Raw genomic sequence first — 499,522 nt, forward strand, 5'->3', positions numbered from 1 at the left:
TGCTTAGCTCCTTCAAGCCAATGACTCCACTCCTCGAATGCCCACTTCATGGCCAGCAACTCTCGGTTGCCCACATCATAATTACGCTCAGCAGCAGAAAACTTCCTGGAAAAGAAAGCACATGGTTTCAACACTGAGCAACCAGAACCTCTCTGTGACAAAACCGCCCCTGCTCCAATCTCAGAAGCATCAACCTCGACCTGGAACGGAAGAGAAACATCTGGTTGACACAACACAGGGGCAGAACAAAAACGACGCTTCAACTCCTGAAAAGCTTCCACGGCAGCAGAAGACCAATTAACCAAATCAGCACCCTTCTTGGTCAAATCGGTCAATGGTTTGGCAATGCTAGAAAAATTACAGATGAAGCGACGATAAAAATTAGCAAAGCCCAGGAACTTTTGCAGACTTTTCAGAGATGTCGGCTGAGTCCAATCCTGGATGGCTTGGACCTTAACCGGATCCATCTCGATAGTAGAAGGGGAAAAGATGAACCCCAAAAATGAAACTTTCTGCACACCGAAGAGTCACTTTGATCCCTTCACGAACAAAGAATTAGCACGCAGGACCTGGAAAACCATTCTGACCTGCTTCACATGAGACTCCCAATCATCTGAGAAGATCAAAATGTCATCCAAGTAAACAATCAGGAATTTATCCAGATACTCACGGAAGATGTCATGCATAAAAGACTGAAAAACAGATGGAGCATTGGCAAGTCCGAACGGCATCACTAGATACTCAAAATGACCCTCGGGCGTATTAAATGCCGTTTTCCATTCATCTCCTTGCCTGATTCTCACCAGATTATACGCACCACGAAGATCTATCTTAGTGAACCAACTAGCCCCCTTAATCCGAGCAAACAAGTCAGATAACAATGGCAAGGGATACTGAAACTTAACAGTGATCTTATTAAGAAGGCGGTAATCAATACACGGTCTCAGCGAACCATCCTTCTTGGCTACAAAAAAGAACCCTGCTCCCAGTGGTGATGACGATGGGCGAATATGTCCCTTCTCCAGGGATTCCTTCACATAACTGCGCATAGCGGTGTGTTCAGGCACGGATAAATTAAATAAACGACCTTTAGGGAATTTACTACCAGGAATCAAATTGATAGCACAATCACAATCCCTATGCGGAGGTAGGGCATCGGACTTGGGCTCTTCAAATACATCCTGATAATCAGACAAGAACTCTGGGACCTCAGAAGGAGTGGATGACGAAATAGACAAAAATGGAACATCACCATGTACCCCCTGACAACCCCAGCTGGATACCGACATAGAGTTCCAATCCAATACTGGATTATGGGTTTGTAGCCATGGCAACCCCAACACGACCACATCATGCAGATTATGTAGCACCAGAAAGCGAATAACTTCCTGATGTGCAGGAGCCATGCACATGGTCAGCTGGGCCCAGTACTGAGGTTTATTCTTGGCCAAAGGTGTAGCATCAATTCCTCTCAACGGAATAGGACACCGCAAAGGCTCCAAGAAAAACCCACAACGTTTAGCATAATCCAAATCCATCAGATTCAGGGCAGCGCCTGAATCCACAAACGCCATGACAGAATACGATGACAAAGAGCATATCAAGGTAATGGACAGAAGGAATTTGGACTGTACAGTACCAATGACGGCAGACCTATCGAACCGCTTAGTGCGCTTAGGACAATCAGAAATAGCATGAGTGGAATCACCACAGTAGAAACACAGCCCATTCAGACGTCTGTGTTCTTGCCGTTCAACTCTGGTCATAGTCCTATCGCACTGCATAGGCTCAGGTTTAATCTCAGACAATACCGCCAGATGGTGCACAGATTTACGCTCGCGCAAGCGACGACCGATCTGAATGGCCAAAGACATAGACTCATTCAAACCAGCAGTCATAGGAAAACCCACCATGACATCTTTAAGAGCCTCAGAGAGACCCTTTCTGAACAAAGCTGCCAGCGCAGATTCATTCCACAGAGTGAGTACTGACCACTTCCTAAATTTCTGACAATATACTTCTATATCATCCTGACCCTGGCACAAAGCCAGCAAATTTTTCTCAGCCTGATCCACTGAATTAGGCTCATCGTACAGCAATCCGAGCGCCAGGAAAAACGCATCGACACCACTCAATGCAGGGTCTCCTGGCGCAAGAGAAAATGCCCAGTCCTGAGGGTCGCCGCGCAAAAAAGAAATAATAATCAAAACCTGTTGAACTGAATTACCAGAAGAATGAGGTTTCAAGGCCAGAAATAGCTTACAATTATTTTTGAAGCTCAGAAACTTAGTTCTATCACCAAAAAACAAATCAGGAATAGGAATTCTTGGTTCTAGCATATATTTCTGATCAATTGTATCTTGAATCTTTTGTACATTTATAACGAGATTATCCATTGAAGAGCACAGAGCCTGAATATCCATGTCCACAGCTGTGTCCTGAAGCACCCTAATGTCTAGGGGAAAAAAAAAGACTGAACATAGAGCTGAGAAAAAAAATGATGTCAGAACTTCTTTTTTCCCTCTATTGAGAATCATTAGTTTGGCTCCTTGTACTGTTATGAAGGCAATCCAGTAACACAGTGTGCAGTAATCAGAGCACATACAGTGATCTGACAATAACCCAAAAACAATAGAACGAGCTCTGAGACGTGGAATCTCTGTAGACCGCAATACCTGAACCTATCCTAAACACAACTAAAGGCAGCTGTGGATTGCGCCTGACACTACCTATGCAACTCGGCACAGCCTGAGGAACTGACTAGCCTGAAGATAGAAATACAAGCCTGACTTGCCTCAGAGAAATACCCCAAAGGAAAAGGCAGCCCCCCACATATAATGACTGTTAGCAAGATGAAAAGACAAAACGTAGGGATGAAATAGATTCAGCAAAGTGAGGCCCGATATTCTAGATAGAGCGAGGATAGCAAAGAGAACTTTGCAGTCTACAAAAAACCCTAAAGCAAAAAACCACGCAAAGGGGGCAAAAAGACCCACCGTGCCGAACTAATGGCACGGCGGTACACCCTTTGCGTCTCAGAGCTTCCAGCAAAAACGAATAGACAAGCTGGACAGAAAAAAACAGCAACAAAAGCAAAGAAGCACTAATCTAAGCAGAGCAGCAGGCCACAGGAAAGATCCAGAAGCTCAGATCCAACACTGGAACATTGACAAGGAGCAAGGAAGACAGAATCAGGTGGAGTTAAATAACAAGGCAGCCAACGAGCTCACCAGAACACCTGAGGGAGGAAGCCCAGAAGCTGCAGTACCACTTGTGACCACAGGAGTGAATTCAGCCACAGAATTCACAACAGGAGGCGCTCCCTCTGCGTCCCAGAGCTTCCAGCAAGCAAAACAAAAATCAAAATAGCAAGCTGGACAGAAAAATGGCAAACCAGATAAAAACAAGCAGTAACTTAGCTTCAGCTGGGAAGACAGGTCACAAGAACGATCCAGGAGAGAGCTAGACCAATACTGGAACATTGACAGGTGGCATGGAGCAATGATCTAAGTGGAGATAAATAGAGCAGCCAGCTAACGAATTAACCTCGTCACCTGTAGAAGGAAACTCAGAAGCCGCAGCTCCACTCACAACAAGGGAGCTTGACAACAGAATTCACAACAGTAACCCCCCCTTGAGGAGGGGTCACCGAACCCTCACCAGAGCCCCCAGGCCGACCAGGACGAGCCAAATGAAAGGCACGAACCAGATCGGCAGCATGAACATCGGAGGCAAAGACCCAGGAATTATCTTCCTGACCATAACCCTTCCACTTGACCAGGTACTGGAGTTTCCATCTCTAAATACGAGAATCCAAAATCTTCTCCACCACATACTCCAACTCCCCCTCAACCAACACCGGGGCAGGAGGATCAACGGATGGAACCACAGGCGCCACATATCTCCGCAACAATTACCTATGGAATACATTTTTGGATGGCAAAAGAAGCTGGAAGGGTCAAACGAAACGATACAGGATTGAGAACCTCAGAAATCTTATACGGACCAATGAAACGAGGCTTAAACTTAGGAGAGGAAACCTTCATAGGAACATGACGAGACGACAACCAAACCAAATCCCCAACACGAAGTCGGGGACCCACACAGCGCCGGCGGTTAGCGAAACGTTGAGCCTTCTCCTGGGACAATGTCAAATTGTCCACCACATGAGTCCAAATCTGCTGCAACCTATCCACCACAGTATCTACACCAGGACAGTCCGAAGACTCAACCTGCCCTGAAGAGAAACGAGGATGCAAACCAGAATTGCAGAAAAACGGCTAAACCAAAGTAGCCGAGCTGGCCCGATTATTAAGGGCGAACTCAGCCAAAGGCAAAAAGGACACCCAATCATCCTGATCAGCAGAAACAAAGCATCTCAGATATGTTTCCAAAGTCTGATTAGTTCGTTCGGTTTGGCCATTTGTCTGAGGATGGAAAGCCGAGGAAAAAGACAAATCAATGCCCATCCTAGCACAAAAGGCTCGCCAAAACCTCGAAACAAACTGGGAACCTCTGTCCGAAACGATGTTCTCCGGAATGCCATGTAAACGAACCACATGCTGGAAAAACAATGGCACCAAATCAGAGAAGGAAGGCAATTTAGACAAGGGTACCAAATGGACCATCTTAGAGAAGCGATCACAAACCACCCAAATGACCGACATCTTTTGAGAGACAGGGAGATCCGAAATAAAATCCATAGAGATATGCGTCCAGGGCCTCTTCGGGACCGGCAAGGGCAAAAGCAACCCACTGGCACGAGAACAGCAGGGCTTAGCCCGAGCACAAGTCCCACAGGACTGCACAAAAGAACGCACATCCCGCGACAAAGACGGCCACCAAAAGGATCTAGCCACCAAATCTCTGGTACCAAAGATTCCAGGATGACCAGCCAACACCGAACAATGAACCTCAGAGATAACTCTACTAGTCCATTTATCAGAGACAAACAGTTTCTCCGCTGGGCAACGGTCAGGTCTATCAGCCTGAAATTTTTGCAGCACCCGCCGCAAATCAGGGGAGATGGCAGACAAAATTACCCCCTCTTTGAGAATACCCGCCGGCTCAGGAACACCCGGAGAGTCGGGCACAAAACTCCTTGACAGGGCATCAGCCTTCACATTCTTAGAGCCTGGAAGGTACGAAACCACAAAATCAAAACGGGAGAAAAATAACGACCATCGAGCCTGTCTCGGATTCAACCGTTTGGCAGACTCGAGATAAGTCAAATTCTTGTGATCCGTCAATGACGCCACTCCTCGAATGCCCACTTCATGGCCAACAACTCACGATTACCAACATCATAATTACGCTCAGCAGGCGAAAACTTTCTAGAAAAGAAAGCACATGGCTTCATCACTGAGCCATCAGAACTTCTTTGCGACAAAACAGTTCCTGCTCCTATCTCAGAAGCATAAACCTCAACCTGAAACGGGAGCGAAACATCTGGCTGGCACAACACAGGGGCAGAAGAAAAACGACGCTTCAACTCCTGAAAAGCCTCTATAGCTGCAGAAGACCAATTGACCACATCAGCACCCTTCTTGGTCAAATCAGTCAACGGTTTAGCAACAGTAGAAAAATTAGCGATGAAGCGCCGATAAAAATTAGCAAAGCCCAGGAACTTTTGCAGGCTCTTCACATATGTCGGCTGAGTCCAATCGTAAATGGCCTGGACTTTAACAGGGTCCATCTCGATAGTAGAAGGGGAAAAAATGAACCCCAAAAATGAAACCTTCTGAACTCCAAAGAGACACTTTGACCCCTTCACAAACAAGGAATTTGCACGAAGGACCTGGAACACCATTCTGACCTGCTTCACATGAGACTCCCAATCATCCGAAAAGACCAAAATATCATCCAAATACACAATCAGGAATTTATCCAGGTACTCTCGGAAGATGTCATGCATAAAGGACTGAAATACTGATGGAGCATTGGAAAGCCCGAATGGCATAACCAGGTACTCAAAATGGCCCTCGGGCGTATTAAATTATGTTTTCCATTCATCGCCTTGTTTAATACGCACAAGATTATACGCCCCTCGAAGATCTATCTTGGTGAACCAACTAGCCCCTTTAATACGAGCAAACAAATCAGACAGCAATGGTAAAGGATACTGAAATTTGACTGTAATTTTATTAAGAAGGCGGTAATCAATACAAGGTCTCAAAGAACCATCCTTCTTGGCCACAAAAAAGAACCCTGCTCCTAACGGTGATGATGACGGGCGAATATGGCCTTTCTCCAAGGATTCCTTTATATAACTCTGCATAGCGGCGTGTTCTGGCACAGATAAATTGAACAATCGGCCCTTAGGAAACTTACTACCAGGAATCAAATTAATTGCACAATCGCAATCCCTATGAGGAGGTAGGGCACTGGCTTTGGGCTCATCAAATACATCCCGATAATACGACAAAAACTCTGGAACTTCAGAAGGAGTGGAAGACGAAATAGACAAAAATGGAACATCACCATGTACCCCCTGGCAACCCCAGCTGGACACAGACATAGATTTCCAGTCCAATACTGGATTATGAACCTGCAGCCATGGCAACCCCAAAACGACCACATCATGCAGATTATGCAACACCAGAAAGCGGATATCCTCCTGATGTGCAGGAGCCATGCACATGGTCAATTGGGTCCAGTACTGAGGCTTATTCTTGGCCAAAGGCGTAGCATCAATTCCTCTCAATGGAATAGGATACTGCAAGGGCTCCAAGAAAAAACCACAGCGCCTAGCATACTTCAAGTCCATCAAATTCAGGGCAGCGCCTGAATCCACAAATGCCATAACAGAATAGGATGATAAAGAGCAAATCAGAGTAACAGACAACAGAAATTTAGACTGTACCGTACCAATGGTGGCAGACCTAGCGAGCCGCTTAGTGCGCCTAGGACAATCGGAGATAGCATGAGTGGAATCACCACAGTAAAAACATAGCCCATTCCGACGTCTGTGTTCTTGCCGTTCAGCTCTGGTCAAAGTCCTATCACATTGCATAGGCTCAGGCCCATGCTCATATAGTACCGCCAAATGGTGCACAGCTTTACGCTCACGCAAGCGTCGATCGATCTGAATGGCCAAGGACATAGACTCATTCAGACCAGCAGGCATGGGAAATCCCACCATGACATCCTTAAGGGCTTCAGAGAGACCCTTTCTGAAGATTGCTGCCAGGGCACATTCATTCCACTGAGTGAGCACAGACCACTTTCTAAACTTCTGACAATATATCTCAGCTTCATCCTGACCCTGACACAGAGCCAGCAAGATTTTCTCTGCCTGATCCACTGAATTAGGTTCGTCATAAAGCAATCCAAGCGCCAGAAAAAACGCATCAACATCATGCAATGCCAGATCTCCTGGCGCAAGGGAAAATGCCCAGTCTTGAGGGTCACCACGTAACAAAGAAATAATGATCTTTACTTGTTGAACAGGGTCACCTGAGGAGCGAGGTTTCAAGGCAAGAAACAATTTACAATTATTTTTGAAATTCAAGAACTTAGATCTATCACCAAAAAACAAATCAGGAATTGGAATCCTAGGCTCTAACATCGGATTCTGAACCACAAAATCTTGAATGTTTTTTACCCTTGTAGTGAGATTATCCATCCAAGAGGACAGACCTTGAATGTCCATGTTCACACCAGTGTCCTGAACCACCCAGAGGTAAAGGGGAAAAGAGAGACAAAACACACTGCAAAGAAAAAAAAATGGTCTCAGAACTTCTCTTATCCCTCTATTGAGATGCATTAGTACTTTGGGCCACCTGTACTGTTATGACCTGGTGGTCAGGACAATAATGGACCTGGTGGTTAAGAGCACACGGAAAGACCTGATAGTTACTGATAATAAAGGACGAGCTCTGGGACGTGGGAACTCTGCTGACCGCAATCCCTAATCCTATCAAACACACTAGAAATAGCCGTGGATTGCGCCTAACGCTCCCTATGCAACTTGGCACAGCCTAAGGAACTAGCTAGCCCTGAAGATAGAAAAATAAAGCCTACCTTGCCTCAGAGAAATTCCCCAAAGGAAAAGGCAGCCCCCCACATGTAATGACTGTGAGTAAAGATGAAAATACAAACACAGAGATGAAATAGATTTAGCAAAGTGAGGCCCGACTTACTGAACAGACCGAGGTTAGGAAAGGTTACTTTGCGGTCAGCACAAAAACTTACAAAAAGACCACGCAGAGGGCGCAAAAAGACCCTCCGCACCGACTCACGGTGCGGAGGCGCTCCCTCTGTGTCCCAGAGCTTCCAGCAAGCAAGACAACAATAAAAATAGCAAGCTGGAGAGAAAAACAGCAAACCAAAGAAACACAAGCTGGAACTTAGCTTCTGCTGGGAAGACAGGTTACAAGAACGATCCAGGAGTGAACTAGACCAATACTGGAACATTGGCAGGTGGCATGGAGCAAAGATCTAAGTGGAGTTAAATAGAGCAGCCAGCTAACGAATTAACCTCGTCACCTGTGGAAGGAAACTCAGAAACACCCACCAGAGGAAGTCCATGGACAGAACCAGCCGAAGTACCATTCATGACCACAGGAGGGAGCCCGACAACAGAATTCACAACACTTACCCCCGCTGTACTACAGAATGCCACTGACTGTCTGCAGTCTCCAACATCATGTCTGCTCTCTATCTGAAACTCAACCTCTCCAAAACTGAACTTCTTCTGCTCCCGCCATCTACTAACCTCCCTAAATCCAACATTTCCCTCTCCGTGGGTGACACCATAATAACACCCCGGCAGCAGGCGCGCTGTCTGGGTGTTATGTTTGACTCCGATCTCTCCTTCACCTCCCATATACAATCTCTTGCCCGCTCCTGCCGCTTACACCTAAAGAACATCTCTAGAATCCGCCCTTTTCTCACCATGGAAACAACAAAAACCCTCACTGTCGCCCTGATCCACTCCCGCCTGGACTACTGTAATGCTCTACTGATTGGCCTCCCCCTTACTCGACTTTCCCCTCTCCAGTCTATCCTTAATGCGGCAGCCAGGGTCGTCCATCTGGCTAGTCATTACTCAGATGCATCCGCTCTTTGCCAGTCGTTACACTGGCTGCCCATTCATTACAGGATACAATTCAAAGTACTTGTTCTCACCCACAAAGCTCTCCACAGTGCAGCACCCCCATACATCTCCTCCCTCATTTCGGTCTATCGGCCTAGCCGACCGCTGCGCTCTGCAAATGACTTTCGACTAACCTCTCCACTAATCCGTACCTCCCACTCCCAACTCCAAGACTTCTCCCGCGCTGCGCCAATCCTCTGAAATGCTCTACCCCAAGATATTAGGACCATCCACAATTTGCATAGTTTTAGGCACTCGCTCAAAACACATTTGTTCAGAGCGGCCTATCACATTCAGTAATCAAAGTCATGTTATGTTTGTGTGGGTGTAGCCCATTCACTATCTCCATCTACCCCCCCACCCCCTGAAGATGGCTGGACCATCATTGTAAATACATAATTGTAAATACACACCTGTACTTTGTATCTCCCTCACCTCATTGTAGATTGTAAGCTCTCACGAGCAGGGTCATCTTATTTTGCTTTATTGTATTGTTAACGTTGTTACCTATGACTGCTGTGTTTGAAACTGTTAAACTGTAAAGCGCTGCGGAATATGTTGGCGCTATATAAATAAAGATTATTATTATTAGTCCTCTTCTCAGTTCTATTCCTTTCCTCAGTCCTCTCCTCATTCCCCTGCTCGGTTTCCTCCTCAGTCCTTTTCTCAGTTCTCTGCTTATTCATTTCCTCAGTTTTTTCCTTAGTCCTCTTCTCAATTCTATTCCTTTCCTCAGTTTTCTCCTTAGTCCTCTCCTCATTCCCCTGCTCGGTTTCCTCCTCAGTCCTTTTCTCAGTCCCTTTCTCAGTTCTCTGCTTATTCATTTCCTCAGTTTTCTCCTTAGTCCTCTTCTCAATTCTATTCCTTTCCTCAGTTTTCTCCTCAGTCCTCTTCTCAGTCCCCTGCTCGGTTTCCTCCTCAGTCCTTTCCTCAGTCCCTTTCTCAGTTCTCTGCTTATTCATTTCCTCAGTTTTCTTCTTAGTCCTCTTCTCAGTTCTATTCATTTCCTCAGTTTTCTCATCAGTCATCTTCTCAGTTCTATTCCTTTCCTCAGTTTTCTCCTCAGTCCTCTTCTCAGTCCCTTGCTCGGTTTCCTCCTCAGTCCTTTTCTCAGTCCCTTTCTCAGTTCTCTGCTTATTCATTTCCTCAGTTTTCTCCTTAGTCCTCTTCTCAGTTCTATTCCTTTCCTCAGTTTTCTCCTCAGTCCCTTTCTCAGTTCTCTGCTTATTCATTTCCTCAGTTTTCTCCTCAGTCCTCTTCTCAGTTCTCTGCTTATTCCTATCCTCAGTTTTCTCCTTAGTCCTCTTCTCAATTCTATTCCTTTCCTCAGTCCTCTCCTCATTCCCCTGCTCGGTTTCCTCCTCAGTCCTTTTCTCAGTCCCTTTCTCAGTTCTCTGCTTATTCATTTCCTCAGTTTTCTCCTTAGTCCTCTTCTCAGTTCTATTCCTTTCCTCAGTTTTCTCCTCAGTCCCCTGCTCGGTTTCCTCCTCAGTCCTCTTCTCAGTCCCTTTCTCAGTTCTCTGCTTATTCATTTCCTCAGTTTTCTCCTTAGTCCTCTTCTCAGTTCTATTCCTTTCCTCAGTTTTCTCCTCAGTCCTCTGCTCGGTTTCCTCCTCAGTCCTTTTCTCAGTCCCTTTCTCAGTTCTCTGCTTATTCCTTTCCTCAGTTTTCTCCTCAGTCCTCTGCTCGGTTTCCTCCTCAGTCCTTTTCTCAGTCCCTTTCTCAGTTCTCTGCTTATTCATTTCCTCAGTTTTCTCCTCAGTTCTCTGCTTATTCATTTCCTCAGTTTTCTCCTTAGTCCTCTTCTCAGTTCTATTCCTTTCCTCGGTTTCCTCCTCAGTCCTCTTCTCATTCCCTTTCTCAGTTCTCTGCTTATTCCTTTCCTCAGTTTTCTCCTCTTCTCAGTTCTATTCCTTTCCTCAGTTTTCTCCTCAGTCCTCTTCTCATTCCCTTTCTCAGTTCTCTGCTTATTCCTTTTCTCAGTTTTCTCCTCTTCTCAGATCTATTCCTTACCTCAGTTTTCTCCTCAGTCCTCTTCTCAGTTCTATTCCTTTCCTCAGTTTCCTCCTCAGTCCTTTTCTCAGTCCCTTTCTCAGTTCTCTGCTTATTCCTTTCCTCAGTTTTCTCCTCAGTCCCCTTCTCAGTTCTCTGGTTATTCCTTTCCTCAGTTTTCTCCTCAGTCCCCTTCTCAGTTCTCTGCTTATTCATTTCCTCAGTTTTCTCCTCAGTCCCTTTCTCAGTTCTCTGCTTATTCCTTTCCTCAGTTTTCTCCTCAGTCCCTTTCTCAGTTCTCTGCTTATTCCTTTTCTCAGTTTTCTCCTCTTCTCAGATCTATTCCTTACCTCAGTTTTCTCCTCAGTCCTCTTCTCAGTTCTATTCCTTTCCTCAGTTTCCTCCTCAGTCCTTTTCTCAGTCCCTTTCTCAGTTCTCTGCTTATTCCTTTCCTCAGTTTTCTCCTCAGTCCCCTTCTCAGTTCTCTGCTTATTCATTTCCTCAGTTTTCTCCTCAGTCCCTTTCTCAGTTCTCTGCTTATTCCTTTCCTCAGTTTTCTCCTCAGTCCCCTTCTCAGTTCTCTGCTTATTCGTTTCCTCAGTTTTCTCCTCAGTCCCTTTCTCAGTTCTCTGCTTATTCCTTTCCTCAGTTTTCTCCTCAGTCCCTTTCTCAGTTCTCTGCTTATTCCTTTCCTCAGTTTTCTCCTCTTCTCAGTTCTATTCCTTTCCTCAGTTTTCTACTCAGTCCCCTTCTCAGTTCTCTGCTTATTCATTTCCTCAGTTTTCTCCTCAGTCCCTTTCTCAGTTCTCTGCTTATTCCTTTCCTCAGTTTTCTCCTCAGTCCCTTTCTCAGTTCTCTGCTTATTCCTTTTCTCAGTTTTCTCCTCTTCTCAGATCTATTCCTTACCTCAGTCCTCTTCTCAGTTCTATTCCTTTCCTCAGTTTCCTCCTCAGTCCTTTTCTCAGTCCCTTTCTCAGTTCTCTGCTTATTCCTTTCCTCAGTTTTCTCCTCAGTCCCCTTCTCAGTTCTCTGCTTATTAATTTCCTCAGTTTTCTCCTCAGTCCCTTTCTCAGTTCTCTGCTTATTCCTTTCCTCAGTTTTCTCCTCAGTCCCCTTCTCAGTTCTCTGCTTATTCATTTCCTCAGTTTTCTCCTCAGTCCCTTTCTCAGTTCTCTGCTTATTCCTTTCCTCAGTTTTCTCCTTAGTCCTCTTCTCAGTTCTATTCCTTTCCTCAGTTTTCTCCTCAGTCCTCTGCTCGGTTTCCTCCTCAGTCCTTTTCTCAGTCCCTTTCTCAGTTCTCTGCTTATTCCTTTCCTCAGTCCTCTGCTCGGTTTCCTCCTCAGTCCTTTTCTCAGTCCCTTTCTCAGTTCTCTGCTTATTCATTTCCTCAGTTTTCTCCTCAGTTCTCTGCTTATTCATTTCCTCAGTTTTCTCCTTAGTCCTCTTCTCAGTTCTATTCCTTTCCTCGGTTTCCTCCTCAGTCCTCTTCTCATTCCCTTTCTCAGTTCTCTGCTTATTCCTTTCCTCAGTTTTCTCCTCTTCTCAGTTCTATTCCTTTCCTCAGTTTTCTCCTCAGTCCTCTTCTCAGTTCTATTCCTTTCCTCAGTTTCCTCCTCAGTCCTTTTCTCAGTCCCTTTCTCAGTTCTCTGCTTATTCCTTTCCTCAGTTTTCTCCTCAGTCCCCTTCTCAGTTCTCTGCTTATTCCTTTCCTCAGTTTTCTCCTCAGTCCCCTTCTCAGTTCTCTGCTTATTCATTTCCTCAGTTTTCTCCTCAGTCCCTTTCTCAGTTCTCTGCTTATTCCTTTCCTCAGTTTTCTCCTCAGTCCCTTTCTCAGTTCTCTGCTTATTCCTTTTCTCAGTTTTCTCCTCTTCTCAGATCTATTCCTTACCTCAGTTTTCTCCTCAGTCCTCTTCTCAGTTCTATTCCTTTCCTCAGTTTCCTCCTCAGTCCTTTTCTCAGTCCCTTTCTCAGTTCTCTGCTTATTCCTTTCCTCAGTTTTCTCCTCAGTCCCCTTCTCAGTTCTCTGCTTATTCATTTCCTCAGTTTTCTCCTCAGTCCCTTTCTCAGTTCTCTGCTTATTCCTTTCCTCAGTTTTCTCCTCAGTCCCCTTCTCAGTTCTCTGCTTATTCGTTTCCTCAGTTTTCTCCTCAGTCCCTTTCTCAGTTCTCTGCTTATTTCTTTCCTCAGTTTTCTCCTCAGTCCCTTTCTCAGTTCTCTGCTTATTTCTTTCCTCAGTTTTCTCCTCTTCTCAGTTCTATTCCTTTCCTCAGTTTTCTACTCAGTCCCCTTCTCAGTTCTCTGCTTATTCATTTCCTCAGTTTTCTCCTCAGTCCCTTTCTCAGTTCTCTGCTTATTCCTTTCCTCAGTTTTCTCCTCAGTCCCTTTCTCAGTTCTCTGCTTATTCCTTTTCTCAGTTTTCTCCTCTTCTCAGATCTATTCCTTACCTCAGTTTTCTCCTCAGTCCTCTTCTCAGTTCTATTCCTTTCCTCAGTTTCCTCCTCAGTCCTTTTCTCAGTCCCTTTCTCAGTTCTCTGCTTATTCCTTTCCTCAGTTTTCTCCTCAGTCCCCTTCTCAGTTCTCTGCTTATTAATTTCCTCAGTTTTCTCCTCAGTCCCTTTCTCAGTTCTCTGCTTATTCCTTTCCTCAGTTTTCTCCTCAGTCCCCTTCTCAGTTCTCTGCTTATTCATTTCCTCAGTTTTCTCCTCAGTCCCTTTCTCAGTTCTCTGCTTATTCCTTTCCTCAGTTTTCTCCTCAGTCCCCTTATCAGTTCTCTGCTTATTCCTTTCTTCAGTGTTCTCCTCAGTCCCTTTCTCAGTTCTCTGCTTATTCCTTTTCTCAGTTTTCTCCTCAGTCCCTTTCTCAGTTCTCTGCTTATTCCTTTCCTCAGTTTTCTCCTCTTCTCAGTTCTATTCCTTTCCTCAGTTTTCTCCTCAGTCCCCTTCTCAGTTCTCTGCTTATTCATTTCCTCAGTTTTCTCCTCAGTCCCTTTCTCAGTTCTCTGCTTATTCCTTTCCTCAGTTTTCTCCTCAGTCCCTTTCTCAGTTCTCTGCTTATTCCTTTTCTCAGTTTTCTCCTCTTCTCAGATCTATTCCTTACCTCAGTTTTCTCCTCAGTCCTCTTCTCAGTTCTATTCCTTTCCTCAGTATCCTCCTCAGTCCTTTTCTCAGTCCCTTTCTCAGTTCTCTGCTTATTCCTTTCCTCAGTTTTCTCCTCAGTCCCCTTCTCAGTTCTCTGCTTATTAATTTCCTCAGTTTTCTCCTCAGTCCCTTTCTCAGTTCTCTGCTTATTCCTTTCCTCAGTTTTCTCCTCAGTCCCCTTCTCAGTTCTCTGCTTATTCATTTCCTCAGTTTTCTCCTCAGTCCCTTTCTCAGTTCTCTGCTTATTCCTTTCCTCAGTTTTCTCCTCAGTCCCCTTCTCAGTTCTCTGCTTATTAATTTCCTCAGTTTTCTCCTCAGTCCCTTTCTCAGTTCTCTGCTTATTCCTTTCCTCAGTTTTCTCCTCAGTCCCCTTCTCAGTTCTCTGCTTATTCATTTCCTCAGTTTTCTCCTCAGTCCCTTTCTCAGTTCTCTGCTTATTCCTTTCCTCAGTTTTCTCCTCAGTCCCCTTCTCAGTTCTCTGCTTATTCCTTTCTTCAGTTTTCTCCTCAGTCCCTTTCTCAGTTGTCTGCTTATTCCTTTTCTCAGTTTTCTCCTCAGTCCCTTTCTCAGTTCTCTGCTTATTCCTTTCCTCAGTTTTCTCCTCAGTCCCCTTCTCAGTTCTCTGCTTATTCATTTCCTCAGTTTTCTCCTCAGTCCCTTTCTCAGTTCTCTGCTTATTCCTTTCCTCAGTTTTCTCCTCAGTCCCTTTCTCAGTTCTCTGCTTATTCCTTTTCTCAGTTTTCTCCTCTTCTCAGATCTATTCCTTACCTCAGTTTTCTCCTCAGTCCTCTTCTCAGTTCTATTCCTTTCCTCAGTATCCTCCTCAGTCCTTTTCTCAGTCCCTTTCTCAGTTCTCTGCTTATTCCTTTCCTCAGTTTTCTCCTCAGTCCCCTTCTCAGTTCTCTGCTTATTAATTTCCTCAGTTTTCTCCTCAGTCCCTTTCTCAGTTCTCTGCTTATTCCTTTCCTCAGTTTTCTCCTCAGTCCCCTTCTCAGTTCTCTGCTTATTCCTTTCCTCAGTTTTCTCCTCAGTCCCCTTCTCAGTTCTCTGCTTATTCATTTCCTCAGTTTTCTCCTCAGTCCCTTTCTCAGTTCTCTGCTTATTCCTTTCCTCAGTTTTCTCCTCAGTCCCCTTCTCAGTTCTCTGCTTATTCCTTTCCTCAGTTTTCTCCTCAGTCCCTTTCTCAGTTCTCTGTCTATTCCTTTCCTCAGTTTTCTCCTCAGTCCTCTTCTCAGTCCCCTGCTCGGTTTCCTCCTCAGATCTCTCTTTTCTTGAGGCGCGTCATTCTACAAGGTTTCCATGGTGCTAGTAGGGGGCGGAGCTACTGATCGTATTGACTGTTTTACCTTTGTTGTGGGGCGAGGTCAGCGGTACAATCCAATTAGCGGCAACGGTGAATGTTGGGGGCGGAGACGGAATGTACCATGTCTGTCTCCAGGGGTGAGTTCGGCCTGCACCACGTCTTCTTGTGAATGGCAGATATGCGATAGCCGCTGACGCCGCCACACCCGCTGGATCCTGGCAGCTGGAATTCCCGGTCATGGAGCTCTTCCAAGCGAAGGACCATTACATCCTGCAGAGCGGGGAGCGGGCCCTGTGGTGCAGCCGCCACGACGGGACTCTCAGCAGCCGTCCAGGTCAGTGTATAGGTGGACGCGTGGTGGAGGAGAAGGGGCAGGTGGAGGAGAGGAGAAGGGGCAGGTGGAGGAGAGGAGAAGGGGCAGGTGGTGGAGGAGAAGGGGCAGGTGGTGGAGGAGAAGGGGCAGGTGGTGGAGGAGAAGGGGCAGGTGGTGGAGGAGAAGGGGCAGGTGGTGGAGAGGAGAAGGGGCAGGTGGAGGAGAGGAGAAGGGGCAGGTGGAGGAGAGGAGAAGGGGCAGGAGGTGGAGGAGAGGAGAAGGGGCAGGAGGTGGAGGAGAGGAGAAGGGGCAGGAGGTGGAGGAGAGGAGAAGGGGCAGGTGGTGGAGGAGAAGGGGCAGGAGGTGGAGGAGAGGAGAAGGGGCAGGAGGTGGAGGAGAGGAGAAGGGGCAGGTGGTGGAGGAGAAGGGGCAGGTGGTGGAGGAGAAGGGGCAGGTGGAGGAGAAGAGAAGGGGCAGGTGGAGGAGAGGAGAAGGGGCAGGTGGTGGAGGAGAAGGGGCAGGTGGTGGAGGAGAGGAGAAGGGGCAGGTGGTGGAGGAGAGGAGAAGGGGCAGGTGGTGGAGGAGAGGAGAAGGGGCAGGTGGTGGAGGAGAGGAGAAGGGGCAGGTGGAGGAGAGGAGAAGGGGCAGGTGGAGGAGAGGAGAAGGGGCAGGAGGTGGAGGAGAGGAGAAGGGGCAGGAGGTGGAGGAGAGGAGAAGGGGCAGGTGGAGGAGAGGAGAAGGTGGAGGAGAGGAGAAGGGGCAGGTGGTGGAGGAGAGGAGAAGGGGCAGGTGGTGGAGGAGAGGAGAAGGGGCAGGTGGTGGAGGAGAGGAGAAGGGGCAGGTGGTGGAGGAGAGGAGAAGGGGCAGGTGGAGGAGAGGAGAAGGGGCAGGAGGAGGAGAAGGGGCAGGAGGTGGAGGAGGAGAAGGGGCAGGAAGTGGAGGAGAGGAGAAGGGGCAGGTGGTGGAGGAGGAGAATGGGCAGGAGGTGGAGGAGAGGAGAATGGGCAGGAGGTGGAGGAGAGGAGAAGGGGCAGGAGGTGGAGGAGAGGAGAAGGGGCAGGAGGTGGAGGAGAGGATAAGGGGCAGGAGGTGGAGGAGAGGAGAAGGGGCAGGAGGTGGAGGAGAAGAGAAGGGGCAGGAGGTGGAGGAGAGGAGAAGGGGCAGGTGGTGGAGGAGAGGAGAAGGGGCAGGTGGTGGAGGAGAGGAGAAGGGGCAGGTGGTGGAGGAGAGGAGAAGGGGCAGGTGGTGGAGGAGGAGGAGGGGCAGGTGGTGGAGGGGCAGGTGGTGGAGGAGGAGAAGGGGCAGGTGGAGAAGTGATGGTCTCTGTGGGGTTAGTCGTCACGTGTCCTAACACTTCTCATATTGGAATGGAAATGACAGGATCAGTGTAGGAGCAAGCACAGCCATAAAGCAGGAAGACGAGTGCGCCATACAACCTCTGCCGCTGCTCCGCCATACAACCTCTGCCGCTGCTCCGTCATACAACCTCTGCCGCTGCTCCGCCATACAACCTCTGCCGCTGCTCCGTCATACAACCTCTGCCGCTGCTCCGCCATACAACCTCTGCCGCTGCTCCGCCATACAACCTCTGCCGCTGCTCCGCCATACAACCTCTGCCGCTGCTCCGCCATACAACCTCTGCCGCTGCTCCGTCATACAACCTCTGCCGCTGCTCCGCCATACAACCTCTGCCGCTGCTCCGTCATACAACCTCTGCCGCTGCTCCGCCATACAACCTCTGCCGCTGCTCCGTCATACAACCTCTGCCGCTGCTCCGCCATACAACCTCTGCCGCTGCTCCGCCATACAACCTCTGCCGCTGCTCCGCCATACAACCTCTGCCGCTGCTCCGCCATACAACCTCTGCCGCTGCTCCGCCATACAACCTCTGCCGCTGCTCCGCCATACAACCTCTGCCGCTGCTCCGCCATACAACCTCTGCCGCTGCTCCGCCATACAACCTCTGCCGCTGCTCCGCCATACAACCTCTGCCGCTGCTCCGCCATACAACCTCTGCCGCTGCTCCGCCATACAACCTCTGCCGCTGCTCCGCCATACAACCTCTGCCGCTGCTCCGCCATACAACCTCTGCCGCTGCTCCGCCATACAACCTCTGCCGCTGCTCCGCCATACAACCTCTGCCGCTGCTCCGCCATACAACCTCTGCCGCTGCTCCGCCATACAACCTCTGCCGCTGCTCCGCCCCACACGAAAAAGGGGCAACTGCAGAAATAAATTTGTTCTGTGCCTGAAATTTACCCCACGTGCTGCAACTGGGGATACGTGGAGCTGCTGCACACAATTCGGCCTTCACAGTGCACACCATCACCAGAGTATAGACGGAGAGGACTTCACTGGTGGAGCAGAGACGGAGGCTCGGCCTTCCCGGGGATGGAGCGTGGACGGAGGCTCGGCCTCCCCGGGGATAGAGCGTGGACGGAGGCTCGGCCTTCCCGGGGATGGAGCGTGGACGGAGGCTCGGCCTTCCCGGGGATGGAGCGTGGACGGAGGCTCGGCCTTCCCGGGGATGGAGCGTGGACGGAGGCTCGGCCTCCCCGGGGATGGAGCGTGGACGGAGGCTCGGCCTCCCCGGGGATGGAGCGTGGACGGAGGCTCGGCCTCCCCGGGGATGGAGCGTGGACGGAGGCTCGGCCTCCCCGGGGATGGAGCGTGGACGGAGGCTCGGCCTCCCCGGGGATGGAGCGTGGACGGAGGCTCGGCCTTCCCGGGGATGGAGCGTGGACGGAGGCTCGGCCTCCCCGGGGATGGAGCGTGGACGGAGGCTCGGCCTCCCCGGGGATGGAGCGTGGACGGAGGCTCGGCCTCCCCGGGGATGGAGCGTGGACGGAGGCTCGGCCTTCCCGGGGATGGAGCGTGGACGGAGGCTCGGCCTTCCCGGGGATGGAGCGTGGACGGAGGCTCGGCCTCCCCGGGGATGGAGCGTGGACGGAGGCTCGGCCTCCCCGGGGATGGAGCGTGGACGGAGGCTCGGCCTCCCCGGGGATGGAGCGTGGACGGAGGCTCGGCCTCCCCGGGGATGGAGCGTGGACGGAGGCTCGGCCTCCCCGGGGATGGAGCGTGGACGGAGGCTCGGCCTCCCCGGGGATGGAGCGTGGACGGAGGCTCGGCCTCCCCGGGGATGGAGCGTGGACGGAGGCTCGGCCTCCCCGGGGATGGAGCGTGGACGGAGGCTCGGCCTCCCCGGGGATGGAGCGTGGACGGAGGCTCTGCCTCCCCGGGGATGGAGCGTGGACGGAGGCTCTGCCTCCCCGGGGATGGAGCGTGGACGGAGGCTCGGCCTCCCCGGGGATGGAGCGTGGACGGAGGCTCGGCCTTCCCGGGGATGGAGCGTGGACGGAGGCTCGGCCTTCCCGGGGATGGAGCGTGGACGGAGGCTCGGCCTTCCCGGGGATGGAGCGTGGTCGGAGGCTCGGCCTTCCCGGGGATGGAGCGTGGTCGGAGGCTCGGCCTTCCCGGGGATGGAGCGTGGACGGAGGCTCGGCCTCCCCGGGGATGGAGCGTGGTCGGAGGCTCGGCCTCCCCGGGGATGGAGCGTGGACGTTCACACTTTTCTCACTGATCGCTGCTCTGGGGGTCATTAATAATTCAGCGTGACTTCCACCTGCAGAGCTGTGTGACACTCGCACAGAGGAACATAATACTGGATGCAGAGCTCCTCATAGTCATCAATGGCCTCATCTTTTCCTATTCGTAACATAATGGCGGACACCCGGGTGTAGGCCTGATACTGGCAATAGATTTCCCGTGATCAGCCGCATGCAAGCAGAGGGTTAAGCAATAAGCTGGTTCTCCATGATGGTTGTGATAAGACCATAGAGTGAGGTCACAATGCGCTGAGCTCAGTGGTTGGTAGAGAGCCGCCACTGGACTCCGGAAATGAGTCACCAATTATTATTATTATATTATTATTATTGGATCCTCTGCTCCACTATGAATGATAACCTGCTGAAGCTGGAAAGCCCCTTTAATTCTGTGCAGTGCAAGGTAGTTGTCACTGATCTCGTGGCTCCAGTAATTGGTGAATGTATAGGATGACAGTGTCCAGGCCTAGCGATGACGGTGGGGCACGGGCTGAGCTGGCGCCTGTGTAAGCTCAGACGTGAGGCTCCAATGTCCAAATACCTGGAAACATCTTCAAATATTATTGTAATGGGGACCCCTGACATTTGGAGGTGAACACGGGAACACACCACGTGGGGGCACACGGGAACACACACCACATGGGGGCACACAAGAACACACACCACATGGGAACACACACCACATGGGGGCACACAAGAACACACACCACATGGGAACACACACCACGTGGGAACGCACACAAGAACACACCACATGGGGCACACAGGAACACACACCACATGGGAACACACACCACATGGGGCACACAAGAACACACACCACATGGGAACACACACCACATGGGGGCACACAAGAACACACACCACATGGGAACACACACCACATGGGGGCACACAAGAACACACCACATGGGGCACACAGGAACACACACCACACGGGAACACACACCACATGGGGGCACACGGGAACACACACCACATGGGAACACACACCACGTGGGAACGCACACAAGAACACACCACATGGGAACACACACCACATGGGAACACACACCACATGGGGGCACACACCACATGGGGGCACACAAGAACACACACCACATGGGAACACACACCACGTGGAAACGCACACAAGAACACACCACATGGGGCACACAGGAACACACACCACATGGGAACACACACCACATGGGGGCACACAAGAACACACCACATGGGGCACACAGGAACACACACCACATGGGGGCACACGGGAACACACACCACATGGGGGCACACGGGAACACACACCACATGGGGGAACACGGGAACACACACCACATGGGGGCACACGGGAACACACACCACATGGGGGCACATGGGAACACACACCACATGGGAACACACACCACATGGGGGCACACAAGAACACACCACATGGGGGCACACAAGAACACACCACATGAGGGGAAAACAGGAACACACACCACATGGGGGCACACGGGAACACACACCACATGGGAGCACACGGGAACACACACCACTGCACATGGGGGCACACAAGAACACACCACATGGGGGCACACAAGAACACACCACATGAGGGGAAAACAGGAACACACACCACATGGGGGCACACGGGAACACACACCACATGAGGGGAAAACAGGAACACACACCACATGGGGGCACACGGGAACACACACCACATGGGGGCACACGGGAACACACACCACATGGGGGCACACAAGAACACACACCACATGGGAGCACACGGGAACACACACCACTGCGCATGGGGGCACACGGGAACACACCACGTGGGGGCACACGGGAACACACACCACGTGGGAACACACACCACATGGGGCATACAGGAACACACACCACATGGGAACACACACCACATGGGGGCACATGGGAACACACACCACATGGGGGCACATGGGAACACACACCACATGGGGGCACACGGGAACACACGCCACATGGGGGCACACGGGAACACACGCCACATGGGGGCACACAAGAACACACCACATGAGGGGAAAACAGGAACACACACCACATGGGGGCACACGGGAACACACACCACATGGGGGCACACGGGAACACACACCACATGGGGGCACACGGGAACACACACCACATGGGGGCACACGGGAACACACACCACATGGGGGCACACAAGAACACACACCACATGGGAGCACACGGGAACACACCCCACATGGGGGCACACGGGAACACACCCCACATGGGGGCACACGGGAACGAACACATACCACACAGTAATACACACAGTAAAGCACACACCACAGCACACAGGAACATACACATCACATGAGAACTCACAGTACAGCACACAGAAACACACACCACAGCACACAGTTATGCACACACCACAAGGGAATACACACACGTCTCATGGGTATGTGCACACACACATCACACCACATGGGAACGCACCACAAGGGAACATACAAGCAACACATGGGAACACACACTGGAACGTGCATCACGGCACATGAATGTGCACACACCACATGGGAACACGCACAGTAAAGCACACACACCATGGCACAAGGAAATGCACACATGAGTGTACAAACCATTGAAACACACACACCACAGCACACAGTTACGCACACACTACACGGGAACACACACCATGGCACACAGGAATGCACACATGCACACACCACATGGGAACACACACAAACACCACAAGGAAACACGCACACTGCATGGGAACACAACCGCATGCACCACACCACATGAGATTGTGCACACACACTACACCACATGAGAACGCACGCACACGTCACACCACACGGGAACACACACCAAATGGGAACACACCCAGCCATACCATACCACATGAGAATACACACACCACATGGGAACACAAACACACAGGAACACACCAAATGGGTCCCTAAATGCCACAATGCATGGGACCACCCACACCACAGCACAAAGAAATCCCCGCACACACGGTAGATGGCACACGAGCGCACTTTGTGGCATTTGTAAGTCGTATGTCTGGAAGATGAGCCGGGCATCCGGAGCCAGGAACTCCTCATCAGTGAAGCTCCGCGCCTGAGGATTGACCAGGGATTTGCAGGGTGACCTTTGGGAAGATTCTTTTCTTGTCGGTGAATGGGTGAGAACGACCTTCTGACTCGGGGACTTGTAACCCCTGCAGCCAAACGCTTGCAGTATCTGGTCATTGCTGAGGTCAGAGATTGAGTTTTCTTTTTGATGAGATATTAACCCTTCGTTTAACAGTGAAATCGCATTAGTTTATTTTGTTCTTTGGCCTCAGTGATGTCGGTGGCTTCCATGACTCTGTGAGGACCTCTATATGTGCTGTCTGCTCCTTTATGGATGACTTCTTTTTGTTGTTTTTTTTTTGTTGCAGCCACCGACCTTCTTCTAGCCTGGAATCCAATCTGCTTAGGACTGGTGGAAGGAATAATCGGGAAGGTTCAGCTGCACACAGGTAAGAGTACATCCTCAGTGGGCGAAGATGTCTGCAAAGAGCTGCGGCAGGAGTCACAACCCTAACCCCCCGTCATCTCCTTATTACAGCTCTCCCCCGTCATCTCCTTATTACAGCTCTCCCCCCGTCATCTCCTTATTACAGCTCTCCCCCGTCATCTCCTTATTACAGCTCTCCCCCCGTCATCTCCTTATTACAGCTCTCCCCCGTCATCTCCTTATTACAGCTTCCCCCCCCCCCCCGTCATCTCCTTATTACAGCTCTCCCCCCGTCATCTCCTTATTACAGCTCTCCCCCGTCATCTCCTTATTATAGCTCTCCCCCGTCATCTCCTTATTACAGCTCTCCCCCCGTCATCTCCTTATTATAGCTCTCCCCACCGTCATCTCCTTATTACAGCTTCCCCCCCCCCCCCCGTCATCTCCTTATTACAGCTCTCCCCCCGTCATCTCCTTATTACAGCTCTCCCCCGTCATCTCCTTATTATAGCTCTCCCCCGTCATCTCCTTATTACAGCTCTCCCCCCGTCATCTCCTTATTATAGCTCTCCCCCCGTCATCTCCTTATTACAGCTCTCCCCCCGTCATCTCCTTATTATAGCTCTCCCCACCGTCATCTCCTTATTACAGCTTCCCCCCCCCCCCGTCATCTCCTTATTACAGCTCTCCCCCCGTCATCTCCTTATTACAGCTCTCCCCCGTCATCTCCTTATTATAGCTCTCCCCCGTCATCTCCTTATTACAGCTCTCCCCCCGTCATCTCCTTATTATAGCTCTCCCCCCGTCATCTCCTTATTACAGCTCTCCCCCGTCATCTCCTTATTATAGCTCTCCCCCCGTTATCTCCTTATTACAGCTCTCCCCCCGTTATCTCCTTATTACAGCTCTCCCCCCGTCATCTTATTACAGCTCTCCCCCCGTCATCTTATTACAGCTCTCCCCCCGTTATCTCCTTATTACAGCTCTCCCCCGTCATCTCCTTATTACAGCTCTACCCCCGTCATCTCCTTATTACAGCTCTCCCCCGTCATCTCCTTATTACAGCTTCCCCCCCCCCCCCGTCATCTCCTTATTACAGCTCTCCCCCCGTCATCTCCTTATTACAGCTCTCCCCCGTCATCTCCTTATTATAGCTCTCCCCCGTCATCTCCTTATTACAGCTCTCCCCCCGTCATCTCCTTATTATAGCTCTCCCCACCGTCATCTCCTTATTACAGCTCTCCCCCGTCATCTCCTTATTACAGCTCTCCCCCGTCATCTCCTTATTACAGCTCTCCCCCGTCATCTCCTTATTACAGCTCTCCCCCCGTCATCTCCTTATTACAGCTCTCCCCCGTCATCTCCTTATTACAGCTCTCCCCCGTCATCTCCTTATTATAGCTCTCCCCCGTCATCTCCTTATTACAGCTCTCCCCCGTCATCTCCTTATTACAGCTCTCCCCCGTCATCTCCTTATTACAGCTCTCCCCCCCGTCATCTCCTTATTACAGCTCTACCCCCGTCATCTCCTTATTACAGCTTCCCCCCCCCCGTCATCTCCTTATTACAGCTCTCCCCCCGTCATCTCCTTATTACAGCTTCCCCCCCCCCCCGTCATCTCCTTATTACAGCTCTCCCCCCGTCATCTCCTTATTACAGCTCTCCCCCGTCATCTCCTTATTACAGCTCTCCCCCGTCATCTCCTTATTACAGCTCTCCCCCGTCATCTCCTTATTACAGCTCTCCCCCCGTCATCTCCTTATTACAGCTCTCCCCCCGTCATCTCCTTATTACAGCTCTCCCCCCGTCATCTCCTTATTACAGCTCTCCCCCCGTCATCTCCTTATTACAGCTCTACCCCCGTCATCTCCTTATTACAGCTTCCCCCCCCCCCCGTCATCTCCTTATTACAGCTCTCCCCCCGTCATCTCCTTATTACAGCTCTCCCCCCGTCATCTCCTTATTACAGCTTCCCCCCCCCCGTCATCTCCTTATTACAGCTCTCTCCCCCCCCCCCCCCCCCGTCATCTCCTTATTAGCAGTCTCAATGAATGTTCTGTTGAATCCGGCTGTATGGGAGTACCAGGCGAGGTTACAGCCGCCGCTCACTATGTACTGATGCACTGCTGGGCTGGCTGTCAGTCAGTGGCGGGCGAGGTTACAGCTACCGCTCACTATGTACTGATGCACTGCTGGGCCGGCTGTCAGTCAGTGGCAGGCGGCGAGGTTACAGCCGCCGCTCACTATGTTCTGATGTACTGCTGGGCCAGCTGTCAGCCAGTGCCGGGCGAGGTTACAGCTACCGCTCACTATGTCCTGACATTCTCATGTGAGGTTTTTTTTTTTTTTTACATCAGCTGATGGTTTGTTGCAGTGTATGAGTGCAGGTAAGTAATTAGCCTGGACTAATGTCACAGCTCTGCTCATTCCGGATTGTGCAAGTTCCAGCAGGTGTCAAGCGGTGAGAGCAGGACTAGATCAGGACCAGTTTGCTAATTATTGGGTGATGAGTTACTGATCTAGTTTTCACACCCTCCTTGGACTACTGAAATGAAGGAGCACAAGTGCCGCGGTGGTCTGTGCCGCGGTGGTCTGTGCCGCGGTGGTCTGTGCCGCGGTGGTCTGTGCCGCGGTGGTCTGTGCCGCGGTGGTCTGTGCCGCGGTGGTCTGTGCCGCGGTGGTCTGTGCCGCGGTGGTCTGTGCCGCGGTGGTCTGTGCCGCGGTGGTCTGTGCCGCGGTGGTCTGTGCCGCGGTGGTCTGTGCCGCGGTGGTCTGTGCCGCGGTGCTAGAGTTGGTTGGTGTTGCCCTATCTCGGACATGTCTCCATAACATATATTTACCTAGGACTTGTCCTTATTTCTCTTCTATGGTGGTCTGACATGCGTGCCCTGGCTGCAGTGCTGGAGCAGAGGTGGCACTGCCTCATTGAGAGCAGGCAGTGATGTCTGAGGACTTCTGCCGCAGCACAGACCCTTCATGGCCGACCCTGTCCCCGACCTGTCGGCTGCCTCTGCGCACAGGATGCAGATAACATGCCCTCGCTATTAGACCTGTCATTTATGGTTTCCTCCGGATGGCAATGACTGGCAGCCTCATCCTGGTCAGTGTCTGCTCTACAATGGTCATTTGCTGCTTGGGATCATACTCGGAAGATTGGGCCCTAATCCTCAGCTGATAGGATCATGGGAGTTCACATAAGGTTTTGAGGGCAGGTTGCCCCTCATGTCAGGGGAAGGGATTTTGGATTTGCTTTGGCCCCTGACCCTCTAGAAGCTTTCTCATCTAGTGAGCTCTGAGAGGATCAGCGGGATGGTGGTTTGCAGGTGTTCCACTTTAGCAGGGCCGTATGGGTGATGATTGGTAACTTATTACCCCCAACATCCAGATCTTCAGGTTTAAGGGTTTCTTCCACTTACAGACACACTGCTTCTCTACAGATCTTCCCTGGTGGCTGCTTCTTATTCGTCAGAAATCCTTGATTGGCGTCCTTCCTGAAAGTCATGAAATCTACAAAATCTCAAAGATTGCTGTCATTCCACTATCTGCAGCAGAACCGCAAGACCTTGAGCTAGAGGTAGGTGGGATTTTTAGATTATAAGTGTAGTTCTCACTGCAGCTAGGTAGTGGCGCTTATTGCGCGGCTAGGACTGGCATATGGCATGGCCACCCTGACCTGCCATATGTGCTGACACTTCTTTCTTTGTTTGCTGCATGTACGGCCGCCCTCCTCCCTCCGTCTGCTGTGTGCTGGGCTGCCCTCCTCCCTCCGTCTGCTGCATGTACGGCCGCCCTCCTCCCTCCGTCTGCTGCATGTACGGCCGCCCTCCTCCCTCCGTCTGCTGCATGTACGGCCGCCCTCCTCCCTCCGTCTGCTGCATGTACGGCCGCCCTCCTCCCTCCGTCTGCTGCATGTACGGCCGCCCTCCTCCCTCCGTCTGCTGCATGTACGGCCGCCCTCCTCCCTCCGTCTGCTGCATGTACGGCCGCCCTCCTCCCTCCGTCTGCTGTGTGCTGGGCTGCCCTCCTCCCTCTGCTGCATGTACGACCGCCCTCCTCCCTCCGTCTGCTGTGTGCTGGGCTGCCCTCCTCCCTCCATCTGCTGCATGTACGGCCGCCCTCCTCCCTCCAACTGCTGTGTGCTGGGCTGCCCTCCTCCCTCCATCTGCTGCATGTACGGCCGCCCTCCTCCCTCCAACTGCTGTGTGCTGGGCTGCCCTCCTCCCTCCATCTGCTGCATGTACGACCGCCCTCCTCCCTCCGTCTGCTGTGTGCTGGGCTGCCCTCCTCCCTCCATCTGCTGCATGTACGGCCGCCCTCCTCCCTCCAACTGCTGTGTGCTGGGCTGCCCTCCCCCCGCCGTCTGCTGCATGTACGGCTGCCTTCCTCCCTCCGTCTGCTGTGTGCTGGGTGGGTTGCCCTCCTCCCTCCGTCTGCTGTGTGCTGGGCTGCCCTCCTCCCTCCGTCTGCTGCATGTACGGCCGCCCTCCTCTTCCGTCCCTCTGCTGTGTGTGCGGGGCTGCCTTCCTCCCTCCCTCTGCTGTGTGTGCGGGGCTGCCCTCCTCCCTCCGTCTGCTGCATGTACGGCCGCCCTCCTCCCGCCGTCTGCTGCATGTACGGCTGCCCTCCTCCCTCCGTCTGCTGCATGTACGGCCGCCCTCCTCCCGCCGTCTGCTGCATGTACGGCTGCCCTCCTCCCTCCGTCTGCTGTGTGCTGGGCTGCCCTCCTCCCTCCCTCTGCTGTGTGTGCGGGGCTGCCCTCCTCCCTCCGTCTGCTGCATGTACGGCCGCCCTCCTCTTCCCTCCCTCTGCTGTGTGTGCGGGGCTGCTCTCCTCCCTCCCTCTGCTGTGTGTGCGGGGCTGCCCTCCTCCCTCCCTCTGCTGTGTGTGCGGGGCTGCCTTCCTCCCTCCCTCTGCTGTGTGTGCGGGGCTGCCCTCCTCCCTCCCTCTGCTGTGTGTGCGGGGCTGCCCTCCTCCCTCCGTCTGCTGCATGTACGGCCGCCCTCCTCTTCCCTCCCTCTGCTGTGTGTGCGGGGCTGCCCTCCTCCCTCCCTCTGCTGTGTGTGCGGGGCTGCCCTCCTCCCTCCCTCTGCTGTGTGTGCGGGGCTGCCCTCCTCCCTCCCTCTGCTGTGTGTGCGGGGCTGCCTTCCTCCCTCCCTCTGCTGTGTGTGCGGGGCTGCCCTCCTCCCTCCCTCTGCTGTGTGTGCGGGGCTGCCCTCCACCCTCCCTCTGCTGTGTGTGCGGGGCTGCCCTCCTCCCTCCGTCTGCTGCATGTACGGCCGCCCTCCTCTTCCCTCCCTCTGCTGTGTGTGCGGGGCTGCCCTCCTCCCTCCGTCTGCTGTGTGCTGGGCCGCACTCCTTTCCCCTCTCCTATATGTGCGGCTGCCCTCCTCTCCTCTCTGCCATATGTCCGGCTGCCCTCTGCTCCCCTTCTGCTGTACCTTCCTCTCCCCTCTGCTGTATGTGTGGCCTCCTTCCCCTCCCCCTCTACTGTGTCCTCCACTCCCCCTCTGCTGTATGCGCGGCAGCCCTCACCCCCTCTGCTGTGCCCTCCTCTCCCCTCTGCTGTATGCGCGGCTGCCCTCTGTTCCCCCTCTGCTGTGCCCTCCTCTCCCGTCTGCTATATGTGCGGCTACCCTCCTTTCACCCTCTGCTGTGCCCTCCCTTCACCCTCTGCTGTGCCCTCGCTTCACGCTCTGCTGTGCCCTCCCTTCATGCTCTGCTGTGCCCTCCCTTCACCCTCTGCTGTGCCCTCCCTTCACCCTCTGCTCCCCCTCTGCTGTGCCCTCCTTTCACCCTCTGCTCCTCCTTTCACCCTCTGCTGTGCCCTCCTTTCACCCTCTGCTGTGCCCTCGCTTCACGCTCTGCTGTGCCCTCCCTTCATGCTCTGCTGTGCCCTCCCTTCACCCTCTGCTGTGCCCTCCCTTCACCCTCTGCTCCCCCTCTGCTGTGCCCTCCTTTCACCCTCTGCTCCTCCTTTCACCCTCTGCTGTGCCCTCCTTTCACCCTCTGCTGTGCCCTCCTTTCACCCTCTGCTGTGCCCTCCTTTCACCCTCTGCTGTGCCCTCCTTTCACCCTTTTGCTCCCCCTTTCACCCTCTGCTCCCCCTCTGCTGTGCCCACCCTTCACCCTCTGCTCCCCCTCTGCTGTGCCCTCCTTTCACCCTTTTGCTTCCCCCTCCTTTCACCCTCTGCTCCCCCTCTGCTGTGCCCTCCCTTCACCCTCTGCTGTGCCCTCCCTTCACCCTCTGCTCCCCCTCTGCTGTGCCCTCCTTTCACCCTCTGCTCCTCCTTTCACCCTCTGCTGTGCCCTCCTTTCACCCTCTGCTGTGCCCTCCCTTCACCCTCTGCTCACCCTCTGCTGTGCCCTCTGCTCACCCTCTGCTGTGCCCTCCCTTCACCCTCTGCTCACCCTCTGCTGTGCCCCTTTCACCCTCTGCTGTGCCCTCCTTTCACCCTCTGCTGTGCCCTCCCTTCACCCTTTGCTCCCCCTCTGCTGTGCCCTCCCTTCACCCTCTGCTGTGCCCTCCCTTCACCCTCTGCAGCTGCTTCCTCCTGATCTTTTGCTGGATTTTCCTTGGGTTTCACCTTCTGCTGTCATCGCTAATACACTGAGGATTAGTGGAGCCGGGTGATCCCTGCGCTGGATTGCACAAGAATTTCACAATGTCTGAAAGTATTAATCCACATTTATTTTTACTTGTTCTTAATTCAAAGCCAAAAACATTTTTTTCTTTTTTACAATTTCCAAATTTTTACTCGCCACTTAAACCAGAAATCATATTTGCTGCTACGTTTTACCATATAGTGAATATGGTAAATGACAAATGCAAAAAACCTTTGGAAACTTGCACTTATTATCAGGGTGGATTTGATTTAAATCTAACTGATTTAAATCACGATTTAAATCACTAGTCAGTAAGGCTTGATTTAAATCAGTGATTTAAATCAAAGTTTCTACCTAACTGAATTTGACTCCGCAGAGGTCCCAGCCTCTTCTTCACGGCAAAAATGTTACAACATGAACAGAGTTGAGAAAAAGACCTTAATCCTATTGTTCTACAAACCTATGAATACAGAATCAACCCCTTCAGTGCCAAGTCCAAGAAGTTAGACAATATGTTTCTGATTGTTTGGAGTGGAATGCACAACACAAGAAGAATGTGAATCTAAGTGTGAGGAGGAGGAAGGGCAAGCAGACAAGAAAATGAAAGTGAAACTTTGAGCACAATACTGCAGCATAGCCACAGACAGACAAGTCTGGATCTGTTTGTGTGTACGATCTGAGGTTTATTACATTCTTTCCTTATAATGGCAGCAGGCCGTAAAAGAGACCCAGTTTGGGAATATTTTAATGAAGCTCCTTCGCCTATCTGTAAGGCAGGCATGCGTGCAAAATGCAAACGATGCAACAAAGAGATGCAAGGCCTGGTGGCGCGAATGAGGCAACATCATGAGAAGTGCGGTGATGAAGATGACTCATTAAGGTCTTTTTCTCAACTCTGTTCATGTTGTAACATTTTTGCCGTGAAGAAGAGGCTGGGACCTCTGCGGAGTCAAATTCAGTTTTGAGAACTGCGTAAGTAAAGCGAGCGTCTGTGATAATATAGGAGATAAACTGCCCACTAATCCTACAGAAACCTCTGGAAGAGCATGGCATTGTGAATGTTACACATATACAGCCTTTATTCTACTGAGTTAAACAACTCAGCTTTATCTCATGATGGAAGAACCTTTGGATGGTAAAATATTTTCCTCAAAAAGCAGTTTATTGAAAAAAATCCTTTTTTTTTAAATTTTTTCAGGGTGGATAAAAATCAATGTTTTTTTTTTTTTAAAAAAAATCAAAAAAATCGGATTTTTTTCCTCACACTTAGATTCACATTCTTCTTGTGTTGTGCAGATCTATTCCACTCCAAACAATCAGAAACCTATTGTCTAACTTCTTGGACTTGGCACTGAAGGGGTTGATTCTGTATTCATAGGTTTGTAGAACAATAGGATTAATGTCTTTTTCTCAACTCTGTTCATGTTGTAACATTTTTGCCGTGAAGAAGAGGCTGGGACCTCTGCGGAGTCAAATTCAGTTAGGTAGAAACTTTGATTTAACCCCTTAATGACCACCAATACGTCTTTTAACTGACCTGAGATATAAGAGAATAGCCTCCCCATACAGATGACAATCCAGCATCTGTCGGTTGTACACTATAGCTGACAACTTGCTGTACCAGCCACGATCAGTATTTGCACCATCTAAATCTGTTTAACCCCTTAGATGCTGCTGTCAATAGTGACTACATCATTATAAATGGTTAACAGTGTGTGGGGGCTTCTTCTTTGTCACAATTGGTGCCCTCAGATCATGATTTTGTTGTCCTGATGTTTGCCATGGCAATTCATGACCAAATAGCGGCCTTAGAGTCTGACGGCTATAGTAATCTGTTTAGAAGTTAGCAACATTTAGGTGGTAAAAATACACATTTTCATTTCTGTCATACCACTTTGCATTAATTCCTGTAAAGCACCTGAAGGGTTAATAAACTACCTGACTGCAGTTTTCGATATGTCAGGGGGTGCTGTTTTTAAAATGGTATCACGTTTGTGGGTTTCCCAATATATGGGACCCCTAAAGTCACTTCAAACATGGATAAGTCCCTAAAAAAATAAATTTTGTAAATTTCTTTGAAAAAATGAAAAATTGTTGCTACATTTTTAAACCTCCTAAAATGCTAACAAAATAAAATAACATTTTACAAATGGTGCTGATGTAAACCAGACATGTGGGAAATGTTATTTATTAATGGTTTGCTGTTGTAGGACTATCTGGATTAAAGGGATAATCATTCAAATTTAGAAAATTGCTAATTTTTTAACATTTTTCTAAAATTTTTGATATTTTTTATAAATAAACACAAAAAATGTTGAACAAAATTTACCATTATCATAAAGTATAATGTGTTACGTAAAAACAATCTCAAAATCACTGAGATTTGTTGAAGCGTTGCAGAGTTATTACCACATAAAGTGACACTGGTCAGATTTCAAAAATTTGGCTCGGTCACTAAGGGGTTAAATCACTGATTTAAATCAAGCCTTACTGACTAGCGATTTAACTCAAATCCACCCTGGATTTTTAAAAAAAAACATTGATTTTTATCCACCCTGCCTAGCACCCGATTTACATCCGAATGCAGTGTGATTGCTATCAGATGGCAATGCGATTTTAGCATGAGATTTTACATAGAGAAATGTTCTAAATCATTTACACATCATTTTAAAACAAAATATTCAAAAAATATATATATAATAGATTAAAACCCGGCAAATGATCTTCCGCGTACAGTATAGAATAGGATAGAATAGAATAGATATACACATAGAATAGGTGTGTATGTATGTATCTATGTGTGTGTGTATATATATATATATATATATATATATATATATATATATATATATATATATATATATATATAATTTATTTATTTTGCATGGTGCGAGTGCTGTGCGATTTTTACGCACCAGTGTCCTTTGAAAAGCCAGCATTTCATATGCGGCTAATGTAAAAAACACACTGACAGGTTATAATATAAGATAGATTACTTATATACACATAAAATAGATATATGGTGCGAGTGCTGTGCCATTTTTTTTATTTTTTTTTTTATTTTCTTTTTTCCCCCCCTTTTTCCAGCCTGATCATGATTCGATCCGAGCTGGAAAAAAAAACTGCAGATGAGCACACAATCCTAGATTAACACTGATGCGAAGTCAATCCGATTTTTTTTTTTTTTTTTTTTTTTTTTTTTTTTTTTTTTAATTGGATTGAATTCGTCTGATTTCAAGTGGGCATGAGCACTAAGACAAATTGTGACCTGTGTTCATGTAGAGAGATACATACATACATACATACATACATACATACATACTTGTGCTCAAAAGTTTACATACCCAGGCAGAATTTTTGCTCTCGGCCTTTTTTCAGAGAATACAGTGGGTAAGGAAAGTATTCAGAACCCTTTTAATTTTTCACTCTTTGTTTCATTGCGGCCATTTGGTAAATTCAAAAAAGTTCTTTTTTTTTCTCATTAATGTACACGCTGCACCCCATCATCTTTGCAAATCTATTAAAAAAGAAAAACCTTTTAAGCTAGTACAGCCATGAGTCTTCTTGGGAATGATGCAAACAGTTTTTCACCCCTGGATTTGGGGATCCTCGGCCATTCTTCCTTGCAGATCCTCTCCAGTTCCGTCAGGTTGGATGGTGAACGTTGGTGGACGCCATTTTCCGGTCTCTCCAGAGATGCTCAATTGGGTTTAGGTCAGGGCTCTGGCTGGGACAGTCAAGAATGGTCACAGAGTTGTTCTGAAGCCGCTCCTTTATTTTAGCTGTGTGCTTAGGGTCATTGTCTTGTTGGGAGGTGAACCAAGTCTGAGGTCCAGAGCCTCTGGAAGAGGTTTTCATCCAGGATCTCTCTGTACTTGGCCGCATTCATGTTTCCCTCAATGACAACCAGTCGTCCTGTCCCTGCAGCTGAAAAACACCCCCATAGCATGATGCTGCCACCACCATGTTTCACTGTTGGGATTGTTTTTGGCAGGAGATGAGCAGTGCCTGGTTTTCTCCACACATACCGCTTGGAATTATCACCAAAAATGGTCTATCTTCATCTCATCAGAACAGTCCTTCATATCTTTTTTTTTTTTTTTTTTTTTTTTTAAGCAAGCTCTATGTGGGCTTTCATAGGTCTTGCACTGAGGAGAAGCTTCCTTTGGGCCACTCTGCCATAAAGGCCTGACTGGTGGAGGGCTGCAGTGATAGTTGACTTTGTGGAACTTTCTCCCATCTACCTACTGCATCTCTGGAGCTCAGCCACAGTGATCTTTGGGTTCTTCTTTATATCTTTCACCAAGGTTCTTCTCCCATGATTGCTCAGTTTAGCTGGACGGGAAGGTCTAGGAAGTCTTCTGGTGGTCCCAAACTTCTTCCATTTAATGATTATGGAGACCACGAGTAGTGCAGAAATTCTGCTGTAACCTTGGCCAGATCTGTGCCTTGCCACAATTCTGTCTCTGAGCTCCTTGGCCAGTTCCTTTGACCTCATGATTCTCATTTGGTCTGACATGCACTGTGAGCTGTGAGGTCTTATATAGACAGGTGTGCGCCGCTCCAAATCAAGTCCTATCAGTTTAAACACAGCTGGACTCCAATGAAGGAGGAGAACCATCTAAAGGAGGATCACAAGGAAATGGACAGCATGTGACCTAAATATGAGTGTCTGAGCAAAGGGTCTTAATACTTATGACCATGTGATGTTTTTTCTTTTTTATTAAATTTGCAAAAATGTCTACTTTTGTTTTTATCAGTCAAGATGGAGTGCTGAGTGGACATTAATGTGAAGAAAATGAACTTTTTTTGAATTTACCAAATGGCTGCAATGAAACAAAGAGTAAAAAATTTAAAGGAGTCTGAATACTTTCTGTACCCACTGTAAGAATTGATAATGCCAAACGTTTTTCTCCACTCATGGTTAGTGGTTGGGTGAAGCCATTTATTGTCAGACTACTGTGTTTTCTCTTTTTAAATCCTAATGCCAACCCAAAACATCTAAATGACCCTGATCTAAAGTTCACATACCCTGGTGATTTTGGCCTGATAACATGCACAGAAGTTGACACATGGGTTTGAATGGCTACCGAAGGTAACATCCTCACCTGTGACCTGTTTGCTTGTAATCAGTGTGTGCATAAAAGCTGAGTGAGTTTCTGGGATCCAGACAGACTCTTGCATCTTTCATCCAGCCACTGACGTTTCTGGATTGTGAGTCATGGGGAAAGCAAAAGAATTGTCAACAGATCTACTGGAAAAGGTAGTTGAACTGTATAAAATTGGAAAGGGATACAAAAAGCTATCCAAGGAATTGATAATGCCAGTCAGCAGCATTCAAACTGTGATTAATAAATGGAAAATCAGGGGCTCTGTAAAAACAAAACCACGGTGAGGTAGACCAACAAAAGTGTTGTCCACAACTGCCAGGAAAATTGTTTGTTATGCAAAGAAAAACCCACAAATAACATCAGCTGAAATACTGGACTCTCTGAAAACTAGCGGTATGACTGTTTCAAGATGCACAGTAAGGAGGCACTTGAAGAAAAATGGGCTGCATGGTCGAGTCTCCACAAGAAAGCCATTACTGTGCAAATGCCACAAAGTATCTCCCCTACAATACGCAAAAAAGCTCAGAGACAAGGCTGAAAACTTCTGGAACAAGGTAATTTGGAGTGATGAGACCAAAATTTAACTTTTTGGCCATAACCATAAATGTTACATGTGGAGAGAGGTCGACAAGGCCTATGATGAAAGGAACACCATTCCTACTGTAAAGCATAGAGGTGGATCGCTGATATTTTGGAGATGTGTGAGCAACAAAAGCACAGGAAACTTGGTCAAAGTTGAAGGAAGGTTGAATGCAGCACGTTATCAGCAAATACTGGAGGCAAATTTGCAATCATCAGCCAGGAAGCTGCGCATCGGATGTACTTGGACGTTCCAACATGACAATGATCCAAAGCACAAGGCCAAGTCGATCTGTCATTGGCTACAGCAGAACAAAGTGAAGGTTCTGGAGTGGCCATCTCAGTCTCCTGACCTCAATATCATTGAGCCACTCTGGGGAGATCTCAAGAGCGCAGTTCATGCTAGACAGCCCAGTAATTTACAGGAACTGGCTTTTTGCCAAGAAGAGTGGGCAGCTCCATCATTTGAGAAAATAAAGACCCTCATCCACAACTACCACAGAAGACTTCAAGCTGTCATTGATGTTAGAGGCGGCAATACACGCTATTAAGAAATGGGGTATGTGAACTTTTGATCAGCGTCATTTGTATGTTTTGGGTTGTCATTATGATTTAAAAAGAGAAAACACAGTAGTTTGACAATAAATGGCTTCACCCAACCACTAACCATGAGTGGAGAAAAAGTTTTGGTGTTATCATTCATACTCTCTGAAAAAAGGCCAAGAAAGCAAAAATTCTGCCAGGGGTAGGTAAAATTTTGAGCACAACTCTATCAATATATGCATGATTCCCGTTCGCTGGACGTTTTTCAGTCGATGTGCTCTCCTTCACCATGCTGAATCATATCTGTGATTAGCATAGTAAGTTTTTTTTATTTTCTGTTTTATTTTATGGGCAGCCATTATCACTACTGTTCCTTCTATTGATGTGTGGCTGTGGTAGGAGCAGAGTGCAGTAGATCAGGTGTGAGGCTGCTGTAAGGCCGTATGTTCACCTTTTCTCCATTCTCACCATTTCCTCTTTTTTATAGCTGTGTAAGAAGCACCATTTTGGCATAAACAAACCAGAGAAGATCACGCAATCACCAGATGACTCCAAGTTCCTCCTCAAGACCCTGACACAGATCAAATCTAATGTGTCTGTCCCCAATAAAAAGAAGGTAAGATGGCGATTTCCCTACCTGAAAAGCACCACCACCTGATATATGGAGGATGTGACGAGCGGTATTCTATAGCCGATGCACAATCACACCATGTCAGACAAGTGTAATGACGGCACATATGATCGCTCAATTATATAGAGTGTAAGCTCCTGTGGTCAGGACTCCTCCCTCCTCCCTCCTCCCTCCTCCCTCCTCCCTCCTCCCTCCTCCCTCCTCCCTCCTCCTTCCTCTTCTTTTCGTCACAGTGTAGCAGTGGAGGGATAACTAAGATAATCCCCCTGCACATGTGATAGCCGTCTGTTGGCCTAAAGTCACCCTGATCCGTGACAGTCACGGTGTGAATCGTGACATATTGGTGGCAGAGCGTTGGGATCATAGCGCATTAGTGATCTGTTTTGAGCAGTCATTCCTCTCACTAAAGACTTGCAAAGTTCTTGCGAGGACTTTGCGCAAATAAGTTTGGAGAACGAACTCAAGTGTTAGTCCTGAGACAATTGTGTGTACTGGTAATTATTCCCTCCCTTTCTCTTCGTTTTTCTATCCTATGTTTTATTTGGCAACCATGGCTGCGAAAGGAGAAGCCTGGTACACCCCGTAGAACATGGACACTCTTGCTGGGATATGCACGTACCATGGCCTGAACTCACGTGGCAAATCCAAGGCTGAAATGGTCGCTGAACTAGTGCAATTCGAAGCAGACCGCTGTCAGAGCCCAGTGGCCGCAGAAGCCAGTACAAGCGAACATGGTGCTGCCACAGAGGTCCAACCACTGAATACGGGCCCTACTAACAAACAGGGAAGCGCGGACCTCCGCCTGCAGCTGGCTCTCCAACAATGCTCTGCAGATGACACAGAGAGACGACTGCAGCTGGTCCTGCAATTCCAAGAGGAGGAAAGAGCCGAGCGAGAGGCCCAGGCCCAGCGAGCCGAGCGGGAGGCTGAGAGAGCAGAGCACCAAGCCCAGCGAGAATATGAACTGGAGATGCTCTGGCAGGGGGTGATGCCCTCCACCGCCCGGAGCCATGAGCCCAGCAGCACTCAGATACCGAAGACCCCGGCCCGATCACTTTCCTGTGATGGAAAAGGACGGGGACTTGGACACTTTTCTGCGGGTCTTTGAGAGAGCCTGCTGACAGTACCCGCTGCCTACAGAAGAATGGGCATGATAACTGACCCCAGGGCTGAGAGGCAAAGCTCTAGAGGCGTTTGCTGCCCTCCTTCAATAACGAGATGGTGACTATGAGGCCATCAAGCAGGCCCTGATAGCCAAGTACCAGCTTACACCTGAGGTGTACCGTAGAAAGTTACGGAACCTCCAACGTGGCCCACACAACAGCTACGACGATGTGATGCATGGACTCCGGACCCACTGTTGTGGGACGATCTAAATTGATCCTTCATGGTTGACTCAGTGATTTCCAAATTAATCTACAGGGTGTTGCTGGCAACTGAAAATGACCAGACGGAGACGTACGTCTCTGTATGGGGGATCGAGCAGATCTATGGCCCCCTTTTATTGTGCATCACCTTCTATAATCATAGAAATTATACTTCAACCAATCAGCATAAGAACACGCTCACGGTTCTTAACCTATAAGAATGCAGGAAAAACTTAACCCATGAGGATACAGAAAAATCAGGAACTACAGATATGGTTGTGTCTTCTTGGCATAAAAAAGCATACTAACAGGTGCCTCAGAGTTTTGTATAGCGATACACCCCTGAGTCTCTTATTTGGCTCGAGTTAGAACACTCAATGTCTTTTTACCAATTATAAACCATAGCCTAATTAAGTAACAAAATGTTATCTTAAAACAGCAAAATGGAGTCGAAAATCACAAAATCGAGAATCTTTCTTAATTTGTTCCTTCACATTTCCCCCTAGATTAATTTTGTTAATTAATGTCCAGCATCAGAGGTACTATCCCAAGCTATAAGCTCGAGGGGTACTGGTCTTCACATGACTGGTGCCATGTTACCAGCCATGGCTGTTGCGGCGTACCCGTCCCACCTGTATACTAGAATTTACGAATAACAATAATTGATAACAGTGGTGGGGATCTTTTGAAATAGCCATGCGCTTGGCTTCAACATCTTCATCAGGTAACTTTGTGAAATCGGTGTAGAGAAGAGCAGGGGTGGCAACGCTTTTGGTATTATCATTAGTTGTCTTAGTGCAGAATTTCCTAATACATATAGAACAAGTTTTAGTATTACATACATAACAAGGATAAAGGCAGCGATGTGTAACAAACTTTTCAAGATTCCAGCTATCCAGTCCCCAAGTCCCTTATTGTCTTTTATCATATTGATCTGATCTTTGAATATCCTCTAACTTTAACTTCATAGTCTGGGCAGCACGGTGGCTTAGGCTACGTTCACATTTGCGTCTTTGGGCGCAGCGTCGTCGACGCAACGCATAACGCATGTCAAACGCATACACAACGCAGCGTTTTTTGACGCATGCGTTCTCTAAATTTAATGAAGATTCAAAAAAGTGTCGACACTATATCACTTGCATTTAACTCAAAAAACGCATGCGTCGACCAACGCAGGTCAACGCAGGCACCTGCGCCCTATGCGTTCTACATTGACACTAATGTGATTTTTAGACGCATGTACGACGCAAGTGCATTGCATGCGTTGATAATCGAAAATGTGACGCAGGAAAAATGCAACATGTAGCGTCGTACGCGCCCTGTCTGGTGCGCCAAATTGAGGCATGCGTCGTACAACGCATCAAAACGCATACCGGCGCATGTCCATGCGCCCCCATGTTAAAGATAGGGACGCATGATGCATGCGTCGGTATGTGTCGACAACGCTGCGCCGAAAGACACAAATGTGAACGCAGCCTTAGTGGTTAGCACTGCAGCCTTGCAGCGCTGGAGTCCTGGGTTCAAATCCCACCAAGGACAACATCTGTCAAGAGTTTGTATGTTCTCTCTGTGTTTGTGTGGGTTTCCTCCGGGCACTCCGGTTTCCTCCCACATTCCAAAGACATACTGATGGGGAATTTAGATTGTGAGCCCCATCGGGGACAGTGATGATAATGTCTGTAAGCGCTGCGGAATATGTTAGCGCTATATAAAAATAAAGATTGATAGTGCTATTGGGATCTATATAATAACAGCATGCGGGTCCAATAACCTGACACATACCACCCTGTGCTGCTGTACTACAGTATATTGATAAGTGACTATGATAAGTTTTGGACAACAACAGTAGTATTAAGTATATCCAATATATCCCGACTGTGGAGACCTGGGTGTCGTAACCAGTGCCTTCTCCCCTCCCATCAATCCCGTAATGAAACACACACCGTCCTAGGTGGGTTGAACAGGTCGGTCACAGTTTATTAATTAATAAGCAGAGAAAGGGCAATTACATATCGTAACGAGCGGCTCGCGCCGAGCTCCTGTCCGTGATCGACAGGGGAATTGGCCCAACGAGCGGTTACGACCTTTGCCCTCCCCCGCTTCTTCCGCTGTGACTTAATAAAGGTTACCAGGGTTAGTTATATCACATACGTATGCAAAAACACACATTTTTTTTTTTTTTTTTTTTAAATATTACAACATAATTTACACATTTACATTCTCCTGCGGGTTAGTATCATAATTAGCCTTTAAAAGGGAGGGTGGGTGGGACAAAAGCTTCCAGGTGTCTGCCGAGAGTGAAAGAGAAAGTTCTCGGCCGGACACCTGGATTTAACCCCTGTAGGAGTGGCCGTAGGACCCCTCCCCTCTAGTGCCCACTGGCCGGCTGGGGGTCTTCTAATTAGTGCATCACTAAGGGGGGAGTGATGCTAGGGGGGAACTGGCACAGACCACCTTTACGTGCAGCTCTCTATGTGCTCCCCAGTCAGAGACGCGTACCTTAATCAGTACCGCGTCTGCCAGACTGTGGAGACCTGGGTGTCGTAACCAGTGCCTTTACCCCTCCCATCAATCTTGTAATGAAACACACTCAGTCCTAGGTGGGTTGAACAGGTCGGTCACAGTTTATTAATTAATAAGCAGAGAAAGGGCAATTACATATCGTAACGAGCGGCTCGCGCCGAGCTCCTGTCCGTGATCGACAGGGGAATTGGCCCAACGAGCGGTTACGACCTTTGCCCTCCCCCGCTTCTTCCGCCACGGAGGATCCCGTGTATTAACTACGCGGGACTCCGACCCCACCCCTCGATGTTGGGGCCTGTTCAACCCCGTCCTGTAAACCAGACAGAAAAATATCGAGGCCAATGTCCGTTAGGTGAACTCCGTCCGGTCTTAGTTGTGGCGTGTTATCCCCTTGTAGCTGGCGATGACGAATCACGATACCTCCTCTTCCTCTCACATATTTTCCAATCCGCGCGTTGAATTTACCCCTTGTCCGCTCTATGGCTTTTTTATCTCTTGCTCCTCGCCAAACGGCCCGTGGTGTTATATCCGACCACACCAGGATCATGTTCCTGAATAGACAGCTGAACCTTTCCATATCAGTTGTCACCCATTTGTACAATTCGGCCACCTTTTGTTTGCCCAGGTCATTGCCACCCGCGTGTACCACCATTATTACCGGGTGTTCCGCTATCTTTGCAATGCCAACCATCTCTTTGAACACCTGTTTTCCACTGGAGGCCTCTGATACCCCTCCAGTTCACTTTTATGCCCGGGAGGTAAAGATTTGTTCCTCCTGGCCGCAGTTTGGCCCTCTTTTCAGCCCAGTAAACGTAGGAATCTCCTACCACCCAAACTTCAACCCCTGTAAGAGACAACTCATGTCAATTAAGCAAGTCAGGTCTTATGTATCTGGCGAAACATGCGGACTTCCAACGACCCATTCTCTGCACCTCGGCCTCTGACACTCCTGCCCTAGCTGCTTCTGTGGCTGCCCCTATGCGGAACGAATGTGTTCCGTACTCCTTTGGATTAGCGCCGTTTTTTTCCAAGCATAGCTTGAACATCGCCTGGAATTGGTACTTGGTCAGAGGGGACCCGTCTGTATGAGTGAAGAAAAATCTACCAGCGTGTCTTATCACGGCGTATCTTCTAACCATTTTTAGCGGGCAAGCTGGGCCCTCTGTGGAGTTAACCAGGACCCATGTACCCCTACCGGTGGGATCGCATTTGGATTTTCTAACCCTGATGCGCAGGGCGTCGCTGCATATTACCATGTCCTCATTAATTAGGCCTCCTTCCGACGCGTTTTTTGACCGCGGTAGCAATTCACTGATGCGCAGTGCTCCGAAAAAGACGGTCGCAAAAGCTGCCGATAAGAGGGCTGCCTCGTATTGCGATGAGCAGACCGACGGGGATATCGCAATCAGGTCCTGCAATAGTCTCATAGAAATGGGGCGGCGACATTCTTGGCTTGGCTGAAGCCTTTTCCAACCTTTTATGGCTTGTTTTATGCAGAAGGACTTAGTTACGTCTACCCATCCCAATAATTGAAAGAAAAATGCTAGCCCCGATAATTTCCGTTGTGCTGAGGTGCCCGACGCCCCATCTTCTCTCATCCGCACTAGAAAATCAGTCGTCACCGCGCTTCGTGCTTGATCGCATTTATCGACTGGCCTACCCCGAATTAGTGAGCACCACTCCTCCCAAGCCTTACCATACACCTGCCAGGTAGCTGGCGAAACAGAGGCCCGGATTAAGGGCATCAATGCTTGGCCACTGTATCCCACAGGGACAGTGGACACAGGATACCCAGGGGTTGCGCGTTGGGCTGCTGGATTCTGAAAGCCTGCCAATTGGAAAATAACAATGGGTTAATGATATTCTCGTCAACCTCCGCCACCACGGTGGCTCTACACCAAATATTGTTTTCTAGGCATAACAGCGCAAGCCGTCGCAAAAGAGCAAGTATGGGCAAGGATGAAGAAGACGTGATTTAAACTTTTCGCTGTTTTCGTATTTTTAGTTTGGAAACGAATGTTCATGTTCCTCAACTGATCGGCCCATATCTCCAACGCTGCTACTACCGCAAACAATTCCCATAGGGCCGGGTCTTGCCCCCACTTTGTTGACGTCCATTTCTCTGGCCAACCAGATTTGCACCATTGGTTTTTATAGATTGCTGCAAAACCCTCTTTTTTGTTCCACCCTAATGTCAGCCCTAATTCCTTGCTTGTGGTCTCTCTAGCCATGACGCACCTGTGACCGTTGTACGATTGTAGGAACGTCTGCCATACCAGCAGATCAGCTTTTAGCGAACGAGTGAGCCTAATTCTATGGCCGGGCTGAGAAGCGCCTTTTGTTGCCAGAGATAGTCTGCGCGAGAATGCTCTGCCGACCGGCATTACACGGCAAGCGAAAGTCAGTAGACCCAATAACGCCTGCATTTGCTGTAGGGTTACCTTTTTAACTTCGCGGAAGCCTTTCAACATTTGCAGGGTTTTTTGTATTTTATCCTCTGGTAAGCGGAACACCATCATGTTGGTATCTATTTCAATGCCCAGAAAGGGCAATACATTACATGGACCCTCCGTTTTCTCCGGTGACAAGGGCACGCCGAATTTGAGTGAGATAGATTTGAATTTTTCTAGTAGATCGAAGCAGAGTTTAGAATTTCTGGGGCCGACGAACAGGAAATCGTCGAGGTAGGGAATTAGGGATTTACTGCCCGTTTCGTACCGAACTACCCAATCTAAGAAGGTGCTGAACAGCTCGAAATAGTGACATGAGATGGAACATCCCATCGGGAGGCACATGTCGAAGTAATAGTATTGGTCCACTTTGCAGCCCAGAAGGTGGAAACATTCGGGGTGCACGGGTAGTAAACGGAATGCCGATTCACTGTCGGATTTGGCTAGCAGGGCGCCGATCCCGGCTGCCCGCACTAATTCAACCGCCTTATCAAAAGACGCGTATGACACAGAAGCTTCTTCTGGGGTAATTGCGTCGTTAACCGAATCGCCCTTTGGGTGGGATAAATGATGGATTAGGCGGTATTTACCGGGTTCCTTTTTTGGTATAATGCCTAACGGTGATACTTTAATGTTTTTGAAGGGGAGCGACGTAAAGGGGCCTGCTACCCTACCCAATTCTACCTCCTTTCCAATTTTTTGCCTAAGAATTTTGGGGAATTCGCGAGCTGATTTAAGGTTATCGGATAGGGTTGGCGTTCTTGTTAGCCTAAAGGGTATAAAGAACCCGTCGGTGAATCCCGCCTGCAGCTGCTGAGCCGCTTTCTTATTGGGGTAGAGCTTTAGCCAGGGGGCCATCGCGGTTACGCTCACTGGGGTTCTGCCTTGTAGGCCCTTTGTATGCCTGACGAGTGCACCTTGATGCTTGGTGTCCCCCCCGCAAGCGGAGCATTCGTGTCTGAATTTGCATAGCGCGTGGAAACGGCAGTTTCCCTCGTGTTATAGCCAGCAGGCCCCGGGTTTTCGCACGACCACTGAGTTCTGACCTGCGGCTCCGGAGTAATGAGTGGTCGTGGCTGAAAAGGGGGGCTGCTTTTGAGACAACATCATACGCAACCACACGTCTGTCGCTTTTACCCCCCAGCCTAGATCGGGCTGTAGGGCCAGACGCCTGCGGAACTCCTCGTCGTACCGTCGCCAGGCTGAACCGCCGTGCGACTTGTACGAACTATATATCATGTCCTGATATATAAACAATTCGGAGCAGCGTTCCGGATGTTTCTGGCCCATAATACAGCCCAATACTGCGAAGGCCTGGATCCAATTATTCATGGTTAGAGCAATTTTCGATCTCCCCCTATCAAAACCCCTATCGTTCGCTTTATCCACCGTTTGTTGGTCTGCTGATAACAGCGACCATATATCTATGTAATCGTTGCTCCATATCTTCAGTCTAGATTCCTGATCTATATGAGCGCCTAGCGGACTGATCCCGCAGAAGAAGGCGTCTTTGTGTAGATTAGCGGATTGTGGTGTTGTGTTGTTCACCACTTTTCCCCTTGCATGAGATAATTGTAGGATTATCTCCTTTAACGCTGAAGTTAGCTCCATTTCCTTTAACCCCGTAGCGTAACGTTTCCTCGCTATCCTTGGTACACTCACCTGGAGGAACCCCCGCAGATGTTGACGGGGGGATGTCGCAGGACGGGGAAACTCTGGCTCCCGCTACAGCGAGGGACTGGCCGATGTCATGAGTATCGTGCGTTGGAGCCCGACTACTACCACATAGTGGCGGATTGATGGCTCCGTCTTCAGCGACTGCCTGGTGGTTGTTGTGGCTGGAAGCCGCGGGGGATTGTTCTCCCCGGCTGAAAGCCCTAGAGGGTGCCTGCGATTTAGAGGATTTACCACGTGCATGATGACTCTTATCCGGACTTAGCGACACCTCGGACCCCTCGGATGTTGCTGATGACAGCCATCCTGTGGCCCGGGATCTGCGGCGGCTCCTATGGGAGCAGCGTCTGCGACGGTGACGGGAGGGGCGTTTAGAGGAGTGGCGGGAACAGCGACGGGAGTTATCGGAGGAAGATTGGGAGGACGTGCGGCGTCTACGCCGCACGTCCGCCGTTGTTATGCGGTGTAATGGGGGGGATTCTATCAGTAGACAGAGGGGGATAATTGGCCGTAGATGGTCCTGTAGCGCTAATCGGAAGGGGGGGGGGGTGTCAGGAGGTAACCGTATTCCTCCCTATTGCTGGGATTTGACGGGGCGGTGGTAAACGGAAAATTTTTATTAAGATTTTGGGCTGTGGGGGGAGGTGATAATGTATCTGTGCTTGGTGCGTTTACTGAGATGTCGCCGTGATTCCCGCTGTGCGGCTGTTGAGAGCCTTGCTCGGTCCCATGGGACTGAACAACGCGCTCTTCAGCCGCCCTGTGACCTCTCCGGCCTGACCCCTGATACCCCCGTACAGGCATCAGTGCTGCGCCTGCCGGGGGTAAGCTGGAGGTCACGCCAGGAGATAAATCAGCACGCTGTTCGGACGAGTTCGACCGAACAGCGCACTCTGTGGAACGTGAGGGGTTAAAACCAGCCCCCAGGTTACCCCCTGCGGGCGGCGTATATGTGCCCGCAGGGAAGGCAACCGAGGACTGGCCAGCGCTGTGTTCAGCGCTGATATGCGGTGACCGGAAGTGGATGGGCGGGGACCGGAAGTGGCTGGGCGGAGCCTCCCCAGAGCTCCGAGCGGTGTCCGAGGCCTCCGGAAGACTCCTGCAGCTGCGAGGCCCTCCCCTCCCCGACCTGGAGCCGCTCCAGGGCGCGGGGTAAGCGGGCGGATCGCCTGCCACCCGGCGCCACCACCGGCCTCTCCGGAGCGGCCGGGGAAGGGGGCGACACCGTACGCCGCCGGGCGCCGCCGGATGTAGCCGTCCGCCCATCGCCGCCTTCCGCCCCCACCGGAGTCCGGACAAGAGCCGGCGAGGAGACGCCGGCCACCCTCCGACGGGTGCGACGCCCGGCTCTGCCCCGCCGCCTTCGAGAGGCCCCCAGACCCTCTACCGCCGAGGGCCCCGATACCGGCAGCGGCACAGAGAGGGGCCTCTGTCCAACGATCGGGGCCGGGCCAGACGACGGACCACAGGGTGCTGGTGCTCCCGAAGGCAGCGGATGTGAGCTAGGCCCGAGGGGGCCCAATGGCGGAGGGGTAAGGGAGAACAGCCCTGGAGAAGGGATACTGGGGGACGGACCTAGGGGACCAGAGGGCGACGGGGTAATGGAGGACGGACCTACGGGACCAGGGGACGAAGGGGTAATGAAGGACGGACCTATGGGACCAGGGGACGAAGGGGTGAGGAAAGACAGAGCAGGGTCGGGAGAAGGCCCAGGGAGGTGAGCCCTGACGCCGGTAAGGATGGCCTGAAGCCAGTGCTCACCTCTCTGTTCCAATCCTTTCCGCAGGGCCTCGACCAGGGAGTCCGACATTACTACAGGGATGCAGGGACAAAAGCTTCCAGGTGTCCGCCGAGAGTGAAAGAGAAAGTTCTCGGCCGGACACCTGGATTTAACCCCTGTAGGAGTGGCCGTAGGACCCCTCCCCTCTAGTGTCCACTGGCCGGCTGGGGGTCTTCTAATTAGTGCTTCACTAAGGGGGGAGTGATGCTAGGGGGGAACTGGCACAGACAACCTTTACGTGCAGCTCTCTCTGTGTGCTCCCCAGTCAGAGACGCGCACCTTATTCAGTACCGCGTCTGCCAAAATTTGATAATCTAGATAGTCTGTGGCCCTAAACAATTTATCCCACATTTGTGTAATCATAGGGTAAATGAAAGTAGAACTGACTATTTTATTGGCTATACCCATCTGTACTACTAATCTTTCATGATATTGTACAAACTTATTATTCAAGGATATTGAGGAATTTAGACTGTCCCATGCGGTTATCAATATTATTATATGGAAATACGAAAAACCAAAACATTATGTCCCCTTATTTGCTACTAGTCTGTTTGACCAGCTTGCAGTGCGATACGTGTATCCACGTCGGCCTTCCTTCCAGGCTTTACTGACATAGGAGTAATGAGGACTTGGTAGGGACCGTTGTACAAGGGTTCTAGTCCGTGTTTTCTGACATGCCTTTTCACGACTACAAAATCACCAGACTTCAAGTTGTGACAAGTGTCGGTTTCTGCTGAATCTGGAAGGGAAGAAGAAACTAAAACATGGGTGTTAGCAAAATTTTTACTAAGCTGAATAACATATTGAACAGTACGGTCATTTTCTTCTGATAATTACTAAGACTGGAAATTTGCAACTGAGAAACTAGCACCAAACAATATCTCATATAGGGACAGGCCATGTTTTGCAATAGGGGTAGTACGGATGTGGTACAGTACAATGGGTAGGAGCTCTGGTCATGGAGCCGTAGTCTCCTGCATCATTTTGGTCTATTGTCCCTTCAATGTGCCGTTCATCCTCTCCACTTTCCCACTAGATTGTGGATGGTACGGAGTGTGGAGGGCTTCAGTGGATCCAAGCATTGTGAGAACCTCCTGATACACATGAGAAAGAAAAGGCCGGGCCTTGGTCACTTTCAACGACTTCTGGAGTACTATATCTGCATATGACTTCCATCACCAGCTTCTTTGCTGTGGTCTTTGCAGTCATGTTGGTAACGGGGAATGCTTCTGGGCAACTGGAGAACATGTCGACAACCACCAGACAATATTCATACCTTCCAAACTTAGGCAACGTGATATGGTCCACCTGGAGCCTTTGTAAAGGATAGTCGGGCTTAGCAAGATGCTTTGGGGGTACACGTTGAAGTTGACTGGGATTGCAGGTCTGACAGATATTACATGTATGGTTGAGTGCTGTCAGGACTGTAGAAATACCTGGAGCCCAGTAGAATTTTTGTACCAGGGCTAGGGCCTGTTTTTTCCTTGATGTGTGGGCCCATGTGCCCACGTGGCAATAGCAGGGTACATCCACTTAGGGAGACACACAAGTTGGTCCTTTTTCCAGAGACCATTGTCCATACATGCTCCATCAGCCTTCCACTGTTTCACCTCTTCCTTTGGGGACTTTCTCTGAATCGTCATTAAGCGGTCTTGCGGGGTCCGGCAGAAGATCTCAGTCTGTCGTGGATCACCAGGTTCCTATAGAGTTAGTGTTTCTTGTAACTGTTTATGCTGAGAGCGTGTGGTCACCATAGCTGGTATGGTCGGTTCAACGGGTAGGAGAGCAGCAGCTTTTGCTTGCATATCCGCAAAGGCGTTACCAACAGTCTGCGGACTGTTCCTAGGACTGTGTGCCTTAACCTTGACAATGGCCACCTGGGTAGGTAATTTGATTGAGTCCATGAGGGTTTTAACAGCTTCAGCATTCTCCACTGGAGTCCCGGTAGTAGTAACAAATCCTCGATTGGCCCATAGGGCTCTGAAATCATGAGCAATACCAAATGCATACTGTGAGTCCGTGTATATATTAGCCCGCCTATCTTTGGCCAGAACACATGCAGTAGACAGAGCCTGAAGTTCTACTTCTTGTGCTGACAGTGAGGGAGGGAGGGAGTGCAGCTGCGTGCACTACAGTGTCTTCCATAGTAACAGCGTATCCGGTGTGGAATCTGCCAAAATCATCAGCATATCTTGAACCGTCTTTCAGGGCATTGTAGAGAGGTTGTATTATGCGGGATGCGTCTGGTATCCACTGACGACAATAAGTACATAGTCCAAGAAAACGCTAGAGTTCAGTCTCATCTTTCGAAAAAGGAAGGGAGCTGACGGCTATTTTTCTTTCTTTTGTGAGGTGTCTGACTCCCTGAAGGAGACAGTGACCCAAAAATATCACTTGACCAAGACAGAACCAAAGATTCGAGGCCAAAACCCGACAGTTCAGATTTGCCAGATACTTGAGGAGGCTAACAGTGGCAGCAATGGCTTCCTGCTCTGTTCGTGCACACAACAAAAGATCATCCACATACTGAAGCAGCGTGACATAGGGGTGTTCTAACTGCCAGGGTAAAAGACACTCGCCCATATTTTTTTTTTTTTTTTTATGCAAACTGATTGGGACTGTTTTGGCCCCTTGTAGCATAACTGTCCACATCAATTGTCGTCCCTGATAAGTGAATGCAAACAGAAACTGGCAATCTGGGTGTAATGGAATGCTGAAGAAGGCATTGGCAAGGTCGATGACTGAACCAAGCAGCATCCTGAGGTATCTGGGACAAAAGAGTATGTTTATTGGGTCTGCCATCTACACTGATTAAAACAAGATCTTGACATGGCAGGGCTTGGAAGGGAGGTTCCCAGACATAGGATTAAAAGGGATATTGGAGTATGGGACTGGATTTGTGTACGGTTGGGAGGGCAGGAGCTGAAGTCTGTTGCGTGGACCACTGATAAGGAAGGAGCTGTGTCCTTGTAGCTCTGGTGGGTGCTGATTTTGGAGCAGGAATCGCTGCGGCTACTGGTTTAACCTTTGATTTCCCTGCTGATGCAGAATGGGCTAAGTTCTGAAAACCTTTTTTACTACTTTTAATGCATCATCCGGAGTGGAAGTCTCAATATCGGGTTTGACTGACATTATTGCCTCTTTCAATTCAGATTTAAGGCCGGACATAAAAGCTGCCACAAAAATGTTTTACAATGAGAATCCCAGATCTTTAAATACTACCATAAGATGCTGTCACGATTCACACCGTGACCGTCACCCCCACGTCACGGATCGGGGTGACTTTAGGCCAACAGACGGCTATCACATGTGCAGGGGGCTTATCTTAGTTATCCCTCCACTGCTAACAATGTGATGAAAAACCACACACAAGGCTATTGACCTCTTAGTTTAGAGCAGGGGCTTATCTTAATTAGCCCACTGCTCTTCAATATACCACGAACTGCAGGGATTTATGTATATCCCGCTTTACAGTTCTGCTTGAACTTGCAGCTCTCTGGCGCCCACTTACCCTCAGGTCAGATTAGGTACTGCACCTAGGTTAATTAGTTGCCTGAAAGGCTGCCTGCTATGTACTGGCTATTGGGCACGCTGCAGCGAGGCGATATAACTACTCCCACTCAGGCAGGAACAATAATTATCAACGCCGCAGTCACTACAACGACTCCCAAAGGCCCAGCACAAAGGTACGCTGCCACCAGCTTTGATTAAACGGGTCCAAAGCTAACCCAAAACAGTAGCGTAATTCCCTTCAGAAGGCTTAGGGTACGTTTTAGAACAGGAGAACGAAAACTAGTAATTTATATATTTTACTCCGAAGGAAGGCAGTGTTTATAAAAAAGGCATGTAAAGATGTTACAAAAGAGACAATTGAAAATATGTACACGGTAATTATAAAAATAACAGGGATTAAACAAGAAAACACCACTTACATGTGTTCAGATCATGGCAGGCAAAACCAGGCTAGTGGGCGGAGCTCCCAATTGTCCCAATGCATCAGGACTGGTAGTACGAGCTCTTCAAGTCAGACTCAGACAGACTCTGCAGACTCTGAAGGCTGGGCAAAGTGGAGTCACTTATATAACCACAGCCTTGTGACATCACTAACAGGGCTGGTCTCCTCAGACCCTCCTACCTCTTCAGTCTTAGTAAATTTCACACAAGTTTGTCTAATGCCTGTATCTCCGCTACAGAACATGTCAGAATCATAACACACCCAGCATTCATCTTGTATTAAGATTTGCTCTCTATAGATACTAAATTTGGGCTAGTAGGGACACTCCGTTCCAGAGAAATCTGTACTTTGTACCTGATGGAGTTAGAGGCTCATGATTACAGCGGTTGACGGATCCGCCGATGGACGTTAACAATATGTACTTTTTATTTTCCTAGCCCAAATCGTTGGCCCAGAATCTTAGAAGATTAAGACAAAGGACCTCATGTTTTAAAGAACTTCTATACCAGTCCTAGCTAGTACAGATGGGAGGGGCGAGTAAGTTGCTCAGAGCTTGGAATTTATGGCCAGGGCAATAAAAACCTCTTCTACACATACATTCAGAAACACACAAAGGAGGGGGGTATTTAGCCCGCAGCATGGGTCTGAAGGGCAAAGCATCAAAATTATATTATATTTCATACAATATCGTCACAGATGCCCATAGAACTTCTCGGCAATCCAGGATATATTGGTGCCTTGGGGTTAAGGGACATAGGGCTTACAGTCGGGAGAAGAGGCTTAATTTCCAGGGGATGGACCATATTATCAAGCAGGGAGACCCCCTGCCCCAAATTTTTAATTGTTTGCTTTCCCAACACATTAATCTCAGTCACTTTCTCAGTTCCTTCCTGCACCACAAAACATCCAGTTTTTTTTTGTCATAGTAATAGACAACTTTACTTTTTCAATGTAACAAAAACAGAATTAATTTCCTCTGTTGATCCTCAATTTGCTATATATCAACCACTCAACTTGAACCAGGTGAATCTTTTACCAATCTTTCAATCACACTGATAACCATTCACTTACAATTTTCCTTCTAAAACTAGGCACCATATTTCACTTTCAACTTCAACTTACAATATTTCTTTCTACTGCAAAACAATATTGTTGCTTTAAACAAAACACAGATCTCCCAGCACATACTACACCAAAGACAGAAAATACAGAGAAACTTAGAACGCAGCTACGTGCCCCCTCCATACCAGAGACTCAACAGAGATAAGAACAGCAAATCCCGCAGCGGTTTGATTTCCCCCCCTCCCATGAGGTATTTTAGAAATTTCACACAGAAACAATACAGCAGTTCTCAGACTTAATTAATTTCTACAAAACCTTCATCACACAATTCATGTGCCAGACCACCTTAGAAAAACCCATGATTGAGAATATTTTTCCTGCATTCCTGACAGATTTCTTTCCCCGTCTTTGGGCTAACAATATCAGATTCATCACACAAATTCAAAGTCTTCTTTTTCTACCACGGAAACTGATTCTCCTTTAGAGCTAAATATCCTTACTTTAGTCGTGCACAATACCGAGCGGCCATATGGTTTGTTCCATTGGGTCTCTCTGTCCCCCGCTGGGACAACCCAAAAACGCGGTACTCAGTGAAAGGAGGAGGGCGTCTCAGACTTACCCTCCGGATATCCCTGGACATATACATATATATCTATATATTCCTGAGTTACGCATCCTACCCATCTTCGATCACCTCACCGCGCCTGATTCTAACAGTGATCAGGAATTCAGGATATTTTGACTATAAAGAGAATTACATCACTGGTCAATCCGGGGTGTCCGTCCCTTATGAGGTACAGTTCGAGCACTGGGCTCCCAATGGAACTACACCTCTATATGATTCCACCCAAGAATCACCCCACGATCGGGGACAAACCTCAGATCCTCTTTGCAGCACACACACAGGAAAACCACACCAAACGGTCAGTCTGGACAGTATAACTGCCAACTTACTGTGGTTGTTGTGGGGGATGATCATTCCCAATTTTCCAGTGCCTGTGTCCGGTCCGAGGGTCCTTTGTCTTGTTGTCCTCCGGGGGCAGAGGCGTTCCTTTTTGGGGCTCCACGTTTCAGGCGCCAACTGTTGAGGGAGGATCTAAATTGATCCTTCATGGTTGACTCAGTGATTTCCAAATTAATCTACAGGGCGTTGCCGGCAACTGAAAATGACCAGACGGAGACGTATGTCTCTGTATGGGGGATCGAACAGATCTCTGGCCCCCGTTTATTGTGCATCACCTTCTATAATCATAGAAATTACACTTCAACCAATCAGCAAAAGAACACGCTCACGGTTCTTAACCTATAAGAATGCAGGAAAAACTTAACCCATGAGGATACAGAAAAACCGGGAACGTCAGACATGGTCGTGTCATCTTGGCATAAAAAAGGCATACTAACAGGTGCCTCAGTTTTGTATAGCGATACACCCCCGAGTCTCTTATCTGGCTTGAGTTAGAACACTCAAGGTCTTTATACCAATTATAAACCATAGCCTAATTAAGTAACAAAATTTTATCTTAAAACAGCAAAATGGAGTCGAAAAGCACAAAATGGAGAATCTTTTTTAATTTGTTCCTTCACACCACTTTAACCAGTGGATCCAAGGACTGTCAGTGACCACCTTTGAGCAGCTGGGAGACTTGATGATCAAAGACCAGTTCTTCCATCTTTGCCCAGCTGAGGTGCGACAGTTCGTGTTGGACAGAGAACCCAAAGACGTGACGAAAGCAGCGCAGATTGCCAATGAGGCCAACCATAGATCGGAAGTGCGGAAGCCAGTCACCACCAGCTGGAGAGGGGGTAAGCCTGCAACCAACGCCAGTACCCCTGCCAGCCAACACACCAGACGTCCTTTCCCCGTGGCCAACAGCACCAGACCTACCACCGACCCTCGCTAGTGTTTCTTCTGCAAGCGGACTGGGCATATCAGTCCCCTCTGTCCAGACAAGCAGAAGAACGCCCCAGCCAAGGCCACAGGGCCTAATGCAGCAGTTCTTTTGGTGGGTGAGGTGGCTGGGAGGGTGTGTGACAACATACAGCACGACACCGGGGCTGAACGGACCCTTATCCGACCTGAACTGGCGGCCCCTGAAGAGATCATTCCGGGGAATCCCTAACTGTCACTGGGATTGGGGGCATCAGCTGTCCCTTGCCAATGGCCCGGGTTTCTATTGATTGGGGTGCCGGGAGCGGGGTGAAGGAAGTGGGGCCGTCTGATAATTTGCCCACTGATGTTTTGTTGGGGACTGATTTGGGGAGGATGGTTGCATACTACGTTCCTGACACCCCTCCCCAATCTACTAATGAGGGTGGTGATGACGACGACGACCATTTTTTCCCTAGGATTGATGGTGAAAATGTTGTACCTGTGCCAACTGAACCTGACAACCATTTTTCTGCGAAGGTTAATGTGTCCATAGGTACAGGCGTGCTCAGCCACGTCGCTCTGCGGAGTGAGATGGCTGAGGAACCCCAGAAGGGGCAAGTGTCGGTGCTACAGGAAATGGGGAGATGCATGGGAACCCTGAGGAAGGTGATGCCATGAAATTGACTAGTGCCACGAGGAAGGTAATTGGCCCATAAGTAGCACTGCTCCTGAGGTAATAGGGGTGGATGGGGAAGTAGTACCCATAGCAGCGTCGGCTGATGGGTCTGTAGAAACCCCCGGGGAGACAGCCTACATAGCTGCTGTCACCCGCAGTCAGAGTGCCCGGAACGCAGATAACTGTCTGCCTTTCGGACCCTCCTCAGTCATCATTGTGACTGAACCAGAGGTGGACCCAGAGCAGGTCCCAGAGGGTTCCTGTGGGGAAGGGACCCTGACGTCGCTTCTGGCTTCCACTAGCCAGGAGTTTCAGGCTGCTCTGCACACAGATGCGAGCCTAGAGAGAGTTTGAGACAAAATTGAAAACACCAGCGCACTACCAATAACAACCATTAAGTATCAAGGGGTGCAGAAGAGTGGTGACATACTAGATCAAGAGCAAAAAAAGAAAATAGAACTACTCTTAACCCCTTTACCCCCAAGGGTGGTTTGCACGTTATGGACCGGGCCAATTTTTACAATTCTGACCACTGTCCCTTTATGAGGTTATAACTCTGGAACGCTTCAACGGATCCCGGTGATTCTGACATTGTTTTTTTGTGACATATTGTACTTCATGATATTGGTAAAATTTCTTTGATATTACCTGCGTTTATTTGTGAAAAAAACGGAAATATGGCGAAAATTTTGAAAATTTCGCAATTTTCCAACTTTGAATTTTTATGCAATTAAATCAGAGATATGTCACACAAAATACTTAATAAGTAACATTTCCCACATGTCTACTTTACATCAGCACAATTTTGGAACCAAAATTTTTATGTTAGGGAGTTATAAGGGTTAAAAGTTGACCAGCAATTTCTCATTTTTACAACACCATTTTATTTTAGGGACCACATCTCATTTGAAGTCATTTTGAGGGGTCTATATGATAGAAAATACCCAAGTGTGACACCATTCTAAAAACTGCACCCCTCAAGGTTCTCAAAACCACATTCAAGAAGTTTATTAACCCTTCAGGTGTTTCACAGGAATTTTAAGAATGTTTAAATAAAAATTAACATTTAACTTTTTTTCACAAAAAATTTACTTCAGCTCCAATTTGTTTTATTTTACCAAGGGTTACAGGAGAAAATGGACCCCAAACCTTGTTGTACAATTTGTCCTGAGTACGCCGATACCCCATAAGTGGAGGTAAACCACTGTTTGGGCGCATGACAGAGCTTGGAAGCGAAGGAGTGCCATTTGACTTCTCAATGCAAAATTGACTGGAATTGAGATGGGATGCCATGTTGCGTTTGGAGAGCCACTGATGTGCCTAAACATTGAATCCCCCCACAAGTGACACCATTTTGGAAAGTAGACCCCCTAAGGAACTTATCTAGAGGTGTGGTGAGCACTTTGACCCACCAAGTGCTTCACAGAAGTTTATAATGCAGAACCGTAAAAAAAAAAAAAAAAAAAAATTTTTGTGAAAAAAAAAAGATCTTTTCGCCCCCGATTTTTTATTTTCCCAATGGTAAGAGAAGAAATTGGAAGCAAAAAGTTGTTGCACAATTTGTCCTGAGTACTGATACCCCATATGTGGAGGTAAACCACTGTTTGGGCGCATGGGAGAGCTCGGAAGGGAAGGAGCGCCGTTTGACCTTTCAATGCAAAATTGACAGGAATTGAGATGGGACGCCATGTTGCGTTTGAAGAGCCACTGATGTGCCTAAACATTGAAACCCCCCACAAGTGACACCATTTTGGAAAGTAGACCCCCTAAGGAACTTATCTAGAGGTGTGGTGAGCACTTTGACCCACCTAGTGCTTCACAGAAGTTTATAATGCAGAGCCGTAAAAATAAAACAAAAATTTTTCCCACAAAAATTATTTTTTAGTCCCCAGTTTTGTATTTTCCCGAGGGTAACAGGAGAAATTGGACCCCAAAAATTGTTGTCCAATTTGTCCTGAGTGCGCTGATGCCCCATATGTGGGGGGGAACCACTGTTTGGGCACATGGGAGGGCTCTGAAGGGAAGGAGCGCCATTTGGAATGCAGACTTAGATGGAATGGTCTGCAGGCGTCACATTGCGTTTGCAGAGCCCCTAATGTACCTAAACAGTAGAAACCCCCCACAAGTGACCCCATACTGGAAACTAGACCCCCCCACGAACTTATCTGGATGTGTTGTGAGAACTTTGAGCCCCCAAGTGTTTCACTACAGTTTATAACGCAGAGCCGTGAAAATAAAAAATCTTCTTTTCCCACAAAAATTATTTTTTAGCCCCCAGTTTTGTATTTTCCCAAGGGTAACAGGAGAAATTGGACCCCAAAAGTTGTCCAATTTGTCCTGAGTACGCTGATACCCCATATGTTGGGGTAAACTCCTGTTTGGACACACGGGAGAGCTCGGAAGGGAAGGAGCACTGTTTTACTTTTTCAACGCAGAATTGGCTGGAATTGAGATCGGACGCCATGTCGCGTTTGGAGAGCCCCTGATGTGTCTAAACAGTGGAAACCCCCCAATTATAACTGAAACCCTAATCCAAACACACCCTTAACCCTAATTCCAACGGTAACCCTAACCACACCTCTAACCCAGACACACCCCTAACCCTAACCCTAATCCCAACCCTATTCCCAACCGCAAATGTAATCCAAACCCTACCCCTAACTTTAGCCCCAACCATACCTGTAGCCTTAACCCTAACTGTAGCCCTAACCCTAACCCTAATGGGAAAATGGAAATAAATAAATTTTTTTTATTTTTCTCTAACTAAAGGGGTGATGAAGGGGGGTTTGATTTACTTTTCTAGCGGGTTTTTTAGCGGATTTTTATGATTGGCAGCCGTCACACACTGAAAGTCCACAGAGTCATGTGAGGTCTTGTTTTTTGCGGGACGAGTTGATGTTTTTATTGGTAACATTTTCGGGCACGTGACATTTTTTGATCGCTTTTTATTCCGATTTTTGTGAGGCAGAATTACCAAAAACCAGGTATTCATGAATTTCTTTTGGGGAAGGCGTTTATACCGTTACGCGTTTGGTAAAATTGATAAAGCAGTTTTATTCTTCGGGTCAGTATGATTACAGCGATACCTCATTTATATCATTTTTTTTATGTTTTGGCGCTTTTATACGATAAAAACTATTTTATAGAAAAAATAATTATTTTTGCATCGCTTTATTCTCAGGACTAACTTTTTTATTTTTTCGCTGATGATGCTGTATGGCGGCTCGTTTTTTGCAGGACAAGATGACGCTTTCAGCGGTACCATGGATATTTATATCCGTCTTTTTGATCGCGTGTTATTCCACTTTTTGTTCGGCGGTATGATAATAAAGCATTGTCTTTTATCTCGTTTTTTTTTTTTTCTTACGGTGTTTACTGAAGGGGTTAACTAGTGGGACAGTTTTATAGGTCGGGTCGTTACGGACGCGGCGATACTAAATATATGTACTTTTATTGTTTTGTTTTTTTTATTTAGATAAAGAAATGTATTTATGGGAATAATATTTTTTTTTTTTTTTTTTTTTTCATTATTTAGGATTTTTTTTTTTTTTTTACACATTTGTAAAACATTTTTTTTACTTTTTTACTTTGTCTCAGGGGGGGACAATACAGATCGGTGATCTGCCAGTTTGCACAGCACTCTGACAGATCACCGATCTGTCTGAGAGCAGTGCAGCGTTACCAAGTGCCTGCTCTGAGCAGGCACTTGGTAAGGCACCTCCCTCCCTGCAGGACCCGGATCCGCGGCCATTTTGGATCCGGGACTTGCTGCAGGAAGGAGGTAGGAGACCCCCGGAGCAACGCGATCACATCGTGTTGCTGCGGGGGTCTCAGGGAAGCCCGCAGGGAGCCCCCTCCCTGCGCGATGCTTCCCTGCACCGCCGGCACATCGCGATCATGTTTGATCGTGGTGTGCCGGGGGCGGTCCGTGACTGCTCCTGGCACATAGTGCCGGATGTCGGCTGCGATAAGCAGCTGACACCCGGCCGCGATCGGCCGTGCTCCCCCCGTGAGCGCGGCCGATTGCCTATGACGTACTATTCCGTCCTTGGGAAGTAAAGCCCACCCCACATGGACGGAATAGTACGTCTAATGGCAGAAAGGGGTTAAAGACTGCACACCACAATATATACTTGAACATATAAGCAGGTAAACTTTTATTGACAAACCAATAAAAACATCTAAAACCAATGAAGTACAAAAATCCCCAAAATAATCCCTATAAATAGGAATAGCTGAAAAAAAGAGCACGTATATGAAATATCACATTTAACACTGAATCATAATAATAAATCAGTATAATAATTAAGATACCAGATATGGTGCAAATATGCCCTATATATAAAGCCTCTTGAATACTCACAAACCTCCAATATAAGGAGTGTGAACGATGCCCGTAAGAGCCCAAATGAACAAAACGCTATGCTAATTAGCCGAAAAAAACAAAAGTACAACCGGTACCTGTATGCCAGCAAATCTGATGGACCACTTATATATGAAGCAGCGGTGAACAGCCCAGAATCCATACAAATGTATGCAGATGCGCTTAATGTCCCGTATGTGGGACTATAATAGCCGCATATCAATAAGGTATGCAAAGGTCCCAGGTCCAGCCAAAAAGATAGTACAAGGCAGATGACGAAATGCCACCAGACGGGCAAGGTGTAAAGAGGCAGGGATAAATATGGGGAAAGACCCCACGCGTATCGCCGTTACAAGGTCGGCTTCGTCAGGGGAAGAGTATGGATTCTGGGCTGTTCACCGCTGCTTCATATATAAGTGGTCCATCAGATTTGCTGGCATACAGGTACCGGTTGTACTTTTGTTTTTTTGGGCTAATTAGCCTTTGTGGACATAGCGTTTTGTTGATTTGGGCTCTTACGGGCATCGTTCATACTCCTTATATTGGAGGTTTGAGTATTCAAGAGGCTTTATATATATATATAGGGCATATTTGCACCATATCTGGTATCTTAATTATTATACTGATTTATTATTATGATTCAGTGTTAAATGTGATATATTTACCTCCATATTGTTTATATACGTGCTCTTTTTTTCAGCTATTGCTATTAATAGGGATTATTATGGGGATTTTTGTACTTCATTGGTTTTAGATGTTTTTATTGGTTTGTCAATAAAAGTTTACCTGCTTATATGTTCAAGTATATATTGTGGTGTGCAGTCTTTAAGAGTGGTTCTTTTTTCTTATTTTGCTCTTGATCTAGAGAGTTTGAGACAACTCGCCGGGACGCGCTTCTCCGAGACTGATAAGGAGAAGGTGTTCTGGGAACGAGGAAGGTTGTACCGGGAGACAGTACCCGGAGAATCACCAAAGGAGTGGTTGAGGGAAAGACAGCTGGTTGTCCCACAGCAATTCCGGGGTGAGTTGCTACGGATTGCCCATGAGATCCCGCTAGCTGGACACTTGGGGATCAGCAAAACTAAGGCCCGGCTGTCTCAACACTTCTATTGGTCTAAGATGGGGTTCAGATGTATCAAACTACTGCCGCTCCTGTGTCACCTGTCAAAGAGTGGGGAAGGCGGGGCCTGCTATTAAGGCTCCCCTGATCCCTTTGCCAGTGATAGAGGAGCCTTTCCAGAGGATCACGGTGGACATTGTGGGCCCGCTGGCCATCCACATCAGCTCTGGAAAGCAATACATCCTCACTGTGGTAGACTATGCTACCCGGTACCCAGAGGCAGTAGCTCTGTCGTCAACTAGGGCAGATAAGGTGGCGGATGCCCTGTTCGCTATCTTTTCTTGTGTAGGATTTCCCAGGGAGATGCTTACTGATCAAGGGACCCAATTCATGTCTCGCCTAATGGAGGCTCTCTGTAAGAGAATGCAGGTGAAGCACCTGGTATCGAGTGCGTATCACCCACAGACCAATAGCTTGTGTGAACGCTTCAATGGTACCCTCAAACAGATGCTACGCATGCTGGTTGAGACCCAAGGGTACGACTGGGAGCGGTACCTCCCACACCTGCTATTCGCTTACCGAGAGGTTTTGCAGTCCTCGACGGGGTTCTCCCCCTTCGAGCTCCTGTACGGCAGGCGAGTCCGGGGACCCCTTGAGTTGGTAAGGGAATCCTGGGAAGAGGAGCCGAACCCTTCTGAAGTGTCCATAGTGGAGTATGTCATGCTTTTCCGTGACAAGATGCAGACCTTGACGCAGTTGGTGCATGACAACATGACGCAGGCTCAGGCTGACCAGAAGCACTGGTACGACCAGAACGCCCGGGGCGGACCTACCAGATGGGTCAAAAGGTGTGGGTGCTGGTCCCCGTACCAAAGGATAAGCTTTAGGCAGCCTGGGAGGTCCACCAACAGCTCAACCCGGTCACCTACGTGGTCACGCTTGACCACGCTCGAGGTAGGCGAAAGGCCTTTCACGTCAACATGATGAAGGCTCATCACGATCGTGAACCTTTAGTCCTATCGGCCTGCAGCCTGCCCGAAGACTTGGAGGAAGACACCCTCCTGGACATGCTGGCCCAAGCCAAGTCCGGTGGGTCCATCAAGGACGTGGAGGTAAGCGCCTCACTAACCGAAACCCAGCGGTCGCAGTTGCGGATCAAGAAGGAGCCCTTCCGGGCCGTGTTCTCCAACCGACCTGGGAGGACTGAGTTAGCAGTCCACGAGGTGGACACCGGGAATCATGCCCCACTACGGCGAACACCCTATCGAATCTCCGACCAGGTGCAGCAGGTTATGCGCCAGGAGATCGATGAGATGTTACAGCTGGGAGTGATTTGACGGTCAAAGAGTGCGTGGGCCTCACCTGTAGTTCTCGTACCAAAGAAGGATCGGACCACCAGGTTCTGCGTGGACTACAGGGGGCTCAACGCTATCACAGCCTCTGACGTGCACCCAATGCCGCGCATCGAGGAGCTGCTTGAGAGGTTAGCTGGCGCAAACTACCTGACTATAATGGATCTGAGTCGAGGATACTGGCAGATTCCCCTGAGCCCCGAGGCGCAGGAGAAGTCCGCCTTTATCACACCCTTAGGACTGTACGAGTCCACAGTCATGCCCTTCGGCATGAAGATTTCCCCTGCCAGTTTCCAGCGGATGGTCAACCTCCTGCTTCGGGGACTGGAACAGTACGCGGTAGCGTACTTGGATGACATTGCCATCTTCAGTTCCTCCTGGGATGAACACCTGCAGCATCTCGAGGAGGTGCTCAGGCGAATTCACCGAGCCGGACTGACTATCAAGCCCGGAAAGTGCCAGATGGGCAAGAGTGAGGTCCACTACCTGGGGCACCGGGTAGGTGGGGGCACCCTAAAGCCAGAGCCTGAGAAAGTGGGAGCAATCGTGAACTGGCCCACCCCCAGCACCAAGAAACAGGTGATGTCCTTCCTGGGCACTGCAGGGTACTATTGGTGCTTTGTACAGCACTATAGTAGCCTGGCAAAATCTTTGACGGACCTCACCAGGAAGAAGCTACCCTACATCGTCAACTGGACCGATGGCTGTGAGGGGGCCTTCCAGGCGTTGAAAACAGCAGTGTGCAACGCCCTTGTGTTGAAAGCAATCGACAGCAGTCGACCGTTCTTGGTACAGACTGACGCCAGCGAGTCTGGCCTTGGTGCTGTGCTCAGCCAGGTTGACTTGGGGGACCAAGAGCACCCCGTGTTGTACCTGAGCCGGATACTTCTGCCGAGAGAAGATGCCTACTCCACTGTCAAGAAGGAGTGCCTGGCCATAGTCTGGGCCCTGCAGCGCTTGCAGCCCTACTTGTATGGTTGTGCCTTCACTGTGTTGACCGACCACCACCCTCTGCGCTGGCCAAATGCCATGTGCGGAACCAATGGAAGGTTACTACGCTGGAGCCTTATCCTTCAGCAGTTTGACTTCACCATTGAACACAAAACGGACCAGGAGCATGGCAATGCAGATGGACTGTCCTGCCATGGCGAACCTACTGAGGTGCGCATGGAGGCATACTTAGGGGTTCTGCTTCCATAGCGCAGTCCAAAAAGGGGAGGTGTCACGATAATGCAAAAACCATAGCTGAGGGATTTTTGCACATCTGACCATGGTCCTGAAAGCACATGGTAGCTGTGACCCCCCTCTCTCCCCCCTGAATACAACAAACCAGCCCTATAGCAGACACTGGGTAATTTGAAGCTAGTGTGTGAGCAGGGTGTGGCTTTAAACTGCAGGTGAGTGACCAATCCTGCAAAGCCACCTGTTGTCTCTCCCTTCTCAGTCAGAAATTCCTTTTGTCTCCAGAGTCTAGGAATGTAAATATTTCTGACCTCAGTGCATATCATTAACCCCTTCCCGACCTTTGACGCATACGCTGCGTCATGAAAGTCGGTGCCATTCCGACCCATGACGCAGCATATGCGTCATGGAAAGATCGCGTCCCTGCAGGCCGGGTGAAAGGGTTAACTCCCATTTCACCCGATCTGCATGGACAGGGGGAGTGGTAGTTTAGCCCAGGGGGGGTGGCTTCACCCCCTCGTGGCTACGATCGCTCTGATTGGCTGTTGAAAGTGAAACTGCCAATCAGAGCGATTTGTAATATTTCACCTAAAAAACTGGTGAAATATTACAATCCAGCCATGGCCGATGCTGCAATATCATCGGCCATGGCTGGAAACACTTATGTGCACCCACCCCACCCCTCCGATCGCCCCCCCAGCCCCCCGATCTGTGGTCCGCTCCCCTCCGTCCTGTGCTCCGCTCCCCCGTCCTCCTGTCCGCTTCCCCGTGCACCAATCACACCCCCCGCGCTCCAATCAAACCCCCCACACTCCGATCCCCCCCCCCGCACACAGCGACCCCCCCCGTGCTCCGATCCACCCCTCCCCGCACAGCGATCCCTCACCCCGTGCTCCAATCCTTCCCCGTGCTCCAATCCTCCCTCCCGTGTTCCGATCCACCCACCCCCATGATCCGATCCACCCCCCCGTGCTCCGACGCCCCCCCCCGTGCCCTGATCTCCCCCCCCCCTTATACTTACCTGGCCGCCCGAGGTCCGTCCGTCTTCTTTCCTGGGCGCCGCCATCTTCCAAAATGGCGGGCGCATGTGCAGTGCGCCCGCCGAATCTGCCGGCCGGCAGATTCGTTCCAGAGTGAATTTTGATCACTGAGATAGGTTATATCTCAGTGATCAAAATAAAAAAAATAGTAAATGACCCCCCCCCTTTGTCACCCCCATAGATAGGGACAATAAAAAAAATAAAGAATTTTTTTTTTTTCACTAAGGTTGGGGTAAGAACTAGGGTTAGGGTTAGGGGTAGGGTTAGGGGTAGGGTTAGGGCTAGGGTTAGGGTTTCGGTATGTGCACACGTATTCTGGTCCTATGCGGATTTTTCCGCAGCGGATTTGAAAAATCCACAGTGCTAAACCGCTGCCGATTTATCGTGGATTTACCGCGGTTTTTCTGCGCATTTCACTGCGGTTTTACAACTGCGATTTTCTATTGGAGCAGTTGTAAAACCGCTGCGGAGTCCGCAGAAAGAAGTGACATGCTGCGGAATGTAAACCGCTGCGTTTCCGTGCAGTTTTTCCGCAGCATGTGTACAGCGATTTTTGGTTCCCATAGGTTCACATTGAACTGTAAACTCATGGGAAACTGCTGCGGATCCGCAGCGTTTTCCGCAGCGTGTGCACATACCTTTAGAATTAGGCTATGTGCACACGGTGCGGATTGGCCGCTGCGGATCCGCAGCAGTGTTCCATCAGGTTTACAGTACCATGTAAACATATGGAAAACCAAATCCGCTGTGCCCATGGTGCAGAAAATACCGCGCGGGAACGCTGCGTTGTATTTTCCGCAGCATGCCAATTCTTTGTGCGGATTCCGCAGCGTTTTACACCTGTTCCTCAATAGGAATCCACAGGTGAAATCCGCACAAAAAACACTGGAAATCCACGGTAAATCCACAGGTAAAACGCAGTGCCTTTTACCCGCGGATTTTTCAAAAATGATGCTGAAAAATCTCATACGAATCCGCAACGTTAGCACATAGCCTTAGAGTTGGGTTGGAATTAGGGTTGTGGTTAGGGTTAGGGGTGTGTTGGGGTTAGGGTTGTGGTTAGGGGTGTGTTGGGGTTAGGGTTGTGATTAGGGTTACGGCTACAGTTGGGATAAGGGTTAGGGGTGTGTTGGAGGTAGAATTGAGGGGTTTCCACTGTTTAGGCACTTCAGGGGGTCTCCAAACGCAACATGGCGCCACCATTGATTCCAGCCAATCTTGTATTCAAAAATTCAAATGGTGCTCCCTCACTTCCGAACCCCGACGTGTGCCCAAACAGTGGTTTACCCCCACATATGGGGTACCAGCATACTCAGGATAAACTGCGCAACAATTACTGGGGTCCAATTTCTCCTGTTACCCTTGAGAAAATAAAAAATTGCTTGCTAAAACATCATTTTTGAGGAAAGAAAAATGATTTTTTATTTTCACGGCTCTGCGTTGTAAACGTCTGTGAAGCACTTGGGGGTTCAAAGTGCTCACCACATATCTAGATAAGTTCCTTGGGGGGTCTAGTTTCCAAAATGGGGTCACTTGTGGGGGGTTTCTACTGTTTAGGCACACCAGGGGCTCTGCAAACGCAACGTGACGCCCGCAGACCATTCCATCAAAGTCTGCATTTCAAAAGTCACTACTTCCCTTCTGAGCCCCCACGTGTGCCCAAACAGTGGTTTACCCCCACACATGGGGCATCAGCGTACTCAGGAGAAACTGGACAACAACTTTTGTGGTCCAATTTCTCCTGTAACCCTTGGGAAAATAAAAAATTCTGGGCTAAAAAATTATTTTTGAGGAAAGAAAACGTATTTATTATTTTCACGGCTCTGCGTTATAAACTTCTGTAAAGCACTTGGGGGTTCAAAGTGCTCACCTCACATCTAGATAAGTTCCTTTCGGGGTCTAGTTTCCAAAATGGGGTCACTTGTGGGGGGTTTCTACTGTTTAGCCACATCAGGGGCTCTGCAAACGCAACGTGACGCCCACAGAGCATTCCATCAAAGTCTGCATTTCAAAACGTCACTACTTCACTTCCGAGCCCCAGCATGTGCCTAAACAGTGGTTTACCCCCACATATGGGGTATCCGCGTACTCAGGAGAAACTGGACAACAACTTTTGGGGTCAAATTTCTCCTGTTACCCTTGGGAAAATAAAAAAATTGCGGGCTAAAATTCATTTTTGAGAAAATAATTTTTTTTTTTTTATTTTCATGGCTCTGCGTTATAAACTTCTGTGAAGCACTTGAGGGTTCAAAGTGCTCACTACACATCTAGATTAGTTCCTTTGGGGGTCTAGTTTCCAAAATGGGGTAATTTGTGGGGGATCTCCAATGTTTAGGCACACAGGGGCTCTCCAAACGCGACATGGTGTCCGCTAATGATTGGAGATAATTTTCCATTTAAAAAGCCAAATGGCGTGCCTTCCCTTCTGAGCCCTGCCGTGCGCCCAAACAGTGGTTTACCCCCACATATGGGGTATCTGCATACTCAGGACAAACTGGACAACAACATTTGTGGTCCAATTTCTCCTATTACCATTGGCAAAATAGGAAATTCCAGGCTAAAAAATCATTTTTGAGAAAAGAAAAATTATTTTTTATTTTCATGGCTCTGCATTATAAACTTCTGTGAAGCACCTGGGGGTTTAAAGTGCTCAGTATGCATCTAGATAAGTTCCTTGGGGGGTCTAGTTTCCAAAATGGGGTCACTTGTGGGGGAGCTCCATTGCATAGGCACACAGGGGCTCTCCAAATGCGACATGGTGTCCGCTAACAATTGGAGCTAATTTTCCATTCAAAAAGTTAAAAAGCGCGCCTTCCCTTCCGAGCCCTGCCGTGTGCCCAAACAGTGGTTTACCCCCACATATGAGGTATCGGCGTACTCGGGAGAAATTGCTCAACAAATTTTAGGATCCATTTTATCCTATTGCCCATGTGAAAATGAAAAAATTGAGGCGAAAATAATTTTTTTGTGAAAAAAAAGTACTTTTTCATTTTTACGGATCAATTTGTGAAGCACCTGAGGGTTTAAAGTGCTCACTAGGCATCTAGATAAGTTCCTTGGGGTTCCAGTTTCCAAAATGGAGTCACTTGTGGGGGAGCTCCAATGTTTAAGCACACAGGGTCTCTCCAAACGCGACATGGTGTCCGCTAACGATGGAGATAATTTTTCATTCAAAAAGTCAAATGGCGCTCCTTCCCTTCCGAGCCTTACCATGTGCCCAAACAGTGGTTTACCCCCACATGTGAGGTATCGGTGTACTCAGGAGAAATTGCCAAACAAATTTTAGGATCCATTTTATCCTGTTGTCCATGTGAAAATGAAAAAATTGAGGCTAAAAGAATTTTTTTGTGAAAAAAAAAGTACTTTTTAATTTTTACGGATCAATTTGTGAAGCACCTGGGGGTTTAAAGGGCTCACTATGCATCTAGATAAGTTCCTTGGGGCGTCTAGTTTCCAAAATGGGATCACTTGTGGGGGAGCTCCAATTTTTAGGCACACGGGGGCTCTCCAAATGTGACATGGTGTCCGCTAAAGAGTGCAGCCAATTTTTCATTCAAAAAGTCAAATGGCGCTCCTTCCCTTCCAAGCCCTGCCGTGCGCCCAAACAGTGGTTTACCCCCACATATGAGGTATCCGCGTACTCAGGACAAATTGGACAACAACGTACGTGGTTCAGTTTCTCCTTTTACCATTGGGAAAATAAAAAAATTGTTGCTGAAAAATCATTTTTGTGACTAAAAAGTTAAATGTTCATTTTTTCCTTCCATGTTGCTTCTGCTGCTGTGAAGTACCTGAAGGGTTAATAAACTTCTTGAATGTGGTTTTGTGCACCTTGAGGGGTGCAGTTTTTAGAATGGTGTAACTTTTGGGTATTTTCAGCCATATAGACCCCTCAAACTGACTTCAAATGTGAGGTGGTCCCTAAAAAAAATGGTTTTGTAAATTTCGTTGTAAAAATGAGAAATCGCTGGTCAAATTTTAACCCTTATAACTTCCTAGCAAAAAAAAATTTTGTTTCCAAAATTGTGCTGATGTAAAGTAGACGTGTGGGAAATGTTATTTATTAACTATTTTGTGTCACATAACTCTCTGGTTTAACAGAATAAAAATTCAAAATGTGAAAATTGCGAAATTTTCAAAATTTTCGCCAAATTTCCGTTTTTATCACAAATAAACACAGAATTTATTGACCTAAATTTACCACTAACATGAAGCCCAATATGTCACGAAAAAACAATCTCAGAACCGCTAGGATCCATTGAAGCGTTCCTGAGTTATTACCTCATGAAGGGACACTGGTCAGAATTGCAAAAAACGGCAAGGTCTTTAAGGTCAAAATAGGCTGGGTCATGAAGGGGTTAAAGGGAACCTGTCACCCCGTTTTTTCAGATTGAGATATAAATACTGTTAAATAGGGCCTGCGCTGTGCGTTACTATAGTGTATGTAGTGTACCCCGATTCCCCACGTATGCTGAGAAATACATCACCAAAGTCGCCGTTTTCGCCTGTCAATCAGGCTGGTCAGGTCGGGTGGGCGTGGTGACATCGCTTTTTTCTTCCCCAGCTTTCCGTTGGTGGCGTAGTGGTGTGCGCATGTCCAGAGTTCCGAATCCCCTGCGCGCACGTGAAGTAAAAACGCGCGTTCTGCGCTATTGCCCCTGTCATCGGTGGGGGCGGCCATCTTCCTGGGGCCGCGCTTGCGCAGATCGAGTGCTCTGCTGCACGGGGCTTCAGGAAAATGGCCGCGGGATGCCGCGCGTGCGCATTAGAGATCGCGGCGGCCATTTTCCCAAAGCCGAGATGCAAACTGGGCTTTGGGAAAATGGCCGCCGCGATCTCTAATGCGCACGCGCGGCATCACGCGGCCATTTTCCTGAAGCCCCGTGCAGCAGAACACTCGATCTGCGCACGCGCGGCCCCAGGAAGATGGCCGCCCCCACCGATGACAGGGGCAATAGCGCAGAACGCGCGCTTTTGCTTCACGTGCGCGCAGGGGATTCGGAACTCTGGACATGCGCACACCACTACGCCACCAACGGAAAGCTGGGGAAGAAAAGAGCGATGTCACCACGCCCACCCGACCTGACCAGCCTGCTTGACAGGCGAAAACGGCGACTTTGGTAATGTATTTCTCAGCATAGGTGGGGAATCGGGGTACACTACATACACTATAGTAACGCACAGCGCAGGCCCTATTTAACAGTATTTATATCTCAATCTGAAAAAACGGGGTGACAGGTTCCCTTTAACCAGCCTTTTAGTGATGTCATGAGGCTGCAGTTTAAGTTTTCTGCAAGGCACCAAGCAGTTAGTTTTGCTTGAGGAACTGTTCCTATCCAGACCTCCTGATGCATTGGGACATTTGGGGCTCCGCCTACCAGTATGGTTTTGCCTGAAATGATCTGAGAACATGTGAGTTTTACCTTTTCTCATTTAATCCCGTTATTTTATAATTGCTTTGTACATACTTTCAATTGTCTCTTATTGTAACATCCTTGTAATATCTATATACATAATTGTCTAAGGGTCACTTCCGTCTCTGTCCTTCTGTCATGGTTATTCGTTCGCTGATTGGTCTCGGCAGCTGCCTGTCATGGCTGCCGCGACCAATCAGCGACGGGCACAGTCCGATTAGTCCCTCCCCTACTCCCCTGCACTCACTGCCCGGCGCCCGCTCCGTAATCCCCTCCACTCACCGCTAATGGCAGCGGTAACGGCCCGCGGTGTAACGCACTCCGTTACCGCTGCTATTAACCCTGTGTGTCCCCAACTATTTACTAGTGATGCTGCCTATGCAGCATCAATAGTAAAAATGTCATGTTAAAAATAATAAAAATAATAAAAACAAAAAAGCTGCTATACTCACCTTCTGCCGCCTTTCTCGCTCCTCTCCACTCTCCCGGGACCGCTCCATTGCAAGCGGCAGCTTCCGCTCCCGTCCCAGGGCTGGTGTGCGACAAGGACCTGCCGTGATGTCACGGTCATGTGACCACGACGTCATCATAGGTCCTGCTCACACCGGCCCTGGGATGGGACCACAAGCTGCCGCTTGCAATGGAGAGGTCCTGGAAGCGTGGAGAGGAGCGAGAAAGGCGGCGGAGGGTAAGTATAGCAGGACTTCAACGGGCTATAGGTGAGTATATTTTTTTTATTTTTATTCTTTTTAAGTCTCTATACTACGTGGCTCTGTGCTGGGTAATATACTACGTGGCTGTCACGATGCAGAAACAGGAAAACAGGAGATGAGGAATCTGGGCCCCTGAACTGCCCCTCAGGCTAGGGGAAGCCCTGTCTTTCCTTAACCTGGGGGTACTCTTGAAGGTAGGGAGGCCCAAGTCACCGACCTGTCCCTGTCTCCTGTTAAACCCTGAACTAAATCCCCACCCCCACCCCAGGAGGTGAACAGTGAACACAGCACCACAAAGCAAATAAACAATATTGAGGGGAACAGGATACCAAAAGGTGAATGCACAAACTACAAAGGCACAAAGAAACAATAACACCACACTTGGCTTTCTCTGCTGCAAAGCACCGCACAGCAGAGTAAGGCACCAGGAATGAGTATTTAGCTGAAGAACAACAGCACTTAGCAAGCTCCTTTTCCAGCAAGGTTGGTATCCAAAGGACCTGTATAACCAACAGTCAGCTGAAGCACCAGGTGACCTTATAAAGGATGGTGGGAGTGTGTTATGAACTGGTGATTCAGAACCACAATGGACCTAGTGGTTAAGAGCACACAAGTGACCTGATAGTTACTATTAACATAGGACGAGCTCTGAGACGTGGGAACTCTGCTGACCGCAATCCCTAATCCTATCATACCACACTAGAGGTAGCCGTGGAGCGCTCCTGACCAGACCTAGGCGCCTCGGGCACAGCCTGAGAAACTAGCTAGCCCTGAAGACAGAAAAATAAGCCTACCTTGCCTCAGAGAAATTCCCCAAAGGAAAAGGCAGCCCCCCACATATAATGACTGTGAGTAAAGATGAAAATACAAACACAGAGATGAAATAGATTTTAGCAAAGTGAGGCCCGACTTACTGAATAGACCGAGGATAGGAAAGATAGCTTTGCGGTCAGCACAAAAACCTACAAACAACCACGCAGAGGGCGCAAAAAGACCCTCCGCACCGACTAACGGTACGTAGGTGCTCCCTCTGCGTCTCAGAGCTTCCAGCAAGCAAGAAAAACCAATAAAGCAAGCTGGACAGGAAAAATAGCAAACAAAAGTAACACCAGCAAAACTTAGCTTATGCAGGGCAGACAGGCCACAAGAACGATCCAGGAGAGAGCAAGACCAATACTGGAACATTGACTGGAGGCCAGGAACAAAGAACTAGGTGGAGTTAAATAGAGCAGCACCTAACGACTTAACCTCATCACCTGAGGAAGGAAACTCAGAAGCCGCAGCCCCACTCACATCCACCAAAGGAAGCTCAAGGACAGAACCAGCCGAAGTACCACTCATGACCACAGGAGGTAGCTTGACCACAGAATTCACAACAGGAGTGGTCACAAACATCAGCTGACCAGCAGCAATGCAATGCAATAACACCAGCGGCCACTGGGGGGAGTAAACTGCATTAACCCCCAATGACCAGAAAGGAAAAAAGTTTATATCTGAGGGAAACCAGATCTGCCACAGATCCAAACATGGATCGTGACAGTACCCCCCTTTCAGTGAGTGGCCTCAGGACACTCAACATCAGACCTCACCACATAACAACCTATGGTGAGGACGCCTCGATCCACCAACGTTCACCTCGGCAGTCACCTGACTCTCAGGTTTACGGCAAACGTGGCCTGATGAAAATGCCACCAGTGAGGGCTCCGGAGGCGCCACAAACCTCCAGAGTGCCGACCTGGGGAATGAGTTGTGTATATGCATAACTGGGGGTAACTCCAACTGAAAAGTCTCCGGACTGAGAATGGCTGACACCCGATATGGCCCAATCACCCTGGAACTCCAGGACCCCGTTGCACACTGCCACCTGATGTTTTTGGTGGAAACCCATACATACTCATTCACACCCAGGTCCGGACCTGAACGTTTATATCCATGCATGCGTCTGCCACAAGATGGTGAATTTCTAGAGGAATTGACAATAGAGGCGTCCCCCTGTGTCACCAAACTCACACCCCCATTATGCTCAGAGGGAACCACCACCCTCCTCTGACCCCTCCTCCTAAGAGGTCTGACACACCGGGTTAGCATGTAGTGAGGGAAGAGTCTTGCCCCTACTCTCTGGCAGCACCTCTGCTACCCCCACTAGAGAGGAAGGGGTAGGTTGTAGAAGGACAGCAGAGACAGTTGCCCCTGGGCTGTAGCCCTCACACGACTGATCCCAGCTGACCGCTTCCCTTGACCGCCAATCTATAATCAGAACCTCCCACTCCCGTCTCCAAGACTTTACACGTGCTGCGCCGATTCTTTGGAATGCACTACCTAGGTTAATGCGATTAATCCCCAATCCCCACAGTTTTAAGCGTGCCCTAAAAACTCATTTGTTCAGACTGGCCTACCACCTCAATGCATTTACATAACGATCCCTGTGTGGCCTATTTAAAAAAAAAAAAAAAAAAAATGCATGTTCTCATTCACTTTATGCAGTTAATAGCCCTCTGTGTCTGTACTGTTACATACTTAGGCAGTTAACTGGTTCATGCAGCTTTACATGAACACCTGATCCTTACACTATGGCCGGTCTGAATAACTAAAGCAATTGTTACCATCCACCTCTCGTGTCTCCCCTTTTCCCCATAGTTTGTAGCTTGCGAGCAGCAGGGCCCTCATTCCTCCTGGTATCTGTTTTGAACTGTATTTCTGTTATGCTGTAATGTCTATTGTCTGTGCAAGTCCCCTCTATGATTTGTAAAGCGCTGCGGAATATGTTGGCGCTATATAAATAAAAATTATTATTATTATTATAAATTATTATTATATCTATGACCGGGTTGTGTTTTTTCAACCAAGGGAGACCTAAAACGATGGGTGTTGGTATTTCCCCCCAAGACGTAGCACGATAGGAACTCCTCACGATGAGTCCCTATACGCAGGTGTATATCATCCACGACTTGGGTCACCCTCCCCTGGCTGAGTGGTACGGAGCCAATGGCCTGGACACTTAGGGGTTTAGTTAGTGTCCTACACCTCAGGCCATGGGTCTGGACAAAATGAGCATCCACCAGATTGACACCTGCTCCACTGTCCACAAGCACCGGTATACACTCAGTTACCCCGCCAACCAATACTTCAGCTGACAGGTTACACTGAGGAGAAGATATGGAGGAAATATACACTCCCTGGTCGCCTCCCTCCACACGACCAGGGGAATGCGGCTTCTAAGGTGGTACAGGTATTTTGGCGCGAGCTGGGCAGACACCGATAAAATGACCAGTCTGCCCACAGTAAAAACATGCCCCCACACCACGGCGAAACGCAGGCAACCCCATTTGAGAAACAACTCCTCCCACCTGCATGGGTTCCTCCACCAGGTGTGTCCCCGTCCCTAGCAAGGACTACCGGAGACACATTAGGTGTATGTATCTCCCTCAAACGTCTATCTACCCGAATGGCGAGGGACATGGCGGCCTCCAAAGACCTGGGGGCAGCGTACTGCACAAGAGCATCCTGCAACCTTGGAGACAGACCCTGCCTAAAATGGCTCCTAAGGGTAGGGTCATTCCACTGTGTGTCAGTGGCCCATCTCCTAAACTCCGAGCAGTAATCCTCAGCCGGCCGACCCCCTGCTTGATTTTACGCAGTCGGGATTCTACCAGGGAGACGCCATCAGGGTCCCCATACACAAGCGCCAAGGCCGCAAAAAACTCGTCCACTGACCGTAAAGATGGAGAACCGGCCGGCAGGGAGAAAGCCCAGGATTGGGGATCACCCTTAAGAAGGGAGGTTATAATCCCCACACGCTGCTCCTCACTCCCCGATGAACGAGGGCAGAGCCTGAAGTAAAGTTTACAGGCTTCCTGAAAAACCAAAAATGTATCTCTCCCTCCAGAGAACCTGTCAGGAAGAGATATCTTGGGCTCTGGTTGAGCCTGTACCTGGGCCGAAGCCCAAAACCCCACCAACTGCTGCAGCTGCTGCACCACCTCACCACAGAGCACCTTAAACTCATCAGTGAGGGTCTGAAGCAGTTGGGCAAAGGCCTGCATTTGAGCCATAGCTCACCAAAAAAAAAAAATTGGGATGGTTGGTTATAATGTCACGATGCAGAAACAGGAAAACAGGAGATGAGGAATCTGGGCCCCTGAACTGCCCCTCAGGCTAGGGGAAGCCCTGTCTTTCCTTAACTTGGGGGTACCCTTGAAGGTAGGGAGGCCCAAGTCACCGACCTGTCCCTGTCTCCTGTTAAACCCTGAACTAAACCCCCAACCCTCACCCCAGGAGGTGAACAGTGTAAACAGCACCACAAAGCAAATAAACAGGAATAAACAAAATGAGAGTGAGGGGAACACGATACCAAAAGGTGAATGCACAAACTACAAAGGGACAAAGAAACAATAACACCACACTTAGCTTTCTCTGCTGCAATGCACCGCACAGCAGAGTAAGGCACCAGGAATGAGTATTTAGCTGAAGAACAACAACACTCAGCAAGCTCCTATTCCAGCAAGGTTGGTATCCAAAGGACCTGTATAACCAACAGTCAGCTGATGCACCAGGTGACCTTGTAAAGGAAGGTGGGAGTGGTCACAAACATCAGCTGACCCAGCAGCAATGCAATGCAATGCAATATCACCAGCGGCCACCGGGGGGAGGGGAGTAAACTGCATTAACCCCCAATGACCAGAAAGGAAAAAAGTTTATATCTGAGGGAAACCAGATCTGCCACAGATCCAAACATAGTAACATAGTTAGTAAGGCTGAAAAAAGACATTTGTCCATCCAGTTCAGCCTATATTCCATCATAATAAATACCCAGATCTACGTCCTTCTACAGAACCTAATAATTGTATGATACAATATTGTTCTGCTCCAGGAAGACATCCAGGCCTCTCTTGAACCCCTCGACTGAGTTCGCCATCACCACCTCCTCAGGCAAGCAATTCCAGATTCTCACTGCCCTAACAGTAAAGAATCCTCTTCTATGTTGGTGGAAAAACCTTCTCTCCTCCAGACGCAAAGAATGCCCCCTTGTGCCCGTCGCCTTCCTTGGTATAAACAGATCCTCAGCGAGATATTTGTATTGTCCCCTTATATACTTATACATGGTTATTAGATCGCCCCTCAGTCGTCTTTTTTCTAGACTAAATAATCCTAATTTCGCTAATCTATCTGGGTATTGTAGTTCTCCCATCCCCTTTATTAATTTTGTTGCCCTCCTTTGTACTCTCTCTAGTTCCATTATATCCTTCCTGAGCACCGGTGCCCAAAACTGGACACAGTACTCCATGTGCGGTCTAACTAGGGATTTGTACAGAGGCAGTATAATGCTCTCATCATGTGTATCCAGACCTCTTTTAATGCACCCCATGATCCTGTTTGCCTTGGCAGCTGCTGCCTGGCACTGGCTGCTCCAGGTAAGTTTATCATTAACTAGGATCCCCAAGTCCTTCCCCCTGTCAGATTTACCCAGTGGTTTCCCATTCAGTGTGTAATGGTGACATTGATTCCCTCTTCCCATGTGTATAACCTTACATTTATCATTGTTAAACCTCATCTGCCACCTTTCAGCCCAAGTTTCCAACTTATCCAGATCCATCTGTAGCAGAATACTATCTTCTCTTGTATTAACTGCTTTACATAGTTTTGTATCATCTGCAAATATCGATATTTTACTGTGTAAACCTTCTACCAGATCATTAATGAATATGTTGAAGAGAACAGGTCCCAATACTGACCCCTGCGGTACCCCACTGGTCACAGCGACCCAGTTAGAGACTATACCATTTATAACCACCCTCTGCTTTCTATCACTAAGCCAGTTACTAACCCATTTACACACATTTTCCCCCAGACCAAGCATTCTCATTTTGTGTACCAACCTCTTGTGCGGCACGGTATCAAACGCTTTGGAAAAATCGAGATATACCACGTCCAATGACTCACCGTGGTCCAGCCTATAGCTTACCTCTTCATAAAAACTGATTAGATTGGTTTGACAGGAGCGATTTCTCATAAACCCATGCTGATATGGAGTTAAACAGTTATTCTCATTGAGATAATCCAGAATAACATCCCTCAGAAACCCTTCAAATATTTTACCAACAATAGAGGTTAGACTTACTGGCCTATAATTTCCAGGTTCACTTTTAGAGCCCTTTTTGAATATTGGCACCACATTTGCTATGCGCCAGTCCTGCGGAACAGACCCTGTCGCTATAGAGTCCCTAAAAATAAGAAATAATGGTTTATCTATTACATTACTTAGTTCCCTTAGTACTCGTGGGTGTATGCCATCCGGACCCGGAGATTTATCTATTTTAATCTTATTTAGCCGGTTTCGCACCTCTTCTTGGGTTAGATTGGTGACCCTTTATATAGGGTTTTCATTGTTTCTTGGGATTTCACCTAGCATTTCATTTTCCACCGTGAATACCGTGGAGAAGAAGGTGTTTAATATGTTAGCTTTTTCCTCGTCATCTACAACCATTCTTTCCTCACTATTTTTTAAGGGGCCTACATTTTCAGTTTTTATTCTTTTACTATTGATATAGTTGAAGAACATGGATTGTGACAGTGGCTCTGTGCTGGGCAATATACTACGTGGCTCTGCTATATACTATGTGGCTGAGCAATATACCGTACTACGTGGGCTGTGCTATATACTATGCGGCTGGGCAATATACTACGTGGCTCTGCTATATACTATGTGGCTGAGCAATATACCGTACTACGTGGGCTGTGCTATATACTATGTGGCTGGGCAATACGTGACTGGGCAATATACTACGTTACTGTTCAATATACTACGTCGCTGGGCAATATACTACGTGGCTGGGCAATATACTACGTGGACATGCATATTCTAGAATACCCGATGCGTTAGAATCGGGCCACCATCTAGTTTTTTATAAACACTGCCTAATCTTTCGGAGTAAAATATTTAAATTACTAGTTTTGTTCTCCTGCTCTAAAACGTACCCTAAGTTTTCTGAAGGGAATTACGCTACTGTTTTGGGTTAGCTTAATCGAAGCTGGTGGCAGCATACCTTGTTCTGTGCCTTTGGGAGTCGTTGTAGTGACGGCGGCGTTGATAATTATTGTTCCTGCCTGGGTGGGAGTAGTTATATCGCCTCGCTGCAGTGTGCCCAATAGCCAGTGCAAAGCAGGCAGCCTTTCTGGCGACTAATTACCCTAGGTGCAGTACCTAATCTGACCTGAGAGTAAGGGGGCGCCAGAGAGCTGCAAGTTTTCAAGTGGAACTGTAAAGCGGGATATGCATAAATCCCGGCAGTTCGTGTAATATTGCAGAGCAGTGGGATAACTGTTATGAAGGCAATCCAGTAACACAGTGTGCAGTAATCAGAGCACATACAGTGATCTGACAATAACCCAAAAACAATAGAACGAGCTCTGAGACGTGGAATCTCTGTAGACCGCAATACCTGAACCTATCCTAAACACAACTAAAGGCAGCTGTGGATTGCGCCTGACACTACCTATGCAACTCGGCACAGCCTGAGGATCTGACTAGCCTGAAGATAGAAATACAAGCCTGACTTGCCTCAGAGAAATACCCCAAAGGAAAAGGCAGCCCCCCACATATAATGACTGTTAGCAAGATGAAAAGACAAAACGTAGGGATGAAATAGATTCAGCAAAGTGAGGCCCGATATTCTAGATAGAGCGAGGATAGCAAAGAGAACTTTGCAGTCTACAAAAAACCCTAAAGCAAAAAACCACGCAAAGGGGGCAAAAAGACCCACCGTGTCGAACTAACGGCACGGCGGTACACCCTTTGCGTCTCAGAGCTTCCAGCAAAAACGAATAGACAAGCTGGACAGAAAAAACAGCAACAAAAAGCAAAGAAGCACTTATCTAAGCAGAGCAGCAGGCCACAGGAAAGATCCAGAAGCTCAGATCCAACACTGGAACATTGACAAGGAGCAAGGAAGACATAATCAGGTGGAGTTAAATAACAAGGCAGCCACCGAGCTCACCAGAACACCTGAGAGAGGAAGCTCAGAAGCTGCAGTACCACTTGTGACCACAGGAGTGAATTCAGCCACAGAATTCACAACAGATAACTAAAATAAGCCCCTGCGGCAAATTAAGAGGTCAATAGCCTTGTTTGTGTTTTCGTCACAGTGTAGCAGTGGAGGGATAACTAAGATTATCCCCCTGCACATGTGATAGCCGTCTGTTGGCCTAAAGTCACCCAGATCCGTGACGTAGGGGTGACAGTCACGGTGTGAATCGTGACATAAAGTGTAAGCTCCTATTGTCAGGACTCCTTCTCCTCCTGTATCTACAGAGCAAGGGTCCCCAACCTGTAGCTCGGGAGCCACATGTGGCTCGCGATCCCATGAATTGTGGCTCGCGACTGTCTGCCAGCTCGGTGCATTAGCTCCAGGTCTAGCAAACAGGTATGAAGAGCACATCTCAAAATGGTGAATTTCTGAGTAGCCCTGCACAGAAAAGCAGATCTGGATGCACATATACTGGTCTTGGGGGTTTAGAGATGTTTTAGGTATGGAGGATGATATTACCTGTTAGAGGAGGGTCTTGAAGCTTGATGCGACAGTGTGTTGGGAGTCCTTGATGGGAGAATACTGAATTGGGGCATTATGGTAACCCCGGGATCTCAGTGTACTGCTTTGGAGTGATTTCTGTGGAAAAGCTTTGGTTATCATTATACCCGTAATGGGGGATTTGGTTGACACTACGTTGAGGGGGACAGGAGCAGGATGTTGCTCGTGACCCCCTCTCAGAGCTGAATGTGGCTCACGACTCTCAGTGCTGAATGTGGCTCTCTAGGTCAAAAAGGTTGGGGACCGCTGCTATAGAGTGTAAGCTCCTGTGGTCAGGACTCCTCCTCCTCCTGTATCTATAGATTGTAAGCTCCTATGGTCAGGACTCTTCCTCCTCCTGTATCTATAGAGTGTAAGCTCCTGTGGTCAGGACTCCTCCTCCTGTATCTATAGATTGTAAGCTCCTATGGTCAGGACTCCTACTCCTCCTGTATCTATAGAGTGTAAGCTCCTATGGTCAGGACTCTTCCTCCTACTGTATCTATAGATTGTTAGCTCCTATGGTCAGGACTCCTACTCCTCCTGTATCTATAGATTGTAAGCCCCTGTGGTCAGGACTCCTCCTACTCCTGTATCTATAGATTGTTAGCTCCTATGGTCAGGACTCCTTCTCCTCCTTTTATCTATAGAGTGTAAGCTCCTGTGGTCAGGACTCCTCCTCCTGTATCTATAGATTGTAAGCTCCTGTGGTCAGGACTCCTCCTCCTCCTCCTCCTGTATCTATAGATTGTAAGCTCCTGTGGTCAGGACTCCTCCTCCTCCTGTATCTATAGATTGTAAGCTCCTGTGGTCAGGACTCCTCCTCCTCCTTTTATCTATAGAGTGTAAGCTCCTGTGGTCAGGACTCTTCCTCCTCCTGTATCTATAGATTGTAAGCTCCTGTGGTCAGGACTCCTACTCATCCTCCTGTATCTATAGATTGTAAGCTCCTGTGGTCAGGACTCCTACTCATCCTCCTGTATCTATAGATTGTAAGCTCCTGTGGTCAGGACTCCTCCTCCTCCTGTATCTATAGATTGTAAGCTCCTGTGGTCAGGACTCCTCCTCCTCCTGTATCTATAGATTGTAAGCTCCTATGGTCAGGACTCCTCCTCCTCCTGTATCTATAGAGTGTAAGCTCCTGTGGTCAGGACTCCTCCTACTCCTGTATCTATAGATTGTTAGCTCCTATGGTCAGGACTCCTCCTCCTCCTGTATCTATAGATTGTAAGCTCCTGTGGTCAGGACTCCTCCTACTCCTGTATCTATAGATTGTTAGCTCCTATGGTCAGGACTCCTTCTCCTCCTGTATCTATAGATTGTAAGCTCCTATGGTCAGGACTCCTCCTCCTCCTGTATCTATAGATTGTAAGCTCCTGTGGTCAGGACTCCTCCTACTCCTGTATCTATAGATTGTTAGCTCGTATGGTCAGGACTCCTTCTCCTCCTGTATCTATAGAGTGTAAGCTCCTATGGTCAGGACTCCTTCTCCTCCTTTTATCTATAGAGTGTAAGCTCCTGTTGTCAGGACTCCTCCTCCTGTATCTATAGATTGTAAGCTCCTGTGGTCAGGACTCCTCCTACTCCTGTATCTATAGATTGTTAGCTCCTATGGTCAGGACTCCTTCTCCTCCTTTTATCTATAGAGTGTAAGCTCCTGTGGTCAGGACTCTTCCTCCTCCTGTATCTATAGAGTGTAAGCTCCTGTGGTCAGGACTCTTCCTCCTCCTGTATCTATAGATTGTAAGCTCCTGTGGTCAGGACTCCTACTCATCCTCCTGTATCTATAGATTGTAAGCTCCTGTGGTCAGGACTCCTACTCATCCTCCTGTATCTATAGAGTGTAAGCTTATATTTTGACTTCCTTCTCGTTATGTTTTTTTTAGGGTAAGGACGATAAGGAAAAGGAGAGACTTGAGCGTCGTTTACTTGAAGAATTATTTAAGATGTTCATGGACTCTGACTCCTTTTACTACAGCTGGACATATAACCTGACCAACTCTGTGCAGCGTCAAAATACCACCGAGGTTCTGGATCAGCCGCTCTGGAAGAGGGTGAGTGGTTGATTTGTTCAGAGGGGGCTTTGTTTTGTGTTAGGGGGTTTATGGGGACACCAAGATCAGGTACCGCCGTACCATGGTAGATTGTTGTAGAGATGCAAAAATCAAGGGGGCTCCGTCCTGAGGAGAAGAGTGGTGGAGACGCTGAGATCAGTGGGGTCTCTGTCCTGGGGAGGAGAGTGATTGTGACACAGAAATCAGGAAGGACATGGGAAAGAGTGGTGGGAACGTTGAGATCAGGGGGGCTTCGTCCTGTGGTGGACTGTTGTGAGAACACTGAGATCAGGTGGGTTTTTATCCGTGGTGGAGTGTTGTGGAAAAGCTGAAATCGGGGTGCGCTTTGTACCATGTTGGAGTGTTTTACAGAGACTGAGATCAAGGGCTGTTTTACCATGGTGGAGTGTTGTGGAAACACTGAGATCACGAGGGCTTTGTAACATGGTGGAGTGTTGTGGGAATGCTGAGATTAGGGGGCTTTGTGCCATCTTGAAGTGTTGTGGGAACACTGAGAAAACAAGGGCTTTGTAACATGGTGGAGTGTTGTGGGAACATTGAGATCAGGGGGACTTTGTACCTTGGTGGAGTGTTGTGGGATCATCGAGATCTGGGGGACGTTGTACCATGGTGGAGTGCTGTGGAAATGCTGAGACCAGGGTTTTGTACCATGATGTAGTGTTGTGGTAACATTGAGTTCAGGGCGGCTTTGTACCATGGTGGAGTCCTGTGGAGATGCTGAGATCCGGGTGGGCTTTGTACGCTGGTGGAGTATTGTAGGAACACGGAGATCAGGGAGCTTTGTATCATTGTGGAGTGTTGTAAGAACACTGATATTGGGGGGGTTTTGTACTATGGTGGAGTGTTGAGAATGGGAAAGCCAAGATCAGGGAGCATTGTACCTTGTGGAAATGTTGGGAATTCTGAGATCAGGGAGGCTTCGTCCTATGGTAGAGTGTTGTGGGAACGCTGAGATCAGGGGGCTTTGTAACATGGTGGAGTGCTGTGGAGATGCTGAGATTGGTGGGCTTTGTACCATGATGGAGTATTGTAGGAGCGCTGAGGTCAGGGAGCTTTGTACTATTGTACTATGGTGGAGTGTTGTGGGAACACTGAGGTCAGGGGTTTTTGTACCATGATGAAGTGTTGTTGGAAAGCTGAGATCAAGCGGGTTTTGTCCAATGGTAAAGTTTTGTGAGAACGTTGAGAGTAAAGGGGCTTTGTACCATGATGAAGTGTTGCAGAGAACAGGGGGCTTTGTACGATGGAGGACTGTTATTGGGACTCTCGAATCAGTGTGTTTTGTACCATGGTAAAGTGTTGTGGGGACGCTGAGACCAGGAGGGCTTGGTACTATGGTGGAGTATTGTAGGAATTATGAGGTCAGGGAACTTTGTACCATGGTGGAGTGTTGTGGGAACGCTGAGGTCAGGGGTCTTTGTACCATGGTGGAGTGTTGTGGGAACGCTGAGGTCAAGGGTCTTTGTACCAAGATGGAGTATTGTAGGAAAGCTGAGATTTTGGGGTTCTGTACCATGGTGGAGTGTTGTGGGGACGCTGAGACCAAGAGGGCTTTGTACTAGCGTGGAGTGTTGTGGAGATGCTGAGATCTTGGGGTTCTATATCGTGGTGGAGTGTTGTGGGGACGCTGAGACCTGGAGCGCTTTGTACTAGCGTGGAGTGTTGTGGAGATGCTGCGATTAGGGGGGCTTTGTACCATGGTGGACTGTTGTGGGAACTCTGGGATCAAGAAGCTCCTTACTTTGCCCTGATTTTCTTAGTTATTTGATGTTACTTTTCAGGTGGATGAGCGCTTCTTCTGGAACAGGCAGATGCTGCAGGATCTCATTGAGCTTGAGGTTAGAGACTAAAAAGGCAGTTGCCCTACTGTCTTTTTATATAGGGTGTGAGTGATTTAAAGGGTAATGTCATCATAAAGTTGGGGTGTATAGAAGGACACACTCGGTGACCCAAAAAATTATTTCTGATTTCATGATGTTTTAATTTGGTTATTCCAAATCTTCACTGGAGAAGTCCGTCCGTCATTAGAAGTTCCTGACACCAGTAAAGGTGAATACTGAATATACAGGTATATTTCTGCTGCTATTGATCATATAACTAGATCCACTTACACAGGACGATGAGAAGTATACAGAGCCAACCAATCATGAATACAATGTCCTCATACATCATACAGCAGTGTGTACTGTATACACTGGGGATATATACTGTATGGGGATGAGGGGGTCATTAATACGATGGTCCTGTCCTCATACATCATACAGCAGTGTGTCCTGTATACACGGGGGATATAAACTGTATGGGGATGAGGGGGTCATTAATACGATGGTCCTGTCCTCATACATCATACAGCAGTGTGTCCTGTATACACGGGGGATATAAACTGTAGGGGGATGAGGGGGTCATTAATACGATGGTCCTGTCCTCATACATCATACAGCAGTGTGTCCTGTATACACGGGGGATATAAACTGTATGGCGATGAGGGGGTCATTAATACGATGGTCCTGTCCTCATACATCATACAGCAGTGTGTCCTGTATACACGGGGGATATACACTGTATGGGGATGAGTGGTCATTAATATGATGGTCCTGTCCTCATACATCACTCAGTAGCATGTCTTGCATACTCGGTGTTACGGAACCACTCAGCACCCAGAATATGTTGTGCAGTTATATGTATGTATAATAGGTTCCATGTGAGATGCATGTCCCTAATCCGTCAGCCCACAGGCTGCGCCCCTGGGCAGAGGGGACACGATATTCCCCTTTTCTCCGCCCCCCCACCTTTGTAATTCCCACAGTAAATATCGGCAGGCTGCGGCCACCTGCGGCTATTGTAATGTATGTCTGGCCTGCTGCTTTTCTATTGGCCTGCCCTCTATCTGTGTGATATATTCTGTGTCCTGTGAGTAAACTGTTGTCAGACTGGAAATACGTCGAGAAGCAGTGATCTTTTATATGCGCCCATGTAACCAAGGAATTCTAGCCAGCGTCCTTCATTCAGACTCCAGCCAAAGCAGAGTGGACCTCCTGAAATACGGGGTGGTACTGAAAGAGGTACCCCAGCTTGGTAGACCCCGTTACACTCGGTTTTTGTGTTGCAGAGAGTGATGATTTTTTGCTTTCTGTTTGCCCCTTTAGTGTTGCTGGTTAGTTGAACTATCATGGACCTGTTTGTTTGTTTCCCTTCAACGACTGCCATTTGTAATAAGTTGCCTTTAGTCCCATGCTGGTGCTACATTTTTTTTTGCAATTTTCCACTCTCCATTCTGTTGGTCATCTTGTGGCTATCATGTTCTTAACATTATTAATTTTGATCCTGCAGGAGGACCAAGGCCGGTCCTGGATTCTGCCCATTATTCAGGGTTTTGTGCAGATTGAGGAGCTTGTCGTGAGCTATAATGAGTCTTCTGATGATGAGAAGAGCAGCCCTGAGACTCCCCCGCAAGAGGCCACCTGTGTGGATGATGTGCACCCCCGATTCTTGGTGGCCCTTATTTCTCGAAGGAGCAGACACAGGGCAGGTACGTCCCAGCTTCTCTCCAGCATTGGGTACATGTTTTTGGGATATAGTTGCTTGATCCATTCCAGCTCAAATGTTAAGTGCAAGGGCCTGAATGTGGAGACATGGTCTGGATCAACATGGGCCGCCTGATTTCGGAGTTTGTGAGGACCCTACATCTTTGACTGAGGTTCTCTTTTGGTGACTGAGTGGGAAGTAGAGACCCGTGTTCAAGATGAGAGTAAGAGCTGTGACATGGACCTGGTGTCGTCTTGGAAGGTACAGTAGCATGAGGAATAACTGTCAGACATCTTTGGACTTGTAGTTTCATTATCTCCAGAGGATCCATAGAGGGCGATGAGCCTCTGCATCCTACACAACATTGAGAAAAAGTACCTTTTCCACCTGGTGATGAATGGATAGATGGAGAGGTTAGGATGTAAAGTGGAGAGCACTCTGTATAAGGCCGTGGAATTTTGAGGCCCATTTCCCCCTGGGAACCGTCCGTTAATTGTTGTGGAAAAGGGCATTTGCATCTAGGAGTTCAGATAACCAAGAAAAATTATCTTTCACAATTGGTGCAGAATCCAACCAGAGGAGCAGCACTTTTAGACCTAATACTATCTAATAGACCTGACAGAATAACAAATCTGCAGGTGGTCGGGCATCTAGGAAATAGCGACCACAATATTGTACAGTTTCACCTGTCTTTCACTAGGGGGACTTGTCAGGGAGTCACAAAAACATTGAACTTTAGGAAGGCAAAGTTTGACCAGCTTAGAGATGCCCTTAATCTGGTAGACTGGGACAATATCCTCAGAAATAAGAATACAGATAATAAATGGAAAATGTTTAAGAACATCCTAAATAGGCAGTGTAAGCGGTTTATACCTTGTGGGAATAAAAGGACTAGAAATAGGAAAAACCCAATGTGGCTAAACAAAGAAGTAAGACAGGCAATTAACAGTAAAAAGAAAGCATTTGCACTACTAAAGCAGGATGGCACCATTGAAGCTCTAAAAAACTATAGGGAGAAAAATACTTTATCTAAAAAACTAATTAAAGCTGCCAAAAAGGAAACAGAGAAGCACATTGCTAAGGAGAGTAAAACTAATCCCAAACTGTTCTTCAACTATATCAATAGTAAAAGAATAAAAACTGAAAATGTAGGCCCCTTAAAAAATAGTGAGGAAAGAATGGTTGTAGATGACGAGGAAAAAGCTAACATATTAAACACCTTCTTCTCCACGGTATTCACGGTGGAAAATGAAATGCTAGGTGAAATCCCAAGAAACAATGAAAACCCTATATTAAGGGTCACCAATCTAACCCAAGAAGAGGTGCGAAACCGGCTAAATAAGATTAAAATAGATAAATCTCCAGGTCCGGATGGCATACACCCACGAGTACTAAGAGAACTAAGTAATGTAATAGATAAACCATTATTTCTTATTTTTAGGGACTCTATAGCGACAGGGTCTGTTCCGCAGGACTGGCGCATAGCAAATGTGGTGCCAATATTCAAAAAGGGCTCTAAAAGTGAACCTGGAAATTATAGGCCAGTAAGTCTAACCTCTATTGTTGGTAAAATATTTGAAGGGTTTCTGAGGGATGTTATTCTGGATTATCTCAATGAGAATAACTGTTTAACTCCATATCAGCATGGGTTTATGAGAAATCGCTCCTGTCAAACCAATCTAATCAGTTTTTATGAAGAGGTAAGCTATAGGCTGGACCACGGTGAGTCATTGGACGTGGTATATCTCGATTTTTCCAAAGCGTTTGATACCGTGCCGCACAAGAGGTTGGTACACAAAATGAGAATGCTTGGTCTGGGGGAAAATGTGTGTAAATGGGTTAGTAACTGGCTTAGTGATAGAAAGCAGAGGGTGGTTATAAATGGTATAGTCTCTAACTGGGTCGCTGTGACCAGTGGGGTACCGCAGGGGTCAGTATTGGGACCTGTTCTCTTCAACATATTCATTAATGATCTGGTAGAAGGTTTACACAGTAAAATATCGATATTTGCAGATGATACAAAACTATGTAAAGCAGTTAATACAAGAGAAGATAGTATTCTGCTACAGATGGATCTGGATAAGTTGGAAACTTGGGCTGAAAGGTGGCAGATGAGGTTTAACAATGATAAATGTAAGGTTATACACATGGGAAGAAGGAATAAATGTCACCATTACACACTGAATGGGAAACCACTGGGTAAATCTGACAGGGAGAAGGACTTGGGGATCCTAGTTAATGATAAACTTACCTGGAGCAGCCAGTGCCAGGCAGCAGCTGCCAAGGCAAACAGGATCATGGGGTGCATTAAAAGAGGTCTGGATACACATGATGAGAGCATTATACTGCCTCTGTACAAATCCCTAGTTAGACCGCACATGGAGTACTGTGTCCAGTTTTGGGCACCGGTGCTCAGGCAGGATATAATGGAACTAGAGAGAGTACAAAGGAGGGCAACAAAATTAATAAAGGGGATGGGAGAACTACAATACCCAGATAGATTAGCGAAATTAGGATTATTTAGTCTAGAAAAAAGACGACTGAGGGGCGATCTAATAACCATGTATAAGTATATAAGGGGACAATACAAATATCTCGCTGAGGATCTGTTTATACCAAGGAAGGTGACGGGCACAAGGGGGCATTCTTTGCGTCTGGAGGAGAGAAGGTTTTTCCACCAACATAGAAGAGGATTCTTTACTGTTAGGGCAGTGAGAATCTGGAATTGCTTGCCTGAGGAGGTGGTGATGGCGAACTCAGTCGAGGGGTTCAAGAGAGGCCTGGATGTCTTCCTGGAGCAGAACAATATTGTATCATACAATTATTAGGTTCTGTAGAAGGACGTAGATCTGGGGATTTATTATGATGGAATATAGGCTGAACTGGATGGACAAATGTCTTTTTTCGGCCTTACTATGTTACTATGTTACTATGTAGATACGTCCCTTCACTCGCGTACAGTTCTGGTTTAGCTGATCTTAAATCTGTTTGCCTAATGGAGGTATAACATTTATCCGTCTCTGATGAATTTCATACTTCATACCTGAATCTGCATTGTGATTTCACTGAGCTCTTATCTGAGGTCGGCCTTGAAATTTCCATTTATAGGGCAAATAATATATTGCAGCTACCTTTCTGTATCAGGTCTTGAAAATGAGTTATTTCAATCAGCTTATATTCTTCATCTAACTCAAGGCCATAATGTCACTATGAGGTGATCTCAATAAAAGTGTCCTTTTGACACCAAACAAAAGTTGGATCTTGTTTTTTGATTAGTGAACAAATGATTTTACTTCACAATCCAATATAATGAAACCTGCAATAAAACCAAATGGAACCTAATCCCCACCATCGTCTTTACGAGAGGCTTGGTCACACTCAGACGACTCCCTTAGAGATATGGCACATCCTTATGCCAGCATTGATCTACTGTAGCTGTGTGCCAGTGCCACCGTTGTAGGCAGTCCGTCCTCCTCTAGCATTTCTTGACCCGCATATTGTGGGGGCCATGTGTGTCTGTGTTCCTCTCTGCGGGAGGCTTCCCTGATTTACAGTCCCGCAGTCTGGCCGGAGTCAGGACTTCTGTGAATTAAATGTAACTGATGTGTAAGGGGGTGGGTTGTAAGCATCTCTGCCCACCCAGGGGTAGAAAAGTCATGTTTGAGATTGTTGGGTCCTCTGAAGGGTGAGATTCTGCTGCTGAGGCCAGATCCTGGTGCCAGCGTAACAATAGGAGATCAAGGGATCACCTGCCACATACTATGTCACCCATTTTGGTTACCCTGCTGGATTTGAGAAACTATTTTAAGGACCAGTGTTTTTTTATTTTCGTGGTGTTGGATTACTGGGTGGTGGCCACAGATTTGTCCTGTCCCCTTGTTACTGATCTTGGGGATATGTGTTTAGTGGAGTATTCTCCATGTGACACAATAAAGTTTGTCTGGTTATTCACCTGTGTGCACGGTTACGGTCAGCGTCACAACCTATGCAGGCCTTAGAGCGCATTGTCACAAGTAAGTGACCATAAAGAATTCCAGCAATGGAACCGAGGAGATCGGGCATGGAGGATTCGGTGATCTCTAATATAGCAGATAAAGGGCATCAGCTTCGTCCTATAACAGAAAAATTCTATGATCTCAGAAACCGCAGCCGAGGAAACCATCTACTAACTGGGATTCCTGAATCCGTAAAACACTTGCTGCAACTTGGCCCCCAAATGGGCTACGGCTGCCTGACTTACTATTGAAAGAGCCCATTGACCAGCAAAACTCCACAGAACGGGCAAGACCAGTTATTCTAAGGCCTCTTTCACATTTCCGTCTCTTTGAAGACGTTGCAATGCGTTGTTCTGTGCAAAAAACGCGTCCTGCAAAGTTGCCCGCAGGATGCGTTTTTTGCACATAGACTTGTATTACCGACGCATCGCGACGTATGGACACACGTTCCATACATCGTGCACTGGATGCGTCAGTAATTGGCAGAGCGTCGTCACAAAAAAAAGTTGAATGTAACTTTTTTTTTGTGCGACGGGTCTGCCATTTTGGACCGCGCATGCGTGGCCGAAACTCCGCCCCCTCCTCCCCGGACTGCAGAATGGGCAGCGGATGCTTGATGATGATGTGCTTTACCAAAAAGTTGTATTTTGGTCTCCTCTATCCACAAGGCACTTCCCCTGAAGCGTACATTTTGGCTAACTGCAGTCTAGCTTTTCTGTGTCAGCAGTGGGGTGGAGAGTTGGCACTGACACTGATGCACCCACAGTCGGCAGGACACCTTGATAGGGGCTGCACCATCCAGACTCTCCTGCGTTGCCACCTTGTAGACTGTGAGCCCTCGCTAGAAGGATCCGCTCTCATCCTGTACCAGTCGGTCACTTGTTTTCTTCAAGATTTTTGTGCTTGTTTTTATTATGTGTACTTTTACATGTAAAGCCCCATGGAATAAATAGCACTATAAAAAAAATATATATTTCATCAAATTTTCTCTGCCGTCGACGCCCAGGGAAATAATCGACAGTGCCATTATGGGTTGTAAACTTCATGATTATGCTGTGCACCGTGGAGAAAAGAACATCAAGATCTCTGGAGATGGATTTGTAACCTTGAGATTGTTGATGATATTAATAATTTTGGTTCTTGAGTCCTCAGACCGTTCTCTTCTCCCCTTTCTGTTCTTCATGCTTAGTGTGGCACACACAGACACACAATGCAAAGACTGAGGCAACTTCTCCCTTTTTATCTGGTTTCAAGTGTGATTTTCATTTTACCCACACCTGTTACTCGCAACAGGTGAGTGTGAACAAGCATCACATGATTGGAAAAGTTGTTTACCCACAATCTGGAAAGGTGCCATCAATTTTGTTCGACTTATTTTTGGGTTTTGTGTGAAACTATGTCCAATTTGCCTTCTTTTTCCTCGATTTTTTTTTTTTTTTTTTTTGTTGTCTTGTTCCAATACACACAAAGGAAATAAACGTGTATAACAAAACGTGTAACTGGAGTTATTTTCTGAGAGAAATACTCCATTTTCGGGAACAATTTCCAGGGTACGAAGACTTTTTGCTATGACTGTACAGTGTATATAGCTATATGCAGACATCAGCCTGGATTTTTAGTAATAGAGGATGAGATGTGGCTGCGGTCACCATGTCATTCACATCGAAAATTGCTGGACTCTTTCTCAGGAATGCGATATAAACGTCGTGGGGTCGATAAGAACGGAAACGTTGCAAACTACGTGGAAACGGAGCAGTTCATCCATGTCCACAACCACACGCTGTCCTTTGTGCAGACCCGGGGCTCAGTGCCCGTATTCTGGAGCCAAGCTGGATATCGCTACAACCCCCGACCTCGGCTCGACAAAGGTAAGAACCCCTGTCCATCTACAGCCCCGTACATCCACATATAACCCCCATCATGTCCCCTGTCCATCTACAGCCCCGTACATCCACATATAACCCCCATCATGGCCCCTGTCCATCTACAGCCCCGTACATCCACATATAACCCCCATCATGGCCCCTGTCCATCTACAGGCCCGTACATCCACATATAACCTCCATCATGGCCCCTGTCCATCTACAGCCCCGTACATCCCCATCATGGCCCCTGTCCATCTACAGCCCCGTACATCCCCATCATGGCCCCTGTCCATCTACAGCCCCGTACATCCCCATCATGGCCCCTGTCCATCTACAGCCCCGTACATCCACACATAACCCCCATCATGGCCCCTGTCCATCTACAGCCCCGTACATCCACATATAACCTCCATCATGGCCCCTGTCCATCTACAGCCCCGTACATCCCCATCATGGCCCCTGTCCATCTACAGCCCCGTACATCCCCATCATGGCCCCTGTACATCATCTACAGCCCCGTACATCCACATATAACCCCCATCATGGCCCCTGTCCATCTACAGCCCCGTACATCCACATATAACCCCCATCATGGCCCCTGTCCATCTACAGCCCCGTACATCCCCATCATGGGCTTGTACATCATCTACAGCCCCGTACATCCACATATAACCCCCATCATGGCCCCTGTCCATCTACAGCCCCGTACATCCCCATCATGGCCCCTGTACATCATCTACAGCCCCGTACATCCACATATAACCCCCATCATGGCCCCTGTCCATCTACAGCCCCGTACATCCACATATAACCCCCATCATGGCCCCTGTCCATCTACAGGCCCGTACATCCCCATCATGGCCCCTGTCCATCTACAGCCCCGTACATCCCCATCATGGGCTTGTACATCATCTACAGCCCCGTACATCCACATATAACCCCCATCATGGCCCCTGTCCATCTACAGCCCCGTACATCCACATATAACCTCCATCATGGCCCCTGTCCATCTACAGCCCCGTACATCCCCATCATGGCCCCTGTCCATCTACAGCCCCGTACATCCACATATAACCTCCATCATGGCCCCTGTCCATCTACAGCCCCGTACATCCCCATCATGGCCCCTGTCCATCTACAGCCCCGTACATCCACATATAACCTTCATCATGGCCCCTGTCCATCTACAGCCCCGTACATCCCCATCATGGCCCCTGTCCATCTACAGCCCCGTACATCCACACATAACCCCCATCATGGCCCCTGTCCATCTACAGCCCCGTACATCCACACATAACCCCCATCATGGCCCCTGTCCATCTACAGCCCCGTATATCCACACATAACCCCCAACATGGCCCCTGTCCATCTACAGCCCCCATCACTGTGCGGTATTTTTTCTTCTAGCAAATATAAGGGTCGGGGGTTACTTGGGGAATAGCGATCACAAAATAATAAGTTTTCATGTCTCCTTTAATAAGATGTGTAGTAGAGGGGTGACAAGGACACGAAACTTCAGGAGGGCAAATTTCCAACGGATGAGAGAGGATCTTGGGGCAATTAACCCCTTTACCCCCAAGGGTGGTTTGCACGTTAATGACTGGGCCAATTTTTACAATTCTGACCACTGTCCCTTTATGAGGTTATAACTCTGGAACGCTTCAATGGATCCTGGTGATTCTGACATTGTTTTCTCGTGACATATTGTACTTCATGACAATGGTAAAAATTCTTTGATAGTACCTGCGTTTATTTGTGAAAAAAACGGAAATTTGGTGAAAATTATGAAAATTTCGCAATTTTCCAACTTTGAATTTTTATGCAATTAAATCACAGAGATATGTCACACAAAATACTTAATAAGTAACATTTCCCACATGTCTACTTTACATCAGCACAATTTTGGAACCAAAATTTTTTTTTGTTAGGGAGTTATAAGGGTTAAAAGTTGACCAGCAATTTCTCATTTCTACAACACCATTTAATTTTAGGGACCACATCTCATTTGAAGTCATTTTGAGGGGTCTATATGATAGAAAATACCCAAGTGTGACACCATTCTAAAAACTACACCCCTCAAGGTGCTCAAAACCATATTCAAGAAGTTTATTAACCCTTCTGGTGCTTCACAGGAATTTTTTGAATGTTTAAATAAAAATGAACATTTAACTTTTCACAAAAAATTTAATTCAGCTCCAATTTGTTTTATTTTACCAAGGGTAACAGGAGAAAATGGACCCCCAACATTGTTGTACAATTTGTCCTGAGTATGCCAATACCCCACATGTGGGGGTAAACCACTGTTTGGGCGCATGGCAGAGCTCGGAAACGAAGGAGTGCCATTTGACTTTTCAATGCAAAATTGACTGGAATTGAGATGGGACGCCATGTTTCGTTTGGAGAGCCCCTGATGTGGCTAAACATTGAAACCCCCCACAAGTGACACCATTTTGGAAAGTAGACCCCCTAAGGAACTTATCTAGAGGTGTGGTGAGCACTTTGACCCAACAAGTGCTTCACAGAAGTTTATAATGTAGAACCGTAAAAATAAAAAATCATATTTTTTCACAAAAATTATCTTTTCGCCCCCAATTTTTTATTTTCCCAAGGGTAAGAGAAGAAATTGGACCCCAAAAGTTGTTGTACAATTTGTCCTGAGTACGCTGATAGCCCATATGTGGGGGTAAACCACTGTTTGGGCGGATGGGAGAGCTCGGAAGGGAAGGAGCGCCGTTTGACTTTTCAAAGCAAAATTGACAGGAATTGAGATGGGACGCCATGTTGCGTTTGAAGAGCCACTGATGTGCCTAAACATTGAAACCCCCCACAAATGACACCATTTTGGAAAGGAGACCCCCTAAGGAACTTATCTAGAGGTGTGGTGAGCACTTTGACCCACCAAGTGCTTCACAGAACTTAATAATGCAGAGCCGTAAAAATAAAACAAAATTTTTTTCCCACAAAAATTATTTTTTTAACCCCCAGTTTTGTATTTTCCTGAGGGTAACAGGAGAAATTGGACCCCAAAATTTGTTGCCCAATTTGTCCTGAGTGCGATGATACACCATATGTGGGGGGAACCACTGTTTGGGCGCATGGGAGGGCTCGGAAGGGAAGGAGCTCCATTTGGAATGAGGACTTAGATGGAATGGTCTGCAGGTGTCACATTGCATTTGCAGAGCCCCTAATGTACCTAAACAGTAGAAACCTCCCACAAGTGACACCATTTTGGAAACTAGACCCCCTAAGGAACTCATCTAGATGTGTTGTGATAGCTTTGAACCCCCAAGTGTTTCACTACAGTTTGTAACGCAGAGCCGTGAAAATTAAAAAAAAAAATCTTTCCCCCCAAAATTATTTTTTAGCCCCCAGTTTTGTATTTTCCTGAGGGTAAGAGGAGAAATTCGACCCCAAAAGTTGTTGTCCAATTTGTCCTGAGTACGCTGATACCCCGTATGTTGGGGGAAACCACCGTTTGAGCGCATGGCAGAGCTCGGAAGGGAAGGAGCGCCATTTGGAATGCAGACTTAGATGGAATGGTCTGCAGACGTCACATTGCGTTTGCAGAACCCCTAATGTACCTAAACAGTAGAAACCCCCCACAAGTGACCCCATATTGGAAACTAGACCCCCCAGGGAACTAATCTAGATGTGTTGTGAGAACTTTGAACCCCCAAGTGTTTCCCTACAGTTTATAACGCAGAGCCGTGAAAATAAAAAATCTTCTTTTTTCCCACAAAAAATATGTTTTAGCCCCGAGTTTTGTATTTTCCCAAGGGTAACAGGAGAAATTAGACCCCAGAAGTTGTTGTCCTATTTGTCCTGAGTACGCTGATCCCCCATATGTTGGGGTAAACCCCTGTTTGGGCCCACGGGAGAGCTCGGAAGGGAAGAAGCACTGTTTTACTTTTTCAACGCAGAATTGGCTGGAATTGAGATCGGACGCCATGTCGCGTTTGGAGAGCCCCTGATGTGCCTAAACAGTGGAAACCCCCCAATTATAACGGAAACCCTAATCCAAACACATCCCTAACCCTAATCCCAACGGTAACCCTAACCACACCTCTAACCCTGACACACCCCTAACCCTAATCCCAACCCTATTCCCAACCGTAAATGTAATCTAAACCCTAACTGTAACTTTAGCCCCAACCCAAACTGTAGCCCTAGCCCTAACCCTAGCCCTAACCCTAATCCTAACCCTAGCCCTAACCCTAGCCCTAGCCCTAACCCTAGCCCTAACCCTAGCCCTAACCCTAACCCTAGCCCTAGCCCTAGCCGCCCTAGCCCTAACCCTAACCCTAACCCTAGCCCTAACCCTAGCCCTAACCCTAACCCTAGCCCTAGCCCTAATGGGAAAATGGATAAATACATTTTTTTAATTTTTCCCTAACTAAGGGGGTGATGAAGGGGGGTTTGATTTACTTTTATAGCGGATTTTTATGATTGGCAGCCGTCACACACTGAAAGACGCTTTTTATTGCAAAAAATATTTTTTGCGTTACCACATTTTGAGAGCTATAATTTTTCTATATTTTGGTCCACAGAGTCATGTGAGGTCTTGTTTTTTGCGGGACGAGTTGACGTTTTTATTGGTAACATTTTCGGGCACGTGACATTTTTTGATCGCTTTTTATTCCGATTTTTGTGAGGCAGAATGACCAAAAACCAGCTATTCATGAATTTCTTTTGGGGGAGGCGTTTATACCGTTCCGCGTTTGGTAAAATTGATAAAGCAGTTTTATTCTTCGGGTCAGTACGATTACAGCGACACCTCATTTATATCATTTTTTTATGTTTTGGCGCTTTTATACGATAAAAACTATTTTATAGAAAAAATAATTATTTTGGCATCGCTTTATTCTCAGGACTATAACTTTTTTATTTTTTTGCTGATGATGCTGTATGGCGGCTCGTTTTTTGCGGGACAAGATGACGTTTTCAGCGGTACCATGGTTATTTATATCTGTCTTTTTGATCGCGTGTTATTCCACTTTTTGTTCGGTGGTATGATAATAAAGCGTTGTTTTTTGCCTCGTTTTTTTTTTTCTTACGGTGTTTACTGAAGGGGTTAACTAGTGGGCCAGTTTTATAGGTCGGGCCGTTACGGACGCGGCGATACTAAATATGTGTACTTCTATTGTTTTTTTTTTTTATTTAGATAAAGAAATGTATTTATGGGAATAATTTTTTTTTTTTTTCATTATTTTGGAATATTTTTTTTTAATTTTTTTTTTACACATTTGAAATTTTTTTTTTTAACTTTTTTACATTGTCCCAGGGGGGGACATCACAGATCAGTGATCTGACAGTTTGCACAGCACTCTGTCAGATCACTGATCTGACATGCAGCGCTGCAGCTTTCACAGTGCCTGATCTGAGCAGGCTCTGTGAAGCCACCTCCCTCCCTGCAGGACCCGGATCCGCGGCCATCTTGGATCCGGGGCTGGAGGGAGCAGGGAGGGAGGTGAGACCCTCGCAGCAACGCGATCACATCGCGTTGCTGCGGGGGGCTCAGGGAAGCCCGCAGGGAGCCCCCTCCCTGCGGGAAGCTTCCCTGTACCGCCGGCACATCGCGATCATCTTTGATCGCAATGTGCCGGGGGCGGTCCGTGACCGCTCCTGGCACATAGTGCCGGATGTCAGCTGCGATAAACAGCTGACACCCGGCCGCGATCGGCGTCGCTCCCCCCGTGAGCGCCGCCGATCGCGCTGGACGTACTATCCCGTCCATGGTCATAGGGGCCCACCCCACATGGACGGGATAGTACGTCCGATGTCAGAAAGGGGTTAACTGGGACGATATCCTGAGACACAAAAATACACAAAGAAAATGGGATGGGAGACGTTTATTAGCATCCTGGATAGGACCTGTGCACAGTATATACCGTATGGAAATAAACATACTAGAAATAGGAGGAAACCAATATGGCTAAATAGAGCTGTAAGGGGCGCAATAAGTGACAAAAAGAAAGCATTTAGAGAATTAAAGGAAGTAGGTAGTGAGGAGGCATTAAATAAATACAGAAAATTAAATAAATTCTGTAAAAAGCAAATCAAGGCAGCAAAGATTGAGACAGAGAGACTCATTGCCAGAGAGTAAAAATAATCCTAAAATATTCTTTAACTACATAAATGGTAAGAAACTAAAAAATGATAGTGTTGGCCCCCTTAAAAATAGTCTGGGTGAGATGGTGGATGAGGATGAGGACAAAGCCAATATGCTAAATGACTTTTTTTCATCAGTATTTACACAAGAAAATCCCATGGCAGACAAAATGACTAGTGATAAAAATTCCCAATTAAATGTCACCTGCTTAACCCAGCAGGAAGTGCGGCGGCGTCTAAAAATCACTAAAATTGACAAATCTCCGGGCCCGGATGGGATCCACCCCCGAGTACTGCAGGAATTAAGTACAGTCATCGATAGACCATTATTATTAATCTTTAAAGACTCCATAATAACAGGGTCTGTACCACAGGACTGGCGTATAGCAAATGTGGTGCCAATATTCAAAAAGGGGACAAAAACTGAACTCGGAAATTATAGGCCAGTAAGCGTAACCTCTACTGTGGGTAAAATCCTGGAGGATTCTAAGGGATGCTATACTGGAGTATCTGAGGAGGAATAACCTCATGACCCAGTATCAGCACGGGTTTACTAGGGACCGTTCATGTCAGACTAATCTGATCAGCTTCTATGAAGAGGTAAGTTCCGGACTGGACCAAGGGAACGCAGTGGACGTAGTGTATATGGACTTTTCAAAAGCTTTTGATACGGTGCCACACAAAAGGTTGATACATAAAATGAGAATAATGGGGATAGGGGAAAATATGTGTAAGTGGGTTGAGAGCTGGCTCAGGGATAGGAAACAAAGGGTGGTTATTAATGGAACACACTCGGACTGGGTAGCGGCAGTGGGGTACCACAGGGGTCAGTATTGGGCCCTCTTCTTTTTAACATATTTATTAATGACCTTGTAGGGGGCATTCAGAGTAGAATTTCAATATTTGCAGATGACACTAAACTCTGCAGGGTAATCAATACAGAGGAGGACAATTTTATATTACAGGATGATTTATGTAAACTAGAAGCTTGGGCTGATAAATGGCAAATGAGCTTTAATGGGGATAAATGTAAGGTCATGCACTTGGGTAGAAGTAATAAGATGTATAATTATGTGCTTAATTCTAAATTTCTGGGCAAAACCGTCAATGAAAAAGACCTGGGTGTATGGGTGGATGACAAACTCATATTCAGTGGCCAGTGTCAGGCAGCTGCTACAAAGGCAAATAAAATAATGGGATGCATTAAAAGAGGCATAGATGCTCATGAGGAGAACATAATTTTACCTCTATACAAGTCACTAGTTCGACCACACTTAGAATACTGTGCACAGTTCTGGTCTCCGGTGTATAAGAAAGACACAGCTGAACTAGAGCGGGTGCAGAGAAGAGCGACCAAGGTTATTAGAGGACTGGGGGGTCTGCAATACCAAGATAGGTTATTACACTTGGGGCTATTTAGTTTGCAAAAACGAAGACTTAGGGGTGATCTTATTTTAATGTATAAATATATGAGGGGACAGTACAAAGACCTTTCTGATGATCTTTTTAATCATAGACCTGAAAGGGGGACAAGGGGGCATCCTCTACGTTTGGAGGAAAAAAGGTTTAAGCATAATAACAGACGCGGGTTCTTTACTGTAAGAGCAGTGAGACTATGGAACTCTCTGCCGTATGATGTTGTAATGAGTGATTCATTACTTACATTTTAGAGGGGACTGGATACCTTTCTGGAAAAGTATAATGTTACAGGGTATATACACTAGATTCCTTGATAGGGCGTTGATCCAGGGAACTAGTCTGATTGCCGTATGTGGAGTCGGGAAGGAATTTTTTTCCCCAAGGTGGAGCTTACTCTTTGCCACACATGGTTTTTTTTTTGCCTTCCTCTGCATCAACATGTTAGGGCATGTTAGGTTAGGCTATGGGTTGAACTAGATGGACTTAGTCTTCCTTCAACTTTAATAACTATGTAACTATGTAAGGTAGGAAAGATAATTAGTTTGGCTTTTGTCCACATTGAGTTTGCAGATGCGAGAAGAGAAGTAGGATATAGCTGATCGACACTCTGGGATTTTGGAGAGCAGAGAGGTGACATCTGAGCCAGAGAGGTAAATCTGAGTGTTATCTGCATATTGATGGTACTGGAAGCCATAGGACTTTGAGTTGTCCCAGGCCAAGGGTATAGATTAAGAGAAGAGGTCCTAGGACATAGCTTCGAGGGACACCAACAGAGAGGGGGCGAGATGAAGAGGTAGTATGGGAGTAGGAAACTCTAAATGTGCGGTTGGTGAGGTAGGATAAGATCCAGGGTAGAGCGAGGTCTTTGACACCAAAGGAAGAGAGGATCTGTAGTAGGAGGCAGTGGTCAACTGTGTCGAAGGCGGAGGATGTGTCTAGGAGGAGTATAAAGAATTGTCTGTTTGCTTTGGCTGTAAGTAAGTCGTTCATAAGTTTGGTCAGGGCAGTCTCAGTGGAATGGTGGAGACGGAAGCCAGATTGTAGGCTGTCGAAGAGAGAGGTAGATGCAAGGTGAGAGGAAAGTTCAGGGTGGACGTGCTGCTCATGTAGTTTGGAAGCAAATTGAAGCAAACATATGGGGCGGTAGCTGGACATAGCGCTCGGGTCAAGGAAAGGCTTTTTGAGCATAGGTGTGATTGTGGCATGTTTGAAAGCAGAGGGGAAGGTACCAGAAGTTAGTGATAGGTTGAAGAGATGGGTTAGGGATGGGACTAGTGTAGTGGTGAGGTGTGATTTGGAGAGAAGATGAGCAAGCTGTCCTTCAGTGATTTTGGAGAGGGAAGTTATGGGGTTAGGGCATTGGTCTGGCATACAAAGGGGTTGTGGTGGACGGACAACAAAGACTTGCCTTCTTTGGTCTATCTTATTATTTTTTTTTTTTTAACCATTCAATTTTTATTGAGAAAACAGAGTACAGTTAAAATGCAACAAGGAAAGGAAAAAGGGGGGAGGAAGGGGGAGGGGAAGAGGCAGACATAAATGTAAATATCCACGATCAAGAATGAAACAAAAAAAATTACAATACATGGGTGCATACATAGCTATGATATCAAACAATTGAGTCAGCTGGCAGAAGAAGGGGGATGGTGGTCAGGCGAGGAAATAAAGGGTGAGGAGACCCAAGGGTCCCACCACGTAAGGACCTTGTTCTTTTTTGCAAGACAGTCCGCAGTAATCGACTCATAACTAAAGTGCAGATTAATTTTGGATAGCAATTCAGGTCTGGAGGGAATATTAGAAGATTTCCAGTGCTTTGCAATACATTGTCGGGCCGCCACAAAAATATTAGAAATAATGGGTTGAAGGGAAGATGGGAAGTCCAAGAGAGATATACCCAATACTGCTAGAGGGCCAGTTAGGTTGATAGGAAGATGGGTCACCTCTGAAAGAATCGCTTCAACCTGACGCCAAAATATTTGCACACTAGGGCAACTCCACCATACATGAGCCAGCGAACCAGAAACCCCACAATTTTTCCAGCATAATGGGGAAGAGGAGGGATAAAATTTAGCTAATTTAACAGGAGTGAAGTACCATAGGAGCTGAATTTTTTTGCTTTGTTCGAGGTGACCAAGACACGAAGAGAATTTGGAAGGATGCAGCATAGCCAAGCTCCAATCCTCCGGGGAAGCCTCGAATGCAAGGGCACCCTCCCAAGTGGACATAAATGGGAGTCTCTCAGAGAAATCATGGGAGAGGAGGGATTTATAAATGATGGAAATGCCATGATCAATCCACGTGTTTGGTCTGAAAAATCTGTGGATTGGGGTCTCCATACCCAGGGGGGACACGGCCACACCGAAGGAGTTACAATGTTTAAGGAGGCTACGAATTTGGAAATACTGAAAAAAAGCCCTAGGAGGCAAGTTATAGCGAGCAGTGAGGTCCGCAAATGATCTTAGGCCCGACTCATTATAGAGATCATTCGCTCGGTGTATTCCGCAGTCCCCCCAGGCAGAGAGAGACAAACCATCTATTGCGTATTCTAATGCTTGAATAGAGACGTAGTCAAATATAAAAGGGAGGTAAGTAGGGCAGAGACCTGTCCAAACCTTAGTGGCGGAGCAAATTGTTTTAAGAGGGGAGCTCCGACTGGGCGGCTGGAGCAAACAGATCTCCAGCAAAAGTTTGAGGGAAACCCTAGGGGCAAAGCACGACTCAATATGGAACCACTGGAGGGAGGAGTTCCCCTCCCACCAAATCTTAAGGGGGTCTAGGAGGGCAGCTTTGTGGTAAAGGTGGATATTAGGGGCACCAAGACCTCCCCTGGCATATGGGAGAGACATTAGGGAGCGTTTTATTCTATGTGGCTTGTTATTCCAAATAAAACGGTCAATAATTGCTTGAAAAGCAGAGAGGTACTTAGAGGGGATAGCGAAGGGGAGGCATCTAAAAAGATATATAAGTTTAGGGAGAATTAACATCTTAGACGTTTGTATCCTAGCCATCCAGGATAGATGAGAACAGGCAAGCTGGTCAATTTCTTTTTTAATTTCTTGGAGGGTTGAATCACAGTTAAGGCGAACAATGTTTTTAATATGGGTAATTTGAATACCTAGATAAGTGAATCCGAGCGGAGACCATATAAAAGGGTAAATATTTTGGATTTGAAGTTGGAGAGAGGAAGAGATAAATAGGGGAAAAATTGTGGACTTGGACAGATTTAGTTTATAATAGGAGGCTTCAGCAAATTGGGTAAGAATGGAAGACACTGCAGATAGAGACTGTAGAGGAGCAGAGCAAGACAATACCACATCGTCGGCGTAGAGGCCAATTTTGTGCTCCTGACTTCCCACCATTACCCCCCTAATGTCAGGGCATTGCCTCACCGCAGCCGCCAGGGGCTCCATGACTAAAGCAAAGATGATGGGGGAGAGGGGGCAACCCTGCCGGGTCCCATTTGAAATAGAAAATATACGGGATTTAAAGCCGGCTGAGCGAACTGAGGCACAAGGATTGGAATACAAAGCCATAATAGCTGAAAAAATCTGGCCAGTAAGACCAAATTTGTGCAAAGTAGATGCTATGTAGCCCCAGTGCACCCGATCGAACGCCTTTTCCGCGTCGAGAGATAGGAACACACTGGGGACGCTCCGCCTCTCCACCACATCCAGCAGGTCGATCAAGCGTCTCGTACCATCTCTAGTTTGCCTACCCGGGACAAACCCAACCTGGTCTGAGTGAACCAAGGATGGGAGCACCGACAGTAACCTATTGGCCCAGACCTTAGCATATATTTTTACATCGCAATTTAGAAGGGCGATGGGACGAAAATTGCCAGGAGAGGTCATAGGTTTCCCAGGTTTAGGAAGTGTCGAAATACAAGCCTCCAGACCCTCTCTCTCAATAGTACCCATAGAGCGCCAGTAGTTAAATAAACGAATGAGAAAAGGAGAGAGGATAGTGAGAAAATGAGAGTAGTATGAGAAGGAAAAGCCATCTGGACCCGGGGCAGAGTGTTTTTTGGCCTCTTTGATTATTTGGGAGATTTCAGTTGCTTCTATAGGGCCGTTAAGGAGCGACAACTGCTCCGGATTAACAGTGGGGAGATTCGCTTTATTCAAAAAAGCGTTAATTGAGTCCTGAGAAGGTTGAGGAGTATTTACGTCAGAATCTAGGTTATATAATGAGGAGTAGTATGAGGCAAATTCTTCAGCGATATGGATTGGGTTGTAAATCCGAGAACCATCTGACTTAAGAAGATAAGCAATTTTGGTTTGGGCTTCTTTTTTTTTTTAACGCGTTTAGCTAGTAAGGTGCCTGCCCTGTCACCCATGGAGTAGAATTTGGCTTTCGATTTCCTGAGCGAATTTTCTGCTCTATGGAGGAGGAGCTGGCGAAGGCGCAGGCGTGCATCAGAAAGATTGGAAAATAATTGAGGGGAGGGGCAGGCTTTGTGGCAAGACTCCAGCCGGGCCACTTCAGCCAAGGCAGATTGAAGATTTAAGTTATACTTGCGTTTAGCTGTCGCAGCCATCTTAATGAAAAGGCCACGAGCCACTGCCTTGTGAGCGAACCAGAGGGAGTCCTCACGCACATCCGCCGAGTCATTAAAGGCAAAGAATTCCTGCAAAGAGTTTTCAATTAGTGTAGAGTTCGCTTGCTCAGAGAGAAGGTGGTCATTAAGGCGCCAGTGTGAAGGGGGTCTGATTGCAAGAGGGTCTTCTAGGGAGACTGACACAGGAGCATGATCAGACCAAGTGATATTACCTATATTTGCAGACATGCAGTGAGGGAGAGCGACATCATCTACTAAAATATAATCAATTCTACTGTAAGAACCATGACGAGGGGACCAAAATGTGTAGTCTCTCTCATTACAATGGAGATATCTCCAGATATCGTGTAAATTGTAGGAGCTAATCAGCTGGGCCGCATCACCCCTGGCCACGGCCGACGATGAACAGTCCAGATTCTTGGATACTGGAATGTTAAAGTCTCCAGCAACTAATTTATGACCATGCTGATAATTACCTAAGATTTGAAATAAATTATTTAGAAATTTAACCTGACCAAAATTTGGGCCATACACAGAGGCAATGGTGTAAGGGGTATTGTTGATTAAACATAAAATTATAATGTATCTGCCCGCGGGGTCGGCTGTAGAACTAATTAGCTGGAAAGAGTTAGCCTTGCTAAAAAAAATTGCCACCCCAGCCTTTTTGGTCTTCCCATTCGCAAAAAATTGGTGGGGGGTATAGATTCGAATACATTCTTATATTGTCCCGTTCTAGTAAATGAGTCTCCTGTAAGCATATAATATCGTGTTTGGATTTAGCGAGCTGACGCCAGACAATCGATCTCTTACCAGGGGAGTTGAGGCCGTTAACATTAATAGAATATAAAGAAACACTCATTGTAATATGTTACACAATTTGCTGAAGAAGATACGCAAACCCATTACCCACAAAAAAAGCATAAACATGTCGTGGGATACCTCGCAAACTCCATCTGCGACGAGGGGGGGGAAGAGGGAAAGAAGGGGGGAGAGGGAGGGAAGGAGGAGAAGGGAAAAACAAACATACAAAATCCAAACATTTAAACAAGGGAACATCCAGGGAAATCCTGAGTCTGAGGTGAAAATAGAAAACAGTTCACCAATGGGGCAATATGCTGAGCGGAGTCCTGCCAGGAACCAGCCTCAGCAAAAAAGAGAACTAGAACTGAGCGGGAAAAAGGAAAAAATAAATTCTTCCAGCCAGGAAATGGTTAAAATAGACACTTCAGGCGACCTTCCAGTCAGGGGTAATACGGCGTCTCCGGGGACCAGATCCTCCAGGTTTGGTGGAAGCAGAGGCAGGAGTGGGCACAGGAGGGTCAAAACCCCATTGGGACAGGGTCTTGGCTGCTTGCGACGGGGATAGGCACGTGGTAAATGAACCGTCTTTACGAATGCAAAGTTTGGTGGGGAAACCCCAACGGTATAATATACCCTTTTCCCTCAGGATTGAGGTGTATGGTGCAAAAGCCCTGCGGAGGGCTAGAGTTCCTGGAGACAGATCAGGGAAAACTGCAATGGTAGCAAATCGTTCAGGTAGCGACGACTTCGATCTTAGTGCTTGCAGAAATTCCTCCTTCATGACAAAAAAAATGGATGCGAGCTAGTACATCTCTGGGTACCGCAGGGTCAAGACCTGAGGGTTTAGGGATCCGATGAATACGGTCGATCACAACGTCATCTTTGGAATAAAGTGGGAGAATAGATGTGATAAAGTCTTGTAGAAAGGCTCTGAGATCATCAGCCCCAATTGATTCAGCAATGCCTCTTAGTTTCACATTATTTCTCCTGGATCTGTCTTCCAAATCCAGGGTTTTAGCATGAGTTTTGGTAACAAGCAGCTGCAGGTTATCATGAGCTTCCCACAAATCATTGTGAGAAGCTACCAGTTCGGACATGTTATTTTCAAGATGATCCGTGCGGCCTCCCAGCTCCTCCACCTCCCCCCTGAGCTCTGCCATCATGGAACGCATATCCTCCTGCAGGGAGGTACGGAGGTCACCAAGCATGTCTCTGAGCAGCGCTGCTGTAACTGGAGCCTCTGAGAGATCAGCCACTGCTGTGCTTGAGGCAGAAGACTGAGAGCCTCAGCGTGCAGCTCTGGAGGATCTAGGAGAAAGCGGCGCCATCTTAGGCCTCTGAGGCTGCTGAGGGGTGGCTGCAAAGAAGTCCACAATGCGCCTGGAAGGGTCCCCTGCGCCGGCTTTAGATTTCCCCATACACTCACCGAACGGTAAGGAGCAGGAGTGGGGAGTTCTGGAGGAGAAGGCACCGTCTGTGCACTGCTGTGTGCCGCTTTATGAGTCCTGGGAATGGAGCTCCCACACTATGCAACCTGCACCATCAGAAGTCAGGCCACGCCCCTGGTCTATCTTATTTTTGAAGTGTGTGGAAAAGTCCTCAACAGAGATTAAAGAAGTCGGAGGGTGCAGTGGTGGGCGGAGGAGGGAGTTAAAGGTGTTGAACAACTGTTTGGGATTGTGGGATAAAGAAGATACGAGGGATGTGAAGTAGGCCTGTATAGCAGAGGTGAGAGCTGATTTGAGTGCGAGTGTTGCTTGTTTGAGTGCAGTGAAATAATCTTGCGGATTCGTTTTCTTCCAATGCCGTTCTGCAATTCTGGATACTTCCCGAACCTTTTTAGTGATGTTATTGTGCCAGGGTTGTCTATTGATTCGTCGCACTCTGCTATGCATGACAGGGGCGACCAAGTCGATGGCTAATGCCAGAGTGGCATTGTAGAGGCAGTGTCTGTGTCGTGGAGTGACTCTATTCAGCCACTGTCCTCCATCACTTCAGAGAGTGTGCGAGGGTCTAGATGTGCAAGGTTTTTGTGGGGGTGCGCATGTTGCTGGACATGGGTGACAGGCGTGGAGGACAGTGATGAGAAAGTGAGTAGATGGTGGTCAGATAGAGAGGGGAGGTGGTAAAGTTAGATAGGTAGCAGAAACGGGTGAAGACCAGGTCTAATGTATGTCCATCTGTGTGGGTGGCTGAGGAGGACCACGGAGTAAGTCTAAAAGATGAAGTAAGGGACTAGAGTTTAGAGGCTGTTGACTGGTGGGTGTCAATGGGGATGTTGAAGTCACCCATGATGATGATGGGAATGTCAGCAGACAGAAAGTGAAAGAGCCAGGTGGAGAATTGGTCAATAAAGGCAGTGGTCGGGCCCGGAGGTCGGTATATGATGGCCACTTGGACAGAGTGGACTTCAAAAGTGGGGAGGATAAAGGAGGGTAGAGGTGGAATTTGGTTAAAGGTAAGGTTGGAAGAAAGGAGAAGGCCCACTTCTCCACCTCCGCCATGTCTGTTGCCAGGAGGAGGAGTGTGGGTGAAGTGGAGGCCGCCGTAACATAGCGCAGCAGGGGAGGCTGTGTCAGAGGGTGTCAGCCATGTTTCGGTGAGGCCCAGGAAGGAAAGATTGCGAGAGGTCGTGAATCACGTGGAGTTTATTGCAGACGGAGCGGGCATTCCAGAGTGATCCAGAGGGAGGAAGCAGGGTGATGGTCGTCAAGTGCACGGATTTGAGGTGGGCATGATTTCGGGTGTTTATGTTGAGTTGGGAGCAATAGAAGGAGGTAATAATGGGAGGTATGAGATGTGGGGTTCCAGGATTGGGAAATGTCGCCAGCAGTGAGGAGAAGCAGAGCAGGTGGGAGAAGGGGAGTGGGCAGCTTGTTTTGTGTTTTATTAGGAGAGATCTGAGGTTGAGGAGCAAGTCAGCGGAGGAGGTCAGGTGGGGAGGCAGGAGGGAAGGAGAGATTATTACTTGGTTAGAGGGTGCTGGGGTTTGGGGATAGCGAATGAGAGTGAGGAGTAATGAAGCCAAATCTGTTAGAGCGTATGTCAGCATGATGAGTAAGTGTTGTGGAAAGGGAAAGAAATTTAGTACATTTATTAACAGTGGTTAGTCTTACCTTCTGTTCACTTCTGGCTCATTTCTGGCATATTTCTGCTGTTGTCCTTTTAGAGCCATCTTTATACCTGCGGCTCTGAATTTATAACGGGCTAAGTGCACATGAAATAGGCCAGGTGTGATCAGGAGGGAGGAGCAGCAGGGAGACTGATCACAGACACAGGAGGGGATTAATTAGAAGTTAGAAGGGAAAATGCAAAAAGGAAATAGAATCAAATGGTGATGGAAAGATAAAGCCAACTGTGTGTTAGCATCAAAGAATTATCGTGTGAAAACATGCAGGAAGGAAACCCCCTCCAAAAAAAACAGTAATAGCAACCACTGGACATACCAGGAATAGCAGGCTGATACAGGGTGAGAAGGATCAGGAAAGTTGGGTGATGGGATTGGGATTGCAGCCAGAGAACATACCTGAGGATGAAGCAGATCGATTGTCAGATTGATAGCAGTAATGTAATGAAGCATAGTAATAATAATAATGAAGCATCTATAGTAGGGGTTTGTTTTTCTGGTATATTTCTGCTGTTATCCTTTTAGAGCTGTCCTTATAGAGACAGACCACGTCTCATCATGGCCCCTGTACATCATCTACAGCCCCATACATCCACACATAACCCCCATCATGGCCCCTGTCCATCTACAGCCCCGTACATCCACACACAACCCCCATCATGGCCCCTGTACCTCATCTACAGCCCCGTATATCCACACACAACCCCCATCATGGCCCCTGTACCTCATCTACAGCCCCGTATATCCACACACAACCCCCATCATGGCCCCTGTCCATCTACAGCCCCGTATATCCACACATAACCCCCATCATGGCCCCCTGTACCTCATCTACAGCCCCGTATATCCACACACAACCCCCATCATGGCCCCCTGTACCTCATCTACAGCCCCGTATATCCACACACAACCCCCATCATGGCCCCTGTCCATCTACAGCCCCGTATATCCACACATAACCCCCATCATGGCCCCCTGTACCTCATCTACAGCCCCGTATATCCACACACATAACCCCCATCATGGCCCCCTGTACCTCATCTACAGCCCCGTATATCCACACATAACCCCCATCATGGCCCCTGTCCATCTACAGCCCCGTATATCCACACATAACCCCCATCATGGCCCCTGTCCATCTACAGCCCCGTATATCCACACATAACCCCCATCATGGCCCCCTGTACCTCATCTACAGCCCCGTATATCCACATCATGGCCCCTGTCCATCTACAGCCCTGTACATCCACATCATGGCCCCTGTCCATCTACAGCCCCGTACATCCACACATAACCCCCATCATGGCCCCTGTCCATCTACAGCCCCGTATATCCACACACATAACCCCCATCATGGCCCCCTGTACCTCATCTACAGCCCCGTATATCCACACATAACCCCCATCATGGCCCCCTGTACCTCATCTACAGCCCCGTATATCCACACATAACCCCCATCATGGCCCCTGTCCATCTACAGCCCCGTATATCCACATATAACCCCCATCATGGCCCCTGTCCATCTACAGCCCCGTACATCCACATATAACCCCCATCATGGCCCCTGTCCATCTACAGCCCCGTACATCCACATATAACCCCCATCATGGCCCCTGTCCATCTACAGCCCCGTATATCCACACATAACCCCCATCATGGCCCCCTGTCCATCTACAGCCCCGTATATCCACACATAACCCCCATCATGGCCCCTGTCCATCTACAGCCCCGTATATCCACACATAACCCCCATCATGGCCCCTGTACCTCATCTACAGCCCCGTATATCCACACATAACCCCCATCATGGCCCCTGTCCATCTACAGCCCCGTACATCCACACATAACCCCCATCATGGCCCCCTGTACCTCATCTACAGCCCCGTATATCCACACACATAACCCCCATCATGGCCCCCTGTACCTCATCTACAGCCCCGTACATCCACACACATAACCCCCATCATGGCCCCTGTCCATCTACAGCCCCGTACATCCACACATAACCCCCATCATGGCCCCCTGTACCTCATCTACAGCCCCGTATATCCACACACATAACCCCCATCATGGCCCCCTGTACCTCATCTACAGCCCCGTATATCCACACACATAACCCCCATCATGGCCCCTGTCCATCTACAGCCCCGTATATCCACACATAACCCCCATCATGGCCCCTGTACCTCATCTACAGCCCCGTACATCCACACACATAACCCCCATCATGGCCCCTGTACCTCATCTACAGCCCCGTACATCCACACACATAACCCCCATCATGGCCCCTGTCCATCTACAGCCCCGTATATCCACACATAACCCCCATCATGGCCCCTGTACCTCATCTACAGCCCCGTATATCCACACATAACCCCCATCATGGCCCCTGTCCATCTACAGCCCCGTACATCCACACATAACCCCCATCATGGCCCCCTGTACCTCATCTACAGCCCCGTATATCCACACACATAACCCCCATCATGGCCCCCTGTACCTCATCTACAGCCCCGTATATCCACACACATAACCCCCATCATGGCCCCTGTCCATCTACAGCCCCGTATATCCACACATAACCCCCATCATGGCCCCTGTACCTCATCTACAGCCCCGTATATCCACACACATAACCCCCATCATGGCCCCCTGTACCTCATCTACAGCCCCGTATATCCACACACATAACCCCCATCATGGCCCCCTGTACCTCATCTACAGCCCCGTATATCCACACACATAACCCCCATCATGGCCCCTGTCCATCTACAGCCCCGTATATCCACACATATAACCCCCATCATGGCCCCCTGTACCTCATCTACAGCCCCGTATATCCACACACATAACCCCCATCAAGGCCCCTGTATCTCATCTACAGCCCCGTATATCCACACACATAACCCCCATCATGGCCCCCTGTACCTCATCTACAGCCCCGTACATCCACACATAACCCCCATCATGGCCCCCTGTACCTCATCTACAGCCCCGTATATCCACACACATAACCCCCATCATGGCCCCCTGTACCTCATCTACAGCCCCGTATATCCACACACATAACCCCCATCATGGCCCCCTGTACCTCATCTACAGCCCCGTACATCCACACACATAACCCCCATCATGGCCCCTGTCCATCTACAGCCCCGTATATCCACACATATAACCCCCATCATGGCCCCCTGTACCTCATCTACAGCCCCGTACATCCACACACATAACCCCCATCATGGCCCCCTGTACCTCATCTACAGCCCCGTATATCCACACACATAACCCCCATCATGGCCCCCTGTACCTCATCTACAGCCCCGTACATCCACACACATAACCCCCATCATGGCCCCTGTCCATCTACAGCCCCGTATATCCACACACATAACCCCCATCATGGCCCCTGTACCTCATCTACAGCCCCGTATATCCACACACATAACCCCCATCATGGCCCCCTGTACCTCATCTACAGCCCCGTATATCCACACACATAACCCCCATCATGGCCCCTGTCCATCTACAGCCCCGTATATCCACACACATAACCCCCATCATGGCCCCTGTACCTCATCTACAGCCCCGTATATCCACACACATAACCCCCATCAAGGCCCCTGTATCTCATCTACAGCCCCGTACATCCACACACATAACCCCCATCAAGGCCCCTGTATCTCATCTACAGCCCCGTATATCCACACACATAACCCCCATCATGGCCCCCTGTACCTCATCTACAGCCCCGTACATCCACACACATAACCCCCATCATGGCCCCTGTACCTCATCTACAGCCCCGTATATCCACACACATAACCCCCATCATGGCCCCCTGTACCTCATCTACAGCCCCGTATATCCACACACATAACCCCCATCATGGCCCCCTGTACCTCATCTACAGCCCCGTATATCCACACACATAACCCCCATCATGGCCCCTGTCCATCTACAGCCCCGTATATCCACACACATAACCCCCATCATGGCCCCTGTACCTCATCTACAGCCCCGTATATCCACACACATAACCCCCATCATGGCCCCTGTACCTCATCTACAGCCCCGTATATCCACACACATAACCCCCATCATGGCCCCTGTACCTCATCTACAGCCCCGTATATCCACACACATAACCCCCATCATGGCCCCCTGTACCTCATCTACAGCCCCGTATATCCACACACATAACCCCCATCATGGCCCCCTGTACCTCATCTACAGCCCCGTATATCCACACATATAACCCCCATCATGGCCCCTGTACCTCATCTACAGCCCCGTATATCCACACACATAACCCCCATCATGGCCCCTGTACCTCATCTACAGCCCCGTATATCCACACACATAACCCCCATCATGGCCCCCTGTACCTCATCTACAGCCCCGTATATCCACACACATAACCCCCATCATGGCCCCTGTCCATCTACAGCCCCGTATATCCACACACATAACCCCCATCATGGCCCCTGTACCTCATCTACAGCCCCGTATATCCACACACATAACCCCCATCATGGCCCCCTGTACCTCATCTACAGCCCCGTATATCCACACATATAACCCCCATCATGGCCCCCTGTACCTCATCTACAGCCCCGTATATCCACACACATAACCCCCATCATGGCCCCCTGTACCTCATCTACAGCCCCGTACATCCACACACATAACCCCCATCATGGCCCCTGTCCATCTACAGCCCCGTATATCCACACACATAACCCCCATCATGGCCCCTGTACCTCATCTACAGCCCCGTATATCCACACACATAACCCCCATCATGGCCCCTGTACCTTATCTACAGCCCCGTATATCCACACATAACCCCCATCATGGCCCCTGTACCTCATCTACAGCCCCGTACATCCACACACATAACCCCCATCATGGCCCCTGTACCTCATCTACAGCCCCGTACATCCACACACATAACCCCCATCATGGCCCCCTGTACCTCATCTACAGCCCCGTATATCCACACACATAACCCCCATCATGGCCCCTGTCCATCTACAGCCCCGTATATCCACACACATAACCCCCATCATGGCCCCTGTATCTCATCTACAGCCCCGTATATCCACACACATAACCCCCATCATGGCCCCTGTACCTCATCTACAGCCCCGTACATCCACACACATAACCCCCATCATGGCCCCCTGTACCTCATCTACAGCCCCGTATATCCACACACATAACCCCCATCATGGCCCCTGTCCATCTACAGCCCCGTATATCCACACACATAACCCCCATCATGGCCCCTGTACCTCATCTACAGCCCCGTATATCCACACACATAACCCCCATCATGGCCCCTGTACCTTATCTACAGCCCCGTATATCCACACATAACCCCCATCATGGCCCCTGTACCTCATCTACAGCCCCGTACATCCACACACATAACCCCCATCATGGCCCCCTGTACCTCATCTACAGCCCCGTATATCCACACACATAACCCCCATCATGGCCCCCTGTACCTCATCTACAGCCCCGTATATCCACACACATAACCCCCATCATGGCCCCTGTCCATCTACAGCCCCGTATATCCACACACATAACCCCCATCATGGCCCCCTGTCCATCTACAGCCCCGTATATCCACACATATAACCCCCATCATGGCCCCTGTACCTCATCTACAGCCCCGTATATCCACACACATAACCCCCATCATGGCCCCTGTACCTCATCTACAGCCCCGTATATCCACACACATAACCCCCATCATGGCCCCCTGTACCTCATCTACAGCCCCGTATATCCACACACATAACCCCCATCATGGCCCCTGTCCATCTACAGCCCCGTATATCCACACACATAACCCCCATCATGGCCCCCTGTCCATCTACAGCCCCGTATATCCACACACATAACCCCCATCATGGCCCACTGTACCTCATCTACAGCCCCGTATATCCACACATAACCCCCATCATGGCCCCCTGTACCTCATCTACAGCCCCGTATATCCACACATAACCCCCATCATGGCCCCTGTATCTCATCTACAGCCCCGTACATCCACACACATAACCCCCATCATGGCCCCCTGTACCTCATCTACAGCCCCGTATATCCACACACATAACCCCCATCATGGCCCCCTGTACCTCATCTACAGCCCCGTATATCCACACACATAACCCCCATCATGGCCCCCTGTACCTCATCTACAGCCCCGTATATCCACACATAACCCCCATCATGGCCCCCTGTACCTCATCTACAGCCCCGTACATCCACACATAACCCCCATCATGGCCCCCTGTACCTCATCTACAGCCCCGTATATCCACACACATAACCCCCATCATGGCCCCCTGTACCTCATCTACAGCCCCGTATATCCACACACATAACCCCCATCATGGCCCCTGTCCATCTACAGCCCCGTATATCCACACACATAACCCCCATCATGGCCCCTGTCCATCTACAGCCCCGTATATCCACACACATAACCCCCATCATGGCCCCTGTCCATCTACAGCCCCGTATATCCACACACATAACCCCCATCATGGCCCCTGTATCTCATCTACAGCCCCGTACATCCACACACATAACCCCCATCATGGCCCCCTGTACCTCATCTACAGCCCCGTATATCCACACACATAACCCCCATCATGGCCCCTGTATCTCATCTACAGCCCCGTACATCCACACACATAACCCCCATCATGGCCCCCTGTATCTCATCTACAGCCCCGTACATCCACACACATAACCCCCATCATGGCCCCTGTACCTCATCTACAGCCCCGTATATCCACACACATAACCCCCATCATGGCCCCTGTACCTCATCTACAGCCCCGTATATCCACACATAACCCCCATCATGGCCCCCTGTACCTCATCTACAGCCCCGTACATCCACACACATAACCCCCATCATGGCCCCCTGTACCTCATCTACAGCCCCGTATATCCACACACATAACCCCCATCATGGCCCCCTGTACCTCATCTACAGCCCCGTACATCCACACACATAACCCCCATCATGGCCCCTGTACCTCATCTACAGCCCCGTACATCCACACACATAACCCCCATCATGGCCCCTGTACCTCATCTACAGCCCCGTACATCCACACACATAACCCCCATCATGGCCCCTGTATCTCATCTACAGCCCCGTATATCCACACATAACCCCCATCATGGCCCCTGTACCTCATCTACAGCCCCGTATATCCACACACATAACCCCCATCATGGCCCCCTGTACCTCATCTACAGCCCCGTATATCCACACATAACCCCCATCATGGCCCCTGTACCTCATCTACAGCCCCGTACATCCACACACATAACCCCCATCATGGCCCCTGTATCTCATCTACAGCCCCGTATATCCACACATAACCCCCATCATGGCCCCCTGTACCTCATCTACAGCCCCGTATATCCACACACATAACCCCCATCATGGCCCCCTGTACCTCATCTACAGCCCCGTACATCCACACATAACCCCCATCATGGCCCCCTGTACCTCATCTACAGCCCCGTATATCCACACACATAACCCCCATCATGGCCCCCTGTACCTCATCTACAGCCCCGTACATCCACACATAACCCCCATCATGGCCCCCTGTATCTCATCTACAGCCCCGTACATCCACACACATAACCCCCATCATGGCCCCTGTACCTCATCTACAGCCCCGTATATCCACACACGTCTGTGGCTCATTGATGTCCCCTGTTGTACTCTGTCCCGTTCTTTCGGTCGCAGGGGAGGTTGAGACTAATCTGTACTTCTGCTCACACTTCAACAAGGAGCTGGAGATCTACAAGAAGCAGGTAAGTGTTGTTGGGCCTCAGTGGCCATTTGCAGACATTTGCTCATTCTCATGATGACCCCTGGTTCCTGACCCTGCAGGTTCTCATTAACCTGGTGGACCAGACCGGCCGTGAGAAGATCATTGGTGATGCTTATATGAAGCAGGTTCTGATGTTCAACTGCTCCAACCTGACTTACGTGACCTTTGACTTTCATGAGCACTGGTAACGTATGCAATGGGGTTCTCCACATTCCCTACAAATTACTGAACAATGTCCCCTGCAGTCAGGTGGTGCAATCTTCCCCTTGTTCCTGCTCAGCTCTTTGAGGCATTGATTCTTGAATCGACTCATGGCTTCTGCTGACCGGACACTGAAGATTAGCCTCTCTGTATTTACAACTTGTCTGCCTCTTTTCTCTATTTCTGGCAGTCGAGGGATGAAGTTTGAAAACGTGCAGACTCTGACAGATGCCATCAGTGACATCATCCTGGACATGAAGTGGTGCTGGTGAGTGGCGCCCCAATGACAGGGAGACCGGCGATATCGCTGTCTCTTTATGCTGGATTTTATCTTTGCAGGGTGGACCAGGCCGGCGTGATCTGCAAGCAAGATGGAATCTTCAGAGTAAATTGCATGGACTGTTTGGACCGGACCAACGTTGTTCAAGCCGCCATTGCCCGAGTGGTCATGGAGCAGCAGGTGAGACCTTCTGTCATTAGCCCCCTGTGAGTGGGCAGTTCCTTGACAAGGTGGGGGGTGACGGTTCTGTGCCACAGGGACAGTGGATAGGTGAGCACTCGAACAACCTTTATTGCGTCACTAAGAGAATATTGATGTACACTTACGTCCATATATATTTGGACAGAGACAACATTTTTCTAATTTTGGTTATAGACATTATCACAATGAATTTTAAACAAAACAATTCAGATGCAGTTGAAGTTCAGACTTTCAGCTTTCATTTGAGGGTATCCACATTAAAATTGGATGAAGGGTTTAGGAGTTTCAGCTTCTTAACATGTGCCACCCTGCTTTTAAAGGGACCAAAAGTAATTGGACAATTGACTCCAAGGCTATTTCATGGACAGACAAAAAAACAAATGTGAAAAGGGACGGCACTAGAAGAGTAAGTCTTCAAGAGGGTATATATTCATAAGGACTTGGACTCTATCTCAAACCGACCAAATATGCAGGTGTCACGAATAAGCTGGGCATATGGTGCTCTGCACTAAAAGCAAACAGCCAACACAGTCCAACAGAGCAGAAGAAAAGTGCGGCACTCACCCTTTATGCTGTGGAATTCGTGTTCTTTATTTGGAAAATTGCAATAGTAGCATAAAATACATCCGTTAGGACATCAGGTCAAACAGGAGGGTGCGGGAGTCGAGAAAGGACAACGGCCGTTTCGCACGGTGTGTGCTTCAACGGGTCCTGGTCCCGTGGAGTTATCCACCACTTTGGGCTATCTGCACAAAAGCTGTTCCATTCAGCGTGTCCACATGGACATTTCCTCTCTGAACCCTGCTCATACAGGTACTATACAGATGATCAGGTTTTTGAATACATCAGATGGGGATTGCATACATCAGTTAGGACTGCTCTATATGGGTATACCTTGACGTTTGGTGGAGCAGCTTAGTATACATTTTTTGCAAAAAACGTATCAACCAAATACCCTGTTTTTTACATCTTTTTACTAGCACTTGCTGATTACTGTGAATTTTTTTGCAACGTAGTGTTTTTGGTTTTACTGTGCTTTTTTGTGTCTTCAACTTTCTTGGTGGTGTGTGAACATGTTCCTACAGACTTGTTCACTGTGCAAGTAGCCCATGTGTTTCTGTTTCCATAAAGAGAAGACTGCATAAAAGTAAATCCAGAGGGCTCACTGCATGGTGCAAGCCACTCATAAGCATCAACAAGAAAAAGGCTAGACTGGACTTTGCTAAAAAGCATCTAAAAAAGCCAGCACAGTTCTGGAAGAACATTCTATGGACAGATGAAACCAAGATCAATCTCTACCAGAATGATGGAAAGAGAAAAGTATGGCGAAGGCGGGGTCCAGCTCATGATCCAAAGCATACCACATCATCTGTAACACCCGGCGGAGGCAGTGTGATGGCGCGGGCATGCATAAACCCGGCGGAGGCAGTGTGATGGCGCGGGCATGCATAAACCCGGCAGAGGCAGTGTGATGGCGCGGGCATGCATAAACCCGGCAGAGGCAGTGTGATGGCGCGGGCATGCATAAACCCGGCGGAGGCAGTGTGATGGCGCGGGCATGCATAAACCCGGCGGAGGCAGTGTGATGGCGCGGGCATGCATAAACCCGGCGGAGGCAGTGTGATGGCGCGGGCATGCATAAACCCGGCGGAGGCAGTGTGATGGCGCGGGCATGCATAAACCCGGCGGAGGCAGTGTGATGGCGCGGGCATGCATAAACCCGGCGGAGGCAGTGTGATGGCGCGGGCATGCATAAACCCGGCGGAGGCAGTGTGATGGCGCGGGCATGCATAAACCCGGCGGAGGCAGTGTGATGGCGCGGGCATGCATAAACCCGGCGGAGGCAGTGTGATGGCGCGGGCATGCATAAACCCGGCGGAGGCAGTGTGATGGCGCGGGCATGCATAAACCCGGCGGAGGCAGTGTGATGGCGCGGGCATGCATAAACCCGGCGGAGGCAGTGTGATGGCGCGGGCATGCATAAACCCGGCGGAGGCAGTGTGATGGCGCGGGCATGCATGGCTGCCAGTGGCACTGGGTCACTAGTGTTTATTGATGATGTGACACAGGAATGAATTCTGAGGTCTTCAGAGCCGCCATACTGTGTGCTCGGATCCAGCCAAATGCAGCCAAACTGATTGGTCGTCGTTTCATACTACAGATGGACAATGACCCAAAACATAAAGCCAAAGCAACCCTGACGAAGCCTCCTTTGTGGGGCGACACGCGTTGGGTCTCCGCTTCACCTGCGCTTTTGGCTGTGTCATACACATTATTGGTATTGTATTATATGGCTGCACATGGGACTTTGGGCAGGCTTAGTTACCTGCAGTCTTATCTGGTGATGTGAGTGAGGCTTTTTGCCTCTGTGTATGCCAAAGCAAGGGACATGTCGACATGAGGGTTAGCATTTATGGCTGTATTTACGGCAGCATCTTGTGGTGAAAACCGTGCAAGTGCGATTATGTTATAGGATTGTCCTTTATTTTGTCCATCTATACGTACCTATGGGTCTGTTCTATTGTATTACAAGTGTATGCACAGTGGTGTCCATATAGGCATTTTTCCTATTGGGTATAGCCTGTCTTGCTTTAGCGCAGGTGTACGCCTTATTATGGGCTCTGTTTCTAAGGAACAAGTGTGTTGCCTTTTTTAATTGTTTTTAAACTGTCTGTTTTCTGTATTGCTTGTTTCATGTATATTGCAGTGTAATAAAAATTGTTCTATTTTGGCTAAATCCGATGCGTGGTGATCCCCATCTGTATGACCTTCGCTTTTTTTCTTTTGTTTTTGTTTGATATACTTGGTTGTAGGTCAGGGTGATCCCACTGTATAGCCCGTGGTGCCCCCTTCTTATTTATTTTTTGGGGTGTGTGACAGAGCAGGCAGAGACAGCAGACCAGTGATGTACGGCGTGACGGGGTGTGTGACAGAGCAGGCAGGGACAGAGGACCAGTGATGTATGGTGTGACGGGGTGTGTGACAGGGCAGGTAGGGACGACAGACTGGTGATGTACGGTGTGACAGAGCAGGCAGAGACAGCAGACCAGTGATGTACGGCGTGACGGGGTGTGTGACAGAGCAGGTAGGGACGACAGTCTGGTGATGTACGGTGTGACAGAGCAGGCAGAGACAGTAGACCAGTGATGTACGGCGTGACGGGGTGTGTGACAGAGCAGGTAGGGACGACAGACTGGTGATGTACGGTGTGACAGAGCAGGCAGAGACAGTAGACCAGTGATGTACGGCGTGACGGGGTGTGTGACAGAGCAGGTAGGGACGACAGACTGGTGAAGTGCTGTGTGACTGAGTGTGTGACAGGGCAGGTGGGGACGACAGACTGGTGATGTACGGTGTGACAGGGCAGGTAGGGACGACAGACTGGTGATGTACGGTGTGACAGGGCAGGTAGGGACGACAGACTGGTGATGTACGGTGTGACTGAGTGTGTGACAGGGCAGGTAGGGACAACAGACTGGTGATGTACGGTGTGACTGAGTGTGTGACAGGGCTGGTAGGGACGACAGACTGGTGATGTACGGTGTGACTGAGTGTTTGACAGTGCAGGTAGGGACAACAGACTGGTGATGTACGGTGTGACTGAGTGTGTGACAGGGCTGGTAGGGACGACAGACTGGTGATGTACGGTGTGACAGGGCAGGTAGGGACGACAGACTGGTGATGTACGGTGTGACTGAGTGTGTGACAGGGCTGGTAGGGACGACAGACTGGTGATGTACGGTGTGACAGGGCTGGTAGGGACGACAGACTGGTGATGTACGGTGTGACAGGGCAGGTAGGGACGACAGACTGGTGATTTGCGGTGTGACTGAGTGTGTGACAGTGCAGGTAGGGACAACAGACTGGTGGTGTGCGGTGTGACTGGGTGTGTGACAGGGCAGGTAGGGACGACAGACTGGTGATGTACGGTGTGACAGGGTGTGTACGGTGTGACTGAGTGTGTGACAGGGCAGGTAGGGACGACAGACTGGTGATGTACGGTGTGACAGGGTGTGTGACAGGGCAGGTAGGGACGACAGACTGGTGATGTACGGTGTGACTGAGTGTGTGACGGCAGGTAGGGACGGCAGACTGGTGATGTACGGTGTGACTGAGTGTGTGACAGGGCAGGTAGGGACGACAGACTGGTGATGTACGGTGTAACTGAGTGTGTGACGGCAGGTAGGGACGACAGACTGGTGATGTACGGTGTGACTGAGTGTGTGACAGGGCAGGTAGGGACGACAGACTGGTGATGTACGGTGTGACAGGGTGTGTGACAGGGCAGGTAGGGACGACAGACTGGTGATATACGGTGTGACTGAGTGTGTGACAGTACAGGTAGGGACGACAGACTGGTGATGTACGGTGTGACAGGGTGTGTGACAGGGCAGGTAGGGACGACAGACTGGTGATGTACGGTGTGACTGAGTGTGTGACGGCAGGTAGGGACGACAGACTGGTGATGTACGGTGTGACTGAGTGTGTGACAGGGCAGGTAGGGACAACAGACTGGTGATGTACGGTGTGACAGGGTGTGTGACAGGGCAGGTAGGGACGACAGACTGGTGATGTACGGTGTGACTGAGTGTGTGACGGCAGGTAGGGACGACAGACTGGTGATGTACGGTGTGACTGAGTGTGTGACGGCAGGTAGGGACGACAGACTGGTGATGTACGGTGTGACTGAGTGTGTGACGGCAGGTAGGGACGACAGACTGGTGATGTACGGTGTGACTGAGTGTGTGACAGGGCAGGTAGGGACGACAGACTGGTGATGTACGGTGTGACAGGGTGTGTGACAGGGCAGGTAGGGACGACAGACTGGTGATGTACGGTGTGACTGAGTGTGTGACGGCAGGTAGGGACGACAGACTGGTGATGTACGGTGTGACTGAGTGTGTGACAGGGCAGGTAGGGACGACAGACTGGTGATGTACGGTGTAACTGAGTGTGTGACGGCAGGTAGGGACGACAGACTGGTGATGTACGGTGTGACTGAGTGTGTGACAGGGCAGGTAGGGACGACAGACTGGTGATGTACGGTGTGACAGGGTGTGTGACAGGGCAGGTAGGGACGACAGACTGGTGATATACGGTGTGACTGAGTGTGTGACAGTGCAGGTAGGGACGACAGACTGGTGATGTACGGTGTGACAGGGTGTGTGACAGGGCAGGTAGGGACGACAGACTGGTGATGTACGGTGTGACTGAGTGTGTGACGGCAGGTAGGGACGACAGACTGGTGATGTACGGTGTGACTGAGTGTGTGACAGGGCAGGTAGGGACGACAGACTGGTGATGTACGGTGTGACTGAGTGTGTGACGGCAGGTAGGGACGACAGACTGGTGATGTACGGTGTGACTGAGTGTGTGACGGCAGGTAGGGACGACAGACTGGTGATGTACGGTGTGACTGAGTGTGTGACAGGGCAGGTAGGGACGACAGACTGGTGATGTACGGTGTGACAGGGTGTGTGACAGGGCAGGTAGGGACGACAGACTGGTGATGTACGGTGTGACTGAGTGTGTGACGGCAGGTAGGGACGACAGACTGGTGATGTACGGTGTGACTGAGTGTGTGACGGCAGGTAGGGACGACAGACTGGTGATGTACGGTGTGACTGAGTGTGTGACGGCAGGTAGGGACGACAGACTGGTGATGTACGGTGTGACTGAGTGTGTGACAGGGCAGGTAGGGACGACAGACTGGTGATATACGGTGTGACTGAGTGTGTGACAGTGCAGGTAGGGACAACAGACTGGTGATGTACGGTGTGACTGAGTGTGTGACAGTACAGGTAGGGACGACAGACTGGTGATGTACGGTGTGACTGAGTGTGTGACAGGGCAGGTAGGGACGACAGACTGGTGATGTACGGTGTGACAGGGCAGGTAGGGACGACAGACTGGTGATGTGCGGTGTGACTGAGTGTGTGACAGGGCAGGTAGGGACGACAGACTGGTGATGTACGGTGTGACTGAGTGTGTGACAGGGCAGGTAGGGACGACAGACTGGTGATGTACGGTGTGACTGAGTGTGTGACAGGGCAGGTAGGGACGACAGACTGGTGATGTACGGTGTGACTGAGTGTGTGACAGGGCAGGTAGGGACGACAGACTGGTGATGTACGGTGTGACAGGGCAGGTAGGGACGACAGACTGGTGATGTGCGGTGTGACAGGGTGTGTGACAGGGCAGGTAGGGACGACAGACTGGTGATGTACGGTGTGACTGAGTGTGTGACAGGGCAGGTAGGGACGACAGACTGGTGATGTACGGTGTGACAGGGTGTGTGACAGGGCAGGTAGAGATGGGAGCAAATTCAGGGGTCACACTGTATAATCTGACACTGGTCCTTAGAAAAGCGTGTTTAATCCAGCAGCGTGACCAATACAACGTGTCCGATGATCCTCCGTCTCCGATAGTCCGAGAAGTGACTGCACTATCAACAGCAGAAGTGCTCACACCCTCTTACAGGAAAGAAATATATCTTGGTACCGTGTTAGCCAGTAGATAGAAAAATATTTAGAATTGAAAGTCCTCATTATAAGGTATCAACCACTGAGGACTTTCAATTCTAAATATTTTTCACACCCTCTTAAACATTTGCTACAGGTAGCTCAGAGTATGAAGAAGGTTCCAGGAGCCCATTCTCCAGCCTGTCTGCATGGTGGTGTATTAGTGATACCCCCTGCAGAGAGGAACAAAGACACACAAGCCCCCAGATGTTGGGCATGTTCAGTGCTGTCCATGGGGGCCGGCTGTGCTGACAATGTTACAGGTTCTGGTATTTTTTTCAGCTGAAGAAGCTGGGGGTCCTGCCTCCCGAGCAGCCACTGCCTGTGAAGTGCTACCGACTGTATCAGATGATGTGGGCCAACAATGGTGATGCCATCAGCAGGCAGTACGCCGGGACTGCAGCATTAAAGGTACAGTGCCGCTATCCATCTCTGCTGAGATCTGCCCATCTGGTGCCATTGTGCGGTCATGGTATAAAAAGATAATGGGGGTTATCTCTATTTATATGGAGGATAACCCTCATTATCTCTTTAAATAAAGAGGATAAATCTCATCTCTATATATATATATATATATATATATATATATATATATATATATATATATATATATATATATAACGAGTGTGTGTGTGTGTGTATTGACGATGATGTCATAATGGTTGCCACGGCGACGATGATATCATAAAGATTGCCATGGCGAAGATGTCATAATGGTTGCCATGGTGACGATGATGTCATAAGTTGCCATGGCGAAGATTGTCATAATGTTTATATGGGCAGAGAACTATGGGATGGAGGATGTGTGATGGGTATATGGGCATGGGACTATGGGATGGAGAATGTGTGATGGGTATATGGGCACGGGACTGTGGGATGGAGGATGAGTATATGGGCACGGGACTATGGGATGGAGGATAATCATTATAATTTGTTATAACTAACCACAGTTGGTTACTAGGCCCAGCATACTTTTCTCATGGACAACTTTATGTGGCCTGTTCAAGAGTTGGAACTGCCAAAAATCTGTTCATCTTTGAATCGGAAGGAAAAACCAAAAATGTTGTAAATCAAAAGGCTCTTGAATAAGTTGAAAATAAAATACTATCAATACTTAGATAATCATTTAGTTAATTTGTGTTGCTAATCTGTAGTGTTGAATATATGATGTGAAATGTTTGTATGTGCAATGTAATCATTATAATTTGTGATAACTAACCACAGTTAGTTACTATGCCCGGGGTGGCATTTCTTTGGAGGGCCGCACAGCCCCCCATGTGCTCGCCAGAGGTAGCCTGACTGCCATTAGGTACCGAGATGAGATCCTCAGGCCCCTTGTGAGACCATATGATGGTGCAGTTGTTCTTAATGCTGGACGATGCCAGACCTCGTGGCTGGAGTGAGTCGGCAGTTCCTGCAAGATGAAGGCATTGAAGCTATGGACTGGCCGCCCGTTCCCCAGACCTGAATCCGATTGAACACATCTGGAACATCATGTCTCGCTCCATCCACCAACGTCACGTTGCACCACAGACTGTCCAGGAGTTGGCAGATGCTTTAGTCCAGGTCTGGGAGGAGATCCCTCAGGGGAACATCCGCCTCCTCATCAGGAGCATGCCCAGGCGTTGTAGGGAGGTCATACAGGCACCTGGTGGCCACACACACCACTGAGCATCATTTCCGTGTTTTGAGGCATTTCCACTGAAGTTGGATCAGCCTGTAATTTGATTTTCCACTTTGATTTTGAGTATTGTTCCAAACCCAGACCTCCGTGAGATATTAGTTTTGATGTACATTGATAATTTTTATGTTTCATTGTTCTCAACACTTTCCACTATGTAGTGAATAGAGATTTACAACTGGAATATTTTGAGTGATATCTAGGATGTTGGATTTTAGTGTTCCCTTTATTTTTTTGAGCAGTGTATTTATAACACTATACACATCTCTATATAAAGACGTACATTTTGGGGCACCTCCCCATCGTCCTTATGACTGTGCTATTGATCTTGTCTCTGGTGCTAATTTTCCTAAAGCTCGCCTGTCTAATTCCTTGTGTCCTGATCGGACCACCATGTTAAATTATGTAAACAAAAGTTTAAGGAAGAGCCATATCCGTCCCTCCTCCTCCCCCATGGCTGCTGGATTCTTCTTTTTTTTTCCGTCCTGGCCTCGGTTTCTGAGAACTGAACAGATCACAGTTAAGAATACAGACCCACTTCCACTCATCCCCCACCTTTATAATCCACTTACTGGGGCTGAATGGTTTTCTAAACTTGACCTTCGAGAGCCTTAGAGCGTGATGCTTAGCCAGAAGGGTAATGAGTGGAAGGCCGTGGTTTTAATATTGGAGGGTTTATCGAAAATCTTACCGTGCCTTTTGGGTTAACCATCTCACCAGTACGGTTTCCAAACTTTAGGAACACTTTCTTTTCTGATTGCATAGGGAGATTTCTTATTTACCTTGATGATATTTTAATTTTCTCACCAGGAAGCATTACAAAGATTGAGGGAAAATTAGTTGTTTGAGAAAATTGAGAAATGTATTTTTTCATTTCTGACATACATTTTGTCGGCTGATGGGTTTAGTCCTGGGAAGGTGCAAGCTATAATAGTGACCTGAAGCCTCTTACTGACCTCAGGGTCAATCACGTGCTGGGGTAGTAGTGTGCGGCCTCTGATGCTAATAAGCGGAATAAGATTATTAAGAAGGCAAGTTCTGCTGTCGGCTGCCATCTGGACTCTCGTGAGGAGGTAGTGGAGAGAAGAACTCTGAGAAAGTGTATGGCGATTATGAACAATAATGCACATCCATTATATGAGCTATTCATGAGACAGAAGAGCACCTTCAGCAACCGGCTAATACTGCTGAGGTGTAAGAAGGAAAAATATAGGGAATCGTTTGTGCCAACTGCCATGGGGATGTACAACAATAACATTAGGGTTAAACCACCAAGGTGAATGTCTACTTATTTCTTCTACTTTTCAGTTCACTCGTTGTGTATGTCCTATTCCAATGTATAATGTTCTTCTGTCAACTCCACTGTCATGTCGACTATGTAATTCATTTTATGATTTTTATGATTTAAGTTGTGCTGCTGTGATACCATAATTTCCCACGCGATCAATAAAGTGTATCGTATCGTACCTCAAGGTTTGGTCATCAGATGCTATTGCGGCTTTTGATATATTGAAAATGTATTTTGTGTATTTTTATCTGTTCTAAGCCAACCCAATCTTCAGGAACCATTCATTGCGGAGCTGAAGTACAGACTGTCAGGTTGTTGTATTACCTGGTTTTGATGTATTTTGAGCCTGGACTGTTACCTGAACACGTCTGTCTTACCCCCTGTACTACAAGCCCTCCTAGTATCTCCTTCCGACTACCTGGCCTCACGGTCTGCCCGTGAATAGTGGCTCTGCGTCACAGGTGGCCTCTATGGAAGCGTGAACACAAAACTTTGGAAAAAAACTTTGTTCCAGCTCCAAAATGTAAAATATTGATCCTTTATTAATCCATGATAAAAACATAGGCTGAGTAACTCTCCATAGCACAACAGGAAACGAGCAACGCGTTTCGATCTTTACAGATGTTTATCAGAGCTACAAATGAATATACAGATAATATTATATAGCCACCACCAGCCAATGGCCGACAGCCCCCAAGTCACATGACGAGGAAAGGTCCTGTTAGCAAAATACGATACATAAAAAAGAAGGAAATTGTTACATATAAACACTTATAAAAATATAAACATACTAAAAGAAACATTAATATCAAATGCTCATGACGAAAACATTAGTAATGATACATTAATTCGTTACGCTTGTTGAGACCAGCAGGAAAACGAGTGTTCAAGTAGTAAATCCAAAATGCTTCACGCATCAAGAGACAGGTCTGGAATCACCCCTCGCAAAGGTTTGTTAACACGTTCTATGCCGTAAGCACGAGAGCAATCAGTGTTGCCAGCGTGCCGAGTAATAAAATGCCCGGAGGCTGCCGACACTGAACAAGCAGAATCACCTGACTTCTCTATATCATGTAAATGTTCATTGATTCGTACCACAGAAGCAGTGTTACAGTTAATAAACTGCTTTATATAAACCCCTTTCTGCCATTAGACGTACTATTCCGTCCATGTGGGGTGGGCCCTACTTCCCAAGGACGGAATAGTACGTCATAGGCGATCGGCCCCGCTCACGGGGGGAGCGCGGCCGATCGCGGCCGGGTGTCAGCTGCTTATCGCAGCTGACATCCGGCACTATGTGCCAGGAGCGGTCACGGACCGCCCCCGGCACATTAACCCCCAGCACACCGCGATCAAACATGATCGCGATGTGCCGGCGGTGCAGGGAAGCATCGCGCAGGGAGGGTGCTCCATGCGGGCTTCCCTGAGCCCCCCGCAGCAATGCGATGTGATCGCATTGCTCCGGGGGTCTCCTACCTTCCTTCCTGCAGCAAGTCCCGGATCCAAGATGGCCGCGGATCCGTGTCCTGCAGGGAGGGAGGTGCCTTACCAAGTGCCTGCTTAGAGCAGGCACTTGGTAACGCTGCACTGCTCTCAGACAGATCGGTGATCTGTCAGAGTGCTGTGCAAACTGGCAGATCACGGATCTGTATTGTCCCCCCCGGGACAAAGTAAAAAGTTAAAAAATTTTTTTACAAATGTGTAAAAAAAAAAAAAAAACAAACCTAAATAATGAAAAAAAATATTATTCCCATAAATACATTTCTTTATCTAAATAAAAATAAAAGTACACATATTTTGTATCGCCGCGTCCGTAACGACCCGACCTATAAAACTGTTCCGCTAGTTAACCCCTTCAGTAAACACCGTAAGAAAAAAAAAAAGAGACAAAAAACAACGCTTTATTATCATACCGCCGAACAAATAGTGGAATAACACGCGATCAAAAAGACGGATAAAAATAACCATGGTACCGCTGAAAGCGTCATCTTGTCCCGCAAAAAACGCGCTGCCATACAGCATCATCAGCAAAAAAAATAAAAAAGTTATAGTCCTCAGAATAAAGCAATGCAAAAATAATTATTTTTTCTATAAAATAGTTTTTATCGTATAAAAGCGCCAAAACATAAAAAAAAGATATAAATGAGGTGTCGCTGTAATCGTACTGACCCGAAGAATAAAACTGCTTTATCAATTTTACCAAAAGCGGAACGGTATAAACGCCTCCCCCAAAAGAAATTCATGAATAGCTAGTTTTTCTGCCTCACAAAAATCGGAATAAAAAGCGATCAAAAAATGTCACGTGCCCGAAAATGTTACCAATAAAAACGTCAACTCGTCTCGCAAAAAACAAGACCTCACATGACTCTGTGGACTCAAATATGGAAAAATTATAGCTCTCAAAATGTGGTAACGCAAAAAATATTTTTTGCAATAAAAAGCGTCTTTCAGTGTGTGACGGCTGCCAATCATAAAAATCCGCTAAAAAACCCGCTATAAAAGTAAATCAAACCCCCCTTCATCACCCCCTTAGTTAGGGAAAAATAAAAAAATTTAAAAAATGTATTTATTTCCATTTTCCCATTAGGGCTAGGGTTAAGGCTAGGGTTAGGGCTAGGGTAAAGGCTACAGTTAGGGTAAAGGCTACAGTTAGGGTTAAGGCTACAGTTAGGGTTAAGGCTACAGTTAGGGTTGGGGCTAAAGTTAGGGTTAGGGTTTGGATTACATTTGCGGTTGGGAATAGGGTTGGGATTAGGGTTAGGGGTGTGTCAGGGTTAGAGGTGTGGTTAGGGTTACCGTTGGGATTAGGGTTAGGGATGTGTTTGGATTAGGGTTTCCGTTATAATTGGGGGGTTACCACTGTTTAGACACATCAGGGGCTCTCCAAACGCGACATGGCGTCCGATCTCAATTCCAGCCAATTCTGCGTTGAAAAAGTAAAACAGTGCTCCTTCCCCTCCGAGCTCTCCCGTGTGTCCAAACAGGAGTTTACCCCAACATATGGGGTATCAGCGTACTCAGGACAAATTGGACAACAACTTTTGGGGTCCAATTTCTCCTGTTACCCTTGGGAAAATACAAAACTGGGGGCTAAAAAATATTTTTTGTGGAAAAAAAAAAGATTTTTTATTTTCACGGCTCTGCGTTATAAACTGTAGTGAAACACTTGGGGGCTCAAAGTTCTCACAACACATCTAGATAAGTTCCTTGGGGGGTCTAGTTTCCAATATGGGGTCACTTGTGGGGGGTTTCTACTGTTTAGGTACATTAGGGGCTCTGCAAACGCAATGTGACGCCTGCAGACCATTCCTTCTAAGTCTGTATTCCAAATGGCGCTCCTTCCCTTCCGAGCCCTCCCATGCGCCCAAACGGTGGTTCCCCCCCCCACATATGGGGTATCAGCGCATTCAGAACAAATTGCACAACAACTTTTGGGGTCCAATTTCTCCTGTTACCCTCGGGAAAATACAAAACTGGGGACTAAAAAATAATTTTTGTGGGAAAAAATTTTTGTTTTATTTTTACGGCTCTGCATTATAAACTTCTGTGAAGCTCTTGGTGGGTCAAAGTGCTCACCACACATCTAGATAAGTTCCTTAGGGGGTCTACTTTCCAAAATGGTGTCACTTGTGGGGGGTTTCAATGTTTAGGCACATCAGTGGCTCTCCAAACGCAACATGGCGTCTCATCTCAATTCCTGTGAATTTTGCATTGAAAAATCAAACTGCGCTCCTTCCCTTCCGAGCTCTCCCATGCGCCCAAACAGTGGTTTACCCCCACATATGGGGTATCAGCGTACTCAGGACAAATTGTACAACAACTTTTTGGTTCCAATTTCTTCTCTTACCATTGGGAAAATAAAAAATTGGGGGCGAAAAGATAATTTTTGTGAAAAAAAAAAAAGGATTTTTTATTTTTACGGTTCTGCATTATAAACTTCTGTGAAGCACTTGGTGGGTCAAAGTGCTCACCACACCTCTAGATAAGTTCCTTAGGGGGTCTACTTTCCAAAATGGTGTCACTTGTGGGGGGATTCAATGTTTAGGCACATCAGTGGCTCTCCAAACGCAACATGGCGTCCCATCTCAATTCCAGTCAATTTTGCATTAAAAAGTCAAATGGCACTCCTTCCCTTCCGAGCTCTGTCATGCGTCCAAACAGTGGTTTACCTCCACTTATGGGGTATCGGCGTACTCAGGACAAATTGTACAACAACTTTTGGGGTCCATTTTCTATTGTAACCCTTGGTAAAATAAAACAAATTGGAGCTGAAGTAAATTTTTTGTGAAAAAAAGTTAAATGTTAATTTTTATTTAAACATTCCAAAAATTCCTGTGAAACACCAGAAGTGTTAATAAACTTCTTGAATGTGGTTTTGAGCACCTTGAGGGGTGCAGTTTTTAGAATGGTGTCACAGTTGGGTATTTTCTATCATATAGACCCCTCAAAATGACTTCAAATGAGATGTGGTCCCTAAAATAAAATGGTGTTGTAAAAATGAGAAATTGCTGGTCAAATTTTAACCCTTATAACTCCCTAACAAAAAAAAATTTGGTTCCAAAATTGTGCTGATGTAAAGTAGACATGTGGGAAATGTTACTTAAGTATTTTGTGTGACATATCTCTGCTATTTAATTGCATAAAAATTAAAAGTTGGAAAATTGCGAAATTTTCAAAATTTTCGCCATATTTCCGTTTTTTTCACAAATAAACGCAAGTAATATCAAAGAAATTTTATCACTATCATGAAGTACAATATGTCACGAGAAAACAATGTCAGAATCACCGGGATCCGTTGAAGCGTTCCAGAGTTATAACCTCATAAAGGGACAGTGGTCAGAATTGTAAAAATTGGCCCGGTCCATAACGTGCAAACCACCCTTGGGGGTAAAGGGGTTAAAATGCTTAAAAGCACTAGTCACTAAATGTTTTAGTGACTAGTGCATGATTACATGTTTTGCATCTATTGCTACCACATTTATAAAAACCCGTCTAATTCAGCCAGGTTTTACTTTTATTTGTACAGGAACGAAACATGCTTGGTGAAACCCTATTGCCAATAGTCAGAGCTCTTCTTGATATTACATTGACTCCTGCGCTTAAAATTTTAGCCAAACTAGCATCCTCATAAAGAATAGGTAAAAATTTATTGACAATATTTTTTATTTTGTTAAACTGGGAACTAAACTGGAAACAAATATATGGTTTACGATTGGCTGAATTAGACGGGTTTTTATAAATGTGGTAGCAATAGATGCAAAACGTGATCATGCACTAGTCACTGAAGCATTTAGTGACTCTAGTGCTTCTAAGCATTTTAATATAAAGCAGTTTATTAACTGTAACTCTGCTTCTGTGGTCTACAAGATTGACTGTATGATTTGCAACTTATCTTATGTCTGCTGTACTTCTCGCAAGCGAAAAATACGAATCAATGAACATTTACATGATATAGAGAAGTCAGGTGATTCTGCTCGTTCAGTGTCGGCCTCAGTTCTCACGCTTCGCACTGACGAGGGCCAACAGCCCGAAACGCCGTGTCTGCGAATTGAGATATTGATTTGGCTTTTACCCTAAGTCATATTGCACGACTCGTTAAAGGGCTGATTGTGACTTGTAGGATCGCTGCTTCCAACAGGTGGCGCTATAGAGTTTAAGTCCTCTTTTTCTCAGAAGAGGCAATTTGCATATTATATTTCCCAGAGGAGCATTGCACGGCGAATAAGCCTCCTTACCTTGACAAGCCAGAGATGGTATGTCACTCTCCAAAAGGAGAAACGATACCCCTTGGACGGCAGCCTCCAGGCATTTTATTACTCAGCACGTTGGCAACACTGATTGCTCTCGTGCTTACGGCATAGAACGTGTTAACAAACCTTTGCGAGGGGTGATTCCAGACCTGTCTCTTGATGCGTGAAGCATTTTGGATTTACTACTTGAACACCCGTTTTCCTGCTGGTCTCAACAAGCGTAACGAATTAATGTATCATTACTAATGTTTTCGTCATGAGCATTTGATATTAATGTTTCTTTTAGTATGTTTATATTTTTATAAGTGTTTATATGTAACAATTTCCTTCTTTTTTATGTATCGTATTTTGCTAACAGGACCTTTCCTCGTCATGTGACTTGGGGGCTGTCGGCCATTGGCTGGTGGTGGCTATATAATGTTATCTGTATATTCATTTGTAGCTCTGACAAAGATCTGTAAAGATCGAAACGCGTTGCTCGTTTCCTGTTGTGCTATGGAGAGTTACTCAGCCTATGTTTTTATCATGGATTAATAAAGGATCGATATTTTAAATTTTGGAGCTGGAACAAAGTTTTTTCCCTTTCTTTATTCAACACTACGTGGATCAACGTGGAGGTTCCGTGAACCTGCTGAGGCTGCCTGGTGAGCTGACTTTTGGTTTTTTCTATGTGAACACAAAACTTTACTTACAAAAATTGTAAGGCTCGTTTTCATTTTGCCAAAAGACATGTGGGAGACTGCCCAAATGTATGTAGGAATGTGTTGTGGTCAGATGAGATCAAAATTGAACTTTTTGGCCAACAAGTCTGGCACCGAACCAACACCGCTCATCACCCCAAGAACACCATCCCCACAATGAAATGTGGTGGTGGCTGCATCATGCTGTGGGGATGTTTTTCGGCAGCAGGGAAAGGGAAAATGGTCCGAGTCAAAGGGAAGCTAGATGGTGGGTAATACAGGGATATTCTTGAACAAAATCTGTTTCAGTATCTCAGTGACTTGAGACCAGGACGGAGGTTCACCTTCCAACAAAACAATGACCCAAAGCATACTGCTAAAGCAACACTCGAGTGGTGTAAGGGGAAACGTGTTAATGTTCTGGAGTGGCCGAGTGACAGCCCAGACCTTAATCCAATGAAGAATCTGAACATTGTTCCCTCCGGTGAACAGGAATCTAACCTGAAGGAACTGAACTAGTTTTGCCTTTCAGGAATGGCCAAAAATCTCAGTGGCCAGATGTGGAAAGCTCAGTTTTATCCAAGGGACTTGCTGTTGCCAGAAAAGTAGGCTAATCAAAGTACTGACTTCAGGGGGTGAACAGTTATGCACACTGAAGTTTTCAGTTATTTTGAACTATTTGTTGTTTGCTTCACAAAAATAAAGAAAACCAAATGTTCACAGGTGTAGTATGCATGTTTTTACATGAACTGATGAAAACCCTCAAAAAAACTTTGAATATCCAGGTTGTTAGGTAGAAAACACAAAAAATGACTAGGTGGTGAATACTTTTGCAGTACACTGTATGATAGCAGAAAGCTGAAGAGGGGAGAGAGAAAACAAGAGAGCGCTACCTACCGTAAGCCGTAAAATGCCAAGGCGATGCTTTGTGTATACTCCCCGGTAGGGTTGGGCAGAATAGGCACAACTCTAGGAATGGTTTTGTTAGGCGTTGGGTTCCAACTTCGTGGCTTGCTGCCCTTCCGAATATGGTAGAGAAGTGTTGGCCCTGTTTCATTCATTGCTCCAAATGGAGATATAGTGGAAAAACTTTTTCGGAGGCGCTTCCCTCTAGTAGCTGGAATCCCAAAAAGACCTGCATTATGGAACAACCTCCATGTGGTGTTCCAGAGTAACAATATTACACTTGTGTGTTTAAAATTAAATTTATTCTAAAAATATTTTTTTATGTGCTCATGCACCAACATCATAAAAAACATGACACGTTTCTGCTTTGAATGATCCTTCCTCAGGTGTATGAAGTGATGTGGCATATGGGGAGTTTTAGATACAACCCCTTCCGATGTGGGTGTACAAATGGAACGCCCGCCAGGGCCGTGGGGTACTCTGTACGGGTCCGGTGCCTAAAGGGATGTGTCACGGCGGCAACCCAGTCCGTGGCCCTGGGCACCCATGTTAAAGGGACAGTCTTTAAAGGGGTTAGTTGAATAATAAGAGTTTGACACACCACCCGTGGTATTCGGTCAGGGGTGACTGAAGCTACTTAAAGGGGTCCGCTGGGGTGATGTTATGGCAGCAGGGATGGTATGGCTTCCCACAGGTGAAGCTGGGTCCCCAGGGCTCCCAGTATAATAGATGAAGATGTTGATAAGTGGTGTAGTAAAAAACAGAGGACACAGGGTTGCAGTCTCTTTACCTCTTTACTTAGTTCAAGGCAGCCACAGTCCAGGATACCGGATCACGGATGCTGGTGCGTTCTGGCCAGCTTGGAAGCGAATTGGGAATCCCTCTAACCAGGTTGGGTTGGAAGCCTTCCTTCTAGCGCTCTGGTGTTGTAGTCCCTTGCTGCCTTAGGCCTCACACAATGTCCTCACGTTCTCTCTGTCCCCCTTTAGGTAGGACACTACCCGTACGACAGGTAGCTTGAACCTTTTTTCAGGATCTCTATCACGACCCGGGCTCTATTTGCTACTGTGTCCTCAGGTGTTACTGGTGTACAGGTAACTTGCAATCAACTGTCCGCCAGTTTCTGCTGTGGGGCATGAAGTTACTAACACAACCTCGGTCTTCTGGCTACCGGTATCTGCGCTCAGCATAGAGGAAGCCCAGTCGCAGCTTCTCTCTCCAGCTCTTCACTCTCCTGTGCTTCTTTTCCCTGTCAGTCTCCTACAGACTGCTTTGCTTTCTTTTTCCTTCCCAGGAGCAGCTGAAACACTTGTCTCCACGGCCATCTTTCCTTCCCCTCTCCTCGCTCTCCTCACACCAACTGTCTAGCAACTGACTTCTCCCGACCAGAGAGAGCAGCTCCCCTGAAGTCGGGCGTAGAGCTCCCCCTTCTGGCCTGGAGTCAGAACAGTGTTGTATGTGCTGAATACCTGTCAAAGGGATCCTTCCTCGCTTCCAAGCGTGACATCACTCTCCCTGTGAGGAAAGCAATGTCACTGTAACAATCTGTTACCTGGGGTGTTACACTTACAATCCTGAAAACTCTTGTCTATACTGTATTGTTAAAAACAGGATATGGATATATAGAGAGAAATATATTTAACCCCTTAACAACCAGAGGTATTTTTGTTTTTGCATTTTCATTTTTTGCTCCCCTTCTTCTGTTGAACGATCGTGTTAATTATCTATCTATATAATCGTCTAAGGGTCACTTCCGTCTGTTTGTCTGTTACAGAAATCCCGAGTCGCTGATTGGTCGTGGCCGTCCGCGACCAATCAGCGACGGGCACAGTCCGGCCGCGAAGTCGCCCTTCCCTACTCCCCTCCAGTCAGTGCCCCCTCCCTACTCCCCAGTCAGTGCCCCCATAGTGGTTTAGCAGTCCGTTAAATGGACTGCGTTACACCGCGGCATAACGCAGTCTGGTAACGCTGCTATTAACCCTATGTGATGAACTTTTTACTATTGATGCTGCCTATGCAGCATCAATAGTAAAAAGATCTAATGTTAAAATAATAAAAAAAATTATATTCTCACCTTCCGGCGCCTTTCTCACTCACGAGACCGCTACATCATCACGTGTTATTGCCGCAATGCATTCTTGGGACCGGAGTATCACGAGGAGCATCGCTAAACGCCAGGGCTGAATCCGGGGGTCGCCGGAAGGTGAATATATAACTATTTTTTATTTTAATACTTTTTAAACAGGGATATGGTGCCCACATTGCTATATACTACGTGGGCTGTGTTATATACTGCATGGCCTGTGTTATATACTATGTCTCTGTGCTATATATTACGTGGGCTGTGTTATATACTACGTGACTGTGCAATATGCTACGTGGCTGTGTTATACTACGTGGCTGTGTTATATACTGCATGGGCTGTGTTATATACTGCGTGGCCTGTGTTATATACTACGTGACTGTAATATACTACGTGGCTGTGTAATATACTACATCGCTGTGCTATATACTACGTGGCTGGGCAATATACTACGTGGCTGTGCTATATACTACATGGCTGTGTTATATACTACGTGGGCTGTGCTATATACTACTATACATATTTTAGAATACCCGATGCGTTAGAATCGGGCCACCATCTAGTTTTTTTATATTGATAGATCGGGAAATTCTGAACATGGCGATACAAAATGTGTGTATTGTATTTATTTTATTGTTTTATTTTGAATGCGATGAAAGGGGGGTGATTTGAACGTTTATATTTTTTTAAACTTTTTTTTTTGGCATGCTTTTAAGTCTCCATGGGAAACAAAAAACTGCAGTACTTTAATTTGCTCTGCTAAATACAGGCGATGATCAGATCACATGTATGTAGCAGAAATGGTGACTTGTTATGAATGCCACCGGGCGGCGCTCATAGCAATCTGGCTATGACAGCCATAGAGATTTGCTGGAGACCTCTGGTTGTCAAGCCAACCCATCGGCGACCAGCGATCACGTTATAGGGTCACAGATGGGCGAATAAATGGGGTTAAATTATCATTATTTATTATCATTATTATTATTATTGTTATAGCGCCATTTATTCCATGGCGCTTTAACATGTGAGGAGGGGTATACATAATAAAAACAAGTACAATAATCTTAAACAATACAAGTCATAACTGGTACAGGAGGAGTGAGGACCCTGCCCGCGAAGGCTCACAATCTACAAGGGATGGGTGAGGATACAGTAGGAGAGGGTAGAGCTGGTTGTGCAGCGATTTGGTCGATCAGTGGTTACTGCAGGCTGTAGGCTTGTCGGAAGAGGTGGGTCTTCAGGTTCTTTTTGAAGGTTTCGATGGTAGGCGAGAGTCTGATATGTTGTGGTAGAGGGTTCCAGAGTAGGGGGGATACGCGAGAGAAATCTTGTATGTGATTGTGGGAAGAGGAGATAAGAGGGGAGTAGAGGAGGAGATCTTGTGAGGATCGGAGGTTGCGTGCAGGAAAGTACCGGGAGACTAGGTCACAGATGTATGGAGGAGACCGGTTGTGGATGGCTTTGTACGTCATGGTTAGGGTTTTGAACTGGAGTCTTTGGGTAATGGGGAGCCAGTGAAGGGATTGACAGAGGGGAGAGGCCGGGGAATAGCGGGGGGACAGGTGGATTAGTCGGGTAGCAGAGTTTAGAATCGATTGGAGGGGTGCGAGAGTGTTAGAGGGGAGGCCACAGAGCAGGAGGTTTCAGTAGTCAAGGCGAGAGATGATGAGGGCATGGACTAGAGTTTTTGCAGATTCTTGGTTTAGGAATGTATGGATCCGGGAAATATTTTTGAGTTGAAGTCGGCAGGCAGTGGAAAGGGCTTGGATATGCAGTTTGAAGGAGAGATCAGTGTCAAGGATTACTTCGAGACAGCGAGCTTGTGGGACTGGGCAGCCATTTACTGTAATGGATAGGTTCGTTGGGGGGGTCGCGTGAGATGGGGGAAAGATGATGAATTCTGTTTTGTCCATGTTAAGTTTTAGAAATCTAGCGGAGAAGAAGGATGAAATAGTGGACAGACATTGTGGGATCCTGGTTAGTAGGGTGGTGATATCTGGTCCAGAGATGTAGATCTGTGTGTCATTGGCATAGAGATGATACTGACAGCCAAAGCTGTCCGAGGCCAAAGGTATAGATGGAGAAGAGGCGAGGCCCTAGGACTGAACCTTGCGGGACTCCGACAGATAGGGGTCGAGGTGAAGAGATGGTGTGCGAGGGGAGACGCTGAATGTCCAGTCTGTTAGGTATGACGAAATCCTTTTGGATTTCAAATCAGTGATGCCAAATGATGAGAGGGTCTGTAATAGTAGGGAATGGTCCACACTGTCAAAGACAGAGGACAGGTCTAAGAGGAGGAGGACAGAGTAGTGTCACTTAGCTTTAGCAGTTAATAGGTCATTGGTGACTTTAGTTAGGACAGTTTTAGTGGAGTGGTGTGACCGGAAGCCTGATTGAAAGTCCTTGAAGAGGGAGCAGGAAGAGAGGTGGGAGGACAGTTCAAGATGGACATATTGTTCCAGTAGTTTTGAGGCATAGGGGAGAAGTGATATGGGGCGATAGCTAGATACAGAGGATGAGTCATGAGGGCTTTCTGAGGATAGGTGTGATTGAGGCATGTTTAAAGCTTAAGGGGAAAACACCAGTTGTTGGTGATAAGAGATGGGTTAGGGTTGGGATTTTGGGAGCTTTGGTGTGTGTGAGAGGGGCTACCAATTCCAGAGCTACAGCTATTGTGGTGTTATATAAAGCAGCAGCAGCATCCGCATTGTGTAGGGAACTTATGTCTATAAGAGGGAGGAGGGATTCATAGAGAGTGCAGATCGAGGTGTATAAGATTTCTGCTAGGGTGTGCAAGTTTGTGTAGTGGGGATTGAGGACAAGGAGTGGAGAGGGAAGAGAATGTGAGTAGGTTGTGGACGGAAAGAGGTAGAGGTGAGTTAGAAAGGTTAGATAGAGAGCAGAGGCGGGTGAAGATGAGGTCCAGTGTGTGGCCATCTTTGTGAGTGGCTGCAGAAGACCGTTGAGCGAGGTCGAAGGAGGAAGTGATAGACATTTAGTGGCAGCTGAGGGAAGTGTCAGTGGGGATGTCCGCAGAAAGGAAATTAAGTAGCCAGGTGGTGAAGTGGTCAAAGAAGGTGGTGCCTGGCCCTGGGGGCAGTAAAAGACAGTCAGTTGGAGGTTGGTGGGGGCATAGATGCACACAGAGTGCACCTCAAAGGAAGGGAGGGTAACAGAGGATGGCAGTGGGATTGGGGTGAAGGAGCAGTTATCTAACAGGAGAAAACCAACTCCTCCGCCATGCTTGCTGATGGGGCAGGGGTATGTGGGAAAGGTGGAATCCACCATACAAGAGTGCAGCAGGAGAGGCTGTGTCAGAGGGGGTGAGCCAAGTTTCGGTGATGGCGAGGAAGGAAAGTTTGTGAGTAATGACAAGATCATGGATGTAGGAAAGTTTGTTGCAGACAGTGAGTGTTCCATAGATCCATAGAGCTCCTGTTAGTGGTACTGGGGAAGGGGGGCTGGGCGAAAGGGTATAAGGTTAGAGAGGTTACGGAAAGTTGTGATAGAGTGTGGATGGGAGGTAGAAATGACTGGGAATGTGGTGAGGAGGACGAGGATTGTAGCATTCTAGGAAAATTATCAAATTGTTTTCTGTCCATATATGCACATTCAGCCTACTAGACCGAGAGAGAAGACCTCCCCAAACAGGTCATCTCCCTCTCTGTGCAAACCCATTACTTCAAATAAATACTAATCTTCTGTCTTTATGTTGTTATTTTAGGTTTACTGTTTTTATATTTAAAAAACAGTATAAATTGATTGTTTTGTTTTATAACCCTTTCCTCAATTTGCTCCTTATTCTCAAGTTGCTTGTATTATTTTTTAGTTAATATGTAATTATACAAAACAAAAAAATATATATATTTTAATAATATATTGTGCATAATATGCATTGTTCTACTTTCAAAATTAACCCTGCGGGGAGCATGTATGAGTGATTTTGCGATCTATAAACAGTAGCAGGAGAGCTGTTGGGATTCACATCGTTATCCTAAAGCTCTTATTTGGTAATAAAAACTTGCAGGAAAAAGAAAAGCGTAGATGGGGTCTTATCTCACGATTTACAAGTGTCGTATCAGCAAAGAGCTGCTCACCTGATCGTGGTGTAGTGAAAGCGTGTATATGCCAGCAGCTGCAGGTCCACGGGTCGACACGCCACCATAACAGGAATGTTATAAAGGACGATTTGTAGCCAAAAAATGTGGTCAATTTGGTACTTAATATCCCCTATCCTGGTATATATGGTCCCCTCATTCCATCCTGATATACATGGCCCCCTCATCCCTATCCTGGTATGCATGGCCCCCTCATCCCTATCCTGGTATGCATGGCCCCCCCCCCCAAATCTAATGGTTTTTTTTTTGTTTTCTGATGGGGCCAGTCATACCAGGATGCCATTAAAGAGAAATGAATATTCATTGCCCTTCACGCCCATGGGCGTGGAATGCAGTGAATATTCATTTTTCTTTAGCAGCAGGCACAGGAGTTAGCCTAAGTATCCGGATCCTGCCTATGTGACCCGCTGCGCCGCCAAAACCGCTCCCTCACCTCTCCACCATAGCTGGCACATCTGGACTATAAGACGCACCCCCTATTTTCCTCCACATTTTTGGAGGAAAAAAGTGCGTCTTATAGTCAGAAAAATACCATTTTACACATGCGCAAAAATTAACCCTGCAACTCTGATTTCGTTGTGTATGTGTTCACTTGTATATGCGGACTCAAATATGTCGGTCATACGACACAAACATTGCGGATCCGCATGAATGGCCACGTTAAAAAACGCTTTCTGAAACAAAGTTTATCAAAACATCTTACTATTGTAGATAATAAAAATGTCAATGTCATTACAGTGACCCCTTTTGAACAAATACCCATTACAACAAGAAATAGAAAATCCACCCTTAACTGTAAGGAGACCTTTTGGATATACAATCTTGGTACCCTCTTTCCAGATGGATTGGGTGAAACAATTGAAACTGTATAATTCGAACGCTTCACTTCCTTTATATTGTTATTATTGACAGTCCAAAGTGGTGATATAAACCACAAAGAGGATCCCGATGAAAAATAGCTACTTTAAAGGAATGGGAAGCAAAGCTCAAATTGCTTGACCTTGAGGTCTCCTTACTGTGGGGTCTGAGGAAAGATATGCAGTTGGACGAGGACATTTCTCCCTTGTGGAGCGCTGCAAGTGAACAAGTGTGATTTATCTCCAAATAGAAGCTTTAGCATAACGATCGCAATTGCATGTGATGAGTGTTTAATCCCAACAGCTCCTCTGCTACTGTGTTATAGATTGCAACATCTGTTCTGTCTTCATACACATTGATACGGTGTGTGATCCAACATACAGCATAAACCACTTCTGTCCTCCAAATAAGCAGGCTGTTCTCTGTAGTCTAACTTGTTTATTGGTAAACAGGTATTGCAATGTGCGGTAAAACTATAAGAATACAAACGACATAAATAAGTATTGGGCCAAATAATAGCACAGCTGACACTTTACAACTAACAGAGAAAGTTTACAGTATGATGCAACTTGTGTATATAACTACATGCAGTAAGTCTCTGATAATACATTTCCTATGTACTGGCTGCTATACAGTAAATCACATTCTATACAACACTATGTTACAAAAACAGAGGTAACAATCTTACCGGATAAACTTAACCAGGATGGCAAGTAAGTGAGATGGTTCCAGCACAGCACATGAGCACGTCCCAGGACGTACACAGAAAACAATGGAGTTTCCATCTCCCAGCATACCTTGGTACAATCCCACAATGCAACACTCTAATTGTTACTAAGGCACAGATTATAAATTTAACCACCACTAGATGGTGCTATAACACAGCAAACCAAACACTATAGTACTAAACTTCAATGCATAATACGAGCCACACTGTCCTTACTGGAATGGACAGAACAATATCTCTCATACATGCTCCACGCAGGGTAAATTTTGCAAGTAGAACAATACATATTATGCACAAAATATTATATATATATATATATATATAAAAAAAATATATATATATATTGTTTTTGTTTTTTTATAATTACATATTTATTAAAAAATAATACAAGCAACTTGAGAACAAAGAGCAAATTGAGGAAGGGGTTATAAAACCAAATCAATTGATAGTTTCTTTTTGTAATATAAAAACAAGAAACCTAAAATAGCAACATAAAGACAGAACTGTTTGGAATTTATTTGAAGTAATGAGGTTTGCACAGTGAGGGAGATGACCTGGAGAGGTCTTCTCTCTTTGTCTAGTCAGTTGAATGTGTATATATGAACAGAAATTAATTTGACAATTTTCTTAGAATGCTACAATTTAAATATCTCTCTCTCTCACACGCTCTCTCCTTCTCGCTCTCTCTCTTCTCACTCTCTCTTCTTCTCACTCTCTCTTCTTCTCACTCTCTCTCTTCTTCTCACTCTCTTCTTCTCACTCTCTCTTCTCACTCTTTCTTCTCACTCTCTCTTCTTCTCACACTCTTCTTCTCACTCTCTTCTTCTCACTCTCTTCTTCTCGCCCTCTTCTTCTCACCCTCTTCTTCTCACTCTTCTTCTCACTCTCTCTTCTCACTCTCTCTTCTCACTCTCTTCTTCTCACTCTCTGTCTCTTCTTCTCACTCTCTTCTTCTCACACTCTTCTCACTCTCTCTTCTTCTCACTCTCTTTTCTTCTCTCACTCTCTTCTCACTCTCACTCTCTCTTCTTCTCACTCTCTCTCTCTTCTTCTCACTCTCACTCTCTTCTTCTCACTCTCACTCTCTCTTCTTCTCACTCTCTCTCTTCTCACTCTCACTCTCTCTTCTTCTCACTCTCACTCTCTCTTCTTCTCACTCTCACTCTCTCTTCTTCTCACTCTCACTCTCTCTTCTTCTCACTCTCACTCTCTCTTCTTCTCACTCACTCTCTCTTCTTCTCACTCTCACTCTCTCTTCTTCTCACTCTCTCTTCTTCTCACTCTCACGCTCTCTTCTTCTCACTCTCACGCTCTCTTCTTCTCACTCTCTCTTACACTCATTCACCGCTCCAATGTTTCACCAAGGAGACAGGTAAGACATTCAAGACACTCAAACAAACTCACTTCCAGGTCATCTGATTTGCAGAGAGTATTCACCATATGTATTTGTGCCATTTATGTTCTGGCTGCTGCAGTCACTGACATCTACCATCCTTTCACAAACTCTGTACACTCCATTCATATCAGCCCCTCTCTCCACTCTTCTCCTATGCATGGTTCTCATGCTCTCGTCACATTGTTAAACCGCACAGATTCATTCACTCCCACCATAAAACATAAGATACGCTTTCACAAATCAATCAACTATCTGAATCATAGAATGTTGAGTTGGAAGGAACCTCAAAGATCGTCGTGTCGACCCCCCAGCTCAATGAAGGAGTCACTAAACCATCTCAGACAGAAGTCTGTCCAGCCTCTCTTTGAAGACATCCATTGAAGCAGAACTCATGGCCGCCTGTTCCACTCATTGATCACCCTCACTGTCAAAAGTTTTTCCTAATATCTAATCTGTATCTTCTCCCTTTCAGTTTCGTCCCATTGCTTCTAGTCTTTCCATGTGCAAATGAGAATAAGGATGATCTGTCTACACTGTGACAGCCCTTCAGATATTTGTAGACCGCTATTAAGTCTCCTCTTAGCTGCCTTTTTTGCAAGCTAAACATTAATAGATCCTTTAACTATTCCTCGTAGGACATACTTTGCAGTCGCTCACCATCCTGACCGCTCTTCTCTGAACTTGCTCCAGTTTTTCAATGCCTTTTTAAAATGTGGTGCCCAAAACTGGACACAGTATTCCAGATGAGGTCGGACCAAGGAGGAGTAGAGGGGAATAATTACTTCACGTGACTTAGACTCCGTGCTACATAATACTTAATACATCCTAGAACTGTATTTGCCTTTTTTTGCTTCTGCATCACACTGTTGACTCATGTATACTCAAGTCTTTTTCACACGTACTGTTCCATCATTTTCATTTTTTGCCCAGATGTAGAATCTTGAATTTCTCCCTGTTAAGTACCATTCTATTAGTCACTGCCCATTGTTCAAGCTTATCTAGATCCTTCTGAATCCTCTCTCTGTCTTCTCTAGTGTTAAGGTACCGTCACATTTAGTGACGCTGCAGCGATCTAGACAACGATGCCGATCGTTGCAGCGTCGCTCTTTGGTCGCTGGACAGCTGTCACACACACAGCTCTCCAGCGACCAACGATCCCGAAGTCCCCGGGTAACCAGGGTAAACATCGGGTTACTAAGCGCAGGGCCTGTTGTGAATTCTGTGGCAGAGCTCCCTCCTGTGGTCACAAGTGGTACTTCGGCTGGTTCTCTCTGTGAGCTTCCGTTGGTGGAGGAAAGTGGTACTGCGGCTTCTGAGTTTCCTTCCTCAGGTGATGTGGTGAAGTCGTTGGGTGCTGCTCTATTTAACTCCACCTAGTGCTTTGATCCTGGCCTCCAGTCAATGTTCTAGTATTGGACCTGTTTCCTCCTGGATCGTTCCTGTGGCCTGCTGCTCTGCATAGCTAAGTTCCTCTTTGCTATTTGTTTGCTGTTTTTTTCTGTCCAGCTTGTCAATTTGTTTTTTACTGCTTGCTGGAAGCTCTGGGACGCAGAGGGTGTACCTCCGTGCCGTTAGTTCGGTACGGAGGGTCTTTTTGCCCCCTTTGCGTGGTGTTTGTAGGGTTTTGTGTTGACCGCAAAGTTACCTTTCCTATCCTCGCTCTGTTCAGAAAGTTGGGCCTCACTTTGCTAAATCTATTTCATCTCTACGTTTGTCTTTTCATCTTAACTCACAGTCATTATATGTGGGGGGCTGCCTTTTCCTTTGGGGTATTTCTCTGAGGCAAGGTAGGCTTATTTTCTATCTTCAGGCTAGCTAGTTTCTCAGGCCGTGCCGAGTTGCATAGGGAGCGTTAGGCGCAATCCACGGCTGCCTTTAGTGTGGTTTGAGAGGATTAGGGATTGCGGTCAACAGAGTTCCCACGTCTCAGAGCTCATTCTTGTTTTTTGGGTTATTGCCAGGTCACTGTATGTGCGCTGACCTCTATGTCCATTGTGGTACTGAATTACCTTTCACAACAGTACTGGAGGCCTAAAGTACTAATGATTCCCAATAGAGGGAAAAAAGAAGTTCTGAGACCATTTTTTTTTCTTTGCACTGTGTTTTGCCTTTTTTTTCCCCCTAGACATTTGGGTGGTTCAGGACACAGGTGTAGTGATGGACATTAAAGGTCTGTCTTCATGTGTGGATCAGCTCACGGCAAGAGTACAAAGTATTCAAGACTTTGTGGTTCAGAATTCTATGTTAGAACCGAGAATTCCTATTCCTGATTTGTTTTTTGGAGATAGAACTAAATTTCTGAGTTTCAAAAATAATTGTAAACTATTTCTGGCTTTGAAACCTCGCTCCTCTGGTGACCCAGTTCAACAAGTTAGGATCGTTATTTCTTTTTTGCGTGGCGACCCTCAGGACTGGGCATTTTCTCTTGCGTCAGGGGATCCTGCATTAAGTAATATTGATGCGTTTTTCCTGGCGCTCGGATTGCTGTACGATGAGCCTAATTCTGTGGATCAGGCAGAGAAGAATTTGCTGGCTCTGTGTCAGGGTCAGGATGAAATAGAGGTATATTGTCAGAAATTTAGAAAGTGGTCCGTACTCACTCAATGGAATGAAGGTGCGCTCGCAGCTATTTTCAGAAAAGTTCTCTCTGAAGCCCTTAAGGATGTCATGGTGGGATTTCCTATGCCTGCTGGTCTGAATGAGTCTATGTCTTTGGCCATTCAGATCGGTCGACGCTTGCGCGAGCGTAAATCTGTGCACCATTTGGCGGTATTACCTGAGCTTAAACCTGAGCCTATGCAGTGCGATAGGACTTTGACCAGAGTTGAACGGCAAGAACACAGACGTCTCAATGGGCTGTGTTTCTACTGTGGTGATTCCACTCATGCTATCTCTGTTTGTCCTAAGCGCACTAAGCGGTTCGCTAGGTCTGCCACCATTGGTACGGTGCAGTCAAAATTTCTTTTGTCTGTTACCTTGATCTGCTCTTTGTCATCGTATTCTGTCATGGCATTTGTGGACTCAGGCGCTGCTCTGAATTTGATGGACTTGGAGTATGCTAGGCGTTGTGGGTTTTTCTTGGAGCCCTTGCAGTGTCCTATTCCATTGAGAGGAATTGATGCTACGCCTTTGGCCAAGAATAAGCCTCAGTACTGGACCCAGCTGACCATGTGCATGGCTCCTGCACATCAGGAGGTTATTCGCTTTCTGGTGTTGCATAATCTGCATGATGTGGTCGTGTTGGGGTTGCCATGGCTACAAGTCCATAATCCAGTATTAGATTGGAAATCCATGTCTGTGTCCAGCTGGGGTTGTCAGGGGGTACATGGTGATGTCCCATTTCTGACTATTTCGTCGTCCACCCCTTCTGAGGTTCCTGAGTTCTTGTCTGATTACCGGGATGTATTTGATGAGCCCAAGTCCGATACCCTACCTCCGCATAGGGATTGTGATTGTGCTATCGATTTGATTCCTGGTAGTAAATTCCCAAAAGGTCGACTGTTTAATTTATCTGTGCCTGAGCACGCCGCTATGCGGAGTTATGTGAAGGAGTCTTTGGAGAAGGGGCATATTCGCCCGTCATCGTCGCCATTAGGAGCAGGGTTCTTTTTTGTAGCCAAGAAGGATGGTTCACTGAGACCTTGTATAGATTACCGCCTTCTAAATAAGATCACTGTTAAATTTCAGTACCCCTTGCCATTGTTATCTGATTTGTTTGCTCGGATTAAGGGGGCTAGTTGGTTCACCAAGATAGATCTTCGTGGTGCGTATAATCTTGTGCGTATTAAGCGAGGCGATGAATGGAAAACTGCATTTAATACGCCCGAGGGCCATTTTGAGTATCTAGTAATGCCATTCGGACTTGCCAATGCTCCATCAGTGTTTCAGTCCTTTATGCATGACATCTTCCGAGAGTACCTGAATCAATTCCTGATTGTGTACTTAGATGACATTTTGATCTTCTCGGATGATTGGGAGTCTCATGTGAAGCAGGTCAGAACGGTGTTTCAGGTCCTGCGTGCTAATTCTTTGTTTGTGAAGGGATCAAAGTGTCTCTTTGGTGTTCAGAAGGTTTCATTTTTGGGGTTCATCTTTTCCCCTTCTACTATCGAGATGGACCCTGTTAAGGTCCAACCCCTCCATGATTGGACTCAGCCGACATCTCTGAAAAGTCTGCTAAAGTTCCTGGGCTTTGCTAATTTTTATCGTCGCTTCATCTGCAATTTTTCTAGTATTGCTAAACCATTGACCGATTTGACCAAGAAAGGTGCTGATTTGGTCAATTGGTCTTCTGCTGCGGTGGAAGCTTTTCAAGAGTTGAAGCGTCGTTTTTCTTCTGCCCCTGTGTTGTCAACCAGATGTTTCGCTTCCGTTCCAGGTCGAGGTTGATGCTTCTGAGATTGGAGCAGGGGCTGTTTTGTCGCAGAGAAGTTTTGATTGCTCGGTGATGAAACCATGCGCCTTCTTTTCCATGAAGTTTTCGCCTGCTGAGCGAAATTATGATGTGGGCAATCGAGAGTTGCTGGCCATGAAGTGGGCATTCGAGGAGTGGCGTCATTGGCTTGAAGGAGCTAAGCATCGCGTGGTGGTCTTGACTGATCATAAGAACTTGACTTATCTCGAGTCCGCCAAGCGGTTAAATCCTAGACAAGCTCGTTGGTCGTTGTTTTTTGCCCGTTTTGACTTTGTGATTTCATACCTTCCGGGCTCTAAAAATGTGAAGGCGGATGCTCTGTCTAGGAGTTTTGTGCCCGACTCTCCGGGTGTATCTGAGCCGGCGGGTATTCTCAAAGAGGGAGTAATTGTGTCTGCCATCTCCCCTGATTTGCGGCGGGTGCTGCAAAAATTTCAGGCTAATAAACCTGATCGTTGCCCAGCGGAGAAACTGTTTGTCCCTGATAGGTGGACGAATAAAGTTATCTCTGAGGTTCATTGTTTGGTGTTGGCTGGTCATCCTGGAATCTTTGGTACCAGAGAGTTAGTGGCTAGATCCTTTTGGTGGCCATCTCTGTCGCGGGATGTGCGTACTTTTGTGCAGTCCTGTGGGATTTGTGCTCGGGCTAAGCCCTGCTGTTCTCGTGCCAGTGGGTTGCTTTTGCCCTTGCCGGTCCCGAAGAGGCCTTGGACACATATCTCTATGGATTTTATTTCAGATCTTCCCGTCTCTCAAAAGATGTCAGTCATTTGGGTGGTCTGTGATCGCTTCTCTAAGATGGTCCATTTGGTACCCTTGTCTAAATTGCCTTCCTCCTCTGATTTGGTGCCATTGTTTTTCCAGCATGTGGTTCTTTTACATGGCATTCCAGAGAATATCGTTTCTGACAGAGGTTCCCAGTTTGTTTCGAGGTTTTGGCGAGCCTTTTGTGGTAGGATGGGCATTGACTTGTCTTTTTCCTCGGCTTTCCATCCTCAGACTAATGGCCAGACCGAACGAACCAATCAGACCTTGGAAACATATCTGAGATGCTTTGTTTCTGCTGATCAGGATGACTGGGTGTCCTTTTTGCCTTTGGCTGCGTTCGCCCTTAATAATCGGGCCAGCTCGGCTACCTTGGTTTCACCGTTTTTCTGCAACTCTGGGTTCCATCCTCGTTTCTCTTCAGGGCAGGTTGAGTCTTCGGACTGTCCTGGTGTGGATACTGTGGTGGACAGGTTGCAGCAGATTTGGACTCATGTAGTGGACAATTTGACTTTGTCCCAGGAGAAGGCTCAACGTTTCGCTAATCGCAGACGCTGTGTGTGTCCCCGACTTCGGGTTGGGGACTTGGTTTGGTTATCTTCTCGTCATATTCCTATGAAGGTTTCCTCTCCTAAGTTTAAACCTCGTTTTATTGGTCCTTATAGGATTTCTGAGGTTCTTAATCCTGTGTCTTTTCGTCTGACCCTCCCAGATTATTTTTCCATACATAACGTATTCCATAGGTCATTGTTGCGGAGATACGTGGCACCTATGGTTCCATCTGTTGATCCTCCTGCCCCGGTTTTGGTGGAGGGGGAGTTGGAGTATATTGTGGAGAAGATTTTGGATTCTCGTGTTTCAAGGCGGAAACTCCAGTATCTGGTTAAGTGGAAGGGTTATGCTCAGGAAGATAATTCCTGGGTCTTTGCCTCTGATGTCCATGCTCCCGATCTTGTTCGTGCTTTTCATATGGCTCATCCTGGTCGTCCTGGGAGCTCTGGTGAGGGTTCGGTGACCCCTCCTCAAGGGGGGGTACTGTTGTGAATTCTGTGGCAGAGCTCCCTCCTGTGGTCACAAGTGGTACTTCGGCTGGTTCTCTCTGTGAGCTTCCGTTGGTGGAGGAAAGTGGTACTGCGGCTTCTGAGTTTCCTTCCTCAGGTGATGTGGTGAAGTCGTTGGGTGCTGCTCTATTTAACTCCACCTAGTGCTTTGATCCTGGCCTCCAGTCAATGTTTTAGTATTGGACCTGTTTCCTCCTGGATCGTTCCTGTGGCCTGCTGCTCTGCATAGCTAAGTCCCTCTTTGCTATTTGTTTGCTGTTTTTTTCTGTCCAGCTTGTCAATTTGTTTTTTACTGCTTGCTGGAAGCTCTGGGACGCAGAGGGTGTACCTCCGTGCCGTTAGTTCGGTACGGAGGGTCTTTTTGCCCCCTTTGCGTGGTGTTTGTAGGGTTTTGTGTTGACCGCAAAGTTACCTTTCCTATCCTCGCTCTGTTCAGAAAGTTGGGCCTCACTTTGCTAAATCTATTTCATCTCTACGTTTGTCTTTTCATCTTAACTCACAGTCATTATATGTGGGGGCTGCCTTTTCCTTTGGGGTATTTCTCTGAGGCAAGGTAGGCTTATTTTCTATCTTCAGGCTAGCTAGTTTCTCAGGCCGTGCTGAGTTGCATAGGGAGCGTTAGGCGCAATCCACGGCTGCCTTTAGTGTGGTTTGAGAGGATTAGGGATTGCGGTCAACAGAGTTCCCACGTCTCAGAGCTCGTTCTTGTTTTTTGGGTTATTGCCAGGTCACTGTATGTGCGCTGACCTCTATGTCCATTGTGGTACTGAATTACCTTTCACAACAGGGTCGCACTTAGTAACCCGATGTATACCCTGGTTACCAATGTAAAAGTAAAAAAAAAACAGTACATACTTACATTCCTGTCACGTGTCCGGCCTCAGATTCCCTGCTCTGTGTAAGCGCGCTTGCCGGAAAGCAGAGCGGTGACGTCACCGCTGTGCTTTGCTTTACGGCCGGCCGGCGCTAACACTGGGTGACGCAGGGAAGCTGACGCTGAGGAACGTGACAGGAATGTAAGTATGTAGTGTGTTTTTTTTTACTTTTACATTGGTAACCAGGGTAAACATCGGGTTACTAAGCGCGGCCCTGCGCTTAGTAACCCAATGTTTACCCTGGTTACCAGTGAAGACATCGCTGAATCGGCGTCACACACGCCGATTCAGCGATGTCAGCGGGAGATCCAGCGACGAAATAAAGTCCTGGACTTTCCCCAGCGACCAACGATCTCCCAGCAGGGGCCTGATCAGTTGGTCGCTGTCACACATAACGATTTCGTTAATGATATCGTTGCTACGTCAAAAAAAGCAACGATATCGTTAACAATATCGTTATGTGTGATGGTACCTTTAGCTATTCCTCCTGGCTTTGTATTATCTGCATATTTGATGAGGTTACCTTCAGTTTCCCTTATCTAGATCATTTATAAAAATGTTGAGCAACACTGGGGCCACGACAGACCCTTCTGGTACCCCACTTGAAACACTCTTCCAATTGGATGTGCCACCATTTATTACCACTCTTTGAGTATGATCACTGTGTTGGCATATGCAACAGATTAGGACTTATTATAAGTGAAAGGAGGACTTTATACTAACCAGACAGCAGATGGCGATAGTGTGTAAAGTTATATACTTGCTGTAATGTGGGGAGGGAAGCTCTCAGTTGTTGGTTGTTTTCTTACTTTCAGTTTTGCTTTTCTTCATGAATGTGTTGTGTTCAGTGCACGGACTGTGTGACACTGAATTGTATCTCATGTTTATCCAGTATGAAGTAAATACTGTTTACTCAAGATATCTTGCTGATTGAAGCTCTCCTAAGTACAGCGGTGACTGCAAGAAGACACACTCTGCAACAGGTTATGGGCCCAGGCACCCCAGACACTACAGGTCTGCACTACAAGCTCAGGCAGAAGGATCCTGGTTTATAGCCCATATAACGGAGCACACAGATAAGCTCTGTAAACAGAAGGAAATAAATCCAGATACAGAGTGACAGAGGAATTCAGCATCCCAGGAGCTGGATATAATTGCAGAGAATTCACAGGACATACAGGAGAATATCTTCAGTACAACTCTCTAAACAAGTAAGACTATATAAAGATGATGAGTAACACAGAACTGAAATTTACAGTAGCTAAACTGAATAGTGAAAATTATCAGTTATGGAAATTCAAAGTAGAGATGTTGTTATCTAAGGATGATCTATGGGAAGTAATTGTTACAGCAAGACCAGATCAAGATAATCAGACATGGGATAAGAATATACAAGCGAGAGCCACCATTAGCTTATTAGTGGATGATGCTCAATTAATACATATAAGAAATGAAGAAACAGCTAAGGGAATGTGGGAAGCATTAAGAAAACTGTATGAAAGACCTAGCTTGAATCACAAGTTATTTTTATTAAGAAAGCTGTACAGTATGAGATTGAGTGCAAATGACGATATGCAGAAGCACATATTCTCAATGATGGAAGTGATATCACAGCTAAGATCTATTGGTGAAGATGTTAAAGAAAGTCATGTAGCAGCTATATTGTTGTGCAGTTTACCAGATTCGTATACAGCCTTGATAAATGCCCTTGAGACCAGAAACTGACATTACATTAGATTTTGTGAAAACAAGACTGATAGATGAATATCAGAGAAGAAAAGAACAAAGAAATGATTCTTCTACTGAAAAGGACAGTGGAAACGCTCTTAAAGCTACAGAATTCAAAAAAACCCTATAATAGACAAGAGAATGCTTCAGATGTAAGAAAAAAGGTCATTTAAAGAAAGACTGTACCATATGGAAAGCAGAACAACAAAAATTACAACATAATAAACATACAGAGAAAGTAAAAAACACAATTTCCGATTCATGTGAGAATAATTGGAATGGCACATTTAAAGTAACCGACAAGAAATCATCACTTGGTTGGTTTATTGATTCAGGAGCAACGAGTCATATGACAAGTGACAAGAATTTCTTTACTGATCTTGATTTAGATAAGAAAGAAGCCATTTATCTCGCAGATGGAAGCAAAATAACCGCAGAAGGTATCGGACAAGGTATGCTAAATTGTTCAAACAAGTTCGGGCAAGATTCAAAGATACTTGTACAAGATGTGTTGTATGTTCCAAAATTGGAAGGCGGATTATTATCTGTGAAACGTTTAACAGAAAAAGGACTTACAGTGAAATTCAAAGACAATGAGTGTGCAATTATTGCAGGAAGCAAGGTGATAACCAAAGTCAAGGCAGATGAACAATTATATCATTTTGACACACCAAAGGAACAGATGAAGGTATGTACACATGATCACAATAACTGTATTCACATGTGGCATAGACGTCTAGGACATAGACACCCTGACAGTATAAGGGAACTACAGAGAAAAGAATTGACAAAAGATTTAAAGATATCAGATTGCTCAATTACCATAAGATGTGATTGTTGTATAAAATCCAAAGCCACAAGGATATCTATTCCAAAAGAAAGTGAGATGAAAAGCGAAAGACCACTTGATTTGGTGCATACTGACGTATGTGGACCCATGAAAGTGACTACATCAGGAGGCAATAGATACATGTTGACTTTTATAGACGATTACTCAAGATACACAGTCACATACTTAATTAAAAACAAAAGTGAAGTTTTTGATAAACTTGTAGACTATGTAACAAGATCAAGTAACAAATTTCAAAGGAAGCCAATTGTCATCAGAAGTGATAATGGAGGTGAATTTACAGGTCACAGAATAGAAGACTACTTAAGACAAAATGGAATAGAACACCAGAAAATGGTTCCATACACACCTGAACAAAATGGAGTAGCAGAAAGAAAAAACAGAACTCTAACAGAGATAAGATGTATGCTGACGGATTTCAAACTACCAGAGAAATATTGGGGTGAGGCAGCAATGACAGCTACTTATCTACAGAACCGACTTTTTTCCAGAAAACTGACGAAAACTCCATATGAACTGTGGCAAGGTATGAAACCAAGTGTCAGTCATTTAAAAGTTTTTGGATGTAAAGTTTTCATATTCATTCCAACAGAAAAACGTTCCAAACTTCAAAACAGATCCATGGAAGGAATATTTGTTGGATGTAGTGAAAATTGCAAAGGATACAGAATCCTAGATCCCAAAACAGACAGAGTTACGGTGAGTAACAGTGTGACATTCATTGAAGATTTAAATGAAGATATTATGATTTCAGTTGAAACAAAAAATGAGAAAACCAATAATGACACAACTGAAGAAATATCTGCTGAGAATGAAGTAGAAATTAATGAAGAACAAAATACTGAAAGTGAAGAATGACAACTACAAACAGACACAGAACCAAGACGTTCAATGAGAGAGAACAAAGGAAAACCACCGAAACGTCTCTCATACAAGACAAGCACAAGAAAAATCTATGAGCCTACTTCTTGGGAAGAAATATCTAAACTTCCAGTGGAAGAAGCTAATAAATGGATAGAAGCAACAGAAACAGAAATTAAATCCATGCAAGATTCAAATACATGGACACTAACAGATTTACCAGAAGGAAGAAAAACCATAGGATGTAAATGGATTTTTAAAGTTAAATACCAAACAGATGGCACAGCTGAAAGATACCGAGCAAGACTCGTAGCTAAAGGGTATTCTCAAAAATATGGAGAAGACTATGATGAGACATTTGCTCCAGTTGTCAAACACACTACAATAAGAACTTTACTTACAGTTGCAGCAATGAAACAGATGCAACTGAGACATCTGGATGTAAAGACAGCTTTTCTGAATGGAGATTTAACAGAAGACATTTATATGGAACAACCTCCAGGATTCAAAGATGAAAGAAATCCAAACAAAGTTTGTAAACTACAGAAAAGCATATATGGTTTAAAGCAAGCAGCTAAAGCGTGGAATGACAAAATCACGGAAGTACTTACAACTGAAAAATTTCAAAGAAGCAAAGCTGATCCATGCTTATACACAAAAAGGCTGATTAATAGATGGATTTACATTCTCATATATGTAGACGACATTTTGATTTGTTTTGAACAAGAAAGGGATAACGAAAATATTCTAAAAATCCTGAAGCAACATTTCGAAATCAAAGACTTGGGAAATGTAAAACAATATCTAGGAATACAGGTAGAAAGAGAAGAAGATGGAAGTTTCCTACTGAATCAAAATCACATGATTCAAGACAAAACAGAAAAATTTGGATTAAAGGATGCAAAAACAGTAAAGTCTCCAATGGAAACTAATTATCTCAAAGAGATGAACAGTGAACAAAATATGCTACCAAATAATGAAGAATACAGAACAGCAATAGGAAAACTACTGTATCTAGCGACCGTTACAAGACCAGACATCGCAGCAGCAGTAGGAATCCTGAGTAGAAAGGTATCAAAACCAAATAAAGCTGATTGGAATGCCGTGAAGAGAGTGATACGTTATTTGAAAGGAACTAGCAATGTTAAGCTGAAATTACCCACAAGCGATGAATGCATTTTAACAGGATATGTTGATGCAGATTGGGCTGGAGATCCAACTGACAGAAGATCTACCAGTGGACTTATTTTTTTCCTCTCAGGTGGACCAATAAGTTGGACAAGTAAGAAACAGTCAATTGTGACACTATCTTCAACAGAAGCAGAATATGTTGCAGCAGCACATGCGAGTCAAGAAGTACTGTGGTTAAGACAATTGTTGACAGAATTAGGACAACCACAGTTGGCACCAACAAAACTGAAAGAGGACAATCAAGGATGTCTTGTTCTTGCTCAGATGGAAAGAGTCAGTCCAAGAACCAAGCATATTGATGTGAAATATCATTTCTTGAGAGATCATCAGGAACAAGGAGTCTTGAAGTTAGAGTACTGTCCTACTGAAGAAATGACAGCAGACATTTTCACAAAGGCGTTGAATGCTGATAAACATCAGAGACTAATAAAAAAGTTGGGTTTGATTGAATAAGTCCTTACTGTTGAGAAAGGGTGTTGGCATATGCAACAGATTAGGACTTATTATAAGTGAAAGGAGGACTTTATACTAACCAGACAGCAGATGGCGATGGAGTGTAAAGTTATATACTTGCTGTAATGTGGGGAGGGAAGCTCTCAGTTGTTGGTTGTTTTCTTACTTTCTGTTTTGCTTTTCTTCATGAATGTGTTGTGTTCAGTGCACGGACTGTGTGACACTGAATTGTATCTCATGTTTATCCAGTATGAAGTAAATACTGTTTACTCAAGATATCTTGCTGCTTGAAGCTCTCCTAAGTACAGCGGTGACTGCAAGAAGACGCACTCTGCAACACACAGCCAGTTATGAATCTACCTAACCATAGCCTTGTGAATCCCATACTTTTTCATTTCTTCAATAAGGATGGTATGGGATACTTTATATACTTTATCAAATGCTTTGCTGAAGTCTAGATATACTATTTGTACCACGTTTCCCTGATCCACCTAGTCAGTGATTCCATCATAGAAGGAAAATACATTAGTCTGGCATGACTTGTTTGCTACAAACCAATGCTGGCTCTGGTTAATCACTGTATTCTTATCCAAGTACTTACATACATACTGTTTAATAATTTGTTGAAAGATCTTTCCTGGTGTAGAAGTAAGGCTCACTGGCCTGTAATTTCCTGGCTCTTTCTTTTTTCCTGTTTTGAAGATAGGGACAACATTTCCCCTTCTCCAATCTTCTGGGACTTCTCCTGATCTCCAAGATTTTTCAAAGATTCTGGCTAGTATTTCTGCAATTTCCTCTGCTATCTCATTCAGTACCCTAGGATGTAGTTCATCTGGATCAGGAGATTTAAATTAATTTACATTAGCTAAATGTTCCCTCACCATCTCTGTTTATGGATAGTGTGGATTATTTTATTCCTTTGATGGCATCGTGAAGATAAGTTGATGTTGCACTTGCTTTCCTAGAGAACACAGATGCAAAATAGGAATTTAAAAGTTCGGCTTCTCAACATCATTTTTGACCACTTCACTCTTTTCATCCTGTAAAAATCCTATAGCATCTTTGACACTTCTTTTGTTTTTGACATACCCACAAAATCCTATTTTGCTACTTTTGATCTCCCTTGCAAGCCTCACTTCATTACTGGCTTTAGCTCTTCTAACTCTTCCCCTGCATGCTCTGAAAACAGCGTTATATTCTTCTTTAGATGTGCCTCCCTCTTTCCATTTAATATGCATTTCTTTTTTCCTTTTTAACAAGTGATTAAGTTCTGTGTTTATCCACCCTGATCTATTTAAATGCTTCCAATTCTTCTTTCTCTTCGGGATTGTTACCGATTGTGCAGTGGGAATTTCATTTAGTAAAATCTCCCATACTTCTTGGACAGTTCTGTCCTTTAGAACATACAGCCATTTGACCTTTCCTACCTTCTTTCTGAGCCCACTAAAATCTGCCTTTCTGAAGTTCAATCTTAAAGTCTGAGTCCTCGCTGGTCTTCCTCCCCTTGTAATCCAAAATTTAAGGATAGCAAATGCCTCCTAAATTCCACCTTTACTTCCTCAACCATTTCCTCCCTGTTGATAAGAATTAGGTCTGCTCATGCTCTCTATTATCCTTCTCCTAGTCGCAGGATATATCTCTTCTAATCCTGGACCCACTAATAAGACTTCCTCCTTCCCTGCTACTGAGAAACCCTGCATGTCTCATTAATATTACTTACATGCCTTCTGTCTCTTTTAGTTGTGCCATCTGGAACGCACAATCAACGTGTAACAAACTTTCCTACATCCATGAATTTTTCCTTTCAAATTCTCTTAACCTTCTGGCTCTTACTGAAACCTGGATCCAGCAGTCGGACACCATCGCCGCAGCTGCTCTCACATATGGTGGCCTACATTTCTCTCATACCCCGAGATCTGACAACAGATCAGGTGGAGATGACCTTTTCAGGTCATCCCCCAGTACCCTCCCTTATCATAGAATGTTAGAGTTGGAAGGGACCTCCAGGGTTCTCGTGTCCAACTCTCTGCTCAATGCAGGAGTCACTGAACCATCTCAAAAATATTTAGAATTGAGAGTCCTCAGTGGTTGATACCTTTTAATGGCTAACTGAAAAGATGGTAACAAATTGCAGCTTTCGAGACTACACAGGTCTCTTCATCAGGCAAAGACTAAAACAAATTCTGAAGAATCACATATTTATGCACAACATTTTTTTTTCTATGCTATGTTGTGCATAAATATGTGATTCTTCAGAATTTGTTTTTGTCTTTGCCTGATGAAGAGACCTGTGTAGTCTCGAATGCTGCAATTTGTTACCATCTTTTCAGTTAGCCATTAAAAGGTATCAACCACTGAGGACTCTCAATTCTAAATATTTTTCTATCTACTGGCTAATAACGGTACCAAGATATATATCTTTCCTGAACCATCTCAGACAGATGTCTGTCCAGCCTCTGTGTGAAGACTTCCATTGGAGGAGAACTCACCACCTCTCCTGGCCGTCTGTTCCACTCATTGATCTCCCTCGCTGTCAAAAAGTTTTTTGTAATATCTAATCTGTATCTTTTCCCATTCAGTTTCATCCCATTGCTTCTCGTGTTTCCATATGCAAATGAGAATAAGGATGATCCCTCTACACTGTGACGGCCCTTCAGATATTTGTATTGAGGTTAGTGCACACGTAGGTTCCCAAACTGTAAATTAGCAGTAAATACACTTGGCACATAACAGATACAGTGAGGACATTTTAACTCAGTCATTTAGTGGTAGTAAGGTACAAAAAAGATCCGGTCTTTATGACCTTTCTCAGCTACTACAGTAAGGATATAAACACAAAAGAGAAAAAATAAAGTATATACATCCAAGTAAAAGGTCATGGTTCAATGTTTCATATACTTAAGTAGAGGTAAATCCAACATCATCTATCATACACTGTGGGAGAAATAAGTATTTGATCACTTGCTGGTTTTGTAAGTTTATCACAATAATTGAAACCGCGCTTGAGGGTATATAGTTCAAAATAAGCATAGAAGACTCTGCCAAAACATCTGCTAAAATAGTGTTGTGGTATGATCTACAAAGATGTGTCTCCGTTATAATCAGCTGAGCAGTCTGATGCCGCCGCTGTGGTAGGTCAGTACAAACTGGTAAAGGTACACCAGAGTTTAGTTGAGTAAGTAAGTCTCTCAGTCTTCTTTTTTGCAATCTAAACATTCCCAGATCCTTTAACCGTTCCTTGTAGGACATACTTTGCAATCCGCTCACCATGCTGGTCGCTCTTCTCTGAACCTGCCCCAGTTTTTAATGTCTTTTTCAAAATGTGCCCAGAACTGGACACAGTATCCAGATGAGGCCTGACCAAGGAGGAGTAAGGGGGATGATTACTTCACGTGATCTAGACTCTATGCTTTTCTTATACATGCTAGAACTGGACACAGTATTCCGGATGAGACCTAGCTGACACTAACTTCCCTTCTTTTGAGGTCCACACTGTCAGACTCTACCGGCCCCTCTCCCTGCGAGTGGCGGTTGTGTATCGCCCTCTGGGCTCCCCCTGTCAGTGTCTGGATCACTTTGCCACCTGTCTTCCAAACTTTCCATCCTGTGACACTTAGTGATGAGTGAATATACTCGTTATCTGAGATTTCCCCAGCACGCTCGGGTGACCTCCGAGTATTTTTTAGTGCTTGGAAATTTAGTTTTCTCTATCGCCTCTCATTGGGGGACACACAGAGGTGTATCTAGGGTTTCTTGCACCCGGGGCAAGAATTCAGTTTGACGTCCCCCCAGCACACATGCGATTTTCACGCTTAGTCGTGTACCCACAAGCCGCTCTCCCTAATGCTCTCAATGTTCAGTGAAAAACTGAGAGAAGCAGAAGGGAAGCTCGTTGTCACACGACAATAAGCATGAAAATCACATATGAGTGAAGTGTCAATGTAATGACTACTGGAACCTGCAGAGCTGAATTCTCACAACGCATGCACTGAACGCTTTTAGGATTCTCCCTTGCCTGTGGACAGTCATGTCAGCACAAGCATGCAATTTGTATACTTCTGGCCACATTCCGACTAGATGTGCCCGGCCTCGCTCAGTTCATTTTCATTGACTGAGGCCACACATGTCTAGTCGGCACTTGACCGCATGTATGTAAATCACCAGCACGAGAGAATCCTGACAGCGTGCAGTGCGCACTGAGAAGTCAGAAGTCTGCAGTCACAAAGAATGACTGCAGACTCGTTACAAACCTGGACATCCCCTTTAACCCTGCTGTTCTGTTGGTCAAAAATGACCGACTTTGAACTTCAATATTCTTTAAAATATTCAAGATGCGGCTCTGAAACCCGTGGCCGACCGACCCATCCTCATTTAAGTCAATCAACCACAAGTTTCAGAACCGCATCTTGAGCACCCCAAAAAATACCAAAGTTCAAAATAGGTCTCCCCAGACCGAACAGAACAGCAGGGTTAATGCTCCTAACATAAATAAAAACATGAGTTAGTATCACAAATAACATTTACATCCAGGTACCTTATAGATGACGTCGTCTCTCGAGCCGTTCTTCTTTTCTTCATCTTGTCCAGACCCCATGATGAGTTTTCTCATCCACAGCCGTCTCTGCAGACTTCCATCTTCTCTGCTCTTTTGCAGAAAATCTCCACATGACGCCCTTAAAGATACAAGTGTCATTATAATGCTCCTGAATGAAAAATTGTCCCTCACTATATTGTCTGCATAAAATATGACCCCCACACTGTCCCTCTTATGGTACATGTTCTTTACACGGACCTCCCCTTTCCATACCGGCCCCCTCTTCACACTGTCCTCTCACACTGTCCCCCCTATAGGGCCCAGTATTTATACTGTACTCTATCATCACACTCCTCCTCCTTGGTATACTGTCCCCTCCTGGCTGTGCCCTTACACTGTCCCCCCATGCTACGCATGCACACATCCCATCACCCTCACTCCCCGTACTCTGTCCACATACGTTTTTCACACCGCTACTCATACTGTGTCTGCATACATTCCCCCGTTTGCTCCCCAAACGGTCTGCACCCATCCCCCATACTGTTTCCTCATATATGCCCCCCATTCCCCGGTATTGTTTCCTCATACACGCCCCCATCTCCCCCTTTGCTCTTCATTTTGTGTCCTCACATCTCCCCCACACATTAAATCCCCCGATCCCCGCTCCAAATATCACCCCACACATTAAACACCCCCATCCCCATGACAAATCTCCCCCAACACACATTCAGTCCCCCATCTCCACTCCAATTCTCCCCACACAATAAATCCCCCATCTTCACTCATATTAAATATCCCCCATCCAATAATAAATCCCACCATCCCCACTCACATGAAATCCCCCCCCACAATATATCCCTCCCATTCCCACTCACATTAAATGCCCCCTGCACATTCGGTGTCTTCAGCTCCACTGGAGCACTTACCACCGATCTGCGTCTCTGCCTCTGCTCTGCAGCGTGGGCGAGTGACGTCAGCAGCGTGATCACATAACCTGATCACATGACCTGATCACGCTGCTGGCGTCGCTCTGACCCGGCATCTCAGATGCAGTACAATTGATCTCCGGGAGCCGGCGCGCTGCAGCTTCTCTGTGCTGGCTGTCAGCTTGACAGTCGGTACAGAGAACAGCTGACTCCCAGTGCGGGGGGTGGCAGAATTCAGCCGCCGGGGAAGACACTGCGGACCGCCGCTTTAGGCGGCCCGACTGCGCCCCCCGGCCGGCTGCGCTCGGGGCACATGCCCTGGCTGCCCCCCCTTAGATACACCACTGGGGACACCGGAACCATGGGTGTATGCTGCTGCCACTAGGAGCCTGACACTATGCACAAAAACGTTAGCTCCTCTGCAGTGTACACCCCACCGACTGGCATTATGCACTTCAGTTTAGCTTCGTGTCAGTAGGAGGCGGACACGGGTCTTTCATTAGACATAGTTTTGCTCACCTCAGCTGAATGATTTACATCTGTTAGCCAGCTTGATTACATGTGGGGATTCCCTAGCAACCAGGCAACCCCCACATGTACTTATGCTCACTCACAGATGTAAATCATCCAGCTGCGGCGATGAAAACTAAATATCCGAGCACTAAAAAATACTCAGAGGTCACCCGAGCGTGCTCGAAAAATCTCGAGTAACGAGTCTATTCGCTCATCACTAGTGACATCCCCACTCTCATCTTAGGGGACTTTATCATACCCATTGGTTTTCCCCTCTCCCCAGCTGCCTCCCACCTTTTATCTCTCTCAGCCTTTCGCTTACCTACGCATGAAGATGGAAATACGCTGGACCTCGTCATCTCCTGGCTCTGTTCATTTATGACTTTACTAACTCCTGTCTTCCAATCTCTGACCACAACCTTCTTTCTCTGTCAGTAACTGTCACCCAGCTCAGGACACCCTCACTTACCACACATATAGGAATACACAGGCCATTAACACCCAGAAATTTAAGAAGAATTTGCAGTCATCATTGGCCCCAATCTCCTCCCTCTCATATCCTGACTCTGCAGTGAAACATTATAATGAAACACTTGAAAGTGCCCTGGATTAAGCTGCACCCTACATTTAGAACACCTTGACACAGACGGAGACAAGCCTAGGACACACTGCAAACACATTTTCTACAGCGGTGCTCCAGGTGAGCCTAACATCTGTGGAGAAAATCCAGTCTGCCCGAAGATTTCATCCATTATAAGTTGATGCTTAAAGCATACAACTGTGCCCTTCGCCTCTCCAAACAAACGTAGTTGAACACCCCCTTCACCTCACTATCCAATAATCCTAAACGACAATTTGACACTTTTCACTCTCTTCAATCCAAGAGTGCAGGTTCGAACACTAACCTCAGTTCTGATGATCTAGCCAATTATTTCAAAGAAAAAATTGACCATATCCAACAGGACATTTTCTCCCAATCCCCTAATATCCTACATTCTTCTGGCTCCTGCACTGCATCTCGCTCAATATGTCTTTGATCATCACGCAAGAAGTGACCAGGTTCCTTGCATCTTCTCGCCGTACTACCTCTACCAGTCGCCCTATTCCCTCACATCTTCTCCAGTCCCTTTCCCCGCCTGTCACCACTCTCCTAACTAAAATACTTAATCTGCCCCTCTCATCTGGTATCTTTCCCTCCTCATTTAAACATGCCTCTATACATCCATTACTTAAAAATCCATCCCTCGACCAAAACTGTGCCGCTAATTATAGACCTGTCTCTAATCTTCCCTTCATCTCTAAACTCCTCGAACGCCTGGTCCACTCCCGTCTTACCCGCTATCTCTCAGATAACTCTCTTCTCGACCCTCTTCAATCTGGCTTCCGCTCTTTACACTCTACTGAAACTGCCCTCACTAAAGTCTCTAATGATCTACTAACAGCTAAATCTAATGGTCACTACTCCATGCTAATTCACCTGGATCTCTCCGCAGCATTCGATACTGTGGATCATCAGCTTCTCCTCACTATGCTCCGCTCCATCGGCCTCAAGGACACTGTTCTCTCCTGGTTCTCCTCCTATCTCTCTGACCACTCTTTCACTGTATCTTTTGCTGGTTCCTCCTCCTCTCACCTTCCCCTTGCTGTCGGGGATACTTAGGGATCAGCCTAGCCGCCCTCCTTTTCTCCTTGTATACCGCCCCTATTGGACAAACAACCAGTAGTTCTGATTTTCGGTACCATCTCTATGCCGATGACGCCAATCATACACATCGTCTCCTTACATCACCACTGCAGTCACTAACATCACATCCTCTATCTGAAACTGAACCTGTCAGAAACGAAACTCTTCGTGTTTCCTCCCTCCACGAACCTACCTATTGCCATTTCCGTGTGTCTTTCTACCATTACTCCCCAGCACCATGCCCGCTGTCTTGGTGTCATCTTTGATTCAGAACTTTCCTTCACTCCTCCCACATCCGATCCCTCACCCGGTCATGTCATCTACACCTCAAAAACATCTCCAGAATACCTTTTTGTACCTTTGACTCGGCATAATCCCTTACTGTAGCTCTTATTCATTTTTGTCTGGACTATTGCAACTCTCTAGTGATTGGACTCCCTCTTACGAAAACCAATCCATCTGGAATTTATAGAATGCTAGAATGTTAAAAGTCGGGTCATCATGCTCAGTGCAGGAGTCACTAAACCATTTCAGACAGATGTCTGTCCAACCTCTGGTTGAAGACTTTCATTGAAGTAGGACTCACCACCTCTCGTGGCTGCCTGTTCCATTGATCACACTCACTGTCAAATTTTTTTATCTAATCTGTATCTTCTCCCTTTCAGAAAAATACTTGAAAATAGACGTAGTTGATAGGGTTTGAACCTGTGCAGAGACACTCCAATTGATTTCAAGTCCATTGCCTTAACCACTCAGCCACAACCACTCAAATGATTGAGCAGACAGGATCATATTCCTCGCCAACCACTACACCGACTTCTCTACCCTGTGCCGGTTATTGCAATTGTTACCTATCGACCGGAGAGTTCCACGGTTCAGCACCCCCCTACATCTCCTGCCTCGTCTGCGTCTACCACCCTACCCATACCCTCCATTCCACTAATGATCTAAGACTAACATCCTTAATTATATGAACCTCCCACTCCTGTTTGCAGTGCTTCTCTTGTGCTGCGCCAAGTCTCTGGAATGCGCTACCGAGGACAATTTGATTAATTCCCAATACCCACAGTTGTAAGCGTGCCCTAAAACACATTTCTTTAGACTGGCCTACTGCCTCACTTATATGCTATCCTCGTTTTGCCCATACAATTTTTTTTTCAAACTCATGACCCTCGTATCATCTGTTCTCACACCCTCCATGCACTTACTAGCCCCCTGTATCTGTACTGTAGGCACACTGGCTGGTGACCGCTTCATTCAGTGCTATGTGAATCCCCCATTTATTATACTGAAGGCTGGCCGTACACTTTTCACCAATCACCTTTTGTGTCCCCCATCTCCCCATAGATTGTAGCTTGTATAATAATGTGTTTTTCTGATGTCTTCACATGTTAGAGGGGACAATGCAATGCTGCCGAATATTATTATTACCCGATGACATTGCTAGTGCAGAATCAGAAAAGCACTGGTTTTTAGACACACCCTTAGGCTGTGTTCAGATGTGGCTTTTTCGCTGTTTTTTTTTTTCCTGCGGAAAAGAATCTGCATTTTACAGTACCAGCAATAGCTGTGAGTTCAGAAATCGCCTGCACACACTTGTTTTTTTTTTCCTGACTGAATTAGAAATCTGCAGCATAAATTCTAACTTTATTAAACATATGCTGTGGGCAAATCACCCATGTAATTTGCACCAAAAACATGGCAAATACCATAGCTGGTTTTTATATGCAGTGTTGAATGTTTGAATGTAGTTAAGAAAACACTGCAAAAATGCCTTTGGGTTCGTGCACATATTTCGCTAATCATTATACTGATGCCTCTACCTTGTGCCAGTCATTACACTGGTTACCCATCCACTCCAGAATCCAGTACAAACTTATTACCCTCATCCACAAAGCACTCCATGGCTCAGCACCACCCTATATCGCCTCCCTGGTCTCAGCCTACCACCCTGCCTGTGCCCTCCATGGCTCAGCACCACCCTACATCTCCTCCCTGGTCTCAGCCTACCACCCTACCCGTGCCCTCCATGGCTTAGCACCACCCTACATCTCCCTGGTCTCAGCCTACCACCCTACCCGTGCTCTCCATGGCTTAGCACCACCCTACATCTCCTCCCTGGTCTCAGTCTACCACCCTACCTGTGCTCTCCATGGCTCAGCACCACCCTACATCTCCTCCCTGGTCTTAGTCTGCCACCCTACCTGTGCTCTCCATGGCTTAGCACCACCCTACATCTCCTCCCTGGTCTCAGTCTACCACCCTACCTGTGCTCTCCATGGCTCAGCACCACCCTACATCTCCTCCTTGGTCTCAGTCTACCACCCTACCCGTGCCCTCCATGGCTCAGCACCACCCTACATCTCCTCCCTGGTCTCAGTCTACCACCCTACCTGTGCCCTCCATGGCTCATCACCACCCTACATCTCCTCCCTGGTCTCAGCCTACCACCCTACCCGTGCCCTCCATGGCTTAGCACCACCCTACATCTCCCTGGTCTCAGCCTACCACCCTACCCGTGCTCTCCATGGCTTAGCACCACCCTACATCTCCTCCCTGGTCTTAGTCTGCCACCCTACCTGTGCTCTCCATGGCTTAGCACCACCCTACATCTCCCTGGTCTCAGTCTACCACCCTACCTGTGCCCTCCGTTCTGCTAATGACCTGAGGTTAGCATCGTCAACAATCAGAACCTCCCACTCCCGTCTCCAAGACTTTTCACGTGCTGCGCCAATTCTTTGGAATGCACTACCCAGGTTAATACGATTAATCCCCACAGTTTTAAGCGTGCCCTAAAAACGCATTTGTTCAGACTGGCCTACCGCCTCAACGCATTAACCTAACTATCCCTGTGTGGCCCATTCATATAACTTACACCATAATCAGGTTCCTCGCATCATGTTCTCATACACTTTATGCAGCTATTAGCCCTCTGTGTCTGTACTGCCACATATTCAGGCAGTTAACTGGTTCATGCAGCTTTATATGAACACCCGATCCTTACACTATGGCTGGTCCGAACAACGAAAGCAATTGTTACCATCCACCTCTCGTGTCTCCCCTTTTTCCTCATAGTCTGTAAGCTTGCGAGCAGCAGGGCCCTCATTCCTCCTGTATCTGGTGATCGGGGCCCTCACTCCTCTTGTATCTGGTGATCGGGGCCCTCACTCCTCCTGTATCTGGTGATCGGGGCCCTCACTCCTCTTGTATCTGGTGATCGGGGCCCTCACTCCTCCTGTATCTGGTGATCGGGGCCCTCACTCCTCTTGTATCTGGTGATTGGGGCCCTCACTCCTCTTGTATCTGGTGATCGGGGTCCTCACTCCTCTTGTATCTGGTGATCGGGGCCCTCACTCCTCCTGTATCTGGTGATCGGGGCCCTCACTCCTCCTGTATCTGGTGATCGGGGCCCTCACTCCTCTTGTATCTGGTGATCGGGGTCCTCACTCCTCTTGTATCTGGTGATCGGGGCCCTCACTCCTCCTGTATCTGGTGATCGGGGCCCTCACTCCTCCTGTATCTGGTGATCGGGGCCATCACTCCTCCTCCTGTATCTGGTGATCGGGGCCCTCACTCCTCCTGTATCTGGTGATCGGGGCCCTCACTCCTCCTGTATCTGGTGATCGGGGCCTTCACTCCTCCTGTATCTGGTGATCGGGGCCCTCGCTCCTCCTGTATCTGGTGATCGAGGCCCTCATTCCTCCTGTATCTGGTGAAAGGGGCCCTCACTCCTCCTGTATCTGGTGATCGGGGCCCTCACTCCTCCTGTATCTGGTGATCGGGGCCCTCATTCCTCCTGTATCTGGTGATCGGGGCCCTCACTCCTCCTGTATCTGGTGATCGGGGCCCTCTCTCCTCCTGTATCTGGTGATCGAGGCCCTCATTCCTCCTGTATCTGGTGATCGGGGCCCTCACTCCTCCTGTATCTGGTGATCGGGGCCCTCACTCCTCCTGTATCTGGTGATCGGGGCCCTCACTCCTCCTGTATCTGGTGATCGGGGCCCTCACTCCTCCTGTATCTGGTGATCGGGGCCCTCACTCCTCCTGTATCTGGTGATCGGGGCCCTCACTCCTCCTGTATCTGGTGATCGGGGCCCTCACTCCTCCTGTATCTGGTGATCGGGGCCCTCGCTCCTCCTGTATCTGGTGATCGGGGCCCTCGCTCCTCCTGTATCTGGTGATCGGGGCCCTCGCTCCTCCTGTATCTGGTGATCGGGACCCTCAGTGCTCCTGTATCTGGTGATCGGGGCCCTCACTCCTCCTGTATCTGGTGATCGGGGCCCTCACTCCTCCTGTATCTGGTGATCGGGGCCCTCACTCCTCCTGTATCTGGTGATCGGGGCCCTCTCTCCTCCTGTATCTGGTGATCGAGGCCCTCATTCCTCCTGTATCTGGTGATCGGGGCCCTCACTCCTCCTGTATCTGGTGATCGGGGCCCTCACTCCTCCTGTATCTGGTGATCGGGGCCCTCGCTCCTCCTGTATCTGGTGATCGGGGCCCTCACTCCTCCTGTATCTGGTGATCGGGGCCCTCGCTCCTCCTGTATCTGGTGATCGGGGCCCTCGCTCCTCCTGTATCTGGTGATCGGGACCCTCAGTGCTCCTGTATCTGGTGATCGGGGTCCTCACTCCTCTTGGTATCTATTTTGAACTGTGATTTCTGTTATGCTGTAATGTCTATTGTCTGTACAAGTCCCCTCTATAATGTAAAGTGCTGCGGAATATGTTGGCACTATAGAAATAAAATTATTATTTTTATTATTTATTATTTGTGGCAATATTTTTTGTCAGCAATTAGACAGTCACCTGTGGTGGCGGGCCAGGAGAGGCGGCAGAGCTGACAGGGTGAAAGTCTCAATATTGCGCACTCTCCGTATATATCCCTGGTGCCGGATGATGCCACACAGGGCAGGGCCTGGTTCCCCTCTTTAATTATTACTGTATCATTGCTGCCCCTTCTTATGCCTCCTCTCCTCTCTGTCAATACATAGGGGGACTTCACACGAACTGGTGAAAGAAAGTTGGCCGGGGTGATGAAAGATGGCGTGAACTCTGCAAACCGTTACTACATTAACCGCTTCAAGGATGCCTACCGGCAGGCGGTCATTGGTGAGGCCTCTACATCATGCAAGTTCACATTTCATTGTATGATTTCCAGATAAGAAAGTGTTAACTTTGTAACCTGTAGAACCTGACCCTATAGAAAGGGAGGGACAATCTGTCCCATGGTCTATAGGTGCAGCATAGGAGTTTCTATCTAGTCTTTTTCATCCTCTGGATCCTCTCAATTTTTAAGTATAAAATTTCAGCCTGGTATCGGCCCAATGTGAGGTGAGGGACCTGAAGCCACTCCAGTTGTGGCTTCTTTTGTGGAGCTTTGGACCCATTTGTGGCAGGGTTGCATCATGGAGGGTTATGTCACAGAACAATAACCAGAGCTGGGGTCTCTCTTCTTGCAGATCTTATGCAGGGCATCCCGGTGACCGAAGATCTTTATTCCATCTTCACAAAAGAGAAGGAGCACGAAGCATTAGAGCGGCAGAGTCAGAGGAGCCACCAGGAGCTGATCAATCAGTTGCTCCAGAACTACATGCAGATGCTGCTGCCAGATGACGAGAAGTTCCACGGAGGATGGGCGCTCATAGATTGCGACCCCAGGTGTCATGTGATCTGCTTCAAACTATCGCTGGATCACCCAGCCTGACCTCTGTTGTCTTTAAACAGTTGCATCAACCTTGTGGGAATTTATTCAGCCCTACCCTTGTTATGGCACTGTGTGGGGCTCTGTTTAGCCCCACCATTCTAGGGCACTAGGTGGGAATCTGTTTAGTCTTGCCCTTTTTAGTAACACATTGGTTCTTACTCTCTCATAGTCTCATTGATGCAACTCATAAAGATGTAGATGTCCTGCTGCTGCTCTCCAACTGCGCATATTATGTGGCTTAGTAAGTGACTCTAACTGGCATCTAGACCAGACTCATATTATCTATCTGTACGATCTCCTGCATTAGCTGTTTGCCCGTCTCTTGGGTTAGCTGGTTGTCCGCCTCTTACGTTAGGGATTTGTCTGACTCTTGCGTTAGCTAGTTGTTGGCCTCACTGGTGACACTACCTTCTCTTCCAGTTACGATGATGAGGTCGATAAGGTGAGTCAGTACCAGCGGCTGAACCTGGAAGATCTGGAGAAGATAGAGATCGGTGAGTTGTGTTCTTTAATCAGTACAATGTGGCTATCCTTGTACATTGGGACCTCTGCACTATGTTGTAGAGGTTCTGGTTGCTGAGGATGTCCATCAGTCATTAATAATGTATAAAAGCTCCAGTTGTAATTTTGATGGGCAGTCTGGTATTACAAGTTTTTGTCCCTCAGGTCCGGAACCCACCTTTTTTGGGAAGCCCAAGTTCTCATGTATGCGCCTTCACTATAAGTACCAGGGAAATGGAGGCTACTTCCACACCCTGCGAGCCGTGACGCGGAGCCTGGATGAGGATGGGAAAGGTAAAATGGGAATGTTGGTTAAACTTCATAGTCCTGCTAGAGTGTATAGATTTTGCAAACCCTTACTTATCCCTTTACAAAATGGTGAAGGATAGCTGGCCCTAACATTACAGCGGAGGGTAGCTTGCCCTAATGTTACAGCAGAGCGTAGCTGGCCCTAACATTACAGCGGAGGGAAGCTGGCCCTAACGTTACAGCGGAGGGTAGCTGGCCCTAACGTTCCAGCGGAGGGCAGCTGGCCCTAATGTTACAGCGGAGGGAAGCTGGCCCTAACGTTACAGCGGAGGGTAGCTGGCCCTAACGTTACAGCGGAGGGTAGCTTGCCCTAACGTTACAGCAGAGCGTAGCTGGCCCTAACGTTACAGCGGAGGGTAGCTGGCCCTAACGTTACAGCGGAGGGCAGCTGGCCCTAACGTTACAGCGGAGGGTAGCTGGCCCTAACGTTACAGCGGAGGGTAGCTTGCCCTAATGTTACAGCAGAGCGTAGCTGGCCCTAACGTTACAGCGGAGGGTAGCTGGCCCTAACGTTACAGCGGAGGGCAGCTGGCCCTAACGTTACAGCGGAGGGTAGCTTGTCCTAACGTTACAGCGGAGGGTAGCTTGCCCTAACGTTACAGCGGAGGGTAGCTTGCCCTAATGTTACAGCAGAGCGTAGCTGGCCCTAACGATACAGCGGAGGGCAGCGGGCCCTAACGATACAGCGGAGGGCAGCTGGCCCTATTGCTACTTTTTTGGGGGAGCTTGAATTAAAAACAGATAAGTTCTGTCTGCTCTAGGTGACTTGAAGATCCGATCTTCTGATTGCTTTCATAATACTCTGCATTACTTCAACATTGCAGTGAATTAAACCTGGCTGAGCTGTCCATGGCAGACCCAGGGGCCATTATTAGGGTATGTGCACACGTCCGGATTTCTTGCAATTTCCTGAAGAAAACCGGAAATTTTCTGCAAGAAATCCGTGTTTTTTTTTTTTAGCATTTTGCAAGCGAAATTACCTTGCAGAATGCTAAAGTTTTCCAAGTGATCTGTAGCATCGCTTGGAAAACTGACTTGCAGGTTGGTCACACTTGTCAAACATAGTGTTTGACAAGTGTGACCAACTTTTTACTATTGATGCTGCCTATGCAGCATCAATAGTAAAAGATAGAATGTTTAAAAATAATAAAAAAAATGGTTATACTCACCCGCAGACAGCCGATCTCAGCGGCGTCCGTTCCTATAGATGGTGTGTGTGTGCAGGACCTTCGATGACGTCGCGGTCACGTGACCAATCACAAGACGTCATCGCAGGTCCTTCACACACACCATCTATAGGAACGGAAGCGGCAGCATGCACCGATGAGAGGCGGTAGGACTCCGGGGCCATCAGAGGGTGAGTATATGACTATTTTTTATTTTAATTCTTTTTTTTTTTTAACAATTATATGGTGCCCAGTCCGTGGAGGAGAGTTTCCTCTGCTCCACCCTGGGTACCAACCGCACATAATCTGCCTACTTCCCGCATGGTGTGCATAGCCCCATGCTGGGAGTAAGCAGATCAATGCACTCCTAGGTGTGCGGAATCCCCGCAATTCCGCAAATTTAATGAATATGTTGCTTTTTTTTCCGCAATGCGATTTTTTTTCGCGGAAACAAAAGCAACATTTGCACAAGAAATGCGGAATAGACTGTAAATAATAGGAGGCATATGTAAGCGAAAAAAACGCGAAAAATACTGAACGTGTGCACATGGCCTTAGGCCTTCAGTTCTGCTCCTGACAACTCATTAGCACCTTACTGTGGTATCCGAGCAGGAGACAATGGAGTGAAGTTCCCTTTGTCTAAAAGCTTAGATGGTGTGGTCAATATCAACTGAAGACTCAAAAGGGTGAATGTGGGCTCCAGCAGTTGTGACATGAGCCTGGCTATGTCTAGGAGACCTGCTTCTGCTGCTGACAAATTACAATGACCGCTCACAATATATCAATAAAACATATATGTCATGCTGGAGTGCTTATGACACACATGCATTATGGAACTATAAAGTGCAGAGTGCGCAACAAGCGGTAGGGGAGCAGGAGCGTGTGCACCCGGGCTGTTGTGAATTCTGTGGCTGAGTTCACTTCTGTGGTCACAAGTGGTATTGCAGTCTCTGGGCTTCCTCCCTCAGGTGTTTTGGTGAGCTCGTTGGCTGCCTTGCTATTTAGCTCCACCTGAGTCTGTCTTCCTTGCTCCTTGTCAATGTTCCAGTGTTGGATCTGAGCTACTGCATCTTTCCTTGGGCCTGCTGCTCTGCTAGATAAGTGCTTCTAGTTTGTTTTCTGTTTTTTTCTGTCCAGCTTGCTATTGTCTTTTGCTGGAAGCTCTGAGAAGCAAAGGGGTGCACCGCCGTGCTGTTAGTTCGGCACGGTGGGTCTTTTTGCCCCTTTGCGTGGTTTTCGTTTTAGGGTTTTTTGTAGACTGCATAGTTCTCTTTGCTATCCTCGCTCTGTCTAGAATATCGGGCCTCACTTTGCTGAATCTATTTCATTCCTACGTTTGTCTTTTCATCTTGCTAACAGTCATTATATGTGGGGGGCTGCCTATTCCTTTGGGGTATTTCTCTGAGGTAAGTCAGGCTTGTATTTCTATCTTCAGGCTAGTCAGCTCCTCAGGCAGTGCCGAGTTGCATAGGTAGTTGTTAGGCGCAATCCACTGCTGCTTATAGTTGTGTGAGGATAGATCAGGTACTGCAGTCTACAGAGATTCCACGTCTCAGAGCTCGTCCTATTGTTTTTGGTTATTGCCAGATCTCTGTATGTGCGCTGATTACTGCACGCTGTGTTGCCTGATTGCCAGCCATAACAGTACAAGGAGCCCCACCAATGATTCCCAATAGAGGGAAAAAAGAAATCCTGACATTTTTTTTTTCTTAGCTCTGTCTTCAGTCTTTTTTTTCCCCTAGACATTAGAGTGCTTCAGGACACAGCTGTGGACATGGATATTCAGGCTCTGTGCTCCTCAATGGATAATCTCGTTGTAAATGTACAAAAGATTCAAGATACTATTGATCAGAAATCGATGCTAGAACCAAGAATTCCGATTCCTGATTTGTTTTTTGGTGACAGAACTAAGTTCCTGAGCTTCAGAAATAATTGTAAGCTATTTTTGGCCTTGAAACCTCATTCTTCTGGTAATCCTATTCAACAGGTTTTGATTATTATTTCTTTTTTGCGCGGCGACCCACAGGACTGGGCGTTTTCTCTTGCACCAGGAGATTCTGCATTGAGTAATGTTGATGCATTTTTCCTGGCGCTCGGATTGCTTTACGATGAGCCTAATTCAGTGGATCAGGCTGAGAAAAATCTGCTGGCTTTATGCCAGGGTCAGGATGATATAGAAGTATATTGTCAGAAATTTAGGAAATGGTCAGTACTCACTCTGTGGAATGAATCTGCACTAGCGGCTTTGTTCAGAAAGGGTCTCTCTGAAGCTCTTAAGGATGTAATGGTGGGATTTCCTATGCCTGCTGGTTTGAATGAGTCTATGTCCTTGGCCATTCAGATCGGTCGTCGCTTGCGCGAGCGTAAATCTGTGCACCATCTGGCGGTACTGCCTGAGAGTAAACCTGAGCCTATGCAGTGCGACAGGACTATGACTAAAGTAGAACGGCAAGAACACAGACGTCTGAACAGACTGTGTTTCTATTGTGGTGATTCTACTCATGCTATTTCTAATTGTCCTAAACGCACTAGGCGGTTCGATAGCTCTGCCGTTATTGGTACTGTACAGTCCAAATTCCTTTTGTCCATTACCTTAATGTGCTCTTTGTCATCGTATTCTGTCATGGCGTTTGTGGATTCAGGCGCTGCCCTGAATCTGATGGATTTGGATTATGCTAAACGTTGTGGATTTTTCTTGGAGCCTTTGCGGTGTCCTATTCCGTTGAGAGGAATTGATGCTACACCTTTGGCCAAGAATAAGCCTCAGTACTGGGCCCAGCTGACCATGTGCATGGCTCCTGCACATCAGGAAGTTATTCGCTTTCTGGTACTGCATAATTTGCATGATGTGGTCGTGTTGGGGTTGCCATGGCTACAAACCCATAATCCAGTATTGGATTGGAACTCTATGTCGGTAACCAGCTGGGGTTGTCAGGGAGTACATGGTGATGTTCCATTTTTGTCTATTTCGTCATCCATTCCTTCTGACATCCCAGAGTTCTTGTCGGACTTTCAGGATGTATTTGAAGAGTCCAAGTCTGATGCCCTACCTCCGCATAGGAATTGTGATTGTGCTATCGATTTGATTCCTGGTAGTAAATTCCCTAAGGGTCGTTTATTTAATTTGTCCGTACCTGAACACACCGCTATGCGCAGTTATGTGAAGGAGTCCCTGGAGAAGGGACATATTCGCCCATCGTCGTCACCATTGGGAGCAGGGTTCTTTTTTGTAGCCAAGAAGGATGGTTCGCTAAGACCGTGTATTGATTACCGCCTTCTTAATAAGATCACTGTTAAGTTTCAGTATCCCTTGCCATTGATTTCTGACTTGTTTGCTCGGATTAAGGGGGCTAGTTGGTTTACTAAGATTGATCTTCGTGGTGCGTATAATCTGGTGAGAATCAGGCAGGGAGATGAATGGAAAACGGCATTTAATACGCCCGAGGGTCATTTTGAGTATCTGGTGATGCCGTTCGGACTTGCCAATGCTCCATCTGTTTTTCAGTCTTTTATGCATGACATTTTCCGTGAGTATCTGGATAAATTCTTGATTGTTTACTTGGATGACATTTTGATCTTCTCAGATGATTGGGAGTCTCATGTGAAGCAAGTCAGAATGGTTTTCCAGGTACTGCGTGCTAATTCCTTGTTCGTGAAGGGATCAAAGTGTCTCTTCGGTGTGCAGAAAGTTTCATTTTTGGGGTTCATCTTTTCCCCTTCTACTATCGAGATGGATCCGGTTAAGGTTCAGGCCATCCAGGATTGGACTCAGCCGACATCTCTAAAAAGTTTGCAGAAATTCCTGGGCTTTGCTAATTTTTATCGTCGCTTCATCTGTAATTTTTCTAGCATTGCCAGACCATTGACCGATTTGACCAAGAAGGGTGCTGATTTGGTTAATTGGTCTTCTGCTGCCGTGGAAGCTTTTCAGGAGTTGAAGCGTCGTTTTTGCTGTGCCCCTGTGTTGTGTCAACCTGATGTTTCTCTTCCGTTCCAGGTCGAGGTTGATGCTTCTGAGATTGGTGCAGGGGCGGTTTTGTCACAGAGAGGTTCTGGTTGCTCGGTGTTCAAACCATGTGCTTTCTTTTCCAGGAAATTTTCTGCTGCTGAGCGTAATTATGATGTGGGCAACCGAGAGTTGCTGGCCATGAAGTGGGCATTCGAGGAGTGGCGTCATTGGCTTGAGGGTGCTAAGCATCGCGTGGTGGTATTGACTGATCATAAGAACCTTACTTATCTTGAGTCTGCCAAGCGCTTGAATCCTAGACAGGCCCGTTGGTCGTTATTTTTTGCTCGTTTTGATTTTGTGATTTCATACCTTCCGGGCTCTAAAAATGTGAAGGCGGATGCTCTGTCTAGGAGTTTTGTGCCCGACTCTCCGGGGTTATCTGAGCCGGCGAGTATCCTCAAGGAAGGAGTCATTGTGTCTGCCATCTCCCCTGATTTGCGGAGAGTGTTGCAGAAATTTCAGGCTAATAAACCTGATCGTTGTCCGGCCGAGAAACTGTTCGTCCCTGATAGGTGGACTAGTAAAGTTATCTCTGAACTTCATTGTTCGGTGCTGGCCGGTCATCCAGGAATCTTTGGTACCAGGGAGTTGGTTGCTAGATCCTTCTGGTGGCCATCTCTGTCACGGGATGTGCGTGCTTTTGTGCAGTCCTGTGGAATTTGTGCTAGGGCTAAGCCCTGCTGTTCACGTGCCAGTGGGTTGCTTTTGCCCTTGCCGGTCCCGAAGAGGCCTTGGACACATATTTCGATGGATTTCATTTCTGACCTTCCCGTTTCTCAAAAAATGTCGGTCATTTGGGTGGTCTGTGATCGCTTTTCTAAAATGGTCCATCTGGTGCCCTTGGTTAAATTGCCTTCCTCCTCTGATTTGGTGCCTTTGTTCTTCCAGCATGTGGTTCGTTTACATGGCATTCCTGAGAATATTGTTTCTGACAGAGGTTCCCAGTTTGTCTCGAGGTTCTGGCGAGCCTTTTGTGGTAGGATGGGCATTGACCTATCTTTCTCCTCGGCCTTCCATCCTCAGACTAATGGCCAGACCGAACGAACCAATCAGACCTTGGAAACATATCTGAGATGTTTTGTTTCCGCTGACCAGGATGATTGGGTGTCATTTTTGCCGTTGGCTGAGTTCGCCCTTAATAATCGGGCCAGCTCGGCTACCTTGGTCTCTCCATTTTTCTGCAATTCTGGGTTCCATCCTCGTTTCTCTTCAGGACAGGTTGAGTCTTCGGACTGTCCTGGTGTGGATTCTGTGGTGGACAGGTTGCAGCAGATCTGGACTCAGGTAGTGGACAATTTGACCTTGTCCCAGGAGAAGGCTCAGCTTTTCGCTAATCGCAGACGCCGTGTTGGACCCCGACTTCGTGTTGGGGATTTGGTTTGGTTATCTTCTCGTCATATTCCTATGAAGGTTTCCTCTCCTAAATTTAAACCTCGTTTTATTGGTCCGTATAGGATTTCTGAGATTCTCAATCCGGTGTCTTTTCGTCTGACCCTCCCAGACTCCTTTTTCATACATAATGTATTCCATAGGTCGTTGAGGAGATACGTGGCACCTATGGTTCCATCTGTGGAGCCTCCTGCCCCTGTTTTGGTGGAGGGGGAATTGGAGTATATTGTGGAGAAGATTTTGGATTCTCGTGTCTCTAGACGGAAACTCCAGTATCTGGTCAAATGGAAGGGTTATGCTCAGGAAGATAATTCCTGGGTTTTTGCCTCTGATGTCCATGCCCCAGATCTTGTTCGTGCCTTTCATGTGGCTCATCCTGGTCGGCCTGGGGGTTCTGGTGAGGGTTCGGTGACCCCTCCTCAAGGGGGGGGTACTGTTGTGAATTCTGTGGCTGAGTTCACTTCTGTGGTCACAAGTGGTATTGCAGTCTCTGGGCTTCCTCCCTCAGGTGTTTTGGTGAGCTCGTTGGCTGCCTTGCTATTTAGCTCCACCTGAGTCTGTCTTCCTTGCTCCTTGTCAATGTTCCAGTGTTGGATCTGAGCTACTGCATCTTTCCTTGGGCCTGCTGCTCTGCTAGATAAGTGCTTCTAGTTTGTTTTCTGTTTTTTTCTGTCCAGCTTGCTATTGTCTTTTGCTGGAAGCTCTGAGAAGCAAAGGGGTGCACCGCCGTGCTGTTAGTTCGGCACGGTGGGTCTTTTTGCCCCTTTGCGTGGTTTTCGTTTTAGGGTTTTTTGTAGACTGCATAGTTCTCTTTGCTATCCTCGCTCTGTCTAGAATATCGGGCCTCACTTTGCTGAATCTATTTCATTCCTACGTTTGTCTTTTCATCTTGCTAACAGTCATTATATGTGGGGGGCTGCCTATTCCTTTGGGGTATTTCTCTGAGGTAAGTCAGGCTTGTATTTCTATCTTCAGGCTAGTCAGCTCCTCAGGCAGTGCCGAGTTGCATAGGTAGTTGTTAGGCGCAATCCACTGCTGCTTATAGTTGTGTGAGGATAGATCAGGTACTGCAGTCTACAGAGATTCCACGTCTCAGAGCTCGTCCTATTGTTTTTGGTTATTGCCAGATCTCTGTATGTGCGCTGATTACTGCACGCTGTGTTGCCTGATTGCCAGCCATAACACCGGGCACTCTATAGTGAGTATTGATCTATGTGGGGTGGTGTCTCAAATAGGGACATGACCCAGCGATAAGTTATGAGCGTGTGACATAATTGGTGCAGGGCAGCTAAAATGAGGAACAGACTCCGTTTATAATTATAATAGACAATATGTTAGGGTAATTTGATATTGGTAGGGATACACAGGGGGTGTTGTGCTTTAAGGTATTAACATTTCTTCATAGTTGTATTTGACACACACCTGTCAATCTTTTTTTAATGGTTTCTAATAAAGATTATATATAAAGTTTTATTGGACTAGTACATCATTTGTTCCCTAGTGGAATGTGGTTGTTGATATATTGATGTGTCCGCTATGACAAAGTATTCACAGGGGGGCCTGTGGTTTATACAAAATTTAGGATAAAGCTCAGAATCCCCCATAATATGTGGTTGTGTTGGTGGTTTGTGAGTTACACATGTGAGGACAATAGGAAAATTTCAATCTCTGGGCAAAACTCTGGAGTGTGCTGCTCAGGGTTAGGGTTACGTACTAGTGTGAACCTCCAGTAGGGTGAGCTCGGGACGCCACCCTGCTGCCCACAACAAAATCTTCACATTTCAAGTCCTAACAGAAAGGCTTGACTCATTATTTCTCTGTACCATCCCCTGTTGTCTGATTTGCAGATACGCTGTTGTGTATAGCAGAAATGCTGCGGATCACAAAACAAGCCCTTGGATCAGATGTTTTCATCTTTGAGAAGAAGCTAGAGAGGTGAGAACATTGGGCATTAGGATTTGATGTCACACAGTTAGAGAACAAAAATAATGCATTTTTGGTTATTCACTTTTATTTTTTTTAGGAAAAGCAGCAAACCTCATGTGGAAATAATGGGTATACGCTCCAGAGGGCCAAAGTTGGGGATCAACACTGTGGGCCTTGCTCAGAGCAAAAACTTCCTGATGAGTAAATTCTCCTCCCTCAACCAGAAGGTCAAACAGACAAACATTGGAAGTTTACGAAAGTTAGGAACCTTAAACAAGGCAGAAGTGAAAGGCTTCCTGAAACCAAACCTGCAGGTCAGTCTGTGGAAGTCTGATAGCAGCTTGGAAAATCCTGGCAGCGATGGTAAAGTGCACATAGAATCGGACCTGGACCTTTCTTCGGACAGTGACTCTTACCATTCCGATGACTACATTCCCAAGTCTGACATAGAAGGGCAAATCATTGGCTCTTTGGAGAACATTGGTCAAGTAGATTATGTCCTTCCCAGTTGTGGAATCATTGCCTCAGTCCCTCGTCTGGGGAGCCGCTCCCAGTCAATCACCAGTGCTGAGATTAATGTTCACATTCCTGCCCAGATCCAGGTCACTAAGTGTGAAGCCTCCCCTGAAGAAAATGTCCTCATAGATTTTGGGACCCCTATTGATGTTTACTGTCATCAGTTTGTTCAAGATGCTCAGACCAAAGACAGTCTTACACACAGTGACGAGAAAGAGAAGGTGGATCATCTCCCCCTGAGCAGTAATTCTGGGCATGCCTCACCCTCCATGAAGGCATCTGAAGCAGATCTACTTAACCGGCCATCTCAGCTTGATGTGTCTGGAAATGACCCTGTTCCACATATGTTGTCTGTAGATCCAGCTCCTGCCTCTGTTTCTGGAAGATCAAGTCCTGGTTCCGGTTCTGCAGCCTCTCCAGCTGATAGCAGCAGTAGTCGAGCTGTCTCTCCATTCGCCAAGATTCGTAGTTCAGTAGTCCAGGTGGCGAATATAACTCATGCTGGACTGGCTCAAGGAATTAACTTTGCTGTGGCGAAAGTACAGAAGTCTCCAGATCCTGAAACCATTGTGGTTGCACAGAAAAATGATTTTAAAGAAATGTTCACCCAGTGTCAAACACGCATCATCCAGATCTGAGTGAGCATCAGTAACGAGACGGCAGCAGTGTCCTCCTTCCCACGGCCCTGTGTGCAGGGAAGTTTACAGGTTTTAATGGTTTCCCTTTTTTTTTTTTTTTTTTTAAGATCTCTATTTTTGCAGGCAGAATTTTTGACATTTGTTATTGAAATTCCTTTACTTGACACATTTTCGGATTATTATTATTTATTTATATAGCACCATTGATTCCATGGTGCTGTACATGAAAAGGGGTTACATACAAATTACAGATATCACTTACAGTAAACTACCAATGACAGACTGGTACAGAGGGGCGAGGACCCTGCCCTTGCGAGCTTACATTCTACAGAATGGTGGGGATGGAGACAGTAGGTTGAGTGTTGCAGGAGCTCCGGTGTTGGTGAGGCGGTAGCTCCGGCAGTGGTGAGGCGGCAGCAGGGTCAGTGCAGGATTGGGACATTTGTTTTTTTTTTTCATTGCAATGATATTTATTTTTGCTCTTACACTGTACAAATGCACACAGCCACCTGCTACTGATACGTTTTGTTTTGCACAGTCTTCCCTTCTTTTTGCCTTACAGGTATTACAGTCTATTGTAAGTATCCGGTCACGGTCCACTGAAACAAACTGCAATACAAAGACAACTGCTGTTAGCTGTATGTGGTCAGCCATGCCTGACGTCTGTCATCTGTATGTACATTGTGATGTGCTTGTTGCCTTTGTCATGTATTTATTATTGTGTTTTCTTCACCGTCTAGAACCTTGTCTGTTCTTGGTTTGTAGTATTTTAAAAGGAAAACATTAAGATATCTATAAGAAAGGGACTTATTTTAATAAAAAAAAATCTGAGACTTTATTTTTCAGTGGAATATTCCTGCCTTGTGTGTCTTCAATACAGGAAATTCTGTCTAGCTTATATGTATATTATAAGCTAATGTAATATATTATCTGTATAGTAAGAGCATGGTCTGGGTTTTGTTATGATTGTGTAGCAACTCAGTCAGGGGAAAAAAGGGAAACTAAAATCTGGAACTGACCCAAATTCTGTGCTCCACATACAGACCATGTGAAGTCCATCATAAGGATGAGCTGAATTCATTCCATATTTTACTACGCTGAGTATACAGAGCAGCAATGTACCCCCAGTACCCCCCAGCCCTGACTGACACTGGCTGTACATTGCGACTGGCTGTCCGGCAGGGCTGGAGGCATGTATACTCCAGAGCGTGACAGAACTGATGCCTCCCCCAGCCCGGACTGACACTGGCTGTACATTGCGACTGGCTGTCCGTCAGGGCTGGAGGCATGTATACTCCAGAGCGTGACAGAACTAATGCCTCCCCCAGCCCGGACTGACACTGGCTGTACATTGCGACTGGCTGTCCGTCAGGGCTGGAGGCATGTATACTCCAGAGCGTGACAGAACTAATGCCTCCCCCAGCCCGGACTGACATCAGCTCTACATTGCGGTCGAGTGTTAGTCAGGGCTGGGGCCTGACTGAACCAATGCCACCCCTGCCCCTATGATTGAATACTTTTGGGGAGAATAAAGATCCTCCCCGATGTATTCGGCTGCAGAACGCTGATCACCTGCTGATTAACTGCATATCTTCAAGAGTTATTTATGGTGACAGATTCCCTTTAAACTACACCTTTGTGGCTGGGCATCCAAATGAGATCATTACCAGCAGGAGAAAAAAAATATAAAGCCGCACCAGAAAAGTCATGGGGCAGACACATGAGCAAATGAAAACACCTGTTACCCTAAAAAGACTGCAGCAAGTATAACAGAAACTAAACACCCAGAGAAAAGGTGAATCTTCTCGTGGCTCAACGGACAGAGAAGCCAACCATAAAGCACAGGCTCAGGGGTTCAAACCCAAATGTATGACAGTACCCCCCTTCTACGAGGTGCCATTGGACCCATTGAGTTCCCCAACCGCTGACGAAATTCCCTCACTAGGCGATCCTCATGTAAAAATCACATCAATCCAGTAATTATCTTACGGACCGAAACCCTTCCATTTAACGAGATATTGCAGTCGACGTCTCACATGTCTGGAATCCAAAACTCCTTCCACCTCATACTCCTTATCCTCCTCCAAATTAACCTCAATGATATCCTGAGGACCTGACTTCCAATTAAACTTTTTAAGAAGAGAAGACTGTAAGGAATTATTAACCCCTTTCCGACGTTGGGCTTAATAGTACACTCACATCGGAATCCCTCCCTTTGATGTGGGTTCCGGCGCTGAGCCCACATGCCAGCTTTTTTTAATCACTCTTACCGGAAGCGTGCCGGAAATCCCACCCATCAGTGACCATGTCACGTGATCGCGGGTCACCGATGGGTTGGAATGACAACCAGAGATCTCCAGCCGACCTCTATGGTTGTCATAGCCTGATTGCTATGAGGGCCACCCAGAGGTCGGCGCTTATAGCAAGTGAGCATTTCTGCTACACACAGGCGATCTAATCATCACCTGTATGTAGGAGAGCCGATCAGACAACTGCAGCGTCTAGTCTCCCATGGAGCATATTGAAGCATACAAAAAGTTTATAAAAAATGTTTTATATTTTTAAAAAGTTCAAATCAGCCCCTTTTTGCCCTATTCAAAATAAAACATTAAAAAAAAAAATCAAACATACACAAATTTGGTATTTCCGAGTTCAGAATTGCCTGATCTATCAATATAAAAAAAAGTTAACCGGTTAGGTAAACTGAATAATGAGAAAAAAAATTAAAAACGCCAGAATTAACTTTTTTTTGTCACTGTTACATTGCAATAACGAGCTATAAAAAGATCGTATCTACACCAAAATCTTCACAAAAAAAATGGAGACACTACGGGTCTCAGAAAATGGCAAGTCCGTGATAAAATACATGGGCAAATGAGTCCAAGGTTGAGTCAGAACCTTGTTAGGCAAAAGAAACTCTGCCGGGGCCTGGGGAGTGGTTTTAGACTTGGCACAAACTCGGCTCTCATGGACATACTCCTCAACATTTTCTCGAGCACTCTGCCACCAAATGGACCTGGAAATGGGTCTCCAGGTGACACAGGAACCAGGATGTCCATCCAAAACAGTCATGTACTTCGTTAAGAAAATCAGTGTGAAGCCAGGACGGCACAAAAAGATTGCTGGGAAGCAAGTCCACCGGTGCACCAACCTGAGCTTCAACAATGCACTTTGAGATCAAACCTAAAAGCACCTACCACCACCCCTTTACTAAGAATTTTGACTGGATTTTCAAGCCTCAACTCGGTATAAAACTTTGTGATAAATCATCAGCCTTAACATTCTTAGTACCAAGGACATATGCTACAATCAAACCGACCCAAAGAGGGCACACCTTTCCTATCTAGTCCAATCACTTGGAGTCAACATACAGGAAATTTTTGTGATCAGTAAAGACCGTTACTCTTTGACTAGTCCCCTCCAACCAATGTTTCTATTCCTCGAAAGCACTTTTAACAGCCAAGAGTTCCCAATTGCCTATATCATAGATGGACTCTGCTTGTGAGAGCTTCCGAGAAAAAATAGCACAAGAATGAAAGCAACCATTCTTTTTCTGTGAATTAACAGCACCATCCCCACAGAAGAGGCATCAACCTCAACCACAAAAGGCAATTCAACATCGGAACAGGAGCAGAAGAAAAGTCTTGTCTTGAGAAGAGCAAAAGCATTAACAGCCTCCATAGACAAACAGGAAAAGTAAGTACCATTTTTGGTCATATTAGTAAGAGGTTTGATTATGACTGAAAAGTTCTTAATGAACTTACGATAATAATCAGCAAAACCTAAGAACCTCCATCAAGCTTATTGTGGGACGTTCTGAGACCAATTAAACTGTAAAGTCCAAATATGTGCATGTAATGAGCCACACTGGTACACTGAGCATCACAGAAAATCTACTTATTTCATCATATATAATTTGCCTCTGTTGAACTCTATAGCGCCACCTGTTGGAAGTAGCGATCCTACAAGTCGCAATCAACCCTTTAACTAGTCTTGCAGTATGACTTAGGATATACAGTGAGTACAGAAAGTATTCAGATCCCTTTACATTTTTCACTCTTTGTTTCATTGCAGCCATTTGATAAATTCAAAAAAATTCATATTCTCATTCTCTGCACCCCATTTTGACTGAGAAAAACAGAAAGGTAGAAATTTTTGCAAATTTAATAAAAAAAGAAAAATTGAACAATCACATGGTCATAAGTATTCAGACCCTTTGCTCAGACACTCATATTTAGGTCCCATGCTGGTCATTTCCTTGTGATCCTCCTTGAGATGGTTCTACTCCTTCATTGGAGGCCAGCTGTGTTTAAACTGATAGGACTTGATTTGGAGCGGCGCACACTGTCTATATAAGACCTCACAGCTCACAGTGCATGTCAGACCAAATGAGAATCATGAGGCCAAAGGAACTGGCCAAGGAGCTCAGAGACAGAATTGTGGCAAGGCACAGATCTGGCCAAGGTTACAGCAGAATTTCTGCAGTACTCAAGGTTCCTAAGAGCACAGTGGCCTCCATAATCCTTAAACAGAAGAAGTTTGGGACCACCAGATGTCTTCCTAGACTTGGCCATCCAGCCAAACTGAGCAATTGTGGGAGAAGAGCCTTGGTGAGAGAGGTAAAGAAGAACCCCCAAGATCACTATGGCTGAGCTCCAGAGATGCAGTAGGGAGATTGGAGAAAGTTCCACAAAGTCAACTATCACCTTTGGCCTGGGACAGCTCATAGAGGTGATACTGAAAGCCATGAGATTCTATGCTGATGACATACAGATCTACATCTGTGGACCATGTGGGATATGGGGTAATGAAGGGTATGCTTGCTATTGTAAGGTGACATTAATCCAGATTAATAATGGAGAGGCGTCAATTATGACACCTATCCATTATTAATCCAATAGTATGAAATGGTTAAAAAAACCCACATTATTACAAAGTATTTTAATGAAATAAATACACAGGTTGTTGTAATATTTTATTATACTGGTAATCCACCTGAAGACCCTTGTCACTTGAAACAAATGTAAACAAAACAAACAATATTCCATACCTTCCGACGATCAGTCTCATCCCACGCTGTAAATCCATCTGAAAGGGTTAACAAATTTTACAAGCCGAAGCCTGCTAATGCAGCCGCCCCTGCCTGTAAAAACCCAGTGAATGAATGGAATGTAGGTGAATGACCCCTAGTTACCTCGAGTCGCGGTGATGCGCCCTCTGCCGGATGTCCTCATATGAACTCGAGCCTGGGAACTTTTCAGAATATTTTCCTAACCCTAAGGTCATTCACCTGCATTCCATTCATTAATTTACAATAGCAAGGTGACATTAACCCTTCATTACCCCATATCCCACCGCTACACGGGAATGGGAAGAGAGAGGCCAAGTGCCAGAATAGGCGTGTCAAGGTGAAAATATATTTTCTTTATACACTTTTGTACTTTTATATTCTTATGCTGTGAAACAATAAGTTTTTCCCCTTTATGCTTGCTAATGCAATTGTATTTAACATGGCTGCCAGTATTCACCTTTGCCCTAAATTCTGATTCTGATAAAGAAGCAAGTAACACATTCCAGAAGCCAAGTATCATTTCTCTTGAAATGGAAACTTAAAGTGACGTGGAGGAAGGAGGATCTATCAGATGACGTCAGACCAACCAGAGGGACTGAATACTAGACATATTGCTTAAACCCCGCCTAACCCCGCCCTCTGCACACCTTCCCCCAATAGATCATATAATGTTGTGTATTAGAAAATAAAGTCAGTTGCTGTGACGTTGCTACACCTTGTAGACACACGAGCATGCAATGAGATTGAACCAGCATTTTGTCTGACTCATTCTTATCCGGTACCAATGCTCTTATTCTGATTTGGAATGACTGGTGAAGGAAGGGTATTGTCGTGACGACCCCGACAATTTGGCGCAACCAACGTGGGGCGTGGCCGGCGATCCGAGACCCCCTGGACCCATGCCTGGATGTCCGTGGACGACACCCGTAGTGGCTGACGTCGAGAACTGATCACCCTCCAAACACGGTAAGTGGAGATCACATACTATGTATGTGTCACACTTGCTAGTGTTTCAGCCGTTATTGGTTAGTCTGTGGTCTCCTTGGGTCTGGGGAGTGACCGGTCGAGTGGTGAGACCGAGCGCGATCCCGTGCCACGCTTCGAACCAGCAACTGAGAGACGTCGCACTCCACATCCTCGTGTACACACCTCCTCCACCGGTCATTGTACTCCATTCAACCAACCTACCCGTGACTATTGCCTAGTAGTGATAGAATGAAAGATTGAGAAAGTTGTAGATTGGGGGGCGGCTTAGAGAAAGGGATAGGAGACGCAGCCTCTGTGATATTGTCCAGATAGGTAATTAAGACGTCCCGAGAGGGGTCCACCTGCATTTCCGGGGAGGGCTCTCACTAGGAGACCGCCTCCCAACGTTTAGAATATCGTGACAGGGCAGACTGTTAATCACTGGTGTTCAGGTTAGGGAAAAATATTGAGCGCGAGGCTCTTTTTTCATAGCACGACGAACGTGAGGCTCCGTGTTTAGGACACAAGTCTTGTTGTCGCTGTCAGCGGCCTGCTGCAGAAGGGCATAGTATTCTGTGAGTCATGTTGCGTCTCTTATAGCAGAAGTCCGTGCCCCACGAGTTAAGTGAGGATGCTGTGGAATCAAGACAATAGTAGAGTCACGGGAGGGCAAGAAGGCAGTCAAGAATGTTGAGAGGTTGTACAAGCATGTAAGATTGCCCTCGACAGGGAGATTGCAGCCGTCTACATGGCACCATCTCATAGAGAACAAAAGGGGCATGTTGAAAGATAAAGGATTGTTAGAACAAGCGCAAGCTCATCTGCGAGTTGAGCGAGGCTTAAAGAACGAGGGATGGAAAGCGGTTGATGGAGAGGGAAGATCATAGGATGCAGAGCCCGTGTTTGGTTGTAGGGTGTCTCGATCGTTAGTTTTTCTAGGGTGTTCTGGCATATGAGTTGTGTGAAGGTTTTGTAGAAATTAATTAAGTCTGAGAACTGTATTCCGTTACTCTGTGTGGTTTTCCGAGACACCCGATGGGAGGGGTCAAACCGCTGCGCTATTGCTTTCTTTTGTGTTGAGGAATGCTGTGATGTTCTTATCTATTCCGTGTTTCTAGTGTGGAGGGGGAGAGTCGCTGCGTCCTCTCGGAATTTTCTATCCTTGTGTAGTATGTGCAATAGTACAATGTTGTATTGAATTAGAAAGAATTATTGTAAGTTTAAAGTAAAATATGGTGTTTTGTGTTAGAAGGCACTTGTAAGAGATTGTTTGGTTATCAGTGTGATTGAAAGATTGGTAAAAGATTAATCTGCTTCAAGTTGAATGGTTGATATATAGCTAATTAAGGATTAATAGAGAAAGTGAATTCGGATCTGTTTTTGTCACATTGAAAAAAGGAAAGTTGTCTATTACTATGACAAAAAAAAAAAATGGATGTTTGTGGTGCAGGAAGGAACTGAGAAAGTGACTGAGATTAATGTGTTGGGAAAGCAAACAATAAGAAATTTGGTACAGGGGGGCTCCCTGTTCGGTAATATGGTCCCTCCCCAGGAAATTAAGTCTCTTCTCCCGACTGTAAGCTCTGTGCCCCTTAACCCCAAGGCACCAATATATCCTAGACTGCCGAGAAGTTCTATGGGCGTCTTATGGTAGTGTTTAAAGATCTGGGGTTTTCACTGTATAATAAAGCCCATTCACACGTTTTTGTGGTAGCTTTGATGTCCGAGTTTTAAATCTGAATTGAAAGAGGCAATAATGTCAGTTAGACCTGACATCGAGAATTCCACTGCGGACGATGCATTGAAAAAAAAAAAAAAATAGTACAAAGTTTTCAGAAGAACTTAACCCATTCTGTATCAGCAGCAAAATTAGAGGCTAAATCAGCAGCTGTGCTCTGTAGCCCCCACCACAGCTTGCAGCTTCAAGGACACAGCTCGTTCCTTATCAGTGGCCGGGCTCCAGCTCCAGTCCCCCTCCCTTACACAAATCTAGTCTCATACTCCAATATCCACTTTAACCCTGTGTCTGGAAATCTCCCTCGCTATGTTAATTCTCAGACCAAGAGCTTGTTTTAATTAGAGTAGATGGCAGACCCAATAAATATACTCTCACAAAACCCATCCCTGTGGGACCCTTCCCTGAAGTTACTGCTCAGTTTGTAATCTTTTCTTCATGTCCGGTAAATTTACTGGAGGCAAATTTATTATCACAGTTCCGCTCCAGAGTATAATTCCAAGATAATGGTCAAATGGTATTTACGTTATATAACCCCTATGCAGATGAATATAATGAGATCTGTATCTTACACGCCCTTTCCCGATCAGTTTGCAAAAAAAAAAAAAAAAAAATATGGGCGAGTGTCTTTACCCTGGCAGTTAGAATATCCCTATGTCACGCTGCTTCAGTATGTGGGTAATCTTTTGTTGTGTGCACAGACAGAGCAGGAAGCCATTGTTGCCAGTGTTAGTTCAGATCTGCCAGATACTTGCGAAGGCTGTCGGGTTTCGGCCTCAAAACTTCGGTTCTGCCTTGGTCAAGTGATATTTTTGGGTCACTGTCTCCTTCAGGGTGCCAGACACCTCACAGAAGAAAAATAGCCGTCAGCTACAAAAGATGAGACTGAGCTCCAGCGTTTCCTTGGACTATGTACTTATTGTTGTCAGTGAATACCGGACTCATCCCGCATAATGCAATTTCTCTACAAGGCCCTGAAAGACTGTTCAAGATATGGTGATGATTTTGGCAGATTCCACACTGGATACACTGTTACTACGGAAGACACTGTAGTGCACGGAGCTGCACTCCCTCTCTCTGTCAGCACAAGAAGCAGAACTTCAGGATCTGTCTACTACATGTACTTTGGCCAAAGACAGACCGGCTGATATATATATATATATATATATATATATATATATATACGGACTCACAGTATGCATTTGGTATTGCTCATGATTTCGGAGCCCTATGGACCAATCGAGGGTTTGTTACTACCGCCGGGACTCAGTGAAGAATGCTGAAGCTGTTAAAACCCTCATGGACTCAATCGAATTACCTACTCAGGTGGCCATTATCAAAGTTAAGGAGCACGGTCCTAGGAACAGTCCACAGACTGTTGGTAACGCCTTTGCGGATATGCAAGCAAAAGCTGCTCCTCTCCTACCCGTTGAACAGACCATACCAACTATGGTGACCACACGCTCTCAGCGTAAACAGTTACAAGAAACACTGACTCTACAGGAACCTGATGATCCACGTCAGACTGAGGTTTTCTGTCGGACCCCGTGAGACCGTTTAATGACGATGCAGAGAATGTCTCCAAAGGAAGAAGTGAAACAGTGGAAGGCTGATGGAGCACGTATGGACAATGGTCTCTGGAAAAAGGACCAACTTGTGTGTCTCCCTAAGCGGATGTACCCTGCTATTGCCACGTGGGCGCGTGGGCCCACACATCGAGATATCTGTCAGATCTGCAATCCCGGTCAACTTCAACGTGTACCCCCGAAGCATCTTGCTAAGCCCGACTATCCTTTCCAAAGGCTCCAGGTGGCCCATCTCACGTTGCCTAAGTCTGGAAGGTATGAATATTGTCTGGTGGTTGTCGATATGTTCTCCAGTTGGCCAGAAGTATTCCCGTTACCAACGTGACTGCAAAGATCACAGCAAAGAAACTGGTGATGGAAGTTATATGCAGATATGGTGTTCCAGAAGTTGTTGAAAGTGACCAAGGCCCGGCCTTTTCTTTTCATGTGTATCAGGAGATTCTGACAATGCTTGGATCCACTGTAGCCCTCCATACTCTGTACCATCCACAATCTAGTAGGAAAATTAAGAGGCTGAACGACACACTGAAGGGACAATTGACCAAAATGATGCAGGAGACTACGGCTCCATGGCCAGGGCTCTTATATATTTGTACTACCCCTATTGCAAAACATGGCCTGTCCCCATATGAGATATTGTTTGGTGCTAGGTTCTCAGTTGCAAATTTTCAGTCTCAGTAGTTATCGAAGAAACTGACTGTGCTGTTCAATATGTTATTCAACTCAGTAAAAATGTTGCTAACACCCATGTTTTAGTTTCTTCTTCCCTTCCAGATTCAGCAGAAACCGATATTTGTCACAATTTGAAGTCTGGTGATTTTGTGGTCGTGAAAAGGCATGTCAGAAAACACGGACTGGAACCCTTGTATGACGGTCCCTACCAGGTCCTCCTCATTACTCCTATGTCAGTAAAGCTGGAAGGAAGGCCGACATGGATCCACGTATCGCACTGCAAGCTGGTCAAACAGACTAGTAGCAAATAAGGGGACATAATGTTTTAGTTTTTCGTATTTCCATATAATAATAATAATATTGGTAACCGCATGGGACAGTCTAAATTCCCCAATATCCTTGAATAATAAGTTTGTACAATATCATGAAAGATTAGTAGTACAGATGGGTATAGCCAATAAAATTGTCAGTTATACAAATGTGGGATAAATTGGTTAGGGCCACAGATTATCCAGATGATCAAATTTGGGATATATTGGATATACTTAACACTACTGCCTGTGTTATGAATCTGTTGAAGGGTTTAAAGCCCACTGATTGCTCAGATTATGTCCCACTAATTCATGAAGAACCCAAACTAAAGGTCCCAGGGGGGATAACCGTATTAGCTGATGATTATACCTGCTATAATTCACGCGACACTACAGGTACACCAGTAGGGGTCTTCGAGACAGGTTTCTGCAGAGAGAACAGTTCCCTAGATACTGACTTGCTAGTTAATCATACACAGTATATGTACGACATTTATTGGTTATGTGTAGATGGTAAGCTCCGTCCCAGGTTGCCTAATACCTGGACAGGTCAATGCACCTTTGTTAAACTAGCTATGCAGTTCAAGATTTTACCTTGGGATCCAGAGACACCTGATGAATATACCCGAAAGAGAAGTCTCGATCAGCTCCACATGAGTTATGAAGAAGATCCATTGGTATATGTCGATGGCATTGGAGTGCCAAGGGGGGTGCCTGACCGATTTAAAGCCCAGAACCAGATCTATGCTAGCTTTGCTTCCATAATCCCACAGGTGCAGATTAACAAAAATGTTGATTGGATCAATTACATATATTACAGTGAACAAAGGTTTGTCAGTTTTATCTGTGATGCTTTCCAGGGTATAGTTGAGGAATTGGGCCCTAACACTAGAATGACCCTCCAAAACCGACTAGCCCTTGATATGATCTTAGCTGAGAAAGGAGGAGTCTGTGGGATGGTGGGAGAGGAATGTTGTACCTATAGCCCTCAGAACTCTGGGGTAAATGGAAAGACCATGATAGCCCTTAAAAAGATAAATGGGTTAGCAGCAGAATTAAAAACTAATGCTGGAGTAGACACATCTTTCTTTTCCGGCTGGTTGGGTGGGCTCAAAGGATTTCTTCAACAAGCTTGTCTAGTACTGATTGCCCTTCTTGTAGTTGGATCGATAATTCTGTTGTGTTATTCCCCTGTATAAAAAGGTTATCACTGAGGCAACTCCGACTGGCACCTTCCTCAACCAAGAAGTAGACCCACCAGAGTGCGATGGCACTGATCCAGGGGAGATCCCTAAGTACGTCCCCCTCAAGAAGTTAGACAATACCCCTTATTCTCAGATGACGCTAAGAGATGTAGTCTAGGGACAGCGGGAGAACTCCATGTGAGACTAGTGAAGGGTTCAGCTGTCTGGAGGCCTCTCACAAAGGGAGAGCTTCTGAGGTGTCTGGATGAAGAAATCCACCTCCCCTTTCCCCAGCACATGGACAGTCTCGAACGATCTTTCTTTTTAGGGAAAAACTTAGTGTTTAGGGGGGATTGTCAAGGTGAAAATATATTTTCTTTATACACTTTTGTACTTTTATATTCTTATGCTGTGAAACAATAAGTTTTTCCCCTTTATGCTTGCTAATGCAAATGTAATTGTATTTAACATGGCTGCCAGTATTCACCTTTGCCCTAAATTCTGATTCTGCTAAAGAAGCAAGTTATACATTCTAGAAGCCAAGTATCATTTCTCTTGAAATGGAAACTTAAAGTGACGTGGAGGAAGGAGGATCTATCAGATGACGTCAGACCAACCAGAGGGACTGAATACTAGACATATTGCTTAAACCCCGCCCTCTGCACACCTTCCCCCAATAGATCATATAATGTTGTGTAGTAGAAAATAAAGTCAGTTGCTGTGACGTTGCTACACCTTGTAGACACACGAGCATGCAATGAGATTGAACCAGCATTTTGTCTGACTCATTCTTATCCGGTACCAATGCTCTTATTCTGATTTGGAATGACTGGTGAAGGAAGGGTATTGTCGTGACGAGCCCGACAGGCGCATCTTCCACATGTGCCTTTTCTGGGGTGGCGGGGGGCAGATGTTTTTAGCCAAGGGGGGGGGGAGAGAGGCAATAACCGTGGACCCTCTCCAGGCTATTAATATCTGCCCTCAGTCACTGGCTTTACCACTCTGGCGGAGAAAATTGCGCGGGAGCCTACGCCAATTTTTTCCACGATTTATTCCTTTAATTTAATAGCTAGAGAGCCCAAATTTTGCACATACACACTAACAGTAGTGTGGAATATTCCAAAAAAAAAGGGATATGAGATGGTTTACTGTATGTAACCAGGTGTCATATGTCTGGTTTAGGAAGGAGATAGGACAAGCCGGCAATTGAATTACCGGCATCTCTCCTATCTAGCGCTGTATGTATATATGTACACATATACATATATATACACACATATATATATATATATATATATATATATATATATATATATACATACACACACACACACATTAATATACATATATATATACACCCCTATACTATGTGTAGACATTTATTATAGCTATTCTAACCTGTCAGTGTGATTTTACTGTACACCGCACTGAATTGCCGGCTTTTCTATAGAACACCGCTGCGTATTTCTCACAAGTCACACTGATGGTCCGTGTGTAATCCGGAATTTTCCCAGCCCCCATAGACTTTCATTGGCGATTTTTTTGTGCGCAATATGGTGACAAACAGTATGCTGCGATTTTCTACAACCATAGAACACCGTATAATACAGATCTGTAAAATACGGCAGGAGCTGGGCCATAATCATTGTACCGTATGCAATCCGTATTTTCTGCACCTTTCGTATGTCCGTAAAACTTGCTAGTGTGACGCTGGCCTAACCTGTAAGGTGGCTCTTGTGGACCATTGCTCTAGAACAGTGTTTCCCAAACTCCAGTCCTTACGGCCCCCAACACATCATGGTTTCAGTATTTCCGTAGTATTGCACAGGTGAGAACATGTGGCATTTTCTGATGCCTTGATAATAATTTTCCCACCAGTGCAATACTACGGAAATCCAGAAAACATGAGGTGTTGGAGGCCGTGAGGACTGAAGTTTGGGAAACACTGCTTTAGAATATGAGATGAGTACCCACCTCTTATTTTTGCCAAGGACGTTCTCTCTGTTGTAAGGGTGTGTTTACTGAAGACCTATTATAGAAGGGTTATAGGACTGAATATACTGGAACATTGCAGCTCTTTTTACCCCATCTTGGAGACCTCTAACATTACAACTTAAAATTTCAATTGTACCTGACATTTTGGCCAACGTCAAAAGATTTACCCAGTATGCTGCCATCTAATAAACTTTTTAGTACATTTTCTGAATTTAAACTATTAAACTGTGGAGAAATCCAGAAAATTGATATTTTGCTCCTATTTATAGACAGGCCTTAAAATAGTATCACAATCCCTGCGGTCAGAATCCAGGTTAACAAGGGGCTATCCAGGGAGTACGGGCCTTGAAGGAACCCGGTGTGCTCGTTCAATAGCTAATAAAAGGTGTAAGAACATCAGTCCCAAACTTAGTTTTAGACAGTTTTCCATAAATTGAGTGGGAGCATTCCCTTCCATTTTTTCTGGGATTTCTATTGTTCTTACGTTATTCCTTCTCATGCAGTTTTCTATGGCGTCTGTTTTATCAACCAGTTCAGCTATATGTTGGACAGGACTAGTTTGGATCCTTTTACTATTCAGGATACCGCCCTCATTAGTGGGCATTAGGGATTCCCTAGCAACCCCCACATGTACTCAGCCTGGCTAGCAGATGTAAATCATTCAGCTGCGGCAATAAAAACTAAATTTCCGAGCACTAAAAAATACTCGGAGGACCCCCGAGCGTGCTCGGGAAATCTCGAGTAACGAGTATATTCGATCATCACTACTCTCCACCCAATGAGTCAAGAACTACATGTTTGCAGGTATCTGTTGTTCCTCCATTTCATCTCCTGACAGATTACAGACAGCAGGGTCATGAGGCATTGTGGAAATAAAATGAGTTCTAGCAGTCTTTTTCCAGGTGGGCAAACCGCTGTAGCTTCACCGCCACTTCCAGCCTCTTTGCCAGGGCTGCATTAGCTGACTCTGCCTGTTATGGGGCCTTCTTGGCCATCACAGCCCCAGGACCCTTCTGCCTTCTACGGGTAATTGTACCAGCTGAGTGATCTGGAAAACAAGTCTGCAGCCACTGGAAATGTTCACTCCCCTTCTCACAGCATTCGGTAAGTGTAGGAGAGCAGGTATCAGAATAAAATCACAAGAGAACGAGCCTTCAGTGCTGCACCCAACTCCATGCTGCGCTAGACCATGCCCCTACGGAAATGGAATTTTACTCAACATCCAACCTCATATTTTGGATTCCATGAGGTATAAAACTTCTCATTAAGGAATGATTAATACTCAACTACATGATTCATAATCTAGTACTGAACAACAGGATCATGTAGACATCTGTAACCATCACCCCTGTAAGGTCGGCGCAATGCGGCAGATCCGTGGTGCCTTAACGACATGTTTCATTAGCGAGTCAGTCCTCATAGGTGGAGTCAAATGTCACGACTGCAATGGTAAAATACAGTTCATGCTGATAGTTTGTATCAAAATATTAACGGATAACACTTCAATACATCTTCGTGATAGTATATCCGCCAAATGCAAAAATCATAAACAAAATGAACACCAATTTATCATGCCTCTTCCACCTTCGTCTCTGTACTCTTATTTTATTCAGTCTCATTGTAAAGAGTATTGCACAAGTGAGGTAAAAATGACTTGGGATTAACACAGCAATAAAGGGGAGAACCCCACATTAGATCCCTCACTAACAGGTCATAAAACGTAACCTTATAGATGAATAGAGAGGTGACAGTGGAAATTTCAATTTTAAAATGAGTAATTATGTCCTTATTCTGCTTCTAGGAATTTTTTCTATTAGTCCGGAGTCACACTACCATTGTATACGTATTGATTTTATACGTACGTATAAAATCGCATAGCACTCGGACTAGTATTCATCTATGGGGCAGCTCAGATCACTTTTTTCTCGGCTGTTTTCAGTGTGCGAGTGAAATCGCAGCATGCTGCAATTGTCACCGTCACTCGTCTCACTCGCACCCATAGGCTTATATGGGTGCGAGTGAGACAACACAAATCACTCATATCATCCAAGTGATGTGCGTTATACGCTGACCCCGGCAATGGAGGAGATGGAGAAACTCATTTCTGTGCAAGAGGCGCGGAGCACAGACGCATGACACTTGGCTCCTGCTCGCAGCAGCGCAGGAGCTGAGGGTCACTAGCACATTGCATCCGACGCCGGCCTTAGAAGGAACATTGCAATCCTGGTTGTTGCCATTTATGAAAAATAGGCAGTCATTGTCTAGCAGGAAAGGACATATAATTAGCATGTAATAATTAGGCAATACTGTCCCATACTGAGGTTTGTTTTTGTTTTTAAATTTTATGTTTATTTGCCTTGATTTGTTATCAATGCAAAATATAATTTTACATCCAAGTGTTAGTCATTATAAATGGTACTACATGGGGGCAGATGAGACCCTCCCATGAAGCAACTGGCTGCAGCAAAAGTCCTCTCCCACTCCAAGCTAATCTACAATAAGAGGCAAAATAACAGCTGAAAGAGGAAAGGAAGGCTCACCATACGATGTGATATCGCGTTATCTGAGCATGCTGGGGTGTTATCCGTATCTTGGGCATGCTTGGATAATATGTTCGAGTCCCTGCGGCGCTTAAAACAGCAGCAACACATGCAGGGATTGCCTAACAAATAGTCAGCAGGGACTCAAACATTATCAGAGTACGCCCAAGATACTGGGAGAACACCTGAGCATGCTCAGATAACAGTGATGAGCGAACAAGCACGGCTAGCATGTTTCTCAGGCGTGCTTGTGCGCTAAATAGGGGGAATAGTAGAAAGCAGCTGCCAAACACTATTTCCTGAAAAAAAAAAAAAATCAGTCATGCTCAAAATTGAACAGTGTGATCCTCCTCTTCCTGCAGACATTTGCTTTTATAGGGTAGTTGGCCAAGACTGATAAAAGTGTGGGTTTAGCCTGTTGAGAGAGGATCTGAAGTGACCATTCACGGTTGACACAGTGATTTTCAAATTAATTAACAGGGCGTTGCCGGCAACTGAAAATGACCAGACGGAAACGTGTGTCTCTGTTTGAAAGGGAGGGAGGGAGGGAGGGAGGGAGGGAGGGAGGGAGCGGGGGGGGGGGGGATCAGGCAGATCTCTGGCCCCCGTTTATTGTGTTTCACTTTTCATAATCATAGAAATTATACTTCAACCAAATCAGCATAAGAACACACTCTCAGTTCTTAACCTATAAGAATGCAGGAACAGTCTGTACGACAAAGTCTCGTAGAACAATACACCCTCAGTAACATAGTAACATAGTTAGTAAGGCCGAAAAAAGACATTTGTCCATCCAGTTCAGCCTATATTCCATCATAATAAATCCCCAGATCTACGTCCTTTTACAGAACCTAATAATTGTATGATACAATATTGTCCTGCTCCAGGAAGACATCCAGGCCTCTCTTGAACCCCTCGACTGAGTTCGCCATCACCACCTCCTCAGGCAAGCAATTCCAGATTCTCACTGCCCTAACAGTAAAGAATCCTCTTATGTTGGTGGAAAAACCTTCTCTCCTCCAGACGCAAAGAATGCCCCCTTGTGCCCGTCACCTTCCTTGGTATAAACAGATCCTCAGCGAGATATTTGTATTGTCCCCTTATATACTTATACATGGTTATTAGATCGCCCCTCAGTCGTCTTTTTTCTAGACTAAATAATCCTAATTTCGCTAATCTAGGTATTGTAGTTCTCCCATCCCCTTTATTAATTTTGTTGCCCTCCTTTGTACTCTCTCTAGTTCCATTATATCCTTCCTGAGCACCGGTGCCCAAAACTGGACACAGTACTCCATGTGCGGTCTAACTAGGGATTTGTACAGAGGCAGTATAATGCTCTCATCATGTGTATCCAGACCTCTTTTAATGCACCCCATGATCCTGTTTGCCTTGGCAGCTGCTGCCTGGCACTGGCTGCTCCAGGTAAGTTTATCATTAACTAGGATCCCCAAGTCCTTCTCCCTGTCAGATTTACCCAGTGGTTTCCCATTCAGTGTGTAATGGTGATATTGATTCCTTCTTCCCATGTGTATAACCTTACATTTATCATTGTTAAACCTCATCTGCCACCTTTCAGCCCAAGTTTCCAACTTATCCAGATCCATCTGTAGCAGAATACTATCTTCTCTTGTATTAACTGCTTTACATAGTTTTGTATCATCTGCAAATATCGATATTTTACTGTGTAAACCTTCTACCAGATCATTAATGAATATGTTGAAGAGAACAGGTCCCAATACCGACCCCTGCGGTACCCCACTGGTCACAGCGACCCAGTTAGAGACTATACCATTTATAACCACCCTCTGCTTTCTATCACTAAGCCAGTTACTAACCCATTTACACATTTTCCCCCAGACCAAGCATTCTCATTTTGTGTACCAACCTCTTGTGCGGCACGGTATCAAACGCTTTGGAAAAATCGAGATCTACCACGTCCAATGACTCACCGTGGTCCTGCCTATAGCTTACCTCTTCATAAAAACTGATTAGATTGGTTTGACAGGAGCGATTTCTCATAAACCCATATGATATGGAGTTAAACAGTTTTTCTCATTGAGATAATCCAGAATAACATCCCTCAGAAACCCTTCAAATATTTTACCAACAATAGAGGTTAGACTTACTGGCCTATAATTTCCAGGTTCACTGATAGAGCCCTTTTTGAATATTGGCACCACATTTGCTATGCGCCAGTCCTGCGGAACAGACCCCGTCGCTATAGAGTCCCTAAAAATAAAAAAGCATTAAGCTACTTACTGGTAGCGGCATTTTTCGGAGGCCCATGACAGCACACGAGAGAGGGGATCCGCCCTTAAGGAACAGGAAACCTACAGATACAAAAGGGCGGCACCTCTCCCCATGCATCAGTTGTATTTCAGAGCCTGAGAGGACTGCCGCGGTTAGTGGTACACAAATATACATTATATACATTTTGAAACAAAATAACCCATTATTGTAACAAGACACCATACGTGAGATTTACATATTACGCTATATACATATCAGGAAGTGCTACCCCCACGTGAATAGGGAGGAAACTAAGGGTGCTGTCATGGGCCTCCGAAAAATGCCGCTACCAGTAAGTAGCTTAATGCTTTATTCAGACTCCCATGACAGCACAGGAGAGATTTACAGAGATGTAAGCTACCTTAGGGAGGGACTATAGATTGTAGCACCCTTAACCCAAAGGAAAGATCAGAGGAGGACCCCAAATCCAACCGATAGTGTTTAAAGAAAGGGGATGACCATGTGGCCGCCTTACATATCTGCTCCACTGACACTCCAGATCTTTCCGCCCAGGATGACGCCATGGCCCGGGTGGAATGTGCCTTTAGGTTCTGCGGAGCCGGACCTCCACCTGCAGTATAAGCTAGAGAGCTAGTTTCCCTAATCCATTTAGCCAGTAAATATTTTGATACTCTAAACCCTTTCCTTGGACCTTGGAAGGAAAGAAGCAGTGCCCCATCTTTCTTCCAATTATCAGTAGCTGAAATATACTGAAGAAGAGATCTCCTGACGTCTAAAGGTACCTTCACACATAACGATATTGTTAACGATATCGTTGCTATTTGTGACATAGCAACGATATCGTTAATGAAATCGTTATGTGTGACAGCGACCAACGATCAGGCCCCTGCTGGGAGATCGTTGGTCGCTGAATAAAGTCCAGAACTTTATTTCGTCGCTGGACTCCTGCTGACATCGCTGGATCGGCGTGTGTGACACCGATCCAGCGATGTCTTCACTGGTAACCAGGGTAAACATCGGGTAACTAAGCGCAGGGCCGCGCTTAGTAACCCGATGTTTACCCTGGATACCATGCTAAAAGTAAAAAAAAACAAACACTACATACTTACCTACCGCTGTCTGTCCTCCAGCGCTGTGCTCTGCACTCCTCCTGTACTGTCTGTGAGCCGGAAAGCAGAGCGGTGACGTCACCGCTCTGCTTTCCGGCTCACAGACAGTACAGGAGGAGAGCAGAGAAGCAGAGCGAAGCGCTGGAGGACAGACAGCGGTAGGTAAGTATCTAGTGTTTGTTTGTTTTTACTTTTAGCATGGTATCCAGGGTAAACATCGGGTTACTAAGCGCGGCCCTGCGCTTAGTTACCCGATATTTACCCTGGTTACCGGCATCGTTGGTCGCTGGAGAGCGGTCTGTGTGACAGCTCTCCAGCAACCAAACAGCGACGCTGCAGCGATCCGGATCGTTGTCGGTATCGCTGCAGCGTCGCTTAATGTGAAGGGGCCTTAACGTATGAAGCTCCTGCTCTTTAGGATTAGAGGGATTAGGAATAAAGGACGGCAAAACTATCTCCTGTGATCTATGGAAACGTGTCGCCACCTTTGGTAGATATGCTGGGTCTGGTCTAAGGATTACTCTGACAAGATTTCAGTGTATGGAGGAGCCCTGGAAAGTGCCTGTATATCCCCTATCCTGCGAGCTGAGGTTATGGCGATCAGGAAGGCTGTCTTAAGTGTTAACATTTTGATCGAGGCCTCCTGCAGAGGTTCAAAGGGGGGCTTAGTTAGAGAGGACAGAACTAAATTTAAATCCCATGGAACTGTTCTGTCTTTATGCACTGGTGTAGATCTACTAACTGCCTTCATAAACCTCACTATCCAGTAGTTATTAGCTATATTACAGGAAAACAGGACACCTAAGGCTGAGACCTGTACTCTAAGGGTACTAGGAGAGTTAACTCGAACCCCTTCTGTAGGAACTCTAGGATTTGTTGTATTGGCACCCCGTCTTAGATATTAAACTTTGAACAAGTCAAGAACTTTCTCCAAGTCCTAGAGTAGATTCTCGTAGTTATTTGCTTTCTACTCTTTAGGAGTGTCTCTACTAAGTTTGGAGAGAAGCCTTTCCCCACTAATAGTGACCGTTCAAACTCCACGCCGTCAAATGGAGCGCCGCCACTTGTGGATGGGAGATCGGTGCCTGAGAAAGCAAGTTCGGGATCTCTGGCAGTACCCAGGGGACCGCTACGGACATTGTCTTGAGCCAGGCAAACCAGGTTCTTCTGGGCCAAAAGGGGGCGATAAGGATGACTTTCGCTCGATCCTCCCTGATTTTCCTCACCACTAGAGGTATCAGGTTCAGCGGTGGGAAAGCATAGGCCAGTGGAAAATCCCATTTTATCAGAAACGCGTCCACCGCCAGGGGATTTTCCCTGGGATTTAGGGAGCAAAAAACTTTTACTTTTCTGTTGTTTCTGGTGGCGAATAGATCCACCACTGGTTGACCCCATCTGCGGACGATAAGATTGAAAATGTCCTCGTTGAGAGACCACTCTCCCCGTTTTAACACATTTCGGCTGAGGAAATCTGCTGCCACATTTTCTTTTCCTTTGATGTGAAGAGCTGTCAAAGATAGAAAATTGAGCTCTGCCACCTGGAACAACCGATCCGTGATCTGCATTAAAGTTTCGGAACGAGTTCCCCCTTGCCGGATTATGTAAGCGACCGCCACTCTGTTGTCCGACAGAATTCTGACGTGCTGGCCCTGCAGATATACGAGGAATTTTTTAACAGCTAATTCAACCGCCAACAACTCTCTTTGGTTTGATGAGAATGTTGTGAAGGGTTCCCACTGTCCCTGGACCACCATCTCCCCCATATAGGCTCCCCACCCTGAAGAGCTGGCATCTGTGGTTATCACGTGGGTGACATCTACCATCCAGGGAACCCCTGCTGATAAATTCCGTTTATCTAGCCACCACCTAAGGGATTTCAATGTTATCGGTCTCAACGTCAATTTCCCATTTAATGCGCCTCCTAAGGCTCTGTCATGGAACAGGACTTCTTTTTGTAGGGACCTGGTGTGGAACTGAGCCCACTTAACTGCTGAAATGCAAGATGTGAGTGACCCAAGTAGAGACATTGCTTGCCTAAGTGTCATGGAAGGTGTATTGATTGCTCTTAATACAAAACTCTGAATTTGGTCAATTTTCTCTATAGGGAGGAGACACTGCTGTGTCACTGAATTCAACATTAATCCCAGGAATTTTTGAACATTTAGGGGCTGTAATTTCGATTTTTCAAAGATTATGATCCAACCCAACCGTTCTAGTTTGGTTTTAGCAATCTCCCATTGTGACAGACAATGATCTACCGAGTTACCTACAATGAGGAAATCGTCTAAGTAGGGGAGTATAAGGACATTTGACTCTCTTAAATGCGCCATGACTTCCACAATTATTTTAGTAAACACCCTAGGTGCCGAGGTGATCCCAAAAGGGAGCGCTCTGAATTGAAAATGTTGAATCCTACCCCCCATTAGTATCGCTACCCTCAGGTATCGTTGGAAATCAGCATGAATGGGTACATGATAGTAGGCATCTTTCAAATCCACTACTACCATGAAACAGTTGTTGAAAAGCATTTTTATTGCCGAATTAATGGACTCCATTTTGAAAGTATGTTTCACCAAAAACTTATTGAGACCCTTAAGATTTATAATGGTCCTGTAAGATTTATCAGGCTTCTGGATTAGGAACAGGGGAGAGTAAAACCCTTTCCCTGCCTGAGAATACGGCACTTCTACCAAAACATTTTTGGAGCAAAGAGTCCTCACTTCCTCTTCTAGGGCAAATTGTTCAGTGGGAGATGAGCGCCAGGGTGTTAATCTAAATTTGTCCTGTGGAATATGAACAAATTCCAGCTTGAGACCATGGGAAACAGTGTCTTTTATCTAAACGCTGTTTGTGATTTTCGACCACTCTGCCGAGAATTGCAATAGTCTCCCTCCCAATGGAATTGCCAGTCATTGGTCTTGTTTTTAATTTTCCGTCTGGTTACGGCGAAACATGAGACCTGTACCTCGTTTTCGCCTATCCTCCCATCTGGGACGATCTCTCCCTCTAATCATCTCTTTGAGACTGGCCGTAGTAGAGGAGGATTCTTCGGCTACCTACGGGGATAAGTAAGGTAGACTAGAGTGTAAGATCTACATGCTATACCCCCTCCCCTCCTTCCAGAACCTCACCATCTGCTGGATACAGGGGTCACATAGTTTTTTAGGGTGCGAGTCAGGCAAGGGAACCCCGCAGATGGCACATTCCCTATGCTTCACCTTACTGACGTTTTTCCTTCCCTGCATAAAACATATGAGGGGAGACTAGTCACTAAGTGAACTTTCTCGAAGATCACTTACCAGTGGCTGCTCACACCCAGAAATACCGAAGTACGAGTGGGATCCTTTTTGGCTCACCCTCCAGACCCCTGTCTGGAGGAGCTTCTGCGGCCCGAACCATCGCTCCTTTTTTCATGTTCCTTCTCCTTGGGTTTCTGGGATGCTTGTTCCAGCAGCCCAACCTGCTGATCCTGATCCGATTCCATCTTTAGTAAATTGGAGCCAGAACCCGGGAACACGCTGCTGGAGCCGCCTTATAAAGCCCCTCCTTCGGTCAGCGCACCTTGCCCAGCTTGCTTGTTTAATTTTCCCGCCCTCCCGCAGCTGTGGGGGATCAATCGACGCTCAGGAGGGATTGCGGCATGATCTCCGGTGGGCGCCGCCATCTTGGATCCCCTGCGCATGCGCAAGAGCTCACCGACCCGGAAGTCGTCGCCGGCTCCGCCCCCCGACGTCATCACAGCTTACAGCGCTTCCTGTCAGCGCTGCAGCCATCGTGGAACGCCGAGGCCGGCCAGCTACGTTCCGATCGGCGCCCCCTAGACGCTGCCGCCCCCCCTCCCCCCCCGCACAGAGAGACCCACAGCACACGGGAAGGGCGACTTACCATATGCTGGCCCCGGAGACCGGACACCCCCTGGCGACCGCTCCTCGCTGCCTAGTCACCGCCGTGCCGCCCTGCCAGGGCCACCGTGACTACCTCAGGTACCCGCACCGGCCGAAGTGGGAGACCCCCTCGCCACCAGAATCGGTCCGGCCGGCCTGGACTCCTGTAGATTCTATAGGCATCCAGTCCCTTCAGGAACAGGAAACCAACTGATGCATGGGGAGAGGTGCCGCCCTTTTGTATCTGTAGGTTTCCTGTTCCTTAAGGGCGGATCCCCTCTCTTGTGTGCTGTCATGGGAGTCCGAATAAATAATGGTTTATCTATTACATTACTTAGTTCTCTTAGTACTCGTGGGTGTATGCCATCCGGACCCGGAGATTTATCTATTTTGATCTTATTTAGCCGGTTTCGCACCTCTTCTTGGGTTAGATTGGTGACCCTTAATATAGGGTTTTCATTGTTTCTTGGGATTTCACCTAGCATTTCATTTTCCACCGTGAATACCGTGGAGAAGAAGGTGTTTAATATGTTAGCTTTTTCCTCGTCATCTACAACCATTCTTTCCTCACTATTTTTTAAGGGGCCTACATTTTCAGTTTTTATTCTTTTACTATTGATATAGTTGAAGAACAGTTTGGGATTAGTTTTACTCTCCTTAGCAATGTGCTTCTCTGTTTCCTTTTTGGCAGCTTTAATTAGTTTTTTAGATAAAAAACTGGACAGTCTTATGTCCTGTCCAGGTTGAAACAATCAAGGGCTCAAAACAGCTGTGAACTTTAGCTAGTAACAAAATGTATCTTAAAAACGCAAGATGGAGTCGAAAAGCACAAAATGAAGCCTGCTTTAATTTTTCTTAGTTTAACCCTTCACAAGCCTGCATATGCATGTATAGCCAGGGTCTCCCCGTGTTCTCATACAGACAGCCCACCACCCTAACTCGCTTACTTTATCACTTCAGTGTTTATGGCGTAACTCCATGACCAGTCAATGCAGAATTAATTTTTAGTCACTGAAGAACATAGGATTAGCAACGTTATTTTAATAACAAAAATAACTAAGAAACACATACAAAAATATAAAATCCACAGCGACAAGGAGCAACATCAGGACTACATGGGAAAGCATAGTCCTGGTATGAAAGTCACAAGCAAGATCATGGAAGAGTGGATCCTCCCGAATGGTTACATTTCATTCACATTCGTGTGCTTCTGGCCCAGAAGTCTACTTTTCCTTTGTATTTCCAGCTCTTTAGCTTGTAGCCATGTCTCATGAGACAATGAGGTTTGACCACTACTAAGTGAAAGCAACCTGTGCGAAGAAAACGACACATCAGAGATAGGCAAATATACAGCTCTGGCAAAGATTAAGAGACCACCAAATCAAAACCCTGTCATGGCCGCCCAATCTCCAGACATGAAACTCCATTGAAAACCTCTGGAATGTAATCAAGAGGATGGTGGATAGTCACAAGCCATCAAACAAAGAAGAACTGCCAAAAATTGGTGGAAAGCATGCTAAGACGCATGAAAGCTATGATTAACAATCATGGTTATTCCACAAAATATTGATTTCTGAACTGTTCCTGAGTTAAAACATTAGTATTGTGGTTTCTAAATAATTATGAACTTGTTTTCTTTGCATTACTTGAGGTCTAAAAGCATTTTTTTTTTATTTTGACCATTTCCCCCTTTTCAGAAAAAAATACAAAACGTATTGCTTGGAAATTCAGAGACATGTCCGAAGTTTCTAGAATAAATGAACAATTTATAGGTGTATTTTTGAGAAAAAAGTAAAGAGAAAAATCAGACAAACTGGCAAAAATTAAGAGACCACTGCAAAATGTTCAGAGCTGTATAAATCAATAGAAACTTTCTCCATACTCTTTACACCTCCAAAATCACAGTCTCTGAGGCTCATACTCACCGAGCCACCACCAGTAGGCGGTGCAAGTCATCGGCACCAATACTCTGTGGGTCACTTTTTCTCATGTCCACAAAATCATCTTCAACAGCCTGAAAAGCAGCAGAACACAAACCCTCAGAACAGGCAACTTCCAACGATTGGCATGTATTCTGTTCAATGCTTAAAAGCTTCATTACTGGTGCCACTAACCTCCAGATGTGGAAGTGAGCAGCGTCCAAACACCAACAGGATGGCTCCTACCTTAAACTATCAGAAGAGAGTGGACCTTCATGGGGTCTTTACCTTGATGATCTCCTCAGAGATGGTGTAGTCCATAGCCTGCAGCAGACTCACATACATGCGGAACTTTTTGAGCAAGGATGGGAGGGTGGCAGACAGCAGGGCCTCGGTGTACTGCTCCAAGCTGGGAGGACACACCAAGGGCTTCAGGTAAACCTGACAATCTGACTGAAAGAAAAATACAGAATTAGACCATGGAGATCATGAGGGATAAAACACTGCAAACCCATCTTCCAGACTCAGCACTTCGATTACACCATGGCTTGCAATTTTAGTCTGCAGGCCATCATCTTGCCATGTACAAACTTTGGGCTCATGCTTATACAATGCAGCAACTTTACGTACATTATCTTGCCATGTAAACAGACTAACGGTCACAGGATGAAATCATCTTTTGTAAAGCATAAAAGGTCATTGTTTTTGGTAGTATAAAGCCAGAAAGTAAAAACCATTAAAAAAATAAACTCATCAACTATGGTTAAAATATTCATGGGAGATCAGGTATAATATCCATATAGAAAGAAGAGGGTCACAAAAAAGTATATAAATCCAGGCAAGATTGCCCAATAAGGTTATAAAACAAGGAAGCAAGGCCAATGCATGTAAACTGCGCATTATACCTATTAGGTATATACTCACCCTCGGACGCGCCCTGCTTCTTTCCGGCAGCCTTCCTTCCTAAGAATCAGCGCTTGCAGGACCTTGCGTGACGTCGCGGCTTGTGATTGGTCGCGCGAGCGGTCACATGGGCGGCCGCGCAACCAATCACAAGCCGCGACGTCACCGCAAGGTCCTGGAAGCGCTGATTCGAAGGAAGGAAGGTTCCCGGTTAGTACCAGGGCGCGTCAGAGGGTAAGTATAGCGATATTTTTTATTTTAATTCTTTATTTTACGCTTAAATATGGATCCCAGGGCCTGAAGGAGAGTTTCCGCTCCTTCAGACCCTGGGAACCATTGGAAACCCAATGCACTGCATTGGGTTTCGAGTTTCGGCCGACCCCGACTTTTTTATAGGATCGGCCGATTTCACTCGACCCGACTTTTGAAAAAGTCGGGTTTCGTGAAACCCGACCCGATCCTATAAAAGTAAAGGTCGCTCAACCCTAGTTGAGCGTGCCTGCCTCGGTCTGTGCCAGAAGGAGGGATGGAGCAGCTGAGGCCGGAAGGGCAAGGTATGTCTCACACAAGCGCGGTAGTGTGAAGGGGGATCCCCGAATGATGTGATCACAAGAGGCGCGCACGCGCAAAGAGCAAGGGCGGGGAAAAGTGATACCTATGTACAGCCCGCTGTAGAGCGCATGCGCTATGTGCAATAGCAGCACAGGGAACTGACAGGTACAGAAAAGCCAAGACGTAAGCAAGAGTAGTACCAGGGTGCTCCAGGAAATGGAGCCTGAGAGTGGAGAGGGCATTGTCCAAATATAAGGCTCACTGAAGAAGAGTGAGTTGGTGCTACATGAACATGAAAACAGAAAGAGTGCACATCAAGGTCGATGGGTACAATTAATTTAGAAAAAAAAAATAATTGTAAAAAAAGGGACAAAATAAGGATGAGAGTATTGAGTCTATTGTGTGAAAGATACACAAGAGCCACATGAAAAATTACCCTATATGATGTCAGGTGTACCAAATATCTGCTCGTAACACAGAAGCAGAGGGACCTAATGTAGTACCAGAAGCATTAACCCTGCTGTTCTGTTGGTCAAAAATGACCGACTTTGAAATTCAATATTCTTTAAAATATTCAAGATGCGGCTCTGAAACCCGTGGCCGACCGACCCATCCTCATTTAAGTCAATCAACCACAAGTTTCAGAACCGCATCTTGAACACCCCAAAAAATACCAAAGTTCAAAATAGGTCTCCCCAGACCGAACAGAACAGCAGCGTTAAGGGAGTTAAAAAGCAAGGCGGCTTGTTGGAATGTATTGGTCAATACTGAAGTTTGAATGGTCAAACAAACCCGTGCCAGTGGTTAAAAGCAATTGAGAAAGTAGACCATTTGAATTCTATAAATAAACATTTTGTTTTAATTAACATATGCCTCAATATTGTACATGACAGAGCATTACCCTTAAGATACCAGGACATTTATGCATGGGGTTGATGTGGTGATGCCTTAGGGTATAGATAAGCCAAGGAAATGTGGAGTGTTTGTGACTTGTTGGTCAGGATCGTGGTCTGGTGGAGGTGTGAACTGTGTCCTTGTAGTGAGACATAAATCTGGGTTTTAAATGGAGTCCCATTGTCAAAGACTTGAGTATCCTTGATAGCTTTAATTCCCAGTGTCATAGAAAATATTAATCTCTGAAGTCACTCACATCCCCTCTCCCTTTTTCCTCTCACATCAATTTACAGTAAGAGTAACCCTAAGGTACCAAACCTCTCTTCCTCCACTTTCAGTAAAGAAAATCGTAGTTACTTACCGATAACGGTATTTCTCTGATCCCATGACGGCACCACAGAGATTATTACATAGATTTGTACATTGGGGGAGACTACTGCCTCCAGTACCCTCCTCCCAAAGGTAAGATTTGAAGAAGAGGCCAGGTCTAGCCAAAAATGGTTAAATAAAGTAGAGAGAGAAGACCAAGTAGCAGCTCTACATATCTGCTCTATCGAGGCTCCGGCTCTCTCTGCCGAGGAAGTCGCCACCCCTCTGGTCGAATGGGCTCTGATCCCTTCCGGAATGGTTGCCCCACATGAGGAAGATGATAGCGTCTCTTATCCATCTCACCAATGTGGCTTTTGATGCTTTGTCCTTTCCTTGGACCCTGGAAGCATACAAAATGAGACCTATCCTTCCTACACTCCTTCGTAGCTACCAGATACTTGATCAGGCATCTTTTCACGTCTAACGTGTGTAGGGCTTCTTCCCCCTTATTTTTGGGATTGGGGCAGAAGGAAGGCAAGGAGAATTCTTGCGACCTGTGGAACTCCGATGCTACTTTCGGAAGATAGGCTGGGTCGGTTTTAAGGACAACTCTATCGTCTAGTATCTGTTTAAGGCGGGTATGCCGACAAAGCTTGTATATCGCTAACTCTGCGTGCTGATGTTAAAAGCTACGAGTAGAGAGGTTTGAAGGATATGATTTTTAGTGGGGCTTCTGACAGCAGTTCAAAGGGAGATTTGGTTAAAGCGGAAAGTACTAAGTTCAAGTCCCAGGAAGGAGTAGTATAAAGGGATATGGGTCTAGATTTACTTGAGGCCTTAATAAACCTTGCCACCCAATGGTTCCTGGCCAGGTCGCAGTTGTACAAGGCCCCTAGTGCTGCAACTTGAACTTTCAGTAGTTGTGGCTAGGCCCTGTTCCAGACCCTTGTGTAGGAACTCTAGGATTTATTTACTGGAACTTCCCCGGCTAGGCGGGTACCTGAGAATAAGATAAATTTCCTCCAAACCCTCCCACATGCCCTGGTGGTTACGGGTTTCCCTCTTTGAAGTAGAATGGTGACTAAGTTTGAAGAGAACCCCCTCTTACTCAGAAGTTCCCTTTCAAATTCCAAGCCGTCATATGCAAGTTTTCTACTTGTGGATGAACCACCGGCCCCTGGGACAACAAATTAGGGATGTCCGGAAGAACCCAAGGGTCTAAAATGGACATCACCCTCAGTCACTAAAACCATGTCCTCTTTGGCCAAAAAGGGGCTATTACAATCACCCTTGCTTTGTCCTCCCAAATCTTCCTTAGTACTAAGGGAATCAGGGCTATTGGAGGGAAGGCATAAGCTAGACAGTAATTCCAGGGAATCGTAAATAGAGTCACTGGGCTCCCTCAGGGATCGATTGAACAGAAAGCTTGTATTTTTTTGGTTTAAGCCATTTGCGAACAGGCCTATTTCTGGCCGACCCCTTAGATCTACGTTTTGATTGAATAGTTCCTGATTCAGTTCCCATTCCCCTGGTCTTAATTGTGTTCGACTTAAAAAATCTGCTGATAGCGAGCCCAGACTCGCCTCCGCTAACAGAAGGATGGATTTTGTTATGTCCATCAAGGCCTGAGACCTGGTGCCTGCCCGGTGGTTCAAATATGCTACCACCACCCGGTTGTCTGAGAAAACTCTCAGATGGTGAGTTAGTCCAGAAAGTGGATAAGAGCAAATTTTATCGCTAACATTTCCTTCATGTTTGAAGAAGCAAACTTTTGTTCCTCTGACTAAGGACCTTGTGCAATCTGATCTCTTAGATGCGCCCCCCCAACCCCCCAGGGGCTTGCGTTTGTGGTTAGGGTTTTGGATATTGGCCATACCCAAGGGACAACCCTGGCTAAGTTGTCTGGATCTGCCCACCATGCTAGGGAGCGTACAGTTTTTGACGAGATGTTTAACTGCCTTTTTAAATTTCCGTCTAAGGGTGCCCCTGCTGCTAATATTTCCCATTGAAGATCTCTGGTATGGCTTTGGGCCCACTGGACAGCCGGGATACAAGCTGTTATCGATCCTAGAAGAGACATTGCTTTCTGCAAGGTGGTGATGGGGGGGGGGGGGGGGGGGAGGACTCAAATGTGATACCAGCTGTATCAAGTTAAGAATTTTTCCCTTGGGGAGATTACATTCTTGCCTGTTCGAGTCTAGTGTTATTCCTAAGTACTCCTGCACTTGAGTAGGAATGATTCGGGACTTGGATAAATTTAACAGCCATCCTAGGCTCATCAGATACCTCATCACCTTGTCCAGCTGTTTGCAATGATGAGAGGATTCGCCTATTACCAGGAGATCGTCCAGGTATGGGACTATGAGGATGTCTTGTACTCTTATGAGGGCCATAACTTCTGCCATTATTTTGGTAAACACCCTCAGGGCTACGGCTGGGCCGAAGGGAAGAGACCTGAACTGGTAGTGTTGCAACTCCCCTTGAATTGTTACTGCCACTCTGAGAAATTTGTGATGGTCCATGTGGATGGGGACATTGTAGTATGCATCTTTCAAGTATATCACAGTCATGAAACAAGACAGAAAAAGCATTCTTACACAGGTTTTTATTGTCTCCATTTTGAAATGTTGGGTTACCAAACACTTGTTTAATTTTTTTAAAATTTATTGTCCTGTACGTTCAGTCTTTTTTCGTAGAAGTAAAAGGAGGAAAACCCCCTTGCCTTTCTTTTGGTCGGGGACTTCTTGCAGGACATTCTTCTCTATTAGGCTTAGAATTTCATTCTGGAGACCCAATTGCTCGACCTCTACATCGCTTTGGGGAGTTATTACGAAGGAATGGGATGGAAGGGTATTGAATTTTAGCTTAAGGCCTATTTTTATTATGTCCAAAATACATGTACTCTTGGATATTTTTTTCCCAGGCTGGAAGAAAGTAGGCCAATCTTCCTCCAACCTGGAGGAACACCTTCATTGGGGTTTTTTGTTATCGGCTGGCTTGTTGAACATGAACCCCTTGCCCCTTTTATCCTCCCACCCATCCTTCTGGCCTTTCAGGGGTTTTCTCCACATGAACCTTCTGACTCGAAAGGGCCATCTGTAGGACTGGCTGGGAAACCCTGGAAAGGTTTTTTTTTTTGTTTTTTTAATCTGCCTTGTCAAGAATATCTAACACTGGCCCAAATAGGAACTCGCCCTCACAGGGAATGGAGCATAATTTAGATTTTGTTTCCAGGTCCCCTGGCAAGCATTTGAGCCATAAGGCCCACCTTGCAGCACTTGAGAAGGAAGCGAACCTGGCCGCTAACCTGACAGTCTACGGAAGCATCTGCTAGAAACGCTGCTGAACCTCTCATTACAGAAACAATCCAAAATTGTTTCTCTGGGGGATTTATCTTTTAGTTGAGAATCCAAGTGATCCAGCGACACCATTAAGGCTGGGGCAGTGCATGTGGTGGCTATGGCTTGTTTTAATCCACCCCCCAGCTGCCTCCCATGAGCCCTTTAAAAAAAAACTCTGCCTTTGTATCCATGGGGTCTTTTAGTGTCCCCATGTCTTCAAAAGATAGGGCAAATTTTTTGGAGGCTTTTGCCATCGCCACATCCAGTTTTGGTGCTTTCCCCCAAAAAGAGCATACCGGGTCAAAGGGGTAATTTCTTTTTGGGATAGATGGACTTTGTCTGGTCTCTTCCACTCTTTTGATTAGAGATTGTATTTTTTCATTTATTGGAAATGACCGCTGCTTTCTTTGTTCTAGTCCACTAAACATTAAGTCCTGAGCTGTTTTAGGTCGCGAACCTACTAGCCCCATGGTTGTTCCGACGGCTTTCACAAGGGAGTCTGTCTCTTCAATCGGGAAGCAGCTGCGACCCCTTTCTGGAGGACAAAGAAGAATGCAAACTGCTCGAATAAGTCGCTTTCTCCTTCGCTGATACTTGATTCAGGGGACCTATGCCTGGATCTGCCCTTTTTCTTTGAACTTTTAAGACCTTTGAGAGCATCTTCTACCAGATTTTTAGTTAGCACTCTTAGGTCTGATGCAGATTTCAGGGATTCTACACAGATTGTCTGTTCTATGCATACAACGCAGAGCCTTTTCCCCCACGTGGTTGGTAGCTCTTCTGTGCACATGTTCTATGTTTGGATTTTGTTGCGCATTTCTTCCCCTATGAAGAGTTAACAGACCCCAATTAACCCCTTTACCCCCAAGGGTGGTTTGCACGTTATGGACGGGGCCAATTTTTACAATTCTGACCACTGTCCCTTTATGAGGTTATAACTCTGGAACGCTTCAACGGATCCCGGTGATTCTGACATTGTTTTCTCGTAACATATTGTACTTCATGGTAGTGGTAAAATTTCTTTGATATTACCTGCGTATATTTGTGAAAAAAACGGAAATTTGGCGAAAATTATGAAAATTTCGCAATTTTCCAACTTTGAATTTTTATGCAATTAAATCACAGAGATATGTCACACAAAATACTTAATAAGTAACATTTCCCACATGTCTACTTTACATCAGCACAATTTTGGAACCAAAATTTTTTTTTGTTAGGGAGTTATAAGGGTTAAAAGTTGACCAGCAATTTCTCATTTTTACAACACCATTTTATTTTAGGGACCACATCTCATTTGAAGTCATTTTGAGGGGTCTATATGATAGAAAATACCCAAGTGTGACACCATTCTAAAAGCTGCACCCCTCAAGGTTCTCAAAACCACATTCAAGAAGTTTATTAACCCTTCAGGTGTTTCACAGGAATTTTTGGAATGTTTAAATAAAAATTAACATTTAACTTTTTCACAAAAAATTTACTTGAGCTCCAATTTGTTTTATTTTGCCAAGAGTTACAGGAGAAAATGGACCCCAAACCTTGTTGTACAATTTGTCCTGAGTACGCCGATACCCCATAAGTGGAGGTAAACCACTGTTTGGGCGCATGACAGAGCTTGGAAGCGAAGGAGCGCCATTTGACTTTTTAATGCAAAATTGACTGGAATTGAGATGGGACGCCATGTTGCGTTTGGAGAGCCACTGATGTGCCTAAACATTGAAACCCCCCACAAGTGACACCATTTTGGAAAGTAGACCCCCTAAGGAAATTATCTAGAGGTGTGGTGAGCACTTTGACCCACCAAGTGCTTCACAGAAGTTTATAATGCAGAACCGTAAAAATAAAAAAATATTTTTTTTTCACAAAAATTATCTTTTCGCCCCCAATTTTTTATTTTCCCAATGGTAAGAGAAGAAATAGGACAAATTGTGCAACAACTTTTTGGTTCCAGAGTACTCTGATGCCCCATATGTGGGGGTAAACCACTGTTTGGGCGCATGGGAGAGCTCGGAAGGGAAGGAGCGCCGTTTGACTTTTCAATGCAAAATTCACAGGAATTGAGATGAGACGCCATGTTGCGTTTGGAGAGCCACTGATGTGCCTAAATATTGAAACCCCCCACAAGTGACAGCATTTTGGAAAGTAGACCCCCTAAGGAACTTATCTAGATGTGTGGTGAGCACTTTGACCCACTAAGAGCTTCACAGAAGTTTATAATGCCGTAAAAATAAAACAAAAATTTTTTCCAACAAATATTTTTTAGCCCCCAGTTTTGTATTTTCCCGAGGGTAACAAGAGAAATTGGACCCCAAAATTTGTTGTGCAATTTGTCCTGAGTGCGCTGATACCCCATATGTGGGGGGGGGGAACCACCGTTTGGGCGCATGGGAAGGCTCGGAAGGGAAGAAACGCCATTTGAAATACAGACTTAGATGGAATGGTCTGCAGGCGTCACATTGCGTTTGCAGAGCCCCTAATGTACCTAAACAGTAGAAACCCCCCACAAGTGACCCCATATTGGAAACTAGACCCCCCCCCACGAACTTATCTAGATGTGTTGTGAGAACTTTGAGCCCCCAAGTGTTTCACTACAGTTTATAACGCAGAGCCGTGAAAATTAAAAAATCTTTTTTTTCCCACAAAACTTATTTTTTAGCCCCCAGTTTTGTATTTTCCCAAGGGTAACAGGAGAAATTGGACCTCAAAAGTTGTTGTCCAATTTGTCCTGAGTACGCTGATACCCCATATGTTGGGGTAAACTCCTGTTTGGACACACGGGAGAGCTTGGAAGGGAAGGAGCACTGTTTTACTTTTTCAACGCAGAATTGGCTGGAATTGAGATCGGACGCCATGTCGCGTTTGGAGAGCCCCTGATGTGTCTAAACAGTGGAAACCCCCCAATTATAACTGAACCCCTAATCCAAACACACCCCTAACCCTAATTCCAACGGTAACCCTAACCACACCTCTAACTAAGACACACCCCTAACCCTAATCCCAACCCTATTCCCAACCGCAAATGTAATCCAAACCCTAACTTTAGCCCCAACCCTAACTGTAGCCTTAACCCTAACTGTAGCCTTAACCCTAACTGTAGCCTTAACCCTAACTGTAGCCTTAACCCTAACTGTAGCCTTAACCCTAACTGTAGCCTTAACCCTAACTGTAGCCTTAACCCTAACTGTAGCCTTAACCCTAACTGTAGCCTTAACCCTAACTGTAGCCTTAACCCTAACTGTAGCCTTAACCCTAACTGTAGCCTTAACCCTAACTGTAGCCTTAACCCTAACTGTAGCCTTAACCCTAACTGTAGCCTTAACCCTAACTGTAGCCTTAACCCTAACTGTAGCCTTAACCCTAACTGTAGCCTTAACCCTAACTGTAGCCTTAACCCTAACTGTAGCCTTAACCCTAACTGTAGCCTTAACCCTAACTGTAGCCTTAACCCTAACTGTAGCCTTAACCCTAACTGTAGCCTTAACCCTAACTGTAGCCTTAACCCTAACTGTAGCCTTAACCCTAACTGTAGCCTTAACCCTAACTGTAGCCTTAACCCTAACTGTAGCCTTAACCCTAACTGTAGCCTTAACCCTAACTGTAGCCTTAACCCTAACTGTAGCCTTAACCCTAACTGTAGCCTTAACCCTAACTGTAGCCTTAACCCTAACTGTAGCCTTAACCCTAACTGTAGCCTTAACCCTAACTGTAGCCTTAACCCTAACTGTAGCCTTAACCCTAACTGTAGCCTTAACCCTAACTGTAGCCTTAACCCTAACTGTAGCCTTAACCCTAACTGTAGCCTTAACCCTAACTGTAGCCTTAACCCTAACTGTAGCCTTAACCCCAACTGTAGCCTTAACCCTAACTGTAGCCTTAACCCTAACTGTAGCCTTAACCCTTACTGTAGCCTTAACCCTAACTGTAGCCTTAACCCTAACTGTAGCCTTAACCCTAACTGTAGCCTTAACCCTAACTGTAGCCTTAACCCTAACTGTAGCCTTAACCCTAACTGTAGCCTTAACCCTAACTGTAGCCTTAACCCTAACTGTAGCCTTAACCCTAACTGTAGCCTTAACCCTTACTGTAGCCTTAACCCTTACTGTAGCCTTAACCCTAACTGTAGCCTTAACCCTAACTGTAGCCTTAACCCTAACTGTAGCCTTAACCCTAACTGTAGCCTTAACCCTAACTGTAGCCTTAACCCTAACTGTAGCCTTAACCCTAACTGTAGCCTTAACCCTAACTGTAGCCTTTACCCTAACTGTAGCCTTTACCCTAACTGTAGCCTTTACCCTAACTGTAGCCTTAACCCTAGCCCTAACCCTAACCATAACCCTAGCCCTAACCCTAGTCCTAACCCTAACCCTAACGGGAAAATGGAAATAAATACATTTTTTAAATTTTTTTTATTTTTCCCTAACTAAGGGGGTAATGAAGGGGGGCTTGATTTACTTTTTTAGCGGATTTTTAGGATTGGCAGCCGTCACTCACTGAAAGACGCTTTTTATTGCAAAAAATATTTTTTGCGTTACCACATTTTGAGAGCTATAATTTTTCCATATTTGAGTCCACAGAGTCATGTGAGGTCTTGTTTTTTGCGGGACGAGTTGACGTTTTTATTGGTAACACTTTCGGGCACGTGACATTTTTTGATCGCTTTTTATTCCGATTTTTGTGAGGCAGAATTAGCAAAAACCAGCTATTCATGAATTTCTTTTGGGGGAGGCGTTTATACCGTTCCGCGTTTGGTAAAATTGATAAAGCAGTTTTATTCTTCGGGTCAGTACGATTACAGCGACACCTCATTTATATCATTTTTTTTTATGTTTTGGCGCTTTTATACGATAAAAACTATTTTATAGAAAAAATTATTTTTGCATCGCTTTATTCTGAGGACTATAACTTTTATATTTTTTTGCTGATGTTGCTGTATGGCGGCTCGTTTTTTGCTGGACAAGATGACGCTTTCAGCGGTACCATGGTTATTTATATCTGTCTTTTTGATCGCGTGTTATTCCACTTTTTGTTCGGCGGTATGATAAAGCGTTGTTTTTTGGCTTTTTTTTTTTTTTCTTACGGTGTTTACTGAAGGGGTTAACTAGTGGGCCAGTTTTATAGGTCGGGTCGTTACGGACGCGGCGATACTAAATATGTGTACTTTTATTGTTTTGTTTTTTTTATTTAAAGAAATGTATTTATGGGAATAATATTTTTTTTTTTTTCATTATTTAGGATTTTTTTTTTTTTTTTTTTTTTTACACACTTGTAAAAAATTTTTTTTTTAACTTTTTTACTTTGTCCCAGGAGGGGACAATACAGATCGGTGATCTGCCAGTTTGCACAGCACTCTGACAGATCACCGATCTGTCAAACAGCGCTGCAGCGTTACCAAGTGCCTGCTCTAAGCAGGCACTTGGTAAACCACCTCCCTCCCTGCAGGACCCGGATCCGCGGCCATCTTGGATCCGGGATTTGCTGCAGGGAGGAAGGTAGGAGACCCCCGGAGCAACGCGATCACATCGCGTTGCTGCGGGGGTCTCAGGGAAGCACGCAGGGAGCCCCCTCCCTGCGCGATGCTTCCCTGCACATCGCGATCAGGTTTGATCGCGGTGTGCCGGGGGTTAATGTGCCGGGGGCGGTCCGTGACCGCTCCTGGCACATAGTGCCGGATGTCAGCTGCGATAAGCAGCTGACACCCGGCGGCGATCGGCCGCGCTCCCCCCGTGAGCGCGGCCGATCGCCTATGACGTACTATTCTGTCCTTGGGAAGTAAAGCCCACCCCACATGGACGGAATAGTACGTCTAATGGCAGAAAGGGGTTAAAGGCGGACTTTCACGAAGGTCACTTACCCTCCTGATGTAAGAGATACCAGCTCTGGCCTAGGGGTTCTCTCCACGACTGGATCCACTTTTGGCCCCTCGATTCTGCCAGAGCCTCTGCTGCGCCGAGATCCTGAATGGCTGCCACCGCTGCGACGCTGAGAAGCATCATCTCCCTGTTGCTGTCAATGCTGCAGGTGCTGACGCTGCTGCTGTCGGTGCTTTTTTTGAGGGGACTGCTCCTGCACGACCTGCTCCTTCGGTTGCTGCTGATCACTCATGGGGATTCTTGAGCACAGATTCTGAAAACTGGCGCCTTTTTAAGCCTCTTCCGGGTCCTCCAGCTCTGCATTGTTCAGGATCACGGATTACCCAGTAATGCACTGTGCTGACCCTGGAATGGCCCCCGCGCATGCGCACTACCGATTTCCCAGTAGTGCACTGCGCCTGACACTCACTTCTGGCACTTGGCTCCTTGGAGGGATGGCGGGAGCGCCATGAGGTAACAGCCTTACCGTGCCTTTGGTTGACCGGCGGCCGCCGCCTTAGAAGCGCCGCCGGTCAACCAAAGGCCACCCTGATGCTGGTCCTTGAAGCTATGGGTGGCCTGGCGGTGGACCCCAAAGGTGACTGCAGTCACCTATCCACCGGGTGTGTGAATACTTCGAGAGTTAGACTCGATCCCTCTTCACTGCCTCTCCCCGCACACCCACAAGGCCCGCTTCGAGGGAAGAACTAAAACCACTCCAGCCGAGGCAGGAACCCCCGATGCCTGGATCGGACAAGTTGGCCCCCCGGCATCCCATGACGATCTACAGGTATGCTGTCTGTAGGTTCCCCATCAAAGACAGGAAACCAACCTGATGCGGGAGAGAGGTACCGCCTTTTTATCTGTAGGTTTCCTGCCCCAGTGGGGCGGATCCCCTCTCTCTGTGGTGCAGTCATGGGGGGAAGAGAAATAGGAGTTAGCAATCTAAAGCTGCCGTTATGTAAAATGGCAGTGTACAAAGAGATGTGAACCATCTTAATTAAAATGAGGTCCTCTTTATGCCGAGGTGACTGAACGAGGACGTGCATTGTGCATAGTAAGAGTACAGGTTGGACAAGTAATTTAGACCGGAAAAAGTTTTGAGAGGATTAAAGGGAATATCTCACACCCTCTAGAAATAGCCATATCACCCAGCGTACACAACAGGAAAATGGAAGCCCTTTTGTCTACAAGAAATGCATGTTGGATTCAGGTGACACTGGTTCCTGCAGGGGAATGTTACAATAATCCAGATCAGAAAGTATGTCTCCTAAAGAAAATATAGAATATGGGAATTTGTATAAATCTGATATTGAGACATCTTCAGCGCCGGGCTAATTAGGGAAAAAGATACATATTTTCTTGTAACTATAACCTCCGGCCAAAAGGCCCCAAATCCATAGGGGTCAGATAACTGCCAACAGCTAGGCCACATTTGGTCTCTAAAGATAAAATCTTAATTAAAAAAAATGTGGCATCACCCTCAAACTTCTGTGATCGTCTGGTGAGGAGTTATTGCAAAAGTAGGGATTTCATAAAATCTTCAAGAACTGAGAACAGCCCACAACCTGGCCCAGGGAGGGTGTGTGGGTGACACTCAGGCACGAAAGTTTACACTACATATACATGGACAGAAAAGACAAACGGTATCAAATTCGGTTCAACCAAAAACTATTATGGCACTTTATTCAAACCCAAGCGCGAAAATAATCTCTAACAATCATACCTCGAATCCCTTTTCTATCACAAATGGCACCAGGCAGGGGTGCCCTCTGTCACCCTTACTTTTCAACCTAGCCCTCGAACCCCTAGCTGAACACATCCGCAATAACGACCTTATCAAAGGTATCCACACCAAACACAAAAAACATAAAATCAGCTTATTTGCAGATGACATAATATTGACTTTAACTGACCCTCAAAAATCTACACTTGAGGTCTTCAACGAACTGGACAAATTCTCAGATTTATCTAACTACAAAATCAACCAGCAAAAATCGAACATCCTCCCCCTTAATCTTGATACTAAACAAATAAATGCAATAAAGGAAAAAACATCTCTTAACTGGTGTGTCAGAGAGCTTCCATACCTAGGCATTACTCTCTGTGATAACCTCCATCATATGGTGAAGATAAATCTGAGAAACTTGACAGATTCAATAAGTAAGGATTGCTTAATCTTTAAAGAGAAAAATCTTTTACGGTGGGGAAAAAATTATATTCTTAAAACACATATCCTTCCAAAAATTTTATACGTTCTCCGATGCCTGCCCCTGCCCATTCCGGTCATACTTCTGACAAATATCCAAATCTTGTTTAACACCTTCTTGTGGGGAGGAAAAAAAGCTAGGACTTCTTCCTCATCACTATACAGGAAAAAAAGGGAATGGGGGGATGGGCCTTCCCAAGATTATTGCCCACTACCAAACTCTGCTGATTAAACAAAGTGCTCACTGGATTTCTCAATGTGAACCTCCGGCCTGGTTCGACTTAGAATTATTTTTAAATAGTGGTAAACAGCTAAGTAACATTATTACTAAAGCAATCTCAAATCATCTCCCTAACCTTTATGCCCACCCTTTATTCCTTGCCATTGCCCAAGCCTGGCGTAAATTCTCCAAACCAAGTAGACGGGTACACAAATTCTCTATTCTAAAAAACATACCCCTTACTCTTATTTTTAGCCTCACTAACGCAACTCTCCCCGCTATTTGGCCAGATTTAAAAATCACAAAACTGGGAGATATCTACAACGGCTCCAATTTTTTGGACTTTGCATCGCTGAGGAAAAACTTTAACGTCCCCCACTCCTTATTTACAGAGTTTATTCTTTTAAAAGACAATGTCCTCGCATTTCTCAATTCAAAAATGAATTTCACCCACGCCTCCATAAAAGTCTTATTCAACCCGCACCATAAAATCTTCTGGAGTCATGGCTTTCTTTACGACTCCTTCAACAATGACGATAGTTTGTCAAAAAGCCCTTATATGGTTACCTGGGAAAAAACCCTGAAATCCACCTTTTCTTCAGAACAATGGGAAGAGGCTCTGTCCAAAACGTACAACTCCACAATCTCATTTCCACTCCAAGAGACATACTTTAAAACTATCAGCAGATGGTATTTCACTCCGGCAAAATTAGCACATTTCGGTTCATCAAACTCAACTTCACCCCTTTGCTGGAGAGACCGCGGCTTTAAGGGAGACCAATTGCATATGTTTTGGGAATGCCCCAGAGTCAAAACAGTCTGGTCTTGGGTTTCTACCACTTTCAATAAAATCTCCAACAAAACCTTAACCCTCACTCCTCAAATGGCCCTTCTATCCCTTAACCTGGACGAATTAGACTTGGCACTCCAACCTATATTTATTCACCTATGTCTTGTAGCAAAAAAATATCACTTTCCTCTGGAAAAAAAAAAAAAAAACACTCCCAAATCCAGATCTTATCTTCCATCTATCCCAGCAACATAGATCACATTAACTGAATTTTGCTCTGATTAATAATCAGTTTGGAAAATTCTACAAAAAATGGAACAAATGGGACAAGGCCTTTCCGTCCCCCATAACTTAATTTCTTCCACCACTAACTTCTAGGTGCAATACCATTTAAATTGTATACTTTGACTACTATTTAACTGTTTAATCCTTGTTAAATCTTTGCCCGCATACGATTGGCCTTAATTGGCTTGCAACCTTTTGTTTGTTTGTTTGTCTGTTTGTTCGTTTATACCTCACATATCCCCAGAGAACTGGGCACTATGTATTGTTACTAAAGGTACCGTCACACTAGACGATATCGCTAGCGATCCGTGACGTTGCAGCGTCCTCGCTAGCGATATCGTCCAGTGTGACAGGCAGCAGCGATCAGGCCCCTGCTGTGCTGTCGCTGGTCGGGGAAGAAAGTCCAGAACTTTATTTGGTCGCTGGACTCCCCGCAGACATCGCTGAATCGGCGTGTGTGACACCGATTCAGCGATGTCTTCACTGGTAACCAGGGTAAACATCGGGTAACTAAGCGCAGGGCCGCGCTTAGTAACCCGATGTTTACCCTGGTTACCATCCTAAAAGTTAAAAAAAACAAACACTACATACTTACCTACAGCCGTCTGTCCAGCGCTGTGCTCTGCTCTCCTCCTGTACTGGCTGTGAGCGTCGGTCAGCCGGAAAGCAGAGCGGTGATGTCACCGCTCTGCTTTCCGGCCGCTGTGCTCACAGACAGTACAGGAGGAGTGCAGAGCACAGCGCTGGAGGACAGACAGCGTTAGGTAAGTATGTAGTGTTTGGGTTTTTTTTTACTTTAACGCTGGTAACCAGGGTAAACATCGGGTTACTAAGCACGGCCCTGCGCTTAGTAACCCGATGTTTACCCTGGTTACCGGCATCGTTGGTTGCTGGAGAGCGGTCTGTGTGACAGCTCTCCAGCGACCAAACAGCGACGCTGCAGCGATTCGGATCGTTGTCGGTATCGCTGCAGCGTCGCTAAGTGTGACGGTACCTTTACTCCATAATGTGAATTACCACTCTTGTTACATTGATATATTTCCCTATGCACCCCCCTTCCCCTCCCCCCCCCCCCTTCCTCTCCCGCCCTCATTCCCGATGTATCTCAAAATAAAATCTTTGGAAAAAGAAAAGACAAACGGTAGACTTGTATTTTCGTTAAATCCAACTTTAGACCTGTGCTCAATGAATAAATAGGGGGCGCTGCGACAATGAAATGCAAAATTTACTTTCATCTGAAAACACCACCTTGGACCACTGAGCAACAGTCCAGTTCATTTCCTTCTTGGCTCAGGCAAGACAGTTCTGGCGTTGTCTATTGGTCATGAGTGGTTTGACACAAGGAATGCGACACCTGTAGCCCATGTCCTGGATACGTCTGAGTGTGGTGGCTCTTGAAGCAATGACTCCAGCAGCAGCCCACTCCTTGTGAATCTCTCCCAAATTTCAAGGCTGTGGTTATCCCGGTTGCTTTTGCACCTTTTTCTACCACACTTTTTTCTTCCGCTCCACTTCCCATGAATATGCTTGGATACAGCACTCTGAACAGCCGGCTTCTTTAGCAATGACATTTTGTGGCTTACCCTCCTTGTGGAGTGTGTCAATCGCTGCTTTCTATACATCTGTCAAGTCAGCAGTCTTCCCCATGATTGTGGAGCTACTGAAACAGACTAAGGACCTTTATAAATGCTTAGGAATGCAAATCAAGGGGTTGTAATTGTACTACCTCAAAAATGAAGCAAACCATAAAAAGACTAAAAATATTTATTGAAAACATTAAAACAATTATGTAAAAAAAAGCCACATATCCATGATGCACATGAACATACCCCAAGGTGGAACAACAACAGACCAAAGTTGCAGAGTAATGTTAAATCAAATTTAGGAAATAATCCAATATTTTACTCATAGCACGTCACAAAATATAAGGAATACCTATTCTAAACTCACAATGAGAAATGCACGTTGGCAAAGGTATTGAATCAGAGCTCAAAGCATCTGTTATATTATATTCTTACTTGTAAATTAATAGAACACAAAATATATATATACACATACATATATACGCACACACGTATACAGTGTAGGTTATCTACTATATAATTGTCTAAGGGTCACTTCCGTCTTTCTGTCCTTCTGTCTGTCATGGATATTCATTGGTCGCGGTCTCTGTCTGTCATGGAATCCAAGTCGCTGATTGGGCTCGCCAGCTGCCTGTCATGGCTGCCGCGACCAATCAGTGACGGCCACAGTCCGATTAGTCCCTCCCTACTCCACTGCAGTCGGCGCCCGCTCCATACTCCCCGCAGTCGCCGCCCACAAAGGGTTAATGCCAGCGGTAACTGACCGCGCTATGCCGCTGGTAACTCACTCCGTTACCGCCGTTATTAACCCTGTGTGACCAAGTTTTTACTATTGATGCTGCCTATGCAGCGTCAATAGTAAAAACATCTAATGTTAAAAATAAAAAAAAATAAAAATGCAATGCAAGCGGCAGGTTCCGGTGGTATGGGAGAAGGACCTGCCATGACGTCGCGGTCATGTGACTGCGAAGTCTTCATAGGCCCTGCGCGAGAAGGACCTGCCATGAGGTCACGGTCATGTGATCGAACTACAACTGGCCGTCGGAAGGTGAGTATATGTTTATTTATTTATTTTTAACCTGTGACATACGTGGCTGGGCAATATACAACGTGGGCTGTGCAATATACTACGTAGACATAACTCAATCTGTTAGCGGAAAAACCATTGGTTGCATTCCCAAAGAAAACGTGTGGATTCACTGGAAAACCTACAAAAGCAATAACCATTTAGATTTCCAGAGCTTCATCTCCATGAACAGGACAAACAGCTTTCCCGTAACCCATACTCTATGGACATTGAAAATGTGGATACAATTGACCAAATGGAACTGGCTGAACTGCAGAATTGTGACTCTGAAAGACGCCTTCAAGTCAAGGTCCTAATTTCTATGCATCTCTCCCCTCAGACATATCCTAATCTTAGGAACCATGACCTCTAGATGGCCACCATCTTTGGCAGCACTTATGTCTGTGAACGGACTTTTTCCAGAATGAAACATCTGAAATCTCCAACCAGATCTAGACTAACTGAAGCAGACTTGCATCACTTGCTACGACTAGCAGTGACAAATATGGAACCGGACATTGACCATCTCATTAGCCAAAAGCCGGCCCATAGTACCCATTGAAATACCAGTAAGTTTGTTGACTTAACTTTACTCGTTCTTCATTTTAAATATTTGCTCCCGTTTTGTTTTTTAACTTCAAAATAAGATATGTGCAGTGTGAATAGGAATTTGTTCATAGTTTTTTTTTTTTTTTTTTAAACTATATTCCAGACCTCCAATGGTCTGAGGGACAGTGAATTGACCCCCAGTTTAAAAAGTGTTAGGACCCCTGAATAAGATAAAAAATAACCTAGACATGTTTGGTGTCTATGAACTCGTAATGACCTGGAGAATCAGTTTTAGTATTTAGTGAACCTAGCAAAAAAGCTAAATAAAAAAAGTGGGATTGTTTTTTTTTGTGCAATTTCACGCATCTTGGTATTTTCATATCCGTATTCTAGTTCACGACATGGTAAAACCAATGGTGTTCAAAAGTACAACTCGTCCCGCAAAAAATAAGCCCTCACATGGCCATATTGAAGGGAAAAAAAAAAATTATGGCTCTGGGAAGGAGGGGAGCGAAAGACGAAAATGCAAAACCGAAAAAAAGCTCCGGGGGTTAAGAGATTAATGATAGAAGGCACTATACATGGCATGATCATGGGCGAGGCCCATGGAGAGGACAAGTTCATATAATGTCGCAGCATCCACCCACAGCACAGGAACAAGTGAGGACTCAGCAATACTCACCGGAAGCAGAGAGCGGCCCTCAGAGGTGACCAGGACATTAATATTACAGGGGAACTCCATCTGATGGTAACTGAAGTCATAGTCCACCTTCTGCCACGTGATCAGGTTACCGAGTGCTGTCAGATTGTGTACTCCTGAGGAGCAGAGGATGGCGGGTGAGGAGCAGAGGATGGCGGGTGAGGAGCAGAGGATGGCGGGTGAGGAGCAGAGGATGACGGGTGAGGAGCAGAGGATGACGGGTGAGGAGCAGAGGATGACGGGTGAGGAGCAGAGGATGACGGGTGAGGAGCAGAGGATGACGGGTGAGGAGCAGAGGATGACGGGTGAGGAGCAGAGGATGACGGGTGAGGAGCAGAGGATGACGGGTGAGGAGCAGAGGATGACGGGTGAGGAGCAGAGGATGACGGGTGAGGAGCAGAGGATGACGGGTGAGGAGCAGAGGATGACGGGTGAGGAGCAGAGGATGACGGGTGAGGAGCAGAGGATGACGGGTGAGGAGCAGAGGATGACGGGTGAGGAGCAGAGGATGACGGGTGAGGAGCAGAGGATGACGGGTGAGGAGCAGAGGATGACGGGTGAGGAGCAGAGGATGACGGGTGAGGAGCAGAGGATGACGGGTGAGGAGCAGAGGATGACGGGTGAGGAGCAGAGGATGACGGGTGAGGAGCAGAGGATGACGGGTGAGGAGCAGAGGATGACGGGTGAGGAGCAGAGGATGACGGGTGAGGAGCAGAGGATGACGGGTGAGGAGCAGAGGATGACGGGTGAGGAGCAGAGGATGACGGGTGAGGAGCAGAGGATGACGGGTGAGGAGCAGAGGATGACGGGTGAGGAGCAGAGGATGACGGGTGAGGAGCAGAGGATGACGGGTGAGGAGCAGAGATGACGGGTGAGGAGCAGAGATGACGGTTAACAGTACACATTAAACCACTGACCTACGCCCCCCCCTCCTCTGCCACCTCTTCTACAGAACTGCTGCTCCTTACCACCACTGACCTGTTGTGTTGAGCTGGCCCTGCTCCAGGATGGTCTCATCCACCAGCAGTAATGTGTGTGATGGCAGCTGAAGGAGACCACTCACCAGACGATTTGCCGAGTAATCTTTACGAGGGATGAAGCGAGAGAAGTTCATGTTTTCTATGGTCATTGGCAGATAATGAGACTGCAGAGAAAGAAAAACTATTAGGGACTTTGAGTCAGAAGAATCCCACCTGGAATAGTACTGATAAAATGGCCTGTTGTGTCTGACGTGGCCCAGAGGCTTACCGCAGGTACAATCTGCTGCATGATGCCATACAAATGTCGGGAGAAGTCACCACTCCGTGGACAACCGCTGAGGTTCAAGGAGAATTTCCCCAGGGGAAGAACGTCTCTCCGTGCATATCTGTCAATGAACGCAATCCATAGTTATAGCACCGTTACCATGCTGGCAACTGATGTCTCCGGGAGGGAGGACTTTAAACAAGACGCTAAAGACCAACCTGAAGTTCTACCAGAATAAAGAGGTCACAAACCAGCTACAATCCAGCAAGAAGTCTTTAAATCTTCCCACAACTACAACTTATGGTTAAAAAAGGGGTCTTGGCCGCTATGTATACACTACCACACTCTTTGGATATATGGGAATTACAATATTATTAAACGCAGATAATTTACCATCAAGTGGACAGCACAAGCTTTACTCGGGGATTAGTGTCTGACAAGAACTTGGTGGACATACAGCCCAGTCTCCCTGTTATAGTCGGTACTGAACCTGGCAGACGGACCACTGACTCCATGTAATAGTAGGTGTGGAAACAGAAGGACGGACCACTGACTCCATGTAATAGTAGGTGTGGAAACAGAAGGAAGGACCACTGACTCCATGTAATAGTAGGTGTGGAAACAGAAGGAAGGACCACTGACTCCATGTAATAGTAGGTGTGGAAACAGAAGGACGGACAACTGACTCCATGTAATAGTAGGTGCGGAAACAGAAGGACGGACCACTGACTCCATGTAATAGTAGGTGCGGAAACAGAAGGACGGACCACTGACTCCATGTAATAGTAGGTGTGGAAACAGAAGGACGGACCACTGACTCCATGTAATAGTAGGTGCGGAAACAGGAGGACGGACCACTGACTCCATGTAATAGTAGGTGTGGAAACAGAAGGACGGACCACTGACTCCATGTAATAGTAGGTGTGGAAACAGGAGGACGGACCACTGACTATGTAATAGTAAGTGCGGAAACAGGAGGCCGGACCACTGACTATGTAATAGTAGGTGTGGAAACAGGAGGACGGACCACTGACTATGTAATAGTAGGTGCGGAAACAGGAGGCCGGACCACTGACTATGTAATAGTAGGTGCGGAAACAGAAGGACGGACCACTGACTCCATGTAATAGTAGTTGCGGAAACAGGAGGCCGGACCACTGACTATGTAATAGTAGGTGCGGAAACAGAAGGACGGACCACTGACTCCATGTAATAGTAGGTGCGGAAACAGGAGGCCGGACCACTGACTATGTAATAGTAGGTGCGGAAACAGGAGGACGGACCACTGACTCCATGTAATAGTAGGTGCGGAAACAGGAGGCCGGACCACTGACTATGTAATAGTAGGTGCGGAAACAGGAGGACGGACCACTGACTCCATGTAATAGTAGGTGTGGAAACAGGAGGACGGACCACTGACTCCATGTAATAGTAGGTGCGGAAACAGGAGGACGGACTACTGACTCCATGTAATAGTAGGTGCGGAAACAGAAGGACGGACCACTGACTCCATGTAATAGTAGGTGCGGAAACAGAAGGACGGACCACTGACTCCATGTAATAGTAGGTGCGGAAACAGAAGGACGGACCACTGACTCCATGTAGTAGTAGGTGCGGAAACAGAAGGACGGACCACTGACTCCATGTAATAGTAGGTGCGGAAACAGAAGGACGGACCACTGACTCCATGTAATAGTAGGTGCGGAAACAGAAGGACGGACCACTGACTCCATGTAATAGTAGGTGCGGAAACAGAAGGACGGACCACTGACTCCATGTAATAGTAGGTGCGGAAACAGAAGGACGGACCACTGACTCCATGTAATAGTAGGTGTGGAAACAGGAGGACGGACCACTGACTCCATGTAATAGTAGGTGTGGAAACAGGAGGACGGACCACTGACTCCATGTAATAGTAGGTGTGGAAACAGAAGGACGGACCACTGACTCCATGTAATAGTAGGTGTGGAAACAGGAGGACGGACCACTGACTATGTAATAGTAAGTGCGGAAACAGGAGGCCGGACCACTGACTATGTAATAGTAGGTGTGGAAACAGGAGGACGGACCACTGACTATGTAATAGTAGGTGCGGAAACAGGAGGCCGGACCACTGACTATGTAATAGTAGGTGCGGAAACAGAAGGACGGACCACTGACTCCATGTAATAGTAGTTGCGGAAACAGGAGGACGGACCACTGACTCCATGTAATAGTAGGTGCGGAAACAGGAGGACGGACCACTGACTCCACGTAATAGTAGGTGTGGAAACAGGAGGACGGACCACTGACTCCATGTAATAGTAGGTGCGGAAACAGAAGGACGGACCACTGACTCCATGTAATAGTAGGTGCGGAAACAGGAGGACGGACCACTGACTCCACGTAATAGTAGGTGTGGAAACAGGAGGACGGACCACTGACTCCATGTAATAGTAGGTGCGGAAACAGGAGGACGGACCACTGACTCCATGTAATAATAGGTGCGGAAACAGGAGGACGGACCACTGACTCCATTAATAGTGGGTGCGGAAACAGGAGGACGGACCACTGACTCCATGTAATAGTAGGTGCGGAAACAGGAGGACGGACCACTGACTCCACGTAATAGTAGGTGTGGAAACAGGAGGACGGATCACTGACTCCATTAATAGTGGGTGCGGAAACAGGAGGACGGACCACTGACTCCATGTAATAGTAGGTGCGGAAACAGGAGGACGGACCACTGACTCCATGTAATAGTAGGTGCGGAAACAGGAGGACGGACCACTGACTCCACGTAATAGTAGGTGTGGAAACAGGAGGCCGGACCACTGACTCCATGTAATAGTAGGTGCGGAAACAGGAGGACGGACCACTGACTCCACGTAATAGTAGGTGTGGAAACAGGAGGACGGACCACTGACTCCACGTAATAGTAGGTGTGGAAACAGGAGGATGGACCACTGACTCCATGTATGAGTAGGTGCGGAAACAGAAGGACGGACCAGCAAATCCCTGTAAGACTATGTGCACAAATTGAGTATTTGCTTGCAGAAATTTCTGCAATGTTTCTGCATCTCTTGGCAGGAAAATAGATGCAGCAAAAAAGTGTGTTTTTGTACAGCAATGAATGCTTTTATTAGCTAAATAGAGATACTTTAAGTTTTGTGATGTAATTTTTTAGTTCAACACCACCTTTTTCATGCTGATGCAGTGGCATCAGAGTAATCGGATTAGGGCTTGGTGTCAGTAGCTGTCATTGACACCAAACCCTGGGCTTAGTAATAGTAATGAAAAGGTGTCAGCCCGACACCCTCATTACTAAGCCGATACGTAAAAGCAAACACAGTATCACCAGCCTATGTAAGAGCGTTAACATATGAAACGTACATAAGATGCAACCAAACTGCAACTGTTTATTTTAAAGATAAAACAAAAAAAATTGCATGGGTTCCCGCATAATTTTCATAACCAGCAGAGGGGGAAAGCCGATGACTGATGTTAATATTCTGGGAAGGAGCCAATAGCCATAAAGGTTCCTAGCCCAATATCTGCTCACAGCTGTTTGCCTAGCTATTACTGGCTAGTTTACAGAGGGACAGCAGAAAATTGACACATGGTCCCCCTATAATATCTAACCAGCAAATGCTATGCACACAGCCTGCGCGCTGACATTAATAGCCTAGGAAGGGGCCATGAATATTGGCCCCCTCCCACACTAAAAACATCAGCTCTCAGCCACCCCAGAAAAGGCGAATCTATAAGATGCACAAAATCTTGGCCTTGCTCTTCCCACTTGCCCCATCATGGAGTAATGGAGAGGCTTCTATAAGACACCTATCCATTAGTAGCTCCATAGTGATATTGTATATTAAAAAAAAAAAAAAAAAAAAAAAAAAAAAAATTCACCCAGAATAAAAAGTTCTTCATTTGAAATGATAGACTCCTTTAACCCCTTAAGCCCCAAGGGTGGTTTGCACGTTAATGACCGGGACAATTTTTACAATTCTGACCACTGTCCCTTTACGAGGTTATAACTCTGGAACGCTTCAACGGATCTTGGCGATGCTGACTGTTTTCTCGTGACATATTGTACTTCATGATAGTGGTAAAATTTCTTAGATATAACTTGCGTTTATTTGTGAGAAAAAAAAAGGATATTTGGCAAAAATTTTGGAATTTTCCAACTCTGAATTTGTATGCCCTTAAATCACAGATTTGTCACACAAAATACTTAAGTAACATTTCCCACATGTCTACTTTACATCAGCACAATTTTGGAACCAAAATTTGTTGTTGTTGTTAGGGAATTAAAGGTTAAAAGTTGACCAGCAATTTCTAATTTTTACAACACCAATAATTTTTTGGGACCACGTCACATTTGAAGTCATTTATACCGTTCTGCATTTGGTAAAATTGATAAAGCAGTTTTATTCTTCAGGTCAGTACGATTACAGCGACACCTCATTTATAACATTTTTTTATGTTTTGGCGCTTTTATACGATAAAAACGATTTTATAGAAAAAATAATTATTTTTGCATCGCTTTATTCTGAGGACTAACTTATTTTTTGCTGATGATGCTGTATGGCAGCGCGTTTTTTGCGGGATAAGATGACGTTTTCAGCGGTACCATGGTTATTTATATCAGTCTTTTTGATTGCGTGTTATTCCAGTTTTTGTTTGGCGGTATGATAATAAAGCATTGTTTTTTGCCTCATTTTTTAACGGTGTTCACTGAAGTGGTGAACTAGTGATACAGTTTTATAGGTCGGGTCGTTACAGACGCGGCGATACTAAATACGTGTACTTTTATTATTTTTTTATTTGGATAAAGAAATGTATGTATGGGAACAATTATTTTTTTTCTTTATTTAGGTTTTTTTTTTTTTTTTTAACACATCTAAAAAAATTTTTTTTTTACTTTGTCCCAGGGGGGACATCACTATACATATAGTATACATATGTATAGTGACAGATGGCTGATCTGACACTTTGCAGAGCACTGTGTCAGATCAGTGATCTGGCGTGCTCTGCTCCGAGCTTACCAGCACCGGCGGCTCTGAGCAGGCACTTGGTAAGCCACCTCCCTGCAGGACCCGGAAGTAGCCCCGCAGCCATTTTGGATCCGGGGCCTGCAGGGAGGAGACGCTCGGTACAAGGTGAGCACATCGCCTTGTACCAATAGTCTTAGGGAAGCCCGCAGTGCTTGATCGCAGTGTGTCGGGGGTTAATGTGTCGGGAGCGGTCCATGACTGCTCCTGACACATAGTGCCGGATGTCAGCTGCGATAGTCAGCTGACACTCGGCCGCGCATATGACGTACTATCCCATACCTGGGAATTAAGTCCCAGGTCACCTCGACGGGATAGTACGTCATATGTGATTAAGGGGTTAATGAATCTTAGCCATACTCAATGAATGCCTAATCCACTAATGCCAACGTCTCTTGTAACAAAAAAAAAACAAAAAAAAAAAACACAATATCCCTCACCTGTCCGCATAGGAGATAATCCATAATATCCCATGACGATTCTGATCACTTAGGGAGCAGTCACTGACAGACAGCCGGAGATGCACTGACAGAAGGTAATGGCTCCTGCAGTGTATAGCACTGATCTGCAGTGAGAAAGTTCTCACGCAGCAGTGCCATAAGTGAGAGCACTGGAGGTCATCAGTTGATAAACTCTGGTGAAATCTCTCACAGCAGCTCAGTGATACACTGCGGGAGCGATTATCTCCTGTCCGTGTATTGCTGGCATTTGGGTAGAGCAGTCACCTTTCCCGATGTGACTGTTCTACACGTGAGATCGCCGTGGGACACTTGGGATTACGTCGACTAAGGAGGACAGGTGAGTATATGCTGGTTTATTATTTTACATTTTTTCTAGGAGACGAGGGCATCGGAGATTTTGCATAAAGGCGAGTATAACTATTTTAATTTTTCTATGTATGTATTTATTTTACTTTTTTTCTTTCATCAGCGGCACCTGCTGTCACTGTTCTCAGTGACAGCAGACGTAGCCTGATGGGAGCAATAATCTCACCAGCCCACGCCTGCTGACCTGCGGTCATTTTTTCTTTACCGCAGGTCACGGATGCGGATCACAGTTACATTTGCGGGGTCACACTGACACTGACCGCATGACCCTGCAGTGCTCTGACCCACGGTTTTACTGGTGGCAGTGTTACCGTGGGTCAAAGTCACAACTGTGTCAGTGTCACAGCTGCGGGTCACGCTGACACTGACCGAATGACCCTGCAGTGCTCTGACCGACGGCCTTACCGGTAGTGTTATCGCCGATAAAAACCTCTGCGCCGGTTTTCCAATGCTGTCACACAGATCACAGAGTGTGACACACCATAGGAAGCTGGTAAAAATGCAAACAAAAACTCAGTAAGTCTGCAAACATTTTAAACCTGCGTTTTTGCTGCGAGATTGACATGCTGCAGACAAAAAAAAAAAAAAAAGCGCACTGCAAATACTCAGTGGAAATTTACTGATTATGTGCACAACACTTAAGGATTGTCATTGAATTACCTTGCATAAAGGTTTCCATAGCATTTTTGGTCCATTTCCGAGAGGAATAACGCAGCGAAAACACATAAATGCACGGAGCAGACACAGGAGGACGGAGCAGACACAGGAGGACGGAGCAGCGACTCCCTGGAATAGTCGTGTAGAAACAGGAGGACGGAGCAGCGACTCCCTGGAATAGTCGTGTAGAAACAGGAGGACGGAGCAGCGACTTCCTGGAATAGTCGTGTAGAAACAGGAGGACGGAGCAGCGACTCCCTGGAATAGTCGTGTAGAAACAGGAGGACGGAGCAGCGACTCCCTGGAATAGTCGTGTAGAAACAGGAGGACGGAGCAGCGACTCCCTGGAATAGTCGTGTAGAAACAGGAGGACGGAGCAGCGACTCCCTGGAATAGTCGTGTAGAAACAGGAGGACGGAGCAGCGACTCCCTGGAATAGTCGTGTAGAAACAGGAAGACGGAGCAGCGACTTCCTGTAATAGTCGTGTAGAAACAGGAGGACGGAGCAGCGACTTCCTGGAATAGTCGTGTAGAAACAGGAGGACGGAGCAGCGACTCCCTGGAATAGTCGTGTAGAAACAGGAGGACGGAGCAGCGACTCCCTGGAATAGTCGTGTAGAAACAGGAGGACGGAGCAGCGACTCCCTGGAATAGTCGTGTAGAAACAGGAGGACGGAGCAGCGACTCCCTGGAATAGTCGTGTAGAAACAGGAAGACGGAGCAGCGACTCCCTGGAATAGTCGTGTAGAAACAGGAGGACGGAGCAGCGACTCCCTGGAATAGTCGTGTAGAAACAGGAGGACGGAGCAGCGACTCCCTGGAATAGTCGTGTAGAAACAGGAGGACGGAGCAGCGACTCCCTGGAATAGTCGTGTAGAAACAGGAGGACGGAGCAGCGACTCCCTGGAATAGTCGTGTAGAAACAGGAGGTCGGAGCAGGAATAGTCGTGTAGACACAGGAGGACGGAGCAGCGACTCCCTGGAATAGTCGTGTAGAAACAGGAGGACGGAGCAGGAATAGTCGTGTAGCAACAGGAGGACGGCGCAGCGACTCCCTGGAATAGTCGTGTAGAAACAGGAGGACGGAGCAGCGACTCCCTGGAATAGTCGTGTAGAAACAGGAGGACGGAGCAGCGACTCCCTGGAATAGTCGTGTAGAAACAGGAGGACGGAGCAGCGACTCCCTGGAATAGTCGTGTAGACACAGGAGGACGGAGCAGCGACTCCCTGGAATAGTCGTGTAGCAACAGGAGGACGGAGCAGCGACTCCCTGGAATAGTCGTGTAGAAACAGGAAGACGGAGCAGCGACTTCCTGTAATAGTCGTGTAGAAACAGGAGGACGGAGCAGCGACTCCCTGGAATAGTCGTGTAGACACAGGAGGACGGAGCAGCGACTCCCTGGAATAGTCGTGCAGAAACAGGAGGACGGAGCAGCGACTCCCTGGAATAGTCGTGTAGAAACAGGAGGACGGAGCAGGAATAGTCGTGTAGACACAGGAGGACGGAGCAGCGACTCCCTGGAATAGTCGTGTAGAAACAGGAGGACGGAGCAGGAATAGTCGTGTAGCAACAGGAGGACGGCGCAGCGACTCCCTGGAATAGTCGTGTAGAAATAGGAGGACGGAGCAGCGACTCCCTGGAATAGTCGTGTAGAAACAGGAGGACGGAGCAGCGACTCCCTGGAATAGTCGTGTAGACACAGGAGGACGGAGCAGCGACTCCCTGGAATAGTCGTGTAGCAACAGGAGGACGGAGCAGCGACTCCCTGGAATAGTCGTGTAGAAACAGGAGGACGGAGCAGCGACTCCCTGGAATAGTCGTGTAGACACAGGAGGACGGAGCAGCGACTCCCTGGAATAGTCGTGTAGCAACAGGAGGACGGAGCAGCGACTCCCTGGAATAGTCGTGTAGAAACAGGACGACGGCGCAGCGACTCCCTGGAATAGTCGTGTAGAAACAGGACGACGGCGCAGCGACTCCCTGGAATAGTCGTGTAGAAACAGGAGGACGGAGCAGCGACTCCCTGTAATAGTCGTGTAGAAACAGGAGGACGGAGCAGCGACTCCCTGGAATAGTCGTGTAGAAACAGGAGGACGGAGCAGCGACTCCCTGTAATAGTCGTGTAGACACAGGAGGACGGAGCAGCGACTCCCTGTAATAGTCGTGTAGACACAGGAGGACGGAGCAGCGACTCCCTGTTAGGCCATGTTCACACAGTGCGTTTTTAACTGCGGAACTGCCGCGATTTTGCCGCTGCGGGTCCGCAGCTGTTTTCCATGCAGGGTACAGTACAATGTACCCTATGGAAAACAGTTACCACTGTGCACATGATCCTGAAATTCAATAAAAAAGCCGCGCTGAATAGCCGCGGTAAAAATGAAGTACCATGTCACTTCTTTTTGCGGAACTGCAGCGGTTCTGCACCCATTGACCTCCATTGTGAGGTCAAACCCGCAGTAAAACCCGCAGATCAAAAAAATATCTGCGGGTTTTCTGCGGTTTGTGGTGCAGAACTGCTGCAGTGTGGCTGCCCCCCTGTGCCCCAATCCCACCCCCCCATGCTCCGATGCCACCCCCCCGTGCTCCGACGCCCCCCCCCCCCCGTGCCCTCATCTCCCTCCCTTATACTTACCGGGCCTCCCGCTGTCCGTCCGTCCGTCTTCTCCCTGGGCGCCGCCATCTTCCAAAATGGCGGGCGCATGCGCAGTGCGCCCGCCGAATCTGCCGGCCGGCAGATTCGTTCCAAAGTGCATTTTGATCACTGAGATATAACCTCTCTCAGTGATCAAAATAAAAAAAAATAGTAAATGACACCCCCCCCCCCCCCCTTTGTCACCCCCATAGGTAGGGACAATAAAAAAAATAAAGAATTTTTTTTTCCCACTAAGGTTAGAATAGGGTTAGGGGTAGGGTCAGGGGTAGGGTCAGGGTATTTTCAGCCATTTTAACCCTAAAAAACTTCCTAGAAAACACACAGACTCTGCACAGAAATATGCATAAAAAAACCGCACTAAAAAACGCATCAAAAAACGCATCAAAAAACGCACCTGCGTTTTCTGCCAAGAGCTGCGGTTTTTAGTGCAGAAAAAACAGCAGTGAAATCAGGAACGTGTGAACATGGCCTAATAGTCGTGTAGAAACAGGAGGACGGAGCAGCGACTTCCTTAATAGTTGGTGCAGCTTTCTTTAACCCCTAACCAGCACTTCTGTCTATACAGTAACTGCTGCTGGAGGATCATGCGACCAGAGCCGTCCATCAGCCTCTAATAGAAAATCAGATTTCCAGTATGAGGTGTTTTATAAATGGAGGCGGCTGATTGGCGGCTCTGGTCACATGATCCTACAACAGCAGTTACTGTATGGACAGAAGTGATGGTAAGTGTGTGAGAAAAGCTACACCTTGGCAGATACATTGAAGACGTGATTTATTTTTAATTTCAAAAACCTGACCGGTACATCCAAACATAGACTCAGTGTGAACAGGTGCTGAACCCAGAGTCGCCAACTCGTATATAGTTAAGTAAATAAGGCGGCACACTGCAGCGCTAAAACATGCAAACTTGAAAACACGAAATTTGATCTGCATTACTGCACTAGAAATACGAAAAATGAGAGCTTTTAGCGCATAATAATGGCCAATTTTATGTGTACCTGGTAGCCCCTTTTCGGCATCTCTCTCATACCAGGTTCTACGCTTGCCCTACTTCGCTGAGAATAAACGTCTCCATCTGAATGGGTGCATGTGAAACCTCTTCCTAGACTAAAATTCTTTCTCACATGCACCCATTCAGATGGAGACGTTTATTCTCAGCGAAGTAGGGCAAGCGTAGGACCTGGTATAAGAGAGATGCCGTAAAGAGGCTACCAGGTACACATAAAATTGGCCATTTTTATGCGCTAAAAGCTCTCATTTTTCGTATTTCTAGTGCAGTAATGCAGTTCAAATTTCGTATTTCAAGTTTGTATGTTCTAGCGCTGCAATGTGCTGCCTTATTTACTTAGCTATATACGAGTTGGCGACTCTGGGTTCAGCACCTGTTCACACTTAGTCTATGTTTGGATGTGCCGGTCAGGTTTTTGAAATGTATTCTTTAGCCTTCTGATCGTGCACTCCGCCTCCTAGCTTCAGGTGTTTTAATTACAGCAGGTCCAATACCCCTCCATAGAGAGAGAGAATTTTAGTCTAAGAAGAGGTTTCACATGTACCCATTCAGATGGAGACGTTTATTCTCAGCGAGGTAAGGCAAGTGTAGGACCTGGTATAAGAGAGATGCCGTAAAGGGGCTACCAGGTACACAAAATTGGCCATTTTTATGCGCTAAAAGCTCTCATTTTTCGTATTTCTAGTGCAGTAATGCAGTTCAAATTTCGTGTTTTCAAGTTTGCATGTTTTAGCGCTGCAGTGATTTATTTTTAAATCCTTTAATTATTTTCCATAATAAATTAAGAACAGCCTGCGCTAACAAGGGGGGATGATAATCATGATTATAAAGGAGCCGCCTGCGCTGGCCAGATGAGATGACGAGGGATAATGGAGGAGGCGTCTGCGCTGACTAGAGGAGATGAGGGATAATGAAGGAGCCCCCTGCACTGACTAGGAGATTAAGAGGGATAATGGAGGAGGCGCCAGCGCTGACCAGAGGGGATGAGGGGGATAACGAAGGAGCCACCTGTGCTGGCCAGAGGACATGATGAGGGATAATGGAGGAGCTGCCTGCGCTGACCAGACGACATGAGGGATAATGGAGGAGGCGCCAGCACTGACTAGAGGAGATGATTAGGATAACGAAGGAGCCACCTGCACTGACTAGAGGAGATTAAGGCTATGTGCACATGTGGAAAGGGGGCTGCGGGTTCTCCCGCGGGTTTTCCCGCAGCGGATTTGATAAATCTGCAGGGCAAACCCGCTGCGGTTATCCCTGCAGATTTATCGTGGTTTGTGTTGCGGGTTCCGCTGCAGGTTTAATCCTGCACTTGTTTTACTATTGATGCTGCATATGCAGCATCAATAGTAATGTTAAAAATAATAAAATAATGATATACTCACCCTCTCACGTCCCGATCTCCTCGGCGCTGCAGGCGGCGGTCCGGTTCCAAAGATGCTGTGCGAGAAGGACCTTCGTGACGTCACGGTCATGTGACCGCGACGTCACCGCAGGTCCTGCTCGCATAGCAAACCTGAGACCGGACGGCCGCGTGCAGCGCTGAGAGGTGAGTATATCATTTTTTATTTTATTTTTTTTTTTACACAAATATGGTTCCCAGGGCCTGGAGGAGAGTCTCCTCTCCTCCACCCCGGGTACCACCCGCACATTATCCGCTTACTGTGCCCACCATGCGGGAAGTAAACGGATCAATGCATTTCTATGGGTGCAGAATCGCTGCGATTCTGCACAAAGAAGTGACATGCTGCGGGTTGTAAACCGCTGCGTTTCTGCGCGGTTTTTCCCACAGCATGTGCACAGCGGTTTGCGGTTTCCATAGGGTTTACATGTTACTGTAAACGCTATGGAAACTGCTGCAGACCCGCAGCTGCAAAATCGCCGCGGTTCCGCGGTAAAAACCGCAACGTGTGAACATGGCCCAAGAGGGATAATGGAGGAGGCGCCAGCGCTGACCAGAGGAGATGAGGGATAATGGAGGAGCCGTCTGCGCTGACCAGACGACATGATGAGGGATAACGAAGGAGCTGCCTGCACTGACTACAGGAGATTATGAGGGATAATGGAGGAGCTGTCTGCGCTGACCAGAGTAGATGATGAGGGATAAAGAAGGAGCTGCCTGCGCTGACTACAGGAGATTATGAGGGATAATGGAGGAGCCGTCTGCGCTGACCAGAGTAGATGATGAGGGATAAAGAAGGAGCTGCCTGCGCTGACTAGTGGACATTATGAGGGATAATGGAGGAGCCGTCTGCGCTGACTAGAGGAGATTATGAGGGATAATGGAGGAGCCGTCTGCGCTGACCAGAGTAGATGATGAGGGATAACGAAGGAGCTGCCTGCGCTGACCTGAGGAGATTATGAGGGATAATGGAGGAGGCGCCAGCGCAGACCTGAGGAGATTATGAGGGATAATGGAGGAGCCGTCTGCGCTGACTAGAGGACATGATGAGGGATAATGGAGGAGGCGCCAGCGCTGACCTGAGGAGATTATGAGGGATAATGGAGGAGCCGTCTGCGCTGACTAGAGGACATGATGAGGGATAATGGAGGAGGCGCCAGCGCTGACCTGAGGAGATTATGAGGGATAATGGAAGAGCCGTCTGCGCTGACCAGAGGAGATGAGGATAACGGAGGAGCCTCATGAATAAGGGTGCCACATCGCCTGAAACGCATAGATGTCATTTGTCATGTAAGCTGTATTTCTGAGGTCTTTGTGAATAAAGCAGTTTCACAGTTCGTCTAGCTGGATCTTCTTGTTTTATTATAATGGAGAAGCCGCTTGCGCTGGCCAGAGGGGGTCATGGAGTAGATGCCTCCGCAGACCAACGGATGATGAAAACTAACTTTTTTAACCTAACAGATCAATGCCAAAGAAGCAGACTTGCCAGCATGTGGGGGAGACACTACTCAAGATAGCACCCAGACAGTAATAACCTGGCACCATGCATTTGATTGAGGGGCCACTGTCTGAACATCTTCTGACATTCCACTTATTGAGCGTCAACAAACCAAACATCAGTTTCCCAAACGATCCATTGAGAAACGTGCCGAGACTACTTGTAAAACACCGATCGCCAAGTCCCCAAGCATTTATGCTCTGATCAACCGCAGATGTGGCAACAGCCTCTGGCAGAGCTCATGACCAGACAAGAATGAAAGCCCTGTACACACCTTGCATGGTAAGTGGAGCACCATGAGCAATATAACAAAGGTATGTAAATGTAGTGGGTTTTTTCACATGGCGAATATCTAGGGCTCCTCTGCATAGGTCCATGGAAGGCACAAGATCATTGGAGGGTTGGTCACATTGATAAATCTTTACATGTCTGACCCGGCCTCTACAAAGAGGACATTGCCCAGAGGTGAAGTCATGAAGGGATGGAATGGAATGAGAAGGCCACTCAAGACATAACTTGAAGGACACTGTGTGCAGCAAGCAGGATAGCAGACATCTGATAGAAGACTTCTATAGTCTAGTCACAAGAATCCCCAGGAGCATCGCAAAATGGCTGCACAAGGCAACATCTGGCTCAGTGTCACATCATCTTCCACAATGAAATTCACCCAATAAACTCACCTAAGACATGAGCTGAGAAGGTCCCATACCTAAACAGAGGAGCACAGGGAAAGAGGAAGGAAAAAAGAAACCGAAGAATCCAAGGATCAGTGGATGAAAGGGTGTCAATATAGAAAGTGCACACGTCACCGGTCTACACATTCTGTATCTGCCCAGAGAGCCACGACAGGAACAGTTACTAAGGAACCTATTGTCCTTGTGGACAACCAATATCACAACACTACAGATTATACAAATAGTGACAGTCCTGAGCAGACCTCAAAAACCTTCATGGGAAAAAAAAAATGTATGGAACAGTGCGAGTGCAGCAGCGAGACGAGTAGGATTCATGACATCCCGCCAACCCGCGCACTCCGCCAACCCACCAGCGAGCTCACTTATATTCCGTACAACACAGATCATTTACACCATCACTGACTGCACATTATATTCTTCCCAATAAACTGTACAGAACTTGTATTCTGCAATGTTGGAGGCCCCACAAGAGAAGCAACATCTGGACCACTGCAGACCAAGCTTCGCCTCACATGGTTATTCACATCTCTATGCGTCAGCAAGTTGTAGGTGCTCAGCCTCACGAATACCATGCGCAGAGGACACGAGGGGCTTTTCAGTAATACTCACACGGTGGAGATGAGGTGGAGGACGAGGTACTGCGCGGCCAGACTATCACCCATTAGAGCATGCGTTAAGAACCCCAATAGTTCACATCTCACAGATGGCAGCTCGGACATGAAACTGGATACACCTAGAAACAGGAAAGATATATATCTTGGTACTGTATTAGCCAGTGGATAGAAAAATATTTAGAATTGAGAGTCCTCAGTGGTTGATACATTTTAATGGCTAACTGAAAAGATGGTAAATGACAAGCTTTCAAGACTACTCAGGTCTCTTCATCAGGCACATACTAATGAAATTAATTCATTACTGAGCAGGTATCTGGATGGGTAGGTTATTCTTAAACCCCTGGTAAAGGATACACCCAGCTTCATTCAGGACACAACTGACCTATTGAATAAACTATCAGCAACAGGTCCTCTACCAGAAGGAACCATCCTGGCCGCCATGGATGCGGAATCTCTGTACTCCAATATCCCACACCAGGATGGATTAAATGCCTGCAAATTCTTCATGGAAAACACAGGGACTGATGCGGATTCTGTGGTGAAACTTATAAAATTCATCCTCACCCACAATTACTTTGAATTTGACAACAAGATACAGTACAGACCTAAAGTTTGGACACACCTTATTTAAAGATTTTTCTGTATTTTCATGACTATGAAAATTGTAAATTCACACTGAAGGCATCAAAACTATGAATTAACACATGTGGAATTATATACTTAACAAAAAAGTGTGAAACAACTGAAAATAGGTCTTATATTCTAGGTTCTTCAAAGTAGCCACCTTTTGCTTTGATGACTGCTTTGCACACTCTTGGCATTCTCTTGATGAGCTTCAAGAGGTAGTCACCGGGAATGGTCTTCACTTCACAGGTGTGCCCTCCCGTTTAATAAGTGGGATTTCTTGCCTTATAAATGGGGTTGGGACCATCAGTTGTGTTGTGCAGAAGTCTGGTGGACACAGCTGATAGTCCTACTGAATAGACTGTTAGAATTTGTATTATGGCAAGAAAAAAGCAGCTAAGTAAAGAAAAACTAGTGGCCATCATTACTTTAAGAAATGAAGGTCAGTCAGTCCGAAAAATTGGGAAAACTTTGAAAGTGTCCCCAAGTACAGTGGCAAAAACCATCAAGCGCTACAAAGAAACTGGCTCACATGACAACCGCCCCAGGAAAGGAAGACCAAGAGTCACCTCTGCTTCTGAGGATAAGTTTATCCGAGTCACCAGCCTCAGAAAAGGTTAACAGCAGCTCAGATTAGAGACCAGGGCAATGCCACAGAGTTCTAGCAGCAGATACATCTCTACAACAACTGTTAAGAGGAGACTTTGTGCAGCAGGCCTTCATGGTAAAATAGCTGCTAGGAAACCACTGCTAAGGACAGGCAACAAGCAGAAGAGACTTGTTTGGGCTAAAGAACACAAGGAATGGACATTAGACCAGTGGAAATCTGTGCTTTGGTCTGATGAGTCCAAATTTGAGATCTTTGGTTCCAACCACCGTGTCTTTGTGCGACGCAGAAAAGGTGAACGGATGGACTCTACATGCCTGGTTCCCACCGTGAAGCATGGAGGAGGAGGTGTGATGGTGTGGGGGGGCTTTGCTGGAGACACTGTTGGGGATTTATTCAATATTGAAGGCATACTGAACCAGCATGGCTACCACAGCATCTTGCAGCGGCATGCTATTCCATCAGGTTTGCATTTAGTTGGACCATTTATTTTTCAACAGGACAATGACCCCAAACACACCTCCAGGCTGTGTAAGGGCTATTTGACCAAGAAGGAGAGTGATGGGGGGCTACGCCAGATGACCTGGCCTCCACAGTCTCCAGACCTGAACCCAATCGAGATGGTTTGGGGTGAGATGGACCGCAGAGTGAAGGTAAAAGGGCGAACAAGTGCTAAGCATCTCTGGGAACTCCTTCAAGACTGTTGGAAGACCATTCCCGGTGACTACCTCTTGAAACTCATCAAGAGAATGCCAAGAGTGTGCAAAGCAGTCAAAGCAAAAGGTGACCAGTTTGAAGAACCTAGAATAAGACATTTTCAGTTGTTTCACACTTTTTTGTTAAGTATATAATTCCACATGTGTTAATTCATAGTTTTGATGCCTTCAGTGTGAATGTACAATTTTCACAGTCATGAAAACACAGAAAAATCTTTAAATGAGAAGGTGTGTCCAAAATTTTGGTCTGTACTGTATATCTACAGAAGACTGGCACAGCAATGGGAAGTAAAATGGCCCACAGTAGGCAAATCTTTTCATGGCCAGGCTTGAAAGCGACTTTTTGTCCTCATGTCCCATCAGGCCTCTGGCGTACTACCGCTACATTGATGACATTTTAATCATCTGGACGGAGTCTGAGCCGCAGCTAAAGACGTTCCATGAACAGTTTAATCAATTTCATCCCACCATCAACTTCACACTCAACCACTCCTGCCCTGAAATTAACTTTTTGGACACCATTATTCAGCTGCAGAACAATGAAATAGAGACATCCCTGTATCAGAAGCCAATTGACCGCCCAACATACCTTAAATGGGACAGTTTCCATCCAAAATAAAAACTCTACTGTCTACAGCCAAGCCATCAGATACAATCGTATATGTTCCACCCCCCTGGATAGAGATGAACACCTTGGTCGCCTCAGAAAGACCTTTTTGAATCAGGGCGACCATCCAAGAACAATTGAAAACCAGATTACAAGAGCCTCCAGAATATCAAGGAATCACCTGCTACATTACAAAGCTAAAGAAGAAAATAACCGGGTGCCTCCAGTGGTTACCTACAATCCAAATCTGGAGGTGCTGAGGGGAGCTGCACGGAAATTACAACCTTTACTGCAAAAAGATGCCGCTTACAATCCATATTTCCAGACCCCCCACTGTGTTTTAGGCAGCCCCCAAATCTAAGAAGCATCATTGTCAACAGCTCCCTGTCCTCTCCAACAGCTGCAGGAACCTACAACCAGACAAAAAATGTAAAACCTGTCCATTTATAATGACCACGGACAAGATAAAGATCCCCAATTCACATCAGGACTACAAGATCCCAGGAACTTTCAGCTGCGTCACTTCTAATGTGGTGTACCTAATTATTTGTACGAAATGTCCAACTGGGGGTCTGTATGTGGGGAGACAGGGCAGAAACTGAGAACAAGGATGAACTCTCATCGCCACACAATAAGAGAAAAAAGAATGGATCTACCTGTGGCAATACATTTCTGTCTCCCAAATCATAACATTATGGACATGAAATTACTTGTTTTAAAAGGCAACTTCAAATCTCAGAGACAGAAGAATATGGGAATATAAGCGGATGATGACCTTTAACACACTCAGTGTAGGAATTGATGTGTCGCATGGATTTATGTTTTTTTACATAAACTAAGGAGTTTGCTCCTCAGACCATGTGGGGTCATCATAACAGAACCAGACCCCAATCAGAGGACAATAAAACATTCCTCATCTATGAACTGGTTCAATATTTATGGACATAACTGTTTATCACTCACATAATGGTAATTCTGCTTATCGTCACCTGTCTCATCTATGGGTTTTTTCGGTGCGGTGTTGTGCATATATGTGATTCTTCAGAATTTATTTTAGTCGATGCCTGATGGAGACCGGAGTAGTCTTGAAAGTTTATAATTTTCTACCATCTTGTCAGTTGGCCATTAAAAGGTATCAACCACTGAGGACTCAATTCTAAATATTTTCCTACTCCTAGAAAAGGAGAAATGCATGATACATCTGGTGCAGTGAAGCTGAAGATATAGAAGGGGGATGTCAGTCAGCCATTACTTACACTTGCTTTCCTCAGTTTCACACATGGAGCTCAGGATTAATGGATTTGTGTGTGGAAGTTTACGGATCAATATGGCGTGAATCCGGGGTACGAGCGATGTGGGGGGGCTGTGTGAACGCTGCTCCTCCTGGGTGTCCATACAGACTGCAGGGTTCAGCAGAGATGACACCAGGTCACTGAAAGAAAACAGGCTCCGGTCACACTCACCTCTGGTAAGCCTATTACCTCTGTGTCCTGGGACTTAAAGGGAACCTTTCAGCAGCATTGTGCTCAATAACCTACAGTCAGGTTGGCGCCGTTATACTGATTACACTGATACCTGTGATCAGGATTGTGCTCAGTGACTACAGACAGTGTCAGGTCGGTGCCGTTATCCTGATTACACTGATACCTGTGATCAGGATTGTGCTCAGTAACCTACAAGACAGTCAGGTTGGCGCCGTTATACTGATTACACCGATACCTGTGATCAGGATTGTGCTCAGTGACTACAGACAGTGTCAGGTCGGTGCCGTTATACTGATTACACTGATACCTGTGATCAGGATTGTGCTCAGTGACTACAGTGTCAGGTCGGCGCCGTTATACTGATTACACTGATACCTGTGATCAGGATTGTGCTCAGTGACTACAGACAGTGTCAGGTCGGTGCCGTTATACTGATTACACTGATACCGGTGATCAGGATTGTGCTCAGTGACTACAGACAGTGTTAGGTCGGTGCCGTTATACTGTTTACACTGATACCTGTGATCAGGATTGTGCTCAGTAACCTACAAGACAGTCAGGTTGGCGCCGTTATACTGATTACACCGATACCTGTGATCAGGATTGTGCTCAGTGACTACAGACAGTGTCAGGTCGGTGCCGTTATACTGATTACACTGATACCTGTGATCAGGATTGTGCTCAGTGACTACAGTGTCAGGTCGGCGCCGTTATACTGATTACATTGATACCTGTGATCAGGATTGTGCTCAGTGACTACAGACAGTGTCAGGTCGGTGCCGTTATACTGATTACACTGATACCTGTGATCAGGATTGTGCTCAGTGACTACAGTGTCAGGTTGGCGCCGTTATACTGATTACACTGATACCTGTGATCAGGATTGTGCTCAGTGATTACAGTGTCAGGTCGGTGCCGTTATACTGATTACATTGATACCTGTGATCAGGATTGTGCTCAGTGACTACAGTGTCAGGTTGGCGCCGTTATACTGATTACACTGATACCTGTGATCAGGATTGTGCTCAGTGACTACAGTGTCAGGTCGGAGCCGTTATACTGATTACACTGATACCTGTGATCAGAATTGTGCTCAGTGACTACAGACAGTGTCAGGTCGGTGCCGTTATACTGATTACACTGATACCTGTGATCAGGATTGTGCTCAGTGACTACAGTGTCAGGTCGGCGCCGTTATACTGATTACATTGATACCTGTGATCAGGATTGTGCTCAGTGACTACAGACAGTGTCAGGTCGGTGCCGTTATACTGATTACACTGATACCTGTGATCAGGATTGTGCTCAGTGACTACAGTGTCAGGTTGGCGCCGTTATACTGATTACACTGATACCTGTGATCAGGATTGTGCTCAGTGATTACAGTGTCAGGTCGGTGCCGTTATACTGATTACATTGATACCTGTGATCAGGATTGTGCTCAGTGACTACAGTGTCAGGTTGGCGCCGTTATACTGATTACACTGATACCTGTGATCAGGATTGTGCTCAGTGACTACAGTGTCAGGTCGGAGCCGTTATACTGATTACACTGATACCTGTGATCAGAATTGTGCTCAGTGACTACAGACAGTGTCAGGTCGGTGCCGTTATACTGATTACACTGATACCTGTGATCAGGATTGTGCTCAGTGACTACAGACAGTGTCTGGTCGGTGCCGTTATACTGATTACAAGGATACCTGGTGATAAATCCATCTTGTGGTTGTCGTGGAATCTTTATTCAGTTTTGAGCTAATGATAGGCTCGTTCTTCTGGGCGGTGCTCTGATTAGCTATTCATAATGAAGACTGCTGACTGGTCACTGATGCCTCACTACCAGCCCCCCATTATACATAATGATAAAATTGTAATTATAGCCAGGAAGAGGACGCAAGACACCAGAGCTCAGTCTAATCACCAATTCTTTCCCCCTCTGGACCATTTTCTGCCTTATATCCCCCAAGACTTTGGGCCGTAATCCCCAGATCCATCCCGGGCATGCTTCAGTTTAGCTGCTCTATTCTGTGCAGGACCCAGGGCGCTGGGAACGCAGATCACGGAGGACACAGTCAGGGCTGTGTGTCATCTTCTTCCTCAGCCCTGACCTGCAGAGCACGCAGAAGATCCCCCAGCGGGTTACTGGTACGTGCGCTGGTTGACTCACGCGGCGCCAGGACTCCCTTCTTTTGCGGTGTGCCCTCCTGGCCGCCCTTGCTGCCTGCAACACCCAAGGTGCGGCCTGTTCGCTGCCCCCGGCCCTGTGCGGCGCTGTTTCCGGGTATACCACCGGCTCCTCCCCAGCTATATACCTCTTGCTCCCCTGGAGTTGACATCTTGTGTCCTTTGTGCCGGCCGCAGGGGTCCCTCCGGTCCTGGCTGCGGTGGTGGTGCAGCGGAGCGGACGCGCTGGTCGGCTGCCCCAAGTGGTGGGCCTCTTACCGACGCCAACTTGAATAGGGTGAGTGGATCAGTCTTCATTACGAGAGTGATCCAGCAGGAGGCAGTAGAGACACGCTGCGACTGATTGAATTGAGCAGATTCGGGGGCGGGGGATTTCTTCTGTTTAGGGCCGTTTGGATATTTCTACCATCCTTCGGGGGCCGTACAAACTCCGCACACAAAGTACATCTTGACTGGCACTGGTGTCAGGACGTAATCTTGCATTGCCTGCCCTTCAATATAGTGAACACTGTGCTGACAGAGCAAGAATTAATGAGCTGGTGGCAATCAAAATACAGCTCCCTGCCCAAGAATGCGGTCCCCGAGAATCTGCCCAAAGGCCTGATAAAAGGTCATCGAGGGCCGTAAATGGCCCTGGGGCCTGAGATAGATCCATACTAAGTAATACAGCTGCCTGAGTAGTACTCTGCTGACACCTTGTGGCGACACACTTACTACGCCATCAACTTGTTTAAGGACCCTAAAACTTTCAGCTGCCATAATATTACAGCATCGTACTTAAGCAAGCGAACTGTCCTGGGTCCATTTGGCCACAAGTGCTAAACATGCTTTTCTTTTATTTCATTAATCATCAGCTGGATATAATCTATTGGAGTCCGCTACAGCGTAAATTCGCCCTCATGCCTACGCCTTGGAAAAACAACCTTGTGAATCCTAGCCATAAGTCCTCTTCACTAACAGAACTAAGGCTATGTGCACACGTTGCTGATTTTTCGATTTTTTTCGCTATAAAAACGCAAATAACAGCATACATTATGCATCCCATCATTTAGAATGCATTCTGCAATTTTTTTTTTTTTTTAAATTCGTTTATTGATTTCAGGAAAGATCATACACATTTTGCTCGTATTCATCATTTTCCATTAATTACAGGAAATTACCATACATAGCCATGTATAAGATATTATAAAGATAATAAATTGTGCATGTTGATCATTAATGCCTTATTTTAAACTTTAACTGTAACTACATTAACTTCTAATAAAGTCTTTAATACAAACGTAATGCCGCTTACAAAGAATAGTTCTAAATACATCCCGCTCTGTTGGTAACTATTATCTAGAGAGTCATACACCCTTTTCTTATGCGTATACTGAGTCCTTTTAACTTATACAGTGTGACAGGGTGAATTCCATCTTCCCCATATCTTCTCAAATTTAGTTGGACAACCCCTATTCTGATAAAGCGTCCGCTCATACGGAATAATTGAATTTATTAAGTCAACCCATGCTCTAAGAGATGGACCAGAGCCTCCCATCCAACGCAGCGCCAACACCTTTCGTGCCATGAACAGTGACTCCCTCAGGAATATTCCCGTGTGGCGATCCCAAGCCTCCGCCTCCCATACTCCAAACAAACACACCAGTGGCTCAAGTGGAACAGGGATCGACACCAAAGATGTCAATAGTGCCGTCACTTCTCTCCAATATTGAAAAATAACAGGACACTTCCATATCATATGGATAAAATCTGCGTCACTAGAGTGACATCTCAAGCAGTCTGATGAATGAAGACGGCCCATTTTAAAAAGACGAGTCGGGGTCAAATAAGATTGATAGATTATATATAATTGGATCATCTTATTATTGATTGACGGGGAGACCTTAGTTGGAGATTCCAAGATTTCATCCCATTCTTCTCCTAGTGTATCTGGAAGAAGTCTCCCCCATTTTCCCTTAATTGAATCTATAGCAGATACTTCGCCTATGGATATCAGGTAGGTGTATAAAGAGGAAATCAGTCCCTGAGGGCCCTGTGAATTAAGAATTCCTATTAACGGCAGAGTTGAAATAGCTCGACCCGCACCCGTATTTCGTACATGTGATTGGAAGGCAGATCTTAGTTGCAGGTAGCGGAAAAATTGAGACTTCGGTATATTATGAGTATTTTGTAATTGTTCAAAAGAAACAAAAACCCCCTGGCTATGTATATTGCTCACCGTAAGGACACCACACGATATCCAAAATTCAGTAGATGGGTGGCCCAATAATCCCGGAAAGTAACCATTATTCCATAACGGCATTTCGGCTGCTATATCTACATATTGTGTCACTTTTTTAATTTGTCTCCATACTGATCGTGCCAGGCGAAGCAAAGGAAGCAAACGAGGGACAGCAATTTTCTCCATCTCTAGAAAACCCATCGGGAAATCAACTTTAGCCGAATGTAATATATGGCTTTCAGAGTTGGGGAGAGACCTCCCGGGCATCCACTCACTTATCATTTTGGCCTGTCCAGCAAGGTAATACAGATAGAAGTCCGGCAAAGCCGCCCCGCCTCCCCGCTTAGGTCTCTGCAGGGTGGATAATTTAAGTTTAGGCCTAGCCTTCCCCCATATGAAGGATGTGGTAAGGGAATTCAGGGTTGCAAAGAAAGATTTAGGTATTGAAACGGCACTATGTTGAAAACAATAGCTCAATTTTGGGAGTAAAATCATTTTGATCAGGTTAATACGACCAGCCACCGATAGCGGGAGCTTATCCCAGGTAGCATATTTAAATTTAACCACGTCAATTAGTGGATATATATTGAGATGTAGATCAAGGTGACTGCGCTGAGTCATATGCATCCCGAGATACTTAAAATTGGAGACAATGGGCAATAGCGAGAGGGTTTCAAGGTTTGGCATTGGGGTATGGGAGAGAGGCATCAAAGCAGACTTATCCCAGTTTATATATAGGCCAGAAAACTTGCTAAATTTATCAATCATCGTTATTACTTTTGGTAATGTATCCTCCGTCTGGTCCATAAACACCACCATATCATCAGCATATAGACCTATAGTGTCCACCCGATCAGCAATATGTATCCCTTTAATATCTACAGAAGACCTCATCCGTATTGCCAAGGCTTCTATTGCCAAGGCAAATAAGGCTGGGGAGAGAGGGCATCCCTGGCGAGTTCCCCTATGCAAAGAAAATGGCGCAGACACAAAGCCGTTTACCACCATTCGCGCCCCAGGCTTCGCATATAGTGTACCTATCCCTCTCAGAAATTTATTCCCAAACCCATATTTCCGTAGACATGCAATTAAAAAAGACCACTCGAGGGAATCAAAAGCCTTGGCTGCGTCCAGCGAAGCCAATGCCCACTTATTGTCTGGTTCTAGTGTACTATATTGAATAACCGATTGCACCCGTCTGATATTAATAGAGGTATTTTTCCCGGGCATAAAACCAGTTTGATCTGGGTGTATGAGATCCAATATGATCGTATTCAGTCTGGTAGCTAGAATTTTCGTAAAAATCTTATAGTCAACATTCACCAAAGAAATTGGTCTATATGATCCACAACCTAGAGGATCCTTCCCTTCCTTCCTGAGCACGACAATATTAGCATCATAAAATGTTTCAGGTACAGATTCACCCTCCCATATTCCCCTAAGTACCTTTAGCAATATAGGTGCTAATTTATCACGGTATTTCCTGTAAAATTCAATGGGGAACCCATCAGGTCCCGGGGCCTTCCCAGTAGCCATATCCGCTATTGCATGTTCTACCTCTTCCAGGGTGAATTCAGCCTCCATAAGGGCTCGTTGAGATGGGCTTAGTAAGGGGAATGTTATATCTGATAGATAATCCAAGCATTCATCAATATCAAAACCACTTTTAGATTTGTATAGTGAAATGTAGTAATCGTAAAAGCTCTGAAGTATTTTATCAGTAGAGGATACCAACGAGCCATCAGACGCCCGGATCTGCAATATTGTGTTGGAGGTGTTATGTTGGCGCACCAAAAAGGCCAGGAGTGTACTGGCTTGATTGCCTAGCTCAAAATAGGACTGCCGAGTGAAAAATAGTTTGCGTTTTGACTTAGCGTCTGCATGCTGGGTATATAGTCTCTGGGAAGTAAGCCATTCAATTCTATTGCTGCTGGACTGATTAGCTATATAAGTGGCCTCTGAGTCTTTTAATCTTTGCTCTATCTCCTCATCCTCCCTTGCCGTTACCCTCTTGATGTAGGAAATAGTTGAGGACAAGCATCCTCTCAGGTATGCCTTCAGGGTATCCCAAAATAGACCAGAGTTTTGGAGTTCCGAATGTGTTAGAGTAAAATCATTCAACTGATCAACCGTCCTATCACTAGAGTCTATCAATTTCAACCAGAAGGGATTCAGTTTCCAGAACCCATTACTATTATCGGATTTCTCATATTTAAGTTTAAGAATAATTGGACTATGGTCTGAGATCCCCCGATTACCATGTTCAATGCTATCCACCCGTAATGCCAACTCACCCGACCCAAATATATAGTCTATTCTAGATAGAGATTGTCTAGTTGACGAGTGGCAGTGTACCCTCTAACTTCCGGATGATTTATTCTCCATAAATCTAACCACCCGCTCCCGTTCATAAACAATGCTAATTGAGAGGGTTGTTGAGGTAAAGCGTCCCCTGGTGTTACGTCATCCAGTCTCAATCTATCCATGGATTGATTCATAACTAAGTTAAAGTCCCCCATACAAATAACTTTGGCTTCCGGATATTTTAAGGAGAAGCCTAGAGCCATACGGAGGATTGACACATTAGCAGGAGGAGGATTATAGATGCACAACAACACATACTCTCGTGAATTAATAAATGCATGCACAAAGACGAAGCGGCCCTCTGGATCACGTCTCGCCTCCCTGGCCTCCCACCTGACCTCCTTGTGTATCAGTAGAGAAACCCCTCTAGAGTAGCTAGTGTGGAATGTGTGCAAGGACCATTGTACCCACGGTTTCTGCATACATCGAACTGTGTCCCTTGTTAAATGTGTCTCTATTAGTGCCACAACATGAGGGTGATATTTTTTTATCTGCGAGAATACCTTAATTTTCTTTCGTGGGGTCTTTATACCTCGTATGTTCCAGGTCATACATATAATTTCAGCCCCCATGTTCACTCTTAAAGGGAAAGTGAATGCATATCATTACTATTCGGGTGTAGTTCAGCGGCATCGCACAGAGCAAAGAGTCAGCATTAGCGGCAACCATACCTAGTAAACAATCAAATCTAATACATAAAACCAAACTGAACAAAACTTGAACAATAGGGGAGTATATTTCCATACTCCCACAGTCAAATTGAAAAAGGGATACCCTCACTGGATTCAGTGTCCGGTATTGTTGACATTCCCTGCACCCAAACAGAGAGCTCTATCTATACTGCCATTAGTCAGGGAGTCCAGGTTAGGAGTCCTCCGCATTCGATCCCACACGGGACCGCAGCCACTCGATCGCCTCCGCTGGGTCTGTGAAAAATAAGGAGGAGCCCTTATAAACAATACGGAGCCGGGCCGGATAAAGCATAGAGTAGACGATGTTCTCCTCTCTGAGTTGTTTCTTGACATCCATAAATCGTGCCCGCTGCTTTTGAAGCTCCATGGAAAAATCTGGAAAGATCGATATGGTAGCATTATCGAATTTAATGAGGCCCCTCTGTCGCGCCAAGCGGAGGATGGTGTCTCTGTCTCTACAATTAAGGAGACGCGCCAGAAAGGGTCGCGGAGGGGCTCCAGGAGGGAGAGGTCTCGTCGGGACCCTATGGGCCCTCTCCACCGAAAATGTCGAGGAGAATCCATCTCCCAATGTAGACTTAAGCCATTCCTCCAGAAATTGCTCAGGCTGCTGGCCCTCTGACCGCTCCGGGAGACCTATGATACGGATATTATTGCGGCGCAGTCTATTTTCTAAGTCGTCTGCCTTTTGCTTCCAGGCATTCACGGATCCAGCAGCTTTATTCAGTTTAGCTTCCATAGGGGTGATAGTGTCCTCTATATGAGACACCCTCGTTTCAACCTCTGAGATGCGCCCTCTCATAGCTTGCATGTCATGTCTCAGGCGCCCCACCTCAGTATGTACATCCTCTATTTTCTCCGTGAGAGATGATCTAGTGAGAGATATAGCTTGCATCAACTGCTCTGATGCCTGTTTAAGAGTCAGTTCATCCTCTCCTCTCTCCTCATTACCATCAGAGGGGCGACCTTTACGCTGAGATGGTGCGGGGTTATTTCTAAGATTGCGCACATTATCAGGAGGATCATCCTTGGCATATTTTTTTAATTTTTCAGCAGCTGCAGCTCCTCTAGGGTGCTGCATGATGAGTGTTTACAAGAAGATTATGCAAAGCGACCTCAGGTGCAATTATGGGGAAGCTCAAAGTCACTTGTAACACGCAGGCCGTGTAATTTCACAGTTACCCCCGGGGAAGCAGCTAAAAAGGGGTTAATCCCTGTAGTGTTATGGCACTGGTAGGGAAAATGTCCACCCGACGGGGGCGCAGGTCCCACTTTTTCAGGGCACACACTGTACCACCCCTACTTCTTCAGGCGCCCATTCACCGCCCAGCGCCGCTGATGTGGTTAAAAGCGCAACTCCCTATCTGCCAGGGTGTGCGCTATATTAATGGCCGCTGCCCCAGGCACTTTCCGGCACCTGTCAGTCCTCACCGCTTCTGCCTGCAAGCTTCCCGCCTCTCTCTCCAGCACCATTCACCGCCGCTACTTCTGAGATGAGAGGAACCCAACAGAGAGCAGCGCTGTGATTCATGCGCCCTCCCTGCTCCCACATGCAGGTGTCCCGCCGCTCTCATCAGCGCGGCCAGCCGCCGCCGCCTCCGGGATGACAGGGGGGCTCAGCTCCAGTAGTTGGCAGCACCGCGTCCTGTGCTCCCTGGCGCGTGCTCAGAAAATGGCCGCCGTCACCTGCGGGGATCTCCTGCCCGCTCCGGTTCCCGCGGCTCCCGACTCCACGGAGCTCTGCAGCGGTCTCCCAGAAGATCCAGGGGACTCTCTGGTATGTAGGGCTCAGGTTTGGGTTGGTACCGCTCGGTCCCACTCAGTATTTATGGCAGATATGTCTCAGGATGTACGGAGCTCTCCTAAGATGCTTCAGTCTTCTTCGGCTACATAGCCACGCCCCCATTCCGCAATTTTTGTGCACATGATGCGTTTTATTCCGCAAAAAAAAACCATCGTGGTAAAAAAATGCAGCATGTTCATTAATTTTGCGGATTTTTTGCGGATTTCCCACTATATAATGCATTGGGAAATGTCCGGAAAAATCAGCAAAAAAAAAAAAAAACGCACCAAAAAACGCATGCAGATTTCTTGCAAAAATTTCCTGAGAAAAACCTGAAATTTTCTGCAAGAAATCCTGAACGTGTGCACATAGCCTAAACCTTCCTGGGGCCTTCTAGAGCTAACTTTCCGACTGAATCATCTAGTTCCTCTGTACCAGACGGTGCCGACTCAGAAATGATACCGGCTTCTACAACTACAATTTCAAACATTGTATGTCTGGACCATGCAGCATTGCTCTCAATTCCAGTCCATCCTGCACTCTGAGCCATCTAAAATGTCAGACAGGTTAACGAAAGAATTTTCCGAAGAAATTAAAGAATTGGTAAACCGTACTTCTGACCTCGAGGATAGGATGGACTTCACTTCTGTAACCCTTTCCACCCACGAAAAGGAAATAGAGATGATCCACGTTGAGATTTACACTCAACAACAGACTGGAGGACTTTGACAATTGTGCCCGCAAATGCAACATCCGTATTAGGGGGATGCCTGAATCCATCATAGACCTCCAATCCACGGCGACGACTCTGTTCCAAGAGCTTTTACCCAGAATTTCTATGGAACGTCTTGAAATTGACCATATTCACAGAGCTCCGAGTAGGCGCAAACAAGAAGTCCGCCACAGGACATTATCCTCAAACTACATTTCTACCAAACAGAAGAGCAGCTCCAACAAGCAGCAAGGAATTCAGCTCCCTTGAAGTTTCAAGGCCATTCCTACGAACTCTTTCCTGATCTTGTTCCTACTACAATTGCAGAAAGACGGGCAATGAAACCATACCCGGAAATCCTCAGCTCTAAAACATCAAATACCGCAGGAGATTCTAATTCAAGCGGATACTCACCCACCTAGATATGGTTCACACAGTCCTTTCTCCTGATTGTGCCGACAGCTGCCTCAGCAAATTAGATATTAAACATTCAAAACCCTCCCAGCTTCACCATCAGCTTCTCAACCAAAGGATCGTCGTTTCAAGCTGCAAGTTTCAATTACTCCCCCTTGACTATGCATTGTAGACTTTGGTTTTACGTACACTTCGCGTTCCAAGTAGGTATATGGTTACTCCATATGATGATATCCCCTCCTACAGTTTGTGTGGTTATATTGCTATTTGTGCTTTGGAATTCTGATGATGCAGTTGTGAGCAGAGCTTGAACATTTTTCCAAGACCTCTCCGGCAGAGACTTTACATACAGTTTTTAGTTTCTGGTTTCAGATACCTTCAAGTTGTACAACCCCGACTTTCACTCATCCAGAAGTTTGCGAGAGCTCCAGCCGTCTAAGGGTACCGTCACACAGTGGCACTTTGGTCGCTACGACGGCACGATCCGTGATGTTCCAGCATCGCTCCAATATCGCTCCAGCGTCGTAGACTGCTGTCACACTTTGCAATGTACGACGCTGGAGCGATAATTTCATGACGTATGTGCGATGTAGAAGCCGTTGGTTACTATGCGCACATCGTATACAATATCGTGCACACCTTTGTTACACCATGCGATCATGCCGCCACAGCGGGACACTAGACGACGAAAGAAAGTTCCAAACTATCTGCTACGACGTACGATTCTCAGCGGGGTCCCTGATCGCAGGAGCGTGTCAGACACTGCGAGATCGTAACTATATCGCTGGAACGTCGTGCCGTCGTAGCGATCAAAATGCCACTGTGTGACGGTACCCTAAGCCTATGACTACCTACCGCTTATCGCCCTAATCCTCAGGACGGATAAGTACATTGTACACTCAAGACTATCGCAAAAGAATCTAAAACTTTATTGCTTTACTATACCCCTTTGAAGTTCATTATAGCCACATTGTGGTAGCATTGTTATATGTTTAACATATCTTTTCCCAAGATACCACCGCCCAATTAAAGTCGTGGTCCACCAATGGGAGCTACCATATGCATTATTACCCCACTATCATGCCGTTAATCCTGTCACACAATGTGCGGGGCCTTAATTCTCCGCTATTATAGATCCCAACACGCTGATGTAGTTTGCCTCCAGGAAACACATTTCTCTACAACCTCATACCCCAAAGTTTTGTCTGCTACCTACCCACTTTTATATACAGCAAACGCCCCAAATAAAACCAAAGGAGTTGCTATTTGTTTAAAAAAAATCCAATCCCTTTACCTTCAAATCATCGGTCGCGGACAAGGAAGGTCGCTATCTAGTAGCGTCTGGCTCTATTCCAGACGCACTGGTAACTACAGTATCCTACTATGCCCTTAATGCCCACCAAGCGACCTTTCTCTGCCTGTTCGACCTGGTTTCTGAACACGCCCAAGGTGCCACATTACTCTGCGGTGACTAATTGCGTACTTAAAGCCAACCTTGATAAGTCTACAGGTCCCCAATCCCCAACGCCTTTGGAACCGCTCCCTTCTGCAGACTCTTAATAAACTTCTCTCACAATATCAATGGTAGATCTGTGGAGAGACCTTCACCCTTACATTTCCCCACGCCACTTGGTTTATACTAAGATAGACCATGTTTTTGTACACCCGACATTCATACCAAATGTGTCGAATATTTCAATTCAGTCACCTCCCTGGTCTGACCATTCCCCAGTTCAATTTACTTGCTCCTCACTCCACCCACGCCCATTCACCTGGACTCGGAATGGCTCCTTATTCTCCTATCCAGATATTGCTCCAAGGTTGAAAACTCATCTTGGCAAGTACTTCACTTTAAATCAACAATCTGCCTCTTCGCCAACCTCCGTGGGAAGCCCATAAAGCAGTGGTGGGCGGCTGTTGCATCCAAGAAGCCTCTCGCAAAAAGAAAGCGGTAATAGAGTAGAGAATCTGGAGGGGAGAGTGTTGATCTTGGTGTCCCAGATGAAGAGCTCACCCTCCCCCCACAACACAGAGACCTCTTACCCTCCGTTCACACTAGCGTTGCGCCGCCCTGCGTCGGCGACGCAACGCGCGACGCATGGAGAAACGCGCGCAAACGCGCGCAAAAACGCGCGCGTTTTGCGACGCGTGCGTCGTTTTTTGACGAAATCGGACGCAAGAAAAATGCAACTTGTAGCGTTTTCTTGCGTCCGTCGCTAGCGTCTAAAACGACGCACGTGTCGGAAAACGCGTGCAAAAAGACGCACGCGTCCCCTATGTTAAACATAGGGGCGCGTCGCCGCTGCGTCGCCGACGCAACAGCGACGCGACGCTAATGTGAACGTAGCCTTTGGGAATGTGCACATGATGCGGAAAACGCTGAGAATCTGCAGCGTTTCTGCAGCAGTTTTCCATGAGTTTTCATTACAATATAAACCTATGGGAAACCAAAGACGCAGTGCACATGCTGTGGAAAAAAATGCGTGGAAACGCAGTGGTTTACATTCCGCAGTTTGTCACTTCATTCTGTGGATTCCGCAGCGGTTTTACAGCTGCTCCAATAGAAAACCGCAGTCAAATCCGTGGAAAATCCGCGATAAATCTGCAGCAAAAACGCCGCGTTTTGCCCTGCTGATTTATCAAATCGGCTGCGGAAAAATCTGCAGTGGACCATTCTGTGTGTGCACAACCTTACACGCTTGCACCGAACTCGACTTTTGTCTTTCTGAAAATGCAGATGGTGCCATCCGATGGTCACAACAGCGCTTCAATGCTCTCAACAATAGAAAGATTCCAGTCTGGCTCGCCGCTTAACGTGTTAACAGTTTCCCCACATCTTCTGGCATTACATCGAACCCACAGCAGATGACCCATTAATCTCGACGTATACTTGAACTATACAATGACCCTACCACTGAACGCAGAGAAGCTAGATACCTCCCTAAATCCCATTCCTCTTCCAATCCTTAATCCAGATCCTTGATGAAGCCATCACTCCTAATGAAAGAGAGATAGCGATCCAACTATTGAAACCTAATAAAAAAAAAAACACAGGCCTGGATGGATTCACAGCTCTTTATTATAAAAAAAATACACACCTGTTCTAATTCCTCATTTCGTTAACTATTTTAATTACTTAACCCCTTAAGAGACCCTGTCTTTTTTGCGTTTTCGTTTCTCGCTCCCCTTCTTCCCAGAGACATAAATCATTTTTCTGTCAATGTGGCCATGTGAGGCCTTATTTTTTGCGCGAGGAGTTTACTTTTGAACAACATCATTGGTTTTACCATATCGTGTACTAGAAAATGGGAAAAAAATGCCAAGTGCAGTCAAATTGCAAAAAAGTGCAATCCCACACTTGTTTTTTGTTTGGCCTTTTGGCTAGGTTCACTAAATGCTAAAACTGAGCTGCCATTATCATTCTCAATCCTAGTTCATAGACTCCAAACATGTCTAGGTTCTTTTTTATCTAGTGGTGAAAAATTAATTTTCCAAGCTTTGCTATAAAAAAAAAAAAAAAAAAGCACAATTTTCCGATACCCGTAGCGTCTCCATTTTTCATGATCTGGGGTTGGGTGGGTGCTTAATTTTTGCGTGCCGAGCTGACGTTTTTAACCTTTTTATCCAATATCACTTACTATCCCGTTGAGGTGACCTGGGACTTAATTCCCAGTGACGGGATAGTACCTCCAGCGTGATTGGCCGCGCTCACGGCGGGAGCGCGGCCGGGTGTCAGCTATCGCAGCAGACATCTGGCACTATGTGCCAGGAGCGGTCACAGACCGCCCCTGCACACTGTGATCAAACATGATTGCAGTGTTACGGCGGCATAGGGAAGCATCGCGCAGGGAGGGGGCTCCCTGCGACCCTCGGAGCAACGCGATGTGATCACGTTGCTCCGAGGGTCTCCTACCACTTTCTCCCTGCAGGCCCTGGATCCAAAATGGCCGCGGGGTTACATCCGGGTCCTGCAGGGAGGTGGCTTACCAGCGCCTGCTCAGAGCAAGCGCTGGTAAGCCTGCAGCCCCGCATGTCTGATCACAGATCTGACAGTGCTGTGCAAAGTGTCAGATCAGCGATCTGACCCTATAACGCTATAAAAGTAAATCAAATCCTCCTTCATCACCCCCTGTGTTAGGTAAAAAAAAAAAAAAAAGTATTTATTTCCATTTTCCCCATTAGGGTTTCAGTTATAATTGGGGGTTTCCACTGTTTAGGCACATCAGGGGCTCTCCAAACGCGACATGGCGTCCAATCTCAATTCCAGCCAATTCTGCGTTGTAAAAGTAAAACAGTGCTCCTTCACTTCCGAGCTCTCCCGTGTGCCCAAACAGGGGTTTACCCCAATATATGGGGTATCATCGTACTCAGGACAAATTGGACAACAACTTTTGGGATCCAATTTCTCTTGTTACCCTTGGGAAAATAAAAATTTGGGGGGCTAAAAAAAACATTTTTTGTGGGGGAAAAAAAATGATTTTTTATTTTCACAGCTCTGCGTTATAAACTGTAGTGAAACACTTGGGGGTTCAAAGTTCTCAATACATCTAGATAAGTTCCTTGGGGGGTCTAGTTTCTAATATGGAGTCACTTGTGGGGGGATTCTACTGTTTAGGTACATTAGGGGCTCTGCAAACGCAATGTGACGCCTGCAGACCAATCCATCTAAGTCTGCATTCCAAATGGCGCTCTTTCCCTTCCGAGCTCTGCCATGCGCCCAAACGGTGGTTCCCCCCCCACATATGGGGTATCTGCATACTCAGGAGAAATTGGACCCCAAAAGTTGTTGTCCAATTTTTCTGGGAAGATACAAAACTGGGGGCTAAAAAATAATTTTTGTGGGAATAACTTTTATTTTCACGGCTTTGCATTATAAACTGTAGTGAAACACTTGGGGGTTCAAAGCTCTCACAACACAGATAAGTTCCTTAGGGGGGTCTACTTTCCTAAATGGTGTCACTTTTGGGGGGGGGTTTAATGTTTAGGCACATCGGTGCCTGTCAATTTTGCATTGAGAAGTCAAATGGCGCTCCTTCCCTTCCGAGCTCTGCCATGCGCCCAAACAGTGGTTTACCCCCACATATGGGGTATCGGCGTACTCAGGACAAGTTGTACAACAACTTTTGGGGTCCATTTACCCTTAGCAAAATAAATCAAAATGGAGCTGAAGAAAATTTTTATTTAAACATTCCAAGAATACCTGTGAAACACCTGAAGGGTTAATAAACTTCTTAGGCTATGTTCACATTTGCGTTGTTGTGTGCTGCGTCGGCGACGCAACGCACGCAAAACGCTGTTTTGTGACGCATGCGTTCATTTTTATAGCGCAAAAAAATGCAACAAACTGCGTCCTCTGCGCCCAAAAAACGAATGCGTCTCAAAACGCATGTCCTTGCGCCCCCCATGTTAAATATAGGGACGCATGGCGCATGCGTCGCCGCGGTTGCACCCGACGCACCGCAAATGTGAACGTAGCCTTAAATGTGGTTTTGAGCACCTTGAAGGGTGCATTTGTCACACTTGGTTATTTTCTATCATGTAGACCCCTCAATGATTTCAAATGAGATGTGGTCCCAAAAGAAAAAAAAAAATGTTGTAAAAATGAGAAATTGCTGGTCAACTTTTAACCCTTAGGGTATGTGTCCACGTTCAGGATTGCATCAAGATTTGGTCAGGATTTTTCATCAGTATTTATAAGCCAAAACCAGGAGTGGAACAATTAGAGGAAAAGTATGTTAGAAACATATGCACCACATTTCCTTTTGTCACCCACTCCTGGTTTTGGCTTACAAATACTGATGAAAAATCCTGACCAAATCTTGATGCAATCCTGAACGTGGACACATACCCTAAGGGTATGTGCACACATCAGGATTTCTTGCAGAAATTTTCCTGACAAAAACCGGACATTTCAGCCAGAAATCCGCATGCGTTATTACTGCGATTTTAAAGCGTTTTTCCCAAATGCATAGAATTGCGTGAAACACGCAGAAAATCCGCAAAAATAATGAACATGCTCATTTTTTACCACTATGCGTTTAGTTCGCGGAAGAAAAAAACGCATCCATGTGCACAAAACCTGCAGAATGCATTCTAAATGATAGAATGCATAATGTATGTGTTTTTAATTAGTTTTTATAGCGTTTTTTGCGTGAAAAATCCTGAACGTGTGCACATAGCCTTATAACGCCCTAACAAAAAAAAGGTTTGGTCCCAAAATTGTGCTGATGTAAAGTAGACATGTGGGAAATGTTACTTACTAAGTATTTTGTGTGACATATCCTTGGGATTTAAGGGCATAAAAATGCAAAGTCGGAAAATTGTGAAATTTTCAAAATTTTTGCCAAATTTCCATTTTTTTTTCCACAAATAAACGCAGGTACTATCAAAGAAATTTTACCACTATCATGAAGCACAATATGTCACGAGAAAACAATGTCAGAATCACCGGGATCCGTTGAAACGTTCCAGAGTTATAACCTCGTAAAGGGACAGTGGTCAGAATTGTAAAAATTGGCCCGGTCATTAACGTGCAAACCACCCTTGGGGCTTAAGGGGTTAGTGATACCATTTCGGTACAGATACGTTCTTTTGATCGCCAGTTATTGCATTTTAATGCAATGTCGTGGCGACCAAAAAAACGTAATTCTGGCGATTAACTTTATCGCTACGCCGTTTAGCGATCAGGTTAATCCTTTTTTTATTGATAGGTCGGGCGATTCTGAACTCTCTGATACCAAATATGTGTACGTTTGATTTTTTTAATTTTATTTTGAATGGGGTGAAAGGGGGGGGGTGATTTAAACTTTTATATTTTTCATATTTTAAAAAAAAAAAATTTTTTTCCCTTTTGCCATGCTTCAATAGCCTCCATGGGAGGCTAGAAGCTGGCATAACCTGATCGGCTCTGCTACTTAGGAGCGATGCTTAGATCGCCCCTATGTAGTGGAATTGCAGCATTGCTATGAGCGCCGACAACAGGGTGGCGCTCACAACAATCCAGCATCAACAACCATAGAGGTCTTCAGGAGACCTCTGGTTGTTATGCCAATGCACCGATGACCTCCTATCACGTGACGGGGGTCAGCGGTGTGTGTTTGACGCAGCATTTAGCGAGTTAATAGCGGCGGGAGAATCACGATTCCACCCGCCGCTATTGTGGGCACATGTCAGCTGTACAAAACAGCTGACATGTCCCGGCTTTGATATGGGCTCACCGCCTGAGCCCACATCAAAGGAAGAGATGCGACCTCCGCCGACTACTATATGCCTTATTAATATAGACCTTAAGATCTCAGCTAAAATCCTCTCAATGCCTAAACTCGGGCCTCGGATCCTCAATACACAAAGACCAGGTTGGTTTCGTTCCCTGCAGACAGGCCTCAGATACTATACATAGAATCTCCCATTTACTGCACACAATGTGACCTAGCGAGTACGCTTTTATTGCTGGATATTAAGGCCTTTGATTCGGTTTCTTGGCCGTATCGGTTTGCAGTCCTGCAAAAATGGCAGTTCCCGAACCACTTTCTTTCATGGGTCGGAGCCCTCTATAGCTCCCCTTCAGCTTATTTTCGCTAGAATGACTTCTCTTCAGGGCTCTTTCAAATTAGAAGAGGTACTCGCCAGGGCTGCCCCTTATCACCCCTTTTATTCCTTCTCGCAATTGAACCATTCGCTATCCATCTCTGTCACAACGCAAGCATTCAAGGTTTAGATATTGCATCAAGTTCCCATAAACTTCATGTTTGTAGACGATATACTACAATCAGCACCTCAGCCTTCCCTGCTTCAATCTTTCAATAACTGAACAAATTTCTAGCTTGCAAATAAGTCATACAAAAATCGTATGCCATGAATATATCCCCTCCCCCTTGACATAATCCCACAACTCAAACAAAACTTCCCCTTTTAATGGGTCACCAACCATCTAGATTACTACTGACAGCTAATCTGGCCTCTTTTTAGCAAACTACCCTCAAAAGCTCTGCAAAATCCGCTCGTTACTTCAGACATGGGGAAAACTACACCTCTCCTGGCTCGGTCAAATACGTGCACTTAAGATGACCATACTCCCTAAATTGCTCTACCTATTTCGAGTCTTGCCAATTTCTGTCCCTTCACAACTTAAAAATGGCCCAACGACTAATCAACACTTATTTGGAAAGGTGGTCTCCCTAGGGTTAATAGAGTTACTCTTTATTGACATCGCCTAAAAAGAGGCTTGGGAGTTCCTAACCTTTCCAAGTACTATCAAGCAGCCCAACTAGCCCAGTGAACTTTATATCAGGCATATTCAGAACCTCCCCTGTGGCTTTCACTGGAAGCTCCTGCGTGCCACCCGGTGACCCTCAATGCTTTATTATGGACCCTCCCAGCTCATCGTAAACATATCTTCAACGTGACACATTCCCTTAAAATTTGGAACTCACTAAAATACTCAAGTTTGATTTCACCTCTAGCTCCCCTCTGGGGTAATCCCCAGTTTCCCCCTAACTTGGAGTCCCTCAAGAACTTCAGCGTCTGGATTGCTGTAGGGATCACCAGAATCCATCATCTTTTTAAAGTTGATGGACTCATTCCATTCTCGGCCCTACAAGAAAAACACCACTTCCCTTCTGGAGAAGCGTTTCGCTACCCGCAACTCAAGAATTTTGTCACTTCGCTACCAAAAAACTCCACCTCGCCTTAGGCTACTTTCACACATCAGGTTTTTGCCGTCAGGCACAATCTGGCGAGTTTTGAAAAAAAAAAACAACATTGATTTTTTCTTCTGCCGGATCACTTTTTTTCTCAAGAGTTTTATTAGTGCCGGATTGCACCTGATGGCCACATGTTTCATCCAGTTTTTGCCGGATTGTTTCCGGGGGACGGAGAAAACAGATTCTCTCTCTCATTTAATTCCGGGAATTTCTCTACAACGGATCTGTTATTACACTGGATCCGCGTCGCACACGTTTTTCCCTATTTTCATGACGCCCGTCGATACGTCATTTTGCTGCACCACGACAGACACCAGAAAACGGAAGTGTGAAAGTAGCCTTACTACCCACATGCTCCGGGCACAATATCACTTCTCTACTCTCATCCATTCTCCCTCACTGGCCTGAACTACGTCTCTCAGAGTCTGATATCGGTTCTACTTTGAGTCAGAGTGGTCCCAAATATGGTCCTCAACAGGAGGAATATTAAACACCTTGATGCTGGAAACAAACTACAAAGTCTTAATGAGATGGTACCTAATCCCAGCCAGAGTAGCCAGGACAATCGCCAACTACTCTTTCAAGTGCTTATTAAAATGCAATAACGGGCAATCAAAAGAACGTATACGCACAAAAGTGGCATCATTAGAAACGTCAGCTCAGCACGCAAAAAATAAGCCCTCACCTGACATCCCAAAAAATGGAAACGCTACGGGTATCGGAAAATGGCGCAATTTTTTTTTTTTAGCAAAGTTAGGAATTTTTCTTCACCACTTAGATAAAAAATAACCTAGACATGTTCGGTGTCTATGAACTCGTAATGACGTCGACAATCACAATGGCTGGTCAGTTTTAGCATTTAGTGAAGCTAGCAAAAAAGCCAAACAAAAAACAATTTCACAGCACTTGCAATTTTTTTCCCGTTTTCTAGTACAAGACATAGTAAAACCAATGGTGTCATTCAAAAGTACTACTCGTCTCGCAAAAAATAAGCCCTCACATGGCCACATTGACAGAAAACTAAAAAAAGTTATGGCTCTGGGAAGGAGGGGAGCAAAAAACGAAAACGCAAAAATGAAAAAGGGCTGTGTCTTAAAGGGGTTTATCTTAAAAAGAATCCATGGGAAGCTTTACTAAATAAACGTATTCTCAAAATGCCTAGACATACCCAAGCCTTCATTACATTTATATATCTGGCAACCAAACAAACTATTGCTTTCTATTGGAAAAAAGCGAGCCTTGATTTATCTTATGTTAAGAGACGCCTTTCATAGTACATGATAAATGATAAATGAAAAGTTATCAGCCAAACTTACAGATGAGGTTAGTATATATGAAAAAGGATGGCTTCCCATACTTCTGGAAAAGCTTGGTTAGCCAACACCTACTTATCCATCTGGATCTTGAAGTCCCACAGGATTTTAGCCCTTTTATTCTCCACCACTTTTTCTTGGGTCTCCCACCTGGTCTTAAGGCCCCGTCACACATAGCGACGCTTAAGCGATCCCGACAACGATACGACCTGTCAGGGATCGTTGCTGCGTCGCTATGTGGTCGCTGGTGAGATGTCACACAGTGCGATATCCCCAACGACGCAGCAGCGATGCGGCGACCTGTAGCGACCTGTACAACGATGCTATTTCATGACGGTTCAATGGGACGTCCTGTCAACGAGGTCGTTGGTAAGGTGTCAAACACAGCGATGTGTACTACCCAGCGGGACCTCAATGATCAAAAAATGGTCCAGGCCATTCCGACACGACCAGCGATCTCACAGCAGGGGCCTGGTCGCTGGTACGTGTCACACATGCTGAGGTCGCTGTTGCGTCACAAAACTTGTGACTCAGCAGCGATCTCGCTATGTGTGACGGGGGCTTTAGGGTGACTTAGCCCATACTCTGTGCAGATGTTCCTGTATACAATTCCCGATACTTGGTTGTGGCGCTCGGTATACGCTGTTCTTGCATTTTGCACCCTGCCACTATGTGTTGGACGGTTTCTGAGGTTTCTTTGCATAGTCTGCACCTTGGGTCTTGTCTTGTGTGGTAGATTCCTGCTTCTGTGGATATGGTACTTACTGTTTGCTCTTGTGCCGCTATGACTGGTGCCTTTGTGCTGTTTCGGAGTCCAGCTTTCTCCAGCCATTGGTAGGTTTACTCCATGTCAGCCACCTCCATTAACTGCCGATGGTACATGCAGCGGCTGTCATGTTCCTGTTCTTCCTTCCAGATCTGTGGATGTTGCTGCCTTAGGCTTTCTCCCAGCATCTTTTGGTGTCATTTTTCTGATGTATTCCTGGAAACTCCTTGTTTCATCTCTGATGGTGGCTTGGATGCTTATCAAACCTCGACCACCCTCCTTTCTGCTGGTGTACAATCTTGGTGTGTTAGACTTCGGGTGGACACCTCCATGCATTGTGAGGAGCTCTCGTGTCTTCACATCTGCAGCTTCCACCTCTTCTTTTGGCCAGCACACTCTGCCAGCCGGGTATCTGATAACTGGCAGGGCATATGTATTGATGGCGCGGATTTTATTCTTCCCATTGAGCTGGCTCTTCAGGACCTGTCTTACCCTGTGATGGTATTTCGATGTTGCCGCTTTCCTTGCCTCCTCATCATGGTTCCCGTATCCCTGTGGGATGCCGAGGTTCTTGTATTAGGTCTGTACATCTGCTGGTAATTCCATTGCATCTGTCTTGACTACCTTGCCTATCAACCGGCTGCACTTCTCCAGTCCGAAGGAGATCCCGATGTCCTCACTGTGGATCCTTGTCAGGTGGATCCGTGAATTGATGTCTCGCTCGTTTTTCGCATACAGCTTGAGGTCATCCATGTAGAGGAGGTGGCTGATGGTGCTCCCACCCTTGAACTTGTATCCATAGCCAGACTCTAATTATCTGACTGAGGGGTTCAACCCTATGCAGAACAGCAATGGGGACAGTGCACCACCGTAACCCAACTAAGCAGTGGCTCTGTGAGAAGCCAGTCTCCAGGCCTGAACCCAACAGAAAATCAGGAACCTGAAGATCTAATGAGCCCGAAACCTGGAAGATCTAATGAGTTGGGGACAAAAATCCAAAACACTAGAACAGACAACAGCTTCCACACATTACTCTGCAGCTCTAGCACACACTGCTTAGTGCAGTCTGCATTCATAGAGAAACCCCAGCATGCCTCTCTCCCAGCTACAGCTCACATCTTGGCTGGTCCCACAATGAATCTACGCCCGGCTTCTTAGAGAAACCATGCAAGCGCTTTTAGTCAAACACTGCAGAGCTGGGTTTTAACCTTGACCTTCCCAATTGCGCTACAGTATATAAATATAATTGTGTTTCTCTGTGAGCATTCACTTGCCTACTAGCGATGAGAAAGTGTACTCGTTGCTCGGGTTTTCCCGAGCACACTTGGGTGACCTCCGAGTATTTATGACTGCTCGGAGATTTAGTTTTCATCGTGGCAGCTGAATGATTTACAGCTGCTAGCCTGCTTGATTACAAGTAGGGATTCCCTAGCAACCAGGCAACCCCACATGCACTCAGACTGGCTAGTAGCTGTAAATCATTCAGCAGCGGATGAAAACTAAATCTCTGAGCAGTCAAATACTCGGAGGTCACCCGAGCGTGCTGGGGAAAACCCGAGCAACGAGCACACTCGCTCATCACTACTGCCTACATATTTTACACAGAACAGGACACATGTCAGACTGAGAATAGGTTAACGTGGCCGTAATAGCAGGAGAGGTCAGAGCGCCAGACGTCCGCGCAGGGAAGGCCGGCGCACCAGACTGCGCACCGCAGGAAATGTCAGCCCGCTGTGTGCTCCTAGAGACTACACACTGAGGTTAAGGTCGGGGTCATGGACACAGAAGAATGATGTGACGACAGCGCAAGGGGACTCTTACCTGTCCTCGTTGAGGATGCTCAGCACCGGCTCCACGGACAAGATGCCGTACACATCCAGCACATCGTTTACTTTATAGTTCTCCCAGTTCTCATACACCTAACAGTGAAAAACCATATGTCAAAAGGCAGATTCTCCTCCAGTGTTTGCAAGCAGCCGCCATAATAGACCCATAGATTCTGCTGAACCTGTGATAGAAGAGCAGTAATGGCCACCACTTCTTGTGCTCACAAAATGAAAACCTAAAGAAGAAATCCGTAAACCCAGAATAAGAGGAGGTAGCTGGCTGTCTCATGTGAACGCTCCCTCCAGGAAGGTGCGGGCCGGATAACTTCACAATATCCGATTCCATGGGAAGGAGAACTGGACAAACTGTCTACAAACATGAAGTCAGCAGAGGAAAGGAAGATCACCCCTAAAAAAGCTAGGCCTGCTGTAGTGGCAAGATCACTGCCGCAGAAACCGGGGCCCCAGCATTTCACCATGGCATCAGTGACCAGACTAGAAGACGAGAGAGTAAAGCCGAGCAGAGCCCAGTACTGCCGCCACACACAGTACCTTCACCAAGCAAGCTGGGCCCTTCTCTCCAGCGAGAGGAAAGTACAGGTCTAAGGACTGCGAGCTACTCGGGGCCCCCGGCTCCACCCGACGCTCCGTCTCCAACCTCTTACAAGTATCCTGAGCATCACCTGAAACAGAGAAAAACAAACACGTAGGGTATGCAACAGCCATGTCGTAAGGAACATTTATACACACAAGGCTTATTCAAGATAGTCAGAAAAAAATACCTAAACAGCAGTGTCCTCGCGGCCAACAGGGGGCATACCTCTAAGCCGAACCATATAAACCTAGAAAATCGCTCCAGACACTCTGATACTCCCTAGATCCAACAAGGATTGTATAGGGGAAGGTCACAGACCAAGGGTCTGGGCATGCCAAATAGAGGTACAAAAGAGATATATATATATAAACATGATTTTATTAAAGTATCAAATATACAAAAAATGCGATAGAATGTTACAATACAAAGACAAAACAAGTTACAGAGAGAAGCAGCTAAAAGATAGCATGTAAAAGATGAAGAAAATTTGAGCACCCTACACTGTCTGCAGACTGAAAAATACTCCCCTCCCCTCTCTGTCTGCAGCACCTCGGTATTCACCGACACCATGTCTCAAGGTAACGTTATACTAGTTTGAGCTCACTTACCGCATTTGCAATTACGTTGCCTTGACTCTGATATATATCCCCTGCCACTTATGACACACTTAGGGGATTATCACAGTGGTGTACTCATTTTTTGTGCACATTTGGGAGTATTACCCCAGTGCATTATTTAGTATTTATTTTTCGGTCTGCAGACAGTGTAGGGTGCTCAAATTTTCTTCATCTTTTACATGCTATCTTTTAGCTGCTTCTCTCTGTAACTTGTTTTGTCTTTGTATTGTTACATTCTATCGCATTTTTTGTATATTTGATACTTTAATAAAATCATGTTTATATCTCTTTTGTACCTCTATTTCGCATACCCAGACTCTTGGTCTGTGACCTTTCCCTATACGATCCTTGTTGGATCTAGGGATTATCAGAGTGTCTGGAGCGATTTTCTAGGTTTATATTATTCAAGATAATCAGTCTGTGGTTACTGAGAACATGGGTTACATCATGAGTTACAACAGGTATTCTACTCCAGAGCTGCACTCACTATTCTGCTGGTGTAGTCACTGTGTACATACATTACATTACTGATCCTGAGTTACATCCTGTATTATACTCCAGAGCTGCACTCACTATTCTGCTGGTGCAGTGACTGTGTACATACATTACATTACTGATCCTAAGTTACATCCTGTATTATATTCCAGAGCTGCACTCACTATTCTGCTGGTGCAGTGACTGTGTACATACATTACATTACTGATCCTGAGTTACATCCTGTATTATATTCCAGAGCTGCACTCACTGTTCTGCTGGTGCAGTGACTGTGTACATACATTACATTACTGATCCTGAGTTACATCCTGTATTATACTCCAGAGCTGCACTCACTATTCTGCTGGTGCAGTCACTGTGTACATACATTACTGATCCTGAGTTACATCCTGTATTATACCCCAGAGCTGCACTCACTATTCTGCTGGTGCAGTCACTGTGTACATACATTACTGATCCCGAGTTACATCCTGTATTATACCCCAGAGCTGCACTCACTTTTCTGCTGGTGCAGTCAATGTGTACATACATTACGGATCCCGAGTTACATCCTGTATTATACCCCAGAGCTGCACTCACTATTCTGCTGGTGCAGTCACTGTGTACATACATTACTGATCCTGAGTTACCTCCTGTATTATACCCCAGAGCTGCACTCACTATTCTGCTGGTGCAGTCACTGTGTACATACATTACTGATCCTGAGTTACCTCCTGTATTATACTCCAGAGCTGCACTCACTATTCTGCTGGTGCAGTCACTGTGTACATACATTACATTACTGATCCTGAGTTACATCCTGTATTATACTCCAAAGCTGCACTCACTATTCTGCTGGTGCTGTCACTGTGTACATACATTACTGATCATGAGTTACCTCCTGTATTATACCCCAGAGCTACACTCACTATTCTGCTGGTGCAGTCACTGTGTACATACATTACTGATCATGAGTTACCTCCTGTATTATACCCCAGAGCTACACTCACTATTCTGCTGGTGCAGTCACTGTGTACATACATTACTGATCCTGAGTTACATCCTGTATTATACTCCAGAGCTGCACTCATTCTGCTGGTGCAGTCACTGTGTACATACATTACTGATCCTGAGTTACCTCCTGTATTATACTCCAGAGCTGCACTCACTATTCTGCTGGTGCAGTCACTGTGTACATACATTACATTAATGATCCTGAGTTACATCCTGTATTATACTCCAGAGCTGCACTCACTATTCTGCTGGTGCAGTCACTGTGTACATACATTACTGATCCTGAGTTACCTCCTGTATTATACCCCAGAGCTGCACTCACTATTCTGCTGGTGCAGTCACTATGTACATACATTACAGTACTGATCCTGATTTACTTCCTGTATTATCCTCCAGAGCTGCACTCACTATTCTGCTGGTGCAGTCACTGTGTACATACATTACTGATCCTTAGTTACCTCCTGTATTATACCCCAGAGCTGCACTCACTATTCTGCTGGTGCAGTCACTGTGTACATACATTACATTACTGATCCTGAGTTACCTCCTGTATTATCTGTATTATACTCCAGAGCTGCACTCACTATTCTGCTCAGGGCCGGCTCCAAGTTTTTGAGGGCCCCGGGCGAAAGAGTCTCAGTGGGCCCCCCCTTTAACACATACCCCGATTCATGATCGCATATAAACACAGCCATGTAGTATATAACACAGCCCACGTAGTATATAGCAGCCCACGTAGCATATAGCAACCCATGTAGTATATAGCACAGCCCACGTAGTATATAGCAGCGCAGCCCACGTAGTATATAGCAGCCCACGTAGTATATAGCAGCGCCACTCACTCAGGCACTGGTAGGACTAGGAGCTCCTCCTGAATCTAACCAAAAAGAAACATGCGGCACTCACCCCAATCTGGCAGTGAAAATCGTGATTTTATTGAAGAAACTGTAAGGACAAGTCCACCAGGACATCAGGTACAACGGAGGGTGCGGTATTGGAGTCAGTCCTGACTCCAATACCGCACCCTCCGTTGTACCTGATGTCTTGATGGACTTGTCCTTACAGTTTCTTCAATAAAATCACGATTTTCACTGCCAGATTGGGGTGAGTGCCGCATATGTTTCTTTTTGGTTGCTTTGGACTGCTTGTTTCCTCTGATTATGCTGAGCACCAGAATCCATAGGCATTCGTGATTACCTGGTTTCATTTTGTCCGCCAGCAGTCCTGCCTGTCAAATCCAGTATTTCACTCTAGTGCCGTCCTCTTTGTTCTTATGGTTTATGCTCCTCCTGAATCTGCCTCATAACTTCAGCAGCACAGCAGCCAGCCAGGGCGGAGAGCAGAGCAGAGAACGTGCTCTCTCCGCCCACAAACAATGTCACGCTGGCTGCTTCTCTTAACCCCTATATGTGCCTGCCTGGCTGCACTCACTGAGTGAGAAGATGCTTGTGTCAGAGCTGGCACATAGGGGTTAAGAGAACGCAGCCAGCAGTGACTTTGTGGGCGGAGAGAGCATGTTATCTCCTGCTCTGCTCTCCCAGCTGTATCTATGAGAGCGTGTGGGCCCCCCTCTCTCCCCAGGGCCCCGGCATTTGCCCGCTGTGCCGGGTGCTGACGCCGGCCCTGATTCTGCTGGTGCAGTCACTGTGTGCATACATTACATTACTGATCCTGAGTTACCTCCTCTATTATACTCCAGAGCTGCACTCAATATTCTGCTGGTGCAGTCACTATGTACATACATTACATTACTGATCCTGAGTTACATCCTGTATTATACTCCAGAGCTGCACTCACTATTCTGCTGGTGCAGTCACTGTGTGCATACATTACTGATCCGGAGTTACATACTGTATTATACCCCAGAGCTGCACTCACTATTCTGCTGGTGCAGTCACTGTGTACATACATTACATTACTGATCCTGAGTTACCTCCTGTATTATACCCCAGAGCTGCACTCACTATTCTGCTGGTACAGTCACTGTGTACATACATTACATTACTGATCCTGAGTTACATCCTGTATTATACTCCAGAGCTGCACTCACTATTCTGCTGGTGCAGTCACTGTGTACATACATTACTGATCCTGAGTTACATCCTGTATTATACTCCAGAGCTGCACTCACTATTCTGCTGGTGCAGTCACTGTGTACATACATTACATTACTGATCCTGAGTTACATCCTGTATTATACTCCAGAGCTGCACTCACTATTCTGCTGGTGCAGTCACTGTGTACATACATTACATTACTGATCCTGAGTTACATCCTGTATTATACTCCAGAGCTGCACTCACTATTCTGCTGGTGCAGTCACTGTGTACATACATTACATTACTGATCCTGAGTTACATCCTGCATTATACTCCAGAGCTGCACTCACTATTCTGCCGGTGCAGTCACTGTGTGCATACATTACATTACCTATCCTGAGTTACATCCTGTATTACCCTCCAGAGCTGCACTCACTATTCTGCTGGTGCAGTCACTGTGTACATACATTACATTACTGATCCTTAGTTACCTCCTGTATTATACCCCAGAGCTGCACTCACTATTCTGCTGGTGCAGTCACTGTGTACATACATTACATTACTGATCCTGAGTTACCTCCTGTATTATCTGTATTATACTCCAGAGCTGCACTCACTATTCTGCTGGTGCAGTCACTGTGTGCATACATTACATTACTGATCCTGAGTTACCTCCTCTATTATACTCCAGAGCTGCACTCAATATTCTGCTGGTGCAGTCACTATGTACATACATTACATTACTGATCCTGAGTTACATCCTGTATTATACTCCAGAGCTGCACTCACTATTCTGCTGGTGCAGTCACTGTGTGCATACATTACTGATCCGGAGTTACATACTGTATTATACCCCAGAGCTGCACTCACTATTCTGCTGGTGCAGTCACTGTGTACATACATTACATTACTGATCCTTAGTTACCTCCTGTATTATACCCCAGAGCTGCACTCACTATTCTGCTGGTGCAGTCACTGTGTACATACATTACATTACTGATCCTGAGTTACATCCTGTATTATACTCCAGAGCTGCACTCACTATTCTGCTGGTGCAGTCACTGTGTGCATACATTACATTACTGATCCTGAGTTACCTCCTCTATTATACTCCAGAGCTGCATTCAATATTCTGCTGGTGCAGTCACTATGTACATACATTACATTACTGATCCTGAGTTACATCCTGTATTATACTCCAGAGCTGCACTCACTATTCTGCTGGTGCAGTCACTGTGTACATACATTACATTACTGATCCTGAGTTACATCCTGTATTATACTCCAGAGCTGCACTCACTATTCTGCTGGTGCAGTCACTGTGTACATACATTACATTACTGATCCCGAGTTACATCCTGTATTACCCTCCAGAGCTGCACTCACTATGCTTCAGGTGAGGCAGGTACAGCGTAAGTTGCGCCTGTTACCTGCTTGCTGACGGCAGCCGTGTCTGGTCAGGCCATCGTCTTCCTCTTCGAGGCTTCTCTTCCGGCGGTTTGTGGTGTAAGACGTTGAGGGACCCCCTCGTGGCTGGATGGAGCTGCTGTACATGTGCTCTTATTAAGGAGTACAGAACTTTCTAGCATCAGTTGCGCTGTGATCTTAGCAGGACATGGCGCTGGCGCTGATTAACGCTGCAGTATCTAGAACAGCCGCAGGATGACGGCATAAAGGCCCCAGTACCTCATTCAGAAGACCCGGCTGCGGGCAGAATCTGCTTAGACGGCAGGATTGTCTCACACTGAACGGGAAACCACTGGGTAAATCTGACAGGGAGAAGGACTTGGGGATCCTAGTTAATGATAAACTTACCTGGAGCAGCCAGTGCCAGGCAGCAGCTGCCAAGGCAAACAGGATCATGGGGTGCATTAAAAGAGGTCTGGATACACATGATGAGAGCATTATACTGCCTCTGTACAAATCCCTAGTTAGACCAGATAGATTAGCGAAATTAGGATTATTTAGTCTAGAAAAAAGACGACTGAGGGGCGATCTAATAACCATGTATACGTATATAAGGGGAAAATACAAATATCTCGCTGAGGATCTGTTTATACCAAGGAAGGTGACGGGCACAAGGGGGCATTCTTTGCGTCTGGAGGAGAGAAGGTTTTTCCACCAACATAGAAGAGGATTCTTTACTGTTAGGGCAGTGAGAATCTGGAATTGCTTGCCTGAGGAGGTGGTGATGGCGAAGTCAGTCGAGGGGTTCAAGAGAGGCCTGGATGTCTTCCTGGAGCAGAACAATATTGTATCATACAATTATTAGGTTCTGTAGAAGGACGTAGATCTGGGTATTTATTATGATGGAATATAGGCTGAACTGGATGGACAAATGTCTTTTTTCGGCCTTACTAACTATGTTACTATGTTACCCCAATTATTATACATTTTTATAGCTCCATTTATTCCATGGCGCTTTACAATGTGTCGCGCTCACCTGACAGCGCCCTGCGGATTGTTAGGGAAGAATGAGAAGCCGTCAGGGGAGGGTGGGAGGCACTCGGCTGAGCTGGAAGGGGGCAGGAGATAACAACTCAATGTATGGAGGCAAGGAAGCCATCATGCTGTTACAGGGCAAATACGGCAGAAAATGGGAGCAGGTCAGGCAGGAAGCCATTTAATTAGGGGAGAGGGGCCAAGAGAACAGCCATACACCCCTAGCTCCCCCCCTCACATTGGCATCAATACATCAAAGGATATCTCCTTCACCCAAAGCGACTCCCCAGGGACTGGGACGCAGTAGAAGGTTTGTCGTTCCTGAGTCACCATCCGACTCGAGTGCAAGTCAACGTCCTGATGAGCCTGAAATATTGCGAAAGGGGGCTAGGAGGTAAGATAAAAAGGGGGGCTAAGAAGCAAAAGAGGGCGAGCGAAAACGGGGGGCTAAATGGCTAGGGAAAAAGGGGAGGAAAGGGAAAAAGGGAGGGGGCTAGCAGCATGAGAAAAAAAGGGGCCAACGGCTAGGGAAAAAGGGGGAGGTGAGGGAAAAAGGAAGTGGGTTATGAAGTGAGAAAAAGGAGGGCTAAGCAGCTAGGGAAAAAAGGGAGGAATTAAGGGGCGATGGGAAAAAAGGGAGGAACTAAGGGGCGATGGGAAAAAAGGAGGAACTAAGGGGCGATGGGAAAAAAGGGAGGAACTAAGGGGCGATGGGAAAAAAGGAGGAACTAAGGGGCGATGGGGAAAAAGGGAGGAACTAAGGGGCGATGGGAAAAAAGGGAGGAACTAAGGGGCGATGGGAAAAAAGGGAGGAACTAAGGGGCGATGGGAAAAAAGGAGGAACTAAGGGGCGATGGGGAAAAAGGAGGAACTAAGGGGCGATGGGAAAAAAGGGAGGAACTAAGGGGCGATGGGGAAAAAGGGAGAAACTAAGGGGCGATGGGAAAAAAGGGAGGAACTAAGGGGCGATGGGAAAAAAGGGAGGAACTAAGGGGCGATGGGAAAAAAGGAGGAACTAAGGGGCGATGGGAAAAAAGGGAGGAACTAAGGGGCGATGGGAAAAAAGGGAGGAACTAAGGGGCGATGGGAAAAAAGGGAGGAACTAAGGGGCGATGGGAAAAAAGGAGGAACTAAGGGGCGATGGGGAAAAAGGAGGAACTAAGGGGCGATGGGAAAAAAGGGAGGAACTAAGGGGCGATGGGGAAAAAGGGAGAAACTAAGGGGAGATGGGGAAAAAGGAGGAACTAAGGGACGAGGGGGAAAAAAGGGAGGAACTAAGGGGCGATGGGAAAAAAGGGAGGAACTAAGGGGCGATGGGAAAAAAGGGAGGAACTAAGGGGCAATGGGAAAAAAAGGGAGGAACTAAGGGGCGATGGGAAAAAAAGGGAGGAACTAAGGGGCGATGGGAAAAAAGGAGGAACTAAGGGGCGATGGGGAAAAGGGAGGAACTAAGGGGCGATGGGAAAAAAGGGAGGAACTAAGGGGCGATGGGAAAAAAGGGAGGAACTAAGGGGCGATGGGAAAAAAGGAGGAACTAAGGGGCGATGGGGAAAAAGGAGGAACTAAGGGACGATGGGAAAAAAGGAGGAACTAAGGGACGATGGGAAAAAAGGAGGAACTAAGGGGCGATGGGAAAAAAGGAGGAACTAAGGGGCGATGGGAAAAAAAGGAGGAACTAAGGGGCGATGGGGAAAAAAGGAGGAACTAAGGGGCGATGGGAAAAAAGGGAGGAACTAAGGCTATGTTCACACGTTCCTGATTTCCCTCCTTTTTCAGGACTAAAAACCGCAGCTCTTGGCAGAAAACGCAGGTCCTTTTTTTTTATGCGTTTTTGGTGCGTTTTTTAATGCGTTTTTTAGTGCGTTTTTTAATGCAGAGTCTGTGTTTTCTAGGAAGTTTTTAGGGTTAAAATGGCTGAAAATACCCTAACCCTACTCTAACCTTAGTGGAAAAAAAAAAAAAATTCTTTATTTTTTTATTGTCCCTACCTATGGGGGGGGGTCATTTACTATTTTTTTTATTTTGATCACTGAGATATAATCTATCTCAGTGATCAAAATGCACTTTGGAACGAATCTGCGCATGCGCCCGCCATTTTGGAAGATGTCGGCGCCCAGGGAGAAGACGGACGGACGGACGGACACCGGGAGGCCGGGTAAGTATAAGGGGGGGGGAGATGAGGGCACGGGGGGCAGCCACACTGCAGCGGTTCTGCACCACAAACCGCAGAAAACCCCGCAGATATTTTTTTCATCTGCGGGTTTTACTGCGGGTTTGACCTCACAATGGAGGTCTATGGGTGCAGAACCGCTGCAGTTCCGCAAAAAGAAGTGACATGGTACTTCTTTTTTACCGCAGCTATTAAGCGTGGCTTTTTTCGAGATTTTCCGCAATGTGGGCACAGCAGTTCCTGTTTTTCATAGGGTACATTGTAATGTACCCTGCATGGAAAACAGCTGCGGACTCGCAGCGGGAAAATCGCGGCGATTCCGCATGAAAAAAAGGATGGTGTGAATATGGCCTAAGGGGCGATGGGAAAAAAGGAGGAACTAAGGGGCGATGGGGAAAAAAGGGAGGGGGCTAGGAGGAGAGGGAAAAAGGAGGCTCCAACAAAGGGAGGTAGCACCAAGAGTGTAATAGAAGTATGCCTAGAAATGAGAGCTCATGCAGGGAGTTGTAGTACCCACACATGGGGGTTTGTTCTAGTCCAGAGTGAGGAAATCACTGCAGAATGAGAAAAGAACAGCGCCAGAGTCCGCCATCAACTCTGCCGATTCATCCACCATGTAACGTTCACTTAGGAGTACTATTGAACCTTAACTGTAGGACTACAACTCCCAGACAATTATGGCTTACATACAGAACACAAAAAAAAAAAACTAAATCCAAGAGCTGTGCAGTAGGGCCACCAGCTGCCATGTGTAGCATTGGGCAGGGATTAAGAGGACCTGCGGCACTTACTGCACAGTCCACCACGTCTCTGTACTTCCCAAGGTGCAGGCTCTGAGGAGAAAAAAAAAAAATGAGACAAGGTGACAGCAGGTACCCCAATATCTAAGCCAGGGTGGGGAACCTCAGACCCCTGATGACCTTTTATCCGGATCCCAGACAGATTCGTGGGGGGGGCAGCTGGATTATGAAGGCTGCTGGCCCATTGATTTCTTCACATACTGTGATAGCGCGTGGAGGCGAGTGCAATGAATGATTATGTACGGGACCCCTGTGCCAGGACGGACTGTGGGCGGAGCTAGTGTGCAATTTGTACGGCCCCCGAAGGACGGTATAAATATCCTCACCCCTAATCTAAGCCAATCACATGGAAGACATGCGCCGGTATCAGCTTCTTCCCAGTGTCCCCTCCCCGATTAGCACTCACCCTGGCACTGGTTCCACGATCAACAGTCTCATAGACGCCCATATAAAACTCTGGATCAAACATGTCCTGGATCATACAGCGGAAGTGGAGCAGCCCCCCCGGCCGCACATAATGCAGGGGGACAGCATTCAGGCTGGGGACCTAAGAGACAGAAACAGGAGTCACAATGGAGAACCACAAACCCCAGCAACCCCTGACAAGCTATTATAATAGGCCCTAGGGAGTGGAGAGGCGACTGTGGCTTGGCCCTCCCACCCCCCAGATTTTTAAAACTGCACACGGATTTCAGCAATGTTTTCATGGCTATGACCATGCAGGCAGAATAGTGGTGAAGAGTCTGTCGCCATCCACATGAGACTCATCAGGTAAGGACCCCCACCCATGTGTATGATGTAGGGAGAGCCCCCGCGATACAGCCCGCACCTGCGACACACACAGGCACGCATGCACACTGCGGGGGCCCGCACCGGCGACACGCACCCAGTGGGGGCCCGCACCGGCGACACACGCACCCAGCGGGGGCCCGCACCGGCGACACACGCACCCAGTGTGGGGCCCGCACCTGCGACACACACAGGCACGCATGCACACTGCGGGGGCCCGCACCGGCGACACACGCACCCAGCGGGGGCCTGCACCGGCGACACGCACCCAGCGGGGGCCCGCACCGGCGACACACGCACCCAGCGGGGGCCCGCACCGGCGACACACGCACCCAGTGGGGGGCCCGCACCGGCGACACACGCACCCAGTGGGGGGCCCACACCTGCGACACACAGGCACGCATGCACACTGCGGGGGCCCGCACCGGCGACACACGCACACTGCGGGGGCCCGCACCGGTGACACACGCACACTGCGGGGGCCCGCACCGGCGACACGCACACTGCGGGGGCCCGCACCGGCGACACACGCACACAGTGGGGGCCCGCACCGGCGACACACGCACCCAGTGGGGGCCCGCACCGGCGACACACGCACCCAGTGGGGGCCCGCACCGGCGACACACGCACCCAGTGGGGGCCCGCACCGGCGACACACGCACCCAGTGGGGGCCCGCACCGGCGACACACGCACCCAGTGGGGGCCCGCACCGGCGACACACGCACCCAGTGGGGGCCCGCACCGGCGACACGCACACCGGAACGGATTGTGTTTGGTTTCTGGTCAGTGAAATAAAAAATGATAGATTTCTTTAAAAGTACCTCCGTGGAAACAGCAGATGAAACGGGCAGCCCTGCGAGGGGACTACCACGAATCAGGCAGGCGGCCACAGACTGGTCCACAGATCAGGACACTTACAAGGATTTCTATTCTTCTGCTAACAGAACGCCTCGGACAAGGAGTCTTTATAATAATGTTCCGTTATGACGCGGTTTGTTACAGAAATGAAATCGCTAGTAGTCCCATTACTGAGAATTAATAAGGCCCTGATTGGGCTGAATGTAAAGCCATGAAATCATGTAGGAGGATTGTGGAGTCGCCTTCAGCAGGGCAGCACGTCGCTGTAGCTAATGGTCAGTGCTCCAGAGGACGGCCATCCTCTAACCCAGGGGTCCTTAACTCCAGTCCTCAAAGCCCACCAACAGGTCATGTTTTCAGGATTTCCTTTGCATTGCACAGGTGATGCAATTATTACCTGGGCAAGACTAAGGAAATCCTGAAAACATGACATGTTGGTGGGCCTTGAGGACTGGAGTTGGGGACCCCTGCTCTAACCAGTTATGGTCACACAGAGCGCGGTCACTGATCACAGCCAGCACGCGAGGATGTATCCGAGGTAGGACGAGAGCTGAGCGCCGGCAGGGACTACACAACCGCAGAAGTCTCACCCAGCTGCGCTCATCAGACTGCAGCTTCTCACAGAAGAAATCCGTCACCTTCTTCTCCCAGTCTGGGAAAGTCTCATTCTGAGCTACAAAGAGAGAATTCATATTAATATCCAGGACAGGAGGACGACGCAAAGCTTTACAGATAACGGACATACGCCAGCAGCACGCAGATGTGGCAGCAGTGTAGCCGTAATGGGTCGCTCTCGCACGGGCCCCGCTCATCTCCCCTCGGGTGGCGCACAGGCCCCGCTAACCCCTTGTCTTCCTCATTGTGTTAAATTCCCACTCAGGGGAAAACAAAAAAAAAAAAAAACATATCAAGGTCTTATGAGGGTCACAAAATATTTGACAGGATATAATGCAAGGGAACAAACCCTAGAATTTCCTAAAGTATCTCTACCTGTAAGCAGAGGTTGGCATCTCAATATACGTAATGGCACCAGGTCGACTGTCCCTCAATAGCCAAATAAAACACTCAGCTGCCAGTTTTGCCTCGCAGGTTATCAAAAATACAGGGGGAACCCAAGCCATTTTTTTTTTTTTTTTTAGACTTATTTACAGAGCACACACACACGTCATCCCCCCAGTCTCCACACACGGTGTCATCCCCCCAGTCTGCACACACACACACAGTGTCATCCCCCCAGTCTCCACACACACACAACGTCATCCCCCCCAGTCTCCACACACACAGCGTCATCCCCCCAGTCACCACACACAGCGTCATCTCCCCCAGTCTCCACACACACAGCGTCATCCCCCCAGTCTCCACACACACAGCGTCATCCCCCCAGTCTCCACACACACAGCGTCATCCGTGGGCAGCACGGTGGCGCAGTGGTTAGCACTACAGCCTTGCAGCGCTGGGGTCCTGGGTTCTAATCCCACCCAGGACAACATCTGCAAAGAGTTTGTATGTTCTCTCCGTGTTTGCGTGGGTTTCCTCCGGGCACTCCGGTTTCCTCCCACATTCCAAAGACATACTGATAGGAATTCTAGATTGTGAGCCCAATCGGGGACAGTGATGATAATGTGTGCAAACTGTAAAGCGCTGCGGAATATGTTAGCGCTATATAAAAATAAAGATTATTATTATTATTATTATTATCCCCCCCAGTCTCCACACACACACACGTGTCATCCCCCCAGTCTCCACACACACACACACACACACACACACACACGTGTCATCCCCCCAGTCTCCACACACACACACACGTCATCCCCCCAGTCTCCACACACACACGTGTCATCCCCCCAGTCTCTACACACACACACACACACACACACACGTGTCATCCCCCCAGTCTCCACACATTATATATATATATATATATATATGAATGACCTCGGGGAGATCAAAACATCCAACACCGCGGAGACACCATCACATGTTTCTCAATGCAGTGATCCAGAACACTGCCCCCATCCCTTATGGAAAATATGCAAATGCATGTAGAATGTAGAAAAGCCGCGGAGACACGTGATGATGTCTCCGCAGTTTTTCCACACACACACACACGTGTCATCCCCCAGTGTACGTGCGCGCACACACACACACACACACGTGTCATCCCCCAGTGTACGTGCGCGCGCACACACACACACACACACGTGTCATCCCCCCAGTCTACACACACCCAACCACGTTCCATTCACTCACACACAACCACATGCCATTCCCCCCCAGTGCCATTTCCCCACGTGCCATACACACACACACACACACACACACGTTTCATTCACGCCTCCCCACACACCCAACCACGTGCCATCCCCCCCCAGTGCCATTTCCCCACAGACACAACCAAGTGCCATTCCCCCTGTGGTGAAATATGTATATATCTACAGTACAGACCAAAAGTTTGGACACCTTCTCATTTAAAGATTTTTCTGTATTTTCATGACCATGAAAATTGTACATTCACACTGAAGGCATCAAAACTATAACTTAACACATGTGCAATTATATACTTAACAAAAAAGTGTGAAACAACTGAAATTATTATTATTGTTATAGCACCATTTATTCCATGGCGCTTTACATGTAAGGAGGGGTATACATAATAAAAACAAGTACAATAATCAAACAATACAAGTCATAACTGGTACAGAATGAGAGAGGACCCTGCCCGCGAAGGCTCACAATCTACAAGGGATGGGTGAGGATACAGTAGGAGAGAGGACCCTGCCCGCGAGGGCTCACAATCTACAAGGGATGGGTGAGGATACAGTAGGTGAGGGCAGAGCTGGTCGTGCAGCGGTTTGGTCGATCGGTGGTTACTGCAGGTTGTAGGCTTGTCGGAAGAGGTGGGCCTTCAGGCTCTTTTTGAAGGTTTCGATGGTAGGCGAGAGTCTGATATGTTGTGGTAGAGGGTTCCAGAGTAGGGGTGATGCGCGAGAGAAATCTAGTATACGATTGTGAGAAGAGGAGATAAGAGGGGAGTAGAGAAGGAGATCTTGTGAGGATCGGAGGTTGCGTGTAAGCAAGTACCGGGAGACGAGGTCACAGATGTATGGAGGAGACAGGTTGTGGATGGCTTTGTATGTCATGGTTAGGGTTTTGTACTGGAGTCTCTGGGCAATGGGGAGCCAGTGAAGGGATTGACAGAGGGGAGAGGCCGGGGAATAGCGGGGGGACAGGTGGATTAGTCGGGCAGCAGAGTTTAGAATAGATTGGAGGGGTGCGAGAGTGTTAGAGGGGAGGCCACAGAGCAAGAGGTTGCAGTACTCAAGGCGAGAGATGATGAGGGCATGGACTAGGGTTTTTGCGGATTCTTGGTTGAGGAATGAACGGATTTGTGAAATATTTTCGAGTTGAAGTCTGCAGGAAGTGGGAAGGGCTTGGATATGTGGTTTGAAGGAGAGATCAGTATCAAGGATTACCCCGAGGCAGCGAGCTCATGAGACTGGGGAGAGTGGGCAGCCATTTACTGTAATGGATAGATTCGTTGGGGGCGGGGGGGGGGGGTTACGTGAGATGGAGGAAAGATGATGAATTCTGTTTTGTCCATGTTAAGTTTCAGAAATCTAGCGGAGAAGAAGGATGAAATAGTGGACAGACATTGAGGGATTCTGGTTAGTAGGGTGGTGATATCTGGCCCAGAGATGTAGATCTGTGTGTCATCAGCATAGAGATGATACTGAAAGCCATGAGATTCTATGAGCTGTCCCAGGCCAAAGGTTTAAATGGAGAAGAGCAGGGGCCCTAAGACTGAACCTTGTGGGACAAAGGCAGATAGGGGCCGAGGTGAGGAGGTGGTGTGTGAGTGGGAGACGCTGAATGTCCGGTCTGTTCCCTTTTTGGAAGTGCATTTGAACAGCAAGGTTGATTGCTGTTGAGGGGAACTAGAAAAAAAAAAAAAATCTATAAATCTTCAGCAGAGCGAGTGTGAGCGAGCTGAGTGTGTCCTGAGCGTAAGTGTGGACGGCGGTAAGTGTGACTTGTGATTCAGTGAAGAGGTATTTGGAAAGCCTTTAACAAATACCTGTGTGAATTGGTGTGAGTTGCTGAATTGGGGGTAGGTATATTCATAAGGGTTAACTTAGGGTGGGGGCTCATAGTTAAGGGTTTATAAGGGGCAGCTGTTTGGGGCTCAAGTCCTTTTTGGAAGTGCATTTGAACAGCAAGGTTGATTGCTGTTGAGGGGAACTAGGAAAAAAAAAAAAAAAAAAAATCTCTATAAATCTTCAGCAGAGCGAGTGTGAGCGAGCTGAGTGTGTCCTGAGCGTAAGTGTGGACGGCGGTAAGTGTGACTTGTGATTCAGTGAAGAGGTATTTGGAAAGCCTTTAACAAATACCTGTGTGAATTGGTGTGAGTTGCTGAATTGGGGGTAGGTATATTCATAAGGGTTAACTTAGGGTGGGGGCTCATAGTTAAGGGTTTATAAGGGGCAGCTGTTTGGGGCTCAAGTCCTTTTTGGAAGTGCATTTGAACAGCAAGGTTGATTGCTGTTGAGGGGAACTAGGAAAAAAAAAAAAAAAAAAATCTCTATAAATCTTCAGCAGAGCGAGTGTGAGCGAGCTGAGTGTGTCCTGAGCGTAAGTGTGGACGGCGGTAAGTGTGACTTGTGATTCAGTGAAGAGGTATTTGGAAAGCCTTTAACAAATACCTGTGTGAATTGGTGTGAGTTGCTGAATTGGGGGTAGGTATATTCATAAGGGTTAACTTAGGGTGGGGGCTCATAGTTAAGGGTTTATAAGGGGCAGCTGTTTGGGGCTCAAGTCCTTTTTGGAAGTGCATTTGAACAGCAAGGTTGATTGCTGTTGAGGGGAACTAGGAAAAAAAAAAAAAAAAAAAATCTCTATAAATCTTCAGCAGAGCGAGTGTGAGCGAGCTGAGTGTGTCCTGAGCGTAAGTGTGGACGGCGGTAAGTGTGACTTGTGATTCAGTGAAGAGGTATTTGGAAAGCCTTTAACAAATACCTGTGTGAATTGGTGTGAGTTGCTGAATTGGGGGTAGGTATATTCATAAGGGTTAACTTAGGGTGGGGGCTCATAGTTAAGGGTTTATAAGGGGCAGCTGTTTGGGGCTCAAGTCCTTTTTGGAAGTGCATTTGAACAGCAAGGTTGATTGCTGTTGAGGGGAACTAGGAAAAAAAAAAAAAAAAAAAATCTCTATAAATCTTCAGCAGAGCGAGTGTGAGCGAGCTGAGTGTGTCCTGAGCGTAAGTGTGGACGGCGGTAAGTGTGACTTGTGATTCAGTGAAGAGGTATTTGGAAAGCCTTTAACAAATACCTGTGTGAATTGGTGTGAGTTGCTGAATTGGGGGTAGGTATATTCATAAGGGTTAACTTAGGGTGGGGGCTCATAGTTAAGGGTTTATAAGGGGCAGCTGTTTGGGGCTCAAGTCCTTTTTGGAAGTGCATTTGAACAGCAAGGTTGATTGCTGTTGAGGGGAACTAGGAAAAAAAAAAAAAAAAAAAATCTCTATAAATCTTCAGCAGAGCGAGTGTGAGCGAGCTGAGTGTGTCCTGAGCGTAAGTGTGGACGGCGGTAAGTGTGACTTGTGATTCAGTGAAGAGGTATTTGGAAAGCCTTTAACAAATACCTGTGTGAATTGGTGTGAGTTGCTGAATTGGGGGTAGGTATATTCATAAGGGTTAACTTAGGGTGGGGGCTCATAGTTAAGGGTTTATAAGGGGCAGCTGTTTGGGGCTCAAGTCCTTTTTGGAAGTGCATTTGAACAGCAAGGTTGATTGCTGTTGAGGGGAACTAGGAAAAAAAAAAAAAAAAAAAATCTCTATAAATCTTCAGCAGAGCGAGTGTGAGCGAGCTGAGTGTGTCCTGAGCGTAAGTGTGGACGGCGGTAAGTGTGACTTGTGATTCAGTGACTTTGGATTCAGGGAGTTTCCAGGGGAGGAATTGCTGTCTGATTTTTATTAATACTTTGTATTTATTTATTTTTTAATTGAACTGTTCTGTCTGGTGCAATCCCCATTAGGAAATGTGCTCCACGATTGTTAATGCCATCCAGTGCACGTCTTGCCACATGTATGCAGTCCTTGAGCAGCCGATCGAGGGTGCATACTGCTGTGCGAGATGTGAGCACGTTGTGCATTTGGAAAACCAGATTCTGACTCTAAATGTGCAGCTGGCAACACTGAGATCCATAGACAATATGGAGAGGAGTCTTCTGCTCACGGAGCAGACGCTCAATGGGACAGATGAGGTGGGTGATGGTGGGATGGAGCTGCAGGACAATGAAGTAGCAAGCTGGGTGACAGTTAGGAAGCGGGGTAGAGGGAAGAGTGCCAGGGAGGCTAGTCCTGATCTGGAACACCCCAATAAGTTTGCTAAGTTGGCAGATGAGGGGGGTGCCAGTACAGGGGTAGCACTGCTGCAGCCAGGCATGTCCTCTGAAAGCCGGAGGAGTGACTGCTCCAGTAAGGAGGGAAATAGGAGAGCAGGGCAGGCCAGACAGGTGCTGGTAGTGGGGGACTCAATTATTAGGGGAACAGATAGGGCAATCTGTCACAAAGACAGGGATCGTCGAACGGTGTGCTGCCTACCTGGCGCTCGAGTCCGACACATCGCTGATCGGGTGGACAGATTATTGGGAGGGGCTGGTGAGGACCCAGCGGTCATGGTGCACATTGGCACTAATGACAAAGTTAGAGGTAGGTGGAAGGTCCTTAAAGATGATTTCAGGGAATTAGGCTGCAAGCTGAAAGCAAGGACCTCCAACGTGGTATTTTCCGAAATACTGCCGGTACCACGTGCCACGCCAGAGAGGCAACGGGAGATTAGGGAGGTTAATAAGTGGCTCAAGAATTGGTGTAGGAAAGAGGGGTTTGGGTTCCTGCAGAACTGGGCCGACTTCTCAGTTGGCTACAGGCTCTACGCTAGGGACGGGCTGCACCTCAATGGGGAGGGTGCAGCTGTGCTGGGGGAGAGAATGGCTTGAAGGTTGGAGGAGTGTTTAAACTAGGAATTGGGGGGGAGGGTATTCATTTTATAGGAGGGGAAGATAGTGCAGACAGAGACCTGGGCACAAATAAGGAAGTTGGGGGTGGCGGTGGCATGGGGGTTGGGGTTAGAACAGTTAATAATTTAAGAAATAGAAGTACAGAGAGGAACATAAAGTGCATGTATACTAATGCCAGAAGCCTCGCCAACAAAATGGACGAATTAGAACTAATGTTCTTCGAGCATAATTATGACATGGTGGGGATATCTGAAACGTGGCTGGATGAGAGCCATGACTGGGCTGTTAACTTGCAGGGCTACAGCCTGTTCAGAAATGACCGTACAGATAAGCGAGGGGGAGGGGTGTGTGTATATGTAAAATCATCCTTAAAACCCATCCTGCGCGATAATATAGGTGAATTTAATGAAAATGTAGAATCCCTGTGGGTGGAGATAAGGGGAGGGGGAAAAAATAATAAATTACTGATAGGGGTTTGTTATAAATCTCCAAAAATAATGGAAGCAATGGAGAATATCCTCGTAAAGCAAATAGATGAAGCTGCGACTCAAGGAGAAGTCATTATTATGGGGGACTTCAACTACCCTGAAATAGATTGGGGAATAGAAACCTGCAGTTCCAGCAAAGGTAATCGGTTTTTGACAATTATGAGAGACAATTACCTTTCACAACTGGTTCAGGACCCAACAAGAAGGGGGGCACTGCTAGACCTAATATTAACCAACAGGCCAGACCGCATAGCAAATATAAGGGTTGGGGTCACTTGGGAAATAGCGATCACAAAATAATAAGTTTTCAAGTATCCTTTAAAAAGATGTGTAGTAGAGGGGTTACAAGGACACTAAACTTCAGGAGGGCAAATTTCCAACGGATGAGAGAGGATCTTGGTGCAATTAACTGGGACGATATCCTGAGACACAAAAATACACAAAGAAAATGGGAGACGTTTATTAGCATCCTGGATAGGACCTGTGCACAGTATATACCGTATGGGAATAAACATACTAGAAATAGGAGGAAACCAATATGGCTAAATAGAGCTGTAAGGGGCGCAATAAGTGACAAAAAGAAAGCATTTAGAGAATTAAAGGAAGTAGGTAGTGAGGAGGCATTAAATAAATACAGAAAATTAAATAAATTCTGTAAAAAGCAAATCAAGGCAGCAAAGATTGAGACAGAGAGACTCATTGCCAGAGAGAGTAAAAATAATCCTAAAATATTCTTTAACTACATAAATAGTAAGAAACTAAAAAATGATAGTGTTGGCCCCCTTAAAAATAGTCTGGGTGAGATGGTGGATGAGGATGAGGAAAAAGCCAATATGCTAAATGACTTTTTTTCATCAGTATTTACACAAGAAAATCCCATGGCAGACAAAATGTCTAGTGATAAAAATTCCCAATTAAATGTCACCTGCTTAACCCAGCAGGAAGTGCGGCGGCGTCTAAAAATCACTAAAATTGACAAATCTCCGGGCCCGGATGGGATACACCCTCGAGTACTGCAGGAATTAAGTACAGTCATTGATAGACCATTATTTTTAATCTTTAAAGACTCCATAATAACAGGGTCTGTGCCACAGGACTGGCGTATAGCAAATGTGGTGCCAATATTCAAAAAGGGGACAAAAACTGAACTCGGAAATTATAGGCCAGTAAGCTTAACCTCTACTGTGGGTAAAATACTGGAGGGCATTCTAAGGGATGCTATACTGGAGTATCTGAAGAGGAATAACCTCATGACCCAGTATCAGCACGGGTTTACTAGGGACCGTTCATGTCAGACTAATCTGATCAGTTTCTATGAAGAGGTAAGTTCCAGATTGGACCAAGGGAACCCAGTGGATGTAGTGTATATGGACTTTTCAAAAGCTTTTGATACGGTGCCACACAAAAGGTTGATACATAAAATGAGAATAATGGGGATAGGGGAAAATATGTGCAAGTGGGTTGAGAGCTGGCTCAGGGATAGGAAACAAAGGGTGGTTATTAATGGAGCACACTCGGACTGGGTAGCGGTTAGCAGTGGGGTACCACAGGGGTCAGTATTGGGCCCTCTTCTTTTTAACATATTTATTAATGACCTTGTAGGGGGCATTCAGAGTAGAATTTCAATATTTGCATTTGACACTAAACTCTGCAGGGTAATCAATACAGAGGAGGACAATTTTATATTACAGGATGATTTATGTAAACTAGAAGCTTGGGCTGATAAATGGCAAATGAGCTTTAATGGGGATAAATGTAAGGTCATGCACTTGGGTAGAAGTAATAAGATGTATAATTATGTGCTTAATTCTAAAACTCTGGGCAAAACCGTCAATGAAAAAGACCTGGGTGTATGGGTGGATGACAAACTTAAATTCAGTGGCCAGTGTCAGGCAGCTGCTACAAAGGCAAATAAAATAATGGGATGCATTAAAAGAGGCATAGATGCTCATGAGGAGAACATAATTTTACCTCTATACAAGTCACTAGTTCGACCACACTTAGAATACTGTGCACAGTTCTGGTCTCCGGTGTTTAAGAAAGACATAGCTGAACTGGAGCGGGTGCAGAGAAGAGCGACCAAGGTTATTAGAGGACTGGGGGGTCTGCAATACCAAGATAGGTTATTACACTTGGGGCTATTTAGTTTGGAAAAACGAAGACTAAGGGGTGATCTTATTTTAATGTATAAATATATGAGGGGACAGTACAAAGACCTTTCTGATGATCTTTTTAATCATAGACCTGAAACAGGGACAAGGGGGCATCCTCTGCGGTTGGAGGAAAAAAGGTTTAAGCATAATAACAGACGCGGATTCTTTACTGTAAGAGCAGTGAGACTATGGAACTCTCTGCCGTATGATGTTGTAATGAGGGATTCATTACTTAAATTTAAGAGGGGACTGGATACCTTTCTGGAAAAGTATAATGTTACAGGGTATATACACTAGATTCCTTGATAGGGCGTTGATCCAGGGAACTAGTCTGATTGCCGTATGTGGAGTCGGGAAGGAATTTTTTTCCCCAATGTGGAGCTTACTCTTTGCACATGGGTTTTTTTTTGCCTTCCTCTGGATCAACATGTTAGGTTAGGCTATGGGTTGAACTAGATGGACATATAGTCTTCCTTCAACCTTAATAACTATGTAACTATGTTAGGTATGATGAGATCCAGGATAGGGCCAAGTCTGTGATGCCAAGGGATGAGAGGGTCTGTAGTAATAGGGAATGGTCCACTGTGTCAAAGGCAGCCGACAGGTCCAGGAGGAGGAGGACAGAGTAGTGTCGCTTGCTCTTAGCGGTTAAGGTCATTGGTGACCTTAGTTAGGGCAGTTTCAGTGGAATGGTGTGACCGGAAGCCAGATTGTAAGCGGTCGAAGAGGCAGCAAGAAGAGAGATGAGAGGACAGTTCAAGGTAGACGTGTTCCAGTAGCTTGGAGGCATAGGGGAGAAGTGATATAGAGCGATAGCTAGATACAGAGGATGGGTCAAGAGAGGGCTTTTTGAGGATAGTTGTATGTCTTATATTCCAGTTTCTTCAAAGTAGCCACCTTTTGCTTTGATGACTGCTTTGCACACTCTTGATGAGCTTCAAGAGGTAGTCACCGGGAATGGTTTTCACTTCACAGGTGTGCCCTGTCAGGTTTAATAAGTGGGATTTCTTGCCTTATAAATGGGGTTGGGACCATCAGTTGTGTTGTGCAGAAGTCTGGTGGATACACAGTGGATAGTCCTACTGAATAGACTGTTAGAATTTGTATTATGGCAAGAAAAAAGCAGCCAAGTAAAGAAAAACGAGGGGCCATCGTTTAAGAAATTAAGGTCAGTCAGTTCAAAAAATTGGAAAAACTTTGAAAGTGTCCCCAAGTGCAGTGGCAAAAACCATCAAGCGCTACAAAGAAACTTGCTCACATGAGGACCGCCCCAGGAAAGGAAGACCAAGAGTCACCTCTGCTTCTGAGGACAGCATTAAGCTACTTACCGGTAGCGGCATTTTTCAGAGGCCCATGACAGCACCACGAGAGGAGATCCGCCCTTAAGGAACAGGAAACCTACAGATACAAAAGGGCGGTACCTCTCCCAAGTATCAGTTGTATTTCAGAGCCTGAGAGGACTACCGCGGTTAGTAGCACACACACCATACAGTATCTACTATATAATTGTCTAAGGGTCACTTCCGTCTGTCACGGATATTCATCGGTCACGGCCTCTGTCTGTCACGGAAATCCAAGTCGCTGATTGTTTTGCCACAACCAATCAGCGACGGGCACAGTCCGGCAGCAAAATGGCCGCTCCATCCTCCCCGCACTCAGTGCACACTCCGTACTCCCCTCCAGTCAGCGCTCACACAGGGTTAATGGCAGCACTAATGGACCGCGTTATGCCGCGGTGTAACGCACTCCATTAACACTGCTATTAACCCTGTGTGACCAACGTTTTACTATTGATGCTGCCTATGCAGCATCAATAGTAAAAAGATCTAATGTAAAAAAAAAAAAAAATTAAATTAAAAATCGTTATATACTCACCGTCCTTCAGCCCCTTGGATCCAGAACAGGCCTTTCCCGCACCTCGCGAAGCTCCGGTGTCCGCCAAATGCATTGCGATCTCGCGAGATGATGACGTAGCGGTCTTGCGAGAACGCTACTTCATCATCTTGCAAGACCGCAATGCACTCTGCAGATCAGGTCTGATGAGCGGAGCGCGCGAGGAGAGTCGGTAACCGCTTCAATCCGGGGGCCAACGGAAGGTGAGTATATAATTATTTTTAATTTTAATTTTTTTTTTTTTTTTTTTTTTTTTAAACAGGGATATGAATGCCCACAGTCCAATATACTGCGTGCGTGGGCTGTGCAATAAACTATGGGGCTGTGCTATACACTACGTGGCTGTGCTATATACGTGGCCGGCCGCAAACAATCAGCGACAGGCGCAGTGCGGCCGCGAATTGGCACGGGATTTGAACCACGCTTCGCTAATTGGTCGCGGCCGGCCGAATCCTGTGTATTCAATGTATTCTAAAATCTTCTTAAATAAACTACATATTCTAGAACACCCGATGCGTTAGAATCAGGCTACCACCTAGTCTTGTATAATCTGCAAGCCAGATATCACCTGAAAAATTTTTTTTTTTTTTTTTAAATATTTTCTTAGGAAGTGCAAGCCCCATGTGAAAAGGGAGGGAACTAAGGGTGCTGTCATGGGCCTCTGAAAAACGCCGCTACCGGTAAGTAGCTTCTTGCTTTATTCGGACTCCCATGACAGCACCACAAGAGATTTACACAGGGATGTAAGCTACCTTAGGGAGGGACTATAGCCTGCAGCACCCTTAATCCGAAGGTGAGATCTGAGGAGCACCACAAGTCCAACCGATAAGCGTTTGAAAAAGGTGAAAGGGGATAACCATGTGGCCGCCTTACATATTTGTTCGATTGATACTCCAGATCTTTCCGCCCAGGATGATGCCACGGCCCGGGTGGAATGCGCCCTCAGACTCTGCGGAGTTGGACCCCCACCTGCTGTATAAGCCAGAGAGATAGCCTCCCTAATCCATCTATCTAGTGTGCATCTTGGTACTCTAAGGGTACCGTCACACTAAGCGACACTGCAGCGATACCGACAACGATGTCGATCGCTGCAACGTCGCTGTTTGGTCGCTGGATAGCTGTCACACAGACAGCTCTCCAGCGACCAACGATCCCGAAATCCCCTGGTAACCAGGGTAAACATCGGGTTACTAAGCGCAGGGCCGCGCTTAGTAACCCGATGTTTACCCTGGTTACCAGCGTAAACGTAAAAAAACCAAACACTACATACTTACCTTCCGCTGTCTGTCCCCAGCGCTGTGCTTTCCTGCACTGACTGTGAGCACAGCGGCCGGAAAGCAGAGCGGTGACGTCACCGCTGTGCTTTCCGGCTGGCCGGCGCTCACAGCCAGTGCAGAGAAGCACAGCGCCGGAGGACAGACACGAAAGGTAAGTATGTAGTGTTTGTTTTTTTTACTTTTACTCTGGTAACCAGGGTAAACATCAGGTTACTAAGCACGGCCCTGCGCTTAGTAACCCTATATTTACCCTGGTTACCAGTGAAGACATCGCTGGATCGGTGTCACACACGCCGATCCAGCAATGTCAGCAGGGAGTCCAACGACCAAATAAAGTTCTGGACTTTCCTCAGCGACCAACGATCTCCCAGCAGGGGCCTGATCGTTGGTCGCTGTCACACATAACGATTTCCTTAACGATATCGTTGCTACGTCACAAAAAGCAACGATATCGTTATGTGTGACGGTACCTTAAACCCTTTCCTAGGACCTTGAAAGGATAAGAATAGCGAATTCTCTCTCTTCCAAGTATCAGTGACAGATATATTGCAGACGGCATCGTCTGACGTCTAATGTATGGAGTTCCTCTTCCTTGAGTTAAAAGGATTAGGGAGAAATGATGGTAGAACTATTTCCTGAGACCTGTGGAAATAGGATGCTACTTTCGGCAAGTAAGCTGGGTCCGGCCTGAGGACCACCCTATCCTGCAAGAATTCTGTATAAGGGGGAAGCCTGGAAAGTGCCTCGGTGTCTCCTACTCTACGTGCAGATGTTATCGCTACCAGGAAAGCTGTTAAGGGATAGCATCTTTATTGAGGCTGATTGTAGGGGTTCGAAGGTGTCAGGATTCCCTGACCGCTGCCACCAAATTGTGACGATTCACACCGTGACCGTCACCCCTACGTCATGGGTCGGGGTGCCTTTGGGCCAACAGACGGCTATCACATGTGCAGGGGGGCTTATCTTAGTTATCCCTCCACTGCTAACAATGGGCTTATTGTAGGTATCCCACTGCTTTTCAATATACCACAAACTACAGGGATTTATGTATATCCCGCTTACAGTTCCACTTAACACTTGCAGCTCTCTGGCGCCCCCCTTACTCTCAGGTCAGATTAGGTACTGCACCTTCGGTAATTAGTCGCCAGACAGGCTGCCTGCTATGAACTGGCTATTGGGCACGCTGCAGCGACGCGATAACTACTCCCACTCAGGCAGGAACAATAATTATCAATGCCGCAGTCGCTATAACACCACCCAACTACCCGGTACAAAACGTATGCTGCCACCAGCTTCGATTAAACGGGTCTGAAGCTAACCCAACACAACAGTAACAATAATTATCAACGCCGCAGTCGCTACAACTTCACCCAAAAGTCTGCACCAAGTATCACTGCCACCAGCTTCGATTAAACGGGTCCAAAGCTAACCCAACACAGTAGCGTATTTCCCTTCAGAAGACTTAGGGTACGTTTAGAGCATGGAGAATGAACTAATATTAAATATTATATCCCATAAAAATTAGGCAGTGCTTTATCAAAAATATTTTATAAAGATTGTCACGATTCCCCTGACCGCTGTCACCAATGGGTCAGGATTCACGCCGTGACCGTCACCCCTACGTCACGGATTGAGGTGACTTTAGGCCAACAGACGGCTATCACATGTGCAGGGGGGCTTATCTTAGTTATCCCTCCACTCCACGATGTGATTAAAAACCACACAAGGCTATTGACCTTTTAGTTTACAGCAGGGGCTTATTCTAGGTATCCCACTGCTTTCAATATACCACAACCTGCAGGGATTTATGTATATCCCGCTTACAGTTCCACTTAACACTTGCAGCTCTCTGGCGCCCCCCTTACTCTCAGGTCAGATTAGGTACTGCACCCTGGGTAATTAGTCGCCAGAAAGCCTGCCTGCTATGTACTGGCTATTGGACACGCTGCAACGACGCGATAACTACTCCCACTCAGGCAGGAACAATAATTATCAATGCCGCAGTTGCTATAACGCCACCCAACTACCCGGTACAAAACGTATGCTGCCACCAGCTTCGATTAAACAGGTCTGAAGCTAACCCAACACAACAATAACAGTAGCGTATTACCCTTCAGAAGACTTAGGGTACGGTTTACAACAGGAGAACGAACTAATATTAAATATTATATTCCATAAAAAATTAGGCAGCGCTTTATCAAAAAATATTTTATAAAGATGTTACAAATGAGACAATTGCAAATATGTACAAGGGTAATTATAACATAAAGGGAATAAATGAGAAAAAGCAACACTTACATGTTCAAAGCATGACAGGCAACCAGGCTAGTGGAGTTTTTCCCATACGTCCCAGCTCATTTGGACGTGATGCTGGGCTCTTCCAGGAGAAGACAAGAAATCAAGCAGAAAGACCGAGCTGGGGATGTGTGCAGCCAGTTATAACTTCAAGGCTGTGACATCACAGAAAGGCTGGCTTATCCAGACCCTCCTCTCTCTACCTTCTGAGTAAACTTTAAACTATTTTCTCTGATTTCTATAACTTCACTACAAAACATGTCAGAGTCCTAACATACTCATAATTCATCTCGGATTAACGTGAGCATTCTAATGAGATCAAATATGTCCTATCTGGGATACATATTTACAGAGAAAACCCTACTTCTTTACCAGATGGAGTTAGAAGCCCGAGTTTCAAGGGATGGATAGATACACCGAGTGAGAATAAGAATATATATTTTCGTATTTCTAGCTTAAATCGTTTGCCTAATATCTAACAAAAACTAAACAAAGAATCTTTCATGAATTTTTGGAGCCACTTTTCAGTTCTAGCTGGAGGAAGATTCTAACCTGGTCGTAAATACCGTTCGGCCATAAAACTCCCCACACTCTCTGAGAAGGAAAGCCAGGAATTGGCAGCTACAAACTGTTACTCCAAGAAGGGGGGGCTTAGCCCACGCAGGCTAGCAAGAGAACTACTTATGATATTTCATACCATATCGTGACAATGATACAAATGAGACAATTGCAAATATGTACAAGGGTAATTATCAAATAAACAGGGATTAAATGAGAAAAGGTAACACTCATGTTCTCAGTTCATTGCATGGCAGGCAACCATACGTCCCAGCTCATTGGACGTGCTCAGGGCTTCAGGAGGAGACAAAGTCAAGAAGACTGAGCTGGGGATCGTGGCAGACAGTTATAGCTTCAGCCTGTGACATCCCAGAAAGGGGTTGGATCACCTCGTCCCTCCTACCTCTTCAGTTAACTCATTTTATCCTAATCTATATCTAATTTCAGTACCTCCGCTACAAAACATGTCATAGTCATAAACCCATCATTCATCTCGGATTAACGTGGGCATTCTAATGAGATCAAATATGCCCTATCTGGGATACATATTTACAGAGAAATACCTACTTCTTTACTAGATGAAGTTAGAAGCTCGTGTTTAGCGGGATGGGCAAATCCACAGAGGGAGAGTAAGAATATAAATTTGTGTTCTTAACGTAAACGGTTTGCATAATATCTTACAAAAACCAAACAAAGAACTTTCATGGATCCTAGAAGTTTCTAGTTCACTTATAGCTGGACAAGAGCTTACATGGCAGGAAATGCCGGTCGTAAATACCTTGGCTCTCCTAAAACCCCCACACTCTCTGAGAAGGAAAGCTAAACTCTGAAGTAATGGGAAGGGGCATTTTGAGCCCAGGGTCTGCCATGTGTTTTTGGAACCATGGTCAGAAGTGCCAAAAATCCCTCAGCTATGGTGCTAACAGGCAGAGAAACTACTACTTATTTGATAATTCGTACCATATCGTGACAGAAGGGTTCTTTTGTCAAAGATGAAAGGACTAGGTTAAGATCCCACGGAACCATAATACTCTTATGTATGGTCTAGCTCTACCAACAGCCTTAATAAACCTCGAAACCCAATAATTGTTGGCAATATTACAAGAGAACAGGGCTCCTAGGGCTGAGACCTGTACTTTTAGCGTACTCATGGAAAGATTTAATTCCAATCCCTTCTGCTGAAATTCTAAGATCTGGCATATCGGCACTCCCTCTTTTATGTCGGAGTCTGATATGGCCAGGAACTTCTTCCAAGTTCTAGAGTAGAGCTTAGTTGTGATCTGTTTCCTACTCTCAAGAAGGGTATCTACTAAATTCGGGGAGAAGCCTCTGTCTTAAAGACTGCTCAAACTCCATGCCGTTAAATGTAGTCCCTTCACTTGTTGATGGCTGATCGGACCCTGGTAGAGCAAGTTCGGGATGTCTGGAAGTACCCAGGGATCGCATTCCTTGTGTTTAGCTTTACTGATGCACTTCTTCCCCTAAAACAAAGAATATGAGGGGGACCGTCACTGAGTGAACATTCTCGTAGATCACTTACCAGTGGCCGCAGAAACAAGATACCGGAATACGAGGGGGATCCTTTCTGGATGATGCATCCGATCCTTGTTTGGAGGAGCGTTTACGACCGGAATTGTCACTTCTCTTGACATGGTCCTTTGCTTTGGGCTTCTGACGAATCTCCTCCGGCAGCTGGGCCTGCTGCTCATGATCACTCTTCATCCTCACACCTTGAGGCCAGAAGCAAGGATCCGGGTCTGGAGCCTGCTTAAAATTCCCTCCTCCAGTTCAGCAGAATTGCACGGCGCTGCCCCCTGATTCGCTGACTGCCCCTCAGGTGCAGGTGACAGGCAGGAAAGCCCGTGCTTTACTCGGCGTACAATTACAGGTGGGCGCCGCCATCTTGGAGCCACCGCGCATGCGCAGCAACCCGAGGCCCGGAAACACGCCGGCTCCATCCCTAGATGTCACCGCAGCCCCCAGCGCTTCCTGCTGGCGCCGAGAGCAGCGCAAGATGCCTGGACAGCCAGTGGTGTCCCGGATGGCTTCCCTCCAGAACACACAGCCTCCAGCAACACCATACACTCCGGGAAAAACGAGGGGGAACATACTCACCTCGCGCCGGCTTGGAGATGGAAAAGACCGCGGGCCACCGCTCCCTGCTGTGAGCATCACTGCCGTGCAGCCCTGCCAGGACCACCGTGACGCCTCCAGGAACTCCGCACAGGCCGAGGTAGGAGAGCCCTTCACTACCTGAGTCGGCGGGTTGGCCTGGGATCCATTCTTCTGTAGGATCCAGTCCCTATAGGAACAGGAATCCAACTGATACAAAAGGGTGGTACCTCTCCCATGTAACTGTAGGTTTCCTGTTCCTGAAGGGCGGATCCCCTCTCTCGTGGTGCTGTCATGGGAGTCCGAATAAAAGTTTATCAGAGTCACCAGCCTCAGAAGTCGCAGGTTAACAGCAGCTCAGATTAGAGACCAGGTCAATGCCACTCAATTCTAGCAGCAGACATCTCTACAACAACTGTTAAGAGGAGACTTTGTGCAGCAGGCCTTCATGGTAAAATAGCTGCTAGGAAACCACTGCTAAGGACAGGCAACAAGCAGAAGAGACTTGTTTGGGCTAAAGAACACAAGGAATAGACATTAGACCAGTGGACATCTATGCTTTGGTCTCATGAGTCCAAATTTGTTATCTTTGGTTCCAACCACCATGTCTCTGTGCGACGCAGAAAAGATGAACGGATGAACTCTACATGCCTGGTTCCCACCGTGAAGCATGGAGGAGGAGGTGTGATGGTGTGGAGGGGCTTTGCTTGTGACACTGTTGGGGATTTATTCAAAATTGAAGGCATACCGAACCAGCATGGCTACCACAGCATCTTGCAGCGGCGCGTTATTCCATCCGGTTTGTGTTTAGTTGGACCATCATTTATTTTTCAACAGGACAATGACCCCAAACACACCTCCAGGCTGTGTAAGGGTTATTTGACCAAGGAGGAGAGTGATGGGGTGCTACGCCAGATGACCTGGCCTCCACAATCACCAGACCTCAACCCTATCGAGATGATTTGGGGTGAGCTGGACCGCAGAGTGAAGGCAAAAGGGCCAACAAGTGCTAAGCATCTCTGGAAACTCCATCAAGATTGTTGGAAGACCATTCCCGGTGACTACCTCTTGAAGCTCGGTAACAGAAGAAAGACCAACCAAATGAACCCAAAAAAACCCAACAAGGTATTCGTTATAAAAATTAAGTTTTATTTGAACACAGAAAACACACACTGCAAATTGGAGGGAGCTACTCGCTCCAGCCAATCTTCCCTGCGCTCGTTGGACCGGAAAACCACACCGATAAAGAATTCCTTGCTTGATTACCGGTATGTGCTATTTAAGCTTCTGTTTGAGCACTGTTTTCACATACTTCCCCTGACGAAGCTGCACAAGGTGCAGGGGGCATGCCCCGACGAAGGTTTGGTTTCCGAAACGCGCGTTGGGGCGGAGGCACGTCCCCAGGACTGGCAGTCTACTTTGCGGTGGGTAATCTCTGCGGCGGACTCTTACTATATATGGCTCTTTTAGTCAGTACTACTAGTCTTATATCACGGCAATATTGTTTACGGCTGTGCTGTGTGATCTTTAGTATGACTGTGGTCTTTATGATCTTTCTTGGCCTCCGCCTGCAGATGTAATTCCCCACCAATATATAGTGGTACTATTTTCGTAATTAACGTTTTACATTTTTGTGTTGAGCAAATTAGCTATTAGTAATTGGTAGTTGGTGGATTTTTTTAGTAGACTTGCGTCTCCTGTGTACGTGCCTCCCGCTATTCCTACAATGCCCTCACATATGTCGCCATGTTTTGTGTTACCTCTCTCACACTTGTAGTCTGTGGTTTTACTGATTGCTAATAAAGTGTTTTTTGATACGGTATCTGCTTGACCTTTTATCATCTTTTTTCGTATCACTATGTTTATTTGATGATGGGTCCTTAAGTCCCTTAGATCAATGGTACAGATTTCTGACTTATTAATTTCTACCATGCCAGCTGGCCGTATAAGTTGTTATTGAAGCTGCACAAGGCAGAGATACGCGTGGGGTTTGTCCTTACACCCCCATTGCCTCGAGACCATATGGCTATACCAATTTCCATGTGAACTCTCACTAAGGGATCACTTGATCCTTACCTGAGCAACCTGGACCTTACACTCCTTTATTTTAGGGCGCATTTGATGCACTTTTCTTTCTGCTGCTCAAAGACAGGTAGTATATTTACCTTTGTGATACTTGTGTCAAGGTGAAATACCGGATTACTCACCGGTAATGCTCTTTTATAGAGCCCACGACAGCACCCACTAGAGAGGGGATCCGCCCCTAGGAACAGGAAACCTACAGAGAGATAAAAGGGGCGGCCCCCCCTCGCTCCTCAGTTGTATTACAGAGAATAGGAGGAACCGCCACCAGGTTTTAGTTAACAGGTTCAGGTATATATATATATATATATATATATATATATATATATATATATATATATATATATATATATATACATACATATATACATATACACACATATTTACAACCTTATGCTACATCCTTCTAATATTTACACCTCACCAAAAAAGCACCACGTGAAACTATATAAGGAAAAGGGAGGGATGTGAACGGGTGCTGTCGTGGGCTCTTTAAAAGAGCATTACCGGTGAGTAATCCGGTATTTTCTATTCGCCACGACAGCACCCACTAGAGAGAATTACAGAGACTATAGATTGGGTGGGTTTACTGAGTCAAGGACCGATACCCCAAAGGTTAGATCAGAAGCAGATAGATCTAATCTATAATGCTTATAGAAGGTATTAGGTGAAGACCAAGTTGCAGCCTTACATATAAGGTCTGTTGGCACATTCGCCCTTTCTGCCCAGGAAGTCGACAAGGCTCTTGTAGAGTGTGCTCCTATATGCATTGGAGGATCTCTTCCTCCAGCTTTATATGCCAAGATTATAGCTTCTCTGATCCAGCGAGATAATGTGTTCTTTGTGACTCTGGCACCCTTGGTTTTACCCTGGAAAGACACGAAGAGAGCCCTAGTCTTCCTCCAGTCCCTAGTTCTCTCTAAATAGGTCAAGACAGTCCTTTTTACATCTAGGGTGTGAAGTCTTTCTTCTTCTGGAGTTGAGTGGTTCTCATAAAAGGTAGGTAACAAGATCTCCTGGGATCTATGAAAAGTAGTGGCCACCTTAGGGAGATAACAAGGATCTGTTTTTAAAGTATCCTATCTGATGTCACAGATAAAAAAGGGAGGATCTATAGATAATGCATGAAGATCACTTACTCTTCTAGCAGAAACTAACGCCACTAATAATACAGTTTTCAAAGAAATATTTTTTAGTGAGGCTGCATAGAGAGGCTCAAAAGGTGGTTGTGTCAATGCATTTAGGACTATAGATAGATCCCACTGAGGAACCTGTGATATGCTAATTGGTCTCGATCTCTCACAAGCAGATATAAACCGGGATATCCATTTATTACCCGCAACGTCATAATTAAAAAGAGCTCCTAAGGCTGAAACCTGAACCTTCAGAGTGCTTACGGAGAGTCCTAATTCCAGAACCTTTTGAAGAAATTCTAACATTGGAAATATAGGAACTTCAGAGGAAAGTTGTGTAGTATGGAACTGAAGAAATTTCTTCCAAATTCTAACGTAAATCCTGGTAGTTGAAGGTTTTCTACTCTTCATAAGAGTATCGATTAACCCATTAGAAACCCCCCTGAGATTTAGTAACCGCCTCTCAAACTCCATGCAGTTAAGTTCATGCCCTTTGCCTGAGGATAGAGGAATGGACCCTGAGAGAGCAAGTCTTTGGACTGAGGCAGAATCCATGGATCTGACACTGACATCGCCCTCAGCCATGAGAACCATGGCCTTTTGGGCCAGAATGGGGCTATTAACAGAACTCTTGCGCCTTCCTCCCTTATTTTTCTTATTACTATAGGCAATAGATTCCATGGAGGGAAAGCATAGGCCAGGTCGAATGTCCATGGTACCTGGAGGGCATCGAGTATGTCCGGCTTATCCTCCCTGCTTAGAGAGGCAAACACCTTGACCTGCCGGTTGGCTCTTGTGGCAAACAAGTCTATTTGAGGAACACCACATCGAGCTGTTATCAATTTGAAAATTTTTCTGTTTAGCATCCAATCCCCCTGATGAAGAGTGTGACGGCTCAGGAAATCGGCACGAAAGTTGTCTGTGCCTCTGATGTGCACTGCTGACAGTGATAGCAGATGACCTTCGGCTAACTCCATGATGTCTGATGCCACCTCCCTGAGTTTGTCCGACCGCGTACCTCCTTGATGGTTCAGATAAGCCACCGCAGTGGTGTTGTTGGAGAATACTCTTGTATGAGAGCCGCTGAGCTGAGGCAGAAAGTGAAGTAGGGAATAATATATAGCCCTCAACTATGAAATTCGAGGAACTATTAAGTTCTGAGCTGGACCAAAGATCCTGAACCCACTGATCCTGAAAATGTGCCCCCCAGCCTTCAGGACTAGCATCTGTGGTCACTATACTAGAAGGGGTGATTACCCATAGAACCCCCTTTGAAAGATTTTCCTGATCCAACCACCACTTAAGGGAGTGTAATACTTCCGACGTTAGGAAAACTGTTTCATCCAGACAACCTCTATTCTTAATGTCCTCCTCCAATACAAATTTTTGTAGATGCCTAGTATGGAACTGTGCCCACTGGACCGTAGGAATGCACGATGTTAGAGAACCTAGTAATGACATGACTTGTCTTAGTGACATACTACGCTTTTTTATTGCTAAGGATACTTTATCAACTATGGAAATCTTCTTATCCTCAGGCCCCTTCACATTTAGCGACGCTGCAGCGATACCGACAACGATCCGAATCGCTGCAGCGTCGCTGTTTGGTCGCTGGAGAGCTGTCACACAGACCGCTCTCCAGCAACCAACGATGCCGGTAACCAGGGTAAACATCGGGTAACTAAGCGCAGGGCCGCGCTTAGTAACCCGATGTTTACCCTGGTTACCATGCTAAAAGTAAAAAAAAACAAACACTAGATACTTACCTACAGCCGTCTGTCCTCCAGCGCTGCGCTCTGCTTCTCTGCACTCCTCCTGTACTGTCTGGGAGCCGGAAAGCAGAGCGGTGACGTCACCGCTCTGCTTTCCGGCTCACAGCCAGTACAGGAGGAGTGCAGAGCGCAGCGCTGGAGGACAGACAGCGGTAGGTAAGTATGTAGTGTTTGTTTTTTTTTACTTTTAGCATGGTAACCAGGGTAAACATCGGGTTACTAAGCGCGGCCCTGCGCTTAGTTACCCGATGTTTACCCTGGTTACCAGTGAAGACATCGCTGGATCGGTGTCACACACGCCGATCCAGCGATGTCTCCAGGGAGTCCAGCGACGAAATAAAGTTCTGGACTTTCTTCAGCGACCAACGATCTCCCAGCAGGGGCCTGATCGTTGGTCGCTGTCACACATAACGATTTCATTAACGATATCGTTGCTACGTCACAAATAGCAACGATATCGTTAACAATATCGTTATGTGTGAAGGTACCTTTACAAATCTGGTCAACAGAATCCAGAAGGAGCCCAAGGAATTTCTGACACGTTACAGGCTGAAGTCTAGATTTTTCCCAATTAACCAGCCAGCCCAGGGATTGTAAGGATAACACTACCTCCCGTAACCTCTGCTCACACTGTAGGGGGTTTTTACCTACAATCATTAGGTCATCTAAATATGGAATGACCAAAGTATCCTTTACCCGTAAAATATCGTAGTTACTTACCGATAACGGTATTTCTCTGATCCCATGACGGCACTAACGAGAGAGAGAGATCTGCCCTCAGGGACAGGAAACCCACAGGTTAAAAAGGCGGGACCTCTCCTCCACCTCAGTTGGTTTACAGAGCCTTGCAGGGAATTTCTGCTGTAACTTAATTGGTTATTTTTACACAACAAAATATAACTATATAACCTATATATATATATATATATTATATATATATATATATATATATAACTTTTTTTATGCACACCTCGTGACTTAATTTATAAGTAGTGTGGACACCCATACGTGAAGGGAGGGAATATACAGGTGCCGTCATGGGATCAGAGAAATACCGTTATCGGTAAGTAACTACGATATTCTCTTACCCCATGACGGCACTAACGAGAGAATTTCAAAGAATGAAAATTTTAGGGTGGGACCACTGCCTCAAGAACTCTCCTACCAAAAGTCAAGTCTGAGGGAGAAGATAGATTAAGCTGATAGTGCTTGAAGAATGTAGAGGGGGAAGACCAAGTGGCTGCTCTACATATTTGATCTATTGATGCTCCACCACGTTCAGCCCAAGAGGTTGCCACCGACCTGGTTGAATGGGCCTTAATTGTGTCCGGAGCTTGTTCTCCGGAAGAGGTATATGACATCTTGATGGCATCTTTTACCCACCTCGCCAACGTGGCTTTCGATGCCTTGTGACCCTTATTTGGTCCCTGAAAGCAGACAAACAGAGCCCTCCCTTTTCTTCACTCCCTTGTGGCTGATAGATAGTGTGTTAGACATCTCTTTACATCTAGTGTGTGTAGAGCCTCCTCTTTTTTGTTTTTTGGATTGGGGCAAAAAGATGGTAACGCTATCTCTTGAGATCTGTGGAATTTTGACCCCACTTTGGGAAGGTAAGAAGGGTCAGTTTTGAGGATTACTCTGTCATCTAATATTTGTGTTAGAGGTGGGTAGGCTGATAAGGCCTGCAGATCACTAATCCTGCAAGCTGAGGTTAGGGCCACCAATAAACAGGTTTTCCAAGATATTATTTTCAGTGAAGCCTGAGATAAAGGTTTGAACGGCGCCTTAGTGCTGAAAGGACTAAGTTCAGATCCCAGGGAGGAGCGGTGAGATGTATAACTGGTCTGGACCTAGTAGATGCTCTAATAAATCTTTTTACCCAGTGATTCCCCGCCAAATCCTGATTATAAAGGGCACCCAATGCTGCAATCTGAACTTTCAGGGTGTTTGTTGCCAGGCCTTTCTCTAATCCTTTTTGCAGAAATTCTAGAATTTCCTGGATTGGCATCTGATCTGATAGAGTAACTGCTGATGTGGATAGGAACTTTTTCCAGACTTTGCCGTATGCTTTGGTAGTTATAGGTTTTCTACTAGCCAGCAGGGTAGAAATTAGATTTGAAGAAAACCCCCTTTTTGTTAACAGTTCCCTTTCAAAAGCCAGGCCGTCATATGTAAACTTTTTATTTGTGGGTGATTCACTGGCCCTTGATGCAGAAGGTCTGGGATATCTGGGAGTACCCATGGATCCGCTATGGACATTAGACGTAGCCATGGGAACCATACTCTTTTCGGCCAGAACGGGGCTATCAATATTACTTTGGCTCTGTCCTCCCTGATTTTCTTCAAGACTAAGGAAATTAGAGCTATCGGAGGAAACACATAAGCTAGATGGAATTTCCATGGAATTAACAACGCGTCTATAGCCACTGGACTCCCCCGAGGATCTATCGAGCAGAAGGCCTCCGTTTTCCGATTTTGATTGTTTGCAAATAGATCTATATCCGGGGCCCCCCAAAGATCCACTATGCGTTTGAATATTCTTGTATTTAACTCCCATTCCCCCTGTTTTAATTGGGTTCTGCTTAGAAAATCTGCAGTTTGATTTTCTGACCCTTTTATGTGAAGGGCTGTCAGGGAGGACAAGTTGGCTTCTGCTTGTGACATGATGAAATTTGTCACTTTCATTAGGGATTGAGACCTAGTCCCTCCCTGATGGTTTAAATATGCTACTACCACCCTGTTGTCCGTCAGTACCCTCACGTGGTGGGAACGGAGGGATGTTAAAAAATGATTGATGGCGTACTGAACTGCTAAAAGCTCCTTCATGTTTGAAGTAAGGTCTTTTTCTTCCCCTGACCAAGGACCTTGGGCAATTTGCCTGTTTAGGTGGGCCCCCCACCCCCAAGGACTTGCGTCTGTGGTCAGGATTATCGAGACCGGCCATACCCATGGAACCCCCCTCCTGAGATTGGACGGGTCTGTCCACCAAGCTAAGGAAGTTTTTGTCCGAGAGGATATTTTTAATTGCTTTTCTAAATTTCCTCCTGCGTGGGATACCGCCTCTAGTATTTCCCACTGGAGATCTCTCGAGTGGCTCGGAGCCCACTGTACCGCTGTGATACAGGATGTCATCGACCCCAGTATGGACATGGCTCTCCTTAGAGTGATCAGAGGAGAGATACTCAACTGATTCACTAGATGTATCATGTTGGATACTTTATCTTCCGGCAGACGACACTCTTGCTTTGATGAGTCTATTAATATCCCCAAGTACAACTGTACTTGAGATGGGATAAGCCTGGATTTTTCCAGGTTCAAAAACCATCCTAGATTCGATAGGGCTACCATCACTCTGTTTAGTTGCTGGCTGCAATGTAGAGAGGAACTGCCCATCACTAGGAGGTTGTCCAGATAAGGCACAATCAATATGTTTTGTTCCCTTATATGGGCCATTACTTCCGCCATTAATTTTGTGAATACCCTCGGGGCAATGGCTAGACCAAACGGAAGAGCCCTGTATTGGTAATGTTTCAGTTTCCCTTGTATCATTACTGCAACCCTGAGATATTTCCGGAAATCCGGATGGATTGGCACATGATAGTATGCGTCCTTTAAGTCTATAACAGTCATGAAACAAGACGGGATAAGGGATCTGACACATGATTTTATTGTCTCCATTTTGAATTTTTCTATTACCAGGTATCTGTTTAGTTGTTTCAAATTTATAATTACTCTGAAAGTTCTGTCCGGCTTTGTTCGAAGAAAGAGCGGAGAATAAAACCCCCTCGTCTCTTCCTGTTGCGGAACTTCTTGTATGACTTTCTTCTCCAGAAGACTGAGAACTTCTCTCTGGATACTCAGCTGCTCGATCTCCGACTTTCTTCGTGGTGTGACCACAAACTGATTGTGTGGCATTGTGTGAAAGATTAGTCTTAGGCCCGTCTTTATGATGTTTAGAGTCCAGGCACTTCCAGAAATTTTTTCCCAGGTTGGAAGAAAGTGGGTCAGTCTCCCTCCTACCTGGGGCACACCCTCATTGTGGCTGTTTTTTTATTATCCGGCTTGTTGAACATGAAACCTCCTCTTTTGAATTTTCTGTGTTCCCACCCCTCCTTTTGGTTTTTTGGGGGGCGTCTTTGTGTGAACCTCCTTCCTCGAAAGGGCCGCCTATAAGATTGATTTAGGAATCCCGGAAAGGCTTTCTTTTTATCAACCGCTTTTTCGAGGACATCGTCTAGGGTGGGACCGAACAAATATTCACCTTCACACGGTATGGAACACAACTTGGCTTTAGTTTGCAGGTCCCCCAGCCAGCACTTTAGCCATAGTGCTCTCCTAGCCGCATTTGAGAAAGAAGCCGATCTTGCCGTCAGTCTAACTGAGTCTATTGAGGCATCTGCTAAATACGCAGCGGCACCTGAGTGGAAGCATGTGACCAAAAGAAGCAAGAAGACCATGGAGAAATCACCAACCACACAACTGAAGAACCGATATCAAATCTTTGTAGAGGATGAAGATGGCACACCTAAGGATGAAGCAATACCAGCAAGCAAAAAAGAAAAGGGCACACAGCAACAAGTGACAGCAAAAAGTACAGCCAAGAAGCAACGAAGAGTGGTGGTGGTGGGAGACTCACTACTGAGAGGCACAGAAGCAGCCATCTGCAGACCGGACATAACTGCAAGAGAAGTATGCTGCCTTCCAGGTGCGATGATCAAGGATGTGACCGATAGGATACCAAAGCTCTTCAGCTCCAAGGACGTCCACCCATTTCTTCTGATACATATTGGCACCAATGACACGGCAAGGAAGGACTTACCGACAATCTGCAAAGACTTTGAAGAGTTGGGGAAGAAAGTAAAGGAACTGGATGCACAGGTAGTTTTTTCTTCTATCCTTCCAGTAGACGGGCATGGCACCAGGAGATGGGACAGGATCCTTGATGCAAACAACTGGCTAAGACGATGGTGCAGACAACAAGGATTCGGATTCCTGGACCACGGTGTGAATTACTTGTACGACGGACTCCTTGCCAGAGACGGACTACACCTCAACAAACCTGGGAAACACACATTCGCCAGAAGACTCGCTACACTCATCAGGAGGGCGTTAAACTAGAAGAAGAGGGGACGGGAAGAAAAACATTAGACTTGAACAAAGAAGACCCAGGAAAACGTACTCAGAAGGGAGGTATGAACATTTCTAAAACAATCCACAGCGAGGAGATTGGAACAAAACAAAATCCTCTAAACTGCATGCTCGCAAACGCCAGAAGCCTGACAAACAAGATGGAAGAACTAGGAGCAGAAATATCTACAGGTAACTTTGACATAGTGGGAATAACCGAGACATGGTTAGATGAAAGCTATGACTGGGCAGTTAACTTACAGGGTTACAGTCTGTTTAGAAAGGATCGTAAAAATCGGAGAGGAGGAGGGGTTTGTCTCTATGTAAAGTCTTGTCTAAAGTCCACTTTAAGGGAGGATATTAGCGAAGGAAATGAGGATGTCGCGTCCATATGGGTCGAAATTCATGGAGGGAAAAATGGTAACAAAATTCTCATTGGGGTCTGTTACAAACCCCCAAATATAACAGAAACCATGGAAAATCTACTTCTAAAGCAGATAGATGAAGCTGCAACCCAAAATGAGGTCCTGGTTATGGGGGACTTTAACTACCCGGATATTAACTGGGAAACAGAAACCTGTGAAACCCATAAAGGCAACAGGTTTCTGCTAATAACCAAGAAAAATTATCTTTCACAATTGGTGCAGAATCCAACCAGAGGAGCAGCACTTTTAGACCTAATACTATCTAATAGACCTGACAGAATAACAAATCTGCAGGTGGTCGGGCATCTAGGAAATAGCGACCACAATATTGTACAGTTTCACCTGTCTTTCACTAGGGGGACTTGTCAGGGAGTCACAAAAACACTGAACTTTAGGAAGGCAAAGTTTGGCCAGCTTAGAGATGCCCTTAATCTGGTAGACTGGGACAATATCCTCCGAAATAAGAATACAGATAATAAATGGGAAATGTTTAAGAACATCCTAAATAGGCAGTGTAAGCGGTTTATACCTTGTGGGAATAAAAGGACTAGAAATAGGAAAAACCCAATGTGGCTAAACAAAGAAGTAAGACAGGCAATTAACAGTAAAAAGAAAGCATTTGCACTACTAAAGCAGGATGGCACCATTGAAGCTCTAAAAAACTATAGGGAGAAAAATACTTTATCTAAAAAACTAATTAACGCTGCCAAAAAGGAAACAGAGAAGCACATTGCTAAGGAGAGTAAAACTAATCCCAAACTGTTCTTCAACTATATCAATAGTAAAAGAATAAAAACTGAAAATGTAGGCCCCTTAAAAAATAGCGAGGAAAGAATGGTTGTAGATGACGAGGAAAAAGCTAACATATTAAACACCTTCTTCTCCACGGTATTCACGGTGGAAAATGAAATGCTAGGTGAAATCCCAAGAAACAATGAAAACCCTATATTAAGGGTCACCAATCTAACCCAAGAAGAGGTGCGAAACCGGCTAAATAAGATTAAAATAGATAAATCTCCGGGTCCGGATGGCATACACCCACGAGTACTAAGGGAACTAAGTAATGTAATAGATAAACCATTATTTCTTATTTTTAGGGACTCTATAGCGACAGGGTCTGTTCCCCAGGATTGGCGCATAGCAAATGTGGTGCCAATATTCAAAAAGGGCTCTAAAAGTGAACCTGGAAATTATAGGCCAGTAAGTCTAACCTCTATTGTTGGTAAAATATTTGAAGGGTTTCTGAGGGATGTTATTCTGGATTATCTCAATGAGAATAACTGTTTAACTCCATATCAACATGGGTTTATGAGAAATCGCTCCTGTCAAACCAATCTAATCAGTTTTTATGAAGAGGTAAGCTATAGGCTGGACCACGGTGAGTCATTGGACGTAGTATATCTCGATTTTTCCAAAGCGTTTGATACCGTGCCGCACAAGAGGTTGGTACACAAAATGAGAATGCTTGGTCTGGGGGAAAAGGTGTGTAAATGGGTTAGTAACTGGCTTAGTGATAGAAAGCAGAGGGTGGTTATAAATGGTATAGTCTCTAACTGGGTCGCTGTGACCAGTGGGGTACCGCAGGGGTCAGTATTGGGACCTGTTCTCTTCAACATATTCATTAATGATCTGGTAGAAGGTTTACACAGTAAAATATCGATATTTGCAGATGATACAAAACTATGTAAAGCAGTTAATACAAGAGAAGTATTCTGTTACAGATGGATCTGGATAAGTTGGAAACTTGGGCTGAAAGGTGGCAGATGAGGTTTAACAATGATAAATGTAAGGTTATACACATGGGAAGAAGGAATCAATATCACCATTACACACTGAATGGGAAACCACTGGGTAAATCTGACAGGGGGAAGGACTTGGGGATCCTAGTTAATGATAAACTTACCTGGAGCAGCCAGTGCCAGGCAGCAGCTGCCAAGGCAAACAGGATCATGGGGTGCATTAAAAGAGGTCTGGATACACATGATGAGAGCATTATACTGCCTCTGTACAAATCCCTAGTTAGATCGCACATGGAGTACTGTGTCCAGTTTTGGGCACCGGTGCTCAGGAAGGATATAATGGAACTAGAGAGAGTACAAAGGAGGGCAACAAAATTAATAAAGGGGATGGGAGAACTACAATACCCAGATAGATTAGCGAAATTAGGATTATTTAGTCTAGAAAAAAGACGACTGAGGGGCGATCTAATAACCATGTATAAGTATATAAGGGGACAATACAAATATCTCGCTGAGGATCTGTTTATACCAAGGAAGGTGACGGGCACAAGGGGGCATTCTTTGCGTCTGGAGGAGAGAAGGTTTTTCCACCAACATAGAAGAGGATTCTTTACTGTTAGGGCAGTGAGAATCTGGAATTGCTTGCCTGAGGAGGTGGTGATGGCGAACTCAGTCGAGGGGTTCAAGAGAGGCCTGGATGTCTTCCTGGAGCAGAACAATATTGTATCATACAATTAGGTTCTGTAGAAGGACGTACATCTGGGGATTTATTATGATGGAATATAGGCTGAACTGGATGGACAAATGTCTTTTTTCGGCCTTACTAACTATGTTACCTCTCATCGCTGACACAGAGTCCAGTATAGACTCTCTCGGGGTTTTATTTTTTAATTGAGTCTCTAAATGATCCAGCCAGACCATTAGTGCTCTAGCTGTACACGTAAGCAGCTATACCGGGTTTTAGCCCCCCGCTGGCGGCCTCCCAGGACCCTTTTAGGAAGACATCGGCCTTTTTATCCATAGGATCCTTGAGGGTCCCCAGATCTTCAAAAGGCAGAGCGAACTTTTTAGAGGCTTTCGCGATGGCGACGTCTAATTTTGGCGCTTTTCCCCATGAGGCGCAGGCTGGGTCATCAAATGGGTATTTCCTTTTGGGTGTTAACAGTACTTTTTTGTCTGGTCTTTTCCACTCCTTTTTTATAAGGGCTTGAATTTTTTCATTTAATGGGAACACTCTGTACTTCTTTTGTTCCAGGCCACTAAACATAAGATCTTGTACAGATTTTTTGGAACGAGTGTCTGCCAGACCCATTGTCGCCCTAACCATTTTTACCAGCGCATCCGTTTCATCTATTGGGAAACAGTTGCGACCGCTTTCTGAAGATGCGGAGGAGGATGATGAAGCTGTAGAGCTATCAGAATCCTCACTCGTGCTATCTCCCTCGCTGGAGCTGTAATCTGGAGATTTTTCTTTATGTTTTCTTTTACGGTTTTTTACGCTTTTTAATGCGTCTGCTACTTGGGTTTTAATTAAATCTTTTAATTCAGATGTGAAACTTGGTGTCTCCTCATCAATGGTGTTCTTAATACATGGCGCACAGAGTTTTTTAACCCATGAATCCGGCAAATCTGCTGAACAAAGTGGGCACACTTTATGTTTACTTTTCCCCTGGCATTTCTTTCCCTAGGAAACAATAAACCCCTATTAGAATTTACACTTTCACGGAGGTCACTTACCCTCCTAATGTGAGGAAGATACCGGTTGTGGCCTTGAGGATGCCTCCTCCACTTGAACCACCGTCTCCCTCCTGGATCCACCAGAGCCTCTGCTACGCTGGGATCCTGAGCTGCTGCGCTGCGTGGGTTTTCTTGAAGAATGGCGCTCCTTCGGGTTCTTTGTCACAGGGGCCTGTGAAATTTCTTCCACCGACTGCTCTATTCCACTCATGGTGGTAATCTCTGAGCAGCGGTATGCCCCTTTCCTTCCGGATATATACCGATGGAGCGGCGCCAGGCAACTTCCGGTTTACCCAGAGGTACCCTGCGCCGCCCCGGAAGTGACCCCCGCGCCTGCGCAGTAAGTTGCCGAACCCCGCGCTCACTGCTTGCCGGCTCACAGGAGGGACGGAGCTTCTGCAGCCGCCGCTGCTCCCAGCGTTCTGCCGCTTGTCGGTGACCGGCGTCACCACCCCCTGTGTGCCTCATGGATCAGTGGAGAAAACTCCAGGTAGCCGCCGCTACCTATTGCCGATCGTCCTCCTTTGAAAAGGAAGAGGCAGGCTCTCTTCTTGTCTCTTCACTGCCTCCCCTCTGCGCACATCTACGAGGCCCGCCGACCCTGGATCGCGCCCTCAGGGAGGAATCCACCTGAGACCATGGCAGGGCCCCCCGCTGCCTGAACTCGGCCTGATGGTCCCTGGACTCCTGGATGTTGAGTTGTGGGATCCCCGTCGGGGACAGGAAACCGAACTGAGGTGGAGGAGAGGTCCCGCCTTTTTAACCTGTGGGTTTCCTGTCCCTGAGGGCAGATCCCTCTCTCTCGTTAGTGCCGTCATGGGGTAAGAGAAAAGACATTACTTCCAATAGTAATTTAGTAAAAACCCTTGGGGCCATAGATAACCCTTAGGGCATTGCCCTGTATTGTAGATGACGAATTTGCCCCTCTATACAAACTGCTACCCGAAGAAATTGCTGGTGTAAATGATGTATCCTCTTTTTTTTTTTTTTACTCACAGAAGTCCGGCGTCAGGGCAATGGAACCGCATAGAGGAATCCAATATGGCGGTTCCCCTGGAAATGGTACTCCAACCCCGCGACCCCTGACGTTCAAGCCTCTTTTTCCGGGACGCCGACGCTACTGCGCATGCGCCCGCGTCTCTGCTGCACCGGAAGACGCCGCCGTAAGCGCTACACCTACAACCATGTCGCCTCTACCTTGGAGGGACCAGGAGGGAAACCCAGACCGGGGAGTCGCCACACAGCCGCTCAGCCCCACATACCTCAGGAGGGCACCATCTACCTGCTCCAGGTCCGGGCCGGACAAGGTACTTGTCGCACTGTCAGCGCTTCACACAACGGTGTCCCAGCAGGGAGACCGTTGGTAACCTCCAGGATTCACATCAGCCGCAGCAGTTGAGGGGGGAGCCAGCAGGATCATTCCCCCGACACTGTCTACCCGCTCTGGGGCCCCTGCCGCTCAGCAGAGTCGTACAGGCGGCAGTCCAGGCTGGTCTTCCTCTACTTAGCTCCATAGAGTCTTCTCTGTGGGTTCCCATCTAGGAACAGGAAACCAACTGAGGAGCAAGGGGGGGCCGCCCCTTTTATCTCTCTGTAGGTTTCCTGTTCCTAGGGGCGGATCCCCTCTCTCTAGTGGGTGCTGTCGTGGCGAATAGAAAACCGGTTTTTACGTACCGGTAATAGGATTTTACAGAGTCCATGACAGCACCCACAACGAGAGAGGGGATCCGCCCACCTTCCGGACAGGAACCTACAGGTTAAAAAGTGGCGGTCCCCCTCGCCCTCCAGTTTGTGTTCCAGAGTACAAGGGTTACCGCCAATGAATCAGTACATGACAATATCATATTAAACAATACTAAATACCACCACCTCTATAGAGTGAACTCTACGGCACACCTTTCAACAGAGTGCAGGAATAAGAACTAAATACGGGGGGGAATGTATGGGTGCTGTCGTGGACTCTGTAAAATCCTATTACCGGTACGTAAAAACCGGTTTTCCTATCGTCACGACAGCACCCACAACGAGAGACTTTCAAAGACTATTTAACTGGGAGGGACCACAGCACTAAGTACTGAACGGCCAAACTGTAAGCTGGAATTAGCAGATAGATCAAGGCGATAGTGCTTATAAAAGGTGGAAGGTGATGACCAAGTTGCCGCCTTACATATTTCAATGGGGACATCTGCCTTCTCCGCCCAGGATGATGCCATGGCCCGAGTGGAGTGCGCCCTGATGCCTTCTGGTGGTGTTACTCCCCTGGCAGAATAGGCAAGACATATCGCTTCTCTAATCCATCTAGCGATAGAGTTCTTCGTGACACCAGAACCCTTTTTCCGATTCTGGAAAGAAACAAACAGAGCCCTACTCTGTCTCCAGCTTTGTGTCCTATCCAGGTATTCTAATATCGCCCTCTTTACATCTAGAGTATGATATTTTTTCTCCTCTTCTGAACCTGGATCTTCATAGAAGGATGGTAAATAAATCTCCTGACTTCTATGAAATTTAGATGCTACTTTTGGTAAATATGCAGGATCAGGCTTTAAGACAATCTTATCCTGGAGAATTATTAGATAGGGAGGATCTACTGATAACGCATGTATATCACTGACCCTCCTGGCAGATGTTAATGCTAAGAGTAGAGCTGTATTTAAGGTTAAATTTTTTATTGAAATAGAGTCTAATGGCTCGAACGGAGGTTCAGTCAACGCCTCAAGTACCAAATTTAAATCCCAAGGGGGTATTCTTACAATATGGATTGGGTTAGAACGCTGACATGCCTTAATAAATCTAGCAACCCATCTATTACCAGCTATATCACTGTTATATAGAGCTCCCAAGGCTGAAACATGAACTCTTAGAGTGTTGACCGCTAAGCCCAGTTCCCAGCCTTTCTGAAGGAATTCTAAAATAGCTGAAATCGGAGCCTTATCTCCTAATGGTTGCTGATGAAACAAAAGGAATTTTTTCCAAATTTTCGAGTAGATCTTTGTAGTGACCTCCTTCCTACTTTTCAATAAAGTAGCTATTAAAGCGTTAGAGAACCCCCTCTCCCTCAGAAGCTCCCTCTCAAATTCCAGGCCGTTAAGTGAAGAGTCTCCAAATTTGGATGATGAAATGGACCCCGAGAGAGGAGTTCCGGAACCACTGGCAACACCCAGGGATCGGTCACAGACATTGTCATGAGGAGAGAGAACCAAGGCCTCCTGGGCCAGAAGGGGGCAATTAAGATCACTCTGGCTCCTTCCTCCCGGATCTTCCTGAGAACTATCGGAATCAGACACATTGGGGGAAAGGCATATGCCAGCTGGAAGTCCCAACGGACACGAAGGGAATCCACTATAAATGGTTGGTCTGTTATGTGTAAGGATGCGAATTTCCTGACCTTCCTGTTCTTCCTCGTAGCAAACAGATCTATTGTCGGCAACCCCCACAGATTGACTATCTGATCTAATATCTGTTGGTTTAGGGACCACTCTCCCTGACGAAGGGAATGGCGACTGAGGTAGTCCGCCTCTATATTGAGTTCCCCTCTTATATGTACTGCCGACAGGGATTGTAAGTGTTTCTCGGCCAGGGACAATATCTGTGCTGTAGTGGTCATCAGGGATCGAGACCTTGTCCCCCCCTGATGATTGATGTAGGCTACCACAGTCATATTATTATTATTATTATACATTTTTATAGCGCCATTTATTCCATGGCGCTTTACATGTGAATACGGGGCAAATATAGACAAATACATTAAACATGAGCAGATAACAAGGCACACGAGTACATAAGGAGGGAGGACCCTGCCCGCGAGGGCTCACAGTCTGCAGGGGGTGGGTGAGGATACACTAGGAGAGGGAAGAGCTGGCTGTGCGGCTGTTCAGTAGGTTGAGGATCACTGCAGGCTGTAGGCTTGTCGGAAGAGATGAGTCTTCAGGTTCTTTTTGAAGGTTTCTATGGTAGGCGCAAGTCTGATGTGTTGGGGTAGAGAGTTCCAGAGTATGGGGGAAGCACGGGAGAAGTCTTGGATGCGGTTATGGGAAGAAGAGATGAGAGGGGAGTAGAGAAGGAGGTCTTGGGAGGACCGGAGGTCGCGTGTAGGTAGGTACCGGGAGACCATGTCACAGATGTATGGAGGAGACAGGTTGTGGATGGCTTTGTATGTCAGTGTGAGGGTTTTGAACTGGAGTCTCTGGGCGATAGGAAGCCAGTGAAGGGCTTGACACAGGGGAGAGGCTGGGGAATAGCGGGGGGACAGGTGGATTAGTCGGGCAGCAGAGTGTAGGATGGATTGGAGCGGTGCCAGAGTGCTAGAGGGGAGTCCAGAGAGTAGGAGGTTGCAGTAGTCGAGGCGGGAGATGATAAGGGCATGCACTAGCGTTTTTGCAGTGTTGCGGTCAAGGAAAGCACGGATCCGGGAAATATTTTTGAGTTTGAGACGACAGGAGGAGGCAAGGGCTTGGATATGTGGCTTGAAAGAGAGGGCAGAGTCGAGGATCACCCCGAGGCACCGGGCGTGTGGGACTGGGGATAGTGAGCAGCCATTGACATTGATGGATAGGTCTGGTGGAGGGGTAGAGTGAGATGGGGGAAAGATGATGAATTCTGTTTTGTCCATGTTCAGTTGTAGAAAGCGAGCAGAAAAGAAGGCTGAAATGGCAGACAGACAGTGCGGGATTTTGGTAAGCAAGGAGGAGAGGTCAGGTCCGGAGAGGTAGATCTGCGTGTCGTCAGTGTAGAGATGGTACTGCATACCGTGGGATTCTATGAGCAGTCCCAGGCCGAAAGTGTAGATGGAGAAGAGTAGGGGTCCTAGAACAGAGCCTTGAGGAACACCGACTGACAAGGGGCGAAGTGAGGTGGTGTGGGGGAGGGAGACACTGAATGTTCGGTCTGTCAGATATGACGAGATCCAGGAAAGGGCCAAGTCTGTGATGCCAAGGGATGAGAGGATTTGTAGCAAAAGGGAGTGGTCTACAGTGTCAAAGGCAGAAGACAAGTCCAGGAGAAGGAGGACAGAGTAGTGTCGCTTGCTCCTGGCAGTTAGTAGGTCATTGGTGACTTTAGTTAGGGCAGTTTCAGTTGAGTGATGGGAACGGAAGCCTGATTGTAACCGATCAAAGAGGGAGCAGGAGGAGAAGTGGGAGGACAGTTCAAGATGGACGTGTTGCTCCAGCAATTTGGAGGCATAAGGGAGAAGAGATATCGGGCGATAGCTAGACACAGAGGATGGGTCGAGGGAGGGCTTTTTGAGGATGGGTGTGATCTTGGCATGCTTGAAGGATGAGGGAAAGACACCTGTTGTGAGTGAGAGGTTGAAGAGGTGCGTTAGGGTTGGGATGAAGACCGTGGAAAGGTTAGGGATGAGGTGGGATGGGAGCGGGTCAAGCGTGCAGGTGGTGAGGTGTGATCTTGACAGGAGGGTGGAGAGCTGATCTTCTGTCATGGTGGAGAAGCTGGTTTTGGAGGAGCAGGGTTGAGCAGCTAAGAGGGGCAGTGGGCGCTGTGGGCCAAAGCTTTCTCTGATCGTATCGATCTTCTGTTTAAAGAAAGAGGCGAAGTCATCAGCAGAAATGAGGGGGGAAGGAGGAGGTGCGGGGGGACGGAGTAGAGAATTGAAAGTGTTGAAAAGCTGTTTAGGGTTGTGGGACAGGGAGGATATGAGGGATGAGAAGTAAGTTTGTTTTGCGGCAGTGAGCGCAGACTTGAAGCTGGCGAGGGACTGCTTGTATGCAGTGAAGTGGTCGGCAGAGTGGGATCGCTTCCATCTCCGCTCAGCAATCCTGGAAGCCCGTCTCAATTCTTTGGTCAGGCTGGTCAGCCAGGGCTGCCTGTTAATTGTACGAGTTTTACTATGCATGAGTGGGGCGGCCGAATCGAGTGTTGTTGTTATTGTGGTGTTATAAAAAGTGGCAGCAGCATCTGTGTCATGAAGGGAAGCTATGTCTGTGAGAGGGAGAAGGGACTCAGAGTGATTGTAAGTTGAGATGTTTGAGATTTCGGCGAGGGTGAGTGAGTTTGTGGAGTGGGGGTTGCACACTAGGAGAGGAGAGGGACGAGAATGTCAGTAGGTTGTGGTCAGACAGGGGGAGGGGTGTGTTAGTGAGGTTAGTAAGGGAGCAGAGGCGGGTGAAGATGAGGTCCAGCGTGTGGCCATCTTTGTGAGTGGCCTCAGAGGACCATTGAGTGAGGCCAAAGGAGGCAGTCAGTGATAAAAGTTTAGAGGTAGCTGAGGTGAAAGTGTCAATGGGGACATTGAAATCACCCATGATGATAGTGGGGATGTCAGAGAGGAAATGAAGTAGCCAGGTGGTGAAGTGGTCGAGAAAGGTGGAGATGGCTAGTTCTGGGGGGCGGTAGATGACAGCCAGCTGGAGGTTGGAGGGGGTATAGATGCGGACAGAGTGCACCTCAAACGAGGGAAGAGTAGCGGAGGGTGGTAGCGGGATTGGAGTAAAGGAGCAGGTGTCGGACAGGAGCAAGCCAACTCCTCCACCGCGTTTGTTGCTGGGGCGAGGGGTGTGAGAGAGGTGGAATCCGCCATAGGAGAGCGCAGCTGGAGAGGCCGAGTCAGAGGGGGTGAGCCAGGTTTCAGTGAGGCCGAGGAAGGAGAGTTTGTTGGTGATGAAGAGGTCATGGATAAATGGCAGTTTGTTGCAGATGGAGCGTGCGTTCCATAGTGCTCCAAGTAGGGGGAGCGGGGGAGTGGGGGCTGGATGAATGGGTATGAGGTTGTCGTGGTTGGGAAAACGTGCGGAGGATCGTGGCAGGGGGTTAGAAACGAGTGTGGGGATGAATTGGGGAGGGCCGGGATTTGGGGATATGTCACCAGCAATGAGGAGTAACAGACAGATCATTAGAAGGTGGGAGCAGGATAGGACATGATGTGGCCGTGTGTGTCTGGAGAAAAAGGATTGTATGTGGAGGAACAGTTCTGAGGGGAAGGTGAGATGGCTGGGGAGTATGGAGGAAGAAATGACTAGTTCCTTACTAGGTGGAGTGATTGCAGGAGATTGTAAGAAGGAAAGTAGTATGGGGGTGAAAGAGAAAAGAAACCGAAACATTGTAGTGGTTGGTGTTCTGTTACCTTCCAGTCAATTCCAGTCCAATTCAGTCTAATTCAGAATCATAATTAAAAAGATGTAATTTAAAAGATGGAAGTTAAAAGATGATTTGCAGCAGACTGAGTCTATAGCAGACTCCTGCATGTGAATATATCCCCAGTTAAGGGCAATCAGGTGTGAATGAGGGGGTGGCTGGGTATGGGAGACCAGATGTAGAGAGTTAAGCAAAGGTCATAAAGTGAGGGAGGGGTAAGACTGACCACTCAAAGAGATGCCAGGATCACACAATGAGATACATCAAAACAGGTCATGGAAACAAGCTCATAGGTGAGAAAGCATACTAAAAGGATTATATGTGCTGCACCAAGACACTCAGATCCAGGGGAAGCATAGAAAAGCCAGTGCAATATACAGAGACATTCAGAAGCCAGGGAGAGCTGGGTAAAGTCAGTGCATACCATGGAAAATCAATGCAGTATACAGAGATATTCAGAAGCCAGGGAGAGCTGGGTAAAGTCAGTGCATACCATGGAAAATCAATGCAGTATACAGAGATATTCTGGAGCCAGGGAGAGCTGGGTAAAGTCAGTGCATACCATGGAAAATCAATGCAGTATACAGAGATATTCTGGAGCCAGGGAGAGCTGGGTAAAGTCAGTGCATACCATGGAAAATCAATGCAGTATACAGAGATATTCTGGAGCCAGGGAGAGCTGGGTAAAGTCAGTGCATACCATGGAAAATCAATGCAGTATACAGAGATATTCTGGAGCCAGGGAGAGCTGGGTAAAGTCAGTGCATACCATGGAAAATCAATGCAGTATACAGAGATATTCTGGAGCCAGGGAGAGCTGGGTAAAGTCAGTGCATACCATGGAAAATCAATGCAGTATACAGAGATATTCTGGAGCCAGGGAGAGCTGGGTAAAGTCAGTGCATACCATGGAAAATCAATGCAGTATACAGAGATATTCTGGAGCCAGGGAGAGCTGGGTAAAGTCAGTGCATACCATGGAAAATCAATGCAGTATACAGAGATATTCTGGAGCCAGGGAGAGCTGGGTAAAGTCAGTGCATACCATGGAAAATCAATGCAGTATACAGAGATATTCTGGAGCCAGGGAGAGCTGGGTAAAGTCAGTGCATACCATGGAAAATCAATGCAGTATACAGAGATATTCTGGAGCCAGGGAGAGCTGGGTAAAGTCAGTGCATACCATGGAAAATCAATGCAGTATACAGAGATATTCTGGAGCCAGGGAGAGCTGGGTAAAGTCAGTGCATACCATGGAAAATCAATGCAGTATACAGAGATATTCTGGAGCCAGGGAGAGCTGGGTAAAGTCAGTGCATACCATGGAAAATCAATGCAGTATACAGAGATATTCTGGAGCCAGGGAGAGCTGGGTAAAGTCAGTGCATACCATGGAAAATCAATGCAGTATACAGAGATATTCTGGAGCCAGGGAGAGCTGGGTAAAGTCAGTGCATACCATGGAAAATCAATGCAGTATACAGAGATATTCTGGAGCCAGGGAGAGCTGGGTAAAGTCAGTGCATACCATGGAAAATCAATGCAGTATACAGAGATATTCTGGAGCCAGGGAGAGCTGGGTAAAGTCAGTGCATACCATGGAAAATCAATGCAGTATACAGAGATATTCTGGAGCCAGGGAGAGCTGGGTAAAGTCAGTGCATACCATGGAAAATCAATGCAGTATACAGAGATATTCTGGAGCCAGGGAGAGCTGGGTAAAGTCAGTGCATACCATGGAAAATCAATGCAGTATACAGAGATATTCTGGAGCCAGGGAGAGCTGGGTAAAGTCAGTGCATACCTGTGGGAAGAGGAGAACAGCTCGATTAGATGGTGCAGATGATGATAATATTGTAGTAGTGATGAGTAGCCAAATGCATTCTAGAATTCAGTCTAATTCAGAATCATAATTAAAAAGATGTAATTTAAAAGATGGAAGTTAAAAGATGATTTTCAGCAGTCTGTTTGTATCTGTACATGCATATTCCTCAGGGATGGTAGTAAGGAAAGAAGAGCCTGATAGACTGCAGTAAGCTCTCTTAGATTCGAGGAATTCTGGGACTCCTGACTCGACCATCGCCCTTGGGTTAGAATGTCTCCCATATGGGCTCCCCAACCGAACGGGCTGGCATCTGTTGTAACTATATTGTTCGGAGTGATGGTCCAGAGAACTCCTTTTGACAAATGTGCTGGATTGAGCCACCATCTCAGATCGTGAAGAGTGGCGGGTGATAAACTGAACTTTCTGCTTAGAGAACCCCGAAGATCTCTCTCTGCTTGAATAACTTCGTACTGAAGTATTCGGGTATGAGCCTGAGCCCATCTTACCGCCGATATACACGCAGTCAAAGATCCTAGTAGAGACATTGCGTCTCTTAAACTTAAGTTTGGAGCTTTTCTTACGGCCGTGATCCTTTGAACGATCTTCCGCTTCTTCTCTTCTGGTAGGAAGGATGACTGATCTTCTGAGTCTAGAAGAACTCCTAGGAACATTTGATGTCTTGTGGGTTCCAGTTTTGACTTTTCCCAGTTGATTATCCATCCGAGATCCTGTAGGGATGATATTATGGCATTTACCCTAGACGTACACTGGTCAATTGAATTTCCTACTATCAAAAAATCGTCTAGATAGGGCACCACAAGGGTTTCTCTTTCCCTAATATGGGCCATTACTTCAGAAACAACCTTAGTAAAAACTCTAGGTGCCATGGACAGGCCAAAGGGCATTGCCAAAAATTGAAAATGTTTAATCTGATAGTTTACCCATACTGCCATCCTGAGGAATTGCTGGTGATTTCTGTTAACTGGAAGATGGTAGTACGCATCTTTTAGATCCAAGACCGACATGTAGCACCTAGGAAACAAAAGCTTAGTTGTTGACTTAATGGATTCCATCTTAAAAGCGTGGTACTGAAGATATCTATTCAATTTACGTAAATTTATGATAGTCCTAAAGGACCCATCAGGTTTAGAGATTAAGAATAGCGGAGAATAAAAGCCTGTCTTCTCCTGATGTTTTGGTACTTCTTCAATAACTCGCTTTGTAAGCAATTGTTGAATCTCTAATTCTAAGGCCTGTTGTTGGGCCGGAGTGTCCAGTGATGTTATCACAAAATGATCTGGGGGAGTTCTCAAAAATTCTAATTTTAATCCGGACTCAACCACCCCCATTATCCAGGCACTTGAAGTAATCTTTTTCCATCTATCTGAGAAGAACTTTAGTCTTCCCCCTACTGGTAGATCTGTTCTATCTGTAGTTACGTCTACGTCTTGAGAAAGATGAAGGGTTCTTATAGTATCCACCTTTCTTCTTATGATCTGATGTTTCCGAATCGCGATTATATCCCTGCTGGTCTGGCTGGAATCTCCTGAAGGGCATGCGTCTTCGGAAGGCGTTCCTAAAAAAGGGAATTACACTTACCGGTAATTCGGTTTCCAGGTAGTCCCTCAGGACAGCACCCTGGAGGACGTCCTTCCTTGACCTATAGCAGGACAGGATCATAGAGAGGTTAAAAGGACCCTCCCACCTCCACCCTCCAGTGTTGTTTCAAAGTACCACCGAAGGATGGAAATAAATGGTCTATACATGCCCTTACAAACACGTGTGTAGTAAACCCTTTAACGCCTCCATCTTAATTTCGAGACATGGTGACCCAAAGGATGAACGATCTGCCGGTAGCTTAATCCCGTGCAAGCCTAAAAAGGGAACATAAGGGAGGGAACTATGGGTGCTGTCCTGAGGGACTACCTGGAAACCGAATTACCGGTAAGTGTAATTCCCTTTTTCCATTACGTCCCTCAGGCCAGCACCCTGGAGAATACCAAAGCAACTCTCCCAGGGTGGGTACAGAAGCCAGGAATCAAAGTCCAAGGCAAAAACCGGACTAGATGATAAATGATCTGAAAGATCAGAAAAAACCATAGATATCTAAAGAGATCCGCAAAGAGAATCACCGTAGTGTCTGATATACATCTGTAATGGCCAATTTCAGTATGAAATGTGGTAAACGAAATAAGCATCAGAAGCAGAGTGAAATACACCCATTGTACTCCAATACCAATAATGAACCACAGCAAGTTATTTATTGTGATAGATACTTATAGACATCACAGCCCCAGAATAGGGTTAGAAAACTTTATTGCCCAGCAAAATATGGTGAAAGTCCCAGCCACCACACCATGAGGACTGTACCGACCAATAATAAGCTCCATGTGCTTATAACAGGACTGTTCCTTCATCGGTCCTTCTGGGCTCAGGTTAAACATTGGTTACAGACCAGCTTACCGTACTACAAGGAGACCTGCAGGACAGAGGCCCTGGACTGCGGGAAGATCAAACCAATAACAGTTAGTACATGGATAATGGCAGAGCATTGGGATGTACGCACATTACTCATCCAGGAGATCACGTCTATTCCAAATCCTTAGATGTCTAACCCCAAGTAAGGGTTATATATTGTTGAAACTAAGGAATACACCATCCGGCAGGTAATATCTCCTGCCATTACCAACGTCGGGCTTCTCTTTAGAAGCGCTGAAAGAAACGTGGATCATTACTCCTGTTTTACTGATGTTAGACACAGGGAGTCTGGACTCTGAATCGATGAAGGTGGTGGTGAAGGTGATGCTAGTAAAATCTTCCGACACTTGAAATTATTCGAAACTGCATTTATACGAGTCATTGGTCCAGACATTATAAGTATGTCAACTTATTTGTCCATATCTGCATATACGCACATACATATCCCAAGAGGCAATCTTCTCAGGGATCTTTATACACTCAGACTGCCATTGTGGGAGTAACCATAATCCATGGCTAGAGAAAAGTAGGTTTCTTCCTCATCACAGAGGGAGATTATCTACTGTGAGGCAGTGAGACTATGGGGTCTTAAATGAATCTGTATCCAGGGCTTTTACAGTTATCTTAGGAGCCGCGAGTATGGGATCCTCTGCCACACGACACCGTGCTGCTGCTTCACCACAAGGTACAGAAGGCAGTGCTGATGTCCCTGGTAAACATAACGCAACTGACTTATGGGACAAGAATCTGTCCGATTGCCAAATGTGGAGTTTGGGAAGGATTAATAATAACAATAATAAACTTTATTTATATAGTGTCAATATATAATTGCAGTGCTTTACAGTTTGACAGTTTCAAACACAGTCATAAGTAACAACCACATAATAATTAAAGCAAAATAAAACGACCCTGCTCGTGAAAGCTGACAATCTACCTTGAGGCGGGGAAGATACAAAGTACAGGTGTGTATCAACAATATTTTATTTACAATGATGGCCAGCCATCTTCAGGGGGTGGGGGATAGATGGAGATAGTGAATGGGCTACACACACACAAACATAAAATGACTTATTAGGGAATGTGATAGGCCGCTCTGAACAAATGTGTCTTAAGGGAGCGCCTAAAACTATGCAAATTGTAGATGGTCCTAATATCTTAGGGCAAAGCATTCTGAGGCGGAAGGAATCCTTACTTCCAACTCGTGGGATCTTCCACTCCCAGGACAGAAGTATGTCCTTTTATAGGATGTACCAAAATGACATATGTCATCTTATAAAGCTAATTATGTAATAGACTTGCCTTTAGCACTCAAGGTAGAACCTACCTGAGAGATCTGTTCCAAACAGAAGAAATGCAAATTTTACTAAGCCAATTCAAGCATATCTGTTTGCTTGACTAAGCCCTGTTGTAAAGAATGAAGTAACAGAAGCTGGATCTGGGTCCGAAAACACAAGGACTCCATATCCGGAGTTGAGGCCCAAGACACTAATGTGAAGTTGTAGGCCGAAGATACAATGTGCGGCCACACAACAAGGCACCAGACAGAAGGTCTGACCCATTGGCTCACAGCCAGAGGCGAAAAAGGCACCAAGTCCGGCACACTAATGATACCCCCTGCTCTGCAAAGGGCACCGAAACCCTATGATGCAAAATGATGCATAGGAACTATGAGGCAATGAAGCAATATGATGCAAAGTTACTAAGAAGTGCTATGATGCATATAGCAACTATGGAGAAATATGATGCACAAAGGCAACTTGAAGCACTATGATGCATATAGGAACAAAGAAGCAATATGATGCATGTAGAAACCATGAAGCAATCTGCTGAAAAATAATGCACAAAGGTAATATGAAGCGCTATGATGCATATAGGAACCATGAAGCACAAAGGCAATATGAAGCGCTATGATGCGTATAGAAACCATGAAGCAATATGCTGTAATTTAGTGCACAAAGGCAATCGGAAGCACTATGATGCATATAGGAACAGTGATGCAAAATGATGCACAGAGTCACTATGAAGCGCTATGATGCACATAGGAACCATGAAGCAATATGATGCAGAAAGGCAATATAAAGCACTATGATGCATATAGGAACAATGAAGCACCATGATGCATATAGGAACCATGAAGCAATATGATGCAATATGATGCAGAAAGGCAATATGAAGCACTATGATGCATATAGGAACAGTGATGCAAAATGATGCACAGAGTCACTATGAAGCGCTATGATGCACATAGGAACCATGAAGCAATATGATGCAGAAAGGCAATATAAAGCACTATGATGCATATAGGAACAATGAAGCACCATGATGCATATAGGAACCATGAAGCAATATGATGCAATATGATACATGAAGTAACTATGAAGCGCTATGATGCATATAGGAGCAATGAAGCACCATGATGCATATAGGAACCATGAAGCAATATGATGCAATATGATACATGAAGTAACTATGAAGCGCTATGATGCATATAGGAGCAATGAAGAACCATGATGCATATAGGAACCATGAAGCAGTATGATGCAATATGATGCATGAAGTAACTATGAAGTGCTATGATGCATATAGGAACAATGAAGAAATACGATGTAATATGATACATGAAGTGACTATGAAACAGTATGATGCCGTATGATGTCACAGAGGCAGTCAATATGATGCATAGAGGCACTACGATGCAGTACTATGCACGGAGGCACTCAATATAATGCATAGAGGCACTATGATGCAGTATTCTGCACGGAGGCAGTCAATATGATGCATAGAGGGCACTATGATGCAGTATTATGCACGGAGGCACTCAATACGATGCATAGAAGCAGTATGACTAGGCCATGCCTGAAGGTGCCAAACAAGAGACCAGACTTACACTTTTAAGCAAAAGAGCAATCTATCAGAGTTCCAGATAAATCTCCACTCTGAACAGTACATCTCATTTGTCAGACTGACTCCACCCGAAGGAGCTAATTAATGATCAGCAGCTGGAGGGCAGTCTTCATGGAGACAATGTGCCAGTTTAACACCCTGTGTCCTCCTATGGATGGAGTAGTTAAGTTGCAAAGAAAAGTGAAACGCTTGCTTATTGAACCAGAAAATGGAAAGCATGCTTCCAAAAAGTCACTCTGAAGCCCAATCATAAGGCTCTGTGCCGACAAGACCTGCAACAAACTGAAGTCCAGTCATGAGATGTAGCCTGGACGTATGGCCTCACCACAGCCTAGAGGTCCAAGGCCTTGCTCCAGGTACAGCTTTGGCACCAAGTCCTGAGACTAGAGTCAGCCCAGAGGCCCAGGCCATCAATGCAACATTAAACCATGCACTCACCTGTGCTGGCTCCATACCTGCTAGAAGACAGGGGGAGCTGGTAACGCCGAGAGCCTACCGTGGAAGGAAGCGGCGTCCCGTCAGAAATGCTGCATTACTGCCTGTGCCCCCTTCCGTGTTCCATCGTGGAACGCACGCCGATCCTAAGTGCCGGCGCTCCTCTCTGACGTCGGTCACTGGAAGCGCAACGGCCTTCTCCACCATATGACTTTCGGAAGTAGCGGTGTTTTGCTGGTCGGCGTCCGAGCCGAGAGCCCCCCACTGGGAGGAGGCGGCTCTACCCAGGAGCCCGTCCGCTCGACTGGTCTCTGGGGCTGAGGGACTCCCCACCGGGGAGTTTCCACCCTGGGCTACTTGACAGGGGGAAGGATTGGACCTGCCGCACGATCCCCCTAAGCCCATTACACAGGCTGTTGGCTGAGGAACCTCTCAAAGAGGAGTCAGCCATGGTCCGTCTGACCAGGAAAAGGGAAGGCTGAGACCCCCGAACTCTGAGCCCATCTGGTACAGCACTGATAGCTGAGGGACCTCTACCCAGTGAGGTGTCAGCCACGGACCACTTGACAGGGGGAAGAGAATCCACAGGCTATCTTCGCTCTAGGAGCAACCTCTCATACAACCGTCCCTGTAGGGACAGGAAAAACACTGGAGGGTGGAGGTGGGAGGGTCCTTTTAACCTCTCTATGATCCTGTCCCGCTATAGGTCAAGGAAGGACGTCCTCCAGGGTGCTGGCCTGAGGGACGTAATGGAAAGTGGGATTAAACGTTTTAGGAAATCCCTTCTTCCTATCTTCTGCCTTTGCAAGGATGTCATCCAGCACCGGGCCGAATAGGTACTCACCCCTACATGGAATGGAGCAAAGTTTGGCCTTAGCCTGGGCATCCCCCTTCCATGTCTTTAGCCATAGAGCCCGTCTGGCTGCATTCGAAAGACCTGCCGATCTTGCAGCCAATTTCAGAGAATCAATTGAGGCGTCTGCTAGATAAGCTGCTCCTTCTCTGACCTGAGACAGGGAATTCAGCAACTTATCCCTGGGTACCTTCGCTTTAAGCTGCTCCTCCAGCTGAGTCACCCAGACCATGATTGATCTGGCCGTACAGGTGCCTGCAATAGCCGGCTTAAAGGCTCCAGATGATGACTCCCATAGTTTTTTAAGGAGCATGTCAGCCTTTCTGTCTGAAGGATCCTTGAGGAGCCCTACATCTTCTAACGGAAGTGAGGCTGTTTTTGAAGTAGAGGCTACTGCCGCATCTATTTTAGGAACCTTCATCCACTGTGACAAAGTGTCATCTTCAAAGGGGTACCTTCTTTTTGCAGCTGAAGGTAAAAACCCTTTATCCAGCTTGTCCCACTCCCGTTTGACCAGATCTTTAACAGAATCCACCACTGGGAAAGCTTTCCGACTTCTCTGGCTCATCCCTGCGAACATGATCTCCTGGGTTGTTTTTGGTTCTTTACTCTCTGCAACCCCCATAGTTGCACGGACTGCCTTAATTAAGGTTTCCATACCTTCCATGGAAAAGCAAGGTCTTCCCTCCTCATCTGAAGAGGATGCCGAAGAACTTTCCGAACACTCGCCTTCTTGTACTGAAGGCCTGGAATCGGACACCAACTCCACACTGCTTTTTTCATGCCGTCTGATTTTAAGGGATGATTTTATTTCTTCCCTAATTACTTCCCTCAGATCCGATACCCGGAGAGGGGCCTCTTCTTCTAACATACGACATATGCATAATTGGGATAACTTTTTAACATAGGTGTCAGGTAGAGGCTCTGTGCATACAGCACACTGCTTATGCTTGGATTTGGAGACCTTTTTCCCCTATAATAAAGCATAGTGTAGAAAACGGCTGTATCAGGCAATGGTTTACATATTACACTCACCACTGCTGAAAAAATGTAGAGTACCGGTTTTTGAGGGGGTGAGGCGCGACGTGATGCTGGTTTGCCAGGATCCTGCTGCCCACGTTCGCCGCTATGAGACCTGTGCTCTCCTGCCTGTCGGTGTTCAGCGTCTCCTGCTGAAGACATATTGCCGCACACATATCGCGCAGTTTGTCCTGAGTATGCTGGTACCCCATATGTGGGGGTAAACCACTGTTTGGGCACACGTCAGGGCTCGGAAGTGAGGGAGCACCATTTGACTTTTTGAATACGAGATTGGCTGGAATCAATGGTGGCGCCATGTTGCGTTTGGAGACCCCTGATGTGCCTAAACAGTGGTAACCCCTCAATTCTACCTCCAACACTAACCCCAACACACCCCAAACCCTAATCCCAACTGTAGCCATAACCCTAAACACAACCCTAACCGCAACACACCCCTAACCACAACCCTAACCCCAACACACCCCTAACCATAACCACAACCCTAATTCCAACCCTAACCCTAAGGCTATGTGCCCACGTTGCGGATTCGTGTGAGATATTTTCGCACCATTTTTGAAAAATCCGCGGGTAAAAGGCACTGCGTTTTACCTGCGGATTTTCCGCGGATTTCCAGTGTTTTTTGTGCGGATTTCACCTGCGGATTCCTATTGAGGAACAGGTGTAAAACGCTGCGGAATCCACACATCTCACCTGAGCGCTGCTCCTTTTACCCCCACATATTGGGTATCTGCGTACTCAGGACAAACAGGACAACAATATTTGGGGTCCAATTTCTCCTATTATCCTTGGCAAAATAGGAAATTCCAGGCTAAAAAATCATTTTTGAGGAAAGAAAAATTATTTTCATGGCTCTGCGTTATAAACTTCTGTGAAGCACCTGGGGGTTTAAAGTGCTCAATATGCATCTAGATAAGTTCCTTGGGGGGTCTAGTTTCCAAAATGGGGTCACTTGTGGGGGAGCTCCAATGTTTAGGCACACAGGGGCTCTCCAAACGCGACATGGTGTCCGCTAACAATTGGAGCTAATTTTCCATTCAAAAAGTCAAATGGCGCGCCTTCCCTTCCGAGCCCTGCCGAGTGCCCAAACAGTGGTTTACCCCCACATGTGAGGTATTGGTGTACTCAGGAGAAATTGCCCAACACATTTTAGGATCCATTTTATCCTGTTGCCCATGTGAAAATGAAAAAATTGAGGCTAAAAGAATTTTTTTGTGAAAAAAAAGTACTTTTTCATTTTTACGGATTAATTTGTGAAGCACCTGGGGGTTCAAAGTGCTCACTATGCATCTAGATAAGTTCCTTGGGGCGTCTAGTTTCCAAAATGGGGTCACTTGTGGGGGAGCTCCAATTTTTAGGCACACGGGGGCTCTCCAAACGTGACATGGTGTCCGCTAAAGAGTGGAGCCAATTTTTGATTCAAAAAGTCAAATGGCGCTCCTTCCCTTCCAAGCCCTGCCGTGCGCCCAAACAGTGGTTTACCCCCACATATGAGGTATCAGCGTACTCAGGACAAATTGGACAACAACTTTCGTGGTTCAGTTTCTCCTTTTACCATTGGGAAAATAAAAAAATTGTTGCTAAAAGATAATTTTTGTGACTAAAAAGTTAAATGTTCATTTTTTCCTTCCATGTTGCTTCTGCTGCTGTGAAGCACCTGAAGGGTTAATAAACTTCTTGAATGTGGTTTTGAGTACCTTGAGGGGTGCAGTTTTTAGAATGGTGTCACTTTTGGGTATTTTCAGCCATATAGACCCCTCAAACTGACTTCAAATGTGAGGTGGTCCCTAAAAAAAATGGTTTTGTAAATTTCGTTGTAAAAATGACAAATCGCTGGTCAAATTTTAACCCTTATAACTTCCTAACAAAAAAAAAATTTTGTTTCCAAAATTGTGCTGATGTAAAGTAAACATGTGGGAAATGTTATTTATTAACTATTTTGTGTCACATATCTCTCTGGTTTAACAGAATAAAAATTCAAAATGTGAAAATTGCGAAATTTTCAAAATTTTCGCCAAATTTCCGTTTTTATCACAAATAAACGCAGAATTTATTGACCTAAATTTACCACTAACATGAAGCCCAATATGTCACGAAAAAACAATCTCAGAACCGCTAGGATCCGTTGAAGCGTTCCTGAGTTATTACCTCATAAAGGGACACTGGTCAGAATTGCAAAAAACGGCAAGGTCTTTAAGGTCAAAATAGGCTGGGTCATGAAGGGGTTAACATGGCAGCCAGTATTCACCTTTGCCCTAATTCTGATTCTGATAAGAAGCAAGTTTCACATTCCAGAAGCTAAAGTATCACTTCTGTTGAAATGGAAACTTAAAGTGACTTGGAGGAAGGAGGATCCAGCAGATGACGTCAGACCAACCAGAAAGACTGAATACTAGACATATTGCTTAAACCCCGCCCTCTGCACACCTTCCCCCAATAGATCATATAATGTTGTGTATTAGGAAATAAAGTCAGTTGCTGTGACGTTGCCACTACGTGTGGAAGCACAAGCAGGCACGGAGTTTGAACCAGCATTTTGTCTGACTCATTCTTCACTCCGGTACCACTGCTCTTAGTCTGATTTGGAATGACTGGTGAAGGAAGGGTATTGTCGTGACGACCCCGACACTTGGACCTTATGCATGCTGATGGTTATTTTATCGCTTATATCTACATGCTTCTAATATATTCACATTGCATCTAGGTTCGTTTCTTGCGTGCATTTTGGTTGCCAAGTTCAAACGATACGCTTGTCTTACATTGGAGACTACCATCATACTGTATATATATGTGGATTTGTCAATTGACATACACTTACATTCCACAGCACATCTTTTGGGGTTTCATGGGACTACCAGTTCCATTGGTAAATTTGGCTTCCCATTGGGGTTATGCCTAGGGGGTGGTTTACCAGTGCCACGTATTTGTACTACTGTTTTTAAGGTTTTAACTTAGCAGTGTGTTTTCTGTGTTCAAATAAAACTTAATTATTTAACGAATACCTTGTTGGGTGTGCACACCATCATTTGGTTGGTCTTTCTTCTATGTTACCTGGTTTCAGTTTCCCAAATCAGGTGTTGCACCCATTATTATCATGGTTGTGATACATTTCTTGAATTATTGTGGTGAAAGTGCACCCTACTGTTTATTCATCTCACTACCTCTTGAAGCTCATCAAAAGAATGCCAAGAGTGCGCAAAGCAGTCAAAGCAAAAGGTGGCTACTTTGAAAAACCTAGAATATAAAACATAATTTCAGTTTCACACTTTTTTGTTAAGTATATAATTCCACATGTGTTAATTCATAGCTTTGATGCCTTGAGTGTGAATGTACAATTTTCATAGTCATGAATATACAGAAAAATCTTTAAATGAGAAGGTGTGTCCAAACTTTTGGTCTGTACTGTATATGTGTGTAGTGACATGTCTAGGGTTATGTGTGTAACTAGCAGTAGTTGAACATCTGTCCTGAAACTGCAGGCCTCACAAAGGTCACAGCATACATATCTTGAGAAGGCAGACTACTGTCTCCACTCTCTTCAGGGGGTCATGCTGGGAATCAAGAAAAAAAGGGAACATTTGACACCTCCTAGCTCTTTGAGGAGAGATGTCAATTACAGCCCGACACTATTTGTGAGAACTTTTACACAGGGAATCTCAGAGCAAAGAATATATTAATTGGGGGGAGCGGCCGTGGTCCAATCAAAAACAAGCAATTATGATATTAACCTGAGGGGCTGGTCTAGAAATCTGACCTCCAGCGTAAAGCTATAAATTAGGTCTGTATACACAGAATCATGTTCACATGTGAGGGCAGCCTGGGAAGCTGATGTGTTCCACCAAGTCTATATTCATCCTATCCTCAGGGAGCAGAAAGACTACAAAGATAACTTACAGAAGCATTTTTCTCCTGTTTATTTTATACCGTTTTGCATACCTGTATGTCTATCATCATATTTTTATACCTTTTTCTTACTGTAAGCATTGAACTTTTGTGTATTAAAGCTTAACACTTTAACAAGTTGAACCTTGAATGTTCTAAAAGAATCCATAGCCTTATACTGTATGATCCGCATGAGTGGCAGACAGTAATAGTAATATTTCCGGGACTCATCGCCTGTGTTTTCGGTGAGTGGTGGCAGCGTGTATGAGCAGGTGTGTGGCCTGGGTCGGTGTGTGATTTATGCTCCCATTACAGCATAGGACAGAGGTTTAATGCTGGACTGAGAGGGGAGATAGATTTAACCTTGCAGGCACAACCCCAATTCACGTGCTGAGAGCGAGTATGTCAGGGGTGTCAAACTGCATTCCTCGAGGGCCTCAAACCATGCGTGTTTTCAAGATTTCCTTAGCATTGCACAAGGGGCTGGAATCATTCTTTGCAGGTGATTAAATTATCACCTGTGCAATGCAAGGAAATCCTGAAAACATGACCTGTTTGCAGCCCTCTAGGAATGCAGTTTGACACCCCTGGAGTATGTGACATTGACACCACGGAGTGGGATCCGTGACACCCCCACACACGTGTCATTCCCCCACCAGTCTCCGCACGCAAACAGCCACGTGTCATTCCCCCACCAGTCTCCGCACGCAAACAGCCACGTGTCATTCCCCCACCAGTCTACACACACGTCATTTACACACACGCGTCATTCCCCCACCAGCCTCCACACGCGCGCGCACGTCATTCCCCCACCAGCCTCCACACGCACGCGCGCGCACGTCATTCCCCCACCAGCCTACACACACACACGTCATTCCCCCACCAGCCTACACACACACACGTCATTCCCCCACCAGCCTACACACACACACACACACGTCATTCCCCCACCAGCCTACACACACACACACACACCATTCCCCCACCAGCCTCCACACACACACACACACACACGTGTCATTCCCCCACCAGCCTCCACACACACACGTGTCATTCCTCCACCAGCCTCCACACACACGTCATTCCCCCACCAGCCTCCACACACACGTGTCATTCCCCCACCAGCCTCCACACACACGTGTCATTCCCCCACCAGCCTCCACACACACGTCATTCCCCCACCAGCCTACACACACACACACGTGTCATTCCCCCACCAGCCTACACACACACGTGTCATTCCCCCCCCACACACGTGTCATTCCCCCCCCACACACACGTGTCATTCCCCCCCCACACACACACGTGTCATTCCCCCCCCACACACACACGTGTCATTCCCCCCCCCACACACACACGTGTCATTCCCCCACACACACACACGTGTCATTCCCCCCCCACACACACGTACGTGTCATTCCCCCCCCACACACGTACGTGTCATTCCCCCCCCACACACACACGTGTCATTCCCCCCCCCACACGTGTCATTCCCCCCCACACACACACACGTGTCATTTCCCCCCCCACACACGTGTCATTTCCCCCCCACACACACACGTCATTCCCCCCCCCACACACACACACACGTGTCATTCCCCCCCCACACGCACACACACGTGTCATTCCCCCCCCACACACACACACACGTGTCATTCCCCCCCCCCACACACACACACGTGTCATTCCCCCCCACACACACACGTGTCATTCCCCCCCCCACACACACACACACACGTGTCATTCCCCCCCCCCCACGTGTCATTCCCCCCCCACACACACACGTGTCATTCCCCCCCCACACACACACGTGTCATTCCCCCCCCACACACACACGTGTCATTCCCCCCCCACACACACACGTGTCATTCCCCCCCCACACACACACGTGTCATTCCCCCCCCCCACACACACACGTGTCATTCCCCCCCCCCACACACACGTGTCATTCCCCCCCCCCACACACACGTGTCATTCCCCCCCACACACACACGTGTCATTCCCACACACACACACACACACACACACACACACACACACGTGTCATTCCCCCACCAGCCTCCACACACACGTGTCATTCCCCCACCAGCCTCCACAGTACTCCGCGCTGTACACGCACACGATGACGTTACAGCCGGTTGCAGGTCTTGCATTGCCGCTAAGCTTCACGTTATGCCGCTGTCCACAGACTAATTACGATTGAGGAGCCGGCTGCACTCCGGGACACGTGGTGTCTCACGAACTTACCGAACAGGGCGTGCACCAGACTGAGGGGAGCGCTGATCCAGCTGCCGGCACCGGGGAGAGAGCTGAGGTCGGATGAGCGCTGCATCGTGCAGACTACTCTCCAACCGCACAGCGACCGCTCGCTTCAGGAGATGGCGGGAAAATGCCGTCATCGCAAGGGGCGCGGCCTCACCACAAGGGGCGCGGCCTCACCACAAGGGGCGCGGCCTCACCACAAGGGGCGCGGCCTCACCACAAGGGGCGCGGCCTCACCACAAGGGGCGCGGCCTCACATACCAGACAAGCTGACATTACGCGACGTAACCTCTTGAAAGTCACGTGTTACCTGATCTGGAACCAGATTGGTCGGCACGCTTATGGGCGGGATAATAATTGTGAGTGTCAATAAAGCGCCTATCAGTAACTGCGTCTTATGTATCGCCGCTAACTGCTATTGGCGATGATTTCTGTGGAGGCGGAGCATGTGGCACAGAGCGCTGTGATTGGTCAGTTGTCACTGTGCTGAGTTCCGGTTCTGGGGACGACGTGGAGCTTGTGGGAAGACATGGCGGAAAAGGGAACAAGTGTGACGAATAGGAACTTGCTGTTTTCTCCATCTGAGCTCAGCTTCTCCGTCCCCTTCATTCCTGTGGGCCGGGTCGGGCCCTTCTCCTCCGGTGAGAGCATTAGTCCTGGGCTGGAGGCCGGGAGGTTGGAAATGTGGATGATCAGCTGATGAGGGATGTGTGTGTGTGGTGCTGCTTGTGAGAGGGGAAATGCCGCTGTGTGTGGTACTGTGAGAGGGGAAATGCCGCTGTGTGTATGGTACTGTGAGAGGGGAAATGCCGCTGCGTGTGTGTGTGGTGCTGTGAGAGGGGAAATGCCGCTGCGTGTGTGTGGTGCTGTGAGAGGGGAAATGCCGCTGCGTGTGTGTGGTGCTGTGAGAGGGGAAATGCCGCTGTGTGTGTGGTGCTGCTGTGAGAGGGGAAATGCCGCTGTGTGTGGTACTGTGAGAGGGGAAATGCCGCTGTGTGTATGGTACTGTGAGAGGGGAAATGCCGCTGCGTGTGTGTGTGGTGCTGTGAGAGGGGAAATGCCGCTGCGTGTGTGTGGTGCTGTGAGAGGGGAAATGCCGCTGCGTGTGTGTGGTGCTGTGAGAGGGGAAATGCCGCTGTGTGTGTGTGGTGCTGCTGTGAGAGGGGAAATGCCGCTGCGTGTGTGGTGCTGCTGTAAGAGGGGAAATGCCGCTGTGTGTGTGGTGCTGCTTGTGAGAGGGGAAATGCCGCTGTGTGTGTGGTGCTGCTTGTGAGAGGGGAAATGCCGCTGTGTGTGGTACTGTGAGAGGGGAAATGCCGCTGTGTGTATGGTACTGTGAGAGGGGAAATGCCGCTGCGTGTGTGTGTGGTGCTGTGAGAGGGGAAATGCCGCTGCGTGTGTGTGGTGCTGTGAGAGGGGAAATGCCGCTGCGTGTGTGTGGTGCTGTGAGAGGGGAAATGCCGCTGTGTGTGTGTGGTGCTGCTGTGAGAGGGGAAATGCCGCTGCGTGTGTGGTGCTGCTGTAAGAGGGGAAATGCCGCTGTGTGTGTGGTGCTGCTGTGAGAGGGGAAATGCCGCTGTGTGTGTGCTGCTGTGAGAGGGGAAATGCCGCTGTGTGTGTGGTGCTGTGAGAGGGGAAATGCCGCTGTGTGTGTGGTGCTGTGAGAGGGGAAATGCCGCTGTGTGTGGTGCTGTGAGAGGGGAAATGCCGCTGTGTGTGGTGCTGTGAGAGGGGAAATGCCGCTGTGTGTGTGGTGCTGTGAGAGGGGAAATGCCGCTGTGTGTGTGGTGCTGTGAGAGGGGAAATGCCGCTGTGTGTGGTACTGTGAGAGGGGAAATGCCGCTGCGTGTGTGGTACTGTGAGAGGGGAGGTGCGTGTGTGTGTGGTGCTGTGAGAGGGGAAATGCCGCTGCGTGTGTGGTGCTGTGAGAGGGGAAATGCCGCTGCGTGTGTGGTGCTGTGAGAGGGGAAATGCCGCTGTGTGTGTGGTGCTGTGAGAGGGGAAATGCCGCTGCGTGTGTGTGGTGCTGTGAGAGGGGAAATGCCGCTGTGTGTATGTGGTGCTGCTGTGAGAGGGGAAATGCCGCTGCGTGTGTGGTGCTGCTGTAAGAGGGGAAATGCCGCTGTGTGTGTGGTGCTGCTGTGAGAGGGGAAATGCCGCTGTGTGTGTGCTGCTGTGAGAGGGGAAATGCCGCTGTGTGTGTGGTGCTGTGAGAGGGGAAATGCCGCTGTGTGTGTGGTGCTGTGAGAGGGGAAATGCCGCTGCGTGTGTGTGGTGCTGTGAGAGGGGAAATGCCGCTGTGTGTGGTGCTGCTGTGAGAGGGGAAATGCCGCTGCGTGTGTGGTGCTGCTGTAAGAGGGGAAATGCCGCTGTGTGGTGCTGCTGTGAGAGGGGAAATGCCGCTGTGTGTGTGCTGCTGTGAGAGGGGAAATGCCGCTGCGTGTGTGCTGCTGTGAGAGGGGAAATGCCGCTGCGTGTATGGTACTGTGAGAGGGGAAATGCCGCTGTGTGTGGTTCTGCTGTGAGAGGGGAAATGCCGCTGTGTGTGTGGTGCTGTGAGAGGGGAAATGCCGCTGTGTGTGTGGTGCTGTGAGAGGGGAAATGCCGCTGTGTGTGTGGTGCTGTGAGAGGGGAAATGCCGCTGTGTGTGTGGTGCTGTGAGAGGGGAAATGCCGCTGTGTGTGTGGTGCTGTGAGAGGGGAAATGCCGCTGTGTGTGTGGTGCTGTGAGAGGGGAAATGCCGCTGCGTGTGTGTGGTGCTGTGAGAGGGGAAATGCCGCTGCGTGTGTGTGGTGCTGTGAGAGGGGAAATGCCGCTGTGTGTGTGGTGCTGTGAGAGGGGAAATGCCGCTGCGTGTGTGTGGTGCTGTGAGAGGGGAAATGCCGCTGCGTGTGTGTGGTGCTGCTGTGAGAGGGGAAATGCCGCTGTGTGTGTGGTGCTGTGAGAGGGGAAATGCCGCTGTGTGTGTGTGGTGCTGCTGTGAGAGGGGAAATGCCGCTGTGTGTGTGGTGCTGTGAGAGGGGAAATGCCGCTGCGTGTGTGGTGCTGTGAGACGGGAAATGCCGCTGCGTGTGTGTGGTGCTGTGAGAGGGGAAATGCCGCTGCGTGTGTGTGGTGCTGTGAGAGGGGAGGTGCGTGTGTGTGTGGTGCTGTGAGAGGGGAAATGCTGCTGCGTGTGTGTGGTGCTGTGAGAGGGGAAATGCCGCTGCGTGTGTGTGGTGCTGTAAGAGGGGAAATGCCGCTGTGTGTGGTGCTGTGAGAGGGGAAATGCCGCTGTGTGTGTGGTGCTGTGAGAGGGGAGGTGCCGCTGTGTGTGTGGTGCTGTGAGAGGGGAAATGCCGCTGTGTGTGGTGCTGTGAGAGGGGAAATGCCTCTGAGTGTGTGGTGCTGTGAGAGGGGAAATGCCGCTGCGTGTGTGTGGTGCTGTGAGAGGGGAGGTGCGTGTGTGGTGCTGTGAGAGGGGAAATGCCGCTGTGTGTGTGGTGCTGTGAGAGGGGAAATGCCGCTGCGTGTGTGGTGCTGCTGTGAGAGGGGAAATGCCGCTGCGTGTGTGTGGTGCTGTGAGAGGGGAAATGCTGCTGCGTGTGTGTGGTGCTGTGAGAGGGGAAATGCCGCTGCGTGTGTGTGGTGCTGTGAGAGGGGAAATGCCGCTGTGTGTGTGGTGCTGTGAGAGGGGAAATGCCGCTGTGTGTGTGGTGCTGTGAGAGGGGAAATGCCGCTGTGTGTGGTGCTGTGGGAGGGGAGGTGCCGCTGTGTGTGTGGTGCTGTGAGAGGGGAAATGCCGCTGTGTGTGTGGTGCTGTGAGAGGGGAAATGCCGCTGTGTGTGGTGCTGTGGGAGGGGAGGTGCCGCTGTGTGTGTGGTGCTGTGAGAGGGGAAATGCCGCTGCGTGTGTGTGGTGCTGTGAGAGGGGAAATGCCGCTGCGTGTGTGTGTGGTGCTGTGAGAGGGGAAATGCCGCTGCGTGTGTGTGTGGTGCTGTGAGAGAGGAAATGCTGCTGCGTGTGTGTGCTCCTGTTGTGAGAGGGGAAGTGCTGCTGCATGTTTGGGGTGTTGCCCCTTGTGGGAAGGTGCTGCTGCAAGAGGGGAGGTGGTGCTTCGTGTTCGGGGTGTTGCTTGAAGAGGGAAGGTAGTGCTGTGTAGGGAACGTGCCGCTGCGTGTGCAGGGTGCTGCTGCAAGAGGGGAGGTGCTGCTGCATGTGCTGGGTGCCGCCGCTGCTGTAAGAGGGGTGTGTCATGATCCCAATGGCAGGGGATCACAAAAGGACAAGCACACAAAAAACAGAACAAGCTCTAGGGTGATGGAAACTGAGCTGACCGCGATCCTGAACCTAATTCACAACACTAGCAGTAGCCGGGGAACGTGCCTACGATGATTCTAGACATCTCGCGCCAGCCGAAGGACTAGCTTCCCCTATTAGAAGAAACAAAGGCCTCTCTTGCCTCCAGAGAAACACCCCACAGAAATAGCAGCCCCCCACATGTAATGACGGTGAAATGAGAGGAAAGCACATACGTAGTAATGAAAACAGATTCAGCAAAATGAGGCCCGCTAAAACTAGATAGCAGAGGATACAAAAGTGAACTGCGCGGTCAGCGAAAAACCCTACAAAAAACCATCCTGAAATTACCTGAACTCATGTGCCAACTCATGGAACATGAGGAGTAATATCAGCGCACTAGAGCAACCAGCAACAAGGAATCACATAACTGCAAGCTGGACTAAAACAAAACTAAAGCAAAACGTGGAACAGGAAAATCAAAAACTTAGCTTGTCCTGAAGATTACTGAAGCGGAAAGCAGAGGTAACAAGACACACTGATTACATTGATCGCCGGCGAGGAAATGACAAGAAAGCCAGGTTAAATAGGAAACTCCCATATCCTGATGGAACAGGTGGACACCAGAGACCGCAGAGAACACAAGTCACCCAGTACCATCTGTAACCACCAGAGGGAGCCCAAAAACAGAATCAGCAACAGTACCCCCCCCTTGAGGAGGGGTCACCGAACCCTCACGAGAACCACCAGGGCGACCAGGATGAGCCCTATGAAATGCACGGACCAAATCAGCAGCATGAACATCAGAGGCAACCACCCAAGAATTATCCTCCTGACCATAACCCTTCCACTTGACCAAATACTGAAGTTTCCGTCTGGAAACACGAGAATCCAAGATCTTCTCCACAACATACTCCAATTCTCCCTCCACCAGCACCGGAGCAGGAGGCTCAAGCGAAGGAACAACAGGTACCTCATACTTCCGCAACAACGACCGATGGAACACATTATGAATAGCAAACGATGCCGGGAGATCCAAACGAAACGACACAGGGTTAAAAATTTCCAAGATCCTATAGGGACCGATGAACCGAGGCTTGAACTTAGGAGAAGAGACCTTCATAGGAACAAAACGAGAAGACAGCCACACCAAGTCCCCAACACGAAGTCGAGGACCCACGCGGCGACGGCGATTAGCAAACTGCTGAGCCCTCTCCTGGGACAACTTCAAATTTTCCACCACATGACTCCAAATCTGATGCAACCTATCCACCACCATGTCCACTCCAGGACAATCAGAAGGCTCCACCTGACCAGAGGAAAAACGAGGATGAAACCCCGAATTACAAAAGAAAGGAGAAACCAAGGTAGCAGAACTAGCCCGATTATTAAGGGCAAATTCGGCAAGCGGCAAAAAGGTAACCCAGTCATCTTGATCAGCAGAAACAAGACACCTTAAATAAGTTTCCAAGGTCTGATTAGTTCGTTCCGTCTGGCCATTCGTCTGAGGATGGAATGCAGACGAAAAGGACAAATCAATGCCCATCTTAGCACAGAACGTCCGCCAAAATCTAGACACAAACTGGGATCCCCTGTCAGAAACGATGTTCTCCGGAATCCCATGCAAACGAACCACGTTCTGAAAAAACAGAGGGACCAACTCAGAGGAGGAAGGTAACTTAGGCAAGGGTACCAGATGAACCATCTTAGAAAAGCGGTCACACACAACCCAGATGACGGACATTTTTTGAGAGACAGGGAGATCCGAAATAAAGTCCATGGAAATGTGCGTCCAAGGCCTCTTCGGGATAGGCAAAGTTGACAACAATCCACTGGCCCGAGAACAGCAAGGCTTAGCCCGAGCGCAAACTTCACAAGACTGCACAAAAGAACGCACATCCCTCGACAAGGAAGGCCACCAAAAAGACCTGGCCACCAAGTCTCTAGTACCAAATATTCCAGGATGACCTGCCAACGCAGAAGAATGGACCTCGGAGATGACTCTACTGGTCCAATTATCCGGAACAAACAGTCTTTCAGGCGGACAACGATCAGGTTTATCCGCTTGAAACTCCTGCAAAGCACGTCGCAAGTCTGGGAAGACCGCCGACAAAATCACCCCATCCCTAAGGATACAAGTGGGCTCAGAATTTCCAGGGGAATCAGGCACAAAACTCCTAGAAAGAGCATCCGCCTTCACATTCTTTGAACCTGGCAGGTATGAAACCACAAAATCGAAACGGGAGAAAAACAGTGACCAACGAGCCTGTCTAGGATTCAGACGCTTGGCAGACTCAAGGTAAATCAGATTTTTGTGATCAGTCAAGACCACCACACGATGTCTAGCACCCTCAAGCCAATGACGCCACTCCTCAAATGCCCACTTCATGGCCAAAAGCTCCCGATTACCAACATCATAATTCCGCTCAGTGGGCGAAAACTTTCTAGAAAAGAACGCACATGGCTTCATCACCGAGCAATCGGAGCTTCTCTGTGACAAAACCGCCCCCGCTCCAATCTCAGAAGCATCAACCTCAACCTGAAAAGGAAGCAAAACATCTGGCTGACGCAACACAGGAGCAGAAGAAAACCGGCGCTTAAGTTCCTGAAAGGCCTCCACAGCCGCAGGAGACCAATCAGCAACATCAGCACCCTTCTTAGTCAGATCCGTCAAAGGCTTAACAACGCTAGAAAAATTAGTTATGAAACGACGATAAAAATTAGCAAAGCCCAAGAACTTCTGTAGACTCTTAAGAGATGTAGGCTGCGTCCAGTCACAAATAGCTTGAACCTTGACGGGATCCATCTCAATAGTAGAAGGGGAAAAAATATACCCCAAAAAAGAAATCTTCTGGACTCCAAAAAGACACTTTGAACCTTTTACAAACAAAGAATTGGCCCGCAGGACCTGAAACACCTTCCTGACCTGCTGAACATGGGACTCCCAGTCATCAGAAAAAACCAAAACATCATCCAAATACACAATCATAAATTTATCCAGATATTCACGGAAAATATCGTGCATAAAGGACTGGAAGACATTAGGAGCATTAGAAAGTCCAAAAGGCATCACCAAATACTCAAAATGGCCCTCAGGCGTATTAAATGCGGTTTTCCACTCATCACCCTGCTTAATCCGCACAAGATTATACGCACCCCGAAGATCAATCTTAGTGAACCATTTAGCCCCCTTAATGCGAGCGAACAAATCAGTCAACAATGGCAAAGGATACTGATATTTGACCGTAATCTTATTCAAAAGACGGTAATCTATACAAGGTCTCAAGGAACCATCTTTTTTGGCCACGAAAAAAAAACCTGCTCCCAAAGGAGACGAAGATGGACGGATATGTCCCTTTTCCAAGGACTCCTTAACATAATCCCGCATAGCAGTATGCTCTGGCACTGACAGATTGAACAAACGACCTTTAGGAAATTTACTGCCAGGAATCAAATCTATAGCACAATCGCAATCCCTGTGAGGAGGAAGCGAATTGAGCTTAGGCTCCTCAAAAACATCCCGATAATCAGACAAAAATACAGGAACCTCAGAAGGAGTAGATGAAGCGATAGAAATCGGAGGTGCATCATCATGAACCCCCTGACATCCCCAGCTTAACACAGACATCGTTTTCCAGTCCAGGACTGGGTTATGAGTTTGTAACCATGGCAGACAAAGCACTAAGACATCATGTAAATTATACAGTACCAGGAAGCGAATCACCTCCTGATGAACGGGAGTCATACGCATGGTCACTTGTGTCCAGTACTGAGGTTTATTCATAGCCAAAGGTGTAGAGTCAATTCCTTTCAAAGGAATAGGGACTTCCAGAGGCTCCAGACTAAACCCACAGCGGTTGGCAAATGACCAATCCATAAGACTCAGGGCAGCGCCTGAATCCACATAGGCATCGACGGAAATGGCTGATAATGAACAAATCAGAGTCACAGACAGAATGAACTTAGGCTGTAAAGTACTAATGGCAACAGACTTATCAACCTTTTTTGTGCGTTTAGAGCATGCTGATATAACATGAGCTGAATCACCACAATAAAAACACAACCCATTTTTCCGCCTATAGTTTTGCTGTTCACTTCTGGACTGAATTCTATCACATTGCATTGTCTCAGGTGCCTGTTCAGAAGACACCGCCAAATGGTGCACAGGTTTGCGCTCCCGTAAACGCCGATCAATCTGAATAGCCATAGTCATAGACTCATTCAGACCTGTAGGCGCAGGGAACCCCACCATAACATCTTTAATGGCCTCAGAAAGGCCATCTCTGAATTTTGCAGCCAGAGCGCACTCATTCCACTGAGTAAGCACCGACCATTTCCGAAATTTCTGACAATATAATTCTGCTTCATCTTGCCCCTGAGAGAGAGCCAATAAAGCTTTTTCAGCCTGAATCTCTAGGTTAGGTTCCTCATAGAGCAAACCCAATGCCAGAAAAAACGCATCCACATTGAGCAACGCAGGATCCCCTGGTGCCAATGCAAATGCCCAATTCTGAGGGTCACCCCGCAGGAAAGATATTACAATCTTGACTTGCTGAGCAGGGTTTCCAGAGGAGCGAGATTTCAAAGAAAGAAACAACTTGCAATTGTTCCTAAAATTCAGAAAACTAGATCTAGCTCCAGAAAAAAACTCTGGGATAGGAATTCTAGGTTCAGACATAGGAGCATGTACAACAAAATCTTGTATATTTTGAACCTTAGCAGCAAGATTATTCAGGCTGGAAGCCAAACTCTGGACGTCCATGATAAACAGCTGAGGTCAGAGCCATTCAAGGATTAAGAGGAGGTTAGACGCAGCAAACTCTGAGGGAAGGAAAAAAAAAAAAAAAAAACTTCCTCAGACTACTTTTCCTCCTACTTCAGCCAATATGATTACCACTTTTTGGGCCGGCGATACTGTCATGATCCCAATGGCAGGGGATCACAAAAGGACAAGCACACAAAAAACAGAACAAGCTCTAGGGTGATGGAAACTGAGCTGACCGCGATCCTGAACCTAATTCACAACACTAGCAGTAGCCGGGGAACGTGCCTACGATGATTCTAGATGTCTCGCGCCAGCCGAAGGACTAGCTTCCCCTATTAGAAGAAACAAAGGCCTCTCTTGCCTCCAGAGAAACACCCCACAGAAATAGCAGCCCCCCACATGTAATGACGGTGAAATGAGAGGAAAGCACATACGTAGTAATGAAAACAGATTCAGCAAAATGAGGCCCGCTAAAACTAGATAGCAGAGGATACAAAAGTGAACTGCGCGGTCAGCGAAAAACCCTACAAAAAACCATCCTGAAATTACCTGAACTCATGTGCCAACTCATGGAACATGAGGAGTAATATCAGCCCACTAGAGCAACCAGCAACAAGGAATCACATAACTGCAATCTGGACTAAAACAAAAATAAAGCAAAACGTGGAACAGGAAAATCAAAAACTTAGCTTGTCCTGAAGATTACTGAAGCGGAAAGCAGAGGTAACAAGACACACTGATTACATTGATCGCCGGCGAGGAAATGACAAGAAAGCCAGGTTAAATAGGAAACTCCCATATCCTGATGGAACAGGTGGACACCAGAGACCGCAGAGAACACAAGTCACCCAGTACCATCTGTAACCACCAGAGGGAGCCCAAAAACAGACTCCACAACAGGGGTGGTGCCGCTGCTGTGAGAGGGGTGGTGCCGCTGCTGTGCGAGGGGTGGTGCCGCTGCTGTGAGAGGAGTGGTGCCGCTGCTGTGAGAGGGGTGGTGCCGCTGCTGTGAGTGGTGAGGTGCCGCTGCTGTGAGTGGTGAGGTGCCGCTGCTGTGAGTGGTGAGGTGCCGCTGCTGTGAGTGGTGAGGTGCCGCTGCTGTGAGTGGTGAGGTGCCGCTGCTGTGAGTGGTGAGGTGCCGCTGCGTGTGCGGGGTGCCGCTGCTGTGAGTGGTGAGGTGCCGCTGCGTGTGCGGGGTGCCGCTGCTTTGAGTGGTGAGGTGCCGCTGCAAAAGGGGAGGTGCTGCTTCGTGTTCGGGTGTTGCTTGAAGAGGGGAGGTAGCGCTGTGTAGGGAACGTGCCGCTGCGTGTGCGGGGTGCTGCTGCAAGAGGGGAGGTGCTGCTGTATGTGCTGGGTGCCGCCGCTGCTGTGAGAGGGGACATGCCGCTGCATGTGCGGGGTGCCGCTGCTGTGAATGGGGTGGTGGCGCTGCTGTGAGTGGTGGGGTGCTGCTGCTGTGAGTGGTGAGGTGCCGCTGCGTGTGCGGGGTGCCGCTGCTGTGAGTGGTGAGATTCCACTACTCTGAGTGGTGAGGTGCCGCTGCATGTGCGGGGTGCCGCTGCTGTGAGAGAGGAGGTGGCGCTGCGTGTTCGGGGTGCTGTTGCATGTGCGTATTTTGCACCTGTGTTCTCTAAGAAAGCAAATGCACATCAACTGATCTTCACGGCGCCATGAAAGGAATAAAAGAATCCACATTATTCATAGATGGAGAGATGGTGAGGGAACACTTAGCTAGTTTATATGAATTTACATCTCTTGGTCCAGATGAATTACATCCTAGGGTATCGAATGAGTTATTATTTATTTATATAGCACCATTAATTCCATGGTGCTGTACATGAGACTGGTTACATACAAATTACAGGTATCACAGTAAACTAACAATGACAGACTGGTACAGAGGGGTGAGGACCCTGCCCTTGTGGGCTTACATTCTACAGGATTATGGGGAAGTAGACAATAGGTCGGGGGTTGCAGCAGCTCCGATGGTGTTGAATTGGCCCCACGGTCATTGCAGGTTGTAAGAGGAGTTTTCAGGTTCTGTATGAAGGATCCAAATGTGGTGGATAACCGGACATGTGGGAGCACAGAATTGCAGAGGATGAGGGATATTCGGGAGAAATCTTGGAGGCGATTGGGTGAGGAGTGAATAAGCGTGAAGGAATTAGCAGAGGAAATTGCAGAACTACTAGCCAGAATCTTTGATAAATCCCGGAAAACAGGAGAAGTCCCAGAAGATTGACGAAGGGCACATGTCCCCGTCTTCAAAACTGGGAAGAAGTCAGAGCCAGGAAATTATACTCCAGTGACCCTTACTTCTATACCATCTTCTATGTCCATCTTGAACTGTCCTCCCATCTATCTTCCTGCTCCCTTTTTGACCGCTTACAATCAGGTTTCCGGTCACACCACTCCACTGAAACTGCCCTAACTAAGGTCACCAATGACCTATTAACCGCCAAGAGCAAGCGACACTACTCTATCCTCCTCCTCCTGGACCTGTCCTCTGCCTTTGACACAGTGGACCATTCCCTGTTGCTGCGGGCCCTCTCATCCCTTGGCATCATAGACTTGGCCCTATCCTGGATCTCGTCATACCTAACTGACCGAACATTCAGCGTCTCCCATTCACACACCACCTCCTCACCTCGCCTCCTATCAGTTCATAGAATCTCACGGTTTTCAGTATCACCTCTATGCTGATGACACACAGATCTACATCTCTGGACCAGATATCACCACGACACCACCCTACTAACCAGAATCCCTCAATGTCTATCCTCTATTTCATCCTTCTTCTCCGCTAGACTTCTAAAACTTAACATGGACAAAACAGAATTCATCATCTTTCCTCCATCTCACACGATCCCCCCAACGAACCTATCCATAACAGTAAACGGCTGCCCACTCTCCCCAGTCCCACAAGCTCGCTGCCTCGGGGTAATCCTTGACACTGATCTCTCCTTCAAACTGCATATCCAAGCCCTTTCCACTTCCTGCCGCCTTCAACTCAAAAATATTTCACGGATCCGTACATTCCTAAACGAAGAATCTGCAAAAACCCTAGTCCATGCCCTCATCATCTCTCGCCTCGACTACTGTAACCTCCTGCTCTGTAGCCTCCCCTCTAACACTCTCGCACCCCTCCAATCTATTCTAAACTCTGCTGCCCGACTAATCCACCAGTCCCCCCGCTATTCCCCAACCTCTCCCCTCTGTCAATCCCTTCACTGGCTCCCCATTACCCAGAGACTCCAGTACAAAACCCTAACCATGACATACAAAGCCATCCACAACCTGTCTCCTCCATACATCTGTGACCTCGTCTCCCGGTACTTACCTGCACGCAACCTCCGATCCTCACAAGACCTCTATTCTCGTCTTATCTCCTCTTCCCACAATCGCATTCAAGATTTCTCTCGCATATCACCCCTACTCTGGAACCCTCTACCACAACACATCAGACTCTCACTTACCATCGAAACCTTCAAAAAGAACCTGAAGACCCACCTCTTCCGACAAGCCTGCAACCTGCAGTAATCACCGATCAACCAAACCACTGCACGACCAGCTCTATCCTCACTTACTGTACCCTCACCCATCCCTTGTAGATTGTGAGCCCTCGGGGGAAGGGTCCTCTCTCTTCCTGTACCAGTTGTGACTTGTATTCTTCAAGATTATTGTACCTGTTTTTATTATGTATACCCCTCCTCACATGTAAAGCGCCATGGAATACATGGCGCTATAATAATAAATAATAATAATACCAGGAAAGATCTGTGAACAATTTATTAAACAGCAAGTACTGTATAAGAATACAATAATTAACCAGAGCCAGCATGGGTTTGTAGCGAACAAGTCATGCCAGACTAATCTAATTTCCTTCTATGATGGAATTACTGACTGGGTGGATCATAGAAATGCGGTAGATATAGTATATCTAGACTTCAGCAAAGCATTTGATAAAATATCATACTATCCTTATTGAAAAAATGACCAAGTATGGGATTCACAAGTCTAGGGTTAGGTGGATTCATAACTGGCTCAGTGATCGTACTCAAAGAGTGGTGATAAATGTTTGTTCATTCAATTGGAAGAGTGTTTAAAGTGGGGCACCACAGGGCTCTGTCCTGGCCCCAGTGATGTTCAACCTTTTTATACATGATCTAGATAAGGGAACTGAAGGTAAACTCATCAAATTTGCAGATTATGCAAAGCCAGGAGGAATAGCTAACACTAGAGAAGAGAGAAAGGATTCAGAAGGATCTAGGTAAGCTTGAACAGTGGGTAGCGACTAATAGTATGGTACTTAACAGGGAGAAATTCAAGATTCTACATCTAGGCAAGAATAATGGAAATTACATCTACAGAATGAGAGGAATAGAACTAACCAACAGCATGTGTGATAAAGACTTGTATGTGGGGGATGTGGAAACCACAAAGATACGACCAATAGAGAATAACTATAATATAAAAAGCAATCTTTATTAAATGCAAAATACATACAAACTTGTAAAAATCGGTCCAAAACATGAAACACAGTGACGAAATAGTGCAAAACACAGAAAGACTGTTGCTGTGCAAGAACAAGTCATGCAGACCAGGAACTGGCTCCCAGTTGTAACTAAATGATGTTACTGATAGGGGATATAGCAGACCAATAGGGGATATAGCAGACCAATATGAGTATCTACTATATATATGGCTGGTATCCGTATGTGCCTCCCTATTGAGACCTGAAACACATGATGCGATAAGTAACAATGCCCTAACGGTCATAACCGATATGCAAGTGCATGTAATGGGCCCAGAGGTATAAAAACATACAGGGTAACAGGAATACGGGAGGTCAAACTGGCAATGCCTATGTGTCAGACATCACCCAGAGCCACTACCCCATAGCCGCGGGAACCAAGGTACAAAAACTCCCCACATAACTATTAAGCAGGTACAGCTGCTCCGGTGTGTATTACCTGATGCGGGCGGCTAACAAATGTCTGCCAGATCCATGGACTGCACGTCTGCCCGACGCGCGTTTCGGAGGTGAACTCCTTCGTCAGGGGGCATGATTTTTACAAGTTTGTATGTATTTTGCATTTAATAAAGATTGCTTTTTATATTATAGTTATTCTCTATTGGTCGTATCTTTGTGGTTTCCACATCCCCCTCATATTATGCAGCAACGACTGAGTTGGTTGTAGTCCGGCTAGTGTGTAACACTGTGTGTACACATGTACCTCACTCACGTGATGTTGCCATGTAATGCCGTTAGCTTGATAAAGACTTGTGTATACTAATAGATCACAGGCTGCACATGAGTCAACAGTGTGATGCAGCCGCAAAAAGGCAAACACAGTTCTAGGATGTATTAAGAGAAGCATAGTGTAGATGACATGAAGTAATTATCCCTACTCCTTCTTGGTCAGGCCTCATCTGGAATACTGTGTCCAGTTATCAAAAAACTGGTCAAGTTCAGAGAAGAGCTACCAGGATGGTGAGCGGACTGCAAAATATGACCTATGAGGAACGGTTAAAGGATCTTGGAGTGTTTAGCTTGTAAAAAAGACAACTAAGAGGAGACATTATTGGTTGTGTACAAATATTTGAAGGGCCGTCACAGTGTAGAGGGATCATCCGTATTCTTATTTGCACATGGAAACACGAGAAGCAATGGAATGAAACTGAAAGGGGGAAGATACAGATTAGATATTAGAAACAACTTTTTGACAGTGAGGGTGATCAATGAATGTAACAGGTGGCCATGAGAGTTGGTGAGTTCTCCTTCAATGGTAGTCTTCAACCGGAGGCTGGACAGACGTCTGTCTGAGATGGTTTAGTGAATCCTGCATTGAGGACACGAGGACCCTGGAGGTCTCTTTCAACTCCAACACTCTAGGAATCTATATGTAAGTGTGTATAATGCATATCTATTATAAACACGTGTTTAGTGCTGTAGGGTGGGGGTACATGCATGTGCATGTATATTAGCAGGCGGTGATCTGTGGCTTTTCCCCTCTGCAGATGGCTCCGTGGAGGTCGGCGAGGAGGACAGCTTTTTGGGGCAGACTGCAAGTACTACTCACACCCCACAGACGTTCAGCTACTTCTCACAGGCCTCAAGCCTTACCAGCAGCAGTGACCCATTTGCCAGCATAGGGCAGATCCCAGCCACCACTGCAGCCCAAGTGCCCGGCTCCATTGCATTTCCGAAACCTCCAATGTCTACACCCTCTGGAGTTCAGAATGGACAGAACTTTATGGCTATCAGGACTTCATCTCCCTTTCCCACTATTCCTCCAAGAGTTTCCAGTGATGCCTCTGGGGTTTTCTCTCCAAACACACAGATGTGTCATCCGCCAAGCATGTATTCTACCCCTCCCCCGGTCATCTCTCAGGCATGTTTTAACCCTTACCGCCATAACATGCAGAGCAGCCGGGCAAATCCCTACCGAACTCCTCCGCAGCTGCAGCAGGATGTACCCATAGGCATCAACGGCCAGGGGGCATCGGGACCTCCACTGTACCCCAGTTCTTCAGCTTCCCTGCCCCCTGTAAGTTATAGATCTGGTACCGGTGAGACTATGAAAGAAATAATCATATACAAATTCTGGTTCTGGTATTATCATGTGGGGGTGGCCTGGATCCACAATTTAAATTATATAGACAAATGTATTGTTCCTCACATTTTAATAATTAATTTAGTTTTTCCACTCAATTCTATTGGCCCCTCCTGTATAGCTTTTGGCTCCTCGCCCTCCACCCCTCTTGTGTACAACCTTCGGCTCATCGCCCTCCACCCCCCTTGTGTATAACCTTTTGGCTCCTAGTCCTCTGCCTCCCCCAGTGTATAATCTCCGTCCCCTTGCTCTCCTCCCTTCCCTGGTGTATAACCTTTTGCCCCTCGCCCTCCTACCCTTGTCTATAATTTCTAACTACTTGCCCTCCACCTTTCTGATGTATAACGTCCATCTCCTCTCCCTCCAGCCCCTTGCCCTCCTTTCCTCCCCGGTCCATAACCTCTGGCCCCTCGCCCTCCAGCTTCCTGGTGTATAACCTCTGGCCCCTCGCCCTCCACCTTTCCCGATGTAAACCTCTGGCCCCTCGCCCTCCACCTTCCCCGATGTAAACCTCTGGCCCCTCGCCTTCCACCTTTCCCCTGGTGTATAACCTCCGGCCCCTCGCCCTCCACCTTTTCCCCGGTGTATAACCTCCGGCCCCTCGCCCTCCACCTTTTCCCCGGTGTATAACCTCTGGCCCCTCGCCCTCCACCTTTCCCCCGGTGTATAACCTCCGGCCCCTCGCCCTCCACGTTTCCCCCGGTGTATAACCTCCGGCCCCTCGCCCTCCACCTTTCCCCCGGTGTATAACCTCCGGCCCCTCGCCTTCCACCTTCACCTCCAGCACATCGCCCTCCTTTCCTCACCAGTCCATAACCTCTGGCCCCTCGCCCTCCACCTTTCCCGGTGTATAACCTCCGGCCCCTCGCCCTCCACCTTTTCCCCGGTGTATAACCTCTGGCCCCTCGCCCTCCACCTTTCCCCCGGTGTATAACCTCCGGCCCCTCGCCCTCCACGTTTTCCCCGGTGTATAACCTCTGGCCCCTCGCCCTCCACCTTTCCCCCGGTGTATAACCTCCGGCCCCTCGCCCTCCACGTTTCCCCTGGTGTATAACCTCCGGCCCCTCGCCCTCCACCTTTCCCCCGGTGTATAACCTCCGGCCCCTCGCCTTCCACCTTCACCTCCAGCACATCGCCCTCCTTTCCTCACCAGTCCATAACCTCTGGCCCCTCGCCCTCCACCTTTCCCGGTGTATAACCTCCGGCCCCTCGCCCTCCACCTTTTCCCCGGTGTATAACCTCTGGCCCCTCGCCCTCCACCTTTCCCCCGGTGTATAACCTCCGGCCCCTCGCCCTCCACGTTTTCCCCGGTGTATAACCTCCGGCCCCTCGCCCTCCACCTTTCCCCCGGTGTATAACCTCCGGCCCCTCGCCTTCCACCTTCACCTCCAGCACATCGCCCTCCTTTCCTCACCAGTCCATAACCTCTGGCCCCTCGCCCTCCACCTTTCCCGGTGTATAACCTCCGGCCCCTCGCCCTCCACCTTTCCCCCGGTGTATAACCTCCGGCCCCTCGCCCTCCACCTTTCCCCCGGTGTATAACCTCCGGCCCCTCGCCTTCCACCTTCACCTCCAGCACATCGCCCTCCTTTCCTCACCAGTCCATAACCTCTGGCCCCTCGCCCTCCACCTTTCCCGGTGTATAACCTCCGGCCCCTCGCCCTCCACCTTTTCCCCGGTGTATAACCTCCGGCCCCTCGCCCTCCACCTTTTCCCTGGTGTATAACCTCCGGCCCCTCGCCCTCCACCTTTCCCCCGGTGTATAACCTCCGGCCCCTCGCCCTCCACCTTTCCCCCGGTGTATAACCTCCGGCCCCTCGCCCTCCACCTTTCCCCCGGTGTATAACCTCCGGCCCCTCGCCCTCCACCTTTTCCCTGGTGTATAACCTCCGGCCCCTCGCCCTCCACCTTTCCCCCGGTGTATAACCTCCGGCCCCTCGCCCTCCACCTTTCCCCCGGTGTATAACCTCCGGCCCCTCGCCCTCCACCTTTCCCCCGGTGTATAACCTCCGGCCCCTCGCCCTCCACCTTTCCCCCGGTGTATAACCTCCGGCCCCTCGCCCTCCACCTTCACCTCCAGCACATCGCCCTCCTTTCCTCACCAGTCCATAACCTCTGGCCCCTCGCCCTCCACCTTTCCCGGTGTATAACCTCCGGCCCCTCGCCCTCCACCTTCACCTCCAGCACATCGCCCTCCTTTCCTCACCAGTCCATTACCTCTGGCCCCTCGCACTCCACCTTTCCTGGTGTATAACCTCCGACCTCTCGCCCTCCACCTTTCCTGGTGTATAACCTCTGGCCCCTCGCCCTCCACCTTTCCCCTGATGTATAACCTCCAGCCCCTCGCCCTCCACCTTTCCCGGTGCATAACCTCCATCCCCTCGCCCTCCACCTTCACCTCCAGCACATCGCCTTCCTTTCCTCACCAGTCCATAACCTCTGGCCCCTCGCCTTCCATCTTCCTGGTGTATAACCTCTGGCTGCCTTCCAACCCCCCCTCAGCTCGCCGGTGTATAATCTCCAGCACATCGCTAGTGTACATAGTGTACTTAAATGTCTGGTTATTTTGCTCCGGTACCCTTCTATGAAGACAGCATGGATTCGGGAAATGTCATATGACTTTCAGTGTCTCCGTTCCACTAATTTATGGGGTTGAAAATACTTGGCTCTTTCCATTGCCCCCGTAGACTTGTAAGGGTAACTTCCCAGCCACATTTTTTCAGTCTGTGGCTCCATGGAGTGTTGGAAGGTACTATAGGAGCACTTTGGTGTTCTGCTCCCATGTAAATGAATGTCATCTTGGATAGGGCGCAGAGTTCTGCCTGGTACCAGGAGCTGCTCACATGTTCGGGGTCCACCACTACTGGCCTGTGCCCTGAAGCTTCATTTATCCTAGTTGGGATGTCTGGATTTATCGTCTCTCAAACTCACTGTGGGTTTTGCCTTTCAGCCCCCTGCAGCACCTGGTTTTATTCCAGCACCAATGGTTCAGTCCTTTTCAAACTCCAAACCGACAGTAACCCCCGTGCCAATCACAGCTCCTTTCTTTCCCAACCTGTATGAGCCTGTCCAGCCACATTGGTTCTTCTGCAAGTTAGTGGAAGATCGGGAGATCTGGTTGCCATTCAGCATTTATGACTCTGCCCACCTCGAAGAAGTCTATAACTCAGGTAAGTGGTGAGTGAGACATTATGAGGGTGGTCATCATCTTTTGTGCTCCAGCAGGTCATTATGAGGGTCCTCACCTGTGGTACTGCACTCATTATGAGGGACATCATCACTTTGTGTGGTTCAGGTGGTTATTATCAGGGCACTATGAGGGTGGTCATCTTCTGTGGGAATGTTATGACGACTCAAATGGTTTGACATTCATTTTGTCTTCTTTTAGTTCAGCCAGATCCAGAGAGCGTGGTGGTGAGTACAGCTGGGGGGCGCTATGACGTCTGCCTATATGATCGGGAGATGAAGGCTGTATACTGGGAGGAGGAGGACTCGGAAGTCAGACGATGCTCCTGGTTCTATAAAGGAGACACTGACAGCAGGTTCATTCCCTACAGCGAGGACTTCAGTGAGCAGCTGGAAGTGAGTATCCAGAAGAGGAGCCACACAGATAGGAGTTTGCTGCAAAATCCTAGAATGATTGCAGTCCCTGCAACCCTAATATTACTCTGACCCTGCGTGTCTCTTCTGCTTGTGTTGTGTTCACAGAAGTGGGTCAGCAATCAAATCGCTATCATAGGGCAGTGTCACTGGGGAAAGTGAGCAGGCTGGATGTAATGCAAGTAGCTGAACTCATCCTAGATATCAGAGAATTGGCTGCTGATGCCTCCATAGAAGTCAACGAGTAGCTTACTGGGCTAATGCTTAACCAAAATGGCCAAAGGGAAATATAGCTTTAATCAACAAAGTTTTTATTCGGTCTCCCATGACAGCACCACGAGAGAGGGGATCCACCCTTCAGGGACAGGAAACCTACAGACACAAAAGGGCAGCACCTCTCCCACGCATCAGTTGGTTTCCTGTCCCTGATGGGGATCCTGTTCCTACAGATACCTTGTGAGGAGTCAACGGATCCCAGGCCTAGCCGATCGTTTATTTAGCGAGGGTCCCCTGCCTCGGCCGGTGCTGGGTTCCTGGAAGCGCCACGGTGGTCCTGGATGGATTGCACATCTGTGAGCGAGCAGATGGAGCAGTGTCTGGATGATTACTGTCTCCGGAGGGCCAGCGCCGGAAGGTATTCCCCTCGGATCTGGGCGGCTCGTGGCGTGCTGCTTGGTTTCTGGGCCGGCGGTGTCTGGGGGGGGGGGGGTGACGCAGCCGGGGGTGGACCGAGGGGCTCGACTGGTGATGCGTCCTAGGCCTACCTCTGACGCGTCCTCGCCTGAGGTTGCCATGGCAAAGCGTGGGGGGCGGGGCCTGGGGGCATCCTGGCTGCCAGGTGCCGGACGGCTTGTGAATAACAGCGCCTTGGTTGCGCGCGCAGCGGGTCCTGGGTGGCCAGGGTCAGGGGCACCGGGGTCCAAAAGTTCGGTTCGTTGTCCTGACATCCACTAAGGAACGGGACTGCACGTCACGCTGGGGATGTGCGGTTCCAGGGGAGGGAGGCAGCTGGGCCATGACCTGCTGACCTGGATTTTGGGTTGGAGGATTGTATAAAAGGAAGTGTGCAAATGCATGCCGTGCTTCTGAGACCATGGAGAGTGGTGACTAGCAGCAGCAGGTGATACAGCAGCAGGAGAATCCTGCACAGCAACACACTACTCAAAAGCCCCATACTGCTCGGCGAAAGACCCATGTTGAGACGGGTGATGGCCAGGCAAGTGGTCGGTCCAGCCGCAGGAGCTCCTCCAGAGTGGATGAGTCAGCAGCGTTGGCTGAGATGCCCCCCTCGTGTTCCTGTACTTACTTCCTCCTAATTTGTTAAGGGATCTTCCTGAATTTTCACTTGGTGATGCCGTCTTCCCCTTATTTCCCTATGCTGCTAGGGGAAGAAATGTACAGTGAAGTCAAGACACAAGGAATGTGCCCTCTGCAGATGCCCCCTGCTGGACTCTTGTTCGAAAAGGTTATGTCAGCCCTGTGTCCAGCAGACGGTGAGGCTTCTCCAGGGAGGGGGGTATCAGCCACTAGGGTAGGATACAGTGCCCCATGGTTGACCCCTCCACAGGTAGCGTAGGAAACGCACAACTTAACCGCAAGCCTGAAGGAGATCATTAGGACAGAAATGAGGGAGTCCATGTGGTCCCTATCTCAGGGAGAAAGTTCCAAAAAGGATGTAAAACAAGCTTTTCGGATTCAGACACCTCTATTAACTACGTGAGGAATGAGGATTCCTTGGTCTCCTCCCCTTCATCTTCTTCCTCGGAAGAAGATTCTGGCCGTTTCTGCTTTCCCTTAGACCGCGTGGACATATTAGTGAAAGCGGTCAGATGAACTATGGGGGTGACAGAATCCAGGCCGGAACGTTCGGGACAGGATGTCATGTTTGGGGGATTGGATCAGAGAAAACGCAGATATTTTACCCTAAATGAGAAAATTCAGGACCTGGTTCACCGAGCGTGGAAGAGGCCGGAAAAAAGGAGCTCCTTGCCTCCAGCATTTAAGCGAAGGTACCCTTTCGAAGACCCCTCTGTAAATAATTAAAATAAAGCCCTGAAACTTGATGCAGCGGTGGCCAAGACTTCAAAGTCCTCTTTCCCTGAAGGATCCTCTAGATAGGAAGGCTGACACTTTCCTTAAAGGGGTATGGGAGATGTCGGCTGGATCCCGGAGGCCAGCAGTAGCGTCTACCTGATCAGTTATCTCAATGACGATCTGCCTGGATCAACTAGAGACTCAGTTGAAAGAGGGAACCCCTCGTGAGACTATTCTGAACATCTTACCGGTGATTCAGGGTGCTGCAACATTTCTGTCCGATGCTTCAGTGGATTCGGTTAAGATGGCTGCAAGAGCAGCAGGGCTTTCTAACGCAGCTCGGAGGGCGTTATGGTTAAAATGCTGGCCAGGGGATATTCAAGCCAGGTCCAGACTTAGTTCCATCCCATGTGAGGGGGGAGTACCTCTTTGGTCCAGTCCTGGGCGAACTTCTGGAGAAAGCACGGGATGATAAAAAGAGGTTTCCCAGCTTGTCGACCCCTTCCTACCGTAGTCCCTTCAGCAGAAAAAGGTTGTCATAGGAGGCCTTCCAGAGACTGAGCTAAGTGGGATGAGAGGAAGAAAAGAGGTTAGGGGTTTATTTTGGAGGCTCATCACGAGAGCGTAAGAAGCCGTTCCAATGACTAGCTGTTCCCTTCGGAGGTAGATTATCTGCCTCCTACCCAGCCTGGTCTCGAATCACCTATAGTGTCTGGGTTCAGTGTCTAATATTATCGGGACTCAAATTAGAATTTTCTTCCAATCCACGAGATAAATTCAGGGTAACCCCCCTCCGTTCCTCTCCCTCGTAGCAGGCAGAATTCGCCCCTTCAAGATGGACTCAATTGGCTCTGCAATAAAGCTGGTTTTTGAAAACTTTTATGGCAGTTTTGGATTTGAAAGATGCCATGTGCCTGTCCACATAGATCAGCAGTTCCTCAGGGTGGCAGTATCCATGGGAGGTTCGGTCCGACACTTGCAGTTTAGGGCCCTCCCCTTTGGCCTTGCAGTTGCCCCTCGGGTGTTTACTAAAGTAGTTGCCGAAGTCACGGCTCACTTTGAGTCTTAAATTCTCATCATTCCCTACCTGAACGATTTCCCCATTGTCGGCAGGTCAGCGGACCATTGCCTGGTTCAGGTAGAGAGGACAATGTCCACTCTGGAACATTTGGGGTTGCTATTGAATATTGAAAAGTCCCGGTCACAACCCTTGAGGGTTCAACAGTTTTTGGGCCTCATTTTGGACTCTGAAAAACAGGAGTGTCGTCTACTGTCTGACAAGCTAGTTTTTCTTCGTCACCAGGTTTTGAAAGCATCTAACAATCCTACCATGTCCCTTAGGCAGGCATGTCCCTCTTGGGTTTCCTAACCTCATGCATTCCAGCGGTCCAGTGGGCACAATTTCATACAAGAACCCTACAAAGAGTTCTTAATTAATGGTAAAGCCCTTGGTTTCTGCAAGGTTGGCTGACTTTATCCCGGGCTTCTGTAAAATCCCTTAGATGGGGGCTAGACGGGGGTAATCTGTCCAGAGGGGTTCCCTCGGAAATCGCATAACCCGAGTAGTCACCACAGGCGCAAGTCCTTCTGGTTGGGGAGCACATATGAGTGACGTCATGGTCCAGGGCCTATGGGATCACCAAGATATAGAAAGTTCTTCTAACCTGAAGGTGCTAACAGCAGTAGAGTTGGAAGTTAATGGGCTGCTTTTACACTTTGTGCAGAATTATTAGGCAAGTTGTATTTTAGAGGATTATTTTTATTATTGATCAACAACTATGTTCTCTATCAACCCAAAATACTCCTAAATATCAAAGCTTAATATTTTTGGAAGTTGGAGTGTTTTTTTTTTTTTTTTTTAGATTTGGCTATCTTAGGAGGATATCTGTTTGTGCAGGTAACTATTACTGTGCAGAATTATTAGGCAACTTAATATTATTATTATTATTATTTATTGTTATAGCGCCATTTATTCCATGGCGCTTTACATGTGAGGAGGGGAATACATAATAAAAACAGGTACAATAATCTTGAACAATACAAGTCATAAGTGGTACAGGAGGAGAGAGGACCCTGCCTGCGAGGGCTCACAGTCTACAAGGGATGGGTGAGGATACAGGAGGAGAGAGGACCCTGCCCGCGAAGGCTCACAATCTACAAGGGATGGGTGAGGATACAGGAGGAGAGAGGACCCTGCCCGCGAGAGCTCACAATCTACAAGGGATGGGTGAGAATACAGTAGGTGAGGGTAGAGCTGGTCATGCAGCGGTTTGGTCGATCGGTGGTTACTGCAGGTTGTAGGCTTGTTGGAAGAGGTAGGTCTTCAGGCTATTTTTGAAGGTTTCGATGGTAGGTGATAGTCTGATGTGTTGTGGTAGAGGGTTCCAGAGTAGGGTTGAGAGAGATCTTGTATACGATTGTGGGAAGAGGAGATAAGAGGGGAGTAGAGAAGGAGATCTTGTGAGGATCGGAGGTTGCGTGCAGGAAAGTACCAGGAGACGAGGTCACAGATGTATGGAGGAGACAGGTTGTGGATGGCTTTGTACGTCATGGTTAGGGTTTTGTAGTGGAGTTTCTGGGCAATGGGGAGCCAGTGAAGGGATTGACAGAGGGGAGAGGCCGGGGAATAGCAGGGGGACAGGTGGATTAGTCGGGCAGCAGAGTTTAGAATAGATTGGAGGGGTGCGAGAGTGTTAGAGGGGAGGCTACAGAGCAGGAGGTTGCAGTAGTCAAGGCGGGAGATGATGAGGGCATGGACTAGGGTTTTTGCAGAATCTTGGTTGAGGAATGAAAGGGTTCGTGAAATATTTTTGAGTTGAAGTCGGCAGGAAGTGGAAAGGGCTTGGATATGTGGTTTGAAGGAGAGATCAGCATCAAGGATTACCCCAAGACAGCGAGCTTGTGGGACTGGGGAGAGTGGGCAGCCATTTACTGTAATGGATAGGTTCGTTGGGGGGGGTCGCGTGAGATGGGGGAAAGATGATGAATTCTGTTTTGTCCATGTTAAGTTTCAGAAATCTAGCGGAGAAGAAGGATGAAATAATGGACAGACATTGAGGGATTCTAGTTAGTAGGGAGGTGATATCTGGTCCAGAGATGTACATCTGTGTGTCATCAGCATAGAGGTGATACTGAAAACCAAATATATTCCCATCTCACTTGTTTATTTTCACCAGGTAAACCAATATCACTGCACAAAATTTAGAAATAAACATTTGACATGCAAAAACAAAACCCCAAATGATTAGTGACCAATATAGCCACCTTTCTTTATGATGACACTCAGCAGCCTCCATCCATAGATTCTGTCAGCTGCTTGATCTCTCTACAACCAACATTGCGTGCAGCAGCCCCCACAGCCTCCAGACACTGTGCCGAGAGGTGGACTGTTCTAACGCCCTCAGGGTGGATTTGATTTAAATCTAACTGATTTAAATCACTAGTAAGTAAGGCTTGATTTAAATCAGTGATTTAAATCAAAGTTTCTACCTAAACTAGTTCTTGCTACTTTAACATGCAAGTAGATGAAGATTTTTAGAATCACTTTTTATATTACTTTTTTCTCCCCAGTTTAATGGGTTAATCATTCATATTTGGACACCACTGTTCTGTTGTACTTAGGAAGGAGAAAAATAATCCTGACCTTAATAACAATTTAAATAGATTTATTCAACTGAAACAATAACAACATTACAGCATAAGTTATTTGCTTAAACAAACATCCATGTTTGTTAACTAGTTTGGCTAAACAAAATATATATATATTATAAGAAACTTAGACTGTCAGCCCAGCCGACACATGAAAAACTTAAATACTACTGTCTCTGCTGTCCGCTGTACCTCACTTGTCGTCATCTTCATCATCATCTTCTTCTTTGTTCCTATTCATAATCTGGAAAAGAAAAACAAGCTTTCCTGCTTTATTGGGTCCCAACCGATTTCTCAATTTAGAATGAATGAGTCCAAAGGAAGAGAATATTCTTTCAACGCCTGCAGAAGAAGCTACTGCTGTTAAAAGTGAAATCATTACTTGAACAGTCTCTAAATCCAAGCGCTTAAGTGACTTCCACCAGTTTACTGGTGTGACCTTCCTTAAAATATCTTCAGCAAACATATATTTCTTGAATGGTTCCCCCTTAGCTCTGAAGTTTATTATAGTTGGCATTAAAGATGGATGATTGCTGGATACCCATGTCATAGCTAACTCCTCTTCCTCAGCACTTAGGTTTTGACCCTGATATTGGATATTGACAATATTTGCCAAAAAATGAGCTGGAGTCAGTGCTTGTCCCATTCGTTTGTTTACTGCTTGTAATTTAATTCTGTCCATGTGTAGTTCTGTTTTTAAGTGTTCACTCAGTTCCTTCCAAATTTCAACAGCATCCGCAATAAAACAGCTATTTTTCTGTATTTTTTTTAAAGCTTGAGAGATGGTTTTCAGGAAGCTCAGCATATGGTCAACATTTCTCTTAAGCCCAATGTTGAGGATTTTGGCCGTGACAGTGCCATCTATTTTATCTCGATTTTCTTCACAAAGTGTCATCAGAATAGGCCAGTTTTTGATATACTGCTCAAAACAGTCCACCACAGAGTTCCATCTAACATCTTGTGGGAGCGTTAGCTTGGTTCCACCCATCCTTTTCAGAGCTGCTGCAGCAAAATGATTATTACTGAAGTATTTAGCAATTTCAACAACATTAGCCTTTATTTCTGGAACACTTAAGTCTTTGGCTAAGAGGTGCAGCAAATGAGCACTGCAACCATATGTTATTAGCAGCTTTGTATTCCCTCCCTGCTCTTCTAAATCTCTTCTTATCTTGGATACGTTTGCAGCATTGTCAGTGACCAAACTGCGTACTAGACATTTGAATTTTTGTTCACATGTCGTTATAGCTTTTACTGCCACTTCTTGTAAGTATTCTGCTGTGTGTGCATTTCCTGACGTATCAGTTGTTTGTGCAAGGAAGACTTTACCTTCTTCTGCTGTTATACAAGCACATACAATAGGATCATTGTGGACATTACTCCACCCATCAATACTTAGGTTAACAATTTTACCCTCCAGAGCTGTTGCACATTGCTCCATTTCTCTGTCATACACTTGATCCAGCAGTTTCCCTGCAACATCAGCTCTGCTGGGTGGACTGTACCCTGGTCTCAGTGACTGAACCATATTAATGAAATGTGGGTTCTCCGTCAGACGGAAAGAAGAGTTCGTTGCATAAATAAACTGGGCAATTTTTTCATCAATCAACTCTTTTTCTTATCTGCTAGATCTTATCACAAATGTATCTATGGTGGTTCCAGGAGGTAAAGGTTTTTTCTTCCTTTTGGGTGATGGTGATATGTGGCTGTGGGTGTCTGATGATGATGATGCTGCTGCTAATGAAGCACTATCCTGGATGGATAACTCTGAAACTGTAGAACAGGATGATGGTGATATTGGAGGTGGATAGTTTCCAGAATCCATGAATTCCCCTAAACAAAAAAAGTCAATGCTGTTATTTTATTGTTTATACAATTTCTGCTTATTGTACACAACACATCACTGCCCCAAAATGAATATTTGCTTTTCTTCATAACTGTACCAAATGACAGTAACATGCAGTAATAATAAGAAATATAATTTTTCTCACACATGACAGTTCAGTCTTTAGAAATAGGATTCAATAAAAATGTTTACCAACCTGAAGATCCTGCCTGTTCAGAAGTGTTTCTTTGGTCATCTTCATCACCGCACTTCTCATGATGTTGCCTCATTCGCGCCACCAGGCCTTGCATCTCTTTGTTGCATCGTTTGCATTTTGCACGCATGCCTGCCTTACCGATAGGCGAAGGAGCTTCATGAAAATATTCCCAAACTGGGTCTCTTTTGCGGCCTGCTGCCATTATAAGGAAAGAATGTAATAAACCTCAGATCGTGCACACAAACAGATCCAGACTTGTCTGTCTGTGGCTATGCTGCAGTATTGTGCTCAAAGTTTCACTTTCATTTTCTTGTCTGCTTGCCCTTCCTCCTCCTCACACTTAGATTCACATTCTTCTTGTGTTGTGCAGATCTATTCCACTCCAAACAATCAGAAACATATTGTCTAACTTCTTGGACTTGGCACTGAAGGGGTTGATTCTGTATTCATAGGTTTGTAGAACAATAGGATTAAGGTCTTTTTCTCAACTCTGTTCATGTTGTAACATTTTTGCCGTGAAGAAGAGGCTGGGACCTCTGCGGAGTCAAATTCAGTTTTGAGAACTGCGTAAGTAAAGCGAGCGTCTGTGATAATATAGGAGAGAAACTGCCCACTAATCCTACAGAAACCTCTGGAAGAGCATGGCATTGTGAATGTTACACATATACAGCCTTTATTCTACTGAGTTAAACAACTCAGCTTTATCTCATGATGGAAGAACCTTTGGATGGTAAAATATTTTCCTCAAAAAGCAGTTTATTGAAAAAAATCCGATTTAAATAAAAAAAAATCCGATTTAAATAAAAAAAATCCGATTTTTTTTTTTAAATTATTTTATTTATTTTTTTATTTATTTTTTAAAACATTGATTTTTATCCACCCTGCCCTCCCTGTAGATCTCACATTTTATGAGGGACCACAGGTTCTCCATGGGGTTCAGATCAGGGGAACAAGGGGGCCATGTCATTATTTTTCTTCTTTGAGACCTTTACTGGCCAGCCACGCTGTGGAGTAGTTGGAGGCATGTGATGGAGCATTGTCCTGCATGAAAATAATGTTTTTCTTGAACGATACCGACTTCTTCCTGTACCACTGCTTGAAGATGTTGTCTTCCAGAAACTGGCAGTAGGTCTGGGAGTTGAGCTTCACTCCATCCTTAACCCAAAAAGGTCCCACAAGTTCATCTTTGATCCCAGCCCATACCAGTCCCCCACCTCCACCTTGCTGGCGTCGGAGTGGAGCTCTCTGCCCTTTACTGATCCAGCCTCTGGCCCGTCCATCTGGTCCATCAAGAGTCACTCTCATTTCATCAGTCCAGAAAACCTTTGAACAGTCAGTCTTAAGATATTTCTTGGCCCAGTCTTGATGTTTTATCTTATGTTTCTTGTACAGAGGTGGTCGTTTTTCAGCCTTCCTTACCTTGGCCGTGTCCCTGAGTATCGCACACCTTGTGCTTTTTGTTACTCCAGTAACGTTGCAGCTCTGAAATATGGCACAACTGGTGGCAAATGGCATCTTGGCAGCTTCACGCTTGATTTTCCTCAATTCATGGGCAGTTATTTTGCGCCTTTTTTGCCCAACACGCTTCTTGCGACCCTGTTGGCTATTTGCCATGAAACACTTGATTGTTCGATGATCACGCTTCAAAAGTTTGGCAATTTCAAGACTGCTGCTTCCCTCTACAAGACATCTCACAATTGTGGACTTTTCAGAGCCCGTTGAGTAGGACAACATGTATAAAAAAAGTATCATGTGATCCAAATACAACTTGCCTAATAATTCTGCACACAGTGTATATCTAATAATATGCAAAATCCCAAAAACATGACGACAGTCTGGGAAAAGGTACAAAGAAATAATGAGCCCCCAGACGGATTAAATCCGCTCCACAAATTTCATATAGAACCCGGAGAACAAGGAGCAAAACATGGAATTAGATATAAACAATTATTTTTATTATTACAAAACATTAAAATTGACAAGCAGTAATAAGTCAGGGTAAAGACATTTCCAATAAATATGTGAAGGGGAAACCACCTCCCCACAACACCCCTCACTGACCGTGCATGGTAGCCCAAACAAGCAGGGTAAAGTGTGAGCCCTATAAAAATATTTAGTGACCAAGCCCATGTAGACATGAATGTACTATATACCATGAAAAATCCATCCCTAACGTAGGGGTAACAAAGTGCATACAATAAGTATTGAGGGCAAATTAGTAAAGAAGACAAGTGGGCTTACCGCAGGAGGGATGAGGAGGGAAGGGCGCAGCCAGAGAGCGACGCGCGTTTTGCGGCGCTACACGCCGCTTTCTCAAGGGGATGAGGAGTGAAGGCGAACAGGACCTTAAGATAACCCCCCCCCGACCCCAGTCACATGGGTGAAGCCGGCCAATAATCGCGGCGCAAGCGCACTGCAACGGCAGGGTCCTGGCATGGAGACAAGGCGTCAGCCTAAGTGCGCAGGCGCCGGAAGAGAATCCCGGAGCAGGCACACCAGGTGAAAAGACGCCCGCCCACATGCCTGAGCCGGCCATATGCAGCGCGATGCGCACGGCCACGTAAGAGAACAGGCTACCATAGCGAGCAGACCCAGAAAATATATCTATACATTGTTACAGCATCATTGGTAGTGTACAGAGTAAACATACATGGAGTGATTTTTGCATAATAGAAAAAATCTCAAAGAGCTGCTGTATCGGTACTTGTGCAGTCCGCTCGTGTAGTGGCCAGCCCGTTCTTAATCCGGCGTGCGATGTACTTGCTTGTGGATGGCAGGAATATAAGTTAACTAAGTCCATGAAGGGTCGGACGGGTCAAAATAAGGTCCATAAAATATTACTGATAATAAGAAAACAGAAAATAATAACAATTAAAAACAAAATAATAATAACAGCGAATCTGACTCACATGATGGGAAACCCACCGGGTCGTCCTATTGTGTCTGGGATTGATGGTATTTGTCACCCTATTTGTCAATTCATTGACTACTACCTAAAGCCCTTAGTGGAAACCCTACCCTCGTATGTAAGAGACACCACGGACGTCCTGTCGAGGGTCGATGGCATCCTTGTGGACCCTGGCACCATTTTTGTGACAGCCGACGTCGAGAACTTATATACCTGCATTGACCACAGTCAGGGTTTGGACGCTGTTCCTGGGTACCGCAGAAAACGTCATCTTATCCCGCAAAAAACGAGCCTCCATACAGCATCATCAGCGAAAAAATAAAAGTTATAGTCCTCAGAATAAAGCGATGCAAAAATAATTATTTTTTCTATAAAATAGTTTTTATCGTATAAAAGCGTCAAAACATAAAAATGATATAAATGAGGTGTCGCTGTAATTGTACTGACCCGAAGAATAAAACTGCTATATCAATTTTACCAAACGTGGAACGGTATAAACGCCCTCCCCCCCCAAAAGAAATTCATGAATAGCTGGTTTTTGGTCATTCTGCCTCACAAAAATCGGAATAAAAAGTGATCAAAAAATGTCACGTGCCCGAAAATGTTACCAATAAAAACGTCAACTCGTCCCGCAAAAAACAAGACTTCACATGACTCTGTGGACCAAAATATGGAAAAATTATAGCTCTCAAAATGTGGTAACGCAAAAAATATTTTTTGCAATAAAAAGCATCTTTTAGTGTGTGACGGCTGCCAATCCTAAAAATCCGCTAAAAAACCCGCTATAAAAGTAAATCAAACCCCCCTTTATTACCCCCTTAGTTAGGGAAAAATAATAAAATGTATTTATTTCCATTTTCCCATCAGGGTTAGTGTTAGGGCTAGGGTTTGGATTACATTTACGGTTGGGAATAGGGTTAGGGTTATGGTTAGAGGTGTGGTTAGGGTTACAGTTGAGATTAGGGTTAGGGGAGTGTTTGGGTTAGGGTTTCAGTTATAATTGGGGGGTTTCCACTGTTTAGGCACATCAGGGGCTCTCCAAACGCGACATGGCGTCCGATCTCAATTCCAGCCAATTCTGCGTTGAAAAAGTAAAACAGTGCTCCTTCCCTTCCAAGCTCTCCCGTGTGCCCAAACAGGGGTTTACCCCAACATATGGGGTGTCAGCGTACTCAGGACAAATTGGACAACAACTTTTGGGGTCCAATTTCTCCTGTTACCCTTGGGAAAATATAAAACTGGGGGCTAAAAAATAATTTTTGTGGAAAAAAAAAATTTGTTTACGGCTCTGCGTTATAAACTTCTGTGAATCACTTAATGGGTCAAAGTGCTCACCACACATCTAGATAAGTTCCTTAGGGGGTCTACTTTCCAAAATGGTGTCACTTGTGGGGGGTTTCAATGTTTAGGCACATCAGTGGCTCTCCATACGCAACATGGCGTCCGATCTCAATTCCTGTCAATTTTGCATTGAAAAGTCAAACGGCGCTCCTTCCCTTTCGAGCTCTGCCATGCGCCCAAACAGTGGTTTACCCCCACATATGGGGTATCAGCGTACTCAGGACAAATTGTACAACAACTTTTGGGGTCCATTTTCTCCTTCTACCCTTGCTAAAATAAAACAAATTGGAGCTGAAGTAAATTTTTGTTAAAAAAAAGTTAAATGTTCATTTTTTTTTAAACATTCCAAAAATTCCTGTGAAACACCTGAAGGGTTAATAAACTTCTTGAATGTGGTTTTGAGCACCTTGAGGGGTGTAGTTTTTAGAATGGTGTCACACTTGGTTATTTTCTATCATATAGACCCTTCAAAGTGACTTCAAATGAGATGTGGTCCCTAAAATAAAATGGTGTTGTAAAAATGAGAAATTGCTGGTCAACTTTTAACCCTTATAACTCCCTAAAAAAAAAAATTTTTGGTTCCAAAATTGTTCTGATGTAAAGTAGACATGTGGGAAATGTTACTTATTAACTATTTTGTGTGACATATCTCTGTGATTTAAGGGCATGAAAATTCAAAGTTGGAAAATTGTGAAATTTTCGCCAAATTTCTGTTTTCTTCACAAATAAACGCAGGTAATATCAAAGAAATTTTACCACTGTCATGAAGTACAATATGTCATGAGAAAACAATGTCAGAATCACTGGGATCCGTTGAAGCTCCAGAGTTATAACCTCATAAAGGGACAGTGGTCAGAATTGTAAAAATTGTCCCGGTCATTAACGTGCAAACCACCCTTGGGGCTTAAGGGGTTAAAATTCATTGTGGTAATGTCTATAGCCGAAATTAGAAAAATGTTGTCTCTTTCCAAATACAGTCATGGCCAAAAGTATTGACACCCCTGCAATTCTGTCAGATAATACTCAGTTTCTTCCTGAAAATGATTGCAATCACAAATTGTTTGTTATTATTATCTTCATTTAATTTGTCTTAAATGAAAAAACACAAAAAGAATTTTCCTAAAGCCAAATTGGATATAATTCCACACCAAACATAAAAAAGGGGTGGACAAAAGTATTGGCACTGTTCGAAAAATCATGTGATGCTTCTCTAATTTGTGTAATTAACAGCACCTGTAACTTCCCTGTGGCACCTAACAGGTGTTGGCAATAACTAAATCACACTTGCAGCCAGTTGACATGGATTAAAGTTGACTCAGCCTCTGTCCTGTGTCCTTGTGTGACCACATTGAGCATGGAGAAAAGAAAGAAGACCAAAGAACTGTCCGAGGACTTGAGAAACCAAATTGTGAGGAAGCATGAGCAATCTCCAGGCTACAAGTCCATCTCCAAAGACCTGAATGTTCCTGTGTCTACTGTGCGCAGTGTCATCAAGAAGTGTAAAGCCCATGGCACTGTGGCTAACCTCCCTAGATGTGGACGGAAAAGAAAAATTGACAAGAGATTTCAACGCAAGATTGTGCGAATGTTGTGTGACAACTATAGATCAATCCATCTAAGTCTGCATTCCAAACGGCGCTCATTCCCTTCCGAGCTCTGCCATGCGCATATCCTCTGGAATGCTCTACCCCAAGATATTAGGGCCATCCACAATTTGCATAGTTTTAGGCGCTCGCTCAAAACACATTTGTTCAGAGCGGCCTATCACGTTCACTAATCAAAGTTATGTTATGTTTGTGTGTGTGTGTAGCCCATTCACTATCTCCATCTATCCCCAACCCCTGAAGATGGCTGGACCATGATTGTAAATACATCATTGTAAATACACACCTGTACTTTGCATCTCCCCCACCTCATTGTAGATTGTAAGCTCTCACGAGCAGGGTCGTCTTATTTTGCTTTAATTATTGTATTTTTAACGTTGTTACTTATGACTTTTGTGTTTGAAACTGTTAAACTGTAAAGCGCTGCGGAATATGTTGGCGCTATATAAATAAAAATTATTATTATGCGCCCAAACGATGGTTTCGTTGTCATACCTCGACTAACATCCAAACAAGTTCAAGCTGCCCTGCAATCCGAGGGTACAACAGTGTCAACCCGTACTATCCGTCGGCGTCTGAATGAAAAGGGACTGTATGGTAGGAGACCCAGGAAGACCCCACTTCTTACCCCGAGACATAAAAAAGCCAGGCTGGAGTTTGCCAAAACTTACCTAAAAAGGCTTAAAACGTTTTGGAAGAATGTTCTCTGGTCAGATGAGACAAAAGTAGAGCTTTTTGGGCAAAGGCATCAACATAGAGTTTACAGGAGAAAAAAAGAGGCATTCAAAGAACACGGTCCCTACAGTCAAACATGGCGGAGGTTCCCTGATGTTTTGGGGTTGCTTTGCTGCCTCTGGCACTGGACTGCTTGACCGTGTGCATGGCATTATGAAGTCTGAAGACGACCAACAGTGTGAGAAAGCTGAGTCTCCCTCAGAGGTCATGGGTCTTCCAGCAGGACAATGACCCAAAACACACTTCAAAAAGCACTAGAAAATGGTTTGAGAGAAAGCACTGGAGACTTCTAAGGTGGCCAGCAATGAGTCCAGACCTGAATCCCATAGAACACCTGTGGAAAGATCTAAAAATGGCAGTTTGGAGAAGGCACCCTTCAAATATCAGGGACCTGGAGCAGTTTGCCAAAGAAGAATGGTCTAAAATTCCAGCAGAGCTTTGTAAGAAACTCATTGATGGTTACCGGAAGTGGTTGGTCGCAGTTAGTTTGGCTAAAGGTTTTGCAACCAAGTATTAGGCTGAGAGTGCCAATACTTTTGTCTGGCCCATTTTTGGAGTTTTGTGTGAAATGATCAATGTTTTGGTTTTTGCTTCATTCTCTTTTGTGTTTTTTCATTTAAAGGGAACCTGTCACCCCGTTTTTTCAGAATGAGATATAAATACTGTTAAATAGGGCCTGCGCTATTCGTTACTATAGTGTATGTAGTGTACCCTGATTCCCCACCTATGCTGAGAAATACATTACCAAAGTTGCCGTTTTCGCCTGTCAATCAGGCTGGTAAGGTCAGGTGGGCGTGGTGACATCGCTCTTTTCTTCCCCAGCTTTCCGTTGGTGGCGTAGTGGTGTGCGCATGTCGCAGTGACGAATCCACTGTGCGCACGTGAAGAAGCAGCGCGCGATCTGCGCTATTACCCCCTGTCATCGGTGGGGACGGCCATCTTCCTGGGGCCGCGCGTGCGCAGATGGAGTGCTCTGCTGCACGGGGCTTCAGGAAAATGGCCGCGGGATGCCGCGCGTGCGCAGAAGAGATCGCGGCGGCCATTTTCCCAAAGCCGAGATGCAAACTCGCGGCGGCCATTTTCCCAAAGCCGAGATGCAAACTCGGCTTTGGGAAAATGGCCGCCGCGATCTCTACTGCGCCCACCGATGACAGGGGGTAATAGCGCAGATCGCGCGCTGCTTCTTCACGTGCGCGCAGTGGATTCGTCACTGCGACATGCGCACACCACTACGCCACCAACGGAAAGCTGGGGAAGAAAAGAGCGATGTCACCACGCCCACCTGACCAGACCAGCCTGATTGACAGGCGAAAACGGCGACTTTGGTAATGTATTTCTCAGCATAGGTGGGGAATCAGGGTACACTACATACACTATAGTAACGAACAGCGCAGGCCCTATTTAACAGTATTTATATCTCATTCTGAAAAAAACGGGGTGACAGGTTCCCTTTAAGACAAATTAAATGAAGATAATAAAACCAAAGAATTTGTGATTGCAATCATTTTCAGGAAGAAACTGAGTATTATCTGACAGAATTGCAGGGGTGTCAATTATTTTGGCCATGACTGTATATATGGACCAAACTGTACTTGGTCTTCTCCTTCCACCTTTTATAATGATTATAGAATATATCTCACCTTTGGTGTAGGAGTGCTGCAGGCTGTAGTCCCTCCTTAAGGCAGTTATTACCTCTTTGTAATTGTCTCTTGGTGCTGTCATAGGAGACCGAATAAAGCTGTAGTTACTTAGGATCATAGCATGGTAGAGCTGGAAGGGACCTCCTGGGTCATCTGGTCCAACCCCCGGCTCAAAGCAGGATTCTCTAAATCATCCTAGACAGATGTCTGTCCAGCCTCTGAAGACTTCCATTGGAGGAGAACTCACCACCTCTCGTCGCAGCCTGTTCCACTCACTGATCACCCTCACTGTCAAAAAGTTTTTTCTAATATCTAATCTGTGTCTTCTCCCATTCAGTTTCATCCCATTGCTTCTAGTCTTTCCTTGTGCAAATGAGAATAAAGATGATCCTTCTACTCTGTGACCGCCCTGGAGATATTTGTAGACAGCTATTAAGTCTCTTCTCAGTCTTCTTTTCTGCAGCTAAACATTCCCAAATCCTGTAACCGTTCCTCATAGGACATGGTTTGCAGACCGGTCACCATTCTAGTCGCTCTTCTCTGAACTTGCTCGAGTTTGTTGATGTCTATGTGGTGCCCAAAACTGGACCCAGTATTCCAGATGAGGTCTGACCAAAGAGGAGTAGAGGGCAATAATGACTTCACGTGTTCTAGACTGTATGTTTCCTGGGCTCCGAAAAATACCATTACCGATAAATAACTACGACTTTCCGCCGTGTAAAATGTGCAGAAAACCAGAATGCAATTATTTGGAAATCTCTCATTGCCGTATTTTATCCCACAGAACAGAAGACACAGCCTTGCATTTGAATGTTGGACATTTTTTCATTTTATATGAAAATATTCACAAATTTGTGATATTGAAGTCAGTAGCATGCCTGAGAAAGTTGTGACCAGGCCGTGCCCACCGATGTACTCGAGAGATTTCCAGATCATCCCATTCAGGTTTCTTTATATATTATTACACAGTGGCCAAACTGATTTAGAATTAGGAGCACACCAGATACAGAAGTCAGGTGGAGGGAGAGATGAGGGTTACACACTAGGCCCTGCCGTTAGATGAAGAGGAGAGTTCGGGCCTAAACACCAGATCATCCATCAGATGGAGAGGAGAGATGAGGGTTACACACCTAATCCTGCCTCAGATGGAGAGGAGAGATGAGGGATATACACCACATCATCCATCAGATGGAGAGGAGAGATGAGGGTTTCACACCTAATCCTGCCTCAGATGGAGAGGAGAGATGAGGGTTACACACCTAATCCTGCCTCAGATGGAGAGGAGAGATGAGGGATACATACCACATCATCCATCAGATGGAGAGGAGAGATGAGGGTTACACACCTAATCCTGCCTCAGATGGAGAGGAGAGATGAGGGTTACACACCACATCATCCATCAGATGGAGAGGAGAGAGTAGGGTTACACACTACATCATCCATCAGATGGAGAGGAGAGATGAGGGTTACACACTACATCATCCATCAGATGGAGAGGAGAGATGAGGGTTACACACTACATCATCCATCAGATGGAGAGGAGAGATGTGGGATACATAACATCATCCATCAGATGGAGAGGAGAGATGAGGGATACACATCATACATATCAACCTAATCAATTAAATCTTAGACACATGATCTATAGTAACGGGTTCCTGAAGCCTAGAGTGTTCCCTTACCAAACTCGTGTAGTAGAGGAAAGTTCTCCCCAGAAAATCTAGGTCCTCGATTTTGGACTGTCCAGTATTGTCCAGCTTCTTAGTTGGTGGAAGAGCCCCTCTACTGGTCCAGGTCCTTGCTCTGTATTCAGCTCTTGATGTTTTATACAAATGATGTTAGTAAGTATCAGCCACCATTTCTGTTCCCATAGTTATCACACAGTGAATGGCATTTGCATGTAATCCTATACGGTCAGTGTGTATCTTGTCTGTGGCTCTGGTCTTCTGATAAGAATGCGCAGGATGAGCAGAATCGTTGGCCTTCAGAGCATATGATCGCCTAGACCATAATAATTGTGGTTGTGTTTTGTACAGATGGAGTACAAGAAAGCTGTGAGCAGTAATCAGTGGCATCGGAGGTTGGAGTTCCCGGGAGGAGAGACTATTGTGATGCACAATCCTAAGGTGTGTAATGCCCTCCGATCCCTGCAGCGATCTCTTCCCATCATGAGGAAACTGACCTAGAAAAATGCGCCAATCCCGCAAGACAGGCGAGCCCCAACGTCCTGTTCACGTATGATAGGGCAGGCTAGTTTAACCATGTCGTCAACTACCGGAGCCATAAGGGGGCACATAGCAGTTGTAGTCCTGTGTTGGGTAACTTTCGGGCGGGGCAGACACATTAGACTGGCAGGCAATATAAGGGGCAGATATAACTGGTACAGCTCACTTCCGCCATCAGATGGATCCTGCACAGGAGGGGGCACATAGCGGTTGTAGTCCTGTGTTGGGTAACTTTCGGGCGGGGCAGACATATTAGACTGGCAGGCAATATAAGGGGCAGATTTTACTGGTATAGCTCACTTCCGCCATCAGATGGATCCTGCACAGGAGGGGGCACATAGCGGTTGTAGTCCTGTGTTGGGTAACTTTCAGGCGGGGCAGACATATTAGACTGGCAGGCAATATAAGGGGCAGATATAACTGGTATAGCTCACTTCCGCCATCAGATGGATCCTGCACAGGAGGGGGCACATAGCGGTTGTAATCCTGTGTTGGGTAACTTTTGGGCGGGGCAGACATATTAGACTGGCAGGCAATATAAGGGGCAGATATAACTGGTATAGCTCACTTCCGCCATCAGATGGATCCTGCACAGGAGGGGGCACATCGCAGTTGTAGTCCTGTGTTGGGTAACTTTCAGGCGGGGCAGACATATTAAACTGACAGGCAATATAAGGGGCAGATATAACTGGTATAGCTCACTTCCGCCATCAGATGGATCCTGCACAGGAGGGGGCACATCGCAGTTGTAGTCCTGTGTTGGGTAACTTTCGGGCGGGGCAGACATATTAGACTGGCAGGCAATATAAGGGGCAGATATAACTGGTATAGCTCACTTCCGCCATCAGATGGATCCTGCACAGGAGGGGGCACATAGCGGTTGTAGTCCTGTGTTGGGTAACTTTCGGGCGGGGCAGACATATTAGACTGGCAGGCAATATAAGGGGCAGATATAACTGGTATAGCTCACTTCCGCCATCAGATGGATCCTGCACAGGAGGGGGCACATAGCGGTTGTAGTCCTGTGTTGGGTAACTTTCGGGCGGGGCAGACATATTAGACTGGCAGGCAATATAAGGGGCAGATATAACTGGTACAGCTCACTTCCGCCATCAGATGGATCCTGCACAGGAGGGGGCACATAGCGGTTGTAGTCCTGTGTTGGGTAACTTTCAGGTGGGGCAGACATATTAGACTGGCAGGCAATATAAGGGGCAGATATAACTGGTATAGCTCACTTCCGCCATCAGATGGATCCTGCACAGGAGGGGGCACATAGCGGTTGTAGTCCTGTGTTGGGTAACTTTCGGGCGGGGCAGACATATTAGACTGGCAGGCAATATAAGGGGCAGATATACAGTGGGGCAAAAAAGTATTTAGTCAGTCAGCAATAGTGCAAGTTCCACCACTTAAAAAGATGAGAGGCGTCTGTAATTTACATCATAGGTAGACCTCAACTATGGGAGACAAACTGAGAAAAAAAAATCCAGAAAATCACATTGTCTGTTTTTTTATAATTTTTTTTGCATATTATGGTGGAAAATAAGTATTTGGTCAGAAACAAACAATCAAGATTTCTGGCTCTCACAGACCTGTAACTTCTTCTTTAAGAGTCTCCTCTTTCCTCCACTCATTACCTGTAGTAATGGCACCTGTTTAAACTTGTTATCAGTATAAATAGACACCTGTGCACACCCTCAAACAGTCTGACTCCAAACTCCACTATGGTGAAGACCAAAGAGCTGTCAAAGGACACCAGAAACAAAATTGTAGCCCTGCACCAGGCTGGGAAGACTGAATCTGCAATAGCCAACCAGCTTGGAGTGAAGAAATCAACAGTGGGAGCAATAATTAGAAAATGGAAGACAAACAAGACCACTGATAATCTCCCTCGATCTGGGGCTCCACGCAAAATCCCACCCCGTGGGGTCAGAATGATCACAAGAACGGTGAGCAAAAATCCCAGAACCACGCGGGGGGACCTAGTGAATGAACTGCAGAGAGCTGGGACCAATGTAACAAGGCCAACCATAAGTAACACACTACGCCACCATGGACTCAGATCCTGCAGTGCCAGACGTGTCCCACTGCTTAAGCCAGTACATGTCCGGGCCCGTCTGAAGTTTGCTAGAGAGCATTTGGATGATCCAGAGGAGTTTTGGGAGAATGTCCTATGGTCTGATGAAACCAAACTGGAACTGTTTGGTAGAAACACAACTTGTCGTGTTTGGAGGAAAAAGAATACTGAGTTGCATCCATCAAACACCATACCTACTGTAAAGCATAGTGGTGGAAACATCATGCTTTGGGGCTGTTTCTCTGCAAAGGGGCCAGGACGACTGATCCGGGTACATGAAAGAATGAATGGGGCCATGTATCGTGAGATTTTGAGTGCAAACCTCCTTCCATCAGCAAGGGCATTGAACATGAAACGTGGCTGGGTCTTTCAACATGACAATGATCCAAAGCACACCGCCAGGGCAACGAAGGAGTGGCTTCGTAAGAAGCATTTGAAGGTCCTGGTGTGGCCTAGCCAGTCTCCAGATCTCAACCCTATAGAAAACCTTTGGAGGGAGTTGAAAGTCCGTGTTGCCAAGCGAAAAGCCAAAAACATCACTGCTCTAGAGGAGATCTGCATGGAGGAATGGGCCAACATACCAACAACAGTGTGTGGCAACCTTGTGAAGACTTACAGAAAACGTTTGACCTCTGTCATTGCCAACAAAGGATATATTACAAAGTATTGAGATGAAATTTTGTTTCTGACCAAATACTTATTTTCCACCATAATATGCAAATAAAATGTCAAAAAAACAGACAATGTGATTTTCTGGATTTTTTTTTCTCAGTTTGTCTCCCATAGTTGAGGTCTACCTATGATGTAAATTACAGATGCCTCTCATCTTTTTAAGTGGTGGAACTTGCACTATTGCTGACTGACTAAATACTTTTTTGCCCCACTGTAACTGGTATAGCTCACTTCCGCCATCAGATGGATCCTGCACAGGAGGGGGCACATAGCGGTTGTAGTCCTGTGTTGGGTAACTTTCGGGCGGGGCAGACAGACTGGCAGGCAATATAAGGGGCAGATATAACTGGTATAGCTCACTTCCGCCATCAGATGGATCCTGCACAGGAGGGGGCACATAGCGGTTGTAGTCCTGTGTTGGGTAACTTTCGGGCGGGGCAGACATATTAGACTGGCAGGCAATATAAGGGGCAGATATAACTGGTATAGCTCACTTCCGCCATCAGATGGATCCTGCACAGGAGGGGGCACATAGCGGTTGTAGTCCTGTGTTGGGTAACTTTCGGGCGGGGCAGACATATTAGACTGGCAGGCAATATAAGGGGCAGATATAACTGGTACAGCTCACTTCCGCCATCAGATGGATCCTGCACAAGAGGGGGCACATAGCGGTTGTAGTCCTGTGTTGGGTAACTTTCGGGCGGGGCAGACATATTAGACTGGCAGGCAATATAAGGGGCAGATATAACTGGTATAGCTCACTATACACAGGAGGGGGCACATAGCGGTTGTAGTCCTGTGTTGGGTAACTTTCGGGCGGGGCAGACATATTAGACTGGCAGGCAATATAAGGGGCAGATATAACTGGTACAGCTCACTTCCGCCATCAGATGGATCCTGCACAGGAGGGGGCACATAGCGGTTGTAGTCCTGTGTTGGGTAACTTTCAGGTGGGGCAGACATATTAGACTGGCAGGCAATATAAGGGGCAGATATAACTGGTACAGCTCACTATACACAGGAGGGGGCACATCGCAGTTGTAGTCCTGTGTTGGGTAACTTTCGGGCGGGGCAGACAGACTGGCAGGCAATATAAGGGGCAGATATAACTGGTATAGCTCACTTCCGCCATCAGATGGATCCTGCACAGGAGGGGGCACATAGCGGTTGTAGTCCTCTGTTGGGTAACTTTCGGGCGGGGCAGACATATTAGACTGGCAGGCAATATAAGGGGCAGATATAACTGGTACAGCTCACTATACACAGGAGGGGGCACATCGCAGTTGTAGTCCTGTGTTGGGTAACTTTCGGGCGGGGCAGACATATTAGACTGGCAGGCAATATAAGGGGCATAGCTGGTATAGCTCACTATACACAGGAGGGGGCACATGCTATGGGTGATGGTGGAATCTGAGATGCTGCCAGCACAATCTCTGCTTTATGACACACTCCATACGATGAATCCATTGCAGACGGAGTTTTTTTTTCGCTCCATAAGTCAGCTAATGACTGTTTTTTATTTTTCTGACGATCAGGAGCCGGTGTGTAGGTCTCGTTCCTCCGGCTTTCTGTACTGAAGTGTCTGTGTCAGCCATGTATACACACATACATTTTCTGTGAACTTGGCTATGAGAACCTTTCTGCGCCGCACATGGCTGCAGCATGTGCACGAGGGGATACATATGGGGGATTTATATGGGGAGATATTCTTCCTTTCCAATACAGAGAAGCATCTATAAGGCCAAGTTCATTCAAACGCAAAACAAAAGTCAATTTTTCATTAAAAAAAACAAAGATCACGCTTATGGCATCCGTTTTACATAGCAGAAGTTATTAAAATTGATAAGACCAAATATAGTTTCCTGAGTTAAAGACCTGCAGTATGTCCATAACAGTCCGCTGCTCTATGGTTGATCCTTCTGGGATACACATGAATAAATGAGTACCGTCCGAAATGAGAGACACTAGTGCATGATGCAATTTTTTTTTTCTGCTGACATTTGGTTTGGGGGAAAAAAAAAGATTAGTGAACAGCCCTATTGATTAACATTCGTCCGAGTGCTGTCAGATCACAGACCGCCCAGGCTGAGAACACTGCTGTGTGAAAGTCATTGACTCCTGTCCTGTGTCCAATCTGCAGGTGATCGTCCAGTTCCAGCACAGCGCCATTCCGGATGAGTGGGGCACCCCTCAGGATGGTCAGGCCAGACCACGAGTAGTAAAGAGGGGCGTAGACGACCATGACGACATACCAGACGGTAATCTAGCCCTGCAGTCTTTATTCTATGTGCTCCACCATTAGGTGCAGCATCCTCCAGCACCATTCTGGGACCGCAGGGCAGAAGCGAGAAGAGATTTGGGGAAAATTAATGGCTGGATGGTTTTCCACTGAACTATGGTGTCCTTGGGGAAGGGGCACATTTTGTTTTTCTCTAAAGCATTGGGGGGGGGGGGTGCAAATGACCCTATTGTTGGAGAACAATCACCTTGGGGAATAATCGGAATAAGGTACTAGTGCCCCCCCAGAGTCGGAAAATCTCTGGGGTTTCAGCTGCCGGCAGTTTCTGAGACCCTGGAGAACAAGATTAGGGCTGGTTTTTCCAGTCCCCAATCACGTGATCGCCGTTACTCAACGAATAACGGTGATCACACAAAAAAATCCTTGCGATCAGGTGTAAAAATAATTTCTCTCTCTTCTGACATGATATAACATGTCAGAGGAAAGAAAAATAGTGATGAGCGAGTATACTCGTTACTCGAGATTTCCCGAGCATGCTCGGGGGTCCTCGAGTGTTTTTTAGTGCTTGGAGATTGTTTTCCTCAACGCAGCTGAATGATTTACATCTGTTAGCCTGCTTGATTACATGTGGGGATTCTCTAGCAACCAGGCAACCCCCACATGTACTTATGCTGGCTCACAGATGTAAATCATCCAGCTGCGGCGATGAAACTAAATCTCCGAGCACTAAAAAATACTCGGAGGACCCCCGAGCGTGCTCGAGAAATCTCAAGTAACGAGTATATTCGCTCATCACTAAAGAATAATGATCTCCCCAGCCCCCCATGATACCTTGGTACCGGATCCACCATCCCTGCCCCCCCTTTCCTGTCCTGAAGCAAAATGGCGGATCCTTGCGCAGGGCACCCACCAAGATCCGCCTGCCTGCACCCGGTAACCTCAGGGATTTTTTCTATTGGCTCCTGACTTTTTGGTTTGGCGATGTCTGGGCCGTGCCACTGTCTTCTGTCATTGTAAGATAGTAACATGGTTATTAAGGTTGAAGGAAGTCTTTAAGTCCATCTAGTTCAGCCCATAGCCGATCCTAACCTGCCCTAACATGTTGATCCAGAGGAAGGCAAAAAAACCCATGTTGCAAAGAGTAAGCTCCACCTTGGGGAAAAAAATTCCTTCCCGACTCCACATTCGGCAATCAGACTAGTTCCCTGGATCAACGCCCTATCAAGGAATCTAGTGTATATACCCTATAACATTATACTTTTCCAGAAATGTATCCAGTCCCCTCTTAAGTTTAAGTAATGAATCACTCATTACAACATCATACGGCAGAGAGTTCCATAGTCTCACTGCTCTTACAGTAAAGAACCCGCGTCTGTTATTATGCCTAAACCTTCTTTCCTCCAGACGTAGAGGATGCCCCCTTGTCCCTGTCTCAGGTCTATGATTAAAAAGATCATCAGAAAGGTCTTTGTACTGTCCCCTCATATATTTATACATTAACATAAGATCACCCCTTAGTCTTCGTTTTTCCAAACTAAATAGCCCCCAGTGTAATAACCTATCTTGGTATTGCAGACCCCCCAGTCCTCTAATAACCTTGGTCGCTCTTCTCTGCACCCGCTCCAGTTCAGCTATGTCTTTCTTATACACCAGAGACCAGAACTGTGCACAGTATTCTAAGTGTGGTCGAACTAGTGACTTGTATAGAGGTAAAATTATATTCTCCTCATGAGCATCTATGCCTCTTTTAATGCATCCCATTATATTATTTGCCTTTGTAGCAGCTGCCTGACACTGGCCCCTGAATATGAGTTTGTCATCCACCCATACACCCAGGTCTTTTTCATTGACGGTTTTGCCCAGAGTTTTAGAATTAAGCACATAATTATACATCTTATTACTTCTACCCAAGTGCATGACCTTACATTTATCCCCATTAAAGCTCATTTGCCATTTATCAGCCCAAGCTTCTAGTTTACATAAATCATCCTGTAATATAAAATCGTCCTCCTCTGTATTGATTACCCTGCAGAGTTTAGTGTCATCTGCAAATATTGAAATTCTGCTCTGAATGCCCCCTACAAGGTCATTAAATAAATATGTTAAAAAAAGAAGAGGGCCCAATACTGACCCCTGTGGTACCCCACTGCTAACCGCTACCCAGTCCGAGTGTGCTCCATTAATAACCACCCTTTGTTTCCTATCCCTGAGCCAGCTTACACATATTTTCCCCTATCCCCATTATTCTCATTTTATGTATCAACCTTTTGTGTGGCACCGTATCAAAAGCTTTTGAAAAGTCCATATACACTACGTCCACTGGGTTCCCTTGGTCCAGTCTGGAACTTACGGTACCTCTTCATAGAAACTGATCAGATGAGTCTGACATGAACGGTCCCTAGTAAACCCGTGCTGATACTGGGTCAGGAGGTTCTTCCTCCTCAGATACTCCAGTATAGCGTCCCTTAGAATGCCATCCTAGTTGCTCTGGAAGAGAAGACTGATAACTACGTCCAAGTGCTGTCCTGTCAGAGGAGAAAAAAAATCACATTTCTGGCTCCATTTCAATAAACCCTTCTCCAATTTTCTAATCTTCCCCTTGAGTCTTAATCTCCCTAGTCAGATTACAGTTTTTATTTTAGCATTTTTATTTCCTTCATTCTTTGCCTTTAGTTTTTTTTTTTTTTTTTAAAGTTACAAAAAAAAATCCTAATGTTAGATTAGATCTAGATATTTTTTTTAAATCTAGGCAGGTATAAAATAAACAATGGCCCTCTGAACGTTCCCCACGGAGCAGACATACATCCCGCTTTGCTCTGGCAGTGATGACTCTTCTTCCCCCGTGGGATCCCACAGCCCAATGGTGGCGGAGTCAGTGGTCACTGGTGAATAGTCAGAGGCAGGAGCAAGGTCCACAGTCCCCTTTTCACAATTCCTTTTCGTTACAAATCCCCCCCCCCCCCTTTTTTCATTTTTTATCAGCCCCTGGTATAAAAGTTGATGTAACTAATTTTACCCCCTTTTGATTTTTTTCAAAATTGTATGCTCGTCAGCACATTTCCCTAAACCCCACTGCTTTTCATTCCCATTCATGGATCCCCACAAATGTTCCTGAAATATTTTTTTTGCTCCTGCTGGGCAACAGAATCAGTCCACGGCACCCTGGTATCTGCAGCGGTCATGCCCTGAGCCTGCTATGAAAGCTTAATGAGAGTCCTTCATTTTAGTGATAATTCCACGCCCCTACCAGAAAGGAGCCCAGCTACGATTGCCGTAACAAATTGAGAAGATTCATTTCTAAAGTCCTCAGAACAAAATATTGCAGTCGCTCATGCGTTTCCAAGGTCGTCTGTCATTCTGCCAATTCCTCGCCTGCAAGTCATGAAAATATAGAAAAAAATCTTTAAATTAGGTGTGTCCAAACTTTAGGTCTGTACTGTACGTCCTTCTAAAGAATCTAATAACTGTAAGATACAATGTTGTTCTGCTCCAGGAAGACATCCAGGCCGCTCTCAAACCCCTCGACTGAGTTCGCCATCACCACCTCCTCAGGCAAGCAATTCCAGATTCTCACTGCCCTAACAGTAAAGAATCCTCTTCTATGTTGGTGGAAAAACCTTCTCTCCTCCAGACGCAGAGAATGCCCCCTTGTGCCCGTCACCTTCCTTGGTATAAACAGATCCTCAGCGAGATATTTGTATTGTCCCCTTATATACTTATACATGGTCATTAGATCGCCCCTCAGTCGTCTTTTTTTTCTAGACTAAATAATCCTAATTTCTCTTACCCCCATGACGGCACCACGGAGAGAGAGGGATCCGCCCTCAGGGACAGGAAACCCACAGGTTAAAAAGGCGGGACCTCTCCTCCACCTCAGTTCGGTTTCCTATCCCTTATGGGGAACCCACAGCTTACCTCAACGCAGGATCCCGGGGACCATCGGGCCGAATTCAGGCAGCGGGGGGTCCTGCCGCGGTCATAGATGCATATTCTCCCCGAAGGCACATTCCGGGGCCAGCGGGTCCTGTGTGGTATGTGTGGGGAGGAGGCAGTGAAGAGGATCAAGTCTGCCTCTTCCTCTGTTCTTCTACGAGACCGGTAATGGGTAGCAGCGGCTACCTGGGGTTACACCGCTGGTCTGGAGCTCAGGAGGAAGGTGACGGCGGTCACCGATGGGAGGTACTGGCATGGTCTGCAGAGGCTGCTGCGATCCCCTCCGTGCCTCCTGGAAGCCGGTAACGGTAATGCGCGTGCGAGGTCCGGCGGTATCTTCCGGAGCAGCGCAGGGTACCTCTGGGTAGACCGAATGTTGCCTTGCGCCGCACACCGGAGATAAAAACAGCGGAGGGACTGAACGCCGCTGCTCAAATCGTGCCACTATGAGTGGAAAAGAGCAGTCGGTGGAGGATACTCCGCAAACCCAGCTGGGAGAAGACCCGCAGGAGCGCCGTCTCCCGCAGAAAAAACAAAAGCAGGACCAACCTATACAGCGCCGCAGCTCAGGATCCCAGCATAGCAGAGGCTCCAGTGGATCCAGGAGGAAAACAACGGTTCAAATGGAGGAGGCATCCCCAAGACCAGAACCGGTATCTTCCTCACGTTAGGAGGGTAAGTGACCTCCGTGAATGTATATGTTCTAAATAGGGGTTTATTGTTTTCTTAGGGGAAGAAATGCCAGGCGAAAACAAAACATAAAGTGTGCCCGCTCTGCTCGGCAGATCTACCAACTGCATGGGCAAAAAAGCTCTGTGCCTTATGCATAGAGAACACCATAAATGAAGAGACTCCAAGATTCGCATCTGAGCTAAAAGATCTAATTAAATCCCAAGTAAAAGAAGCACTAAAGGGTGTAAAAAGCCATAAGAGGAAACGGAGAAATAAATCCCCAGGTTACAGCTCCAGCGAGGAAGATAGTGTACATTATAGCTCAGAGCTCGGTATCTTCATCGTCATCATCCTCAGAAGGCGGCCGCAACTGTTTTCCAATTGAAGAAACAGATGCGTTAGTTAAAATGGTTAGAACAACTATGGGTCTGGCAGACACTCGCGCTAAAAAACCGCAGAAGACCTTATGTTTAGTGGCCAAGTACAAAAGAAACATAGGGTGTTTCCGTTAAATGAAAAAATTCAGGCCCTAATAAAAAAGGAATGGAAGAGGCTAGATAAAAAAGTCCTGTTGACCCCTAAACGGAAATATCCGTTTAATGACCCAGCTTGTGCTTCATGGGGGAAAGCACTGAAATTGGATGTAGCTATTGCGAAGGCTTCCAAAAAATTTGGTTTACCCTTTGAGGATATGGGAACCCTCAGAGATCCTATGGATAAAAGGGCGGATGGGTTTTTAAAAGGATCCTGGGAAGCCGCTAGCGGAGGGTTAAAACCCGGGATAGCTGCTACATGCACAGCCAGAGCTTTAATAGTCTGGCTGGATCATTTGGAAACACAATTAAAAAATAAAACAGCAAGAAAGTCTATATTGTGTCAATCATGAGGGGAGCTGCAGCATATTTAGCAGACGCCTCCATAGACTCGGTCAGACTGACAGCGAGATCAGCTTCATTCTCAAACGCAGCCAGAAGAGCAGTATGGCTGAAGTGCTGGCCGGGTGACTTGCAAACAAAGGCAAAACTTTGTTCCATACCATGTAAAGGGGAATTTTTGTTTGGGCCTACCCTGGATAATATCCTCAAGAAAAAAGCTTTTCCAGGGTTTCCCAACCAATCCTATAGGCGGCCCTTTCGAGGGAAGAAATTTATGCGAAGACGCCCCCCAAAAAATCAAAAAGATGGATGGGAAGATAAAAAATTTAGAAGGGGAGGCTTCATGTTCAACAAGCCAGATAATAAAAAACAGCCACAATGAAGGTGCACCCCAGGTAGGAGGGAGACTGACATACTTACTCCAAGCCTGGGAAAAAATATCAGGGAGCAACTGGACTTTGGACATAATAGAGACAGGCCTGAAGCTGAAATTTCATACAAGGCCACACCATCAATTCATTATAACACCACAAAGGAAATCCGAGACCGAACAGTTGAGCATCCAGAAAGAAGTCCACAATCTCCTTAGGCTGGGTTCCCATTGCGTTATGGGAACGCGCTTAACGGACAGCGTTGCACGGCGAAATTAACGCCGTGCAACGCGTCCGTTAGCGCGCCCATTCACGGCAATGGGAACGCGCAGCACTAGCGCGTGCCATGTTCGGCACGCGCTAGCGACGCGCCGGTGTTTCCTGGCGCGCCGCGGACGCTGCTCGCAGCGTCCGAGGCGCGCCCGCGGTCCGTTCCCCCGCTCTCGCAGATCGGGGATCTGCGAGAGCGGGGACGTTACCGCGACCCCAGGACGCGGCCCCATTAAAAACATTGCGTTAGCGCAACCCGCTAGCGCTAAACGGGTTGCACTAACGCAATGTGACCCTAGCCTTACAAAGAATGTCCTTCAGGAAGTCCCACAACAGGAGGAAGCAACAGGTTTCCACTCTCCCCTTTTTCTTCGGACGAAGCCGGACGGGACTTTCAGAGTAATAATAAACCTGAAGAGGTTGAACAAATACCTAGTGACAGAAAGTTTCAAGATGGAAACAATAAAGTCATGTGTCAGGACCCTTCATCCATCTTGTTTCATGACTGTCATAGACTTGAAAGACGCATACTACCATGTGCCGATCCATCCAGACTTCCAAAAATATCTTGGGGTGGCAGTAATGATGCAAGGGAGCTGAAACATTATCAATACAGAGCGCTTCCGTTCGGCCTTGCCATAGCCCCGAGGGTAGTTACAAAACTGATTGCAGAAGTAATGGCCCACATAAGGGAGCAAGATGTATTGATTGTCCCTTATCTGGACGACCTCCTAGTGATGGGCAGATCCCCTCTCCATTGCAGTCAGCAGCTAGACAAAGTGATGGCAGCCCTATCAAATCTGGGGTGGTTATTGAATCTAGAAAAATCCAGAATTATCCCAACTCAGATACTGTACAACAATACTTGGGGATAATAATTGATTCAATAAAACAGGAATGTCATCTTCCAGAAGTAAAAGAGTAAAGGAGGGCAACAAAATTAATAAAGGGGATGGGAGAACTACAATACCCAGATAGATTAGCGAAATTAGGATTATTTAGTCTAGAAAAAAGACGACTGAGGGGCGATCTAATAACCATGTATAAGTATATAAGGGGACAATACAAATATCTCGCTGAGGATCTGTTTATACCAAGGAAGGTGACGGGCACAAGGGGGCATTCTTTGCGTCTGGAGGAGAGAAGGTTTTTCCACCAACATAGAAGAGGATTCTTTACTGTTAGGGCAGTGAGAATCTGGAATTGCTTGCCTGAGGAGGTGGTGATGGCGAAGTCAGTCGAGGGGTTCAAGAGAGGCCTGGATGTCTTCCTGGAGCAGAACAATATTGTATCATACAATTATTAGGTTCTGTAGAAGGACGTAGATCTGGGGATTTATTATGATGGAATATAGGCTGAACTGGATGGACAAATGTCTTTTTTTTCGGCCTTACTAACTATGTTACTATGTAAAAGTAACTGGCTGCTCCAGGTAAGTTAATCATTAACTAGGATCCCCAAGTCCTTCTCCCTGTCAGATTTACCCAGTGGTTTCCCGTTCAGTGTTGATGGTGATATTGATTCCTTCTTCCCATGTGTATAACCTTACATCTATCATTGTTAAACCGCTTCGTCCACCTCTCAGCCCAAGTTTCCAACTTATCCAGATCCATCTGTAGCAGAATACTACAGTATCTTCTCTTGTACTGACTGCTTTATGTAGTTTTGTATCATCCCGCCGTGCTACAAATACACGGCTTGTGGGGCAGTCAGGAAAAACAGTGGGGTTTCCGTCACAATTGGCGTCCAGATGTTTGAAGAAGGGGCATCGTTCTTACTTGCAAGTGACCAACTTCTTGCAGTGAAGTGGAAAGAAAATAAGGACTTCTACGAGGGGCATTCATTAAAGATTTCCCCTGACTCACTTCCTGTGGACTGAGAGCAATGAAACTTTGCACAGTTATTAGTCCTCCTTTACATAGGTGCCACCTGGGGACACACTTCTCCCATCTCTACCTGTAAACACCTCGCTTGTAGAAGTCGACAGGTTGCTCCAAAAGCCATTTGTGACTTTGGAAATCAATCTCATCTGGAAAATGCTTGCCCTTCAAAAATTACTTCATTATTGAAAAGAATTAGACGTCCGATGGTGACATACTGACCACACTGCATGCAGACACCACTGTGATGATCAGTGTCAGGGCGGTCAGACACAGGGTCGCCACCATGAGATGAGATGAGGGACGCATTACAGATCATCCATCAGATGGAGAGGAGAGATGAGGATTACACATCACATCATCCATCAGATGGAGAGGAGAGATGAGGGTTACACACCTAATCCTGCCTCAGATGGAGAGGAGAGATGAGGGTTACACACCACATCATCCATCAGATGGAGAGGAGAGATGAGGGTTCCACACCACATCATCCATCAGATGGAGAGGAGAGATGAGGGATACATAAGCGATCATCCATCAGATGGAGAGGAGAGATGAGGGTTACACACCACATCATCCATCAGATGGAGAGGAGAGATGAGGGATACACACCACATCATCCATCAGATGGAGAGGATAGATGAGGGATACACACCACATCATCCATCAGATGGAGAGGAGAGATGAGGGTTACACACCACATCATCCATCAGATGGAGAGGAGAGATGAGGGTTACATAACAGGTAATCCATCAGATGGAGAAGAGAGATGAGGGATACATAACAGATCATCCATCAGATGGAGAGTAGAGATGAGGGATACACACTACATCATCCATCAGATGGAGAGGAGAGATGAGGGATACACACCACATCCATCAGATGGAGAGGAGAGATGAGGGATACACACTACATCATCCATCAGATGGAGAGGAGAGATGAGGGTTCCACACCACATCATCCATCAGATGGAGAGGAGAGATGAGGGATACATAAGCGATCATCCATCAGATGGAGAGGAGAGATGAGGGTTACACACCACATCATCCATCAGATGGAGAGGAGAGATGAGGGATACACACCACATCATCCATCAGATGGAGAGGAGAGATGAGGGATACATAACAGATCATCAGATGGAGAGGAAAGATGAGGGTTACACACTACATCATCCATCAGATGGAGAGGAGAGATGAGGGATACATAACAGATCATCAGATGGAGAGGAGAGATGAGGGATACATAACAGATCATCAGATGGAGAGGAGAGATGAGGGTTACACACTACATCATCCATCAGATGGAGAGGAGAGATGAGGGATACATAACAGATCATCAGATGGAGAGGAGAGATGAGGGTTACACACTAAATCATCCATCAGATGGAGAGGAGAGATGAGGGTTACACACCACATCATCCATCAGATGTAGAGGAGAGATGAGGGATACACACTACATCATCCATCAGATGGAGAGGAGAGATGAGGGATACATACGACATCATCCATCAGATGGAGAGGAGAGATGAGGGATACATAACATCATCCATCAGATGGAGAGGAGAGATGAGGGATACATAACCGATCATCCATCAGATGGAGAGGAGAGATGAGGGATACACACCACATCATCCATCAGATGGAGAGGAGAGATGAGGGATACATAAAAATGTATAAGAATAGGACATGGACGTGGTTATGAACGCTTTGTTTCTGCTTTGTATGCATTTTCAGCTTCTTTCTTCTAGTGTCTTGGGGGGCTCCAGTAACTGATTGTGACTGTCTTGTGTCTGCAGGAGAGGTGCCACAGGCTGACCATCTAGTGTTCATGGTTCATGGTATTGGTCCCGTGTGTGACCTGCGCTTTAGGAGTATCATTGAATGTGGTGAGTGCTCCTCAACTTGTTTTTTTCTGGAATCCTTGTCTAATCTCGTTCATTTGGGTGTTAGTTTTGTTGCAATGTAGACAATCCCCTGTGAGTTCTAAGGCCGGGTGCCCAAGATCCAGAAGTAGCAGCGTTATGGGCGCAGTACATGTTCGCTGCGTCCAAAGCGCTGCCATCTAATGAGCTCAGGTTTATCCGGATGTGTTCACTGAAGCTTGCAGATTTCCCGCATCCAATACATTCGGTTGGTGAGATTTCTCCTTTGCCTCATTGGGGGACACAGACCGTGGGTGTATGCTGCTGCCAATAGGAGGCTGACACTAAGTGATACAAAAAAAGTTAGCTCCTCCCCTGCAGTATACACCCTCCTGCTGGCTCTCAGCTCCTCCCCTGCAGTATACACCTCCTGCTGGCTCTCGGCTCCTCCCCTGCAGTATACACCCTCCTGCCGGCTCTCAGCTCCTCCCCTGCAGTGTACACCCTCCTGCTGGCTCTCGGCTCCTCCCCTGCAGTATACACCATCCTGCTGGCTCTCGGCTCCTCCCCTGCAGTGTACACCCTCCTGCTGGCTCTCGGCTCCTCCCCTGCAGTATACACCCTCCTGCTGGCTCTCGGCTCTTCCCCTGCAGTATACACCCTCCTGCTGGCTCTCGGCTCCTCCCCTGCAGTATACACCCTCCTGCTGGCTCTCGGCTCCTCCCCTGCAGTGTACACCCTCCTGCTGGCTCTCGGCTCTTCCCCTGCAGTGTACACCCTCCTGCTGGCTCTCGGCTCTTCCCCTGCAGTATACACCCTCCTGCTGGCTCTCGGCTCCTCCCCTGCAGTGTACACCTTCCTGCTGGCTCTCGGCTCCTCCCCTGCAGTATACACCCTCCTGCTGGCTCTCGGCTCCTCCCCTGCAGTATACACCCTCCTGCTGGCTATCGGCTCCTCCCCTGCAGTGTACACCCTCCTGCTGGCTCTCAGCTCCTCCCCTGCAGTGTACACCCTCCTGCTGGCTCTCGGCTCCTCCCCTGCAGTATACACCATCCTGCTGGCTCTCAGCTCCTCCCCTGCAGTGTACACCCTCCTGCTGGCTCTCGGCTCCTCCCCTGCAGTATACACCCTCCTGCTGGCTCTCGGCTCCTCCCCTGCAGTATACACCCTCCTGCTGGCTCTCGGCTCCTCCCCTGCAGTGTACACCCTCCTGCTGGCTCTCAGCTCCTCCCCTGCAGTATACACCATCCTGCTGGCTCTCAGCTCCTCCCCTGCAGTGTACACCCTCCTGCTGGCTCTCGGCTCCTCCCCTGCAGTATACACCCTCCTGCTGGCTCTCGGCTCCTCCCCTGCAGTATACACCCTCCTGCTGGCTCTCGGCTCCTCCCCTGCAGTATACACCCTCCTGCTGGCTATCGGCTCCTCCCCTGCAGTGTACACCCTCCTGCTGGCTCTCAGCTCCTCCCCTGCAGTGTACACCCTCCTGCTGGCTCTCAGCTCCTCCCCTGCAGTATACACCCTCCTGCTGAGTCTCAGCTAACCAGTTCTTGCTTAGTGTCTGTAGGAGGCACATGGGTCTGTTTCAGACCCCAACGTTTTTATTTTATTGTTTACTTTTCTGTAAATTTTTATTTTTTAATTACCGGAGTGAAGGGGGCGACGGTTCCTTTCAAGGTTCCGATCTCCCCTGAACCATCAACAGGCGAGCACGGCGAGTATACCTCCCCTTACCCTCTCCTGCGACGTGGGAAGCCATGCCTGAGCTCACTTCAGGGGCGACGGTTCCTTTCTTGGTCCCGATCTCCCCACACCAGCAGCAGGCGAGCACGGCGAGTATACCTCCCCGTACCCTCTCCTGCGACGTGGGAAGCCGTGCCTGAGCTCACTTCAGGGGCGACGGTTCCTTTCTTGGTCCCGATCTCCCCACACCAGCTGCAGGCGAGCACGGCGAGTATACCTCCCCGTACCCTCTCCTGTGACGTGGGAAGCCATGCCTGAGCTCACTTCAGGGGCGACGGTTCCTTTCTTGGTCCCGATCTCCCCACACCAGCAGCAGGCGAGCACGGCGAGTATACCTCCCCGTACCCTCTCCTGTGACGTGGGAAGCCATGCCTGAGCTCACTTCAGGGGCGACGGGTCCTTTCATGGTCCCGATCTCCCCACACCAGCAACAGGCGAGCACGGCGAGTATTCCTCCTCGTACCCTCTCCTGTGACGTGGGAAGCCGTGCCTGAGCTCACTTCAGGGGCGACGGTTCCTTTCAAGGTTCCGATCTCCCCCGAACCATCAACAGGCGAGCACGGTGAGTATACCTCCCCGTACCCTCTCCTGCGGCGTGGGAAGCCATGCCTGAGCTCACTTCAGGGGCGACGGTTCCTTTCATGGTCCCGATCTCCCCACACCATCAACAGGCGAGCACGGCGAGTATACCTCCTCGTACCCTCTCCTGTGACGTGGGAAGCCGTGCCTGAGCTCACTTCAGGGGCGACGGGTCCTTTCAAGGTTCCGAACTCCCCCACACCAGCAGCAGGCGAGCACGGCGAGTATACCTCCTCGTACCCTCTCCTGTGACGTGGGAAGCCGTGCCTGAGCTCACTTCAGGGGCGACGGTTCCTTTCTTGGTCCCGATCTCCCCACACCAGCAGCAGGCGAGCACGGCGAGTATACCTCCCCGTACCCTCTCCTGTGACGTGGGAAGCCGTGCCTGAGCTCACTTCAGGGGCGACGGTTCCTTCACGGTCCCGATCTCCCCACACCAGCAGCAGGCGAGCACGGCGAGTATACCTCCTCGTACCCTCTCCTGTGACGTGGGAAGCCGTGCCTGAGCTCACTTCAGGGGCGACGGTTCCTTCACGGTCCCGATCTCCCCACACCAGCAGCAGGCGAGCACGGCGAGTATACCTCCTCGTACCCTCTCCTGTGACGTGGGAAGCCATGCCTGAGCTCACCTCAGGGGCGACGGGTCCTTTCATGGTCCCGATCTCCCCACACCAGCAACAGGCGAGCACGGCGAGTATACCTCCCCGTACCCTCTCCTGTGACGTGGGAAGCCATGCCTGAGCTCACTTCAGGGGCGACGGGTCCTTTCATGGTCCCGATCTCCCCACACCAGCAACAGGCGAGCACGGCGAGTATTCCTCCTCGTACCCTCTCCTGTGACGTGGGAAGCCGTGCCTGAGCTCACTTCAGGGGCGACGGTTCCTTCACGGTCCCGATCTCCCCACACCAGCAGCAGGCGACCACATGGAGTGTCGCCTCCATGTATCCTCTCCTGGAGCCAGGCCTAATGCCGGACAACTGGCCCTGTCCACCCGGACTGAACTCCGTGGATGTACAGAGGCCCCTCTCTATGGCGTCCGAGCAGCCCCCACTGTCCCACCACTGTGAAAGCGGATGGCACAAGGAGGCGGACGGGTCCTCTCCACCTCCCTAACAAACAGATGATGGATTGAGGCTTATCCCTGCACCGTCCACGCTGCACAGAACAGCGCTGAAACCCACATCCGCGGCGGCTCCATGCCGGGACACGCACCAATGGTGAGTGGATCCATCTTCAGAGGGATATTAACATGCTGACAGGCAGCCTCAGCCACTTCCCTGTGGCCCACCTCTCTGAGGTAACGCTCTGGATGGCTGCAAAAATTTAGTCCCCGGCTTCGGCCGATTTGTAGGCCGCATCCTGGAAGTCTTGCCTGGAACGACCCACTGGTGACGTCCGCCGGCTACAGAAATTTAGGCCCCGGCTTAGGCCTATTCAACATCGTGTCTGTGGCTCCGCCCCCCAAATTGGCGCTTCTCGCTCTCTGCGAGATTTTATCAACTCTGCAGCTCCCAGTGGCCATCTTGGTCCACCCGGCCAGCTCACACTGGGGTGACAGTATTTTTGCATTAAAGGGGCACATCGACTCTACATCAGTACCCGGGTAAGGAAGTACCTGGTCTTAAAGGCACATGACCAGTATTCCCTGGTCTTAAAGGCATATGGCCAGTATTCCCTGGTCTTAAAGGCATATGGCCAGTATTCCCAGTCTTAAAGGCGTATGACAAGTATTCCTTGATCTTTTAAAGTGCATGTCCAGTATTCTCTGGTCTTAAAGGCGCATGACCAGTATTTCCTGGTCTTAAAGGTTCATGACCAGTATTCCCTGGTCTTAAAGGTGCATGACCAGTATTCTCTGGTCTTAAAGGTGCATGACCAGTATTCTCTGGTCTTAAAGGTGCATGACCAGTATTCTCTAGTCTTAAAGGTGCATGACCAGTATTCTCTGGTCTTAAAGGTGCATGACCAGTATTCTCTGGTCTTAAAGGTGCATGACCAGTATTCTCTGGTCTTAAAGGTGCATGACCAGTATTCTCTGGTCTTAAAGGTGCATGACCAGTATTCTCTGGTCTTAAAGGTGCATGACCAGTATTCGCTGGTCTTAAAGGTGCATGAACAGTATTCTCTGTTCTTAAAGGCGCATGACCAGTATTCCCTGGTCTTAAAGGTGTATGACCAGTATTCCCTGGTCTTAAAGGTGCATGACCAGTATTCCCTGGTCTTAAAGGCGTATGACCAGTATTTCCTGGTCTTAAAGGTGCATGACCAGTATTCCCTGGTCTTAAAGGCGTATGACCAGTATTTCCTGGTCTTAAAGGTGCATGACCAGTATTCCCTGGTCTTAAAGGCGTATGACCAGTATTTCCTGGTCTTAAAGGTGCATGACCAGTATTCCCTGGTCTTAAAGGCGCTTGGTCAGTCCGAGGAGCCCTCCGCCGCCGACCCCAGCTTTATCCTCTAGTTCCCCTCAGTGGACTTCTTCACTGACCAATCCATGGTTCTCTGACCAAGAGATTGAATCCCTCTGTGTACCCTCTGTGTTTGGAGTGCTCGCAGGACCAATATACATGGTCCCTATCCTACATGGGAGCCGTCGGCTAGCAGGGGCTGCAAGTATTCTAGAAACGTGCAGGCGTCTAGAAACATACAGGCATCTAGAAAACGGAAGTTTTTCGTTTCCTGCTCCCTCACCAATGATTTGATGACAACAAGGCTCTGAATATGGATTGGATATTGCCTGAGCTTGCCAGAGCTTCAGAGACTAAACTCCCTCGAGAGCATTTGCCATTCAATTCGGATAAGCGATTCACTGGACAGAAGCCTCTATGTGGGATGCCATGCCTGGCCTGTTTTTTAAGGGCGACGGGTCCTTTAAAGGGCACCGATCTCCCCACACCATCAACAGACGAGCACACGGAGTGTCGTCTCCATGTTTCCTCTTCTGCATCCAGGCATAACGCCAGACAACCTGTCCTGTCCACCCGGAGACCTGAACTCTGTGGACATATAGAGGCTCCCTTTTTGGCGTACGAGCTCTCCCCTCTGCATCACCACTATTTAGCGGATGATGCAAGAAGGCGGACAATTCCTCTCCACTTCCCTGTTAAGAGGTTGATGGATCGAGGGTTCCTAATTTTTATCTCTGCACCATGAAAAGAGGAGATGGCAAGAGACTATGACCTGCAGGATGCAGCCGCACATTCTGCCATGGGGCAGATTAACCGGGAATAATCTCCTGTGGTATACCTACCAGTATCCCTACCCGATGGGTCATCAATTAAAAATACCACGGACTGTCAGATAGCAAATCTGGTTCGTTCCGTCTTGCGGCTTCTGGTCCAGCGCTCTATCCTCCCTAGCGGCCGCATGGATTGCTAGAGCAATGGTCTCCTGGCTGGAGACCTTAACTACCTTGATTCACACCAGAAACAACTGGCCAATCAAATCCTTTGAGCGGGAGACTGACAAAGGATTGTATAAGGATTGTCCAGCACAGTCTAGATCTAAGGGATCTTGGTTCCAAACAGGGGAACGAAAAGTAAGATCGACCCTGGACCTCAAACTTCTAACAACCTTTGATATGGTCCTCCTTCTTTGGATGGAGTTCCTCCGCTCAGCCATTACTTCAACAGAAAAAGGTGCAGTTTCTGGCATCCATCGACATTCGGGTTGTTTACCCTCTGCAAAAATTCCTTCGCCTTTCCATTCGTCAACAGCATTTTCAAGTCACAACCTTGTCCTTCGGCCTTGCTTCCGCACCCAGAGTGTTCGCACGGGTCATGGCGGATGTCATGTTTCTTTTGCACTCTAGAGGCGTGCTCGTCCTGCCCTGTTTGGTCTGTCTAGTCGCCCTTCCAGGACTACGCTGAGTCGTCTATATCTCTTGCGATACCTTCTCTCCTGGGCTGGCAGCTACACTTAGACAAGTTCTCCTCATTTCCAGCCCAGCAGATATCCTTTTTGAGGATGATCCTGCACACTTCTAGAAGGATGGTAATTCTTCCTCGAGACAAGGTCATGGCCCTTCAACAGGGAGCTTGCGCAAGGAGAGTTCTGAGGACTTGATTACTCACCCCCTCATTTCATTCGATTTGCTAAGAGAGTTCTGAGGAAAAATGGTGACGACAATGGAAGCGGTTTCCTTCACTCCGCTAGTTTTCAGCAAGTCAAACAGACTTTCAGACAATAGTCTCTGAGCTCCTTCTTCATCCAGGGCCTTTCTCCCAGTTCAATGGTTATTAGTAACTACCAATGCCAGTCTTCTTCTCCCCATCATTGTTCTGGAGATCCGAACGGTAGTCTTACAGCAGGTCCACTGCCTTCTGGCGGGTCACCCTATCCGAATTCATTTGGATAATGCCACGGCGGTGCCTTACGTCAGTCATCTAGCAGGTACCCACGGTCAGGCGCCATGACCGAGGTACCTCACTTTCTCTGATGGGCCGAAGTCTATTATTCGGTGATCTCGGCAGTATATATCCCAGAAGTAGAACTCTGAATGGCAAACAAATTCAGCCGTCAGGGTTCCGCCTCAAGTCAGTGGGAACTTCACCCTGAAGTCTTCCATCAGATCTGTCCTTACTGGAGCTCTCCAGTTGTAGGTGGGATGACATCCAGACTGAAGGCCAATGTACTCGAGTTCGTGGTTCGGCCTCGAGATCCAAGAGCCATCGCTCTCCATGCTCTGGTTCTGCCGTGGTACCAGTTTCCATAACTCCCCTTCCGCTGCTTCCGAAAGCCTTTCGGAAGCAGAAAGGGGCCCCAGTGATCCTCAGAGATCCGCACTGACCACGTCCGTTTTTTGTTTGCGGAGCTAGTATCTTCTCGCCTTATCGCAGCACAACTGCAAGTAGGGACTTTCTCACAGGGAGTTTTCACACGTAGTTCTTCCCTATCGCATACCATTAGATCATTGGGACCTTATTATTCCTAGGAGCCTAACAGTAGGCTCCTTTTTCATCCGGGCAGACTTTACTGTCAGGGAAAGTCGCCCCGTTCTCCTCTGCGATATTCTCACTCTGACGAGTCTTCGGAGCTAGCTTCTCTGCTCTTTCAGACTTTTTTTCCCTTATTTCCTTCGAGGCAAGGTTGTCCTCAGGCCATCTCCATCCCTTGTTACCAAGGTGGTACTGTATTACCACTGTTATGCGGGCATAGTTCTTCCCTCATCTCTTTTGGCTCCAGTCCACAAAATGGAATAAGATCCCCCATATTCTGGACGAAGTGAGTGCTCTGAGTAGGTACGTCTTGAGGACGGCGTCCTTCTGAAGGTTGGACGCTTTATTTGGGCTTCCTGACGGTAGAGGAAGGCTTCCTGACATTTTCAGGAAGGGTTTAGCCGTTTCATCGACCATGATAACATGGTGAATTCTTTTCACCATCCAGGAGTCCTTCCGTGCTAGATGTCAGCCTATCTCCCTGTCTATCAAGGGTTCTAGGCACCAGGCGTCGGCAAGGCACGCCTGCAAGCTTGCGGATTCGTCCAGTCCGCATGCATTCTTGAAGCACTATAATTCCCACACTTCCACAGATGTGAGTCTGGGCAGGCGGACTCTGCAGGCCGCGGTGGCGCACTTGTAAGTAGTGGTTACACAGGGCCTGATCTATTGTTGTCCCCACCCAGGGACTGCTTTGGGACGTCCCACGGTCTGTGTCCCCCAATGAGGCGAAGGAGAAATAGGGATTTTTGTGTACTCACCGTAAAATCCTTTTCTCCGAGCCATTCATTGGGGGACACAGCTCCCACCCTGTTATTAGCTTATGCTTGTTTTTTATAATATGACATGCTATACGCTCATATATTGTTATTGATCTCCTACTGCTTTTGCACCGAACTGGTTAGCTGAGAGCCAGCAAGAGGGTGTATACTGCAGGGGAGGAGCTAACTTTTTTTGTATCACTAAGGCTAGGGTCACATTGCGTTAGTGCAATCCGTTTAGCGCTAGCGGGTTGCGCTAACGCAATGTTTTTAATGGGGCCGCGTCCCGGGGTCGCGGTAACGTCCCCGCTCTCGCAGATCGCCGATCTGCGAGAGCGGGGAACGGACCGCGGGCGCGCCTCGGACGCTGCAAGCAGCGTCCGCGGCGCGCCAGGAAACACCGGCGCGTCGCTAGCGCGTGCCGAACATGGCACGCACTAGTGCTGCGCGTTCCCATTGCCGTGAATGGGCGCGCTAACGGACGCGTTGCACGGCGTTAATTTCGCCGTGCAAAGCTGTCCGTTAGCGCTTTCCCATTAACGCAATGGGAACCAAGCCTTAGTGTCAGCCTCCTATTGGCAGCAGCATACACCCACGGTCTGTGTCCCCCAATGAATGGCTCGGAGAAAAGGATTTAACGGTGAGTACACAAAAATCCCTATTTCTCTTGCGGAGTCTAGTGTTCCTGCAAGAGAAATTGACATGCTGCGGTCTCGAAAGACGCGCCACATGTCCGTCTCCGTGGGCTTCTGTGGACACATAGAGGACATGGGATTTCTTGAAATCCCATCCACTATGTTGTCACAGCTGGCCGCTGCGAGTTTGATGCTGCATAAATATGCAGCATCAAACCCGCAGCAATTACTGATCGTGGACACATATCCTAAGGTTATGTGCCCACGTTGCGGATTCGTGTGCGGATTTTTTCTCACCGTTTTTGAAAAATCCGCATGTAAAACGCACTGCATTTTACCTGCGGATTACTCTTGGATTTCTTGCGTTTTTTTGTGCGGATTTCACCTGCATTTTTACACCTGCGGATTCCTGTTGAGGAGCAGGTGTAAAACCCTGCGGAATCTGCACAAAGAATTGACATGCTACGGAAAATAATCCGCAGTGTTTCCACGCGGTATTTTCAGAACCATGGGCACTGCGGATTTGGTTTTCCATAGGTTTACATGGTACTGTAAACCGCATGGAAAACTGCTGCAGATCCGCAGGCAAATCCGCAAGGTGTGCACATAGCCTTAAGGTACCGTCACACAACGATATCGTTAACGAAATCGTTATGCGTGACAGCGACCAACGATCAGGCCCCTGCTGTGACATCGTTGGTCGCTGGGGAAAGTCCAGGACTTTATTTCCTCGCTGGATCTCCCGCTGACATTGCTGAATCGGCGTGTGTGACACCGATTCAGCAATGTCTTCACTGGTAACCAGGGTAAACATCGAGTTACTAAGCGCAGGGCCGCGCTTAGTAACCCGATGTTTACCCTAGTTACCCGGGGACTTCGCATAGTTGGTCGCTGGAGAGATGTCTGTGTGACAGCTCTCCAGCAACCACACAGCGACGCTGCAGCGATCGAAATCGTTGTCTGGATCGCTGCAGCGTCGCTTAATGTGACGGTACCTTTACTGTCCATACTCTTGCACTGATACATTGTAACAATGTGTCAGCTGTCTGAGCACATCCAGAGCAAGACGGGCTGTTGGCACCTGAAGTTAGTCATGATGGTCCCTATGGAGCTGTTAAAGTGATGAAGTGTAAAACACAAATGGCTTGATTCATTAAGACTGGCTTTGAACAAACCAGGATGAGGATTGCACAAAAGTGCATTCGAAGGTCTTCTGCACCACAATTAAACTCTCCAGACATCTTTACACTGGACTTAATATTTTTAGGGAGCCATAAGTTCAGGATTGTGAGGGTCTGAACAATGGCCTCCAAACATGAAGGGGCCAAGGCCTCTCTAGCATCGCCTCTTCTCACTCCACGTGTTGGAGGACTTGTGACTTGGCTGCGGTGGTCTGACCCCCACGATCATGAAATCATGGCATATTTCAGCAGTAATGAGGAGAGGAGTGAAGGAGTGTGGAGGCGCTATGTACAATGTATGTATAATCAGCGTTTCCTCTTCTTTCCGGGAAGTCGATGATTTTAGGTCCGTGTCTCTGAAGTTACTGCAGTCTCATTTTAAAAAGTTTCTGGACGAGGGTAAAGTGCATCGCGTGGAGTTTCTGCCGGTCCATTGGCACAGTGCCCTGCATGGAGATGCGACTGGAGTGGACAGGTCAGTAGTGTTACATTATTTTACTCATACCGTGTCCTTTTATGAGCGCACATTTGAGTTGACCTCTGTGGGAACATAAACTCTGAGGTTGAAACATCTTAGCCAGCACCCTCTTGTGTTCCTATATCTACAGAGGATCGCCCCACATACAGTCATGGTCAAAAGTATTGACACCCCTGCAATTCTGTCAGATAATACTCAGTTTCTTCCTGAAATGATTGCAAACACAAATTATTTGGTATTATTATCTTCATTTAATTTGTCTTAAATGAAAAAACACAAAAGAGAATGAAGCAAAAAGCAAAACATTGATCATTTCACACAAAACTCCAAAAATTGGCCAGACAAAAGTATTGGCACCCTCAGCCTAATACTTGGTTGCACAACCTTTAGCCAAAATAACTGCGACCAACCGCTTCCGGTAACCATCAATGAGTTTCTTACAATGCTCTGCTGGAATATTAGACCATTCTTCTTTGGCAAACTGCTCCAGGTCCCTGATATTTAAAGGGTGCCTTCTCCAAACTGCCATTTTTAGATCTCTCCACAGGTGTTCTATGGGATTCAGGTCTGGACTCATTGCTGGCCACCTTAGAATTCTCCAGTCCTTTCTCTCAAACCATTTTCTAGTGCTTTTTGAAGTGTGTTTTGGGTTATTGTCCTGCTGGAAGACCCATGACCTCTGAGGGAGACCCAGCTTTCTCACACTGGGCCCTACATTATGCTGCAAAATTTGTTGGTAGTATTCAGACTTCACAATGCCATGCACACGGTCAAGCAGTCCAGTGCCAGAGGCAGCAAAGCAACCCCAAAACATCAGGGAACCTCCACCATGTTTGACTGTAGGGACCGTGTTCTTTTCTTTGAATGCCTCTTTTTTTCTCCTGTAAACTCTATGTTGATGTCTTTGCCGAAAAAGCTCTACTTTTGTCTCATCTGACCAGAGAACATTCTTCCAAAACGTTTTAAGCTTTTTTAGGTAAGTTTTGGCAAACTCCAGCCTGACTTTTTTATGTCTCGGGGTAAGAAGTGGGGTCTTCCTGGGTCTCCTACCATACAGTCCCTTTTCATTCAGACGCCGACGGATAGTACGGGTTGACATTGTTGTACCCTCGGACTGCAGGGCAGCTTGAACTTGTTTAGATGTTAGTCGAGGTTCTTTATCCAACATCCGCACAATCTTGCGTTGAAATCTCTTGTCAATTTTTCTTTTCCGTCCACATCTAGGGAGGTTAGCCACAGTGCCATGGGCTTTACACTTCTTGATGACACTGCGCACGGTAGACACAGGAACATTCAGGTCTTTGGAGATGGACTTGTAGCCTTGAGATTGCTCATGCTTCCTCACAATTTGGTTTCTCAAGTCCTCAGACAGTTCTTTGGTCTTCTTTCTTTTCTCCATGCTCAATGTGGTACACACAAGGACACAGGACAGCGGTTGAGTCAACTTTAATCCATGTGAACTGGCTGCAAGTGTGATTTAGTTATTGCCAACACCTGTTAGGAGCCACAGGTAAGTTACAGGCGCTGTTATTTACACTAATTAGAGAAGTATCACATGATTTTTCGAACAGTGCCAATACTTTTGTCCACCCCTTTTTTATGTTTGGTGTGGAATTATATCCAATTTGGCTTTAGGACAATTCTTTTTGTGTTTTTTCATTTAAGACAAATTAAATGAAGATAATAATAACAAACAATTTGTGTTTGCAATCATTTTCAGGAAGAAAATTAGTATTATCTGACAGAATTGCAGGGGTGTCAATACTTTTGGCCATGACTGTAGGTCTCTGCTTCTGAGTCATGGTGGCAACCGATGATTGTTGCCCATTTTGTTGTTTTGATTACCTCTAGTAGGCACAAAATGTAGCTGCAGGAATGGGGTTTGAAAGGGGTGTGCTGGCCTTTCCTGGTTGACCTCTTGTCCTCTCAATTGATCTGCTCAGTCAGTCTCTGTCTTCTTGTACAGACACATCAAGAAAATCACTCTGCCCAGTATTGGACGTCTACGACACTTCACCAACGAGACACTGCTGGATGTCCTGTTCTACAACAGTCCCACCTACTGCCAGACCATCGTGGACAAAGTCAGTCTGGAGGTCAACCGGCTGTATGAGCTCTTCATGAGCCGCAACCCAGACTTCATGGGCGGAGTGTCTGTGGCCGGGCACAGTTTAGGTACGCTCCCTTTCCAATGACTGTTAATTTCAATTCTATTGCATCTTCCTCTATATCACAAACTCCCACTGTGGAAAATACACAAGATCTGCCATGAATGCCTCATTGGTGAACAATACACCTTCTGATGTGTGCCTATTGTGGGAACAGGGTGTTTGATGGCAGTTGCTGCTTTCTGGCCTTCTGTGTCCCCCAGCACGGAGGCACCGGGCCCAGTGTGCGCCCTAGTATGGAGGGGCCGAGCCCTGTGTGCCCCCCCAGCCCGGAGGCGCCCGTCCCTCTGTAACCCCCAGCATGGAAGCGCCTCACCTTTACTTCCCCAACATGGGAGCACTGGGCCCATTGTGTGCCCTAGCACGGGAGTGCCGGGCCCTGTGTGCGCCCCAGTATGGAGGCGCCGAGCAATGTGTGCGCCCCAGCACGGAGGCGCCGAGCCCTGTGTGCACCCCAGCACGGAGGCGCCGGGCCCAGTGTGCGCCCCAGTATGGAGGCGCTGAGCCCTGTGTGCGCCCGAGTATGGAGGCGCCGGGCCCAGTGTGCGCCCTAGCACGGAGGCGCCGGGCCCAGTGTGCGCCCTAATTTGGAGGGGTCGAGCCCTGTGTGCACCCCAGTATAGAGGCGCCGAGCCCCGTGTGCGCCCCAGTATGGAGGGGCCGAGCCCTGCGTGCGCCCCAGTATAGAGGCGCCGAGCCCCGTTTGCGCCCCAGTATGGAAAGGCCGAGCCCCGCGTGCGCCCCAGTATAGAGGCGCCGAGCCCAGTGTTCGCCCCAGTATGGAGGGGCCGAGCCCTGTGTGTGCCCCAGTATGGAGGCGCCGAGCCCAGTGTGCGCCCCAGTATGGAGGCGCCGAGCCCTGTGTGCGCCCTAGTATGGAGGCGCCGAGCCCAGTGTGCGCCCCAGTATGGAGGCGCCGGGCCCGGTGTGCGCCCCAGTATGGAGGCGCCGAGCCCTGTGTGCGCCCCAGCACGGAGGCGCCGGGCCCAGTGTGCGCCCCAGTATGGAGGCGCTGAGCCCTGTGTGCGCCCGAGTATGGAGGCGCTGGGCCCAATGTGCGCCCTAGCACGGAGGCGCCGGGCCCAGTGTGCGCCCTAATATGGAGGGGTCGAGCCCTGTGTGCGCCCCAGTATAGAGGCGCCGAGCCCCGTGTGCGCCCCAGTATGGAGGGGCCGAGCCCTGCGTGCGCCCCAGTATAGAGGCGCCGAGCCCCGTTTGCGCCCCAGTATGGAAGGGCCGAGCCCCGCGTGCGCCCCAGTATAGAGGCGCCGAGCCCAGTGTTCGCCCCAGTATGGAGGGGCCGAGCCCTGTGTGCGCCCCAGTATGGAGACGCCGGGCCCAGTGTGCGCCCCAGTATGGAGGCGCCGAGCCCTGTGTGCGCCCTAGTATGGAGGCGCCGAGCCCAGTGTGCGCCCCAGTATGGAGGCGCCGGGCCCGGTGTGCGCCCCAGTATGGAGGCGCCGAGCCCAGTGTGCGCCCCAGTATGGAGGCGCCGAGCCCAGTGTGCGCCCCAGTATGGAGGCGCCGAGCCCTGTGTGTGCCCTAGTATGGAGGCGCCGAGCCCAGTGTGCGGCCCAGTATGGAGGCGCCGGGCCCGGTGTGCGCCCCAGTATGGAGGCGCCGAGCCCAGTGTGTGCCCCAGTTTGGAGGCGCCGAGCCCTGTGTGCACCCTAGCACGGAGGCGCCGGGCCCAGTGTGCGCCCCAGTATGGAGGCGCCGAGCCCTGTGTGCACCCCAGTATGGAGGCGCCGAGCTCTGTGTGCGCCCTAGTATGGAGGCGCCGAGCCCTGTGTGCGCCCCAGTATGGAGGCGCTGAGCCCAGTGTGTGCCCCAGTATGGAGGCTTCCTCACACTCTGGGGTCCAGGTTACCTTGCGGGGTTGGTTCTTACGGGTCAGATCAGTGAGGGGCTTGGCCTCGCTTCTGTAATTAGGAACGAATTTCCTGTAATACCCCGCTGTCCCTAGAAACGCCATGACCTGGGTTTTAGTGCGTGGGGTGGGCCATTTGGCTATGGCCTCAATCTTGGCTGGTTCTGGTCTCTGTTTCCCACTTCCCACCCAATGCCCTAAATACTGAACCTCTGCTTTGCCCACGTGACACTTGTTTGGGTTCAGGGTGATTCCGGCCTTGTGGATCCTGTCCAATACTGTCTCTAGGTGATTTAGATGCTCTTCCCATGTCGCGCTGTAGATGGCGATGTCATCCAGGTAGGCACACGCATAGTCCTGGAGACCATCCAGAAGCCGGTCAGCCAGCCTCTGGAAGGTCGCCGGGGCAGTCTTCATCCCGAATGGCATAACTCGAAACTGGAATAAGCCAAACGGGGTGACAAATGCCGACTTGGGAATAGCGTCAGAACTAAGGGGAATCTGCCAGTAGCCTTTGCATAGATCGATGGTGGTCAAATACTTTGCCCCTGCCAGCCGATCTAACAAGTCATCCACACGCGGCATGGGATACGCATCCGTCACTGTTTTCTCATTGAGCTTACGATAGTCTACACAAAACCGTGTAGTCCCATCCTTCTTGGGCACTAACACTACGGGGGATGCCCAGGGACTATCTGACTCTTCAATGACCCCTAAACGCAACATCTCTTGTATCTCTTGTCGCATCCCTTCTCGTACAGACTCAGGGACGCGGAAGGGGGGTTGTCGCAGGGGGGTCTGATCCTGGGTCTCACCCTTGTGTTGTGCCAGGTGAGTGTACCCGGGTTTCCCCGAAAACATCCTCTGTCGCTGCCTCAACAACTCCGCCTGCTGTCTCTCCCGGGGACCTAAGTCTTCACCCCAGTGTACCTGGTCCCATGTTTTAGACTTAGTCCTCTCCTCTAAGACATCAGGCAAGGGAAGTCCGGCTAAATCCTCTGCTTCAGGTGCACAGATGGCCACTACCTCTTCTGGGCGCTCCCGATAGGGCTTCAGCATATTCACGTGGAACATGCGGATAACCCTGAGGTCGTCACAATTGGCGACATTATATGTGGTGTCGGATATTTTCCCCACTACCTGGTAGGGCCCCTGCCATGCAGCTTGGAACTTGTTCTGCCTAGTGGGCTCTAAAACCAGGACCTTCTGCCCTATTTCCAAGGTGCGCTCTCTGGCCCTCCGATCGCACCATACGCGCTGGCGCCGCTGGGCCACCTGCATGTTCCCAGGTACAGCCTGGGTCAGCTCCTGTAGGCGGTCCCGGAATTCCAGCACATAGGGTACAATAGGTACCCCTTCTATGGTGCCCTCCCCTTCCCAGTGTTCTAGCACTAAGTCTAGGGGTCCCCTTACCCGTCTCCCGTATACCAGCTCGAATGGGGAGAACCCCGTGGATTCTTGGGGCACCTCCCAATAGGCAAACAGGAGGTGAGGCAAGAATTTCTCCCAGTCCCTGTAGGTCCTGGTAAAAGTCCCAATGAGTTGTTTTAACGTCCCGTTAAAGCGTTCACACAACCCATTGGTTTGCGGGTGGTACGGGGCGCTTCTAATGGACTTTACGCCGCACAGCTTCCACAGTTGGTTGGTCACCTCTGCTGTAAACTGGGTACCCTGGTCTGAGATAATCTCCCAGGGAAATCCAACCCGTGAGAAAACCTGGAGCAGGGCAGCCGCCACCGTCTCTGCCAGTAGGTTAGGTAACGCAACTGCCTCTGGATACCATGTGGCATAATCTACCACTGTCAATATATTCATACATATAACTGCACAACATATTCTGGGTGCTGAGTGGTTCCGTAACACGTAGCAATGTCCTTCACTATGAATCTATAGACCATTATTTTATAGGCGAACCCTCCTCAGGCCTATTTTCCCTTAATCTCCTTCTAACCCAATTCCAACCAAGGCGTCCACAATTTGTCATACAAGGCCATTTTCCCTCTTTTCTGATATACTCCCTTTTCTAAGGCTATGACCTTCCCCACATATTTGATGTATTCTCCCCTCGAGGGAGGCTCCTCTTTCATCCAATTTCTTGCTATGACCTTCCGAGCCATGTATAGCAGTCTAGCGATTGCTATTTTCAACTTGTTATCTACAATTATCTCATCCACATATCCCAGCACGCACACCATTGGTTCCCTTGGAATTACACATCTGTACGCCCTTTCTATCCGGCTGAGAACCACTAACCAAAAAGCAGTCAACCTCGGACACGACCAGAGCATGTGAAACATTACATCATTATCATTCCTACACCTAGGGCCAGGGCCGGCGTCAGCACCCAGCGTACCCATGCAAGTGCCGGGGCCCTGGCGAGACAGGGGCGCCCATTCAAGGCCGGCGTTAAAGGGAACCTGTCACCCCGAAAATCGCGGGTGAGGTAAGCCCACCGGCATCAGGGGCTTATCTACAGCATTCTGTAATGCTGTAGATAAGCCCCCGATGTTACCTGAAAGAGGAGAAATAGACGTTAGTTTATACTCACCCAGGGGTGGTCCTTCTGCTGGTCAGGTCAGATGGGCATCTCTGGTCGCTGCGGCGCCTCCTATCTTCTTTCCATGACGTCCTCTTCTGATTTTCAGCCACGGCTCCGGCGCAGGCGTACTTTGTCTGCCCTGTTGAGGGCAGAGCAAAGTACTGCAGTGCGCAGGCGCCGGGCCTCTCTGATCTTTCCAGTGCCTGCGCACTGCAGTACTTTGTTGTGCCCTCAACAGGGCAGACAAAGTACGCCTGCGCCGGAGCCGTGGCTGAAGATCAGAAGAGGACGTCATGGAAAGAAGATAGGAGGCGCCGCAGCGGACCAGAGATGCCCATCTGACCTGACCAGCAGCGGGACCGCCCCTGGGTGAGTATAAACTAACGTCTTTTTCTCCTCTTTCAGGTAACATCGGGGGCTTATCTACAGCATTACAGAATGCTGTAGATAAGCCCCTGATGCCGGTGGGTTTACCTCACCCGCGATTTTCGGGGTGACAGGTTCCCTTTAAGGGAAGGCAGCTGCCAGTGCCTAGGACCACCGCTCCCCCAGGGGCCCTCAGCTAGCGGCACATCACGGAGCTGATTCGGCAGGGGAGGGGGAGTGGCCGGGGGCTGTCTAATTATACTCACCTACTCCTGGCGGCTGGCGCGGTCCCTGCAGGTCCCCGGCTCCCCAGCTTCTTCCTGTACTGGGCGGTCACATGATACCGCTCATTACAGTAATGAATATGCGGCTCCACCTCCCATAAGGGTGTACAAGGGTGGAGCCCAGCGGCTTTTGTTTTTGCCCGCAAAGGGCAATAAGAGTGTCCTTGTTATGCTGCTTATACCAGCCTTCTCCTTTTGTGGCCATCATTGTCAAATAAAAGATAGGATAGAAAAATGTCCTCGCAGGAACTGTGCAAGTTTTTAGTGAGAGGAATCATTGCTCAAACCAGATCACTAATGCTCTATTATCCCACCGCTCTGCCACCAATATGTCAAGGTTCTCGGGGAGGATACCTTTATCATCCCTACCACTCACATCAATTTGTCATGAACCGGGGTGTTTGGTTGCCCCTTGTTTCTTTCTGAAGGGGATTTATCTATATCCCACTTCCCAGTTCCGGTTTGGAACTTACAGCTCTCTGGCGCCCCCCCTTACCCTCAGGTCAGTCAGGGTACTGCACCTAGGATAATTAGTCGTCAGAAAGGCTGCCTTACTTTGTACTGCCTAATAGGCACACTTCAGCAAGGGCGATATAACTACTCCCACTCAGGCGGGAACAATAATTATCAGCGCCGCCAGTCGCTACAAAGACTCTCAAACACACAGGACAAATCCACTGCCACCAGCTCCGATTTATTAATTAACTGGTCCGGAGCCAACACAGATTAGTAGCGTAATTCACTTCAGAGGATGTGACTGTACGTTACAGAGCAAGGAGAGACAAGCTAGTAATTTATATTTTACTCCAAAAAAGATAGGCAGTGTTTACAGAGGTATAAAAAGATATTATAAAATGAGACGATTAGGTATATACAGACTATTACAAATAAAAAGGGGTTAACAGAAGAAAAAAACACAGTTCCGTATATCATTTCAGCTCATGGCAGACCATGTGGCTGGGGGAGGGGCGATGCATCAAGATGTATTACAGAGCGTCTCTTAGCTAGCTTCCTGGTCAAAGGCTAGTGGAAGCTGAGCTCTCAGGGTCTTATACCCTTTGTTCGTGACATCACTGAGTGGGCGGAGCTATGAAATGCACTCCTACTTTCTCAGAGGGACTCAGTTATGGAACATTCATATCTCCCGTAGTTCCAGGATGCAACCTCATATAGCGATCACAGAACTACCATTCTTGCGGCAATGAGCTGGGCGTTAATTTGAGCCCAAACATGATGTGGTTATGAGCCCCTGTTAAGCAGCAATCCGTTTCTCCATATCTGCTAGGTGCTGCGCCTAGAAAACGCACTGTGTGATGGCCCGGCCGACGCACATACCAAATATATAACTTCCATGTCTCTGTCACTAATTGGGGTAAAGTGATGCCTTACTATTAACGTGGTACATGGGCAGGAGAGCACATGGTTTTCAGACAAAGGATTTTCTACACACTCCTGCATTTGAGAGGAAGGGGTGGCAGAGTCCCACACTGGAGTTTCAAGTTACATCTGTATTCAGAGGGGAGGGAGTTGCCTGCAGGCCAAGACAGAAAAGGAGAGCTTCTTAGGAGTGTCAGGAACCATATCACCTTCTGGAAAAAATCCCTCAGACCATGGTATTTTTACATTATCTTGACAGGTGTTTCATTGGAATCACATCACTCAGAGACTTAGATGGAAGCCCCAAAGTAAGTTTTCAGTGTAGAGCGCCGGATAAATGTGATCCCAAACGTTATGTAAAATGTTCCCAATAAAAGCTTCAACTCAATCCACAAAAAAAGCAAGTCCTCACTCAGGTCAGTCATCTGTTAACGGAAATATAGGGGGCTTCCACGTTACTGGTAGTACAAAGACTCTGGAAAAGTGAAATGGCTCCTCACCCTCCAAAATAAATTCAGGACATTTTCCCTACCAAATCCAAATGTCCTCACCCTTCTGAGCCCCACAGTGTACCTAAACCACATATAGCGTCCACATTTGGCATTTCTGTATTGATGAGAGCTCACCTAGTTTACGGGTTCATGTCTCCAGAGGCACGGGCTGGGCGTACCATACTGGTGACCTCCACGTACTGGTGACCTCAATGTACTGGTCAGTACAGCTTACTTGTCACTATAACAGCAGTTTGCAATTTTCACTCAACAACATTCATTGCTGCTTGTTTCTGGAAAATACCCATGGAGTCAAAATCATCGCTACACATGGAGATAAATTCCCAAAGGGGTATAATTTCCAATATGTGGTCACTTCTGGGGAGATTCTTCTCTTCTAGCAATTAGCGGCTCTGTATATGGAGCCCACTAACTGTTCTAGGAAAATCTGCCCTCCTTTTCTCCCAAGTCTCTCTGTATGGCTAAGTAGTACTGTACAGCCACATATGGGGTATTGCCACGTTCAGTAGAAATTGTGGGATAAATTATGGTGCCATTTCTACCCACTTCTTGTGTGAAAATGTAAAATCTTGGTGTCACGATCCATGTTTGGATCTGTGGCAGCTCTGGTCTTCCCGATTCAAACCTTTTTTCCTTTCTGGTCATCGGGGTTAATGCAACTTTTTTCCCCCCTGTGGCCGCTGGTGTTAGTTCAATGTTTTGCTGCTGGGTCACCTGATGTTGGTGACCACTCCGACCATCCTTCATAAGGTCACCTGGTGCATCAGCAGACTGTTGGTTATACAGGTCCTTCTGGAGATCAGCAAAGCAGGTGGAAGGAGTTTTCTGAGTGCAGTGGTTCTTCTGCTGTATATTCATACCTGGTGCATTACTCTGCTGTACTGTGCATTGCAGCAGAGGAAGCTAAGTGTTGTTTGCTTATACCTTGTTTGTCTAAACTTTCCCTTTGTGTTTTATTAGTGCAGCGGTGGGACCAGTGCTCTCACTAGCCAATTCCCTACCCTGTCTGCCATTAGGTACTGGGATTAGAGCCTTATTCCCATTTTGAGATCCTACACAGGTGCACTTGACCCTTGGTTCCTTTTGATACATGACAATGCTAGCCCTCATGTGGCTAAAGTGTGTCAGTAGTTTCTGTATGATGAAGGCGTTGATGCTATGGACTGGCCTACCTTTTCCCCAGACCTGAATCCAATCGAGAACATCATGTGTCACTCCATCCACCAACGCCATGTTGTACCACAAACTGTCCAGGAGTTGACTGATGCTTTAATCCAGGTCTGGGAGGAGATCCCTCAGGAGAACATTTGCCGCCTGATTAGGACTATGCCCAGGCATTGTAGGGAGGCTATACAGACACGTGGAGGCCACACACACCACTGAGCATCATTTCCTTGTTTTGAGTAATTTCCACTGAAGTTGGATCCGCCTATAATTTAATTTTCCACTTTGATTTTGAGTATCATTCAAAATCCAGACCTCTATGGGATATCAATTTTGATTTACATTGATCATTTTTATGTTTTATTGTTCTTAACGCATTCCACTATGTAATGAATAAAGATTTTCAACTGGAATATTTCATTCAGTGATATCTAGGATGTGGTATTTTAGTGTTCCCTTTGGGGTTTTTTTGAGCAGTGTATTTTCACTGGTTTCTCTTATCAATTAGTGTTATAATGTAAATGGACCTTATTGAAAAGATAATTAGACTATTTATAGTGCTTTGGAACAAAGCACTATATTGTTATTCCATCGTAGTTAACTTCTTCTTATTATAGTGCTTTGGCACAAAGCACTATATTGTTATTCCACCGTAGATAACTTCTTCTTATTATTATTAGGCTTTTTTCTGCAATTAATGCGGCCCGAACCGCTGCACGCACAGACTCAAGTGAGGTGTCATTTCGAAGCCAGCGTTCCTGAGAGGTGTGCTAAGTATTTTTCGTGTCGATCGGATTTGTAGTTTTGGCACAATTTGCTTTTGAAATTTTGTCTCAATGCATTTCAATGGGGAAATTTTTACATAAGCTTATAATGGCAGTTATTTTGAAATTGCCTCAGAAATCAGCCCAACTGCCACCTGGCTGATTAACTCATTGATATGCGAAGTCAGACCCTGTTACTATGCCAACGCCTACGAACTCTACATGACCCCACAAGGACACAGGTTTGCCAGATAATATCAGCTCTTAAAGTGACCAACACACCAAATTGTTACCTGAGGTGTCCAGCCCACCAAATCGGAGGCCGAGTGGCCCCGCCCACCAAATCAGACCCCGAGTGGCCCCGCCCACCAAATCGGAGGCCGAGGGGCCCCGCCCACCAAATCGGAGGCCGAGGGGCCCCGCCCACCAAATCGGAGGCCGAGAGGCCCCGCCCACCAAATCGGAGGCCGAGGGTCCCCGCCCACCAAATCGGAGGTCGAGGGTCCCCGCCCACCAAATCGGAGGCCGAGGGTCCCCGCCCACCAAATCGGAGGTCGAGGGTCCCCGCCCACCAAATCGGAGGCCGAGGGGCCCCGACCCCCAAATCGGAGGCCGAGGGGCCCCGACCCCCAAATCGGAGGCCGAGGGGCCCCGACCCCCAAATCGGAGGCCGAGGGGCCCCGACCACCAAATCAAAGGCCGTGGGGCCCCGACCTCCAAATCGGAGGCCGAGGGGCCCCGACCTCCAAATCGGAGGCCGAGGGGCCCCGACCTCCAAATCGGAGGCCCACCAAATGTGACCGAGTGACCCCGCCCACCAAATGTGACCGAGTGACCCCGCCCACCAAATGTGACCGAGTGACCCCGCCCACCAAATGTGACCGAGTGACCCCGCCCACCAAATGTGACCCAGAGTGACCCCGCCCACCAAATGTGACCCAGAGTGACCCCGCCCACCAAATGTGACCCAGAGTGACCCCGCCCACCAAATGTGACCCAGAGTGACCCCGCCCACCAAATGTGACCCAGAGTGACCCCGCCCACCAAATGTGACCCAGAGTGACCCCGCCCACCAAATGTGACCCAGAGTGACCCCGCCCACCAAATGTGACCCAGAGTGACCCCGCCCACCAAATGTGACCCAGAGTGACCCCGCCCACCAAATGTGACCCAGAGTGACCCCGCCCACCAAATGTGACCCAGAGTGACCCCGCCCACCAAATGTGACCCAGAGTGACCCCGCCCACCAAATGTGACCCAGAGTGACCCCGCCCACCAAATGTGACCCAGAGTGACCCCGCCCACCAGATCGGACCCCGAGGGGCCCCGCCCACCAGATCGGACCCAGAGTGACCCCGCCCACCAGATCGGACCCAGAGTGACCCCGCCCACCAAATCGACCCAGAGTGACCCCGCCCACCAAATCGACCCAGAGTGACCCCGCCCACCAAATCGACCCAGAGTGACCCCGCCCACCAAATCGACCCAGAGTGACCCCGCCCACCAAATCGACCCAGAGTGACCCCGCCCACCAAATCGACCCAGAGTGACCCCGCCCACCAAATCTGACCCAGAGTGGCCCCGCCCACCAAATCAGCACCTGAGGGGCACCCAAGTGTGAAAGTCTTGCAGGGGCAGCCCGGGCACCATTCCAAAGCACTATCTGTAGTTCCTTCAGGAAATACCCATCTAGTTCTTATTATTAGGCTTTTTTCCGCAATTAATGCGGCCCGAACCGCTGCACGCACAGACTCCAATGAGGTGTCATTTCGAAGCCAGCGTCCATGAGAGGTGTGCTAAGTATTTTTCGTGTCGATCCGATTTGTAGTTTTGGCGCAATTTGCGTTTGAAAATTGTTTTTCTGTCATTGGAAAGCATTGCCAATGCATTTCAATAGGGAAATTTTGCCATAAGGGATAATGGCTGATTTCTGAGGCAATTTAAAAATAACTGCCAACTGCCACCTGGCTGATCAGCTCATTGATATGCGAAGCCAGACCCAGTTACTATGCCAACGCGTACAAACTCTACATGACCCCACCAGGACACAGTTTTGCCAGATAATATCAGCTCTTAAAGTGACCCGCGCACCAAATTGTTACCTGAGGTGTCCAGCCCACCAAATCGGACCCAGAGTGACCCCGCCCACCAAATCGGACCCAGAGGGTAAGTGCACCCCCGCCCCGTATGTGCAAAAGTAAGTGCACCCCCGCCCCGTGTGTGCAAAAGTAAGTGCACCCCTGCCCCATGTGTGCAAAAGTAAGTGCACCCCTTGTGTATGCAAAACTAAGTTCACCCCCACCCCATGTGTGCAAAAGTAATTGCACCCCCACCCCAAGTGTGTAAAAGTAAGTGCACCCCCGCCCTGTGTGTGCAAAAGTAAGTGCACCCCCGCCCTGTGTGTGCAAAAGTAAGTGCACCCCCGCCCCCGTGTGTGCAAAAGTAAGTGCACCCTGCCCCATGTGTGAAAAGTAAGTGCACACCAGGTCCCGGGTGTGCAAAATTAAGTGCGCCCCCGCCCCCGTGTGTGCAAAAGTAAGTGCACCCTGCCCCGTGTGTGAAAAGTAAGTGCACTCCCGACCCCGTGTGTGAAAAGTTTGTCCACCCCCGGCGCCATGTGTGAAAAGTAAGTACCCCCGGCCCCATGTGTGAAAAGTAAGTGCACCCCCGGCCCCGTGTGTGAAAAGTAAGTGCACCCCCGATCCTGTGTGTGAAAAGTAAGTGCACCCCCGGTCCTGTGTGTGAAAAGTAAGTGCACCCCCGGTCCCATGGGTGAAAAGTAAGTGCACCCTCGGTCCCGTGGGTGAAAAGTAAGTGCACCCTCGGTCCCGTGGGTGAAAAGTAAGTGCACCCCCGGTCCCGTGGGTGAAAAGTAAGTGCACCCCCGGTCCCGTGGGTGAAAAGTAAGTGCACCCCCAATCCCGTGGGTGAAAAGTGCACCCCCAATCCTGTGGGTGAAAAGTAAGTGCACCCCCAATCCTGTGGGTGAAAAGTAAGTGCACCCCCAATCCTGTGTGTGAAAAGTAAGTGCACCCCCGGTCCTGTGTGTGAAAATTAAGTGCACCCCCGCTCCAGTGGTTGAAAGTAAGTTCACCCCCAATCCCGTGGATGAAAAGTAAGTGCACCCTCGGTCCCGTGGGTGAAAAGTAAGTGCACCCCCGGTCCCATGTGTGAAAAGTAAGTGCACCCCCGGTCCCGGGTGTGAAAAGTAAGTGCACCCCTGGTCCTGTGTGCGAAAAGTAAGTGCACCCCCGATCCCGTGGGTGAAAAGTAAGTGCACCCCTGATCCCGTGGGTGGAAAGTAAGTGCACCCAGGTCCCGTGTGTGAAAAAGTAAGTGCGCCCCCGCCCCCCAAATCGGACCCTGAGTGACCCCACCCACCAAATTGGACCCAGAGTGGCCCCGCCCACCAAATCGGACCCAGAGTTGCCCCGCCCACAAAATCGGCCCCTGAGGGGCCCCGCCCACAAAATCGGCCCCTGAGAAGCCCCGCCCACCAAATCGGCCCCTGAGGGGCCCCGCCCACCAAATCGGCCCCTGAGGGGACCCGGCAACCAAATCGGACCCTGAGGGGCCCCGCCCACCAAATCGGACCCTGAGAGGCCCCGCACACCAAATCGGACCCTGAGTGACCCCGCCCACCAAATCGGACCTTGGGTGACCCCGCCCACCAAATCGGACCCCGAGGGGCCCCGCCCACCAAATCGGTCCCTGAGGGGCCCCGTCCACCAAATCGGACCCTGAGGGGCCCCGTCCACCAAATCGGACCCTGAGGGGCCTCACCCACCAAATCAGACCCTGAGGGGCCCCGCCCACCAAATCGGACCCTGAGGGGCCCCACCCACCAAATCAGCGCCTGAAGGGCACCCAAGTGTGAAAGTCTTGCAGGGGCAGCCCGGGCACCATTCCAAAGCACTATCTGTAGATCCTTCAGGAAATACCCATCTAGTTTACTTTGCTGCTGTTTTTTTACCATTTTCTATACATTTGACAATTTCCTCTGAAAAGGAAATCCCACCAAGGACAACATCTTTAAGGAGTTTGTATGTTCTCCCCGTGTTTGCGTGGGTTTCTTCCAGGCACTCCAGTTTCCTGCCACACTCCGAAGACATACTGATAGGGAATTTAGATTGTGAGCCCCATCGGGGACAGTGATGATAATGTGAGCAAACTGTAAAGCGCTGCGGAATATGTTGGAGCTATATAACAATAAAGATTATTATTAAAGATCTAGCGGGTCGTGTGGATACCATTGGTTTATATGCTGATGACATGGTAATATTCATGGACAGGGCGGAGGAAACACTGCACGGGTGATTGCCACTATAGATAAATTTAGTAAATTCTCGGGCCTATATATAAATTGGGACAAGTCTGCTTTATTACCTCTTTCTCATGCCCCAATGTCCAATCTTGATACTCTTTCCTCGTTACCTATTGTTTCTAATTTTAAGTGTCTAGGTATCTACATGTCTCAATATAGTGATTCAGACTTACAACTTAATGTTTATCCACTATTAGAATTAGTCAAACTTAAATTTACATCTTGGAGCAAACTCCTGATATTAATTTAATCAAAATGATATTACTCCCTAAGCTCCACTATTGTCTCCAACATAATGCAGTAATAATACCTAAATCCTTTTTACAAATTTAAATTCCCAAATCGCCTCTTTTATTTGGGGAAAAACTAGGCCCAAGCTTAAGCTATCTGCTCTGCAGAGACCTAAACAGGGGGTGGAGCGGCATTACCGGATTTCTTTCTGTATTATCTGGCCGGACAGGCTAAAGCAATGAGTAAATGGATGCCTAATAATTATCTCCCCAATTCTGAACATCATTTACTTCATTCTGCCCGAATCGAATGTCCGTTGAGCTTCCTGAAATCAGAAAAAATGAATGTCCCTCGTTAACTACCTTTTGCTTTGACTTACACGGTCAATTTGGAGACAAATTTAAAAAGTTGTTGGATTTAACCCTTTCATGACCTTGGGATTTTCTGTGTTCATTGTTCACTCCCCTCCTTCCCAGAGCCATAACTTTTTTATTTTCGAGTTGTACTTTTGAACGACATCATTGGTTTTACCATGACGTGTACTAGAAAATGGGGAAAAAAATTCCAAGTGCGGTGAAATTGCAAAAAAAAGTGCAATCCCATGCGTGTTTTTTGTTTGGCTTTTTTGCTAGGTTCACTAAATGCTAAAACTGACCTGCCATTATGATTCTCCAGGTCATTACGAGTTCATAGACACCAAACATGTCTAGGTTATTTTTTTTATCTAAGTGGTGAAAAAAAATTCCAAACTTTGCTAAAAAAAAAAAAAATTGCGCTATTTTCCGATACCCATAGCGTCTCAACTTGTCATGATCTGGGGTCGGGTGAGGGCTTATTTTTTGCATGCCGAGCTGACGTTTTTAATGATACCATTTTGGTGCAGATACGTTCTTTTGATCACCCGTTATTACATTTTAATCCAACGTCACAGCGACCAAAAAAAACGTAATTTTGGAGTTTCGAATTTTTTTCTCGCTACGCTGTTTAGCAATCGGGTTAATCCTTTTTTTTATTGATAGATCGGGCGATTCTGAACGCGACGATACCAAATATGTGTATATTTGATTTTATTTTTATTGTTTTATTTTGAATGGGGCGAAAGGGGGGTGATTTAAACTTTCATATTTTTTTTAATTTATTTCATATTTTTTAAAACATTTTTTACTTTTTGCCATGCTTCAATAGCCTTCATTGGAGGCTAGAAGCTAGCACAACAGGATCGGCTCAGCTACATAGGAGAGATCATCAGATCGCTCCTATGCAGCTGAATTACAGGCTTGTAATATGGTTACTATCCTGACGCTTCGCTGACCCCGATCATGTGACGGGGGTCGGCAATGCGCGCATTTCCTGCCGCGCGGCCGGAAGCGGTAGTTAAATGTATAATTAGCATATCAGTAAACATCAGTAGTCATCATGGATAAGAGCACAATATGTTATGTCAATTGTCAACTTACAAGTCAATATTACAGGCTTACACAAGCAAAGGTCTGTTTTCTTGACCAACCACAAAGAAACACATAAACTTAAGTCAGCATATTCTTCCTGGCTTGCTAAACATAGACGTCTGATTAGTTCAGATACAATGCTGTGTCTCCACATCTCCCATTACCGCTGATTATAGGACTCTCGTACATCTGGCCTATCTCCCATTATCACTGCCACAGGGCTTTCTTGAAGATAGGCCGAGACTTCTGTTACTGCCTCTGTAGGACTTTCTCATGGATTGGCCGTGTCTCCCATTATTAGCGGTATAGGACTTTCTTGTAGATTGCCCAGGACTTTTGTTACCGACACTGGACACTGTAGACCTTTTTTGTAGATCAGACCTATCTCAGATTTCTTCCATTGTAAGACTTTCTCACGGATTGGCCGTGTTTCCATATTGCCGCTGGTATAGGACTTTCTCAAAAATTGTACCTGTCTCCCATTAACAAAGCTGTGGAAGACTCTCTTGGTCAGTAATGTCTTCTGTTACTGCCACTGTAGGACTCTCAAAGATCAGCTGTGTGAGGGGACAGGCTGGAGGGGGGTGGCTTTCATGGAAGTCTGTAATCTTTTGTCTCTTGCTACCTTGTCTCCTCCTTTTTAGGATCTTTGATTCTGTTTGATATGTTGTCCAACCAGACAGACAGAACTGCGTCTTCAGCAGCATCAACCCACTCTGACAACAGTATTATGACGAAAGGTGAATCCACCGTGGAAAAGCAGGTTAGTCTTAGGTGGTGCAGAACCTCCTCTGCCACTTTCTGTACCCTTCACCCCAAGGTTGTAATGCAGGAGTTAACTGGTACCCAAGAAAGTCCTGTACCGGTGACTGTCTCCCACTTGTCAGTTCTTGGCATCTATCAGGGGCGCAGGTCACTGACTCTCCGTCTGTCTCCAGATTTCCCTTCTAGAACCCACAGAGTCCAGTGAAGTATGCTCACCACAAGGAGACCTGCCATGCCTGCAGGAGGTGCTGGGGTCACTTGGCTTGGCAGAGTTTATCTCTTTGCTGGAGAAGGAAAGGATGGACACGGAGTCTCTGGTAAGGGTTCTGTCTGTTCAGCCTCAGGTCTGAATGGGCGGTATTCTATAATAACACTGCACGCCATATTTCCAGTCATTTGCATCTATTCTACATTTTTTCATTGGCCTTCTCATACAGACTGAATGGAGCCCATTGACTGTCATAGATTTGATTTTCTGGCCCTCGGATAAGAAATAATTTATTTGGAGACTTGTGCTTTTTAAGCAATGTGACACATACAGGTCCTTCTCAAAAAATTAGCATATAGTGTTAAATTTCATTATTTACCATAATGTAATGATTACAATTAAACTTTCATATATTATAGATTCATTATCCACCAACTGAAATTTGTCAGGTCTTTTATTGTTTTAATACTGATGATTTTGGCATACAACTCCTGATAACCCAAAAAACCTGTCTCAATAAATTAGCATATCAAGAAAAGGTTCTCTAAACGACCTATTACCCTAATCTTCTGAATCAACTAATTAACTCTAAACACATGCAAAAGATACCTGAGGCTTTTATAAACTCCCTGCCTGGTTCATTACTCAAAACCCCCATCATGGGTAAAGGTACTGTCACACTAGACGATATCGCTAGCGATCCGTGACGTTGCAGCGTCCTCGCTAGCGATATCGTCCAGTGTGACAGGCAGCAGCGATCAGGCCCCTGCTGGGAGATCGCTGGTCGGGGAAGAAAGTCCAGAACTTTATTTCGTCGCTGGACTCCCCGTAGACATCGCTGAATCGGCGTGTGTGACACCGATTCAGCGATGTCTTTGCTGGTAACCAGGGTAAACATCGGGTAACTAAGCGCAGGGCCGCGCTTAGTAACCCGATGTTTACCCTGGTTACCATCCTAAAAGTAAAAAAACAAACACTACATACTTACCTACAGCCGTCTGTCCTCCAGCGCTGTGCTCTGCTCTCCTCCTGCTCTGGCTGTGAGCGTCGGTCAGCCGGAAAGCAGAGCGGTGACGTCACCGCTCTGCTTTCTGGCTGCCCGGCGCTCACAGCCAGACCAGAGAAGCAGAGCGCCGAGGACAGACAGCGGTAGGTAAGTATGTAGCGTTTGTTTTTTTACTTTTTAGGATGGTAACCAGGGTAAACATCGGGTTACTAAGCGCGGCCCTGCGCTTAGTTACCCGATGTTTACCCTGGTTACCGGGGACCTCGGGATCGTTGGTCGCTGGAGAGCTGTCTGTGTGACAGCTCTCCAGCGACCAAACAGCGACGCTGCAGCGATCCGGATCGTTGTCGGTATCGCTGCAGCGTCGCTATGTGTGACGGTACCTTAAGACTAGCGACCTGACAGATGTCAAGAAGGCCATCATTGACACCCTCAAGCAAGAGGGTAAAGGTACCGTCACACTAGACGATATCGCTAGCGATCCTTGACGTTGCAGCGTCCTCGCTAGCGATATCGTCCAGTGTGACAGGCAGCAGCGATCAGGCCCCTGCTGTGCTGTCGCTGGTCGGGGAAGAAAGTCCAGAACTTTATTTTGTCGCTGGACTCCCCGCAGACATCGCTGAATCGGCGTGTGTGACACCGATTCAGCGATGTCTTCACTGGTAACCAGGGTAAACATCGGGTAACTAAGCGCAGGGCCGCGCTTAGTAACCCGATGTTTACCCTGGTTACCATCGTAAAAAAACAAACAGTACATACTTACATTCAGCTGTCTGTCCCTTGCCGTCTGCTTCCTGCACTGACTGCTGGCCGTAAAGTGAAAGTGAAAGCACAGCACAGCGGTGAGTCACACAGCGGTGACTCACCGCTGTGGCTGTGCTGTGCTTTCACTTTACGGCCAGCAGTCAGTGCAGGAAGCAGACGGCAAGGGACAGACAGCTGAATGTAAGTATGTACTGTTTGTTTTTTTACGATGGTAACCAGGGTAAACATCGGGTTACTAAGCGCGGCCCTGCGCTTAGTTACCCGATGTTTACCCTGGTTACCGGGGACCTCGGGATCGTTGGTCGCTGGAGAGCGGTCTGTGTGACAGCTCTCCAGCGACCAAACAGCGACGCTGCAGCGATCCGGATCGTTGTCGGTATCGCTGCAGCGTCGCTAAGTGTGACGGTACCCTAAGACCCAGAAAGAAATTTCTCAACAAATAGGCTGTTCCCAGAGTGCTGTATCAAGGCACCTCAATGGTAAGTCTGTTGGAAGGAAACAATGTGGCAGAAAACGCTGTACAACGAGAAGAGGAGACCGGACCCTGAGGAAGATTGTGGAGAAGGACCGATTCCAGACCTTGGGGAACCTGAGGAAGCAGTGGACTGAGTCTGGTGTGGAAACATCCAGAGCCACCGTGCACAGGCGTGTGCAGGAAATGGGCTACAGGTGCCGCATTCCCCAGGTAAAGCCACTTTTGAACCATAAACAGCAGCAGAGGCGCCTGACCTGGGCTACAGAGAAGCAGCACTGGACTGTTGCTAAGTGGTCCCAAGTACTTTTTTCTGATGAAAGCAAATTTTGCATGTCATTCGGAAATCAAGGTGCCAGAGTCTGGAGGAAGACTGGGGAGAAGGAAATGCCAAAATGCCTGAAGTCCAGTGTCAAGTACCCACAGTCAGTGATGGTGTGGGGTGCCATGTCAGCTGCTGGTGTTGGTCCACTGTGTTTCATCAAGGGCAGGGTCAATGCAGCTAGCTATCAGGAGATTTTGGAGCACTTCATGCTTCCATCGGCTGAAATGCTTTATGCAGATGAAGATTTCATTTTTCAGCACGACCTGGCACCTGCTCACAGTGCCAAAACCACTGGTAAATGGTTTACTGACCATGGTATTACTGTGCTCAATTGGCCTGCCAACTCTCCTGACCTGAACCCCATAGAGAATCTGTGGGATATTGTGAAGAGAAAGTTGAGAGACGCAAGACCCAACACTCTGGAGGAGCTTAAGGCCGCTATTGAAGCATCCTGGGCCTCCATAACATCTCAGCAGTGTCACAGGCTGATTGCCTCCATGCCACGCCGCATTGAAGCAGTCATTTTTGCCAAAGGATTCCCGACCAAGTATTGAGTGCATAACTGAACATTATTATTTGTTGGTTTTTTTGTTTGTTATTAAAAAACACTTTTATTTGATTGGATGGGTGAAATATGCTAATTTATTGAGACAGGTTTTTTGGGTTATCAGGAGTTGTATGCCAAAATCATCAGTATTAAAACAATAAAAGACCTGACAAATTTCAGTTGGTGGATAATGAATCTATAATATATGAAAGTTTAATTGTAATCATTACATTATGGTAAAAAATGAAATTTAACACTATATGCTAATTTTTTGAGAAGGACCTGTATACTTCAGCAAGACTGTTTTATAAAATGGCAATTCCAGAAGTTTTGATCTGTGGTCGACCACTGCCGATTGCTAAAAGAATAGAAGAGTTCTCAAGAGAAAGTCTATAGCATCTTATACCCATATCTAAGCAGTATCTTGTGAGTGATGAGAATGAACATGAAGGAGGCTCTAGTCCTGGATTATGACCTCTCACCTCTCACCCTCAGCTCATGTGTACTGTCAATGACCTGAAGGAGATGGGGATTCCCCTGGGGCCCCGGAAGAAGATCGCTAAATTTGTAGACGAACTCTCTGTTTTACAGGTAAGTAGCGTGTCATGTGCATCCCTGATACTCTCATGTGACTGCTTTCCTCTGTGCAGCCCTGTCACGGTTGGGACTTCACTCCGCCTCATAGTAACATAGTTAGTAAGGCCGAAAAAAGACATTTGTCCATCCAGTTCAGCCTATATTCCATCATAATAAATACCCAGATCTACGTCCTTCTACAGAACCTAATAATTGTATGATACAATATTGTTCTGCTCCAGGAAGACATCCAGGCCTCTCTTGAACCCCTCGACTGAGTTCGCCATCACCACCTCCTCAGGCAAGCAATTCCAGATTCTCACTGCCCTAACAGTAAAGAATCCTCTTCTATGTTGGTGGAAAAACCTTCTCTTCTCCAGACGCAAAGAATGCCCCCTTGTGCCCGTCACCTTCCTTGGTATAAACAGATCCTCAGCGAGATATTTGTATTGTCCCCTTATATACTTATACATGGTTATTAGATCGCCCCTCAGTCGTCTTTTTTCTAGACTAAATAATCCTAATTTCGCTAATCTATCTGGGTATTGTAGTTCTCCCATCCCCTTTATTAATTTTGTTGCCCTCCTTTGTACTCTCTCTAGTTCCATTATATCCTTCCTGAGCACCGGTGCCCAAAACTGGACACAGTACTCCATGTGCGGTCTAACTAGGGATTTGTACAGAGGCAGTATAATGCTCTCATCATGTGTATCCAGACCTCTTTTAATGCACCCCATGATCCTGTTTGCCTTGGCAGCTGCTGCCTGGCACTGGCTGCTCCAGGTAAGTTTATCATTAACTAGGATCCCCAAGTCCTTCTCCCTGTCAGATTTACCCAGTGGTTTCCCATTCAGTGTGTAATGGTGATATTGATTCCCTCTTCCCATGTGTATAACCTTACATTTATCATTGTTAAACCTCATCTGCCACCTTTCAGCCCAAGTTTCCAACTTATCCAGATCCATCTGTAGCAGAATACTATCTTCTCTTGTATTAACTGCTTTACATAGTTTTGTATCATCTGCAAATATCGATATTTTACTGTGTAAACCTTCTACCAGATCATTAATGAATATGTTGAAGAGAACAGGTCCCAATACTGACCCCTGCGGTACCCCACTGGTCACAGCGACCCAGTTAGAGGCTATACCATTTATAACCACCCTCTGCTTTCTATCACTTAGCCAGTTACTAACCCATTTACACACATTTTCCCCCAGACCAAGCATTCTCATTTTGTGTACCAACCTCTTGTGCGGCACGGTATCAAACGCTTTGGAAAAATCGAGATATACCAGGTCCAATGACTCACCGTGGTCCAGCCTATAGCTTACCTCTTCATAAAAACTGATTAGATTGGTTTGACAGGAGCGATTTCTCATAAACCCATGCTGATATGGAGTTAAACAGTTATTCTCATTGAGATAATCCAGAATAACATCCCTCAGAAACCCTTCAAATATTTTACCAACAATAGAGGTTAGACTTACTGGCCTATAATTTCCAGGTTCACTTTTAGAGCCCTTTTTGAATATTGGCACCACATTTGCTATGCGCCAGTCCTGCGGAACAGACCCTGTCGCTATAGAGTCACTAAAAATAAGAAATAATGGTTTATCTATTACATTACTTAGTTCTCTTAGTACTCGTGGGTGTATGCCATCCGGACCCGGAGATTTATCTATTTTAATCTTATTTAGCCGGTTTCGCACCTCTTCTTGGGTTAGATTGGTGACCCTTAATATAGGGTTTTCATTGTTTCTTGGGATTTCACCTAGCATTTCATTTTCCACCGTGAATACCGTGGAGAAGAAGGTGTTTAATATGTTAGCTTTTTCCTCGTCATCTACAACCATTCTTTCCTCACTATTTTTTAAGGGGCCTACATTTTCAGTTTTTATTCTTTTACTATTGATATAGTTGAAGAACAGTTTGGGATTAGTTTTACTCTCCTTAGCAATGTGCTTCTCTGTTTCCTTTTTGGCAGCTTTAATTAGTTTTTTAGATAAAGTATTTTTCTCCCTATAGTTTTTTAGAGCTTCAATGGTGCCATCCTGCTTTAGTAGTGCAAATGCTTTCTTTTTACTGTTAATTGCCTGTCTTACTTCTTTGTTTAGCCACATTGGGTTTTTCCTATTTCTAGTCCTTTTATTCCCACAAGGTATAAACCGCTTACACTGCCTATTTAGGATGTTCTTAAACATTTTCCATTTATTATCTGTATTCTTATTTCTGAGGATATTGTCCCAGTCTACCAGATTAAGGGCATCTCTAAGCTGGTCAAACTTTGCCTTCCTAAAGTTCAGTGTTTTTGTGACTCCCTGACAAGTCCCCTTAGTGAAAGACAGGTGAAACTGCACAATATTGTGGTCGCTATTTCCTAAATGCCCAACCACCTGCAGATTTGTTATTCTGTCAGGTCTATTAGATAGTATTAGGTCTAAAAGTGCTGCTCCTCTGGTTGGATTCTGCACCAATTGTGAAAGATAATTTTTCTTGGTTATTAGCAGAAACCTGTTGCCTTTATGGGTTTCACAGGTTTCTGTTTCCCAGTTAATATCCGGGTAGTTAAAGTCCCCCATAACCAGGACCTCATTATGGGTTGCAGCTTCATCTATCTGCTTTAGAAGTAGACTTTCCATGCTTTCTGTTATATTTGGGGGTTTGTAACAGACCCCAATGAGAATTTTGTTACCATTTTTCCCTCCATGAATTTCAACCCATATGGACTCGACATCCTCATTCCCTTCGCTAATATCCTCCCTTAAAGTGGACTTTAGACAAGACTTTACATAGAGACAAACCCCTCCTCCTCTCCGATTTTTACGATCCTTTCTAAACAGACTGTAACCCTGTAAGTTAACTGCCCAGTCATAGCTTTCATCTAACCATGTCTCGGTTATTCCCACTATGTCAAAGTTACCTGTAGATATTTCTGCTTCTAGTTCTTCCATCTTGTTTGTCAGGCTTCTGGCGTTTGCGAGCATGCAGTTTAGAGGATTTTGTTTTGTTCCAATCTCCTCACTGTGGATTGTTTTAGAAATGTTCTTACCTCCTTTTTGAGTATGTTTTCCTGGGTCGTCTTTGTTCGAGTCTAATGTTTTTCTTCCCGTCCCCTCTTCTTCTAGTTTAACGCCCTCCTGATGAGTGTAGCGAGTCTTCTGGCGAATGTGTGTTTCCCAGGTTTGTTGAGGTGTAGTCCGTCTCTGGCGAGGAGTCCATCATACCAGTAATTCACACCGTGGTCCAGGAATCCAAATCCTTGTTGTCTGCACCATCGTCTTAGCCAGTTGTTTGCATCAAGGATCCTGTTCCATCTCCTGGTGCCATGCCCGTCTACTGGAAGGATAGAAGAAAAAACTACCTGTGCATCCAGTTCCTTTACTTTCTTCCCCAACTCTTCAAAGTCCTTGCAGATTGTCGGTAGGTCCTTCCTTGCCGTGTCATTGGTGCCAACATGTATCAGAAGAAATGGGTGGACGTCCTTGGAGCTGAAGAGCTTTGGTATCCTATCGGTCACATCCTTGATCATCGCACCTGGAAGGCAGCATACTTCTCTTGCAGTTATGTCCGGTCTGCAGATGGCTGCTTCTGTGCCTCTCAGTAGTGAGTCTCCCACCACCACCACTCTTCGTTGCTTCTTGGCTGTACTTTTTGCTGTCACTTGTTGCTGTGTGCCCTTTTCTTTTTTGCTTGCTGGTATTGCTTCATTCTTAGGTGTGCCATCTTCATCCTCTACAAAGATTTGATATCGGTTCTTCAGTTGTGTGGTTGGTGATTTCTCCATGGTCTTCTTGCTTCTTTTGGTCACATGCTTCCACTCATCTGCTTTTGGAGGTTCTCTGACACTTTTTTCACCTTCTGTGACCAGTAGAGATGCTTCTGTTCTGTCTAGAAAGTCTTCATTCTCTTTGATGAGTTTCAAAGTTGCTATTCTTCCTTCCAGACCCCGCACCTTTTCTTCTAAAAGGGCCACTAGTCTACACTTCTGACAGGTGAAATTGGATTCTTCTTCTGGTCGATCTGTGAACATGTAGCACATGCTGCAGCTCACCATGTAGGTTGTCACATCTGCCATGTTGCTCCTAGATCCTGCTGACTTGCTGTGTGTTTTCCTTCTTGTGTAATCTACTCAGCCAAGCTCTCTTGCAATAATGTCCTACAGGCAAAAATTTGTGATGCTTTCGAAGCAGCTGGTCCCGGCTGTACCCAACGATCTTCTAGCTTAGGGAGACTTCGCTTCTCCCAGAAGGCACCTGGAATATGCAAATTAGCCTCCTGAAGCTTGAATCCCTGGTTTGGTGATGCTTTCGAAGCAGCTGGTCCCGGCTGTACCCAACGATCTTCTAGCTTAGGGAGACTTCGCTTCTCCCAGAAGGCACCTGGAATATGCAAATTAGCCTCCTGAAGCTTGAATCCCTGGTTTGGTGATGCTTTCGAAGCAGCTGGTCCCGGCTGTACCCAACGATCTTCTAGCTTAGGGAGACTTCGCTTCTCCCAGAAGGCACCTGGAATATGCAAATAAGCCTCCTGAAGCTTGAATCCCTGGTTTGGTGATGCTTTCGAAGCAGCTGGTCCCGGCTGTACCCAACGATCTTCTAGCTTAGGGAGACTTCGCTTCTCCCAGAAGGCACCTGGAATATGCAAATTAGCCTCCTGAAGCTTGAATCCCTGGTTTTGGGTGGGGGTGACTATATGATGTCCGAGTCCCTCAACAGCTCAGTCTCACATTTGTCGATCACTTCGGCTCCAGATTGAATACACATGTGCCACCAAACAGTCCACACAACCCAGATACTCCATGCTGCCACCAATTACCCACAGTTCGGTAAATCTCAATGTCTTGCACACAGTGTGCTCACTGCCTGCAAATTGAACACAGGTCTCACTCAGAAATTACCACTTAAGTCTTTACGGAACCACTTAGGTTCATTGGGGCAGCGTGGCAAAACTATTCATGCTTAATGATTTAATACACAAAAGGCCTATTGACTAATATGTATAAAAATAGGGAAATAACAGACGTAATAGGTGCAAAAAACTTTATTATTATTATTTATTATTATAGCGCCATTTATTCCATAGCGCTTTACATGTGAGGAGGGGTATACATAATAAAAACAGGTACAATAATCTTGAACAATACAAGTCACAACTGGTACAGGAGGAGAGGACCCTGCCCGCGAGGGCTCACAATCTACAAGGGATGGGTGAGGATACAGGAGGAGTGAGGACCCTGCCCGCGAGGGCTCACAGTCTACAAGGGATGGGTGAGAATACAGGAGGAGAGAGGACCCTGCCCACGAGGGCTCACAATCTACAAGGGATGGGTGAAAATACAGGAGGAGAGAGGACCCTGCCCGCAAGGGCTCACAATCTACAAGGGATAGGTGACGATACAGGAGGAGAGAGGACCCTGCCCACAAGGGCTCACAATCTACAAGGGATAGGTGACGATACAGGAGTAGAGAGGACCCTGCCCGCGAGGGCTCACAGTCTACAAGGGATAGGTGACGATACAGGAGGAGAGAGGACCCTGCCCGCGAGGGATCACAATCTACAAGGGATGGGTGAGGATACAGAAGGAGAGAGGACCCTGCCCGCGAGGGCTCACAATCTACAAGGGATGGGTGAGGATACAGTAGGTGAGGGTAGAGCTGGTCGTGCAGTGTTTGGTCGATCGGTGGTTACTGCAGGTTGTAGGCTTGTCGGAAGAGGTGGGTCTTCAGGTTCTTTTTGAAGGTTTTGATGGTAGGTGAGAGTCTGATATGTTGTGGTAGAGAGTTCCAGAGTAGGGGGGATACGCGAGAGAAATCTTGTATGCGATTGTGGGAAGAGGAGATAAGAGGGGAGTAGAGAAGGAGATCTTGTGAGGATCGGAGGCTGCGTGCAGGAAAGTACCGGGAGACGAGGTCACAGATGTATGGAGGAGACAGGTTGTGGATGGCTTTGTACGTCATGGTTAGGCTTTTGTACTGGAGTCTCTGGGTAATGGGGAGCCAATGAAGGGATTGACAGAGGGGAGAGGCCGGGGAATAGCGGGGGGACAGGTGGATTAGTCGGGCAGCTGAGTTTAAAATAGATTGGAGGGGTGTGAGAGTGTTAGAGGGGAGGCCACAGAGCAAGAGGTTACAGTAGTCGAGGCGGGAGATGATGAGGGCATGGACTAGGGTTTTTGCAGATTCTTGGTTTAGGAATGTACGGATCCGTGAAATATTTTTGAGTTGAAGGCGGCAGGAAGTGGAAAGGGCTTGGATATGCAGTTTGAAGGAGAGATCAGTGTCAAGGATTACCCCGAGACAGCGAGCTTGTGGGACTGGGGAGAGTGGGCAGTCGTTTACTGTAATGGATAGGTTCCTTGGGGGGGTCTCGTGAGATGGGGGAAAGATGATGAATCCTGTTTTGTCCATGTTAAGTTTTAGAAATCTAGCGGAGAAGAAGGATGAAATAGTGGACAGACATTGAGGGATTCTGGTTAGTAGGGTGGTGATATCTGGTCCAGAGATGTAGATCTGTGTGTCATCAGCATAGAGATGATACTGAAAACCGTGAGATTCTATGAGCTGTCCCAGGACAAAAGTGTAAATGGAGAAGAGCAGGGGCCCTAGAACTGAGCCTTGCGGGACTCTGACAGATAGGGGGCGAGGTGAGGAGGTGGTGTGTGAATGGGAGACGCTGAATGTTTGGTCAGAATGTATGACGAGATCCAGGATAGGGCCAAGTCTTTAATGCCAAGGGATGAGAGGGTCTGTAGTAATAGGGAATGGTCCACTGTGTCAAAGGCAGAGGACAGGTTCAGCAGGAGGAGGATGGAGTAGTGTCGCTTGCTCTTGGCGGTTAATAGGTCATTGGTGACCTTAGTTAGGGCAGTTTCTGTGGAGTGGTGTGACCGGAAGTCTGATTGTAAGCGGTCGAAGAGGGAGCAAGAAGAGAGATGGGAGGACAGTTCAAGATGGACGTGTTGTTCCAGTAGTTTTGAGGCATAGGGGAGAAGTGATATAGGGCGATAGCTCGATACAGAGGATGGGTCAAGAGAAGGCTTTTTGAGGATAGGTGTGATTGAGGCATGTTTAAAGCTTGAGGGGAAAACACCAGTTGTTAGTGATAGGTTGAAGAGATGGGTTAGAGTTGGGATGAAGACTGTGGCGAGGTTTGGGATGAAGTGGGATGGGATCGGGTCAAGTGCACAGGTGGTGAGATGCGGTCTTGAGAGTAGAGTGGAGAGTCGATCTTCTGTAATAGTGGAGAAGTTGGTTTTGGAGGTGGAGGGCTGGGTAGTTGGGAAAAATGAGGCAAAGTCTTCAGCTGAGATGAGTGGGGAGGGAGGAGGTGCTGGGGGACAGAGGAGAGAGTTGAAGGTGTTGAATAACTGTTTAGGGTTGTGAGAAAGGGAGGATATGAGAGATAAGTAGGTTTGTTTAGCTGTGGCGAGTGTTATGACCTGGTGGTTAGGACAATAATGGACCAGGTGGTAAAGAGCACACGGAAAGACATGATAGTTAATTATAATACAGGACAAGCTCTGGGACGTGGGAACTCTGCTGACCGCAATCCCTAATCCTATCACACACACTAGAAATAGCCGTGGATTGCTCCTAACGCTCCCTATGCAACTCGTCACAGCCTAAGGAACTAGCTAGCCCTAAAGATAGAAAAATAAGCCTACCTTGCCTCGGAGAAATTCCCCAAAGGAAAAGGCAGCCCCCCACATATAATGACTGTGAGTAAAGATGAAAATACAAACACAGAAATGAAATAGATATAGCAAAGAGAGGCCCGACTTACTGAACAGACAGAGGATAGGAAAGGTGACTTTGCGGTCAGCACAAAAACTACAAAAAAAACCACGCAGAGGGCGCAAAAGACTCTCCGCACCGACTCACGGTGTGGAGGCGCTCCTTCTGCGTCCCAGAGCTTCCAGCAAGCAAGACAAAAATCAAAATAGCAAGCTGGACAGAAAAATAGCAAACAAGAGAAAAACAAGCAGGAACTTAGCTTCTGCTGGAGAAGACAGGTCACAAGAACGATCCAGGAGCGAACAGACCAATACTGGAACATTGACAGGTGGCATGGAGCAATGATCTAAGTGGAGTTAAATAGAGCAGCCAGCTAACGAATTAACCTCGTCACCTGTGGAAGGAAACTCAGAAGCCGCAACCCCACTCACAACCACCAGAGGAAGCCCATGGACAGAACCAGCCGAAGTACCATTCATGACCACAGGAGGGAGCTTGACAACAGAATTCACAACAGGCGAGTGTGGTCTTGAAAGTAGTGAGGGACTGTTCGAATGTGATAAAGGGCTAGTTGGAGTGGGATCTTTTCCATCTCCGCTCTGCAGCCCTGGAACCTCGCCTCAGTTCTTTGGTCAGGCTGGTGTGCCAGGGCTGTCTGTTGATTTTGCGGGCTTTGGTATGTGTGAGAGGGGCAAGAGATTCCAAAGCTGCAGCTATTGTGGTGTTATATAGAGCGGCAGCGTCATCCGCATTGGGTAGGGAACTTATGTCTGTGAGAGGGAGGAGGGATTAAGAGAGTGAATGTAGATCAAGGTGTTTAAGATTTCTGCGAGGGTGTGCAAGTTTGTGGGGTGGGGATTGTAGACAAGGAGTGGAGAGAGAAGAGAATGTGAGTAGATTGTGGTCAGAAAGAGGAAGAGGTGAGTTAGAGAGGTTAGATAGGGAGCAGAGGATGGTGAAGATGAGGTCCAATCTTTGTGAGTGGCTGCAGAAGACCATTGAATGAGGCCGAAGGAGGAAGTGAGAGATAGAAGTTTAGTAGCAGCTGAGAGGGAAGTGTCAATGGGGATGTTGAAGTCGCCCATGATGATAGTGGGGATGTCCGCAGAAAGGAAATGAAGTAGCCAGGTGGTGAAGTGGTCAAAGAAGGTGGTGGCTGGCCCTGGGGGGCGGTAAATGACAGCCAGTTGGAGGTTGGTGGGGGCATAGATGCACACAGAGTGCACCTCAAAGGAAGGGAGGGTAATAGAGGGTGGCAGTGGGATTGGGGTGAAGGAGCAGTTATCTGACAGGAGAAAACCAACTCCTCTGCCATGCTTGCTGCTGGGGCGGTGTGTGTGAGAAAGGTGGAAGCCACCATACGAAAGTGCAGCAGGAGAGGCTGTGTCAGAAGGGGTGGGCCAGGTTTCGGTGATGGCGAGGAAGGAAAGTTTAGTAGTAACAAAAAGATCGTGGATGTAGGAAAGCTTGTTGCTTGTTATAAAAACAAAAAGTTAAAAACAGGAAATTTATATACTTAGCGGTCATCTATAAGAAAGTCCTTTTCTGTTCCTTGGAACAGTGGCAGAGTGTGCACAAGTCCAATTGTCCTGTGAAATCCGAGAAATAATCTATTCATTATATACAGTCCACCCATGGGGAGAGTGTTAGAACAGCGCCGGCGCATCTGCTTTAGACCCCTTACTCCTCATAGTAGGGACTCTGGCGTGTTCGCTTACCCCCTCCACTTGGCCTCTGTTTCCTCCAAGAACCTGCGCGCAGGTGTCTTGGGAGTGTGCTTAGGGCATGCGCTACCTGCCTCTTAAAAGGGGCAGTTCGTGTACATGTCTGAAAAATGTTTTCAGCCAATGGCTGGGGATGTCTGTATTTAAGGCACCCTCCCCTATTGGGAGGTGTTTTAGCAACATTTTTTTAATGAATGTGTTTCCTGCTACCTAGTTGCAATGTCCCAGTACCCGTGCTTCCTGATCCTGTCTGTCCTGCCTGCCCTTTCGGAATATGATCTTGTCTGTACTGCTGTAAACTGTTCCTGAGCCCGTCATGCCTTTACCAAGTCCTGAACCTGATCAGTCTTGTCCGCACCTATACAGCTACCCGCACCAGTCCAGTCTGAACTTGAACCTGTAATCCTATACCTGTGTCCGTCCATTCCTGTGCTTATCCTCTGTTCCTGATCCAACATCAGTCCTGTCTACTAGCTGTGTAGTCTTGACCCCGAATCTGTCCTGTCTACTAGCTGTACGTCCCCCTGTTAATCACTTCCTTGCCGTTCCTGCTTCCCTGCCCCTTTGGGCTCATCTGCCAACGGTCTTGGGTCTATCATGGAGTGGCACTTGGCGTCCACTTGGGTTCAAGTCTGACCACACCATCAGGTGCTATAGTGAATAACCAGGTGGTCGATTAGTTACACCTCTCAAGGCTCTCACCGGACCTTGGCGCAGTGGTTTCACAACCGCATGCGTAACAGTTTGCTAAGGTCATGGAACCCGCTGGCTCTCATACCCCTCCAGTCTCGGACTGGTACCACGAGATGAGAGAGAGAACAGTAAGGGTACCGTCACACAGTGGCATTTTGATCGCTACGACGGCACGATCCGTGACACTCCAGCATCGTAACAATATCGCTCCAGCGTCGTAGACTGCTGTCACACTTTGCAATGTACGACGTTGGAGCGATAATTTCATGACGTATGTGCGATGTAGAAGCCGTTGGTTACTATGCGCACATCGTATACAATATCGTGCACACCTTTGTTACACCATGCGATCATGCCGCCACAGCGGGACACTAGACGACGAAAGAAAGTTTTAAACGATCTGCTACGACGTACGATTCTCAGCGGGGTCCCTGATCGCAGGAGCGTGTCAGACACAGCGAGATCGTAACTATATCGCTGGAACGTCACGAATCGTGCCGTCGTAGCGATCAAAATGCCACTGTGTGACGGTACCCTAAGACAAGATCCTATCTTATTTATGGACAGTTAACGTCCGCCTGGACTCCCTGACATCAGCCGCTGCATCCGGTCCAGTTAAAGCTGTGGCAACCTCGGCAGTGTGTATTCAGTCATGATCCAGGTCCTAGACCCGTCTGTCTGCACCATTTTGTTTTGACGGGGATCCTAAGCAATGCTGAGGTTTTATCAACCAGTGCTAGCTGCACTTTGAACTGCTGGCCCCCCAGTTACCCTCAGATTGGGTGAAAGTAGCCTTTCTAATATCCCAACTTGGAGGAGAAGCCCTGGCGTGGGTCAACCCTTGTGGGAAGCGTTCCGCAATGTATTTAACTAGCCAGGTTGTTACCTCATGTTTCTCATCCCTCCTCAAACAACACCAGGTCAGTCTGTCAGTTGGCCAATATACTGTCTGGTTCTGCATCCTGGCTTTTGAACTGAACTGGAACAACGAGGCACTAGTAGCCGCCTTCTGGGAGGGATTGACCAAAAGGAACAAGGATGAGCTAGCAGGTCAAGACATTCCCACTACATTGGACGATTTAGTTTCTTTGGCCATCTGAATCTTCCTCTTTTCCATGAGTTCTTCCCGAGAGCTGGTGCATGAAAGAAAACTGCTTTGTCTGGCCCCATCCTTCCAAAGGCCATTCGTTCCCCAGCCATCCATGACCACAGCATCTCTTGAACCTATGCAGGTCGACGACGTGGAGCTGGCTGAGCAACAGCAGTAGATCCGTAGAGCCAAGGGCTTGTGCTTCTATTGTCAAGACGCCGGACACCTAATTTGCTCTTGTCCTAAAAGGCTGGGAAACTCCCAAGCCTTGAGTCGGTAGGCGAGGATACCATGGGCGACCGCAATTCCTCTCCGATCTCTTTGATCCTGACCATATCTGTGACTTGTGGAAGTTCCCATTTCATTGAGGCAGCGTATCTGCAGCAGGGAACTTCATACAGCAAGCAGTGGTAGATTGCTACCAGATCCCCTCTTGACTACTCCAGAATCCATTGTTGGTGTTATCTGTCGATGAGAAGCCCTTATCCGAAGCCGTTCAGGTATTCACCGAGCAAGTAGAGCTCAGGATAGGAATGCTGCACACTGAGAAGATTGCCTTTTATGTGCTTCCTAGCCTGTCTCATGTACTTCTTATGAAGATCCCGTGGCACCACATGCATGAACCCGCTCCTTGACTGAAGATCTGGAGAGGGTTAGGGTTCTGGGATCTTCACCTCCATAAGGCCGTATCTACCCCCTGTTCCAGATGGAGACCCTAGCAATGGCCAAGTATGTTAGGGAAAATCTGGTAAGGGGATTCATTCAGAAGTCCTCTTCACAGCAGGAGCCAGCTTCTTCTTTGTCAAGAAAAAGTACTGGACTCTCCGGCCTTGCTTTCATTTTTGAAGTCTCAATTAAATCACAGTTAAGATCAAGTATCCGTTGCCGTTGATCCCAGAGTTGTTCGACCGCCTCAGAGATGCTAGAATTTTTACCAAGCTGGATCTGTGAAGAACATACAATCTAATCTGAAAACGCCAAGGAGATGGCAATTGTTGACCATATCTTCAAAAAAGGAAAGTAGATGGAGCAAAGAAAAAAAATAACAGGCCAGTGAACCTTACTTCTATACCAGGAAAGATGTTTGAACAAATTATTGAACAGCATGTATGTAAGTACTTAGGTAAAAATACAGTAATTAAGCAGAGCCAGCATGGATTTGTAGCAAACCAGTCATGCCAGACTAATCTAATTTCCTTATATGATGGAATCGGATGGGTGGATCAGAGAAACGTGGTATATATAGTATATCTTTACTTCAGAAAATCATTTGATAAAGTATCTCATATTATCCTTTTTGAAAAATGACCAAGTATGGGATTGACAAGGCTACGGTTAGGTTGATTCATAACTGGCTCAGTGATCATACTCAGAGTGGTGATAAATGGTTGCACATCCAATTGGTATAGTGTTTCAAGTGGAATACCTCAAGGCTCTGTCCTGGCTCCAGTGTTGTTCAGCATTTTTATAAATGATCTGGGTAAGGGAACTGCAGGTAAACTAATCAGATTTGCAGACGATGCAAAGCTAGGAGCGATAGCTAACACTAGAGAAATCCGAGAAAGGATTCAGAAGGCTCTAAATAAGATTGAACAGTGGGCAGCAACTAATAGAATAGTACTTCACAGGGAGAAATGCAAGCTTATACGTATGGGCAAGAAAAATGAAAATTACATCTATAGAATGGTGGGAATAGAACTAAGCCACAGCATGTGTGAAAAAGACTTGGGTATACTAATAGATCACAGACTGCACATGAGTCAACAGTGTGATGCAGCAGCAAAAATGACAAACACAGTTCTAGGATGTGATAAGAGAAGCATAGAGTCTAGATCATGTTAAGTAACTATCCCCCTCTACTCTTCCTTAGTCCTTGGTCATACCTCATCTGGAGTACTGTGTCCAGTTGTGGGCACCACATTTTACAAAAGACATTGAAAACTAGACAAGTTCAGAGAAGAGATACCATGATGGTGAGTGGACTGCAAAGTATGTCCTACGAGGAACAGTTAAAGAATTTGGGAATGTTTAGCTTGCAAAAAACGAAGGCTAAGAGGAGACTTAATAGCAGTCTACAAATATCTAAAGGGATGTCACAATGAAGAGAAATAATCCTTATTCTCACATGCACATGGAAACATGAGAAGCAATGAAATGAAACTGAAAGGGAGAAGATACAGATTAGATATGGACTTCAATAGAAGTCTTCTAACAGAGATGAGATGGATTAGTGAATCCTTCATTGAGCAAGGGGTTGGACACGACCCAGTTGGTCCCTTCCAATTCTAATATTCTATGACTTAGGGAAAATTGTATTGTACACTAAATTTGAAAAATGTGTTTGAACAAGCCTCTCTGCCTTTCATTGGTTATATCATCTTGGACACAGGCTTGAAGAGGGATTCGGAAAAAGTGTTTTGCATCCTCAAGTGGCCATGCCCTGTCAACGTGCAGCATTTCCTAGGATTACCCAACTACCGGCAACTCATTCTGCATTTTTCGGACCGCTCTCATCTTTGCTATGATCCATAAGGGTGCCGATCCAAAGGCATGGACTTCAGAGGCTGAGCACGCTTTTCTCTCCTTGAAACAGGCCTTTTCCACCACTCCGGTATTACATTGACTGCAAGTGAACATAACATTCTTTCTGAAGGTAGACACCTCATCTTCTGGGGCAGGAATAGTTCTCAACCGAAAGTCCCCCTCCGGCTGTATGGTGGCCTGTGGTTTCTTCTCCAAGTCCTTCTCTGTCCCGGAGTGCAACTACTCAATTGGCAACTAAGAACTGTTGGCAGTTAAGATGGCTCTAGAAGAGTGGTGGTATCTCCTCAAGAGCAGTCCATCCATTCATCATTTACTGTATTTTTCGGACAATAAGACGCACATTTTTTTTCCCTCCAGATTTGGGAGGGAAGTGTGGGGTGCATCTTATGGTTCAAATGTAAAATATGGGGGGGCAGCTGCGGAGTGGGATCGTACTGGGATTCCACTCGCAGGAGGCAGGAAAATGTCCCAACTGCAGGAATCCGGCGCTGGGGAAACCACATTGTCCCGATGCTTAAAGTGAAGGATTATTCATTAGCCGCTTCCCCGCCCACCTGTCAGTGCCAAGCAGGGAGCAGCAAATGAATATTCCTTCACTTAAACAGCGGATACACATGGTTTCCCCAGTGCCAGATTCCTGCAGTGGTAATGTGTCCAGTGGAGGAGGGGGCATGAGCAGGGTGCCAGAGGAGAGATTGCCGCATACCTGCTCTGCTGAGTGCTCCGGTATAGGACCTGTGTGAGGTCATGAAGAGGACGGGCTGGAGCATCACATGACAGCACAGAGCCCTCCCTCCTCATGATGTCATCACAGGTCCTTCAGACGCTGCCCTAGAATTACAGGCAGCTCCGCACATCAGCACTGTCTGCTACACTCAGCCTGACTGCAAAGTACACTGCTGTACCCAGCTACTCCCCATATACAGAGCAGTGATTACACTCTGCCACTCCTGTGGTGAACTATAACTCCCAGCATGTCATAGAATCTGCTGGACATGCTGGGAGTTATAGTTCTCCCATGAGATTTAAAGCAGCACTCCAGTGTAATTTTTCAGTGCTGGAGTGGTGCTTTAAATATAAGCCCTGTGCCCCCATTCTTATATTCACCCTCCAGCGTCTTCATATAGTACTGTACAGACACCACAATGGTCCCGCAGCTCCATCTTCTACCCGCAGGTTCCAACATAATAACATACTGTTATATATAAAACACCACATATAATAGTGTGTTATTTATGTTATTATATAATTTACCACATGTTTTGCTTCAAATATTTTTTTCCCTATTTTCTACCTCTAAAATCTGGGTGCGTCTTATAGTCCGAAAAATAATGTATAAAGACCTTAAGAACCTGTCCTACTTACTGTCCGCACAAAGACTGAACCCACGCCAAGTGCTAAGGTGGTCATTATTTTTTGCCCCTTTTTATTTTGTTCTGCATTTTTGGGCAGCTGACATGAACATCAAGGCCAATGTATTTTCTCGCTCCTTCTTGCCTACCAACTAAAAGATGGAACCTCATCTCATCATCGAGCCATCCAAGATGGTTACTATGGCTCCATTAAACTTGTTCCAAATTCCTCCAGGAAAGACCTTGGTGTCAGAATCAGATAAGAGGCGAGTTCTGCCATGAAGGCACTCCAAGGTGGTCGGTCATGCCAGGAAGAGAAAGACGTTGCCGCTCCTATCACGTCACTACTGGTGGCCTACCATGTGTAAGGTCATCGCGTAGTTCATTTCCACCTGCCCTTCCTGGGCCATAACAAAACTCGTAGGCAACTTCCACCTCAGGACTCCTACCACTTCCTGTACCCTCTGTGCCCTGGCAGCATATTGCCATGGACTTTCATTACAGACCATCCTGTGTCCTCGAGCTGTTCTGTCATCTGAGTAGTGATGGATCGCTTCTCAGAAATGGCACATTTTACCCTATTGCCAGGCCTTTCATTCCCTCCAGAACTTGCAGAGAAATTTATCCAGCACATTTTTGGTCTTTACAGGTCTCTTCGTCACATCATGTCCAACCGAGGTGTCCAGTTCACATCCAGATTTTGGCAAGCGTTGTGCAAGCTTCTGAACGTAGTGCTGGACTTTTCATCTACATACCACCTTAAATCCAATGGAAACATAGAGAGAATCAACTAGATCTGGCCAACTTCCTGCGGAACTTCAGAGTTCCAAGTTCTTACTATGGGCATAATAAGTCTCCTGCAAGTTCTCTATTCTTTATTTTCTTTTGACAACAGCCAGGTATCCCTCTTCAGATGTCGGCCACTTCTAGCGTACCAGCAGCCAATGCTTTCACTAAGGGTTTCTCGAAGATATAGGAGGATACCAAGGCCACTTTAGAGAGATCGTCTGAGCGTATGAAGAGGCATACGGACAAGAGACACTTAGATCCTCATTGTTATTATTAGGGGATAAGATGTAGCTTTCTTCTAAGTACATATGTCTCAAAATTCCATCTTTGCTGCATTGGTCCCTTTGATGTCCTCAAGCAAATTAATGTCATATCCTAGAAGATGAAGCTGCCAGCCTCTTTGCGAATACCGTATTCCTTCCACGTATCCCTCCTGAAGCCAGTCATCTTGACTCCCTTTCTTTCTTTAAGGATCCTGATGCAGCGCCCGCTCGCATAAGCTCAGAGAATGTCTTTGAGGTGAAGAATATCATAGCCTTGAAAAAGGAGAGGAAAATAACATTTTTCTTAGTGGAAGAGATTTTGACGTGAAAAAAAGATTTTGGGAACTCAAAAAAAAATTGTTCATGTTCAAATTTTTCTACAGAAATTCCTAGCGGCCTTGAAGCAGAGGGGGTGTAATGGGGGGCTACCTGGACTACACCCATTCCTTCTCCCACTTATCCACTTGCACTTACCCAACCATGCTCCCTTGGCGTCTGTTTCCTCCCAGGACCTGCACATGGCATGCAGGTCTCCTGGGAGCGTGCTTAGGGTGCGCACACTCCCTGCCTCTCATGCTTCTGAAAACATCCCCAGCTAATAGCAAATAAGGCAGATTTCAATATTGAGAGGCGCTTTAGTGAATTTTGTAACCAGTGTGTTTCCTGCTACCTAATTGTAAGATCCCAGTACCTGTGCTCCCTGAACATAATCCTGTCTGCCCTGTCTGAACTTGATCCTGTCCGTGCTGCTGTAACCGGTTTCTGAGCCCACTCTGCCTTTACCAAGATCTGAACCTGAATTGTCCGTACCTATGCAGTGCGTAACAGAGGTTCATTATTACACATGCACACCGCCCCCTGCCTCCTATAGTTGTATGGTATACGATCTACAGTCATGGCCGAAAGTGTGGGCACTCTTGAAATTGTTCCAGAAAATGAAGTATTTATCCTAGATTATTATTGCTGTTACACATGTTTTGTTAAACACATGTGTATTTACTTTATGTGAATTGGAACACTACAAAAAATACAGAGAAAAAGGCAAATTGCACATATCACACAAAACTCCAGAAACGGGCCAGACAAAATTGTTGGCACCGTCAACTTAATATTTGGTTGCACATCCTTTGGAATAAATAACTGCAATCAATCTCCTCCTATAACCAACAACAAGCTTCTTACACCTCTCAGCTGGAATTTTGGGCTATTCTTCTTTTGCAAACTGCTTCAGGTCTCTCATATGTGAAGGGTGCCTTCTCCCAATATATATTTTAAGATCTCTCCACAGGTGTTCTTTAGGGTTCAGATCTGCACTCATTGCTGCCACTGCAGAACTCTCCAGCGCTTTGTTTCCATCCATTTCTGGGTTCTTCTTGAAGTATGTTTGAGATCATTGTCCTGCTGGAAGACCCATGACCAAGAACGTAATCCCAGCTTTCTGACACTAGGCATTACATTGCCACCTAAAATCTGTTTGTAATTTTCACATTTCATGATGCCTTGCACACAGTTAAGGCACCAAGTGCCACAGGCAGCAATACAACCCCAAAACATTTTTGACCCTCCACTATTTTTGACTGAAGTTAGTGTGTTCTTTTATTTCTAGGCATCATTTCATTTTGGGTAAAAAGTAGAATTATTTTCTTTACCAAAAAGCTCTATCCTGTTCTTCTGTCCAAAAATGCTTTATCAGAAGGATTTTTGCTTACTCACGTATATTTTGGCAAACTGCAGTCTAGCTTTTTTATGTCTCTGTGTCAGCTGTGGGGTCCTCCAGGGTCTCCTGCCATAGGCTTTCTTTTCATACAAATGTCAACGGATAGTTCACATTTACTCTGATGCACCCTGAGCCTTCAGGAAAGCTTCAATTTCTTTGCTTATTCACTCTACGTACTATCCTGTGTTGCAACCTTTCATCAATGTTCCTCTGCCGTCCACATCCAGGGAGATTAGCTACGGTGCCATGGGTTGTAAACTACTTGATTATGTTGTGCACCATGGACAAAGGAACATCAAGATCTCTGTAGATCGACTTGTAACCTTGAAGTTGTTGATATTGTTCAACAATTTTGGTTCTCAAGTCCTCAGACGGTTCTCTTCTCTTTCTTTTCTCCATGCTTACTGTGGCACACACAGACACACAATGCAAAGATTGAGTCAACTTCTTCCTTTTTTATCTGGATTCAGGTGTGATTTTCATATTGCCACGTCTGTTATTTGCCACAGGTCAGTTTGAACAAGCATCACATGCTTGAAACAAAGTTGTTTCCAACAATTTTGTTTGGCCTTCCCATTTTTGTGATTTTGTGTGAAATTTTGTCTAATTAGCCTTTTTTCTAGTTTTTTTGTGTTGTTCCAATAGACGCAAAGAAAATAAACATATGTATAACAAATCTTGTACATGCAATAATTTCCAGGGAGAAATATATAATTTTCTGTAACAGTTTCATGGGTGCCAGCACTTTCGACCATGATTGTATTACACATATGGTATGAATCTTGGCTGAATGAGGTTACAGTCACCGGATATCGGCTCAGTTGGGGCAGCAGCCATATACTTCCACTATATTGCACTGTGAATGAACATAATAGAGGTAGCGTGTGATGTCAGAAGTGGTAGTCATGTGCGCTAATTGTGTTTCTACAAGCAGGATGAGGGAGAAATTTACATTTCACAATGACTACTAGACATTCTGGAGACATTGGAAGATACATGACATATTTTATACAACACACATAAATTACAGTGACCTATTCTCACTACAGGCCCTGACACTCTCATGTGACTTGCCCATCTCTGTACAACCCGCACTCTCTTTCATGACTGCTCCTCTTTGTACACCCGCACTCTCTTTCATGTCTGCTTCTTTCGTGTGGCTTATTCTCTCTGTACTTTCCCCTCCCCACTTTCTCGCATTACTGCTTTTTGTAAGGCCCCCCACTCTTATCGCATGGCTGCTCCACTCTATATGCTCCCCCCCACTCTCTCTCTCTCTCTCTCTCGCTACTCCTCCATGTATGCCTCCCACCACTGTCTTGCTTGGCTGCTTCCCTCTGTACGGCCCCACCCATTCTCTAACGTGACTGCTCGTCTTCTCTTACCCCCCCCCTCATAATCTCACAGGGCTGCTTCCTTTTGCACCACAACCCCCATACTCTCACGTGGCTGCTCCTCTATGTACCACCCCCCATACTGTAGTATGGCTGCTCCTGTATGTACCTCCCCCCATACTCTCACGTGGCTGCTCCTCTATGTACCACCCCCTATACTGTAGTATGGCTGCTCCTGTATGTACCTCCCCCCATACTCTCACGTGGCTGCTCCTCTATGTACCACCCCCCATACTGTAGTATGGCTGCTCCTGTATGTACCTCCCCCCATACTCTCACGTGGCTGCTCCTCTATGTACCACCCCCTATACTGTAGTATGGCTGCTCCTGTATGTACCTCCCCCCATACTCTCACGTGGCTGCTCCTTGCTGTACCACCACCACACACTTTTGCGTGGCTGCCTCTCTCCGTACCACTGTACCCACACACATTCATGTTGCTGCTTAGCTCTGTATGGCCATGCTGTTTATCTTGTGTGACTGCTCTTTGCCAAGACCCCCACCACCCCACAATCTTGTGTGACGTCTCCTCTATATAATCCCCACCATACTCTTACATGGCTGCTCTTCTCTGTGCCACGCTTTACTCTCTTGCGTGGGTGCTTTTCTCTATGTGGCCTCCACTTTCTCATGTGGCTGCTCTCCTTTGTAAGGCCATGCCATCTCTCATGTGACTGCTCCTTTCTGTATGGCACCCCAGTTTCTCACATGACTGCTTTTGTCTGTAAGCCCTCCCCCCTCTCGAGTAGCTGCTCCTCTCTGTACCACCCTCCACACTCTTGCATGGTTTCTTTTCTCTGTACCACCCCCCATACTTAAGCATCGCTGTCTCTTTCTGTATCCCCCACTCTCATATAGTTGCTTCTCTCTGTACCACCTCACACACTCACATGGCTACTTTCCTGTGTACCATCCTCCACACTCTCGTGTGGCTGCTTGTCTCTGAACCACCCTCCCCACATGTTGGCTTGACTGCTTCTCTCTGTACCACCCTCTCCACTCTCTCGCATGGCTGCTTCTTTCTGTACCACCCTCTCCACTCTCTCGCATGGCTGCTTCTCTCTGTACCACCCTCTCCACTCTCTCGCATGGCTGCTTCTCTCTGTACCACCCTCTCCACTCTCTCGCATGACTGCTTCTCACTGTACCACCCTCTCCACTCTCTGGCATGACTGCTTCTCTCTGTACCACCCTCTCCACTCTCTCGCATGGCTGCTTCTCTCTGTACCACCTTCTCCACTCTCTCGCATGACTGCTTCTCTCTGAACCACCCTCCCCACATGTTGGCTTGACTGCTTCTCTCTGTACCACCCTCTCCACTCTCTCGCATGGCTGCTTCTCTCTGTACCACCCTCTCCACTCTCTGGCATGACTGCTTCTCTCTGTACCACCCTCTCCACTCTCTCGCATGACTGCTTCTCTCTGTACCACCCTCTCCACTCTCTGGCATGACTGCTTCTCTCTGTACCACCCTCCCCACATGTTGGCTTGACTGCTTCTCTCTGTACCACCCTCTCCACTCTCTCGCATGGCTGCTTCTCTCTGTACCACCCTCTCCACTCTCTCGCATGACTGCTTCTCTCTGTACCACCCTCTCCACTCTCTCGCATGGCTGCTTCTCTCTGTACCACCCTCTCCACTCTCTCGCATGGCTGCTTCTCTCTGTACCACCCTCTCCACTCTCTCGCATGGCTGCTTCTCTCTGTACCACCCTCTCCACTCTCTGGCATGACTGCTTCTCTCTGTACCACCCTCTCCATTCTCTGGCATGGCTGCTTCTCTCTGTACCACCCTCTCCACTCTCTCGCATGACTGCTTCTCACTGTACCACCCTCTCCACTCTCTGGCATGACTGCTTCTCTCTGTACCACCCTCTCCACTCTCTCGCATGGCTGCTTCTCTCTGTACCACCCTCTCCACTCTCTGGCATGACTGCTTCTCTCTGTACCACCCTCTCCACTCTCTGGCATGACTGCTTCTCTCTGTACCACCCTCTCCACTCTCGCATGGCTGCTTCTCTCTGTACCACCTTCTCCACTCTCTCGCATGACTGCTTCTCTCTGAACCACCCTCCCCACATGTTGGCTTGACTGCTTCTCTCTGTACCACCCTCTCCACTCTCTCGCATGGCTGCTTCTCTCTGTACCACCCTCTCCACTCTCTCGCATGGCTGCTTCTCTTTCTAACATCCTCCCCACACTCTTGCAAGGCTGCCTCTCTTTTTACCACCCCCCACACTTTTGCGCAGCTGCTTCTCTCTGTAAGACCATACTGTATTTCACGTGGCTGCTCCTTTATGTATGGCCATGTAGTCTCTTCTTGCGTGGCTTCTTTTCACTGTGTGGCCACCACTTTCTCAGAAGGCTGCTCCTCTCTGTGTGGCACCGCCAATTTTCTCACCTGGCTTCTCCTCTTTATGTGGCCCCCACTTTCTCGTGTGGCTGAACCTCTCTGTACCACCCACCACACTATTGCGTAGCTGCTTCTCTCTGTGCGGCCCCACTTTCTCACATGGCTGCGCCTCTGTCAGGTCTTGCCATCTCTCATGTGGCTGCGGTGCTCTCATTTTTCATTTAATTTTTTTTTGTTTACCAGATAAAGGCCAAACAGAGAATCATCCAGGAGGAGGCCACGCTTCTTACCCAGCGAGAGGAGCCTCTGCCCCTTCATGATGGTATGAACCCTAACAAGCGGACACTGACGGTCGGTGCTTCTGTCTCCTCCATACATGTGGGTTATGACCGTTTTGAGACTGGGACTGGACAGGTAATGTCCTCCAAAGGACTTATTGTGAGGCGTGGGATGTGATATTTGTGGCTGTCTTTGGGTTGATGTGTGTGGTCTGTATCATCAGACATAAGCCCAGGCGGTTGCACTGTGCTGGACGCATTCCTCACATCATTGGAATCTAGGAATGGAATTCCACTTCTCCTTGTTTCTGTGAGGTCTCTTCTACAATATTGGGGTGTTTTGCATATATTTCTTCCATGGTTCTATTATTTACAGACAAGGATAATACTTGCTGCAAGTGACTCAAACTAGAGTAAGAACGTCAATAAACAAAAATTGCAATTGTTGTTCCCCTCCATATCTCTGAATATAAAAGCTGAGGATAAAATATTCCACTTACTAGTCTGGTTTTCAAATTGTCCAAAATGTGAGTGATCGAATCCTTAGTGAAGACTATGTCAGCATATTTGCTGACAATCCTCTGTGGGAACTTTCTGCTATCTGTAATGCAGAGTATCTCAGCACACTCACTGACAATCCTGCTGTAGGATGCTGGTATCAGTAATGCAGAGTATATCAGCACTCTCACTGACAATCCTGATGTGGGATGCTCGTATCAGTAATGCAGAGTATATCAGCACTCTTACTGGCAATCCTGATGTGGGATGCTGGTATCAGTAATGCAGAGTATATCAGCACTCTCACTGACAATCCTGATGTGGGATGCTGGTGTCAGTAATGCAGAGTATATCAGCACTCTCACTGACAATCCTGATGTGGGATGCTGGTATCAGTAATGCAGAGTATATCAGCACTCTCACTGACAATCCTGCTGTGGGATGCTGGTATCAGTAATGCAGAGTATATCAGCACTCTCACTGACAATCCTGATGTGGGATGCTGGTGTCAGTAATGCAGAGTATATCAGCACTCTCACTGACAATCCTGATGTGGGATGCTGGTATCAGTAATGCAGAGTATATCAGCACTCTCACTGACAATCCTGCTGTGGGATGCTGGTATCAGTAATGCAGAGTATATCAGCACTCTCACTGACAATCCTGATGTGGGATGCTGGTGTCAGTAATGCAGAGTATATCAGCACTCTCACTGACAATCCTGCTGTGTGTTGCTGGTATCAGTAATGCAGAGTATATCAGCACTCTCACTGACAATCCTGCTGTGGGATGCTGGTATCAGTAATGCAGAGTATATCAGCACTCTCACTGACAATCCTGCTGTGGGATGCTGGTATCAGTAATGCAGAGTATATCAGCACTCTCACTGACAATCCTGATGTGGGATGCTGGTGTCAGTAATGCAGAGTATATCAGCACTCTCACTGACAATCCTGATGTGGGATGCTGGTATCAGTAATGCAGAGTATATCAGCACTCTCACTGACAATCCTGCTGTGGGATGCTGGTATCAGTAATGCAGAGTATATCAGCACTCTCACTGACAATCCTGATGTGGGATGCTGGTATCAGTAATGCAGAGTATATCAGCACTCTCACTGACAATCCTGCTGTGTGTTGCTGGTATCAGTAATGCAGAGTATATCAGCACTCTCACTGACAATCCTGATGTGGGATGCTGGTATCAGTAATGCAGAGTATATCAGCACTCTCACTGACAATCCTGCTGTGTGTTGCTGGTATCAGTAATGCAGAGTATATCAGCACTCTCACTGACAATCCTGATGTGGGATGCTGGTATCAGTAATGCAGAGTATATCAGCACACTCACTGACAATCCTGATGTGGATTGTTGGTATCAGTAATGCAGAGTATATCAGCACTCTCACTGACAATCCTGATGTGGGATGCTGGTATCAGTAATGCAGAGTATATCAGCACTCTCACTGACAATGCTGCTGTGTGTTGCTGGTATCAGTAATGCAGAGTATATCAGCACTCTCACTGACAATCCTGCTGTGTGTTGCTGGTATCAGTAATGCAGAGTATATCAGCACTCTCACTGACAATCCTGATGTGGGATGCTGGTATCAGTAATGCAGAGTATATCAGCACTCTCACTGACAATCCTGTTGTTGGATGCTGGTATCAGTAATGCAGAGTATATCAGCACTCTTACTGACAATCCTGTTGTTGGATGCTGGTATCAGTAATGCAGAGTATATCAGCACTCTTACTGACAATCCTGTTGTGGGAGGCTGGTATCAGTAATGCAGAGTATATCAGCACTCTCACTGACAATCCTGTTGTTGGATGCTGGTATCAGTAATGCAGAGTATATCAGCACTCTTACTGACAATCCTGATGTGGGATGTTGGCATCAGTAATGCAGAGTTTATCAGCACTCTCACTGACAATCCTGCTGTGGGATGCTGCTATCAGTAATGCAGAGTATATCAGCACTCTCACTGACAATCCCGCTGTGGGATGCTGGTATCAGTAATGCAGAGTATATCGGCACTCTCACTGACAATTCTGATGTGGGATGCTGGTATCAGTAATGCAGAGTATATCAGCACTCTCACTGACAATCCCGCTGTTGGATGCTGGTATCAGTAATGCAGAGTATATCAGCACTCTCACTGACAATCCTGATGTGGAATGCTGGTATCAGTAATGCAGAGTATATCAGCACTCTCACTGACAATCCTGATGTGGGATGTTGGCATCAGTAATGCAGAGTAGATCAGCACATTCACTGACAATCCCGCTGTGGGATGCTGGTATCAGTAATGCAGAGTATATCAGCACTCTCACTGACAATTCTGATGTGGGATGCTGGTATCAGTAATGCAGAGTATATCAGCACTCTCACTGACAATCATGATGTGGGATGTTGGCATCAGTAATGCAGAGTATATCAGCACTCTCACTGACAATCCCGCTGTTGGATGCTGGTATCAGTAATGCAGAGTATATCAGCACTCTCACTGACAATTCTGATGTGGGATGCTGGTATCAGTAATGCAGAGTATATCAGCACTCTCACTGACAATCATGATGTGGGATGTTGGCATCAGTAATGCAGAGTATATCAGCACTCTCACTGACAATCCTGATGTGGGATGCTGGTATCAGTAATGCAGAGTATATCAGCACTCTCACTGACAATCATGATGTGGGATGTTGGCATCAGTAATGCAGAGTATATCAGCACTCTCACTGACTATCCTGCTGTGGGATGCTGGTATCAGTAATGCAGAGTATATCAGCACTCTCACTGACTATCCTGCTGTGGGATGCTGGTATCAGTAATGCAGAGTATATCAGCACTCTCACTGACAATCATGATGTGGGATGTTGGCATCAGTAATGCAGAGTATATCAGCACTCTCACTGACAATCCTGATGGGGGATGCTGGTATCAGTAATGCAGAGTATATCAGCACTCTCACTGACAATCATGATGTGGGATGTTGGCATCAGTAATGCAGAGTATATCAGCACTCTCACTGACAACCCTGCTGTGGGATGCTGGTATCAGTAATGCAGAGTATATCAGCACTCTCACTGACAATCATGATGTAGGATGCTGGTATCAGTAATGCAGAGTATATCAGCACTCTCACTGACAATCCTGCTGTGGGATGCTGGTATCAGTAATGCAGAGTATATCAGCACTCTCACTGACAATCCTGCTGTGGGATGCTGGTATCAGTAATGCAGAGTGTATCAGCACTCTCACTGACAATCCTGCTGTGGGATGCTGGTATCAGTAATGCAGAGTATATCAGCACTCTCACTGACAATCCTGCTGTGGGATGCTGGTATCAGTAATGCAGAGTATATCAGCACTCTCACTGACAATCCTGATGTGGGATGCTGGTATCAGTAATGCAGAGTACATCAGCACTCTCACTGACAATCCTGATGTGGGATGCTGGTATCAGTAATGCAGAGTATATCAGCACACTCACTGACAATCCTGATGTGGGATGCTGGTAACAGTAATGCAGAGTATATCAGCACTCTCACTGACAATCCTGATGTGGGATGCTGGTAACAGTAATGCAGAGTATCTCAGCACTCTCACTGACAACCCTGCTGTGGGATGCTGGTATCAGTAATGCAGAGTATATCAGCACACTCACTGACAATCCTGATGTGGGATGCTGGTAACAGTAATGCAGAGTATATCAGCACTCTCACTGACAATCCTGATGTGGGATGCTGGTAACAGTAATGCAGAGTATCTCAGCACTCTCACTGACAACCCTGCTGTGGGATGCTGGTATCAGTAATGCAGAGTATATCAGCACTCTCACTGACAATCCTGCTGTGGAATGCTGGTATCAGTAATGCAGAGTATCTCAGCACTCTCACTGACAACCCTGCTGTGGGATGCTGGTATCAGTAATGCAGAGTATCTCAGCACTCTCACTGACAATCCTGATGTGGGATGCTGGTATCAGTAATGCAGAGTATCTCAGCACTCTCACTGACAACCCTGCTGTGGGATGCTGGTATCAGTAATGCAGAGTATATCAGCACTCTCACTGACAATCCTGCTGTGGAATGCTGGTATCAGTAATGCAGAGCATCTCAGCACTCTCACTGACAACCCTGCTGTGGGATGCTGGTATCAGTAATGCAGAGTATCTCAGCACTCTCACTGACAACCCTGCTGTGGGATGCTGGTATCAGTAATGCAGAGTATCTCAGCACTCTCACTGACAACCCTGCTGTGGGATGCTGGTATCAGTAATGCAGAGTATATCAGCACTCTCACTGACAACCCTGCTGTGGGATGCTGGTATCAGTAATGCAGAGTATATCAGCACTCTCACTGACAACACTGCTGTGGGATGCTGGTATCAGTAATGCAGAGTATATCAGCACTCTCACTGACAATCCTGATGTGGGTTGCTAGTATCTGTGGAAGCGATCGGGATTGGATAAGGGTATTTGAGTTGAAGCTGTCTATGGAACTTGAAATAATAGTCCTATAGCTCCAAGTATCTGAGTGGCTGCCGTTGGCAGCACCGTAACAAAATGAAATTTGCTGAGCAAACTGCTCTATGGTTTTTGACGTCACCAAATTATGGAAGGTTCAAAGAACAAAAGGAAAGCAGTGATGCTGCGCGTTACCAAGGAATCATCCTTCTTCCTCAGGGAAGGATGAGGGAGGAGCTCTGCCTCTAGCTCCGCCTCTAGCTCTGCCTCTAGCTCCGCCTCTAGCATAGCTGCTCATCCTGTCTATATAGAATTGTATCCGTAGCCACTGCCGTCTCCTCTCAGTGATCGGAAAGTCTTCACTAAGTACAGATTTTACGTACAAACTGAGAATTTTGATAATAATTTGATAATGGAAGTCTTCACACAGAGGCCGGACAGACGTCTGTCTGAGATGGTTTAGTGACTCCTGCATTGAGCGGGGGTTGGACACTATGGCCCTGAAGGTCCCTTCCAACTCTGACATTGTATCATTCTAGGATTCTATAATGATCAGTTTTTACAGAGAAAGAAACCGATTTCTCTGATAAGATACATGACAATGTTACTTATTTTCACTTGAACTATTGATTTATAAAATAAAAATTAAAACAATGGATATTCTAGGAACAGGATTGCGCTTCTGAAGGTAAAATTAAGAGAAACTTCCATCTCTATATTTTTAGGATCTGTTGTCTACGAGGTTGCATGATTCTAAGAATAGTGTTAGGTGTGAATACCCCTTTTACGAATACTCTCTTTTGTTTTCGGCAGGTGTCTGTGCATTATAACCCTCTGGATTTTGAGCCGGTGAGCTTCTTTGCCCTTGGCTCCCCTATTGGCATGTTCCTTACAGTACGAGGCATTGACAGGATTGATGAGAACTATAGACTGCCGACCTGTAAAGGATTCTTCAACATTTACCACCCAGTATGTTTTTATGAGTAGGGCTCCTTCCATCCATATCTATAGGGTTGTCTTAAGGCATGATGCCATTGGTTTCTCTCTGCAGCTGGATCCTGTTGCCTATAGGTTGGAACCAATGATTCTACCGGACCTGGATCTGAAGCCCCTCCTGGTCCCACATCACAAGGGCAGAAAGCGCTTACACCTGGGTATGTGACTTGTACTTAACGCTTGTAGATAGTTTTTGGCATGAGTTAGCTCTGCGGTGGCCATGATGCACATATTTTTCTATTTGGCAGAGTTGAAGGAAAGCCTGAGCCGCATGGGATCTGACCTCAAGCATGGCTTCATCAGCTCTCTCCGCTCGGCATGGCAGACTTTGAATGAATTTGCCCGCGCTCACACGTCTTCATCTCAGCTCCAGGCAGAACTGGAAAAGGTCGCTGATCAGATTAAGGAGGAGGAGGCCAAACAGGAAGTGGAAGGTAACTGCACGCTGTGTACAAAAATGCTTTGGAGGCCCCAAATGAAACCTTTCCTTGTTACTTGAATTTCAGCTGAAAAGCTTGAGAGCTCTGATCCCTGGCGAGAAGAGGATCTGTCTGTGAAGATCGGCATGTTGAACGGGGGGCGCAGGATTGACTATGTTCTTCAGGAGAAACCTATTGAGAGCTTTAATGAATATTTGTTTGCACTACAGAGTCACCTCTGCTACTGGTGAGTGTCGAGGTGTGGGGTGTCTACATGACAGAGTTCTTGCTGCGTCTTTTTATGCTAATTTTCAGCTGCTTTTTACAGTACCAGCAAAGCCTATGAGATTTCAGAAATCTCATGCACACACATTGGTTTTTTGTTTGATCAGTATTTTGTGCTTTGCTGCGTTTTTTGGACATAGAGCATGTCACTTCTTTCAGCGTTTTTGCTTCTTTTTTTCACCCATTGACTTGAATAGGTGTTGGCAAAAACGCAGGTATCATTATTTGATGTGTTTTTGCTGCTGAAAATCCAAGGACATTAGCATGGACAAAGAGAAAAAAAACGCTCCAAAAACGCACCTAAACCTCTGTTTTTGACGCAGCTTCTTTCCTGCCAAGAAGATCAGGTTTTGCTGCAGAAAAAAAAGCAACAAAAACTCCCTGTGTGAACTTACCCTAATCCAGATCAGGAAGGGTAAAATCTTTTATTTATAACCATTAAAAATATATACAAGAAGTCTAACACATCCCGGTACAGTAAAAATTACCAAATCTTTTCTGGCACCACCAAGCAGCCATAGTAATGGTGTATCTAGATAAAATAGTTAGTGCTGTCAAAGTACTCTGTGGTTTTGCTTGGATCACAGACACAACAAACAATGTCATTAATTAGTGATCCATGTGGAGTAACATCAAGTGATCTGCAAAGTCCATAAGCGGAGAATAAATATAAATGAATGACATGTATTTGAATAGCATGTCCAGAGTATAAGAACAAAATAACTACCGTATATACTCGAGTATAAGCCGACCCCCCTAATTTTGCCACAAAAAACTGGGAAAACTTATTGACTCAAGTATAAGCCCAGGGTAGGAAATGCAGCAGCTACCGGTAAATGTCAAAAATAGATGCTCCATACCGTTCATTATTGCCCCATAGATGCTCTGTATAAAGCTGTGCCACATATAATGCTCCATACTGTTCATTATTGCCCCATAGATGCTCTGTATAAAGCTGTGCCACATATAATGCTCCATATTGTTCATTATTGCCCCATAGATGCTCTGTATAAAGCTGTGCCACATATAATGCTCCATATTGTTCATTATTGCCCCATAGATGCTCCATATAAAGCTGTGCCATATAGTGCTCTGCACCGTTCATTATGGTCCCATAGATGCTCCATATAAAGCTGTGCCATATATAATGCTCCATACTGTTCATTATTGCCCCATAGATGTGCCATATAAAGCTGTACCATATAGTGCTCTGCACCATTCATTATTGCCCCATAGATGTGCCATAGAAAGCTCTGCCATATAGTGCTCTGCACCGTTCATTATGGTCCCATAGATGTGCCATAGAAAGCTCTGCCATATAGTGCTCTGCACCGTTCATTATGGTCCCATAGATGTGCCATAGAAAGCTCTGCCATATAGTACTCTGCACCGTTCATTATTGCCGCATAGATGTGCCATAGAAAGCTCTGCCATATAGTGCTCTGCACCGTTCATTATTGCCCCATAGATGTAGCATAGAAAGCTCTGCCTTATAGTGCTCTGCACCGTTCATTATTGCCCCATAGATGTAGCATAGAAAGCTCTGCCATATAGTGCTCTGCACCGTTCATTATGGTCCCTTAGATGTGCCATAGAAAGCTCTGCCATATAGTGCTCTGCACCGTTAATTATTGCCCCATAGATGTGCCATAGAAAGCTCTGCCATATAGTGCTCTGCACCGTTCATTATTGCCCCATAGATGTGCCATAGAAAGCTCTGCCATATAGTGCTCTGCACCGTTCATTATTGCCCCATAGATGTAGCATAGAAAGCTCTGCCTTATAGTGCTCTGCACCGTTCATTATTGCCCCATAGATGTAGCATAGAAAGCTCTGCTTTATAGTGCTCTGCACCGTTCATTATTGCCCCATAGATGTAGCATAGAAAGCTCTGCCTTATAGTGCTCTGCACCGTTCATTATTGCCCCATAGATGTGCCATAGAAAGCTCTGCCATATAGTGCTCTGCACCGTTCATTATTGCCCCATAGATGTAGCATAGAAAGCTCTGCCTTATAGTGCTCTGCACCGTTCATTATTGCCCCATAGATGTAGCATAGAAAGCTCTGCCTTATAGTGCTCTGCACCGTTCATTATTGCCCCATAGATGTGCCATAGAAAGCTCTGCCATATAGTGCTCTGCACCGTTCATTATTGCCCCATAGATGTGCCATAGAAAGCTCTGCCATATAGTGCTCTGCACCGTTCATTATTGCCCCATAGATGTAGCATAGAAAGCTCTGCCTTATAGTGCTCTGCACCGTTCATTATTGCCCCATAGATGTAGCATAGAAAGCTCTGCCATATAGTGCTCTGCACCGTTCATTATTGCCCCATAGATGTAGCATAGAAAGCTCTGCCTTATAGTGCTCTGCACCGTTCATTATTGCCCCATAGATGTAGCATAGAAAGCTCTGCCATATAGTGTTCTGCACCGTTCATTATTGCCCCATAGATGTGCCATAGAAAGCTCTGCCATATAGTGCTCTGCACCGTTCATTATTGCCCCATAGATGTAGCATAGAAAGCTCTGCCTTATAGTGCTCTGCACCGTTCATTATTGCCCCATAGATGTAGCATAGAAAGCTCTGCCATATAGTGCTCTGCACCGTTCATTATTGCCCCATAGATGTAGCATAGAAAGCTCTGCCATATAGTGCTCTGCACCGTTCATTATTGCCCCATAGATGTAGCATAGAAAGCTCTGCAATATAGTACTCTGCACCGTTCATTATTGCCCCATAGATGTAGCATAGAAAGTTCTGCCTTATAGTGCTCTGCACCGTTCATTATTGCCCCATAGATGTAGCATAGAAAGCTCTGCCATATAGTGCTCTGCACCGTTCATTATTGCCCCATAGATGTAGCATAGAAAGCTCTGCCATATAGTGCTCTGCACCGTTCATTATTGCCCCATAGATGTGCCATAGAAAGCTCTGCCATATAGTGCTCTGCACCGTTCATTATTGCCCCATAGATGTAGCATAGAAAGCTCTGCCTTATAGTGCTCTGCACCATTCATTATTGCCCCATAGATGTAGCATAGAAAGCTCTGCCACATAGTGCTCTGCACCGTTCATTATTGCCCCATAGATGTAGCATAGAAAGCTCTGCCATATAGTGCTCTGACCGTTCATTATTGCCCCATAGATGTGCCATATAAAACTGTGCTACCGGTTTATATAACGCTGCGGCTGCTGCAATAAAAAAAAAAATGCCATACTCACATCTCTTGCTTACAGCTCCTCAGCGTCCCGTCTCGGTGTCTCTCCGCACTGACTGTTCAGGCAGAGGGCGGCGCGCACACGATACATCATCGCGCCCTCTGACCTGCACAGTCAGAGCCAGAGGACGGGAAGATGGAGCGGCGCCCGGCGTGTGGAACGTGGACAGGTGAATATGACATACTTACCTGCTCCCGGCGTCCCGCTCCTTCTCCCGGACAGCTGGTCTTCGGGTGCCGCAGCTTCTTCCTCTGTCAGCGGTCACTGGCACCACTCATTAGAGGAATGAATATGCGGCTCCACCCCTATGGGAGTGGAGTCCATATTCATAAGTTTAATGAGCGGTCCCACATGACCGCTGAACAGGGGAAGCGCTGCAGCACCGAAGACCATGGGACGGACAGGGGGAGCGCCGGGAGCAGGTAAGTATGCCTCAGACCTCTCTCCCCCTCACCCGCTGACCCCACCGCCGACCGTGACTCGAGTATAAGCCGAGAGGGGCACTTTCAGCCCAAAAATTTGGGCTGAAAATCTCGGCTTATACTCGAGTATATACGGTAATTAATTCTGCAACATGATTTCTCTACAGAGATTCAAACAAAGGGGCTGGAGAATGTAGATTGAGAATCTGCCACAAGCCTCTATTGTGACAAATCGTTCATCACCTCTGCCACGACCCTCTTTATTATTATTATTATTGTTTATAATTATAGCGCCATTTATTCCATGGTGCTTTACATGTGAGGAGGGGTATACATAATAAAAAACAAGTACAATAATCTTAATCAATACAAATCGCGACTGGTACAGGAGAAGAGAGGACCCTGCCCGCGAGGGCTCACAATCTACAAGGGATGGGTGAGGATACAGTAGGTGAGGATAGAGCTGGTTGTGCAGCGATTTGGTCGATCAATGGTTACTGCAGGCTGTAGGCTTGCCGGAAGAGGTAGGTCTTCAGGTTCTTTTTGAAGGTTTCCACGGTAGGCGAGAGTCTGATGTGTTGTGGTAGAGGGTTCCAGAGTAGGGGTGATGCGCGGGAGAAATCTTGTATGCGATTGTGGTAAGAGGAGATAAGAGGGTAGTATAGAAGGAGATCTTGTGAGGATCGGAGGTTGCGTGCAGGTAAGTACCGGGAGACGAGGTCACAGATGTATGGAGGAGACAGATTGTGGATGGCTTTGTATGTCATGCTTAGAGTCTTGAACTGGAATCTTTGGGTACTAGGGAGCCAGTGCAGGGATTGACAGAGGGGAGAGGCCGAGGAATAGCAGGGGGAAAGGTGGATTAGCTGGGCAACAGAATTTAGAATCGATTGGAGGGGTACGAGAGTGTTAGAGGGGAGGCCACAGAGCAGGAGGTTGCAGTAGTCAAGGTGGGACATGATGAGGTCATGGACTAGGGTTTTTGCAGATTCTTGGTTTAGGAATGTACGAATCCAGGAAATATTTTTGAGTTGAAGGCGGCAGGAAGTGGAAAGGGCTTGGATATGTGGTTTGAAGGAGAGAATGCGTGTCAAGGATTATCCTGAGGCAGCGAGCTTGTGGGACTGGGGAGAGTGAGCAGCCATTTATTTTAATGGATAGGTCTGTTGGGGAATCAAGTGGGATGGCAGAAAGATGATGAATTCTGGTTTTTCCATATTAAGTTTAAGAAATCTAGCAGAAAAGGAGGATGAAATAGCAGACAAACATTGTGGGATTCTGGTTAGTAGGGTGGTGATGTCTGGTCCAGAATTTGAGATGTGTGTGTGGTCTGCATAAAGATGGTTTGAAACCCATGGGACTCTATGAGCTGTCCGAGGCCAAAGGTATAGGTGTGTCGGGGTCGTCACGACAATACCCTTCCTTCACCAGTCATTCCAAATCAGAATAAAGCATTGGTACCAGATAAGAATGAGTCAGACAAAGGCTGGTTCAAACTCATTGCATGCTCGTGTGTCTACATAGTGTAGCAACGTCACAGCAACTGACTTTATTTTCTAATACACAACATTATATGATCTATTGGGGGAAGGTGTGCAGAGGGCGGGGATATGCAGGGTTTAAGCAATGTATCTAGTATTCAGTCTTTCTGGTTGGCTCTGACATCATCTGATAAATCTTCCTTTCTCCACGTCGCTTTAAGTATTATTTCAGGAGAAATGATACTTGTCCTTCTGGAATGTGTAACTTGCTTCTTCAGCAGAGTGAATCTGGGACAAAGGTGAATACTGGCAGCCATCTTAAATACAGTTAAATTTGCATTAGCAAGCATAAAGGGAGAAACTTATTGTTTCACAGCATAAGAATACATAAAAGTACAAAAGAGTATAAAGAAAATATATTTTCACCTTGACAATCCCCCCTAAACACGAAGTTTTTCCCTAAAAAGAAAGATCCTTCGAGACTGTCCATGTGATGGGGAAAGGGGAGGTGGATTTCTTCATCCAGACACCTCAGAAGCTCTCCCCTTGCGAAAGGCCTCCAGGCAGCTGAACCCTTCACTAGCTTCACATGGAGTTCTCCTGCTGTCCCTAAACTAAATCTCCTAGCAACATCTGAGAGTAAGGGGTTTTGTCTATCTTCTTGAGGGGGACATACTTGGGGATCTCCCCTTGATCAGTGCCATTGTACTCTGGTGAGTCTACTTCTTGGTTGAGGAAGGTGCCAGTCGGAGTTGCCTCAGCAATAACGTTTTTATACAGGGTAATAACTGTTACGTAGGCAATCCAGTGACACAGTGTGCCAGCAATCAGAGCACATACAGTGATCTGACAATAACCCAAAAACAATAGAACGAGCTCTGAGACGTGGAATCTCTGTAGACCGCAATACCTGAACCTATCCTAAACACAACTAAAGGCAGCTGTGGATTGCGCCTGTCACTACCTATGCAACTCTGCACAGCCTGAGGAGCTGACTAGCCTGAAGATAGAAAAACAAGCCTGACTTGCCTCAGAGAAATACCCCAAAGGAAAAGGCAGCCCCCCACATATAATGACTGTTAGCAAGATGAAAAGACAAATGTAGGGATGAAATAGATTCAGCAAAGTGAGGCCCGATATTCTAGATAGAGCGAGGATAGCAAAGAGAACTTTGCAGTCTACAAAAAACCCTAAAGCAAAAAACCACGCAAAGGGGGCAAAAAGACCCACAGTGCCGAACTAACGGCTCGGCGGTGCACCCTTTGCGTCTCAGAGCTTCCAGCAAAAACGAATAGACAAGCTGGACAGAAAAAGTAGCAACAAAAGCAAAGAAGCACTTATCTAAGCAGAGCAGCAGGCCACAGGAAAGATCCAGAAGCTCAGGTCCAACACTGGAACATTGACAAGGAGCAAGGAAGACAGAATCAGGTGGAGTTAAATAACAAAGCAGCCAACGAGCTCACCAGAACACCTGAGGGAGGAAGCTCAGAAGCTGCAGTACCACTTGTGACCACAGGAGTGAATTCAGCCACAGAATTCACAACAGTACCCCCCCCTTGAGGAGGGGTCACCGAACCCTCACCAGAGCCCCCAGGCCGACCAGGATGAGCCACATGAAAGGCACGAACAAGATCTGGAGCATGGACATCAGAGGCAAAAACCCAGGAATTATCTTCCTGAGCATAACCCTTCCATTTAACCAGATACTGGAGTTTCCGTCTAGAAACACGAGAATCCAAAATTTTCTCCACAATATACTCCAATTCCCCCTCCACCAAAACCGGGGCAGGAGGCTCAACAGATGGAACCATAGGTGTCACGTATCTCCGCAACAACGACCTATGGAATACATTATGTATGGAAAAGGAGTCTGGGAGGGTCAGACGAAAAGACACAGGATTGAGAATCTCAGAAATCCTATACGGACCAATAAAACGAGGTTTAAATTTAGGAGAGGAAACCTTCATAGGAATATGACGAGAAGATAACCAAACCAGATCCCCAACACGAAGTCGGGGACCCACACGGCGTCTGCGATTAGCGAAAAGTTGAGCCTTCTCCTGGGACAAGGCCAAATTGTCCACTACCTGAGTCCAGATCTGCTGCAACCTGTCCACCACAGAATCCACACCAGGACAGTCCGAAGACTCAACCTGTCCTGAAGAGAAACGAGGATGGAACCCAGAATTGCAGAAAAATGGAGAGACCAAGGTAGCCGAGCTGGCCCGATTATTAAGGGAGAACTCCGCCAACGGCAAAAAGGACACCCAATCATCCTGGTCTGTAGAAACAAAACATCTCAGATATGTCTCCAAGGTCTGATTGGTTCGTTCGGTCTGGCCATTAGTCTGAGGATGGAAAGCCGAGGAAAAAGACAGGTCAATGCCCATCCTACCACAAAAGGCTCGCCAAAACCTCGAAACAAACTGGGAACCTCTGTCAGAAACAATATTCTCAGGAATGCCATGCAAACGAACCACATGCTGGAAGAACAAAGGCACCAAATCAGAGGAGGAAGGCAATTTAACCAAGGGCACCAGATGGACCATTTTAGAAAAGCGATCACAGACCACCCAAATGACTGACATCTTTTGAGAAACGGGAAGGTCAGAAATGAAATCCATCGAAATATGTGTCCAAGGCTTCTTTGGGACCGGCAAGGGCAAAAGCAACCCACTGGCACGTGAACAGCAGGGCTTAGCCCTAGCACAAATCCCACAGGACTGCACGAAAGTACGTACATCCCGTGACAGAGATGGCCACCAGAAGGATCTAGCCACTAACTCTCTGGTACCAAATATTCCAGGATGACCAGCCAACACCGAACAATGAAGTTCAGAGATAACTTTAGTAGTCCACCTATCAGGGACGAACAGTTTCTCCGCCGGACAACGATCAGGTTTATTCGCCTGAAATTTTTGCAACACTCGCCGCAAATCAGGGGAGATGGCAGACACAATGACTCCTTCCTTGAGGATACTCGCTGGCTCAGATGAACCCGGAGAGTCGGGCATAAAACTCCTAGACAGAGCATCCGCCTTCACATTTTTAGAGCCCGGAAGGTACGAAATCACAAAATCGAAGCGGGCAAAAAATAACGACCAACGGGCCTGTCTAGGATTCAAGCGCTTGGCAGACTCGAGATAAGTAAGGTTCTTATGATCAGTCAATACCACCACGCGATGCTTAGCTCCTTCAAGCCAATGACGCCATTCCTCGAATGCCCACTTCATGGCCAGCAACTCTCGGTTGCCCACATCATAATTACGCTCAGCAGCCGAAAACTTCCTGGAAAAGAAAGCACATGGTTTCAACACTGAGCAACCAGAACCTCTCTGTGACAAAACCGCCCCTGCTCCAATCTCAGAAGCATCAACCTCGACCTGGAACGGAAGAGAAACATCTCGTTGACACAACACAGGGGCAGAACAAAAACGATGCTTCAACTCCTGAAAAGCTTCCACAGCAGCAGAAGACCAATTAACCAAATCAGCACCCTTCTTGGTCAAATTGGTCAATGGTTTGGCAATGCTAGAAAAATTACAGATGAAGCGACGATAAAAATTAGCAAAGCCCAGGAATTTTTGCAGACTTTTCAGAGATGTCGGCTGAGTCCAATCCTGGATGGCTTGGACCTTAACCGGATCCATCTCGATAGTAGAAGGGGAAAAGATGAACCCCAAAAATGAAACTTTCTGCACACCGAAGAGACACTTTGATCCCTTCACAAACAAAGAATTAGCACGCAGGACCTGGAAAACCATTCTGACCTGCTTCACATGAGAATCCCAATCATCTGAGAAGATCAAAATGTCATCCAAGTAAACAATCAGGAATTTATCCAGATACTCACGGAAGATGTCATGCATAAAAGACTGAAACACAGATGGAGCATTGGCAAGTCCAAACGGCATCACTAGATACTCAAAATGACCCTCGGGCGTATTAAATGCAGTTTTCCATTCATCTCCTTGCCTGATTCTCACCAGATTATACGCACCACGAAGATCTATCTTAGTGAACCAACTAGCCCCCTTAATCCGAGCAAACAAGTCAGATAACAATGGCAAGGGATACTGAAATTTAACAGTGATCTTATTAAGAAGGCAGTAATCAATACATGGTCTCAGCGAACCATCCTTCTTGGCTACAAAAAAGAACCCTGCTCCCAGTGGTGATGACGATGGGTGAATATGTCCCTTCTCCAGGGATTCCTTCACATAACTGCGCATAGCGGCGTGTTCAGGCACGGATAAATTAAATAATCGACCTTTAGGGAATTTACTACCAGGAATCAAATCGATAGCACAATCACAATCCCTATGCGGAGGTAGGGCATCGGACTTGGGCTCTTCAAAGACATCCTGATAATCAGACAAGAACTCTGGGACCTCAGAAGGAGTGGATGACGAAATAGACAAAAATGGAACATCACCATGTACCCCCTGACAACCCCAGCTGGATACCGACATAGAGTTCCAATCCAATACTGGATTATGGGTTTGCAGCCATGGCAACCCCAACACGACCACATCATGCAGATTATGTAGCACCAGAAAGCGAATAACTTCCTGATGTGCAGGAGCCATGCACATGGTCAGCTGGGTCCAGTACTGAGGTTTATTCTTGGCCAAAGGTGTAGCATCAATTCCTCTCAATGGAATAGGACACCGCAAAGGCTCCAAGAAAAACCCACAACGTTTAGCATAATCCAAATCCATCAGATGCAGCGCCTGAATCCACAAACGCCATGACAGAATACGATGACAAAGAGCATATCAAGGTAATGGACAGAAGGAATTTGGATTGTACAGTACCAATGACGGCAGACCTATCGAACCGCTTAGTGCGCTTAGGACAATCAGAAATAGCATGAGTGGAATCACCACAGTAGAAACACAGACCATTCAGACGTCTGTGTTCTTGCCGTTCAACTCTGGTCATAGTCCTATCGCACTGCATAGGCTCAGGTTTAATCTTAGACAATACCGCCAAATGGTGCACAGATTTACGCTCGTGCAAGCGTCGACCGATCTGAATGGCCAAAGACATAGACTCATTCAAACCAGCAGGCATAGGAAAACCCACCATGACATCCTTAACCCCTTCCCGACCCATGACGCCACGTAGGCGTCATGAAAGTCGGTGCCAATCCGACCCATGACACCTATGTGGCGTCATGGAAAGATCGCGTCCCTGCAGATCGGGTGAAAGGGTTAACTCCCATTTCACCCGATCTGCAGGGACAGGGGGAGTGGTAGTTTAGCCCAGGGGGGGTGGCTTCACCCCCTCGTGGCTACGATCGCTCTGATTGGCTGTTGAAAGTGAAACTGCCAATCAGAGCGATTTGTAATATTTCACCTATTATAACTGGTGAAATATTACAATCCAGCCATGGCCGATGCTGAAATATCATCGGCCATGGCTGGAAATACTAATGTGCCCCCACCCCACCCCACCGATCGCCCCCCCAGCCCCCCGATCTGGCCGGTACACTGCTCCGGCTCCCCTCCGTCCAGTGCTCCGCTCCCCCCGTGCTCTTGTCCGCTTCCCCCGTGCTCCAATCACCCCCCCGTGCTCCAATCACCCCCCCTGCACTCCGATCCACACCCCCCGGTGCTCCGTTCCACCCCCCCGTGCTCCGTTCCAGCCCCCCCGTGCTCCGTTCCACGCCCCCCGTGCTCCGTTCCACCCCTCCCGCGCTCCGATTCCCCCCCCCGTGCTCCGATCCCCCCCCCCCCCCCCGTGGTCCCCCCCCACCCCATCATACTTACCGATCCAGCCGGGGTCCCGTCCGTCTTCTCCCTGGGCGCCGCCATCTTCCAAAATGGCGGGCGCATGCGCAGTGCGCCCGCCGAATCTGCTGGCCGGCAGATTCGTTCCAAAGTGCATTTTGATCACTGAGATAGATTATATCTCAGTGATCAAAATAAAAAAAATAATAAATGACCCACCCCCCCTTTGTCACCCCCATAGGTAGGGACAATAAAAAAATAAAGAAATTTTTTTTTTTCCACTAATGTTAGAATAGGGTTAGGGTTAGGGGTAGGGTTAGGGGTAGGGTTAGGGGTAGGGTTAGGGGTAGGGTTAGGGGTACGGCTAGGGTTAGGGCTAGGGTTAGGGGTAGGGTTAGGGCTAGGGTTAGGGGTAGGGTTAGGGGTAGGGCTAGGGTTAGGGTTTCGGTATGTGCACACGTATTCTGGTCCTCTGCGGATTTTTTCGCAGCGGATTTGATAAATCCACAGTGCTAAACCGCTGCGGATTTATGGCGGATTTACCGCGTTTTTTTCTGCGCATTTCACTGCGGTTTTACAACTGCGATTTTCTATTGGAGCAGTTGTAAAACCGCTGCGGAATCCGCACAAAGAAGTGACATGCTGCAGAATGTAAACCGCTGCGTTTCCGTGCAGTTTTTCTGCAGCATGTGTACAGTGATTTTTGTTTCCCGTAGGTTTACATTGAACTGTAAACTCATGGGAAACTGCTGCGGATCCGCAGCGTTTTCCGCAGCGTGTGCACATACCTTTAGAATTAGGCTATGTGCACACGGTGCGGATTTGGCTGCGGATTGGCCGCTGCGGATTCGCAGCAGTGTTCCATCAGGTTTACAGTACCATGTAAACATATGAAAAACCAAATCCGCTGTGCCCATGGTGCGGAAAATACCGCGCGGAAACGCTGCGTTGTGTTTTCCGCAGCATGTCAATTCTTTGTGCGGATTCCGCAGCGTTTTACACCTGTTCCTCAGTAGGAATCCGCACAAAAAACACTGGAAATCCGCGGAAAATCCGCAGGTAAAACGCAGTGCCTTTTACCCGCGGATTTTTCAAAAATGGTGCGGAAATATCTCACACGAATCCGCAACGTGGGCACATAGCCTTAGGGTTAGGGTTGGAATTAGGGTTGTGGTTAGGGTTGTGATTAGGGTTATGGCTACAGTTGGGATTAGGGTTAGGGGTGTGGGGGGGTTAGTGTTGGAGTTAGAATTGAGGGGTTACCACTGTTTAGGCACATCAGGGGTCTCCAAACGCAACATGGCGCGCCACCATTGATTCCAGCCAATCTCGTATTCAAAAAGTCAAATTGTGCTCCCTCACTTCCGAGCCCTGACGTGTGCCCAAACAGTGGTTTACCCCCACATATGGGGTACCAGCATACTCAGGACAAACTGCGCAACAATTACTGGGGTCCAATTTCTCCTGTTACCCTTGTGAATCTAAAAAAATGCTTGCTTAAACATAATTTTTGAGGAAAGAAAAATGATTTTTTATTTTCACGGCTCTGCGTTGTAAACATCTGTGAAGCACTTGGGGGTTCAAAGTGCTCACCACATATCTAGATAAGTTCCTTGGGGGGTCTAGTTTCTAAAATGGGGTCACTTGTGGGGGTTTCTACAGTTTAGGCACACCAGGGGCTCTGCAAACGCAACGTGACACCCGCAGACCATTCCATCAAAGTCTGCATTTCAAAAGTCACTACTTCCCTTCTGAGCCCCGACGTGTGCCCAAACAGTGGTTTACCCCCACTCATGGGGTATCAGCGTACTCAGGAGAAACTGGACAACAACTTTTGGGGTCCAATTTCTCCTGTAACCCTTGGGAAAATAAAAAATTCTGGGCTAAATAATTATTTTTGAGGAAAGAAAACGTATTTATTATTTTCACGGCTCTGCATTATAAACTTCTATGAAGCACTTGGGTGTTCAAAGTGCTCACCACACATCTAGATAAGTTCCTTTGGGGGTCTAGTTTCCAAAATGGGGTCACTTGTGGGGGGTTTCTACTGTTTAGGCACATCAGGGGCTCTGCAAACGCAACGTGACGCCTGCAGAGCATTCCATCAAAGTCTGCATTTCAAAACGTCACTACTTCACTTCCGAGCCCCGGCATGTGCCCAAACAGTGATTTACCCCCACATATGGGGTATCAGCGTACTCAGGAGAAACTGGACAACAACTTTTGGGGTCAAATTTCTCCTGTTACCCTTGGGAAAATAAAAAATTGCAGGCTAAAAGATCATTTTTGAGAAAATAATTTTTTTTTTTCATTTTCATGGCTCTGCGTTATAAACTTCTGTGAAGCACTTGGGGGTTCAAAGTCCTCACCACACATCTAGATTAGTTCCTTTGGGGGTCTAGTTTCCAAAATGGTGTCATTTCTTGGGGATCTCCAATGTTTAGGCACACAGGGGCTCTCCAAACGTGACATGGTGTCCGCTAATGATTGGAGCTAATTTTCCATTTAAAAAGCCAAATGGCGTGCCATCCCTTCCGAGCCCTGCCGTGCGCCCAAACAGTGGTTTACCCCCACATATGGGGTATCAGCGTACTCAGGACAAACTGGACAACAATATTTGGGGTCCAATTTCTCCTATTATCCTTGGCAAAATAGGAAATTCCAGGCTAAAAAATCATTTTTGAGGAAAGAAAAATTATTTTTTATTTTCATAGCTCTGCGTTATAAACTTCTGTGAAGCACCTGGGGGTTTAAAGTGCTCAATATGCATCTAGATAAGTTCCTTGGGGGGTCTAGTTTCCAAAATGGGGTCACTTGTTGGGGAGCTCCAATGTTTAGGCACACAGGGGCTCTCCAAACGCGACATGGTGTCCGCTAACAATTGGAGCTAATTTTCCATTCAAAAAGTCAAATGGCGCGCCTTCCCTTCCGAGCCCTGCCGAGTGCCCAAACAATGGTTTACCCCCACATATGAGGTATCGACGTACTCGGGAGAAATTGCCCAACAAATTTTATGATCCATTTTATCCTACTGCCCATGTGAAAATGAAAAAATTAAGGCGAAAAGAATTTTTTTGTGAAAAAAAAGTACTTTTTCATTTTTACAGATCAATTTGTGAAGCACCTGAGGGTTTAAAGTGCTCACTAGGCATCTAAATAAGTTCCTTGGGGGGTCTAGTTTCCAAAATGGGGTCACTTGTGGGGGAGCGCCAATGTTTAGGCACACAGGAGCTATCCAAACGCGACATGGTGTCCGCTAACGATGGAAATAATTTTTCATTCAAAAAGTCAAATGGCGCTCCTTCCCTTCCGAGCCTTACCATGTGCCCAAACAGTGGTTTACCCCCACATGTGAGGTATTGGTGTACTCAGGAGAAATTGCCCAACACATTTTAGGATCCATTTTATCCTGTTGCCCATGTGAAAATGAAAAAATTGAGGCTAAAAGAATTTTTTTGTGAAAAAAAAGTACTTTTTCATTTTTACGGATCAATTTGTGAAGCACCTGGGGGTTCAAAGTGCTCACTATGCATCTAGATAAGTTCCTTGGGGCGTCTAGTTTCCAAAATGGGGTCACTTGTGGGGGAGCTCCAATTTTTAGGCACACGGGGGCTCTCCAAACGTGACATGGTGTCCGCTAAAGAGTGGAGCCAATTTTTGATTAAAAAAGTCAAATGGCGCTCCTTCCCTTCCAAGCCCTGCCGTGCGCCCAAACAGTGGTTTACCCCCACATATGAGGTATCAGCGTACTCAGGACAAATTGGACAACAACTTTCGTGGTTCAGTTTCTCCTTTTACCATTGGGAAAATAAAAAAATTGTTGCTAAAAGATAATTTTTGTGACTAAAAAGTTAAATGTTCATTTTTTCCTTCCATGTTGCTTCTGCTGCTGTGAAGCACCTGAAGGGTTAATAAACTTCTTGAATGTGGTTTTGAGTACCTTGAGGGGTGCAGTTTTTAGAATGGTGTCACTTTTGGGTATTTTCAGCCATATAGACCCCTCAAACTGACTTCAAATGTGAGGTGGTCCCTAAAAAAAATGGTTTTGTAAATTTCGTTTTAAAAATGACAAATCGCTGGTCAAATTTTAACCCTTATAACTTCCTAACAAAAAAAAATTTTGTTTCCAAAATTGTGCTGATGTAAAGTAAACATGTGGGAAATGTTATTTATTAACTATTTTGTGTCACATATCTCTCTGGTTTAACAGAATAAAAATTCAAAATGTGAAAATTGCGAAATTTTCAAAATTTTCGCCAAATTTCCGTTTTTATCACAAATAAACGCATAATTTATTGACCTAAATTTACCACTAACATGAAGCCCAATATGTCACGAAAAAACAATCTCAGAACCGCTAGGATCCGTTGAAGCGTTCCTGAGTTATTACCTCATAAAGGGACACTGGTCAGAATTGCAAAAAACGGCAAGGTCTTTAAGGTCAAAATAGGCTGGGTCATGAAGGGGTTAAGAGCCTCAGAGAGACCCTTTCTGAACAAAGCTGCCAGCGCAGATTCATTCCACAGAGTGAGTACTGACCACTTCCTAAATTTCTGACAATATACTTCTATATCATCCTGACCCTGGCACAAAGCCAGCAAATTTTTCTCAGCCTGATCCACTGAATTAGGCTCATCGTAAAGCAATCCGAGCGCCAGGAAAAACGCATTGACATTACTCAATGCAGGGTCTCCTGGCGCAAGAGAAAATGCCCAGTCCTGAGGGTCGCCGCGCAAAAAAGAAATAATAATCAAAACCTGTTGAATAGGATTACCAGAAGAATGAGGTTTCAAGGCCAGAAATAGCTTACAATTATTTTTGAAATTAAGAAACTTAGTTCTATCACCAAAAAACAAATCAGGAATAGGAATTCTTGGTTCTAACATAGATTTCTGATCAATAGTATCTTGAATCCTTTGTACATTTGTAACGAGATTATCCATTGAAGAGCACAGACCCTGAATATCCATGTCCACACCTGTGTCCTGAAACACCCAAATGTCTAGGGGAAAAAAAAGACTGAACACAGAGCTGAGAAAAAAAAATGTCAGAACTTCTTTTTTCCCTCTATTGAGAATCATTAGGTAGGCTCCTTGTACTGTTATGTAGGCAATCCAGTGACACAGTGTGCCAGCAATCAGAGCACATACAGTGATCTGACAATAACCCAAAAACAATAGAACGAGCTCTGAGACGTGGAATCTCTGTAGACCGCAATACCTGAACCTATCCTAAACACAACTAAAGGCAGCTGTGGATTGCGCCTGTCACTACCTATGCAACTCGGCACAGCCTGAGGAGCTGACTAGCCTGAAGATAGAAAAACAAGCCTGACTTGCCTCAGAGAAATACCCCAAAGGAAAAGGCAGCCCCCCACATATAATGACTGTTAGCAAGATGAAAAGACAAACGTAGGGATGAAATAGATTCAGCAACGTGAGGCCCGATATTCTAGATAGAGCGAGGATAGCAAAGAGAACTTTGCAGTCTACAAAAAACCCTAAAGCAAAAAACCACGCAAAGGGGGCAAAAAGACCCACCGTGCCGAACTAACGGCACGGCGGTGCACCCTTTGCGTCTCAGAGCTTCCAGCAAAAACGAATAGACAAGCTGGACAGAAAAAGTGGCAACAAAAGCAAAGAAGCACTTATCTAAGCAGAGCAGCAGGCCACAGGAAAGATCCAGAAGCTCAGGTCCAACACTGGAACATTGACAAGGAGCAAGGAAGACCGAATCAGGTGGAGTTAAATAACACAGCAGCCAACGAGCTCACCAGAACACCTGAGGGAGGAAGCTCAGAAGCTGCAGTACCACTTGTGACCACAGGAGTGAATTCAGCCACAGAATTCACAACAAATAACACAACACAGGATTATCGATCCAACTACAAGAAGGGCAATCAGTACTAGACAAGCTTGTTGAAGGAATCCTTTGAGCCCACCCAACCAACCGGAAAAGAAAGATGTGTCTACTCCAGCATTAGTTTTTAATTCTGCTACTAACCCATTTATCTTTTTAAGGGCTATCATGGTCTTTCCATTTATCCCAGAGTTCTGAGGGATATAGGTACAACATTCCTCTCCCACCATCCCACAGACTCCTCCTTTCTCAGCTAAGATCATATCAAGGGCTTGTCGGTTTTGGAGGGTCATTCTAGTGTTAGGGCCCAATTCCTCAACTATACCCTGGAAAGCATCACAGATAAAATTGGCAAAACTTTATTCACTGTAATATATGTAATTGATCCAATCAACATTTTTATTAATCTGCACTTGTGGATTAAAGAAGCAAAGCTAGCATAGATCTGGTTCTGGGCTTTAAATTGGTCAGGCACCCCCCTTGGCACTCCAATGCCATTGACATATACCAATGGATCTTCTTCATAACTCATATGTAGCTGATCGAGACTTCTCCTCTTTCTGGTATATTCATCAGGTATCTCTGGATCCCAAGGTAAAATCTTGAACTGCACAGCTAGTTTAACAAGGGTGCATTGACCTGTCCAGGCATTAGGCAACCTGGGACGGAGCTTACCATCTCCACATAACCAATAAATGTCGTACATATACTGTGTATGATTAACTAGCAAGTCAGTATCTAGGGAACTGTTCTCTCTGCAGAAACCTGTCTCGAAGACCCCTACTGGTGTACCTGTAGTGTCGTGGGTATTATAGCAGGTATAATTATCAGCTAATACGGTTATCCCTCCTGGGACCTTTAGTGTGGGTTCTTCATGAATTAGTGGGACATAATCTGAGCAATCAGTGGGCTTTAAACCCTTCAACAGATTCATAACACAGGCAGTAGTGTTAAGTATATCCAATATATCCCAAATTTGATCATCTGGATAATCTGTGGCCATAACCAATTTATCCCACATTTGTATAACTGACAATTTTATTGGCTATACCCATCTGTACTACTAATCTTTCATGATATTGTACAAACTTATTATTCAAGGATATTGGGGAATTTAGACTGTCCTATGCGGTTACCGATATTATTATATGGAAATACGAAAAACTAAAACATTATGTCCCCTTATTTGCTACTAGTCTGTTTGACCAGCTTGCAGTGCGATACATGGATCCATGTCGGCCTTCCTTCCAGCTTTACTGACATAGGAGTAATGAGGAGGACCTGGTAGGGACCGTCATACAAGGGTTCTAGTCCATGTTTTCTGACATGGCTTTTCACGACCATAAAACCACCAGGCTTCAAACTGTGACCAATATCGGTTTCTGCTGAATCTGGAAGGGAAGAAAAAACTAAAACATGGGTGTTAGCAACATTTTTACTAAGTTGAATAGCATATTGAACAGCACAGTCAGTTTCTTCTGACAACTACTGAGACTGAAAATTTACAACTGAGAACCTAGCACCAAACAATATCTCATATGGGGACAGGCCATATTTTGCAATAGGGGTAGTACGAATGTGTAAGAGCCCTGGCCATGGAGCCGTAGTCTCCTGCATCATTTTGGTCAATTGTTCCTTCAGTGTGCCGTTCAGCCTCTCAACTTTCCTACTAGATTGTGGCTGGTACGGAGTATGGAGGGCTACAGTGGATCCAAGCATTGTCAGAACCTCCTGATACACATGAGAAGAAAAGTCCGGGCCTTGGTCACTTTCAGCAACTTCTGGAACACCATATCTGCATATAACTTCCATCACCAGTTTCTTTGCTGTGGTCTTTGCAGTCACGTTGGTAACGGGGAATACTTCTGGCCAACTGGAGAACATATCGACAACCACCAGAAAATATTCATACCTTCCAGACTTAGGCAACGTAATGAGGTCCACCTGGAGCTTTTGAAAAGGATAGTCGGGCTTAGCAAGGTGCTTCGGGGGTACACGTTGAAGTTGACCGGGATTGCAGGTCTGACAGATACCTCGATGTGTGGGCCCATGCGCCCACGTGGCAATAGCAGGGTACATCTGCTTAGGGAGACACACAAGTTGGTCCTTTTTCCAGAGACCATGTCCATACATGCTCCATCAGCATTCCAGTGCTTCACTTCTTCCTTTTGGAGACATTCTCTCCATCGTCATTAAGCGGTCTCGCGGGGTCCGGCAGAAAACCTCAGTCTGGCATAGATCATCAGGTTCCTGTAGAGTCAGTGTTTCTTGTAACTGTTTACGCTGAGAGCGTGTGGTCACCATAGCTGGTATGGTCAGTTCAACGGGTAGGAGAGCAGCGGCTTTTGCTTGCATATCCGCAAAGGCGTTACCACCAGTCTGTGGACTGTTCCATAGTACCATGCTCCTTAACTTTGATAATGGCCACCTGGGTAGGTAATTCGATTGAGTCCAAGAGGGCCTTAACAGCTTCAACATTCTTCACTGAGTCCCAGCAGTAGTAACAAACCCTCGATTGGCCCATAGGGCTCCGAAACCATGAGCAATACCAAATGCATACTGTGAGTCCGTGTATATTAGCCCGCCTGTCTTTGGCCAGAACACATGCAGTAGACAGATCCTGAAATTCTGCTTCTTGTGCTGACAGTGAGGGAGGGAGGGAGTGCAGCTCCGGGCACTACAGTATCTTCCGTCGTAACAGTGTATCCGGTGTCGAATCTGCCAAACTCATCATACCTTGAACCGTCTTTCAGGGCTTTGTAGAGAGGCTGCATTATGCGGGATGCGTCTGGTATCCACTGACACAATAAGTACATAGTCCAAGGAAATGCTGGAGTTCAGTCTCATCCTTTGTAGCTGACGGCTATTTTTCTTTCTTTTTTTTTTTCTTCTGTGAGGTGTCCGGCACCCTGAAGGAGACAGTGACCCAAACATATCACTTGACCAAGGCAGAACCGAAGTTTCGAGGCCGAAACCCGACAGTTCAGATCTGCCAGATACTTGTGAAAACTAACAGTGGCAACAATGGCTTCCTGCTCTGTCTGTGCACACAACAAAAAAATTACCCACATACTGAAGCAGCGTGACATAGGGATATTCTAACTGCCAGGGTTAACGACACTATCCCCCCTATTTTTTTTTTTTTTTTTTCAAACTGATCGGGAAAGGGCGTGTAAGATACACGTCTCATTATATTCATCTGCATAGGGGTTATATAACATAAATACCATCTGACCATCATCTTGGCTCACCAACTCTCTAGGTCTGCTCAGGTGCACTTATACGTCCATCATATTATCTTTGTCTGTAAAATGGGAAAGGTTTGTTCTCAGGGTCAGCCAATTATTTTAGCGTAGCTAGCTAGTCAGAGGGCCTCCAGGGATAATACTCCTGTATCTGTCTTACACTACCTGATGTGGTTGGTTCTCTGGTGGTGGGGGTGACTAGATGACCGGTTGGGGGTGACATGACATGCTGGTCTACAGCTCCTTCCCAAAAGGATTACTGTCAGCTTACTCCCAAAAGTTAATGTCCCCACCACCCACTAACCACAATCCAGTGTCAGCTTCTTATATCACTACATGTGATCTTGTCTGGACAGGATTCAGTGTAATTCACTTAGGTTGGGTTGCAGCACAGATTATACAAGTATTTTTCCAGTCTGGGTTTGTCTGACCGCAATGTTTACAAGTCCATCTGTCTTGTCTTGGTCTGAGAATTAACATGGCGAGGGAGATTTCCAGACACAGGGCTAAAATGGATATTGGAGTATGAGACTGGATTTGTGTAAGGGATGGGGGCTGGAGCTGGAGTCTAGTGGGCCACTGATAAGGAATGGAGCTGCAAGCTGTGTCCTTGCAGCTGTGGGGGGGGGGGCTGAGAGCGGTGGGGGCTAGAGAGCGCAGCTGCTGATACAGAATGGGTTAAGTTCTTCTGGAAACTTTGTACTACTTTTAATGCATCGTCCGGAGTGGAATTCTCGATGTCAGGTCTAACTGACATTATTGCCTCTTTCAATTCAGATTTAAAACTCGGACATCAAAGCTACCACAAAAAGGTGTGAATGGGCTTTATTATACAGTGAAAACCCCAGATCTTTAAACACTACCATAAGACGCCCATAGAACTTCTCGGCAGTCTAGGATATATTGGTGCCTTGGGGTTAAGGGGCACAGAGCTTACAGTCGGGAGAAGAGACTTAATTTCCTGGGGAGGGACCATATTACCTAACAGGGAGCCCCCCTGTACCAAATTTCTTATTGTTTGCTTTCCCAACACATTAATCTCAGTCACTTTCTCAGTTCCTTCTTGCACCACAAAACATCCAGTTTTTTTGTCATAGCAATAGACAACTTTCCTTTTTTTTTTTTTTTTCAACATAACAAAACAGATCCAAATTCACTTTCTCTGTTAATCCTTAATTTGCTATATATATCAACCATTCAACCCTAACCAATTTTTTTTCAATTACACTGATAACCAAACAATCTCCTAAAACAAAACACATTTCACTTTAAACTTACAATAATTCTTACTACACAAGGAGAGGACGCAGCGACTCGACCCCCTCCATACCAGAAACACGGAACAGATAAGAACATCACAGCATTCCTCAACACAAAGAAGAAAGGCACAGCGCAGCTGTTTGACCCCTCCCATCGGGTGTCTCGGAAAACCACACAGAGTAACGGAATACAGCAGTTCTCAGACTTAATTAATTTCTACAAAACCTTCACACAACTCATATGCCAGAACACCCTAGAAAAACTAATAATTGAGGTATTTTATAACCAAACACGGGCTCTGCATCCTTTCATCTTTCCTCTCCATCAACCTTTTTCCATTCCTCGTTCTTTAAACCTCGCGCAACTCGCAGATGAGCTTGCACTTGTTCTAACAGTCCTTTATCTTTCAACATGCCCTTTTTGTTCTCTATGAGATGGTGCCATGTAGACGGCTGCAATCTCCCTGTTGAGGGCAATCCTACATGCTTGTACAACCTCTCAACATTCTTGACTGCCTTCTTGCCCTCCCGTGACTCTACTATTGTCTTGACTTCCACAGCATCCTCACTTAACTCGTGGGGCACGGACTTCTTCTGCTACAAGAGACGCAACATGACTCACAGAATACTACGCCCTTCTGCAGTAGGCCGCTGACAGCGATAACAACACTGTATTCCCAACAAAAAAACAACACGGAGCCTCGCGTTCGACGTGTTATGAATAAAGAGCCTCGCGCTCGATATCCTGTCCCTAACCCCTGAACACCAGTGATTAACAGTCTACCCTGTCACGATATTCTAACCAGTCGGGAGGCGGTCTCCTAGTGAGAGCCCTCCACAGAAAAACAGGTGGTCCCCTCTTGGGACGTCTTAATTACCTTGTTGGTACAATATCACAGAGGCTGCGTCTCCTGTCCCTTTCTCAAAGCCGCCCCCAATCCACAAACTTCCTCAATCTTTCACTCTATCACTACTAGGCAATAGTCACGGGTAAGGTGGTTGAATGGAGTACAATGACCGGTGGAGGAGGTGTGGTGTACACGAGGACGCGCAGAGTGCGACCTCTCTCAGTTGCTGGTTCGAAGCGTGGCACGGGATCGCGCTCGGTCTCACCACTCGACCGGTCACTCCCCAGACCCAAGGAGACCACAGACTAACCAATAATGGCTGAAACACTAGCAAGTGTATGTGATCTCCACTTACCGTGTTTGGAGGGTGATCAGTCCTCGAGGTCAGCCACTACGGGTGTCGTCCACGGACGTCCAGGCATGGGTCCAGGGGGTCTCGGATCGCGGGCCACGCCCCACGTTGGGCGCCAAATTGTCGGGGTCGTCACGACAATACCCTTCCTTCACCAGTCATTCCAAATCAGAATAAAGCATTGGTACCGGATAAGAAAGAGTCAGACAAAGGATGGTTCAAACTCATTGCATGCTCGTGTGTCTACATAGTGTAGCAACGTCACAGCAACTGACTTTATTTTCTAATACACAACATTATATGATCTATTGGGGGAAGGTGTGCAGAGGGCGGGGATATGCAGGGTTTAAGCAATGTATCTAGTATTCAGTCTTTCTGGTTGGCTCTGACATCATCTAATAAATCTTCCTTTCTCCACGTCGCTTTAAGTATCATTTCAAGAGAAATGATACTTGTCCTTCTGGAATGTGTAACTTGCTTCTTCAGCAGAGTGAATCTGGGACAAAGGTGAATACTGGCAGCCATCTTAAATACAGTTAAATTTGCATTAGCAAGCATAAAGGGAAAAACTTATTGTTTCACAGCATAAGAATACATAAAAGTACAAAAGAGTATAAAGAAAATATATTTTCACCTTGACAGGTGGAGAAGAGCAGTGGCCCTAGGACTGAACCTTGCGGGACTCCGACAGATAGGGGGCGAGGTGAGGAGGTGGAGTTCGAGTGATGCTGTTTGTCCCGTCTGTTAGGTACAATGAAATCCAACATATGGCCAAGTCAGTAATGTCAAGAGATGAGAGGGTCTGTAATAGTAGGAAATGGTCCACTGTGTCAAAGGCAGAGGACAGGTCTAGGAGGAAGAGGACAGTGTAGTGTCGCTTGGTTTTGGCAGTTATTGGGTCATTGATGACTTTAGTAAGGGCAGTTTCAGTGGAGTGATGTGGCCGGAAGCCAGATTGAAAGCGGTTGAAGAGTGAGCAGGAAGAGAGGTGGGTGGACAGTTCAAGATGGACGTGTTGTTCCAGTAGTTTTGAGGCATAGGGAAAAAGTGATATGGGGTGATAATTAGATGCAGAGGATGAATCAAGAGAGGGCTTTTTGAGGATAGGTATGATTGAGGCATGTTTAAAGCTTGAGGGGAAAACACCAGTTGTTAGTGATAGGTTGAAGAGATGGGTTAGGGTTGGGATGAAGACTGTTTTGAGGTTTGGGATGAAGTGGGATGGGATCAGGTCAAGTTCACAGGTGGTGAGATGTGATCTTGAGAGTAGAGTGGAGAGTCGATCTTCTGTAATGGTGGAGAATTTGGTTTTGGAGGAGGAGGGCTGAGCAGTTAGGAGGAAGGGCTCTGGGGGTTGTCAACCAAACCTGTCTCTGATGTTATCAATCTTCTGCTTGAAAATGGCCGATATGAGTGGAGAGCGAGGGGGTGCTGGGGGACGAAGGAGAGAATTGAAAGTGTTGAATAACTGCTTAGGGTTGTGAGATAGGAAGGATATGAGGGATGAGAGAAGTTTGTTTTGCTGCAGCGAGTGTGGCCTTAAAAGTAGGTAGGGACTGTTTGAATGCAATGAAGTGCTCGTTGGAGTGGGTTCTTTTCCATCTATGCTCAGCAACCCTGGTAGCCCGTCTCAGTTCATAGGTCAGGGTGGTGTGCCAGGGCTGTCTGTTGATTTTGCGAGCTTTGTTATGTGTGAGAGGTGTGACCGATTCCAGACCTACTGCTATTGTGGTGTTATATAAAGCAGCAGCGGCATGCGCATTGTGTAGGTAACTTATGTCTGTAAGCGAGAGGAGGGATTCAGAGAGTGAGTGTAGATCAAGGTGTTTAAGATTTCTGCGAGGGTGTGCGAGTTTGTGGAGTAGGGATTTTGGACAAGGAGTGGAGAGGGAAGAGAATGAGTAGGATGTGGTCAGGAAGAGGTGAATTTGAGAGGTTAGATAGGGAGTAGAGGTGGGTGAAGATGAGGTCCAATGTGTGGCCATCTTTGTGTGTGGCTGCAGAAGACCATTGAGCGAGGCGAGAGATTGAAGTTTAGTGGCAGCTGAGAGGGAAGAGTCAATGCGGATGTTGAAGTCGCCCATGATGATAGCGGGGATGTCAGAGGAGAGGAAATGAAGTAGCCAGGTGGTGAAGTGGTCAAAGAAGGTGGTGACTGGCTCTGGGAGGCGGTAAATGACAGCCATTTGGAGGTTGGAGGGAGAATAGATGCACACAGAGTGCACCTCAAAGGAAGGGAGGGTAACAGAGGATGGCAGTGGGATTGGGGTGAAGGAGCAGTTATCTGACAGGAGAAAACCAACTCCTCCACCATGCTTGCTGCTGGGGCGGGGTGTGTGGAAAAGGTGTAATCCACCATACGAGAGTACAGCAGGTGAGGCTGTGTCAGAGGGGGTGAACCAGGTTTCAGTGGTGGCTGTAACGGGGGTCTACCAATCTGGGGTACCTCTTTCAGTACCACCCCGTGTTTCCGGAGGTCCACTCTGCTTTGGCTGGAGTCTGAATGAAGGACGCTGGCTGGACTTCCTTGGTTACACGGGCACATACAAAAGATCACTGCTTCTCCACGTATTTCCAGTCTGACAACACTTTACTCACAGGACACAGGATATATCACACAGATACAGAGAGCAGACCAATAGAAAAGCGTCAGGCCAGACATACATTACAATAGCCGCAGGTGGCCGGAGCCTGCCGATATTTACTGTGGGAATTACAAAGGTGGGCGGGGCAGACAAAAGGGGAATATCGTGTCCCCTCTGCCCAGGGGCGCAGCCTGTGGGCTGATGCATTAGGGACATGCATCTCACATGGAGCTATTATACATACATATAACTGCACAACATATTCTGGGTGCTGAGTGGTTCCGTAACATGTAACAGTAGCGAGGAAGGAAAGTTTGTTAGTAATGAAGAGATTATGGATGTAGGAAAGTTTGTTGCAGACAGAGCGAGCTTTCCATAGAGCTCCTGTTAATGGGACTCGGGAAGCGGGGGGCTGGGTGAATGGGCATAAGGTTAGAGATGTTACGGAAAGTTGTGCTAGAGTGCAGATGGGAGGTAGAACTGACTGTGGAGATGTGGTGAGGAGGACCAGGATTTGGAGCAATATCACCGGCAATGAGGAGGAGCAGAGAAAGTGTTAGCAGGTGGGAGCAGGAGAGGGCATGAGGAGGCTGTCTGTGTTTGGAGAAAGAGGATTTTATGTTGAGGAACAGTTCTGAGGAGGAGGTGAGATGGATGGGGAGGATTGAAGAAGAGATGACCAGTTCCTTAGTAGGTGTTGGGATTAGGGGGGTTAGTAGAAAGTGAAGAATTATAGGGGTGAGAGTGAAAACAAACAGAAACATTGTTTACATCGGCTGTATCCAGTTCCCTTCAGTTCCCTTCTGGGTCATTTCTGGATTATTTCTGAGCTTCACACGTGTATGATACACTTATATGATGCATGGGGCAGACTGACGTCTTGGCAGACTTATGCTACACAATATATGTGCAACAAAGTGCATTTAGGTGTGAAGCAGTGGGAAGGGGTCTGTGCTAATCTTGGTCACATAATTAAGAGTGGACCAGATGCATATGATCAAGCCAAATTAAACAAAGTCACAAATAACATTGGAGGTATTGCAGAGGTCAGTTGAAAAGCATACCAAGTTTTGCTACAGGCTGAGGTAGGAAAGTTCAGTGTGGAAAAGCTGGATGACATACTGTACCTGTAGGGAGAATAGATAAATGGACATGGTGATGAGAGTGCGATGGTGGCAGATGGCAGGATACAGTCTGTGTACATCATTCTGGATTAATTCTGAGCCTCACACTTCTATGGTTCACTTATGTGATACACGGGGCAGACTGACAAGTCATTCTCAGTTCCAAGCCTCTATCGTGACCAGATGTTTTCCACCTCCATGATGAGCCTCTATCTTGACAAGTCGTTCCCAGTTCCAAGCCTCTATCGTGACCAGATGTTTTCCACCTCCATGATGAGCCTCTATCTTGACAAGTCATTCTCAGTTCCAAGCCTCTATTCTGACCAGATGTTTTCCACCTCCATGATGAGCCTCTATCTTGACAAGTCATTCTCCGTTACAAGCCTCTATCGTGACCAGATGTTTTCCACCTCCATGATGAGCCTCTATCTTGACAAGTCATTCTCAGTTCCAAGCCTCTATTCTGACCAGATGTTTTCCACCTCCATGATGAGCCTCTATCTTGACAAGTCATTCTCCGTTACAAGCCTCTATCGTGACCAGATGTTTTCCACCTCCATGATGAGCCTCTATCTTGACAAGTCTTTCCCAGTTCCAAGACTCTATCGTGACCAGATGTTTTCCACCTCCATAATGAGCCTCTATCTTGACAAGTTATTCTCCTATACATGCCTCTATAGTGACCTGATGTTTTCCACCTCCATGATGAGCCTCTATCTTGACAAGTCGTTCCCAGTTCCAAGCCTCTATCGTGACCAGATGTTTTCCACCTCCATGATGAGCCTCTATCTTGACAAGTCATTCTCAGTTCCAAGCCTCTATTCTGACCAGATGTTTTCCACCTCCATGATGAGCCTCTATCTTGACAAGTCATTCTCCGTTACAAGCCTCTATCGTGACCAGATGTTTTCCACCTCCATGATGAGCCTCTATCTTGACAAGTCGTTCCCAGTTCCAAGCCTCTATTCTGACCAGATGTTTTCCACCTCCATGATGAGCCTCTATCTTCACTAGTCATTCTCAGTTCCAAGCCTCTATTGTGACCAGATGTTTTCCACCTCCATGATGAGCCTCTATCTTGACTAGTTGTTCCCAGTTCCAAGCCTCTATTCTGACCAGATGTTTTCCACCTCCATGATGAGCCTCTATCTTGACAAGTCATTCTCAGTTACAAGCCTCTATCGTATCTAGATGTTTTCCACCTCCATGATGAGCCTCTATCTTGACTAGTCGCTCTCACCTCCTCCCCTTTGGGAACAGTGACTCTGTTCAGTTTCATATTGTCATACTCTAAGACCCTTTTGGAAATTATCTCCCATCTGGATATAAAATGTTTCTTCGAATGTGGCTTCTTTCTGTTCAGGTTTTTTTTTCTATTTTTTTTTTTTTGTCTTCTTTCTGACTTTGCAAATTAATCAGATGCCACTCCATATGGATTACTATTTAATTGCATGGTTTATACAGATTTGTATAAATATTATATTTAAATGGGTCCAGCCCACCGTTATAGACCTCCTTAAGTGTTCGGAGCACAGGAAACGCTGCGTCAAGGCATGAAGCAAGCACAAAACAGGAGAAAATCAAGCTCAACGAACTTGTGAACAAACTTCTTTCTTTATTCACTGAAAGTGCTCAGTAGAGGATAAAGCCGAATCAGCGATGTACGGTAAGTTACATGGTTTGCAACATGGATGCGTTTCAGGTGATTGTGCACCCATTATCATGATCAGTCACCTGAAACGCGTCAATGTCACTTATCATGTAACGTGCTTCGCTCATTCTGTTTTATCCTCCTCTGAGCACTTTCCGTGAATAAAGAAAGACGTTTGTTTATAAGTTCGTTGAGCCGAATTTTCTCCTGTTTTGTGATTATATTTATATAAATAATGTAATGCAGATTTGTCCGTACATCGAATGCAGCCGGAGATTATTTTAAGAGCACTATTTTGTTTACATGCACTGTGGACAAGGATACTTGATTGCACCAGAAACACATTGGTGCTTTATATATCTTAAACTACTGTACTTGGATGTGTTTTTACAGTTCCCAAGAAATTGAAGGTTTTACCTTTGTGGAGCTGGATACGCTTCTTCTTTTGGATCCTTCTATATTACGTGTAGACAGTTGTGAACTTCTGTGATCCAAAACTGATCATCAACCACCGGGAGCTGACAGTTCTTCGGTTTTCCTTGGCATCACCCAGATGAGTCCACATCTTCTGTGAGGCTACTTTCACACTAGCGTCGGAATCTCCCCGTCGCAATGCGTCGGGCAGAGATTCCGACGCTAGCCCCATTGTGAGGTGGGGGCGGAGTTCCGGCCGCGCATGCGCGGTCGGAAAAAGGGGTCCATCAGGAGCAAAAAACGTTACATGTAGCGTTTTTTTGCTCCCGACGGTCCGCCAAAGCACGACGCATCCGTCGCACGACGGATGCGACGTGTGGCAATCCGTCGCAATGCGTCGTCAATACAAGTCTATGGGGAAAAAACGCATCCTGCAAGCACTTTTGCAGGATGCGTTTTTTCTGCAAAACGACGCATTGTGATGGATTGCAGTTAACGCTAGTGTGGTAGCACTAATCTCCCCGTTCCAGACTTGATGTTTATCTGCCCTTTAATCTCTTTGAGGATGCTGTTGCCAGTACACACAGAATAGTGTTAGCTCTGGCTTTTCCTGGATAGTTTGGGCAGATTCTTCACATCCCAGGCATCATCACCAGGTAGCCCTCACAGAGTGGTTCCATTTTGGGGTCATCCCAGAATGCTACAACTAGACCCCTAAGTGTGATTCGAGAGCAGTGGCAATTATAGGCCTCTCAGACCGCTCCGTACTGGGCATTACTAGTCCCATCCATTCACAGCCTCATTGCTGGCTGAGGTCGGCTTCTGGTGACCCGATTATGACTTTCCTCCCTGGCGATGCAGCTAGTAATTGCTGACTCTGCGTTTGGCAATGTGATTTTTCCTGTTCCTGGTGTGGCCTTTATTAGATTTGGATCCAGAAATCTTCTGCTTGGTACAGTACGCCCACATGTGCTTTATTGTGGTCCTCGCTCGGCCTCATGCTGGAGATGAAGAAGATTATAATGATTTGTAGTCACAATTGATGTATAATGAGTCCACTGACTGCGCCAAGCATGTTGTGGAGAGTCATTTCAGATACCATATTTTTGGACTATAAGACACACCCCAGATTTAGACAGCAGAAAAAAGGAAAAGCATTTTTCCTATTAAAGGGAATCTGTCAGAAGATTCTTGCTACTTCATCTGAGAGTAGCATGATGTAGGCAAAGAGACCCTGAATCCAATAGTGTATCACTTAGATTACTGCGTGCAGCAGTTATGACAGAGATTTTAGATGTAGCAAGAAGCAGAGCTGAGAAAGCAGCCACTGCTCCACCACAGCTGAGTCCACCTACACCACAGCTGTCCTCGCCCCCACCACAGCTGTCCTCGCCCCATCACAGCTGTCCCCGCCCCCACCACAGCTGATCCTACACCATCACATATGACCGACCCCACCACAGCTGATCCTACACCATCACATATGACCGCCCCCACCACAACTGTCCCCGCCCCCACCACAGCTGTCCTCGCCCCCACCACAGCTGTCCTCGCCCCCACCACAGCTGTCCTCGACCCCACCACAGCTGTCCTCGCCCCCATCACAGCTGTCCCCGCCCCCACCACAGCTGATCCTACACCATCACATATGACCGACCCCACCGCAGATGTCCCTGCCCCCACCACAGCTGATCCTACACCATCACATATGACCGCCCCCACCACAGCTGTCCTCGCCCCCACCACAGCTGTCCTCGCCCCCACCACAGCTGTCCTCGACCCCACCACAGCTGTCCCCGCCCCCACCACAGCTGATCCTACACCATCACATATGACCGACCCCACCACAGCTGACCCCATCTATACCACACTCGACCCCGCCCCCACCACAGCTGTCCCCGCCCCCATCACAGCTGACCCCGAACCCACTACATCTGACCCCATTTACACCACAGTTGAAACCACCCACACCAGACTCTACATGTATTATGTATATTGATGGCTGCTTATCACAGTAGTGGGCGGAGTACGACCACTGCTCACAGTGCCAGCTAGTCACAGCAATTATATTGTAGTGATATAACTTTCATTGTAAGTAAACAGCAGATAACAGCCTGATAAGTGATACCTCCTTGAATTCAGTATTCAACCCCTATCTCATGCTGTCCTCAGATTACATAACAGACAATTTTTATTGTTCATTGGATGTGTTTAATAAAACAAAGATAAAGTAAGTTTGAAGAGAAAGCATTGTCATTTTACAATTTTACACCTATTTTACGTTCGTAATATCCCTGAAACTTATGTTTGTCTTATGGTCCGAAAAATAAAGTAAATGACTGCTTCTGGGACACAAACCTAAATGTATAATCTCACCTTAGCAGTGTATAATGGATTTAACCAACACAATGTCACTCAGAGATTACATTCATAAGGTCAGGAGAAGCACTTTAGAATGATATCAAGTGTAATACTTTATTATACTATATATAAATAGTAGTCATGCAAGATCAGTTAAAGACACGAAGGCAGCAACAATCAGCGTTGAGCCCCCCTATCCCATTATTGGACAATATATTGGAAAACAAAATTATTGTTTGTGCGTAATTTTCTTAAGCATTTGCATATCCTGTGGGAAGTGAATGGTAAGCCAGCGTGTAACACTGACTAGGTGAAGCAAGGGTGACATGAATCATACATATGTTTCACTGATGGTATATTTGTCAGTAGTTGCCAGCTCGCAATCTCAATTTTATCGGACATTGGATAAGGCATACAGTAATGGCTTGCATATATCCCATCAGTGAGATTATCAATTATATAAGGTAAAATGATGTAAATGAACAGTCTATGCCATGACCATATACAATAGTGGTCAGAATCCATATCACAGAGAGTCACGCTTCCCTCACTGTGAAGAAACCTCAGGTAGCCAATATTCTAAGATATGCATCTCATTGGTAGTGTGTATCGGAGTATAATCCGCATTATATACTTGAAGTCCTGCTTCCTTTGAGATGGGGCCAAGAGTCCACGCAGTAGTGAGCTGAGCTTCACCTTGACGTGCGTTTCGTCCTCGGAGTTTGGTCAGGAGGCGTGGCTTAGCAAAAAACGGGATCCTTAAGTAGCAGCGATATACGATGAGACAAGCAGCAGCTGTGGACGATCCTCCCCGGCAATGCGGCAGCAGCCTGTAGGACCAGCAGCCGCGCCAGCCCCATAGCCACCTACAGTGGGTACAGAAAGTATTCAGACCCCTTTACATTTTTCACTCTTTATTTCATTGCTGCCATTTGGTAAATTCAAAAAAGTTCATTTTATCTTCCCATTAATGTGCACTCTGCACCCCATCTTGACTGGAAAAAAAAAAGAAATGTAGTAATTTTTGCAAATTTAATAAAGAAAAACTGAAATATCCCATGGTCGGATGTATTCAGACCCTTTGCTCAGACACTCGTATGTAAGGGTACCGTCATACTATACGATTTGCCTACGATCACGACCAGCGATATGACCTGGCCGTGATCGTAGGTAAATCGTAGTGTGGTCGCTGGGGAGCTGTCACACAGACAGCTCTCCAGCGACCAACGATGCCCAGGTCCCCGGGTAACCAGGGTAAACATCGGGTAACTAAGCGCAGGACCGCGCTTAGTAACCCGATGTTTACCCTGGTTACAAGCATAAAACTAAAAAAAAACAAACAGCACATACTTACATTCTGGTGTCCGTCAGGTCCCTTGCAGTCTGCTTCCCGCACTCAGTGACTGCCGGCCGTAAAGTGAAAGTGAAAGCACGTCACCGCTGTGCTCTGCTTTCACTTTACGGCCGGCAGTCACAGTGCGGGAAGCAGACGGCAAGGGACCTGACGGACACCAGAATGTAAGTATGTGCTGTTTGTTTTTTTTTAGTTTTATGCTTGTAACCAGGGTAAACATCGGGTTACTAAGCGCGGTCCTGCGCTTAGTAACCCAATGTTTACCCTGGTTACAAGCGAACGCATCGCTGGATCGCATCGCTAGATCGGTGTCACACACACCGATCTAGCGATGACAGCGGGAGATCCAGCGATGAAAGAAAGTTCCATACGATCTGCTACGACGTACGATTCTCAGCAGGATCCCTGATCGCTGCTGCGTGTCAGACACAGCGATATCGTAACGATATCGCTGGAACGTCACGAATCGTACCGTCGTAGCGATCGAAATGGTATAGTGTGACGGTACCCTTAGTCATATGCTGTCCATTTCCTTGTGATCCTCCTTGAGATGGTTCTACTCCTTCATTGGAGTCCAGCTGTGTGTCAATAAACTGATTGGACTTGTTCGGGAAAAGCGCACACTGTCTATATAAGACCTCACAGCTCACAGTGCATGTCAGACCAAAGGAGGATCAAGAGGCCAAAGGAACTGGCCAAGGAGCTCAGAGACAGAAGGGCTCTAAAAAGTAAATCTGGAAATTATAGTCCAGTAAGTCTAACCTCTTGTTGGTAAAATATGTGAAGGGTTTCTGAGGGATGTTATTCTGGATTATCTCAATGAGAATAACTGTTTAACTCCATATCAGCATGGGTTTATGAGGAATCGCTCCTGTCAGACCAATCTAATCAGTTTTTATGAAGAGGTAAGCTATAGGCTGGACCACGGTGAGTCATTGGATGCGGTATATCTTGATTTTTCCAAAGCGTTTGATACCGTGCCACATAAGAGGTTGGTACACAAAATGAGAATGCTTGGTCTGGGGGGAAAATGTGTGTAAATGGGTAAGTAACTGGCTTAGTGATAGAAAGCAGAGGGTGGTTATAAATGGTATAGTCTCTAACTGGGTCGCTGTGACCAGTGGGGTACCGCAGGGGTCGGTGTTGGGACCTGTTCTCTTCAACATATTCATTAATGATCTGGTAGAAGGTTTACACAGTAAAATATCGATATTTGCAGATGACACAAAACTATGTAAAGCAGTTAATACAAGAGAAGATAGTATTCTGTTACAGATGGATCTGGATAAGTTGGAAACTTGGGCTGAAAGGTGGCAGATGAGGTTTAACAATGATAAATGTAAGGTTATACACATGGGAAGAAGGAATCAATATCACCATTACACACTGAACGGGAAACCACTGGGTAAATCTGACAGGGAGAAGGACTTGGGGATCCTAGTTAATGATTAACTTACCTGGAGCAGCCAGTGCCAGGCAGCATCTGCCAAGGCAAACAGTATAATGTGGTGCATTAAAAGAGGTCTGGATACACATGATGAGAGCATTATACTGCCTCTGTACAAATCCCCGGTTACACCACACATGAAGTATAATGGAACTAGAGCGAGTATAAAGGAGGGCAGCAAAATTAATAAAGGGGATGAGGAACTAAAATACCCAGAGAGATTAGCAAAATTAGGATTATTTAGTCTAGAAAAAAGACGTTTTAAGGGCAATCTAATAACCATATATAAGGGGACCATACAAATATCTCTCCGAGGATCTGTTTATACCAAGGAAGGTGACGGTCACAAGGGGGCATTCTCTGCGTCTGGAGGAGAGAAGGTTTTTCCACCAATATAAGAGTATTCTTTACTGTTAGGGCAGTGAGAATCTGGGATTCCTCGCCTGAGGAGCTGGTGATGGCGAACTCAGTCGAGGGGTTCGAGAGCGGCCTGGATGTCTACTGTATTGTATCTTACAGTTATTAGGTTCTTTAGAAGGACGTAGATCTGGGGATTTATTCTGACAGAATATCAGCTGAACTGCATGGACAAATGTTTTTTTTTCGTCCTTGCTAGCTATGTTACTATGCTATGCTAGCTATGTTACCTGAGTAGAAAACTCTTCTGCTGTGAAAAGAACTAGGCCATCATAGAAAAAGAATGCTTGGCCATCAAATGGGCAATTGACTCACTGAGGTACTGGAAGCACAGTTTAGTGTCAGATCATGCGCCCCTGAAATGAATGAAGGAAAGGAGGAGAAGAATGCCCGGGTCACTAGGTGGTTACAACAAATTCAGGACTTCAGCTTTCATGTGGAGCACAGGCCCTGGACCCTGTTGTTTTTCCTGAGCGGATGGATCCCCGAAGACATATAGACTGTGCTATATGTTATCTTTTGTTTTCCTGTTATGGTAGAAAGGCCATGTTTATTTTTGCAGAATTTTTCACTGGCTTATGCCCTACCTTTTAATAAACCAGTAGAACACTCTAGCAACAAACGTTCCTGTGTCTGGCTCACAGAGATAATCTACCACACATCCTAAAAGAATAGTAACATAGTAACATACGGTAGTTAGTAAGGCCGAAAAAAGACATTTGTCCATCCAGTTCAGCCTATATTCCATCATAATAAATCCCCAGATCTACGTCCTTCTACAGAACCTAATAATTGTATGATACAATATTGTTCTGCTCCAGGAAGACATCCAGGCCTCTCTTGAACCCCTCGACTGAGTTCGCCATCACCACCTCCTCAGGCAAGCAATTCCAGATTCTCACTGCCCTAACAGTAAAGAATCCTCTTCTATGTTGGTGGAAAAACCTTCTCTCCTCCAGACGCAAAGAATGCCCCATTGTGCCCGTCACCTTCCTTGGTATAAACAGATCCTCAGCGAGATATTTGTATTGTCCCCTTATATACTTATACATGGTCATTAGATCGCCCCTCAGTCGTCTTTTTTTAATAGGACTTTTGAAAAATAAGGCCAGCCCAAGGTATACGTATGGAAAATGATATTCATTAACTAGTTTGTATGGTATGTCCTATCCAATTTTTTTGTCCTTACAACAATGGTTAAAAAATGTGCATTTTTCTATGTGTTTGTCAAATTTTTGATAATTCCATAAATGTGTGCAAATCTTACCTATGTAAGTCTATCAAGAAGAACAATGTGTCACAACAACAAGGATTCCAAATTAATATCAGGTAAAAACTGGTTTTGCTGATAAGGGGTTAAGGTTCTGCCAATTGTCCATTACACTGTACATCACCATTACATACAAAGCATGGAGGAGTGCTCAGACATGACGGGTGAACCCAAAGTATCTACAACCCTATATCTTTTTGGCTATGATTCCTACACATCCTCACACTTATGTCATTTCTAGGGAATCTGAAGACACTGCTCTCCTAATACTGAAAGAAATCTACAAGTCCCTGAATGTGATTCCTGATCTGCCTTTACATTAACCCTTTGTGGTAGGTAAGTGCTTTGTCAAGTGTTTCATCAGAACATTTAGAACGAGATGGAACAGTGGACCATAAGTAGCCAACCCCCAAAACATCTTTATTGCAATTTTTTTCTGATTTAACAAGATATTTTCTTTTGAGTACTGCACACTGCACCAAACCGCTGATATAACCCTGATCTCTACACAGGATTGGAATGGCCCACCAAAATAATCCTCCCTTGTGCCCTAGAATCTCCTTCAGGGGCGTTTGTAATGGCAGACCTTGTAGCTGCTATGGAGTTTCTGAGTCCAGGAGGATGATCGTTGAACCGGCAATGTCACCACTGTCTGCATTTCAGCATTATTTTATACTAAGGATATTTGAAATATAATGGTGGAACAAAGAGCCAATGGCTCCTTCTTCTGCCATTCAGTGTGTGTCTGAGACTGGATGCGACAGTAATGATTAGCACACGCTGCAGAGACTCCAGTGAGGTGAGTTTTTTAATGTAATGTTTTATCAATCAATACTTTTGGGGGTCGCATACTGTATATAGGAAGCTGTGAAGACATCATAATGCATATAGTGGAGCTATGGAAGCCATCATACTAAGCCTATAGGAGAACTGTGGGGGCAATCATGCTCTATATAGGAGCTGTGGGGACCATTGTACTGTATATAGGTGGGCTTATATACAGCATATAAGAGAGTTGTGTTGACATCATACTGGATATCGGGAGCATTGGGGGACATCGTACTGCATATAATAGAGGAGTTGAGGCCATCATACTGCATATAGCGAGATGTGGGGCCCCCATAATTCATATAGGGGGTGTGAGAGCTATCCTACTCAATACTATGTCATGTACCTGCTTCTCAGCACGTGACATGGGGTTGCGTCTGCAAGGGTTACTCTATCTCCTCTCACTCAGTCCAGCATTCAACCTCTGTCCTATGCTGTAATGGGAACATAAATCACACACCGACACAGGCCACACACCCAGCTCATACACACTGCCACCACTCATCGAACACACGGGCGATGAGTCCCAGAAATATTACTACTACTGTCTGCCAATCATAAGGATCACACACTCTAAGGCTCTGGATTCTTTAAAGCATACAAGGTTCAGACTTATTAAAGTTTTAAGCTATAATAGAAAAGGTACAGTGCTTACAATAAAAAGGGTATACAATATGGAAATAGAAAGTGACATACAAATATGCAAAAACCTTGATATCGAACTTTGCATTCTGGTTCCCTGTCCCTGAGGGAGGAAGAAATATGGAATGGATCACATGAGCTTTCCAGGCTGCCCCCACATGGGAACATCTTTCTTTGTGCGTAGGCCTAATTTTAAGAGTCAACCTGAAGGTCAAATTTCTAGACCAGCCTCTCAGGTTAATATTATAGTTGCTGGTTTGATAGTGGACCATGGCCACTCCACCAATGAATATCTTATTTTCTCTGAAACGCTTTGTGTAACGTTTCTCATAGATAACTAGTGTCAGGCTGTAATTGACACCTCTCTTTAAAAGAGCCAGAAGGTGTGAAAGGTTTCCCCTTCCTGGTTCTTAAAAAGGCCCCCTGGCGAGATTGGAGACAGGAGACTGAATTCTCAGGATAACATATGCTGTGAGACCTGCAGTCTCAGGACATATGTTAAATTACTGCTAGTCATACATTCATACCTATACATATTTCACTACAGCTATATATACAGTTGTGCTCAAAAAGTTTACATGCCCTGGCAGAATTTTTGCTTTCTTGGTCTTTTTACAGAGAAAATGAATGATAACGCCAAAACTTATTCTCCACTTTTGGTTAGTGGTTGAGTGAAGCCATTTATTGTTGAACTACTGTGTTTTCTCTTTTAAAATCATAATGACAACCCAAAACATCCAATGACTCTGATCAAAAATTCACATACCCTGGTGATTTTGGCCTGATACCATGCATAGATGTTGACACAAATGGGTTTGAATAGCTACTAAAGGTAACAGCCTCACCTGTTACCTGTTTGCTTGTAATCAGTGTGTGTTAACGCTAATGCCACCAATCCAAAATATGTGAGAAAAGCAGGGTGGGACCAAGAAGTTAAAATTTAACTTTTAATAAATTGTATTTTTTTAAAAATGGTGTTGAATAATAACACCTGACAAACAATTAATTGAACACACTAATTCCCACTCAACTGCATGCTGACACAACTAAACGGATTAATCTGCAATTAAATGTTATTCCAGGAGTTACCAAAACCTGTATACTAACACAACTGGATATGACATGAGGATCATCTGGCGGTCTATTTAACACGCGGCATTACAGCTGGTACGACATGCCGCATTCTACCCCCATTTGTATAATGGGTTTCCACAGGATAGGATAGATGGATACCCTTTGTTTTTCTTAGTAATAACTTTCCCTGATGAGTATTAGAAACGAAACGCGTTGGGAAGCAAAAGCCTTGGGGTGATGGTATGGGTCCTGGCTGGTGATTCATTTTGGGTTAATGTATGGATGAATAAGAGGTGCCTCCCCCACATTATATGACCCCAGGTACAAAGGTCCCCGTTTTTCACCGGATGAACAAAGGAATATGAGGTGAGATCGTTCCTTTAGCTAATTTTGAACATAGTGTGCTATCTTTGGTCTGCAAATGATCTGTTATATTTGAGCAGTAATATTTTCTACCCTGAATATTCATTTAAGATTTTTCCAAAAGTCGGTTTCTATATTAGTCTTTACACGCGAGTATTATTGGGAACATGTGCTTTTTTGATAATTTAACTTTTGGTACTTCCTGAATAATATGTATTGCGGATTAATCTATCCAGTTGTGTTAGTATACAGGTTTTGGTAACTCCTGGAATAATATTTATCACAGATTAGTAAGTTTAGTTGTGTCAGCACGCAGTTGAGTGTGAATTTAATTGTTTGTCAGGTGTTTTTATTCAACACCATTTTTTTAAAAATACAATTTATTAAAAGTAAAATTTTAACTTATTGGTCCCACCCTGCTTTTCTCACATAATCAGTGTGTGTGCATAAAAGATGAGTGAGTTTCTGGGATCCAGACAGACTCTGTCTTCTGGTTTGTGAGTCATGGGGAAAGCAAAAGAATTGTCAACAGATTTACGGGAAAAGGTAGTTAAACTGTATAAAACAGGAAAGGGATACAAAAAGATATCCAAGGAATTAATAATGCCAGTCAGCAGCGTTCAAACCGTGATTAACAAATGGAAAATCATGGGCTCTGTGAAAACAAAACCACGGTCAGGTAAAACAACCAAAAATTTGTCCACAACAGCCAGGGAAATTGTTCGGGATGTAAATAAAAACCCACAAATAACATCAGCTGAAATACTGGATTCCCTGAAAACTAGCGGTGTGGCTGTTTCAAGATGCACAATAAGAAGCTACTTGAAGAAAAATAGGCTGCATGGTCGAGTTGCCAGAAGAAAGTCATTACTGCGCAAATGCCACAAACTATCTCACCTACAAATACGCAAAACAGCACAAAGATACGCCTCAAAACTTCTGGAACAAGGTAATCTGGAGTGATGAGACCAAAATTGAACTTTTTTCCACAACCATAAACATTACATTTGGAGAGAGGTCAACAAGGCCTATGATGAAAGAGACACCATTCCTACTGTAAAGCATGGAGGTGGATAGCTGATGTTTTGAGGATATGTGAGCTACAAAGGCCCAGGAAAGACCGTAGATTTGAGGCATACAGGTATGACTATTTTAAGTATTGTCATGCCTGTATGCCCATATTAATAGCTTAGTTACGTCCATTCAAGGGGGTAACAGATTCCCTTTAAAGTTGTGTCATATGCTGGCTCAGAAACTGTGTCCTCATTTCTGCCGACAGTTTATGGCCAAGTTTTTCAGTGTTATAGCAAAAAGAGATTCTATTTAAACATAAGGTTTAATTTGTAACTTTAAAAAATTGCAGGGTGTTAGCCAATATGCTATAAGTAAAATCATCCTATCTTCAAAAAGGAGAAGAAGGTGGACACAGGGAACAATAGGTCGGTGAGTCTGACGTCTATACCAGGAAAGATCTTTGAACAAATTATTAAACTTCATGTATGTAAGTACCTGGATAAGAATGAAGTGATTAAACAGAGTCAGCATGGGTTTGTAACTAATATGTCATGTCAGACTAACTTAATTTCCTTCTATGACAGAATCACTGACTGGGTGGATCACGGAAATGCAGTAGATATAGTATATCTTGACTTCAGCAAAGCATTTGACAAAGTATCTCACACAATCCTTATTGAAAAAATGACTAAGTATGGAATGGACAAGGCAACTGTTAGGTGGATTCATAACTGGCTTAGTGATCGGACCCAAATAGTGGTCGTAAATGGCTGCACATCCAGTTGGAAGAATGTCTCAATTGGGGTACCACAGGGTTCTGTCCTGGGCACTGTATTGTTCAACATCTTTATCAATGATTTAGATGAAGGAATTGAGGGTAAACTGATTAAATTTGCTGATGACGCAAAGCTAGGATGGATAGCTAATACTAGAAAAGAGAGAGGATTCAAAAAGATATAAATAAACTGGAGCAGTGGGCATCAACTAACAGAATGATTTTTAACAGGGAAAATGCAAAGTACTACATCTGGGCAAAAAAATAAAAGCATACAGAATGGGAGGAATAGGGCTAAGCAACAGCACATGTGAAAAAGACTTGGGTATATTAATAGATCATAAACTGAACATGAGTCAACAGTGTGATGCAGCAGCAAAAAAGGCAAATGCAATTCTGGGATGTATTAAGAGAAGCATACAGTCTAGATCAGTGGTCCCCAACTCCAGGCCTCGAGGGCCGCCAACAGTGCAGGTTTTCAGGATTTCCTTAGTATTGCACAGGGGTTGGAATCATCACCGGTGCAGATGATCACATTACCACCGATGCAATACTAAAGAAATCCTGAAAACCTGCACTGTTGGCGGCCCTCGAGGCCTGGAGTTGGGGACCCCTGGTCTAGATCACGTGAAGTCATTATTTCCCTCTACTCCTCTTTGGTCAGACCTCATCTGGAATACTGTGTCCAGTTTTGGGCACCACATAAAAAAAAAGACATCAACAAACTCGAGCAAGTTCAGAGAAGAGCTACCAAAATGGTGACCGGTCTACAAACTATGTCCTATGAGGAATGGTTACAGGATTTGGGAATGTTTAGCTGCAAAAAAGAAGACTGAGAAGAGACTTAATAGCTGTCTACAAATATCTCCAGGGCGGTCACAGTGTAGAAGGATCATCTTTATTATCATTTGCACAAGGAAAGACTAGAAGCAATGGGATGAAACTTAATGGGAGGAGACACAGATTAGATATTAGAAAAAAATTTTTGACAGCGAGGGCGATCAGTGAGTGGAACAGGCGGCCACGAGAGGTGGTGAGTTCTCCATCAATGGAAGTCTTCAAACAGAGGCTGGACAGACACCTGTCTGGGATGATTTAGTGACTCCTGCTTTGAGCCGGGGGTTGGACCAGATGACCCAGGAGGTCCCTTCCAGCTCTAATATTCTATGATTCTAACCATGAAGGCCCAGTTGCCCATAGCAGTCCAATGGGTACCTGACTCACCATATAACATGGTAAGACACAAACTGCAAAGATCCCACCAAAGTCAAACCTAAGTACGTGGTGGTCCATAGAGTTCCATGGGCATCAGATGAAGGAAGGGTCTCATAAAAGGCCCTATTAACCCATGTCGTGCCCCATGCTTGACTCCTGCCCTGACACAGGCTGTGCCCAGGTTTGCTAAGTGACCCCAGGTGGGAGGGATTTTTGTTTTGGGTGTCACCTAGATTAGTATCACTTCTGCACATGTTACATAGTGAGTGAGGTACCCATTGGACTGCTTTGGGCAACTGCCTTCATGGTTGTTTTTTTTGGTCTAATACTCCATATCTTCCAGAAAATTATTATTCTGGCATACAATGGTACCTTTTGCTACATGCCTGAGTTTTTCAGCCATCATCTGCCTGTAACAGACTGCGTGGATCCAAGTGGTGTCCGCGTCTGTTAACCTGGTAAATGCTGCTGTCAGTATGTGATAGCATTTACATTTACAGCCAAAAAAGAGAAAGCACCACTGCAATAAATGCACACCACAAAATTGTATAGAAAACTATTTAACAGTATATTTTATTGGTACGCCACACAAAATATTAAAACATAATTAAAAGCAGACAAGAATCAATCCACTCAGAAAATAAGTCCATGTTATAGTGTCCAATATACACAGATAGGCATGTAAAGCAATCTCAGACCTACTGGCCCATGGGGCAACTCTGCAAACCCAACGTGGACAATAACATGCCCATCAAGGAAAAGGGCCCCCAAGGTAGGGAAGGACCCTATAGGTAAGACCACAGAAGATGACCAAAGACAATATATCTGAAAAGGGTCATCTGCATAATGCAGCCAAGAGAACTCCGTAAAAGCCTGAAAGGTAAAGGGTTACCGTATATACTCGAGTATAAGCCGACCCGAGTATAAGCCGACCCCCCTAATTTTGCCACAAAAAACTGGGAAAACTTATTGACTCGAGTATAAGCCTAGGGTGGAAATGCAGCATTTACCGGTGAATTTCAAAAATAAAAATAGATCATTATTTCCCCATAGCTGTGCCATATAGTGCTCTGCACCGTTCATATTTCCCCATAGGTGTGAACCATATAGTGCTCTGCACCGTTCATTGTGCCCCCTAGCTGTGCCATATACGGTGCTCTGCACCGTTCATTGTGCCCCCTAGATGTGCCATATACGGTGCTCTGCACCGTTCACTGTGCCCCATAGCTGTGCCATATACGGTGCTCTGCACCGTTCACTGTGCCCCATAGCTGTGCTGTGCCATATACGGTGCTCTGCACCGTTCACTGTGCCCCATAGCTGTGCCATATACGGTGCTCTGCACCGTTCACTGTGCCCCATAGCTGTGCTGTGCCATATACGGTGCTCTGCACCGTTCACTGTGCCCCATAGCTGTGCTGTGCCATATACGGTGCTCTGCACCGTTCACTGTGCCCCATAGCTGTGCTGTGCCATATACGGTGCTCTGCACCGTTCACTGTGCCCCATAGCTGTGCTGTGCCATATACGGTGCTCTGCACCGTTCACTGTGCCCCATAGCTGTGCTGTGCCATATACGGTGCTCTGCACCGTTCACTGTGCCCCATAGATGTTCCACATAAATTTGTGCCGCCGCAATAAAGAAAAAAAAACACATACTCACCTCCCTTGATTGCAGCTCCCGGCGTCTCGTTCCGGCGCCTCCATCTTCCCGGCGTCTCTGCTCTGACTGATCAGGCAGAGGGCGCCGCGCACACTATATGCGTCATCGCGCCCTCTGCCTGATCAGAGAGCGCAGACGCCGGGAAGATGGAGGCGCCGGCCGGGAAGATGGAGCGGCGCCCGGCGGCTGGAACGAGGACAGGTGAATATAACATACTCACCTAGTCCTGGCGATCCTCGCGCTGTCCCCTCCTGTCTTCGGTGCCGCAGCTTCTTTCTCTATCAGCGGTCACCGGCACCGCTGATTAGAGAAATGAATAAGCGGCTCCGCCCCTATGGGAGGTGGAGCCGCTTATTCATTTCTGTAATGAGCGGTCCCACGTGACCGCTGAAGAGAGGAAGAAACTGCAGCGCCGAAGCCCGTGGGATGGCAGGGACAGCGCGAGGATCGCTGGGACTAGGTAAGTATACCTCAGCGCCCTCACCCCCTCACCTGCCGACCCCACCGCTACCGTGACTCGAGTATAAGCCGAGGGGGGCACTTTCAGCCCAAAAATTTGGGCTGAAAATCTCGGCTTATACTCGAGTATATACGGTAAATTACCAAATGCTCCACGTATGAAAGAGGGCAAGACCCCTCAAATGCAGGAGTTGAGTGGAATGAAGACCGTGGCCCCATGTGTATCGCCCTCGTAGAAGGGCTTTGTCAGGGGAGGTCAGCCCTTTCTCTTTTTTGGCCATTATTGTTTACACTGAGCTCGCAGCCCTAGTTTTCCTGTGGTATCTCTGTATATAGTTTCCCTATAATCATAGCATTTACATTTACAGCGCGCCGTTTTAACCGTTCATTAACACTCCTATGATGCAATTCTGGGATACAGATGGGCTGCTGTGACAGCCGGCGGTCTGCTGAAGACCCCCTTATCTGTCGTTACTCCTGTGAAAGCCAGTCTGTGGCCTGCGTTAATAGGAGACCATGATTTTTACTACATACAGCAATGCTGAGATTTTGCTGTGTAATATAGCATAAGCAGTTGGATGATTGCAGGCTCAAGTCCCCTAAGGGGCTAACAAATACAATAAAAGATTTTTTTTTTTTAAATCGTTCCTTTTACAACCCCTCTTCCCCACTTAAAAATTAACAAATAATAAAATACACTTTTGTTATTGCTGCATTCATAAAAGTCCAATCTATGAAAATATAAACATTAAAAGGCATAACAAGAAAAATAATCAATTGTGGGTTTTCGTCCACCACAAAAGTGTAAAATCATTTAATTAGAGGTGATGATAAAAGCATTGTTTTTATCCCAGTAGTGGTGTCAATAAAGCCCAGTGTAGAAAAAGCAGAGTCTCGCACAGCTCCATTTCCCAAAAACTGAAAATGTTACGACTCAGGGAATATGGCGACACAAGCAAAAAAAAAAAATGTTATTTAAAAAAAAAAAAAATTGGATTTTTTGCACCACTTAAAACAAAAGATATTCATGACACATGATCACTATAATCATTCTGGCCTGGAACATCGTATTGGCACTGAGTTTTACCTTAAAATGAACATTGTAAATAAAAAGAAATTGCACTTTTTTTTCGCTATTTTGCCAAACTTGGAATTCCAGTGCATCACATGATATCATGAATGGTGTAATTGTAAAGTACAGCTCATCTCGCAAAAAAAAAAAAGCCTCCGCATGGCTATGGGGATGGCAAAATAGAAAAGTTATGATTCTTGGAATCCGAGGAGGAGAAACAGAAAATCACCCTGTTTGTAAATGGGTCAATTAAAATGCCTTGGTTTTATATAAATGAAAGGTGGGTCCTCAGAATGAAGTTCTTTGGTGGGCCCAATGTTCATTCTGACACTGCCTCTACATGGTCTGAGACCTGGTGACAGCACCCTCTATGACAAATCAATGAGACCACCATCATCCCCACCAGGGCCGGACTGGCCATCTGGCAATTCTGGCAAATGCCAGAAGGGCCGGTCTGATCATGGGCCGCCTTGTCTGCTACTTTGTTAACAGAATCGGTGTTCTCTGATCCCCATACTGTTAAGTGTTGTGGTGGAGCCCAAAGTCTCTGACTCCGTCACTTACCCCACCAGGCCACAGGTATCATTAGAAATATTGGTCTTGTAGAAAATCTTCCTTTCCTCCATCCAGGGTAATATCAGTGATATATCCCATCTGGTGCTTGGGACGGGACAACATGGGCCTGTGTGATCTCAAATGCCAGGACTGAATTTCAGCCCCAGTCCGTACCTGATCCCCACTCAGGAAAGACTGTCACCTGAAAACATTCAGAAATGCAAAGTGTCTATTTGTATTTGGAAAAAAATGCAATAAAGATATTTTGCTCCAAAGCTGCTACTTATGGAGTGCTGCTCCAGCTCCGTGGGCTTTTCTGCAGCCTGGGCTTGTGTGTGCAGTCTAGTATATCATCGTCATCATCATGTGTCCTGACTACCGTAACAGCACTAGGGCTCTATTCCACCCAATTCTGACCTTGTCGCTGCCCCGGACAGACTTCTGCTGCGGGGATCTTCGGATTTCTTCTAGGGTTACTGACTCTGTGTTTCTCTTGCAGGTGATGGCCATTCTGGACCGTGCTCCCGTGTGACTACATTGTCTTTATAGACTTGAGTTCTACATTGCAGACTATGATCGCTTTTATCCGACATTGAGACTTTTGTGCAGTTGAGCATTAATTTTAGTAACTATTAACCACATTGTAGCCAACTTTATGATGACGCAACTTCACAATGGACGCACAGGGTTTTCACATTGCTGATCCTGTGATTTATTGCAGTTTTATCTTCTGTCCAGATCTATGAATAAACATTTTTATTTATATTTCTTTCCCTTTGTACAATCACTTGTATTTGAGGAAACCATGATTAGAATCAGATGCAATATTTCATATGAGAAGAGAAAGATGGCGCTTCATAGGCAGGTTCCACAGATAATATAATGTAGTAAAAACTAGCGAGCTCTGTGTGCGGTGTTCACCAATTCTGATATTTACAGCAGCACCAAAATACATAACACAAAGCCCGCACACCAATACTATTACATCACTAGAAACACCTAAAAACGTCCAAATAAAAGTAACAAACTTTATATATTGTGCATCAAAGACATGAACTAGACATGAATAAGAACATTCAATAAGAGCGTAGCACGGAGATCTCTATTAATCACAAATGTACAAAACATAATCCATATATCTACAGACCGTACTTTTCGAACTATAAGACGGACCGGACTATAAGACGCACCCAGGTTTTAGAGGTGGAAAATGGGGGAAAAAGTATTTGAAGCAAAAAATGTGGTAAAATATTTAATAACATAAATAACACACTATTATCTGTGGTGTTATTATATATAACAGTATGTTATTATGTTGGAAGCTGCGGGTAGAAGATGGAGCTGCTGGACCATTGTGGTGTCTGTAAAGTACTATATGAAGACGCTGGAGGGCGAGTATAAGAATGGGGGCACAGGGCTTATATTTAAAGCACCACTCCAGCACTGAAAAATTACACTGGAGTGCTGCTTTAAGAACCCATGGTAGGACTATAACTCCCAGCATGCCCTGCAGATCCTATGGCATGCTGGGAGTTATAGTTCACCACAGGAGTGCCAGAGTGCTTTTTTATGTGTTGTAATTACTAACCTTTTAATTCTTACTTGTACAGGCAGTGCAGGTCCAGCAGCCAGCCATAGGGTTAGGTGTGGTAATGAAGGGCTGGAGCATCACATGGCTGCACAGAGCCTCTTATTGCCTCACCACAGGTCATGTAAGAGGAAGCTGCATTGTTTCTATTGTGGTGTCTGAAGGACCTGTGATGACACAATGAAGAGGGAGGGCTCTGTGCTGTCATATGATGCTCCAGCCCGCTATCTTCGTGACCTCACCACGGGTCCTATACGGGAGCACTCAGCAAAGCATGCGCTGTGCTGTCAGGTGTGCGGCGATCTCTCTTGTGGCACCCTGCTGCCTCCTCCACCTGACCCACGAACGCCCCGGCCGCCTCAGGAATCCGGCGCTGGGGAATCCACGTGGGCCCGCTGTGAAGGAATATTCATTTGCTGCTCACTGCTCGGCCCTGAAAGGTGGACGGGGAAGCGGCTAATAAATATTCCTTCACTTTAGTCATCAGGACCACGTGGTTTCCCCAGCGCCGGATTTGTGCAATGGCAACATTTTCCTGCCTCCTGCGAGTGTGATCCCACTCTGCCGATGCCCCCCTCCCCACCTTTTACATTTGGACCCTAAGACGCATCCCACACTTTCCTTCCAAAATTCGAGGAAAAAAAGGGCGTCTTATGGTCTGAAAAAATACGGTAAATGCTATAGGGGGCAAAGTGGCCAAATGACTAAGTAACATGTAGGAGAGTAAGTTTAGCCCAACAGTGGCTAAAATGGCAGTGCAAATGTTGATTGTAAATAATCGGTACAAAAGAGCCCTGAGTGTGAATAAACCAAACCTCTAATGCGTGTTTCGCATTAGCAGCTTCTAGGGGGTAGTATTAAATTAATAGAAAGGTGCATGTATTCTGTGACCAATTTACAGTGGCATGTAAAAGTTTGGGCACCCCTGGTCAAAATTACTGTTATTGTGAACAGTTAAGCAAGTTAAAGATAAAGTGACCTCTAAAAGGCCTAAAGTTAAAGATGACACATTTCCCTGGTATTTTAGGCAAAAATATATATACCGTATATACTCGAGTATAAGCCGAGATTTTCAGCCCAAAATTTTGGGCTGAAAGTGCCCCTCTCAGCTTATACTCGAGTCACAGTGGGCGGCAGGGTCGACGGGTGAGGGGGAGAGGGCGCTGAGGCATACTTACCTAGTCCCGGCGGTCCTGACGCTCCCCCTGCCTGTCACAGGGTCTTCCGTGCTGCAGCTTCTTCCTCTATTAGGCTACGTTCACATTAGCGTTCCGCTAATGTGCGTCGCTGTTGCGTCGGCGACGCAGCGGCGACGCGCCCCTATGTTTAACATAGGGGACGCGTGCGTTTTTTGGGTGGCGTTTTTCGACACGTGCGTCGTTTCCGACGCTAGCGTCGGACGCAAGAAAATGCAACAAGTTGCATTTTTCGTGCGTCCGATTTTCGTCAAAAAACGACGCACGCGTCGCAAAACGCAGCGTTTTTGCGCGCACTTTGCGCGCGTTTTTTGTGCGTCGTGCGTTGCGTCGCCGACGCACCGGCGCGCAACGCTAATGTGAACGTAGCCTTAGCGGTCATGTGGGACCGCTCATTAGAGAAATGAATATGCGGCTCCACCTCCCATAGGGGTGGAGCCGCATATTCATTTCTCTAATCAGCGGTGTCGGTGACCGCTGATAGAGGAAGAGGCTGTGGCACCGAAGACCGTGTGACAGGCAGAGGGAGCGGGACGCCGGGAGCAGGTAAGTATGTCATATTCACCTGTCCGCGTTCCACACGCCGGGTGCCGCTCTGTCTTCGCGTCCTCTTGCACTGACTGTTCAGGTCAGAGGGCGCGATGACGCATATAGTGTGCGCGGCGCCCTCTGCCTGATCAGTCAGTGCGGAGAGACGCCGGGACCAGACGCCGGGAGCTGCAAGCAAGAAAGGTGAGTATGGCATTTTTTTTTTTTATTGCAGCAGCAGCAGCAGCAATGGCACAGCTTTCTATGGCACAGCTATGGGGCAGGAATGAATGGTGCAGAGCACTATATGGCAGCTATGGGGCAGGAATGAACGGCGCAGAGCACTATATGGCAGCTATGGGGCAGGAATGAACGGCGCAGAGCACTATATGGCAGCTATGGGGCAATAATGAACGGCGCAGAGCACTATATGACAGCTATGGGGCAATAATGAACGGTGCAGAGCACTATATGGCAGCTATGGGGCAATAATGAACGGCGCAGAGCACTATATGGCAGCTATGGGGCAATAATGAACGGCGCAGAGCACTATATGGCAGCTATGGGGCAATAATGAACGGCGCAGAGCACTACATGGCACAGCTATGGGGCAATAATGAACGGTGCAGAGCACTATATGGCACAGCTTTCTATGGTACATCTATGGGGCAATAATGAACGGTGCAGAGCACTATATGGCACAGCTATGGGACCATAATAAACGGTATGGAGCATCTATTTTTATTTTTGAAATTCACTGGTAGCTGCTGCTTTTTGCACCCTAGGCTTATACTCGAGTCAATAAGTTTTCCCAGTTTTTTGTGGCAAAATTAGGGGGGTCGGCTTATACTCGGGTCGGCTTATACTCGAGTATATACGGTGTGTGTGTGTGTGTATATATATATATATATATATATATATATATATATATATATATATATTTTATTTTATTTTTTTTCATCTTTTTCATTTTAAAAAATACAAAAAGGAAAATTGGCCAATGCAAAAGTTTGGACTTCCTGCATGGTTAGTTCTTAGTAGCATCCCCTTTTGGATTCTTTCCTCCAGGTCATACTGAAAGAGCAATTCTACGCCTGAGATCAGGGAATGGGTGCATGAGAGAAAATCAATGACAGTAGAACAAGCTGCTGCTTTAGGTGATGAGGTTCTCACCATCAAGCCTCAGTGGAAAAATTTACTGGTGGATGTAGTTCTACTAGACCACCACCTCATGTTGATACCCATGTGACTCACTTTCCAGCTAGTCCTGCCTCTTCCTCTGGAATGTCACAAGGAGAGAAAGGAGTAGAACACAGGTGTTATGCATGTGGGCATTTGCAGGCCACATGCCCAGCTATCAAGTGAAGTCTGTCTCAACACCAACAACCACCTCATGCACCTTCACATGGATATCAGCCTCCAGGTTCCATTACCTCTTTCCCTAGCTGGCAAATGGGACGATGTGCGACACAGCACAGATGTTACCGAGTGGGCTGCCTGGGCATCTGCAAGACACCTGCCCTCAGGGTCAATTGAGGAGTGACCCTCCACTAAATCAGCCTATCAATTATTTACAGCCAAATACAATGAAGGGAGAGGTGCTATCCCTCCAAATTGATTTGCCTAATGGCTCAGAAACCCATGTTCGACCATTAGAGGTTTATGGGGTGCGGGCCACAGCCACAAGTTCCTTTAATTCTAAAGGAAAGCACTTACAGGAGGTCATGCTGGATGGTCGGAGAGTTCTTGGTTATTGTGACTAGGGCATTTCTCACCATAGCCTATCTTAGAGTGGTTCGGCCAGAGGCAGTACAGCATGGACCTGGGATTACCATTGAATTAGCTGGAGGCCACTGGAAGAATGTCCCAAAAGCAAGTGTAGGACTGGGCTTTGGGGTCAAGCAATGCATGGTTGGGGTTATGGGGTGGGCTGCCTGCAAATATTGTCCTAGAAAATGATGTGGGAGAGCTACAATGTGGATTTGTGGGTGCATGAAGCTGAGTTTAAGTCAAAGAGGATTTAAAATGGAGCTCGGCCTTCAACCCTACAACTGCACCATACAATATAGAAGAGGCAGTCAACACCAAAATGCAGACAGATTGTCCAGGCAGGAGGAACCCTGAGTCCTGGCAACCATGACCACGTGTACTTGACCATAAACCTATAGAGGTCACTAGTCTGTACACAAATTGAGGGGGTAGGGGTTGTAACAGCGTGTCCCTCCCCCGACCTGTATTCCTGGACTGTAATGTAATCAGCCCTAGGCCCACCTCACTTGTACTGCATCTGGTGGTGGATTCTGTCATTGTTCTCAGCATGGGACTCCTCCAATACACAAAACCTGTAAGACAGAATGGAGCCAATAGCTTCCTCAATCTTCTCAATGTAGCTACATGTTAAAGTTGGTATGAACCTCTCCCATTGAGGGTCTGATCACAGGACGATAGATTTATAGTCAGTTGTGTGGTGACTTGCGAAGGGCTGGGATCTTATGCTGAGGTGAGATCCCAGTGACTATGCGTATTGTTAGAAGCTGCCACATGGGATTGTATTGTGTCCCTCATCTGCTGGATCAATTGAATTCATCCAAAGGACTATTTCTATTTTCCTGGCGTCAGACTGCAGGGTGGCACCCCCGGATGTGCTCCCTTTGTGTGGACTCATTGTGGGCGCATTGTGGATTCATTGTGGACTCAGTCATTACAGATGCTGCAGAATTCCTTCATTTATGTTGCCCCAGTTCCCTGTTCCAATAAATCTCATTGGATTGTTTATCTGCCTGATGTCTCTTTGTGCTCTGTCGCATACCCCATCACAGTGGGAAATCCACCAAGAAGAAAATAGAGAAAATCCCTCCATGGCATCCTCAAAAAATACTTAAGTAAATACCAACTATCCAACACAGAAGAAGCCCTACTCCAAAAGGGTTTGAAATTTTTCCTCTACGAGAGTATCCAATAAGTTTGACCTATATATCGGCATCAAAACATACCTTCTTACTTTAGCCCTGAAAAAAATACTACATGAAACATAGTGTCAAAAATAACAGTAAGGAAATCCTCCCGGAACAAACAAATTATTCATACCTTTTTGACAACTAAGTCCAGATTTAACCCAATCAATGAGTATTCCAAATCATTTACCACCTTTGAAAATATGGTTACGTGGGAAATCAGAAAAATGAAAAACAATAACAAAAAACAAAACCTATACACACACAATTTGACCAATAAAGAGAAGCAATCTATTATCCTTCAACAAGATGAAGATATAACCCAGTGGACAAAGAAGGGGGAATTGTCATAATGGATACAAATAATTATCATAAGGAATCCCTTCATCTTCTAGGGGATGGAAAGACATACAAACAACATAGAAAGGACCCTACCTCGTCCTTTCTCATTGTTCTAACAAGGTTGGAGAATATGGGTAAAGCCAAGGACATACTTAATAAAAATGAATGTATATATATTTTAACCCCTTAACCCCCAAGGGTGGTTTGCATGTTAATGACCGGGCCAATTTTTACAATTCTGACCACAGTCCCTTTATGAGGTTATAACTCTGGAACGTTTCAACGGATCCCGGTGATTCTGACACTGTTTTCTCGTGACATATTGTACTTCATGATAGTGGTAAAATTTATTTGATATTACCTGCGTTTATTGGTGATAAAAATGGAAATTTGGCAAAAAATGTTGCTATTTTCAAAATTTGAATTTTTATCCCCTTAAATCACAGAGATACAGTCATGGTCAAAAAGTATTGACACCCCTGCAATTCTGTCAGATAATACTCATTTTCTTCCTGAAAATGATTGCAAACACAAATTATTTGGTATTATTATCTTCATTTAATTTGTCTTAAATGAAAAAAAAACAAAAGAGAATGAAGCAAAAAGCAAAACATTGATCATTTCACACAAAACTCCAAAAATGGGCCAGACAAAAGTATTGGCACTCTCAGCCTAATACTTGGTTGCACAACCTTTAGCCAAAATAACTGCGACCAACCGCTTCCGGTAACCATCAATGAGTTTCTTACAAAGCTCTGCTGGAATTTTAGACCATTCTTCTTTGGCAAACTGCTCCAGGTCCCTGATATTTGAAGGGTGCCTTCTCCAAACTGCCATTTTTAGATCTCTCCACAGGTGTTCTATGGGATCCAGGTCTGGACTCATTGCTGGCCACCTTAGAAGTCTCCAGTGCTTTCTCTCAAACCATTTTCTAGTGCCTTTTGAAGTGTGTTTTGGGTCATTGTCCTGCTGGAAGACCCATGACCTCTGAGGGAGACTCAGCTTTCTCACACTGGGCCCTACATTATGCTGCAAAATTTGTTGGTAGTCTTCAGACTTCATAATGCCATGCACACGGTCAAGCAGTCCAGTGCCAGAGGCAGCAAAGCAACCCCAAAACATCAGGGAACCTCCGCCATGTTTGACTGTAGGGACCTTGTTCTTTTCTTTGAATGCCTCTTTTTTTCTCCTGTAAACTCTATGTTGATGCCTTTGCCCAAAAAGCTCTACTTTTGTCTCATCTGACCAGAGAACATTCTTCCAAAACGTTTTAAGCCTTTTTAGGTAAGTTTTGGCAAACTCCAGCCTGGCTTTTTTATGTCTCGGGGTAAGAAGTGGGGTCTTCCTGGGTCTCCTACCATACAGTCCCTTTTCATTCAGACGCCGACGGATAGTACAGGTTGACACTGTTGTACCCTCGGATTGCAGGGCAGCCTGAACTTGTTTGGATGTTAGTCGAGGTATGACAACGAAACCATTGTTTGGGCGCATGGCAGAGCTCGGAAGGGAATGAGCACCGTTTGGAATGCAGACTTAGATGGATTGATCTATAGTTGTCACACAACATCCACACAATCTTGCGTTGAAATCTCTTGTCAATTTTTCTTTTCCATCCACATCTAGGGAGGTCAGCCACAGTGCCATGGGCTTTAAACTTCTTGATGACACTGCGCACGGTAGACACAGGAACATTCAGGTCTTTAAGTTACAGGTGCTGTTAATTACACAAATTAGAGAAGCATCACATGATTTTTCGAACAGTGCCAATACTTTTGTCCACCCCTTTTTTATGTTTGGTGTGGAATTATATCCAATTTGGCTTTAGGAAAATTCTTTTTGTGTTTTTTTCATTTAAGACAAATTAAATGAAGATAATAATACCAAATAATTTGTGTTTGCAATCATTTTCAGGAAGAAAATGAGTATTATCTGACAGAATTGCAGGGGTGTCAATACTTTTGGCCATGACTGTATTTTCACAAAAATTAACTTTTCGCCCCCAATTTTTTATTTTCCCAAGGGTACCAGAAGAAATTTGACTCCAAAAGTTGTTGTGCAATTTGTCCTGAGTACACTGATACCCCATATGTGGGGGTAAACCACTGTTTGGACGCATGGCACAGCTCTGAAGGGAAGGAGCGCCGTTTGACTTTTCAATGCAAAATTGACTGGAATTGAGATGGGACGCCATGTCGCATTAGGAGAGCCCCTGATGTGCCTAAACATTGAAACCCCCCACAATGACACCATTTTGGAAAGTAGACCCCCACAAGTGACCCCATATTGGAAACTAGACCCCCCCAAGGAACTTATCTAGATGTGTTGAGAGAGCTTTGAAGCCCCAAGTGTTTCACTACAGTTTATAAGGCAGAGCCGTGAAAATAAAAAAAATCCTTTTTTTTCCACAAAATTATATTTTAGCCCCCGGTTTTGTATTTTCTCAAGGGTAATAGGAGAAATTGGACCCCAAAAGTTTTTGTCCAATTTGTCCTGAGTTCGCTGATACCCCATATATTGGGGTAAACCCCTGTTTGGGCACACGGGAGAGCTCGTAAGGGAAGGAGCACTGTTTTACTTTTTCAACGTAGAATTGGCTGGAATTGAGATCAGACGCCATGTCGCTTTTGGAGAGCCCCTGATGTACCTAAACAGTGGAAACCCCCAATTCTAACTGAAACCCTAATCCAAACACACCCCTAATCCAAACACACCCCTAATCGTAACCATAACCTTAACCACACCCCTTACCTGAACATGCCCCTAACCCCAACACCCCCCTAACTCCAACACACCCCTAACCCTAATCCCAACCGTAAATGTAATCCTAACCCTAACTGTAGCCCCAACCATAACTTTAGCCCCAACCTTAACCCTAATGGGAAAATAGAAATAAATACATTTTTTTAATTTTATTATTTTTCCCTAACTAAAGGGGTGATGAACGGGGGTTTGATTTATTATTTAAAGCGGGTTTTTTAGCGGATTTTTATGTTTGGCTGCTGTCACACACTAAAAGACGCTTATTATTGCAAAAAATCGTTTTTGTCTCTCCACATTTTGAGAGCTATAATTTTTCCATATTTTGGTCCACAGAGTCATGTGAGGTCTTGTTTTTTGCGAGACGAGTTGATGTTTTTATTGGTACCATTTTCGGGCACGTGACATTTTTTTGATCGCTTTTTATTCCAGCTCTTTCCACCTCCTGTCGCCTCCAGCTCAAAAATATCTCCAGAATCCGTCCTTTCCTCAACCGTCAATCTACTAAAATACTTGTGCATGCCCTCATCATCTCCCACGTCGACTACTGCAACATCCTATTCTGTGGCCTCCCTGCTAACACCCTTGCACCTCTCCAGTCCATCCTTAACTCTACTGCCTGACTAATTCATCTCTCTCCTCGCTACTCCTCTGCTTCCCCCCTCTGCAAATCTCTTCACTGGCTCCCATTCCCTCAGCGTATCCAGTTCACTTTACTAATACTGACCTACAAAGCCATCCACAACCTGTCTCCTCCATATATCTCTGAACTAATCTCTCGATATCTTCCCTCACGTGATCTCCGGTCCTCCCAAGACCTCCTCTCCTCCACACTTATTTGCTCCTCATCCAACCGCCTCCAAGACTTCTCCCAAATATCCCCCATCCTCAGGAATTCTTTGCTCCAACACGTCCAACTATCAACCACATTCGGATCCTTCAGACGGAACCTGAAAACCCATCTCTTCAGGAAAGCCTACAGCCTGCACTGAGCTCGCTGCCTCCTCACCAACACCGGAGCTACCGCCTCCCCAACACCGGAGCTCCTGCAACACTCAACCTACTGTCTCCTTCCCCACCATCCTGTAGAATGTAAGCCCGCAAGGGCAGGGTCCTCGCCCCTCTGTATCAGTCTGTCATTGTTAGTTTGTTTACTGTAAGTGATATCTGTAATTTGTATGTAACCCCTTCTCATGTACAGCACCATGGAATCAATGGTGCTATATAAATAATAATAATATTCCGATTCTTGTGAGGCAGAATTACCAAAAACAGCTATTCATGAATTTCTTTTGGGGGGGGGGGGGAAACGTTTATACCGTTCCACATTTGGTAAACTTGATACAGTAGTTTTATTCTTAGGGTCAGTATGATTACAGCAATACCTCATTTATATCAATTTTTTATGTTTTGGCGCTTTTATACAATAAATACTATTTTATATAAAAAATAATTATTTTGCATCACTTTATTCCGAGGACTATAACTTTTTATTTTTTTGCTGATGATGCTGTATGGTGGCTTGTTTTTTGCAGGACAAGATGACGTTTTCAGCGGTTCCATGGTTATTTATATCCGTCTTTTTGATCGCGTGTTATTCCACTTTTTGTTCAGCGGTATAAAGCGTTGTTTTTTTGCCTCTTTTCTTTTTTTTTTTACGGTGTTCACAGAAGGGGTGAACTAGTGGGACAGTTTTATAGGTTGGGTCGTTACGGATGCAGCGATACTAAATATGTGTACTTTTATTGTTTTGTTTTGTTTTTTCATTTAGATAAAGAAAAAAAAAATATTGTTCCAATGAATACATTTCTTTATTTAGGATTTCTTTTTAAACTTTATAACATTGCCCGGGGGGGGGGGGGGGTATCACACTATATCATCAGATCGCTGATCTGACACTTTGCACAGCACTGTGACATGCAGGAGAAGGCGCTTGCAAGCCACCTCCCTGCAGGACCCGGAAGGAGCCCTGTGGCCATTTTGGATCCGGGGCCTGCAAGGGAGGAGGAGGTAGGAGACCCTCGGCGCGATGCTTCCATGTGCCGCCTGAATGCTGGGATCATGTTTGATCGCAGTTTTCCGGGATTAATGTGCCATAGTGCCGGATGTCAGCTGTAATAATCAGCTGACATCCAGCGACGATCGGCCGTGCTCCGCCCGTGAGCGCGGCTGATCGCCCATGACGTACTATCCCGTCACTGGGAATTAAGTCCAAGGTCACCTCGACGGGATAGTACGTCAAATGGGATTAAGGGGTTAAATAAAACACCAAGTATACCCTTCTTGTAGCATTTGCTAAAATGAAAAATAAGTCAGCTCACCTATCCAAGCTACTACTCATCTGATCCCGCACGGAAGAAGGAAGCCGAGCAACTGGTTAGAAATACACACGTGGATAAGATCCTGAGGGATATAGGTACTCATATAAAAAATAAAATTTATCCATAATTTAAAAAAAAATGTTGCATAGATGTACCATAAGGAATATATTGTGAACATCAACACACGCAGCATACGACACTACAGCAACTTTAGCCTACGCGTTTCGACAAGATGTCTTATTCATGGCTTAGTGTGGATATGTTCTGAAAAGTTCTTATAGATCTTCAAGTGAACACTCTCAGCTTGTGCCAATCAAGCTAATTACTATGGGTAAGATCTCCATAATAGCGGCAAGAAAAGTATCATTAACAAATTGTGTAGAATATTTAACATGTGCAGACAGAACAATAACAGACCTAAATCCATGTACAATGTTCATAAATATTAAAATCAATTATGATTACCAGTATAGGAAAAATATAATGGAAATGTACAACAGTCAGCATTGTAGGATCAGGTCCTGTCTGTAATTCAGACCATGCGGTACTCTTGTACCAAGTGAAAAGATCCAAAAGAACTCACTTTTCAATAGTTTTATTTTATGGTCCCCACCTCTGCAGGGTCTGTAAACGTTCTCTATCCCACAAAAAAAACAAAGCTTCTTGTGTCCCCCTCCTGAGAATTAGCAAAATGTAATTGGAATTGTGATGCTGTAAGAATCTGGCTGCATTCGAATGTCACCCGAGTGCAGTCCTATTTGAGCGTGTCGATTCAAACAGGGAAAAGGGAGAGTGGACCCACTGGACCGTGACGACGAACCCCTCTCGGACGAGCTGACCAGGTGGACCGCCCCCTATACAGGGAGAGTTAGGGGCAGGCCCGTGAGGGACTATCGCCACGGAAGCTGGAGGATTGACTGAGATTAAACGGGTACACTGTAGGCAAAAAGGGACAGAGGGAACAGAAAGGAACTACTGAGATGAGGGAGAAGATGGGAACGCTACGGAGATACGGAGGCTGGCAGGACAATATGGAGACACTGAGGCTGACAGGAGCAAGGAAAGGATATAGGAGACGGGCAGGTACCGCAGAGGAAAAGGAACTGAAGGAACACGACAGGAACACAGGAAACAGGCAGGCACTGCAGAGAGAGGAGGAGACCCAAGATCAGAGACCTAGGAAGACCACAGGCGACCAAAAGCACTTGTAAACACAAATGAACATCAGACACAGAGGAGCAGCAGGAAGC

General features: G+C 46.8%; 3 protein-coding genes across 19 annotated transcripts; 2 read left to right on the forward strand and 1 right to left on the reverse strand.

Annotated features, from left to right (window-relative positions):
- The first annotated feature begins 15,552 nt into the window (after positions 1 to 15,552).
- Positions 15,553 to 175,903, forward strand: INPP5F (inositol polyphosphate-5-phosphatase F). Of its 10 annotated transcripts, XM_069752654.1 has the most exons (20): positions 15,553 to 15,863; positions 22,848 to 22,928; positions 26,344 to 26,480; positions 36,230 to 36,358; positions 79,308 to 79,475; positions 81,278 to 81,334; positions 82,827 to 83,025; positions 88,705 to 88,884; positions 112,684 to 112,751; positions 112,831 to 112,955; positions 113,163 to 113,240; positions 113,312 to 113,432; positions 120,257 to 120,385; positions 164,307 to 164,424; positions 164,775 to 164,973; positions 165,189 to 165,260; positions 165,440 to 165,513; positions 165,686 to 165,814; positions 174,241 to 174,328; positions 174,417 to 175,903. In XM_069752654.1, the coding sequence occupies exons 1-20, from the start codon at positions 15,767 to 15,769 to the stop codon at positions 175,471 to 175,473; spliced, it is 3,306 nt and encodes a 1,101-aa protein (XP_069608755.1). In that variant the 5' UTR covers positions 15,553 to 15,766; the 3' UTR covers positions 175,474 to 175,903. The 10 variants fall into 10 exon arrangements, 8 of the variants coding, with proteins under 8 accessions (XP_069608755.1, XP_069608761.1, XP_069608762.1 ...); XM_069752655.1 differs by lacking the exon at positions 120,257 to 120,385 and having other exon boundaries at positions 15,640 to 15,863; XR_011318442.1 differs by lacking the exons at positions 164,775 to 164,973; positions 165,189 to 165,260; positions 165,440 to 165,513; ... (1 more) ...; positions 174,241 to 174,328; positions 174,417 to 175,903 and adding an exon at positions 154,239 to 154,330 and having other exon boundaries at positions 15,638 to 15,863.
- Positions 175,904 to 199,797: 23,894 nt separating this feature from the next.
- MCMBP (minichromosome maintenance complex binding protein) lies at positions 199,798 to 329,099 on the reverse strand. 7 transcript variants are annotated; one of them, XM_069752667.1, is made up of 16 exons: positions 328,955 to 329,099; positions 274,984 to 275,066; positions 273,152 to 273,292; positions 272,737 to 272,778; positions 270,040 to 270,141; positions 268,764 to 268,887; positions 263,147 to 263,277; positions 262,590 to 262,687; positions 239,390 to 239,565; positions 235,575 to 235,698; positions 221,191 to 221,308; positions 220,921 to 221,086; positions 219,925 to 220,058; positions 200,984 to 201,148; positions 200,702 to 200,790; positions 199,798 to 200,086 (listed from the first exon to the last, which is right to left on the reverse strand). In XM_069752667.1, the coding sequence occupies exons 1-16, from the start codon at positions 329,037 to 329,039 to the stop codon at positions 199,960 to 199,962; spliced, it is 1,905 nt and encodes a 634-aa protein (XP_069608768.1). In that variant the 5' UTR covers positions 329,040 to 329,099; the 3' UTR covers positions 199,798 to 199,959. The 7 variants fall into 7 exon arrangements, with proteins under 7 accessions (XP_069608768.1, XP_069608767.1, XP_069608764.1 ...); XM_069752666.1 differs by having other exon boundaries at positions 268,764 to 268,885; positions 270,038 to 270,162; XM_069752663.1 differs by lacking the exon at positions 328,955 to 329,099 and adding an exon at positions 308,371 to 309,633 and having other exon boundaries at positions 268,764 to 268,885; positions 270,038 to 270,162.
- A 235-nt stretch (positions 329,100 to 329,334) lies between these two features.
- On the forward strand, positions 329,335 to 487,351 carry SEC23IP (SEC23 interacting protein). Of its 2 annotated transcripts, none has more exons than XM_069752671.1 (19): positions 329,335 to 329,610; positions 344,034 to 344,563; positions 347,580 to 347,799; positions 348,018 to 348,211; positions 366,215 to 366,304; positions 371,293 to 371,410; positions 381,188 to 381,277; positions 391,421 to 391,562; positions 393,532 to 393,740; positions 409,257 to 409,375; positions 409,551 to 409,694; positions 413,196 to 413,291; positions 435,174 to 435,344; positions 440,993 to 441,148; positions 441,231 to 441,333; positions 441,424 to 441,609; positions 441,682 to 441,841; positions 477,168 to 477,258; positions 487,086 to 487,351. In XM_069752671.1, the coding sequence occupies exons 1-18, from the start codon at positions 329,499 to 329,501 to the stop codon at positions 477,247 to 477,249; spliced, it is 2,922 nt and encodes a 973-aa protein (XP_069608772.1). In that variant the 5' UTR covers positions 329,335 to 329,498; the 3' UTR covers positions 477,250 to 477,258; positions 487,086 to 487,351. The 2 variants fall into 2 exon arrangements, with proteins under 2 accessions (XP_069608772.1, XP_069608771.1); XM_069752670.1 differs by having other exon boundaries at positions 329,453 to 329,610; positions 477,168 to 477,262.
- The last annotated feature ends 12,171 nt before the right edge of the window (positions 487,352 to 499,522 follow it).

Source organism: Ranitomeya imitator, chromosome 2, assembly GCF_032444005.1.
Source record: "Ranitomeya imitator isolate aRanImi1 chromosome 2, aRanImi1.pri, whole genome shotgun sequence".
Lineage (NCBI taxonomy): Eukaryota > Metazoa > Chordata > Amphibia > Anura > Dendrobatidae > Ranitomeya > Ranitomeya imitator.

Excerpts from the sequence above, each read along its gene's own strand:
- SEC23IP (XM_069752671.1), top strand. The coding sequence starts at position 329,499 with ATGGCGGAAAAGGGAACAAGTGTGACGAATAGGAACTTGCTGTTTTCT. Across the intron at positions 329,611-344,033 it reads GGTCGGGCCCTTCTCCTCCG|ATGGCTCCGTGGAGGTCGGC; the intron begins GTGAGAGCATTA and ends TCCCCTCTGCAG. Across the intron at positions 413,292-435,173 it reads ACGAACTCTCTGTTTTACAG|ATAAAGGCCAAACAGAGAAT; the intron begins GTAAGTAGCGTG and ends TTTGTTTACCAG.
- INPP5F (XM_069752654.1), top strand. The coding sequence starts at position 15,767 with ATGGAGCTCTTCCAAGCGAAGGACCATTACATCCTGCAGAGCGGGGAG. Across the intron at positions 81,335-82,826 it reads AGGATCTCATTGAGCTTGAG|GAGGACCAAGGCCGGTCCTG; the intron begins GTTAGAGACTAA and ends TTGATCCTGCAG. Across the intron at positions 112,956-113,162 it reads TTTGACTTTCATGAGCACTG|TCGAGGGATGAAGTTTGAAA; the intron begins GTAACGTATGCA and ends TATTTCTGGCAG.
- MCMBP (XM_069752666.1), bottom strand. The coding sequence starts at position 329,039 with ATGCAGCGCTCATCCGACCTCAGCTCTCTCCCCGGTGCCGGCAGCTGG. Across the intron at positions 235,699-239,389 it reads TGAAACTGAGGAAAGCAAGT|GTGTATCCAGTTTCATGTCC; the intron begins GTAAGTAATGGC and ends TCCTGTTTCTAG. Across the intron at positions 221,087-221,190 it reads TGCAGCAGATTGTACCTGCG|TCTCATTATCTGCCAATGAC; the intron begins GTAAGCCTCTGG and ends CTTTCTCTGCAG.